Raw genomic sequence first — 576,716 nt, forward strand, 5'->3', positions numbered from 1 at the left:
ACCTGGTGAACACATGTTTCATTCTGTTAACCTCATGGAAAACATCAATGTAATTATGCAAGTCCACGTGTTTGCAAAAATTTGTTGAGTATGTATTTTACATAGATTGTTTAATTTAATACATTATAATCTGATGTTAAAGCTGGTCTCCTCTCTATTTCTTCTACACATTGGGTAGCACGGATAAGAAAGCATCTGAGCATGAAAGCCCATCACTAGGCCTCCTTGAATTAAGAGTCTAACGATAACCATGAATCCATTGTTGATTGTTGGAAAAACCTATTTGGTTCACTAATGTCCTTTAGGGAAGGAAACTGCCCTCTTTATCTGGTCTCGTCTCCATATGATTCCAGACCCACAGCAATGTGGTTGACTATTAATTGCACTCAGGGCAATTATGGATGGGCAATAAATGTGATTCAGCCAGCAATGCCCTGATCCTGTGAATGAGTTTTTAAAAATCCCAATCACTCACTACCATCTCCTCTCACTGTCATGTCTTTGTTCTTGTTGCTTCCCTTGCAATCACCAATTCATTGCCAATATGGTACTCATTCCTGATCAGTTCCAAATCAACTATTCCCTCACTTCTATTGCAACCATATGCTTTCCTCTCCATTCTGCTCTTGGGGACACTTTCCTGTTCCCACAACAGGGGAAAAGGGAAGACAAGTTTAAGGGATGATAACTGCAATGGTTGAGGTTCTAATCTTGCAGAGTAATCAAGGCTAGAGATAGCAGAATAGATGCTAGCTGAGCAGGAGCCAGAGCACAGAAAATATAGAGGTTTGGTGATTCTTTTCTCATCTCTATTTTCCCAATATATATATTTTGATAACACAAAGTCAGTTCACTCTTGATCAAGAAATATGTGAGGCAGTCTGTTGTGTCACCATAGACTTACCAGACTACAGGAGCTGCTCTCTCATTAGAGAGAGAATTGGTGCTGATTTAACCTGAGAGCCACCAGATCTCAAGTAAGGGAAGAGGTTGAGAAGGACAGTCCTTCATGTTAACCTCAACGGGAATTGAACCCACACTGTTGGTATCACACTGCTTCATAAACCAATAATCCAACCAACTAAGCTAAATCAATTCCCATAACAGGCAGGTTAAGGGAGTTAAAGCCACAATCTGGTCAGCTATGATCTGACTTCACGGCACATTGACTTATTAGACCAAATGGTCTACTCTAACTCTTATTTCATATGTTCTTATGAAATAAGCTGGAGTGCTGTATCAGTGACAGATTGTCACCTTTCTGAGAGAATAGAGATAGCAGGCTTGTTTTGGAGCACAGCTGAATGCTATTCTTCTATCTGGCAGAGAGTGTATCAGTCTTGATTGCTAACAATTTAAACCCTTATATCTAATGTCAATGTGTTTGTTCTATTGATATTATGTATATCTTTATGATATAGTGAAGACCTAGTCATCACAAGTTTGGTGAGCATTGAACTCCTTTTGGACAACAATTGAGTATGGCAACAATTTGTGCACCTGTATAAGTTTTTATTTGAATTTGATGGTTCACAAAATTGATTGCTCAAATATGATTTTGCTATCCCTTTAACTAAACAAGATCTTCTCACAACCTTATTTTTCCTTATCTGCTCTCTTAATTATTTAAATATGGATAACGGTTTGGCAATATTGGATTATTAGTTAAAGGTCTGTGTAGAAAAAGAAAAGGTTTTGGAAATATGAATTTTACAACATATACTACAAATTCCATATGAAATTTCAAAAGCTTCACGAACTCTACAAATTTCCAGGGAAGAAATTGTCAGTATTCCAACCTGATTTGGATTCCTACTGGAGAGCAGTACTTCAAAATGATCACATTTAAGTTTTGTTTTCTTAAAAGAAAAGTGAAAACTTAGCATAATTCTGAAGGAGTCTCAAGCTGGTCTCCAGCTAACTTAAGTTGGAATGGACATGGGGTTGGGGAGTGTCAAAAGCAATGAGTATTTTTCGCATTGCAGATCAAGTGATGCTGAATTCAAAGTTCAATAAAATCAACGGATACTACAATAAATTATGTTTGGAAAAGTGCATATACAGCTTTGGCTGATAAGAACATCTTACAAACAGTGGAAATTTCTGTCAACAGCATGTCCCTTCCAATTGTGTAGATGGAAGTGTGTGTCATAGCTGACCAGAATGTAGCCTTAACTTCCCTTTTCTGCCTGTCCCACATAGTTCTTGACACAAGAGTTAACTGCCTTTATTTTATCAACATTTATATATTAAGAGACTAGAAACAGCAAAATAATCAACAAATCTCCATGTATTGATTTCAGTGCTCGATTTCAGTGAGGAGTGAGCAAGAAATCAATCCCCCAGCCAAAACACTCCTGCCCATCTCCATGACTATCAACATAAGGATTATTGAGAGATAAAGGTGGCTTGGTTGTTTTTGAAACTAAATTGCACTTTGGGTATTTCAATTGCATTTGTTTTACTTTTCTGGTGCATACTGCTGCTTTACTGTTGAGACTTGTTTAGTCAGGGACATATATGGCACTGTATTCTGTACTGACACGCCTCGTGGTTGGTGCACATTGATAGTTACAGTGGAGTTCAAGACATTTCCATTATTATGAAATAAATAATTTGTTTGTGCATATCAGTATCTAATGTTTTACTCACAATGAGACATGGCTGAACTTGCAGACTTAGTTAGTCCTCTGTTTTATGGATTGTAACAAACGCTGCCCGAAATAGCAAGAATACCTGCAATGTTACAGGTACACTACCAGAACATTCTGATATTGTTTACAGTGTTTGATTGAACTCAAATGGGATAATGCAGACCAAGTCTTAATCACAGATGGTTATGATGTGGAAGCAGGAACATAGGCATAAATTACACCTTCCCACAGGCTGCAACAGCAACAAAAATAGTCAAAACCAACTAGTGTTTTCACAATGTTACCAAAATGACCTCACCTGTTCCATTTCAGCTGATATGCTATCTTTTCTGCTGATTGTATTTCTCCACCATTGCATCCACACTGCCAGTTGATTTCGGTGCTGACTCTACCAGAGTGACCTCTGCAACCCCCACCACCAGGGTGACCACGACAACCCCTTCAACCAGAGTGACCACTACACCCCTTCCACCAGGATGACCACTACACCCCTTTGACCAGAGTGACCACTACACCCACCAGGATGACCACTAACCCCCTCCAGCAGTATGACCACTGCACCCCTTCCACCAGAGTGACCACTACACCCATTCCACCAGAATGACCATGACACCCCTCCAGCAGAATGACCACTACACCCCTTCCACCAGAGTGACCACTGCACCCCTTCCACCAGAGTGACCATGACAACCCTTCCACCAGAATGAGCACTACACTCCTTCCATCAGAATGACCACTACACCCCTTCTACCAGGATGACCACTAAACTCCTTCCACCAGAGTGACCACTGCACCCCTTCCACCAGAGTGACCACTGCACCCCTTCCACCAGAACGACCAATACACCCATTCCACCAGAACGACCAGTACACCCCTTCCACCAGGGTGACCACTGCACCCCATCCACTAGAATTACCACTACACCCCTTCCACCAAAGTGACCACTGCACCTCCTCCACCAGAATGACCACTACATACCTTCCACCAGAGTGACCACTGCACTCCCTTCAACCAGAATGACCACTACACCCCTCCCTCCAGAGTGACCACTGCACCCCTTCCACCTGAGTGAACACTGCAACCCCTCCAACAGAATGACCACTAAAACACTTCCACCAGAATGACCACTACACTTCTTCCACGAGAGTGACCACTGCACCCCTTCCTCCAGAGTGACCACTGCAGCCCTTCCACCAGAGTGACCACTACACCCCTTCCCCAGAATCACCACTACACACATTCCACCAGGGTGACCGCTAAACTGATCCACCAGCGTGACCACTGCACCCTTTCCACCAAAATGACCAATACACCCCATCCACCAGGACGACCAATACACCCCATCCACCAGGGTGACCACTGCACTCCTTCCATCAGAATGACCACTACACCCATTCTGCCAGAATGACCACTAAACCCCATCCACCAGAGTGACCACTACAGCCCTTCCACCAGAACGACCAATACACCCCCACCACCAGAACGACCACTACACCCCTTCCACCAGGGTGACCACTGGCCCCCTCCACCAGGGTGACCACTGGCCCCCTCCACTAGGGTGACCACTAAACCCCATCCACCAGAGTGACCACTGCATCCCTTCCACCAGAATGACCAATACACACCCTCCACCGGAACGACCACTGCACCCCTCCATCAGAATGACCACTACACCCCTTCCTCCAGAGTGACCACTGCACCCATTCCACCTGAGTGACCACTGAAACCCCTCCACCAGAATGACCACTGCACTCCTTCCACCAGAGTGACCACTGCACACCCTCAACTAGAATGACCACTACACCTTTTCCACCAAAGTGAACACTACACACCTTCCACCAGAGTGACCACTGCACCCCTTCCACCAGAATGACCACTGCAACCCCTCCAACAGAATGACCACTGCAACCCTTCCACCAGAGTGACCACTACAGCCCTTCCACCAGAGTGACCACTACACCCCTTCCCCAGAATCACCACGACACCCATTCCACCAGGGTGACCAGTACAATCCTTCCACCAGAATGACCGCTAAACTGATCCACCAGCGTGACCACTGCACCCTTTCCACCAAAATGACCAATACACCCCATCCACCAGGACGACCAATACACCCATCCACCAGGGTGACCACTGCACTCCTTCCATCAGAATGACCACTACACCCGTTCTGCCAGAATGACCACTAAACCCCATCCACCAGAGTGACCACTAAACCCCATCCACCAGAATGACCACTACACCCCTTCCACCAGAACGACCAATACACCCCCACCACCAGAACAACCACTACACCCCTTCCACCAGGGTGACCACTGCACTCCTTCCACCAGAATGACCACTACACCCCCTCCACCAGGGTGACCACTAAACGCCATCCACCAGAGTGACCACTGCAACCCTTCCACCAGAACGACCAATACACCCCCTCCACCGGAACGTCCACTACTCCCATTCCACCAGGGTGACCACTGCACTCCTTCCACTAGAGTGACCACTGTACCCTCTCCACCAGAATGACCACTACACCCCTTCCTCCAGAGTGACCACTGCACCCATTCCACCTGAGTGACCACTGCAACCCCTCCACCAGAATGACCACTGCACACCTTCCACCAGAGTGACCACTGCACCACCTCAACCAGAATGACCACTGCACTCCTTCCACCAAAGTGAACACTACGTACCTTCCATCAGAGTGACCACTGCACCCCTTGCACCAGAATGACGACTACAGACCATCCACCAGTATGATCACTACACCACTTCCACCAGTATGACCACTACACCCCTTCCTCGAGCGTGACCACTGCACACCTTCCACCAGAGTGACCACTACACCCCCCAGAATGACCACTACATCCATTCCTCCAGGGTGACCAGTATAATTCTTCCACCAGAATGACCACTAAACCGATCCACCAGAGTGACCACTGCACCCTTTCCACCAAAACGACCACTACACCCCGTCCACCAGAACGACCAATACACCCAGTCCACCAGAATGACCAATACACCCCGTCCACCAGAAGGACCATTACTCCCCTTCTACCAGGGTGACCATTGCACTCCTTCCATCAAAATGACCACTGCACTCTTTCCACCAAAATGACCACTACACCCCTTCTACCAGGATGACCACTAAACCCCTTCCACCAGAGTGACCACTGCACCCCTTCCACCAGAACGACCAATACACCCATTCCACCAGAACGACCAGTACACCCCTTCCACCAGGGTGACCACTGCACCCCATCCACTAGAATGACCACTACACCCCTTCCACCAAAGTGACCACTGCACCTCCTCCACCAGAATGACCACTACATACCTTCCACCAGAGTGACCACTGCACTCCCTTCAACCAGAATGACCACTACACCCCTCCCTCCAGAGTGACCACTGCACCCCTTCCACCTGAGTGAACACTGCAACCCCTCCAACAGAATGACCACTAAAACACTTCCACCAGAATGACCACTACACTTCTTCCACGAGAGTGACCACTGCACCCCTTCCTCCAGAGTGACCACTGCAGCCCTTCCACCAGAGTGACCACTACACCCCTTCCCCAGAATCACCACTACACCCATTCCACCAGGGTGAACGCTAAACTGATCCACCAGCGTGACCACTGCACCCTTTCCACCAAAATGACCAATACACCCCATCCACCAGGACGACCAATACACCCCATCCACCAGGGTGACCACTGCACACCTTCCATCAGAATGACCACTACACCCGTTCTGCCAGAATGACCACTAAACCCCATCCACCAGAGTGACCACTACAGCCCTTCCACCAGAACGACCAATACACCCCCACCACCAGAACGACCACTACACCCCTTCCACCAGGGTGACCACTGGCCCCCTCCACTAGGGTGACCACTAAACCCCATCCACCAGAGTGACCACTGCATCCCTTCCACCAGAATGACCAATACACACCCTCCACCGGAACAACCACTGCACCCCTCCATCAGAATGACCACTACACCCCTTCCTCCAGAGTGACCACTGCACCCATTCCACCTGAGTGACCACTGAAACCCCTCCACCAGAATGACCACTGCACTCCTTCCACCTGAGTGACCACTGCACATCCTCAACTAGAATGGCCACTACACCTTTTCCACCAAAGTGAACACTACACACCTTCCACCAGAATGACCACTGCACCCCTTCCACCAGAATGACCACTGCAACCCCTCCAACAGAATGACCACTGCAACCCTTCCACTAGAGTGACCACTACAGCCCTTCCACCAGAGTGACCACTACACCCCTTCCCCAGAATCTCCACTACACCCATTCCACCAGGGTGACCAGTACAATCCTTCCACCAGAATGACCGCTAAACTGATCCACCAGCGTGACCACTGCACCGTTTCCACCAAAATGACCAATACACCCCATCCACCAGGACGACCAATACACCCATCCACCAGGGTGACCACTGCACTCCTTCCATCAGAATGACCACTACACCCGTTCTGCCAGAATGACCACTAAACCCCATCCACCAGAGTGACCACTAAACCCCATCCACCAGAATGACCACTACACCCCTTCCACCAGAACGACCAATACATCCCCACCACCAGAACAACCACTACACCCCTTCCACCAGGGTGACCACTGCACTCCTTCCACCAGAATGACCACTACACCCCCTCCACCAGGGTGACCACTAAACCCCATCCACCAGAGTGACCACTAAACGCCATCCACCAGAGTGACCACTGCAACCCTTCCACCAGAACGACCAATACACCCCCTCCACCGGAACATCCACTACTCCCATTCCACCAGGGTGACCACTGCACTCCTTCCACTAGAGTGACCACTGTACCCCCTCCACCAGAATGACCACTACACCCCTTCCTCCAGAGTGACCACTGCACCCATTCCACCTGAGTGACCACTGCAACCCCTCCACCAGAATGACCACTGCACACCTTCCACCAGAGTGACCACTGCACCACCTCAACCAGAATGACCACTGCACTCCTTCCACCAAAGTGAACACTACGTACCTTCCATCAGAGTGACCACTGCACCCCTTGCACCAGAATGACGACTACAGACCATCCACCAGTATGATCACTACACCACTTCCACCAGTATGACCACTACACCCCTTCCTCGAGCGTGACCACTGCACACCTTCCACCAGAGTGACCACTACACCCCCCAGAATGACCACTACATCCATTCCTCCAGGGTGACCAGTATAATTCTTCCACCAGAATGACCACTAAACCGATCCACCAGAGTGACCACTGCACCCTTTCCACCAAAATGACCACTACACCCCTTCCACCAGAATGACCAATACACCCCGTCCACCAGAATGACCAATACACCCCGTCCACCAGAAGGACCATTACACCCCTTCCACCAGGGTGACCATTGCACTCCTTCCATCAGAATGACCACTGCACTCTTTCCACCAAAATGACCACTATACCCCTTCCACCAGAATGACCACTACACTCCTTCCACCAGGGTGACCACTGCACCTCTTCCACCAGAGTGACCACTGCACCTCCTCCACCAGAATGACCACTACACCCATTCCATCAGAATGACCACTACACCCCTTCTACCAGAATGTCCACTAAACCCTATCCATCAGGGTGACCACTGCACCCATTCCACCAGAACGACAAATACACCCCCTCCACCAGGGTGACCACTACACCCCTTCCACCAGGGTGACCACTGCACTCCTTCCACCAGAATGACCACTGCAACCCCGCCACCAGAATGACCACTACACCCCTTCCACCAAAGTGACCAGTGCACCCTTCCACTAGAATGAACACGACACACCTTCCTCCAGAATGACCACTACACCCCTTCCACGAGAGTGACCACTACACCCTCTCCACCAGAGTGACCACTGCACCACCTCCACCAGAATGACCACTACACACCTTCCTCAAGAGTGACCACTGCACCCCTTCCACCACAGTGACCACTACACCCATTCCACCAGGGTGACCAGTATAATCCTTCCACCAGAATGACCACTACACACCTTCCTCCAGAGTGAACACTGCACCCCTTCCACCTGAGTGACCACTGCAACCCCACCACCAGAATGACCACAACATCCCTTCCACCAGAATGATCACTACATCTCTTCCACGAGAATGACCACTGCACTACTTGCACCAGAGTGACCACTGCACCCCATCCACCAGAATGACCACAGCACCCCTTCCACCAGAACGACCACTACTCCCCTTCCACCAGGGTGACCACTACACTCTTTCCACTAGAGTGACCACTACACCCCTTCCACCAAAGTGACCACAGCACCCACTCCACCAGAATGACCACTACACCCCTTCCTCCAGAGTGACCACTGCACCCATTCCACCTGAGTGACCACTGCACACCCTCAACCAGAATGACCACTACACCTTTTCCACCAAAGTGAACACTACACACCTTCCACCAGAGTGACCACTGCACCCATTCCACCAGAATGACCACTGCACCCCTTACACCAGAATGAATACTGCAACCCCTCCACCAGAATGAACACTACACACCTTCCACCAGAATGACCACTGCACACCTTCCACCAGAGTGACCACTGCACCCCCTCCACCAGAATGACCACTACAAACATTCCATCAGAGTGACCACTGCACCCCTTTCACTAGAATGACCACTACACTCCTTCCACCAGAGTGACCACTGCACCCGCTCCACCACAATGACCACTACACACCTTCCAGCAGAATGACCACTACACACCTTCCACCAGAGTGACCACTGCACACCCTCCACCAGAGTGACCACTGCACACCCTCCACCAGAGTGACCACTGCACCCCTTCCACCAGAATGACCACTGCACCCCTTACACCAGAATGAATACTGCAACCCCTCCACCAGAATGACCACTGCACACCTTCCACCAGAATGACCACTACACACCTTCCACCAGAGTGACCACTGCACCCCCTCCACCAGAGTGACCACTGCACCACCTCCACCAGAATGACCACTGCACACCTTCCACCAGAGTGACCACTGCACCCCCTCCACCAGAATGACCACTACAAACCTTCCATCAGAGTGACCACTGCACCCCTTTCAGCAGAATGACCACTACACACCTTCCACCAGAGTGACCACTGCACCCCTTCCACCAGGGTGACCACTGCACCCCTTCCACCAGGGTGACCACTACACCCCCTCCACCAGGGTGACCACTGCACCCCCTCCACCGGCGTAACCACTGCACCCCCTCCACCAGAGTGACCACTGCACCCTTCCACCAGAGTGACCACTGCACCCCTTCCACCAGAATGACCACTGCAACCTTACACCAGAATGAATACTGCAACCCCTGCACAAGAATGACCACTGCTACCATCCACCAGGGTGACCACTACACCCCCTCCACCGGCGTGGCCACTGCACCCCCTCCACCAGAGTGACCACTGCACTCCTTGCACCAGAGTGACCACTGCACCCCTTCCACCAGAATGACCACTGCAGCCCCTTCCACCAGAATGACCACTACACCCCTTCCTCCAGAGTGACCATGGCACCCCTTTCGCCTGAGTGACCACTGCAAGCCCTCCACCAGAATGACCACTGCACCCCTTCCACCAGAATGACCACTGCACCCCTTCCACAGAGTGACCACTTCCACCACCACTACACCCTCTCCACCAGGGTGACCACTACACGCCTTCCACCAGAATGACCACTGCACCCCTTCCACCAGAGTGACCACTACACCCCCTCCACCAGAATGACCACTGCACCCCTTCCACATTGTGACCACTGCACCCCCTCCACCAGTGTGACCCCTACAACTTCCACCAGAGTAACCGCTACACCCCCTCCACCAGAATGACGACTACAAACCATCCACCAGTATGACCCTTACACTACTTCCTCGAGAGTGACCACTGCACCCCTTCCCCCAGAATGACCACTATATCCATTCCACCAGGGTGACCAGTATAATACTTCCACCAGAATGACCACTAAACCGATCCACCAGTGTGACCACTGCACCCCTTCCACCAGAGTGACCACTGCGCCCCTTCCACCAGAATGACCACTACACCCCTTCTACCAGAATGACCACTCACCCCTTCCACCAGAACGACCACTACATCCTTCCACCAGGGTGACCACTGCACTCCCTCCACTAGAATGACCACTACACCCCTTCCACCAGAATGACTACTGCTCTGCCTCCAGCAGAATGACCACTACATGCCTTCCACCAAAGTGACCACTGCATCCTCTCCACCAGAATGGCCACTACACTCCTTCCACCAGAGTGACCACTGCACCCGCTCCACCAGGGTGACCACTGCACCTTCTGCACCAGAATGACCACTACACCCTTTCCACCAGAATGACTACTGCACCCCCTCAACCAGAATGACCACTGCACCCCCTCCACCAAAGTGACCACTACACCCCCTCCACCAGAATGACCACTGCACCCCCTTCCACCAGAATGACCACTGCACCCCCTTCCACCAGAGTGACCATTGCACCCCCTCCACCAGAGTGACCACTGCACCCCCTCCACCAGAGTGACCACTACACCCCTTCCACCAGAATGACCACTACACCCATTCAACCAGAATGAGCACTGCACCCCCTCCACCAGAGTGACCACTGCACCCCTTCCACCAAAGTGACCACTACACCCCTTCCACCAGAATGACCACTACACCCCCTCAACCAGAGTGACCACTGCAACCCTTCCACCAAAGTGACCACTGCACCCCTTCCACCAAAGTGACCACAACACCCCCTCCACCAGAGTGACCACTGCACCCCCTCAACCAGAATGACCACGGCACCCCCTCCACCAAAGTGACCACTACACCCCCTCCACCAGAGTGACCACTGCACCCCCTCCACCAGAGTGACCACTAAACCCCCTCCACCAGAGTGACCACTAAACCCCCTCCACCAGAGTGACCACTAAACCCCCTCCACCAGAGTGACCACTACACCCCTTCCACCAGAACGACCAATACACCCCCACCACCAGAACAACCACTACACCCCTTCCACCAGGGTGACCACTGCACTCCTTCCACCAGAATGACCACTACACCCCCTCCACCAGGCTGACCACTGGCCCCCTCCACCAGGGTGACCACTAAACCCCATCCACCAGAGTGACTACTAAACGCCATCCACCAGAGTGACCACTGCAACCCTTCCACCAGAACGACCAATATACCCCCTCCACCGGAACGACCACTACTCCCATTCCACCAGGGTGACCACTGCACTCCTTCCACTAGAGTGACCACTGTACCCCCTCCATCAGAATGACCACTACACCCCTTCCCCCAGAGTGACCATTCCACCTGAGTGACCACTGCAAACCCTCCACCAGAATGACCACTGCACACCTTCCACCAGAGTGACCACTGCACCACCTCAACCAGAATGACCACTGCACTCCTTCCACCAAAGTGAACACTACGTACCTTCCATCAGAGTGACCACTGCACCCCTTGCACCAGAATGACGACTACAGACCATCCACCAGTATGATCACTACACCACTTCCACCAGTATGACCACTACACCCCTTCCTCAAGCGTGACCACTGCACCCCTTCCACCAGAATGACCACTGCACCCCTTACACCAGAATGAATACTGCAACCCCTCCACCGGCGTGACCACTGCACACCTTCCACCAGGGTGACCACTGCACCCCCTCCACCGGCGTGACCACTGCACACCTTCCACCAGGGTGACCACTGCACCCCCTCCACCGGCGTGACCACTGCACCCCCTCCACCGGCGTGACCACTGCACCCCCTCCACCAGAGTGAGCACTGCACCCCCTACACCAGAATGACCACTGCACCTCTTCCACGAGAATGACCACTGCACTCCTTGCACCAGAGTGACCACTGCACCCCATCCACCAGAATGACCACAGCACCCCTTCCACCAGAACGACCAATACACCCCCTCCACCAGAACGACCACTACACCCCTTCCTCCAGAGTGACCACTGCACCCATTCCACCTGAGTGACCACTGCACACCCTCAACCAGAATGACCACTACACCTTTTCCACCAAAGTGAACACTACACACCTTCCACCAGAGTGACCACTGCACCCCTTCCACCAGAATGACCACTGCACCCCCTCCAACGGGATGACCATGGCAACTCTTCAACCAGAATGACCCCTACACCCCTTCCACCAGAGTGACCACTGCACCCCCTCCGATGACGACTGCACGCCTTCCACCAGAGTGACCACTATATCCCATTCACCAGAAAAAGCACTGCACCCCTTCCACCACCACTACATCCTCTCCACCAGGGTGACCACTACCTGCCTTCCACCAGAGTGACCACTGCACCCCTTCCACCAGAATGACCACTACATCCTCTCCACCAGGGTGACCACTGCATCTCCTGCACCAGAATGGCCACAAAACCCCTTCCTCCAGAATAACCACTGCAGCCCCTCCACCAGAGTAACCTCTGCACCCCCTCCACCAGAGTGACCACTGCTCCCCTTCCACAAGAATGGCCACTACACACCTTCCACCAGAGTGACCACTGCACCCCCTCCACCAGAATGACGACTACAGATCATCCACCAGTATGACCCTTACAACCCATCCTCGAGAGTGACCAATACACCCATTCCACCATGGTGACCAGTATAATACTTCCACCAGAATGACCACTAAATCGATCCACCTGAGTGATCACTGCTCCCTTTCCACCAAAATGACAACTACACCCCTTCCACCTCAATGACCAATACACCCTGTCCACCAGAATGACCATTACACCCCTTCCACCAGGGTGACCACTGCACTCCTTCCATCAGAATGACCACTAACACCCCTTCTACCAGAATGACCACTAAACCGCATCCACCAGAGTGACCACTGCACCCTTTCCACCAGGGTGATCACTGCACCCCCTCCACCAGAATGACCACTACACTCCTTCCACCAGAGTGACCACTGCACCGGCTACAACACAATGACCACTACATACCTTCCAGCAGAACGACCAATACACCCCTTCCACCAGAACGACCATTACACCCTTCCACCGGAATGACCACTGCACCCCTTCCACCAGAATGACCACTACACCATTCCACCAGAGTGACCAGTGCACTCCCTCCACCAGGGTGACCACTTCCCCCACTCGACCAGAATGACCATTGCACCCCTTCCACCAAAGTGACCACTGCACCTCCTCCAGCAGAATGACCACTACACCCCTTCCACCAGAATGACAACTACACCCCTTCCTGCAGAGTGACCACTGCACCCCTTCCATGAGAATGACCATTGCACTCCTTGCACCAGAGTGACCACTGCACCCCTTCCACCAGAATAACCACTGCAGCCCCTTCCACCAGAATGACCACTACACCCCTTCCTCCAGAGTGACCATGGCACGCCTTTCGCCTGAGTGACCACTGCAAGCCCTCCACCAGAATGACCACTGCACCCCTTCCACCAGAATGACCACTGCAACCCCCTCCACCAGAATGACCACTGCACCCCTTCCACCAGAATGACCACTGCACCCCTTCCACCACCACTACACCCTCTCCATCAGGGTGACCACTACACGCCTTCCACCAGAATGACCACTGCACCCCTTCCACCAGAGTGACCACTACACCCCCTCCTCCAGAGTGACCACTACACACCTTCCATCAGAGTAACCGCTGCATCCCCTCCACCAGAATGACGACTACAAACCATCCACCAGTATGACCCTTACACTACTTTCCCGAGAGTGACCACTGCACCCCTTCCCCCAGAATGACCACTATATCCATTCCACCAGGGTGACCAGTATAATACTTCCACCAGAATGACCACTAAACCGATCCACCAGTGTGACCACTGCACCCCTTCCACCAGAGTGACCACTGCGCCCCTTCCACCAGAATGACCACTACACCCCATCCACCAGAATGACCACTCACCCCTTCCACCAGAACGACCACTACATCCTTCCACCAGGGTGACCACTGCACTCCCTCCACCAGAATGACCACTACACCCCTTCCACCAGAGTGATCACTGCTCTGCCTCCAGCAGAATGACCACTACATGCCTTCCACCAAAGTGACCACTGCATCCTCTCCACCAGAATGGCCACTACACTCCTTCCACCAGAGTGACCACTGCACCCGCTCCACCAGGGTGACCACTGCACCTTCTGCACCAGAATGACCACTACACCCCCTCCACCAGAATGACTACTGCACCTCCTCAACCAGAATGACCACTGCACCCCCTCCACCAGAGTGACCACTGCACCCCCTCCACCAGAGTGACCACTGCACCCCTTCCACCAAAGTGACCACTACACCCCCTCCACCAGAATGACTACTGCACCCCCTCAACCAGAATGACCTCTGCACTCCCTCCACCAAAGTGACCACTACACCCTCTCCACCAGAATGACCACTGCACCCCCTCCACCAGAGTGACCACTGCACCCCCTCCACCAGAGTGACCACTAAACCCCCTCCACCAGAGTGAAGTCTGTACCCCTTCCACCGGGGTGATCACGATAACACCCTCCAACGAAGTGACCACTGCACCCCCTCTGCCAGAATGATCACTGCACCTCCCTTCCACCACCGTGACCACTGCACCCCCTCCACCCGGGTGTCCACTATGTCTATTCCACCAGTGCTATCTCTGCATCCCCTCCACCAGAAGGACCACTGCACCCTCTCCAGCAGAAGGACCACTGCACCCCTTCCACCAGAGTGACCACTGCACCCCTTCCACCAGGGTGACCACTACACCCCTTCCACCAGAGTGACCACTGCACCCCTTCCATCAGGGTGACCACTGCACCCCCTCAACCAGGGTGACCACTGTGTCCACTCCACCAGTGCTATCTCTGCATACCCTCCTCCAAGGTGAACTCTGCTCCCCCATCACCAGGGTTCATACTTTGCCGATTGTGCCAGGGTAATCCCTGTGTCCACTTCATCAATGTAACCACATTGTGCTCTCCACCAGGGTGAACTCTATGTCCAATCCATTAGGATAAACTGTGTTCCCAGACCACCACAGTGACATTTGCACTGACTCAACAAGGAAACTGAACTATTTTCCTGATCAGCCCCACTTGCAAACTAGTTTGTAGTTCATTGAAAGTGGATACGCAGGTAGGTAGGATAGTAAGAAGGTGTTTAGTTTGCATTCCTTTCTTGGTCAGAGTATTGAGTACAGGAGTTGGGAAGTCATGTTGTGGCTGTACAGGACATTGGTTAACACACTTTTGGAATATTGTGTGCAATTCTGGTCTCCCTCCTCTCTGAATGATGTTGTGAAACATGAAAGTGTTCAGAAAAGATTTACAAGGATGTTGTCAGGGTTGGAGGGTTTGAGGTATAGGGAGTGGCATCGAAGGCTGAGGAATGATCATATAAATGTTTCTAAATAGGAAGGGTTTAGAGGGATATGGGTCAAGTGCTGGCAAATGGGACTAGATTAGTTTAGGATATCTGGTCGGAATGGGCGAGTTGGACCGAAGGGTCTGTTTCCATAATGTACACCTCTATAACACTATGTGATAAAGACTTATAATTTTAAAATTCCTTCAGTTCTTTGCAGTGTATTGGACTGACATTCACTTCAAGTGATGTTGAAATGGGCCCAGATTACTTTCATACACATTTGGATCCTTCTAGAGAATGGAGGCACTTACCACCACCAACGCCATACGCGACCCTACACCCTCCATAAGACCATAAGTTATATGAGCAGAATTGGGCCACTCGGCCCAAGAATTCTGCTTCATCATTTGATCATGGCTGACATGTTTCTTAATCCCATTCTCCTACCTTCTCCCAGTAACCCTTGATCCCTTACTAAACCGATCTATCTCTGTCTTAAGTGCAGTCAATAACTTGGCCCCCACAGCCTTCTGTGGCAGTGGCAGATTAACCACTCTCTGGCTGAAAGGATTCCTCCACAGTTCAGTCTCCTACTAAAGGAAGCATCTTCTCTATATCTCTCTATCTAGGCCTCTCAATATTCGATAAGCTTCAATCAGATCTCCCTCATCCTTCTAAACTGCATCAAGTACAGATTCAGAGTCCTCAACTGCATCTCATATGACAAACCTTTCATGCCTGGGGTCATTCTTTTAAACCTCCTCTGGACCTTTCCAAGGCACATCCTTCCATCATTCTTGGGTCCATAACTGCTCACAATATTCCAAATGTGTCTGACCAAAGCCTTCCACAGCCTCAGCAGTACATTTATATTTTTGTGTTGTACCCCTCTCAAAATGAATGCTAACATTGCATTTGCCTTCCTAACCAACAACTGAATCTGCATGTTAACAATAAAAGAATCCTGAACAATGACTCCTAAGTCCATTTGTGCTTCAGATTTTCAAAATAGCCTAAGCCTCTATTCTTTTGACCAAAGCACGTAACCTCACATTTTCCCACATTCCATCTGCCCACTCTCCTAACCTATCCAAGTCCTTCTGCAGCCTCCCTGCTTCCTGAACGCAATCTGTCCTTTCACCTCACTTTGTGTCATCTGCAAACTTAGCAACAATGCCCTCAGTTCCTTTTTTCCAGATCATTAATGTATAATGTGAACAGTTGTGATCTCAACACTGGTCTCTGTGCAACTCCTCTAGTCAACGGCTGATCTCCTGAAAAATAACTTTTATCCCCACTCTCTGCTATTTTGCCAGTCAGCCAATCCCCTCTCCATACAGTACCTTACCCCTAACATCAAGGGTTTTTATCTTATTTAGTAGCCTTCTATACAGCATCTTTCAAAGGCCTTTTGGAGTTCCAAATTTCACTGGCTCTTCTTTATTCAACTTCCTCATTGCCTCTTCAAAGAATTCTAACAGATTTGTCAGGCGTGACCTCTGCTTGATGAAACCATGCTGACTCAGCCCTATTTTATATACACTTCCAAGTATTCCGCAATCTCATCCTTAATAATGGAGTCTAAATGTTTACGATTTGGAGGTGCTGATGTTGGACTGGAGTGCACAAAGTTAAAAATCACACAACATGAGGTTACAGTCCAACAGGTTTACTTGGAGGCACTGACTTTCGTAGTGCTGCTCCTTTATCAGGTGGTAGTGGAGCAGAATCATATGACACAGAATTTATAGCAACAGGATTGCAGTGTCATGGAATGTAATATTAAACAAATTTAGCTTAAGTCTTTCATCTTTTAGAATGATCATGTTAGTTTTGGTTCCTTCATTTGTAAATCCCAGAACTTTTTAAAGTTACATTCTCAAGATAGCTTTGACAAAACCTCCACACAGATAATGCATTAAAGGCATGAGGTTAAAGTCTATTTGTGTCCCAATGTTGGGTCAGACTGATTATTATCAAGGTCAGGTTAACCAGCCTATAGCTTACTGTCTTCTGCCTCCCACCCCTCTTAAACAGGGGTGTTCCAGTAGCCATTTTCCAGTCCTCTGGGACGCTCCCTGACTTCAGTGATTCATGAAAGATCACCATCAATGCCTCTACATTCTCAGTTATCTCCTTCAGAAGTCTGGGGTGTAGTCCATCTGGTCCAGGTGACATTCATGTTCAGACCTTTCAGCTTCCCCAGCATCTTCTCCTTGGTCAAGGTGATATTCAAATCCTGTGCTTGGATATCGCAAGGTAGAGAGGGAAAAAGAAACCAACAGGGAGGAAAGTTTTAGCCAACATCCACAAACTAGATCAGTAACCTGATCAGATTTCTTTGTTCACCATTGCTAAAAAAAACTTGTTTATTCTTATCCCACAACGGAAGAAGCACTCTGGAGAACCTTACATTCAACTAGCATGAACCTTAGCAAGCGATATACTATGGAAAATAAAGAACATGAAAGCATGGGAAGGGTTAAAGCATGAGACCACTGGCAACCTATGTTCTGTGGAAGGCAGGATGGGATAACCAGAGTGGAACATTCTTACACCAATTAGCAGAGTAAGGTTAAGGCTGAAAGATCACTATGGCGAGATAAGATAACACAACTAATAAAGCAAGTTTCTCTGTTAAGAGTTATTATGACAGGGTTGGGGCAATAAATATTTGGGACATGACATTAAAGTATCTAATTAATAGTAGAGTCAGCTTGAGACAGGAGACTATTGTAACAGATGGAATAGCTAAATATCTATCATGACAGGTTAGTCTGAAATGGAAAGATCACTGTGGCAGAGTTAGCAATAAATATCTAACGGTGACATTAGAATAACATTAAGTAGAATGTACAACTAAAGAGATAATGGGAACTAACATCACTGGGTTATTGTGTAGCTAGAGTGAGGTACTTTGATTAATGTAGTTGGGCATGCTGATAAGCTAACAGAAACATGATTAAAAAAAAATCCACGGACCCTGAGGTTAATGGGCATTCGCGAATCTGCTTTTTCAGTGTCACGGATTTTTGTTTGCAAATAAAAGACCTATTTTTTGAAGAACTCGGTGGTTCTCTACATTTTCTCCACAACAATACCTGACACAAGCAACAGAGGAGAAAGTGAGAACTGCAGATACTGACATTGCTGCTGAAGACCTTACGCTCGAAACATGGACTATCCTGCTCCTCGGATGCTACCTGACCGGCTGTGCTTTTCAGGCACCACACTTTTTGACAACAAGCAACAGAGCTTTGAAATGGGGGGGGGGGGGATACTTAAAGAAGAACGATCAAATCTGTATTTCTCCTTCTGGAAGGTTTCCTGCTATCTCGATCTTTTTCTTATTCTTTGTGATATGTGTATAAAACACTTCTAAAGTCGCATACCTGAGACTGGTATTCACAGTCCGGAGAAATCCTATTTTGAGTTTAAAAAAAAAACCACGCTTTTATGTAGCGCCCTTCACAACCTTCGCCAATGAAGTATTTTTGTAATGTAGCCACCTTTCTAACACAGCCAACATGCCTCCTTTATTCATGTTCTCTGAGTATGCATCTGCTCTGGATAGAACGTTATTGACACCCGATCGTGGTCATGTGTTAGAGTTTTTATTATCTGTGTTTTAGCCGGAAATGTTTCGGTTGTACTCCGTCCACGGAGTATGTTAATTTGGGCAAGAAATGAAAAGGTTTATGGTACCACAGAAACACCTCACGGCTTCAGTCTATCTTTTTAAAGGATGAAAGAAATTTCAAAACTCTTAACTCTCTCTATCTTTTGTGGTGATTGCAACACTAGTTCCACTTAATTAATCATGCCATTTCGTTCTGGAGAGGGATTTACGTCGCTGAAGTTTCACTTTCATTTTCCAGGTTTCCAACTCACATATTGAGAAAGATTTTGTCACAGTCATTCAGCAAGAAAACGACGGGCAGAAATGTCGCTGTCAACACTCCAACAGAAAATCGTCAAGATCCTGTGTTCCAATAATGGATCACTGCTTCATGAGCAGCTCCGCAGAATTCTCTCCAAAAGTGAAGCAGTATCTGACGTGCATCTAACTATGACATTGAAAGGCTGCCAGCGTTTTACCATTGTCCAAGGAACTGGGGGAGAGTCTGAGCTAGCGTCGGACAGTCGAATCATAGCCACTACCGTTGTCCGGCTCTGTAAGGACTACCCGAACAAGAAATGTCAAGACTGTGGCCAACTTCACCTGTGCAGATTTTTTATTCTGGGCCATTGCAAATACTCAGGAGAAAGGTAATGTATAGACAAATCGTCAAAGACTAAATAGCTATTAAGTCAATGTGAGATACTGTTAGTAACTGAGATAATGGAAAGCTAGTGGCAAAGGCAAACTTTAAACAATATTTATGGAAGAATATCTTACTTTGTCATACCGTATTACCATTGTTAAAAAAAAGTTTGTTCTTCGCTTTCTGTTGGTGTTTCTGAAATAAAGTCTAAGATTGTACTCAGTAATAAAAATGCATTGGGATGGTGGGGGAAAGCACCTTCAGCCATGGAAGGGTGTAGCCTCTTCCGTATTTGCAGATACCTCCACATAAAGTAGTTCTGGTGCTGCTTTGGTCTCCCCACTAGAAGCACGGGGGCCAATTCAGTAAGGATGTCTAGGGAATAGGGTTGTAACACGGATTGGAGGCAGCCTATTATGGTTTCGTTTGCGACATTCAGATCATACAATTTCCGTTAATGTTCTCAGCAGTTTATTATCTTTGTGCGTTTGGTCCAATAGCTGCTTTCAAGAAGTTCTAAAACAGGGGAAAGCACCGGTGAGCAGGCAAAAAGGGAAAGCAAAGGTATTTTGATTCCATTGCAAGTAATAGTAACTAACTGACGACGCACCAAAATCTAATGTCAGAATTGGTGGTATTCAGATTATACTATCTAACAGTAGCACAATAATTTACTGAGAGTCTAAATGTAACTGGTAGTTATATTTACATTATGAACATTTCTGCCACTAGTACTTAAACAGATTGAAGATAAGTCTGAGTGGCATTGTGGACAACAAAATAGACAAGCCATGGGATGTTTTTCACTGTCGATCGTTAACGAATTAGGCAAGGCATTTGCAGAAATACTAGTCTTAATTTTCAGAAGCTCTCCAGATGTAACAGTTGTGCCATTTGAATTGGAAAAGAGCATTTTTAAACATTTAATTCATGATAAATGGACAATGGTAGCAACACAAGAATTTCATGCCCATTTATAATGTTAATCCTTTTGTTGTCCCGGTTCATGTTGTCTCACTCAGTAGCTAGCTGACCTCTGGCACTCTGAGTGGGAGAATACCTTTACCTGCAGCGTTGAGTAGCTGAGGTACAGCTTTTGACAGTAATCACCACAGTATGCTAATGCTGAAACTCAGGCTAATACACTGAAGTATCTTAGTCTGCAAGACCCATGTGGACACACCATTATAGTTGAAACTGGCTTTTTTACCATTGCATTTGTGTATTCTTCAGAGGAATAACACAAAATCTGTCTGCAGTTTGGGATATAGTCCCCAGGCTGTTGTGCCTTTTTTACCCTTTGTAGCCACAAGAGATCCTGGTCTGGTCTGCTTTGATTTGTCTCCTCCTGCTTTGAAGAGTTGTCATTTGGTGTTCCATTTTCAACTTTATGAGTGAAATTCTCATAAAGAGTGGGTCTCTCTCTCTCTCTTTCTTTCTCTCTTGCTCTACAAATGCTATGTAATTTATTTCCATAGCCATTTTTGGCTGTAATAATCCCTTTTAACACATACACTTTGGAGATAGAATTTAAAATGTGCATAATACTTCAGGGTTCTGACCTATGGTCATGATACAGTTTTTTAATCATCGGCACATTTCTATTGAAATACATCTGGTTTAGAAGTTCCCCCAACTAAGCTTTTGCCTCAAAATAACTGAGCCTTCACTGGAGTTACACACCTTTGCGAGAGAATCGATATTTGTTTCTGACCCTAGTCTGTTCTCCTCCAAAATTCCTAAAAACTCTCAATCTCTAGGTTTTTCTAAACTATAACCAAACTTTTCTTATTCTAAATCCAAAACTAATTCCTTTCAATGTTTACATTCCCTGCTGCAATCCTCAAGAGTATCAACAATCTTCCCTTAATGCTGCAGGGATTTTGCCGTCACCTGCTCACTGACATATACTGAATTAGATCATTGTTCTGGAAATAACTCACTAATTTGTTTCTTTTTAAACCTTTCACAAAAATAATCAAGACTTATATGCACTAACTTGAAATCTGAACTCTAAAAATGATAAGAGATAGCCCACAACTTTTACTACAACTCCTTTTGAATAGAAGAGATCACTCCTCACACTATCATCACCAAAGCCTCCGGATGAATAATTTTTTGAGGCTGCACTCTGCAGTGTTTTTTCATGACTGTTTCCTAGGTCAAAATAACATTTAAAACAAGTGTAGTCAGTTTCTAGCTGCCTGCATTGAAAATGGAGTGTTGCAGGGAACACCTCTGGGACACATGCACCCAACAGCTTCACCACCCTGTGGCCAACCACTTTAACTCTCCTTCCCACTGAGCCAAGGACATGCAAGTCCTGGGTCTCCTTCATCGCCAAATTCAAGCTAGCTGACATCTGGACGAAGAATGCCTCATCTTCCACTTTGGGACTCTTCAACCACATGGCATCACCGTCAACTTCACTAGTTTCCAAATCTCCCCTTCCCTCACCTCATCCCAGATCCAACCCTCCAACTTGGCACCACCCTCTTGACCTGTCTCAACTGTACGATTTCCTTCCCACCTATACATTTCACTGTCCCCTCACCTATTACCATCACCCTCCACCTGCAAGCACCTATTGCCTTCCCAGCTACGTTCCCCCAGCCCGATCCCATCATCCTATTTATCTCTCAGACCCCTACCCCTCACATTCCTGATGAAGGGTGTATGCCCAAAATATTGACTGTCCTACTTCTTGGATGCTGCCTGACCAGCTGTGCTTTTCTACTGTCACACGTTTTGACACAGAATATGGTAACTGAGTGTTGTGATAAAGGGAATGTCGTTTGCCTTCCCCTCCACAGTTCTGCGATACAGGGAACATGTCAGAATGGAAGTACAGCTTCATATTTCTGAAGGAAGCTGATCAGCATGTGGGGCTCTTTTGCCATGTTAAAAAGAGGGTTTGGGGTTATCATCTGCCTATGATTACCATTCCTTGGAACATTTGGCCCAATGTTACACTATACATGAACTATTTGAAACTTTCTTATTAAGATATTGGAAATAAAAGTTCAATACTTTTTCCCTAAATCACGTTTTATTGACTCAAAGCTCAGCAAACGGTCAATTAATTTTATTTTATTAATCCTTTTCTCTCAGAACAGCTGTAATTACTTTATGGAGATTTCTTCTGACTTCTGAACATTTTCAGACTAAACACATAGCACATTCAACTTCCAGCAGATTTATGTTTCTAGTTTTTTTCTAACCTATTCAAGACTTTTTGCCAGCCCTGATGGTTTTGGAGACTGCTGTACTAACAGCATTTAACTTTTTGGTCTGACTGAACTTGTGAACACTGGGACCTACTAGGTAGTTCTGCCTTTCAGTGATACAGCATCCCTGTTACTATGCAACCAAATTTTTTTTCTATGCCTTGTTTCTAAAGCACTGAACTATTCATCTCAAGCTCTGTTCTAAGATTTTAAACCCTCTTTGAAAATGCACGTGTCAACAAATATCCAATCAAGTTGACATCACTCATAGAATTTAAAAAAGAGACTAGGGCTATGTGTTCCCTTCTTATTACACACAATATAGAAATACAATCCAACCATAAAACTATACATCATTTTCCCAATTTAGTACCGAGGTTTCAAAATGTAATATACCATGAAGTTTCATTAGACTTGATCGGTTATTGCTGAGTAAGTCCTACTTAATGCAATCATTCCTTTGCTTTGCCCATGACTGAAGGTAGACTAGTTGCGCAGTAGTTGTCCAGTTTGGATTTGTCCAGCTTTTGGTGACAGGGCATACCGGGGGCAATTTTCCATTTTACCAGATAGATGCCAGTGTTGTAGCATTTTTGGAATAGTTTGGCTAATGTTATGGCCAGTTCTGGGGCACACATTTTAAGAACTATAACTGGGTGGTTGTTGAAAGTCTTTGTTGCATTCAGCACAGTCAGTCATTCTTTGAAATCAATTTGAATGAATTGAAATGGCCAAAAACCTGTATTTCAGGTGCTGTGAACCTCAGGAGGAAGTTGAGATAAAACATCCATTTGGCACTTTTGGCTGAAGGTGACTCAGATAATTCATTTTAGTCTTGTTGTCATGTACTACATTTTGCCAAAATTGAGAGAATCAAAGTTCATGGATCATTTCATTGTTTAATTTATACCACCATTTGCTCAGGATAAGGGAGGACCATGCAATTTTGATCACATCAGTTCTGATGATCAATCTGAGATGTTAACTCTGTTTCCTCATCTCCAGATAATGTCCAGTTTTCTGAGCTTTTTCTGCATTTCTAACATGCGCAGTGTTTTACTTCTGATCTGATTCTTTGCGTGGTCTCTTATTTCTGGCTGTAGCATGCTGTCTCAGCTGTTTTGCGTGCATTTTTACTACAGGGTTTGAGACTGTGATTCACAGTCACCTCACATCACATTGTTCAGTTCACTTCAGCTGCAGAAAGCATCAGAATATCCAGTCCAGAGCAATCAGACATCGAACTGGAATTAGAGCAGAAAGTGTTGGGTGGAGCACACAATTGAGAATGGGTTGGAATGACAGAACAAGATCAGAATGGACTTGACTTCAACGTAATGCCAGACTGTCTTTAAGTACGATATAAAGCTGTGCTGAATAATATAGTTTCTAATAATCAAAGCAGTCAACTCTCTGAGCATGAATCATTCATTGAATCATTTGCAACTGTGCGAAAACGTTTTGCCAAGAATGACAGCTAGTGAGGCACAGACAATATAAATAGCTGCATCACAGAACTGAAGTTGACACTGGAGCACTCTTCCAGTGACATCTCCATTGATCTTCCTAGTTTCACGAGTGACTGTAAGACATTTTCAATCCCACAAAGGCTGTATCTCATGTGATTGAGACCCAGTCCTTCAGAATCCATGATATAGTTCTGTCTATTTTTTGCCATTTTGGAAAATTGGACAATACTCTAATGTGGGGCGTCACATCATTGTATTGCTGCTTTATTCAGTTTGGTAGAACATGCTGAGCAAGTGACCAGCAATAGAGGCCTGTGGCAGGAATCAACAGGTATAGGGGAGTTGCAATGTCACTAAGGTAAAAACAATGACTGCAGATGCTGGAAACCAGATTCTGGATCAGTGGTGCTGGAAGAGCACAGCAATTCAGGCAGCATCCGACAAGCAGCAAAATCGACGTTTCGGGCAAAAGCCCTTCTAAGTCCAGCCAGCTCATGTGACTGTAATTGGTGATGTTAGGAAATGGGAATAGGCAGTTTTAGTAATGGTGTAGATTTGTGAGATTGGTCATCATATTTTATATTCTCCACATTTTGAGACAGGCTGCTTGGTACAACTGTGAAAAAAAAAACTGCAGGAAATCCATAAGGGATAATCTACATGAACTAAATTCTAAGAAGAGGGCAAACACACATTGTTTTAGTTTCAGAAGAATTCATATTGGTAGGAAACGTTAAGTTTAGTCTCTTGCTAAGGGAATGCTGTGAAAATACATTATAAGCTTTTTCTCTGAAATAGTTATCATTTATTCCTTTCAGTGATGCTTGCAAATACTCCCATGATATCCATAGTTTACACAACTGGAAAATCATTCGCTTTAACCAGCTTCAGGATCTGGACATGAAAGAACTGCCTTTCCTCTTGCTTCAAAATGACCCATCTTTGCTGCCTGAGGTGTGTATCCTAAACTTGTTGCAACACTTCCTGTCCTTTGTCAATGGAGCAATTCAGTAGAAGGTAAAGCAAGATCCCAACATTTGCTGCATATGTTCATACAAAAAAAAGTTTGAATGCAAACTTTGATAGAAATTTTAATTAATTTCTTCCTGCCTATTATGAGAGAAAACGGTGCTGGAGGTGGGGAGAATATGTAAAACTGGCATTCAAATCAAATAATGCAGTCAGCTACATGAAAGTAATCAACATAGCTTTGTGATTTACAATTTTGGAAGGGCTATGAGATGAAGTATTGTTGAATTTTCCAGTTCCTGAATTGCTGTGAGTACTGTTCGTTGGTCTCACCACTGACAACAAAATAGTTAAAAGCTCAAGGTGTAGGGGATAAGATACTAGCATGAATACATATATTGCTGGCAAACAGAAAACAGAGTACATGTAGAGGGTCTTTGATCAGTGGGATTTGAAGAATGGCATCCCGTTGGTGCCTGTGATGGGACTCCACCTTTTACAATTTGTGTCAATAACTTAACGATAGGAACAAAACATGGCAATTAAATTCACAGATAGCACCAAGATAGGTGAGTGAAAGGCAGAAGTCAGACAGATGAAGTATTATGTGGCAAGAAGCAGAAAAAAACATAAATGGAGAATAATTGCAGAATTCCAATGTGCAAAGCAATTTAAGTATTTTGATGCATGATTCATGAAAAATTAATTTGCAGGTGCAACATGTAATAAAAAAAAGCTAGTGAGATATAATTAGTTATTTTTTATTGCAATTCTTTATTATGTGTCTCATTGAACATCAAAGTAAAGATGTTATAATTCATTTATACACAGATTTGATGAGACCATATGCTGAAGGCTGTGTGCAGTTTTGGTCTCTTTATTTAAGGAAGAATGTAAATGCATTGGATTCAGTTCAGAAAACATTTACTAGGTTTATACTTTGAATAATTAGGTAGTCCTATGAAGATTGGTTGTACAGGCTGGACTTGTTTGAATTTGAATTTCACAGACTAAAGTGTACCTTGATTGAAGTGGTCTTGAGAAGTTGGAAGTGAAAAGGATATTTCCTGTTGTGGATGAGTCCAAAACTAGAGTTCACTGCTTCAAAGTGCACCCTTTCAGCCAGAATTGAAATTTTGTTTCTTGCAGAGTGTTGAGCAACTTTGAAGCATTAGATAGTGGTGGAAGCAAAGTCGTTAAGTATTTTTAAAGTAGAAGTAGGTGGATTCAGTTCGGCAAGGGAATCGATGGTTATTGAGGAGAGATTAGAATGTAGGATTAGAAACACAAACAGATCAGCATGTTCTTATTGAATGACAGAGAAGGCTTTAAGTGGCCAAATGGTTTTCTTGTGATCTTATTACATATGTTTGTAGGTTCATGAGACTTGGGATCAAATATGATTTGAATTCTAAGAAATCACTCATTAGCCAGAATCATGACTCTCTGGAAGGGAATATGGATCAGAATCAGAGCAGTAACATTAAGACCTTGATTCCCACAAAAAAATCGAATATTGGATGATTTCCCCTAGAATGGCAAGATCAGACAGGACTTAATCATGATCTGATGCATAGAGCACCACCACCTTCAGGTTCCCTTCCAAACTTCACACCATTCCACATGGGAAGAATAAAGCCCTTCCTTTCCTCTCCCTGGAACAAATCCTGAAACTCCCTTCCTTACATGACTTGCATGTATCTACCCCAAATAGGCTGCAGTGGTTCAGGAAGCCAGATCACCATCAATTTTGCAAGGGCAATTAGGATGAGTGGTAAATATTGGCATCCACATCTTATGTATGAATAAAAAGGGTCCACTCCTTGTTGGAGATTGCACAGATCAGGAAAACAACTGGAATCCTTGCGGAAGGGTATCAGAGCTGCCATACAATCAGTTGAGGAGCTTGAATCATGACTTCATTTGCCCAGTGGCCTGCCCAGCCAATGTTCTATTGAACAGATGACATTGACTGTGTTGCCATTTCCATAGATGGATGAGTGATCTCCCTAATACAGCAGGGAATGACAGTGTCAGATATTGCATATATTGCCTGCTCCAACGTGGAGAGGGCCTGATATAAAAACATCACGACCAGGCAATGCTGACTTCACTTGGCTCTGAGGTTTGACAGCTGCCACTCAGATATAAGGTGGCAGACTTCAGTGAAACAGATATGATAGATCTTTACTAAGTTTGAATTTGGTGAATTAAGACCCTCAGTGGATATGTCCTACTGTAGGCTGTTCTTCCTCTCTTCTTTGAATTGTATGTCTTCCTCTATTCTGCTTAGTCTCCACTTATGTGCAAGAGACATGCCAAATGCTGCAGACATAACTGGGAGCAAGAGGTCAAAACAGAATCTTTGAAGTGAAAACTCTGGCCTTAACAAGTTTTACATACTCTCTGGAGAATGCAGAAATTTTAATTAGCAGTGAGTACAACCATACACTGCCACCTCAGCGGTCAGTAGAAATCTAAAAGTGGTATTTAAATGGTTGTGTTGGGGAAGTATGTTTCCTCCTGCTGGCGAACCACAGTGTGAAGTTAAGAGAGGTTACTAATTGAAATATTAAAGCTAAAGATGGCATCACAAAACTCAAAGCAGCATTAGACATTGGCTAATTTTGTGTTTTGCTTTGATCAACGTGTAATGGCATCCAGTGCAACTTGCCCAATGAGTGTGTGTATGCAGTATGGGCAACATTGTAGACCTAAAACAGAAATCAATTGCTGCATGTTAAAAATATCAGCACAGTACAACAATCATTTGCGCAAGGAATAAAACTAGGACCCTCTGTTGTTTGTATGGCTTAGTAACAAACAAAATACTTCACAGTGGGATAGAGTTTACAAGAGCTTTATCCTGTATCACATTTATGCTATTCAATTGATATTGCATGGTGTAAGTAGCCTATAATTTAAAGATTTTCACTTCACTTGCAATAATTTTCCTCAGTTGAGTGGTACAAAAGAAGTCCTCAGAAGACATATTATTTTCCTTTGTTTCAGTTTACTTTGAACATTGAATTTGAAATCACTCCTTTTCTAGGTCTGCCTGCATTACAACAGAGGAAATGGGGAATCTCCATTTGGAGGCTGTTCACATAAACACACCTGTAATAAGCTCCATATTTGCTCATACTTCATTTCCAGAAATTGTAAGTATGGGGCTGAGTGTCGCCGTTCCCACAGTGTCCGTGACAACAGTGCCTTTCTCAAGAAATTTAGTCTGGATGAAAATGTTATGAGAAACCTGCTACTGATATATCAGAACAGGAGCCACATTAAAGAAGCACTCACTCCAGCTGGTGAGACTACAATCCTAATTTTTTTCTAATCTTTTGAAATTTATATTGGCTCTATATACAATCATAACAGTGCTCCAAACACAGATGATGCCAAATTCAAACTGATTTAACTAATTTCAGACAGGGTGGAATTGGACATGCTCTAACTGGCTCTGAATTCTCTGCTGCTGATTGTGAAAATGTGGGAAGTGTTTGACAGCACGATTGAACTAGAATATAGTCTTCCCTACAGTTGAACTGCCTGGTAAATGTAGGATAGATAGACTTTAGGTAATCCTGCATTATAGTATTATGACCTGTAACAAAGGCTGAGTGTATTAGGTATTACACATGGGAAGTAATAACAATGCATCACAAGTATACACAGATTAGTAATAACAAGTGAGTTAAAAAAAAGGTAACAACTAAAAAATAAAATTATAGGTCGGACTCTGAGTCATTTGTAAAGAGTAGAGCATTAAATATTGTGGTTGATACAGAGAATGCTACCAGTAACATTGATGTTGTTAGTTAAATGATCCATTTCAAGATTCTTGGACTTGAATGAAATTCCGTTATCCTGGTTCCTTTTCACAGTGGCTGGCTGGTAGCAATCAGAGTGAGTGAATATATTTTATTTTACTTTAGCGGTGGTGCAGGGATACTTAAAAGCTTTGATTTTCAAAGCTTTGATTCTCATAGCGCACTAATCCATGCACTTGGATGTCCAGTTACTAAGACACAGATCAGGGTTGAAACTCACTTTAAACCCCACTTTTTGTTTATCCCTGAGAGGATAAGACACAAACATGGAGGAGATGGAGTTCAGCTGAGAATGGTTTGGCAAGTCCACCTCTCATCGCTTCCTGTTTAGTCTTTCTGTTTGAGAGTTTTCCTGACTCTGTACAGGTGTGACATTTCATGAGTCCATACAGGACTCTGGCAGACACTCAGTGAATTTATATGCACACTCACTTTTGAGTTCTGCAGTTCTTTTAAAATCTCATGTTTGAATTAAAAGTTTGTTATGTACATAGATGATCTAGAATTAAGATCTTTGGTCATGATAGGTGCAAAATATTATATTAGAAAATCCAAAGAGTAATCTGAATAAGTTTAAAGGTAGGATCTATGGATCCTAATTCTTCTATTGCTAAAGTTTTCTAGCCCTCAGGTCTGGATCTGTTTCAGACTAACCAATCAAAATTGATTGCTGCAAATGGTTAAAAACTCCTATCTCATTTTATAGTGCAATCACCAAGATAGTAGAAGGTGAACTGACTAGCACAGACAGAGCCCGGAAGTGGAGGAAGGTGCTGCTATCTAAATCATTCGAAGTACTGTCCATGAGTCAGTGGCTTGCAAATGGCAGGTTGCTAGTAACACAGGAGACTGTGCCTATTCAGGCATTTGGTCTTGAACATTTGCTTCTTGGTCCACAATTACTCAAGATCTCACAAACCCTACTGCAGACTCTGACCTGCAGCATTAAGGTTACTGTTGTCATCAAGTTTTATGCTTCTAGGTCCTTTCAAAAATCAGCTACCAACCTGAGTGGTATCATCAGTTGACAGCTCATCACCCTTCTCAGACAGATCAGAGATGTCCTATTCTAACACATTTAGCTGAGAACAATGGACAGTGCAGGCACAACAGATATTGGTCTTTGCCATCTTTGGTGGACTTTTTCAGGTCCATGGTGTCATTGATAACACCGACAGCATCAACAGACCAGCATTTTGAATCATGAAGAAAAAAAGCTTGCACTCACTGGTGGCCTGTGAGCATGAGAAGCATATCCTGTACACCTGATCCTGTGCTTGGTGTTATGATTGTTTCAGTCTGTAAGAGTTCCACATGCTGCGTGTTTTCAAGCAACATCAGACTCTGTTGGTCATTACTGGAAGATAAGGATTATATTAGGGCACGGTCTGGCCATTCAATCTGCTCAGTTCTTGCGCTACAGAGTTGCTGTGTACACAGCCAGACAGCTGACACTGGTGTTCCACTTGCCACTTTTCCAAATATCAGGTCATCAAATTTCTTGTAGTACCAAACTAATATCCTCCTGTTGGCACTGCGATTGCTGACAGTGGCCCCTCTCCCTTGACCATTACCCTAACCCCACTACTTCCAGTCTTTTGGTATATATTTACAGGAAGGCAGGTTAAAGGGAGGTTGTTGCACCTGCCCGAAGGCTGGAAACACAATTTTCTGCTTCTTGCCCAGACCTTTCTTAAGCACCTTTTGAGAGGCATCCAAAAATCATGGGCTACCTTTGGCCATCTGCCCCAGATGGCACTGGTCCAATCTTTTACCTTGGTAAAAACAAGGACTGCAGATGCTGGAAACCAAAGTCTAGATTAGAGTGGTGCTGGAAAAGCACAACAGGTCAGGCAGCATCCGAGTAGCAGGAAAATCGACGTTTCAGGCAAAAGCCCTTCATCTATTCGGATGCTGCCTGACTTGCTGTGCTTTTCCAGCACCACTCTAATCTAGACCCCAATCTTTTACCTTTACAGGCATGCCCTGTCATACATCACAAGTCATCATATGATAAAGATTATTCAACAATAGCGTTGGTTCTCAACTAGCAAGTAAGACTATGTATGTACAGGGGCTGGGAATCACATCCAAATCTGATACTGCATCATCAGAGCAGAATCAAGGGACTACTACATCACACCCTGTCTTATTGCTGAGAGTGACTCACAGCTGTTTAAGGTACATCTGCTGTAAGAAACATATACATCATAAGACAACATGGGCTAAGTGAATGGCAGGTCCAGTCATGGCTGTGACTTGCCTTTCTCGTCTTTAGGCCTCTCTCAGCAGCACTGCTCAGACATGGGATACAATCCCTTAATGTGCTTCAGAACAGAAATTGATGTGACAGCCATCTTCCCAATATCAGATGCAAATTCATCCCCTGATGCCAATCTGCTGCTGCTTTTTAAAAAAATTAACCTATCTTTCTAATCAACCTGTAAAGAGATGTTATTACACACTTCTGGAGCAGGTGGGTCTTGAAGTCATACCTCCCAGTCCAGGGGTAGGGACACTACTACTATGACACCAAGATCAGAACTCAGAGATATGAGAGAACTGATCATTCAGAAAGACAGCAGAAGAGAAAGGCTGAGGAAAAGAAAAGTGAAAGAGGAGTTCACATAACAGGTAAAGAATGACAAACTTTAACTTCCTTTGTATTAAAGAACAAGTTAATCTAGATCCCAGATTTGTGTGAACAGTTTAGTCACGCACAAGCCATTGTATATAGCAAATTCCTTTCCATTGTGCTAGTGTCCTACTGAATCATAACGAACAAATTATTTCATGCAATTCCTATTCCCAACCCATTGATTTACATTTTGTGCTGAGAGATCAGCTATAAACTACATGGTCACTAAATGCATTATTAAAATTAGTGCAGGAAATCTCCCACCAAATTTAATCTATTATACTGTACATGCAATCATGAGCTCTACAGACCAGGAAGATTCTAAATTCAAATCTCTGTCGCTTGGCTGCAGCTTTGTTGATGCCAGGACTCAATCAGATTTTGAACGTTATTATTAATAGATTATCTTGTCACTGCATTGTGTCTTGGTTATTATTGTCACTAAAGCTGTGAACTAGGTCTGTTTAAGAAAGATTACCTCAGTTAACACCAAATTTTGGAAGATCTATTCCTTGGTTCGGTTGCACATAGTAACACAGTTAGATCATTTAGCTGCTCCTGCCTGTTCCGGCAGGTTTAGACTGAAACAATATTATCAAAGATATCACACAGAGGAAACATTCTTCATATTGACTCAGACTGGACTCTAAACTTTAGAGGTGAAGGAGAATTTGTTATTTACTGTACATTAAACTTTCCATTAACCTTGGTTCTGTTTCCATGAGAAAATATTTGACAAGTCTTTTGTTGTTTTTTATTTAACAAATTGTTTCCTTGCCGTTGGTTTCCCTCCCTTCCCTATGTGCCATTCCTTGCTCTTTATCACCTTATTTATCTAATAATTACTGGCATGAGTTTTACTGTTGTTGTGATCTAAGTGATTAGTTAATTCAATAGAAAGTAGGCATTCTAGCTGGCACTCTCGAGAATGTGTGAGCTATCTTATTTCCAACACCTCAAACTATCATTGCATCATATTCTGATTTTGATTCACTTCATGTGATATCAAGAAATAGCTGAACACACTGGATATTTCAAATACAATGATAACATTCTGACAATAGTATTGGAAACCTGTGTTCCAAATTAGTCATGCTGGTATTCCAGTACACCTATGACTCAGACACCTACCCAGTAATGTGGAATACTGCTCAAGTATGTCCTGTCCACAAATAACAGGACAAACCCAGCCGAGTCAGTTATTGTTCTATAAAGTGATGGAGGGTACTGTCACAAGTTCTGTCAAGCAGCACTTGCTCAGCAATAATCAGCTCATTGACACCCAGTTTGTGTACCAGTGGGGTCAGTCAGGCGCTTATTCCACCTCAGCCTTGGATCAAGCATGAAGGAGCTCAGTTTCAGAAGAAGGGGGTAAGAGTGATTAAGCAGAATTTGACAGCGTGTGGTAGCAAGGAGTGCTGGCAAAACTGGAGTGAAGTGGAATTGGATTAAAACTCTTCACTGGTTGGAGTTATATTTGACACAAAGAAAGATGGTCGTAGTTGTTGGAGTTCAATCATCTTAGTAGCAAGGCATCACTGCAGGAATTCAAAGTAATATCCAAGGCCCAACAATCTTCAGCTGAATATTGTTTAAAAACAAGACATTTTCTCAATTAATACCACCAGGCAAAAACACTTTAGCTTCTTTATCAATGACCTTCCCTTGATGAGAATGTCAGATGTGGTAAAGTTCATTGATGATTGCACAATGTTCAGTGCCATTCACAACTTCTCTGATACTACAGCAGCTTGTGTCCAAGTGCAGCAAAACTTGGACAATATCCATCTCTAGGCTGGTAACTTTTGCACCACATCAGGACTAGAAAATGACCATCCCCAACAAGAGAAAATCGCCCATGATGTTCAATGGCAATGCCATTACTGAATCTCCACTATCAATATAAATACACATGTACATATATACATACAATAGCTTTGGAGCAGGTTAGAGCTAGGAATTCCACAGTGAGTAAATCACCCCCTGTTTCCCCAAAGCCTGTCCACCATCTATAAAGCACAAGTCAGGATTATGATGAAACATGCTGCACTTGCTTGGGTGAGTGCAGTTCCATCTACACTAAAAAAACTGGACACTGTTCAGGAAGGAAAACCCACTTGATTGGCACCACATCCACAATATTTACCTCCTTCACTACCAATGAATATGGCAGTAGTATGTGCCATCCAAAAGATGCAATGCTGCAGCTCACCAAGGCTCCTTCAGCGACACCTTGCAAATTTATAATTTCTACCATCTGGGAAACAGATGGATGGGAACACAACCACTGGTAAATTCCCCTCCAAATGATAGTCCATCTGTATTGCATTCCTTCATTATTGCTGGGTTAAAAACCCTGGAACTACTTTTCTAAAGCATCGTGTGTAAAACAGAGTGTAGCAGATGAAGAAGGCAATTCACTGTTACCTTTGGAAGGACAATAAATGCTGGACTAGCCAATGACAATTGCATTCCATTAACAAATAAAAAAGTCAGTCAAGTAACCCAATGTTTATCTACATGGTTTCAGATCAGTACAACAAATAATTCTTCAAATGGGTAGCTGGATTTATAATCTTTTGCTGTGTTTTTGCAGGAATGAAAGCTGTGCCTACAGCTTCTCCAACAAAGTCCCAGCAAAATGCTGACGCTGAGGAAATCTGTCTCTACTACATCAGAAAAAACTGCAACTTCAAAGGTATCTGTAAAGTTTCAAATATTTTGCCAAAGATGATGACTTTCTGTAACACACTTTTACTGATGCTTTGTTTCATTATATGAGGTATTAAATACACATTTATTTTTACCCAATTTGCTTTGCGCACATACTGCATTTACCTTACATTTCCTTCACTGATAGCATCTTCACCTAACAAGCCAGTTTTAAAAGGTATATGAGGCTTCCACGACATAAATTTCATTATAAGAGTAGTTTCCTTCATCAATTCTAGAGCCAGCAGGACACCTACATCAAGTAGCTGTTCCTTCTGAAGGTAGTGTAACTCTTCTGATTCAGTCTTAGATGATGTATAGCATTTAATTCATTCCATTTATCTGTACTACTCACTAGGAAAGATCAATAAAAAACAAATCAACGGAAATGTTCAAAAGCGTATGGAAGTGTAGTTATTTGTAAATGTACTGGCGATGTAAAACCCTGTAACTGAATGAGATAGTTTCTACTGATCTGACAGCCTCAATCTCTCATGTAAAACTAGTTCAAACAGCTCTCCAACCTGAACACAGCCTAAAACAATACAGTCAAAATAAAGCAAATTGAAGTAAGGGTTCGGAGGAAGGATTACTGGACTTGAAATATTAACTCTGATTTCTCTCTACAGATGATGCCAGACCTGCTGAGGTTTTCCAGCAATTTTTGTTTTTGTTTCTAATTTCAAATTGAAGACTGATGTCTCAATTAAGGAGGGAATGGCAGAACAACAGCAGCCCCCAATGAATGCCATGCATGTATTGACCTTGGTATGTGTGGTGATTTGTTATCATCTACCAAGGACCACAAACATCTCTCTTTATTTGAGAGACAAAGTGATTATATAGCTTAAGGAACACTACTCCGCATCAAGAATGGGTCAGTATAAGGAGACAGAACTCCATAAACTACCAGTTAGTACAGGAACTGAAACCATGCTTTGCAAAACTCTGCACTATGTGCTAACCAACTGAGTTAATCAATCTCAACTTGGCAAATGTGTTGTGTACAAAAGGTAATTATCAGTTGAGTTTGGCTGTTAAGATGCCTCATGGGGTGAGGTAACCAAATATGGTGCAGGTACAAACTCACTACTATAAAAGCCAAAGTTAGATTTGTGTTTTGCAAATGTAATATCTGACTTACCCATAATAGCAAATGTCATTACCTCCAAAAATATAGCTTGAATTTTGATAAGTAAATATAAGATTACTAAATGCTATTCATCCCTGCCTTTGTTATTGACAGGCTTGACTATTTAAATGTACTGATAGAGTCATAGAAGTCTACAGCACAGAGAAAGGTCTTTTGACACATAAAGGCTGTGCCCATCAGAAACAAACATCAATTTTAATTCTATTTGCCTGCACTTGGCCTATAGCTTTGAATGCATTGGTATTACATGTGCATATATACATATTTCTTAAATGTTGAGGGATTCTGTCTTTACCACCCTTATAGGCACTGAATTCCATATTCTCATCACCTTCTGAATGAAAAAAAATCCTCACATCCCTTCTAAACCTCCTGCTCCTTAATTTAATTCTATGCTCCTGGTTATTGATCCCTCTATGCAGGAGAAAGGTTTCTTCCTGTCTACCTTGTCGATGCTATTCATAATCTTATACATCTCTGTCATGTCTCCCCATCGGTCTACTCATGCTCCAAGGGAAACAGACCCAGTCTATCCAATCTGTCCCCATAACTAAAACTCTTCAGCCCAGGCATCATCAACCTTCTGCCTTGCAGAAACTTGAAGTCATCTGAAACACAGCTGCCTCTGTCCCAACCTGCACCAATCCCAACTGCCCCTCACTGCTCTTCTTGCTGATTTTCACTAAATTCTGGTTAGCCAATGGCTCAATTTTAAAGTTCTCTCCTTTATTTTCAAAGCCCTCCATATACTGACACTTCATACCTCAGTGATCTCTTCCAGTTGTACATTCCTCCTTGAAATTTTGATGCTCCTCACATGTGGGCCACTTACATGTCTCCAATATTGAAGGCCATACCTTCAGCTTTAGCAGTCTGGGTTCCTAAACTCCGAACTTCTCCTCCTCTTCAACTTGCTTTCATCCTTTTAAAAGTCTCCTTAAAACCTACCTCTTTGACAAAACTTTTTGGGTCTCTGGCTGAATATCTTCTTCTGTGCCACAATATCATAATTTGTTTAATAATGCTTATGTCAAAAGTATTGGGACATTTTATTGCATGAAAGGAACTTTAAAAATACAAAAGTATTTTGCTGTTATTCAGTTCATTGTGTTTGCTTTGAAAGCTTAAAAGGAGAAACTGCCTCAATGATATAGGAATTTTGCAGAATCGACTCAATCTAAAGGTTAATAACCACATTCATATTTTTACAGACAAGTGTATTCGGGTTCACTTCAACCTTCCCTATCGGTGGCAAATATGCAAGGGAATATGGCAGGATTTGCCAAACATGGAGGAGATTGAAATGGAATTCTGTGATCCAAAGAATATCACCAGGTATCTTTCTGATGTATTAAGTCCAAAATTAGACCAAATCATATCTGAATGCTGATGTATTTAAAAATACAATTATCAAAATCACTGAATTCTAGACTTGCATTTATTCCTGTATCCCATGAACAACTTTAATTTCAAATCCAACCTTCAAAAAAATCTAAGGTAATTCCAAATTCTTAACTAAATTTACTTGACAGTTTTATGAACAGGCTTGAGGGGCCAAATTGCTTACTCCTGATCACATGCACTCCTCAATCCATGGAAGCTAGTTGCATGGAACTCCAAGAGAAAAAAAACACAGAAAGCTTATCTATAAGGTTTTACTAATGGAGTTTATCCTTTCTGAAATAGATGGCCAACTGGCAATGCTTGGAATATCCCTGAGCAAGTTGAAAATTCATATGGATGTTTAACTGGATATTTTATTTATTCGGGGAGAAAGTGAGGTCTGCAGATGCTGGAGATCAGAGCTGGAAATGTGTTGCTGGAAAAGCGCAGCAGGTCAGGCAGCATCCAGGGAACAGGAGAATCGACGTTTCGGGCTGAAGAAGGGCTTATGCCCGAAACGTCGATTCTCCTGTTCCCTGGATGCTGCCTGACCTGCTGCGCTTTTCCAGCAACACATTTCCAGCTAATTTATTTATTCACACTGTTTCTCTGGATTATAAGAGAACAAATGGAATTAATTAAAATCATCCTTTCCCAATGAACAATTAAATGACAGTGAGATCTTATGACTTATCACATCACATTTTATAATAACTCTCTGTTGTCTATTAGCTAGTCAGTCCTCTATCCATGCTAATATACTACCTTTAATACTCTTACCTTATTAAATAGCCTTATGTGCAGTACCTCGATCTTTCCACTTCTACAGAAGGAAGTTTAATCTTCAGATGGTCTGATGTCTCAAGTTCTTGTATCATTCTAGTAAATATTTTTGTGTCTTCTCTTGCGTCTCTGTATCCTTTTGTAATGATATGGAAACCTCCTGATGCTCAATGTTCTTTAAATGGAACCTAACTAAGGCGTACAAAATTTACCCAACACTCTCAAAAGTAGTTAAAGGCAACCAGCCAAAAGGGAGGTACAGTGACGATAGCATGAAAGGAAGAGATCCTGCAGGGATTATACACAACTTTAGTTTGAGAGCTTTTTTTTGGTTTTTCAGGAATCATTATATGCCGGTTTAAGAGCTTAGTCAAAGCATACATAAGTGTAGGATGAAACAAAGTTGCTATGTTTTGGTATTAACTCATGATTCATTCTACAAAGACTTAGCCAATATCATAAAGAGAACAAGTACTGATGTGCAACTTTGATGTACAGAAAGTCATTTGCGTCATTACAATGTTGGTAAATGTGAACTCTCGGTACTCCTCTTCTATCATCTGATTTTAATATTAGAGACCTTCATGGGTTAAGATAATTTTTAAAAAAGACAACTACCAATCTAAAATAGATGGTGTAGTTACCTGACCACAGATTGAGCTGAAAATGTGTTGCTGGAAAAGCGCAGCAGGTCAGGCAGCATCCAAGGAGCAGGGGAATCGACGTTTCGGGCATAAGCCCTTCTTCAGGAATCAGATTCCTGAAGAAGGGCTTATGCCCGAAACGTCGATTCTCCTGCTCCTTGGATGCTGCCTGACCTGCTGCGCTTTTCCAGCAGCACATTTTCAGCTCAGATCTCCAGCACCTGCAATCCTCACTTTCTCCTTTTGACCACAGATTGAGGCAAATTCAGGGAACTCAAAATGAAGACACTCAACTGGATAAACTGAAATCACGACCCAAAAACATGGAACCCAGGGAACTAAATCAGCATCAAGAGATTAGCATCCTTGTTTAATTTGCATGATATTGGGAGAGTATTCAGTTTGGAAAGATATTGGAGCTTGACTTAGGAGTATACAAATGAACAATATTCATGGAATTATTTTGCAGAATATTTCAACATATTCTGAAATTTTGGTTTTGGTTTAATTCAATTCATATAATGATGTTTAGAATGCAAAGTACAGAGAATAAAAGATTGGCCAGCCCAATTCTTTTCAAGCTCAGTTATAATTGATCCTGTCATTGACTCCATCCATAAATTGGATGGAGTCAATGACAGTGCTATAGAAATTGCAGTGCTATAGAAATACTCCCAAAACTCTAAAAGTTAATCTAAGAAATCTTCTGAAAACATGATCATCTCAATGTTCAAACCTCCAGTCTACTGTCCTCTGCAAAGATCATTTTTCTTACATCAGGAACACGGCAATTATAAACATGGAACATGAGATATCTATATTTTTCCCTGTAGCCAGCAGTCTTGCGACAAAACTAAATATCTAGCTACAGCCTGTTCCATGGGTCCATTACATACATTCTAATCACTAGTCTCTTTGGAGAATTGGTCGAAAACCTGTGCACGTCATTCCTGTGTTAACTTGGTGCTTGTATATTTGTATATATATTCATGCCCTGAATTAGGTCTCCTTTCAAGTACTCTTTCCTAAATTATTTTAACAGCTCAGGACCTACTCACATCAACTTTGAATTAATGATGTGTGGATCTCACCAGGTGAGACGTCTCTGTACTGCATCTTCAGTTACTAAACCCCCACACTACATCCTTACAACTGAATGGCTGTGGTACATGAATGATATGTTTGGAAAATGGACTGAATATGATTGTCAAGTAAGTTCTATGTTTCTTTTTTGTTCTTAATCTTGGGCAGTAGGCAGCAATGCTGTGTGACAGATCAACAGCTTTAATTGGTGAAAATCATCATTTTGAGGCAGATTTTCAATACACTACCCAGTCAGATATTGCCTTTCCTTAAGAGTAAACACCTTCAGATGAGTAGGAGATAAACAAACTGGTTTGGGGGGGGGGGGGGGGGGGGGGGGGGAAGTGTGTGGAGAGAGACAGACAGAGAGAACAAGAGAGGGAAAACAAATATTTCTTAAAATATTTTCAAGAGCGCAGGAGTTCTTTCCACTGTCTGGGCTAATATTTACTCCTCAATCCATATCTCAAAAACAGATTATCTGATCATTATCACATTGTTCTTTGCTGGAGTCTGCTGTGTGTAAATTAGGTAGTGAACTTCCTATACTACAATGTATTGACTACATTTCAAAAATGCTTCATTGGTTGTAAAGCATGTTGAGACATCCAGCAGTCATGAAAATTACTACATTAGTACAAATTTTTCATCTTTGACATGTCCAATGTGATTACAAACCTTTTCAATTGTACTTTCAAAAATGAAATGTGAAATAATAGATAGCATTTTGTCCTTTGTTACAATCCTGATGGAGACTGATAATTTTTAAAAGGTTCTCAGACTTCCAATCAATAGCTGAATGAGTGATCCCACAAGATTACATGTTACAAAATCTCCATTGTAACAAGTGACTAAAATAATACTTATTGATTAAATGCTATTTTATTTTCGTAGGAAAATCATACTTTCGATACGGTAAGTGACATTTACCTTGTATACTTACCACACTTCACATTAGTTATGGAATTTTAGCAAAAGATCTATTTCCATGTTGTAAAACTCTATGACTCTATGATTGCACTCCCAGATTCCAATGGGTTCCTATCTTCCCATTTCACGATGTAGTAACTTTCGGTGACTGACTACAGACACTGACCTCAGTTTCTGAAGTGTTTTATTAATACAGCACCAGCAGAAGAAGGCAGTTTCAATGATTGTTTTTGCCCTACCCATGCCAAACCCATCCCAGAATCAGTGGAATACTGCAGGATTTGCCTTTTTGACAGAGACCGTCTCACTCTCACTTCTGGCTGAAGTAGCTCAGAAAGTTAAGCAGCCTTTTCTCCCAGAACTTCTGCTGTCAGTCTGTAATGAGTCACTAATTTGTAGGGAGGCCTGTACATCCTCTGGCATAATTTAATTGCACGTATGCCCCTATTCAATATTTAATCTGCCGAACCTCATATGTCTCTTCACTAAATTGAGCTGGCATCCTGTGACCATTCCACTGTCCTGTTTGTATGCTCTTGAAGCCTTTTGCAGTCTGTTTCATTTTCATTTACAAACTTCACCTTTTGTACAATCAATGAACATATTGTGTTGATAGCCAGCTCCCCCAAGATCTATTACTTGTCCTCAAGTGACTATAAAGATACCAACAAAAAGACCTGAAACACTTATCAACAGGTAATTTATCAGCAGTCCATCTGTGCCCAGTCAGTCTGTGGCCAAAAGAATAACTGACACTGGTTGAATGGAAGCCTCCTTATTGACAGTAACCAAACAACCATCCTTCCAACAGGACTCATAGATAGTCTTCTCTGGCACGTAAGAACTTGATGACTTGCCCCTCTAGGACAAGCTGAGCTCCTGTGGGACAACCAAGCTGGGCCACTAGTAACAGTGGCCATTTTCAAGGCTGTACTTTGTGGACTTCAGCACTCAGGCCCTGAACTGACTGGTCTAGGATACGAAGAGAGGCAAAAATGAGGATTGCAGATCTGGAAACCAGAGTTTAGATCAGAGTGGTGCTGGAAAAGCACAGCAGGTCAGGCAGCATCCGAGGAGTAGGAAAATCGACATTTTGGGCAAAAGCCCTTCATCAGGAATAGTGGCAGGAAGCCTTCAGGGTAGATCTCTCCACCCTGGAGTCTTCCTGCCTTTATTCCTGATGAAGGGCTTTTGCCCAAAACGTCGATTTTCCGCTGTGCTTTTCCAGCACCACTCTGATCCAAAAACTAGGATACAAAGAGAGCCACATACCCTGTGTATGACATCACGTTACTCTTGCCTGCTCTCCAGCTGCTGCCACATCGTGTTCTCCATAAACTAGCTACTCTCACATCAGCTCATGCACTTCAATCCCTAAAATGTGATTGAGCTCATCTGGTCTGTAGATAGCTCCCTTGTACTTCATGCTCTGCTTTATGGAAACACCTAGTATTAGAGTCATAGAGCCATGGAGGTGTACAGCACGGAAACAGACCATTTAGTCCAACCCATTCATGCCAACTAGATATCCTAACCAATGCTAGTCCCATTTGCCAGCATTTGGCCCATTTCCATCTAAAGCCTTCCTATTCATATACCGACCCAGATGCCTTTTAAATGTTGTAAGTGCACCCACCTCCACCACTTCCTCTCGTAGCTCATTTCATACATGCCCTCTGCATGAAAAAGTTGCCCCTCATGTCCATTATACATTTTTCCCCTCTCACCCTAAACCAACACCCTCCAGTTCTGGACTCCCACCTCAGGAAAAGTCCATGTCTACTTACCCTATCCATGCCCCTCATGATTTTATAAACCTCAATAAGGTCACCCCTCAGCCTCCGATGTTCCACAGAAAACAGCCCCAGCCTATTTAGCCTCTCCATAGAGCTCAAATCTTCCAATTCTGGCAACATGCTTTTAAATCTTTTCTGAACTGTTTCAATTTTCACAACATCCTTCCAATAAGAGGGAAACCAGAATTGCACACAAGATTTCCAAAAGTGGCCTAACCAATGTCCTGTACAGCCGCAATATGACCTCCCAACTCCTATACTCACTGCTCGGACCAATAAAAGGAAGCATACCAAACGCCTTCTTCACTATCCTATCTACCTGCGACTCCACTTTCAAGGAACTGTGAACCTGCACTCCAAGGTCTCTTTGTTCAGCAACACTCCCCAGGACTACCATTAAGTATATAAGTCCTGCCCTGATTTGTCTTTCCAAAATGCAGCACCTCGGGTTTATCTGAATTAAACTCCATCTGCCACTCCTCAGTCCATTGGCCCATCTAATCAAGATCCCATTTGTACTCTGAGGTAACCTTCCTTGTTGTCCACTACACCTCCAATTGTGATGTCATCTGCAAACTTACGAACTATACCTCCTATGTTCACATCCAAATCATTTATATAAATGACCAAAAACAATGGACCCAACACTGGTCCTTATGGCACTCCACTGGTCACAAGCCTCCAGTCTGAAAAGCAACCGTCCACGACCACAACCCTCCATCTTCTACCTTTGAGCCAGTTCTGTATCCAAATGGCTAGTTCTCCCTTTATTCCAAGTGATCTAACCTTGCTAACCAGTCTATGATGAGGAACCTTGTCGAACACCTTACTGAAGTCCATATAGATCACATCCACTGCTCTGCCCTAATCAATCCTCTTCATTGCTTCTTCAGAAAAACTCAATCAAGCTAGCGAGACATGATTTCCCAAGCACAAAGCCGTGTTGGCCAGCCATAATCAATCCTTGCCTTTTCAAATGCATGTAAATCCTTTCTCTCAGGATTCCCTCCAACAACTGAGGTCAGGCTCACCAGTCTATAGTTCCCTGGCTTTTCCTTACCACCTTTCTTAAATAGTGCCACCACATTAGCAACCTTCACTTTTCTGGCACCTCAGCTGCGACTATTGATGATATAAACATCTCAGCGAAGGGCCCAGCAATCACTTCCCTAGCTTCCCACAGAGTTCTAGGGTACACCTGATCAGGTCTTGTGGATTTAACCACTTTTATGCGTTTCAAGATATCCAGCACTTCCTCCTCTGTAATATGGACATTTTTCAAGATGTTATCATCTATTTCCCCATAGTCTATAACTTTCATGTCCTTCTCCACAGTAAACACTGATGCAAAATACTTGTTTAGTATCTCCCCCATCTCCTGTGGTTCCACACATAGGCTGCCTTGCTGATCTTTGAGGGTCCCTATTATCTCCCTAGTTACCCTTTTGTCCTTAATGTATTTATAGAATCCCTTTGGATTCTCCTTAACCCTATTTGCCAACGCTATCTCATGTCCCCTTCTTGCCCTCCTGATTTCCCTCTTAAGTATACTCCAACATGCTCCCCCCAACACTTCAGTCACTTTTCCTGCCTTATTTCCCAAGAGTAGGCCATGTTTTGAGACGTTCTCTAGTAGGTACACCCACATACTGAATCAGAAGATTTTTGTGGACACACTTAATAACTTCTTCTCCATCTAAACCCTTAACATAATGGCAGTCCCAGTCTATATTCAGAAAGTTAAAATCCCCTACCATAACCACCCTAAAATTCTTACAGATGTCTGAAATCTCCTTCCAAATTTCTTTCTCAATTTCCTGCTGGCTATTAGGAGGTTTTTAATGCAATCCCAATAAGGTGACTTTCCCTTTCTTATTTCTCAGTTCCACCCATATAACCTCCCTGGCTGTATTTCCAGGAATATCCTCCCTGAGTAGAGCAATCATGCTATCCCTTATCAAAAATACCACACCCCCTCCTCTCTTGCCCCCATTTCTATCCTTCCTGTCTCCTCCGCCCCCACCACCACCCCCCACCTCCTCCCCTTACTAGTTTGAATCCTCCTGAGCAGCTCTAATGAATCTCCTTGCCAGTATATTAGTCCCCTTCCAATTTGGGTGCAATCCATCATTCTTATACAAGTCATGTCAACCCCAGAAAAGATTCCAGTGATCCAAAAATGTAAACCCTCTTCCCCTGCACCAGCCACGCATTCTTCTGCTCTGTCCTCTTATTCCTACCCTCATTAGCTTGTAGCACTGGGTGTAATCCTTATATTACTATTTTTGAGGACCTACTTTTTAAATTTCTGCCTAACTTTTTATATTCTCCCTTCAGAATCTCATCCTTTTCTCTTCCTATGTTATTAGTTCCAATGTGTACAACGACCCCCTGCTGGTCCCTTTCCCCTTTGAGAACATTCTGCACCCTCTCTAACATATCCTTGATCCTGGCACCAGGGAGGCGACATTCTGATTTCTCACTGCCAGTCACAGAAACGTCTGTCTCTGCCTCTGACTAGGAAGTCCCTCATCACAATCAATCGCTTGGAAGCTGACGCACCGCTCGTTACATTTGAGCCAGTCTTAGTACCAGAAACTTGGCTGTTTGTGCTACATTCCCCTAAGAATCCATCAACCCCTACATCTTCCAAAACAGCATACTTGTTTGAGATGGGGATAGCCACAAGAAACTGCTGCACTACCTGTCTCCCTCTCCAACCTTTCCTGGAAGAAGCCCACCTACCTGACTGTATCTGCGGTTTTTCTATCTTCCTGCAACTGCCATCCATCACACCCCCTAGCTCCTGTAGTTTCCTTAATGCCTCTAATTGCCACTCCAACTCATCCACGTGATCTGATAGGTTTTTCAACCAAAGACACTTCCTGCAGACATAATCATCAATAACATGGAAATTCTCTTTAATCTCTCACTTCCACCAGGAAGAGCACGTCACTCGACTAAAGGCCATCTTTGCTCCTTAACCTTCTACAGACCTAAAAAAAAAGCACAGTCTTACAGTCTAAAAAACACTGCTCCAGGCTCGCTTAGTAACTATGTTTTATATTTTTAAAATTTAACAAAGTGTACATAGTTCTACATAGCATCTCTGGGCTGTGGATAGCTGCATGAATGATCTTTGAGGATGCTCCCTTTTACTATGCTGGCATTTTTCTTGGTCACTAGCATCTTTATTTTATCCATAACACAGAGTGAGTGTCTCTCATTCCTTTCAATATTATAACATCTTCATCCTCATTTTCATACTACAGTTTGCTCTCTAGTGTAGTATTAAGATCTCAGTCTTTAGAGGCTTTTTCTGATGTCTCTATTCTGATCTCATTTGCATATTCTATTCTACTACATTTGTGGACACGAACTCTCAATACTTCGGAGAACTCTGCCAGATTGTCACACATCTGCTGATGTCCAAGTACTCAGCTACAACCTATAACTCTTGAGGATTTACCTCTTTGTCCCATGGAGAATCAATATGACAGTCCTCCCCTCTCAAAGGGGGCTGTACACTGATATCTCTGCCTTTAACACCTTCTCCAGCACAGTAATGCTGCACTCCTCACCTAATGCCCTTGACATTAAAACAATACATCGATTCACTAGTGTGCCGGTATCTGTGCTGGTGTGACAATGCTTCCTCAGACAAATTTATCTTCTTTTGTTTCCCAATATGTTTTGGTGTCTGGGGTGGGACTACAACCTGTGAGATGAAGACATGAAAACCATTATCATTCTTCAGTGATGGGTCTGTATACTACATCTAGTGCTTAGCATGCTGTCAGACTAGATTTTCCTCATAAATTCAGTACTACCCTTTGACTTTGCATCCACATTCCCCGCAACCCAAAACCCTTCAAACTCAATAGCCTCCCAAAGTAAACAGCCTTGTGAACCACCAGCATATAATTCCGGGAATGCCTCTTCTGTGGTCGTGTTCAGGTGAAATGGGGGATTTGCTGACACTCATATGTTCTCTAGATAGGATCCTGGTTCACACTACATACCACATTCAATCTCAGCATTGATCTTCAACACCATTCATCTCCCTTTCTTGACCTCTACCTATTTGTCCTGCAAGGACAATAGGGAGAGGGAGATGAGTCAGTGCAATGCTCTTTGGAAAAGGGGATTTCCTCCCGCTGATTTGAAACAGCATCTCCCATCTGGTAGCCTTACTTATTATCACTGTGTGCTGTGTAGGTGACTTGGGTACACATTCCTCCAAGCTTGAGGAGGAATATGCACTCTGTGTCCCCCGAGATGCTTTGCATGATGTATGCTTGAATCCGAGGGGAGACACCAAATATGCAGAAATTTCAATGACTTTGCTAGATTACAGCAGGCTGCAAAAGTGCTAGTGGCACTGCACTTCAATTTTTCGGAGCTCTGCACAAACTGAATGCAAGCTGTCTTCACCATGATTGGGAAAATCTTGGAGCGGTTAACAAGAGATTTTCCTTCATGTCATTGAACTCCTGCACCAGAATGTTTAGCTCATGGTTCTTAAAGTTCTGAGCTGAAAGTCCCAGCTCTTGCAGTTGCTTCCTGGGTCTGACTTCCTGGTACTGGAGGAGATGGTTCAGTTTGTGTATTTCCTGTGTGGGACAAAACATTGGCTTGATAAGATAAGACCATGTTAACATGAGGTTGGTGTCTTGTGGTCTGAATGCCAGTTTCTCATCTACAGGCTTGGTGGCTATTGATAAGTGATTTGGCATGCATTGTGGCACTGTGGCCATGTTGTAGGGTAACAGAGCTCCTTGAGATACACATATATTTGCCTTATATCCCAATTCCTTTACCTAGAATTGTTTTCAAAGCATGTAACAAGTATGTATAACATTGTAGGCTCGTACAGTAACCTAATTTGATTTTGGACATGCAAACTCTATCTTTCTAGGGAATAAATAAAGTGATTTATTTAGCTGGCAGCAGCAGTCATTACAGTCAGGCATTAGTCACCAGTCAAGGGACGGAAGGAAATAGTATCAGCAAGATGATGATGATCTTAAGAAACCAATCAAGAATTAGGCACATACTGCCTAGAGAGATAAAGCAGTGAAAAAAACAGTAATATTGTAAATGGACATACTGGAGCCCGGTTTTGAAGTCTAGAAGATAAGTTAGATCAATGTACATTCTGTGCTTTTTTAGATTAGATTAGATTAGATTACATTACAGTGTGGAAACAGGCCCTTCGGCCCAACATGTCCACACCGACCCGCCGAAGCGCAACCCACCCATACCCCTACATTTACCCCTTACCTAACACTACGGGCAATTTAGCATGGCCAATTCACCTGACCTGCACATCTTTGGACTGTGGGAGGAAACCGGAGCACCCGGAGGAAACCCACGCAGACACGGGGAGAATGTGCAAACTCCACACAGTCAGTCGCATCCTGCCAATCCAAGACTGATTGTACACTGTTTATATATTGGCGACCTAATTTGAGTTCACAGTTGCCAGTGACAATATACAAGAGTAGTACCGAGCAAGAGCTAATACTATAATAACTCTTAGCAGTCCAGGAGCACAGTAGTATGAAGAGAAGAGAGAAGAAGAATTCAAACCAGAACAGCAGCAGACATGTACAGAATCAACCATGAGCAGTTGTTCTGAAGTGAGTTGGCTAAATCACTGCTCACATTAAGAATAATTATTTTATACTTTTCGTGATACACTTACTAAGTTATGTGAAATGTGTGATTTTGTAGCTAATCAGCATTGAAGGACTTTTCACATCAGCTATCTCATGCTCAGTCTATAATTATAATTGAGGATTCCTGTTGTGCTGTGGTAGCACCCCTGCATCTGGGTTCAATCCCACCTGACCCAGACATGTGTGATAGCATGCTTGAACAGGCTGTTCAAAAATATCTGTAATTGTAATTGTCTTATGTTTTATAATTAAAATTAAATTAAACCCTATAAATCTGACACAAAGGCAGCACTGATCAGCATTTATAGGGTAGCAGGATATAGAGAGAAGCCTGTGTTATCAAAACTTAGCTTTTCTAAATGCTGAGAACATTTGAATATTCTGAATCAAGGAAAGGTCATTAGGCCCAAGCATCGATTTCTTCATAGACCTCAATTCCAATCTTCTCACTATATCCTTCAATTTTTATTTATTGAAGATGTACCTGTTTGCTCATTTATGTATTTACACTGTCTGCTATAATGACAGCTCCTGCTAATTTACATCGTTGCCAACCGCCTACATGTAAAACATAGTTTTGTATGGTTTTGTCTGCCTTTCATTCTTATTAACAACCTATGCTTTGACCAAAGCAAATCAGAGCAGGACTTATACACTAAATGGTAAGGTCATGGGGAGTGTTGCTGAACAAAGAGACCTTAGAGTGCAGGTTCATAATTCCTTGAAAGTAGATTCACAAATAGATAGGATAGTGAAGAAGGTATTTGGTATGCTTTCGTTTATTGGTCATAGCATGGAGTATAGGAGTTGGAAGGACAATTTGTGACTGTACAGAACATCAGTTAGGTCACTTTTGGAATATTGCGTGCAATTCTGGTCTCCTTCTTATCAGAAGGAGGTTGTGAAACTAGAAGGGGTTCAGAAAAGACTTACAAGGGTGTTGCCAGGATTGGAGGATTCGAGCTATAGGGAGAGGCTCGAATGCTGAGGGATGACTTATAGAGGTTTATAAAATCATAGATAAACAAGGTTGGTGTAAGTGGGTCCAGAACTAAAGGGCATAGCTTCAGGGTGAGAGGGAAGAGATATTAAAGGGACCTAAGAGACAGCATTTTCACTCAGAAGATGGTGCGTGTGTGGAATGAGCTGCTAGAGGAAGTGATGGAGGCTGGTACAATTACAGCATTTAAAAGGCATCCGGATGGGTATACGAATAGGAAGGGTTTAGACGGATATGGGCCAAATGCTGACAAATGGAACTAGAGTCAGTTAGGATATCTGGTCAGCATGGATGAGTTGGACTGAAAAGTCTGTTTTTGTGCTGTACATCACTATGACTCCATGACTTTATGTATCCTTTATCACTCTGGTCTCTGGATTTGAACATATGAATTAGGAGCAGGAGGTGGCCACATGGAGCCTTTAGCCTGATGTGCCATTCACTAAGATCATAGTTGATCTGATCACTCCACATTCATGCCTAATTACAATAGTCTTTCATCACTTAGCTTATCAGAAATATAAGTCTGTGGATAGTACTTGAGAACCTCTTCTGTAATTTGGCTTTTAGTTTCCGTTCCTGTGTCAGCAAAACCTCTTGCCTACTCCTTCCTGTCATGCCTTAAAAATATTCAAAGACTCTGCTTCCACAGCCTTTAAGAAAGAGGGTTCCAAAAGCTCTTACCACTCAGAGAGAAAACAAATCTTCTCATCTCTTCATTATTTTTAAATCGTGATAATCCTTGGCAATCCTATCTCATACTTAAAAACATCATTATCATCCAGAGCTTTCTCCAGCCTCTCTCAGAATTGAAACTTTAGATTATACATTTGTCCATGTTTACCTACTTCTCCATCCACTAAAAAAAAACAACAGTACTAAATGATGTGTTAGTAAGCTTTGCTTTGAAGTATTAAGCCTTCACAAGCCAGAAATCTGATCATCAATGGGCATTTTTGACACAGGATGACGTGCATGTGACATCGGCAGACCTTGAGAATGTCTATTTGGCCAATAGCAACGCTGAAGTATCTATTGGAGAATTCAATGAAACATTAAGTTTTAAAGGTACGGTCAGTTCATGTAACACTGTAATCTGTGTAATTTACAAATGTAATGTGACATTGTTGATGCATTTTAGTTTCATGGTATCTATAGAGGAGTAGATTTGGAGAATTTGTTGGAGACCAGAATAGAGCTGAAAATGTGTTGCTGGAAAAGCACAGCAGGTCAGGCAGCATCCAGGGAACAGGAGAATCGATGTTTCGGGAATAAACCCTTCTTCAGGAATGAGGAAAGTTTGTCCAGCAGGCTAAGATAAAAGGTAGGGAGGAGGGACTTGGGGGAGGGGCGTCAGAAATGTGATAGGTGGAAAGAGGTCAAGGTGAGGGTGATAGGTCAGACTGGGGTGGGGGCGGAGAGGTCAGGAAGAAGATTGCAGGTTAGGAAGGCGGTGCTGAGTTCGATGGATTTGACTGAGACAAGGTGGGGGGAGGGGAAATGAGGAAACTGGTGAAATCCGAGTTCATCCCTTGTGGTTGGAGGGTTCCTAGGCGGAAGATGAGGCGCTCTTCCTCCAACCGTCATGTTGTTGTGGTCTGGCGATGGAGGAGTCCAAAGACCTGCATATCCTTGGTGGAGTGGGAGGGGGAGTTAAAGTGTTGAGCCACGGGGTGGTTGGGTTGGTTGGTCCGGGTGTCCCAGAGGTGTTCTCTGAAACGCTCCGCAAGTAGGCGGCCTGTCTCCCCAATATAGAGGAGGCCACAGACTATTCTGGAGACCAGAATAGTCTGGTATTCAGTGGAGGAAATTATGACCCATTTCCCTCCTCCCCCAACCCTCACTCCACAAAATTGGGGTGGCTACAAAGAAGCAGAAGTAGGCTGTTTAACCACTGAGTCTGTCCAATCTTCAATGAGATCATTACAGAACTGAAACCTTCTCCATAGATAGTACTTGAGAAGTGTTGTTTTAAAATTTAGCTTGTAATTTCTGCTCGTCTCCAAACAGAACCCCTTCTCTACTCCTTTCTATCTTGTTGATCTATTGTTTGGTTTCCATTACCTGAATTTTCACTCATATCCAAACATCTTATACAAAAACATCAATTTTTTTTAATGAAAAAGAAAAAAAATTGATCTTTTTGTCTAAATATGTATCTGTTTGTATACTGTTGGTTTATTAAAAGAAAAATAAAGAATTAGGAATGTTTTTCTGTTTGGTCATAACTATTGGAAGGTATAATCTTTAACTTACTCCAGTGTTTAATAAGGAAACCTCAGGCTATTTGATGTTTATCCTGTTCTAGTGGGAAACAGAACCCTTTGCTCCGATTGTCATTTGTCCTAAAGTTTTGGGAGGATGTGACGAGTGGCACTACTGAGTAAATTGTGTTAGGCTGTCAGTTATGGATAAGAAAAGTATCTTCATTATGCATATGCTTCATTAAATGTTGCACCAAATATTCACATTCAGAGATATCCCTTAACCTGAAAAAAGGCCACCTGCTGTAGTGTCACCTTCTCAAACATGATCTCCAGTTCTCAATAGAAAAACAGCAGTTCTTGCATCTCCTCCAGTCACCATCTTCAATAAGTTAGCTTTCATCAAAACTAATTGTTCCTTTAGTTTAATCTTATAGCTATTTAAGAACAACTACAATTCAGGATCCCTATCCAGAGCTGTTAAAAAAATATGTAATCTGTGAATGGTCCTGAGTATGTCACAAATTGATTGAATTACTTAGATCACTGCCCATGGAATTTTATTTTACAAAATCATTTGAGATTCCATTTCTGGATGCATATTGATTGCTCATTGCCTGTATTTGAAATTGTATATCTTCTTTCTCTTAGAAATGATTCAAAAAGATAAATTTTCTGAAAGTGCACATAAAGTTCGGAGAAGGCCAAGATTTATCTCTAAAGAAGATGTGGAGACAAAAGTAAACAGGTAATTAAAAATGCAATTAATGAGGTTGGCAAGCACTTCTCATTATTGTATGTTTGTTTATTCAGCCTCTATTATCTTGCGCAGTTTGAAGTTTTCAGTGAGGTAAGCAATGGTAATAATGGAGAATGGAATGTTTTCTAGCTCAGGCAATAGCATCAGCATCAAGCAACTCAGGGTGGGAATTGTAGGCAGCAGCAAAGGCAACCTGAGGATTCTTTACTTGTTCACAAAAGGTGTGTTTATTCCAAACATTCAGGTTTTTCCGTGAAGGCACCTTCACAGCCAAAATCTTACAAGTTGCTCCTTCACATTGTGCCTAAACATTTTTCCTGTAACTTCATGTTTGAGTTCTCCAGTCAGGCAACTGCCTTGCCATAGCACACAATGGCATTAATCAAAAGCCATAAGTTACAGACTGTGTAACGATGTTTGTAAAATGGTATTTCTCCTCGATCCCTGTTTTGTAAGGTAATGGTTCTGAAAGGGTTAATCTTGAAGTTGCATTAAGTCCACACAATTTGATGAGGCACTCAGTCTTTGTGTGAAGAAGCAGTGTATATGAGCCCCTGATGGAGACAGACATGTCATCTCTGGCTATTAATAGTCTTTGAAATTTTGTCCAATTAGTCAAAGTAACTTGTAGCAAACTAATCCTGTTATGTAAGACATGTGCCTCTTCTCAGTAAGATTCATTGGTGGTTTCTGCTCAACCAGTGCTAATTAAATGGGCTATTAGTCTCAGCTCAAAAGGAGGATGGGTAGCAGTACCCTACCACAACCAGTGCTGCCGTGATTGGTGCCACAACATGCAACTGCCACGTTATCACCTCTGGATTTCTTGACTGTACCATAATCCTTCAGTGTCTCTTCTCTCCATTGTTTCACAAAATATGACTTCCTTCACCTCTTTCCACGCTTGGATTTTTGCATCATGCCACAATATCTTTAGAAATGACATGTATTTTACTGTCCCTGGACTACTACTTGTGGAATGTCCTATGGATCTGTCCTTGTCTCTCCTCTTTCTCATGTGGGCATTGCCTCTAGATGGCATTATTTAAAGACATAGAGTCAGCTTCTACAGAATGGCCTTTGGCTGTAGTGAGGTGCTGATAGCCTGGGATTTAATTAGGGAGCAGTTTGCAAGATGCTTCTCTGGCCTCTCCAGCTTGATGGCAGGATGCTGCCACTTTTCCATGTGCAAGCTTCATTAGGGCTATGGGGCCTTCTAGAAAGTTCTGATGGCATGTGAAGAGTGCTGTCATTTGGATTTTAATTAGCTTAATTAATACCATCACTGGATAGTCATCAATCATCAGAAGCCATCTTTGTTGGCAAAATGGTCAGAGGTTGACAGACATACCAATTGGTCGGGAGAAATTGCCAGGCCACTAAACTCTAAACCTGGCTCTATCTCAGGATGAAAATTTTACCTAACTATTTCAGTGCTCCCCAACCAGCCTTCCATCTTTAATCCTCCATATATTTTAACTCTTCACAAACTTTGTTAGCTGCAGTCCCATTCAGCTATCATCCGATTTTTGCAAAAATGCTGCCCCCTCCACATTTCACGTCAGCTCTGATGAAGAGTCATCTAGACTCAAAACGTTGGCTTGCTCTCTGTCCATGGATGGTGCCTGGCCTGCTGTGATTCCCAGCACTTCTTGTTTTCAGTATAGATTCCAGCACCTGCAGTAATTTGCTCCTTCACTGTCAACTACATTGCTCCTGCTAACATTAATGGATATAAAATCACAGACCATGAAATCACAATGTTCTGACAAACCACTTGTGGTTTGGAAAGTTGTGCCAGTACCACAGGACCTTGGAAAGCTCTACCAATAGTGTGTCCAGATGGGAACATTTCCCTTTCAGGGCTTCATAGCATCAACAAAAGCTCAGAATAATCATTAGAATTTATGATATATAAGAACTAAATGGTTCTGTGAATGTATTATCAGCTGGTGGAATGTCCAGTGGTTTATTTTGGAGGTGTGCATTCCTAGCAACTTTCCACATGAACTTCTCATGCATATAATTTTCCAGTGGTGTTAGTATGAAACTACACTGCTTTTCTTTGCATATTTTGTTTCACAGCTTCAAAGAGTATTTAAATAAAGCCTTAGTGCATGAAAATTGAAACATACAGAACTTCCCCATAAGTTGTGATGGGACTGTGCTCAAACTCCAGCCTTACCTTTACCGTTGTATATAAAGAGAATACCAGATGTAAAAGAGTTTTCAAGATAAGATGCAGTTTTTAAATGTTAGTTCTGAATAGTTTTTTTTGTGTCATTCTTAACTTTTGAAGGCATTTTTCTATAATTCCCAATTTTTTGTTAGTTTTACTCTATTGGCATTTTTACACAAATAGGTGTTTTATTTGGAACATCTATAGGAGGTTCATTGTTGGTCACAGTCTCACTAAGGGTAATTTTACATGAATATCGCATTTGGAGAGGGATTTTATCCATGGGAATTTTAATTTGTAAATTCAGGCTACACTGTGATTCTCCCCTATAACTTCAGGTCTTTGCATGCCTATCATACCATTACCAAGAATCACAAGCTCTTTAGGCTGTTGTTCAGCTTTGCATAGTTATTCAACTTTGACATGATTTGCAAGGATATGTGAAGCCAATCTCTATTAGAGCTATTACTACCAGTCATAGTGGCAGCACTTTTAAAAACTGCAATTGTGTATGCTCCCTGATTTATATATTTTTTGCCTCTTACTATCCTCTCTCCTACTCCCTTACCTTTTGATATGCTCCCAGCTGGAAAATGGGAAGCCTTCAAAAATGAGATAACAAGAATCCAGAGCCAGTATATTCCTGTTGGGGTGAAAGGCAAGGCTAATAGGTGTAGGGAATGCTTGATGATGAGAGAAATTGAAGTTTTGTGTTAAGAAAAAGATGGAAGCATATGTCAGGTATAGATAGCAGATATCAAGTGAATCCTTAGAAGAGTACAAAGGCAGTAGGAGTATACTTAAGAGGGAAATCAGGAGGGTAAAAAGGGAACACGAGATGTCCTTAGCAAATAGGGTTAAGGAGAATCCAAAGGGATTCTACAAAAACATTAATGGCAATAGGGTAACTAGGGAGCGAATAGGGCTCCTCAAAGATCAGCATGGCAGCCTTTGTGTAGAACCACAGCAGATGGGGGAGATACTAAATAAGTATTTTGCATCAATGTTTACTGTGGAGAAGGACATGGAAGATATTGAAATGTGAGGAAATAAATGGTTACATCTTGAAAAATGTCTATATTAGAGAGGAGGACGTGCTGGATATTGTAAAATGCATAAAATCCACTCAACTGATAAAAGCACATTTATCTACTCAATCCCCAGGACCTGATCAGGTGTGTCATAGAATTCTATGAGAAGCAAGGGAAGTGATTGCCAGGCCTCTTGCTGAGATATTTGTATCATCAATAGTCACAGGTGAGGTGCTGGAAGGCTGGAGGTTGGCTAATGTGGTGCCACTATTTAAGAAAGGTGGTAAGGAACAATAGACCGGTGAGCCTGACATTGGTGGTGGCAAGTTGTTGGCGGGAATCCTGATGGACAGGGTATACATGCATTTGAAAAGGCAAGGACTGATTAGGGGTGGTCAACATGGCATTGTGCATGGGAAATCATGTCTCACAAAGTTGTTTGAGTTTTTTGAAGATGTAACAAAGATTAGGGCAGAGCAGTGGATGCAATCTATATTGACTTCAGTAAGGTGTTTGACAAGGTTTCTCATGGTAGACTGGTTAGCAAGGTTAGATCTCATGGAATACAGGGAGAACTAGCCATTTGGATACAGAACTGGCTCAAAGGTGGAAGACAGAGGGTTGTGGTGGTGGGTTGCTGTTCAAACTGGAGCCCTGTGACCAGTGGAGTGCCGATGATTTGGATGTGAACATAGGAAGTATAGTTAGTAATTTTGCAGATGACACCAAAATTGAAGGTGAAGTGCACATTGAAGAAGGTTACCTCAGAGTACAACAGGACTTTGGGCTAAAGGGCTGAGGAGTGGCAGATGGAGTTTAATTTAGATAATTGCAAGGTGCTGCATTTTGGAAAGGCAATTCAGAGCAGGACATACACTTAATGGTAAGGTCGTGAGGAGTGTTGCTGAACAAAGAGACCTTGGAGTGCAGGTTCATAGTTCTTTGAAAGTGGAGGCACAGGTAGATATAACAGTGAAGATGACATTTGGTATTCTTTCCTTTATTGGACAGAGAATTGAGTACAGGAGTTGGGGGGATGGGGGGCGTCATGCTGCAGCTGTACAGAGCATTGGTTAGGCCACTTTTGGAATATTGTGTGCAATTCTGGTCTCCCTCTTATTGGAAGGATGTTGTGAAACTTGAAAGGGTTCAGAAAAGATTTACAAGCATGTTGCCAGGGTTGGAGGATTTGAGCTATAGGGACAAGCTGAATAGGCTGGGACTGTTTTCCCTGGAGCATCGGAGGCTGAGGGGTGATCTTATGAGAATTTATAAAGTCATGAGGGGCATAGATAGGGTCAATAGACAAGGTTTTTTCCCTGGGGTGGGGGAGTCCAGAACTAGAGAGCATAGGTTTAGGGTGAGAGGGGTAAAGTTTAAAAAGGAGCTAAGGGGCAACCTTTTCACGCAGAGGGTGGTGTGTGTATGGAATGAGCTGCCAGAGGAAGTGGTGGAGGCTGGAACAATTACAATGTTCAAAAGACATCTGGATGGCTCTATGAATAGGAAGGGCTTAGAGGGGTATGGACCAAGTGCAAGCAAATGGGGCTAGATTTGGTTAGGATATCTGGTTGGCACGGACAAGTTGGACCGAAGGGTCTGTTTCTGTGCTGAACTTCTCTATGACTTTATGACAAAATGGCTTAGGACCTTTCTTCGAATATGGGCCACCTTCAAAACATACCAACAGAACATTCAAGTAGGAAGTTGTTGATATTTAAATTGTTGTGCTCTGAGATTAAAAAGAAATCTCTCATTGCACCAAACTTTAAGACTTGAGTTAAAATTGAAGTCAATCACAGGCAATGCTGTATTCTGCAGATCCTGAAGGTAAAATCTGCTTAATGCATGCTCAATCAATTTTACTAAAGAACTGAATAACTGTACATTCTTTGAACTTAATTTTAATCCAAAAGATGGTTTTCTGATTGTCTTATTGGCAAACTATCTCTCAAAATGCCCTAGTATTCAGCATTAAATAACTTTACAGCACAGAGGAACCTCTTGGCTAGACCAATCCAAATTAATCCCAATGTGTCATTTTCACTATGATGTGTTTTTATTTCTTCTTTAAATTGTTTATCCACTTTTTTTAACAAGATGCAATGGTCTGTCTTTCAGCCAAGTGTAAAAGTGTGTAATTTGAGATGGAACTCCCCAACTCTCTATATGAAGAATTTACTCTAATTCTCCATCCTCAGTCGTAGTTTTAAATTGAAACCTCATTATTAATGATTTGTTCTCCATAGGGAATAGGTTTCCTCTATTAATTCTATCATATCACTTAGAGTTACTGGAAAATATGACGAAGTTATCTTGGAATTCTACTGACTATCTTCCAATCCCCTGGAGTTTTGCATATTTAAGAGGAAATAGAAAGATCCTTTTCAGATTATCTGATGTCTTACTTCAGGATTTGTTTATAGTTTCAAGTCCATGCCACTCAGCTGCCTTGAGAACTATTACTTAAAATTAATGGTTATAAAATCATGAGTCGAGCAACTGCATTATTCCAACGTGGCTACCAAATGGATAATGTATATATGAGAGAAAGATCTAATATGATTAGATCACATTCTGAAAGGTCAGAAGAATGACTTGTGGAAAATTGGTATAATAAAGAGTGTTCGAGGTTGAGATTGTGCAAAAGAAATTTTATGCTGTATTTACCAGTTTAGTAATTGAAGTCAGGCAGTGCAAAGAAACCTCCCTCCTGTACCAAAGCAAAAAATGCTGGAAAGTTTCAACAGGTCAATTTTCTTCAGAGTTCTGTAAAATGGTCACTGGACTCTAAATATTAACTCTGAGATATTCCAGCAATTTATGTTTTTGTTTTAGATTTCCAGCACCTGCAGTTCTTCATGTTATTTTAACCTCTCTCCTCTGTTGTACTGAACTTGGGAATGTGTAATTTTAACATCTCTCCTGTGTTGTACTGAACTTGGGAATGGTTGGTGAAACTGATACCAAAATGTAAAAAATGTTCACTTCTTCACCTCTGATATCTATTTCACTGAAAGCAAAATACATAAATGTTGCAAGTGTCTTATATGACTCTTTATTGTATAATATTGTGTAATATTTAATATTCTTTAATTTTACAATAGTGTTCAATCAGGACAAGGGAAAGCCAGTTCCTGTGAATCTAAAAGCATTCCAGATTACTGGGACAAGTCAGCTTTAACAAGTGTAGGATACACGGTAAACTCCTTTCCTCTATTATATCGTAGTGTTACTGAGATTCTGCAACAGCCAGTTTACATTTAATGTATTTGATTACACATTTATAATTCCTGCTATAAGGTGCTGGTCCATCATCCACTCCCTGTGGTTTAGATCTCACTTAAGGAAATGTGATTAAGGGGGTTCGAGAGTTGGGTCTACAGCTCATCGTTGAGGTGCTGGATTATTCAGGGACTTTTTTTGGGGAAAACTGTGTTTAAAATTTTTTATTTAAGTTTTCAACACTTTTAGAGGGTCAATGAAAGAAAAACAACGAAGAACAAATATCAAAATGACATCAAAAACAATTGCGTGACAATTGGTAGACTAAAGCTGCCAAGATATTCTGCCTTGATGAATGACAAAATGGATGGGCTGTTACATCAGCTATTTACAAGAAGGATTGCTGTCCTTGAACTGCTGAACCATACTTAACAGGAAGTGGTGAGGCTCAATGCAGTGTTGGGCATAAATATAGTTTTTGAGTTATTTATTGTCACATATAGCTAAAAGGGTACTGTGAAAAGTGTTTTGTCACCACAATCCAGCACCATTTTGAGTTACTAAAAGAAAAGAAAGCAATTACATAGAGTTCATCTTCTAAACAAGGGGTCTTCAAACACAGCTCCAGGGCTTTGCAAGATCTCTGCTATGTGTCCCAGGCCTCTGCTCAGGGTACAGCAATGACAAGCATGCTTCTGGCATATTGCAACCAGGAGTCCCCACTCCAGGCAGTGCCTCTGCTGCAGCCGGAGACTCACTGAGTCCCCAAATCCACACTGTGAGCCTCCCGGGGCCAAGAGTCCTTGCTCCAGGCACTGCCACCATTGCAGCTGAGGCCTCGCCACACCACTCTGGCTTCTCCATGGCGTCAGAAGATGAAGGAAAGGAAAAAGATAAAGAGAAAGATGATAAAGAAGAAAGAGAGATAGAAGGATGCAGCCAGCCTGGAGCAGACATGCCCAGAAGGCTGAACACGGTGGCACAGTGGTTAGCACTGCTGCCTCACAGCGCCAGAGACCCGGGTTCAATTCCCGCCTCAGGCGACTGACTGTGTGGAGTTTGCACGTTCTCCCCGTGTCTGCGTGGGTTTCCTCCGGGTGCTCCGGTTTCCTCCCACAGTCCAAAGATGTGCAGGGTCAGGTGAATTGGCCATACTAAATTGCCCGTAGTGTTAGGTAAGGGGTAAATGTAGGGGTATGGGTGGGTTTCGCTTCGGCGGGTTGGTGTGGACATGTTGGGCCGAAGGGCCTGTTTCCACACTGTAATCTAATCTAATCTAATCTAATCTCACTACCCATCATGCCAACACCGCCATCTTCGAAATGGAAGGATAGGTGATAAAATACTTTAAGGAACTGGTAGAGTAAGGTGATGCAATTTGTCAGGTACCATATAGCGGCTATTCAGAAGATAGCTCTATTAGTCTGTTACCAAATTACTGTTTGTCCACACCAAGTTCTCATTCAAACTTATAAACTTGTAAAAGTGTCTCATGTGTCTTAAGTGTGATTCACACATTGTCCTCTACTGACAGCCAGGCTGTGTAAATATCAGTGAGCCACCCTGTTGCATTTTAGAAACACATTAGATGTTGTGTCCATGCTGTTCCTTGTTGAAGGAAATCAAAACGCTGGCCACGTTATCGATCCAGCTGTCTCCTGTTGGATCCATATATGGACAGTACATGAGATTACATCGTAGTATCATCCAGATAAGCAGTACAGCCTGCAAATTGGTGAGAAAACAACTTGCTATCACCCCTCACCACACCCCAAGAGTTATTTCCCTGATGAGAACATTGGATCATTAAATAAACCAGACAGAATGAATCTTTATTTGAACATTCTCACTTACATACTCATGGTCTGGATTCTTTTTGCAGCGTATTCAGCTCTCTCCACTCTCCAATGAATATAAGAAAATCCGGTCCCTCTTCGAGAATAGCATGGAGCCCAGCAAAATCCAGAAAATTGACAGAATCCAAAACCTTGGACTTTGGGAAATATTTCAGTGGTTTGTAAAACATTACCAATTAGTACAATTCTAGCTACCTACTTACAACATTCTGATACTAGACAAATATAACAAGGCAGTCAAGAGCAAGATACAGAGATTAAGAAGGTAAAACAGTATAAGGAGCAGCAGAGGCTACTTAAACAGCAGTGGAGCACTGGGGAACATGGAAAATGTATGTATAATATAAGCAGAAGTAAGTCATTTGATCCCTCAATCTTGCTTCACCACTTACTAGGGTAATAGCGGACCACTTTGTGTTTGAATTCTATATTCACATCTACTCCCAATAACTTTGATTGTGTTGTCTAAGAAGAATCTTTATACCTCTATATTAAAAATATCCTTACAGCTCTCCCTTATTCAGTAGCCCCACTTCTACTACCTTCTGAAAAAGTGTTCAAAAGTCTCACAACCTCTGGTAGAAAAGAATCTCCTCTTTTCAGTCCTCAGAGGGTGACCCCCAATCTTAAAATAGTGACCTCTACTTCTGGACTAACCCATGAGTAGAAACATCCTCTCCATATTTACCTTGTCAAGACTGTTCAGGATTTTTGACATTTCAATCATTTCATTTCTCACTCTTCTAAACTCCAGTGGAGATAAGCCCAGCATGACCAACCTTTCTGCATAAAACAACCTCGTCCACGTGTTAATCTAGTAAACTGCCTGTGAACCATCTCTAACACATTGATATCTTTCCTTAAATAAGGAAACTAAAATGGTACACAGTATTCAAGATGAAATCTCTAATGTCCTGAAACATAACATCTATCTCTGTTCAACTGCTCTCCTAATAGGCTTTTTGCATTACATGCCGTACCTGCATATGACCACCCTGCACCTTGGAATTCCACAGTTGTTCTCCATTTGACTGATACACTGTTTTTTTATTCTTCTGAACAAAGTGAACAACTTCAAATATTATACTGCATCTCACAGATGGCTGCTCATTAATTCAACCTATATATGTAGATATGAGATGTTTTCAGACAGATATATATAGCTGTCTGAAAACTTATTAAGTCTTTTTCACAACATGAAGCAGAGTCTTATAAAGAGCTGAGGGGTATAGCTTTGGTGACATATGTGGAAGAATGAGATGAGAAGTGCAGTAGGGCAGATCTCAACTGTGAGATTGTCTTGGTCCATCTTTTCCACTTTCCACAAGCAGGGTAGGAAGATTCTTACCAGTCAGCAATGAGTTGCCAGTTGGCAAGAATTAATGCATGTTAAGTTTCTTATTAACAACTGAATGAGCCTCGTTAATGTTCAGATTCTGAAATTATCAAACTCACTACCAAATTAGACTTTGGGAAAACATTGTGTAGAAATCCTAGAGGATTCACCTCCAAACAGCCACCATGTTGGAAACAGGTAATAATATTTCAACACACAATCTATGTGCACTAGCTGCACACATCCACATCCACAGACATTAATGTCCCATTTTTCCAGCATCCAAGAACCCTCAATGCATATCTCTGATCCACATATAGGACACTTATGAAGGTTAAGTGCTGTCCATCAGGCGCACTGGCAACTAACATTGTAAGGACATTGTGCACTCAGGGACACACACCCAGCTCAAGATTGGACCAAACTGAATCTCCAGGCTCTTTACTTATTCTCATAATGCTCACTCACTCTGAGCCTACCTGGATGATCACAGCACCCCTGCCCTGCATTGCCTTACTTTGCCTTTTGTTTCCTTGCCCCCTTAGCCAGAGATACCAGATTCATATTACTGTTGTCTTATCTTGCCATTTGGTGCAGAAACAGAGCCAGGAATCTTCTTGTAGTTGTCAGCAGGCTTCAGTCAAATCAAGGGGGAATAGCCTTCCCTCAAGGATTCCTGGCTCAGTATAAGGGCAGCCTTCAATACCACTTCCGTTTGGAATGCTTAGAGTAGGATACTCTCCTCATAAAAGGTGAGAAACCAAATGAAAGGCAGCGCACCACTGTCATAAGTCTTTCTGTCCTATTATGTGATGTTTCTTGGAAAGGTATGAAAGACAAAGGCAACAAGATACATAAGAACACCACCACTTGTAAGTTCCCCTCCAAGCTGTTCATCATCCTGACATTGAAATATACTGCTGTTCCTTCTCATGTTGCTGGGTCAATATTCTGGAACTCCCTTCCTACCAGCATTATGGAACTACCTACAGCCAATGATATTATAGCCTGATATTCAACAACAATTTTTTTTTGAGAAAACAGCATGTTGATATGGCAAGAACATTCCTCTGGTTTCCATGTTGCGTTTTCCCTGATGGCTAGTTTGTATAGTGAGTTTTGTGAGATTACAACCAGTGGCAGGTTGAGTTGTTAACAATACATTTAATAAGTAATGATGTATGTCAATTCGAAACTCAGCACTGACTAGTGAGAAATCTCACCACACTGCTTGGAAAAAGCATACATGGTTAGGGCTCACCAAATACCTTAGCCCAGGTTGCTCAGAACCTGATACGATTTCATTCAAAGATCTTATAATACAAAGCAAAATAAATACTCATCCTGTTGTTAAATGCTATCCATTACAGAGAGTCACATCTGCTGAAATTGCACGTCTATAGTAAATCATTAAGTTAAGTAATTCTTCTCAGTTGTTCTTCCAAAGTTTTTATTCATCTTTTGCGTACTGATACTCAGGCAGAAAGAACAAATAAAGAAAAAGAATCATGAGGATGTGGATGAACAATTTCTTTTTCATGAAGTTACAGATCACTCAATTGTTGATGCCATTTGCTACCAGAACTTTGATTGGGGAAGCTTCACACAGAATGGAACTTTATATGGGAAAGGTAGGTAACTTTGCTTTATTAATTTTCATGAAAATTAATTTTAAATTATTAACTTGCAACCTAAAGCAATGTACTAAATAGAGAAAAGTCAGAGTCCTGGTTCCAACCAAACTGTAATTTTATGTATATCATGTTGAGTGCTTTCTGAGACACCTTGGCTTCCATATGAGGTTGAAAATTAAGAAGAAGTTGTACAATGGTATCTTAAGCAAAGGAGATACCTCAGTTCAGGCAGTCTTTGAACCTGACTTGGAAACTAGCTGCAGAACACCAGAAATCCAAATTACTTAAAATTGGTCTAGTTTAAAGTTCATCTAAGCATCTGTTGTCAGCATCGTTATTGCATTGTAAGCCTCATTGTCTCATCCTGACAAATCTTAGTCCATAAAAGGATAAGTCTAGATAGCTGGTTACAATCCAGATGCAGTGGAGGGAAAGGATGTCTCTTATGCTTTGTTGAGCTTTACACATTCCACAACACAATGCTGACACATTTTGTAGAAAGTTGGACCATAGGTTGGTCTCATCCACCTGAATCAGTCTGTACATGACAGGGAAGACAAATCTCTTAAGTTATACAGAGAAGAGTCCTGATGGCTACCCTTTCCTGGTTTGACAAGCCCATCACAACAGTTTACCAGGATGTGGCTACTGTCAAAAACTAACTACTACATAGAGCCATAGGTGACAAAATGCCAACATTGCTCACAGAAAAAAAAGTTCTAGAAAGATGGCCAGATCATTTTAAATACATCCTGTAATGATCTTCATATATGAGTGAAGAAGCAAACAACAGGCAACCACAGCTTGTGATCTGTTACTCTCTTGATGGACCTCCCATGCTGTTGCCATCAACAAAGTATAACAAACTCCTGTTTAATGCAAACCTCTAGGAGTCAATACTGTCCCAGTGGATATATATATATATATATATATATATATATATGGTAATAAACAATACCTCATCAAGAAGCACACTGAAAGTCTATGTGGGAGCAAGGAAGCATCCTGCAAAATACAATGATCCTCCATTTTATATTTTGTGACATCACTGACCTGGTAGCTGTATTGTAAGGAAAAAATAGCAAGTCCTTTAAGATATCTATGGAATGCCTTTTTTTAAGAGTGCTTGAAAAAGACTACTAAGAGTTTGCATCAGCTGTAAAGTGATCAGTTGTAATGGCCATCTCCACCAAGCAATAATTTACCTATAATCCTTTGATGTTCAGTGTCATAACCAACGCGGAATCCTGCACCAGGCTGGGGTTTACCATTGTCCAGAAACCAAAATGTGCTTGCTACATAAGTACTGTGACTATAAAAGCAGGGCAGAGGTTACAAATGCTACAGTGAAAAAAATCACCTCCTGACTCCCCAAAGCCAATCAATCATCTATCAGGCACATGTCTGGAGTGCAACAGAGTACTCCACACTTACCTGAATGGGTGCAGCCCCACAAATGCTCAAAAGGCTCAGCACCATCCAGGGCAAAGCAACTCATTTTATAGGTGCAATGTCCATAAATGTGCATTCACTCCATTAACTGATGCACAGTGGCAGTAGTGTGTACAATCTACAAGATGCACTGCAGAAATTCACCAAGGCTTTTTAAACAGCACTTTCCAAATCCATGTCTGGAAGGACAAGGTATATATGTGGAACATCACAATCTGCAAGTTCATCTCCAAGCCACTCAGCACCATGACCTTGAAATATAATCGGCATTCCTTCACTGTCAAAATCCTGGAACTACCTCCCTAATGGCATTGTTGGTGTGCCTATACCAAATGGACTTCAGCAGTTCAAGAATGGAGCTTAACACCACTTTCCCAAGGACAATTATGGACAATAAACTTTGGCACAGCCGAAGAAGCTCACATCCCCTGAAAGAATAATCCAAAAACTCTTGCGTTCTAAGAAATATTGGCTCACATGCTCAAACAACAGTTGACCTGGAAATAGTATCAGCAGGAATAAAAAAAAGAAACTGTGTTGCCGATGGACACAAAGTAAAAAAGAGAGTGAAAAGTAGAGGGGCTTCGAGGATAAAGGTAATCAACAACCAGCTGCAGACACAAAGAGAATTTAGACAGAGATAGAAACAAGAGCAGAGCAAACCGTGAGAAGAAACAAATCAGTTCAGCAGCAGGTAAGGTTTCTCTTTTGGTAGAATAGTTCTTGGATTACTGCAAGAGGAAGGTGAGAAGGTCTAAATCCTGGAAAGCTTTGTGAATAGCTCAGAGATACTATTTACTGTTGGCCTGGAAGTGGCCAAAGCATATGTTAGTGGTTAATCAGTTGAATTGGAACTCTGAAAGCTACATCATCCAGACTGTTGTGACTTGACAGAAGCAAGGTTCATAAAAGTGCACTTTATGAAAGATAATTATAACCATGAAACTCAAAAGTAAAACATACTGTTGGATAGGACTTCTAGCCTACCTTGCATGAATAAAGAACAGCATGTTATGAAGATTGTGCAGATATGAATTGTCATATGGTGGTAAGAAGTATTGCTAATGCTTGTGGTTATATTAGATTCATCCCTATATCACTTGAAGTTAAATTTAACTTTTTCTTTGAAATATCATCTGCTTGTTAATTGAGTTTAGTTTGGGTTGGTTCTGACTTGTGTTAAAGTATAAGTACAGAATGCCAAATTCTATTGGCAAATTCTTAAGTTGGGGGTTATTCGGCAAATTTGATTAATTTGGGTTATGGTTCCCTGGGGATTGTGATAATCTATACAAGTAAAAAGAACTTGAACTTGCCACTCACATGACACTCAGTGAGGGTATTTACTTTCATCACTGGTAAAACTTGCATCCAGAATTTTTCTGAACCACTTAGGGCAATGTATTTACCAGAATCTCTCAGCAGAGAGCCATTGGGTTTTCAGAAAAGGTTGAGGAACTATGGAAGTATTGCCTACGGTTAGATGGCTCCAAATGAAATTCCAAAGAACAAAGACCTCATTTGTTTACCTGACCAAGGCCTTCAACATAATCAACCATGAGGATCTTTTAAAGATACTGGAGAAGCACCTGACCTGAGGAATTTATCACAATGATTTGACAGTTTTACAACAGCATTCACATGTGTCTTTGCTGATAGTGAGTTTTCTGACTCATTCCTAGCTACTAATAGAACACCAAACCTCTTCAGCAATGTCTCCCATGATGATGATAGTAGCATCACTATCAATGATCACAAGGATTGGAAGCTGCTCAGTCTGAGGGAGATACTTTGCATTTCTCTGCTTGCCGATGTCTACACTCTAGGTGCCAATTCAGAGTTGGGCAATGTAGGATTAATTTGTTCTCCCATGCAGGCAACAACGTCAGCTTAATTTTCATTACAAAGAAAAGTGAGGTAATGTTCAGGAAAGTTCCATCTTGACCTCAAGGTTTCAGTCTAGATTTTTAGATTAGATTCCCTACAGTATGGAAACTGGCCCTTCAGCCTAATAAGTTCATATCAACCCTCTGAAGAGTAACCCACCTAGACCCATTCCTCTACTCTATATGTACTGCTGACTAATGCACCATAACACTATGGCAATTTAGCATGGTCAATTCACCTGACCTGCATATCTTTGGATTGTGGGAGGAAACCCACATAGACACAGGGAGAACGTGCAAACTCCACACAGACAGTCACCCAAGGCAGGAATCGACCCCAGATCCCTGCGGCTGTGAGGCAGCAATGCTAACCAGTGAGCTACCATGCCACCCCGTGTAAATGGGAACAAATTCTATTACCAGAACCTGTCAGCAGAGAATAAGTTCATGAGTAACTCAGCACCTATCTCTTTCAAGCTGAATATACTGACAAAAAGATACATGTGACATTTGTCAAATTAAATTTAGCCTTCTGCAAACTTTGAACGTTAGCCTGGAACTGAAAAGAAGTAGATCCCCCCACCAAACTGAAGGTACATATAATATAATCTTGTCCACTCTGCTCCAAGCATATCAGAATTGGACTGTTTACCAGCGTCATACCAAGAAGCTCAACCACATTAATTGAGGTGTTTACAAAAGCTGTGGAAGATGAGATGGAAAATATCAAACTCTGAGTTACTCAACTGAGCTGGTATGCCAAGCATTTGCACCACATTCAGATGATCACAATTGAGTTTGCTGGTCATGTAGCCAGAATGTATGATTCACATTTATCAAAGCAAATCTTTGGTATATCTAAGGTATGCTGTCATGGCACTCATAGAAACCACTATAAGACTACTCTGAAGGCTTCACTAGGAGTTCTGATATCGAGGCTGAATCCTGGGAGACGCTCGGCTAGATTTGTTGCAACTAGTGCAGCTGAATATATGGTGCAGCTTCCTTTGAAAGTGCATATCAGAAGCAGCGAGAGAACACAGCAAATCCTAAGTCAGCAACTCATCCATGTTGGTTTCATACAACTTGGTCAACCTAATGGGACATGTGATTCTGGTTGCTATTTTAAGACAATGTTTTTGGACCCTTTTAAAAAGTCATTTCAATCTGTGGATGTCCCAGGCATTAAATTGGCTTATGGAGCTCAAAAGTTCAATATTCCATATATTATAAATTAAAACTTTCCATAAATTTATAATGTGCTTTAAAAATTCTGGTCTCCCTACTGTAGGAAAGATGTTGTTAAACTTGAAAGGGTTCAGAAAAGATTTACAAGGATGTTGGGATTGGAGGGTTTGAGATATAGGGAGAGGCTGAATAGACGGAAGCTATTTTCCCTGGAGCATTGGAGGCAGAGAGGTGAACTTATAGAGGTTTATAAAATCATGAGGGGGATGGATAGGGTAAATAGCTAAGGTCTTTTTCTCAGGGTAGGGCGAAGAGGGCATAGCTTTAAAGCGAGAGGGGAAGATTTAAAAGGGACCTGAGGGGTAACCTTTTAATGTAGAGGATGATGCAAATGGAATAAGCCACCGGAGGAGGTGGTGGAAGTGTGTACAATTACAACATTTAAAAGGCATCTGGATTGGTATATGAATAGGAACAGTTCAGAGAGATATAGGCCAAATGCTGGCAAATGGGACGAGATTAGATTAGATTACTTAGATTACTTACAGTGTGGAAACAGGCCCTTCGGCCCAACAAGTCCACACCGCCCCGCCGAAGCGTCACCCACTCATACCCCTACACATCTACCCCTTACCTAACACTACGGGCAATTTAGCATGGCCAATTCACCTAACCTGCACATCTTTGGACTGTGGGAGGAAACCGGAGCACCCAGAGGAAACCCACACAGACACGGGGAGAATGTGCAAACTCCACACAGTCAGTCGCCTGAGGTGGGAATTGAACCCGGGTCTCTGGTGCTGTGAGGCAGCAGTGCTAACCACTGTGCCACCGTGCCGCCCACGAGATCAGTTTAAGATATCTGATTGGCATTGACAAGTTGCATCAAAGGGTATGTTTCATTGCTGTATAACTCTGGGACTCTCTTTGACATAGAAAATAGCTTGATTATCCCATTTTCTTCTTATAATCTTGTTTTTACATGGAGAGTCTATGAGAAGAAGTTGCTCCTTCTCCCATTTGTAGAATTTGACAACAACATGTGCTTTTCTTTTCTTTAGGGACATACTTTGCCGTGAAAGCATCCAACGCCAACTTTGACTTGTACTCAGATTCTACAGCATATTTCAAAATCATGTTTTTGGCACGGGTTTTGATAGGAAAGTTTACTAAAGGACACCCAAGTTATGATCGACCACCATCACAAGATGCCACAAGCTTCAAACCCTATGACAGCTGTGTTGACTGTGTTGATAATCCATCTTTGTTTGTCATATTTGAGAAATATCATATTTATCCAGAATATGTGATCCAATTTAGTAATAAAATGTAGAAAATCATTTGTTTCTGACAATCTTTGGCTAATAATGATATCTCATGGGGAGATATGACAACATTATTTTTGCTTTAAAGAGTGTGTACTACTTGGGAATTTAATGCTTCTGATTTCTACTAATTATGAATTGATTTTGTAAGTCTGTGCATGACCAGACGGGTATTGCATGCAGCCAATTCACATCAGAAAATTGTATTTTGTTGCATGTTATTTTTTAATATGTGCTGGCGGCAGTTTGGCTTCAAGTTAGATCTTAGCATCACTATAAATTGCTTCAAGGATCAGTGTCTAGAAAGTGTTCTGTCCCTCCAGAAATCATCTCACTCCAACATTGAAACACTGAGCACAGGCTTCTGCACTCTGGTTCTTGTGACCTGTCTGAATGAGAGCGATAGTTTAGTGAGAGCTTGTGCTTGCTTACAAGTAATGAGTCTCAACTTGATAGCTTGTAAAAGCCCACAATTCACCTAGTTTTGGATCCATATTTAATTGAATCAGACCAATGTGTATTACAGGTTAATTTACAAAAGTATTTCTAAAATACTATTCACTCTTCTGGGCAAGATTTTAAAGTATTCTAAAAATCTTTTTAGTTCCCAATATCATCCTTATAACTTCTTTATCATCAGTTCTGCCTTTAATTCTTTCTCACACAGGATTTTATGAGAAAACAGCAGATTTTTAAATAGCCAAGAAATAGTCTTTGTTTAATAGATCTGTTTACATCTTGCCTCTGCTCAAATTAACATGACCAAAGCTTTGTAGCACTTTATCTTTCCTCCGCCAATGTCCCCAGAAAGCTAATAGGTTCAGTAAGCAAATGATTGTATTGAATCTTATAAACATATTGCCCATTTGAGGGAATTTATCCAGTTGCATTGTATGCACCATTTTATGGTGCATGTTTATCCCTGATAACAGGTTTATGGAGATTATTATTCTTTCTTTAAATCAAGTATGATTAGCTAATTTACAGAAATATTAACTTATTAATTGGATAGAATGCACTCCAAATGTAACAGATGAGGCTTTAATTTGGAACACATATCATTGGTGACTGCCTATCAGGTTTTTAATTTGGGAAATGAGAGTTACCATTTTTACTACTCATGTCCTTAAATATGCATGTTTCCTTCTCATCGGCTTTTATTGTAATTCTGATTTAAGTATGAAAAATGTTCTAGTTCCTGTTAGAAAGTTCTACTGTTATTAAGCAAGTTGAGGATATTTTGCTAATCCTATTTGAGAGACCTGCTCCTTCTACTCATTCATAAATGTTGGAATGATCTTTTGTCCCAAAAGTGGGAATTGTTGCCCATCTCATTTTTTTTAACTGGCAACTGAAAATATCCCTCATCCATTATATGAGATGGAATTATAAAAAAGGGATATACTGTATAGCTGCAATGTGCATTTCTATATTATTTTGCTCCTACAGTCATTAACCATATTGAAGTCTGTACAATGTAACTGTGTGAATCTTAATGTACATTCACCTCGGCTCTTGTTCTTTAAGGAGTCTGGTTTGGTACTGTATGTTTGTTAAAATAAATCTTTTGGATTACAAAATTAGAAAATGTTTATTTAGCAGACTTGACTGAACATCAGCAGCATCATTTTGCAAGTTCACCATTTCACAAGAGACAAACAGGAGTGGAATTGAATTTAGTAAATAAAAGCAAAATAAAAGGGAGATAAACTGAAAGCAAACTTTCGAGTATTTAGAGTCATAGTCATAGAGATGTGCAGCATGGAAACAGACTCTTCGGTTCAACTTGTCTATACCAACCAATATCCCAACCCAAACTAGTCCCACCTGCCAGCACCTGGTCCTTATCCCTCCAAACCCTTCCTATTCATATACCCATCCAAATGCCTTTTAAATGTTGTAATTATACTAGCCTCCACCACTTCCTCTGTCAGCTCATTCCATACATGTACCACCCTCTGCATGAAAAGGTTGCCCCTTAGGTTTCTTTTATATCTTTCCCCTCTCACCCTAAACCTATGCCCTCTAGTTTTGGACTCCCCCATCCTAGGTAAAATACTTTGTCTATTTGTCCTATCCATGCCCCTCATGATTTTATAAACCTCTATAAGGTCACCTCTCAGCCTCCGACGCTTCAGGGAAAACAGCCCCAGCCTGTTTAGCCTCTCCCTATAGCTCAAATCCTCCAACCCTGGCAACATCCTTGTAAATATTTTCTGAACCCTTTCAAGTTTCACAATATCTTTCTGATAGGAAGGAGACCAGAATTGCACCATTTGATACTATAGCATGATCTTTGCATCATTTTAAGCAATTAAAGCCTTGTCTCGGTTTCTTTTAAGTTACTGCTCAATGTGTGACCTTGTAATAACATAAGCTTAATATTTATATTATTGTCATCTGTACATGTGCTCCTTCAATCTCTCAAAAGACAGAACCAGCAAATTTGTTAAAACAAAGTCAGCAATTATTTTTAAGTTGTTTTATTGTTTTTTGAATGAACATACAGGGAAACGGTTGTGATCAGATCCATTTATTTCAATTGATATAAATATTCTTAGCATTGTAATACAAAAGATTGAACACACCTCTTTTCTGACTTAAAAAAATCTAAATACTCCACTGTATTTTAACCTTTTCACAGTCTTTACTGAGCATGACTGCTCAATCATAGAATGATAAAATACCGAAGGGTGCAATTCAGTCAATTTTGCCAACTGTTTGAAAGAGCTACCAGCAATTCTCACTTCTCTTTTCTAAAGCTGTGCAAGTTTTTTTTTCTCTTTTTTGATGTATACATCTAATTTCTAAGCTTCAAAGCATTTTGTTTGAAATATCCCGGTTGACTATCTATGTTTCTGATTTCATTTTTCATCTCATATTCCCAGCAAGGAAAAAGAGAGATTTTCCAACACAATAGGTACAAGATGAATATTGTTTTCTGGAATAGGCTACTAAACTGTTAGTTACAGTTTATGGGAAAGTAATGTTAAAGTATTAGTATTTCAATCATATATTGCACGTTTATTTAAATTCACATTATGAACTATGCACGAGAATAAACTTTATCCAAATGAATTTTATGAGTTTTTTTATTCCAACTGTCAAGCATGTTGTTACTAATTCAATATTTAAAGAATGAGTGATTGCAGGCATGGCTCAGCAAATAAACTAAAACAAAATAGTTTATTTTGCAGATGTGTTTATTATTTGCTGCTGATATAAGCCATTAGAATGACTTTAAACTACATATTAGACTATGAAGCAAAGCAAAAGGATTCTCAAAGCTTTGGTGAGTATTTTAAATTCAGAAGAGCTTATAGGAACAAATAAATGGAAGTTCATCTGAACAGACTCTCTCATGCCATTTGCCTTCAATACCTGAAAAAAAAAGTAATTGTTATGATGAACACTTTCTGTCACAGATATTGTCCTTAATAAATGATTGCTTTATGGAGATATATTTCTTCTATTCGGATTTAATGCATGAATGCTGGATTAGACCGTTCAAGATGAAAAAAAAAATTGGATGTATTCCTTTCTGATTTTTCTTTTGGAGGTGAAAAAGCATTTATGAACAGTATTACGAGCTACTTTCGCCTATGTTTCAATAACACAATTCTTCATCATTCAAAATTTCCCACACATCATAGGAGTCTCTCCATATTCCAATTGATTGTGGAAAATGAATGGACAAACTAGAGAATATTTGGTGCTGAGTTTGAAGAAACATTGCCATTTCTTTCTAAATTATTGGAATTTCAGAATATAGTATTTTTTTCTTGAGATTTTTGAGATGAGGACCAATTTCTCTAGTTCATTTTCATAACTAGATTCTTATCATTTTAGGAATTGTTTTACAAAAGAAGTAAGTATGGATGCAAATGAGATAAAGTTCTTCTGAATTAACCAGTCATGGTCTGCAAAGTTAATGAGTTGCACTTCATTATTATGATCTTTATCTGTTCTTGCCAGTTATTTCTCAACAGCTTGCATATATACATAAATATAATATAACATCCCAAATAATTTCAAATAAAATAATGTAATACCAAACCACCAAGGAATTGGAGGAATGTGAAAAAGCCTGGTCAAAACAAGTAGGCTTTAAGGAGCATCTTAAAGAAAATGAGAATGGAAATGAGGGAAGGTTTAGAGAGGGAGTTCTGAAGCCTATGCCTGGATAGTTAAAGGCAAGTCTAACAGTGGTGAAACAATTAAAATTTGGAATGTGCAAGAGGCTAAATGGAAGGAGCACAAACATTGTCAATGTTTATGGGGCTGAAGACAGTTACAGAATAGAGAAGGATGAGGCCATGATGTGACTAGAAATCAAGCATGAGAATTTTAAAACTGAGACACTGCTTAACCAGTCATAATGTATGTCATAATCACAAGCGTGAGAGATGAATAGTGCTTGTGCTTGATATTTAGACTCTGCATCAACTGGGAACAAAGGTGGATGAATACTAAAAACAGTGCCACCTACCAGTGTGTAAAATCCCTATCTCGATCTTGCCTTGGGCCATACTTTCCAGAGACAGGCAAGCACAGGTGGCCAGTCAGCTTATAAAGGCTAATTAATGGTTTCCAAAGGAGGCTGGGCACCATTTAGATACCCAGAGATGGGGTCCTAATGGCAGTCTGGGGTATGGGTGGTGGTGATAGTGTCAATGCTCCAGGAAGGCCACAGGCTGTCCTTGCCTATCTGGCTGCAGCAATATCTGTATACGACCCTATTATGCATTCCCCCTCATTTGCCTATTATACAGCAGTGGCATAGCTAAAGTGTCATTCTCTAACTCAAATTTCATGAAGCTAGAGAGAGAGAGCGCTTCCATTTTGAAGTGCCCTCTACTCACCATCACAGCCTTGGACCTTTCATGAAATGAGGATTCTGACACACCCTCCAGATTCAAGAGCCTTAATTGACAGCTAAGTCAACTTTTGGCTATTTCCTGCATCACATAAGCTGAAAAATGTGTTGCTGGAAAAGCGCAGCAGGTCAGGCAACATCCAAGGAGCAGGAGAATCGACGTTTCAGGCATAAGCCCTTCTTCATTCCTGAAGAAGGGCTTATGCCCGAAACGTCGATTCTCCTGCTCCTTGGATGCTGCCTGACCTGCTACGCTTTTCCAGCAACACATTTTTCAGCTCTGATCTCCAGAATCTGCAGTCCTACATCACATAAGGCTTGCACTTCAAAAATATTTCATTTGGCTGTAAAGCAACGAGACATCTATTTGCTGGTTATGACAGACACTAAATAATTGCCTGTCTTATTGAGATAGAGTAGAGAGAGAGTAGCTTTTTATTTGTCAGTTCTACCATTTACAACTGATACAGTAAAAACAAGACAGCGTTCCTCCAGGACCAAAGGTGCTACATTGACAGCCCAAAGCACACAATCGTACACGGCATTAAGTGCATAAGAAGTGAAAATAATAGGCACTTTTCTAGCATCAATTCAAAGTCATGCAAAGAATTTAAGATGGGAAAGAGTCCGATCATACTGTGTTAAGGAGCCTGGTGGCTTGGGGGATGAAACTGTTGCATAGTCTGGCCATGAGAGACCGAATGCTCAGGTATCTTCTGCCAGATGGCAGGAGGGAGAAGAGTTTGAGTGAGGGGTATGTGGGGTCTTCCACAATGCTCTGAGCTCTTATAATTGATCTATCTATGGAAAAAAAAACACAATAAGTGACCAAATAGTGAGCTGCACCCTGGTGTAAATGGTCTTGACCCTGTTTTCCAGTCTTATCCAGTAGCCATTTAAGAGACATCAAGCCATTAATTTGGCTTGAGTCAGACCTTCCATCACAGTTAGCAGATGGCCAATCAAATAGCGAGCAGGTCTCTGTTCCCAGAAGCGCCATCATGAGCGGTGGCCAGAGCTGGGACAGCATCAAGTCCTCAAAAGTGATCAGCGCTGGAGCTGGATGTAAAGGCAAATTAATTGTGATGGCTGGGTGGGAGTCATTGCCAGAACCAGGCAGTGTTTGAAAAACACTTCAATTGAAGAATGAAGCATTTCAATAAAAATAGATTGTTAATTTTAATTCTTTTGCATCTTTAATACTGAATAAAAGTCAATACCATCTCTTGAAAGCAAGGCATAACTATTTGGTTCATTAGCAATTGTTGACTTAACAAGAAATGTTTACATCATTTCAAGCAATAGAGATATTCAAAAAAAATGAAGAAGTTTTAGGTCATAGATCTTACCAATGGTATCAAATGAGACTGATTCATGACACTATGCCAAAGATGTAATTAATTAAACTTGTGGAGATTCCATCAAAAAAGCATTTTTAACTGTTGGCTATCAGGACAGTCTTAGAAAAACCTCTCAGATACAATACAGCAGAATCTAAAAGTCAACACTGTCGATGCAGAGTTCAGTTCAAGTCACATCTTATTGTAAGAGTGATTAAATGTTCAGAGTTAGTTGGAATGCAAATCTCTGTGATGGCTATTTTTGGGTAAGAATTTGCCCCATTGTTCATTACATCAATTTTTTCATGGTTCTGAAATTAATAAGCATAATAACATAGTTTACAATCTCAATGTACCTTCAGAATTAACGCTCACACAGTTTTCAGAGTCTGACTCATCATCAGGTTGGTCAGTATTCCACTTTGTGAAATCCAGCAAAGACCCATCAGTCCAGAGATAAATGCCCTCCTTCATGAGAAATAATGTCATTAATGACAAAATATCAGTCACATAATATAAAGTTGGAAATTACAGTCAGCATCAGCTGTCAAGCCTGCACTTTTGAAAGTTTATACAGCAATCTGTCCATTATAAATACTACTATAAATACAGCAAAAACATGCAGCTATGTTGTGTCTTTAGCATAGAGAAATGTTCCTCGAAGTGTTTGATCAAGAAAGGACAGTAAGCCAAAGAAATAGTGAGTCTGAAGGTTTATGACTAGACTTCTTACAGAAGACATGGAATTAATCCTAAAAGATTAAAAGAAGTGAAGAAGTTTGAAAAAGGAATCCCAGAATGCAGACTTTTGGCTTCTGAAGGTACTGTTGTTGATAGTGGAGCAAAGAAAGTGGAGGGCGACACTAGGTGCCAGATCAGAGGAATATAAAGCTTAAAAGTGAAGATGTTGATAGGGATGCAAATAGTAATGGAATTGGAATCTTTGTGATAAAGAAAAAAAATGATCCAGAAATTCAGTTTGACCTTGCTGAAATTAAGAAGAGGCTAGGGAGAGAGATAGAATCAATTGCAATGTTACAGAATTTGTGCTGGGAACCAAATGTTATAGCTTTAGACTTTTCAATATTTTGCTCATAGAATAAATGAATCACCCAGGACTGGGTCTCAAGCAAGAGTCTAGTACCAAGTTAGTGGAGCAATCAGAGAGATAATAGAGAAATAAAACTGAATTTTTCTCAACTTTTATTTAAATAACTAGAATGTAAATGAGGAAGGGTGAGGCAAGAATGATTTCTGGAGGACTCGTTCAGGTGCTGAGTATTCTATAACATTATTCAGATAGACAAGAATGGAATCAATAGGTGGAAGCTTCAACAAATTCATTAATATAGGGTGGATTAAGTGAGGAGGACTTGAAGTGAGGAATAGTCTAAATAATAATAAAAATTCAGACTAGTAATTCTGCTGTGTCATTGATAGTCAACGGATATTCATTGAAATTGAGATTTTATCACAGCTGTAGAAAACAGTTACATCCTCAGGAAAAAAAAATTGAGATGTGTGGTAAATACATGAATTGTTCTAGCAGTAAATGTCCAGGTTACAATCTCTCAAAACAGCTTTACTTTACCTTGTGACAATCACTCAGTCCAATCCACGTGTTGGATTTTACTGGATTTTTCTGCTTAATCAACCCTTGAATGAACTGATTTTGTTCTTCCCCATGTATGGAGGCAAGATGAGCACCTCGTGCGTACATTTGGCAAGACATCTTGAAATTAAAATAAACTAGTTTGTAAATTTTCTTCTCCATCCAGTTATGTACAGTTCCATCATGCTTTAATATGATTACAGCTCTCCAGTCAGTTATTCTCATTAAAATCTTATAATAAAGAGATTTCCCAGCAGAATTGCTATCAAGCACCAAGGATTGTAGAATTGCTCCGATGATTATCCATTAACCTCATATTTCCCTTCAAGAACCACTGCACAAGCAATCCCTATGAGAATCCAGTCAATTTGTACGTTTCACACATTCAAACAAGTTCCAACCAAATGAGTGAATTTATAAAAATGGAAAAATTTTATCCAACCTCTGATTTTGTCAATTGTGCCTTGTCAGTACTTGTTTCATCTTCCTTCCTCCTGTTCTGAAAGTTTTAACTTGTGCAGAAGTATGATTTTTATTGTATCAGCTGTACTTCCAATTTTTTTATTGAATTGATCATTCTTCAGTAATAGATTATTAAATCTCCTCTCCAACAAAAGGTAAAGTCCGACAATCATTAACCCAAAAAGGAACTTGAACCTGAAATTTTACGTTACTTTATTCCATACTTAATAGTACATTTGCCTACATATTGTTTATGCCATTTTGTCAGATCATCAAGCTCTAACAGTAAAATCTGCAATCCTATATCACTAGTGTCAACTATTTTTTGGTAAGGTTTCAAATACCAGTCTAATTCTGCATAAGTCCAATATAATGCATATATAAAACATCATCTCTATGACTGAATAAGCTTTGTTAACCTGAATTATCCAAATGTAAACCAGTTAGGAATTATTGGTGTTTTATCCTTTAATAGAACTGATGAGCTGTTCTAACAACTGAGAAAACAAGCACATCTAGAGTCTTACCTCAGCTTGTATCCAGGTCATTTTACCTTGAAAGATGCTGTAACAGGTAGATAATTCACTGTTAAAAATCCACCCAGGTAAACAAGATGCTTGATTGATATGTGAACTTATTGTAGCAGGTGATGGTTCCTTTTGCACCTCAATCTCTGAAGAAATTATAATGTCCTTTTCTATGTCATCCTCTGCAGAAGAATCAGCATCCAGTTCTAGCTCATCTTCTAAAGAAGGTTGAGTTTCCATTTCTGTCACATTGTCTGGAGAATGTGAAGGTTCTACCCCTGACTCATGCACTGAAGATGGATAAGTTTGTACTTCAGGATAGATAAAAGGTGCTAATTTGTTCTTGTTCACAAAAGGATAAGAATGAGGATAAGGATGGAGGTAAGGACGGTTGTCAGGCATAATTACATCGCCTTTCACAGGATATTTATGTGCAGAGGCTACAAGGTAAGTACGAGGAAAATCTTGAGCTAAAGTTGGTTTGTTCTGAGAACGAAAAGGATGAGTACGGTAGTAAGATGATTCTAAATTACTCTTGATGAACGGGATAGGGTACGGATAATTTGCTATGGTGTTTCCTTCAGGCAACGGACTAGAATAGGGATAAGGTACCTTTGCATTGTTGTAGTCAGGCAAAACAATGGGATGAGATAAAGGTATCTCTGGGTTGTTCTCAGGCAAAGGATGATCATAACGTAGCTCTGCATTTTTCTCAGGAAAAGAAATAGGACGTGGATAAAATTTCATTTGATAATTGTTGTCAGAGAAATGGTGACGAAGTGTTTGCCCTTTTTTCTCATTCACTCGAGTTGCTGAATTCCGAATACTGGCAGTTTCTGTAAAATTAATAAGATAAACAAGTCGGCAAAAATTACTAGGAGCATCAAAAGGCTTTCATGTACTTCTAATTAAAGTCAATGATCCTTTAAAGTTCACTTAAATTCCAGCTGATTACAATGCTACTGTAACTGCTCCATTTGTCTTTCAGATGAGATATAAAACTGAGGCCTATCCATCTTTTTGTTTGGATGTAAATATCCTAAGGCACTATTTTGGAAAAATGCAAGGGAGTTACCATCTGCCTGTTTTTGTCAGTATTTATTTTTCAAGAGCAGCTTATCTGATCATTGTCACATTTCCCTCATTACATCAGTGATTATTTTTAAAATGCTTAATTGCCTGTGAAGTTCCCTGTGTTCGTGAACGGTGCTGTATAAATATGCCTTTTCTAAGAAAATATTTTGAGGCATACTGCCTCAGAAATGATGTAACTTGTATAATTTAAGAGATAAACTCAATATTTAAGTTATTACAGAATTATTATAAACTGTGGCTGACCAGCTGGTACAGACCCTTTAACAAGGTAATTTACATCTTACCGTGTAGTATAATCTGTAGTAAAACAGATACACAACTTTAAAAAATATAGAACAGCAAAATCAGAAGCTGCAAAATATGTGGCGAAAGTACAATAGGAAGCTACAAATGGACAACACAAAGTGAACTGTTTAATAGAGACCTTGTCTAGCAAATAAGAAATGCTTCAGGAAATTGCAATGTGAAAATCACTGAGAAGTTTAACAGGCGAGAGATAAAGGGCCAATCAAAGGGAATGATGAAAGTACAAGCCATTTCAATAAGATAAAAATGTTGATGCCTGAATATATCATATTGTCACTGGTGAAGTGACACATAACATACTCCTAGAAATTCAACCATGCCCAAAAATAGACACACAAAAGGTGTATCAGTTAGTGCCAACCAGTCAATATTTAAAATTTCTGTACCTTAACCATTATCATTAAACAATGCTGGCATCATGGGGAAAGTATAACCTTTACTGTTCATTGGCTACATGCAACATGCTTATGAAGGCCAGGTATCAAGGTGTTCTAAGGGTCACTGGACCCGAAATGTTAACTCTGATTTTTCCTCACAAGACTGTCACACCTGCTGAGCTTTTCCAGCAACTTCTGCTTTTGTGCCAGATATGAAGGTTCTCTGACATTACTTAAAGGTAATCATCACTTTTTCAAGGGAAAGTGCATTTTGACTATAAAACCACATTGAAGCTGTTGCATCAGATATGTTTATAATGTTCTCTCTTTCTCCATTCTTTCTATTGATAAACATCTAAAATATAGAATCTCATTGCTATTATTTTTAATATTACCTGAACTTTTATTCATTCTCTGTTTTGGCCTCATTGCATTCTATTGCTTTCTATAAGCATTCCTATTAATGTTCTTGTGAATATTCTTTATCCTTATATAAGATCTCTCTTTTTATTTAATACTGATACTAAACATTCTTAGACAATGGTTATATCACTAATATACAGTTTTCTTTAAATTAATAAATATCTTCTTCAACAAATCTCATTGTTGGTTCACAGATTTATTAGTTAATAATTATTATAGACCTCTGTCAACATGTTCTCAATTTCTAGTATTCTTACTAGGTATAGTTGTAGAGCTCTGACAGCCCTGACAACCTGATTTTCATTTCTTTATAGAGCAAGTTTCTCCAGTCACTGTAATGTCAAAACAATCAAAATGGCCCTTCATACGGGTTAAGCAACTAAAGCCACTTGATGGCATCTCCAAAGCTATTTGCTTCCTGCTGATTGTGAAACAAATACATAATCTTAAAAAATATGCAACAGCAAAATTGGAAGCTGCAAAATATGTGGAGAAAGTGACAATAGGAAGCTACAAATGGACAACAGCACAAGGTGAATTGATTAATAGAGACCTTGTCTAGCAAATAAGAAATGCTTCAGGAAATTGTAATGTGAAAATCATTGAGAAGTTCGACAGTACGATCGGGCAAAGATCTGAAACCTAATGGAACCAGAGAACAGACAATGATTATATTACTTAATGGATACATAGGTTAGAACTCAGCACATTAGTATAGGTAAGGGGCTCAATACAGTGGTAGAGTCCCTGCCTCTGAGGCAATAGGCTAGGGTTCAAGTTGTACCTGCCCCAGACATGTGTCTGAACATATTGATTTAAATATATCTTTATAACTGGAGGGCTCTAGTGACACAGTGGTAGTGTCCCTATATCTCACCCAAAAGACCTCGGTTCAAGCCCCACTTATTATCTCACAGTAGGTTGATTAGAAAATATTGATAAGAATGGAAAATTAATGAAACTCTGACTAGCAAAATATATTACTGGGCTCTGTCTAAACAGCATTTTAGCCATGGTATATAATATATTTCACTCACTGTCCCTTCTCTGTGCTATAGGGAATAATCCCAGTCTCCAGATGACATTCATTCCTTCTAAACTCCTTCTATCCCTTCTCAGAGCCTAGTGTAACTACCTGAATTGTGGAAGCTAGTATTTCTCAAGATGCTCCAGCTTTGGCCAAACAATGTTTTAGAAAGATTTAGCATGAATTCTTCATTTTTCTATTTTCTTCCATCAAGCCAAGTTTCCCGTACATTTGATTTACCATTGTATCAACTTACCTTCCCTTCTTAAAAAATTTGTAAACATGTTTCGCTTACAAAATGAATATAATGATAATAATTGACTGGCAAATCCCCTCTGGTTCACCTAGCCTGACCCAAGGATTGTGATACTTTGTAAATCACGATATATACTCCCTTCACTCCACTCAAAACCATATGGTCTCTTGTGGAAAGTGACTGAAGAACTATGCCATTATTTAGAATAAACAACTCTAAAAATAGTATGCTTTTAGTGTACATCTCCTTTCTATTTTGCTCCTCCCAAATCTTGCAGTAATCCATGTTAAATTTTTATTTGTCATATGTCTGTGCATTTTATCAAGCTATGTTTTGTGAAGTCTACAAACAATTTCTTCACTACTTGCTACTTTGCCAAGTTTTGCATTATTCACAAATTTAAAAATTGCACTCCCTGTATCTGAGAATCCAAGGAAATAATCTTAATACAAATATCCTTTAGTCAATTGTATACCCATATTTTTAAACGATATACTTGTATTTCTGCACCTTAGTTTAATTTACACACTTCAGCTTCAGGTCTCTACTCCTTAGTAATCTTTCATAATAAAGTCTATCAATTGCATAGGTTTAGGGTGGGAGGGGAAAGATATAAAAGAGACCTAAGGGGCAACTTTTTCACGCAAAGGGTGGCATGTGTATGGAATGAGCTGCCAGAGGATGTAGTGGAGGCTGGTACAATTGCAACATTTAAGAGGCATTTGGATGGGTATATGAATAGGAAGGATTTGGAGGGATATGGGCCGGGTGCTGGCAGGTGGGACTAGATTGCGTTGAGATATCTGGTCGGCATGGACGGGTTGGACCGAAGGGTCTGTTTCCATGCTGTACATCTCTATGACTCTAATTTCAGGCAGCAAATAAAATGAACATCGAGTGGCTTGTTTGAGATCTTGTCTTCTTTACTGCCATTGTTATCCAAGTGGGGAAGGGAGCAGGCCTTGAAATCCACCTTCTCCTATTGATGAGGTAACTTCAATCCTGTGCTAACTCATTACCAGCCTGGTCCTGGTAAACTGCTGATCATCACTAAGGCAACAAGATCCGCCAGCTTCTGGGCATTAGGCCAACTCAATGTTGGCGAGGGCAGAATCAACTGTAAGCTAAGGTGAGAGGAAACATTTTGGGATGACACCAAAGAAGCTGAACATGGCAATGGGGTGTTAACCCATTTTGTCAATAGATCACTAGCTAACCTGTTCCAGTTCAACTGCTACTATCTGCACAGTGCACAACTTTTGTCAAAAAACATTGATTTGTAAGTGGCTGCCACAGCAATGACTCTAAATCAGCTGAAAACAAGTCCATTTCCCTGGAATCTGACCTCTATTCCTACTCCTGCTCTCCCCAGCCACAATCTGAGCAGGATTGTTGAAACATCTATCTCCAGAAATTCCTTTTTTCAACAGGCTGTTGACAAGCGCAGGATTGTGACCTGGAAATGAATCTACCTAATGCCTCCCACACCTCGGTAAAGAAATTTCAGTCTCTGGTCTCAATGCATTTGGGAGAGCGTTCTAAATGTTCATAACTTAGAAGTATTTCCTGATATCAGCCTTGAATAATTGTCCTCAAACTTTAGTGTTATTCTCTTGTTCTGGACATCCCAAAGAGAGCTGTTTGACTCTGTCAGCTATATCAATTCCTTTAATCATTTTAAGCAACTCAATTAGATCATTCACTAGTCACCTATACTTAAGGAAAGACAAGTTTATTTTATATTGGCTTTTTTCATAATTTAACACTTTTAATGCCTACAATATTCTGGTGAATTTGCTCTGCACTCTCTCCACCTGCAAAATGCTATTCTTGAGGCATAGTGCTCAACTGAATGCAATACTCTACTGTAGTCTAACAGCAGTTTTATATATCTCTTCACATTTAATTTGAGCAAATCCAGAGTAATTAATTAGCTTGGAAACAATACACAACGCTTGCCTTTCCTTATGATTTCTGGCATTTTCCAGTACTTCACTTATTCAGAATTGATAACTTTTAGGCTGTAATGGAAAAGTAGTCAATGTTTTCTTTCATGATTGTTTTAATTAAAAAGTGAGGTGGAAAATAGGTGTCAAAAAATGATATGATCTGAGATGACGAGAGAAAAAATATGTTTTCTGGTAAAGGTATAACAGATATCAAAGAAGAAAGTGATTTTTTGTAATAAAAGGTAGTACAGCAGGAAATAGAACATCTTGGTGGAACAGTTACTGACTTTGGTAATGACACATTCAGAATGAGGAGTTGAAAATGGAAATGCACACAAATAAGATGTTGATACTTTAACATCTGCTTTTAAACTTATTTTACCTCTTTCATTCAAATAGGCAGCTAGGCTACTAGCAACTTTGTACCTCATTCTATTTTTACCATATTGTCTACATTGTCAGCCTGAACTTGCAATAGACTGAAACACTATTATTTGCAAACAAGTTGTGTGAACTTGTAGTTCTGTAGTCAGTGAGTCCTATTTATATTGATGCATGATCTTCAGGACAGCTGATGCCCTGCAGCCAGCAAAGCTCCATTGAAAGCCATCTCCTCACAGGTTTCCACTGAACTTTGGTGCAACTGAAAATAACTAGCCCCACAGATCAGCCTCAGAGAGCAGCACTTTTTAGGTAGGATTCTATGCATTATTCTTTATTACATTATAATATCCTTCAAATATTCCTTGGAATAATCTCCCTAAACAATCTCAGATCTCAAACAGAACCAAGATCTCTGAACCTGAAGGTTGTGGACTTGAACACACTTCAGAGACTTGACCATAGATTTTAAGTGGACACTTCAATGTGGTACTGAGGGAAGTGCTGAAGTGCTGTCTTTCAAATGAGATTTAAGCTGAAATCCTGACTGTCACCTCAGATGAAGTTAAAATATCCGTTAACACTAAGAAGAAGAGTACTGGAATTGTCTCTGGTATCCTGGCCAATATTTCTCACTTAGCATTATTAAAACAGGTTTATTTGGTAATTATCATAATGTTGTTTATGAGACCTGTCACTACACAGATAGTTTCATTTTCTTATTTTACAGCAGTGACTAGAGTTTAAGACTAGAGTTCATTGCTTTTTGCATGCATTTAGAACATTCTGTGTTTGTGAATGGCATTATATAAAAGCAATATTTTTTAAAAAACATATGAGAATATTCTATAGTTCAAGTAAACTACTACATAGTGTCTGATAGTTTTAAAGGAAGCTGACTTGTTATGAAATAGAACTGCAAGCTAAAGTTTATAAAATCAGGATAATTTTGGTCAAATCAATAGAGAATACTTTGAGCTTGTATGGATTTAAATACAAAAAAAGTTAAACTTTTTATTTCATTGATATTTTTCAACTTATACCAGGTCTTCACTTCACAGTAATAAATGGCATGAAATATGATTATGATTGAAACTACCTGCAGCATCAATGTAGATCAGTGCAGTGAGCAGCAAAACTGTCCTCAGTCTCATGTCTGTAAATTTCCTTTCTTGTGCCTAGAAAGAGAGAAAGTTTTAAATTTTAATGCCAAAGTAATGTTACTTTCCTGAAGCAAAGCAAGAACTGTCCACTATGATTCTGGTTCTTCAGTAAGAGCATTTCATTTGTGGTAATTATATATGTGGCAAACACAGCAATTTTTTGGAACTGCGAGAACCAAATACAATTGGTTCGGTTCGTACTGAGGTCAAAATCACAGCTAGCCAATAAATCACTGACATGTTCTGATTGGTGCAGAAATGCCAGGTGAGGTTGGTGAAATTCTCCTAGAAAGTATTACAACTGAAAGGCTCAGTGCATAATCCAAGAAAAATTACATTATTTCTTCACCTAAAACTGTCAGTCAATTAATTTTGGATGCATGAGAAAAAGCCAAAAGTTTATGTTCTGATGAACATTAAGCTCTGATAAAGATCCCTAAGTAAAGGGAAATATAAATCAATATACTTGTTTAAATCGATACTGATTGTCAGTGCTCTCTACTGATAAGTAACTCATGAAATGATATTGCTTGTAAACTGAAAATCTCAATTTAAAAAAAATTCCAGAACAAACTGTTTTGTTCAGCATGAAAACCATTGAAAGTACATTGTGAAACAATTAACATTGATTGTTTTTAATGTCTGTCATTGTTACATTACTTATAAAGTAAACGTGTGCTCATACCAAAAGCAAAATCTGGCAGGTGCTGTAAATCTGCAATTAAAAATGGATTTTGTGGAATTGCTCAGCAGATCCAGCAGCAACTATAACGAGGCATTTATTATTTGTCAGGATTGATCTGAAATCTTAACTCTTTGACTTTAATGAGATGCTCCCAGATTTACTGAGTGTTTTGAACATTTATATTTATGGTTTATATTTTGTTTCTAAAATTCTTTGGATTAAGGCCAGAATTTCAAGCCAACTGCAATATGATTCTATGTACAGAAGTGTAGAGGTTCTGATGTGGGAAAAAAAATCTGAGGTCCACTCCAAACTGTACCAAAATTATACAAGCTTTGTAAAGTTCTTTTTTTTAGAAGAACCCCTACAATATGGAAACAGGCCCTTCGGCCCAACAAGTCCACACCAACCCTCTGAAGAGTACCCCACACAAAACCATTTCCCTACCCTATTACTCCAGATTTACCCTTGACTAATGCACCTAACCCACACACCCCTGAACACAATGGGCAATTTAGCATGGACCTCAGATTTTTTTCCCACATCAGAACCTCTACACTTCTGTACATAGAATCATATTGCAGTTGGCTTGAAATTCTGGCCTTAATCCAAAGAATTTTAGAAACAAAATATAACCTGTACATCTTTGGATTGTGGGAGGAAACCCACGCTGACAAAGGGAGAATGCACATGCTCCACACAGACAGTTGTCTGAGGCTGGAATCAAACCCAGGTCTGTGGCGCTGTGAGGCAGTAGTGCTAACCACTGAGTCATGGTGCCACCCCCATTTCCTGCCAGCTTCAGCTCAAACCCACTTGTATATCGATAAATGTAAAATTTGCCAAGAAGCATGTTGCTATAAAAGTGATTAAAGATTGGTGAGTTGGCACAGTTTGATTAAAGCAATGAGTTTATCAAAAAATAAACATTTAAATCATAGTATCAATCCATCACTTGAAATCAGCCCAATTTCAAATGACTTCAAAATACTATACCAAAGTATTTGCTCTTGATATTGGTTTACAGTTTTCAGTTTCCTAAGAAAATAAATATCAAAGATTTTTAAAACCTCCTTATTAGCATCATTGTATCTAAACGAATCCTTTTAATCTTACAACCCATAAGCGGGTGCAATCAGGTGAATCTTGCGATGTTGATTAATTCGAACTGGAAGTTTGGCCTTTTCTTTTGTCCAGAATGATAATTTAGTACATTTTGTTTTAAAAAGTATAGCTCAAATGATCGAAGAGACCCATTTTGAGCCTAAACCCAAGTGTGCTTAAAATTCCACAATCAGCTTCAGGTGCATTCTGCTGAAGAAAACAGCATAAGCCAACAGAAATGCTAGACTGGAAGATGTATAATGCTGGTGAATAGTTCTGGTGAAGTACAAAATAATGTTCATTCCCATCTGCATGCTGCATGGCTGCACAGCAGAACTGTAAGATCCCACACAGATCTTGTCCTGCAATAAATAACTAGTGTGTACAGGTACATTAAAAACTTTTAAATGATCATGTACTGAAAAGGACTGGGCTATACATAGCGACCACATTTTCAGTAAAACTTCACAGGTGATATTGGCAGTACTACCAAACAGCCTTCACTCATCAATAATTTACTTATCACTGCTCAGTTTTGATTTCACCAGAGTGGCACAGTCACAATGGGCAAAATGATCTCCTTCTATTCCATAAATTTTCTTTGATTTTATGCCCACATTTCTGCAGACCTAATTATAGCATTGTTCAAACTCAGACAAATGAGCTCCTTCACATCCACTGACCCCCTTGTCCTCATCCTCCCCATCCTTACTTTCCAACCCCCCCCGTCCTCACTCTACCCTCACTCCACCACCATTTTCACCCTCATCCTCATTCCAACCCTTTCTCACTCCCTAATGTCCACACTCCCATTTAAAACCACCCATTGGTTGCAGTTCTTCAGTCATTTCTGTGCCCACATTTCTTGAATGTGTTAAAATTGGTATGCTAACAATGGCTCAGTGGTTAGCAGTGCTATCTTATAGCACCAGGACCCAAGTTTGATTCCAGCCTTGCACAACTGTGTATATGGAGTTTACACATTCCCCCCTGTGTCTGCGTGGGTTTCCTCCCACAGTCCAAAGATATGCAGGTTAGGTGGATTGGCCATGGGAAATGCAGACTTACAGGGATAGAATAGTGGGGTGGGTCTGGGTGGGATGCTCGTCAGAGGACCAATGTGGACTTGATGGACTAAATGGTCTGCTTCCACACTGTTCAATGATTCTAATACATCTTATATTGAGAATATTATATATTATTATTTTCATAAAAACATGATCATGTTAAAAGGATCCAGCAATTACACTTTTCAGTGACTATTCCCATGTGAGTGGTACATAAGAATCCCAGCAGTGTAGTAAAGTGCTGGCTAATCCCCAGCAAACACTGAAAACTGCTTGAACTACAAAGCCTAGCCACTGAATGTCACTATTTTGTCACTGTTACATGTTTCATTGTGGGAAGTTACCATATTCAAAGTTCCCCTTTGCTTTTGGCTTTCTAACTAATCTGTTATTGATTTTACAATTTATCACTTGTAATTGCTCAAAATGACTTCTGAAAGCATTAACCAGGATTACACCGGAAATTTTCCATCTCATTTCTTGAATTGCCAATTTCCACCATTTGATCTGATGATGGAAAACCCAATCATGTGATTACATGATTTCTAAAACTATTTATATATTTATCCTATAAATGTAGCTTATCATTTCACTTCCCAGTTTCATGTCAGCAGCTGTTGTACTACCTGTGCTGAGAACTAGGAGACTACACAAAAACAGAGAATGATGAGAGAGGGATCAGAGGTTGGGAAGGAGGGGAATTGGAGAGTTGGGACAGAGCAAATGGAGAAGGGGGCTCAGGGGATGTAGGTTGGATATGAGGAGAATTTAGCATAGGGATGAGGGAGGATGGAGGATGGGAGAGATGGGAAATGGTGTGTGAGGGATGGGGAGCCAGATAGCAACAAACAGCAAATTTAGAGAGTTGGGAACAAGTGAATGAGAAAATAGGGACAGAGAGGAAATGGAATGTTGGGAGTTTGAATATAGACAGTGATTCACAGAGAGAAAACCAAAGATTGTAAGGAAAATTGATTCCACTAATAACTAAACCAACTCACTGGAAGTGCAGGAGAACGTGAGGTCTGCAGATGCTGGAGATCAGAGCCGTGAGTGTGGTGCTGGAAAAGCACAGAAGGTCAGGCAGCATCTGAGGAGCAGGAGAATCCAAAGAATTGACGATTCAGGCATAAGCCCTTCATCAGGAATGAGGCCTGTGGGCCAGGGGGATGAGAGATAAATGGGAAGGGGGTGGGGCTGTGGGGAAGGTAGGTGGGAATGCAATAGATAGATGAAGGTGGAGGGGGACAGTAATAGGTCAGAGAGGAGGGTGGAGTGGATAGATGGGAAGGTACAGAGAGATGTGCCGAGTTGGAGGCTTGGGACAGTAATAAGATTGAGGGAGGGGAAATGAGGAAACTGATGAAATCTACATTAATTCCGTATGGTTGCAGGGTCCCAAGGTGGACGATGAGGTGTTCTTCCTCCAGGCATTGGGTGGTTAGGGTTTGGCGAAGGAGGAGGCCCGGGACCTGCATGTGCTTGGCAGAATGGGAGGGGGAGTTGAAGTGTTCAGCCACGGGGCAGTGGGGTTGGTTGATGTGGGTGTCCTAGAGAGGTGCTCTGAAATGATCCGCAAGTTGGTATCCTGTGTCCCTGATGTAGAGGAGACCCACATCGGGTGCAATGGATGTAGTAGATGACATTGGTGGAGGTACAGGTAAATTTCTGTTGAATGTGGAAGGATCCTTTGGGGCCTTGGACAGTGGTGAGGGGAGATATGTGGACACAGGTTTTTCACTTTTTGCGGTGGCAGGGGAAGGTGCCGGGAATGGGGTGTGGGCTGGTGGGGGGCTGGTGGTCGATCTGACAAGAGAGAGTCGCAGGCAGAGTGGTCTCTCAGAAACACTGATGGGGTGGAGTCTGTTTGTAGGAGGCAGAAGTGGCAGAGGATGATGTGATGTATTCCAGAAGATGGTGAGATGGAAGGAAAGGACCGGGAGATTCTGTCTTTGTTGCATTGGGAGGAGTGGGTTCAAGGGCGGAAGTGTGGGATATGGAGGAGATGTGCTGGAGGGAATTGCTGACCACATGGGAGGGGAAATTTACATCTTTGCAGAAGGAGGCCATCTGGGATGTTCTATGGTGGAACTGGTCATCCTGGGAACAGATGTGTCGGAGGCAGAGGAATTGGGAATAAGGGATGGTATTTTTACAGGAGGTAGGATGGGAGGAGGTGTAGTTGTGGGATTCGGTGGATTTATAGTAGATGTTCAAGTTAGTCGGTTGCCGGAGATGGAGATGGGGAGATCCAGGAAGGGGAAGGAGATGTCCAAGAATTGAAAATGGTCCAGATAAATTTGAGGTCAGGGTGAAAGGTGTTAGTGAAGTTGATGAACTGCTGAACCTCCTTCTGGGAACATGAGGTAGAGCCGATACAGTCATCAATGTAGCAGAGGAAAAGGTGGGGATGGTGCCGGTGTAGCTGCGAAAGTTGGACTGTTTCACATACCCGAACAAGAGGCAGACATAGATGGGATCAATGGCTACCCTTTTGATTTGGAGGAAGTTGGACGATTGGAAGGAGACATTAAGGGTGAGGACCAGTTCAGCCAGGTGGATGAGGGCGACAGTAGAAGGGAAGTGGTTTGGAAGGCATGAGAGGAAGAAACAGAGGGCTTGGAGGCCTTCGTCGTAGTGGATCGATGTGTACAGGGGCTGGATGTCCATGGAAAAGATAAGGCATAGGGGACAGGGAAATGAAAGTCTTGGAGGAAGTGAGAGGTGTGGGTGGTGTCATGAACATAGGTGGATAGTTCCTGGACAAAGGGGGATAGGACGGTGTCAAGGTATGTGGAGATGAGTTTGGTGGGACAGGAACAGGCTGAAACAGTGGGTCAGCTGGTGAAGTCAGAACTCTGCACTGCCCGATTATCCCTTCTACCAAAGATTCACAAGCCTGACTACCCCAGTCAACCCATTGCCTCAGCCTACTCCTGTCCCACTAAACTCATCTCTACCTACCTTGACACCGTCCTGTCCCCCTTTGTCCAGGAACAATGTTGCGTGGAATTCTGGTCTCCTTCCTATTGGAAAGATGTTGTGAATCTTGAAAGGGTTCAGAAAAGGGTTACAAAGATGTTGCCAGGGTTGGAGGATTTGAGCTATAGGGAGAGGTTAAATAGGCTACGGCTGTTTTCCCTGGAGCATCGGAGGCTGAGGGGTGACCTTATAGAGGTTTACAAAATTATGAGGCGCTAGGATAGGATAAATAGACAAAATAGTCCAGAACTAGAGGGCATAGGTTTAGGGTGAGAGGGGAAAGATATAAAAGAGACCTAAGGGGCAACTTTTTCACAGAGGGTGGTACATGTATGGAATGGGCTGTCAGAGGAAATGGTGGAGGCTGGTACAATTTTAACATTTAAGAGGCATTTGGATGGGTATATGAATAGGAAGAGTTTGGAGGGATATGGGTCAGGTGCTGGCAAGTGGGACTAGATTGGGTTGGGATATCTGGTCGGCATGGACGGGTTGGACCGAAGGGTCTATTTCCATGCTGTACATCTCTATGACTCTATGACTCTAATTGAACTAGTTCCAGGTCATGCATTCTAATCCTAACCTCTTGTTGAATAAAAAGAGTTTCCTCATTTCACCCTTACTTCTTTTTCAGATTACTTTAAATCTCTGCCTCCAATCTAAACCTATTATCTGTATCTGTATGTGTAAACCTAAATCTATAATCAAACTATTAATAACAGGTGCACTACCAAAGGAAGTGCTAAATTTCCTGAGAGGGGGTCCTATCCTTTTATAATGTCATTATTGACATGGATTCAATCTGCAAAAGTTAGGATTTATCATGCAGTCCAAAAAAATCATGTAATTTGTCCACTCAAGCGCAAATGTCAGCTTTGAAGGCTAAGTCCTGAGGACAGGCAACAATTTAGAAGCAGGGCTAGTTGTGAAGCTGAAAATATCAGAAGTTTTCTCCTCAAAATTCCTGCTTGCAAAATGCCTTCAATATCATCAAAGAAATCCGAAAAGAACCTTTGATTAAAAGCTTTGCCGTTTTTATACATAGCACATGTTTCATTTGTAGATGCCTTTAATTTTTCATATTTTTCTATAGTGGATTTTCTGTAAAAGTAGGTTTTCTTTTTGACAATGCCCAAGTAGATGCAATGCTTTCAAAATCATATCAAGTTCCCAGAGATATCTGAATAAAAGAAAATTCAGGTGAAAATCTCAGATCTCTCAGATGTTTTCTTTACTAATTGACTTGGGTCTACAAAACAGAAGCCTAAGTCAAGAAAACCAGGCAACAATTAATGTAGATGTGCCCTAGTCTTTTCAAAATTAGGTCTTCTAATTATCATAGTTCATGAACCCAATTTCTCAATTCCTTGAAAGCTTTGCCTGCTATCTCCAAAGTTTTTTTTTTGGAAGGTGGCTGACAACATACATTAAGCTGATGACTTTATTTCTTGATAAATCGATTTTGTAAACATTTTCCAATACAAAATAAATGTTCATGCTGTTCCATATCTTCCAATTTTTTAATCCCAAGGCTACTTGCTGAATTGAAAGTGAGGATATTTGTTATTTCTGATCTCACTACTGCTGAAGTACCTTGCTTATCACTATTGCTGGACATTACCGGCTACTTTTGGTGAAATTTTGTAATCATTTTGTTGAATAGACTTCGACAACAATATAGAACACTGACATCATTAATTGACAGACAAGGTCTCCTGATTCTTAAAAAAAAATCATGGGTTGTTGGTTTTGCTGCCAAGATTAGCAGTTATTTCCCATCCTAATTGAAATCACAAATCATAGAAGTACAGATTTACTCCAGCACACAGGGAAGCCAGTTGGCTTGCTTTGTCTGTGGTGTTCTTCAAATGAGAAATTTACAGAATGCTACAGCCTGACTTTTACCCTGCACAATTTTCCTTTTCAGAGAATAATTCAACTTCATTTGGAATGCCTCAATCAAACCAGTCTCCACCATACTCTCAGATGGCATGTTCCAGATTTTAGCTAATACAGTAGTCTCCCATTTAAAACTGAGAGAAATTGGTGCTGGGCACCATTTTGCTAGGCACACTGTTAACACGAGTAAGGAAAGAGCAAATTTTGAAAATTACTGTAAGTACTGAGGTTTATTTCTTAAATTTCAGATAGAGTTAGGTTGCAAACAAATACTGTAACCAAAACCTTCCTAGAAAACTTAATGGAAAATGCAAACACCAGAATATCATTAAAAAAATGCAGGTTTCACACTTGATTCTCAAGTCAACATTGAAACTATTGATAAGCTGATAATGACACACATGTAGCAAACATATCTATGTTGAGAATACAGCTTACATCATACTAAATGAAAGTTGATCAGAAAGCAATGTTCCAATAATTCCAGTGTGCAACTGATTAAAAATGAACTTTGCTCATTTATTGTCATTATTGGCACTTCCTACCTTTGCTCCTCACATTCCACACCCTCAGATGACTTGAATCATGTAAGAGCTCTACCTCTTTTTCTATGACCTTTGCCCTGATTGCTAAATGTTCTTTACTTATGGTATCTGCCTCCGCTGCCAGTATGTGGCAGGGGGTATCAGTTGTTGATATTGTTCACTACCAGAAGTCTTCCTTTCTCTATATTGTGTATAGGATCACTTGAAACAGTGGTAAAGGATAGGCTTTTGCTTAGAAGTATGAGTCTTAGATAACAAGATCGTTTATTACTTGCTAGCAATAATCACAAGTTACACTACTAGCCATGAATAATTATTAAGGACTCATGAGGGCTGTACAGAATACACTAGAATGGAAGAATAGTTAGAAATAAAATCGGAAGCCACAGGCCAATTTGATCAGCATCTTTTATAGTGAAGATGTTAGAAGCATTATCAAAGATGGTACAGCAGGTAAACTGACATTCAAGTTAATCAGGCAGAGACAACATTTCTTGTGTGAAAGGAAAATCATACTGAAATAATTTATTGGAGTTCTTTGAAAAACAATCTGCTAAGGACCACGGGAACTAGTGGATACACTGCACTTGGATTTCCAGTGGTTGTTTATAGGTTGTTAGATTATTGCAAAAAACAAAAGCTCAAGGGAATGAATAACGTATTAGCATAGGCAGAAGTATGGCTAGCTAAGGAAGCAGAGTGTAGGCAAAAATGAATCATTTTCTTGTTAGTAAGATGTAACGAGTGGTGCAACATATGGATTGATTTGGACACCTTAAAACTTACAATTTATGTAAATAACTTGGATGAAGGGGGCCAACAATATGGCAGCTATATTTACTAATGACACTCGGCTAGATACTTGAGTAAGTTGTGCAGATGACATAAGGAGATTACAAGTAGGTTAACTGTCCATTTCAGCAGGAATATTAAAAAAATGAATCATATCCTGAAAATGATGAGAGATTTCAGTGTTCCAAGATGCAGAAGGTGGGTGTCCTAGTGCACGAATTACAAATGTCAGTATGCTGGTACAGCAAGTAATTACAAAAGCTATTAGAATATTTCATTTATCATGAGAGGAACTGAATACAGGTTTAGGGAGGTTATGTTTCAGTCTTATAGAATGTTGGTGAGAACACATCTGGAATATGATTTATAGTATTGGACTCCTTATTTATGGAAGCATATAAGTGCCTTGGAAACAGTTCAGAAACATTTGGAATAAATGGGTTGTCTTTTAAGAAAAGATTAAACAGACTAGGCTTGAATTTGCTGGAGTTTAAAAGAGTAAGAGGCAACTTGATTGAAACATGTAAGATCTTGAGGAGTCTTGACTAACTCGACATGGAAATGATTTTAATTTCTGTGGGAGAATGTAGAACTAACTGTTTAAAAAACAAGAGGTCAACCATCTAATACAGAGTTGAGAAGATTTTTTGTTCACATAGAGAGTCATGAGCTTTTTCTCCTCAAAAGATGGTAGAAACAGTCTCTTCAAATGTCTTTCATGTGGTTATAAATTGATTGTTGATAAGCAAGGTGCTAAAATGTTATTGTGGGTAGGTTGGTATATGGAGTATCAGATCAGCAGGATCTTATTGAATGGCTCAAGGGCCTCAAGACCCTGTTCCTAACTGATATGCACACCTGCTCCCTACAAAATCTATTATAAAATTTGTCTCCACCAAAAGGCATCAAATTATATGAAGTTATTTCAATCAACATTAGTTATTTCAGAAATATTACCTTCCACAAAGTTATCTTCCCTCAAGTCTCCTTCCCTCATAGTTAACTCATTACACACCATGATAGTTTCACTTCTTTCATGTGAATTCTAACAGATGAAAGGCTTAACAGACAATCAGTTTTTCAATGTATAATTTCAGTTACATTACACTATTAAATTTTGGCTATAAATTCTGTGTGTTAGGATTGAGCCCTCCACTACCACCTGATGAAGGAGCGATGCTTTGAACGCTAGTGTGCTTCCAATTAAACCTGTTGGACTATAACCTGGTGTTGTGTGATTTTTAACTTTGTACACCCCAGTCCAATACCGGCATCTCCAAATCAGTCTATTACTGTTTGCATTACATTCTTGGTGTAGACACACACATTTCTTCAGTCAACGCAAGCAATTTTAAAACCCACAACCTCTTACTTATCATGAGCTTTCTCCTTCTCATTTCATTCCAACTTCAATTCATTTAACTTCATTTCAGCTAAATCAACAAATTTTGGGTTAATATATACATATTTAAGTGACAAATACGTTGCTGTCAGCCTGGTGACCAGGTGAGGACACCAGAATTCATTTCCTAAAGAAGCCTAAAACAAAATGTTACCTTTGCCATGAAAGTACTGAAAGCACATTCTGAAGTAATGATGGCAATAATTAACTGCAAGCCAATGTATTTTCACTGTAGACTGCATTTATGTGAACAGGCGAAATACTTAGGCTTCAATAAGCTTGGACATTGAGTTGGATGGACCCAGAATGTCACACTGTTGGCTGGCTGTGGGTTCCCCAGCTCCATCCTATCCATGGAGCATTTTCCCAGATGTCAGATGAGGATGGGTCAGGGGACAGACGTAGAATGACTGTGGGTTAGAAGACAGATGTGGATGAGGGAGTCAGGAGGCAGATGTGGGATGAGAGTGGGTTGGGGAAAGATGTGGGATGAGGGGGTCAGGGGGCAGATGTGGGATGAGGTTGGGTCAGGGAAAGAAGTGGCATGAGGGTGGATCAGAGGACAGATGTGTTGGGATATTCTTCTGAAATGGCAGGAAGCCAGCTGAAAAGAACAAAGACATGTTGAGGTTGATTTCCCAGTAAGGTTCCAGGCTCCCATAAATGCTGGGAAACAACACAGCTACCTAGAGACCCTGAGGGGTCAGAACTTCAGGCTAGCTTAAAGATCCTCACTGTCTGTTAGTTTTCAGGTATACAATATGTAGAGGCTGACTGCTAAACTAGCTTAAGGAAAGGTGCTTTGTATCCAGTACATTTTCCCTCAATTGTCCATAGGACCCTCCTGCTCCTGCTGCTGCTTCCAAGCTGGCTGCCACTGTTGAGCATGCCAAACGGATATTAATTGCCCTGTTTGGAGAAAACCAGAACAGTGTGAATGATTGTTCCCCTCACAGTGCAATCACGTCTTGGACCCTGTGTGAATCTGCTGGTGGATTCTTCTCAGCAAGTTGGAGAAATCAGGTACTGGACTTTCATTCTGGAGTGAAAAACCTGACACCCATTTCATTTCAATGCCCCAATATTGTGCACATCAACTTCAGTGTTGGGACATGACTTTCCAATGTCCCTACGTTCAGCAATTGGTTAATGACACTGGGCAGCTTCTGAAACTAGAATCTACTCTCCAGTTTGGATTGCAAAGGCAGATAAAGACTGGAGCAGACAAGCAGAGAATAGAGAAAGCATTATAGTCTGAACAAGTCCCCAAATGATCACTTGTAAGATACCTAATCTGTGTACTCAAGTGATAACAAACTTCTGCTCGCACTGAACTCCTCAGATTGGCTATCCTTTCTCGAAACAGATTTTCATCAGCAACCAGGATGAAGAATGGATAACCGCTATCCGTTACACTCCTGACATCAGTGCATTCAAATGCCTCAGATGTTCACTCTTGTTAGAAATTTTGAAAATTTGATTGTTTCTCTTCCACCAATTAATGAGCTTTTCAACAAGTGTAACACATATCAATGCGATTAATGGAGTCTATAATAAGGTGATGTAGTGTTCCAGCTGAGAGATGATGCCTGACCCAGCAGTGAGCCTCTTCGTAAGTGTACCATTCACATTCAAACAAAGCTCAAATTGACACTGCATTACCCCGAAAGTCAAATATCGCTCTGATGAGTGTAACGCTGTCACATTTGTTTAGAAGAAAGATTGCACTATTGTTGTATTCTTACATCTAAGAAATGCCCACACAAGATTCCTACCTGAGAAGAACTAAATCCCAAATTCCCATATGCCAAGATTTTTCCAAGCTAGGTGTCAGCAATTAGTATTGATCCATGCATCATTTCCCAAAGTCACAGTATCAGGCGAGTTTAAGAATGCTTCTTAATACATGTTGTATCCTCAGATTAAGTTTTGGATTATCATTCAGCCAGGATATATTCCAACAATGCATGGATGTATCATCAAGAAGCTACTAGGTTGACGCTGTACCACAGAAGGAATTGCAGCTCTCAGCTACCTAGACTACACCTCCTCCCATCCTACCCCCTGTAAAAACGCCATCCCATATTCCCAATTTCTTCGTCTCCGCCACATCTGCTCCCAGGAGGACCAGTTCCAAATCCGTACAACCCAGGTGGCCTTCTTCTTCAAGGACCACAATTTCCCCCCAAACGTGATCGACGATGTCCTCCACCGCATCTCTTCCACTTCCCGTTCCTCCGCCCTTGAGCCCCACCCTTCCAACCGCCACCGGGACAGAACCCCACTGGTCCTCATCTACCACCCCACCAACCTCCATGTACAGCGGATCATCCGCCGTCATTTCTGCCACCTCCAAACGGACCCCACCACCAGGGATATATTTCCCTCCCCTCCCCTATCAGCGTTCCGAAAAGACCACTCCCTCCGTGACTCCCTCGTCAGGTCGACACCCCCCACCAACCCAATCTCCACTCCCGGCACCTTCCCCTGCAACCGCAGGAAATGCAAAACTTGCGCCCACACCTCCCCCCTTACTTCCCTCCAAGGCCCCAAGGGATACTTCCATATCCGCCACAAATTCACCTGCACCTCCACACACACCATCTATTGCATCCGCTGCACCCGATGTGGCCTCCTCTATATTGGGGAGACAGGCCGCCTACTTGCGGAACGTTTCAGAGAACACCTCTGGGACACAGGGACCAACGAACCCAACCACCCCGTGGCTCAACACTTCAACTCCCCCTCCCACTCCACCAAGGACATGCAGGTCCTTGGACTCCTCCATCGCCAGACCATAGCAACACGACGGTTGGAGGAAGAGCGCCTCATCTTCCGCCTAGGAACCCTCCAACCACAAGGGATGAACTCAGATTTCTCCAGTTTCCTCATTTCCCCTCCCCCCACTTGTCTCAGTCAAATCCCTTGAACTCAGCACTACCTTCCTAACCTGCAATCTTCTTCCTGACCTCTCCGCACCCACCCCACTCCGGCCTATCACCCTCACCTTGACCTCCTTCCACCTATCGCATTTCCAACGCCCCTCCCCCAAGTCCATCCCCCCTACCTTTTATCTTAGCCTGCTGGGCACACTTTCCTCATTCCTGAAGAAGGGCTTATGCCCGAAACGTCGATTCTTCTGTTCCTTGGATGCTGCCTGACCTGCTGCGCTTTTCCAGCAACACATTTTCAGCTCTCAGGATAATTCAACATGAGCATGGCACAAATCTACATTGACATTTGACAGTTGGAAAGAAACATGGTTTATTTTCAACAGAAATATGCATTAAATCAGCCTGAGCTAACCAATTTTTTTTGTTTTAATCTATTTGTCAATTATCTGATCCTCTCAAAATAGAAGACATACAGAGGGTCTTTTCAGTGCTAGGCAAATATAAGTTATAAAATCACTCAGGTTCTTTAACTTTTCATTCCCATAGATTGCAAATTTTGTGACCAAGGCATCTCCTCTTTGAGATCTTTACCACAAATACACAGGAGAAAGTGAGGACTGCAGATGCTGGAGGTCAGAGCTGAAAATGTGTTGCTGGAAAAGCGCAGCAGGTCAGGCAGCATCCAAGGAACAGGAGAATCGACGTTTCGGGCATGAGCCCTTCTACAGGAATGAGGAAAGTGTGTTCAGCAGGCTAAGATAAAAGGTAGGGAGGAGGGACTTGGGGGAGGGGCATTGGAAATACGATAGGTGGAAAGAGGTCAAGGTGAGGGTGATAGGCTGGAGTGGGGGTGGGGGCGGAGAGGTCAGGAAGAAGATTGCAGGTTAGGAAGACGGTGCTGAGTTCGAGGGATTTGACTGAGACAAGGTGTGGGGAGGGGAAATGAGGAAACTGGAGAAATCTGAGTTCATCCCTTGTGGTTGGAGGGTTCCTAGGCGGAAGATGAGGCGCTCTTCCTCCAACCGTCGTGTTGCTATGGTCTGGCGATGGAGGAGTCCAAGGACCTGCATGTCCTTGGTGGAGTGGGAGGGGGAGTTGAAGTGTTGAGCCACGGGGTGGTATACACAGCATACATTTGGTCAGAGAATCACCAGCATATTTTTCATTCTATCATAAATGCTTCATCATCCAGTGAGTGTGTACTTCAGCATTATGATTTCTCTAAGATTATCACAGTGGAAATTGCTGCATCTGGAAAGACCTCAGAATATGTCTACTACAGGAAAATAAACTTGTTGTGTTTGGCTCTAATATTCTTGTGACCGTTCAGGTTAACTACTCTAACATGAAAAGAGAGACACTTGCTCTAGTTTTTGGATACAACTGTTTAGTATATATCTATTCGGTAAGCACTTTATTGTTCTTCCCAACCATAAACAATTAGAAATGATCTATCTGAACTGGAAGATAGTCTTAACATTCATCACATGCATTTGGTCACTGCTGAACACAGCAAGATTCATCTGATGATGAAAAACTATAAAAGATATCTACAAGATCATCATTAGCAGGTGGCCTACACTCATTTAAAAGGTCCCTGAGCCAATATGCTCTTTCTAGTCATTCAGAGGTAAACTAAAGGAATAATTCTGCAAGTTCTACCTCAGGACATGCTAGACAATATTCACTTAATTCAAATAAGTGTGGAGAAAATCAAGTTTATGGCATGTCATTCCCTATACTGGCCCAGCATGTTAAAGATTGCACTACAACACTTGCTGACACTGACTTGTTGACACTTGTTGACACTTCAATATGTTCAGTGTACCTCAACAAATTGCATCTGATAATAGTCCACAGTATACAAGTGCTTTCTTCCAAGGCATGTGCAGGAAATGGAGTATTTGATATATTACATCTCCTCCTCAACAATTTAAGTTGAATGGTCTCACTGAATTCACTGTAATATGCATTATTAAAGTTAAAGCACCTTGCTAAATTTTCAGATTGTTATGTCAAATCTGCATGCTACTGATCTAGGCAATAGTGTACCCTTACCAGCAGCTGTCAATTTTAGGAGGCAGAACCTCCCAGTTCTTCTCTCCCAGCACTTTCATCACCCAAACCTATGTGCACAATATTGCTGGAAAGAATGGAGAATATACTACAAAAGGATAATTAATGAGCTTGCAACAGTTAGCCCTCATTGAATCAGAAAATTAAACAGTTGAGAGTTTCATTTGAACTCCTGTGTTCATGCTAAGAAAAGACATTGAAATTATCCAATCTAAGTCATATAATGTTGTAATGAGCAATGGTCAAGTTCTGCATAGAAATCAATGACACATCCAAACTATCTATCATCATTTACCCTTCACAGGCTGATGACTTTGATACTGAAGGTATCATGCCAGACAACCCAAACACATCTACCACAAATAATACACATTCATCCATGATGACAGAGGGCACACCACAGAGTGAAGCTATGTAGCCAAGACATGATAGTTATGTAATAACTAGAACCAGTTGTGACATTTGTTCATCAGAGCATTATCTGAGTGTCTAAAGACAATTTATCAATATAAATTTTGTCAAAAAATGGTTCCTATCCTTTGAAGGGAAAAGACGGAGATATTTATTATTGCACAAATTCCAGACAGGCCTGTATCTATAAGGCAGTTACAAGACAAAAACAACATATGATAATGATTCAGTATAAATGAACCTGCCTCACCTTTAGGCACTTTCTCTTTGGTATAAGTTAGTGTAGTGTCTTCAATCAGTCAGCTAAGAAATGTGCAATGTAATCAGTAAGCACAGAACCCAGACTGTGTATAAGTCTATGATATTGTAGCCATGTAAATATTTAGTGTTGTTAATAAACTTCAAGATATCTAACTCAACAAATATTTTCAAGTCTTTTTTTGAGAGATAGATCTAACGCTTTGACTTTGTGTCTTCTTTTAGCAATGTTTAAGTTCCATACAATAAAGAGTTTATTGTCTTTTGGTGGAATTATTGTTTTGGCTGTGAGTTTTTTTATGTAATGTAGTTGAAATCTAACAATAGCTTCCTACACCGTACAAAAGAATAGTGACAAAAGTTATAGGTTAATATTTCACTCAGCTGAAACTTACCTAAAGAGGACAAAATGTACGATGAAACAAAAGAAATTTAGTTAACATTTAATGCAATATTCTAGAAAATATGACTTAGATTTAATTGTCACAATTTTCAAAATTAGGACTGTGATCAATGGACGCATACATCAATGTGTCAATTCTCATATAGCTGAATGTCTCAGAAGCCTTTACAAACCAAAGGGAAGAGTAATTTATCCAAAGAAGAAATTATTGTAACTAGATGAAATTCATTGTATAAGTGTCAAGGTAGTATAGTTACAACAAATTAATTATATATTTATGATATTGAAGTACAAAACTAATACAAAAACTTTGTATTTCTGACCTCTCCTTATTGAAATAATGAATCCATTATGTAATACCAATTAAAATGTTGTTTTGCATAGTTCTAAAGAAGGGTAAGAAGCTGACTAATCTAATAAGTCACTGATAATGTGAAATGTTTTTGAACAGTGTCCTTGCCAAAGTTTACCCTTCAACCAACTCATAAAATGGATGACCTGGCTATTTATTTTATTATTATTTGTGGGACCTTGCTATGTGTATATTAGCTATCACATTTTCTACATTGCAATAGTGACCACATTTCAGAAGTAATTCATTGGCTGTAAGACTCTTTGGGAAATCCTGGGTCATGAACAGCACTGTATAAATGCAAGCCCAGGTTTTCTTAAAAATTCTTCTGTAGAGTTCTGTAGCTGTTTTTTTTTTCTGTAAATACCATGAGGATAAGTTGAGACTTATTCATTTCTTGATTGAAAAAGATGTGTGGCAACAGATGGAGCAGCACAGTTATTAGATATGACTCAGAAATATTTATTTCGCCTTTGGACTTGAGTGTCTCCTGGCTCCACATTAAGGTAAGAAAGTTCTAAGATTTGCTGATCAAATCTGAAAAACTGAATGGCAATTAGGTGATGGGCACTTAGCACTTAATGAAGGCACTACTGACGAAGGGGTATGCAGGCCATAAAGTTACTATCGGTTCCTAGATTAATGCACATGGTGACTAACTTCTCCACTGTTTCTCTTGCTTTGTGCTCCAATTCAGTTGCTTTGTCTTTTCTCCAATACACGCAATGTTGCTCTTTTCCACAAAGCTCTTTGTAGCTGATATTGTTGCATTGGTAAAATTGTGGAATTATGCTTATATTGTACACAAACAGTCCAATGTTAAAAACTGGTGCTGACAGAAATTTAACATATGATTTTTAATTTATTAATTATGCATATGTTTTCTCATTAGCTAGTTGAGATGGATCTCTACTCTCCTTTAAATGGTGCCATGAAATAACTTGCATCCACTTGAAGTGGTAGATATTGCCCTCTGTTTAACCTTTTATCTGAAATGTCATTTTTGACATATTCGTGTCCTCTCAGTAGTGTACTGAAATGTCAGTCTAGATTAGGCGTTCAGACTCTCCAGTAAGCTTGAGATTCAGCCTATAGCATTCTAACTCAGAGACCCAAATGATAACATTGAGTCAAAGAGATAATTCGGGAAGGAATATTCCTGAACTTGGAGAAGTGCATTTAAGTCAAATTATTTGTCTCATGATATTAAATTTCTAATGTAAAGGTATCTACAAAACTTTGAGTTTCCTGAGAGTAAAAAAGTAGAAGAATAATGAGGAGTGCTCATTGCAAAATACAAATAATCAACTTACACATTTTAGTGTGCTTTGTGATACTTTATCATGTGGTAGTTGAACTTTGTGATGTTGAGGCTAAGGTACAGTGATAGGATAAGGAAATTTTATAGAGCATTGCATCAATAACCATCCACTGCAAGAATGAGTGCTCTCAAGCAATCATTATGTTGCTGTTCTGATTGATTTATGTGAGCTTATTTAAATCAGTATGTTTTCTCATTTGAGCTCAAATTCCTCCACTTTCTCAATCTTTTAGAGATTAACATCTTTAAACTAAACTTATCTGCCTTTCCTTCCTCGGGCTTCAATAATAATTCATCTAAAATGCTGAAACCTGTTCATTTATACTGATTCTCTGAAACTTCACTAGCTCTCCTGTGCTCGAAAGCCTCTCCACCTTCTTCTTCAGTCGCCCAGCTTGGCCTTTCCCATTTAGTCTCCCTTTGTTGATTTCTCCAGTTTATCTCTTCAGTCATCCTTCTTCATTCAGCCACTACGCTCTCCTCCTCCAGAATTCTTTACCCATTCTTTCCACCACTTTCATCTCTCCTTGTAGGTTCCTTCTCACAATAATAACCCTCAACAATCAAATGGTTATATATCCTCTCCACTTTTGTCACTTTATGTTTCGTATCCACTGTATCATTTCCCTGCTTAGATTACTTAGATTACTTACAGTATGGAAACAGGCCCTTCGGCCCAACAAGTCCACACCGCCCCGCCGAAGCGCAACCTACCCATACTCCTACATCTACCCCTTACCTAACACTACAGGCAATTTAGCATGGCCAATTCACCTGACCTGCACATCTTTGGACTGTGGGAGGAAACCGGAGCACCCGGAGGAAACCCACGCAGACACGGGGAGAAGGTGCAAACTCCACACAGTCAGTCGCCTGAGGCGAGAATTGAACCCGGGTCTCTGGCACTGTGAGGCAGCACTGTGCCACTGTGCCGCCCACATCTTTTTGCATTTGAGAAATGTTATAAGTTGTTGCTGTACCTCTCTGCAAGCTCCTTATAAACAGTTGTTTAGCTTTACATACATCGCCGTGAATGATGTTATAGTAAAGGTTATATATTTTTGGCTAATTTAAAATAGTGACTGCTTTAAATCTTGTCATTGAATATCATTAATTTAAAATCTACTGTTGTTCAGATGCCTTTACCATGCTTTATTTGATATATTTATTGCAATATTGAATCAAAACAAATGCCCTGGATGGGAGAACTTCATTAACTTTTAATCAAAATACACTGTTCATGAATTAATTCTTTATATACATGATGGGCAATTACATTGAATAATTATTATAATAATTATCCTCAGTTACAGATAATTCAACCAAGCCAAAACAGCCAGTGAAAGGATATTTAAGTGGCTGAATTTGTTTACTGAGTTCTCAGGAAGGGTCACTGGACCTAACACGTTAATTGTGATTTCTTTTCACAGATGCTGCCAGACCTGCTGAGCTTTTCCAGCAATTTCTGCTTTTGTTTTTGTTTATTGAATTATCAGAGAGGAGCTGACCAGTTGTAAACTGTAAGGAAAAAATAAGTTAGTCAGAAAGTATTGTTGATTAAAAAAAACTTCAAACATATCGTTATTATGTTAAAGAAATTTCTGGAAATACTCAGCCAGTTTGATAGCTGTTGTGGATGAAAGATCATTGACTTGTAAAGTCAACTTTATTTCTTTCTCCATAGATTTTGACAAATTAGCTGACTATTTCCAATATTTCTATATTGCTTCAGCTTTTCAACTTCCACATTATGTTGCTTTCATATTAACTATCAGATCACAACCAAAAAGGTCCTGAATTGACTCGTTTATCATGTTTGCGGACCCAGACTATTATTTAGACTTTTCAGTTCCCTGTTCCTATTAGTCAATGTATAGCTGTGACTTTCTGAAACATTTATCAATCTATAACACACGATGAATAAATGAGCTTGTGGATTGTACAACTAATGTGGGCCTTATAGTAGATTATAGCTCTGAACAGATGCCACTTGTCAGGTTGAGAGGAAGTGTTGGGAAATGGATGAGATGCAACTTTTAAAATCAGACTGAAAATATCAATTATAGTGAAATCAGTACTATCTGAACATCCCCTCTCCACAGAAATGTTGGTGGAAGATCAACATTATCTAATTTTGGAGTTAATGACAGGCTAAGGTGAGAGATGGGGGTGATCAAAGCTCTCAAATCCATTTGAGTTATGTCACTGCCAAGTGAACAGAACAGAAAGAAGAATAATGACCTGAGCAGTGAAGGTAGGGTAAACATTCTCAGAGGCTCGATTCAGAACTCAGGTTTTCATTAAGTATTAATAAGCTAAACTGTCTAGACCATTCTGCAATTGTTCTTGTAAAAATTACTTTTGATACAAAGGAAATGCTTTTTTAAAATCTCCTGCTTGTAGCTACTCCAGCCAGGAGATCTGTTTTCATGGTATGCCAGGCTCCTGTGTCTTGCATCATCTTCATTTATCCACTGTAACGCATCTGGATCCAGCCTGTGACACCCATCATCTTTTAATCTACTTCTTTTCAAATTGAGATCTGACTCTAATTAAATTATCACTTTCACTCACACTAGATTCATTCATTGCTATAATATCCATTAATTCATTTTCTCATAATTTTCTCTTTTGCATCACTTTCTAATTTAACACCTCAGTTAGATTAAGCCCTTCCCCTTTTAAGGAATACAACCTGTTTGTTCTTACTTTAACCCTTTAAACTCCTGTAACATTCTAGTTAACTTGTACTGCACGCCTTGCATGGTCACCATATTGTGGTACTATGAGGCTGTGGTTATGTTGTGGGATTGGTATAAATGAGAACTGGACTAATAATCACAAAATGAGAGCTTAAATCTTATCATAATGTTTAAGACTTTGAACGTAGCTCTAAAAAATTCTGAAAATACAAGCTTATATCAACAAAAGTGATCGTCTGCTCAATGTTGTAAATTTGCCATTAGTTCACAAATTCCCTTGAGGGAATGAGACCCACACTTTTAACTTGCTCTTAAATGATAAGTGAGTCCTGTCCCACACCAACATGGTTGACCCTTTGAGGAAACTAAGCAAATCATTACATTGTATTACACTGGTGCCTACTATTGTCTGTTTTGTACTTCTGTTTATTTTTAACACCTCTACCACTTTGTTAGATTTCCTTGCATGACAGTTAGCTTTTACTTTTACCTTGACCCTCTGTTGTACTTCATAATTAAGATAGTAACTTCACTGCTAAAGTGAGCTATTTGTTTTTTAGGTGCATGTACTGGTTTTGTATTTCATTATATTCCTGGATATGTTCCACTATTTGTAGATTCACTCATTAACATTTCAGTCCAGTTGACTAGAGTAAATTTACTTCTTATCCCTTCTACATTTGCCTTACTTGTATTTAACACTTTGCATTGTGGCTCTCCTATCTCAATCTGAAATCTATTATCAAATTCAAGAGAAAAAGCTGGTCTTCATTCCTGAGGTCACAGAGAAGGTGTGCGACTTACTTACCCTTGTTCTGGGCCTTACATCACTAGAAGAACTCAATTGCCATTATCAGCGAAAGTCACCACAGTCCTCCATTTCTATGCTTACAATACTTGTCAGGTAAAGGAAGGTGACATAGCAGCATGAGCTAATTGATAGTCCACTGATATATCCAGCTGGTGAGAGATGTGTTATTCACATAAACTGCACAGTCCATAACCTCCTCAATGGGCATTGTACATTAACATGAGATAGCAATAAATCTTTACCTAGGATTTCACAGGTGCAAGGAGCAGTCAACTGCATCCATCCGTGCCCTTGTCGAGAACATAATCAACTTTCTGAACAGCAAAGTACATTTAATGATATCAACCACATATTCATGCTTCCAATACATGCTATCCAACCAGCTGCAACAAAATAGTTGCTGTGCAGCTGAATGTCTAGGCCATACCTTTGTCTACCAGTTCGTTCTTGTTTAGTCTTCCATTACCTTGCTTGTGTTTGGCAAAAGGCCATCAAGTTAAAATGCTAACTTTAACTTCACAGATACTGTCTGATATGGCAAGATTTTAGTATTTTCTGTTTTTATTTACCATTTTATTTTCTTCTTGATCTTTGGAAATACCAATATTGAGATTGTTTTCTTCTCCTCAGCATAACTTCAGTCATGTTGTGATAATGGCAATCACCATTAAAAAACAGCAATAATTAACAATATAAAATCAGCTATATATTCTGTCTGTATATTACTCTCCTTACATGTTACAATTTTATTTCAGAATATCTTGATGTTTTACCAACCAGAGTTATACAAATGTTTTATCTTCCTCAACCTCCTTTAATATTCAGGTTACCTTTTTTTAAAATAACCAATTTCACATGGAGTTACACATTGGCTTAAAATCTAAAATCTAAAAAATAGATGCTTTGTCCTAAATCCTGAAAACGCCTCAATCATGTGCAAAGTTATTCCCAGAAAATTCATATTCTCACTTGAAATCATGGAGACTTTCCCTCACTCTTGCATCCAACAGTCTATGCACCAAATACAAAATAAAACTTCAGCAGAGACCTCCCCAAGATGATTGACTTGAACAGAGTTAAAACTGAGCTCAATACTTTGACATTGGAGAATATATAGTTGTTCATACCTTGATTGTATAATGGAATTTTTAATGTTACTTTTCAAGCCAGTTTTCCAATGCTATTCTGATGAAAAGGATAAGAAAAACAATGGGCATAACTGGAAAGCTGTCAAGAGAAATAGGTGTAAGAAATTTGGACCAGATTGATTATGCAAGTCAAATAGAGAGAGTCAATGGCTGCCTATATGTATTGTTGTGCAGTTCATGCTGAAATATCTGAAAGTGAGTGTGTGGCCTTTAGTCTACCATTCAATAGTCCTTAGAATGGAGAATATGCCACAGATTTGATAAGTGACAACAGTAACAACATGTTACATTCCTTGATGGTTGTGAGGATGTGTCCAAATGAGTTTGCATATAAAAAGAGGATTATCTCTTTCTTCAGTTGAACCAAGAGCTCTACCAGAGCATTTCCAACCTGCCACCTGGAAACCTTCAAAGATTCTGCAATAAGACTTTGTGTACTACTTACCTAGTTAATCAGGAAAAAATGGTGGAGTTAAAAGCTTGTCTAATGCCTTGCCAGCTATAAAACTGCCAAACACCTAAATCACACTGATACCTACCAATCCCAAACATCTAACCAGACCCCCCACGACAGATACTTGACCATTCCAAAGCATACCTGATCCACAGCCCCTACTCCTAGACACCTGGCTCCATGCACAACCCCCTGTCGCCCCCAATTCCTGATCATTCAGCCAGCACAGAAGTAAACTTACCCTCTATACCATGCCTCACAATGGACATATGACTAACCTGAGTCTCTGTCCTAGCCCCAAGACACCAAATCCCCCACCACCTGAACAATCCTACCCTCTCACCTGACACCTAGACTCCCTCATCCTCCAGTTGTCCTTGTCCTACTGTTACCCTACCTGCTCACTCATCTGCCAACCCACTCCCCTCATTCACCAATCAACCTAGGTACCTTCCATCCTAAACTTCAGTCACCCACTTGGAACACCACCCTGTCATTCACATGGCATCCTAACACCTCATCCATATATCTACCATCTTATTCACTTACTTGGCACTGTAACATTTCAGCCACAGTGGAGGCCTAACACTCTGCCATTTCACCCACTTAGTACTTTACCTCGTTATCTATGTGCCATCCTTCACCCTTACTTACCCATGAGCCACTCTTACCACCTCCCCCCCCCCCCCCCCCCACCTCCTTTTATGGAACTTACCATCTCTCAGTAGCTCAAAATGGTTTTGGGACTTTTAAATATTTTGCTTTCTGTAATAAGCTAGCTATTGCCTTAAAAAGAGAGTGCGGTTTCTTTGACAATTCACTCTGATGCTACCCACATGGCCTGCAGATCTGAATTGGCCATCGATGTAGAAAAGCCATGGGAAATAAAATGGGCAATCGTTGTCTGTTCTAGATCAGGAATAGGATTTCCAAACCTAGATCAGATGATTCAAACTGTTAATAGTTTATTTGAGATATATTTTACTGCGGCTTCATCTTGTCACAAGGCTGTATTGATCACATCACATTTCATCACAACATGTGATCATTCTTTTTATGCATTCATGAAATATGGTCTTCACTAGCTGGACCAGTATTTAGTGTCCATCCTAATCACAGATTAACCCCTCAAACTGCATTCTCATTTGTTAACTACAGATGTTCCTCTGTGTGTTTTTTAATCATTGATTTTCTTCATTTTTCGATTAGTAAGGTTGTGCCAGCATAGTGTGCATAGTATCCTCATATGGTTTTTTTCACCTTTTTGAATCCAGGGACTCTAGTTGGCCATTTGCAACCTATTTTTCTCGTGTTGATTGAAATGTTTGAAATCAGTGAGAATTAGATTTAGTTAGATTTATGCAATACATTTTCTGACCTCATTCCACAGTGCTTCACCATAAATGTGATATTTCTTTGGTGTCATTACTGTTATAAGGCAGAGACATATAATACCAATTTTAATTCAGTGAGGGCCCTCAAACAACAACTGGTAAGTGACCAGATCATCTGTACTGCTGATATTATGTGGAAGATTGACTAGGCAACTAGAAGGATTACTCCTGCTCATTCTTAATTAGTGTCAGTGAAACTTGAGGAGTCAAAACTCTACATTTATAAAATGCTCCTTTTGTAGTGAAGCACTGTAAAGTATTGAAATCATGAGCTCAAGTTTCTAAAGTTTAGTTTCTAAACTAATGACCCCAAAGTCAGAGACAAATAAGAGTGGTAGTATTATGTCAAAGCTAAGAATTAACATAACAGCTTGAGAAATAGATTTTAAAACTGAGTCTGTATGGGGAGCTTTATTGTAAGTATTGAAACTAATGTTATTTTTCAAAAGATCAAGTGAATTACTCTGCGGATAGCTTCTTGACCTGTTGACCATGTGTAAAACAACTGCAGCAGATCAATTCCCCATCATGGGAATGAATGAAATGAAAATTGGACAATTCTATAGCTGGGCAGTCCACCCACAATGCTATCTTTAACAGTTGAAATGTAATTTTTCTTTCCCCAAAGAAATATAATTTATATTTATACTCTTCTGAAACTTGGGTGCAAATTTTGCTTGTTTTACTTTATTGCAAGTTGACAATGTTCTCATTGATTGCAGATTTTGTCTTAATGTGTTATAATCTTTGTCAAAGAAAGACAAAGAAATGTTAAAAAAAAGAGTATTTCAAAACTTTTATATTATCTACCATTTATTTTCTAATGGCACACCCAAATGTGGGTGTAAAAGAATATTGGAGAAACAAAGAGGGATTATGAGATAAGATTGGTAGCCAATGTAAAGATGAATCCTGAAGTCTTTTGTAAGTACAGCAGTAGTAAAATGGTGGTAAAAAGATGAGTAGGGACAATTAAAGACCAAGAATAAGATTTAAAACATGGAGGCAAGAGGCATTGCTGAAGTGTTAAAGCTAAGAAGGGATCTGCTAGATATAATAAAATTACGAAAGGTCTGGGCTGAGTAGATAGTGAGGAACTGTTACCATTCATAAAAGATCAAGAATGTGAAGACTTAGATTTGAAATGATTTTCAAATATAGAAAATATGATGTGAGAAAAACCTTTACAGTGGTGTGGTCTGGAACGGAATGCCTGTGGTGGAGATGGGTTTAATTGAGGCATTCAAGAGGATATAGGATGATTACCTGAATAGAAACAATGTGCAAAGGTATGGAGAAAAGGTAGGCAAATTGCACTATATTACAACACTCATTGGAGAGCTGATGCAGACACAATGGACTCAAGTGCCTCTTTCTGTTCCATAACACTTCTGTGAATCTCCGAAATAGTAAAATGTGAAAATGACACATTGCTCCAACTAAAGTTGTATATCCGAAATTGGAACTGAGTATATATGTTTAATCAATGATGGTGGAAATAAGACAAAAGGAGATGAAGAGAAACCTGTTCCTCGGTATCTGACAACGCTGCAGCAGTTTGTGAATGATGGTCTTCCATAGCTTAGCACTCAGTAACACAGCAACAAGCAGAGAATATGCTGGTGAAACTCAGCAGTTCTGGCAGTATCTGTGGTATCTTACCTATGACTGGGTTAAATACATTAATATCTGTAGTGATTGGAACCAGGTGGACCTCATTGACTATGAGATCCTTGATTGGGGTTGCTAACCTGGGCCAGTAAGAAAGCCCTGGCTGACCAATTAGTATCTCCTCAGTTCAGGGGACTGACTCTAAGCTGGCTGGGCTACAGCTAGTGTACTGTGCACAAACAAATAAAGGGTGAAGTGGTGATGGGATACCAGCCTCTGTGCAATTATTTCCATACCAAATCAATTTCATACAACTGATTCGTACTTAGTGATTCTTTGTAGTGTCATGTTATTGTCATGTGGCATATGTTAATTGTCATTGCAATATTTTATTGTGACTTATTACCTTTAAAAATAACTGCCCCAAATTTTGTTCCCAGGTTGAGTGCACAGAGTTGGGAAAATTCCAGCTTCATGAACCCAACCTTCTAAATTTGGATTTCCAGTTTCGCGGTGCAGACTTGGTAACCCGGCAAGACGCTAAGGGCTTCAGCATTGTATACAACATTTTAAAATACAAGTTAAAAAAGAAACCATCCCTCCACTCTCAATTCCCCACTCTGTCAACCTATGCCCTGCACTCATCCCATGCCTCCCCCTCCAGCAAATCTTCGGTGCCACCCAATTGCCCATCACTCATGGTCCCTCATGTCTCAAATATCCCCAGTGTTCCATATGACCCTTATAACCCCTTTGTCAGCTTAGTGCTTGCTCATATCTCTCACCCACTACACTTTACCCTTCCCTTTCCACGTCAGCTCACCTATTATACAACTTGGGCATTAATCCAGTCTACTGATTATGTCACTATTGCAAAAATGCACATTCTCACTGAAACGATAATTCAAAACAGTGAACTTTCAAGTTCAAATCACTTATGAAAACAAATATTTTACTTAAGAATTCAAAAACTTGTGTAAACAAATAGGTAATTCAAATGGTTAATTCCTTGTGTCAGTAAACATCTTATTTAAGCATTTAAAAACTTAATAAGTATTTCAATTCAGTAAGAATTGTCCTTTAACAAGTAACCCATTACGAAAAAGGATCCCAACCCTAATCCCTTAGGTGTTCTGTGATCAATGGGGTACCTTAGCTCTTCAAAGAGATACCCTGGCTTTTCATAACACAACACACTGAAAACTGACCTACCCTTGGTGGTATAATCTCCACACATCCTAGTTCCAGACACCAGAAACTCCACAATCCCAATTCTCTGGAGCCAGCTGGTTAGTTGAATTGCCAGCTATCTCTGGGAAACACACATGTGTAATTCATAGCCCATCCTCCGAAACTGCCCTTAGGAAATGAGAGGGGCCAGGTTTGGTTGCGGAACCTGCTATTCTGAACAAATTTCAGCACTTATGCCATGGAAGTACTGCTCCCTGTCCTGGCAAAAATTAAAACCAATATTTTCTTTTCTTTAGTGAGGTGAACACTCACAGAAAACGCTCTAAGAAAGCTGCTAAACCTCAGTTAGAATTTAACAAGTTGGGTATGTTCCATATGAATAATGTTTAATTAAGATAAAATGGCTCATACATTGCAGATGCCTAAACAGTAGTAGATATTTTAATTTACAAACTCTGGTGTGTTCCATCTTAGATTGCCATTGTGAAATGCTATGCAATCAAGTAATCATACATCACTGAAGGAGATCATTTGGCCTGTCGTGTTCACGTCACCTCTGAGAGTGTAATCCAATTGATTCCAAAAACTCTTGTACTTTCCTTTTCATTTTAGAAGTGTTTCCATTCCAAGTATATATTGAATTTCCTTTAGAAAGTCAATCTTGAATCTGCTTTCTCCAATCTTTTGATATTCCAGTTCACAATACCTCGCTACTTAAACAAATGGGCTTTATTTCACTTCAGTGCGAAGACTTTCAATGAGCACAAGATGTAATAAAGTACAAGCTGAATGTTTTGTTTAAATTCAGTCATGGGTTGTGGCATCACTTTATTGTCCAATTGAAGTTGCCCTTGAGAAAGTGGTGGTGAACTGTCTTCTTGAATTGCTACAGTGCATTATTCCATTTTGAGACTTTTTAGCAACTGACTGGCTTGCTAGACTCTGTAAAAGGGCAGTTAAGAGTTAATCACATTGCTATGCGTCTGAAGTCACATGTCAGCCAAACCCAGTAAAGACTACAGCTTTCCTTCTCGAAAGGGCGTTGATGAACCAGATGAGACTTTCCTAACAATCAACAATTATTTCATGGTCATCTTTAGACTTTTAATTACAGACACTTACTGAATTCAAATTTACCATGTGGTGGGATTAATATCCTGTTTTGCATTCTGGATCAATAGTGCTGGAAGAGCACAGCAGTTCAGGCAGCATCCAACGAGCAGCGAAATCGACGTTTTGGGCAAAAGCCCTTCATCAGGAATAAAGGCAGAGAGCCTGAAGCATGGAGAGATAAGCTAGGGGAGGATGGGGGTGGGGAGAGAGTAGCATAGAGTACAATGGGTGAGTGGGGGAGGAGATGAAGATGATAGGTCAGGGAGGAGAGGGTGGAGTGGATAGGTGGAAAAGGAGCTAGGCAGGTCGGACAAGTCCTGACAAGTCAAGGGGACAGTGCTGAGCTGGATGTTTGAAACTAGGATGAGGTGGGGGAAGGGGAAATGAGGATGCTGTTGAAGTCCACATTGATGCCCTGGGGTTGAAGTGTTCCGAGGCGGAAGATGAGGCGTTCTTCCTCCAGGCGATGGTGGTGAGGGAGCGGTGGTGAAGGAGGCCCAGGACCTCCATGTCCTCGGCAGAGTGGGAGGGGGAGTTGAAATGTTGGGCCACAGGGCGGTTTGGTTGATTGGTGTGGGTGTCTCGGAGATGTTCCCTAAAGCGCTCTGCTAGGAGGCGCCCAGACTCCCCAACGTAGAGGAGACCGCATCGGGAGCAACGGATACAATAAATGATATTAGTGGATGTGCAAGTAAAACTTTGATAGATGTGGAAGGCTCCTTTAGGGCCTTGGATAGAGGTGAGGGAGGAGGTGTGGGCACAGGTTTTACAGTTCCTGCGGTGGCAGGGGAAAGTGCCAGGATGTGAGGGTGGGTCGTAGGGGGGCGTGGACCTGACCAGGTAGTCACGGAGGGAACGGTCTTTGTGGAAGGCGGAGAGGGGTGGGGAGGGAAATATATCCCTGGTGGTGGGGTCTTTTTGGAGGTGGTGGAAATGTCAGCAGATGATTTGGTTTATGCAAAGGTTTGTAGGGTGGAAGGTGAGCACCAGGGGCGTACTGTCCTTGTTATGGTTGGAGGGGTGGGGTCTGAGGGTGGAGGTGCGGGATGTGGACGAGATGTGTTGGAGGGCATCTTTAACCACGTGGGAAGGGAAATTGCGGTCTCTAAAGTAGGAGGCCATCTGGTGTGTTCTATGGTGGAACTGGTCCTCCTGGGAGCAGATACAGCGGAGGCGGAGAAATTGGGAATACGGGATGGCATTTTTGCATTACCACTCCAGCAACAATACCATTAGACCACCTTCTTTCTTAATTGAAGCATTTAAATTTGATGAGCTTAGGGCAGTAATTACCAATGGAAGAGTTCATTCCAATACATTACATTGCACCATGTGTGATGCAAAGAATTGGCAATTTTATTAACTAACTGATGTACAGAATAAAATAAAGGTGAAGACAGAAGAAGACATAACGCTTAGATGCCACTAAACGTACTTTAATATGTTGTGCACTGCAGGAGGGTATAGAGATAAAAGGTCATGAAAAAGATTTTTAAAATTCCCAAGGGTAGATTAAAAATTGAATTGGAACACCTACAATTTTTAAAGTGCGATGTACAATCACAGAATATAAGGATTGTGCCATTTTTTAGATTTCCTAGAAGAAGAATATTCAAGATTTAGCCATGGGCCATCAATACTTAAACAATTGCAAAATACTGCATTTGCCAGGAAGTTGAAATAAAAGCAGAAAATGCTGGAATTACATAGCAGATTTGGCAGTATCCATGGAGGAAAGCAGAGTTAAAGTTTCAGATCCAGTGACCATTCTTTAGAATGCAAGATTATGGATTTACCCTGCAGTTCAACTCATTTTGAGCTCATTTCCCTCGGGAACTAATTGCAGTCCCAGCAGTGATCACTGTTCTCACACAGCTGATGGACAAAAGAAATACCAGCTGTTTGATTGGCCAATAGTTCTCTAATAGAGGTGGAAGGCTCACCTCAAGCCATTTAAATATCTGTGGGTCAAGTGGCCAACCAGGACCAGACTCACCTTTGACCTCTATGACAGAAGTGTATCACTCTCCCTGTCTGTGTAGAATCCAGTCTGTGATTTAGAAAGCACACTGGTACCACCAAGTGTTTGAGGTCTGAAACTGCAACCCAAACTCTTCATTTTACCGCTGGCAAGAGATTTTAGCTACAGGAGCTGCTTTGTATTCTACTGTATCACTGATCTGTTATTGTAATGGCTGTAAGCTAACAAAGCAAAACTCCTACATAACTTCTGGAAAAGACATGCATCTGTATTAACATAGTATCAGCTGCTTAATGTGACAGTCATTAGAGAGGTGCCCCTGTGAAAAGACTTATTAAGCAAACAGTTAAGTAAACTTTCTTCTCTTCTTATCCTGAATGGATATCATGATAAATCTTTAAAGGTAACCAATAATATCTCAGAGTGACATACCTTGGCACTCTCACATCTGTGTGTGATATAGTCTTCTACCTTCATATTCTGGAACTTGGCTTGTACCTCATGTGGGTAAAAGCCACAATGGTTTCATTCAAGTTCCATTTCATCTAACAGGTGACATATCATTTTTGCCTCTGTAGCCCCTTGAATATTGGGCTCTTCAAGATAAAATTCAAAATTTAGCTTTGATTTCTCACCACAGATGCTGACAGACCTGGAATCATTGAATCCCTACATTGTGGAAACAGGCCATTTGGCCCAACAAGTCCACATCGACCCTCCAAAGAGTAATCTCTCCAGACCTATTCCCCTGCCTTATTACTCTACATTTCCCCTGACCAATGCACCTCTAACTTCATACGTTCCTATCAATGTGCTCTCTACATTTCTCCCACAGAGTCTATGACCATAGTGTAAAGCAACTTGGACAGGTTTTCAGGTAGCTGTTAAATCTGCATGCTACTCCTTTAAGCAACAGTTCACCCTCACTAATAGCTGTCATGTCTGGAAGATAGATCCACACAGTTCTCCCCTCCTAGATTCTCACCACCCATCCATGTGCATGACATATTGTTGGAAGGAAAGGAGAACATGGTACAACAGCATGACCAACAAACATGCTTATAGTTGTCTCAACATGAATCAGGACAACGCATATGAATTTAAGGTTTTCATATGAACACCTGGGTTTGTGGAAAGATACTGTGTCAGAGTGTCTCCACTCCAGGCCACATGTTGGTGTAATGAGCAATGGTCAAATCCTGCAAAAAAGAACTGATCTCATATTCAATCTGCATTTCATCAGTCACCCATCAGACATGATAACAACTTAGATACAGAAGGAATTGTGCCAGACAACAACCACACATCTTTAACAAATGATACATGTCTTTCCACAACAACAGCACACCAAACAGAAGATACACCAAGTTGTGATAAATGTATAGGGATTAGATTTGGTTGTGTTGTACATCCATCAAGATGTTACCCGTATGTATAGAACAATATATTTATGTACGTCCTTGTACATGTTATTGTGAAAGCGTTTCAGTTCTTTGAAGGTAAAATAAGTGACATTGTATTATGGCATAGATGCTAGACCAGATAGCCCTGTACCTTTGAGACATTTACATGACATCACAACATTTGGCATTCTGGAATAAAAGTTCCTGCTCACCTTCAGTTACATTTTCTGTGCAATGGAGTCCATGTCAGTTTACCATCAGGAAGCACAGAACCCAGACAAGTGGGTAAGCTTGTGATATTATGGCCATGTAAATAGTTAGTGTTGTAAATAAATTTCAAGATATCTAACCAAGCACAACAAGAAGTATATGTCACATGCAGAAAACTATACAGTGCATCAATAATTACCATTCCTTCACTGTAATTGATTCAAAATCCTGGAACTCCCTTTCTCATAGCATTATCAATATACCTACACTACACAAACTGCAGTGGTTCAGGAGACAGTTCAACGCATATTGTCTCTATACACCACTACCTTCTCGTTGTTAATTAAGGATGGGCACTAAATGCTGGTGCAACTAGTGATGTCCAAATCCAAACAAATGAAAAAAAGGCTTTTAGTGCCCAACAAGTGGATAATATCTTGAGACTATTTCCAAAAGTAGCAATGTTACATCCTATCTACGAAACTATGACACAATCTCAGCAACAATACCTAAAACAGCTGAATGATCATTCTCACATTCTTGTTATGATTTTTCTCTCAGTATGTATCATTACAGAATATTCCAGATTGGTCCCTACTGGAATTGATGTGGCACCAGAGGCTGAAGAAGAAGAAGCAAAACTACCTCTGTTCCACTCACCCAGCCCACACACATCTCCCCTGGAAATGTTAGAATGGAGGATGGAGTTGGCAGTGCAGATGGCAAATCATTAAACAGAGGTGGAAAAGAGCAAGAGCAATGTTTTTGAAAGAATGTGTCATAGGATCTCATTCTATTGACTGAGCTGATCCACTTTCTCTCCTTTGTGCCTTACAACAAAGTGTCTTTGTTCGCAGCGGAGACTTAAATGAACCTTAATCTCCCCAAGAACTGTCTCAAAACAAATCAACCACATTAAGAAAGCTAAAACTCAAAGACATCTGTTTCAAAAGGCACTACTTATCTGATCATTGTTTGTGGGAAGCAAAGGCAACCCCTAGGAAGCTGTAAAGCTTCAATATAATTTGGATCGTCTAGTGACCTTGGAAACATCCTCATTTCTACTGTAGGAGCATAGACTATTTGCAAATTGCTGACATACACAACAGTAGTGCGCGATTGATGTATTGCACACTCTTAGGATTTTCAATTGCTGCCTTTGTACTGATAATGTACATATGCAAATATGCATATAAAATTACACATATCAAACAAAATCATAATTTGACACAGACACTATGGGCTAAATTGGTTAAGTGGGAAACTATTTTGGAAGACCCATTAAAACAGACAGTATAGAAGGTGTCAGCAGTCAATTGGGTGAATATTGGGAGTGGATAGAGATTTCATAATATTGTAAGAAGGTAGCGAGTGGAATTTGTCTTTTAAAAGCAATTTGCTTTTATCCCTTTCCAAAAATTCATGTGTTTTGCAATTTTTTTCATGTCCAAAGAGGCTGATGCTTTCAAACTGATTGTTAGCCTTGTTTTATTGTACCCTTTATTCTCTCCTTTTTGTATCACTATCCATTGGATGTTAAGCTCTTCACAGTTCCTTAGATATAACAACCAAAAATCTAAATGTGATCTCTTATCGTTTTGCAGCACTTCACAGCACATTGGAATTCTACCATTATCTTTGTGGCTATTTCCCTTTGTTGGCAACCACTTGTGAGCTTGATTGTAAACACACAGAAGTGAAAATGTGGTGACCACTTACAGTGGTCAGTGCTTACATTAAGGTTAATTATTACCTTCCTTTGTTTCATGTTGTGCTTCTCAATGGCTTCCATGGCAAATAGAAACAGTTTGTTCTGGAATTCTGGTCACATAGTGTTTCAAGCTATTAAATAGTTAACTAGCCACTGATGCCTAAAATGGGAAGAGACATCATAATCAGAGTGAATTTAAAAGCATTTGTTGGGCTATGCTGCCCTTTTGTTTCAGGTCTTGTTCCCAGCTTCATGTTACCAGAGACAAAGCATTCAAATTGATCCCATTTAAAAATGCAATGATTAATGTTCTGATTAAAAAGTTTGGGAACCATTGTGAATCTTTGCATTACTGATTGTGCATTACAGTGCTATTTTTTGGAATCTCTAAAAGCCCCACCTCCTCTTTCTGTCGGTTCCAATAAGAAGCAAATCCTAGCTTGCAATACTTTGACATCAGTGTGAATCTACCAATTGTATCAGATTTCTGCTGTTCCAAATATGCTGAAGAACTGGGGTATATATATAATTACCAATGTAAACTGTCACACTCTGCAACTGGAAGAAAGATCTAGAATGTGATTTGAAATTCTCTCCCTTTATATTAATTACATTTTAAATATATTCTTATAAAGTGTTTTTCTTTCAGGCTACAAGAAAAGAGCTTCATGATATAAACATGACAGTGTGGATTATTTTTCTAATCAGCACAAGGCTTGTCATCGATGTTACAGGTAATTTAGTGACACATCCAGGATATTTTCTTCATTGTTGATTATTGATGAAGAATAATGTATACTTAGAAGCAAGTAATAGGAAACGTTAATATACTATTTTGATCCTTTCAACTATTACATTATGTTGTTTATTCACATTATAAAATCATTTCATGCAAATTGTTCAAGCCAAATTGGGTAACTATGAGAAACTTGTGCAGACATGGGAGAAAGTTGGGACAAAATAGACGTAAGTTAAAAGCTACTTTTGAAATCTAAGGCTACACAGTTCCTTGCGATGCGATACCAGTATTTTCAGGGTCACTGGCAAATTACCTAACCTGCACAGAATAGACAGTCACAAGTGCCACAGTGTCTCACATGCATGTTCACAGTTTGAGGTGGCATTTTCAAGTTATTTTCATGCCCATTTCCTGTACAATTCTGTTAGAGCTGAAGAGGTGGATGGGTGTTAGAGGTGGACAGTGAGTGGAGGTGTTAGAATTTGCCATTTTGTAAACAAAAAAAGGATGTTTTCTTTTCTGGCTTCTTACAGTGAGTGTTACATTCACCCATACAGAAGCCAGTACATTTTAACTCATGTATCATAGCAGCCGCTAAAACTGTGTTGGTTGCAACTAAACTACCAACCTGGAGAATCTCTGTGTGGGAAGCATCCATTCCTGACAACAATTATCTTATAAGCAGTGGGCAGAAGTTCTGAACAATATTCCCTCCAAACTGAGTGAGTATGACAGTATAAACAGAACCTGCACAAGCAAATGTTCAGATGTGAAATTGCATGGTAGTACTTTGATCTTAAAAGTACCATTCAATGTGACTAAACGGAAGTGTTCTGCAGGCAGAAGTGAACATTGCAAAGCAAATTAGAGATTTCTTGAAGTGACAGGATCTTAAGATATCGGGTTTTCCATTATGGGTCACCCTGTCTCTTACTTATTGATCATAGCATTCTGCTACTGGTTTTTTTAATTGACTGTCCATCTTCAATAACTTGCTCACTGCACTTAATTGAACAGTAATCACTAATCAGCCAATTAGGGGAAAATATGTGCTGAGTAATTGGCTCTTACACAGTGGAGGCTTCTGATTGTCATCTAAGATGGGCAGCAGTGTTCAGAAGCCACAAAGGGAATCCTGCTGCCATGTCATGTGTTAGGCCAAAAACTCTACAATGTAACACAATTCCAAAAGAATTCAAGTTATGTAAACTACTCTTCTTTTGTCTTCATCCAGATATAGTGAAGACTGTATACTTCTGCAAATGAATATTACAGTACAGAATACCAATGATAATATTTGGACTGTGATTTGTTTGGCAGAGTAACTGCACGTCTGATGAGTCAGTTTTAAATGTGCCATAACACCTTGCAAATTTAACTTGCTTGTTTAATATAACTTATGGGTTGAACTTTTCTACAATGTACTTAGGAGATCTTGAATTTCAGACTATCCTTGTTATGGATCAGATATTGTAGTTTATCCCTTAAGTTGCATAAAACTCCAGTTATATCTGATAGCACTGTAATGCAGCTAGTTAATATTTTGGAGAAATTAAAAAGTCAGTCGGTCAGAGAAATTGTTAAATCCAGAGAGGCAGAAAGCTTGATGGTTCCGTGCAATGTTACAGAACCCTGGCTTGCTTGATTTCCACAGTATTCCAATTGCTGAAAGCACTTTAAATTCTCATTTGACTGGAGGTACGACAATGGACAAATCTTACATCCATTCCTACTATATCAAGGAACCATGATTGAGGACTTTAACAGAGTTCTTGAGGGATTCTGCTCTTTTACCGCATGATAGGCCACACAGAACTTCTATTTACTGAGAACAGATGGTGCAAATTATATTTTTAGTTGTTACAACATGGCGGTGAACCCCTCTGTTAATTAAACCAAACACCCAGAAAGGCTCTCTTCGCCTCATAATCTGTAGGAATATGAGTGACAGAGAACTCCCAAATTCCACCATTTAAAGAAAATAATATCAATTTATTCTTTAACTCTAAAAGTGAACATTAAACAACAACTATTGACAACTCTAAGCCCTGCTTTCTCTTTACTGCTTATTATCTGCCTCCAACTCTGTAACAATATACTGTTCCAGTGAAACACTCATTAAAATTGCATCACTTAATTTCATTGTTGGTGTCTCTCTCCTTCCAGCTGAAGATCCCCTGGCTTGTTTTCTTTCTTTTTCTGTGAATATGTTTCATATAAAAAGGTACCTTTGACAGAGAGTGTTTGGGTCTGTCTCAATGGCAATTACTTTGTCTGACGTTCAAAATGCCTGCCTTTTTTTATCCCCTCAACATCAGATCATCTCATTGGTTTGGTGTTGGCAAAATAATAAATTCAAATTCAATTGGGTTTTAGTATCCTGGGCATAATTTAAATCAATTGGTTAGATGCAACTTTTTGTCAAAATAGCAACCAACTCAGTTTTTTTTTAGGTTTGATTAGATTAGATATCTATTTCACAGCCAAATGTTACATTTCTTTAATTTTCCAGTACACTCTGAGACTGCTAGTTAGTCACATGACAGGTGCTTGTAAGCTCTCAGTGCAAAACTTTATCACTCTCTGATAAAGATACAGTACACACCTTCAACTTCGTAGCGTAATGAAGTTCCAAAATCTTTGTTAACTAAGATACTCAATTACAAAACAGATTCTGAAGGGCTAAAGACTCCAAATCAAACTGAGATGTTTTTGGTGGGAGGGGCATTTCTTCGAGTCAGAAGAGCATAGCAACACTTAAAGGTAGAGTGTCTGTGGGCTATTTTATTTTCTAATGTGGCAGGGCTACAGCTTTGGACCAAGACAAACAGGAGTTCTATTCCAAGCCCGTTGAAAAGCAAAACAAATACCCAGGTGTTGCTGAACCGTTATATTATGTTTTTCAGTATTTATTTATTTTCAGACCAAGTTTATGACTACATCCAGGACTATTTGCATTTTATTTTAAATGAACCTCTAAAATGCAATAATTATATCCTCCACAATTGGATTACTCATTCCTTCTGCCTTTGAAATCATTTAAATAGCTATTCAGCTTGAGAAATATTGTGGATCTTTAGTAAAGGTGAGTTATAATTGACTAATATTCAGGTAAATGTTTTGGAAATGTTGAAATTTCATTACTAGAAATTACTATTCAGTTCCTAGCTCATAATAAATATATTTTTGATATATTCTATCTATTGTGGAAAAAGTGAAATGTGGTTGCTAGTATTTCAGAGTTGTAAAATGAAGGACATAATCAACATGACTGTTGCTGGCAAACATCAATTACAATTACAAGATTTATTTAAAGTTGCACAAACACAGAATGTTCTTCACGTAACACCACGCAGATCTGATTGTTTGATGTAGGTGAGAGAGTGAACCACATTGTTAGAGGTACTATGCTTCAGTTGAGACCATAAAGAGAGTATCTGTTTACCTGTTCACATATATGTAACTATTTGGATAAGATCTGATGGCTGTTGCATAGTCTGGGCTAACGTTTATTGATAAGCTTCATCGTGAGATTGGACTTTCTCTCTCTCTCTAGAGCATGATGGTGGGCATCAATTGGCAGACTATGTTGCCAGTGCATCTGGCAGGCATCAGGCTCTCCTAACCTACCAAGATAGGGGGTGGGGGTGGTGAGGTTAAGTCAAAGGCAGCCCCATGGAGGCACTCTGCCTTAAGTGGTGGTTTCACTGTTTTTGTGCTTTTGATGAAAGCTTTGAAAAGTCCCTGAAAGGCCTCCCTCTTGATGGGCCATTTTCCAAGTTGTTACCTTGTTGCCCAGCAGGGTGAACCTCCAAGGCCTCTGATTGCCTCCTCCGTTTTCCAGCATTGACAGGCTGTCCATCACCTTTACTTGGACAGAGAACCTTTCTCTATGGCAATGAATTTTTTAATTTGTCAATTTCCAAAGGATGAAGTATTTGAGACCAGGAGATGTTCCTTTCTTCACTTCTCTGGGGAAAGATCAGCCACCTATCTCACTGTGCTCATCACCATAGTACTTAGCTAAACACTAAATATGCCTTATATAACTTGCTATAATGTGACGCCTATTTCCTGTAGCAGTAGATTCCTAATATTACATTTCTATCATCATATTAATTCTAAAGTAGCTGAACAGGAAATAGGAAATGGTTAAAGGAAGAAGAAGTGAGAGATGCACCACCAGGCCAATCAATGAAAAAATACCAATTATAAAATTCTGAATGGTGATTTATAAAAATCTATTGATAACTCAAAGAAACTGCTCAAAAGCCTTTTTTTAAAAAAAACAACGCTGGCTTTACTAATTTGTTTTATCAGCAACTGAAATTTCAGAGGAGGAATATTTTTCATAATAATCACATCTGGTTAATGGTGGGTTTTTAGCAGAAATGGTTGGAAATAGGGTACTCAGACTCACAGACATCTCTCCTCCCTTACCGAGATTAAACATTTCCTCTGAAACTTCTTTGCTGCTCACATCTCTGTTGTGAACAAAATAGATAAAGAGCACCCAATGGACATAGCAGACTTAGATTTTCAGAAAGCTTTTGACAAAGTCCTCCAAACAAAGCTGGTTAGAAAAAAGGAAGAGGAGGTGATGTAATGGCACAGACTAAAGACAGATTAATTGCAGACAGAAGATAGAGAGTAGGAATAAATGGGTCATTCCCACATTGGTAGGCTGTGACTAGGGGGTACTGCAAAGACTCTAGTATATCAATGATTTGACATGGAAGGAAAAAAAGGAAGGAGAAATTAGAGTACAAGACAAAGTTAGTTATATTAAAACAGACAGTAAGCATAGCGAGATTTGAGATTTGTGGATCAGGTTGAGGTTTTGGATGTAGGTTTGCTCGCTGAGCTGGAAGGTTCATTTCCAGACATTTAATTATCCTACTAAGTAACATCTTCAATGTTGAAAATTCCAGCTTTCTATTTATATGTTTGGGTTTCTTTGGGTTAGTGATGTCATTTCCTATGATGATATTATTTCCGGTGGTGAAGTCACTTCCTGTTCCTTTTCTCAGGGCGTGGTAGATGGGGTCTAACTCAATATGTTTGTTGATAGAGTTCCAGTTGGAATGCCATGCTTCTAGGAATCCTCATGCGTGTCTTTGTTTGGCATATCTAGGATGGATGTGTTGTCCCAAACGAAGTGGTGTCTTTCCTCATCCGTAAGTGAGGATACTAGTGAGAGAGAGTCATGTCTTTTTGAGGCTAGTTGGTGTTCATATATCCTGGTGGCTAGTTTTCTGCCTGTTATTTGTCCAATGTAGCATTTGTTACAGTCCTTGCACGGTATTTTGTAAGTGACACTGGTTTTGCTCGTTGTCTGTATAGGGTCGTTCAAGTTCATTAGCTGCTGTTTTAGTGTGTTGGTGGGTTTGGTGGGTTTGTGGGCTACCAAAGGGAGAGTGGCTAGGGAAGTGTTATGGCTGCTTGTTTGGGTTTGTTGCTGAGAAATCGACGGACTGTCTTCATTGGGTACCCATTCTTTTTGAATAGACGGTATAGGTGATTTTCCTTTGCTCTACGTAGTTCCTCTGTGCTGCAGTGTATGTTGGCTCATTGAAATAATGTTCTGATGCAGCTTTGTTTGTGGGTGTTGGGATGATTGCTCCTGTAGTTCAATATTTGGTCCGTATGTGTTGTTTTCCTGTAGACGCTAGTTTGAAGTTCCCCATTGGCTGTTCGCTCTACTGTGACATCTAGGAATGGCAGTTTGTTGTTGTTTTCCTCCTCTTTAATGAATTTTATGCCATTAAAGGGTATTATTGATGATCTTGAAGGTTTCCTGTAATTTGTTTCGTTTAGTGATGACAAAGGTGTCATCCACATAGCGGACCCAAAGTTTGGGTTGGATGGTTGGCAGAGTTGTTTGTTCAAGTCTCTGCATTACTGCCTCTGCTAAGAACCCTGATATTGGAGATCCCATGGGTATTCCGATGGTTTGTCTGTAGGTTTTGTTGTTGAAGGTGAAGTGTGTGGTAAAGCATAGGTCCACTAGCTTGATGATACTGTTGATGAAGTTAATGGTATTTGGTGTATGTGTTTTTGGGTCTTCTAATAGTGTAGTCAGTGTTGCTTTGACCAGGTTAATGTTGATTGATGTAAACAGGGCTGTTACATCAAAGTAGACCATTATTTCATCCTCTTCTATTTTAGTGTCTTTGGTCTTCAGGAATTCTTGGGTGGAGTGGGTGGGTGTTGCCGAATTCTCAGCAACAAACCCTAACAAGCAGACAAAACATGTCCAGAAACCCTAGCTGCTCTCCCCTACATCAAAGACATCTCGGAAATGACTGCCAGGCTACTCAGAACCCTTAGCATCATGGTAGCCCACAAACCCACCAACACACTAAAACAGCAGCTAATAAACTTGAAAGACTCTATTCAGACAACGAGCAAAACTAATGTCATTTACAAAATACTGTGCAAAGACTGTAACAAACGCTACATTGAACAAACAGGCAGAAAACTCGACACCAGGATACATGAACACCACTTAGCCACAAAAAGACATGACCCTCTCTTACTAGTATCCTCACATACGGATGAGGAAGGAACCACTTCAACTGGAACAACACATCCATCATAGGACAAGCCAATCAAGGATAGGCACGAGAATTCCCCGAAGCATGGCATTCCAACTGGAGCTCTATCAACAAACACATCGAGTTAGACCCCATCTACCACCCCCTGAGAAAAGGAACAGGAAGTGACTTCACCACAGGAAATAACATCACCAGTCCAAAGAAACTCAAACATGTAATAGAAAGTAGGAATTTTCAGCATTGCTTTGCCTGAGGCCCACTAAAGATGTTACCTAGTAGGGTAACGAAATGTCAGGAAATGAACCTTCCAGATCAGCGAACAAACCTACATACAGACAGTAAGCATTTCTGAAGGCATTTATAAAGAATAAAGAGTAAGCAAGCATTGGTTATATAAAGAGTGAAGCTAGAGAATTAGTAATAAAAACTATATTAATTGCAGTTGAATTGAACAGAAATTTTGCAGCTGTATCTGCTGTGGAGGACATTCAGAAATAATTGTGAATCAAAGATGTCGAGAGGAACTTAAGCATAGTAGTGTTCATCTAGAAAAGGGTACTGCAGAAATTCCTGAAAACAGGCCGTTTCGTTAAATTTTTCTTTCTTGTTCTCAATAGGCAAATTCATAGGAAATAACAATGTAAAACAGAAAAACAACATTTTGTGCTATGCAAAATCAGAACTCATGGAGTCAGATAACATATTAATATGCTTAGAAGGATGATCAGGCAGCAGAAAATAGCTATAGGAAAATATGGATCATTTCTCAGTTTACTCAAATATGATGAGTGGAGTACCACAGGAATCAATGTCCTCACAATACCTGTTCTGATTTGAATGAAGGAACCAAATGTATGATTGTAAAATTTGCTGATGACACAAAAAGAGTTAAGAAAGTAAGTTTTGAAGAAAATATAAGGAGTCTGCAAATGAATACATGCAGGTTAAGCAAGTGATCCAAAAATTGGCACATAGAGTGAAATATGAAGTGTACACTTTGACAGGAAGTTTAGAACAGCAGCATAATATTGAAATTGAAAGAGATTTCACAGGTCTGATGTACAAAGAGGTCTATATGTCCTTATACTTGAATCACATAAGGTTAGTATGTGCAGGTACAACAAGTGATTATGAGGAGAAATTAAATTTATTGTTTATTGCAAGGGGTACGGAATGTAATAGTAGAGATACTTGGCCACAGTTTTATAGCACCCTGATAAGACCATATCTGCGGTTTTGGTCTCCTTTTTTTAAGAAAGGATGTGGTTGCGTTGGAGGCAGTTTAGAAAAGCATTCAAATGGTTGAGAGGAAATTGTCTTATGAGGAAAGATGGTTCATCCTAGAAATCCTCAACATGACCTCCCAACTTCTATACTCAATACTCTGACCAATAAAGGAAAGCATACCAAACACCACCTTTGCTATCCTATCTAGCTGTAACTCCACTTTCAAGAAACTATGAACCTGCACTCCGAGGTCTCTTTGTTCAGCAACACTCTCCAGTTCCTTATCGTTAAGTGTAAGTCCTGCCCTGATTTGCCTTTCCAAAATGCAGCACTTTATATTTATCTAAATTAAACTCCATCTGATACTCCTCAGCCTATTGGCCCATCTGATCAAGATCCGCTGTACTCTCAGGTAATCTTCTTCGTTATCCACTACATCTCCAATTTTGGTGTCATCTACAAACTTACTAACTATACCTCTTATGTTCACATCATCCAAGTTATGTGCAGCAAAATATTGACAGAGGAATATCCAAATGTTACAACACCTTTTACAGGGCAACTATATATTTATGTATTTTTTCTCTAAAATTCCACAACAATCTTTGAAATCTGAAGATATAAGACTTCACAATTGTCGAAGTTAATTTTTCGATGAAGATCAATTGTTTGGCAATAATTAAGACTTACTATGTCATTAAAAAGATACCAAGACGAGAATGATCACTTTGTTAAAATTCCAGCTTTAGTCCATATCTATCAAATTGGTTTGGAAACTTTAGACCGTTCAATATATTTGAAGGGGAGCTGGGTGGCTAGATGCTATTTTCATGTAGCTCACAGAATAATGTTGTATCTCAGACAGTGGTCTGGATTTAATGATGGGCGATGGGGTTCTGACTCATCATTTGTAGAACTAATGAAAAACATGTTTCTTCAGTAAAAGGCATATTTAAGTTAGACGTTTAACTACCCAGTATCAGGCTTTCTTGGGGATTTATGAGCCTGGCAGCAGTAATACTGTTTCAGCAACTTTCAGTCAATCAAAGCTGCAGCTCTCCATTATTAGCAATGTCAGTTTTGTTGGGGTAGTGCTCCACAGACTCTGGATCTGTGGATTCAGATGTGTAAGTCTGGAATAGGGGTCATGAGGAGGGGATATAGGAGAGGGAAAGGTAGGTAAGAGGTAAGGGCTTCAGCCTTCTCTTCTCTGTGCTGGGTCATTCAATTGACAACTAATTAGCTATGAACATGGACACTCCCAGTGGACTACTGGCCTCTAGGAGGCACTGGAAAGTCAATCTTGGAAGTCACGAGGAAATTCCAGTGGGCTCAGTAATGAGTCAAATTGACATCCTGCTGTGAACTGTGAGTTTCTTGCATTGGTTACTTCCTACCTCTGACTTACTCGTAGAACTAGATTAGAAACTGATACATGACCTCTCCCACTATTAAGTGGGCTGACCAACATGTTTCCTGCCCCAATGAGGTGGCTTAAGTGCCACCTATTTGCTCCTGTAATTTCCTGTTTAATTGCATATATGCTCTTGTCATAAGTTTTAATCCACTTTAAACATCAGTAACAACAAATGCTGATAGCCTCACCATTATTTTCACAGCATGATACAACCTGTTAGTGTTCTTGGGATTGACACTGGTTAGAGGGGAAAATTAGCTACTGAGTAATTTTGATTTAAATTTTTTTAAAAAAAGTATTAGAATACCCACTATTTTATGTCCATTCCTCAGCAGGTCAGACAGCATTGTTATTCAGAACAACCGAGTTACTGGGTAAGACACAGTCCACACAAGTTCTAGGTATAGAGGTGAGCAGGTGCTAAAATTAGCACCAGCTGCCAGCGTACCAATTCCCTGTCAGCATACTATGGCAGGATATCTTGCAGGCATGAGTGGGGCAAGTGACAAGGCTACATGCCCACTAACAGTTGAAACAGTTCATGAAATAAAAACAGAAATTGCTGAAGAAACTCATCAGGTCTGACAACATCTGCAGAGAGAAAACACAGTTAATGTTTTGAGTCCAGTGACCTTTCAGATCTTCAGCATCTACAGTACTTTGATTCATTGAATTTGTTAATGACCAGTTAACACCAATTATTGGTGGCTGCCTGAGATTTTTCACTCAGTCTAAAGGTCTCAGCATGTGGCAGGGACTCTTGAACTGCCTGGAGGCAGGCCCCTGGTAGCAGACCAGAGTTGGGGTGAGGGGCAGTGTACCAACAGATTTACACCCAAATTCTCTGGTCTCCAGATCATCAAAGATGTGGTGTATGACAAAAGATGTGTATCAGGGACCTGCAGAAGTCATGATGTGCAGACATATGTGGAAATTATGTTGGAATTATTGGGAATATCCCCTGTCCAATCACCGGCCGCACAATTGGCCGGCAAGCCCTTTGACCAACCAAGTACTCCCTCCACCCAACTCAACATAAATACACCACAACCTGTCGACTATTTCCTGACCAGCTGACTACTCATTAGACCACCCATGCAGCATTATCCCAAGACACAACCCAACTACCATTGATCCCCTGAACCAGCTGACTATTCTTCTAACACCCAACTACCCCAACCCAATCTAACTACTCCCCTAATCGCACTATATCCCCAACCACTGCATTGACCTAACCTGAACAACTGGTTACCCCATCTCAAACATCCAACCACTCCCCATCCTCTCCCAAGTGTGACCAGAGATAAGCAGGGAAGGAAATTGTTAGAATTTAGATAGGTTTAAGTGAATGACCAAGAATTTAGCAAAATTTGAAGCTATCTACTTTTGTACATGAAACACAAAACATTATTATGCTGGTACAAGAAGTAAGGCAAATGGAATTTTGACCTTTATTGCAAGTGGAAGTGAGTGTATAAGTAAGGAATATTAGGGTTGCATAAGGCATTGGTAAGACTGAAGCAGGTCATAGTCCAACAGGTTTATTTGGAAGTACAAGCTTTCAAAGCGCTGCTCCTACCTGATGAAGGAGCAGCAGTCCAAAAGCTTGTACTTCCAAATAAACCTGACTATAATCTGGTGTTGTGTCATTTTTAACTTTGTCCACCCCAGTCCAACACCAGCACCTCCACATCATTGGTAAGACTATGTCTGATGCATTGTGTAGTATTTTGTTCCCTTACTTCAGAAGGGATTTCAATTAACGTGCTGTACAAGATCTTTTTTAACAAACACTCATCAGACAATCTGCAACTTTCCTGCCATCTTATCTCAACACTCTTCTACAGAATGTCCATGTCAGTCAGTCTCCACAACCACCTGATGAAGAACCAGCACTCCGAAAGCTAATGCTTCCAAATAAACCTGTTGAACTATAACCTGGCGTTGTGTGATTTTTAATTAGATCAGTCAAAGAATCTTAGTTACCTTGCTATCTGATTTTGATAGTCTCTAAAAACAGATAATGTGAAAGTGTGTGGCTTGTTTTCTTGTCTAGAGTAAACTATCCATGTCTCATTATTGTTGAGAAACAAATTCCTCTTCAATATCAGTTAGTTATTCATCAAGAGCAAACAGCAACACTCTCCTTTGCCATACTGGCTTTGACTTCATCATCAATATAAATATCCTGGCAATATTACTACCAAGGTTGATGTTTTGTCAACTGCTTCAAAGCTTTGACCATTCTCTGTAATGGTTGCTTACACCTATCCATCGGAAGCAGAGAAGGCTCACTATATTGATTCTTGGAACAAATGAATTTCCTTCAAAGGAAAGGTTGAGCAGGTTGGAAGAATGGTTTTTAGAATTTTTTTTGGAAGAATGAAGGATGATCTTACTGAAATATATCAAATTCTAGGATGTTTGATGATGTGATACTGAGAATAAGTTCCCTTTCAAGAGAAATTTAGAAGTGGTGGCATTATTGCCAACAACAGTTTATGAATTTAAGACAAGAAGTGAGGAGCAATTTGGATCTACTAGGGAGCCAAGAGAAATGTCGGGTCAGGCAGGAAAGGGGAGTTAAGACCACAATCATATCAGCAGTGAACCTACTGAAAGACATAGTGAGGCTCTGGGCGCCAAATGGTCTATTTCTGTTTCTGTTTCTTATATTTTTATGTCCTCTGATACCTAATAATGTATATGTAATACACAGTCATTTTGGGCATAAGCTCTTCATCAGAAATGAAGGCTTCTCATCCTGATGAAGGACTTATGCCTGAAACATCGATTCTCCTGCTCCTTGGACGCTGCTGTGCTTTTCCAGCACCAAAGTCTCATCTCTGATCTCCAGTATCAGCAGTCTTCACTTTCTTCTGTATGTAAAACAAAGTTGCATACATGTCTAATTTTATGATGTTATTCTAATGCCTATTTCATCAAAATGAAAACCGTGTCCTTTTCCAGGTATGACTGTACAGGGCATATTAAGAATTAAACATCCCATCAAGTAAAAAAACAATTAATTTGAAATTATTGAATTGAACTTCTTTTACTCAATTAGACTTGAGACACTGATAACAAATAAATACTTTGCCTATGTATGTATAAATATTACTTTATATAGTGATGTGAAACGTGCTCCCACCTTAAATTTAAATGTTCAATTATGGATGTTTAATCATGAATTTAGTCAGAAACTTATATGAATTACCAATGAGTTCTCTTGCACCTATCATTTTGATTCCCCTCCTGATTTGTCAGGTCAATGACAGGCATTCTGCAGATGTTTCACAATGGCATTAAGTCACATTAATCTAACTATAAACGTAAGTGATGGTATTGAAGAGAATTCATTGTGCGGTTGTTTCAGCTTGTTTATCTAATTTAACCTCAGCTTCCAATATTCAGAACTTATTGGGTGTGTTGAAGAAACGGCAAACGTTAGAACAACTTTATTCAGAAAACAAGAAAGGTATGAATCCTTACTATAATCTTGAACAGACACAACCTCCATTCCATGAGGTATCGCCAAATCCTTCTGAAGTAGTATTTTATCGTGAGTATGCTGATAACCAACGAAGTTACCTTCACCCTTACACAGATGGAGTATCTTATCCTGAGAATGATAAACTAAAGGAATACCATGCTTCTCCTGAAGTTACAAAACCTCTTAACCGCATGGTGGAACCTCTTCCTGATCCCAAGGTCATCAACACTGCTGGTCCTTCATTAAATCTCACCAGTAATGATGAAATAGAGCAACAGTATTATTCTGAGGTTCTAGCACAGCCTTCTACTGAGATGACACATTCACCTTATCCTGATGATGTATCTCTAACAAATGGTGAAGTGGCACCACCACTGAATTCCAAAATGACACTCTTACCAACTCCTGATGTATCTCCACCTTCACCTCCTGAAATGAAATCAGTGCCTGTTCCTGAATTACTACCACCATCTTCACCCAAAGCGGCAGCTCAACCTTATGGTTCACCTCAAATGGCACCTCATTCAGTGCCTGTTGCAATACTTCCAAATTCATCTGAAGTGGCACCACCTCAATCACCTGAAGTGGCACCACCTCAGTCACCTGAAGGGGCACCATCCCAATCACCTGGATTGGCACTGCCAGTTTCACATGAATTGGCATTGCCAGCTTTGCATGAAGATGCACCACCACAATCACCTGGATTTGCACTTTCACCCATTATGGCTTTACCACAAACACAAGACATGGCAGTGTCAGCTTCACCTGATGTGGCATCACCACAATCACCTGAATTGACACCATCCTCACCGGAATTGGCATCTTCATCATCTGAATTGGCATTGCCATCTTCATCTAAATTGGCAGCAACTTCACTCGAGGTTGCATCACCTCAATCACCTGAAATGGCACTACCATCTTTACCTGATGTAACATCACCACGTTCACCTGAAGTGGTACCTTCATCTTCATCTGAGAAGACAACACCAAAGGCACCCAACACTGCACTGCCATCTTCACCTGAATTGGCACCACCACGACCACCTGAACTAACACCAAGCTCACCAGAATTGGCATCACTGTCTTCAGCTGATGTGGCACCACAAAGATCATCAGAACTGGTAACACTATCTTCACCTGAACTGGCACCACTACAATCACCTGATGTGGCACCACCACAATCACCTGAACTGGTACAGCGACCTTCATTTGATGTGGCACCACCACTTTCACCTGTTGTGGCACAATCTTCACCAGATGTGGCACCACCTCGTTCACCTGATGTGGCACCACCACCTCGATCACCTGATGCAGCACTACCACAATCACCTGATGTGGCACCACAACCTTCACCTGATGTAGCACCACAACCTTCACCTAATGTAGCACCACCTCGTTCACCCGATATAGCACCACCACCATCACCTGATGTGGCACCACCACAATCACCTGATGTGGCACCACCACAATCACCTGATGTGGCATCACCACAATCACCTGATGTGGCATCACCTCGTTCACCTGATGTAGCACCACAACCTTCACCTAATGTAGCACCACCTCGTTCACCCGATATAGCACCACCACCATCACCTGATGTGGCACCACCACAATCACCTGATGTGGCATCACCACAATCACCTGATGTGGCATCACCTCGTTCACCTGATGTAGCACCACAACCTTCACCTAATGTAGCACCACCTCGTTCACCCGATATAGCACCACCACCTTCACCTGATGTGGCACCACCACAATCACCTGATGTGGCATCACCTCGTACACCTGATGTGGTACCACCACCTTCACCTGATGTGGCACCACCTCATTTACATGATGTGGCACCACCACCTTCACCTGATGTAGCAGCATCTCAATCACCTGATGTTGCACCACCTCGGTCACCTGATGTAGCACCACCACCTTCACCTAATATAGCACCACAACCTTCACCTGATGTAGCACCACCACCTTCACCTGATGTGGCATCACCTCGTACACCTGATGTGGCACCACCACCTTCACCTGATGTGGCATCACCTCATTCACCTGATGTAGCAGCATCTCGTTCACCTGATGTAGCAGCATCTCAATCACCTGATGTGGCATCACCTCATTCACCTGATGTGGCACCACCTCATTCACCTGATGTGGCACCACCACCTTCACCTGATGTGGCATCACCTCATTCACCTGATGTAGCAGCATCTCAATCACCTGATGTGGCATCACCTCTTTCACCTGATGTGGCATCACCTCATTCACCTGATGTAGCAGCATCTCGTTCACCTGATGTAGCAGCATCTCAATCACCTGATGTGGCACCACCACCTTCACCTGATGTGGCATCACCTCTTTCACCTGATGTGGCACCACCACCTTCACCTGATGTGGCATCACCTCATTCACCTGATGTAGCAGCATCTCAATCACCTGATGTGGCATCACCTCATTCACCTGATGTGGCATCACCTCATTCACCTGATGTAGCAGCATCTCGTTCACCTGATGTAGCAGCATCTCAATCACTTGATGTGGCACCACCTCGTTCACCTGATGTGGCACCACAACCTTCACCCGATGTAGCAGCATCTCAATCACCTGATGTGGCACCACCTCGTTCACCTGATGCAGCACCACCACCTTCACCTATTATAGCACCACAACCTTCACCTGATGTAGCACCACCACCTTCACCTGATGTAGCATCACCTCGTTCACCTGATGTGGCAGCACCTCGTTCACCTGATGTAGCACCACCACCTTCACCTGGTGTGGCACCACTACCTTCAACTGATGTGGCATCACCTCGCTCACCTGATGCAGCACCACCACAATCACCTGATGTGGCACCACCTCGATCACCTGATGTGGCACCACCTCAATCACTTGATGTGGCAGCACCATGGTCACCTGATGTGGCACCACCACTTTCACCTGATGTAGCATCACCTCGATCTCCTGAATTGGCAGTTCCATCTTCATTTGATGTAGGACCACCTCAATCACCTGATGTGGGACCACGTCAATCACCTGATGTAGCACCACCACCTTCACCTGGTGTGGCACCACTACCTTCAACTGATATTGCACCACCTCGATCACCTGGTGTGGCACCACTACCTTCAACTGATATTGCACCACCTCGATCACCTGGTGTGGCACCAGAATCTTCATCTGATGTGACACCACTGCAATCACATGAACTGGCACCATCTCTTTCATCTGATGTGGCATCACGATCACCCAATGTGGCAGCACCAGGATCACCAAATGTGGCACCACCACCTTCACCTGAGGTGGCACCACAACTTTCACCTGATGTGACACCACCACGATCACCTGAGGTGGCACCACTACCTTCACCTGATGTGGCACCACCACGATCACCTGAGGTGGCACCACCACCTTCACCTGATGTGGCACCACCACTTTCACCTGGTGTGGCATCACAATCTTCACCTGATGTGGCACCACTACAATCACCTGGATTGGCACTACCATCTTCACCTGATGTGGCACCACCACGATCACCTGAGGTGGCACCACCACCTTCACCTGATGTGGCACCACCACGATCACCTGAGGTGGCACCACAACCTTCACCTGATGTGGCACCACTACAATCACCTGGATTGGCACCACCATCTTCATCAGATGTGGCACCACCGCAATCAACCAATGTGGCACCACCTCAATCACCTGAACTGGCACCATCACCTTCACCTGATGTGGCACCACAACCTTCACCTGAACTGGCACCACCACCTTCATCTGAGGTGGCAGCACCACGATCACCTGAATTCAAACCACCATCTTCCCCTGATGTGGCACCACCACGAGCACCTGAATTAGCACCACCACAATCACCTGAACTAGCATTGGCATCTTCACCTGATGTGACACCACCACATTCACCTGATATGGCAGCACCACGATCACCTGAATTAGCATCACAGCAATCACCTGAATTCAATATACCATCTTCACCTGCAGTGGCAGCACCACGGCCACCTGAATTGGCATCACCACAATCACCTGATGAGGCAGTGCCACGAGCACCTGATGTGGCAGCACCACAATTACCTGAGTTAGCATTACCACAATCACCTCAATTTATGCTGCCAGCTTCACCTGACATGGCACCACCACAATTACCTGAACTGGCATCACCACAATCACCCGAAATGGCACCACCATCTTCACCTGATGTGCCATCACCACAACCACTTAATGTGGCACTACCAAGATCACCTGAACTGGCTCCTCCTTCACATGAAAGGGCACTAGCACAATCACCTGAAATAGTATTAGTACCTTCACCTGAACTGACACCTCCATCTTCACCTGACATGGCAGCCCCTCGATCACCAGAACTGGGACCATCACCTTCCCCTGATGTGGCACCTTCTTCACTTGAAGTTGCACCACCACAGTCATCTGAATTGGCACTACTGCAATCAGCTGAAGTAGCATCATCACAAATACCTGAATCAGCACCATCCTCTTTACCTGTTATAGTCGCCCCACATTCCCCTGAATTAGTATCATCATTGTCATCACCTGAAATGGTATCCCTATCTTCACCTAATGTGGCATTACCACAGTCATCTGAATTGGCAATATCTTCTTCACCTGAAGTGATGCCACCATTGTCACCTGAATTAGCAGCACCAACTTTTCCTATTATCGCAGCACTACAATCACCTGACATGGTACTAGGTCTTTCACCTGAATTGGCACCTCAGTTTTCTGCTGAGATAGCAAAACCATGGTCAACTGAATGGGGACCATCATCTTCACTTGATGTGGCTCCACAACAATCACCTGAATTGGCTTCACAGTCTTCACCTGAAGTTGCACCATTCCAATCACCTAAAGTAGCAACATTGTTTTCACCTGAATTGATGCCACCAAGAGCACCTGAATTCAAATCACTATCTTCACTTGAAGTGGCAGGACCAAGATCACCTGATGTGGCACCACTTGCACGAACAGTATCTTCACCATTTTCAACTGAGATGGCACAATCATCATCACCTGAAGTGGCATCACTATTTTCACCTGAAGCAGCATCAGTATCTTCATTTGACATGGCGTCACCATTTCCACTGGAAGTGATATCACCATTTTCACCTGAATTTGCACCGCCATTTTCATCTGAATTGGTACCTCGATCTTCACCTGAAGTGGAATTACTGCAATTACCTGGATTGGCATCTTCATTATCAGCTGATGGGGTAATTCTGCCAATCTCTGATATGGTGTCATCTCTTGACTTGGCACTTCCACTTCCACCTGACAAGACATCTTCATTATCACCTGAATTAACACGTATTCCATCCCATCTGCCTTCACATGATCGAGCTCCTCCATCCTCATTTGATATGGCCTCTCTGTCCTCACCTGGCATGATATCTTCATTTTCCCCTTACTCACATGATATGAGTTCCCCATCACTTGTCATGAGATCCCCATCATCACCTGAAGTAGCCCATCCAAGTTATCCTGAAACGGTATTGATGCATTCTCCTGAAATGAGGACTCCTGCTTATCTTGAAGTAGCACGTAAGCCTTTTCCTAAAGCAGCTTCTTCAGCATTTCCTCAAATGATGTCCCCACATCATCCTGAGCTGAAGTCTCTACCTTATGAAAAAATGGTATCCCAACCTAAGCCTGAAATAACATCTCCAACTTATCTTAAACTAAAAACTTCATCATATCCTAAAGTAATAGCTTCACCGTATGCTAAAGTGAAGTCCTCAGCTCATCCTAAACAGCTACCTCTAACCTATCCTGAAGTGGGACATTCTAATTATCAAGGAGTGATGTCACCACCTAATCCAGAAATGGCATTTCATCCTTATCCTGAAGTTATAACCTCATCACATCTTGAAACACCATCCCAACTTCATTCTGAAAGGGGATCTCTGTCTTCTTCTAAAAAGGTACAACCATCTCATCCCAAAATGAGACCTTTGCTTGAACCGTCCCGGTACCTTAGTTTAGACCCTCACCCTTATACTGGAATGGAATCTTTCCATAATCCTAGAATGAAATCATCACCTTACCCTGAAGTTGGAGCTCATTCTGCAGCAAATCCTGAAGAACCACTTTCTGTTTTACAAAGAGAAGTAACTTCGTCAGGACTTGCAACGCTACTGCATCGTAAAAAGTCTTATCCACAACATTCTGCTGAGAAGCAAAAATTGGATGAATCTCACCCTTATGTTGAGATAAAGCCTGAAGCATCCGTTCAGAACTCTAAACATTCCTGCCGCCCTGGGTGGACTTATCACAAATACAGATCATCCTGCTATCAATTTTTCCCTAAGTTGAAAAAAACCTGGATAGAAGCCGAGGTAAGACAAAAAAATCTTAACTTTATTTTTTCTTTAAATATTCGTTGTTGAGATGTGTGCTTCGGTGGTGAGAACAGTTGTTAAGGTGCTTATGACAAACCTCTATAACCATCCAGACTGTATACTGTAAAAATGAAGTCACCAATTCCCAGAGGACCATAGAGCTGCTTTCTCACCTGAGGGTCACTAATCCTCAGGTGAGGGGAGAGGTTGAGAATGTAGGACATTTATGCTGACCTCAGCCAGTACAGGAATTGAACCTGTGCTGTTGGCATCACTTTGCATCTCAATTACCACCCAAGACTGAGGTCAGATAGGGAGTTCCAAGATTTTGACAGAAACAATACGAAGTAACAGTGACGCAGGCCTAAGTCAGAATATTGAAATGAAAACTGAAAGTGCTGGAGAAATTCAGTAAGTCTGGTAGTATCTGTTTAGAGAGAAAAAGTTTACATTTTGAGTCGAATGTACTGAAGTTCTGAAGAAGAGTCACATTGGACTCTCTCCAAAGATGCTGCTGGATCTACTGGGTTTTTTCAGCACTCTCTATTTTAATTTTGGATTTCTAGCATCAGTAATACTTTGCTTTTATTGGCCATGGAATGTTGTTGGAAACTTGGAGGGTGTGGTGTTCACAAGTCCCTGATTCTTTTGTTCTTTCAGGAAGGGGAAGGGCAAGAATCTGGAAGGTAAGGCTGAAGAAGTCTTCAAGTTATTGCCAACCATTTCCAGTTAAGACACATTGCAGCTATATTTTGCCAATGATGGAGGGATTCAATATTCACAGTAGAGATGCTAATCAATTGTCTTAGATGGTGTTGGGCTTTTCAGTGCTATATCCAATCATACTCCTAACTTGTGACTTATTGGCTGTATTACCTTTTGGGAATCAATAGATATGCCACTTAAAATAGAATCAACAACCTTAATTTCTGCTTATTCAAATACATTAACATCACCGCATTATCCTCCACCCCCCTCTACATAACCAATGTTCTGGGATTTAAAAGTTTAACTAGACCAGCAGTATAAATACAACAAGAGTTAAGCAGAGGCTTGGAATTCTATGGAGAGTAACTTAACTCTTGAAGCACCAAATCTCCCCCTACACCTATGAGGCACAAATTAGGAGTCTGATGAAATACTCTCTACTTGCCCCTCAATAAGCACAGCTGTGACAACATTCAGCAAGTTGATACCATTCAAGCCAAGGTAGCTTGCTTGATCATCATACCATCCAGCAAGCGAAACATCTGCTCCCTCCACCGTTGACACATGTGACAGAAGTCTGTATAACAAGATGTATTGCAGCACCATGTCAAGACTCCTTTGGCAGCAGCTTGCAAATTCTCAAGCTGTACCATCTAGTAGGACAATGAATTGAAATCTCACCTGTAAATTCCCCTCCAAGCTAAATTTAGAACTGTCTCACTATTTATTCACTGTTTTTGAAATAGAATCCTGGAACCCTTTCCGAGCAGCATACGAATTACTAAGGTTCAATAAGCTGGCTCACCACCACCTTCTTCATAGTAGCGGAGTACTACATATGCATACAGCATAAGCAGCAAGTGATAAACAAAGCTAAAAGATTCCACAACCAACAGAGCCCATCTAAGCTTTGCAGTCCTGTTGCATCCAATTGTGAAGTGTGGTGGCTAACTAAATAGTTCACTTGAGGAGGCTCTGCAAATATTCCTAACCTCAATGATGGGGGAGCCCAGAACATCGGTACGAAAGATGAGGCTGAAGCAATTGCAATATTGTCAGCCAGAAGTGCTGCGAGAATGGAGAGATTCACAGCATCACGGATACCAGTCTTCAACCAATTTGATTCACTCCATGTGGTATCAAGAAATGATTGGAGGTACTGGATACCTCAAAAATTATGGTCCCTGACAACATACTGCTATAACATTGAAGACATACGCTCGAGAACTTGCTGTTCCCCTAACCAAACTCTTCCAGTACAGGTTTGACGTGTATCAACCTGACAAAAGTGTAAATTTACCCAGATAGCTCCAATACACAGAAAGCAGAACAAGTCGAACCTGGCCTATTATCGTTCCGTCAGTGTAGAGTCAGTCATCAGTACAGTAATGGAAGGGGTCAACAACACTACCATCAAGCAGCACTTGCTTGGCACTAACCTGATTACTGATGCTCAGTTTGGGTTCTACTAGTGCCACTAGGTTTCTGATCTCATTTCAGCCTTGGTTCAAACATGGTCAAAAGAATTAAGCTCTAGAAAAAAGATGAGAATGACTGCCCTTACCATCAAGGCCATATTTGACCAAGTGTGGCATCAAGGAGCTCTGGCAAAACTAATGTCAATGGGAATTAACGGGGAAAAAATAGCCTGTTGGTTGGAGTCAAATCTGGCATGAAGAAAAATGGCTGTGACTGTAGGAGGTCAGTCACTTCATCTCCAGGACATAGAAATAACAGAAGGAGGAGGCAATTTGGCTCTTCAAGACTGCTCATTCATTCAATATAAACATGATAACAATCCAACTAAGTTTCCCGTTCCAATTTTCTTCCCATACCCTTTAATCCTAACAATTGGATGTAATTCCTTCTTGAAAACTTCAATTTTTTTGTGATCAACCACTTTCTGTGGCAGAGAATTCCACAGAATCACTTGGGGGAAGACATTCCATCTCACTGCTAAATGACCTACCGCATATCCTTAAACCGTAATCCCTCATTCTAGACTGCCTAGTTATTAGGAACAAACTTTCTGTGTTTATCATGTCTAGTGATAGAATCTTATAGTTTTCTGTGTCATTCCCCCCCCATTCTTCTAATATGGTTCTAACTGAACCAGACTCTCTTCATATGTCAGTCCTGCCGCCCAGGAATTAGGCTGGTACACCTTCATTGCACTCACTCCATAGCCAGAACACCCTTCCTCAGGTAAGGAGACCAAAAATGTACACATCACCCACATATTTCTGTTGGAATTCTTAAGGGTAATGTCCTTGGCCCAAACCCTCTTCAACAACTTCATCATTGATGGGGCGCACGGTGGCTCAGTGGTTAGCACTGCTGCCTCACAGCACCAGGATCCCAGGTTTGATTCCAGCCTCGGGTGACTGTCTGTGTTGAGTTTGCACATTCTCCCTGTGTCTGTGAGGGTTTGCTCCGGTTTCCTTTCAAAATCCAAAGATTGCAGACCAGGTGAATTGGCCATGCTAAATTGCCCATAGTGTTAGGTGCATTAATCAGAGGGAAATGGGTCTGGGTGGGTTACTTTTTGGAGGGTTGGTGTGGACAAGTTGGGCTGAAGGGCCTGTTTCCACGCTGTAGGGAATCTAAAAAAAATTCTACCCTCCATCATGAGGTCAGAACGTAGAACATAGAAAAGTACAGCACAGAACAGACCCTTTGGCCCTTGATGTTGTGCCGAAGGATAATCCTAATGTAAAATAAAATAACTTAACCTACACACCCCTCAACTCACTGATATTCATATGCATGTTCAGCAGTCGCTTAAATGTCCCTAATGACTCTGCTTCCACCACCACCGCTGGCAATGCATTCCATGCATTCACAACTCTCTGCAGAAAGAACCTACCTCTCACGTCCCCTCTATAGCTTTACCTTAAAACTATAACTCCTCATGCCAGTAATCCTGCGTTGGGGAAAAGTCTCTGGCTATTAACTCTATCTGTTCCTCTCATTATCTTTTATATCTTAATCATGTCTCCTCTCTTCCTCCTTCTCTCCAGAGAGAAAAATCCGAGCCTATTCAACCTTTCTTCATAAGACAAGCCCTCCAGTCCAGGCAGCATCCTGGTAAACCTTCTTTCTGCCCTCTCCAAAGCCTCTGTATCTTACCTACTGTAGGGCGACCAGAACTGGACGTAATATTCCAAGTGTGGTCTCACCAGGAACTTGTACAGCTGTAGCAAAACCTCACGGCTCTTAAACTCGATCCCCCTGTTAATGAAAGCCAAAACACCATATGCTTTCTTAACAACCCTATCCACTTGGGAAGCAACTTTGAGGGATCTATGTACTTGCACACCCAGATCCTTCTGTTCCTCCACACTGCTAAGAATCCCGTCTTTAATCCTATATTCAGCATTCAAGTTCAACCTTACAAAATGCATCACTTTGCATTTATCCAGGTTGAACTCCATCTGCCATTTCTCAGCCCAGCTCTGCATCCTGTCTATGTTGCACTGCAGCCTGCAATAGCCCTCGATACTATCAACAGCACCTCCAACCTTAGCGTCATTTGCAAATTTACTCATCCATCCCCAGCCTCCTCATCCAAGTAATTTATAAAAACTACAAAGAGCAGAGGCCCAAGAACAGAGCTTTGCGGGACCCCACTCAACACTGACCTCCAGGCAGAATATTTTCCATCTGCAACCACTCTCTGCCTTCTGTCAGCCAACTAATTCTGAATTCAGATAGCCAACTCTCCCAGTATCCCATATGTCCTGACTTTATGAATGAGCCTATCATGGGGAACCTTATTAAATACTTTGCTGATGTCCATATACCCCACATCCACTGCTCGACCTTTGTCGACCTGTCTTGTCACCTCCTCAAAAAACTCAATAAGATTTGTGAGGCATGACCTGCCCCTCACAAGCCATGCTGACTGCCTTTAATCACACTATGCTTTGCCAAATAGTCATAAATCCTATCCCTCAGAATTCTTTCCAAAACTTTGCTGACCACAGACGTAAGACTGACTGGTCTGCAATTGCCAGCGATTTCCCTATTCCCCTTCTTGAAAAGAGGAACAACATTCACCTCCCTCCAATTCTCCAGTATGACTCCCGTGGAGAGTAAGGAGGCAAAGATCTTCACCAGCGGCTTAGCAACCTCCTTTCTCGCTTCCCTGAGCAGCCTAAGATAAATCTGGTCTGGCCTTGGGGAATTATCAATCTTAATGTTTTCCAAAATTTCCAGCACATCAACTTCATCAATCTTGATCTGGTCAAGCCTGTATCCTAGCTTCTCTAAGTTCTCATTCACAACAAGGTCCCTTTCCTTAGTGAAAACCAAAGCAAAAAACTCATTTAGGGATTCCCCTATCTCCTTAGACTCCATGCACAAGTTCCCTCCACTATCCCTGATTGGCCCTACCTTCTCCCTAATCATTCTCTTATTCCTCACATATGAGTAAAATGCCTTTGGGTTTTCCCTAATCCTTCTTGCCAAGTCTTTTTCCTTCCCCCTCCTGGCTCTCCTCAGTCCATTTCTGAGCTCCTTTCTAGCAAGCCTGTAATCCTCTAAAGCTGTGCTAGATTCTTGCTTCCTCCACCTTACATAAGCTGCCTTCTTCCTTTTGACAAGAAGCTCCTCTGTTCTTGTCATCCAAGACTCCTTAATCTTACCCCTTCTTACCTGTCTCAGAGGACTAAATTCATGCATCACTCGCAACAACTGCTCCTTAAACAGTCTCCACATGTCTGCTGTGCCCTTTCTGTGGAACAATTGCCCCCAATCTGTACTTCCCAACTCCTACCCGATAGCGTCATAATTTCCTTCTCCCCGATTAAATATTTTCCCTTGGTAACTGCTCCTTTTCCTCTCCAAGACTATGGTAAATGTGAGGCAGTTGTGATCACTGTCATCAAAGTGTTCTCCCAATGCGAGATCTGATACCTGTCTGGCTCATTGCTGAGCACCAAATCCAAAATGGCTTCTCCCCTCATCCGTCTGTCGACAGACTGAGTAAGGAAACCCTCCTGAACACACATAACAAAAATGTTTCCAATCCAAACCATCTGTACTTAAGAGGTTCCAGTCCATATTGGGAAAATTGAAAGCACCCATAACAACAACTCTGCTGCATCTGCATTTTTCTAGAATCTGTCCACCTATGAGTTCTTCAATCTCTCTACTGCTATTAGGGGATCTGTAGAAAACCCCCAATGAGATGGCTGCATCCTTGCTGTTCCTAACTTCTACCTGTACTGACTCAGTAGGCAAACCTTCCTCAACAATGTTCATTTCTGTAGCTGTGATGCACTCTCTGATTAGCAATGCTGCACCCCTCCTCTTTTTCCACCTTCCCTGTTCTTTATAAATGTTCTAAACCATGGAAGCAACCATTCCTGCCCCTGTAAAACCCACATCTCCATTATGGCCACAACATCTTAGCCCCAAGTACTGATCCATGCTCTAAGTTCGTCACTCTTATTTCTGACACTTCTTGCGTTAAAGCAGATACACTTTAACCGATTCCTTTGTTTCATCATGTGAGAATCTTTCCTGATAGATTCACTACATCCTGTCACTGCCCCATCTGCAACTGTCCCCCTCTCATATATGTGGCTCTGATTCCCACCCCTCTGGAAGTGGAATATTTGCTGAAGACTACTCAACATTCAGTGTCTTTTGTGACCCCTCAGATTTTGAAACATCCTGATTCCATATACAAGCAAAACCTGGACAATATCAGACTTGGCTGACAAGTGACAATGTCAGGAACTTACCATCCAACAAGAAAAAATCTAGCCAGGTCTCCTTGATGTCCAATTACATTACATTTTGAATTGAACTGTCATCGCTTCATGGGATGTTCTATCTCAACTCCCCCCTGAAGTCCCCATAACTACAGATGATTGTTTTTAACAAGTTTGATTCAATCCATGTGATACCATACAACAGCTGAAGATACAAGATACCGCAAAGGCTATGGGCCCTGACAACATCTTGGCTCTAGTATTGAAAACATGTTGAACTCTAGCCTAGCAGTCCCACTGCAACAACAATACTAAACACTTAATCGACTTTTTAGATAATTGTCCAGTATTGTCCTCTCTATAAAGACAAGGATAAATATTATTTGTCATTGTGTACCCCTTCACCTTCTCTTGATCATCAATAAAGTGTTGGAGAGTGTCATTGACTACTAACTGGCACTCAAATGACAATTAAGTGCTCAGCAATGCTCAGTTTGTGCTCTGTCAGGAATACTTAGCTCCTAACTTTATTATAGGCTTGGTCAAAATGTGGAAAGTAAGATGTGAAATGACACTGATTGTTCTTGACTTCAAGGAAGCATTTGACTGATTTTGACGTCATGCAAAACTCACAATTCGAATCAGGAGGAACTACTTTATTTACTTAGAGTCATACTTAGTACAAAGGTAAATGGTTGTTGTTATTGGAAGTCAGTCACCTCTGGAGAAGGTGGGACTGGAACCCAGACCTCCTGGCTCAGAGATAGAGACATTGCCATTTTACCACAAGAGCCCTATGAGTTCCATCATAATAGCCTATATCCAAAACTGTTTCATTAATTCTCTAACCTCCAATACAAGATTAGAAATGAAGATATTCACTGGTGATGGAACAGCGTTCAGAACCATACTGATATGATCCATGTCCATATGCAGCAGGACCTAAACAACATTCTACTTGGCCTACGTGGCAAGTAACGTTTCCACCAGACAGTGCGAGGCAGTGAATATCTCCAACAAGAGAGAATTTAGTTTTTTACAGTTCACAGTCAATAGCATTACGAGCACTGAATCACCCATTATTAATATGCTATGTGTTACTGAACTGAACCAGCCACCTAAACTGCATACTGACAACAGCAGGTCAGAGAAATGCAATGAATAACTCATTTCCTGGATCCCCACAGCTTCTCCAAACTCTGCAAGACACCAGTCAGGATTGCAGTGGAATACACCCCTTTCGACTTTAGAGGGGGATACAGCTCCAACAACACCCAAAATCTTACCCCTTCCAAGACAATTGGTACCTCTTCTACCACTTTCGATATTACTTCCTTCCAATATCAATGCATACTGGCAGCAGTGTGTACTCTTCACAAGATGCAATAAAGGAAATCATCAAAGTCCCTCTAATACTACTTCCCAAACTTTGCAATTAAGGAGAGTGTTTACATGGGAACAGCATCACCTAAAAGCTCTCCTGCATGTGACACACCATCCTGACTTGGAATCAAAGACCTTTTGGAATGAAAAGCAAATGTTTAGCCTAGTTAGGAAAGGCAGGAGAGAAACAACAGGAGAATATTCTAATCTGCAGGATGTGACAAGGAGTGTCTGGCAATTATCCTTCTTGAAGCTTCAGCAATTCAGCAGTAATGACAGATGATAAGAGAGGAAAACCATGTCAAAATTTGTTAATGACACAAAGATAGGCAGCATTATAAGCAGTGTAGATGGAAGCATAAAATTGATCACTCATAGAATGTGGTAACACTGGCTGGGCCAACATTTATTGCCTATCTCTACTTGTCCTTGGGAAGATAGTGGATAGTGGTAGATAGATCCACAATGCTGTTAGGGAGGGAATTCCAGGATTTTGACCAATATTAACCAGATGAAGTAAATGGAAAAAGCCATGGCAATATTGCTTCAATACAGGTAAATGTGAAGTCATCCACTTTGAGCCTAAAAGAAGACTAGAGCAGGATATATCCTACATGGTGAAAAGTTAATATGTGTAAGAACTAAGAGACTTGGTGGTGGGCAGGTGGAGGTGGGAGTTGAAGGGTGGGTGAGGGGTGTCCATGTATATATATTCAAAATGTTATGAAAAGGTGCAGAAAATAATCAAAAGATCAAACAGAATGTTGGTCTTCGTAACTAGTAGATAACAGTGTAAGTGGATAGAAGCTTTGCTACAAAGTCTAGTATTGTGACTAGTTCTGGACAAAATAACTAATTGAGGATACATTGGAATGACAGACCGAATGTCAGGGTGAAATTAAAAAAAACTGGGGCTGGATTAGTGGATATTTTGGAGGATAAATATTTAATTAAATTTTTGAGGATATTAAGGGGAATTTAGAGGGTAGAAACTATTTCTGTTCATAGGGAAGAGAGGACAAGAGGATTTAATCTGAAAATTACAGGGAACAATTTGAGGAATCATTTCAGAAAATAAATTAATAAACACTTCCATTTGCAAAGGGTAGTAGAAATTTGGAACTTTTGCACAAATGGGAACTGATGTCAATTGTTAAGTTTAGAAATGTGATTGATAGATATGTTCTTCTCTTGGTGTATTCAGGGATATGGGCAAAATGGCATCCTCCTGTTTCTCTGTTCCAGGGGTGTAACTTATCCTGAATGAGAAATGGGAAATACATGAAGCCAGGCAAAGCAGAGGGACAGAAGGACAAGGAGGGCGACCAACCATGCTACTCCCCACATTGTAGATAAATAAATTATTTGCATGAGTATCTCCGAGAAATCTTTCAGCCTTTCCTTTGTTCCCTGAGCCATCCTGGAATGTGCTACTCTGAGTCAGTCAGTGCACAGTACACCTTCACAATAAAAAAAAATCCGTCTCCCCAAGAAGCCTGCTGGAAAAACTTTACTAGTCTATACTATAACCTTAGTCTATAACCCCTTCCCGATTTCTCTGTCCTCCTGATTAGAAGATGCTCAAAAATCCCCACCTCCTCTCCCCAGCCCACTTAAAATCTGCCTGGCCACTGATAAAAATAGGCTGTAACATTTCTGCCTGCTTCTATTTGCACCCATTGGAAGTTAGTTTTAGACCAAATAATCCAGATGAGACTTGGATTTGTACAGAAACAATTTCGTATGTTAAAAGAATCATTTAGGGGCCAGGAACCGCATGGTTCATTTCTGCCCCATTTCTAATGACCTTCAGAAGGAAGCAATGAACTGCTGCATTGAACATCTGCTGTTCATCTAGAATAGATACATGCACAGTGCGGTTAGAAATTGCAAATTGTAACTGTTAATTGTTTTATCAAAACACCCTAACAACTATTTACCTTTTTATTTGCCTGTAAAAATGATACTGAGTCTAATAGCATTGAATTATGAGGACTGGTTGTATAGACTAGGCTTATATTCTAAACAAAGATTCATAGGATGATCACATTGAAATGTTATGTCATTTTTGAAATTGATAGAATTGATGGAGGGAAAATATAAATTGATTTAGATTCCACAACTAAAAGCAAAACGTTAAAATTAGAGTTCAGCCTTTCAGGGATGATGTCAGGAAGCGCCTCTTCAATGTTGTGGAATTCTGAAGCTACCATTCCCGATTGAAGACCAGAGCTCCCCAATGCCAGGAACAGTGGCATTGAATGGAAACCCAATCAATTTCCTGAGCATCAAGGAGTATGGTTCCAATAATGTATAGGTAATATGCAATGCTCGTTCCATAACTCTCCATGTAAACTGGTGTAAGCTGGAAACTGCCAGCAATCATGTGTACCTAAGTAGAAAGCAATGCTTGCATTGCTGATTATATTATGACTCCCACAGCACCAAGATGAACAGTGAAGAATAGATATAATGAGAACTTATCACCCTAGGCTCGCAAATAGAAGAGAAAAGTCTGAACGGCAAGATCCATTTCTGGAGAAATCGAGGGAAGAGCTTCACCAATTAACATATCTCACTACAAGACTTTAGAATGGGGCTTTCCTTTTATCAGTATACTTGAAGGAAGGAACAAACGTCCCATCATTTAATCATGCGCAGGTTGAGGAAGGAGATGAAGTCAGTCTGAGATCTAAGGTCACTCCAGGAAAGTAACTGCCAGTAACTCATTATCGATACTATATCCACTGGCTATGCCGTTGCTGTATCATTTGCATTTACAGATAATATTCCTGAGATCCAGATACCTGGCTATGAATGATAGGTGTTGGATGTAGATTTGCTCACTGAGTTGGAAGGTTCGGTTTCAGCTGTTTCATCACCATACTAGGTAACATTATCAGTGAGCCTCTGGATGAAGCACTGGTGGTATGCCCCACTTTATATTTATGTATTTAGGTTTCCTTGGGTTGGTGACATCATTTTCTGTGTCATTTCCTGTTCTTTTTCTCAGGGGGTGGTAAATGGGATCCAAGTCAATGTGTTTGTGATCGAGTTCCGGTTGGAATGCCATGCTTCTAGGAATTCTTGAGCGTGTCTCTGTTTGGCTTGTCCTAGAATGGATGTGTTTGGCCAGTCGAAGTGGTGTCCTTCCTCATCTGTACGTAAAGATACTAGTAAGAGTGGGTCGTGTCTTTTTGTGGCTAGTTGAGGTTCATGTATCCTGGTGGCTAGTTTTCTGCCTATTTGTCCAATGTAGTGTTTGTTACAGTTCTTGCAAGATATTTTGTAAATGGCAATTTAAATGTTTTGCTTGTTGTCTGTATAGGGTCCTTCAATTTCATTAGCTGCTGTTTTAGTGTGTTGGTGGGTTTGTGGGCTACCTATGATGCCAAGAGGTCTGAGTCAGTGATGTCACTGAGTCTTCCTGAGTGAGTGTATTACAGCAAGTTCACAAGATATGAACCAAGATGGTTCAAATGAAGCAGGTACCATGGCTGAAGAGATGAAGGTGCCAATTTGCTATTTGGACAATGTCCCAGTTACCCCTGAGAATTATTTAAAAGATATCAAAGAAAATAAATGGGAAAATGGGGAACACTCAATATCGAAATTAACAACAGTTATAATCTCTGAAACTATGGTCGGGAATTTTCTTACACATTCTGCTGCTGTGCAGTAGCCTCTTAAGTGTCACAGAATCCTTCAGCTCCAGTGCTGTTTAATAAAATGGAGGATGTCATTCTGAAAGTCAGACTGTACTGACCCATGAGACTGAAAGGAAATATTTAGACGCTGGTGCAGAGAAGAGCTGGTCTCCAGCATTGCAAATTGACTTTGTTGAAAAGAAGAAGGAAACCTGGCTGCCGCAGTAATAGGTGGGAATTGTGGAGAGAATTAAATACATTTAACTGGCATGAGAAAAGATAAATTCAGGCATTGCCTCAAAGTAAACTTTGGTAGGAGGATAAGGGTACATAGATTCAAATCTACCTGAAGTCAGGAACATCTTATAGAAAGCGTGGCCAACCTTTAGGATGGCACAGTGGTTATCACTGCTGCCTCACAGCGCCAGGGTGCCAGGTTTGATTCCAGCCTCAGGCAGGTGTCGGTGTGGAGTTTGCACATTCTCCTCGTATCTGTGTGGGTTTCCTCCCACAGTCTAAAGATGTGCAGGTCAGGTGAATTGACCATGTTAAATTGCCCATAGTGTTAGGTGCATTAGTCAGAGGGAAATGGGTCTGGCTGGTTTACTCTTTGGAGGTCAGGTTGGGTTGAAGGGTCTGTTTCCGCACTGTAGGAAATCTAATCTAATTTTAGAAAGAATATCAGACAGAACACTTCAGGTGGAAGCATTTAAATCAAGGACCATCGTTGTGATAGAAAGATATGAGTTTTCTGAAAATGTATTTATCTTAATATCATGTAGTCAACTGGCTAAAAATTCACCCCTTTAAGAAAGTTCTTTTTTAAATCAAAGGGTCAATATTTTTGACAAGTATTTAGTCAAGAAAGTAGAAAGCTAAGTGATAGCCCCAACCGTCAGCTCAGCCAAAGGTCTCTGAAAATATCTAGGCTAATATTATAATTGAAAAATTGTTACAAATTTAAAACAAAAGGGAGAAAATTAAGTTTAGAGAATGAAGCCAAGATGTGAAAGTTGCTTAGTTTTCATTTTAGCTATTAAGATTAATTATTTGAATTGCATTTTTATTGCTTTATTAATATAATATCATGTCATATTCTCTGAGCTATTTCCTTAATTGGTTAACACAGTTAGATTGGAGTTCCCTGAAACTTTCACCACTTCAAATGTAAACTGTATAACAAGATGACAGAAAATGAACATGTTAATTGAGATGAATAAAAGATAAGAATCTAAAACTGTTCTCTTTTCTATTGAAGCTGCTATGCCAACAATACGGGCCACGTGGTCACCTTGCCTCCATTCACGGGAATGAATACAACCAGTTTATTCAAAATCTAATTAAGACTAAGGACCAAACACAACCTGAAACCTGGATTGGTCTCAGTGACTGCTATCAGGTAAAGTTACCTTATGTCTTTCAGGGCAGAATTTTTAAGGGTCTGAGCAATGTGGAGATGTTGAGATTTGTGGCAGTATCCGATGAGAAATCTGTGAGGTCCATCTAATGTTGGGAGCATCTCACTCCATCTTTTATGAATTTGACAAGCAGCGTGATGAGTTTCTCACTTGGCAGCAGCAAGTTGTCAGTTCAGAGAGAATACTGCTCATTAAATGCCTTATTAACAGTCCAAATCACCTCATTAAGTTTTCTAACTCACCAAACATGTCTAACCAGCTAGACTTTGAGAAAACTCAGCATGGAAATCAGAGCAAGTATCTAGCAGCTTCAGCTCGCCACTTACCCCAAATGGCCTCCATACAACCAAACATCATTGCAGGCATGATCCATGGGCACCAGCAGTTTCATTGGCATTGGCACGCAGTTAGCTCTGCCAGACCATACTGGTACCTCTCCAATCCACTGGCAGGTTGCTTAGAAAGTATAGAGGGTGGAAGCAGGGTGCACCAGTAATTAGCATTGAAAAGCTGCAGCAGAGACACTATCTGTGTAATGAACTGGACAAAGCTGCATCTCAGACTGCTTGCTTGATCTCTTAGCACTTACAGAATTAGCACCTCTCTGCATGCTTGCAGCATCCCTGCCATGCCATGCCATGACTTTCCTTTCCTGTTAGCACATCGGGCTTCCGGCAGAGCCAAAGGCTATCAGTACTCCCATATTGAGATGCCCTTTAGCCTAGATGCACAGAAAGGCTGCTTGTCTGTAAGAGTGGGGTGAGGTTTGGGTGGGACAACACCTTGATGTATATGACACATGGAGTCATCAATGGAACACATGTGCTAGCTGCCTGCTTGACAAACACACTGCACATTTACCAACCAAATTAACATGTTGAGAAGTAATGTGTGCTCGTCTTCATTATAGCCAACTGGTGAGATGGGTGCATTGATGGAAGGGGTATCCTAGCACCATCGGTCAGGGAGATAATTGCACATCATCCAAGGACTTGGCAACCTCAGTGGCCCAGTTAGGATGGGCACATTCAGGGGTAGACCTTGTCTCCCACTAACTAGTAAGGTACCTGGACCCTCAAACGCACTAGGTAACATCGCTGGGATTGCTGGGATTGGGCAGTAACAGCTGTCAGTGGAATTGTATATCATCAGTTAGGGAACTGCAAAGACAGTGGTCTGGCTCTGATCAGCCATGCCTAGGGACTGCTCCTTGAAGTTGGTCAGAAGTCTGAGGTGAATACAAGCCTGGGAATCTATTTGTTGCTTGTTCAGGAATGTAAAATGTGGTCTGTAGGAGCAGCAAAGGGATCATTGCCTAAAGGAATCAAAGTTGAGGCATTCGTGGAGGTGGGGACATGGATGGTGTTGGGGATGGAGGTGATAGTGAGGATATGCTGAAGTGGGACCTGAGGGCCACAGTAGTGAGAGATCTTTGGCTGTGACAGCCATGTTGAACTTCTATATTATTGGCTCCTTCCAGGGACTGACAAGTGACTTGTGTGATCTCCCAGTTGGGCACCCACAAGTACATCAGGACAACGTCTGATGTGATCTGCGCACGGAAAGACTATACCACAACACTGCAGAATTCATCAACAGGGAGGGGCTTTACTCCAATAATGTATTGATAATCTGTGTTCACCATTCCCACTTCCTAGGGAATATGTGCCCACTACCCTGGCAGCTGCCATGACACATAAATCCTGAAGCTGGTGCATTTGAGGGTCCAGGTACCTTACAAGATTAGTTATGGGGAGACAAGAGCTACCTGCTGTGATCTTGGCTCATGATACTATTGTGTAGAACTGTGATGGAGAGGAGCATTTGGCTTCCATTGTCTGGTGTGGGGGCATATTCCAGACAGAGTTTGACGAACCATTGTAGTGTGCTATTTTCTGCTCAACTGGAGCAGTCAAAAAGGTGATATGCTGGGTGCTGAGGAACAGTCTTCTGAGAAGGAGGAATGAGAACACTGGGGAAGAGCAAGTTGTTATTGTCCATGACAGAGTTCAGCTGTAAGCATCACAAGCCAGACAGAGCCCCATTGACACCCACTTTCAGTAGAAGAGAACTGGAGGACAGCAGGTAATCACAGAATGTAAAATATTCATTGTTCATGATGCCAGAATTTGGTTTACATTGTCGGTATCATCGTCAGCATCTATAAGTTTTGTTTGTGTCCTTTTGCTGTCATAGAGTCATAGAGTCATACAGCACAGAAACAGACCCTTTGCTCCAACCAGTCCATGCTGAACATAATCCCAAACTAAACTAGTCCCACCTGCCTGCACCTGGCCCACATTCCTCCTAACCTTTCCTATTCATGTATCTATTCAAATGTCCTTTAAATGTTGCAATTGTACTCACACCCACCACTTTCTCGGGAAGTTATTTCTGACGTGAACCACCCTCTGTGTAAAACTTTTGCCTGTTATGTCCTTTTTAAATCTCTCTCCTTTCACCTTAAAAACTGACCCCCTGGTTCAAATCTCTCATCCTAGGGAAAGACAACTACCTGTAATTCTACCTGTACCTCTCATGATTTTATAAACTTCTGGCAGATCGTCTCTCAACCTTCTATGCTCCAGTGAAGAACGTCCCAGCCTATCCAATCTTTCTTTATAACTCAAACTTCCTATATGCGGCAATATCCTGGTAAAGGACATCTGACTAATGGGAGATGTTCAACAATGTGATGATGAGAGTTCAAAAGAATTTTGCTCCTGTTAAAGTGAAGGGTAAGGCTGATAAGATTAAGAAACAATGGATGAATAAAGGTATTGAGGTTCTAGTCAAGAATAAAATAGAATCTTACTTAAAATATGGATAATTTGGTTCAATTGAACCTCTTAATCTTTATAAACAGTGTAGGGGCATTCTTAAGAGATAAATCAGGAAGGCAAAGAGGGAGTATGAGATAGCATTGGCAGATTAGGTTCAGCATAATCCAGAGAAATTCTATAAATACCTTGACAGCAAGGGGGTAACTAGATAGTGGGTAAGGCCTCTTAAAGATCAAGGAGGTTGTCTTTGTGTTGAATCTCAGGAGATGGGAGAGATATTAAATAAATATTTTGCCTTAGGTTTTACTGAGGGGAAAGAACTGGAGTCTAGAGAATGCAGAGAAATGAACTTTGATGTTTGAAAAACAGTTCACATTACAGAAGAGGAAGTTCAGGAGGTCTTAAAGATTATAAAGGTGGATATATCTCCAGGACTTGGTCTAATGTATCCCAGAATGTTGTGGGAACTAAGGCATGAAGTTACAAGACCCCCTTGCTGTCTCTAAACAAAAGCTTATGTGTGGACAGTGACAAGCTGCAGGTTGAAACTGCACAGTGGGTCAGAGTAGTGCTGAATTAGAGGACCCTGTGCTGTACCTGTCCTGGTGTTTTCATTTTAAAAGTGCAAAGGAGGCTTTATTTTCAATTCAAAAGAGTAGAGCAAGCTTTACTTTCAGTTTAAAAGAGTAGCGGCTGTGCAGCAGGGGTATAGCTATGGATGAGAAAAGAGTGGTTGAACAGTGACAAGGGTGAAAGAAAAGGAATGTTTGTATGAGGGAATGACAGTCATATGCCATGGGCAGTGTGACTTTGTGGTTGCTGTGTCATGAGGTTGCTAGTTGTGGGGGGTGGGGAAGGAACGACAACACTTGCTGACATTTGTCCAGGTGCACAATGACATTAGGGGGTACATGGGACATGGGTCTTTTGGACGATAGCTGCTGATTGTTGTGTTGTTCTGGGAATGGTGACTAATAAGATGAAATCAGATGTGATGGATGCCACAGGGGTGGGCTAGGTAAGGCGCAGTTGGTAAGTTACAGCAAAAAACTCACTAGGCCTTATAGCAGAAATTTGTCAAAGAAACTCAACATAACTTGGATTTAGCTAAAAGCAAGTAAGATCAGCAAATAGTCCATAGACTTTTTAAATCAACACCATCATAAAGAACACTTAATAGCTTCACCTCAAATTCTGTTTTTTTTTAACCAAGGCTTTCACCCATTTAAAATAAACTTTTCAAGTTGCAAGCTTCTTTCCTGGTTACATAGAAATTAAAGTAATATGAAATTTCTCGTACAGGAGGGTCTTTTCATGTGGAGTGATGGGTCGCTATCAGATTTCACACAATGGAAGGAAGGCCAGCCTGACAATTTGGAAGAAAATGAGGACTGTGTGCACATCAATTCTAAAGGTATGCTGGCATTTTAGGTTGCATTTCAAATGTACCATCGTGCAAATAAATTTCAGATACAATGAGAAACTGACTGTAACACTGAAACAATGGGGCCATGTTTTATTGTGTGATGGCAGACTTATATTCAGAAATAACTCTGTTGGATAGGTTGACTTTATGTCTATTGGGATAGAGGTTACATGTTTCCAATAACTATTTATAAGTCTAAAATAGGGGACTGAAATTATTACCAAGGAGAATTTTCAATGTTACTCAGCAGTTCAAACGCCATGTTGCAGATTCCTCATCCATAATAAGTTAGGATGTAATTACATTTGATTGGAATCCCACCTGGCACAAAGGGAGATGGTTGTGGCTGTTGAGTGTTGGTCATCGCAGTTCCAAGATATCTCTGCAGGTGTTCCTCAGGGTAGAGTCCAACCATTTTACGCCTCTTCATCAATGACCTTACCTCCTTCATAAGGTCAGAAGTGGCATTGTTTGCTGATAATTGGACAATGATCTGCACATTCATGACTCCACAGACGCTGCAGCAGTCCATATCTGTGTAGTGGACAGCGAAGAGGGTTGCCTCAGATTACAACAGGATCTGGACCAGATGGGCCAATGGACTGAGAAATGGCAGATGGAGTTTAATTCAGATAAATGCGAGGTGCTGCTCCTTGAAAGTGGAGTCGCAGGTAGATAGGATAGTGAAGAAGGCACTTGGTATGCTTTCCTTTATTGGTCAGAGTATTGAGTACAGGAGTTGGGAGGTCATGTTGTGCCTGTACAGGATATTGGTTAGCCCTGGGGTTGGGGAGTCCAGGACTAGAGGGCATAGGTTTAGGGTGAAAGGGGAAAGATATGAAAGAGACCTAAGTGGCAACTTTTTCACGCAGAGGGTGGTACGTGTATGGAATGAGCTGCCAGAGGATGTGGTGGAGGCTGGTACAATTGCAACATTTAAGAGGCATTTGGATGCGTATATGAATAGGAAGGGTTTGGAGGAATATGGGCCGGGTCCTGGCAGGTGGGACTAGATTGGGTTGGGATATCTGGTTGGCATAGACGGGTTGGACTGAAGGGTCTGTTTCCATCCTGTACATCTCTATGACTCTATGATTCTATCTATATGCAGCACCCTGGACAATATCCAGGCTTGTGCTTACAAGTAACAAGTAACATTTGAGCCATACCAATGCCAGGCAATCACCATTTCCAACAAGAGAGAATCAAATTATCACCTTGGCATTCAATGGCATTACCAACACTGAATTCCCTTCAGTCATCATCCTGGGAGTTACAATTCCTGGAAACTGAACTGGATTATCTATGTAGATACTATAGCTACAAAAGTAGGTCATAAGCTAGGAATCTTGTTGGGAGTCATGTCCTGACTCCCCAGGACCTTTCTACAATCTACAAAGCACAAGTGAGGATCGTGATGGAAGACTCCCCACTTGTCTGGTTGAATGCCGCACTAACACCACTCAAAACGTTTGACACCATCCAAGACAAAACTATTCACTTGAGAGGCACCACATCCACAAAAATCCATTCCCTCCACCCCAGTCGCAGCAATTTGTACCATTTGCAACAATTCACTAAGGCTCCTTAGACAGCAATATCCAACCCCACAAATGGGTGGCACGGTGGCACAGTGGTTAGCACTGCTGCCTCACAGCGCCAGAGACCCGGGTTCAATTCCCGCCTCAGGCGACTGACTGTGTGGAGTTTGCACGTTCTCCCCGTGTCTGCGTGGGTTTCCTCCGGGTGCTCCGGTTTCCTCCCACAGTCCAAAGATGTGCGGGTCAGGTGAATTGGCCATGCTAAACTGCCCGTAGTGTTAGGTAAAGGGGTAAATGTACGGGAATGGGTGGGTTACGCTTCGGCAGGTCAGTGTGGACTTGTTGGGCCGAAGGGCCTGTTTCCACACTGTAAGTAATCTAATCTAATCTACTTCCCCTAGAAGGACAAGGTCAGAAGATACACCACCACCTACAAGTTTCATTTCAAGTCACTCAGCATCCAGACTTGAAATAAAGCACTGTTCCTTCAATTTACTGGGTCAAAATCATGGAACACCTCCCTAATGGCATTGCTTAATGGCATTGTGGATTGTATTGGTTCAGGAAGGCAGCTCACCCTAACCTTCTTGAAAGCAACTAGGGACCAGTAATAAATGTTGGCCAGCCAGTGATGCCCACATCCTATGAATGAATGATGAATTAATTAATTTAACAAATCCCTGTAGACTCAACTCGGACTGGTGCTAAGTAATCTTATCTTCATCAATCCCAGGAACACCATGGCAACACTGCAATTCAATCCAGTTGCAGTTTTTAGATGTTTAGAAAGAAAGAAAGCGAGATGGTAGACCGCTGAGGCATCTACTGTTTTAGATAATTCCAGATTTTCCATGCTAACTCACATATTTTGCAGCTAAAACCAGCGCAACCCAAATGAAATATTAGATCATGGAGTTCATATACAAATATTGGAGCGGGGTCAGGGCATTCACCCTTAAAGCTTGTTTTGGCATTCAGTAAGGACATGGCTAATTTGATTGTGGCCTCAATTTGACTTTCTTTCCTATCCCCAATATCCTTTGACTCCTTTGTTATTCAAGGATTAAAAATGGTGCTTTTCTCCAGTGTTACTTTCTTACAACTTGCAGCAGCAGCTAATGCCAGACTAAACATCACAGCTGCCTGCTCATTACCTGTATCCTGTTCATAGCTGTCTGGTTGGAACAGACATTCTAGTTTTCTTTTATTAATTTCATTTTTCTACTTTTCCAAAATGATGCTCTTTTTAGGGATCAGGAGGCTCACGAAGGGACAAACCTGTAGTAATTTGTATTATGTTATGTGACTGGTTCAAAACTATTTATGAAACTCAATGAATATTGAATAATCTGATATCTCCTCTGCATGGAGTTATTAGCAGCTTGAATGTTTATAAGTTTTTAAAAATTTCTTTTATCCATTCTTGGGATAGAGGCAATAAAGGCTATCATTTCTTGGTCATTCTCTCATTGCCCTTGAGAAAGTAATGGCTAGCTTTTGTTTGAATATGTGATGAAGATGCACCCACATGCATGTATGTTTGGGGAGTTCCAGGATTTTATCAAAACATGGAATAGTTGTAGCATAGGTCATTTGGTCCATCATATATGTGCCAGCTCTCTGCAATGAACAGCTCACCTAGTCCCATTCCACTGCCCTTTTCCATGACCTTGCAAATAATTTTAATTTGCACATGCTTCTCCAATTCTGCTTTGAAAGGCAGGATTTATTCTGTCCATCACAGTTTCAGGTAATAGATTCTAGATCTTAACCACTCACTGTGTAAAAAAAAGTTTTTTCCCCAGATTACCAATGGCTGTTTTGCCAATCAGCTTAAATCTGTGACTCTGGCTCTCAACTCTTCTGTAAATGGGAACAAATACTTTAACTCCTTTAGTTAAACTCCCACATGCTTTTTAAAACCTACATAAAATCTCTTCATTGTCCATTGTCTCAGTGCCAGTTTCTCCAATCTAACCTCATAGCTGAAGTCCCTCATACCCGAAAACCATTCTCATGAATGTTTCAATATCCTCTCTAATGACTTCACATCCTTAATAAAAGGCCATGCCCAGAATTTGACACAATACTTCAATTATGAATCAAATATGCTGAGTTATAAATGTGCAGCAAATCTTCCTTACTTTTAAACTCTATGCCTTCATTCATAAAGCCTAAGATCCCTTATGCCCTTTTAGCCACTTTCACAACATGGACTGCTAGCTTCAAGAATTTGAGCATCTACAAGGTAAATCTCTCTGTTTCTATTGTCTTTTAATTTTCTTACTAAAATTCATCACTTCATACTTCTTTGTCACATGCTGTCCATTCTCTAGTCTACTGAACTCAAACAACCACTGACATCACCGACCCATTGAGGGATGAAGCCAATAAATATTTCAGGTAGATGGTCAAAGTACAAACAACCAGAAACAGAGCTGAAGTTACAGTAGCATCCTAACAGAGCTTTACTTTGGTTCTCAAGTTCTATCCTTTAGCGCCCAATGCTTTCTGGGTAGATTTTCTATATTTGTATATGACCTCAACCAGACAAAATCACTTACAATTACCAGTCACACAAGTTATAATACATTATTGTTTTGGAATGAACAAGAATGAAATATTTTATAAGTACACCAGGATTTTAAGATCATAACACCATAAGACACAAGAGCAGAAATTAGGCCATTCAGCTCATCAAGTCTGCTCCACTATTCAATCATGGCTGATACGTTTCTCAACCTCATTCTCCTGCTTTCTCCCCATTGGTCCCATTGATTCTCAAGAGCCTATCCATCTCAGTCTTAAATACACTCAATGACCTGGCCTCCACTGCTATCTTTGGCAATGAATTCCACAGATTCACCATTCTCTGGCTGAAGAAGTTTCTCCTTATCTCCATTCTAAAAGGTCTTCCCTTTACTTTAAGACTATGCCCTCGGTCCTAGTCTCTCCTACCAATGGAAACATCTACCCAACACCCACTCCCTGTCCAGGCCATTTAGTATTCTGTAAGTTTCAATTAGATTCCCCTATCATCCTTCTAAACTCCATTGAAAATAGAACCAGAATCCTCAAATGTTCCTCATATGCTAAGCTTTTCATTCCCCATTCTCAAGAATAGTCTGAGGAATTTTGTTTTAAACAGTCATCTCATGTTCATATCTAAAGGTATTTTTCTATTCTGTACAAATGGGCATGCAGGACAATTTCAAATTGTTGAGAAGAAAGACTGTGCTTCATTTTCAAATGAATGATTCATCCTTCCCTTTGTGCAAACAGTCCAAATCTTTTTTTTTTGTGGGTCTAATCTGTCTTTTAAATGATGGACATGCCTCATAATAGGTTTGTTGTATGATGTAGGTAAGTGTTTATCTCCTCTTGGGAAGTGCAAAAAAATAGCAATTGTTCACTTAAATATAAAGTCTAAACTAAATTCGTGTACAATATCAAATAAATATTTATGTTAAAAGAGGAAAAATAAATCAAACCATTTCACATACAATGATATGATTCACTGATCAAATGTTTTTATAAAAGGTGATTCTATCTAAACTGTAGCATTTTTTCCAGGCCTTGGAGGTAAATGGAGTGATAAAAGCTGTACGGAAGAACTACCTTTTGTTTGTAGTTACAAGCTTATCTAAAGTCAGAAACATGTGATAATACTTTGTGCACCCTTCTGAACATGGATTCATCGCATTGCATTGAATTGTCTTGAAGTGGTAATGTTGTTGTATTTGTGCTGATTGTAACTATTTTAGTCCAGCATTAAATAACCAAATCAATTGCACAACAACTTGTTTGATATTTTCTAAAACACTCAAAATATTTAACAGTCTTCGAATCACAGATAACCCTACAGGACAGAAAAAGGCTACATAGCTCTTTGAAAGAAATCTCATTTAATACCATTTCGCTTCAACTAGCACATTATGTAAATTAGGAACTATCCATTTGAGAAGTCTATAATGTTGTAACTAATCTTTGTCTCTCATGTCAGGTATTGAACAGTCTTACTTTCTTCTTGATTTTTAATAAGAGTACCTCAAAGCACCTTCATCCTGTTAATCCTAATGTCATATCATTCAGAGAATGCCTGGAGACATTCCTTAACAGACCTTACTGTGACATGACCATATTCCTGCACCCAATAAAGAGCACACTGTTAAATAAATTGCATTGTTCTCCCGTTGCACAAGGTATATAAGATAGTTACAAAAGCAAATAATTTGAATGCTGGAAATCAGAAATAAAAACAGAAAATACATAGTCAAGGTTTGGCAGTATCTGTGGAGAGAGAAACTGAGCCCTGGATTTGCCACATTTTTCCAGCATTTTCTGTTTTAGATTGAGTGTTTACCATGTTACACCTTTTTTCTGAAGAGGGTTTGTAACTTGTTGGGTAAGTCTTTCACCACTTCAACAGATCCATAAAAATGGAAACAATCATAGTTCTGACAATTCACTTCATCCATTTAAAGTTCAAGAAAAAGGTAGAATGTAGTCGACAGTTACAATCACTGTTGACACTCTGTCAGACGCTGGGTGGAGAGAAATATTTAGTATGATTTCTGTAATGTTAAGAGCCTATTAAGCACCAGTATATTTTTCCCAATTTAAATTGGAATTTCACAAACCCCTAGTCCCCAGAACTGGGCAGACAGCAGGTCAATAATAAACCCAAATGGTTTGGTGCGGGCTGCTGTGCCTTTTCAAATGCATTCTGATGTTGCTATTTTACTAGTGACCCAGAGTGCCTGCATTATACTGGTGAGGCTACCTGGGGTATCCCACAGATTCAGGATGGTAAGAGCTTTGTGTCTGAGTACCTTGTGCGAAAAACAAAGTGATCTTCCTGAGCTTTTAGTCCAGCCATCATCACTGCTCCTCATCAGGAACTGACTGCTGTCTCGGTGGGGGTTACTAATCTCATTAACACTATTGTTGCACTCAATTATCCTCCAGCAGAATGGCTGCAGGCAATTGCCTTTTAAGGGGTGAAAGCGAACTTTTAAGAATCATAAGCTAGAATAATATTCTGACATTGGATCAATCAAATAAAACTTTCCTTGAAAACACACTGCCGGAGAACATGAAAATATAACAGAATCGATGTAGCAAAGAAGACCATGAGAGAGGCACAATACAATAATTTGGAGAAGCCGATGTTGGACTGGGATGTACAAAGTTAAAAATCACACAACACCAGGTTGTAGTCCAACAGGTTTATTTGGAAGCACTAGCTTTCTGTGCACTGCTCCTTCATCAGGTGGTTGCGGAGAATAAGATTGTAAGACACGGAATTTATAGCAAAAGTTTACAGTGGGATATAACTGAAATTTTATATTGAAAAAGACTTGGATTGTTTGTTAAGTCTGTCATCTTTTAGAATGACCATGTTGATTTCATTTCTTTCATATGTAAATTGCAAAACTTTTTTTAAAAGTTACATTCTCAAGTGAGAATAAACTTCCAAATGAACCTGTTGGACTATAACCTGGTGTTGTGTGATTTTTAACAATACAATAAGTGAGAGAATTTGGTACAATGAAATTGCATGATCACTCAGCAGTTTAATGTGATCCAGAAGATCCGGAGAAGTAGATTGTGAAATCATTTAAAATAATTTCATTAATTATTAATTCCAAATCATATTCAATCCATTACTAATGGTTAAATAAGTAAATATATGCAATATATATATTTATAAAGATTAAAAAGACTGGATGCAGAATGCTTTGATATTCAAAAATGCTAGAAAACAAGAAACCAAGAGGAGAATGTCTGCCCAACTGATCTCTCCAATTTCTGAAAAACGCTTGCTGAGTTCAGGCTGAAACTTACCTACTCTTCTGGGGGAGTGATAGAAAATTTCTCCTGACTATATTTCTTGACATCAGAGACAACTGTGTGATTAGTGACTTGACTGCATCATGCTAGAACTCCAGCCAACAGACTTCAGAACATTTTGTACCTCTTTTTTTCAGTCCAAGGTGATCAGAAAGTATTTTTTAAATAAACCTGGAAAGACATTTTTTTTTCCTTGTCTTTGTGTTTGAGTGTGCTGTTGTTTGATTTGGGGATAAATATTTATACATCTATAATATTGGCTATGCAACTTAATCAGTTATTGCAACTTAATTGAATCAGTTTTGTTTTGATTGCTGTGTTTGTTAAAGAAACCTGGTTGATAGAGCTTTTCATTTAAAACCTGATATAGATAAATTATTTAACTGGCCAACTCAGTTACTGTGAAATGTATTTTTACTTTATGTTGTGACCATGCAGTAATATGATGAGAGTGATGATACACTCCTCCAGCTTTATCCATTACATTACACAGAAATAATAACTGCTTGATTAAATCTAATGAGATAAGTTACACAACATAGTACAGTAATTACTAATGCTAAAGGGATAGGAAATATCACTAAATAAGAAACTGGCAAGTACATGAATAATAAATATATGTTAACAGGTTTATAAAACATACATTTATAAAATAAGAAGTATATACAGGTAGACTTTAATAGAATACAAGGACAGCTGAAACACATAGCCTGCAACTCCTACACCATCTGAAAAGTCAAGGATGCTTTGTACATTCTGGATAATGGCAAAGCTTTTGGAAGAATCCAGAGATACTAATTTTCAGTAAATCAGAGATTGCTGATTGCTCAGGCTCATGTTTTCTGAGTTTAAGATGCAAATTGAATCACCGCTGGGTAAATGGAAGGCTAGAAATTTCCTGGATTGTGCAATCCAAGAAGTGTCTACCCAAAAGCCAGAGAAAATTTAGGGCAGTAAAGCTCAGCACAGAGTAGAAAGAAACAAGCATTGCAGAAATGCCCCATGATTCAGGCATTGTCAAACTAGCTTGCAGTACAGTGAAGGTGATCCCTCTGCAGACTGGAACATGTTGCTGTGGGGCAAAGGACTGCACAGCAAGTTACAGAAAAGTGTGAGACTACAGCAATTGTAGGAGATTCACAGTCTGGGAATAGATAGGAACCCATGGAGTACTGCCTCCCTGTTGTCAGGGTTAAGGATATTATCAGCAGGGCGAAGAACACTTTGACAAGGAAAAAGGAACAAACAGAATTCATGGCCCATGTATGTGCCAATGACATAGGATGCAAAATGATTGAGGCCCTTCAGTCAGTGGTTTAGAAACTAATCAGAAAGTTAAAAACAGGACTGCAATGATGTAATCTTTGAATTATTTTGTGCAATGGTAAGAAAAGGGTGAGCTGGATAAAATAGTGAAATGCATGGTTGATGAAATAGGACATGAAACAGGGCTTTAAATGCCTTGGACACGAAGCATCAGTTCTAGGGCAGGAGGAATTCATTCACAATGAACAGGATGCTACTTAACTGACCAGGGCCAGCAGCTGTATGGAGAGGTTAGCCACTCCTCTGGGGAATAGTGTAACCGAATGTGTCAGGGTGACAGGCACCAGAATGAAACAGTAAAGAAGAAAAACAGACAAAGTGGAGAGACAAATAGCCCCAGTTTTAAAAGGTTCAAAGATATGTGTACTCAGATGTTGGACAATCATGAGGCTGTCTAATATGTATTTGAAGTATACGTGTTTTGTGGTAAATAAGACAAGTGGTCCAGATGGATTGGCATTGAAAATTGGCTGGCAAAACAATCATCTAGGACAAAACAAATTGCCACTTGAAAAATTATGGGCATTTAAATGAAAGTAACCATGGACTGGCTCAACACAGTGTTTCTAGTATTTCCAGTGAAAGAGGGATCCAAAAATTACAAGTTTACCTGATTGTATTAGGCAAAATCTTCACAGAAGCATAGAATCGTGGAATCACAGAATCCCTACAGTATGAGAAAAGTTTATTCGGCTAATTGAGGCTACACTAACCTTCCAAAGAAATGGCACCCAGACCGAGCCAGTGACCCTATCTCTGTAACCCTACAGTTACCATAGCTAATTCACCTAGCCTGCACATCCCTGGACACTACTGGACAATATACCATGGCCAATCCACCTAACCTGCACACCTTTGGACCATCATTTGATGGGTCCTCATTGGCAGATTTGCAAGTGGAAGGGTTGGGTCAATGCACACTGTTCCCCATGTATTCTGCATCCACTCTCCCACTTGCTCTCACCCCATTTCAAGCTCTCATGTGCTTGGTCACTAATTATTAGTCACTTAAGGGAAGTCTCTCACTTGGCCTCAATGGGAGGATTTCTCCTATTGGTGGAAGTTTGGCAGATTATCCTGTTTGGATCATGGGCAGAAGGCAGTGTGTTTCCATACTGGTCCCCTTGTCAGATGACCCTACCACGAAGGTGTTGGCCCTCTCAAGTATTACTTCCTCATGTGCCCTTCATCCCACATAATTCCTCTCCTCTGCACAAGACTCGAAATATTTAGATTCTGGGTTATGGGCCCAGTAGTGACCTTTTTGGCCAGTAGCTGTTTGAAGCAGGAATTCTGAAATGGAACATATTAGTATACAGAATAGGAGCAAATGTAGACCTATCAGCTCCTCAAACCTGTTCCACCATTCAATATGATCTTGGCTGATCTGTTTGTATTTAATTTCACATTCCCATCTAGCCTTATTAACTTTTGCCTAACAAGTATGTGAGAAATAAATTTGTTTTAAACCAGTGCCCAGTGGAGGCTGGGTGATTGAATTTATTCAAGGCTGAATTAGACAGATTTTTAATCAGTAAGGAACTGAAGGGTTATAGAGGAAGCCAAGAAAGAGCCCACAGCCAGATCAACCATGATCTTATTGAATAGGGACACAGGATCAAGAGTTGGAATGGCTTATTCTGTTCCTAGTTTTTTGTTCTAAGGGCTTCAGTTAAAATTAGATTGGGGCCCTTGACATACCTGAACATTTTGTAAAAGAAATAGACTAAGTAACCTTTCTTTTGAAAAATTAACAAAGTATGACTTGACCCTTTGGTGATTGATTATCTGAAGCAACTGGTGGCATTTAGATATACATTGACATCTTCAATGCTTTCGCTACATGAATCAGCAGTGTGCTGATAGATTATGAGCTGTCTTGGTCAGATAGTGTGTCACAATTATGTGTGAAAATTGCAGAGTGAATCCAGTTTTACAGAATGCCAAGGTAGCTAAATTCTATTTGGTTATGTACCAAAACAAACGTGATCGCTTTCTTGCCTGCCAGATGCTGTATATTATTTCTAACACAAGATGGCAACAGTAACTCATCTAACTAGATAAATGAGTAGACTAAGGTGCAGTCGTTTGGTAACAACATCACCATTGTGAAATTCACCTGACACTGTGGTTATTGTCACAACTATAAAGTTCATGATCTTTCACTAATAACTTCTGCAAGATTCAAACCAGATGGTTTATTTAACAAGATGTTCATATGCAACAAAGAGATCTAGGACCTAAATATGCTGGTCTCTAAAAATTAAGATGCAAGGAGAGGAAAACCAGTAAGTAATCAATAATGCTTGGAAATGCACATACTAGTAATACTGATCACCATTTTGGAGTATACAAAATGAGTAAAACCAGCAGGTTCTTTTGCCAGTTTTACTGGTTTACCAGTTTTTCCTTCATATGGCCATTACAAAAGCAAAACAAACACAAGGGTTTACTTCTAGGGGATTGATTTTTGACAAGTTATGCTAAAATTGGATAAATGTTTACATGGACCATACATGGAGGCCTGTGTGCAGCTTTGGTGGCCAGGTTATGAATAGTTCTGCAGGTACTTGAAAAATGCACAAAATATATTCAGGGATGACAACAGAACGGCAAGGTTATAATCTTTAGGATCAGATGCATAACGTGTTGTTTTTATTGCATGGATATCGTACAGGCACGAGACCTTTAAAATTACTGCATTACATCATAACATGTATGCATTAGTATGAAATGTACCCATAGTACTTTCCATTCATTCAGTCAGCCTTAAGTCAGCAGGCAGACACCCAGCTGTTACCTAGTCATTTTGTTGATGTAAATGTACAATATAACTGTAACCAAAGTAAGAATGACACTCAGACACGTATGGATGAAATGTTACATAAGTCTACATAACTCATTGCCAATAAATTTCCAGATATCTGACTTAATACAGATCCAACACGTTGTGGCATATAATACATGAGCTAACATGTAGCAAACCATAAGAAACACATTCTGTTAGCGGTTAATGATTACATCATATGGTGGGTCTCTTCTCTTGAATGGAGGAGGTTGAGGAACGACTTTATATTTAAATTAGATTAGATTAGATTAGATTACTTACAGTGTGGAAACAGGCCCTTCGGCCCAACAAGTCCACACCGACCCGCTGAAGCGCAACCCACCCATACCCCTACATTTACCCCTTTAACCTGACACTATGGGCAATTTAGCATGGCCAATTCACCTGACTCGCACATTTTTTGGATTGTGGGAGGAAACCGGAGCACCCGGAGGAAACCCACGCAGACACAGGGAGAATGTGCAAACTCCACACAGTCAGTCGCCTGAGTCGGGAATTGAACCCGGGTCTCTGGCGCTGTGAGGCAGCAGTGCTAACCACTGTGCCACCGTGCCACCCATAAATAATGAAAGGTTTTGATAGAATAGTGATAGAGAGCATATTTACACTTGTGAACAAGGGCAAAACTATTGGCCATCAACGCTAGATAGTCAACAAGAAATCAAGTATGGAATTCATAATAAACCTTTTACCCAAAGAGTGATTAGAGTGCAGTGCTCACTACCATGGTGAGTGATTGAGACAAATAGTCCAGGGATGCTAGATAAGCAGACAAGAGAGAAAAGGATATTATTTTCTGTTGATTGAGTTAGACAGCGGGGATGGAAGGTGGCTTGACTGGAATCTAAACATTGAGATTTTTTTATCCACTATATTTTATATAATTCTATGGAATTGACTCAACAGTGGTGCAGGACAGTTGCCTTTAAAAATACATTAAATAACAAACAATTCATATAATCTATTCCTTAGGTCTTTCATGGGGAATTCTGGAACATGAATGACAGAATTACAGACGTTAAGCCACCAAACATGGCTTTACATAAAATAAATTTGAAAAAAATAATTAAAGCACTTTTGCAAAGAAGCAAGCTCAGGAGAAAGCTAATTAGTTCAAAAGTAATGGTGTTTGGAGCAGTGAGAAAAAAGGGTATTTTTATTAAAAGATAGTGGAGCACTAGTTAACAAAGTAATGACATATTCTCTTTGGATGAATCACCTAATCCAAATCCTATGTTCCCCAATCGCAGAAGATTCATCAATCTGTAGAGAAACTTGCACCACTTTTATATTAATCTAAAGACTTAAAGTATTCTATGAACTACATTGCATTGGTAAAATTTGCTTCCTTTATGCTCTTGAAAGGCTGTAATGATGAAAACTTTACCAATCCTCCCATTCTCAACTACTTTGTTTTATTCATTGGGCCCAGTGATAACTTGATCCCCAGCGCCATGGGGAAGGACAGGGCTTAAGTATCTTAAACTCCTCCTGGCAGGAAGCTTTGGAAAATTACAAAAAACAATCTTATCTGGGCATCTAATATCCTGGATTCGGGTTGGGGGGTGGGTGAGATTGTGTCACCTTTAGTTTGATTAATGATTATATCATCAGAATGCGTGCTTGTCAATTGTAGAACTTACATTGCTCCACTGGATGAGTGGAGCACAAGTTAATGATTGAGTTTGAGCGATCAGTCTCTCTACTTGAACATACCTAACTCTCTCCACTTCATAATTTGAACTGGTTTGAAAAGATAAAATTGTTACATTTAAATCTGTCACATTCGTTTGGTGTACAATAAGGTTGTGGGTTGAACCTTCCATTTTTTGGCCAGCTGTTTCATTGAGTATCAGGGACAGTTTCTATTGGTGAGGCCGAGCAAAATCTTTTGCCATGTCTTACAACCTTGCCTCATTAACCAGAAGTCAACAACAATGCGTGCTTCTCTTTCCTGAGTCTAACCCAATTCTACCTCTGTATCTGGATCAACTCACCACTGCTGAGGTAGCCTCGAATTGACTGGCGTCAATGTTCCAGGTCTCTCAATATTGCCTGCAACATCTTCCCTCACTGGCTGTCACTCACTCCAAACCCCAACAGCACTTACCCTGCTTACCAGCACTTACCCTCTCACTGCCTGCACACTTGCTTGGGAAACCTCCCCATTATTGTTCTTAATCCCTGCCTCTCTCATTCCAGGAGGAAAGCATCTCACAAGAGAGCAGCAAGACTCAAGGTGGATAATGAGCTATCCAACATTTGACTGCTCACCCCTTACATAGAGCGATCCTGACTCTGACCACCCTAGTAGCTTACTGACCATGTCTAAGCCCCTGAACTAATATCAGAAGTTGCCCTTCATATACTGCCCTTCAGACCCACTGACTGAAGGCTATCACTCTTACTTGACAGATGACTGCTAACACCCATAGCAAGCTTCCTAGTTTTGTATCTACATGATACAGTAAGGAAAGACAGCAGTCCTTTGAGCTTTATATCTGTGGCCCAGAGGCAGGGTGCAAAGACACAAAGCAGGCAAGGGGTGTTGTGTGCATCCAGGTAGGCTTAAAGTGAGTGAGTGCTAAGAAAGCAAGCAAGCAGCTGTGTGTGTGTGTGTCCCTGAACACGCTGTGTCTTTGCTGCAGCATTGTAATAATAGTTGCTGGTGTAGCCCAAAGAGCAGTATTGAAGAGCAGAAATGTTCTATATGTGGATAGGAGATGTGCTATGAGGGTTCTTAGATGCTGGCACACATGAGTTGCCAATGTCCATGGATGTGCTGTGCTTGTGGCCAGTGACCATGGACTGTACTCTGAGATGGTGGTGTCTGATGTCCAACATTGAGGTCCTTTGGAGCAAGTGCTGAGTTGCAGTCTCCAAGTACCCTCTCTGGTTTCCATGTGGAGAATTCTGTGTCTCGCAGCAGATAGGAAAGCATATTATTGGGGTGAGATGTTCAATTAAAGAAATTGTTAACATGCAATAATCCCCTTTAATAGGCAACTTGCCACTGCTGAGGAAGACTCTAACTTTGTCGCCCAGAATTTTGTCAAAATGCAGTGAATTACACCCACCCTGCTCCATGTCTAGCTAAGCTTTGCTGGACTTCCTGCATGATTCTGTCACATTTTCCACCACAACACATCTTTCAGGACCCTATAAGATTCTATCATATGCATCAGCACATACACACTTACAGATAGAAAGAAAATAGCAGGAAGCAAATAGAATGGGCTGTATTGTAAATATCCCAATAACGAAATGGTCAGAACTCAAGCGAAAGTTAAGGTTTTGGAAATATTTAACCAAAGCATTCTATATTTATGAAGTTAAATATCACACACCAGGTTATAGTCCAACAGGTTTAATTGGAAGCACACTAGCTTTCAGAGCGCCGCTCCTTCATCAGGTGATTGTGATGAAAGAGCAACGCTCTGAAAGCTAGTGCGTTTCCAATTAAACCTGTTGGACTATAATCTGGTGTTGTGTGATTTTTAACTTTGTACACCCCAGACCAACATCGGCATCTCCAAATCATGACTACTATATTTATGAAGTATATAATGAATGATTCAGTAAATAAGGAGAAATGGTAGCCGGCATAAGCAAGATCATTAACTGGTGGAGACACATTTCTTTTAAGAAACAGGAAAAGAGAAAGAGTTTTTTACAGGGTGTCACTAAAATCTGAAATCTACTGTCTGAAAACAGAGTGGAAAAGATTTAATAATAATAGAAGAAAAATGGAAACATACTTAAAAAGATAAGCAGGGTTAGTGAGAAAATAACAAAGCTGTAGGAACAGTGAGAGGGGTCTGAAGCCTCACACATCCGCATTGCATTTTTCTGTACTGTATGACCCTACAGTAAGTCCACTCTCTGGGAAGAAATCCTTGGTATCCTAGTGGTTTCCTGTGTCAACAGGTTAGGTATCAGAACAAAGACCCCACTGAACTGCCTCTTCAGCATTCCCAAGTGGGCCCCATTTACATCTCAACTGCCAAAGTATGTCTGCTGCATCTGTGCAGGTAGCAAATATGGGCCAACATGCAGAAACTCTGCAGTCTGGACCTGCACCCCGTGGCTGTTAGGGCAAGTGGAAAATACAGTCCAGGAAACCGTTTTGGAAATGTTGGTGTAAAATCAGGACATGTTTTATTCAGGATGCAACCAGGTTTGTGGCCATTTTGCCAGACTCCGTCAGCTATGACAGTACTCTTCCTACATGGTTCCAAATGATCATGGCTGTGGAAATTGAGAAACTAAAATCACAACTTCAGGCCCTGTATTTCTCCATATTTGAAGTGTCAATTTCAACATTGTGTTTTAATTACATGCTGTTCTGTCCAAATTATGACTTATGTTGAGTGATAATTAATGTTCAACATGTATAATCAAACAACAGATCTTAAAACATCACTTTTCAGTTTATATTTTATTGAAACATAAATATTTCACTTGAATAAAGCAAATGTCTAACAAGTTGAATAAAAGCCATAAAGGGAAAAGCCTTCACAAACCATTAGTTCCTATATTTAGTGGGCACACGATGGGAGGAGCAGTGTTTTTGTCACTTAACAATATTTTAAACAATGCCAATTCTCATGACTCAGTTGCTGTGATGTAACTGTGTAGGAAAGAACCAGGTGCTAAGTGAATATTTTGCAAATATCAACACCAAGTCAATACTCCACGCCATTTTAAATCCCAAAGTGATTTAAAAAAGCATCCTCTCATTTTGCATTGACAGGCTTTTTTGTGCATGTGGTGGATAAACATGGAGCAATACTCCGACACTCTGATTCGGTGCTCCATTTAAGCATTGTGTGCTGGGTCAGGAATTTTCCACCAACAATCTTGATAGCAATTAGCAAGGGATACACAGCTCTCTGGGTCTCCCTTGACTCTTGGCTCAATTCACAGGACACAGAGATCCCATTGTTTCCACTCACAAGCAGCATAAAGTGAACCACAATCATCCATTTTGTGGCATTAGACACATATGGGCCTTTGGCCTTCTGTAAAACCCAATTATTATTTGAAATTTCCCAGCAATTTCAATTAGTTGGGATGGAGTAGTGGACACATAGTAGCAGAACAATCTGTGCTCTGCTCGTCTTCTTTATTGGTGTTCATTAAGGTAATGGCTGTACTGTGTTTTCCATGAATCCAAATGTGTTTTTTTTCTGCTTTTGTACATTTGCCCCTAGGATAATACTGTCTAAACAATGTTGTTAATGTAATACATAATGGTAACATTCTAATGAATTACAAATAACCATAAGGTTCAGGCAGCAGCAATTCATTTTAATTGGGTCCTTAAGGCTAGCAAAGAGACTTTCATCCCATCAGTGTAGGCGGATTCAAAATCCAGGAGCAGATGTGAAAGAATGCTGTTGGCGTCTACTGCTCAAAAAAACTATACAAGCTTTTGAATGAACCCAATTAAGCTAAGACAATTTTCAGAGATGATTGCATTGACACTTAATATACTTTGACAATGCTCTTTGCCCTTCCATGTTTCGAATTCTGTGGTTGGCAGAAACCCAACAAGGTTGGTGGGGGCAGGAGGTTTGAACCTGTGGATCTGTGGATTTAAACCATGTAATTTGAAGACTGGCTTTAAAGCTTGAAAGTCTATGTAATGAATAATGTTTTATTTGAATTAGATCAGCTATTTAAGCAGAAATAAATACAAGATGTATAGTAACTTAGAGTTAGCTGCTTTAAGCAAAAGTGATATAATTAATCTCCAATGCTGGCTTTCTCATTACCTTCTCAACAAAATGGTTAAACTAAAGTTGCAAGAAGACCACAGGACCAGTCTAAAGAAATATAAGCCAGTTTCCAATTTCAGAAAAAAATGTTGAATTATTGTCGATTATCAAAATGTAATTGATATATGGCTCTGGTCTAGATTTTCCAAGCTGGATTGAGTGAATATATTGACCTTCAATGATGGGAAGTAAAGTTTCCTACTGGCAGCAAGTTTAAATATTTAAACAAACAGATTACACTATCCAGGACAAAATAGCCAAAGTGCAGAGAGAGCAGCCATCATTTGTGATGGGGCAACAATGGGGCCAGCTTCTGAAATTTCATCAATTTCCTATCTCAACTCATTATATGAGGTGTATCTCTGTTCACATATAAACTCATATTTCTGCTTTCTGCTATTAAAACAATTTGTTGACACAGTTGCTCGTGACTATTGTTGAGAGGAATCTGTAATAATCACTAAAGGTTTGGCTGCATTTCTCAGTGTTCTTTGATCATGCTGTGTCCCTTGGAAACCTGTTGTAAGACAGAACATGCCTCAGAAGGATTTTTAATCTTTTTTTTTTAAACACACACTTTCTTTAAAAATATATGAACAACTGCATACTTTATAGAAGCTGAATGCGATTCTGTGCTTTTTTTTTCTCTTTCAGGAAGATATTCACTAATTACTATAGCAATAAATCATCTATTATGAATACAGCTATTCTATTTTACATCTTCACTTTACACAATTCCTGTAAACAATGCACTCAAAAACTTTTCCATAAAAGTGCTTTCAATTGCAAGACTCTGCTCCTCAAAAAAGAGACCATTTGAAAACTTACAGAAAAAACTATAACCATGCTGAAGTTGGGACTTCAATTACATGACTTCTTCAGTATTTAATATTAACAGGGTATGATGACCTTTGGGGTCTTAGTAGATTGTTGGAAATGTGCATAAATTCTCTGGAGTCTCACAGTAGTCCTGCATACACAGGCAGTCAGTTCATCAAAATTGTCATTAAATCCCAAATGTTGCCAAGGGAAACAGAGAATGAAACAGTGAAGATCTCTTAATCCTGCCTTGTTACCATTTCATAATGCCATGAGACTATTGATCAAAGTCATATTGAAGCAGGACAAATTAGATATAGTTTGTATCACAGTAACATTGTGGACTATTCCATAAATGAAAATATTGCATTCATACTTGTCATAATTTTCATATATAATGAAGAATATTACTGAAAGAAGACACACCTAGAATCACAGTTAACTTTGGACATTTTGTTGCAAGGTTTGCAAGTACAGGTTGGTTGAACACAGTCAGTACTTTCCTGCGAACTGTCAAAGGGATATGTTGTTTGATATGACATGTCATCTTTGGAACATAACAGCCTACATTACTGGCAGCACACCAGGACTGAAACTTATTGCAAAGAATTACATGATAACCAGTTTAGGATTGTCAGTAAGCTTGCAATGTGGTTCACTTGTTTTTTTACTGGAAGCTCCATATATTAATATGCAGGGCCAGGTTCCTTGCAAGGCAGAAGGAACGTGTACTCACTGTGCTTGTTTCAATCAATAAAACAGATGCCAGCATTCACTGGTTCATTTTGTAGTGAAGTGCCTTGAACAGTCTATTTGGTATAAAATTTAAATAACACCTGGCAGTTATCTGTCAGCATTTTTAACTGATGCATTCTCCATAGCAACATCTCTACCAATCAAAGTCTACTTGCCAACCAACCAGGATTCTCCTCTCACACAGTATATATTTTTTCCTAAATTGGTATTCCTACAAATTATTCTAAGGAGGTTAAGGCAAGAAGCTTTGACAGAACATGCCTTTTTTGAGCAGTTCTTGAGTTCTGTACTACCAAATTACATATATTATAATGATTCATGTTTTTTCTTTGTTTGGCAATTTTGAAAAAGTCATGAATACCAGATACTTAACATTTCTTTAGACTTTGTCATTGTTATTTGATATAATTTGCTGACTTTGTGCTGATGGTAGGAAGCCCATTTACAAGTAAGTGCATTAATAGGAAAAAACCAAGCAATGCACTTTCAAATTTCTGATGTGAATTGTCAATGAGCTCCCCGTTGACAAATATTCAGAAGATATCTGCTGTTAACTCAAGAACTAGATGGCTCACAAAGGTAATGGATGTTGTCTCAGCATGAAGAAAGGAATGAAATAATATCTGATTAATGGAAGAGTATGTCTGGTCATTAAATGAGGCATGAAATGCTCTGATCATTTGCAGAAATAGTGCCAGGATGATGTAGCAAACTGGATTGGCTTTTTTATACATTAATATATCCTTTTGCTTCAAAGTTTGAGAAAAATAAAAGAGAGTATAGAGTGCTACCTTCCCAAAAAGTACTAAATCGAATCCAAAGTCAGTGATGGAGAAGGAGTAAAAACATAAGGCAGAGAAAAACCATTTGTACCATTAAGTCTATAATCTGAGGCTCACAGAAAGATCCAAAGCAAAAAGAGACCTTTTAACCCAAAGACTATCCAAAGATTACCTCTACATTGACATTCCTGGCATTATATACTTACCCTTTTCTTTGGCAGACATTAATTACTTCTTACTTCTCCAAGAAAAATAAAACAATGCATTATCATCTCTAAAACTCTGAATCTTTGTTTTTGACAAGCATTGATCCCATTGAAATGTGGATAGATGTCAAATGAACGACTTTCATGAGAAACCAGTTCCACATGTTCACTGCGCATGAGAAGAAAACCTATTTCATTTTCTCCAGGACATCTGACAATAATCTAAAAAAAAGACCAAAGATCACTCTGTACAATTTAACCACAGGGTAATTTAACTGCGGTATCAGCACAACTGAAGCCATAATGTTCCACTGAATATTTGATCATTCTTAAGCCTTACACCACAAAGTTAACCAGGCATTCCATCCTGCTAATTCATTCCTTGAAATAGTCATCAATATTTGGAGGAGATTGGCTATAATTCCAAATAATGATGGATTAACAAAAATACCACAGAACCCGAGTACTATTTTAAAACCGTTTACAGGAAAACTATGGAAGTACAATAGCAGTAACAACATCACCAATAGCTTGTAGTTATACCACACCTTTATGCAACTAAAACATCCCAAGGTGCTTCACAGGAATGTCATCAAACAAAACGAGGACAGGTAACCCTAAAGCTTGGTCAAAGAGGTAGGTTTAATGAAGGGTTGTGAAGGAACAGAGATGGACAAAGCTGTTCTGAGAGGGCCTTTCAGAGTTCAGGTTATTAGTAAGCAAAGACATGGCCACCTATGCTGGTGTTATTCAAATGGATGATGCCCAAGAAGCCCAAATTTGAGGAAGACAGATATCCTGGTGGTTGTTGGGCTGGAGGAAATTACAGAGACAAGAAGAGGCTAGGCCACAAGAGATCAAAAAAAGGATTAAATTTTAAAATCAATATATTGCTTAAGTAGAAACCTATGTATGTCATTGAGTGCAGGTTAATTAAGTGAATGTAACTTGGTGTGTATTAGATACTAGAATTGTTTGTTTGATCATTTGCAGATGACCTCAAGTTTATAGAGGCAAGAATATTAAAGGCCAGGTAGGCATGCAATTGAGAAGATTAGAACTTTTGCAGGCATTAATCGGGGTTTGGTCAGATGATGATGAAGGGAAAGGGTGGAAAGTTTGTGGTGGGGTGGAAATTGGGACATCTTACTGATAGAATAGATATGTAGTCAGAAGTACATAGTGGAGTAAAATTTGACACAAAGGTTGTGAAAAATCTAGTTTAGCCTCTGAAAATTTGTCAGGGAGGTGGATGGAATTAATGGCTAAGGAGCAGAATTTGCAGCAGGGGTTGATGACAATGAATCATAACAAAACAATAAAAGGAAGTCATTTGGATCATTTGCCGATAGATAAAAACATAGAGGCCTAATGTCACTATCCAGCTCTTAATTCTACACTTTGTAAACAGAGGCACTTTGGATGCATGTTTGAGTGCTTTTTTAATGTGATAAGGTTTCTGCTTTTACCATCCTTTCAGCCAGAATGGTGCAGCCTTTTATCACCCTGAAAACTCTCCTCCATTCTGCTTTAATACTTTAACTAATTATCTGAAATAATTATTGGCATCTTTATTTAGTGAAATCAGTTGCTTGCATTCAATTCAACTTGGCCCCTCATGATCGTATGCATTTCAATTTTTTTTTTCTCAAATTGATCCTTGATCAATGAAAAACATAACCTGTTAAATCTTCCCTTACAGTTAAACCTTTGCCATCCCGGCAACGTCCCTATAAGTCTTCACTGTATACTCCAGAGCAATGACATTCATCTTGTAATATGGTGGCTAGAACACAGTAGTCGAGTTGTGGTTAAACTAGTGCTTTGTACAGTTGTAACATATTGTCATAGTTCTTGTATCAATGCCTCCGCTAAAACATATGCATTATATATCTTCTCAACATGTTATTGACCAATCCTGCTGACTTCAGGGAAGTGTGCCAAAGTCCATTTACATTTCTCAGTATGCTCGTATTTATTGTATGCTCCCTTGGTTTCTTTACTTTACCCAAAGGCATTATCTCATACTTCTCTGGATTGAATTCTATTTATCAATTTTCTGCCGACCTAACCCTTCTATTTGTAGCTTCCTAAATCTATAACTTTCATTTTTTGTTATGAATCACAAAGCCAATTTTTTTTGTACCATCTGCAAACTCCTTAATTATACTGACCGTGTTTAGACCCAGCCATAAACAGCCTTTTAGTCACAAAACCACAAATTGACCCATGACAATTTTTGGTGCAACTGCCTCTTTCCCTTGAATCTTATGGGCATATACTTTTCTAACCAGTCTGTCATGTCAGATGCATCAGAAACCTTTTAAAAAATCATTACAGACATGGATCAAATGTGCTACCCTTAACACCCTCCTTGCCATCAATTTCAAACATTCAATCAAGTTATTTAGGTGTAATTTTCCCTGAACAAATTTATGTTGACTGTTTCCTTAATTAATGCATAACATTTAAAATAATGAATTAGAATAACAATGGTTTTGGTTTTCCCAATATTTAACTTGAAGAAATTACTGCTCATCCAATGCTGGATGTAACCATCTAACAATTTAGAGATAGTAGAAGGTTTGAGAGAAATGATAGTGAGCCAGAGTAAAGTGTTCTCAGCGTAGCTGTGGAAAATTATGCAAGTTTTTGTTTGATATTTTCGATGATGGCCACATAGATGAGAAACAGGAAGAGGTCATGGATTGATTGATGGAAACATAAGAAGTAACTGTGCAGGAATAAAGAGAAAAGTTACGACAATACTATAGTCATAAGGGTACAAAGCTATGGACCAAGTGCTGGAAAATGGGATTAGAATAGTTAGGGGCTTGCTTTTGACTTGTGCAAGTTTGCCAGGCAAAACAGCCTTTTCCTGAGCTGTGGATCTCTTTCACTCTATGCAAATGAGACAGATAAATCAGTCCCACTCACTGGGTCTCACTGGAGTGGCACTGAAGGAGGATCCTGTGGTCAACTACTTCAAAAGCTGCACATTGTTCAAGAAGAACAATGAAGGATAGTTTACCAATTACAATAGGAGATATTTCATGGCTGTGATAGGGGCAAAAGCCACAGATTTGAACACAGAGTTTTGAAAAATGGGTACTGATTTAGGGAGTGAACACACATTTATGGACTCTGGTGAGGAAAGCAAGATTGGAAATTCAGAAGTGAGTTGCACAGATAGAGGAGTCTGTTTTTTTGGGGAGAGGGTTGATCACAGAGGATTTGAAGGTGAGGGGGACTGTACTGGACAGAAAATGTCAACAATGTCAGTTGACATGGAAACCATTGTAGTCAGCAGTTCAGTTGAAATAGGACTAAGGGAACAGAATGGGGGCTTGTGGTCAAGATGCATTCAGAGGGGCACAAAGGGAAACAGGAGAGAAGCTAGAGAAAGACTCATGTTTAAGGCTGGGGTGGATGTTGGGTAAAGGCACAATTGTTTAATTTGATGCTGTGGACAAGGGAAAGAGAGGGAAGCAGCAGAGGAAACTGCTCACGTAATCTTAACCTTAGGGACAAAGAAGTTTGGCAACTATTTATGCTTGTTGCGGGACACACAGGTGGAGCAGAGAGGGGTTTTAAAACCATCTTAGCATTAGTGAAATAAAGCCAGAAATTACATTTGACTTGCAGAATTACTGTGTCAGTTTTTTTCAAATGACAGCAAAAATCGATAGTGCTTTATGGTCAATTTGGTGGTGACTTGCTAAACCAATTGCTTGTAATATCTGCTCAAATTATATCCCTTGGATCTAAGTGAGAAGAAATGAGGCCCATAACCACAGTACTTGGTCAGGCAGAGAAAGAAAGATAGTGGTTGTTATGGAGATTAAACCATCAAATACTGAAGCGAGGCGGAGTTGAGCAGATCACTAGCTGCAAAGTGGTAAATTGTGAATCAAAGTCCGGATAATTAGGATTTTTAAATGCAGTTGTAAATGAATCGAGAGTTTTCCAGAGGGTCAGACACAGAAGGAATTAGGGCACTTGGGGAAGAAAGTAATACAGGAAAATGATTCCAGAGGGCCCATGTCTGTAATTGGTACAATGAGAGTAGTAAGGTCACTTGTGATGACACCGTGAATGAACTGGCTATGAATGTGGGTTGAGGAGTTTACAAGTTGGGAGAGATTTTGGGAAGATAAGAGGGCAGTGAACTCAGAACAATGACAGTGTTATGAGTGCAGATAAATGTTTAAAACATTGAGGATGAGAAGTCCTTGATTTAGGAAGAAATCAGTGAAACACAACAAGAAATTATTGCACTTGGAAGAATGGTGGAGAACAGTATTTTTGAAAGAGAGGTGAGAGGGTGAAATAAGGTGAAATGTGAAATGTTCCAGGGCAGTAGTAGGTCAGGCCAAGATGTGGCCCGACAATAGGCTTCATATTGCCATGACGATGGTCTTTGTTGAAAATCATCGATGAAGTCATCGGGTAGGGCGGTTTCATTAAGTAACAAGGTGTAATTAATTCTCATACAAGTTTCCATTAAGGCCATGGTATCAATATAGTCATTCAGAGCAAGCTCGCGGATGGCGGGACCTTGTTTACAAGTGAATGAACATTCTACTGTTGCAAACGTCTACCTCATGGTTCTTGAGTTTGAGAAAGTAACTTTTCATTTTATGAGAAAGTTTTGACTGTGGAGAATGGGGCTTCTGACTTTGCTAAAATACTGAAGATGTCAGATTTGCTGTTATTCTGGTAATGGAGATGTTATTCACATAGTTTCCACCAAATAAGGAAAATTTTGGAATTAATAGATAATTAACTTACATTCCTCCTGGGAATTTACTAGTATGGTGACATTGCCATGGAAATGAGTGGAGCACAGTGAAATTCTCTGTTTTGAGTTTATCTCAGTTAGTGCATAGTAAACAAGAAATGGTTACTGTGTTAGTGGATGAACAGCAAAGTGACTCAGTCAGTTTTGGATCATAGATAACTTGGAATTCCTTGGAAGGTAAGAGATAAAGTCAGGCCTACAGTGTAGTAGAGTAAATGCTAAATTTATCACCAATGATAGAGGCTGAGAGTGAGGGCTGATATTCAGTACAGTGTAAGGATAAATTGGAAAAGCGCAAAATTTTGGAAAAGTTGTTTCACTGAAAGATTAAGTAAGAAATTAGCAGAAAATACCTCAATAAAAGAGAGTTAGCCTCACTACAGTTGGAGTTCTGAAAGTAATCAGCTTTGTTGTAGTTTGAAACCAAAGTAGTGAACTGTCAGAAACAAAAAATATTTTCTGATGTTTTAAGCCCCTGTTGCAGGACTCTCAGGGAGGCATGTGTTGCTTCCACTGCTGTGGAATCCAGAAATGTGAGGATAGTAAATAAATTGTAAGGTCTTTTAGTCAAAAACTAATGGAAGGTTCCTCATGAAATTTTGTACTTTGGAAAATAGCTATAAGAGAAGAGAAATCACAATGAATTACAGAGACCAATGGGTTTTGATTTGAATCCCAGGAAAAGTGAATGAAACTTAAAAATTTTGTAAGACAAGAGAGGAACCAAAAATAAGAACTGAATTTATAGCACAAATCTGCATGGTTTAAAGTGTTAATAGTGATCACTCTGTTTAATTCCTTTTGATATATAATAAAGACAATTTTATTTTGCAGTGATAGCATCCTTGCCTCTGAGCCATAAGTTCCTGTTTCTCACTCCAGGATTGGATGGTGTACTCATGATGTTGCCAAAAATGTTCAGCATTAACTTGTAAATCCTTCTAACATACTGCAGTTGTAGTGGCAATCGTGCAAACGATTTCAGGTCAGCTACATGATGGAAACAAAGTTGCAGCTTCAATTGTCACTGTACAAAGCTCTGAAATACAGTCTTCATGTAAAAGTATACATTGTTCCTTACTGCATGCCCAAACCTCCTGCTTTAACTGCTGGCTCAGTTGTTCTCAATGTTAAACATCATTTGGAGGAAACACTGAGGAAGAACATAATATACTCTGCATGGCAGAAACAGCACTGACTGAGCTAGTCAAGACCTAAAGCTGCTCGACTGACCTGCAGCAGGTGGTGAGGGTATCCAACATGAAGGAAAAACACCACTGACTTCATCTTCACCAAGCTGCCTGCTGCAGGTGTATCTATCCACAACAGTATCGGTAAGAGACAACTGCACAGTCCTTCTGCAGAAGTGGCTGTCTTCACACTTAGGATACCCTCCATCGTGTTGTGTGGCATATCAACATACTAAATAAGATTGATATCCACTAGATTTAGCAATTCAAAACCTGGTATTCAAGAGGCAGTGTGGGCCATCGGTAATAACAGAAATGTAATCAAATATAATCTCCAATCTCTGTTAAGTGATTCCATAATCCCTGGATCAGATTCGAGCTCTGCAGTCCTGACACATCCAAATATGAATGGTGATGGACAATTAAACAACACACTGGAGATGAAGGCTCCACAAATATTCCCATCCTCGATGATGAGGTAGCCCAGCACATAGTGCTGAAGTTAAGGATGAAGCTTTTGCAATAATCTTCAGCCAGAAGTGCTGAATGGATGGTCCATCTTGGCCTCCTTCAGAGGATCCCAGCATCACAGCTGCTCATCTTCAGCCAACTAAATTCATTCCACTTGCGAATTGGTAGAAGGTACTGGTATAGACTAAGGCTATGGGCCTTGGTAACATTCCACCAATAGTATGAAAGATCTTTACACCAGAACCTGCCATACCCCACACCATGCTGTTCCAGCACAATGGAACTCAATGTATAAAATTGCCCAGATATGTCCCGTACAAAAAAAAGTAGGGCAAATCTAACTTGCCAATTATCATGGGTCTACCGTTGATCATCAGGATAGTGCTGGAAGGGGTAATCAACAGTGATATCAAGCGGCATTTATTTAGCAATAAATTGCTCACTGACACTCAGTTTTGACTCCTTCAGGGCCACTCAGCTCCAGAGCACCACACATCCAGGTCGTTTACAAAAATGATGAACAGCAGTGGCCCCAAAACAGATCCTTGTGGTACATCACTAATAACTGAGCTCCATGATGAACATTTCCCATCAACCATCACCTTCTGTCTTCTTACAGCTAACCAATTTCTGATCCAAACTGCTAAATCACCCTGAATTCCATGCCTTTGTATTTTCTGCAATAGCCTCCCTTGGGAATCTTATCAAACGCTTTACTAAAATCCATATACACCACATAAACTGCTTTCCCCTCATCTACTTGTTTTGTCACCTTCTCAAAGAACTCAATAAGGTTTGTGAGGCACGACCTACACTTCACAAAACTGTGTTGACTACCCCTAATCAAATTATTCCTATCTAGATGATTATAAATCCTATTTCTTATATCTTTGTCCACAACACAAGTAAGGCTCACTGGTCTATAATTACCAGGATTGTCTTTACTCCCCTTCTTGAACAAGGGAACCACATTTGCTACCCTCCAGTCTTCTGGCACTATTCCTGTAGACAATGACGACATAAGGACAAAACCAAAGGTTCTGCAATCTGCTCCCTAGCTTCCCAGAGAAACCTAGGATAAATCCCATCTGGCCCAGGGGACTTATCTATTTTCACACATTCCAGAATTGCTATCACCTTGTCCTAATGAACCTCAATCCCATCTAGTCCAATAATCTGTATCTTAGTATTCTCTTTGACAACATTGTCCATTTTGTTTGTAAATACTGATGAAAATATTTATTTGGCACCTCTCCTATCTCTTCGGACTCCACACACAACTTCCCACTCCTGTCCTTGCCTGGCGCTAATCTTACCCGAGTCATTCTTTCATTCCTGACATACCTATAGAAAGCTGTAGGGTTTTCCTTGATCATATCTGCCAATGACTTCTCATGTCCCCTCCTGGTTCTTCTTGACCGTCTTTTTACGTGAGTGATGGCTGTTGACATCAAGGCCCTGCACTGGACCAAGTGTGGCCAATTGAGTAAAACGAGTGAATGGGAATTGGGGGAAAACTCTCTGCTGATTGGCATTATACCTGCCACAAAGGAGATAGTTTTTGTTGATGGAGGTCAGTCATCTCAGCTACAGGACATCTTTCTGGAATTTCTCAGGGTGGTACCCTAGATCCAACAGAAGTGGGGCTGTTTACTGATGATTGCATAATATTTATTTTCATTTGCCATTCCTCTGATACCGAAGCAGTCAATGTCCAAATGCAGCAATGTTTAGGATTGGGCTGACAATTGTCAAATGATATTCATGTTACACAATTGTCAGACAATGAAAATCTCCAAGAAAAGAGAAACTAACAATTGCCTCCTGACATTCAATAGTTTCATAATTTCTGAATCCCCTAATATCTCTATCCTGGGGATTACCACTGAATGGAAACTGATCTGGACTAGCCATATAAATACCATGACTACTAACTAAAGTCAAAAGGTAGAAATGTTGCAGTGAGGAACTCACCTCCTCATTCCCCATCTACAAAGCAGTAGTCAGGAATCTTTGAGGAGAAAGTGAGGTCTGCAGATGCTGGAGATCAGAGCTGGAAATGTGTTGCTGGAAAAGCGCAGCAGGTCAGGCAGCATCCAGGGAACAGGAGAATCGACGTTTCGGGCATAAGCCCTTCTTCAGGAAGAAGGGCTTATGCCTGAAACGTCGATTCTCCTGTTCCCTGGATGCTGCCTGACCTGCTGCGCTTTTCCAGCAACACATTTCCAGTAGTCAGGAATGTCAGGGAATAGTCTCTATTTGCCTAGGTGAATACAGCTCCAACAACACTCAAGAAGCTTGAAATCATCCAGGACAAAGCAGCCCACTTGATTGGCACCAGATCCAGTAATACTCACTCCCTCTATCACCAGCAGTCAGTAATGGCAGCACGTACCATCTATGAGAAGCACTGCACTTATTATTAGAAACTAATCAAGGTACCTTAGCACACCTACCAAACCCATAATCACTAACATTTGGAGGGACCAGGACAGCAGATACATTGGGACCTTTGAAGGTTCGGCTTCAAGCCACTCACTATCCTGACTTGCAAATAAATTACTGTTCCTACCCTTTCACCGGGTCAAATTCCTTGAACTCTCTTTCAACAGAATGAGAGTGCTTCTGCGCCAAGTGCCTGCAACAGTTCAATAAGGCAGCTCACCTCCAACTTCTCAAGGTCAGTTAGGGATTTATAATAAGTTCTGGCCCACCCAATGATATTCACAGCCAATTAATGAATTTGTTAAAAAGGAGCATGACAGAGGTTAAGCAGGCTGAGAGGGAGTCAAGCCTGCAACAGCAGCAGAAGTGTAGAAAGATTCAGTTAGGAAGTTGGAAGGGCATCTTATCTGAAGAGGGAGAAAAAAAAGGATGCATGTAAAGAAACAAAATGAGCCTTGGAGAGGTTAGTAAAGTTGAAGTTAAAAAGGAATAAAAATAAAGTGGAAGTAGTAGTGATGGTCTCAGGTCTGGAGCAGTAGCCAAAGCACACACATTAATGGATACAGTGAAAAATCAGGCTACATTAGCTACTTTGATAACAATTACGAGAGTATACAAAGTTACCTGGCAGTTAATTGGGAATAGATAGGATACAATATGAAATGTTCAAAATTATGTAGTATTCCACAAAAATAGTTGTAATTATCTTTCTGTTCCTATACATATTACACACGCTACAACTGTCTAAATGCAGGTCAGTTGCACTGAAGGTGATTTTCAAGCACATAGTCTACCCTATCACACACTGAACCATGAACTGAAAAATACTCCAAATAAGCTGTATTAATTATATTAGAAACTGTTTACTTGTCATTTGTGGAGTGACTGAATTTTGATTCAATGAAAAGTGTGCATTATTGGACCAAATATTACACTTCTTTCAAAGCTATCTATACTTCAAACCACTTAACAGAGACCTTGGAGGAGTTTCATCCAAGTGCTTTTTTTCTTACAACATTATTGTTTGATTTGTAAAGTCAAATCTGACCAGTGATAGTTTAAGAAAAATATACACCACAAGATTATTGGACACAACAAGAAACAATAAATACTTTAAAAGGAGCATCATGATGTCTCATCATGTTAAGGGCATTCACTTCTCAATCTATTAGCATATCTTTATGAAAAATACATATAATACATAGTTCCTGACCTCTCTTGGAGAATCTATATTTCCATCACTTTGCTTCATCCTGCTGTTCTTCAAAACACAGTGCAACTGTTTAAATCTTTCAACCTTTCCATCATTTGTTGCTCTACTATTGTATTACCTATAGTGCTAATGTGATGAGATAAACTAAACAATGAAAATGGTGGTAAATGACAAAAGAAAATATAAAATTCCTGAAGATCTATTCTAAATTGAAGTGATCTATAAATTCAGATACATTTAAAAAGAGCTGTGCATGAAAACTCAATATAAAAACTTACTCTGCTTTCTTTAACCTACCAAAAGCTTATTAACAGCAATGTTCATGATTGTCAATGTAATCTGTGAATCTGGATTATGTACAGTAAAGTGGGAATGCTTCCATCAAGCAGCTTTTACATTTGATGGATTTTACAGTCTAAAAGTTATTAAAGCTGTGCCCTTGTCCAAAGATACACAAATTTCATCAAATATTCACCAAATCACTAGTTGCACTAGAAAATTAGTAATCAGTACTTGGGAAATTGTCTTGTGTATATATTTTTTTCAAGCCAGAGCAAGTCTATTTCTGATTTCTGAAGTACATAGCTACTCTGCTGAAGGGTGACTAGTAAGTCCTACGATCTTATTCTCTAATTTTCCTGTACAACGACAGCATGAATTCACACTCAGACTGATAATGAGACATTTATAATATGCAGAGTCATTCGATAATCAGTTTGTTGAATATCAAATGAAGTCTGAAACGTTGAAGGGGAGTAACAAGTCCAGAACATTGGACTTTGGAAAAGGCAGTCCAGATCAAACTGACTCAGGCTTCAGCAAGTTTCCCAGTGTCAGGAAAACTATCTTGTGAACAGAGGATGAAAAGTGAAGAAGCACTCTACACAATATTCAATGCATCTCTGATGGATCAAACAAGTAATGGCATTGAAGATAGCCACTGAATTAATCATGGGCATCAACTATACCTGCCTTTTTGATTAATACACCCAAAACAAACTTTGGGCATTAAGAATTGATGTTAGAGTAGAGATAACCTGGTGTGGAGAACATTAAAAAATAAAACATTATTTACATAATTTTTACAATGTGACAGCCCACCAGATATCCGAGTCATTAGCTGCCACTGAATGATGCAGTCATAGGGAAAGGGCAGTTGGAGATTTCATTGGAGAATTATGTAGATATGAGCCTTTGAAACAGAAACAGACTTAATCTGGCTTTATCATTGCTTTGTGTAAGGCTGACTACACTAAGCTTCGTGATCCACTGGAATATCTGCGCCTGCGTACAAAAGGGTTAGGAGGGCAATACTGGTGCGGGTGGTTGTAGGGTGGGGGTGGAGGTGGAAGAGGTGGCTGATGAGTGTTTTTTACAGGTGTTCCTTGAAGCCCATCTTCCTTTAATTTGCGAGGCGTGGAGCTAGTGGAGTTGTTGTCTGTTCCCACTTGGTGAATAGGTGTCTCATTCTGAGCGGTGTCGGATTTGTCTGGTTTCACAGGGACTACTATGACATTCACAATCTGTTGGCATTGGAGTAGCGTTTCAGGGAGATGATCCATGGCTCCTGATACAGCTGAGTTTTCTTGCTTGAAGTTAAGAAGGGTGCTTTGCTGGACTGCGCACTCTTGGTTCCCCTCTGAGCTGTGCTGATAGGCTTGAAGCCTATTGTGAATTGATACCTAGGTTAGAAACAATCAACACATGGTACATTAATATATAAATATTATATATTCAGTGAGCAAGCTGTTCCTGCTTTTTGTGACTAATGATCAGAAGACAAAGGACATTGATTAGCTCAAGAGATTTTATCATACTGTGCTTTGTTTCAGAAGAGATGATCTGACTTTCATGAATTCACATATACTAACACATGAACACATTTTGTGTTAGAATATAAACCTTTATAATTTGGGGGTTATTTTCAATGCACTTGGAGTGAAATCTCTTCATTGTGTGCAATCTGCAGTGCTGTGTCTTTTGTTCCCAAAACTGCACTCAGTTTTAAAGTCTCCCCTAAGTTTCCACCTCACTTGCATATCCCTGATTGTTAATGAAGTTGACTGAAATGAGGCAGTAGGGTTTTCCCAGCAAAGCTCATGACAAATGGTCTTATTTGCAACCAGCAGGCCCGCTGAAAATCTCACCCTGTATCTCTTACATTGTGAGAGTGAAGAGTCAGTATACAGTTGGTGTCTTAGAAATGATGTGCAAATGCCACATTTACAGCAACAAATTATAAAATTGCTATTTGCAAGCATGAAACTTCTGTACTCTCCAATTTATTCAAAATGGTCACTGTAATCATGGAGTTTAAAGGGGTAGAGATAAGTTCACCATTTGGAACCTACAAATGTTGAATATAAAGCACAGAAATGAATATTCATACAGGAGAAGCTGGTGCTGTTCTTTTATAGTGGTATAAATCAGGTCTCACTGAGTCTCCTTTAGCTTTAGTGTTCGTCTCTAGTCATAACCAGAAGCAGCACTGTAATTTATGACACTTAAATTGTTCTTCAGAACTGCTCAACATAGTCAATCACATCAGTTAGTGTATTGGAGACTTCTAAACCTCTATTGGAAGATCTGCTCAGATAGCAGAACTAGTCACAATTTTGTTACGCTACAACAAATGGCTTGCAGTTTTAGTTAAATAAGGGCAGTGTTAATAGTGCTCACAGCAACATTAAATTAAGGTAGATACATGATTTTAAGTCAAATTTGAGAAATTGATGTTGGAAAAATATTTTTCCACTGTTAGCACCCCAAGAATGGAAGTCACTGTCAGTCTCTCCATTGAAATGCGTTGATTAATATAATGTTGCTGTATTTACTTATTGTTATGAAGTAAATATGTTATAAAAACTTAGAAAGCTGCCCTTTGGTTACATCAGCCAAAAACATTTGCTTCCATGTATATGCTGACAACAGCCAGATCTACCTCATCGCCAACTTTACTGCTCCACTGTTGCTAAAGTATGTACTGCTTATCTTATATCCAGTATTGAGGAGCAGGATTTTCCTCCAATTATAAATGGCAAAATTGAGTGACTGTGTTTGGTCTCTGTTCCAAACAATGTTCCTAAAGTGAACCATTTGTCTCCATTGCATCAGTCTAGGATTAAACTCATCTGTTCAGAACCTTGGTGTTTTGACTTTGAGATGGGTTTCCAAACACATATGTATTTGCTTAACATTGACCAAGTTTGCCCTTACTTCAGCTCATATGCTTTTGAAATCAGCAAAAATGCCTTCATTACCTCTTGACTTGAGCCTTTTGCACACTATGCACTGCTCTTCCACATTCTACACGCCATAAACTTAAAGTCAAATTCCTGCTGTTTGTGATTAACTTATGACAAGACCTGTTTACCTCCCAAGTCTGTGATCGCTGACCCATATTGATTTTAAAATTCTCATCCTCACTTCCAAATTTCTCCCAGGCCTCACCCTTCCAAATCTCTATAATCTTCTCCATACCCACCATCACCTTCCAAAATAGCTGTGTTCATTGAATTCTGAGCTGTTGAACATTGTTAATGTTAACCATCCACTTCTAGTAGCAGTGCTGTCAGTTGCCTAGGACCTAAATTCTGGAATTCATTTAAAATTTATCTCTTGACCAAGTTTTTGGACTCTGGATTTTGTTTTATAATATTCCTGAGAAATGCTTTAGAATGTTTGATTATGTCAAAAGTAATTGTCATTGTTCTTGTGGCTAAAAGTTAAATCAAGTCAATTTAAGTCTACATTTGGAAATATAAAAGAAAAACTAGGAGCAGACCATTTGGCCTCTCGAGTCATCTCTGCCATATTTCCAGAACATGTTAATCTTCTATTTCAACACCATTCCCATTTCACTCCCACTCCCATATTTCCTGATACCTTTAAGAACAAGTTAATGTTAATTACAGTCAATCAACTGCACTCACACCAAACATGAACTATTAGAAATGTGAAGGCCCACTCTTTCAGGTCTTCAGTGATGGACTTTTAAAAAAGAACCCAATCTTTATTTTTGTTCTTTTGGTTAATTTTCATATTTTTCCTTCTGTAATAGATTTGACATCAAATTTACAATTCCTGATTCAGACTCTTTTATCTGATTGATTAAGAGAAATAGATCTTGGATGCCCTATTGAGTATCTCCAGCTCTGTATCTGCGTACAAACTTTCACGGAAATTAACTGACAAGGTCTAACTAATTTTGGGTTCCATTCATTAGCCCACCACAACAATGTGTGGCCAATTGTGATCTTTTATTTTCTTTTGTAAGATAAGCCTCGACTTGATTCAAAAGAGTAATGCTTTACCAGAGTGCAATATCTCAGTCAGAATCTCAGAACTGTTAATCTCACTTCACTTAAGAAAAGATTTAAACTTATGAAAAATTATGCAGAATGTCTGGGAGAACAGGTAAAGTGGACTCTCTCAATTTCTCATCTTATTTCAGCAAAATTTTAGAAAACTGGCGTAATCTATAATTTGTGCCATCACTCTGGGATTTCTAGCAAGAAATTGAGAAAATCTCTATTGAAACTGTACCTGATAGCATCTACTATTGAGCAATCTTTCCAATGCTCCAATACTAGAACTCAAGGGTCTTTTTCCCTCCAAATGTTTAGTATAATGACTCAGAAACACTGCAAGATATAAGAAGGATGGCTACAAACATAAGCATTCAGTGGGGAAGGAACTGTGCTCAAAAGCGGGACAGATCGGACAATCAGAATTCCACTTTACCATCCTGATTGGATTGGCAATTTCCCTAAGTCTGCAACTTGAGGATAAGATAATGCAAAATTAACCCAATGCAACATTACTTCAACATAATAACTTTGTGATGAAAACTGCTAAGATCTCTTAAAAATTTCCTCGTGCTCTAAACCAAAAATACAAGAAAATATTTGACACAATGTATGCCATTCTGATCATCATGTGATGGGAAAAATATTGTTACGTTTAGAAGAGTGAAAGTACAGATCAATGACAACACCCCAATATTAACACAAGCCAGGAGTTGGGTATAGGATGCAAACAGGCCTGAACACAGCTGTGTAATGCCCAAGACTTTTCCTGGTCAGGGGCCCATCTGAGCAGCTAGCTGAGAGTGGCAACTGATTGATGGACAGTAGGAGAAGGCTGCCTAGCACTCATTAATTGTTGAGGATTAGCATCACATCAGAGTTTAGTAAAACTGGGAAGGGCAAATTTTCTTTATAGATCCTGGAGAAGATCAAAACCTCTTGCTTCTCCTGACCACACAACGTAAGTAAAAAGACTTAGCTATTTTAGCCTCTTCCAGCTTGTCTGTTCTTCCCAATCAGACATAGGGAGGACAGCACATATGTGGTGAACAGTTGGACATTGGAGATGAGTATGAGGATTCATACATCAGTGACATGGAGTCAGGCATCATGAAGGAGTTGTACTTCAGAAGAGGAGGCATACATGGAGGGAAAGAAAGATTAGGAGAGTGTGTGGGAATCAGGTGAGAGTTGGAGAGGTGGGAGGCAGATTTTGGTGGAGGGAATAGATAGCGAGATAATGGAGTGGGGGTTGAATTGCAAGTTGAGAGGTCAAATATTGATAGGTGGCTGCACACGGAGCAAGAAGCAGACTGCATCCCACTATGTAAGTGTGTGATAATGCATGGGCGGCCTGATCACAGGGTTGTAAGTGGATTAGCTTGAAGGGCTGGTGGGAAGTACACATGCTCTTCCTGACCCACAGCAGGGCTGGAAACACACTTACCAGCTCTCACCTTGCTTTAGCTGCCAGGTTTCCTGAGGCATGGGAAATCCAAACAGCCAGTGTTAAATCTAGAACAAAACTAAAATCTTGGATGCATAACCTTATAAAAATGTTTTGATGATTGGCCAGCTTCAGAGAACAGGTTGGTCATCTGTCCATTAATTTGCCTCCATTAAAGAGAAATTGGCATAGTGGAGGTAGGCAGAGTCAGGTTCCCATTTTATTTTTAACCCAGTTAAAATGTATAAAACCATTTCAACAAAAATGGTGCATGTTTGTCACTGTCAAATTGCAATGTGAATATTTTGCTTCTGTCTGATAAGTGCATTTGTGGCCATGCATACAGGAAGTGCTTTCTCTGCTTCCAGCAGGAAATCAATAGCATCAGTACTAGACCTCAAATTGCCAATATAATCATGTGATCATTTTAATAAAGAACTTGCAGGCCTCACTTTTTTTGGCTAAATTTTATTAATATTTGTTTCATTTCACCTCCATCAATTGATGATAAGCTCGACAATGATAATATAGGTTATTTCCAATAAAATGGAATATCACAATGGCACAGTGGTTAGCACTGCTGCCTCACAGCACCAGCTTCCCAGGTTCAATTCCAGCCTTGGGCGACAGTCTGTGTAGAGTTAGCACATTCTCCTCGTGTCTGCGTGGGTTTCCTCCGGGTGCTCCGGTTTCCTCCCACAGTCCAAAGATGTGCAGGCCAGGTGAATTGGCCATGTTAAATTGCTCATATGTTAGGTGCATTAGTCAGAGGGAAATGGTCTGGGTGGGTTACTCTTCAGAGGATTGGTGTGGACTGGTTGGGCCGAAGGGCCTATTTCCATGCTGTATGTAATCTAATCAGCAACATAATTCACAGAGCTTTATTTTATCAGAAAACTGAAATGAAGCTTTTAGAATTTGAGATGTTTGTGAGGTTACCAATGGTATGAAAATGTTGTATTTCAAATACTTTATTTTATATTTATTATCAGTATTTGCTTTGATAATCAATTTGGATAGATCTCTTGTTACTTTGATCCACTTTAGGTACAGTCCTAAGGTTTCATTTATTGGCTGGAATCCAATCATCTCTCTATGGCCAGTCACTCTGCACCATGTTGTAGAGAATTGATTCAATCACATGTACAAAGTTTCATGTTTAAAGATTTAAAGTTAACAGCGATCACCATTTGACAAGAACTTGAAATGATCACCTGTCAATTCATTTTTTAAATGTCAATGAATAATGACTTACTTTATCTTTTGATCTGTATATCTTTTACATTGTTAATCTTGCTGAGATCATCGGGGGACTATTTTGGAAGAGATACAATATCAAACACTACAAGAGAGTTTGACTATCACAAACACGATGGGTCCAGATTTTTCAATAGTCAGATAATCATTTCTAAAGGTGAATGGGAGCTGTTCATGAAGGCTTTGAGGAATCCCCAGTGTAGCACACTGCAAAGAAATTGTCCACAAAATTGAAGCGAATTCTGAAACAGTTTGGACCCTTCAAACTTTCTCCTTTTAAATCAGAGAATCAAAGGTTACACTCCAATTAAGTAAATAGTTTCTCAGGGAAATACTCAGTCTAACTACTGGGAAGCTATTACACTGACACCCAACTTTCCTCACACACCCTCAACTACACCTTTCCCAAGATTCCCCCAGATCCTCACCCTAGCTTGACATCCCACGGCTCCAACCTCACACTCCCATACCCCATCACATGACCCCACCCTCCCCCACTCAACCCCTCCTTCCCCTACTAAGGGATAGTTCTTTCAGCATCCAAAAGCTGGCCCCTGCTGTCAAACCCACCCTTCTTCACCTGCATACAACTCAACGTCCCAACTCTCCTGGTACCCAATACTTGCCTGAGATCTTCACTCCACCACCCTCCGCCAACCTGGCACCATATGTCCTATACATCTGGTACCCTAACCTCCCCCATTTTGCAGGAACCGTTGAAGTGGCTGTCTGTAGTGCTGGCATTATTTCAGAATATGATGACTGACTGCTTTGAAACAGGAAGATGGTTTGCCTGCTCCTGATTTAATAACATACCGGATCTGACTGAATAAGAGTACAGCTCCACACTTCTAAAGGAATGTCAATTGGAATCTCCTTAGAAATGAGGAGCTTTTTCATTTAAAGAAAAAGGAACAGAGCGACAATTTTCACGTGATTGTCACTTCCCAGAAAACCTGGCGCAATGGAAATGGTGTCTGCTGAAGCATTTGAACAGTATTTATATTTCTGTTGATAATTGAACATGATCCCTTCACAACATTCTGGCTGGTTCAATTTTCTCCAAAAGACCTCCTGCTTCCAAACAATTTCAATAGTATGTATTGTTGCAGCTAAAATGGTCATATAAGAACATATTACAAACTTTTGCAATCATTTTTCAGAAATAATGAATAATAAGAGGGAACCCAATGGTACTACTCACTTTGTTCTGCAAGAGTAGAAATATATTGAAAAAGTTAAACTACAAAATTATTCCAAATTAAATATTGAATTCAAAGCAACAAATGGATGCCAGTGGAATGTAGCCTTAAAACAGTATTGAGGAAGTTCTTTATACAAGAACTGATCAATGCTTTGAACAGACTGGGACATATAGTTGGGGGCAGGGAGATTCACATGTTTTCCGAACAGATTCACCTGGGTAAGTTAATTGGTCATCCTCATCTGCATTCATTTTGTGCTCACAGAATGTTTATCTAATGCATATTTTATTAATCTCTAATGGATTTGAATTACCTATCTAGGAATTTGTGTGGCATTTTCAGACAGTTCCTGTAATTCAGGGCTCCTCTGTATCTGATTCAAACACTAGCCAAATCATCTCTGCAGATGATGTCACTGAATTCAACAAGTACTTTTATCTTTTGAGTGGCCAACATCAATACTGAAATAATTGCACACTTTTCTTTTTAAGACAGCACTGAAGTGCACAAAAAAGTGAGAAAAGATTCCATTCAAATAATTCTTGGCAAATTTCATTTTTGTTCCAGTGACCACAGAAATAATGTGCAAACCTTCATGTACTAACTCATCAAATTAGTGTTGAAATGGCAAAATTTCCTACCCCAGTGTTCTGTGGATCAATTATTGAGTTTATTTAGAATTTAGATCAATAGATATTTAGACGCCAAGGAATGAAGGGAAACTGGAATAAGTCGAAAATAATGTTGTAGTTGAAGATCAGCCATCTACTGACAGAATGGAGAAGTGGATCGAGGAGTCATTTGATCGGTTTAATGTTCTAAGAGGGACAATAGCCCTAGCCTTACTAATGGTATGTCTGAAATGAACTGGATCAAGGTATACAAAAGAAAAAAAGTATTGATACGATCCACAACAAGGCAAGTCCATATTGCAAATATTTTTACCATTCATCTGTACAGGTAATCACAGACTTACATATGCCCTGCTTTCCCCAAACAAACTCTTTCTCTGTAAAGATTGTGAACCATTAGGCTAACAAAATGCTAAATATTTGACTCAGCATAAAATTCAGCAGGATACAGCAGCTTTAAAAAATGTTTATTAATATTTTTCCTTGCTTTCTCAAACATAATTTCTTACTCATCAGATCCAGTTTGAAAATTTGAGGCACTCATTACACTTGGCACTATTTCCAAACTGGACAATGAAGGGGAGTGCTGCACTATTGTTTTGAATTCAGGATAAGAATGCTTCCATGAGGAGAAACATAGCAGTAATGAGGAGGAGAGAAAGAAGGCGATTGAGAGAGAGAATCTTAAAATGGGGTTTATGAATACTGGAGTAGTGGGAAAGAAATTAGGACCAGAAATAGATTACTGTGTTTCTAAAAACTGCACGTTAATCAAATAACTGTATGTTTCAGCAACGAAAATCACAATATAGTTGAGATCATTGACAAAGAAAGGTCAGTCAAGAGGGAAAGGAGACTATTAATCAATAATAAAAAAGCAAGATAGAGTCTGGAGAACATTGGGAAAGACACAAATAAACCAGCAGAGAGTTGGCACAAATTATCAAGGAGAAAGTAGACTGAGTAAGAAAGGAAAACATCCAAAGACAGAGAATTTAGCTAATAGGTCGATATTAGGTACAGTTGAGTGACCCAAATGATAGAAAGGAGATGATCAAATTGAGCTAAGATAAACAAAAATCAGAAAAATACTGACTTGAAGATTATGAATATAAAAGGGTTAAAGAATGTTGAGCAATAAAAATATGGAAACAAGGAAACTAATTGTGTTAAGACAGTAAGAGGCATGCACGATATAGGGGCAAAGTAAATGGTTGACAGATTTGTGAAAATTATAATTAAGGAGGATAAGAAATATAATGTGACAGATGGTAAGATTGAGGACGAGAATAATAATGTATTTAAGCAAATTATAAAAGAATGATGAGGTAGAAGGCATTTGAATATCATTGACAGGATGATAAAATAAAGTTAACCTGTGATTGGACAGCACTGCAAATGAATTAAAGAATGGTAATGAGAGGGCAAAAAAAGTGAAAATCTTAGTGCAGGTGTAGCAAAACTTGAGGTTAATTATAGACAAGGGGTTTCTTTTAATTCTTTCATAGGATGTGTGCATTACCATCTAGGTCAGCATTCCATCACTAATTACCGTGAAGGTGGTAGTGGTGTGCCACCTTCTTGAGTTGCTGCAGTCCATGGGCTGTGGGGACATCCACAATACTATTAGGAAGGCAATTATAGGATTTGACCCAGCGACAATAAAGGAATGGAGATATAGCTCCAAGTTGGGATGGTGTGCGATTGAGAGTGAAAATTGTAAATGGTGATGTTCCCGTATATCAGTTGCCCTTATTCTTATCCTAAATGGTAAAGGTCACAAGTTTGGAAGGTGCTGTTGAAGAAGCCTTAGTGTATTAGTGCAATGCATCCTGTAGATCGTACAAACTGCTGTGACTGTGTGTTCGTGGTGATGAAAAGTGAATATTTCAGATGGTGAATGTGGTGCTAATCAAGCAGGATGCTTGTGCCTGGTTGGCTTCAACCTTCTTAAATGTTGCTGGAGCTACACTCATTTAGGTAAGGGTCATGTACTTCATCACATGCCCGACTTGTGCCTTGTTGATAATGGATGGGCTTTGGCAGTTAGAAGGTGAGTTATTTAGCACAGACATTCAAGCTTCTGAGCTGCTCCTGTGTACTTGGATAATCATATTCAATTTCTGGTCAATGGAAGCCCCCAGAAGGTTGATGGTGGGGAACTTGGCAACTGGTAACGCCATTGAACATCAAGGGAGTGGGTATTTGACATATCCCCAGATGATAAGAAGGAGGATTTTGCAGAATTGCAGTGATTGTTTTCTGTGCCTAGGTGATCCATTTGGTTTCATTCCCCATTGACTTTTCTGCAGTGATTCAATACAATTCAGTAGCATGCCAGGCCATTTAAGAGCCTGGAGTTACATGTAGGCCCAACCTAGTAAGGTTGGCAGATTTCCTTCCCTAAAGGATAATAGTGAACCAGATGGGAGCTTTAAAAACAGATTAGATTTTAAATCCAGATTTGTTACTTAATCTTAGATTTCACCAGCTGTCATTTGAACCCATATCCCCGGAACATTAGCCTAGGCCTCTAGATTGGTAGACCAGTGAGATTAACACTACACCGATACTTTCCTATAGAAAAAAAAAGGCTGATGGAATGATTTAGAAATATAAAATGAAGAAGACACAGCAAGACAATTAAGCTAATTCCCAACCTACTCCCCAACCTCATGTATTAATATCCATTCTTATAACTCAAGTGCAATCTGACATTTTCTGTCTCTCAGCCTACTCCTTTGTTCTCAACACACTATCTTCAGCATATACCACTATTTCCTAGCTACTATTATTTCTGAAAAGTGTCACCAGACCCGAAACTTTAACTCTGCTTTCTTTCCACAGTGAGTTTCTCCTACAATTTATTTTTTACAGTCTGATTGGTTCTGTTGCTTTTCTCTTGACTAGTTTGCATCGGTGATTATTTCAAACACTGTTCACTCATAAATAAACATCACCAGTATTCATTTTACTTTTAATTTCATTTTAATCACTGGGAAAATTACATATTCTGTTCACTGGTAAAATTACATATTCTGTTTTCTAGCTTAGTTTAAAGTAGAAAAAGGAACAAAATGCTTGAGAAGAATAAAGTAACTTATGAAAGGGATTGGGTACTGCTGTCAAACATATAACAAGCTATCAAAGATTATAAACATAAAGAAAGAAAATGCTCAGAAATGGGATGGTTCACTAAGGCACACATTTTAGATGGTACACAAAATGATTTGTGATTGAGAGAGGAGACCTTTGATGAAACTTCTCAAAGAGTGAAGCAAGTTCAAGAAGAGATTAATAACTTTGAAAAGGGAACAAACAAGTTATGAGGAAGAAACAACACTAAGGTGAAAAAATGAAACTGAGGGAAAATATTGATCATAGGCAGCAAGACTAAGCTGAGAGAGAAAAACACATGTAGAGCTCACAGACTCTTGAGTATGGGAGAAATAATTTGGGGTGAAAATAAAGGACAAATCACAGAAAAGGTAGAAGATAGAGTGTGGTGGTGGAGGGTTGTTTTTCAGATTGGAGGCCTGTGACCAGTGGAGTGCCACAAGGAGTGGTGCTGAGTCCACTACTTTTCATCATTTATATAAATTATTTGGATGTGAGCATAAGAGGTATAGTTAGTAAGTTTGCTGATGACACCAAAATTGGAGATGCAGTGGACAGCAAAGAGGGTTACCTCAGATTAGAACAGGATCTTGACCAGATGGGCCAGTGGGCTGAGAAATGGCAGATGGCATTCAATTTAAATAAATGCGAGGTGCTACATTTTGGGAAAGCAAATCTTAGCACGAATTATACACTGAATGGTAAGGACTTAGGGAGTGTTGCTGAACAAAGAGATCTTGGAGTCCAGGTTCATAGTTTCTTGAAAGTGGAGTAGCAGGTAGATAGGATAGTGAAGAAGGTGTTTGGTATGCTTTCCTTTGTTGGTCAGAGTATTGAGTACAGGAGTTGGGAGGTCATGCTATGCAGAACATTGGTTAGGCAACTGTTGGAATATTGCATGCAATTCCGGTCTCCTTCCTATCGGAAAGATGTTGTGAAACTTAAAAGGGTTCAGAAAAGATTTACAAGGATGTTGCCAGGGTTGGAGGATTTGAGCTATAGGGAGAGGCTGAACAGGCTGGGGCTGTTTTCCCTGGAACATTGGAGGCTGAGGGGTGACCTTATAGAGGTTTACAAAATAATGAGGGGCATGGATAGTCTTTTCTCCAAGGTGGGAGAGTCCAGAAGTAGAGAGCATAGGTTTGGGGTGAGAGTGGAAAGATATAACAGAGACCTAAGGGGCAACTTTTTCACTCAGAGGGTGGTATGTGTATGGAACGAGTTGCCGGAGTAAGTGGTGGAGGCTGGTACAATTGCAACATTTAAAAGACATCTGGACGGGTATATGAATAGGAAGGGTTTGGAGGGATATGGGCCAGGTGCTGGCACATTGGGATGGGATATCTGGTCGGCATTGACAAGTTGAACCGAAGAGTCTGTTCCGTGCTGTACATCTCTATGACGCTATGACTCAATGAGATCAGCAAGGACCAAATCAAAATGAGTGATATTCAGAGTATAATGGCAACAGGCAACAAAATTGAGGGAGATAAACATGTCCAAGAGACAAGGAGAAGGCAGAAGTATAGGTAAGGCCACTAGACATTAGAAGGGAAATTAAACTAACATTCCAGACCTTTTGGGCTTTTTATTTGAGAAAAGCAGTGAAACTGAGAATACAGTATTATTATTGGGGAGAAGGAAAGATGGGTGAGATGCAAACCATTCAGGAGAAAGCAAGCCATGTACTTACAGGGATAGAGAGTATTAAGAAACAAAACTATGTTGTAGAAAAGATGTCCATTTCAAAGAATAGTAATGAAACACAAAGAAAGCATTGAGGAAGTAGATAATATACACTTGGATAGAGCAGGAAAGTGCTCTCTAAGAGATCAGCAAACTCGGAGGGAACAAAATTATTGAAAAGGACAAACTGGGAGAGAATGCAATTTCAAGAAAATTAAACTTGGTTAAATAAAATGCACAGGGAAAACTGAATCGATCTGGAACAGTTACAAGCTGAGGTAAAGAATCTGAGAAGGAGTATTACAAGGAAATAATAAAAAGAATGACTTTGTGTGGAGATAAACTAGGAAAGAATTGTTTTAAAGTTTATTCATAGGATGCGAGCATCATTGGCAAGGACACCATTTACTGGTCATCTCTATTTGGCCTTGCCTTCTTGAATTGCTGCAGTCTAGATAGTGCAGACCCAACCACAATGCTGTTTCTGACATTGTGAAAGAATACAAATTGAAGGAAGGCATAAAAGGATAAGGAAAAATATAAAAACCATTGAGAAAATGTGTTGGGAGGAGATAAACTTAGAGAGGAGGGAGATAAAGAGAAAGCTGTGAAGGAGATAGGCCACCTTGGGGGATGATGACAATGTGTTGGGAAGAAAAATAAATTGAAGCACAGCTTGGAGACTGAAAGGTTCATTTATCAATATTTTGAGATGACAGAAAGAGAATGAGAAATTGTCTCAGAAGAAAACCACGGTCAGAAAGAACTGCAACATAATGGAGGTACTGAACTAAAAAAAAATAGGGAAAAAGACAAGAAGTTGAGAAAAGGAAACACCAATCTCCAAAAGAATTTGAACTTCAGTGTTTTTTTTCAGTCAGACCATCTCTCCTGATTGTTTATCAGCTCTCATTGTTCAAAAATATTAGTAGAAAATAAATGAACAAAGGATGCCAACATCACTGCAAATTATTTGTTAGATGCTGATACTCCTTGCTTTTATGATCTCAGATTGTCAAACTGTACAAACCATATCCAGGTATGTGTCAATGGAGTTAAAGGGCAATGCCAGGTCAGGGTAGTTTATATTAAACTTTAGGTAACTATGAAGCAAAAAACACAGGCCTGTTCCAAAGTAGGAGCTTCTTACCTCCACAGTGTTGTTTGTGGTCTTGTTTTCTCCAGACTCTTTTTTGCCTTTAAAACAAAGAATACATTTTTTGACATGAGTTGGGCTGTAGCTGTCTGTAGTGCTGAATTCTGGCTGAGCTGTAGTATTTCAGTCTTTGTCAATCTGTACCCCTAAATACAAAAGATGTTGCCTTATGATTCTTCAATAGTTTTGAGGGGAAAAATCTGTAAACTCGCTTGAAGCTTTCATTCACGCTGTCCTTGCATTTCATTATTCAATTTCAGTGACATCATGAATAAGAATATTTGTTCACAGCCTGTATTCTACCTCATTATACTACTGGAACATTGCTTCATAATATCACAGCACAGCAGTCCTACACAAAATGTCTTGTCTCAGGTTACTTCTAAGTTTCAATTGGAAAGACTAAAGAATGATAACAAAGACTGAGTGATTGAGTAGTGTACATATAACACTGAAGCCCCCATCATTTGATTGAACGAACATGGCCATTTCAGAAACATAGCCGTGCCTGCAAACCATTAGCAGTTCTTCTACGGCAAGCTGTGCATTTTAAACATGGAAACCCAGTCAACAGTATTGGAACCTAAAAGATGTACAGTTTCAAAGTTACAGGCACTCATTTAACATTCTAGGTATGGCATCTATTTTTAAAATGTTCGATTGGAAAAAACAAAAGAGAATTCCAGTGCTGAGTTGAGTGGCAAAATCATAAGCTGATATGTCCAGTTTCAATTCAGGGGTCTGTGGACAGATTGGCAAAGTTGAGAGCAACCCCATTATTCTGCCACATGTCTGAATGATTAAATATATACTGGAAGTGACCTGAATACCTAATATATCAGCCAATGAATACGGAAAAAGAGCAGAACTAAGAATAGATGCCAATGGGTACAGTTTATAGCTAATGCTAGAACAAAAAATAACTATACATAATAATATTGACCTAACTGCCTATTATCCCTTTAGTGTCCTGTTTTTGGAATTTAAGTTGTACAACATCTAAATGATGAAGCAAGTCACGAAGTAAAGTGTCTAAGCAATTGTCATATTATAAATAAGAGAAACAAAGTGCAATAATTCAGTGCTAAGAAATACATTTGTACTGTAGCCATTTTTTGTAATATAAGGAAATTCAGCAGCTAAGTTGTGCACAGCAATGAGATAAATGGTGAGATAATCTGACAAAGTACTGGATAAATGATAAATATTGTTAAGAACTCTGAGAGAATTCTCTATTAATTTACAAATCTTGTAAGGTCAGATGAGGGCCATATTTTTATTGGCATGTGGGGTCCTGATGGTGGACCTGAAAATTGCAGACAACTCTACTTCAGCCATTGTTAGACAGTTGGCAAGATTTTCTAGTTACTGTTGGGGCTGCTGTTTCTTTAAAGGATGGCCATTTGTCCTCAGGAGTTGTATCTGGAGAGTTTTCAGCTCTGTAATCTCAGCAAAACCATTTGGAGGAGTGGAAACCACTAGGGTGTTACCTAAAAGAGAGTGCTCCATGGAAGTGGGCAGTGCTCTCAGTTAAGCAAGTGATATCTGAATTGCCATGCCAGGCCAGCCAGCCAGCCAGACACTGCTAAGAGACAGAGGAGGTTCTGCAGGGCTGCTATTGTAACTGGGAGGCTCCTTCACAAGCTGACTGAATAAGAGGGGTCACCCCAAAAGTCAAACCTACAATGAGGGGACCAGGATTACCATGTGGTTTCCTCACTTTGTGGAGGGCCCATTTGCTGCTGGTAAAATATCAGCAGTGGCAGGAAGAGGCCCTTAATTACTCACTTACATGGCTGATTTGGCCTCTGCTGGTTGATCTTCATGGTGTTGTGTTAAATGGCATGGCTTTTTTAAATCATTCACGGGATATGAGCATAACTGGCTAGGCCAGCAATTATTGTCCATCCCTAATTATCCAGAGGGAAGTTAAGAAGTAACCACATTGCTGTGGGTCTGGATTTGCATGTGGTCCAGACCAGGTGATGATGACAGTTTCTTTCCCTAAAGGACATTAGTGAACCAGGCATTTTTTTCTGACTTTCGACAATAAATTAATCTACTCTTAATTCTAAATATTTATTGAATTCAAATTCCATCATCGGCTGTGGCAGGATGTGAACCCAGAGCCTTACCTGCCTCTCTTGGATTAACAGTCCAGCATGAATACAACTAGGCTATTACTTTCCCCATTTACTTCATGAAGGTGAGAAGTACGGCAGGTCCAACTTACCACAACCACCCCCCACCCCCCACCCCCACCACACGTCTATTTTATATGCTCTCCCTCTGTGTCACCAAATCTGTCCCTAGGGTCAAACAGGTCATCATTACATCACATCCCTCGGTGTGGCACTGACATTTCTGCCTGGATTACATGCTCATATACCTGGAATGGAGTTTCTAATATGGCCTTCTGACTCAGACAGAAGTTAATAATGGGACAACAGTGCAAAGCTGGTAATTTTATCTTGACTATTTCATCTTCTTAAACCATGATTAACTCATATGAAATTATAATGACTAGCATTGCAATTACAGTCTCTACATTCATTCTTATGCCTTTGAGGGTCAAAGATGTAAATGGGATGACTGTTCATGACATTATTAGAATTTCTTTACTTTCAAAAATCATGGTCTCATTATTTAACTATGAATAGAATATATATGTATAGAAGTATTTATATTCATATCTTTTTATTGTTCAAAGGACAGGCAATATGAATAGACGCCATATGGAATCAATAGAAAGTGCTCTCAAGCAAACTGTGACAGGATCACAGCATAATGTCTGCAGAGACTTTATGGAATTAAAGTTTCTAACCTCAAATGCAATATAGAAGAAATTGCCATTTAACTTGAGATATTAAAAATACCTCACAATATATATTGCCCTGTAACAAGGATGTTTAGAGGGCACAAAGTTTTACCCTTTTCCCTACCAAACTAGTACAGCTCCTGGTGGCCTCCAACATTTCAATACTGGATAGCACCAGGGAAGAGTTAGGTATTCATTCTCTCTCTAGTAGAGATCTATCGCTTAGAAACTAAAGAATGGAAAATTAAACTACAACATGTCGAACAAAACCATAACAAATCAACATAGTTTTGAAATGTGCACATTCAGCTCAGGACTCTTCAAAGTACCATAATCGGAAATGTGTGGAAAGTTAAAGAAAAAGATAAAATGTAGGAAAACATAGATATGTGTTTTCATTGTGAGTAAAGAGAAGAACTGAAGATTGGAGGTAAGATGAGAACAATTAATTAACAAGATGGAAATTTTTTTTAGAAATATCTGAAAAGTGAATTCTTCCTAGTCATTAACGGAGTAGAACAAAGCAGTAGTAAGATGGAAGATGCTTTTGTTTTTAATTCATTCATGGGATATTGCCATTTTGGTGGCCAGCATTTATTGCCCATTTGTAATTGCCCAAAGGACAGTTAAAAGTTAACTACATTCCTGTGGGTCTGCAACCACACAGAGGTCAGACCAGGTAAGGATGGCAGATTCCCTTCCCTAAAAAACATCAGTGAACCCGAGGGGTTTTTATGACAATGAACAGTGGCCACATGGTTGCGAATAGACTAGCCTTTTGTTTCCTCCTCCCCCACTTCCAGATTTTTGTTGAATTCAAATTGCACCATTGCCATATTGGGATTTGAACCCATCGTCCCAAAACATTACCCTGTGCTTCGGGATTACGAGTCTAGGAATATTACGACTTCACCTCCACCTCTTCCCCAGCTCCTCCGTTGTCCTTGGTAATCACATGTATACTCAAGCAAAATACAGGGAGAAGGCAGAATAAAAAAAAAACAGTATTATGGAATCTTTGCTTTCTTTACTATGCTGAGGACAATGAACTTGGACCTTGTTTATTTTGGGATATCTACCTAGAAGATATAATCAGGCTATTTAACTATTCAGGATTCAAATTGTTGTTCTGAAGTGGCTCCCATATGCATGCTCCATAATGAGAAAAACATCTAGGAAACAGTATAATTTCATGAGTGTAAAAATTCAATTCACTAACGTGTCTTAATAGTTTGGCTTAATGAACTCTGATCATTCTGTTCCTCCTGACTGAATACTCAAAAGTGCCTCATGCCAAACAAGCTAATTATGCCAATTAACTGTTCATGCGTGCATTGCTTTAGGTCTCCCATCTTCTATTCCTGCTTGTAAGAAGCATTTTACTTGAGTGCCATGTGGGTTCCTGTTACTAATTGTCAATAAGACCAAAGATGAGGATAACTATATTGATATATCACCAAGTACATCCTCCCCTTCTCTGTATGTATCAACAGTAAGAATGTTGCTATTTGAGTGAAGGAAATGTACTTGACTTTAGCTACTGAACAATTATACAGTCATAGAGATGTACAGCATGGAAACAGATCCTTCAGTCCAACTCGTCCATGCCAACCAGATATCCCAACCCAATCTAGTCCCACCTGCCAGCACCCAGCCCATATCCCTCCAAACCCTTCTTATTCATATACCCATCCAAATACCTCTTAAATTTTGCAATTGTACCAGCCTCCACCACTTCCTCTGGCAGTTCATTCCATACCCGTACCACCCTCTGTGTGAAAAAGTTAGGTCTCTTTTATATCTTTCCCCTCTCACCCTATACCTATGTCCTCTAGGTCTGGACTCCGCGACCCCAGGGAAAAGTTCATACGTTTTCTGTTGCTAAGAAAGAATATCACCATAATTGTTTCTTTTCAAAATCATATACAGAGAACTAAAGTGAACTTCAGAATCTTGGAAACATCTTCCTGAAACATTTCTCTGGCAATACTATACAATCAGAATATTGAGAAAGAGCTGGTAGCTTCCAATAAGCACAAAACATAATGCAGAGCAAAAATTAATGCCAGAGTTATAGTGTGAGAGGTAGAGAATTATTGGTGAACTGAATAAGCAACTGTCAGATTCTGCAGGATTCAAATAGAACTACAAGGTTGTAATCCAGTTGGTAATGTTGGATATTGCTCAAGTGGTTTGTGTATATCATGAAAACTTCACAATTTAGTTCTTATTTGAATTTGTTTTTTTTATGTATGATTGATTATTTTGCATGTTACAGGCTATATCAAAGTACTGTCACAAGGTTGAATTAATGAAACATATGCAAAAAGCAGTCTATTAATTCTCTAGCAGGCATTTATCAATTTTCTTTTACAATGGAAAAAATAAAAGGAGGAGCTTGCATTTATGTAAGGAGAGACTAGTGACAGACTTCAAAGAGAGACAGGCTTTGAAATAATCAGAAACATGACAGAGGAAATTTAATTCAGAGAAAGATGATATAATGCATGTTTGCAGGAAGCATGAGGAGAGGCAATGCAAAATAAAGGAGACAATTTTAATCAAGCACAGAAATAGAGAGTGCAAGAGGCATGAGCACAAAATATTGAAGATGGTGAAAGTGGTTAAATTGGCAAAAGAAATCCTTGCTGAAAATGTGTTGCTGGAAAAACGCAGCAGGTCAGGCAGCATCCAAGGAACAGGAGAATCGACGTTTCGGGCATAAGCCCTTCTCAGGGCTTATGCCCGAAACGTCGATTCTCCTGTTCCTTGGATGCTGCCTGACCTGCTGCGCTTTTCCAGCAACACATTTTCAGCTCTGATCTCCAACATCTGCAGCCCTCACTTTTTCTCTAAAAGAAATCCTTGGCTTGGCATAATGTGGAAGCAAGGAAAGTATTACGAGCAGTTGTAAAACTCTGCTTCTGGTTCAGCCTCACCTGCAGTATTTTGTATAGCTCTGAGCATTACACTTCAGGAAAGATGTGTAGGATTTAGAAAGATTGCAGAAAATATTAATGATAATGGAACCAAGAATCGATTGGAGAAGTTTGAATTGCTCTTCTTAAGAGAGGGTTGAAAAGAGATTTGTTAGAGATGTTCAAAATCATAAAAAGTTGAGACAGAACAGATAGAGAGAAATTGTTCACATTGGAAGAAAAGTTGAGAACCAGAGGACACTTATTTAAGATGATTAGCCAAAAATCTAAATGTAGAAAATGTATTTTACATAGCGAGTGCTCAGGATCTGGAATCCACTGCCTAAGAGATGGTGGGAGCAGATTCAAACATGGTTTTCAATGTCGTCATGAAACCAAAACTGAATTCTTTTCCTCCCAAGAATAAAATAATAAAAGTGAAAATACATAAGTTGATGTTTCTGTTTTGCATTTGACCATTTAATTTCAGGCATATCATTAGCACAGATTTCAAACCATGTCACAAGTTACAACTTGTATCATTGCACCAGTTACCACTCTGTGCCCTCTGCCATGTTTGTCAAAATAAACTAAAGAATCTAAAGTTATAACCTGTGCTCTAAGAACAGAACTTCACCCACCAGGAATACCATTGCAATTTCAGCATGTATTTTCCCAAAATTTCTCTCCATTAAAAACAAAACATGAGAAAATGTCATGAGAGTTTGAGTTATTACCATGAATCACCGTACTTTCACATCTCTTCTTTCTAGCATCTAAAAGGAAAATAGGTCATTGTTAAGAATTTCCACTTTGACTTTGAGTAGGGTGAGGAAGCATGGAATATGGATAGAGATGGATGCAGCGCAGACAGCTCCATGATTGAGGTGGAATATTAATTCAGACACAGCAAAACAACTTATGATTTGACTTCTGGATGTGTATAGAAATGGAACATTAAAATTGAGGACTATGTCCCATGCCATGGTAATAGTAAAATGACCATGTTCATCTTAATTACTGTCCAGTGAATGTAGAAAATTACAATCTGTTTTTTCTGATGAAAAGTAAGGATAGCATCTGGCTTGGGTTCTGACATCCACCATAATCAAATAAGGTCTTCATGCTTAGTTACTGGGCTTGCACACAGGAATGACCTGAAGACAAATCTGGTTATTGCATTTCCAAAAACATGTGATCGCACTAGAGAGGGTATAGAACTTACGAGGCGGCTGTATGATTAGAGAATTTTAGCTGTGAAGATTGGCTAAGGTTGTTTTACTTGGTACAAAGGATACTAAAGACAAGTTTGACTGAGGTGTAATATAATGTGGGGCCTAGACAGAATGAATAAGAAGGATCGATATTCCTGTATCAGGGAGGTTAAGACAAAATAGGAAAGGAAATGTAAAAACTGGAAAGAAGATGGAAATAGATGTGTCCAGCAAGACATTTTACCTTTACTGAGGTGCCGGATTTACAAATGCATGACTTAGGAAAGCTCGTGCTTACGAATGTGATCCCATACAGGGGTATAATTTTAAAGATCCAACATTAGAATGCTTCCTGTACTTATGAACAGCTCTTTCATATTGTCCTGCATTGCATTCTGACTTGCATAAAAAGTGACTTGCGACTCCAGCACGGAACATGTTCACAACACAGGCACAGCCTGCATTTGGATATGGAAGTGGAAAATTCTAAAGAAAGCCTGCTTCCAAATACTTACATACGTAGAATTTTGATAGCAACAAAACAGGTCATTCAGTCTGGCTGCTGTTTATGTTGCATATAAGCTTCCACCTAACTTATTTCATCTATTCAATATATTATTTTATTCCTTTATTTCCCTCATGTACTTATTTAGCTTCCCATTTAATCCATCTGTGTTATTTACCCCAACCACGTCTTATGATTCATAATGGTTAGTTTTTTCATTACCCAAGGCAGTTAATACAGTAATGAATTAGAAAAGCACAAAACACTAGTTATAGCCACAGTTAAAAATACTGGATACAGATCTGGTTACTGCATTACCATAAATATGGGATTACACTAGAGAGGCTACAGAACTTATGAAGATGCTGTATGATTAGAAAATTGCAGTTATGAAAATAGGCCGAAATTGTTTTGTTTGGAACAAAGGAGGCTAAAGGTAGATTTAACTGAGGTGTAACATTGAGGGGCCTAGACAGAGTGAATAAGAAGGATCTATATTCCAGTATCAAAGGGGTCAATAATTGATGGGGTGGGGGGGAACTGATTTAATGCAATTGATTAAAGCATGCTTTTCACCAGGGCGTGGTGGTTTTGTGGAGCAGCAGTCTCACACTCTGGGGCCAGAAGCCCTGGATTCGTAAAAATTTTCAAAATAGGAGCTGAAATAGGCCATTCGGCCCAAAAGGCCTGCTCTGCCATTCATTATAATCACAACTGATCATCCACTTCAGTTATCTGTTCCTGCTTTTCCACTATATCCTGTGGCCCTTTAGCCTCAAGTGCTATATTCAAATCCTTCTTAAAATCATTGAACACTGCTTTTTAAGGTAGCGAATCCCACTGACTCATTACTCTCTAGATATATTTAAGATACCTGGTTGGCACGGATGAGTTGGACCAAAGGGTCTGTTTCCGTGCTGGATGTCGATATGACACTATGACTCTGGATGAAGAAATTTCTCCTCATCTTAGTCCTAAATGGTTTATCCCATTTCTGTAGACTGTGACCCTTGGTTCTAAACTCTACCACCATTGGGAATATTATTCTTGCATCTAGCCTGTCTAATCCTATCAGAACTTTATAGATTTCTATGAGCCCCCATTCCTCATTTTTCTGAACTCTAGCAAATATAATCCTAACCAATTCAACCTCTCCTCATACATCAGTCCAGCCATTCCAGAAATCAGTCTGGTAAATCTTCTCTGCACTCTCTCTATAGCCAGAACATCTTTCCATAGATAAGGAAACCAAAGCCGCACACAATATTCCAGGCGTGGTCTCACCAAAGCCTTGTACAATTGCAGCAAGACAGCCCTATCCCTGTCCTCGAATTCCATCACTATGAAGGCCAAAGTACCATTGCTTTCTTTAGTTCTTGCTTCATCAGCATGCTTACTTTATTGGTGTATGAGGATTGGTAGATCTTGTTGCAGTTAATAGTTATTCAGATAATAATCTGCCTTCCTATTTTTGCTACCAAAGTAGATAACCCACATTTATCTACATTATACTGTTTTTGTCATACATTTGCCCATTCACTCAGCTTCCAAATCACACTGATGCATCTCTGCATCCTCCACATAGTTCACTTCCCCATGCCCCTCCACCAGCCCACCCTGCTTTGTATCATCTGTAAATTTGGAGATACTACACTTATTCCCTTCATCAAAATCATCAATATACAATTGTAAATAGCTGGGTTCCAAGCACTAATCCTTCCAGTACCCCAAAAGTCACTGCCTGTCATTTGGAAAACATCCCATTTATTGCTACTCTTTGTTCTCTTACCAGTTAACCAGTTTTTTAATCCATGTCATTACTCAACACCAATCCCACGTGTTTTAATTTTACCCTAATCTCTTTTCTGGGACTTTGTCAAGAGCCCCTGAAATTCCAAATACAACAGTGTCTCCCCCTCATCATTTCTACTAGTTACATTCGTGAAGAATTACATTTGATTTGTCAAGCATGATTTCCTTTCCACAAATCCAAGTTGGCTCTGTTTGTGCCACTGTTTTCAACATATTTACACTCAAGCATTGTTGCCCACCACCGATATCAGGCCGACTAGTCTCTCGTTCCTATTTTCTCTTTGTGTCTCTTCTTGAATAGAAGGGTTACAGTAGCTACTCTTCAATCAATAGGAAGTGTTCCAGAGTCTATTTCTAAGGCCACTTCATTAAATACTCTGAATGTAGATTATCAGGCTCTGGGGATGTATCGGACTGCCTTTTCATCAATTTCCCCAACACCATTTTCCTACTAATATTAATTTCCTTTAGTTCCTCACTTTCACCACACCCTGTGTACCCCAACATTTCTCACATATTGTTTGTGTCCTCCTTTATGAAGACAGAACCAAAGTATGTATTTAGTTGATCATCTATTTCTTTGTCCCATTATAAATTCCACTGTTTCTGACTATAAGGAACCTGCATTTGTCTTCACCAATCTTTTTCTTTTCACATGCCAATAGAAACTTTTATAATCAGATTTTTTTGTTCCTTGCAAAGTTACTCTTGCATTCTATTTTCCCTTCCTTAATCAATTCCTTTGTTGAATTTTAAATTGCTCCCAATCCTCAGGTCCGTATTGCTGGCCAATTTCTGTGTTTATTCCTATGTCTAATTTCCTATGATTTTGCCACCTTTTACATTTGATTTTTGCACAAGGCAGGAGGGAGCAATTGCTGCAGTTCACCCATGCACTCTTTGAATGTTAGCCATTCCCTTTCCACCATCATTCCTTTCAGCAACTTTCTCCAAGCTATCATAGCCAACTACCATCATAGTTTAATTGGTTTAGATTCAGACCCTTGTCTCAGAATCAGCTACACCACTCTATATCTTGATGAGGATTTGCATAATATTACGGTGACTGACACCCAAATCTCACTCCAGAATTTAATGGCCAAGAATGATGCATTTCTAATAAAGTTAAGCAAACTGAGTATCAAATTATTAGTCGTTACAAGAGAAGTGGATGTACCTACTAGAGAAGGTGCAAAACTTGACCTACTCTTGGGAAATAAGGCAGGGCAGGTGACTGAGGTGTCAGTGGGGGAGCACTTTGGTGCTAGCGACCATAATTCTATTAGTTTTAAAATAGTGATGGAAAAGGATAGACCAGATCTAAAAGTTGAAGGTCTAAATTGGAGAAAGGCCAATTTTGATGGTATTAGGCGAAAACGTTCGAAAGCTGATTGGAGGCAGATGTTCGCAGGTAAAGGGACGGCTGGAAAATGGGAAGCCGTCAGAAATGAGATAACAAGAATCCAGAGAAAGTATATTCCTGTCAGGGTGAAAGGGAAGGCTGGTAGGTATAGGGAATGCTGGATGACTAAAGAAATTGAGGGTTTGGTTAAGAAAAAGAAGGAAACATATGTCAGGTATAGACAGGAAAGATCAAGTGAATCTTTAGAAGAGTATCAAGGAAGTAGGAGTATACTTAAGGGGAAAATCAGGAGGGCAAAAAGGGGACATGAGATAGCTTTGGCAAATAGAATTAAGGAGAATCCAAAAGGTATTTACAAATATATTAGGGACAAAAGGGTAACTAGGGAGAGAATAGGGCCCCTCAAAGATCAGCAAGGCGGCCTTTGTGTGGAGCCACAGAAAATGGGGGAGATACTAAATGAATATTTTGCATCAGTATTTACTGTGGAAAAGGATATGGAAGATATAGACTGTAGGGAAATAGATGGTGACATCTTGCAAAATGTCCGGATTACAGAGGAGGAAGTGCTGGATGCCTTGAAACGGTTAAAGGTGGATACATCCCCAGGACCTGATCAGGTGTACCCAAGAACTCTGTGGGAAGCTAGAGAAGTGATTGCTGGGCCTCTTGCTGAGATATTTGTATCATCGATAGTCACAGGTGAGGTGCCGGAGGACTGGAGGTTGGCAAACATGGTGCCACTGTTTAAGAAGGGCGGTAAAGTCCAGCCAGGGAATTATAGACCAATGAGCCTGACCTCAGTGGTGGGCAAGTTGTTGGAGGGAATCCTGAGGGACAGGATGTACATGTATTTGGAAAGGCAAGGACTGATTATGGATAGTCAATATGGCTTTGTGCGTGGGAAATCATGTCTCACAAACTTGATTGAGTTTTTTGAAGAAGTAACAAAGAGGATTAATGAGGGCCAGGCAGTAGATGTGATCTATATGGACTTCAATAAGGCGTTCGACAAGGTTCCCCATGGGAGACTGATTAGCAAGGTTAGATCTCATGGAACAAAGGGAGAACTAGCCATTTGGATACAGAGCTGGCTCAAAGGTAGCAGACAGAGGGTGATGGTGCAGGGTTGTTTTTCAGACTGGAGGCCTGTGACCAGTGGAGTGCCACAAGGATCAGTGTTGGGCCCTCTACGTTTTGTCATTTGCATAAATGATTTGGATGTGAGCATAAGAGGTACAGTTAGTAAGTTTGCAGATGACACCAAAATTTGAAATGTAGTGGACAGCGAAGAGGGTTACCTCAGATTACAACAGGATCTGGACCAGATGGGCCAATGGGCTGAGAAGTGGCAGATGGAATTTAATTCAGATAAATGCGAGGTGCTGCATTTTGGGAAAGCAAATCTTAGCAGGACTTATACACTTAATGGTAAGGTCCTAGGGAATGTTGCTGAACAAAGAGACCTTGGAGTGCAGGTTCATAGCTCCTTGAAAGTGGAGTCACAGGTAGATAGGATAGTTAAGAAAGTATTTGGTATACTTTCCTTTATTGGTCAAAGTATTGAGTACAGGAGTTGGGAGGTCATGTTGCAGCTGTACAGGACATTGGTTAGGCCACTGTTGGAATATTGCATGCAATTCTGGTCTCCTTCCTATCGGAAAGATGTTGAGAAACTTGAAAGAATTCAGAAAAGATTTACAAGGATGTTGCCAGGGTTGGAGGATTTGAGCTATAGGGAGAGGCTGAACAGGCTGGTGCTGTTTTCCCTGGCGCATCGGAGGCTGAGGGGTGACCTTATAGAGGTTTACAAAATTATGAGGGGCATGGATAGGATAAATAGACAAAGTCTTTTCCCTGGGATCAGGGAATCCATAACTAGAGGGCATAGGTTTAGGGTGAGAGGGGAAAGATATAAAAGAGACCTAAGGAGCAACTGTTTCACACAGAAGGTGGTACGTATATGGAATGAGCTGCTGGACGATGTGGTGGAGGCTGGTACAATTGCAACATTTAAGAGGCATTTGGATGTGTATATGAATAGGAAGGGTTTAGAGGGAAATGGGCCGGGTGCTGGCAGGTGTGGCTAGATTGGGTTGGGATATCTGGTCGGCATGGACAGGTTGGACCAAAAGGCCTGTTTCCATGCTGTACATCTCCATGACTCTACGACTTAAGTGCAGAATCCTGATCAGCCACGTAATGGAAAGGAACCTGGACTCTGCACCATCGCCAGTCATAAGTTGAGAGTATAACATGAATGTTGCCATAGCAACTTGGACTCCTTGAGGGGTCAGTTTAAGTATTAGGAAGACCAAAGCAATTGTCTTCCCAATAGTTCATGGGAGGAAATTGCTCTTCAGTCATTCTCTTCAGTATCTGCTGCAAACTATGTTCCTTAGCCAGCAACTCCAACATCAACTCTCTACCTGGAAATTAGGGTGAAACAGATTGTTCACAACATTGACATCATTTCTGACTCAGTAATGAGCTTAAATAAATTCAATCCTGTCATTCAGACCATTGGGTTATGGGCACCTCCTTGGTTGTCTCTCCTTTCAAGACTAGGAAACTTCTCTAGATGCTGTCTCCCCAACTGGTCTTACCATCATGGGTCCTCATTCACCAGCACCCCTCCCAACCCACAGACCTCCCAGTCCCTTTATTAGATATTAGGTTTATCAGGTGATATGGGTTACAGCATTCAGTCTTGTGGGACTGTTTGTAGCACCAGTGGTGCCCGTGTCTCCCAGTTGTGTTACTGGGACTAAAGACCTACCGAGGCAGAATTTCCACTCATGTGAGGGTCAGATGTTCCATCTCCAAGTCAATTAAAACTCCTGAGCTGAATAACTGAAGGGCAACTGATACCCAGAATGCATATGACAATACACATGGAGAGACACATTTCCCACCCGACTGTTTGGTTGGCAGAACATGAAACCCAATCACATGTTAAATTCTAAGTGATCAAACAAGAGTTTTCTATATTTGCAACATGACCTGTATTCCTTTATATTCTGGACCTTAAGATGCAAAAGCCAACATTCCATTAGTGTTTCTTGATTGTTCCCGGCAATTGTTATTGGCAGTTTAATGATGTAGGATGTGTAGACCTGCCTGGTTTCCTACATTCTACCCTCCATTAATCTGAGCTCATTCATATTCTTCTACACCACCCATCACCCCTGAGATAACAGGCCCCCCAAGTAATGTCGCAATTTTAACATATCCATCCTGTTTTCAAAACACTCCATGCCAATTTTGGTAGGAATAATAGTAAAAAGGACTATTATTTGAGGGTGTTTCCACTGGCAGGTGAAACTTGGACAAGAGGGCATAGCCTCAAGATTAGGGGGAGCAGATTTAGGACTGAATTGAGAAGAAACTCCTTCGCCTAGAGGGTTGTGAATCTGTAAAATTCTCTGCCCAATGAAGTAGTTGAGGCTTCCTGACTAATGTTTTTAAAGCTAAGACTGATAATTTTTTGAACAGTAAAGGAATTAAGAGTTATGGTGAGCAGGTGGGTAAGTGGAGCTGAGGCCATGAAAAGATCAGCCAAGATTTTATTGAATGGTGGAGCAAGCTCGAAGGGTCAGACAGCCTACTCCTTCTCCTAGTTCTTAAGTTCTTATGCCTCACTTCCTATTGCTGCGGCCTCACAATCCTCTGAGATATCTAACTCAGACTTCTAGAACATCTTTGATCTTATTTCCTTCATTGGTAGCTATATCTTCCACTGGAACTGGTGTGGCACTAAAGTTATGAGATTCACAAAGCCCTATGCTCGAGAATTCTCTCTTTAAATATTTCTGTCTTTCTGTCTTCCTTTCCTCCTTAGGGCAGTCCTTAAAACCTCTGACCTAATATCACCTTAATTTGCTTGGTCAAATGTTTTTTTACAACTTTTCTGTGGAGCAGTGTGTAATACCTTATTATGTTAAAGGCATTACATAATGCAACTTGTTGGTTTGTGAAGGGATTTATTTTGCATTCCTTACTGAGTTATTAGTGATGTCTAATATTACTGACTCCTCTCTACTGTCTACTGAAATTGATCAATACTATAATGATTAAATGTGGCAGATTTATAACAGATTGATTAATATTTCACTATTATTTCACAGCACGTAAACCAGTGGCTTACTGAGCCAAGAACGTGGAGGCTTATATCAATAATCTTGACTGAGCTATGACTTTCCAAAGGTGTGGAAAGAGGCCATCTGGTCCATTGACTATGCATCAACCCTCCAAAGAGCATCCTACCCTATCCCTGTAACCCTACATTTACTATGGCTAACCCACCTTGTCTAAACATACCTGGTCACTGCAGGGTAAGCACGGCCAATCCACCTATTTGGACTGTGAGAGGAAACCAGAGCACCTGACAGAAAACCATGCACACACAACTGAGAATGTGCAAACTCCACACAGAGAGTCACCCAAGGCTAGAATCGAATCTGGTTCCCTGATGCTGTAAGGCAGCACTACTGACCACTGAGCCACAATACTATCCTTTTCATTTCTTATTGATTTACTCATTCTAAGGATCTGTGCATAACTGGCTAAACCAGCATTTATTACCTATGTCTAACTTCCCTCAAGAAGGTGACAATGAGCTGTCTTCCTGAATGGCTGTAGTTTACGTGGCATACGTATATCCAAATGCCTATTAAGATGGGAGTTCCAGGAATATAACTCAAATATGAATTAACAGTAGCATTATATGTTCGAGTCAGGCTTGTGTGCATCTTGAAGGAAACTTCCATGCAGCTGCTGCCTTTACCTTTCTAGGTGGTACAGGTAATGATTTTGGGAGATTCTGTCTAAAGAGTGTTGGTGGTTTACTACAATGCATTTTGAGAATGGTACACATTGAAGGAATTTAAGGTGGTGAAGAGAATGATGATCAAGCAGGCTTCTTTGTCAACCTTCTTGAGCATTCTTGGAATTGTGCTCATGCAGACAAGCATTCCATTATACTCAGGATGTGTCATGTAGGTGGGTTTGGGGAATGTTTCAGAGAGACTTTCACCACAAAATTCCCAGCTTGTGACTTCTTCTTGTAGCTTTGGTAATTATTTGTTTATCCATTTAAGTTTCTGGTCATTAATAATATCTATGATATTGAGGATTGAGAATTCAGTGATGGCAATGCCATTGAATGACTCAGTAAGATTATTTTGAATGTCCCTTGATGGAGATGGTCATGCTTGGTTCTTGGACAGAACAAATTTTAATTGCCATTTAGCAGCTCAAGCCTGGATACTGCTCAAGTTTTGCTGTGACCAGGCAATGGCTGCTTCAATTTCTGAGGATTTACAAAATGACTTGGAGACTGTGTAATCATTACTGAACATTCCCCATTTCCAACCTCGGGAGAAAGATCATTTATGAAGCAGCTGGGAATGGTTGGGCCAAAGACACCATCTTGAATAACACCTTGAGTGAAGTTCTGCAGCTGAAATGATTGGCCTCCAATAATCACATCCATCTTCACTGGTTTATTAAAGCGAGCTTATACCAATAGTCTGAGACAACTGTGAATTGAGTTTTTTTTATAATCTAGGACCACATTATAATTTTAAAGTTCTTGACTAATGGAAATGAATGACCACAATCCTCACAACTGTAGCTTTCCCAGAATCAATGAGCTCAAAATATATGCAGAATTTGACAGTTTTATAAAATTATCTAAATCAAAAGGGGTGATCCATAAGTAGAGATTAAATTATCAAAACTAAATTTGGAATAGAAAGGGGCTGAATCAAATTAGAGTTAAGATACCAAATAAGTTAACTATGCAGCCTTGGGAAATACATTAAATGTGGACGACAGACAAGAGATTTTCAGATATGCTGAGATCATACGCCCAACTCTTAAATGGCAAAGGTTCAGCACAGATGATTCTGTGGTAAACACTCATCTCTCAAATGCTATTGCCTTTACTGAGGGAACTAAGTTAAATGCTAGTTTAATAATTGATGGCTATCCTAGATAAAATATATTACTATAACAATAATTGAAATTTAAAACTGGATTCTATAAATGAGCATGTATTTCCTCTCTTTTGCCTGGCACCTATTTGTGATTGACAATTCCCACCTGATATGCAATTGCATGTTTTGATTTTTAATATATTTAGATATATTTCAGAATTTATATTTTGTCACATAACTTTCTATAATGCTAACTTGAGAAACCAACTTTGTATTCTCTGGTCAGAGAGTTCATTACTGAGGAGCAGCCCAGACCCTAAAGATATTCAGGATATTATATTCTGGTTTAAACTTGTTAAAAATGTTCTCTGGAGGATGCCAAAATACTTGGCTGGTTCCTTTCATTTTGGGAAAGATTCATTTTAGATGCATTTAGAGTGCTAACAATCTATCTTTCTCAAGTTAAGGTTGGAAAGAATTGAGGTACTCCTGATCTGGTATGGTCTTAAAAGGGAGCTAGGAATTATAACTCACCACATAATGCTCTCAGTTAATCTCATCTCTTCAATGGAACTCAAACGTTATTCCAGGAGAGGATCTGGGTGAAACCTTATACCATATTTTGTACAAAAATAAACTGATGGAGTGGTCTTTGTTTGGAGAGTTGTCCTTTTTTTTGTGGACTGAACATGAATGGACAATATTCCACATTGTTGGGTGGATGTTAATGTTGTAACAGTACTGAGACAGCTTGGCTAGCCGCTCTGATATTTATGGAACACAGATGTTCAGCACCACAACCATTATATTGTACAAGTCTTTAGCCTTTGCAGTCTACAGTGCTTTCAGCCATTTCTTGATGTCATGTGGAGTGGATTGGATTGGCGGATGACTGGTATCTATGATATTGGGGGATTCAGAAAGAGGCCAAGATAGATCATCCACTCAGCATCTCTTTCTGAAGGTGGTTCCAATGCTTCAGTCTTGTCTTTTGCACTGTAATGTACTGGCCTCTGCCATAACTGGGAACAAGGATGTCATGGAGCCATCTCTTCTGATTAGTTATCCATTTGTAACTGGATGTGGCAGGACAGCAGAAATTTGATCTGAAATTGGAAAAAGAGTAAAGCACAATTTACACCTGACATGATCAGCATTTATTTCAATGCACTTGACAAGCTTTAATTGGGAGTTCACCCATTTGCAGCTAGGAAATAACATTGGCTGGAGGATTTCAAAGGAAGGGTATGGTTTACAGTGAAAGTTATTCTTTCAATGAATGTCTAAGAACACAGAATTTGCAGGATTGCAGAGGGCCACAGATTTATGGATGAGGCAAAAAAAAACTGTAAAAAACTAAGGTTTACCAAAATAGTAACTGTCCTTTCATTCTAATCTCTGCAAATTCTAAAGGAAAGTTATCCAACGTTAATGGAGGAGATTTCCAGGACAAGCAACATCAGGAGAAAATTAATGATCAGGGTGAGTCTAAATGAACCATAAAGACGACAAGATATCGGAGTAGAATTAGGCTATTTGGCCCATTGCGTCCCTTGTGCGCTGTGGTAGTGTCCCTACTTCAGAGGCTGGAGGCTCAGGTTCAAGTCTCACCTGCTCGAGCAGTGTGCCATAGCATCTCTGAGCAGACCGATTCGGAAAATATCTTTGAGCCAACAATGGAGAGGGGATCTTGTGGTATGATGATCATGTCCCTACCTCAGAGCCAGGAGGCCACGTCACCAAGTCACACCTGACCCAGAAGTCCAGAATATCTCTGAACAAAACGACTGGAAAATATGCGAGCCAACAATGACATCTGCCAGTGTTGGCAACTTGCAATGTCTATCCACTCACACTCTGTTCGAGTACATTAATAGCTCATTGTTCACATTAATGAGATTACACAATATGGCCATCCACTGCCAGCTATAACATAAGCTTCCTATGGTGGCTGAGGTATCCACCTAAAGAATGTTAAACAGCCTGATCCCATCCAAATAGCTTGTGTCAGCTAAGGTAGGAGCACTGGCATATCATCACACTTTCATTGTAATATTGAAAGGTGTCTTATTTTATTTCTGTGTTAATATTCCTTTAGCTGCACTGTAGTCCCTGTTGTTTATGTGTACTAGCTATATTTCAAAACTGTCTAAAAGTCATTTTTTGGTACACCATGCTCTCTAATATGTTTTGATTTTGTGACTGGCTTCCACTCAATTTCCTCAGTAATTAAATTGTTCAGAGTGCTTTAAGAGAAAAAAAAACAGTCAGTCATTTCAGTTAAAGTTGCTGTCAGTGTGAAAATGAACTCACAACTTGAATAGTTTATCAATTCTGTAATCTAAAAGGACCTGCCAGCCAGGTGATAAATCTTTCTGAACCCCCACAGATTGCAGTGACACAATGGGCATTAGTGGAGTATCCACTGCAATCCACTAGTGAGATAGATCAGCTATTTCTTTTGCATTATTTGATATATTCTAGTCAATCCTTCAATCACCACCGCTAAAACTAATTAACTGCTTATTTATCTCTTTATTATACACAGGAGCTCACCACATACAAATAAGCAACTACATTTGTGCATAAATGACGGTGGCCCGTTGATTCTTGCAAGCTAGTGAGTGTTCTGAATGAGTTTAACAATGTAAGTTCTTTCTTTTCCTCCTTCTACATTTCCTACTCTCTGGAAGAGCTGGTCAACATTGAGCTACAGTTTCATGAATTACTTCAAGGAGCTGTTTCTCATGTCTGTGACCAAGTCACTGAACCTGAATCAGCATTCATGCAGAGGAACTTTTGAGCATGTGCACAGATAACAATCATGTTTTCCCTCCAATCCAAGAATATTAATCTCCACCACAGCTCCAACTGAGATCTGCTACCTTAGCCAAAACCAGGACTTGCACCAGGGACCTTCCCAGTGTGACACTGCAGTTCTACACCAGTTGGTGCATTTAGTCACTAAATAGCTTGAAGTACAGAATTTATAAAAAATCTTGTACATGTTTCAACAATGCCTCTTAGTTAATTTAAACAAGCACTAGTTCAAATATCAGACAGTCCATTATCAATTAGCAGTTTTCTCACATATCTAGAGATGACTAACTGCCAACTTTTGAAAATAAAAAACGGATAATCATTAAATTGTGTCAGATTAGTCTTGCCTCTCACCTCAATAAGTTAGGAGCTCTTATGAGTATTGAGTCTGGAACCATTTATATATGACAGTGAAAAGCACTCAGTACTGCAGGTGTATAGCTGCAGAGGGACAGTCACAGTTATGAACTGATGCTCACATTTTATTCATACCCGAGCAAGGAAATCATTGGTATTACCTCATGGCAATTCACTTTCCAGGAGAAGAATGTCAATGCATGAATTAGCATTCTTTCCCTTGCTGTGATGTAGTTAGCAATAAACACCCCAAAGTAAAGTTACTTCTTGATTTCCATTAAAGTAAAAAGTGAGCATTCTTCCACTTCTTTAGTAAAAGAAGAATTCACCTTTCACATGCCTTATCTTCAACTTCAAAAATGTATTGATTCCCTGCTTTTGTTTTGGATTAATAGTGCTGGAAGAGCACAGCAGTTCAAGCAGCATCCAAGGAGCTTCGAAACTCCTTGGATGCTGCCTGAACTGCTGTGCTCTTCCAGCACCACTAATCCAGAATCTGGTTTCCAGCATCTGCAGTCATTGTTTTTACCTCCCTGCTTTTGTTACCTAGCACTGTTTAGTCACACAAAAGTATGCTGTTTGAGTCCATGGTGCTTTCTGTAAGAACAATTTATTTATAGCTTGCTGTACGTACACATGGGCCCGGATTTTCCATTGGCCAGTCAGTCAGTATTTCTGTGTAGATGGGAATTCTATGTGGGGATCCTGCAGAATTCCCACTGCAGCAGACACTGAAGGAACTTCTCAGGAAAGTGAAGATCCTGCTGTGTAATTTCTTCATGCCTGGAATCCTCCAAACGTTTCCATTTAAATTGAAGAAATTAACTGAATAATTAATTATTCAGGAAAAGTTAGACTACTAAATAACAACTCTAATTCTTGAGCAACTACTGAACTGACTCCACACTTAACTCACAGGTCCTCAACTACATCTCCACCATGCAGCTTAGAACTCAAGAATCTGACATGACATTCCCCTCTCTACCTCCCCACTGACATTCCTGTCTCACTGTGGACCAAACACCCACTTCCCCTGCTCTAGACACGTCCTCCCTTACTGCATCTCCCTTCCCCACTGTGAAGCCGCCAACCTCTGCTACACACACACATACATTGATGTGGATCCCCTCTCTCCATTACCATCACCACCCACACTATCGTTCCCCACCTGAGGTTATCAACACCTCTTTTGCTGCTCTGGACCTGACTTACTCCCTACCTACTTGGCAAACATCTGGCATCCTACTCACCTGGCACCCTACCTCCTGCCTACTCTATCCTTACTTATTGGGCACACGATTGTCACAGCACCCTAATGTCACACTTACCTTATGATCTTACCATTGGACAATAGCTTTCAAAGTAGCTGATTCTGCACCTTTAAATTTCAGAATACATCAGCTTCCCACGTCTGATACTGAGACTTCCATAAGGCACTTGATAAGATGCTACATCAAAGATAATTACAGAAAATAAAAGCTCATGGTATCGTGGATAACATATTGTCATGGAAAAAGATTAACTAGCTAACAGGAAATAGGGAGTAGGCATAAATAGGCCTTTCCCTGGTGTAAGTAGTGGGGGCTTTAATTCTTTTAAATAAATAGTTTCAATGAAGAGAGAGAAGGTATTCCAGCTAAATTTGCTGACGAGACAAAATAGGGAGGAAAGTGAATTGTGAAAGGGATATAATGAAATTACAAAGGGAAAATAATGAGTGAACTAAGCTTTGGCAAATCAAGTATAACATGGGAATATGTGAAATTGTTCATTTTGGCAGGAAAAAAAAATAAACATGTTACCTGTAGTGATTGTAATGAAGTCAGCCAGCTGGATCTCATAGAATATGCCTTCCCTGATTGGACCAGATGAACAGCCCCAATCAGGGAGCCCTGGCTGACAGATAAAAAGGATGAGTGATGTAACGGTATTGTCTAATGTACAAATGTCATTGTCACTGTCTTGTCATAAGTGGAACTGGGATTTGAGGTTTGTCCTCATCTCCCTGTAAAATGGTTGAATGGTAGGGTTTGGGGCCTAGCTTTGCTGCTCCTCTCCCTTGTAACATTGCTGTCTCTTATGTACAGCTGTAAATGTTTTTTGTAAACTGTGTTTGTAATTTGTTTAATAAAATATAAATGTAAACAGGAAAAAAAAAGGATGAGTGCATGGGGTGGACCGAGAGCCGGAAGGTGGATAGGGGAGGGCTGCCTTAGAGTGGTCGGAAGGTGGGAGGGACAGGGGCTTGCTGGGTCTGTATTATCTGCACTTTTGTATGTAACAGTATTGTCTAATGTACAAATGTCATTGTCACTGTCTTGTCATATGTGGAACTGGGATTTGAGATTTGTCCTCATCTCCCTGTAAAATGGTTGAACGGTAGGGTTTGGGGCCTAGCTTTGTTGCTGCTCTCCCTTGTAAAATTGCTGTCTCTTTTGTACAGCGTTAAATGTTTTTTGTAAACTGTTTTGTAATTTGTTTAATAAAATTATATTTCAGAGGGAAAAAAAAGGATGAGTGTCGGCGATATTGCCACTTTGGTGCCTGATTCTATTTGAGGCGGGACTATAGTCAAGGACTGTTCATGTGTAAATAAAGGAATGACTAGGTGATGGCGTATCAACCTCCATGGAGTTATTTATTACCTAAATTCTACAAGATTGTAGGTCTCTGAGATGCAAAAGGAGGTGTATAAATCACAAAACAATAGTGTAAAAATAAAGCAATTATGAGAAAAGTTAAGAGAATGTTATTGATTATTCCAAGGGAAATCAAATACGAAAGCAGGAAGATTATGTTTCTGGAATATACCTGAAATCGGCATATTGTCTTCTGAGGAAAGGTTGGACATATTAGGCTCAGAGCGGCAAGGTGGCACGGTGGTTAGCACTGCATCCTCACAGCATCAAAGACCCAGGTTCAATTCCCACCTCAGGCAACTGTCTGTGTGGAGTTTGCACATTCTCCCTGTGTCTGTGTGGAGTTTGCACATTCTCCCTGTGTCTGCGTAGGTTTCTTCTGGGTGCTCTGGTTTCTTCCCACAGTCCAAAAATGTGCAGGTTAGGTGAATTGGCCATGCTAAATTGCTTGTAGTGTTAGGTGAAGGGGTTAATGTAGGGAATGGGTCTGGGTGGGTTGTTCTTTGGAGGGTCGGTGTGGACTTGTTGGTCCGACGGGCCTATTTCCACACTGTAAGTAATCTAAATCAATCCTTTGTGAGCGGTACAGTGGCGCAGTGGTTAGCACTGCTGCCTCACAGTGCCAGAGACCTGGGTTCAATTCCCGCCTTGGGCAACTGTCTGTGTGGAGTTTGCACATTCTCCCCATGTCTGCGTGGGTTTCCTCTGGGTGCTCCGGTTTCCTCCCACAGTCCAAAAATGTGCAGGTTAGGTGAATTGGCCATGCTAAACTGCCCGTAGTGTTAGGTGAAGGGGTAAATGTAGGGGAATGGGTCTGGGTGGGTTGTGCTTCGGCTGGTCGGTGTGGACTTGTTGGGCCGAAGGGCCTGCTTCCACATTGTAAGTAATCTAATCTAACCATATCTGCTGAAAAGTAGAAGAGGAAGCGGGCAACTTAATTGAAGCATACAAAATACTGATAAGGATATGAAAAGATTCCTCTTCTGGGAGATTCTAGAACAATGTTTAAAAATCATCCATTTAAATCTGAGACAAAGCAAAATAATTTTCTCACAGAGGGTTTAGAGTCCTGGGAACTCTCCTGCAAAAGGTGTAGAAGTAGAGACTTCACATATTTTTAAGGCAGAAGTAGACAGATTATTGATAAGCAATAAAGAAAGGTTATGGGGGTAAAACAAAATATGAAGTAATCAGATCAGCCATGCTCTTGCTGAAAGGCAGGGCCATCTTCAGGGTCCAAATGGCCTACTCTTCCTCTTAATTTGTGCTTATTTGTTCGAGAACAGGTGAAATCAACTGGTAATCTGCAAATCTGACCGCACTCATTTGCTTGACTGCTACACCAATATTCAAATCCTATGGATCAAGTAGATTTGAGTGATTTTATTAGAAGATCAATAAACACTGGCCTCACTGCTAGAAGAACCAAGGACAGAAACACCTGACAACACCAACTCCACCAGCAAAGACAGTATCCTGAAACTACTAGACATGTGCCTCACAATCCATTTCATCTTCAATGATAACACCTACAAACAAATCAACGGGATGCCTATGGGATCAGCAATATCAGGACTTTTAGCAGAAGCAGTTACACAATGGTTAGAATGAACAGCCTTTCCTACTTAGAAGAAGCCTTTGAATTTCATTTTACCTACTGAGGGGTGACCTTATAGAGGTTTATAAAATCATGGATAGTGTAAATAGACAAAGTCTTTCCCCTTGGGTGGTGGAGTCCATAACCAGAAGGCATAGCTTTAAGGTGAGATGGAAAAGATTTAAAAGTAATTTTTACATGCAGAGTGTGGTGCGTGTATGAAACGAGCTGCCAAAGGTGGTGGTGGAGGCTGGTACAATTACAACATTTAAAAGGCTTCTAGATGGGTACGTGAATAAGAAGGGTTTAGAGGGATAATGGGCCAAATGCTGGCAAATGGGACTAGATCAGTTTAGGATGTCTGGTCTGCACAAATATGTTGGACTGAAAGGTCTATTTCCATGCCGTACAACTCTATCTCTACGACTCTAATTGTGCTCTTGTACAACACATTGTAATTTCCAAATGTCTTTGGTGAAGAATCTCAAGTTGAAGAGCTCTTGGTATTACTAATCTCTCATTGAAGACAAGCAAATCATCCATGACAAAGAAGTGCTTGTGTAATTTCGTTTGGACTGTTTCTTACTAGATCTTGGCGAGCCTTCCAAATAATAGTTCTGACTTTGAAGTCACTCTTCATCATGTGCCTGGGCCTCTCTGAGATCCTGCACTTCCTTTCAATAACTGCAAAGTGCTTAGTAAGTTCTGAAATGTAGGCTGAAAACTCCTCAATGAAGGGCAAAACCTCAGCATTTATTCTAATCATTGGTATCCTTGAGAGGGCGTTGGTTGTTGTTTGGTATTTCCCCTGGACATACTCAATAAATTATTCATATCTGTGTTACTATCTGGGGTAAATCCTCCTGCTTAATTTAAACCAGCAACACAGAGAAGATTCATCTCAAACAGTAATCTGTGAAAACTCGAGAGGCCAAGAACTATTTAAAGTAAAATTTAACTTTATTTCTTAAAGTATAGCAGAGAATAATTAACTAACAACTATTTACAACTCTTTCCTCTAACTTATCATTTATTTTTCCTTCTATAATACTGGTCCAATAAAACCCCCGATTAATTCAAATTTCAAAACCAGCCAGCAGTCAAATCTTCTCTGCACAATTACTTTCCAGGTCTGTGTTGATATTTTTCTCTGTTTGAACTCCTTCTTTAAACCTCTCAGAGTTCTGACTAGCAGCCTACATCTGTTGGTCTTTCGGCAGTTCTCTCGCAACTGTTCAATTTTCCCCGGTCTTATACCCCCAAAGCATCAGATTGTGTCATTTGCTTTTAATATTGTCAATATTCTAAATTCAAACTTGATTGGAGTTTTTTTTGGGCTATAATTTAAATCAATTGGCCTCATTCAAAATTGTTTCAGTCTTCAGGTAACAAACTATCCTAGCTGCTGGACCACATGTTACATTATATCTTGTTCCGAACACTTGGTGCTGTCAGGTAGTTCTGATAGCTTTTAACTCTCTTAAAGATACAGTACACCCACATCTTCATAACACCTGACTAGACTCAATCTGAACCACTGAACCCTGGATTGCATTTTAATAATATCGTTCATGCCCAGAAGACAACCCGTGATTTATGGTCAGGTTCAATTTTGAAAGGTAATCCTATCACATAATCTGAAATATTTTCACATTCCTGCTGTACTGCTGAAACATCTTTCTAAAACATGGCATATCGCTATCTATTTCTGTGACCTATCTATAGAGGCATGGTAGACTGATTTTGATCTATAGTTCCATCTTTTTATATCCAAAAGTCCCAAAAATATAAATGATGTAACTGTCATTACTGTAATCAGTAAATGTTGACCATAATCAGGTAAAATTTCTGAAGAGATCAGGAACTATTTGATTTCTTTCAAAAGCATTTTCATTTTTTGTTGATCCAGGACCTTTCTTGAATCTTCCTTACAAGTTGTCTCAAGGCTTGTTAAATTCCATAAAGTATGGAAGAAATGAGCTCACTTGATTGAGCATAACAAGGAATAGCTGAGATTCTGTGACATTTCTTCAAGGTGGAAATTCTCTTATCATTTTCATTTTTTGTGGATCAACTGTGATTCAATTAGCTGGAGTGATGTGCCTGCCCAAAAATTCTATCTTAGATTTTGCAAACTGGAGCTTCCCATTAAATATTAGATGTGCATTCTGTAGGACTGCATCACCATTCTTACTCATTGATCATGTTACTCCTTTGTGAATTCATGTTTCAGTATGTCAACCATGTGGCATACTATATCATTACTTTCATCTGAAATCTCAGACATTATCAGGACTCTGGGAAGCATGAAGAATCAGAGGGACCTTCATGTACATATTCACCAGTTCCTTAGCAGGACAGCTATATTAAGTGGTTAAGAAGCCATATAGGATATTTGCCTTAATTATCTGAGGCATAGCGATAAAAGAGCAAGTAGATTATACTGGAACTGTATAAAATGTTGGATAGGCCACAGCTAAAGTATTGTGTGCAGTTCTGGAGGGATATGATTGCACTGGAGAGGAGGCGGAGGAGATTGATCAGGATGTTACCTGGGCTGGAGAATTTTAGTTATGAAGAGCAATTTGATAGACTGGGATTGTTTTCCTTGGAGTACAGAAGACTGAAGGTGTACACGATTTAGATGTATAAAATTGAGAGGCATAGATAGGGTAGACAGGAACAAACTTGTCCTTTTGATGAAGGGATTAGTGAGCATAAGTATACTCTCCTTTTTAGTAGACGATATATTTGATTCTAAATGACACTGAGATTCTGAGATTTTCTTTCTTTTATATCTGACCTTCTCCATGACCCCACCTTTTACTTTTAATAAAATTCCTTCTGGATCCTACAATTCCATTAATGCTGGTTACAATTTAATTTGTTTTAGCCATTTAATTTAATCTAATAATACTGAAACTCCTGCTTCGCTATCTAGTTTAAATCCTGTGGAGTGCCTATTTACTCCTCGTTTGACACTTCAGTATTTGTTCTTTTTATCATTAATTTCTTCCAAGAAGTATTCTTTTGTTTGTGCGGTTTTACAACCTCTTAATGTGGCATTGGCTTAAGGACTTTCTCCTTTAACTGAATGTGATCTTATTTTGGAATGATGGGCTGCTTTAAAAGATTTTGCCACATTTGTGACCCTTTGTCCCCCTGCTGGACGACCTTCACATTTCTGTGTCGAGATCCTGCCACACTTTAAGATGATGGTTGGCAGATTGTTTTGTCCATTTAGCAGGCTGAGGTTTTTGCATGTTTTCTCCTTTTGCTGCCTATGAATTTAATGGGCTTGCTTGATTTATTTTTCCCTATAGCCTATCCATGGCCTCTCAAATGAACAACCAGTTCTGGTTCAAGAATTCAGTTTGCCTAATGACACGTATTACATATTGAAGCGCTAATCCTTCCCTGGCTTACACTAAGAATGATCAGGTCTTGTCTGCCACTCTGTCTTGAGTCTGGTCACAAATCAATTCTGCTTTCAGCCATTCCATAAGCACACTTCTCTGCTAGTCAATAAAGATTTTTAACAAACAAATCTATGCTTTCCCCTGGCTCTTGCTTCCTTCGTCAAAACTTTGCCCATTCAATCATTAAATTTCAGTGAACACTGAATTGTGTGTCAAATGTCTGTAGTGGCTTTTTGTACAATGCTGTATTATATTAATGCTGCACCCTGCTAGTATGTTATCAATGTTGACATGGTTCTTTTTGGCCTTTCTCATGTAATCCTGGTGTAGTTCCGTACCTGGTGAATCATTTCTTCCAATTCTCTTATTACTGGGCTTGATGTGGTCCCTCAGTGGCCTGGAATGTTTCTATGAAGGGTAGGTTAGCTTCCATGCCTCTCCTGAACTCTGGAGCTTGTACAACAACCACTACTCTGTCTGACCTTTGCTCCTGGCTGCAGATCAATACTCACTGTTGAATCAGTCGATGGGTCAGTTTTCCAGCTTTCTGCTGCTCCCACAGTGTTCCCAATATCTTAGTGGGTCTTAACAAAATATTTTTGGCTCTTCTTCATTCAATCATTAACTTTGCTGCTTTAATTTTAAAATGTGCCATCATGTTTTGTTGTGCTTGGAATCTAGCACTGTTTAATCTCCCACAAGTATATTACTTTTCTGTAAGAACTCTTTATTTACAGCTCGATCTCTATACACATTTAATCTTCCCAGGAGTTTAAAGCTTCTATTCCCTTCCAAGTCTCCCTACTCAGTCATGTGACTGTGACATTTCTATATCATTATGGTGTACGTTTCCATTAGTCTACATTAGTCTACATATCCCACTGTGTCAGTATAAAATTACATTTGTGAAAAAGAAATCCATTCACTTTTGTATTAAATTGTGAATTTTAAAGAGAATCAGACCTAACCAAGCTGTGTGGCTGAAATCTGTAATATTTCTCAGGTTGAGCCATTCTAGTGATGGATATTTTTCAAATGATAGTTGTTCATATCTAAATGGACTTAAGAGGCAAAAATTGTTGCTAAATGCATGAGTATTGAGAAAATCCGAATATACTTAGTCGCCTCTAACATACCACAATTAAATGAAAAATAGTAAATGGTTTGAGTGTTGTACAGAGAAGCACTACAATACAGAAAATGTAATCCTTTTCTCAGGGAGAATGATTTCATTTCCATCAAGCCTTATCGATCTTTTCTTGTCCCCTATATCAAATGTGTCAGTGCTTGTAAGGTTTTCGTGTGAAAAAAAATTCCTTAATGTTGATTAATCTTGACAGAGTTCATCTTGCCCAGCTCTATTCAAAACCAAATTAATACCATTTTCCCTGATTGGAATTAATCTTTTTAGTATTCTAAAACCGTAACAAAGAATGGGAATGAATTTCCTGGCACTCTTGCACAATAACAGGTTTCTTTATCTTCAAATTTCAGCAAAGAATAAGTTGTATAAGCACAAGGGACAGGTTCATTTCCATGCTTGGAGTGCCTTATCTTAGCCTTATTATTAAACTAATAGAATCTTGCCTCTAAACACAGTTAAAAGACCACAGTTAAATATTTCCCCGTAGCACAAAAAAGTATGTTTCAGCACTTCTTTAACAGTTTGAATCCTTTACAAATAAAATTGAGAAATTTCTGCACTGAGACTTCACAATAATCTCCTAATATTAATTAAACTCACTGACTTGAACCAATAGTCTGAAAATATTGAACCTCCCAGGAGTAATTCTTGTTTGCAATGTCCTTACTTGCAGCATACACCAAAAGAACTGAAGCAGCAAGTAATTACCCTAAGTAAAATTAAAAAGTTTCATAGGTCAACATACTCGATACTGCAAAGTGTTATGGCCTGACAACATCCTGACTGCGGTACTGAAGTCTTGTACTCTAGATCTGACCATGCCCATGTAGCATACAGCTGACATCTACCACATAATTTGAAAAATCGTCTCGGTGTTTCCAGCCCAAACAAAACAGGACGAACCCAATCCAGCTAATTACTACTCCGTATTCATCACCAGAAAAATGATGATAGATTATGTCATCAAGTATGCACACAATAATACCCTGCATAGTGATGCTCTGTTGCTGCAAGGACCACACAGCTCCAGATGGCATTATAGCCTAGGTCCAAACATGTACAAAAGAACTAACGTCACACCGATGTGCAAGTGATTGCTTTTGACATCGAGGTATAATTTGGCCAAGTATCAAGAAGCCCTGTGTCAATGAGAATCAGGGAAAAAGCTCTATGTAGACTGGGAGTTCATAATGACATGACCATCACTGAATTCCCCACCATCAACCTCTTTGGAGAGAAACTTGACTGGACAAATCACAAATTTTGTCTACAAAAAGAGGTAAGAGGCTTAGAATTTTGTGGAAAGTAACTCACCTCTGGACTCTCCAAAGCCTGTCCACCAAATACAAGGCACAATCAGGATTGTGATGGAACATTCTATATCTACATGTTTGGATGCAGTTCCAACAACATGCAAGTACCTCAAGTACCACTCAAACAATGCCATGTGCTTGACTGGCAGCCATATCCACCATCTAAAACTTCACTCTCTCACTGGCATACAGTAGCATCAGCGTGTGCTATCTACAAATGCAATGCAGCAATTCATCTAGACTCCTTCAAGAGCACTAATCAAACCTTCAACTTCTACCACTTAGATGGAAAGGGGCAGAACTTTCACAGGAACAGCACTATTTGAAAGTCGCTCTCAGAACCACACATTATTTTGAGTTGGGACTAAAGAGCTGTTCCTTCTCTGTCTCAGGATTAAAACCCGGAAATACTCTTCCCAATTGTACAGTGGATGTGCTGCCACCATGTGAACTGCAGTGATTAAAGCAAGTTGCTCCCCAATGACTTTTCAAGGGGATTAGTGATGAGCAACAATGCTGACCTTTTCAGCAATGCTCACATCCCATGAATGAAGTAAAAAATTAACTTAATCCTTAGTTTTTTAGTATTACTTTAGAAACTGGGCAATGAATTCTAGAGGCCATAAGCAGCATAAGTTAATGAATTTCATCAACTACATAGATTAAGATCAGCATATAAATATTTAGATAAATCTAACAGTAAAGAATGAAGAACAATATAGCACAGGAACAGGCCCTTTGGCTCACCAAGCCTCCAACACATTTTACCCTTCCATGTTAGAAGTGTCTTCACTTACAGGATCCGTATTTCCTTCTTATTCATGTTTTCATCCAGGTGCTTCTTGAATGCTGCTATTGTGTCAGCTTCCACCACCTCCTCTGGCAACACGTTTCAGACACTCATCATCCTTTGTGTGAAAAACTTGCCCCGCACATCTCTTCTCTGCACCTTAAACCGTGCCCCCTAGTAATTGACCCCTCCATCCTGGGAAAAAGCCTCAAACTTTCCACTCTATGCATGCCATTCACAATCTTATAAATCTCTATTAGATCTCCCCTCAACCTCCTTTGTTCCAGTGAAAACAAACCTAGTCTAGCCAGCTAAAATCCCTCATACCTGGTAAACCTTTTCTATACCCTCTCCAAAGCTTCCTGTCATTCTGGTAGTGTGGAGACCTGAACTGTACACCATGTTCCAAGTGTGGCCTAACTAAAGTTCTATGACCTTCAGCATAACTTGCCTATCATTATACTCCAAACCCCTTCCAATGAAGGCAAGAAATAAATCTTTTTTTACTACTGCTCCTGCCCTCAATGATTTGTGGACATCCAGATCCCTCTGGACATCAATACTCTTAAGGATTCTGCCATTCATAATATAATTTCCACCTAAACTTGACCTTCCAAAATATATCACCTCACATTTATGTAAATTGACCAATTTCACTCTCTATACAGATTCCATAACCAGTAAAGCTTACTAGCAACACAATGTAACTCTGCTCCTCATGTAGCAATCATTCCACAGACCTGACAAACTCTACAGAATTCACAGGCTCTTGTTTCTAACAGTACAAAGGGTTGATTATTTAAGATCAATTAACTGCATTGATGAAGTATTTTACAATCTAGGATCATCTATTTATGGATCTGATAGGACAGAAACAATAATCAAAACCTTCCTGGTGTTGATTGCAGACACACATGATATTCATGTGGATTTGTGAGGAACAGGTTGGCATTGACTGATCTAATTGATTTTTTTGAGAAGGTCATGGTTAGGGGAGGGCCTTTAGATGCCATTTTGGACTTTCAGAAAGTGTTTAATAAGATTTCATGCAAATTAACTACAGGGACAAGTACTTGGAATTGAAGATCATCCTATTATATGGGCTGAAAATTAGAAACCAGAATGCACTTTGATTGATGAGATGTGACAAATGGTGCTCTGCACGTATCTCTACTGAACAGCAGCTTGCCTTCATATATATTACCAACTTGCATGAAGGAATAGAGAAGTTGCAGTTAGAAGGTGTGATAGGTTGTTAAATGCATGCAGACATTTACATGGAAATAGAATATAGATGAACAAGTGGGCAAAACTAAGGCACCGTGGACTTAAATATAATAAATTGTGAGGTTGTCTACTCCAGACCTGAGAAAGACAAACTGATATATTGTAATGGCACAAGTCAAGGAACTGTGCAGGTACCAAAGGATTTAGATGTTCATGTTTACTTGACAATGAATCATAGCTATGAGTCACCCACAGAGATAGTGTGCTTTTCGTTACATGGTTTTTTTTTAATGAGAAGACATACAGCCAAAGAAAAAACTCACTGAAGAAGTAAATTCTGAGCAATGAAATTCAAAGTCTGCCTAGAAGGCTTCTCTGGATAATCTCCAGCCTTGAGAGAGATCATGGAATGTCATACTTGACCATCTGTGACAATGAAGATTCAAAGGGAAGGACTTCAAAGTGAGAAAGAAACTGCAATGTCTTGTGAGATACCTCAAGCTATGAATATGATGGGAATAAAAACAGCTGCCTGGGCAAAAGATACGCTTGTGTTTCCCCCTCAAGAATACTCAAGAATGGGGATTAAAGGCCAATTTCCACACTGATCTATGTGCACTAATGGATGAAGGTGAGAAAACCCCTTGTCATCCCTGTGCTGTGGGTAAGAAGAAAGGAATGCTCTCTCTGTGCTGGAAATCAGGAAGCAAATGTAACTGCAGTTGAAAGGAAATAAGATTAAGACCTTTCAGCCGACTTGAAAAGCCAAGAATCTCAAAATCAACTGCTTGCATGCCAACATCACTGTTATCAGTATCATCCATAACCACCATAGTATCTACATTGTCTACTCTTCATGGAACTCGGAAACTGATTAGATGTCTTTTTTTAACTTGTATCCTTTTTTGACTTACCTCTCATTTCTAATTTATATTTATGCATGTTGTGTTGTTATCTCTTCTTGACTTAGTAACTGATCACTCAATCTTTTTTTAAGTCAAGAAGACTTGGTTAAATTGGTTCCTTTTAAAACAAAGTCATTTGATTTAAAAGTAAGGCATCCACAAGTAATGGGACCCTTTTTAAATTAGCCTTGTGACGAACCAAGGACATGGGGTGAGTAAAGAAGGGGAGTGAGTTCATTCCTTCTCAGCTGGGGGCTTGGCAATTGGCAGTATCCCATCTAGTGCAGTAATTAAGTTGGGAACCTTGCCCAGAGACTGGTTGTAATATAATATATTTAAAAAGGAAACAAAAAAACAGGTGAGTAAAGGCCAGTTAGCTTACTATCTGTTATTGGGATAATGTTAGAGCCTATTTAAAGTACGTATTAGCAGAGGATTTAGAAATTCAAGCAGATTCAACATGACTTCATGAAGGGAAATCACGGCTTACAATTTTACTCATATTCTTTGAGGAGGTAACAAGCAAGATAGATAAAATGGAAGCAGTGTAATATATTGGGATTTTCAGAGGGTTATTATTAAGATAACACAGGTTAAACTACTTAGTAAGAGCCAAATGGTATTGGAGGTAGTAAATTAACATGGCTACAGGATTGACTATCGAACAGAGACAGAAATTAGGAATAGAGCGGACAGCCTGGAACTAGTGCTGTGCTACAGGGACCAGTGTTGGGCTCCAACTACAAACAATATATTGACTTGGATAAGGAAAGTGAATATATTGTGGATGAAACAAGAAAAGATGGGAAGGTAAATGGTGAGGATGATACAAAGAGTCCGCAGATGGATATAAATAGGTTGAAGCAGGTACAGCAGAGAGTTGCCAGAATGATACTGGGGTCAAATTATGAGGATCCATCTTCTGGGACAGACGTAGAAAATTGTTCCTGTTGAGGAAACCTCAAAGGGGCATAATCTTAAACTGAGAGCTCAGCCATTTAGATTTAGAAAGCAGTTTTTCACAAAAAGCGAAGTGGAAACACAGAACTCCCAAAACAATACAGATACTGAGGCAACTGAAAGTTTCATCATTGAAATCAATGAAGTTATAAAATAGGCTGGATAGGCCGGAACTTTTTTCACTGGAGCTTAGGAGGTTGAGGGGTGACTACCACTTCCTCTGACAGTTCACTCCACACATGGACCACTCTCTATGGACATTTATAAAATCATGAGAAGCATAGATAAAGTGAATAGCAAGGGTCTTTTCCCTAGGGTGGGAGAGTTCAAAACTAGGGGGCATGTTGTTAAGGTGAGAGCAGTAAGTTCTAAAAAGGACATGAGGAACAACTTCTTCACACAGAGAGTAATTCGCATGTGGAATGAACTGCCAGAAGAAATGGCAGATGCAGGTGCAGTTACAACATTTAAAGACATTTGGATAGGTACATGATAAGAAAAGTTTTACAGGGATATGGACCAAATAAAGGCAAATGGGACTAGTTTAGTTTAGTAACATGGTCGGCATGTTCTAGTTGGACCGAAGGTCTGTTTCCATTCTCTATGACTTTATGACCCCATAAGAGGCTTTTTTATGGTGGGTATATAGAAAAATGTAACATTTTACTGTCACAGTGTATGCCTTTTAGCCCTAACAATGTCCCAGCCTGAGGTCATCCTGATTCATTGGCTTGGCCTTCAGTCAAGCAAAGCAGACTAGGTCAGAGGGTACTATCTTCACTAACATATTCAAATGCATCCTGCCTCCTCAAAGTTTGCAGGGCAGTTTCCATGATTGGGGAAGTCCAGTAATAGGAGTCACATTGGAATAAAGGATTGGCTGTTTATAATTGAGATAAAGAAAGATGTGTTCAGTAATGAAAGTTGTGAATGTTTGATAATGTCTATCCAGAGAGGTTAGGATGCTCAATCATTGATGATTTACACAGATAAATTTACTTGTGCACATTGGAGAAATCTAGTGCTCATGGGTTGGTTTAGAAACTTGGAATTGAGGTATGAGTGGAACAGTGGAATAGGCTTGAGAGGTCAAATGGCCTCCTTCTGTTCCTGTAGCATTAATATGGATGAGTGCATGGCATTGGGAGCAGGTGAGGAATTAAATCAGAAAATATCCTGAATGTGTCAGAATGCTGATTCTAATGTGCCAACTTCTAATTTTCATGGAGATGAGGGAGTGGTGAGCAGGCAACCCGCTTTGAGGAGGCAGGATGCATTTTAACATGTTGGTGAAGATAGTACCCTCTGACCTAGTCTGCTTTACTTGGCCGAAGGCCAAGCCAATGAATCAGGATGACCTCAAGCTGGGACATTGTTAGGGCTAAAAGGCATACACTGTGACAGTAAAGCTCTGAGAGAAAGTTTCTGTTTATTACATCTAAACTCTGTTATCCTGCCTAGGAATTTCCCTTATTGGTTTTCAGACCTACCTTTTAATATATCTATCAATGTAATCAATGTTATTTCATGTTATTTAATTTTACATTCATATGGAACTATCTGAGCTAAGTGAATTTAAACCCACTTTGTCCCTTGATTTCCACAGTAGCATCCATTCCTTTTTAGATGTTTGTAATCCTGGTTGCATGCTGCACATTTGTTCATGCAGTCAAACTGCATACTAATAGGTATTTACTTAATGTGAAATACCATTAAGTTTATGTTGGAAGAATGATAAAGAAATTTGTTCTCTCAATAGAAATGTTTAAAATCAATTTCAAGGTAATGTCTGAGAGCTGAAAGTGTAATTTACAAATTCTAGTAACTAATAAATCCCCCTATTGTAATGAACAGTTCAAAGCTTTAAATGAGAGCTTAGCTCACTTCACAAGTAGCCAACCTGTTTGGACCAAGAGAGCATTCCCAATTTCTGCTCTCTTCTTGCTGGGTGGTTCTGGTGAAAACAGCATCTGACATTTTTAACACCTCACTGAATCATCTACTTGCTACACAGGTACAAGGAGAAGGTTGTTTCTAAGCCATTGGAATAGGGTCAGGGTAAGAAGAGTTAAAAAGTCTTGGAGATAGCTTTCAGTTTTCTTGGAGATGGTTTTCAGGTAAGGGTTTGTGTGGAAAAGATGGAAGGTCAAAATGTTTGGAGGGTATTTGTGAAGTATGAGTGCACAAGGGCAATAGGGAGATGGTGAATGTGAGTTTTGAATGTTTGAACGAGGAAGCTGCAGAAGGAGGAATAAGTGGTTCTGCAATGTATATTGATGTGAACCCTACTGTGCTGGGGAACGCTGGACAAGTCAATGAATGGGGCTTTGGCATCTCAAAGTCTTCTGCCATTCACAACAATCATTCTTATCCTCAGTGCACTCTTTCCAGGTTGGAGGCCCCATAATCTTGCTGCTGATATCCTCAATAATTCCATCTACACCTGTTCTGTCAGAAAGCTTCTCCTCTTCCTCTAGTCCTTCGCAAATATCATACTCCAATCCATCAGCTCCTATAATAAGACCTCCAGATTTCTGTGGTTTCAGCTGCCTGAAATATCCAAGTGCAGATGAACTTTTCTTAGCCATGCCATAACCCCTTAAATTAGAAATTTTACTTCGATAAAAGGGATGTTTCATTTCTGATAGTTTGAGAGTTGGGCAGTGATGATTGGAATGTTCTGGTAAACAGCAGCCAGTGGGCATTCTGCTCAGAGTTAGGTGACAAGCCTGATGAAGCTACCAACATACAGCAAAGAATCTCACCAGCAATTGACCAAGATTTTCAAATTGATTTCTCAGACAATCTGTTCTCATTAAGAGAAAGAACCTGTTAAAGCTCTGAGTGGTTCTGTGATGGGATTTGTCACTGAATTGGACCACTGTGGCCTCTACAAAGGTAAAGGAGCTGAGTAGTCATTATTCAGGTGCAGTGACAAGGGTCAGGGGGGCAGTGACCCTTGCACAGAAAATGCAGCATTTTAGCATGAGTGCTGCAATGTCTGTATTCATGACAACATTGACAGTCAGAGTAGCCGCACTCATGGAGACTCACTCAAGGTAGACAAGGTAGTGCATGCTGCCCTATACTAATGAACATCACTGCCAGTTGCATCAGCATTGATTGAAGCCTCAGCTTGTGGCTGAATGGTACACTACAATGCAGCCATTTGTTTTCCTGCTTTTGGTGAGAAAGAACAGTTGGAGATTAAGCTCATGATGGGTCTCCTCATGCAGGGGAGTTGGGAATGAGCTATCAGATACTTTGTGGTAAAGGCTCTTGGAGGGCATGAGGCTTGCAGGAGGGGCTGGGCACTGACTAGGGAGAAAAGGGCACCTCAAAGATCAGCAAAGCAGCCTATGTGGGGAGTCGCAGGAGATTGGGAAGATATTAAACGAGTATTTCGCATCAGTGTTGACTGTACAGGAGGACATGGAAGATATGGAATATGGCGAAAGAGATGGTGACATCTTGAAAAATGTCCATATTGCAGAGGAGGAGGTGCTGTTTGTCTTGAAACACATAAAAGTTGATAAATCCCCAGAACCTGATCAGGTGTACCCTAGAACTCTAAGAAGGTAAGGAAGTGATTACTGGGCACCTTGCTGAGATACTTATATCATCGATAGTCACAGGAGAGGTGCTGGAAGACTGGAGGTTGGCTAACGTGGTGCCACTGTTTAAAAGATGGTAAGGAAAAGCCAGGTAACTATCGACCGGTGACCCTGACATCAGTGGTGGGCAAGTTGTTGGAGGGAATCCTGAGGGACAGGGTGTACATGTATTTGGGATTAGGGATAGTTCACATGGCTTTGTGCGTAGGAAATTATGTCTCACAAACTTGATTGAGTTTTTTGAAGAAGCAACAGAGGATTGACGAAGGCAGATCAGTAAACATGATCTATATGGACTTCATATAAGGCGTTCAATATGGTTCCTTGTGGTAGACTGGTTAGCAAGTTTACATCCCATGGAATACAAGAAGGACTAGCCATTTGGATACAGAACTGGCTCAAAGCTGGATGACAGGGTGGTGGTGGAGGGTTGCCTTTCAAGCTGGAGACCTGGGACCAGTGGTGTGCCACCAGGAACAGTGCTGGATCCACTACTTTTCATCATTTATATAAATGATTTGGATGCGAACGTAGGGATTATAGTCAGTAAGTTTGCAGATGACACTAAAATTGGAGGGAGTAGTGGACAGCAAAGAAGGTTACCTCAGAGTCAAAGGGATCTTAATCAGATGGGACAATGTGCTGAGGACTGGCAGATGGAGTTTAATTTAGATAAATACAAGGTGCTACATTTTGGAAAAGCTAATCAGATCAGGACTTATACTCTGAACTATAAGGTCCTGGGGAGTTTTGCTGAACAAAAAGATCTTGGAGAGCTAGTTCATAATTCCCTGAAAGTAGAGTCACAGGTAGATAGGATAGTGAAGAAGGCATTTGGTATGCTTTCCTGTAATGGTCAGAGTATTGAGTACAGGAGTTGGGAGGTCATATTGCAGCTGTACAGGACTTTGGTTAGGCCACTTTTGGAATACTGCATGCAATTCTGGTCTCCTTCCTATCGGAAGGATGTTGTGAAACTTGAAAGGGTTCAGAAAAGATTTATAAGGATGTTGCCAGGGTTGGAGGATTTGAGCTATAGGAAGAGGCTGAATAGGCTGGGGCCTTTTTTCTTGATGGATTGGAGGCTGAAAGGTCACTTTATAGAGGTTTATAAAATCTTGGATGGGCATGGATAGGGTAAATAGACAAGGTCTTTTCCCTGGGTTGGGAGAGTCCAGAACTAGAGGGCATAGGTTTAGGGTGAGAAAGAAAGATATAAAAGGAACCCAAGGGGCAACTTTTTCACAAAGATAGTGGTACATGTATGGAATGAGCTGTCAGAGGAACTGGTGGAGGCTGGTACAATTTCAGCATTTAAAAGGCTTTTGAGAAAGCAGTTCGAGGGATATGGGCCAAGTACTGGTAAATGGGACTAGATTGGATTGGAATATCTGGTTGGCATGGACAAGTTGGACGGAAGGGTCTGTTTCCATGCTGTACATCTCTATGACTCTATGACTCTACCTGCTGCCAAATGATACATTGCTAGTTACATACATTCTGTATGTACATACACATGTTCCTGACTCTTTTTCTATTAATGCAACACTCTCCGCCTTCCTCTTCCACTAACAACGGTCGGTTTTATAATGCAATGCCTGAGATATTGGACAAATTCACCCTGAATCGAAAAATCTCCCATGAGGTATCGTTCACAGTGAAGAGCAATCAGAGAAAGGGGTTGCCCCTGGAAATAGAATGGTGAGGAGCTGTTCCTTCAAGCACAGGCTGGTCTTCTAGTGTGTTTGCTGCTGATTGGCTCCCTAAGAGGGAGGGGTGGGGATTGTACAAAGTGGGAAGTGAAGCTGCCAGGTCAGGATGCATAGTGCTGGGAACTGGGGAGCGTGGCTTGATGGCTGAACTAAAATTGAAGCTGCAAAGTTGCAGCGAAGATTTGCAAAGGGTGCAGTGGAGAGAGAGGAACTGCAAAGGGAGGAGCTGTAAAGGTTGGATGAGGGAGACTGAAAATATAGAAGAGGTGCTATAAAGGGAAATGAGGGTCTACAGAAAACAGGGTCTACAAAGGGAGAAAAAAAAATCTTAAACTTTCAGTAGAGCAATATTCAGCTAACTGGAAGTGCAAAAACTGCACTAAGGAAATCCTTGCAAATTAATGTGAAGTCTTGGTTTAAAGCTGCTGGAGTGCGGGGAGTACTATACGAATGGAAAATGTAGTGGATGCTTTTGAAATGAACACTTATATAATATTTCAATTTCCTCAAGGTTGATCAGTTTTATTTAGTAAAGATTTGCATTTATGTGTTATTTCACCTCAAATCTTCTTACATAGTATGAATTATTTGAAGTACTGTGGCTGTGTTTGAGGCAAACATAAATCCATTTAACAATGACCTTACCCATCTATGGAACATGTTTAGTGCAATAGCTATTTGTGCATAGAACTGTTAGTCATAGATTTGAACATAAAGCATTTGTTGCTATCTTATGTCTGTCATCTTGTGCCTATTTATGCTGTTGTGTCAAGGAAATTAATACATTTCTGTATTTTGTGGCTTAAACTTAACGGAGTCGTGATGGTTATTGGGGATATTAATGGGTTTTTCTAATTTGGCTTCTCTGTGAGCTTGAACTCCCCATGTATAAGCACAAATATGGAGGACTATAGAATCCCAGAGTTTTACAACATGGAAGAAGTTCTTCAGCTCATCGTATTCATTGAGCATCTACGTATCCATTTTCCAATACTTGGCTCATAGCTTCAAATGCAATGATGTTTCAAGTGTTCATCTTGATACATCTAAAATGTTACGATAAGTTCCACTTCCAGTGAGTTCCAGATACCTGTTATCTACTGGATAAAAGATTCTTCCTCAAATCCCCTCTAAAACTCTTGCTCCTTACCATAAACCTGGTTAAGATTCCTCTACTAAAGGGAAAATTTCTTTCTATTGATACTACTTAATACCCATCATAACTTTTATACCTCAGTCAAGCGGCACGGTACCTCAGTGTTTAGCACTGCTGGCTCACAAACAGATAATGGACCCAGCACTGAATGCTGGCTTCATGTCACAAAAGAAATGTTTCACTATCACTCCCTGTTTCCTGCTATTAAGTCAATTTTGGATTCAATTTGCCAAATTCCCCCGGATCTCATAGCTGTCACCTTCTTGACCAGTCCCACACTCAAAATCTTGTCAAAAGCCCAATGACGTTCATGTAGATCGAATCCAATGCATCTCCTTGTCTACAGATCAAGTCACCGCCACAAAGAATTCAATCAAACCTGTTAGATATGATCGCCCTCTGACAAAGTCATGTTGATTGTTCTTGATCAATCCATGTCTCTCCCAAGTGGAGATTCATTCTGTACCTCAGAACATTTTGTGAAATTTCCCTACCACTGATGTTCGACTCGATCACATGTCATTCCTTGATTTATTAATACTACCCTTCTTGCATAATGGTACCGCATTTGTTGTTCTCCAGTCCTCTTGCACTTCTCCTGTAGCCAGACAGGAATGAAAAATTAATGTCAGGGCCCTTGCAATCTCACCCCTTACTTCTCCACAGCAATTTGGGATAAATCTCATTTGGACCTGAGGAGTTATTAAGTTTTAAGCCTGCCAAAACTAACAATCCCTCCTCCAACTCAACTATAACTCAGTATATATCTCACTCTTCTTTTGATTTCTATACCTACATCTTGCTTCATACAGTGAACAGAGATGCAAAGTATTCATTCAAAATCTCATCTACATCTTCTGGCTGCACACAATTTGCCATATTGGTCTATAATGGGACCAACCCTATCCCTGGTTACCCTCTTGTCCCTAACATACTTACAAAAAGTCTTTGAATTTTCTTTTACCTGCTGAGGGGTGACCTTATCAAGGTTTATAAAATCATAAGGGGCATGGATAGGGTGAATAGACAAGGTCAATTCCCTGGGGGGAAGGGGATGGGAGTCCAGAACTAAAGGGCATAAGTTTAGGGTGAGAGGAGAAAGATATAAAAGGGACCTAAGGGGCAACTTTTTCACGCAGAAGGTAGTACATGTATGGAATAAGCTGCCAGAGGAAGTGGTGGAGGCTGGTACAATTACAGCATTTAAAAGGCAGCTGAATGAGTATATGAATAGGAAGGGTTGACAGCGATATGGGTCAAGTGCTGGAAAATGGGACTAGATTAATTTAGGATATTTGATTGGCATGGACGAGTTGGACCGAAGGGTCTGTTTCGTGCTGTAGATCTCTATGACGCTATGTTTTTTCATAGCCCTTCTTCACTTTCCTACTTTCTTTTTTTTAAGTAACCCTTGGCAATTTCAATGGGCTGCTAGGGCTTCAGATATTCTGAGCCCTCAGTATATATCATAAACTACTTTATTTTTCCTTATTTCCTTATATATTCCTCACTGTTCAGGATTCTTTGGAATTGTTATTTCCATTTCATCTTTACCAGAACATGTTGGCCCTACAGTTTCATTTTGAAAGACTTCACTGCCTCATGTAGATTTTCCTATAGATAGATGCTCCCAGTCCATTCAGCCCAGATCATATCGCACCATATTAAAATCAACCTGCTCCCAATTCAGAATCTTTACTTCCAGTCCACACTACTTAAATCTTACCCATTTATTGTAACTGTATGGTTATTGTTACTCAAGTGGCTACATCATCGTATGAAGTGAGTGAAACTGAAAAAGGAGCCCCTGAAAATCAAAAAGTAGCCTTTGAGAAATTGTAAGAGGACTACATGGAAATAAAAAAAAGAGTTTAAGCCCTGCTACATCCATGTTGTGAAGGACACAGCGAATCGTAATTATCTGGGAGTCCCTTGCTGGGCCAGAGAGAAGTGAATTTTCAGGTATTTGCAGGCAGTGGACCCTTATGATCAGGAAGCCAACAGCTTGCTTTATTGTTGCCCCAATGGTGACATGGCCCTTTTGTAGCTCTCTTGTGTCCCTGTGGCAGGATTCCTCACTGGAATCATCAATCACGTGTTCACTGAGTGTTCATTTTCTACCCAGAGCCAATCACTGAGGCTATTTAGTGGGAGAGAGGAGTTGCACAACCTGAGACTGCCAAGGTATGATTGATGATTTATTGTCACTTGTATTTTACAGTGAATAATTCAGTAAAACACAGTGAAAAGCTTCAACAGTTGCCACAATCCAGCACCATTTCAAATAGTTCAACAATAACACTGAGAAAAGATATAATTGAAAGAGGGTCCTGAGCCACCTCGCACTCCTCCTCCACTGTCTCCCCACCGCCTGTGTGGACCCACCAAAGTAGATGTTGCCACTCTTTAGGTGCCATCTCTTCACCGCTGGGCCCACCACCGATGCCAGGTCCTGTGCTGAACTTACACTCACCCTGCAATAAGGAGTCACCAGTTCTGCTGCCATCAAAATGATGCCTGGAGTCCCGGCTTTGGGACTATAAAACCTGTGTCAAGAACCTCCTTCGAACTGCAGCCCTGGCCAGTTGCATTTGGCTGTAGAGAAAGCAGCTGTGTGCTGTAGTTACTGAGCTGGAGCAAGTTGCTGCTTCTCCTCTGAGGTCCAACCAACTTCAAGGGAAGTAGACCTCACGCCACAGGGAGGTTTGCAGGAAGTAATGTGAGACAACTCTTGGATATATCCAGGGTACTTGCAATAAATTGAACAGATTTGCTATTCACAACAAAAATCAATGATTTCAGGCTGAAGAAAACACTCCTGTCAGTGCAAGCCTTTTTTCAAGGTTGACTACAGATCTGAAAAGTTAGATTGGAAGCGGAAGAGCAGGACGACTACAGATCTGTCAATTTCACCTTATATAATGCTCATATCATGTGAATTTCATGCGACAGTTGCTTGTTACGATGCCCTTACTTTTTATGACCTTGCAAGTTGTATACACAGCATGTAAAGCAGGCACTCTCATAAAGAGGAATTCCAGGCTTAAAAATGGTGCATAAGGGTGGCATTTCCAACCCAACATCTTGTCCCAAAGATTTCCCATCCATTCATCCCAAATCCACTTCCAAAAACATGGGAAATTCTGGCAATCATAACCATACTGCTAAAGACGAAAAATGAGCCCTATGCCACATATACTTTATATGTGTAAATATAAGATGTTTAAAACTGTATACCCACTACAAACACCATCAAAGGCCAAGATTATAACTGCCAGGAGCTTGTGTGGGGATGTTATTTTCCCAATGGTGTAATGATAGGCAGCGAGTTAAATCCTGCCAACAGGCACAATACCAGTTTCAGGCAGGAACACAATGCCCAGATAACTTCCACTACATCTTTGGCACATCTTGAGATGTGGATGATATTTGATCACTTAGTTTAAGGAATTAAGATTGTGCTACAGCTTTATAGTAAAGAACAATTGAATCTGCGCATTCTGGATAAATTTAAAGAGAAGGACAGAACAGATTAAAGCATGAGACAGTGAATAATATAGAGAGAAAAATACTAATATAAAGAACCAAGTTTAAGAATCCGAGATGTGGAATCAGAAAAATGCAAAGAAATGAGAATAAAATTAAAATAATGGAAGACTGAATGAATGATTATGCAAAAGACTGATGCATCCTTTACTACATCATGCAAATAGACCTAAGCAAAAATGCGTAGGGAAAAATACGACAATGTTCTGCTTTAACCAAGCACAAGACTGGCCAATAGAATTTAGTGGTGGTTTATATTCAGTACAAAATCCGGAAAATCTGTGACCTAGCAGATTTCAGTCTATTGGAGAGACAGGTTTTTAAGATGATGAAGTTTCTATCCATTTATTTCATTTTATCTTCTCATATTGCTACCCTGTAGCTTTACCACAAACTAGATAGACTAATTCAATTCACTAACTAATGAGTTGACCATTGTACCTGAATTTGTGTCCCTCAAGTAGAAAATAAAGCAGCCTGACCTGCTGGAGATCCTGGTTTGGTTCGGATGTCAAGCTGAGCTCCATTATTCTTTGAGGAAGGGGTTTTTGCTCCTTGTTGTTTTTCCAGCTCCCCTGTAGTAGGAATTTAAAATGAACCGTGAATTTGTTATGAATTTAAATACAACTATTTTACTTGTAGATTTTCAAATAAATTGTAACCTACAACTTCGTAAATTACTTGCTAGATATGCAAAGCCACTGAAAAAAAATCCACAACAACATTTTCCTCTCTGATTTTTTTTTTGAAATTGAAAACTGAATTGTCCTCTAGGTTAAAAGTAATGGGTTAAATCTGGCCTGCCAACCTGCTGGCAATTTATTCCCTTCTTCTAGATTCTATGCAGCAGATGAATATAACTTTGAACTAAGATTTTGATTATAACCTTATACCAAGTAAAATGAAAACACAAGTGGTAAATAATGGCCATATTCCAATAAGTGCAATCTGTTCAAATCCTCCATCAGGCTGTCCCTTGAACTATTGCCCATTACCAGTTAAACAAGACGGACATCCTGACCTAATGGAGACAGAACAGCAGCTATGTGGGAGATTACATAGAAGCAGAGTGAACAAAATAATCAGATGTTTTTTTTCCAAGAATGGAAAATTGAATGAGTGTCAACTGTGATTGTGCTTTGCTGCTTGCACCTAACAATTTATTTTCAACTCTACAAAAACAGTATTAAAATTGGAACAGTTTGAATAAGAAATGTTGATTGAACCAGTTTTTTTGTGTCAGGATGAAAAAAACTTAGTGTCTTTTCAATTATAATCATTGCACATGTAAGCACTAGTAACTCAATGCATTTTAAAATGACTTACAGTTTCTCACAGTTGTAAAAACAAACTAATAAAGCTTGCATGGGAAATAAATTATTCAAACAGAGCCCTTCATTTCTTTGATTTTTGTAAGAAAGACCTGGTAATATTTGGCAATGCAATCCATGCAAAAAATAGAGGGTATTCCATCTACTAGGTGTGCATTATGGTCTAGGAGAAAGGACTGGATCAGATACTGGAGATCAGAGTCGAGAGTGTGGTGCTGGAAAAGCACAGCCAATCAGGCAGCATCCAAGGAGCTGATGAAGGGCTTATGCCCAAAACGTCGATTCTCCTGTTCCTCAGATGCTGCCTGACCTTTCCCAGCACCACACTCACGACTGCGTGTTATGATCTCTCAGGACAATGGCCTTTTCTGAACTGTGCCTTCATTGAAACTGGCTGCAAGATGACAGACCCAATCAGCACCGCATAGTAGAGGTCACATGACTACAGTAAGCCAGCAGACACATTGGTACAGGTAACATTTCCAGCTCAAGCATATTACTTTTCATACAAAGAAAAACAAGACATGCATTACCATGTAGACTGCGAGTTATGCAATATACACATGACTTGTCTGATTCATTAGCAGTCATTCTTATCTGTTTCTGCATATACATTGCATGGAGAGCTTTTAAATCATGTTTGTCTGTTAATGGTACAATGCGGATTGTCATTAGCTGCTCATCTGGATGATCTTTCCTCTCCAGGGAATGCCATTCACGTGTGATGGTACCTGTTGTTGGGGTGCTATAGACCTTCGGGTCTGATGGTTGATCTATGGACTATGCTGGTGGTGAGTTCACACCATCCTGATCAGTTGTCTGCAGTTAGAGAACAGCTTCTCCAGTTATGCATATTGTTGTGATGCTATATATGCTATATATGGTTGTGATGCTATATATGATCAAGGTGAGAACTGATATACACAGGCCCCAAGTTGCGACTTGGGTTCATTCTTGTTGACAGCATTGAGGGTTTGAATCTTGACTGGCTCTTCAATGCTCATCTCTAGAAATGGTTTAGCAGGTCTTATGTGGCTTAATATCAAAAATGTTCAATATTGCTCTTCTGAAGTGTCTTGGGCCATTTTACTACATGAACAGTTCAATGGAAACAGCCCTTCAAGATCAATGCCAATAGCATCATTTTTTTTTTCATTTCTGTGTGTAATCTTCTCACAAATTTATTAAAAACAGGAAAATTTGGTCCCACTCGGACAATACTCATGAGTCAGACACAAATTATTCACTGGCTTGTTTCTGAAGTAAAATCCTTTTTAACATGAAATTGCCTGATTTCCCTGGTAGGACAACTATTTAGTATTCTCTCTTGACATTTTGTTCACTTCTCTGATAATGATGTACAGCAACAGTGACATGTTGATAATGATTCTTGTTCCCGCCTGGAAGTATCCACATGCATTAAAATGGAGGGCCACATTGATCATCACAGGAACTGGCAGCACAATCCTTGCCCCACTGAGCAATTGATATAGGAGATGGAACACTGCTCCTAGCTTTGTTTGGACAAGTTGTCAAAGGAGCCTTAGCAGGTTGCTGCTGTGCCTCTTGCAGATGCTAAGTATTGCAGCCATTTTGTGACATGGATGAATGTTGAAGGAGATGGATGGAGTGTCAATAAAGTGAGTTAGCTTCCCCTGGATGATGTTCAGCTTCCTGAGTGTTGCGGTTGCACACATTTGGGTGAGTAGACAGTATTCTATCAAACTCCTCACTTGTGGCTTGTAGCTGCTAAGGGTGTTCAATGAGTTATTCAATGCAGAATTCCCATCGTCTGCACTGCTCTTGTAGCCACAGCATTTATATGTGTGGTCTAGTTAAGTTTCCAAAGCTTCAAATTCTGCCATCTAAAAGGACAAGGGCAGAGGGAAGCAGGTGCACAGAAATGTCTCTCCCTGCAAATTCCTCTCCAAATGGTGAGGTGTTTGGGGAGAAAACAGTAGGGAAATGACCCTCATGCGGCAAAATGTACGTGTAGCTAGAATGTTTAAGAGACAGCATTGACAGAACCTGAGGTCCAGAATAACGGGTTTGTACACAACATTGGCATTAGATGCTTCTAGCATGCTTGACAGATTCCAGTGCCAGCATCTTATAACGATAACATGATTTACAGGCCGGGTGCAGTTCCACCATCATTTGACAAACTCTGAACCTCTGCTGTATTTAGACCAACAGTGTGTCAAACCAAATGCTACAGTTGATGACTTTTAATAAATTCTCAATACCATTTGTTGACCCTTAAGTGTCTTTTGTATGACCCATACATCTGGTAGTTTGAAGATAAAGACTAACAGAAGTCTTTATATGCTTCCATTTTCATTCTGTCAAATTTCTGTGCCTTAAAATGTATCATAAGAGATTGTTCGGCTGAAATGTAGGCATACATTGGTACATGGGCTTGCACAGTTTATGGTGAGAAATTGTTTGAAATGTTAAAACTACACCTCTCCACACGCTTGTGCAAACAATTCTGGTGTCAAACATTTAGACAAGTTTCACCATAACTATGTGACAGTCACAGCTTGCTGTCTTTAATCACATTTCTGTTTTTGACATGAGATGACACCTCAGGTACATTGCTGACTCACAGCTGAAAATTTGCCCAATTTCTCAGTCTGTGATTCACTGGTACTGTAAATAGTATAAAGTTCCAAATATACTTTACAGACATCAAAACATTACCACAATACAGTGATAACAAACAGGTCTCACATCAAAACAATCTTGTGAATGTTGAACATGGCAGTGACTAACATCGAGAAGGAATTAAAAATAATCTCAGTGATAAATTAGGAGAATTAAAATTCAATCTGTATCTTCTTTCAGAAGTAAGTGGGAACATTACATAATTTTATTTTTATTTATGAGGAAGTTTTGATACAATATCTATAAAAGCAGATCTTTTAAATATCAAACAGCTAAATAAGGTTCATGCACTTTGGTACAAACATTTATTAACTCCATCTCATAATAAAAAACTTCAGATCATGAATCCCTCAAGCCTGTTCTGCCAGTCTATCAGATCAGGCTGAGCTATATCTTGATTCTGTTAATCTCTCTTTGCTCCATATTCCTTGATGCCCTTAAGTAAACGAAGATTTATCCATCTCACTGTAGAAAATGTCTATTGACACAGCTGAAACTTTTCTCAATTTCTCAGTCTATAATTTATTGGTACTGTAGTATAAAACTGCAAACGTAATTTACAGACAAAACAATACCACAAATTCTGAATTTGTTCCGGACTTACACTACCCTTTTTGTGAAAAGGTTCTTAATCACTTGACTTGTAAATGGATAAGATGTAATTTTTATGATAATGCCCACTTCTTTCAAATTCCCCACCAGAGGAAATACCTACTTTATAATTTTAGACATCTCAATTTGATCATTCCTCAACAATTTAATTATAAAGAAAACAAGTTTATGCAATCTGTCGTCATAATTTAGTTCCATTCTGATAAATCTGCACTGTATCCTCTCCAATGCCAATATATCTTTTCTAAGGATTGGTGTCCAAAGCTGATGCACCAGGTACAACTAATGTCATCATTCAACTTTTTTTATTCCATCTGCCTCAAACATAAAGATTAAATTTCCCTTAGCTATTTTTGATTACGTTTTGTATGCATGCACCAACTTCAAGTGATCTCAACAGATTGGGGCTTCAGCTTTTCACGGTATTAATAAATGACTGAGACATAGGAATAACGAACTATAAATCCAAATTTGATGGAGGCACTAAGTTAAATGGCAGAGTAGATGAGAAAACGTTGCAAAGAGGACGGTCAAAGATTAGATGGGGAAACTGTGGGAGATGAAGTTCAACACGGAGCAATGCAAGGCCATTCAACATGAACGTGAGAAAGAGAGATCAGGGCATTTTCTGAAGGGTAAGAAGCTAGGAACTATGGAGGAGCAATGAAACTAAGGGGCACAAATACAGAACCACAAATCTAGTGAATAGGTATATTAAACAAAAGACTAGTGAAATATTAGCTTTTATTCCAAGAGGACAGGAATAGAAAGGGGAGTCATCTGCAACCATAATGTACACTTTGCCTGCAGCAGGGTATCTGTATCTAATGCATCGATGCAATGCCTATGTTAGTTGTTAGCTCATCGAACATTAAAAACTAGACATGGTTAATGTGCTCTTGAAAGATTTAAAGTCATTTATTACAGCTCATGACATGTACACATATGACAGGCACAGGCACTTCAGGTTTGGGCTAACTTTAAGCTATGCAGTTAGTAACAGTAGCAAAATTTTATCAGCATGTCTTCAAGTTGCATCAAGTGGCCCTGGTTAAGATGAAGTGTGAAACCTTGTAAATTTCAAGTCGTGTATAATGATGATATCATGAGCATATCTTTTAAAAGTGTACTGCATATGAACTGTGAGGCATCACATAACAGGGAGGAAGAATAGCAATAGTTGTATGCAGTCTGGTTGGTCCCCATTTAGAATTCTGCAATAATTTCTGGTCATTGCACCTCAGAAAGAATATATTGCCTTCTTAGAAGTGCAATGCAGATTCATCAGAGTGATACTAGGGATAGAAGCCTCAAGGGCTACATATCAGAACAGGTTACATTTTGTGTAGGTCTATATTCCCTCAGCAGATCAAGACTAGGGAGTGATGTGATGCAGGTGGTTAAAGGAGATGATGGTTTCTCTCTACCCACTCTATCATTTTTTTTTGGGGGGGGGGGGTGGAGTGATGGACTGGAGAACAAGGTAGCTTCACCTAAAAAGCTAGGTAGTGAGGTGTACTGTCAGAAGGCAATCCCTTATATATAAAGAACAGCAGAAATTTTGAACTCTTTCATTAACAGACTGCCAAGGCTGGCGATCAGTTAAAGGTTTAATTCCTGAGGTTCTTCTGTTTTTATGAGGCATTAAGTATTAAGGTTCCAGAACTAGGATGGGTGAATGGAGTTAAGATACAACTCAGCACTATTTGGCCTGTTGGAACATGCTTGAGGGACTGATTGACCTACTACTATTCCTGTCATCCTTTGGGAAGTATAGAGGATATATACAATATATCACACTACATACAGTTTAATTTGGATTTAGTTTTACCATGGGAGAAAATTGTAAACTCTATGATATGTACTTTTAAAGGAAATAAGAAGGAGTAACTTTTAAAATACTGGTAGAATATTCTGATATAAAGTTTCCTTGAGCAGTAGCAAAATTTTATAGCATGTCTTCAAGTTACATCAAGTGACCCTTGTTAAGATGAAGTGTGAGACCTTACAACTTTCAGATCACGTGTAATGATGATATCATGAGCATATGCATTGTTTTACCTGATGCGGCAATGCATATGCGATATCCTGCAGCATAAGAAACTGGGCATGGATATCATGCCATTGATGATCCCAACAGACATTTGTTACAGCCAGCTATTATATACAAACATTACATTCACAGGTACATTGATGTCTGGGCTAGTATTAAGCTATGCAGAGGAGCATGCTTTCAGTGATCCCAGGGAATGATGGAGTATAAGAGTCAAGAACGTTATACCCTCAGGTCACATGCTATAATAGCATAATGGTATCATGACCATATCATGACCAGGTTTACTGAGATGGATATGGAACACAGCATATTCCATTTATCACACATCAGTTAAAAATATTTGTATTCTATAAAATAATGTGACAGTACAATGTTGTCAAAAGATACTGCATTTGTTAAAAATGTTTTGTGAGCAGATGGCTTTTATAATGCTGCGATGTGAGTATTTACAGTAGCATTGTAGTTTGAATGTTACGTGCTGTATACAATGTGTTTATTGCTTTTTTGTATTTCTTAGCTTTGAATAATTCTACCAGACAACCTACTTCACCTGCACCATGTGTGTTCTACACCCTCCTCCACCATTCTATCCATCTGTACTAATGAACAAAAACAGAAATTGCTGGAAAAGCTCAGCAGGTCAGGCAGCATCTGTGGAGAGAAATTAGAGCTAGCATTTCAGATCTAGAGACCCTTCCTCTGAACTTAATTCTGAGCTATTTTCAGTACAGTCAAAAGTCCTTACAAATATTGCAATTTTGAAACCAAACTAAATGAATGGTAAATACACACTCACAACGAAATTTTAATAACTAAGGAATATAACCTCACACAATTTTCTGCTGCATTATGGAACTTCAGGAACAAAGAAGTTGTGAGTCCAAAATCAATCATTACACAGCTGAAGAACAAAAGCTTTCTGTTTACCAACTGCACCCAGTTGACAGATCAATGTATTTGCAGCAGAAACAATCAGAGGAAATGTGGCTACTCACAATCAATTCGTATTTGTTCCATCTCTGTCACCTCTGCTATTGATTCCTTCAGCTCCTCCACAAACTTCTGTAGTTCCTCTGAACTCTGTGCACAGAAACTCAGTGCCTGCTTCTTCTCCGAGCCAGAAGCAGATGATAAAAGAGTGATCCCATGAGGATAAACTAACAGAGAAAAATTACATCCATTAGCACAAGTAAATAACCCTATCAGATTCTTATGATTAGCTTGCTCTGTGCATCTTCTGAGTAGAAGGACAGATGAGTGCATCAGAAACAATTAATCTTGACTTGCACAACATGAAATGTGACGTAAAATTAAACCTACCTAAAAGGGTATGCCTACAGAAGTACATTTTCTATAACTTGAGAAATTGTCACTTTAAGAGTCCAATCTGATGACATCATCATTAGGTCATCAGCCATTTTGAGTGGGAGACAGTTTAGTGAAACCTTGTTGTTTAACACGTCAGGCCCCACCAGCCCTTCTTGAATGTAACAAAGATGAAATCTTAATCTTCAGGTGATGTGTGATTTCAGCATAGCGGGTAAATATGCCCTGGATTGTGGAGATTGTTCAGACCCCATTAACATCTGTATTTGTTAATTTTGGGGGAAATCATGATCACAGTTACCTAATACAGGCAATCAACAATTTGTAGCAATTTTCTGCCAATTTTTGTTGTACTTAAAAAGCAGCAGTTCAGATATGACACATTAATCTGCTAGAAACAGAAAGTATACAACAGTGACAAATGGGAACATCTCACTAATTCTGAAGCTGCTCTGTAGAATGGAGGAGTCGGCTCAACTGTTTTGGAGTGATGGAGTGTTTGATCTTCTATCTCAAGTCCACCTTTCCACCCCTTGATTTCCGTAATATCTAAAACTCTATCAAGCTTAGTCTTCAATGTATGTGATTACTAAACACCCACAGTATTATAATTTATAAAATGCCAAAAATGTACAACCATCCATAGATCAATTAATCCTTTAACTAATCCTCAATCCAAAGGGGTCTTGTGGTGCAATGATATTGTACCAACCTCAGACCTAGAAGTTCCATGTTTAAGTCCCACCTAAGGATGTGATGGCCCTTAGACATCCAAACATGTTAATTAAAAAAGGAATCCTCAGCCCAGGCTAATATGTTATCTCAAATGCCTTGAGCTGTAGAGGTGATAATGACTGTGACTGATGCCCCTAAACTTTGTAAGAGTGTTCCAAGATGAAAAATGTCCAATGAGTCAAAGTTAAAAGGAATAGTAGCACTCTGAATTAATGAAGTGTTACCCAGAAGAAAAGTTTCTAAAACTTGGAAATGTTTGTACTGGTCCTCCAGGTTGAGATATGGAAGGCAAAATAGACCCGTCTATATCATTCACAACTTTTACTGATTTTTCTTTCCGATAGAAGAGATGGTATTGATTTAAGGACACCAGGGCTAGCTCCTGTACTCTTCTTTAAAATAATTTCATGGGATCTTTTACCTCCATCCAAAGAATGGCATTTCTGGCTGTGTAATTCCCACTCAATGCTGTATTGGAGATTTAGACTTGATTTTTGGACGCATGTACTGGAGTGGGACTAGATACCACAAGTTTCAGACTTATGAGTGACACCACTACTAACTGCTGTTTCCCACAATTGAACTGATGGGCATAATCTCAGGATAATGAGTTGTGGTGAGTCAAAATGTCTTCATTCAAAGGGCTGGAAATGTTAGAACATTTCTAACCCAGTACACTGTGGAATCTCAGTTGTTGAATATATTGGAGGCTGAGATCAATAGATTTTTGGACTTCAAGGGATGCAAGGATTGGGCAGAAAATAGAGTTGAGGCTGACAGTCAGTTTATGGATTTATAGAAAAGACTCAAGGGGTCTATGTTTCATCCACTTGAAAGAGAATGAATTGCGACAAGCTGCATTGTGGAAGTACAACACATTTTTGGGAACATTTTTAATGTGAATTTTCATTTGATTTTACAGTCAAAGTTCAGAATTAGCTAATGATTGTAATAATCAAAAAGTGTTAAGTTTTATTGTAACAGTCTCCAATAATGAATTCATAAATGCAAGTGAATTGTTTTGGGAACATATGCACTTATTAAAGCCTTGATTTAACAGATTGCAGTGTAGAAGTCAATGAAACTGGCAATAGTGCTGCCACTCAGTCCCTGACTTCATGACAGCCTTGGTTCAAATATAGACCAAAAAGCTGGCAAAATTGAAGTTAATAGAAATCAGGGAAATATTCTTTTTATCATACCTGGCACAAAGGAAGATGGATTTGGCTGTTAGAGGCCAAACTAAGTCTAAGGACATTGCCCCAAGGAATTCCTGTAGCAATGTCTTCAGAGCTGAAAATGTGTTGCTGGAAAAGCGCAGCAGGTCAGGCAGCATCCAAGGAACAGGAGAATCGACGTTTCGGGCATAAGCCCTTCTTCTGAAGAAGGGCTTATGCCCGAAATGTCGATTCTCCTGTTCCTTGGATGCTGCCTGACCTGCTGAGCTTTTCCAGCAACACATTTTCAGCTCTGATCTCCAGCATCTGCAGTCCTCACTTTCTCGCAATGTCTTCAGTTCAATCGTCTTCAGTGCTTCATTAATTACTTTCCTTCCCTCATCAGGTCAGAACTGAGGATATCACTGATGGTTGCAAAATGTTCAATACTATTTGCGGCTCCTCAGATACTGAAGTAAGACCTAGGCAACCTTCGGGCTCAGCTGGTAAGTGGCAAGTAAAACTTGTGCCAAGTACCAGCTAATGATTGACACATATACAGGAGAATCTAACCACCTCTGCTTGATACTCAGTGCCATTATTGTAGAATCTCCCTTATCAACATCCTTAGTGTCACTATTCACCAGCTCTATAAATACTGTGCTAGTGCCAAGTGAGAAGAAGGAATTAGCTGGCCTCATCTTAACCCTTTCTGTTCAGTCACAACAAATATTTTTACTTGACTTTTAGCATTCAACTACCATGTTTAAATTAAAATGTAATTCACTCGAAGGTGACACAGCTCGTTACCACAGCTAATTAAAGAGTGAGAGGAGGGGGGATGGGGTAGAGAGAGAGACAGACAGACAGACAGACAGTGAGAGACAGAGAGAGAAAGAGAGACAGATAGTATTTTGGTTCTCTTGTTATGAATCCATGTATTTCTCTCTGCTGTGCTGTTTGGATGTAGTTGTTGAAATATAGTTAAGTGTGTATTCCAGAGTCTATCTCCCTTGTCTTCCTGAGCTGGCTAAGTGGCAGGTGAGTCTTTTTATCTCCCAATAAGTGCAGTTATCATGCAGATGTGAATGAAACAGGAGACACAAATTTAAAGTGGAATCAGTTTACCTGCTTCTGTTTTAGAGGAGACAAATGAGCTTATTCCTCATCAGTATCACGCTACTTGCCCCAATCTCTAGTCAAGTGAGCATTGCTGCCATTTTAGGTACATGCTTCTTCCTTTTCAAGGCTATTTTAATCCAAGAAAGGTCGCAGTTATAACAATCAGATGATTTGATTAGTTCGCATTCATATCCATCATCATTGTAACAATTGTGGGTTCAACAGCAGGTCGGAGGTTGGATATTCCGTGTTACATAACTCATCTCAATGCTCCCTAAAGCCTGTCCATCATTTACAAGGCAGAAGTCAGGAGTGTTAAGGAATATTCTCCACTTACCTGAATGAATGCAGCTCCAACAACTCTCAAAAATCTCAGACCATCCAGACCAAAGCAGCCCTTTGACTGGCACCCTACCCACCAAGTTAAACATTCACGTCCTCCACCATTAATACACAGTAACAGCAGTGTGTACTATATACAAGAGTAACTGCAGTTTATCAATATTGTTACACCAGTTCCTTCCAAACCCATGTCCTCTATCACCTACAAAGAGCAAAAATCAAAGATCTGGGAATGGGCCACAACCTACAAGTTCCCCACCAAGCCACACACAATCCTAATTTGGGATTGTACCCCAATCCTTCATATCACTACTGCAAAATCCTGGAATTCCCCTTTGAGTTTACCTGCATCTCTTGGACTGCAGCAGTTCAAGAAGGTGGCTTACCAACACCTCCTCAAAGGTAATTTGGGACCAACAACAATTATGGTGGACTTTCCGGGAATACCCTCATCCCATTAAAGAATAAAAGATTTGCCAACTATGCTCTTCTCCTGAATTTGTTTTCTAAAGTTCCTGTAAAGGCTTTATTACATTACAGACTCTATATAAATACAAGTTGTGATTGTTTTCATTTCCAATGAGCAGGGGTTTATAAAGGCAGTTGAACTGATTCTATCTGTTTCAGACTGTAAACAGTCACAAATAACCTTAATTCATTAATTACATCCATACGGACTGGGAACCACAACTGTGCTTTAACCGAACAAGAAGTAATATAAGCCAAAAATATTTACATTCAGTCTCAAACAGATGAATCTGCATTCCTAGAAGGCCAACAGATTTGTAGAAAGTGTATGTAGCAGAACTTCTCTTCTTTGCACACAGTTTAAGTATCTGCAAGCAATAGATTACAAGATTAAATAAATTCTTTGAATGGAGTCATGCGTAATGACATATCACAAAGGCCTTAACATTCAAAAGCAGTTGCCATCCCACATACTGTAATAAAGAATTAGAAGGACTTACATTGAATGAGTTGCCAAACATAGGTGAACAAGAGCAACAGCCAGTGTAGAAAACAGGGCTCAGCTCTCCAGGAGGTGTGTATCACACACTGACTGTGATGGAATCCACAGCCTAGCCTGAAGCAGACTGACAAGCATGCATTAGCAATTGCTCCGTAGTTGCACTGTCAGTGAGCTTCCATGTTATATTGGGCAAGGTAGAGGAGTTCACTTGCCAATTTACACTCAGTCACTCAATGTTCGCAGCTATATACAGCTGCGGTGTGGCCTTCAATCATGAGCCTGTGCTGAAATCTCACACACTGTCATTGCTACTATTTGAGGTCAGGATTCCAAGATCTCTAAAAACTTGTTTCAGGATATCACTAGTGTGCTCTATCAGGAGGCAAGATTTCGATTCCACTTACTGTGAGGAAGATGCAAAACAGCAACTGGAGGAGCTTCTGGCTTGGAGTAGACAGAAACTTGGAATATAATGTGGAAAAATGTGAGGTTATCCACTTTAGTACAAAGAACAGATATGCAGTGTATTTCTTAAATGGTAAGAGAGTGGCAAGTGTAAATGTACAAAGAGACCGAGGTGTCCTTGTTGAAAAGTCACTGAAACTAATATGTAGGTGCAGTAAGCTGTAAGGAACACTAACGGAATGTTAGCCTTTATTGCATGAGGATTTGATACCAGGAGTAGAGAAATCTTGCTTCAATTTTCTAACGGCTTGGTTAGACTGCATCTAGAGTTTTGGTCTCCTTTCCTCAGGAAGGATATTACTGCCATAGAGAGAGTGCAGCAAAAGTTCATCACATTTCTTCCTGGGATAGAAGGACTGTCCTATGAAGAGAGATTGTGCAAACTGGATCCGTATTCTCAGAGTTTTGAATAACGAAGGGTGATCTCATTGAGACTTATTAAATACTTAAATGGATAGACAAGGTAGATGCAGATGAGACATTTCCTCTAGTGGGGGATTCTAGAACCAGGAGACAACTAACAATAAAGGGGATATCATTAAATCCAAGATAAAAGGGACTTTTATTTATTGAGAGGGTTGTGAATCTTTGGAATTCTCTACCCCAGAGAGCCATGGAATCTCAGTCTTTGGAGTTGTTTAAAATAGAGATGGAGAGATTTCTGAACCACTGGTACACAGGGTTTTGAAATTGGGTGGATAAAAAGCATTGCAGAGTTGGATCAGCCTTGAATGTATTAAATCAAGAGTAGGTGTGACAAGTTGAATGGCCTACACCTGTTCCTATGTTTCTATCTTAGTTCAGCATCTATACAAGGTTTCTTAATATACAAGATGAGCAATGATTATTGGAAACCGCTCTTGTTCCCGGACAGTCAGCCTCTGACCCATTTTGAGATCTATGTTGGAGATTAGAAATGTGCTGTAAATGATTCCCAGTGCTACTACTTGATTCAGTAATGCTTAGCAGGTTATCTAATGGTGCTAGTGACATTGATATCAGTTTGGAAAAAGCCTGAGATATTAAAGTATGATTTTTTTTTCATTTTTGATGCCATTCCAAGATGGAAGCTCAAATGTAAAGTACACCTATTTGGACAAAGAACATTGGTTTACACAGAAATGTGTCAAACTCCAAAAGAAGGACTGAGTCTAATGATGCCATTTCATAACAATCCCTTTAGGTTTTAACCAATGTTTAACACACACTGTCAAACTGTATTGAATAGCTGGAGTATTTTCATGCATGCAACATTTGTTTATTCAGGCCTGTAGTTATTAACATTCATTGCCATACACTAAAGGAGAAATTCTTACCACAACAAGGTCATTAAACAGAAAAACTTCTCGCTGATGTGCTGCCTGCTTCTGTGCTTTGTTGATATCCATGATCTCAAAGAGTCGACTGCAGCAAACCAACCGCCGGTGGGGAACAGAAAGAGCCTAAGAAAACCACCAATGAGTTAGTGCCTGGAAGCTGGGAAGAGGATTCTCACACATCACTTTAGGAATCAGTAACTGAGTAGCTCTTTCTCAGGTAATCAGTCAATAGGCTGGAGTTTTACTGGCACATTATACGTTGTGAACCCATGCAGGTGGTAAGTGAACCATGGTAATGTTTTACCCAACCACAGACAATTAATATGCTGTCAGAATCTCTATATCATCTAAAGTGGCTGCCCACCTCTCTAAGCTGCTGTAGCCTAGCAGCCTCAGCAGGACTGTGAATACAGACGGTTGTCTGTTCTGAATAGCAACTACTGGCGGTTTATGGTTGGTCTCGTTCTGACACCAATTAAGTCTTAACAAGAAGAGGGTCTTGTTTTCATCACAATGTAGGTTACAAGTTAGATTAGTGAGATAAACATTTTATGAGGGTGCCCATTTAAAACAGATATGAGCAACTTTTTCTCTCTCAGAGGCTTGAATCTTTGAAATTCCCTTCCTCAAAAAACAGTGGATGCAGGACTTGAAATAATTTTAAGTCAGAGGTAGAGAGATACTTGATTACCAAGGGGATGAAAGGTTATTGGCAGGAATGTGGAATTGAGGGAAAATCTGATTAGCCATGATCGTGTTGAATGGCACAGCAGGCTTGAAGGGCCAAGTGACCTGATTTTGTCCCTTAGTTGGCTGTATGTAACACTGGGGACTTAGGATCTAAGTCTTCATTCCACAAGATCCTCCGCTTCACTCCAAGAGATTTTAAAGGTTATCCCTATTTAAACCAGGATGATATCATTAGATTAGGTGGAGCTGCATTCAGTTTCAAACATTAATCCTTGCAGAACCATTACCTTCTAAAACAAGCTTCATTACTTATAATCTCCTCATAGCTTCAGACTGACTGTTAACTTGCAATATACTACATTGTGTTTTAGACAAGAACCTCTTCTCATTAAGATTCTCATGATGGCAGTAAGTCACACCAACCATAAGTTGGTAGTGGATGGTATCCCACATCAAATACACCTACTTTCTCTGTATAGAGGTGGCTGCTTGGGAAGGAGAGGGTGCCTCATAGCAAGGTACCTTCAAAGGGCCATCAGAGAATGACTTGTGCCAGGGTCAAACAGACAGGTTCTAGAGATAAGAGATGAAGCTTCCAGTGTCATTTTCAGGCTCACAGGAGTGGTCACTGCCCCTGATGGGTTCTGCCATGTGCCATGGAATCTCATTAAACTCTCTGTAACCATGGGGAGCCACTGGGAGGCAGACTTTGATGAATCCAGGGGACTTTTCACTGGATAAGGGGTGTGGTGGACGACCATCAATAGTTTAATTACGTACCTAATTATGTGCCTTTGCCATCTCACATTTGGTAATATTACATGGTGATGGAAGGGCTTCCTTTCTGAAATCTTTGACCATCATTTTCCCATCCATCTCATTCCACAGTCCATCTCAAAAGGGCTGGTAAAATTTTATTAAGCATGCCTGGTCATAATGTTCCTTTTTCAACATTTTTTATGCGAAATATTGAAGCTTTAGCTAATTATTGAAGCCATAAATTTCTGTTAAAAAAATGAAACTGTCTGAAGATATCCTTGTAAATAGCTCGTTCCAGCATTGAAAGAATCTCAAATTAAAAAGTATTAAATGTTGCCTCAATTTCTCCCTAATTCCCAGTCCATATCAGAAAATTGTGGTTTGCAGATCCTTTCAAGATTATCACTATGTGAAGTTGATTTCCATTAACTTGACATTTCAAGCAGAATTTTGATTCAAAATGGAATTCTCAAAGACCAAATTACTTCCAGTACACACCTGTAAATTTAGCACAAATCCCCAATTACTTACCTTGTATTGAGTTCCAGTGGATACAACTCAATAACCTTTTAACAGACCAAACTAATCTCATTCCCAATGCACAAGTTTGAGGAAATGGGATTGAATAAAAGCAATTTCGGCTTTCAAAGTTGAAGGGAATTCAGCTGGTAGAAAATAACTTCCATTTACTTTTCACTGTATTGAGTTCCATTGAATCAAATCACTTCTCATGTTCTACATTATATAGGATTTCAGTAGGATAAATTAGCTGACATAAACTTTTATGTCTCAAGCTGTGCAAAATAAACAATATTCATTAAACAACTGGTCATACTTCAGCATCAGTGATGAGCTATTGAACAACTGGTGCTCGCCTCAGCTCAGTTGTTGCGCTCCTGTCACTTAGAGGGAAGGCTGTGGTTTTATGATCTATATCATAGATAAGCCCAAAATCAGATACTTTAGTGCAAACGAGAGACCTGCATTGTTGAAGGTTCTAACTTTTAATGAGAATTTTACAAAGACAAGATTTTTATATTTTAAACTGACTGATTCATTTATGGTAAAAGGGAGGGATGAAGGTTGTGTGATTTGTTTTGAATTCTGCTGACCAGCCTGGTGGCTCGGTGTTAAAGATTAAGATTAGATTCCTTGCAGTGTGGAAACAGGTCCTTCGGCCCAACCAGTCCACACCAACCCTCTGAAGAGTAACCCACCAGACCCATTTCCTTCTGACTAATACACCTAACACTATGGGCAATTTAGCACGGCCAGTGCACCTGACCGGCACATGTTTGGACTGTGGGAGGAAACCAGAGCACCCGGAGGAAACCCACACAGACACGGGGAGAATGTGCAAACTCCATACAGTCAGTCGCCTGAGGCTGGAGTCGAACCTGGGAACCTGGTGCTGTGAGGCAGCAGTGCTAACCACTGAGCCACCGTGCCGCCCCACGGTGTACGAGGATGTTTACATGGAAGAATGTGCAAAATATTCACATCCATAAACAATGGCCAGAAAAGCTGTGCCAATGGCGGGTAAACTTCATTTCCAAGATCCACTGTGATATTAAGAATGCTAGTCTTTGTAAATAGTTATACTTTAATTTGTTGATTTAATTCCAAGCTACAATGAAGTAGGGGGTTGCAAGAATGGCTAATTAGCATTTCCACATGGCTAAAAGAACCATACGATTCATATTCCCAAGAAGACAGGCTTTCAGGTGTGGGAGTCCATAGGAAGGCATTATAAAATGTAGATTTTCCTAAATCTCACTGAATATTTCAGACAGAGTGAATTGGCAAGAATCAGAGGGCAGAGTTGGAGACAGCAGAAGGATTGAGGTAGCAAGTTCACCATACAAACTTGAAGTGGAAACTCATGCTTGGATTGAAAAGACCAAGCTCTTAAATGTAGCTGGAAGGATCACATAGCTTTAGCTAAATGGAGGAATTTCAAATTCACCTATTATAGTAGATGTCAATTCTTGGAGTGGTAGTTATTTGGAAGAGAAATGAATAAAGGACCTAAGAATAGCTTTGGATTAGTTCCTGGATAACAAATTGTCCATTTAAGAGTAAAGCTTAACCGAGAGGTAACAATTTGGACATTGACAAAAATTAAGTAGGCTATCTTTTCTGTAGTTTAGAGAATAGGTTGTTGACTTAAATAGTGTATACTCTATGTTAATTTAGCTGGGGTGATACAGTAAAAGTCTTAAACCTTGAAATATTGTTTATGATCCATTTATTTATTCATTGGAAGTTCAAATTAAAACTTTTCAATCTCTACAGGGATTATACAGACATGTTTGCTTTCTCAAGGTTAGGTAAAATATCATATGGCATTATTCCAGTGTTCCAACCAATATTTATCCTACTAGTAGAAACATCAAAACAAGCTCATCATGGGAAAGTGGAAGGTTCTGAAAAGCAAGTTCTTCCAAATCTTAATCCAAATATAATTCAGATTTAATTACAAATTAATTTATTTGACTTCAAATGTAAATATTACTTATACAACCTACTTTCTGCAATATTCTATATGTTATTTAGTACAAAATTCAATGCTCGTGCATTTTTCCATATTAGATTGGTGACAACACTAAACACATAGCAACTTTACCATAAATATTTCTGTTTGCCAACACAACAAACACTCTATAATTCTACCAGAAAATAATTCTACAACACACTTACAATGTTTTGTCAATTTGGTAACATGTACAAGGGCAAGTGTTTTTATTTTCCATTATTTTATTTCTGCCTGTAAATAAGATACACTGAAGTTCATAAAAGTTGAAAGACTGCTTTATTGGCCACAAAGCAAGTAGAATGTGTTGGATATCTTAAATGGGTCATAAAATGTTTTGAATAGTTGATACTTTAGATTTTTAACCTGGATTGCATTGGTCTGAAGCAAATCCCACAGGCTGGATTTGATTCATGAGCATTAAAAGAGTAATGATCTCAACTGTTTTGTATTGCGTTAGAATAAGAAGCTTGTAAATCCAGTGGCAGGTTGGGGTAGTCGAAACTACTAAATGAAATTGTTTTCAGGTTTATGGAATCTCAATACTTATTTCTTTCAGATCACAAATATCTTGACTACTAAAAGAAAACTCCATTCTGTATTTTAAATCTTCCACAAAAACATGTGCTGCCAATTTTGATAAATCTCTTTTGGTTTCCAATTAATGAACATTTTAGGGAAAAATGTGGTGAGGTTTTGAGATAGGCAAAGAGCCCTACCACATGTAAATACAGTAAGAATTACAATTACAATCTTGTACCACAACACACAGTTTGTGGATCATGACAATTTCGTATCCTCTCGTGTCAGGATCACACACTTTGGACCAGGTGAGTACAAATCACAATGTCATCTACTCTAACTTACATAAAACATTTAACTGATACAAATATAATGATTGAATACCAAAACATCCTTACAGCCCTCTTGGGTGATAATAACAATGTTCAATTAATCAATCAGTTTAAAACTGGGAACCCATGCCTAGAATTTAGGTGGAAATTATTTTGAATTAAGCTGTTAGGATATTTTATGACATATCTCCAGGACAGGTGAGACTTGAACCTATACCTTCTGGCCCAGGGAATATAGATTGATATTTAGAATCTTTATGATCATTCAGGTAATCATAAAAATGATGTGAGATGTAGCTGAGCAAGATAAAGACTCTGGAGAAAATGCAGGAGCAAGTAGGCAATTTTGTTCTAGGATCAGGAGTTTTAATTATGTGGCGAAACTAGAAAACTGATATTGTTTGCATTAAAGCAGAGAATGTTAATGGATGATTGAATATAAGGAGAAATTTTATATGTGTGTGTGAGTGAGAGAGAGAGAGAGAGACAATGTCATTCTGAATCATGGGAAAGCTTTCAATCCTCACAAAATCGAAGCCCACTCTGCCTACTTCTCTTTTCTAAGAGAAAGGAAATATATTCAGCTTCCTTGAAATACACATTCTCAACAAACATTATTTCCCCCACCTAGCCCATACCTAAAGCAACAGTGACTGGCAAACTGGAACATTTTGTAAATACTTCCAGATCTGAGCTGGAAAGTGTCAGAAACATAGAGCAGAATTTTTCCCTTCCTGCTAAGGTATGAGTGATGGCGAAAAAGACAGTAAAACATGGTGAGAATGAAAAATCCAAATTCTCAATGTTGAGAAATAATTTCCTCATGCTCCCCTCAGGCTTTAAATGGTGATTTCAAAATCTCATTGCTGAGACGTGACCCCATTGTTTCCAACTATTTGCATCTTTTAAAATTCCAAATCACCTTTAGTATGTGCCACTTCCCATTCTCCTCTTCTCCATCAAGAACCTAGATGGCATGTTCCTGGGCCCCTATCTCCTCAACCCTTCATTTCAGGTAGATCATCCGAGTGCAGTGGAGACATCAGTCAGTTGTGGTCAGTTGCAACTGTCCCAGCAAGTCAATATGGAGGATCTGCCATAGTGAGTCCTGAGGCTTATGGCTAAGGAACTTATTAGAGGGCCATCCATGGAGTTCTGCAGAAAGTAGGCAGCTCATGTCTTGGGATAGATTTCATTCTATTGAGTAACTGTAATGGGGGAAATTAGAAAGAGTAGGGAACAACCTCATAGAATCATCGTCCCCCCGCCCCCTACAGTATGGAAAGAGATCATTTAGCCCATTGAATCTGCTCTGACTCTTTAACAGCACCCCATCCAGACACAGCCCCAGCCCCCTAACCTATCCGTGTGACTGCACATTTCATCTAGCCTCCACACTAATAGACACTGGGGCAATTTAACATGGCTAATCCACCTAACCTGCACATATTTGCACTTCATAGTGAATGGGAGGGGACCGGGAGCTCTGGAAAGGGGTTGATACAAGTTACGGTAGCTCTGGCCTCTACAAGACAAGGTGCTAGGCCAACAAGAGCATGGGAATTTCCAATGTCATATTCTCTGGGTACATTAATGATTATACAAAGGGGTTCAACTGAAATGGGGGTGGTAAAAGGTTTATTGGAACTACAAGGGAAGCAACAGAAAGGAGAACATGAAGAGTCTGAGGGAATCTGTGTTTCATATGCAGAGCCTGCAAATCACTCATGGAAACACAAAGTTGGAACCTTGCCATTTTGGATCAAAGCTCAACTGCACAATAAATGGCTGCCATTATGTACAAAGTGGATGAGTAACATTGTGTTCTTTCTTTGAAGATTGAATAAATATCTTGGAATTGAGATCCTGCTCAGGTCATTTGCATTAAATGTGTCACCACTAATTCAGTAATGCTCCCTATTTAGCTTCAAGTTGCACTTCATCAGGAGGGCATTCATCGTCCAAAAACATGAAATAAATATTATGGCCTCAAGCAATCATGAGCATTATATTGCCTCCTTGTTAAATGAGTTAAGCAGGCATGATAAAACAACTGAAGGTCCCATTTACCAGTCACATCCACAGCTGGCAGTGGAAGAAAATGTCTCACAAGTACCAGGTTCTTGAATTGAAATGGAACAAGAGGTCATGGATATTGAGTGAGAGGAGATATGTTCAAAACTGAGATGAAGAGAAACTACTTCTGTCAGAGGGTTATGAATCTGTGGAACTCACAGCCCCAGAGTGCAATTGGGGCAGAATCAATCAACAGATTCAAGAAAGAAACAGATATGTTTCTGATGAAAAGCCGGATACAGGGCTATGGGGAGCAGGCAGGAAAGTGGAGTTGAGACTAGGATAAGATCAGCCATATCATGTTAAATGGTGGAGTGGGACTCAAAGGACTGATTGCCTACTCCTGCTCCTAATTCCTATGTTCCTATGTATAGGAGCAAAGATATGGCCTGTGAAGTTGAAGGAAGCCTTCTCTTTTGGGGATGGTGGGGAGACATTATCATGTTTCCATACTGGGAGTGCAGGCAGTATGATAGTGGCACCCTGACAGAACATTGCTCCCAATGTAGCTTTGACGATGTGAAGTATAATGTAATAAAATTACATTCCTTAGAGCTCCTTCTGGAAGTATGGCAATGACTTCCTGCGGAAGAGTACATTCCTCATTGTGTGAGGGTACACATTTTTTTCCCAAAGGCAAAATCTATTGGATGTGTTCCTTCAGCTCTCACCCAGACCACTAGAAGAATTGACACAGAGAGGTCAGACATTTCACCTTGAGGGTTAAAGGGAAAACTCTCATCCAGCTGCAAAGCAGGGGATTTGAGAAAAGCCAGTAACCAAATCATTGTTATTATAGATGATGCATGACAACAAGTTGATTGTTAAGGGCATGAAAAGGAAAAATAAAATCTGGAAGAACTAAACTTGCAGCTTACTACTATTATTCCTCTCAAGTTATAACAGAGTCACAAGTAGTCAATAAAATTCAGTGAACTTACTGCTTTCATCCCCACGATTGATTTTTCTACCTTGGTAACATATGTCACATGATCTTCATTGGACTTCAATTCTTTCTGTTGAATTCGCTCATAAATACCAACAACCATCTCACGAGGAATGTCCACTCCATCATCCACACCTCATTAGTGAATGGAAAAGAATGAGAAGACAAGAATATTATGTAAATTCAAGGAAGTTGGATTCAATTTTAAGATAAATTATCCACTTTGCAGTCTGTATATTTAAACATGTTGATAGTTGAAAATAAATGTTGGACATGCATAGACATGAAAAATAGTTTTTTTTTACTGATCTTGCTGGAAGGATCCTCATTCTCAGGTATTCAGGCAGTGATTCAAAGTACAGGTTTTTTTTACAGTTAAATATAGTATTGTACTTTCTAGTCACTTCTTCTGCTTGAGGTAAGAGTGGAGGGAGAGGGCTGAGGTCAGGTAATTATGATTCTAAACAACAAATGGTAATGATCCAATTCCTGTTGATTGGTTAGGGCATTTTCCAATGGCATTTTCACTTTAATTTTGAGCACTCACTCAAGTGGAACGAATCCCAAGTTAAAATTAATTCCATTTCATAAAAATCCAATTAAAATTGCACTGTTGCAATTGTGTTATATCCAAAGCTGTCAGCCAGAATTCTCACGTGGGTGGTTTTATTGCTGTGTTGTCCTTCTGCTCATTAATGTCAAATGATCTTTAACTTGCTGTAACTTGCTTCCAGACTCATCATTAGCCTGGAGAGCAGTTTGGAAACAAGAAAACCACCTTTCATTGGCTGGTCATCATCAAAAAAGATGGAGCCACATTCTGGTGTAACATTTAAATTCCAGCGGCTAGTTAGAGGGGATTAGCATTTTCAACAGGATGGCTGTAAGAGCAAGGGCCTCAAAATACCAACAGGTAATAGGATCCTCAGATTTCCCAATAAATCAGGTCCTCCTGTGCAAATATTTTAACTTTTTAAAATAACTTGTGAACTCATTTTCAGTCCTCCACAATTGGTGACACTGTTATCAGCTGACATCTCTTCTGGAATTTCAGGAGGTTCTTCCCTACAACACCACAATTTTACCCAGAACCCTCTCTGCTTGTCTCTTTAAAACTTATCACTTTGGCAAAACTTTTGGTCATCTAACCTTTTTAGCTCACCAAGTGATTCAGGGACAAAATTTGTTTCATATCCGAGAAAAATTTCAGGGTGAGTTACCATCTCAAAGACATTAATAAATGAGGTTGTTGTTGACAGCATGAAAGCATAGGTACAGATAACAAGTAAAAGCCCTGTGAGAGAGAGAGATTGATACGGGCCACTTGGAATACTCACAACAGTTAAGTTCACCTTGCTACACACCAAAGATTCTCAGGCAATGCAGAAAGAACTGAAATGACCAAGGTTAAGTCAAGGCTCTAGTGTTAACCCAGACTATTGACAATTTGTACAGCTTCACTCGTTTCATTACTTATTACATATCTTCTGATTAAGATGCCAATGTTTCAACCCGTAAAGCAACTTCTTCATGTAAAAGCACAAGGACATAAGAAGAAAGAGCAAGAGTGAGCCATTCAGCTCTATAATCTGTCATTCAATACCATTATGGCTAATCTTCCATATCAATTCCACCTTCCTGCCTAATCCCATATCCTTTAATTTTCCGAGTATCTAAAACCATGTCAAGAACATGTTCAATGATTGAACATACACAGTCCCCTGGAATAGAGAACTCCAAATCTTCACTACACTTTAAGCAACAAAATGTCTCCTCATCACAGTCCTCAGGCTAGCTCCTTATTCCAAGAACATAACCCGATGTACTAGATTCCTGATGAAGGGCTCACGCTCGAAAAGTAATTCTCTTCCTCCATGGAAGCTGCCTGACCTGCTGTGCTTTTCCAGCACCACAGTCTCGACTCTGTTCTCCAGCATCTGCAGTCCTCACTTTCTCCTAGGTGATTTTAAACTTAGTGCGAAGCCTCTTCCAAGGATGCCAACTTGAAGAAGTTCTCCTCCTCCCTCTACTAGGATCTTGGTGAGTGTCTCTCTCTCTGACTGCACACCGCCCCACCCAGGTCATCTTCTCTGCCCTGAACCTCTCCAGCTACATCCTGAAGCAGACTCGCTATCATAGCCATATCTCCTTCCTCAGTGCCTGCCTATGGAACCAATTGATCTCACATGGACTCCAGACTACATTCAGACTAGCACAAGTTGGACCTGAATAGGACAACCAGTACCTACAACAAATCCAAAACCTCCAGAAATGGTTCTCCTTCCAGATCCTCCGCTCCACATTCACAGCCATGTGCTGCCACTACTCTCTCTACAGTCAGCCTTGCCACAGTTCAGGAACACACTCTCCTAGACTTGCAAAGAACTCTGCTGTTTTATGTCCTCAGAAGAATTCACACGCTCAACACATGCTTTTTCTCCACCACATCGTACGTAAATGAATGCAAGTACAACAAACTTTCAATTACTTAACTCAGCACTCAGGTTTCCTCGACCATTTCAGAACTTTCTACAGAACTATTCAGACACATTAGCCATGCAGCCACTCCAGCCACCAGCGAGCAATGACATCACTTCTGTCCCCATTGCTCCATACACCACAATCACTGCCAACCATGCTGCCTCTGTGATTGCCATCCAGACAACCACCTCCGCGATAACCAGGAAGCTGAATGCCTCCGTGACCGCTGCAGGATCCTCCATTACTACGAAGGCCACAAAATCCACCACCGCCGGAACCAACACGATATCTAACCTGCACATCACTTCTGCTCCCACAGTTGCAAATGCCATCACTTCTTGTCCCAGTAACATCACTCACCGGAACATTGATGATGACATTGCCAATGTCACTTCTGCACCCAATAATGTCGTGCACCAGAACTCAACCAACAGCATCGCTGATGTCAACATCACTTCCACCCCTTTAGTACCACTGTGGGCCCCACATTCGCCTCCAACAATGAGCATCACTTCCGTGTGTGACATCACTCTGATCTCTTAACCACGCCCACTCAGTGGCCATCTCCGCCCCCACTCCCAGCTCCAGCCCCATACCAGGTCCAAGCTCCCAGCCCTGCAATGTATTTACCATACCCCCACACCTCCCACTCGCTGAGGATGAGCAATCAGTCCGATTCCTGATCAAGGACTTATGCCAGAAACGCCGATTCTCCTGCTCCTCGCATGCTGCCTGACCTGCTGTGCTTTTCCAGCGCCACACTCTCAACTTTGATCTCCAGCATCTGCAGTCCTCACTTTCTCCTAGTTGATTTCCTCGCCAGGGAAACCATCCTTTCAGCATCTCTTCTGTCAAACCAATTAAGAATTTTATAATTTCCAATTCAATCGTCTCTCATACATCTAAACTACACAGAATAAGGGCCAATCCACTCTGCCACTAGTAACTTCTAAGAATTTGGGCTTGTACCTGATATGTACAGCCTCACCCTCACAAATTGTGAATGCTAGAAGCTTTTCTTTCACATCCCACAGCTTCCACCTAATTGCAGATATTCAGCTCTAGCTTACAACCTAAATACACTGCAGCACACCCACTGACATTCTTGCCTTTCTTTTGGGACAAGGACAGGAGGTGACAGCACAGAAACAGTTGATATAGGTATATCTGCAATTCCACAGTCCCCACTAATAATTATGTTATGAATTATTCAGAGTGCAGAGTCTGCAGCTTTTGCCACCAGAGTTGTCATGAACACATAGGATGATGGTATGTTCCTAATGTATGCCCATTCTCAATTCTTATTTCATCCTTTTCCCAAATTCTGGCAGGAATTACACACTACAGATGTTAAAAATCACAAACCACCAGGTTATAGTCCAATAGGCGTACTTGTTGTATGATTTTTAACCTTGTCCATCAAATCTGCAGATGGAGTGACCATAGACATTTTGTATCCATCACTATACTGTTGCCCCTTTTCCCTCAGTCCAGCCTTCCCCTTCTGCATTTATGTTTGCTGATACCCAAGATCTGTCCTCTGGTCATCCTCATGATGAAGGATGAGACAGGAGTAGAAAACTGTGGAAGAAGAACCCATACATGATACTCACAGGGCCCAGTTCAGATGTTGGAATTGCACAGACCTCAGAAGGTAATACAGTGATGAGAATGCTATTCGGTCCAAATAGACTGTCCTTGTGTTTATCCGGACCCTCTTCGTTCTATTTACATCAGCGTGGGCGGCACGGTGGCACAGTGGTTAGCACTGCTGCCTCACAGCGCCAGAGACCCGGGTTCAATTCCTGCCTCAGGCGACTGACTGTGTGGAGTTTGCACATTCTCCCCGTGTCTGCGTGCTCCGGTTTCCTCCCAGAGTCCAAAAAAATGTGCAGGTTAGGTGAATTGGCCACGCTAAATTGCCCGTAGTGTTAGATGCAGGGGTAAATGTAGGGGAATGGGTATGGTGGGTGCGCTTCGGTGGGTCGGTGTGAACCTGTTGGGCCGAAGGGCCTGTTTCCACACTGTAAGTAATCTAATCTAAAGTAATCTAATCTCTGCCAAATAACATGTCTTCTTAATCCTTATTTCTCTCATGTACTTGTCTACTTTCCCTTTGAGAACAACTACTGTGTTTGCCTCAACCATCCATGCAACAGCAAATTCTACATGCTGTCCTCTCACTGATGGAAGAAATGTCTACGTCTTTCTCTCCTGAATTTGTTAGCAATTATGCATTCATAACCTTTACTTTTGATTTGCTTACAAGCAGAAACAAACAATCCATCTCTCTCTGTTCAATCCGTTTATAGAGGTTTTATTTTTAAATTAACATATCTCCCCGAGGTCTTTACTCAAGAAAAAAAGTTTGCCCAATATTTTCTGCTAGTTGTAATTTCTCAGTTCTTCCAAATCTTTTCAGTCCTTACTCTAGTGCTTCTCATGTCTTTTATCATATTGAAATTAAAATCATGCACAATATTCAATGCAGTAAATTCAATGCATAAGATTAATTTCACCATTTTTGAGGTTTATATGCCGAAATAAAGGTAAAGTCACCATAGGCAAATAGATGGCCGGTGGTGGTTTCACCTGAGGATCACCACACCTCGGATGAGGGGCAAAGTTGAGAAGGCTAGTCCTTCATGGCAACCTCAGCTGGCACTGGAGTTGAACCGACACTTCAGCACTCTAGAAATAAATCTCAATGTTCTTTGACATTTTTAATTGCTATGCTGACCAGTAATGTTACTTTTAATGATTTCTTCAGGTCTCTCTCGATCCCTTTGCACTTTTACCTCATTCAGTTTCTTATTTTCTGAGGTGTACATTATGTTTTTATATTTCCTACCAAAGAACATCACCTCACATTTATTAGTGTTAAAGTTAATTTGTCACTTTACTGCCTACACTGAAGATTTCAAACAAGATTTAACGTGACCTACTCTTGGGAAATAAGGCAGGGCAGGTGACTGAGTTGTTAGTGGGGGAGAACTTTGGGGCCAGCGACCATAATTCTATTCGTTTAAAAATAGTGATGGAAAAGGATAGATCAGATCTAAAAGTTGAAGTTCTAAATTGGAGAAAGGCCAATTTTGATGGTATTAGGCAAGAACGTTCGAAAGCTGATTGGAGGCAAATGTTCGTAGGTAAAGGGACAGCTGGAAAATGGGAAGCCTTCAGAAATGAGATAACAAGAATCCAGAGAAAGTATATTCCTGTCAGGGTGAAAGGGAAGGCTGGTAGATATAGGCAATGCTGGATGACTAAAGAAATTGAGGGTTTGGTTAAGAAAAAGAAGGAAGCATATGTCAGGTATACACAGGATAGATTGAGTGAATCCTTAGAAGAGTATAAAAAAAGTAGGAGTACACTTAAGAGGGAAATGATGAGGGCAAAAAGGGGACATGAGATAGCTTTGGCAAATAGAATTTAGGAGAATCCAAAGGGTTTTTACAAATATATTAAGGACAAAAGGGTAACTAGGGAGAGAATAGGGCCCCTCAAAGATCAGCAAGGCGGCCTTTATGTGGAGCCACAGAAAATGGGGGAGATACTAAATGAATATTTTGCATCAGTATTTACTGTGCAAAAGGATATGGAAGATATAGACTGTAGGGAAATAGATGGTAACATCTTGCAAAATATCCAGATTACAGAGGAGGAAGTGCTGGATGTCTTGAAATGGTTAAAAGTAGATAAATCCCCAGGACCTGATCAGGTGTACCCGAGAACTCTGTGGGAAGCTAGAGAAGTGATTGCTGGGACTCTTGCTGAGATATTTGTATCATCGATAGTCACAGGTGAGGTGCTGGAAGACTGGAGGTTGGCAAACGTGGTGCCACTGTTTAAGAAGGGCGGTAAAGACAAGCCAGAGAACTATAGACCGGTGAGCCTGATCTCAGTGGTGGAAGGAATCCTGAGGGACAGGATGTACTTGTATTTGGAAAGTCAAAGAATGATTCGGGATAGTCAACATGGCTTTGTGCATGGGAAATCATGTCTCACAAACTTGATTGAGTTTTTTGAAGAAGTAACAATGATGATTGATGAGGGCAGAGCAGTAGATGTGATCTATATGGACTAGTAGGTACATCCACATACTGAATCAGAAAATTGTCTTGTATACACTTAAGAAATTCCTCTCCATCTAAACCTTTAACACTATGACAGTCCCAGTCGATGTTTGGAAAGTTAAAGTCCCCTACCATAACTACCGTAAGTTTCTTACAGATAGCTGAGATCTCCTTACAAGTTTGTTTCTCAATTTCCCTCTGACTATTAGGGGGTCTATAATACAATTCCAATAAGGTGATCATCCCTTTCTTATTTCTCAGTTCCACCCCAATAACTTCCCTGGATGTATTTCCGGGAATATCCTCCCTCAGCACAGCTGTAATGCTATCCCTTATCAAAAATGCCACCCCCCGCCTCCTCTCTTGCCTCCCTTTCTATCCTTCCTATAGCACTTGTGTCCTGGAACATTAAGCTGCCAGTCCTGCCCATCCCTGAGCCATGTATCCGTAATTGCTATGATATCCCAGTCCCATGTTCCTAACCATGCCCTGAGTTCATCTGCCTTCCCTGTTAGGCCCCTTGCATTGAAATAAATGCAGTTTAATTTATTAGTCTTACCTTGTACTTATACACTTAATGATAAGGTCCTAGGGAGTGTTGCTGAACAAAGAGACCTTGGAGTGCAGGTTCATAGCTCCTTGAAAGTGGAGCCGCAGGTAGATAGTATAGTGAAGAAGGTGTTTGGTATGCTTTCCTTTATTCGTCAGAGTATTGAGTACAGGAGTTGGGAGGTCATGTTGCGGCTGTACAGGACATTGGTTAGGCTACAGTTGGAATATTGCATGTAATTCTGGTCTCCTTTCTATCGAAAAGATGTTGTGAATCTTGAAAGGGTTCAGAAAAGATTTACAAGGATGTTGCCAGGGTAGGAGGATGTGAGCTACAGGGAGAGGCTGAATAGTTTGGGGCTGTTTTCTCTGGAGCGTCGGAGACTGAGGGGTGACCTTATAGAGGTTTACAAAATTATGAGGGGCATGGATAGGATAAATAGGCAAAGTTTTTTCCCTAGGGTCGGGGAGTCCAGAGCTAGAGGGCATAGGTTTAGGGTGAGAGGGGAAAGATATAAAAGAGACCTAAGGGGCAACGTTTTCATGTACAGGGTGGTACGTATATGGAATGAACTGCCAGAGGAAGTGGTGGAGGCTGGTACAACTGCAACATTTAAGAGGCTTTTGGATGGGTATATGACTAGGAAGGATTTGGAGGGATATGGGCCAGGTGCTGGCAGGTGGGACTAGATTGGGTTGGATTATTTGGTCGGCATGGACGAGTTGGACCGAAGGGTCTGTTTCCATGCTGTACATCTCTATGACTCTATGTCTCGCAGTCTTCCCCAGTTTAGTTGCATTATTTTCACATTTTGAAACAAAGTTTCTTGTTTCTGCATTCAAATTATTAATACAAATTCTAAATAACAATGGTCCCAGCAGAAATCCTTCAGCCTTACTCTTTATTTTCTATCGTTTTAGCCAATCTGCTAACCTTTCAGCTAATTGTCCCAGATTTCATGTGGTCTGGCCTTTTGAAAATACAATTATATAACATCTATTATATTACTCCTGTCTCCCTTTAGTTTTGCTAGTGTATTCTTCATTTTCTCCCTTTTATGCCAATGTGCTCATGTTGTTTTTAGGATTATCATCCAATTAAAAGCTTTGTTCACTTCAGTAAAAACTGAGGTGAAGTAGTTAATCAATACTTCGACCATTTCACTGAATCACAGACGTATTATGGTGCAGAAGGAGGCCGGTCAGCCCATTGTGCCTGTACTGGCTCATTAAGTCAGCATCATTACTTGTTGTCAATCCCATTGTTTTGTCCCCATTCCCCAGCAAATTGTTTTTATCCAATATTTTGGTCATTGTCTGCTCAACCTTCAGTGCCCCTTTTCTAATGTTAATTTTCTTTCAGTTATTCATGTCAATACCCCTTTGATTTCCTTGAATTATAATTATTGAATGGCCCTCATCAGAAATGGAATTACCTAAACTGAACTCAAAGAGGCAGGGCACAATACTTAAAGCGGGTAACACTGGAAAGCTGGCAAGAGTCCCTACCAGGTTGCAGCACTCATCAGATATTCAAGTGGCCAGCAGTGACTCAGAGGCAGGTGTGTTACCAGTTGAACCACAAGACCTCTATTCATTTATCTCAGTAAAAAAATTGCTGAATGCCAGTGTTTCTAAATATTAGGTAACTACACTCACCTCGTAAATTACGGATGAAGTCTTCCAGCATCATTTTTCGATCAGGTTTGATGTTGGGGCTATACATGTCTGTGTTAAGTAAAATGATAGCAAAGGCTAAGATGAAGATGGTGTCTGGGTTGTGAAACTGCTGAACCACGTCTGGGTTGCACATGCAATAACGTTGACTGAAAGAAACAGACAGAATAGTTAGTAATAATTGGAATCATACATTGATGAGTGATTTATTGACTCAAGTCTTTACCACTATTCACATTGGAGCAGAAGCCTGTAAAATCTAAAACATATTTTGTAGGAAAATTGACAGTACCGAATAAGTCAACCCTCCCCTAAAGGGTACACCAAAGTAATGAGCTGACTTTTCTTGTGATTGATTTAGTCAACATCTTAATCATTTGCCCAGTGGGTCAATGAAGCTCCAGTTGTATAAAACATAAGGAGACAGGAGATCAGTCATTGGCTTTGTTGACATTAATCCAAGAAATCCTCCTTCCAATGACTATTATCATTTTAATATAAGTACCCATGGACTGTTAATACCACAGAGCTAGTTGTACAGCTTAGTGCTGCTACATACAGATGTTTTATGGACAGATTCACTTGTCAGCAAAATGCATTATCAAGCTTCTTACATTAGCCAAAAACAAGTTGGCTTGTTGTAAGCTTTCTGATCGTGTGGGAAGTTAATCTTAAAACTTGTGAAATGCTGTTGCAGTTCAGAGCCAAGGGGACCATCAGCCAATTTTACCTAGAGCTCTGTGGAATTTAGACTAAAAGAAATCTATCTCCTGTGGTCTTGTGCATATTGGCAGGACTTTTATTTAATTGAGAGGGTAGGAACAGGGGAATGGGTCTGGGGGGGTTGCGCTTCGGCAGGTCAGTGTGGACTTGTTGGGCCGAAGGGCCTGTTTCCACACTATAAGTAATCTAATCTAAAAAACAGGGATGGGATCATTTTGGATCAGTATGCTGATTTCCAGGCACAAAACCGTCTGCTGACAGCCAGAGGAAGCAACCCACCAGAAGTGAATGAATGATCAGCTAAATCTCTGAATGCGTACAAAGGTTAGTGGCTCCTTTTGAGTTCACTTTGGGAAACACAGGATGCATTTGGGATGTCAACTATGAAATGGAGTAGGCAGCGCAAAGATATTGGGAAGCCGATCAGAGTGGCAGCACAATAGAAAGAGACAGCATTGAGGAAATGCTGAGAAAAATCTCTCATTCAGAATGAGTTGTACAGCATCAAAAAATTATTGGTATCTCCTCAATCTTGCGAAGAGAAGGGGTGGGTGTGTAGATTAGATTCCCTACAGTGTAGAAACAGGCCCTTTAGCCAACCAATCCACACCGACCCTCTGAAGAGAAGAGTAGTGTAGCTGGGTTCCTCTGTTAACCCAGTGTAGCTGGGTCACTCTGTTAACAAACGTTATGGGTTCATAATGTGAAAGAGGAGGGGTCATGAAGTCTACATCTTTCAATGGAAAAAGGGAAGGACATAGCAGGAAATTGGATTCAGTTATACTAAGATCGGGCCAACTAGTGATGAAAAGCAGCATCTGCAGGTGCTGTGGTAAACTCTTAGAAAAGAGGAGTGTGGGGGTGAAGAACAAGAGGGAGGAGGACAATGAAGGTGATAGCAAGGTGTCCTGCCAAATGAGAAACTACCTGTATCAATGCCACAGAATGCTGCGCCTATCAAACCTTACTCCTTGCATGTCCTCGCTGAGAATGGTCCAAACATTTGAGGAGGTCACCATGGTTAGGTCAGGAGACAGAGCATTCAACACAATGGCAGGAATACTCAAGTGACTGTGGTCTACCCAAGGGATATGCATTCTGCAGGACGTTTGGAGAGCTTCCTGAGTGAGAGCAACCTTCCAACAGCACAAACATGGCAAGGCTGCAGAGTCTGTATCTGACATATTCCTTTGTCAGGTAGAACATGGACACCCAAATATTGCACAAGATGACATTAATGCATGAAAGCCAGTGTGGAGAGCTTCCTGGATTTGGTGTGGATGAATTAAGATAGCGGACTGGTATCTCGGCAAGGGGGTCTGGAACAATGGGGAAAGTTTGAAAGGCTACAGCAGTGACATTACAGCATGGTAGCTTCTGTTAGAGGATGTGACGCTACAAGTCCCTCACTGGGGAGAGAGAAGATGATGGAGTCCAATGAGACATGGATTTTCATCACTATCCTCAGTCCTTTCATAGAATTCTTGATCACTAAGGAACCAGCTGGTATTACTCTATGCTTCCTTACATCACGTATTACTGACTGTTTAATGTTACAATCTGCAACATGCATTCTACACATAGCAGTGCTTTGGCCCTGCATTGACTCAGATTAATGCTGAACATGGGTCTCCATGGGATTAGTAGAATCATAGAGTCATAGCGATGTAAAACACAGAAACAGGACCCTTCGGTCCAACTCGTCCATGCCAACTAGATATCAGAACCTAATCTAGACCCATTTGTCAGGTATAAATATTTTGCATCAGTGTTGACTGTGGAGAAGGACATTGAAGATATAGAAAGTGGAGAAACAGATCGTGACATCTTGAAAAATGTCCATATTATAGAGGAGGTGGGACTGGATGTCTTGAAATGCATAAAAGTGGATAAATCCCCAGGACCTGATCAGGTGTACCCTAGAACTCTGTGGGAATCTATGGAAGTGATTGATGGGCCTCTTGCTGAGATATTTGTAACATCGATAGTCCCTGGTGAGGTGCCAGAAGACTGGAGGTTAGCTAACGTAGTGCCACTATTTAAGAAAAGTGGTAAGGAAAAGCGAGGGAACTATGGACCGGTGAGCCTGAAATTGAAGGTGGGCAAGTTGTTGGAGGGAATCCTGAAGGACAGGATTTACATGTATTTGGAAAGGCAAGGACTTACTAGGGATAGTCAGCATGGCTTTGTGCATAGGAAATCATGTCTCATGAACTCGATTAAGTTTTTTGAAGAAGTAACCAAAAGGATCGATGAGGGCAGAGTGGTAGATGTGATCTTCGTAGGCTTCAGTAAGACATTCGACAAGGTTCCTCATGGGAGACGGACCACTCAGTGGAGGTGCTCATGCAGTCAAGGCATTGAGATATTTTGGATCACAACAGATAAATGGACTGTCATCTCATGACAGCACAGTGCCTCAGATAATTCCAACAATGCAGACACACATCTCTCTTTGGTTCTGCAGGCATAGCCATCTGTTTCATGATTCTTGAGGCTCTGCATCTCTGTTGTATCAAGCTATGCCATATATCGAGATGGCCATGGAAGCAGGTGAATGCTGAGGCAGGCTTGTTTGAATAATATCCACCTTGATTCTCTGAGATTTTGGCAAGTTGTGTACCTCCATGCACTCTCCTTTCTCCTTCCTAACTCTAATGTCTCTCCCTTCCCTAATCACTCCATTGCCCTCTCCAAGTCCCCTCATTCTCCCAATCCTTCCATGCCCAATCTACATCCTTGCCCATTCAATCAGCATGTAATATGTAAGAAACCAACAAGCCATATAATAACTTTGCCAAGTATTTGAAACACCTATGAAAAATAAGTAAGAAATTTCCCTTGAAAATCTGTTGCTCCTACAAGCTGAGAAAAGTATTGATTCAAGCTATTCATAGTATCAATAGCAAAAGCTTTATCCATTTCACAATTCAAAACTGTCTAAATAAATAAAGAACATTGACAACCATGCTTACTATAAACTCAAAAGATTTTAAACAATGAAAGCTAATCCTCCCTTGAATAGTCTAAATGGCCCCCAACTGATGCGATTTCATTAGTGAGTCTCGGAGCTCAGCCAATCATTCAGAAAGTGGTCATCTAGTGAAACCAATGACAGACCAATTATCTCTATTGATAACTCCTGGATGGAGGTATTAGGGAACATGAAATGAATGGGCAGCATGAGCATGCATCAAGGTATGGGGGCATAAAGGATATGAGGAGGAATGGGGAAGATCTTTTAAGTTCATGTGTCAAAAAGTTCCTAATCAAAAGTATGGTTCATGATGCTTTGAAGAAGCCATGAACATGAGTTCTTGCAAAGCTGGCCTGACTCCAAGAAAATTGTGGGCATTAGAAGAAGCCTATCTTGTAATGGAGAAGGATAGGTTTATAGTCCCGGATGCGAGGTCACAACCCACACCGATATCCAGCACCAGTGAAAATACTGGAAGTGAAATTGGGGCAGGAGATTTGGAACTGAGACATATTCACCATTTTAATGGTCTCTAAACTTGGCTCAGATCCCCAAAATCTGAGCCAATATCTATAAAGTTGCCAAATCTAATTGGATGTATTCTTGGAGACTTTATCACAGAATCACCTGCCCAGACTCCCATCCTCCCCACTGATCATCCAACATATCCATCCTTACCATTCGTCCATCTTTATCATCTTATGTAAGCCCTCAGGGTACAGAATGAGTTTCTTCCACTCCAGTTCAATGGGTTCTATGCTGGGTTGCTAGGTCCAATGCATTACATACAGACTCCTATGCAATGGGTGGTGTTTGGAGATTCAGATAGACAAGTTGTTAGGAGGTTTGTGTTCTATCTCTGACTCCATGCTTCTAATGAGGTCTCTCAAAGTGTTTTGTGCCTTCTGGAATGAATCTTCTCCATTTTGTTCAGTTACAAGCCAAAGACTCCCACAAATTCTTCCTCAATTGAGACTGGTGTGAAACAAGACTGGATCAATGCAACAATCCACTTCTTCCTCACTGTAATACTGGATCTCACTTCCAGTAAATTACCCACATGCATGCAGATAATTCATAGAATAAATGAAAAACTGTTCAATCAATTCCACTTGCAATCCAAAACTAAAATTTCTAACTTCAAGCATTTAGCTCCAGTATGCAGATGACTCTTGCATGTGCCCTCACTCAGAAACTAACCTCCAAATCATTGTCTGTTCCTTATTCAAAATTAAATGAGAAATGAATCTTTCACTGAACAATTGGAAAGCTAAGGTTCTCTTATCAACCAGTTCCCACAACACAACACCTCCCTTCACCCCCCCCTCCTCGGCCCCCCATCCCCAACCCCATCAAATACGATCAATGGTGAGATCCAGGAAGATGTTGGCTATTTTCCATATTCCCCTTGATGAAGGCAGACAGAGACACTGGAAGTTCTTATCACCTTCAGTGTGGCAGTTCAGCCTTCAGCCAGTTGAGGAAAAGAGTATTTGAGGAGTAGGATCTCAAAACCCAACACGATAGTGTACTGGGCAGTACTGATCGAAGTGCTCTTACATGTTTTGAAGACTTGGACAATCCATTGCTAGAAAATCCCAGAGAACCAAGAGGTATCATCACCTGCCCAAGCCAATTGGTAAGTGAGCAAATCTGCTTCAACCTATTGAATGATTTGTGAATATTAGAAACAGAGCCTTTGTTCTCCATGCACTATATTGTTATGACCATTGGAAATGTTCAAACAAAAATAAATTATTTAAAATGCACTCTGAAAGATTGTTCATAGCACTGTCCTGGAGATTAAACTTTAAATCCAAATGACTTAAAAGCAATGTTGGAGAATTGACAACTCAGTGTGGACTTGTTGGGGCGAAAGGCCTGTTTCCACACTGTAAGTAATCTAATCTAATAAGTGAAGGATTAAGGGTTACAGCTTTCTGCAATAATTTCCAAAGCTAAAAGAATATTTGTTGTTCAAAATTCTACAATTTGTTTGATGAGAATTAAGAGCAGACTATCCCTTTAAAATAGTTGGCATCTAAATAGTATCTCAGGAGTTAGTCGCAGCTGTTTTCCGTGAGAACTGTTTGCTGTGAACTGGATCCAATGTGAGAGCACTGGAGTACGTTGGCCTCCGATGCTCAGCGGCATTTACTTTGTATTGCTGCATCTTCTCCAGGTGCGGAGACATGCAACCAGTTGGAAAGCCAAACAGCAAAGCAGCACTGCTCTCAGCTGCAAAACTCAGACAACAATGAAAATCCATTTTTATTCTCATATTGCTCATTTTCCAAGTGCTGTTCAAATGCTAACCCCAGTGAAATTAACTCCATTGTGTTAAGCACAGTAAAACCATGCAAGCAATGGCATGTCACTTCCATGCTCAGATTGCTTCCAGTGCTTTGGGATTCATTACCTCAGAGAGATGTGGATTTCAATCCTGCCTATATTGTTGACTTAGATTGATAGATTCTTGGGCAATGCAAGAGTCAAAGGGAATGTCAAATGTAGAATCGATGTCGAAGTTTAGCCTTGATCTTACTAAGTAGATAAGCTTCAAAGGGTAAATGTCAGATTTGGGGTATACAGTGAATAGGATAACACAGTATAGGAGCAATTTACTGCAGATGTAAGTCATTTCGATTCGAATTGTTGGCTTGCTCTCTCTCCATGGATGCTGCCTGACTCACTGTGATCTCGAGCATTTGTTGTTTTCAGGATAAAACAACAATTTTCTATCAATATCAATTCAACTGACCAAGAATCGCGCCAGTAAAACAGGCAATGAATTGTGCCTTCAGATTTGATTCTCTGTGAAATGTTACATTCATAGAACATGCATGTTGCATAAGCACATTCAATTCTGCTCTGTGATAGGGGCAGGCCATTTTGCAAGGTTTCGAATAAGTCTCACAAGGCAATTCTGTTGGCATGGAAGACCAATTCAAAAGATTACAGATTAGCACCAAAAAGCAATAAATTGGAGAAAGAGACAGAGACTGTGCTGACCTCTAGCTGTACTGTATAGAAAGTAGTTGAAGTACACTGAGTGTGTAGTAGGCGTACTCAACAAAACACAGAAGTAGTTTTGCAAATCTGGGGCTCAAAGAAGAGCTAGGTATAAGGAGACACTCTCAGTATATAGGAATTAGCTGTTGAGCTGTATTGCTTAAAGAGCAATGGAACTGAAGACCCAGTGAAAACTCAAGGGTAATTGGATATCTCTGTGCTGTGAGAACTCAGACCAAGTTATAGGAATTAGTAGTCAGTTGGGGGTTGGAGTCAGAGCTTAGAAAAAGTCCTGGAAATTTTGGTGGCTCATAAGAAATAAAGTTCCCCTAATCAGTACAGCTAAGATTGGCAGTTGAGCAAGGTGGGAACTGAGTGAAAAGCACCAGGAATGATCTAGCTTGGTAAAGCTATTTGTCAGCAAAAACCTGGAGTTATGCCTGTAAGTAAGTACTAGAATGTACTTTGCATAGTCCGGGGAATTGTGGACCAAGAAAAAGTGTTATCAAGCAAAATAGTACAGTAACTGAGGTAGTCCATTACAGAGCGACATGAGAGAGAAAATTTCAAGGCCAGTTCAGCAAGCGTAAAGAATTGTAATCATTTGGAATAGTGACTTAATGATGATGATTCATCATGTTGTTAAAATCTAGGGGGAATTCCTAAGAAATCTATGTCTTGATTTCATTTGCAATTTGGTGTGCACTATGTCATTAATTATGGGCATTAGAAATAAAGTTGTACAGATATTGTTGTTTGTTGCTTTTTATTCAAACCCATCAATTATTATGGCTTTATTATCTCAGCAAGTCCCCTGAATCTTTCATTTTGTCCACTTTGAAGGACATTGGATCTTAACCAAACCATTAGAATAAATTTGATGATTTTGCTGGGAGTTGCAAATGCTAAGGCTGGTTAAGATTTTCATTGTGCATTTTACTCCACATATTGGAAATCAAAATGGCTTGAGTTTTCTGGAAAGAGAAGATGCTTCCCTGAGTGAATTGGAATCATTGACCAAGCCTAGGTTGCTGGCCTTAGCAAAAAAAGGGAGTTAGAATTGTGAGCTCGGTTTAGGAAAGCAAATATAGTGAAGTAATATCAAAGCATCTAGAATCGGAAGAAGAAGCATCTCTTACAGCTGAACAAAGCTTGAGTTAGCTAGAATTCAACTGTAGATGAAACAGCCTTGGACAAAAAAACATCCAGACTTGGAAATACATCACCGTTCCCTCAATGTGCTCGGGTTAAAATCTTAGAACTCCCTCCCTAGTGGTGTGGCGAGTATATCTACACCCAACGGACCGCAGCAAGTTCAAGAAAACAGCTCAGCACTACCTGCTCAAGGTCAACTAGGGATAGGCAAATAAATGCTGTAAACAGAATGTTTATGTTTGAACTTGAAGTTAAAAGAGAAAAAGAAATTTGACAACATGAACTGAATAAAGAAAAGCTTGGGTTATGGTCAACAAGAGATGTTATTTGTTCAAATGAGGAGAAAAGTTGCATTCAGAAGTTACATTTTATCAAAAACCTTCCTTTCGTGGCTAAATTGACGAAGGGACAGAGATATATTTTCCTTCAATTGAGAAAGTTTGCGAAAAATTTGAAGTTACCAAAGGAGTTGAGTCGCAGGTAGGTAGGATAGTGAAGAAAGTGTTTGGTATGCTTTCCGTTGTTAGACAGAGCATTGAGTATAGGAGTTGGGAAGTCATGTTACGGTTGTACAAGATATTGGTTAGGCCTCTTTTGGAATATTACGTGCATTTCTAGTCTTCTTCCTATCAGAAGGATGTTGGGAAACTTGAAAGTATTCAGAAAAGATTTACAAGGATGAGCTACAGGGAGAGGCTGAATAGACTAGGGTTCTTTTCCCTGGAGCATTGGAGGCTGATGAATGATCTTATAGAGGTTTATAAAATCATGAGGTGCATGGATAGGGTAAACAGAAAAGGTATTTTCCCTGGGGTGGGGGTGTCCAGAACTAGAAAGCACAGGTTTAGGGTGAGAGGAAAAAAATTTAAGAGAGACCTAAGGGGCAACCTTTTCACACAACGGGTAGGGCATGTATGGAATGATCTGCCAAAGGAAGTTGTGGAGGTTGGTACAATTACAGCATTTAAAAGGCATCTTAAAAGGATGGGTATATGAATAAGAAGGGTTCAGAGAGATATTTGCCAAGTGCTGACAAATGGGATTAGATTAGAGTAGGATATCTGGGCGGCATGGATGAGTTGGACCGAAGGGTCTGTTTCCGTGCTGTACATCTCTATGACTCATAGATTCCTAACTGATAAAGCAATGGATGTTTACTCTAGTTTTTCAGATAAATTATCATCAGATTATAAAATAGTTAAAATTGTGATACTTAATACCAATAAACTTGTTCCTGGAGCTTACTATTGGGTCAGAACAGTTCAGCACACCTGAAATATTTACCTGAACAAGAAACTTATTATTGTTGCTGCAGCACTGATATTCACTGAGCTGGCCATTGCTGCTGTATGGAAGAAAATCGGTTCTACAAAATGCCTGTAACAAAGAAGGTAACTAACTTTTCTGAATGCGGATAGGCAGAAACAACAGTGTTCCTCTTAAACTTGCAATAGAGAACTGCCTCAAGCCTGCATATCCAACTTCCATCCATCACCCCGATCCCCCTCCTACCATTCCCCCACCCACCATTCCCCCACCCACCTCCACACTGGATTGATCTCCAGTTACAAACTTCTGACATTGATTCAGCATTGCAAACTCAAGGTTCGTCAACAACCAATCATGAACACTAGATCCACAAGGTATATACCCATGTAACTGAAGGTCTGTGCAATATCAGCAGTGGCCAGAATTTACTTTGCACTTGAGGTCCAAGGCCAAACATCTCAGGAGTTTGGATCTGAACATTCTGTCTCAGAAGTGCTGAGCCTCCACCTCTCAATAGTCATTTGGACACACTAATTTCTACTGCACTGCCCTTGTATACCATCTGTGTATCAGCACAGTCCATCTCCTCAGTATTGAAAAATGTCTCAGCAAAATGCCAGAAGTCAGTATTTTATGTTGGAGAAATTTTGTTTAAGATTTAAATGAAATATCTTCATTTTAATTGGCAGGATCTATAAATATATTTTCTTTTCCAATATGTAATTTTAAAATATGGGTGTAGGCTTGCTCACTGAGCTGGAAAGTTCATTTTTAAATATAGATATGCATTTCCAATTTAGTTTTAAGTATATAAATGATTATTAAGATTTAAAAAGATGTATGAGTTACACATTTTATGTATATATCAATGATGAAGAAATCGCAAATTCAAGTAAGTAAAGTGAATCAGCTGACAGGAAGTCTACAAATCCAAGATGGTCATTATCTGGTTGGAAGAGTTGAAACATTAATGACGTTCCAGACTAAGCAATTCCAAATGACAGCATTGAAAATGGAATCTACTTTTCCTATTATACTAAAAGGTTCCAAGTCATTTCAACTGTAATCACTCTTCGAAGAAGATTCACTTTCCTTACCTGAATGCTTCGATAAGTCGCTCAACCTTCTGTGCCTCCCCCTGCACTCGAATATGAGCCTGGAACTTCCGCAGAGCTTCATCCAACTCCATGTTAGAAAAATCCATCTCATCAACAACACAACTAGAACAAAGTGTAAGAAATACAGTCAATTGATTCCTCCTTTTGGGGAGTAAATTCCATATTATATACTTAAATAGACCATGGGTCTTGGGTAGCAAGATCAAGCAACTTTACCTCATCAATCATATCTTAAATATTTTTGCAGTAAATTTTTATCTTCATCATGAAAATCATCCACTGTTTCAGACCCATCCACTTTTCAATCCATTGTAATCAATAAAGCCACGTTTTACTGCAGCCTTTAAATCAGATGTGATTTTGAGGGATGCCAGGAAGGTGGCATATCCAGCATACCATGTTGCCAAGGTGAAAACGATGAGAAATATGCCACATAACATTTCTCATATTTTATGTCTCACTACGGTGTTTGAATGGAATTATTGTATACTTCAGGATATGTCAAGTGGCAAAATTGCTAAAGATGACATTGAGTGGCAGTTACCAACGTATTGCCACACCATCGGATATTCTAACGTCAAAGAGGAAGCACAGACCTTCTGATGATTAGTTGCATGGGTATCCTTGGGTTCCTCTCCTAAGTAGCCATTCTTCTACTACCATTCTAAGCAAAGTTTGGAAAGGTTGTTTAACAATTCACAGCCAAGATCTGTTCCCACTCAACATGCAGACACCATCAGGAAAGCTGCTAGATGGTAATCATGAGGTGGAATCATGAAAAGGAATCACATCAAATTTTCGCATCAACTCATCAGTATTGAGATTAGTTGTTCAACAGGTTTCACCAACTTCACCTGATGAAGGGGCGGCGCAGTGAAAGTTTGTGATTTCAAATAAACCTGTTGGACTGTAACTTGGTGTCCTGTGGTTTTGACCTTGCCCACCTCAATCTAACACTGACATCTCCACACCAAGGTTACTGTAGTATCCTATTGCTATCCAGGTTGAGACTAATCAATTGGCAGAGATCTGAAATCACGGCACCTTGTTGGTTGTGTGGCTCAGCTACTCAGTACCAAACTAGTTGAGCTTACAGGCAACTTGCTACTTCATCTTCAAAACAATAAATGTATCAAACAAAGCCACTGTTAACTAAAAGAAAAGACAAACCAACATGATGCAAAATGTTCATTGTCCACATTGTATTACAAATAATGTTAAGCATAAGATGAAGAGATGAATTGAATTATTTTATTTTGGTCTTCTTTGGTCCATAAGCAGTTGGTGTTTTCAATTTCTCTTCCTTCATTTTATAGGCTGCAGTCTAACTCCTGAAGCTCTCCGTTTACTCCCAATTTTTAAATGAACCATAACAAACTCTCTTCAGGATTTAAAATGGAAACATGATTTATTATGCATTCAAACCCGAGTACATGTTGTTGCAATACATATAGAAGCATTCAGGAAGAAAGGAATAAAACAAAAAAGGAATAAAATTTGTTGCGACTTGCCAGGGTAACTCACTAGAAATCAAGACCTGCTATTGCCAGAGTCATCACAAAACTGTAAGCTGTGTTTTAAAAAGAATGAAAAATTCTCAAACTGCCTGATTTTCAGACTGAAGTTTGATAGAAAGTATGGACCAGGTTTTTGTAACAGCAATCACTATTCATTACAGGTCATTAGATTTTTGTCACAGGTCAACAGTTAAACTAAATTAAACATAAATAACTCTACAAATTGATTAGTAAGCTTGTGGAAGATACAAGAATTGAAAAATAGTGAAGCTGTCATCGTTAGACTACAGGAAGATAAAGATGGGCTGGTTATTGTGGAATTCAATCCTGGTAAGTGTGAGATGATGCACTTGGGCAGGACAAACAACATAAGGGAATACATGAGCAACAGTTAGATGCTACGGAGCACCAAGGATCCAAGAGATTCTCATGTACATGTTACACCAGTCACTTAAGGTCCAGGTCAAGTAGATGAAATAGTCAAGAAGGCATGTGAAATGCTTGTATTTATAGGCCTAGGCATAGAGCTTAAGAGCTGGGAGATTGTGCTGGAATTTTCTAAAATGCTGGTGAGGCCACAGCCAGACTATTACATGCAGTCCTGGAATCCACATTAAAGGAGGGAGGTGATTGCACTGGAGAGAGTGCTGAGGAGATTTGTCAATATGTTGCTTGACCTGGAGGGTTTTTGTTATAAAGACACACTAGATAGACTGGGATTATTTTCCTTGGAGCAGCGGAGACTAAGGGACTGATGATGGAGATGGAAAAAATTATAAAGGACATAGATAGGGTAGACAGGAAGGAACATTCCCCCTTGATGGAGGGATTAATGACTAGGAGGGAAGAGATTTAACATAAGGCACCAGACACTTAGAGGGCATGTGAGAAAAACCTAGAAAGTGGTGGAAATATGATTGCCACCCTTACAGGAGGTGGGTTAGGCAGAAACCCTATTACATGTAAGAAGTATTTCAATGTGCACTTGTGATGCTAAGGCATACAAGGCTATGGGCCAAGTGCTGGAAAATGGGATTAGAATAGTTAGGTGTTTCTTGTTAGACTCAATAAGCCAAAGGGCTTTTGTGCTGTAGATCTCTAGGACTCAGAATTAAAACTTAAGTGTGAAAAATTAAATATTAAAATTGAATTTTTTTAAATTTAAAAATTAAACCCCATATAAATACCGCCTTACACAAACACAAACAGAAAAATAAATAGGAAAAAACAATGAGGGCAGAGGGAAAAACATGGAAAACATATTCATAGTTTTTGTACACATGATCTGTTTTTTTGCTAATCAAAAGGTTTCTCCTTGACTTTCCCTTTCCTTACTGGTTTGTAAGAGGCATTCACAACTTGCAGCATTCTACTGAAGAAAAACAAGTTGGTTTTCTTCAGGTTTAAAATGCAGGGAACTGAGGCAGAATTTTCTTTTGACTGCTGCAGACATGTTGGTTTCTCATCTGGTATGCCTAGCATCGCTCTGCCTTGTTCACAGCCCAAGCTGTTCAGCTACCTGACAAACAATTACCTGTTGTTGGCAGGAAGAGGACCGTTCTCATTAAGTCCACAAACTTATCAGCTTCACTTGTAAACAACTCCTCAGATGCAGTTCATCTCCACATTGCTAGAACCCACAGCTTCATCAACAAAGTTCACAATAGATGTTAAATTCCTCTTTGTAAATTCTGGTTTAAAACAGTTCCTTCACATTTCAATCCAGTTTTTAGAAAGTTTTAAAAAAATCATTTTTTATAATACTAGAATAAAGAATAATTTCTAAATCAAATGTATAGATATTATGTGATTTTTGTCCAAGCCCAGAGGGACAGTATCCAGTGGAGGCTCTTGCAGTTGATTGAACTTGCAGGATTCATTTATCATTATGGCTGAAGGCATAGCAATATGAGATTGGTCCAGTTTTCAGGTGAATATAAGAATTCCTCTGGAAACTAAGTGTCAAAAGGGATTTAGGCTAGAGAAAGGCTTACCACAGCTTCCAGCCTTGTTGAGGTATCATCTGTTAGATGTGTAGCAGACTGATTTGATGTTAAGAGCAAATTGCCTCTTACCAAGCTGAAGTGCACCTCTGGAATCCAGTGGTGGGGTGTTCTGTTCATGTGGCATATTGATTTCAGAATAATTCTCAATTCAATAATTAAATTCTATCTCACTGGCCAAGAGATTGTTCAATTATATTCATTCCACTATAGAAAGAATACAACTGGAAAAACTGCAGAAAAGATCTACTAGGATGTTACCTGGACTTGAAAGTTTGAGGTATAAGGAGATTTTGGATAGGCTCTGATTTCTTTTTTTTCCCTGGAGCATTGAAGACTGACAGATGACCTCATAGAAGTCTGTAAAATCATGACAGGCATACATAAGGTAGGTAGCAAACAGCATATCCAAATGGTATTGGAGTCTAAAACTAGTGGGCTCTATCCCTACCTATTGCTTAATCCTTACCCCCTCCCCCATCCTAACTTCTGCATGTAAACCAACATTTTCCTAGCTACCATTAGTTCTGAGGAAGGGTCACCAGATCTGAAATGTTAACTTAGATTTCTCTTCACTAATGCTGCCAGCCATGCTGAGCTTTTCCAGCAATTTTTGTTTTTGTTTCTAAACCAAATGGGCATAGGTTTAAGGTGAGAGGGGAGAGATAGAAAAGGGTCTTGAGGGGCAACTTTCTTTCACACAGAGTGTGATAAGTGTCTGGAATAAGCTGCCAGAGGTAGTGGTGGAGACAAGTACAATTTTGTCATTTAAGAAACATTTGGATGGGTATATGGAGAGGTATGGAGGGACATGGACCAAATGCAGACAAATGGGACTAGATTAATTGTGAAACTAAGTTGGGATGAAGGGCCAGTTTCCATGCTGTAGAGTCATAGAGCCATACAGCATAGAAACTGACCCTTCAGTCCAACCAGTCCATGCCAAAAATAATCCCAAACTAAACTGGTTTTTCTGTGTTTGTAGACTAAAAGGTCCACCTGGTAACTATTGATCTGAATCCTTCCAAAAATTGTGGCAACTTCACAAGATCGTTTGGTGTCACATTTTATTCCAGAGAAGTTAATTTTAAAAACATTGAACAAAAATTGCAAACTTTTCAATGATTTATGGTCTCTCTTCATGACTCATGAATGTGACAGTAATATATAATACCTGTCAGTAATGTATACAAATCGTCAGTTAGTAATAAAGAACTTGACTATTGCTGACTAAGACATATTGAAGATTTCATCTTGCACTAATAACATAGAGAATGCATCAATTAGATCGTGACTGTCAGTTAACTACCAAGCTTTGTTTCAATTTAAACCTCATAAGTTGAAAGCATATCTTTTTCGGTAATATTCAAGTTTCAGTCAGATACACAATAATTCAACCTCAAGGTTAAGATGATACACAAAGTGATCATATTGAATTTTCTGTTGTTTACAATGCCTCTAAAGCTCCATGGAACACTTATAATACCTGCATTCCAAGTTGACTGCTGTTTAATGCTAAAAGTTGGACTACATTTCAGGAGCAGGAATTCATTTCCTATGTGTTGCTTGAGAAAGAATCTTTGGCAGCGTGATTCCTGAGCGCAAAAGTACAGCAGCTTTCTAACTCAGAATGTATAGTGGTATCACCAACGGTTGGCCAGGGCACATCATGAGCATGGATGATGGTCACCAGCCAAAAGATGCACTAAATGGAGAGTTTGATGGTGTCATTAGACTAGTTAGCTAACCAAAACAAGGACTCATGCAAGCTAGATATTATTTCATGTAGGATTAACTTTAATAAGTGAAAACACTCTGTACATCAAAGGTCAAAGTAATTTTCTTATTTCAAGAACTTTTTTTGAGAATTTCTTGAGGCTCCATTTTGATTTTTCATGCTTCTTTTTAGCTTTCAGGGGTTTTTTTTTTCATTCTCACTCACTCCTTTATTAATTGATTTAGTAGTGTAGTAACTTTAACTTTTGTATTTTGTTGGTTTATGAATATTTGGACTCAGAAGCAGATTAAGAAGAATTCATAAATATCCTTAATTATCATAATATCTTCATTATGCTTATAGCGACAACACATAAGAAATGAATTCATTTCTATAGTATTTAAATTGCCTCAAGATGACAGGATAAGTTGGCAGAATGTTTTTTTTTTAAATAACTGACACAAATAATAATAAATAGCTATACACAAAAAGCTATCACCCTAAATGAGGAGTTGTGAGGCCATGGTTAAACAGCAAGTTTCCAAGCCCATGTTTGGTCTGATACCATGACACTACATGAAGACTCTCAGGGTATTCCCTTCTAACTGTACACCACTGTGCCACCATCTCTGGTAGTCTTGTTCTGTAGGAGGAACAGAACACATCCAGGGCAGGTGATGATGTCTGGGATTTTGCCTGTAAGATATTAGAATGGCTCCTAGTTTTGACAGCACTGTCAAGATGTTAATAAGGAGGACTTTGCATTTGTTTCTTATGTCTAAGTCAATGCCCGGTGGTCCATCTAGTTTCACTCCTTTTCTAAGGCTGAGTGGCTTGCTGATGGATTTCAGACAGCAGTCAAGAGTTAACCACATGGCTGTTGGTCTGGAGTCAAATGTAGGCCAGACCAGGTAAGGATGACAGAATCTTTCCCTAAGCAGCATTGGTGAACCAAATGTCTTTTTACAATTGATAATTCACTATTGCATTTCAGATTTATTAACTGACTTAAACTTTTACCATCTATTGTGTTGGGAATCAAACCTATAGTCACACAACATTAGCTTGGGGGGGTCTATATTCCTAGTCCAGTGGCATAACCATTTCACCACTGCCTTCCCAATATACAGCAAAGTCACTTTAAAAATACTGAATCCAGATCTTAGATATGACACAACACAATTTCAATATCATGTACGATTCAATGCCAACTGGATGGCTTGGAAAGGCTTCTCTTCCAATCACTATTCTATTGCATTTCTGCTGACCTATTCTCCATGACACTGTTCACAACATTTGTTCAAAGATATAGTTGATCAATTGACCAATCCCATTAGCACCCATTTTGTGGCCCTGCTGATGAAGACTTTTCTTCACTTCACAAAGCTGCCCATTGTCATCAATATTCTTTTTTTGTTAAATTTTAGGAAAATATATCGACTTAACAGCTTGAAAGGATAATGTTCATGGCTGCCACCATATATAAAAAAAAAATCCATATTGAAAATGATTAATTATTAAGAAATGTCAAGATAGTTGTATCCACCTCTGTAGTGATTGAAGACATGAAAAAAATCTAAGTTGCTGCATACTCATTTAGATATCATGCAAAACCTGGATATAATCTTTGCTGAACTTACAAAAAAAAGCAATTCTGATGAGGATCACAGAACCCTTTCTAAAGCAACTTCAACTTCAGATTAAATAATTATTGTTATAATTGGTTGCACACATATTGCTTTGCCATTCTTTTGCGTAGGAAAGAAGACGTGCTGAATGTAGTGACATTTTAAGGAATAGGTTTGGACCCTTTTTGGCTCAAGATTCTTCCATTAAAGTGGCAGTGCAGTGGGGCTTCTGAGCCCCAGGGTTGTCCACTCCATCCACTTTTCTTATTGTTTCTTTTCTTCTTCTTCTTTCTTCACTCGGTTTTCTTTCCTCATTTAATTTATTTTACTTACCTCTTGGTGAAGAGCTCTGTCATAGTGGTGGTGGGTGAGCCACAGATGGGAGAATTGGAGTGGGGCCCAGCAGGGGGGATTTGGAGTGGGATCCAGCAGGGGGGTATTGGAGTGGGGCCCAGCAGGGTGGAATTGGAGTGGCACCCAACAGGGGGTATTGGTGTAGTACCCAGCAGAGGGAGCTGGAGTGGGCCACAGCAGGGGGGGGGAATTGGAATGGGTCCCAGCAGAGGGTATCAGAGTGGGCCCCAGCAGAGGGAATTGGAATCAGCCCCAGCAGGAAGCAATTGGAATGGGGCCCAGCAGGGAAATGAGTGGGGCCCAGCAGGGGGGATTGGAGTGGGCCCCAGCAGGGGGGATTGGAGTTGGACCCAGATGGGGGGATTGGAGTGGGCAGTATGTGGTGTTGGAGTGGGGTCCATCAGGGGGGATTGGAGTAGGCCCCAGCAGGGGGGAATTGGAATGGGACCCAGCAGGGCAATTGGAATGGGCCCCAGCAGGGCGGAATTGGAGTGGCACCCAACAGAGGGTATTGGTGTAGGACCCAGCAGAGGGGGCTGGAGTGGGCCACAGCAGGGGGGGAATTGGAGTGGGCCCCACCAGAGGGTATCAGAGTGGGCCCCAGCAGAGGGAATTGGAATCAGCCCCAGCAGGAAGCAATTGGAATGGAGCCCAGCAGGGGGGATTGGAGTAGGCCCCAGAGGCAATTGGAGTGGGGCCCAGCAGGGGGCAATTGGAGTTGGGTCCCAATAGCAAGCACTCATGGCAGCGGTGTTGTCGGGTTTGATTTCCAGTGGCTTCTGCGTTATAGAGGCGGTCCTAGCGCCGACTGATGACTGTTGCTGTCGAGGGGATTTGGATTCCCAGCCGTGCATCCAGCGCAGCTTCGTGGAGACCATGGCAGAGGCAAGTTTGGGCCCAGGACGAGACCTGGTGGCATCAGCTGCAGCTGCCTCGGCAAGATGGACCCAAAGCAGACTCCTGATGGCAGTAGAGTCGTGGTTAGGCCAGCGTAGTACCCGGCAGCATGAGTGGAGTCGGCATTGGCAAGGTCTAGTAAGAACTCAGCAGCAAGGGCATTTGTAAAGGCAAGATTTTTTTTTCAAAAATATACTTTATTGATAAATAATTTGATGGTCTGTACAATTGGTCATGCCATACGTATGTAAACATTTACATACAGAGATCAAAACTTATCATTTTTATACAGGTCTGTACATTTTTTGATCATATGCCCATATAATTAGCTGAGGCGTCAGCAGAGCCCAAATGACTGCATGGGCCCCCTGTTCTTCTTTAGGCAGGCAGACTTTACACAGTGGTCTTTCCCCACCGCGCCTTGGCGGCAGCTGCCCCAAGCTTCAGCGCGTCCCTCAACACGTAGTCCTGGACCATGGAATGTGCCAGTCTGCAACACTCAGTCGGGGTCAACTCCTTCAGCTGGAAGATCAGCGGGTTTCGGACCACCCAGAGAGCGTCCTTCAACGAGTTGATGATCCTCCAGGCACAGTTGATGTTCGTCTCGGTGTGCGTCCCGGGGAACAGACCGTAGAGCACGGAGTCCCGCGTCACGGCGCTGCTCGGGACGAACCTCGACAAACACCACTGCATTCCTCTCTAGACCTCCTCTGCATAGGCACATTCCAGAAGGAGGTGTGTGACAGTCTCGTCCCCCCCGCAGCCGCTTCGAGGGCAGCGTGCGGTGCGGCTGAGAGTTCGGGCGTGCATAAAGGATCTCGCAGGCAGAGCCCTTCTCACCACCAGCCAAGCCATGTCTTGGTGCTTGTTGGAAAGTTCTGGCGATGAGGCATTCTGCCAAATGGCTTTGACAGTCTGCTCAGGGAACCGCTCGATAGGATCCGCCCTCTCCTTTTCCCGAAGGGTCTCAAGGACACTACGTGCTGATCACTTCCTAATGGACTTGTGGTCAAAGGTGTTTTTCTTCATAAATTTCTCCACGAAGGACAAGTGATACGGAACGGTCCAACGACTCGGAGCGTTCCGCGGCAGCGAGGCCAGGCCCATCCTTCGCAACACCGGGGACAGGTAGAACCTTAGTACGTAGTGACACTTGGTGTTTGCGTACCGAGGATCCACGCACAGCTTGATGCAGCCACACACAAAGGTGGCCATCAGGGTGAGGGTGGCATTGGGTGTATTTTTTCCCCCGTTGTCCAGATCTTTATACAGTGAGTCCCTTCGGACCCGGTCCATCTTTGACCTCCATATAAACTGGAAGATGGCCCAGGTGACTACAGCAGCACAGGTTCTGGGAATAGGCCAGACCTGTGCCACGTATAATAGCAATGACAGTGCCTCACAGCTGATGACCAGGTTTTTTCCCGCGATGGAGAGCGACCGTAGCTTCCATCTGCCCAGTTTCTGCCTCACTTTGCTGATACGCTCCTCCCAAGACTTGGCGCACGCCCCAGCCCCTCCGAACCAAATACCCAGCACCTTCAGGTGGTCGGTCCTGATGGTGAAGGGGATCGAGGATTGGTCGGCCCAGTTCCCAAAGAGCATGGCCTCGCTCTTGCCTCAGTTTACCTTGGCCCCTGAGGCCCGTTCGAACTGGTCACAAATGCACATGAGTCTGCGCACGGACAGCGGATCCGAGCAGAAAACGGCGACGTCATCCATGTACAGGGAGGCCTTAACCTGCAGCACCCGCTGCCAGGAATAGTCACCCCTCTCAGGCTCACATCCTTCCTGATGGACTCGGCAAATGGCTCTATGCAGCACACAAACAAGGCAGGAGAGAGGGGACAGCCCTGCCTGACTCCAGATCTGACTGGGAAGCTATCTGATTCCCACCCGTTGATTGAGACTGCACTGACAATGTTGGTGTAGAGCAGTCTAATCCAAATGCAGATTCCCTCCCCAAAGCCCATTTTGGAGAGAACATCTCTCATATACGTGTGTGATATCCTGTCAAAGGCTTTCTCCTGGTCCAGGCTGATCAGGCAGGTGTCCAACCCTCTGTCCTGCACGTAGGCGATCGTATCCCTGAGGAGTGCGAGACTCTCAGCGATCTTCCTGCCCGGCACAGCACAGGTTTGGTCAGGGTGAATCACCGACCCTAGAGCAGACCTGACCCGGTTGATGATTACCTTTGACAGAATTTTGTAATCTGCATTCAACAGTGAGATTGGTCTCCAATTTTTGAGTTCCTCCCTCTCCCCCTTCCGCTTGTAGACGAGGGTGATGATGCCTTTCCTCATGGATTCACTCATGGTACCTGCCCGAAGCATACTGACATACACCTCCAGCAGGTCCTGGCCAATCAAGTCCCACAGAACAGAATAGAGCTCGACCGGTAAGCCGTCGCTTCCGGGAGTTTTATTCTTTTCGAAGGACTCGAGGGCCTTGGTCAGCTCGTCCAGAGATAGCGGCTGGTCCAGCCTCTCCCGTGTTCTGGCGTCTAAGACCTCCGTGATAGAGGACAGGAACGACTGGGAGGCCGCGCTGTCGGTCGGCTTCGCGTCATACAGACTGGCGTAGAAGGATTTACTGATCCTCATGACGTCAGCCTGAGATGACGTTAGCGAGCCATCTTCTTCCTTCAGGCTGCTGAGCACAGAGCTCTCTTTGTGCACCTTCTGGAAGAAGAAACGTGAGCACGTCTCGTCCTGCTCCACCGAGCGGACCCTGGACCGGAAGATTATCTTGGAGGCCTCCAAAGCAAATAGCGAGGCTTGCTGGCCCTTCACCTCCTTGAGGTCCTCCGTGACATCCACCCCCATCGTCTGCAGCAGGAGCAGGTTCTGCATACTTTCCTGGAGCTGGGACAGTTTTCCCCACCTCTCTCTCACCTCCTGAATACCTTTGAGGATGAAGAACTTCTTGATGTTCCCTTTTACTGTTTCCCACCAGTTCGCTGGGGACTCAAAGAGGGGCTTCACGGTTCTCCAACCTGCGTAGTCCCTCTTGAGCTCCTCAATGTTTCCCGGGGTCAACAGCTTTGTGTTCAGCTTCCACGTTCCCTTACCAGCCCGCTGCTCGTCCTGTAGGTGACAATCGGCTAGCAGGAGGCAGTGGTCAGAGAAGAACACCGGCTTGACGTCGGTGGATCTGACCGAGAGCGTTCGGGGCAAGATGCCGCCAAAGTGTAGCGACGTTTGTTTCAGAGGCAGCAGTGTGATGAATGGGACTCGTGCCTGGTCACCAGGCCCTTGGCCCATTATGGCGCACTTTACAAGAAGGACTGTAAAGCTGGACACTTACTTTATTTCTCTATTTTTCTGCCTTTATATTCTTTGTTTTGATTTATTTTTCTGTGTTTTGAGATGGTGCCGGAGAGTGGCGACACGATACAACACTTTTTCACCGTATTTTGTAACAAGATACATGTGACAATAAATAAATCAAATCAATGAATTCATGGAAAAAATTGGCAAGAATAAGTTCAGAACCGTGCTGCTATCCATTATTCTACGCTTATTATTATCCTGCTCAAATTAAATCACAGTGTTTGATCCTGCAATTTAGGAGGAAATTTGAAACTAGACCACCATTGGTGAAGCTGACAGAATTCAGAGAACTGTTGCCTTCATAACCTGCCAATTTTATTCTCAATTGAGTGTTGAGTTACAAATTATATATTTTCCTGCAATTGTAATTCCTGAGTCGACTGTTTGGAGGGTAAAGGAGAGGTGAGGGAATGGAGGTTGAAACTGAGTAAATGGCAGATCAATTGTTCTGCTTTCACTCTATGTTAAACCATTCCAGTACTTACTTGCACTGCCTGGGGTGAAATATTTACATCTGCATCATAGAAGAGCATTGCTCAGTCAGAAAGATAAACCCACAACCTTATCAGCTCCAAACAAAATAAAATCAAATGTTATCCTTCAGATCACTTTGACTTAACCCAGTGTGTGTGACCTATTTCTCTCCATCTGCAGGATTTCTGTGGTTCACTGGGACCTCAGCTTAGAGCAAAAAGCTTGCTGTAATGAGTTGCTGATTCCAACTCATGAAAAACATAGTAAATGAGAAAAGGCAGTGATCTGAAAAACACTAAAAGCTTGAAAAGACAAGAACAGCAGACAACTAAAGGACAGAAGTCTTGGTTTTTAAGTTCATAAAAAATATTAATTTTAGCTTCCCTTCATTATTTAGACAGAATTTTAGATGTAAGGCAATTTTTATTTCAGCATTTCTAAGCTCTAGTCGTGTGTAATTCTGTAAATGATTCATGTTGATGCCTCACTACTAAAACCTGCCTGAAATGCTGATGCAAAAACTTATTGTTTTGAAGTCCTGTGTCATTAAATCTATGGGGATTTGATTTCCTCTGGCAGCAGATTAAACTGTATTTGAATGAAATTCCTTTTGTTCACTTTTAATGCAGTTGGCAACCTATTTAAATCCATCACATCTAAACATCACATCAATGGCTGGGTTAGCATCAAGCTTCAAGACCTTTCCTACAATTTCCTACAACTTTTAGACTCTTGGATCAGAAATATATCTAAGTCCTGATGAGAGTGAACTGTGGGAGGAAACATATCAGTTGCACAAAGGTTGAGAATATTATGAAATGTGTGTGCGTGGTCATCTATCCACTGCACTTTTTGCCTCTAAGTGACCTTACCAGAGGCCGATTGAGAGATGCATCAGCTATTAAGTATCCACTCAACAGCAATTTTAGATACTACCAGGATCTTACCAACATGCACCCCACACCCCTCACTAAAACTTGAAGCTTGAAAGAGGCTTGAAAGTGGCAGGCTGAGGAGCAGACAGGAGTGGGGTAAAGATGGAGTAAGAGTGCTCTTTTCAATTTTCCAGAGCCATAGCTCTGCTTAAAGGTCTTTAGCCAGTGTCCTTCTGGAGTGGCACTGTCCATTTCTCCCAATGAGTCTGCCTGCTGCCCAGAGCTTCAGATATTTATACTAGCCCTCCTGCCTATGCAGTGCACTTAATGTCCTTAATTGGATGGCATTCCCAATGGCAGTTAACATGCTGCCTCCAGGCTGGTTACACAAGCCACCAGACCACATAAACTGCAGAACTACAAACTGGTGTTGTTGTTGCCATAACTATCTGAAAATGAATAGAGAAACAAAACAATGACCATCTTTTTCCATTATGATAGATGAAAAAAGGCAAATCAAGCACTGTAATTACAGTTAACATTAATCTGTGTATTCTGTAAATATCCTTACAGATGTTAAAAAATTATTTTCATTTTAGCTCCTTATAACTAATGACACATGCATTCTACGAACTTGAGATATATTCTAACCAAAGTTGAAAAGGTGTTGAACAGCCTGCTAATCAATTCTTCCATTAATATCTCTACTATGTGAATTTAAATGTAGTTCTCTAAGTTCTGTGCAAAAGACTGGAAGAAAGCAGTTACAGCAAGCTTAAACCACAGTTTCAACTTTCAATAATTGATGCCAAAAATGTCACTGTTTCAGCAGTAAACCAGGATAAGAATGCTCATGAGTTTGCATACTTTGAGTTCTGATCTTACACATGTTTATCTGAGAAGACAGGAAAAAAGGTAAATTGGTCATTCTTATTTATTGGTAATTGTGGCACAAACAAGGAGTTATGGCACAAGATGGAGGTAAACAGATTAAATCGAAGTGGACAAATAAGTCTCTATCCCTGAAACTCTCCAAAGATGTTGCTGTGTTAAAAATAGAAGCAGGCTTGCTTTTCTTTTCCTGTCTTTGATAATGCAGACTGGCAGCTCTATTTGAAACGAAGTCACAATCTCCTGGAGGCAACAGCACCTTTGAACAGCCACTGCTAATCCAGAACATATTATTGTGCTTTGGTGAGTTTTAGTAACCTTTAAACTGAGAGGATTGACTAAATCAAAGTTGACATTTCTTCAACTTGTTCATTAATCAGTATTAACTGTGGCAAACAGATTATTAAGGACTTAGTTAGGCCCCAAACTACTCAGATGACAATGATAAACAGTCCTCTTGGCCTATTTTATGATTTAAAATTTGATTAGAATGAATCATTAATTAATTTTAAACTTTTGGCTTTGAAATTCTGTGGTGGCTGTGCCAGTCTTCAACTGTAACTCTGGTGACAGACTCAAAGGAATCCTCCTTTGATTAGTTAAATGAGTCCTTCCATTCAGACTTGAATGTGTTGTCGTAATGCCAGGAACAAAAGTCATTATCCCGGCCACGCACAAAGATCATATTCGTGGTTTCTTCACATTTAATGTGCTCACGCTTGGCTTCTCTCAGTGTATTTATGCTGTTTGTTCATGAACTCTTTCCAAAAAGATCCTGACTGTCTTTCTACTAGAGTCAGAACCTTCTCCTTTGAAATCGAGTCATGTCTGTGGATATGCCCTTCATACAAATCTCCAGATTATGATATAATGCCTGCTTCTCTCATCCTAAAGAACAGTCCACATCCTCACTATTTAACCATAAATTTCCCGCTCCTCATTGTTCTAACCACATTATGATTCTTTACCCCTCTTCCAGCTTAATGAGGACCATGATGAGAGAAAGCTAAAATGGCTGGCACGGAGAATGATTTGAGAATAGTACAAAAAGGCAGGTTCTATCAGAGAATCAGACTGAGATACCTATCAGGCAGAAGTGGGAACAGCAGATGCTGGAAATTAGTCAAGATTAGAGTGGTGCTGGAAAAGCACAGCAGGTCAGGCAGCTTCCAAGGAGCAGGAAAATCTACCTACTACTTAGCCACTGAGTATGTCCAGCAACTATGAAAGGAGGGTGGGTCAGGATGAGTGACCTCGGATCAGGTATACTGGGGGAGAGTCAGGTACAGTGTAGGATACAATCTGTATCAGTTTCAGGTTGAGGCAGGAGGGGGTGCCGTTCAGTCAGGTGGAGGGAGGCATTGGATCAGGATTAGGGGGTGTCAAGGTCAGGTTTGGGGAAATGACAGGTTGGATCAGGCTGTTTTTCATTTCGGGAACTCCATTAGGTCCTCCATGTGCAGGGGCTGTTAGGTAGAATGTCAGGTTTTATTGGAGGGGTGGAGTGGTTGTCGGGTCAGGCGTGTGTCAGGTTTTATTGGGGGCATGTTGGGTCGGGGTGTCTGTCAGGTTTTATTGGGGGGGTGATGTCAGGTTGGGGGGGGAGCTGTATCAGGTTTTATCTGATGGGGAATGTTGTGTCGGGAGGGTGTCAGGTTTCATCAGGGGGGTGGATGTCAGGTCAGGGATATCAGGTTTTATCGGTCAGGGGTGTGTCAGGTTAGGGGGAGGTGAGAGATATGTTTGAGTTCGGGGCTTGGTCAATTTTGGTAGGTTGAGCCAGGGAGTAGGGTGAAAGGATTTGTCTGTTTCTCTTGGACACAGTTAGTGTTGGGAAGCTCTCCTGTGTGAAGCTGTCCAAGCTCCAGTTTGTATTTTCTGCTTAAAAGACAGACTTTGCTGAAATTTTGAATAACATCAACAAGATGGCCCAATATTCAAAGGTACTTCAAGCACTGCAACTGGCTGTCATCATTCAAGAGAAATGATTCTTTGTATTGCTCTGATCTTTGATAATTCACCTTTACAATACAGCTTATATTACAATCTAATGCGATTCCCGTCTCAGGCGACGGGAATCTAGTTCGATTCCCGTCTCAGGCGACTGTGTGGAGTTTGCACATTCTCTTGGACTTGTTGGGCTGAAGGGCCTGTTTCCACACTGTAGGGAATCTATCTAATCAAACTCTGGTCCTAAACACAAGAAGATTGTCCCTAAGATAGATAAGGTTAGAAGTCACACAATACCATCGCAAACTTTCAGAGTGTTGTTCCTTCATCAGTGCTCTAAAAGCTTCTGATTTCAAATAAATCTGTCGGACTACAGCTTGGTGTCATGTGATCTTCTGCCTAGGAACCCTCCAACCACAAGGGATGAACTCGGATTTCACCAGTTTCCTCATTTCCCCCCCTCCCCCCACTTTGTCTCAGTCAAATCCATCGAACTCAGCACCGCCTTCCTAACCTGCAATCTTCTTCCTGACCTCTCCGCCCCCACCCCAGTCTGACCTATCACCCTCACCTTGACCTCTTTCCACCTATCGCATTTCCGACGCCCCTCCCCCAAGTCCCTCCTCCCTACCTTTTATCTTAGCCTGCTGGACACACTTTCCTCATTCCTGAAGAAGGGCTTATGCCCAAAACGTCGATTCTCCTGTTCCCTGGATGCTGCCTGACCTGCTGCGCTTTTCCAGCAAAACATTTTCAGCAGTCATGTGATTCTGACCTTGTCCACCCCAGTCCAACACCAGAACCTCCACATCATGTCTATGATGATTCGGAGATGCCGGTGTTGGATTGGGGTGTACAAAGTTAAAAATCACACCACACCAGGTTATAGTCCAACAGGTTTAATTGGAAGCTAGTGTGCTTCCAATTAAACCTGTTGGACTATAACCTGGTGTTGTGTGATTTTTAACTATATCTATGATGGATACTCATTTTAAAGAATACATGCTCCCTTTAAGTACATGATGTTTAAGTGGAACTGTTTTCTGTATTGTTCCAATACAGTTTTTTCAGAATGCCCCATCCCCACATTCCAGAACCCTATGTAAGTGCTATGACTGGTATGTTGCTTTTTTTCCAGCAGCAATTTTTCTGCTTTTAAATTTTTATTTAAAAGCCTTTTGTGCCTCTCCCCAGAACAGCTCATCTGTCACATTGCACTTTGAATGGCTTTTGCTTTGCTGCGGCTGCACCTATCGAAATACTCATATCGGCATGAGGCATTGTAAAAGCAATTTTAACTATTTATGAAGATTGCAATATTTCCTGGATTATGAAACAGATGATCTTTTTCACCAAGGCTTTACTTTTTTAATTTTCTACTGGATCTGTGGGGGTCATATTGAATTATTGGTCTCTTGGTCTGTGAGCTGTTAAAAAGAACGTGGGGTGATGGGTGCATGAGGAACAGGTTATCACTACTCACTCCAAAACATCCCTATTGAATTGCTTTTTGCTGTTGCCCAGAAACTCTCCAATCATCTGCCGGCTCAATCCTTTTCGCTGCAGTAGGAAATGGGCAACTCCAATTGCTGTGTCAGGGATGAATCCACGGGCGATCAGGAACTGAATTCCTTTGTCAGGATTTCTGAAAAATAAAAGAAAATGGAAAATGAAATAATTTTGAAGGAAACTAACAGAAGGCAACATACAAGGATTCAAAGATACACTAATGTGATGGCTGATTTTCTGAATGCACACCAGAAACAGGAAATCACACCTCTGCTGGTCAAACATATCAAGAAATCAAAAATGAGCATTTACAACGTGCCTTTAACATAACAAAAGGCATCCCAAGGATCTTCACAGGATTGCTATCAGACAAAGCTTGACATTGAATCACAGAGATATTAAACAGGTGACCAAAAGCTTAGATAAAGAGGTACATATTAAAAAGTGTTTTCATGTCAGAAATAAAGAGAAAGAGATGTGGAAGAGGTTTAGAGAGGGAACTTCAGAACCTGAGCCTCAGCAGCTCACCATGCAGCCACCAGTATCAAAATGGAAATCAGCATGCACAAGAGGTCAGATTTGCAGGTGATCTTGAACAGTTGTAGATTTTGAAAAGGAGAAGAGGTTGCATGGAAGCTATATTTTAAAAATGAGAATTTTAAGATCAAAGCACTGTCAGGCTGGAAACCAAAGTTGCCCACTGTCAGGGGACATGAGTGAATGGAACTTGGTCTGACTTAAGATTTTTCATCCATTGAAATCAACACATGAAAGGTTGTGCACGTCTGATGTGCAATTTCAGCTGCAGTGTGAGCCTAAAATCCTCAGTAGCTCGAGATGGTAGTGGACCAGTTATACTCCTGGACTAGTCGTCCAGAATCCAGGAGTAATGACCCAGAGATCTAAGTTTAAATCCTACCGTAGCAACTTGAGAATTTTATTTCAGTTAATTAAATAATTCTGGAATAAAAAGCTAGATCAAGTAACTAGCAGATTGTCATAAAACTCCAGCTGGATTACTAATACTCCTCTACCATCACTACCCGGTCTGGTTTACATGTGACTCCCATCCGCTTACTCCTAACTGCCCTTTGAAATTCCCCAAAGGCAAAAGGATGAATAATAAATGCAGATGTTGCAAGCAATGCCTACATCCTGTGAAGGGATGAAGACCTGAACAGATAGAAATGTGTTAAGTTTCAGAAAATAAATAATTATTTTGCTGCATCACCACAACAGCTGATAATAAGGTTGTTGCAATGTACACCAGTAAAAGTATTTAACAGTATACAGCCACTCATGCCTAAAGACCCCCTGCACAATTTTCAACACTGCTTTCAGCAGAGGCCATTTTTAGCTCTTCTCTCTTCGGTCCTGGTCCACAGCTGGAAAGCACTAATGCAAAATGTTACTTTTCCTGCAAAAGTATTGGCGATGCTATAACATTCACTATATTATTTAATTGTTGATTTAATTTACAAAACATAACACCAAACCAAGTCTATACAAATGAGCTAACACAAGAATAAATTCAAAGTTTGTGCGAAGATTTGTAGCTCGGGTACCCATTGTTGTGGTTCTGTTCGCCGAGCTGGAAGTTTTTGTTGCAAACGTTTCGTCCCCTGGCTAGGCGACATCATCAGTGCTTGGGAGCCTCCTGCAAAGCGCTTCTTTGATGTTTCCTCCGGTGTTTATAGTGGTCTGTCCCTGCCGCTTCCGGTTGTCAGTTTCAGCTGTCCGCTGTAGTGGTTGATATATTGGGTCCAGGTCGATGTGTTTGTTGATGGAGTTTGTGGACGAAGGACCTGATACCCAACATGAGCAAAACTAATGTAGTGTACAAAATACCATGCAAGGACTGCACAAAACACTATATAGGACAAACAGGAAGACAGCTAACAATCCGCATACATGAACATCAACTAGCCACGAAACGACACGACTAGCTATCCTTAGTAGCCACACACGCAGACAACAAGCAACATGAATTCGACTGGGACAACACTACTATCATAGGGCAAGCCAGGGAATTCCTAGAGGCATGGCATTCATCCACAAACTCCATCAACAAACACATCGACCTGGACCCAATATACCAACCACTACAGCGGACAGCTGAAACTGACAACTGGAAGCGGCAGGGACAGACCACTATAAACACCGGAGGAAACATCAAAGAAGCGCTTCGCAGGAGGCTCCCAAGCACTGATAATGTCGCCTAGCCAGGGGACGAAACGTTTGCAACAAAAACTTCCAGCTCGGCGAACAGAACCACAACAACAAGAATAAATTAAAATGAAGAAACCATTTGTAATGTTTGTTATTCTGTTATGTGCTGCTAAAGCTTTAACAAGATACAATTCCAAATCCTGGGCCAATAAGGACCCAGGGAGATAGTGAGAAAAGAGATCAATCTGTGGCTGGTACAGTTGAGAACAGAAGCGAGTCAAACAGTCAGGGCAGGCAGGGACAAGGTAACACTAATAAATTAAACTGCATTTATTTCAATGCAAAGGGCCTAACAGGGAAGGCAGATGAACTCAGGGCATGGTTAGTAACATAGAACATAGAACATAGAAGAATACAGCGCAGTACAGGCCCTTTGGCCCTCGATGTTGCACCGATCCAAGCCCACCTAACCTATACTAACCCACTATCCTCCATATACCTATCCAATGCCCGCTTAAATGCCCATAAAGAGGGAGAGTCCACCACTGCTACTGGCAGGGCATTCCATGAACTTACGACTCGCTGAGTGAAGAACCTACCCCTAACTTCAGTCCTATATCTACCCCCCCTTAATTTAAAGCTATGCCCCCTTGTAATACCCGACTCCATACGCGGGAAAAGGTTCACACTGTCAACCCTATCTAACCCCCTAATCATCTTGTACACCTCAATCAAGTCACCCCTAAACCTTCTTTTCTCTAATGAAAACAGCCCCAAGTGTCTCAGTCTTTCCTCATACGATCTTCCTTCCATACCAGGCAACATCCTGGTAAACCTCCTCTGCACCCGTTCCAGTGCCTCCACATCCTTCCTATAGTATGGCGACCAAAACTGCACACAATATTCCAGATGCGGCCACACCAGAGTCTTATACAACTGCATCATGACCTCAGGACTCCGGAACTCAATTCCTCTACCAATAAAAGCCAGTACGCCATATGCCTTCCTCACCGCACTATTTACCTGGGTGGCAACTTTCAGAGATCTGTGTACATGGACACCAAGATCCCTCTGCTCATCCACACTACCAAGTATCCGACCATTAGCCCAGTACCCCATCTTTTTGTTATTCTTCCCAAAGTGAATCACCTCACACTTAGCTACATTGAATTCCATTTGCCACCTTTCTGCCCAGCTCTGCAGCTTCTCTATATCCTGCTGTAACCTGCCACATCCTTCCTCACTGTCAACAACTCCTCCGACTTTCGTATCATGGGACTGGGATATCATAGCAATTATAGAAAATGGCTCAAGAATGGGCAGGACTGGCAGCTTAATGTTCCAGGATACAAATGCTACAGGAAGGACAGAAAGGGAGGCAAGAGAGGAGGGGGAGTGGCATTTTTTGATAAGGGATAGTATTACAGCTGTGCTGAGGGAGGATATTCCTGGAAATACATCCAGGGAAGTTATTTGGGTGGAACCGAGAAATAAAAAAGAGATGATCACCTTATTGGGATTGTGTTATAGACCCCCTAATAGCCAGAGGGAAATTAAGAAACAAACTTGTAAGGAGATCTCAGCTATCTGTAAGAATAATTGGGTGGTTATGGTAGGGGATTTTAACCAATGGGCTGAGAAATGGCAGATGGAGTTTAATTCAGATAAGTGTGAGGTGTTGCATTTTGGGAAAGCAAGTCTTAGCAGAACTTATACACTTAATGCTTGTTATTCTGTTATGTGCTGCTGAACAAAGACCTTGGAGTGCAGGTTCATAGCCCCTTGAAAGTGGAGTTGCAGGTGGATAGGATAGTGAAGAAGGCGTTTGGTATGCTTTCTTGTATTGGTCAGAGTATTGAGTACAGGAGTTGGGAGGTCATGTTGCGGCTCTAAAGGACATTGGTTAGGCCATTGTTGGAATATTGCGTGCAATTCTAGTCTCCTTTCTATTGCAAATATGTTGTGAAACTTCAAAGGGTTCAGAAAAGATTTACAAGGATGTTGCCAGGGTTGGAGGATTTAAGCTGTAGGGCGAGGCTGAACAGGCTGGGGCTGGTTTCCCTGGAGTGTCGGAGGCTGAGGGGTGACCTTATAGAGGTTTACAAAATTATGAGGGACATGGATAGGGTAAATAGACAAAGTCTTTTCCCTGGGGTCGGGGAGTCCAGAACTAGAGGGCATAGTTTTAGGGTGAGAGGGGAAAAGATATATGGGGCAACCTTTTCATACAGAGAGTAGTGGAGGCTGGTACTATTGCAACATTTAAGAGGCATTTGGATGGGTATATGAATAGGAAGAGTTTGGAGGGATATGGGTGGTGCTGGAAAAGCACAGCAGTTCAGGCAGCATCCAAGTAGCAGGAAAATTGATGCTTCGGGCAAAAGCCCTTCACCAGGAATGATGAAGGACTTTTGCCCAAAACGTCGATTTTCCTGCTCCTTGAATGCTGCCTGAACTGTTGTGCTTTTCCAGCACCACTCTAATCTAGAATCTGGTTTCCAGCATCTGCAGTCCTTGTTTTTACCTTGGAGGGATATGGGCCGGTTGCTGGCAGGTGGGACTAGATTGGGTTGGAATATCTGGTCGGCATGGATGGGTTGGACCGAAGAGTCTGTTTCCATGCTGTACATCTCTATAGCTCTAATAAAACTCTTCTGGAGCACACATTCAATTTATTTTGTTCCAGGTTCTATGCAAGGTCTGCAAAGGGTCGATTGTCTCTGAATTCAGTCAGGGAGGAGTGGAAGCTATCCAGCACAAAGCTGGTCAGAGGAGAATCATACTGCTTCAACCAAAGAGATGCAAAGAGTAAGTAGCCAGAGTAATAAGTACTAACAGCACCACATGAGGCAGAGCAAGTTAATAGCACAAAAGATTAAATAGTCTTACCAGGGCAGTTGAGGATAACAGCAGTAAGTGTACTATACAGTACACTAAATTCTCAGCCATTTGCAGTCAGATGCCCTTAATCCATGTTTAAATAATTAAATAGGTCAGGATTACAGGAATAGGAAATTTAACCAGGGCTGATCTGTATCTTAACTGCATTTATTCATCTTGGTTTTGTATTTCTAGAATAATAGAGATGTACAGCACAGAAACAGACCTTTTGGTCCAACTCGTCCATACCGACCAGATATCCTAAATTAATCTAGTCCCATTTGTCAGCATTTGGATAACCCTTCCTATTCATGTACCCACCCAAATGCCTTTTAAATGCTGTAATTACACCAGCCTCCACCACCTCCTCTGGCAACTCGTTCCACACACACAATACACTCTGTGTACAAACGTTCACTTTTGGGCCCTTTAAAATCATTCCCTTCTCACCTTAAACTTATGTCCTCTAGTTTTGGACTCCCCTATCCTGGGAAAAATATCTTGTTTACTCATCCTATCCATATCCCTAATGATTTTATAAAACTCTTTAAGGTCACCTCTCAGTCTCCGATGCTCCAGGGAAAAACAGCCTCAGCCTATTCAGCCTCTCCCTATAAACTCAAACCTGCCAACCCTTGCACCATCCTTGTAAATCTTTTCTGAATCTTTTCAAATTTAGCAACATATCCTATAGCAGGGAGACAAAAATTGAATGCAGTATTCCAAAATGGCCTAACTAATGTCTGATAGAGTCGCAACATGACCTCCCAACTCCTATACTCAATGCACTGACCAATAAAGACAAGCATACCAAACACCTTCATCACTATCATGTCACCTGTGACTCCACTTTCAAGGAAATATGAACTTGCACTCCAAGGTCACTTTGTTCAGCAACACTCCCCAGGACCTTACCATAAAGTGCATAAGGCTTGCCCTGATTTGCCATTCCAAAATGCAGCACCTCACATTTATCTAAATTAAACTCCATCTGCCACTCCTTGCCTATTTGGTCAAGATCCTGATGTACTCTAAGGTACATCAGGATCTTTGCTGTCCACTACATCACTAATTTAGGTGTCATCTGATAACTTCCTAACCATACCTCCTATATTCATGTCCAAATCATTTACATAAATGACAAAAAGCAATGGACCCAGCACTGATCCTTGCGGGCACACCACTGGTCACAGGCCTCCAGCCCAAAAAGCAACCCTCTCCCACCACCCTGTCTCCTACCTTTGAGCGGGTTTTGTATCCAAATGGCTAGTTCCCTCTCTATTCCATGTGATCTAACCTTGCTAATCAGTCTACAATGCAGAACCCTGTCAAATGTCTTGTATTGAAGTATAAAGAGACAATGTCCACAGCTCTTCCTTCATCACTTCTTCAAAAAACTCAATCAAGTTAGTGAGACATAATTTCCCACATTCAAAGCCATGCTGACTATCCCTAATCAGTCCTTGCCTTTCCAAATACATGTACATCCTATGCCTCAGAATCCATTCCAACAACTTAACCACCATTGATAAAAGGGTCACCATTCTATAGTTCCCTGGCTTTTCCTTACTGCCTTCCTTAAATAAAGACACAACATGTCTTCTGGCACCTCACCTGTGGCTATCTATGATACAATGAACTGACATAACCTATTAGGTTTGAACGGACAGAATTCTGGATTCTTACCATTCAACATGAAGAAGGGCTTCCTGAGACCATCCTCCTGACAGCCTTGTTATAACTTTACCGAAATAAATACTTTTTCTCCATCCATTCTATCAAATCCTTTAATCGTCTTCAATCATCCTCTCATCCTTTATTCTCAAGATAAGACTGAACTATAGACAATGTCCTCATTATTTGTCCATTTTAGTCATGGAATGTTCCCAGACAATTTCTGCTACATCCCTCCGATGTTAATATGTCCAGCCTGAGGTGCATTGTCCAGAATGGATCCAGGAACTCTATATTAGATATAAGTGCAGCAAACACAGGAAGTGTAACATCTGCCCATTTTCTTCCTGAGCAAAGCTCAGTGCAAGCTGTAAGAACAGCATTTCACTTTCCCCTGGGGATACTGCAGCCTTTGGGATTCAATATTGTGTTCAATAATTTTAGGGACCTCTCTGTCACCATAAGAATGGCATATTAAGGTATCTATTTGCTGGTTGGTTAAATCCCTGAGTCTGTTACTGGCAAAGCTGTGGTACCTATTCAGGAAACAGTTGGAAACATGGGGCTTCAGTCAAATTCTGCTGTCCATTGTTGGGTAGGTTCTGCGAAGCAGCTAGAAGGCATCATAGATCCGCCTTTTAACTGGAAGACTACACTTTAGTCTATCTTTCAACAGTAGCTAGGAAATCAGCTTGTCTATATTTGACAGGTCCAGCACATCAGTTGCTGTACTATACATCTGCTTCCTAGACTGTTTCATGATATATTTGTATGCAAAATATATTTGTGTTCTCATGGGGAGTACAAAAATGTAAAACAAAATTAAATTACCCTGTTACTTTGAATTAAACAATTAAATATGAATTCTCATGAGAGTATTATGAGAATTTTGCAGCATTAAATTTAACCTCTATTTTTGAAATTAAAAACAAGTATTAAAAGGTACAAGTTGAATTTTATACAGAATTCAATGAGTAACCATTACTAAACAGGTACTCCACACAATAAGTTAATTTTTCTTGCTAGCTAAATTGGATAGTTGCTGAAAATGAGGGTGGGAATCTTTTACATCCATTTAATGCAATGTGAGTAGCATGCCAACTTTGTATGCTGTTCATTTGAAAGATTTTTGCAGCCACTGCTAACCATGCTGTTAACTCACTGCACACATCAGCAGGGAACCTAATGTCATTAGGAACTTGCATTACTACTTAAAGCTAGGCTGCACCTCTTAAAGGGGAGATAATTTGTAGATGGTGCAGGACCTGGGAGTCATTCTGCAGCTGAATCTGATCTAGAAAAGATTGAATAATAGCCAGCCAAAAAGATGAACTCACATGAATGGTCAAGGTCAGTAAATGAAGTTTCAAATGCCATTATCCTATCAAATACATTATTAGACTCAGACACAGCTCAACGCAAACCATCACTTACCTTTTACAGCACTTTCCAAATCCGCAAGCTCCACCACCTAAAAGAAAAACGACACAAGGGAACACCACCACCTGCAAGTCTCCCACATTATCTTGAATTGGAACTATATTGCCCTTTCTACAGTGTCAGAAAGGCAGAAACCTGGAACTTCCTTCTAATGTGGGTGACAGCTGTGCCAAATGGAATGCGGTGACCCATGACAGCAACTCAGCACCACTTCCTCAGGGGAAATTAAGGATGAATGTGATTTGTCTTATCATCGATGCCCAGGTCCCATGGACAGAAGAATACTTAGTATTCAGAAGATTCATTCACCCTAACACTCAGCATTACTGCACCTGCACATTCACACTTCGCAGCTTTCACATACTGCCATCCATTCAACTGTAAGTCTCATTGGCCAAACAGATTGCATGAACCTCACACTAGGTGGCAGTTCACATCTTTATTCTAACTTTTGTGGAGGAGATGAATGATGGTCCTAATGAGAAAGGCCTTTGTTTAGACTGTGATCATTGCTGGGGCTGAATCTATTGAAGATGATGGTATCCTTATATATACACACAAATACATTCATATGTATAATATATTCACACCTATCCCTCATCCCATGATCTCTTTTGGCAGAGAAACTGTGGATAGTACAAGCATGCATCATTTATTTACCTTTCTTTCTTTATCATAGTCCTACCCTTTTCCATGTTCTTCTTAGATAGGATTACGAGATAACCTGCATTCAACTTCTGAAACAGCAGGAACCTGCCACAATTCATCAGTCTTCCAAATCCAATAATCCATGCAGAGCTACCACCCAATAAACACTAGTGCAGTGAGCACATAATAGCGTGTTATCGCCCTTCACTGACAGGCATCTTGATGCCAACTCTCTGACCTTCTGGAAATAGGTCATAAGGTTATCCTGTTTGCTTGCAATATTGGTAAACTTAAGGAAAGTATATAATAGATAAGTGCTCAAAGCATGATTAATGCAAAGAATTAACAAAATTGGCCAAATCTGTACACTGTTCAATGTTATGGACTTACAACATCCAGGATGTGGATTAAAACTGTGTCAGGTTAACCTCATTAATGCAAACCTTTCAGCCTGCAGACCTTTTGAGATTGGACAAAAGTTGAAATTATGCTTCAATCATTTATTCAGTAACGCACTTGAACCTTTAAAGATCCTCCTAGATATTACAGCTACAGTTGTGAAAAGAGGCTCTTTCATGGTTTTTCATGTGCTGCTGTCCTCCAGGTGAGGTTGCACTGACCGTTTGGATGCTAGAAATCTGAAACAAAACAGAAATTGCTGGCGAAGCTCAGCAGGTCCGGCAGTATCTGTGGATAGAAAGCAGAGTCAACGTTTTGGTCCAGTGACTCTTCATCAGAACATTGATTCTGCTTTCTCTCCAGAGATGCTGCCAGACCTGCTAGGTTTTTCCAGCAATTTCTTTACTTGAAATGGGATTTGAATATATGGTTGAAAGTGTCAGAATAGGAAAGGTCGGAGTTGGTGGCTCAAAGAAACCCTCATGATTCCTACAGTCCACTAGTTTCTTTCACATATGTGCCCAGCCAGCTAAGTGAAGATGCCAAAATGGCTACCAGTAACTATTTTGGATTTGTCCATGCGGTGCTGCGTAGTACAGGCATTGGAGGTGATTCCCTCAAAATCCAGGAGAAGCAACATGTGGCATTGTTTTCAAACTTTGGAGAAAGAAAAGTTAAAACAACATCACTTTTAAAAGGGAGAGGGACAGACAAAGGCAGCACATGGTCAGGTCAATGCAGGAGAGAGAGCGAGAGCAAGAGCGAGAGAAACCCACACTGTAAACTGACACAGCAGTGAACCTGCACATTTACTGCCTTTGCTGTGAATTCATGTATCGCTGGACATCGGAGTGCATCTAGGAAAATTAACAAACACTAAAATTCACAACTAATCTTGGAGGAACCTGTTTAGGAGAGGTCACAGCAGAAAAACAGATAAGTAAATCGTTTTAAGTGTAGCCTTGCTGTAAGTCTGCAGTAGTGACTAGAGTTTTTTTTTCTTTATTATATGTTTATTTGAGATATGTCTCGATTAAACTTAAAAATTTAAGCCATAAGTATTAAGTTAGCCTGGAGTAGTGTTTTGTAGAGGAACAAGATGGTGCTATTTTCTGGGTCTGGAGTTTGGAAGAAGCAATAATGCCCTTAGTAGAGTGATATGTTTTTTCTTGTCAGATGTAAGAATTTACGAACCAGTTTACATGTTATTGAGGATTATATCTGCAATAAATGCCATTGGTTGTGAATCCTATCAGATCGAATGGATTGGTTAGAGAGACAGTTAGAGGCAATTAGGAATTTGCAAGAGCAAGGGGGTGTGATGGATGACAGTTATAGGAAGGGAGAAAGGTTGCAGATCGGGTCACAGAGATGGGTTAACTCCAGGAAAGATAGGAGAGTTGGCAGTTATTGCAGGAGTCTTCTGTGGCTATTCCCATCTCAAACTAGTATGCTGTTTTGGAAAATGTAGGGAGTGATGGATTCTCAGGGGAATGTGGCATGACAGCCAAGTTTCTGGTATTGAGACTGGCTCTAATGCAATGAGGGGTATGTTGGATTCCAAGAAATTGATTGTGATAGGGGATTCTCCAGTCCAAGACACAGACAGACGTTTTTGTGGCCAGCAGTGAAAAATCAGAACAGTGTGTTGGCTCCCTGGTGCCAGGATCAAGGATGTCTCAGAGAGGGTGCAGAATGTTCTCAAGGGCGAGAGGGCCCAGCAGGAGATCATTGTACACAGTGGAACCAATGACATAGGAAGGGAAAAGGATGAGATTCTGAAGGGCGATTGTAGAGATTTAGGCAGGAATTTAAAAAGGAGAATCCTTGAGAATAGTAATATCTGGATTACTCCTGGTGTTACAAGCTAGTGAGAGCAGGAATAGGAGGTAGAGCAGATGAATGCATGGTTGAGGAGCTGATGTATGGGAGAAGGACTGACATTTTTGGATCATTGGAATCTCTTCTGGGTTAGAAGAGACTTGTACAAGAAGGATGATTTGCACCGGAATTGGAAGGGGACTAATATACTGGCAGGGAGATTTGCTAGACCTGCTCAGGGGGATTTAAACAAGTAAGTGGGGGGAGGAGAGAAATGCAGGGAGATAATGAGGAAAGAGATCAATCTCAGACTGGTACAGTTGGGGAAGGGAGCGAGTCAAACAATCAGGGCAGGCAGGGACAAAGCAGAGAACAAGGTACGACTGATACATTGAAGCAAATGCAGTTTAATTTAAGAGTCCTAACAGGGAATGCAGATGAACTCAAGGCATGGTTAGGAACATGGGACTGAGATATCATAGCAATTACAGAAATGTGGCTCAGGGATGGGTAGGATTGGCAGCTTAAATGTTCCAGGATACAAATGCTACAGGAAAAATAGAAAACGAGGCAAGAGAGGAGCGGGAGTGGTGTGTTTGAAAAGAGATAGCTTTACAGCTGTACTGAGGATGGATATTCCCGGAAATACATCCAGGGAAGTTATTTGGGTGGATATGAGAGATAAGAAAGGGATCGTCACATTATTAGGATTGTATTATAGACCTCCTAATAGTCAGCGGGAAATTGAGAAACAAATTTGTAAGGAGATTTCAGTTATCTATAAGAATAATAGGGTGGTTATGGTAGGAGATTTTAATTTTTCAAGCACAGACTGGGACTGCCATAGTGTTAAGGATTTAGATGGAGAGGAATTTGTTAAGTGTGTACAAGAAACTTATCTGATTCAGTATGTGGATGCACCAACTAGAGAAGGTGCAAAACCTGACCTAATCTTGGGAAATGAGACAGGGCAGATGACTGATGTGTCAGTGGGGGAGCACTTTGGGACCAGCGACCATAATTCTATTAATTTTAAAACAGTGATGGAAACGGATAGACCAAATCTAAAAGTTGAAGTTCTAAATTGGAGGAAGACTAATTTTAATGGTATTAGGCAAGGATTTTCAAAAGCAGATTGAGGGCAGATGTTCACAGGTAAAGTGGCGGCTGGAAAATGGGAAGCCTTCGGGAATGAGATAACCTGAGTCCAGAGACAGTATATTCCTGTCAGGGTGAAGGGAAAGGATGGTAGGTGTAGGAAATGCTGAATGACTAGAGAAATTGAGGTTCTGGTTAAGAAAAAAAATGAAGCATATGTCATGTATAGACAGGATATATAGAGTGAATCCTTAGAAGGGGATAAAGGCAGTAGGAGTATACTTAAGAGGGAAATCAGGAGGGCAAAAAGGGGACATGAGATAGCTTTGGCAAATAGGGTTAAGAAGAATCCAAAGGGGTTTTTACAAATGCATTAAGAACAAAAGGGTAACTAGAGAGAGAATAGAGCCCCTCAAAGATCAGCAATGCAGCTTTGTGTAGAGCCACAGGAGATGGAGGAGATACTGAACAAGTTGAAACTTTATTGCTGGAACAGCACAGCAGGTCAGGCAGCATCCAGGGAACAGGAGATTCGACGTTTCGGGCACAGGCCCTTCTTCAGGAATCAGGGCCTGTGCCCGAAACGTCGAATCTCCTGTTCCCTGGATGCTGCCTGACCTGCTGTGCTGTTCCAGCAATAAAGTTTCAACTTTGATCTCCAGCATCTGCAGACCTCACTTTCTCCTCGGAGATACTGAACAGGTATTTTGCTTCAGCGTTTACTGTGAAAAAAGACATGGAAGATATAGAATGTAGGGAAATAGATGGTGACATCTTGAAAAATGTCCATATCACAGAGGAGGAAGTGCTAGGTGTCTTGAAACGCATAAAAGTGGATAAGTCCCCAGGACTTGATCAGGTGTACCCTAGAACTCCGTGGGAAGATAGGGAAGTGATTGCTGGGCCCCTTGCTGAGTTATTTGTATTATCAATAGTCACAGCTGAGGTGCCAGAAGACTAACGTGGTGCCATTGTTTAAGAAATGTGGTAAGGAAGGAGCCAGGGAACTATAGACCAGTGAGCCTGACCTCGGTGGAGGGCAAGTTGTTGGAGGGAATCCTGAGGGACAGGATATACATGCGTTTGGAAAGGCAAGGTCTGATTAGGGATAGTCAACATGGATTTGTACATAGGAAATTATATCTCACAAACTTGATTGAGTTTTTTGAAGAAGTAATAAAGAGGATTGATGAGGGCAGAGCAGTAGATGTGATCTATATGGACTTCAGTAAGGTTTGACAAGGTTCCCCATGGGAGACTGATTAGCAAGGTTAGATCTCATGGAATACAGGGAGAACTAGCCATTTGGATACAGAACTGGCTCAAAAGTTGGAGACAGAGGGTGGTGGTGGAGGGTTGTTTTTCAGACTGGAGGCCTGTGACCAGTGGAGTGCCACTAGGATCGGTGCTGGGCCCACTACTTTTCGTCATTTATATAAATGATTTGGATATGAGCATAAGAGGTATAGTTAGTACATTTGTAGATGACACCAAAATTGGAGTTGTAGTGGACAGTGAAGAAGGTTACCTCAGATTGCAACAGGATCTTGATCAGATGGGCCAATGGGCTGAGGAGTGGCAGATGGAGTTTAATGGAGATAAATGCGAGGTGCCACATTTTGGGAAAGTAAATCTTAGCAGGACTTATACACTTAATGGTAAGATCTGAGGGAGTGTTGCTGAACAAAGAGACCTTGGAGTACAGGTTCATAGCTCCTTGAAAGTGAAATCGCAGATAGATAGGATAGTGAAAAGGCATTTGGTATGCTTTCTTTTATTGGTCAGAGTATTGAGTACAGGAGTTGGGAGGTCATGTTGCAGCTGTACAGCTGATTAGGCCACTGTTGGAATATTGCGTGCAATTCTGGTCTCTTTCCAATCCGAAGGATGTTGTGAAACTTGAAAGGGTTCAGAAAAGACTTACAAGGATGTTGCCAGGGTTGGAGGATTTGAGGTATAGGGAGAGGTTGAATAGGCTGGGGCTGTTTTCCTTAGAGCAGGGGAGGCTTGTGGTGGTGTTGGGGGAGGGTGGGGCTGACTGAGGTCTACAAACGTATGAGGGACAGAGATAAGAAGAAACTTTTTCCTCTTAGTAGAGGGATTAATAACCAGAGAGCATAGATTTAAGCTAACGGAATGAAGGTTTCAAGGAGATTTTAGGAAGAACGTTTACCCAGTGTTTGTGGCTGATCAGAATTCATTGCCTGAAAGATAGAGATGAGAGCCATCACAACATTTAAGAAGGTTTTGGATGAACACTTGAGATGACATAGCATTCAAGGCTATGGGCAAGGGCTTTTGAGATACATTGTTATTGTCTCTACCTCTTGACAAAAGGTCTGCATTCAAGTCCCACCTGCTCCAAAGGTATGTCACAATATATTTTAAGAGGTTAACTAAAATATCTCAAAGGTTATTTTCTGGAAAATGGAACTAGAGTAGAATGGTGCTTCATGACTAGCACAGGCATGTGGGGCCCCTGTGCTGTAAACTGTATGTAAACATGGCCAAGTTCCGAAACAACTGAGCAGTTACTTACACCACTGATATACCCAGCTCTGTTGCAGATTATTTTTCAAAGATGCACAGCTGTATGTCAGAGAAAGCTGTTAAATATATTCATTGAAATCAGCAGAATTCAATTGACCTTTAAGACACTATTTTACAGCCTGGACTGTGGTGTTCTCCTATCACATCAGCAAATTCAACTATATATATGTTCATTTCTAATCAATTGTACATGTGAGGGTCAATTCATTTAGATAGAAACTCCTAGGCTGTTTTGTTAGTATCGATTGTTAAAAACTGGTATTGGTGTCCCTTGTACAGCACTGCTGACAAAAAATAGAGAGCTAGTCTTCACCTCAGAGAGCTGCTGCTGTATCCTAGGCTGTCTGAATGAGAAGTAGTTGTTTTCTACCTCCAGCATCAAGTTGCCACACAACTTGATGGCTTGCCCTCAATTACATAGAGTTGACTTGAGTCACATTGAGTCACTCTGACCCTTTATCCCAATTCAAATACCTGTGAATTTCAGTGACTAGCTCTCCCTTTGTTCTGTTATTTCTCTTCACAATGATATGTTTCCCTTCCTGTTGGAAGATCCTCTACACCACAGACCTACCGTCCCAACTCATGGAATTTTCCAATCTGCAAGTTTCCCATTAACTTCCTCTAATCTCATGAAACTAAGTGCAGCCATTATAGCATGTCACTGAAACATTTGAGCTCTCTGCAACACATACTTTTTATAAAAGCTTTACATTCTTTCCTCTTGTAAAAAGAAAAAAAATTGGATCGTAATACGGTTTTGTTTCTGCACAGTAAGCAATAATTAAATGCAGCATTTAATTGAAAAATGTGGCATAAAGCATTATCCTTCAGTTAAATGGCATGCCCTTAATTATAACCCCCACGCAATTATTACTGCTTAAATGTTTTGCTCAATTAAAGTGGCCTTAAAGCAGAATGTCTCTCTTCAAATTGACTTCAGAAGCTGAAGCTGTCATCATAGTTTTCATGTTCAAATTTCTAAACAGTCCAATACCCTGCTGCAGAACAAGTAGCAATTCCAACAAGTCACTCTCACACCTGAGTCTGGTCAATGTTATTATGCTCTGTGGCTGGGTCAGGGTTTCTACAGTTGTAATCAGGTGATGTTTTGAGGTGCCACTTGTACAGCACTGGTCTGATCAGCAATGTCCAGTTTATTGAGGATTGTTCACATGTTCCAGAGGATTGAAGCCTGGTTGTCAGCACGTTGAGTCAGAGACATTGGCTGGGAATTTCCCACCTTCACATTAATTTAGAAAGCTGCAGCATTTCCAGGAGGGAAACACATGTCCTTCTGAGGAAGTTAAGCTCACTGGATCTTCTGGCAATCAAGGAGTAGATTGGATGAAGGTAGGCCCCTGGAGTAGAAAACCACACCCACTGGAGGCCGGGAGCTCTGGCACTCAGCAATGCCGTGGCACAGAGTGTGGCTATTGCCAGGAAAGCAACATCTAGATGAATGATCACTGACAGGAAAAGTATGTGTTATTTGGAGCATTTTGGGGTCATGGGAACAGAGGACAGGGGGCTCAGAAGCCTGGAGAAGGGGGTAACTCTCAGGGACTCTCATAACTCTCATATCATTGCTCAATTTGGAGCATTACATGTTAGTAAGCCTTCAAATATTTGAAAGGGTTAACTTTTATGGTCAACAGAAAAAGCAAAGAAAAACAAAATGAAATAATCTGTAGTTGCTTCTGGGGACAAAGAGGCTGATTTGCCTTTTGAGCAACAACAAATGTACAGTGAATGAATAATGACCTCACTCAGCTCACATCTATTAGAACTGTGTGTCAATTAAGTCCTGTTTGGTTTGTTGCACCGGCACTGCAGCTGTCTATCATATAGAAAGTGATGTTCCTCTTGCTCAATGGCCTCACCTTCTTCCTCAGAAGATTGCTGCTGCTGCTGCTCTCTCAGTTCTTCAGCATCCATCACATTCTCTCTTTGCCTGCTCCGTTTGTGGGAAGAGTAGCACATACAGATTATGCAAAACATTTTGTCTGGACTGGACTGCAAACCTCCTCCAAACTGATGCAAATATCAGATCCACTTCTCCAGCAGACATCTCTTCTGCTCCATTCCAGCCTTGATGGAAAATGGGCTGCATTATATCTACTATTGGCCTTGGTCAGTGATTGTGGGATGGAGTTGTCAGTCACGGATGCAGAGGTTAACTCTTGTGCCCCAGATACTATCCTTGCAGATTATCTGGCTCTAACCCAATGCAATACTGTATCCCACCCCTGTTGAGTTGCCTCCTTCACAATTATTGTTCTCTCTATATTCCTGCATGCTGTTTCACCACAAATAACTTCCCCAGCATCCCTGTCACTGTGATGGTCCCTGACAACTCACTTTCACTTTCAGTGATCAGATACTCCAGGACTGATGGTTATAACTTCTGACAGAAATGGAAAGACAGCCCCAACTGTTGGTGGCCATACCCCTGACTAATCTCTGTGTAGCTCTCAAACTGACATATGACTAATCTCCAGACTGGGTGAACTGGACCGGCAGAATGACCATGGCCTACACCTTGAACTGCAGAGATACAGAAACCCTGACCACTCCAAGCAACTGACTGGCTGTAATCAAGCTGTTAGACTGAGATCAGACACTGCCCTTGATTGACTGTGCCATTAGTCTCTGATTATAGACAGTTCTTCTTGACTTAACTGAACCTAACTCCTCTTAAGTTTAGACATGACCATGTAAGCTGGTAAAACATGCTGCTAGTATGACATTAACATAGCACACTGCCATATAGCAACATGACCACCACCACCATCCCACCCCCACCACCGCCCCGACTGCTTAGTGCTGGCAACAATGACCATCTGACTGAGTTTGCGTCCTCATGAAACTATAAGCCAAGATAGGGTGTCATAGGCCTAGCCATTTTCAGCTGATTCAATAATGACCTTTCCTCCATTATAAGGTTAGAATTGGGAATGAGCATTGACAGTTCACTGTGCTCAGTAACATTTGCAACTCCTCAGATACCGAAGCAATCCAAGTCCAAAGTATTGGACAGTATTCCCAGTATTCCAGTTTGGGGTGACAAAAGCAAGTGACATTCACACCACACAAGTGACACACAACATAGAATTTAACAATTGTTCCAGTCAGTCCATGGCATTACTGTCACTGAGTCCCTGACTGTCAACATCCTGTGGGTTACCATTACCAGAAACTGAACTGGAGTAGCCATATAAATACTATGATATCAAGAGCAGGTCAGAGGCTAAGTACCCTGCAGTGATTAACTCATCTCCTGACTCCCCAAAGTCTACCTACCATCTACAAGTTACAAATTGGGAGTGTGTTGGAATACCCACCACTTACCTGAAAGAGTGAAGCTGCAATAACACCAAAGAAGCTTGATACCATCCAGGACAAAGCAGCTCCTTTATTGGCACCCCACACTGAAACATTCAGTTCCTCTACCACCGATGCTCAGTAGCAGCAGTGTATACCTGTGTACTGTAGAAATTTACTAACGTTCTTTAGAAATACCTTCCAAATCCACAACTGCTATCATCTAGAAGGACAAGGGCAGCAGATACATGGGAATACTACCACCTACATTTTCCCCTCCAAGCAACTCACCATTCTGACTTGGAAATATATTGCAATGCCTTCAGTTTTGCTGGGTCAAAATTCTGAAATTCCCTTCCTAATAACATTATAGGTCTAGCTATACCAATGGTTAGGAATGGTTCAAGAAGGCAACTCACCATCACCTTCAAGGGCAACTAGGGATGGGCATTAAATGCTGACCCAGCCAACATCCCATGGATGAATAAAACAAAACTGTGAGTCTTTAAGTTCTGACTTAGCTAGCAAAACACAAAAAAAAAGCAAGGCAAAGTAAATATAGGGGAATTCAAGTAGGGACAAAGTGAGTGTGCTAAGACAGCAGGCAAGCACCCCGAGGTTTACCCAGCTCTGATGTATGAGATGGGTGCCTGACCTTGGGTGCAAAGTGGCCTGGCAGCAGCATTGTAATGTAAGATGTTGGTGCCTTCCAACGTGCAGCATTGATGGGGAGAATTGTATTCCAAGTTAGTCTCCAAGTGCTGTGATAGTGTGTTGAGGTCATGAGTGTCTGACACTGACTTTTGTGGATGGTTGGTGCAGGCATTTGCTACGTATGGAATGTACCTGGAGATGGTGGGGACTGCTGGTCAAGTGGAAATCTGGAGGAGCAAGGGGCAAGCTCTTGGTGAGCTGTTCTGGCTTTCATTCTGGGAGTTGGTGGCATCTACATTTTCTCCGCTGCATGTGAAAGTAGCAAACTGCATATAAATCAGGGGTGACATTAGGTACGAGTGAGATAGAAATGCAAATAGGCCTCTTGCCATTCACTAGTGAGATTCTCATCTTGTCATTCAAATCTTGGATTGAAAATAATTTTCTCTTTCTCGATATTAAGAATCTAATTTTTTTTCCAATTTCATCATATGTTCCCAACTGACCCACTATTGCCCATATTTCCTGAAGGCTGGGAAAGTTTAGGCGAAGGTGTTTATTTGTAAGTGTTACTTTCTCCCCAAGCATTCCTCCAGGTTTCACCATAGTTCAATATGTTCAAGGGCGTTGATGTTGCCATATGGTGAGTTGGAGGTCTCAAGACCATATAAATCTCTAATCTGTCAAAAATAGCCAAACATTTCTGTAATTGGAGATTGTAACCAAACCCAGATAAACCCATCAACTCCTCATTTCACCTTAAAATTTTAAGGCACACAAGTCACCCATATGGACCTCAAATCATCACAGCAAACTCACTGACAAACATTTCTTAGCTAGGAGAAAGTGAGGACTGCAGATGCTGGAGATCAGAGTCAAAAAGTCTGGTGCTGGAAAAGTACAACAGGTCAGGCAGCATCTGAGGAGCAGGAAGTTGACGTTTTGAGCATTAACTCTTCATTTTGATGAAGAGCTTATGCTCGAAATGTCAACTGTTCTGCTCTTCAGATGCTGCCTGACCTGCTTTTCTTTTCCAGTGTCATACGTTTTGATATATTTCTTTGCAATCAAAATAATTTCTGAAATTTAGGAGTTAATCAAAAGGAAATTCAAGAAATATAATGAAAATATGAGAACCCAGGGCATCTTCTCAAGGGCAGCTAGGGATGGGCAATAAATACTGGCCCAGTCAGCGATGTCCACACTTCACAAGTGAATTTAAAAAAGGAAAAATGGGCACATTTTTCACTTTAAAGGTTTGGCACTGATTTTAGTTATAGACAAACTACTACGTTTATAACCTACTGATCACATCTGAGTTGCTTCTTTTTCAAAATATTAGCATTTGTTCCAGTGTCACAGCCCTTCAACTGAGAACAAAATATTGTTGAAACTCATTTTGATATGTCAATGATCAACAAAAAAAATTCAATTGTCAGAAATCCTTCAAACTCATTCCACGGAATAACATGCTAATTAGTCCATTTACTGCTGGATAGATGACAAAAAATACATTATTAAACAGGCCATTAAGAAGGGTGCACTGACAAATCACAGTAGGAGCTAAAAAAAATTATAGAGATCTATTACTGGAAACTCAATAATGGCCAAGTACTGTAAATTAGTTAATCACTTTACCCTCTTTCTAAGGCAATTTGGGATTGTTGGACAAGAAGTCTTAAGAGAAAAGTAACCAAGAAGAAGTCATGATGTTATTTAAGAGACAGATGCTTAGGAGATATCCAAAAGTGACAAAATACATATTCAAACTCACTCTAGAAAGTAGCTAGAGTAGATAATCAACCACAATTAATCTTAGCGAGGGAGAGACAAAGAGTTGTAATCTGACATAAAAACAATCTAGAGGGGCTGTATGCAATGTACCCTAGGCCCTTTTTCATGTGAAGCACAAGCAGGTTCATTTACCTACATTATTAATGTGTAGGTCATGCAGATCACTTCACAGGTTAGACTGCTAACATTGGGCATTTAAATTCCACCAAAGCTTAGATTAATTGTTATTGTGGAATATTAAAGATCATATGAAACATATAACAAGTAAAAGGCCAAGTAAACTGCAGCATTACACAAGTAATCTATAGTAGATGGAAAGCAATCAGCCTGGAGCTCAGCGACCAATGGTGTTCTGTAGGGATCGGTTGTGGGACCTTTGCTCTTTGTGATTTTTATGATTGACTTGGATGAGGTAGTGGAAGGGTGAGTTAGTAAGTTTGCCAATGCCACAAAGGTTGGTGGAGTAGTGGATAGTGTGGAAGGCTGTTGTTGGTTGCAACAGGACATTGACAGGATGCAGGGCTTGGCTGAGAAGTGGCAGATGGAGTTCAACCTGGAAAAGTCTGAAATCATTCACTTTGGAAGGTCAAATTTGAATGCAGAATACAGGGTAAAAGACAGGAATCTTGGCAGTGTGGAGGAACAGAGGGATCTTGGGGTCCATGTCTATAGATCCCACAAAGTTGCTACCCAGGTTGACAGGGTTAAGAAGGCTCATGGTGTGTTGGCTTTCATTAGCAGGAGGACTTAGTTTAAGAGCTGTGAGGTTATGCTGGAGCTCTATAGAGTCCTGGTTAGACCACACGTGGAATATTGCATCCAGTTCTGGTTGCCTCATTACAGGAAAAAAGTGGAAGCTTTGGAGAGATTGCAGAGGTTTACCAGGATGCTGCCAGGATTGGAAGGCATGTCTTATGAAGAAAGGTTAAGGAAAAGTACGTAAGTTAGCTCATTGAGCTTGAAGATTTGGTTTTCAGATGTTTCGTCAACATACTAGGTAACATCATCAGTGAGAATCTCCGGTGAAGCGCTGGTGGTATGTTCCACTGTTCATATATATATAGATCTTGGTTTCTTAAGATGAGTGGTCATTTCCAGTTTTTTTTTTTCTCAAGGGAAGGTAGATAGCATCTAAATTAATGTGTTTATTGATAGAGTTCTGGTTAGAATGCCATGCCTCTAAGAATTCTCATGCATGCCTTTGTTTCACCTGTCCTAGGATGTGTATGTTATCCCAGTCGAAGTGGTGTCCTTCTTTGTCTGTATATATAGAAACTAGTGATAGTGGGTCATGTCTATCGGTGGCCAGTTGGTGTTCATGCAACCTGGTGGCAAGTTTCCTGCTAGTCTGTCCAATGTAGTGTTTTTTACAGTTCTTACATGGTATCTTATAAACGATGTTAGTATTTAGTAGATTCTTTAGGTTCATTAGTTGCAGTTTAATGTATTGGTAGATTTGTGGGCTACCATGATGCCAAGGGGTTTGAGTAGTCTGGAAGTCATTTCTGGTATGTCTTTGATGTAAGATAATGTGGCTATAGTTTTTGGTTGCATTGTGTCTGCTTGTTTGGCTTTGTTTCCAAGGAAAAGTTCCAAATCCAGTTCAACTTACTTTTGACAAAATAAAATCATTCGTGCCATTCAGTCAACATGCATTCAAATCCAGTTCCCAGAGTTTGAACTTATAACCCGCATCAAAGATTGGTTCTAGGTGGAAAGCCTAATGACAATATTGACCACAAGGTATAAGTAATGTGAAGGTATCTATTGCAGCAGAACATATAGAAAATACTCCCTGTGTAAGGTAAAGTACAATGTATTACTAAGCGTAACTGTAAGCACAACATAATTTCAAAGAAGAGTCATATTTGACTCAAAATATTAACTTTGTTTCTTTCTCCACAGATGTTGCCAGAGCTGCTGTGTTTCTCCGGCACTTTCTGTTTGCATATCTAATTGAGGGGATCAGGTGGCTTCTGTAAAGGATAATGGATCCATAAATTAATTCAAGATTTGGCTTTAACTGAGAGATACAGGTGGTTTATTATAGACAACATTCATACTGGTCATCTTTCTTTCCTTATTATACCTGACTGTTGTTGCACTGACTATTATATCTGCTGAAAGAGGAGTATAAAGAAGAAATTCTATTTTGGTTGATATGTATGATGAGGCAATAAATGAGTTACGTGGCCAATTTGTTTGAATGAAATTGTAAATACATTCAATGAGAATGTGATTATGAATTTCATGAGAATAGCCCATTAGTGTTATTTTTCTTCAATGGAAGTTCAAATTGCATTACGAGATTGAGTAAAACATTTTGATCAGCTACAAAGCAAAAAAACAACATGAAAGACGATACCCAAATTTTCTTGAGCAGACCAAATAAAATTGATATGTAGAGAAGTTTGCTTCATTTCTCTGATATTTTCATTTTTAGAAAAGGAAGAAAAGGAAAATAATCAGACATTGTGGCTTTACAGACAAAACTATATTTACAAGCACGTTTATCAAAATAAGCCATCAACATCATAGCTGCTTAATAATGATGGTTTTGTATATTCACCAAGTAATGCTTTGTCAAACTGATTGCATTAGACAGGTCTATTTGTTGCTTATTTCTCGTATTAACTTGCTTTCTATTTGAGCGGTACTGCTGTGCCAAGACTCTGCATATGTTATTAACACAATGCACTTGCTTGCCAAATGAATCTTTTCATTTGCACTGTACTCTGGCAACCATTTGCATGTTGAGCAGGTGGAAAGGGAGTTTTAATAGGTGAACTGAAACAAGGTCCAAATAGATGGTGACGTCTATTTGCAAAGAATAACGAAGGCTTAGTATGATGCAAGATAAAACCAAGTTGGGGCTAGTTTCCAAGTATGTGCCAACAGATGGGACTCTCAGTTACCCCAGAATCATCAGCGCAATTCTCAATTATTTCCCCTGCTGACTTCAATGAATGGAACATGGTGCAAAATACAATTATAATTTTCTAACTTGCAATTCTGTTTTAAATTATTATGATTTTCCTTACAATCAAGTTACCACAGACCTTCTGTGTGGCCCACATTCAAGAAGGATAGAATCTGATAAAGTCCAGTAGATGCTATCTTCAATCGGGACATAATGCTGATATTCCACATTTAATGTCCACTTCAGAATCTACAATCAATATTTGATGCTGAAGTCAATTTTATTTTCCTTTTACAACCACTTAATTAAGCTGAGCACTAGTTTACGTTAACTCTTTCAAAGTCATATATATATCCTGCTGGGAGTACTTAGCATTTTGAAATGGTGACATGTCTTGTGGTACAACATGGGAACCTCTGTGATTATAACTGACACCATAAGATTGGCCAAAACTGGTCATTTAAAAAGAACCTTTTCTGGCTTATTGTGTTCAACGTTCTAGTGGAAAAGTGTGAGGATATTTGACTATTAGGCATACAGGTCGTTTTGCTATAACGCGCGTTTTGTTAATGCGAATTCACCATAACATGTTCAATGAATTGGGGACCCTGTTTCTAAAGCGTGTATTGGTTATGATGTGATTTCGGCCTCATTAGCTTAAATGGTGCTGCTATTACACAATTTTCTTATAACATGGGATTGCACAAGAAAGGAATTACTGCGTTATTGCAGAATGGTCTGTAGTTTACTTGCAATAAGAATGCCACAAATGCATCAGAGAGATATATCTAGAGGTTCATATTAGGAGTTCTTTTGTGGAATACTTACTTGAAGCAGAGATGTGGTCTACCAGATTTTGTATAATGCTTTGATATTAGAAGGGGAATTCATGATATACTTATTGGTGTCTTTCAAACCTTATTAGCATGGTATCACAATACAGAATACTAAAACAAAGTATCCTTACATTTGTTAAGAGCTGTAAATCATAAACAGTAAAAAGAAGCAACTGAGAAGATCAAATAGAACTATGTCTTAAACATTTTCAATTAAAGGGGGGGGGGGGTTCAAAGGTCTATCATTCCATGTAAAATATTCATCTTGGGAACTATCAGAAAATTATGCTAAATTAAAAGAGGGAAAGGAAAATAAAGCAGTTTTCTGGCAGTAAACTGAAAACAGTAAATCTAACCGAAAATGTTTGAATTTATATAAGTGTCCAATGGGTCAGAACACAAAGCCTATTAAAAGGAGTACAAAGATAACAATTCATTTAATGTTTTGCAACTGCACCAAAAAATAGAAAATGAATAAGTTTGAAAGAAGGAAGGAAAAAATAGAAATAGATCAGGGGACTAAATCATTAGGCTGAAAATGCAGTGTGAATATTCACTATAAAACATGTCATTTGACCCCCACTAGTATATAAGATCAATGGGAGCTAAGCCAATCTCAGGCACCTGCCATAGGAGGAAATAGGAGGAAAATTACAGATCAATCAGAGATGATCTGGGTTTTGATTAGGAGTTACTGTTGGACTATAGCAGGTCTCAGATTAATTCCTGTGCTTTCTACCACACTCCTGTCTGACAGCTGAGGTGTGCCAGAAAGCTCATGAAAATTTCAGGACCATAAATTGCAATAACATGAGAGTTTCTAGCAAAGTGCAATCATAACCTAAAGCTTGCTTCTTCAGGCAGCATTCCAGTTTCAGGAGATTGTTAATAAACTTTCCCCAACAGGACTTTCTCAAAGTGGATTAACATTACTATTCATTTGCTTCTCTACATAAAAGCTTGTATTCTGCTGCTGCTGTTTACTTACACATTGAAAAGATTGAGGCCGATACGATACAAGCGTTTGCGGATGATGTCAGTAGACAGCGTTGGTGACTTGCAGCTGCTTGGATTCTCACAGTGGTATCTGGGCATGCTCAATATCATGGCATGCAATGCCTCCTTCGAAGAGACTTCAGATGGTGACTTAGCAGAGATGGAGGTTGTACTGCTGCTGCTGAGTTGTTCTGCATTGTCCAAACGATTAGATTCCAACTGAGGATCTGGCATTATTCCATTGTTATGGTCAATTTGAATATTCTGCATTGCCAATTGATTCTGCCCCACCAAATCCCCTCCTAGTCCATTGGAGTTGATATTAACATTCAGTTCTGTGAAAGGATGATTATTTTGAATGATCATCTGTTCTTGTTCTGAAGAAGAACTTTGGGAACCTTTCTCTCTCTCTTCCCTTGGACACTGCTCATCTTTAGCAACTACAACATTCTGCTCAGACTCTGGTGGAGCATTCTCACAGTTTGCCATAGCAACTGATGCAGATTCCATGAGGGAAGAAACGGACATGTTTTTGTTTTCGATATGGAAGGTGACATCCCTGAAGGCCATCATAAGCGTACTCCCACTTTGTGCAAGGCCATCTTCCAGTTTGTCATCACTGCTTTCTTGTCCTGTTTTCCCCATCTCACCTCCTGACCTGTCCTGCATCGATGCACTGCTGAAAGTCTCTGTGAATTGATAACTACTGCCATCTTGCAGCGAACACATTGTCTTCAAGCTCCAGGAGCTGAGAGCATCATCAATTGACTTTGCTAGTGATTTAACTTGTTCTGTGAAGGAGTCCTCAAGCTCAGTCAGAGCCCCACTGATACTTGCAGGTAAAGATGGCGACCGCACCAGAGGGATTCCTGCAAAATTATACCCTTCCATTAAACTCTCTGCATTCTGTAACCTGACCTTTCGTAGAGAAATGCGTCTGGGCATGCGGCTTTCCAGCAAGGAATTCCGAATCTTTTCAAAGTTCTTGCTGAGTTGGTACTGACGGAAGGCTGTCTGGATGGTACAGGCAGCCCGGCGAGATACCAAATGGCCTCCATATTTGTGTTCCAGCATTTCAATCTGAAACAGGAGAGATACGAGATATCAAACACCATTCTGAACATAGCTCTCAACATAGAAAACCTCAAATAATGATACTGCACATTTGTATATAAGTACATATACTGTATGAATGGGAAATGTCCCATCTTAAAGTTTCATCTTTTTCACACTTTCATTCACCTTACCTGGTTAGAGGGAGATTACTTCTTCACAGAAAATAAAATCTTCCCACAAAACTCTATAAATGATTTGTTGTAATGTCATCACACTAGAACACTACTTAACTGCACTGCAATTTCTCATATTGAAAATTCAACACAACAGCATATGTAACATGTTAAGACTCCTCACAGTTGTTGAGCGTATCAACTCATCCACATGAGGAATTGCAAACTCCAGCCTAGTTTAAGTACTGTGATTTCCTGTCTGCAGGGATCACTGTCAGAGGGCACTTGTACTGCGCAGGAATATCAACTTAGAAAGCAGGAGGCTGAAGAACACAGCAAGCCAGCCAGCATCAGGAGGTGGAGAAATCAACATTTTGGGTGTAACCCTCCTACTTTGCCACCTCCTGATGCTGCCTGGCTTGCTGTTCTCTTCCAGCCTCCTGAATGTCTCCCTTGGATTCCAGCATCTGCAGTTTTTTTTGTCTCTGGTTACTTTCAACAGCTTAATGAAAGGCAAGCAGTGAAGTGAAAAACAGAAACAGAAGGATGGAGACATTGAAAAATAAACGGGAGGTTTGCGTGAGGGGAGGGTGGATTTAAAAAATCAGGGAAGAGAGGAGAGAAGAATACAATGTTTTGTAAAATACATTCAGTGTTAGTTTTGCTCCATGGCAACATTCGGTCTTAGGCTCAGAGCCCATTCTGAGAATTCAGTCTAAATCTCAGATTAAATCTCAGTACCTGTATAGTGAAGTAGTGCTATTGCTTCCAGGCTACAGTCTTTTAAGGGAGATGCTAAGCTGATGCTTCAGTTCAGTTGGTTGTAAAGTTATCTCATGACACTTTCTGACAAGCACAAGGGCATTCTCCAATATTATGACCAACTCGTGTTTAATTCCTCAAATTCCTCAAACAAGCGCATCTCAACACATTTACTGATTGTCCATCTCATTGCCATTGTGAGCCCTTGTGTACAAATTAGTTGCCATAATTTGAACTCCAATGTCTGAACTCCAAATTATATTCATTAAACCAGTTTACATCGGCCCAATCTTGAAAGGAGCAACATAAATGCAAGTCCTTTTGCTTGAATACTAAGGTCATGTGATCACATCTTGTTTCTTACAAAACATTTTTGGGATTTTTGTTCGCTGTTGTAATTGCTCAATTAAGATGAACTGGCTTCCCAAATTATAGTTAAATAAAAGCTGGGATTGTGGAGTGATGAAAATTTATTTTACTCAACAAGTCTGGGTATGTATTGCCTAACATATTGGTGAAAACAGATTCACTAGTTACTTTGAAGGGAGAAGGAAATTTTGCAAAGTTGACGCATTGATAGCCTGTCTAGTCAGAGACCTAGCTCTGGCACAATGTGCTGAATGGTCACTTTCTGTACTATATAATTCCATACCATGCCAATGTGAATAAATCAAATAAAAATTCCTGAAAATAGTTTCAATGCAGAGATAGTGAGGTAACTCTCAGTGAGATTATCCTTCTGGAAAACATGGGGATCAAAAGCCCTCTCGCGTATTTTTCATCCTCTAATGTTGGTGAAGACCTGCAGTAAAAGCTGGAATCACATACAAAACCAGCGTTCATAAAAGTGTATTTACTGTTCTGGCAAACACATTAACATGAGTCGTTTGCAGTGGCTTACTTAGTGGAAGACCGCCTGAAATTCTGCAGTAAATAAAAAAACTGAAAGAACTGTAGATGCTGGAAATCAGGAGCAAAAACAGGAATTGCTGGAAAAGCTCAACAGGTCTAGCAACATCTGTGGAGAGAAATCAGAGTTAATGTTTCGGATCGAGTGATCCTTCTTCAGAACAGAAAAGTTAACTCAGATTTCTCACCACAGATGCTGCCTGACCTGCTGAGTTTTTCCAGCAATTTCTGTTTTTGTTTCTTAAGTTCTGCAGACCTTTCATTCTGGCATAATAAAAGCAAAATACTGTGCATGCTGTAAATATGAAATAAAAATAGAAAAATTGGAGAAACTCATCAGGTCTGGCAGTGGAGAAAGAAACAGAATTAGTGATTCTGGTTGAGCCTTCTTCAGAAATGGAATGTGTTGAAAAGCTGTGAGTTTTATGCTGCTGACAAAGGGGGAGAAGCAGTGAGAGGAACAGATGGTGAGGGTGCTCAGAGCAACAAACAAAGATTTGCTCATGGTAGTAAAGGAGCGATTGAGATGTAATATAAGTCTTAACAATAAGATTGAATAGGAGAAAATAGGTCGCCTATTTAAACAAAGCCGCAAGGCAAAAGTGGAGGACAATGTTACAGTTTCCAACACTTGCCCCTTTAATTCTTCCTCTTCATTCTCCTAACTGCTGAAATGACTCAGCATTGAATTCAACTTCAGAGAATAAACACTTTTCTCCATTTTGATTACCCGCATCCCCCCATCACCTCTTGTTTGTGTATTGTTGGCTTTGTCTCAGAGAGCTGACCTATTTTCTCCTATTCAAACCTACCATTAACACAAATTTTCAATCATTTCCTTTACAACCATTAGCATTCCCTTTGTCTATTCCTCTGGGCACCCTCACCATCTATTCCCCTCACTGCGTGCCCCCTACTTTTGTCAACAGCATAAAACCCTTCATTTTTCAGACCCTTTCAGTCTTTACACTCAAAATGTTAACTTTGTTTTTCTTCCCACAGCTACTGCCAGACCTTCTGAGTTTGTCCAGCATTTCCTTTTTTGATTGTAGAATGTGCACTGTTGCTGGAGTATTCAGATTCAGGACCTGTTTCTTCAGTTCAAGATGCTATTGGGCACCTGTGCCAATATTGGGTCATGTTGGGCACCCACCAAAGCAAGAAAAGACAACAGAGTTGTGCTGACCAACTACTGGCAAATGTGCTGCAAGGCTGCAATCTTCCCATGCTGCTAGCTGAGCTCTTTCCAATCTAAGCCAAGCTAACGTCTGCTGGTCAGGAGGTCGGTTTACCTCTTCTCACCTATTATTGTACTGGTTAGCAATCAGATTCTTGGCCAAAGCCAAAACACCTCCCAGCTAAGGAGCCTGCTCACCAGCCATTGTCTGATCCAGGGTATCATGTTTAAAGTTGAAGGAGGTCCTACTTCAAACAAGAGTCAGCAAAAATTAGGAGTAAAGCAAGAAATTGGCACATCAGGATTCTAGCCTAATTTGTGAGCTTAAAGCACACTTGTCCTATTTGCCAGCCTGCAGCAAGGTGTCAAAATCAGAAATCAGTGTGATTTTTTAAACAATCAAAGAGAAAGTGTTCATTGCAGCTGGTTTAGTTTAGCAAATTTGTTGTCAGCAGGGGTTGTTGCCAAACAATGTTTTTGATAAAGAAGAGGATGAAACTGCAAAAGTATCCTAGAAGATAATACAATAACCTTAGTTGAGGCGTATCTCATTATACCATGATTTCCTAGTGCTTCTGTACAATAACACAGGCAGTTTTTACATAGATGAGCCATTACAATGATGTAACTCTCCAAATTCTGAGCCAATGTTTTTGTCGCATGGATATTACTACCACAGTGCTAGAAACAAAAGGTCACAGATCAGTGGTGTCCTTCAAATGAATTACCATGTTTCTTCAAAGTACAGTCAATGAGAGAAGGTTTCCTGAAGTTTTGATGAGATTAGATTAGATTAGATTAGATTCCCTACAGTGTGGAAACAGGCCTTTCGGCTCAGCAAGTCCACACTAACCCTCCGAAGAGTGACCCACCCAGACCCATTTCCCTCTGACTAATGCATCTAACACTATGGGCAATTTAGCATGGCCAATTCATCTGACCTGCACATCTTTGGACTGTGGGAGGAAACTGGAGCACCCGGAGGAAACCCACGCAGACACGGGGAAAATGTGCAAACTCCACATTGTTAAGCAGGAATAGAAAGGATGCACAATATTCATCACTGAACATTCATCATCATTCCAGAACATGAAAATCATTCAAATCTTGATGGTTAAAAATGACAGCAATTCCCACGATATTCCTCAATCAGAATAATTGCTAAACTGTATAAAATCCCCAGGAGAAAGAAGATGCAAATTGCCGTGTCATTATGATTAATTACCATGAAAGAAACAGCTTAGCATCTCTCTAAACGTCCTCACCTTTTATTACCTTCAATGTTCTTCGAAAAATAATTATCTCTTCAGTTAGACCTTTGGCCACCTCCCACCATTTCCCTGCTACTTGGGTCTGATTATAAACCGTCATGTATGTTTGGAAGTTCTGTCACATTAGAAAAGCTATAACATTGCAAGTTGTTGTTATTGAGTGGCACTGAAACAACAGTCTGATCAACAGATTCAGATGAACTCCAACCAGGAGATTGAAGCTTATCTGGTTTATCAGATTCATATGAACCAGTAATTGCACTATGGATTTTACTTGAGGCTTCGTAACCTTATAATGCTATGGTCACGTTTCAAGTTAGAAGTCCTGCCTGCATGTGCAATATTCCAAATCTCTCAACATTCTGAAAATGTACCTTATCTTTCATCTCCCTCCTCCCTACACTGCCTCTCAGATCAGTCTGCAAGCAAAATGTAATGAATGTTTACAAAGCCAACAGGATGATATATAGTGTTAGAATCGGAGCAGTTCAATAGGCTCACAACTCTTGCATGAAGAAAGAGCATGTTATTGTGAATGCACAAAGAATGTTTCACCTGTACATTTTGCCCATGGAGAAATAAACACAAGAGCTGCAATTGAAATATCAATGATCAAATTATTTGATAAGGCCCACTTTTGGACAGGGGGGGGTTGCAATTCATGATCTGACTGCATCTGTTCCTTTTGAGGCAGACAACATTCAAATTTCCTGATGCTCTAAACATTTAAATAAGAGAGCAAGTATGACCTACACTGTTGCTACCTGAGCATTCAGCAGAGCTCCCAGCATCATGCACAACTAGCAATTGCAGCAGCAATGCCTTTTCTCAATTAAGTCCACAGGTCTTATATTCATTGGGAGGAAACTGCTGCTGCTGATTGGCTGCAAGCAGGAGCTGCATAAATGGAGTACCAGAATAGTATGACATCTCCCAGGTTCTTCAATTTAATACTGAGTTATAACTGGAGGAGAATAAGATGAGGAAAGTCTGAAGTTCACAAGGTTTTGGAGGGGAGATGACAAGAAGCTCTCAAAGATAACCTCTGCATCACCATTCTCTCACTCTGCTCAATTTACCACATTTAGTCATCCACATTTCATAGCAAACAGATTCAGACTTTCATATCACATCATGAAGTTAACACTGTCCAGTAAAATTAACCTCCTCCTCACCTTCTATTGTTTAAAGATTCTGTCACATTGTGTTGAATCATGCACCTGCCATAGTTGAATAGCTGCAGATTTGTGGAAACAATGGAACTATTTTCTAATCAATCAGCTTAGAGCTATTATTGCACACCTTCGGGCCAATTGGGACTTAAAGCCAGGAGGGCTGCTATGTGGGTATGTACCAGAATATGATATTGTGCTGGTAGGGACCAGTGTGATTCCAAGAGCCTTTGACTTACATAGAATGAACTCTAGTACACCACAGAGCTGGTTTCCTCACTCACCGAGCCCGAAAATATCTCAGCTTGAAAGAGGAGCAACTTCATAGTTTACTTTCTCAATAAAACTGCTACCAAGGGGTTTAATTGATTTGTATTATATGTCACAAGACTAAGACACCTGATCATTTAAAGGATGCCATGCAACAGTCCAATGGCCTTTTGCTGTATGACTTGAGTTCAAACCAGCCTTATATATAACAGGAATGTTTTTCTTTGCATTAATAACAGCAAATCAGTTTTGTAGTGTTTCACACTAGATCTCAGGAAATGGCTGTTTCATTTCACAATGCTTTGATAAGGTTTGAATCAAGATACTTTGGGGTAATAATTTTAAGTTTTGCGAAGTCAACACTTTTTGTTTTGCCTTCATCAAGTCTAGGACACAAGAAATGAGATATAAAAAAAGGGAACACCAATCTACACAGCATGAGAAGAACTGTTGATTGGTTGAGCCACCGTCACTTCGGAGATGACAATAGTAGCCCAATCATTCAGCACCTTCTTCTCATGACGTATAAATTGGTGTCCTATTGTTTAAGTCCATTTCTTGCATCTCAGTTCTTGTGAATGCAAGACAAAAAAGGTTCAACTTTGTATCTCCTTTTATAATGTTTAAGTTTGGTAAAGATTTTCCAGTTTTCAAGTGAAATCCATGTAAAAACTCAAAAATATGTTCTAAAAGGAACACTGTAGAGAGGAAATCTTGCCAAATATACTTCCAATATTATTGCAAGAGTTAACAAGATAACAATAGTATAGCAAGAAATGTATTCCCCATTGCTGGAGCACAGATTTACTCTTCCAGAGACCTATCCTGTCTGGGAACCCTTTATAATTAACTAATGTGATACTGTGACTTGTCTGATAGAACAACCCTTCTGAAGCAAGATGAGATTGAGTGTCAAACATTTGTTCACCATCCTGACCAATCATTCAAGTTCAGGCTCATTACCTCCTCAGCCACCAAAAGGGAAAATGCAGGTGATGCTGCAGTGGGAGAAGAGAAGGGAACTGGTTAAAACAAGGCAGGAAAGCCCCAAAGATTCTAGAATGATGAATGTCTAATGGCCTTGGTTCAAAATAAGATTCAAAATATTTAGTTTTTGGGGACTAAAGAGAGGAAAATGTGGTCACCCATACTTCCCACCCTCGAGAAGGTCATTTGGCAGTGCATTTCTTTCGGATCGCCCACTGGTCTACCTTCATCTAGTGGGATCATCAATATAACAAAGAATTGGTTAGGTTTGCAGTCCGTTGTCATCGATTGTGTGACATCTTGCCCTCCTCATGTTTGTGAGCATTGTTGAGTGGTGCAGCTATTGCGTTTGAATAGTTGACAGTGTGTGCAATCTATGAGATGTGGGTAAGAAGCCAAGTATCTAAGGGTGAAGTGAAGCTATGGATGTCAAATACAAATCATGAATGACAGAGATTGCTGATAGGTTGAGTGATTGAGGTATAGTGGGATGAACAGAATGTGAGACTGGAGTGCAGTGTGTAATATTTGATGATGCATTCACCAACCTTGACATGCTTGTAAGATCATTGTTCTTGTGATACTACAGCCATGTTATCAGGGCTATACTGTTGGTGTGTATGACCAGAGACCCTCCTTGACCAATGTTGTGGAGACCATCTCTCAACCATGACACCTCCAGCACCAAGGCCTCTAGTGAAAGCTCTGAGAAACCTGGAGCCTGTTTTCTTCTTTATCGCTTCATATTCATTCTTCGTGCAACTTGAAAACTGTTCTCCATCTTCTTCCAGCATTTGCTGGAAGGTTCAAAGATTGAACCTTCTCTTTAAGTGATGCTAGGCTTAGGCATTTCTGGGTTCAGACTGCGTGCAGCAACTCAATAGTAAGTGTTACTGTTGGGTTACACACTGCAATCAATAAAATTAAAAGGTAGCTTTGCAAACAAAGGGTGCAGGCTAATATCATGTCATAATTTTAAGGGTTACTCAGTTTTGTCCACTAAATTCACTTCAGTCATATTTATTACCTCTTAAAATGACTCATGTATCAATCAGGTATATTGCAGCAATACTGGGGAAGCAAAGAAGTAAAGTAAATTGAACTACAATAGCTACGTCAGCCAAAAGTTATGTTGTAAGGACATCAACAACTCCGAGTGTTATTGATGTTTTACAAGAACAGCAGAGTCGTAAAATAATGAGAAATTCACTTTGTATGTGCCAGCATTCTAGGTTTTCACCATATCATTGCATTGTAGTTTGTTCATTTTGCCTCCAGGCCATTTTATTTCTGTTTCCCAGATTTATCTGATTTCTGCATATATATTAATTACCCAATATGAGTGACAATAGTGCTGGGAAAGTAATACTTTAAAATGACAGGCTCCCAGTGTTAAACAACATTAGTGTTGACTGTGCTATATCGAGCTTAAGAATGCACTGGGAGTTTGTCATTTCAAAGTATCCCTTCCCCAACGCCATAGCCCCTTGCATTCGGCCAATCTCTGGGTTTTAGGAATGTACATGATGGGGAGCATTGCCCAGTTGTGTATGTCCATTTTTTTTTGAGAGGGTGAAATAACTGCGTGAAGGTGTGTGTTCATTAAGCAAGTTGATTGTGGTTAATTGATTGATTAAATGCCTAAGTAGTTTAAATGCCTAAGTAGACACGAAAGGGGGACAGAATGAACCAATGTGTGGAAATAGCTAGAAGACTGAGTAGTTAATAAACTCTATCCAAAAGAAATTGCTCTTGGTTTCTTTCTCACCAACTGGCTTGGATCTGAATTGATCGTAGAACACTGCTTGGGATGGCAATTGTAAAACAGGATAACAACCTGTTCTGCTAAATCCCTGCATTCATCAAACTAAAGTTTGAAGATCAACAGAAGAGTGGATTTTGTTGATCTGCTGTATGAGTGGTGAGATAGATACGGGGGAGGGTTTATTGTGGAGGTATGAATGAAAGTATGCTTGAAAATACTCACTGTTCACCTGTCAGTTAGAAATAAATCTGGCCCTGTTGATGACCTAGGGACACTAACATCAACCCTCTGCCGTCTTCCCCCTCCCACTAAGCATAACTTAGAAATTCTAGATCTATAGATGAAAAGAGATCTCCTGCTCTGGCAGAGAAGGGAATTGGGAAGAAAAAGGGAAATAATTTCAATTCACATTTCTAACCTTTACAGAGAAAAATATTGTGCAACAACCCACACCCCACAGTGTCTCTGAGCAAGTTTCCTTACCTCTACATCCACCCCAAGCTTCACCTTCACCACCAATCTTTATTTTGCACCTCCCTTTTTTATGAAACTCTATTTAGCCTCAATTAAAAGGTTGGGGGTCCTCATGAAATAGGAAGGCAACTTAATTTTGGGGGTTGTAGCCATCCAGAACCATGGCATTTAATTTAAATTCCAGGAAACAAGACACAAACTTGATTCTGCTCAGCCAACAACTGAGTCAATTAATGACCAACTAAGGGCCTAATTCTGCCTTGACTGCAATTATCACAGGTCGAGCTGGGACAAGTAAGAATCAACCAATCAGCGACCTCATGTACCATGATTGTTTGGGGGTGGGGGTGGAGGCAGGTCCCTCAATTTTCAATAGTTTACTCTTGATCTCATGCCCCCTTTCCCCATGAAATCCAAGCCCAGACACCACACAAACAAAAGCACTTGCCTGACACTTTGCTCTTCACAATATTTCTCCTCCTTCCAAACAGCAGCCACAATCTTCTCAGTGGCATGGCCGAGTGCAAGACTGATTGCCTCTGATTGGCCAGCAGCTCTCGCTGGCCTGGACATCAGGCCCAAAGGTCTTGACTTCAAAGGAAAGTCCGCCACTGTTCTCTAAACCACCTGATTGGAAGAATATATGACAGCCCTTGCTCTCTGAAGAGTCAGCTTCAGGTACTTTGCAATCTTTTGAGCAAATGGGTAGACCCTGACAGAAACAGAAAGTTTCACCTGTTGTGAATAATTCTGGGCACCGCATTTTAAGAAGGCTTCAGAGGGGACGCAGAAAACATCTGGCAAAATGGTTCCTGAGATGAGGGATTTTAGTCACAAGGATAGATTCAAGAAGCTGGCGTTATTCTCTTTAGAGAGAAGATTGAGGGGTGTACTGGTAACACATTCAAAATCATGAGTAATCTGGGCAGAGTAGACTGATGAAACATTGGCTGAATAATAATATCTTTTCATCAATGGTGGTGCTGTGCTACACCAGTTTTACATCACTCAGGCATTAAATATTATTAAACGTATTAAATTATTATTCTTATTTAATGCTTATGCTCCAACCAATTCAACTTCTCAGTTTTGTACTTCCAATGAATTTTACCTCAATTAAAAACAAAAGTGGAAAGAATCACAAAGAAAAAAAAAAATCGGATGAGAAATGACAATAAACATTGGCCTGGCTAACAATGCACACATCCCATGAATAAATGAAAATGTCTTTAAAATAATACCTGAATTACTTTAGTACACCTTCATCCAATTATCCTGATATTATATTTGAGCTTGATTTCAAGCCAACAACATGAAAATGTCTACTAATTGTGAAGTATAAAGATTTTATAATTAACTAAAATGCACAGTTTACAATGGAGAGATTCAAAATCAAATTCTGCCTCAAGCTACCATGTCCCTGTTTAAGTAATTTGTATCTTCAGCACTTATTGCTGTTGCTACAAGCTATTGTATATTCATGTTTTGTTTTAATGTCAGTGAAGAAACATTAGGTACATCTTCAACATGTGCTCAAAAGCCAGGGTAAACTATTTGGTTTCGCATGGCTTGAAATTCACAGCTGTTCTTGAATATCAGCTTTTTGAAACTATTGACATTTTACTCGATTGATATATATGTGCAGAGCAAACCCAGATTTTCAAATGAATTGAAACATTTAATTGAAGGAACTTGCAGATAAGCCTTACTGGGGACATGGGAAGACCATTTCTGACTTCATAATGTATTTTTCATTAAAATTAATTGGCACAGCCCTTATCATTTGTTCTTTACCAGACCAAATCCAGCTTCTCACTGAATGCAACATATCTTCTGGGAATATAGTTGAAAAATTCAAAGAAGTTTTATCAAAGTTTTTGTGCCATCAGTTTATTTGCTTCACTTTAGAATGAACTGAGAAGCTGTGGCTTTTATGGACAATTGATAGATAAAGAACAATGTCAGAAATTTTAACAAGAATATGAGTAATTCTATTATTGGCAGATAGTTTGAAAGGGGAATCCCAAGGGAAAAAAACGTAGCCAGTCACAGGAAAGGGATGTTCAGACATAAGGGTCAATTCACTGACCCCCCCCCAGTTTCTAGTGTGGAGCTGTGCTCAAAGAGGTAAGGGTTAGAGCAATAGAGCTTCCTCTGAGAAGTACTCCTTATTCAGAGTGCAGTGTTAGTTCATTTCCCCTTCAAAGGACAGGCAGCAATTTGGACAAAGAAATGAGAAAATATGATGAGTGAAACAGATATTTTTAATCAGTAAGACTGACAGCCATTTGGACAGCCACTGTGAACAATGGATATTTAGACAATAAGATGATATAGAGAAGTATAGACATTTTGACAGGTTTTACCACTAAATCCACTTTCCCTCAAGGTTTGTTGATCTAATGGATTTTCTTCAAGTGGAGCACAGTCAATAGTTAATCTCATTCTGACCAGTTATTGAAAATTGTGGGAAAGTGTTTTTCTACAACAAACCTTCCTCAAAATAGTGTCCTAAATCATTGAGAAGTAACCAGCAGGGGAACACCATTATAATGCACAAATTTCAGAGTAAACATGTGAAGAACAACAATTTGATGGTCAGATCTTTAAGAGTTGGCTTCTTAAAATAATAGAGGAGAAAGTGAGGTCTGCAGATGCTGGAGATCAGAGCTGAAAATGTGTTGCTGGAAAAGCGCAGCAGGTCAGGCAGCATCCAGGGAACAGGAGAATCGACGTTTTGGGCATAAGCCCTTCCTGAAGAAGGGCTTATGCCCGAAACGTCGATTCTCCTGTTCCCTGGATGCTGCCTGACCTGCTGCGCTTTTCCAGCACCACATTTTCAGTTCTTAAAATAATATACTAATTTTCAGTGTTACTTCCCTGGATTTCAATTAGTATAATTATTTTTGTTGCAGCTAAGTCCAAGGCTTTTGCATAGCAAGATGTACAATGTACTTAGGAGTTCCCCAACCACCTGCTTTAACTTCCACCGTAAATCAAAAGAAACGCCAAAGAAAACGCAGAAATGCTCATTAATGCTGCTTCTGTGCAGTCTCCCCTGAAGCTAGAGTTCAAGAGAGCCTGTGTGGGAATTACTTGTAGGAGAAGTTTAAATGCCGCTTCGTTACCTGGAATAACGTTTCTTCCAGCTGGTGTTTCATTTCCAGCAAGCAATCTGGATAGGTTGAGAATTCCTTTGGGGCTTTCAATGAAAGGTAGCTTTTGGGAGATCAAGGACAATTACACCACACACATTATACACATATCCATGCTTATATGAGAAGTTTAATTTATTGCTTTGCTTTATTTCCCAGAAGAAGATTCATCTTTGCCACCTCTATTTTACAATGGAGGCAACCATGTAGCTTTCCACCCCTGGAGACTGGACTGCAGGTAACATATTTATGACTCTATAGCTACATATGAGTGCTGGAGGACTGAAGAACTGCTAATGGAGAAATAATAACAGTCACTTAAAAATGAAGGAAGCAATAGAAGGAAGTCAACCCATGGGTCATTGAGAAACATTCTGAGGAGCAATCTGCTATTTCGGGCAAGAAAGAGAGAAAAAAATCACTCCAGTTCGAGGCACCCTTTTAGCAACTTTTGAAACTTTTAATTTTAAAATATGGGTCCAGTTTTGAGTGATCTTCATGGAGGGTTAGAATTCTGCACAAAGTCAATCATTTAAAACTGAGATAAGTGGTTTAATTCCTTTACGTAGGGCTGTTTACTGCTTCAAAGTCTCTCAAGTTCATTTCAGTTCAGAGCTATTTTTGAAATTTAAGAAAAGAACTCTTTGATGTGTTTATGTTCCTTCTTCTGTTGGTAAGTGGCTGCCAAGCTGCTGCCTCCTTTATCACTTGTGTACTTCCCCTGATCTCCCAATCCAAGAAAATGCATGGACGTTACTGCTAAGTTGGTACATAGGAAAACAAACTTGGAAATATGCTTAACTAGATTCTTTACATTCTATCGTGTCTTATGACACCATGAACAGTTCCTGGCATAGCACCTTAGTTCCTGGCATAGCACCTTAGACATATTTGGAAGGAGCACAATACACATATATTGACTGATGCCTAGACTCCAAGTATTAAATTACAAGGCAAGGTCAGAGATCAGATAAACTAAAGATGTATTCACTGAAGTTTAGAAGACTAAAGGGTGATTTGATCCATGTTTACAAACAATTAATGGCACAGATAAGATAGTTCAATAGTCCAGGACAAGGTAGCATAAATAGTCTAAAAATTAGGGTCCAGCAATTCAGGAGTGAAGTTGGAAAACATTTCAACATGGTGGAAGTTTGGAATCTCTTCCTGGAATGGAATTTGGTGTTTAATTAATTGATCATTTTAACTCTGAGATTGAGAGTTTTTTTTTAAAACCCAAATGTGTTAAGGAAAATAAGACAAAAGAATTTGGAATTAGGTCACAGATCAACCAGGATCTTATTACATGGTGAAACAGACTCGAAGGGCTAAATGACCTCCTTCTATTTGTTTTTTAATATGGTCTCACCAAGCAAATAAAGAAAACGTTACAAACGTCAGATTGTGGTAAGATAGTTCAGGTAAGAAAGACAAATGAGGAAATATTGTTAAGCTGTAATGGGAGTTCAATAGGTAATTAAATTTTATTATTAGCATTCAGTGGCTCTGAACATCAGATGGAATAAAAGGCATAATTAAATAGACATGAATTTATGTGGGATGAAAACTGCAGATGAACAAACATTATGAACAGTTATCTACAGTTGTCTTGTGGCACCACTCAAAGCCTTGCCTTGGGCTTTTCAACATTGTTAAATCAACAAACTTTACAAAAAGCCATATACCAAAAAATACAAAAACAAAGACCTCAGGCTGGATTTTCATCTCACAATACAGAAGTGGATTGGTTTAGGAAATGCTGAACTCAGTTTTCTTTGCTGGAGAAACAATTTTTTTCTGCCTCTTGACCCACACCACTTTCATGTGGCCTTTTGGAGAAACAGGTAGGCATTGGGTGCTAAACACTTAACATACCTGAAATTGTTAAGGACCACAGGGAAAAAAAAATGTCTTCCTGCAAATTATTTTCATGTGTTGGTGTGGATTTTGGAAGCCCTAATGAAAATGCAATTCCTTGGAGAGCTTCTAATCAGTGTAGGAAGCCCACTAAGGAGTTGGCAACATTCTGAAAGGTAAGTGTAAATTATTCCACCCCTTCAATTATCAGTATTAGATACTATACTGTCAGAGAGATGTGTTTTGAAGTATTGATTCGTCACAGGCATCTGTCTTGCAAAAGTAAATTGACCCTTACTGTCAATATGCAAATAATCACTGGCATTAAAAGAGATCTTTTCTGGAAAAATTGCCAAAATGCATCTATAAAGTAGAGAACAATATGTTGGCAAATTCTCATCATCATGCTTGCTGTTGTACATTAAATAAACAGATAGCTTTGCCTGTATAAATTAATCCTCCTTTTCATTCAAAAGATAAAAATAAATCTGAGGCCCAGCAGCACTCCAATGATTGTTAGTCAAATCTCCTTTGAAATGAAGAGGACACTTTTTCTTCTAATTTTAGATTAATTTAGATTAATTTCAATAATGTTTTGATAACTGTGACCATTATGAATACTTGATTAAGTTCCAAAAACCATTAGAATACTCAGTTTTGTTTCTTTTACTCAGTTTAGTATACTAACACAGGTTTGTTTTTAATGACATTTCCAAATCATTTCAACTGCTATTGCAAGGCTCCTAAGGACAGTCTGTGGTAAGAATGTAAATGGTCCATGAAGTATAGATAGGGACAAAGGAAGTACATTTTCTTGATCCAGCCAAGAGTGTGGGCTTCGCTAGCTGGGCCAGAATTTACTGCTTATCCCCAGTTGCTCTTGACCAAGTGGTAATGAGCTGCCTTCCTAAATTCTTGCAGTCCATTTGGTGTAGATACATCCATAATAGAACATAGAACAGTACAGCACAGAACAGGCCCTTCAGCCCATGATGTTGTGCCAACCACTGATCCTCATGTATGCACCCTCAAATCTCTGTGACCATATGCATGTCCAGGAGTCTCTTAAATGTCCCCAATGACCCTGCCTCCACAACTGCTGCTGGCAACGCATTCCATGCTCTCACAACTCTCTGTGTAAAGAACCCGCCTCTGACATCCCCTCAATACTTTCCTCCAACCAGCTTAAAACTATGACCCCTTGTGTTAGTCATTTCTGCCCTGGGAAATAGTCTCTGGCTATCGACTCCATCTATGCCTCTCACTATCTTGTATACCTCAATTAGGTCCCCTATTCTCCTCCTTTTCTCCAATGAAAAAAGTCCAAGCTCAGTCAACCTCTCCTCATACGATAAGCCCTCCAGTCCAGGCAGCATCCTGGTAAACCTCCTCTGAACCCGCTCCAAAGCATCCACATCTTTCTTATAACAGGGCGACCAGAACTGGACGCAGTATTCCAAGTGCGGTCTAACCAAAGTTTTATAGAGCTGCAACAAGATCTCACGACTCTTAAACTCAATCCCCCTGTTAATGAAAGCCAAAACACGATATGCTTTCTTAACAACCCTGTCCACTTGGGTGGCCATTTTAAGGGATCCCAAGATCTGCACCCCAAGATCCCTCTGTTCCTCCACACTGCCAAGAATCCTATCCTTAAACCTGTACTCAGCTTTCAAATTCAACCTTCCAAAATGCATCACCTCGCATTTATCCAGGATGAACTCCATCTGCCACCTCTCAGCCCATCTCTGCATCCTGTCAATGTCCCTCTGCAGCCTACAACAGCCCTCTATACTGTCAACGACAACACCAACCTTTGTATCATCTGCAAACTTGCTGACCCATCCTTCAATCCCCTCATCCAAGTCATTAATAGAAATTACAAACAATAGAGACCCAAGGACAGAGCCCTGTGGAACACCACTCACCAAAGACTTCCAGGCAGAATATTTTCCTTCTACTACCACTCGCTGTCTTCTGTTGGCCAGCCAATTCTGTGTCCAGACAGCTATGTTCCCCTGAATCCCATTCCTCCTGACCTTCTGAATGAGCCTACCATGGGAAACCTTATCAAATGCCTTGCTGAAGTCCATATACACCACATCCACAGCTCGACCCTCATCAACTTTTCTAGTCACATCCTCAAAGAACTAATGTTGTTAGGGAGGAAATTCAAGAATTTTCACTCAGCATGAGGATCTGAGGGAAAATAGAACAGAATTTCACAGAATCCCTACAGTGTGGAAACAGGCCATTTGAGTCTACACTGACCCTCTGAAGAGCATACCCTACCTATTCCAGTAACCTAGATTTCCTTTGGCTAGCCCATCTGTCCCTGGACATTATGGGTAATTTAGCATGGCCAATCCACCTGACCTGCACATCTTTGGATTGTGAGAGGAAACCGAAGCACCTGAAGGAAATCCATGCAGACACGAGGAGAATTGCCAACTCCATACGGTCACCTGAGGTGGAATTAAACCAAAGCCCTGGCATTGTTTAGGGCTTGCATTTAATTCCAAACCCAAGGAGGAAGCAGAGCTAACCAGAGTGCCTCTGTGCCACCCTACTGCATCACCCTGCCACCTGAAGTGTCTTGTCTGGCGAGGCCTAGAGGTTGCCGAGGGGATTGGGGAAAACATGGAGGTACCATAGTGAAATTGGGGGAGAGGTGGGTTATATTAGAGAAACTGCCATCAGAAGTTCAATGCAAAGAATTGTAAAATGGTCTATTTTAGTGGTATTCATGAAATGGAGAAAACACTGGAATTTCTGCATGAATACTGTCCACCCTAACCTTGGTGGAAAATCTGCAGGAATCCTGCAGAGAGTGTAAGTGGCCAGTTAGACATTATTTCTGAGTTTTCAGACACTCCCTAGCCTAAGCTGGGACACAAAGAAGCATTCCAGGAACCACAATGAGGAAATGATATCCACCTGATTCTCTGAAATTCTGAAGTAAAACGTACACAGTCACAGAAACTGTTATGTCCGTAGTCACCGTATAGCCATACAATATTCAGGGCCTCTTACATGTCTCAGATTTCTAACATTAATTTCAACTTCATTAAAACAAATACAACTGAATGATTGCACATAGGGGAAATTTTCAACAACCGGTTTAGCTTAAAAAAGTTACAAAGCCACTTGAAGTCTGACCCTGATCTCAAACACCTGTTTTAACCATTATACTTCGCTGAAATGATTGGGCTCCCTTATTATGCATGACAAGACCAGTAAGTCCAGAACTGTACTGCACTGTTCCTGACACTTGACCTGGGCATGGCATACAGGGAACTCAGTGGCCTGCTTTATAGGCAGGGACTTGAAGGTCCTACTGGATAGGGAGATATCAGTATAAGACTTCCTCCTCCCCCAGAACCAGCAGTGGAGGCCAGGACACCAGATCATGCCAGCCTGGTCTGAGGTTGCCAGCTGAGTTACAGCACTCTCAGCTGCTCAGTAGAAAGCCCAGCGCTGTAGCAAGAAGGTCAACGTCCTTCACCAGGGTAAGTTATGCCATCTTTTCCTTGATACTTCACACTCATTCTGTTACTGCATCCAACTCTCACCAAGGCCTGGTTTCTATCACTTTCATTAATACCTGCAACATCTCCCCTCCTCCCCTCACTCTGTCCTACTCCCAACACCACTTATCTTACATGCCCGTGATGCCTACTCAGGGTACCTACCCACCTGCATCAACTGAAATAGCTGTTTCATACCTGTCTCTCTCTCTCATTCCAGAAAGAAAACAGCCCAAAATAGGGCAGAACAGGTCAGGAATATGATGTGGTGTCCACCATTTGGCTCCCCACCCATTATGTGGTGAGAATCCTGGATCTGACCATGCCAAAACAGGATTGGAATCATGAACTGGTATCAGAGACTACCCTTGGCTTACTGTGCCATCAATACCTAAAGAAAGGCTACTCCCCTTGGCTTGATTGAGACCTTTACAATATTCTTTACAAGCTTCACATTCTTTTAAAAATCCAAACACATTATACTAGCTCTTTTAATGACTTCTACCAACTTAGTTACTTCCTCAAGAACTCTGATTGATTAGTGAACACCATCTGGTGCTTTTCACTCCTTAAGATAAATATTTATATAATCCAAATAAATTCTGTTCTTCTATTTCTTTTTAAAATATATTTGTCTGTCTGCTATATGGTTGACTGATCTCATTTCATTGTTAACCATAAAGCTAAGAATTGTTACTCTCAAATTCCAGAACCCATGGAACTCTGACAAATATTAAATTGAATCTCATCTTTTTCATTTTTCATTTTCCTAAAGGTTTCCTAAAGATTAACAACTAGCTATTCTATACCCACATAATTCCTTGAGTTATCTCTCAACGCACGCTTTGTTGAAGGTAATGTATTTTATAGATTTCTGTTCAAAGTGAGATGGATCTGGAGTTTGGTTTTAAGCTCCAAACTTGACTTTGGGTGGAGAAAATGAGGCCTTGGGCCAACTTGGATGGAAAACTATCCAGATCTGCGAGGGTGAAACCCATCAGCTTTCAAATCCTTTACCTCAGTCACCATTAGGCATCATCAGTCTCCCATACAAACCGATTGAAAGTAGAAGTTGGTTGATGGGTGCGACCAAAATATGAGGCAATGAGCGACAGTACCTAGCCCACTGCCCATGACTTCAAGGGACAGATGATGCAGGCATATCCCAAGTGCCCTTCTGCCTAGTTTCTGTCTGAGAGGAAATTTTACAGTCAGCTCCATAATCTTTATTTGCAAAAAAGAAAGAGAAGAATTAATTTAATGCCAAGACCACTTGCCCTAACTTATAACTACATCTCTTACATTTGCATTCTGATCAAGGAAGCTGTCTGATCATTTAGCCTGCAGATGCTTCAAAAATAAATGTTGCATTGGAAGAAAAATATATTCATTTAGAGGCATTTATGAAACAAATTTGATTAGAATGTGGCCTACTGGACAGAAGTAGATGGTGACCAGAAAGCACGAGGCAGATAGTGAGGGACTGGGGAGGAGAAAATCACTGTGTAGCCTGGCGAAATGTCTCCTCCGCCCATCCCATAAGCAGTTTGACTCTTGGACTTGGCCCTTCTCACTTCATTTCACCCACATGGTTTCCTGAGGCCTGGCAAAACCAGCACACAAATTAAGAAATAATGATTCAAAAATAATGATGGCTAAACCAAGGGCAGACAGCCTAATTATAATATTCAAATTCCAACATTTATCAACCCCACTTCTTCCCACCTCCTTTAAAATTACAACTGCATATGCTCAAGGTAGATCGGGTTATTATTGCAGATGGGCAATCATGCATCATCAGTTTTTTAGAAGTTATAATTGAGCCTTTTGAATCAAAATTGGGTAGTCAGCAAAATCGAACAATGAAAGGACAGAATGGTGTAAATCAAGCAAATTGCTCAGACATTTCTTGAATATATCTTCAGTTGGAGCCTTGAACACTTGAGCAAATGGGAAACTCACAGCTAATAATGAATTTAAAAAGTCCAAGATCCGAACCTGAAATCGTGAAACCCTGCAAAAGTTGCTAGTGAAGCTGAGATACCAAGGATACATCGTTGAGATAAAAATAAGTGTGCAAATGAGAAGGAAGAACAGAGTCCATGTTCAACCTACACCTGAGACGAACAGCAACAATATCACTAATAAATGAGGGAAGATCAACAGCAGCACCAACAAGCCATGCAGCATCAAGGATACCAACAAGTGACTGAATGCCAGCAACATCAGAACTCTTACAACACCAGGAGCAGCCTGCATAGCATTGCCAGTACAATATGTCAACTCACGCTTAACAGTGATGAATATTAGACCCAGGAGATGGGAGGCTCAACATCCTAACATCCAAATGATAATGTGAATAATGTTTTTGAGAAAAGAAAACAAGCCATAAGAGACTTTACAGGTGTTCACGTAAATCATAAAGGGTGACTATTAACTGAGCTTAGATTTGGAAAAAACAAAAATGATTTGAATATCAATCATGGGATGTAGGAATCACTGATTGGATCAGCATTTATTGCCCATCCCTAATTGCCCAGAGGGCAGTCAAGAGCCAAGTAAATTGCTGTGGGTCTAGAGTCACATATAGGCCAGACCAGGTAAGGATAACAGATTTCCTTCTCTCAAGGACAATAGTAAACCAGATAGTTTTTTTTTGACAATCAACAACAGTTTCAAGGGCGTCCTTACATTCTTAATTCCAGTATTGAATTCAAATGCTCTAATGTTATGGAGATCTAATGATCTCCAGAACATTAGAGTCGAGAATGTGGTGCTGGAAAAGCACAGCAGGCCAGGCAGTATCTGAGGAGCAGAAGATTCAACGTTTCGGGCAAAAGCCTTTCATCAGGAATGAGGTCTCTAATCTCCAGCATCTGCAGTCCTCACTTTCTCCTCTCCAGAACATTACTAGTGTCTCTGGATTAATTGTCTAACAATAATACCACTAGACCATTGTCTTCTTCAGAAATATTATATCTATAATATATTTATGTTTATATTGGTTATATTGATATACAAATGAATTATCCTTTTTTTAACAAAAACAGTGATATTGTATTATCTCATTTTGCTCTAGGAACTATATTGCCATTCCTTTGCTTGCATGTGTGTCTACAGTGTCCCATCATGAGCTCAGGATAACATGTGCACACTCACCCCCACTATTTGTGTTTCAATATGTGACTATTTCAAACCTCTGAGAACATAAAGACATGACAGCTAAATATCTATTCTCCAGAGGTTATTACGGTCTTAATTTAAAACAGCATAAATAGAAAACCTGGAGGAGAACTCAATCCCCTAACTTCAATTACAGGTTAGTGAATATTTGGAAAGATTTCCAACTGCATCACAACACGTCAGTGCCATTGTTCTGTGACTCAATAGAAGTTCAGGGCAACAATTGGACAGCTTTGTACCTCTCAGCATCACAACACTGCAACCATTAAATACTAACATCAGACAAATAGAGTGCAGAGAAACTCAGCATGCATTGTAGCATCTGCAGAGAAACAGGGTTAACATTTCGAGTCCAGTAAGACTCTTCTCCAGAGGTAAAACATAGAAACTGAGGAAGCATTGTCAATGTTTGTTTCAGATTCCCAGCATCTGCAGTATTTTCTTTTCATCACACTGATGTAGCACAGCTTTGTGAGCATGCAGCATTAGCAAACTCCTCTTGACATTAACTGAGCAGCTCTAACATTATATAAATGATTTGGATGTGAGCATAAGAGGTAACAGTTAGTAAGTTTACAGATGACACCAAAATTGGAGGTGTAGCGGACAGCGAAGAAGGTTACCTCAGATTACAATGGGACCTTGATTAGATGGGTCAATGGGTTGAGAGGTGGCAGATGGAGTTAAATTTAGATAAATGTGAGGTGCTGCATTTTGGACTTTATACTTAATGGTAAGGTCCTAGGGAATGTTGCTAAACAAAGAGACCTTGGAGTGCAGGTTCATAGCTCCTTGAAAGTAGAGTCACAGATAAATAGGATAGTGAAGTGGTCGGTGTATTGAGTATAGAAGTTGGGAGGTCATGTTGCAACTGTACAGGACATTGGTTGGGCCACTTTTGGAATATTGCATGCAATTCTGGTCTCCTTCCCATTGGAAGGATCTGAAACTTGAAAGGGTTCAGAAAAGATTTACAAGAATGTTGCCAGGGTTGGAGGATTTGAGCTATAGAGAGAGGTTAAATAGGTTAGGTCTGTTTCCCTTGGAGGCTGAGGGGTGACCTCAGAGGTTTATAAAATCATGAGGGGCATGGATCAGGTAAATAGACAAGGTCTGGGGTGGGGGGAGTCTAAAATAAGAGGGCACAGGTTTAGCGTGAGAGGGGAAAGATATAAAAGAGACCTATGAGGCAACGTTTTCACACAGAGGGTGGTGCGTTTGTGGAATGGGCTGCCAGAGGAAGTGGTAGAGACTAGTACAATTGCAACATTTCAAAGGCACCTGGATGGGTATATGAATAGGAAGGGTTTGGAGGGATTTGGGCCGTGTGCTAGCGGGTGAGATTAGATTGGGTTGGGATATCTGGTCGGCATAGACAAATTGGATCAATGGGTCTGTTTCTGTGCTGTACATCTCTATGACTCTATGATTCTATATAGCACTGTCATCACTACAGTAGTCTAACAGAGGCAGCATTTTTCACAGTAACTGAGATGATCTTGCTTTAACACAGTAGCCAGGTAGTTGACCTCATTGTAGTTCAGGACAAATGGTTTCCTGAATGTTTCAAATGTGCTTTATACATTTTGTCACTGTCAGGGCCCACTTTTGTACAGATGGGAAATTTGAGCTTCTTTTAGATGTATATGACTAAAATTTACAAAGTGAGTCATTTAATTTTTATCCGTTCTTGTACTGCAGAGGCAGTATGGGATCAGTCACAGTGTATTTCTTTGCATTGACTGCTAACGAATTTGAACCCTTCATGTAGCACTAGGTATTTACAGTTTACAGACCTGAATTTTTAATTTTTTTATATATCTATGTATCTACGCAAGATCCGAGTTATTATAAACAAAAAACAAAACATTGGATCTGGAATAATGTTCAGTAGCTTGCACTAGCTGAATAGATTTCACTGTCATGAAACCAGTCTGAACTTATCACAAACTGTGATAATTTTCAGTGGTTGCAAATAGGTATTTTCACACCTCACCAATGTTATCTTATTTCCTTAGATTGCTAATGAAGAATTTTCTAAAGATATTTACCATGAATTCTCCGTATTGAATATTATCAGATCAAGAGTTTAACCATCAATCAATGTCAATTGCATTTTAAAGATATTTTTATGATTATCCAACAGACACTGAGGAACCGATTGTTTTTTCTTCAATGCAGTGTTTTGTGCCCAATAAAGTGAGAGGTATCAATGAACCATGATCAAAGTGTTTTCTCATTTTTCCATTCTGCCAAAGCAAACATCAGTTCATTGCAGAATAAAGTTCCCTGTCTTCTGGCCTGGCACATTCTTTCAACCCCTCAGGGACCCAACCTGCCCTTTTTTTATTGTTTGTTTACAGGATGTGGGCATCATTGGCTAGGCCAGGATTTTATTTTTGTTCATAGCACATCGGTATTAGTTGCTAGCATTTCTTTCCCATCACTAATTGCTGGTGACCTAAAAGGCTTGCTAGGCCACTTCAGACACCAATTAAGAGTTAATCTCATTGTTGTGAGTCTGCAGTCACATAGGCCAGACCAGGTAAGAATGGCAGATTTCCTTCCTAAATGGCATTTAGAGTGGATGATTTTTTTTCAACAACTAACAACAGTTTACACACTTGTCATTAGGACTGTCTTTTCACCAACTGCTATGGTGGGATTTAAACACCCATTCTCAGAATATTAGATTAGATTAGATTATATTATATTACAGTGTGGAAACAGGCCCTTCGGCCCAACAAGTCCACACCGACCCGCCGAAGCGAAACCCACCCACCCATACCCCTACATTACTATTATACCACTGTCTTCCTGTTTCTTAGTTGTTGACCATCCTTATTAAACCTGGGGTATGCATTTCAATTCCTGCAGTCCATGCCAGGCAGATACACACACAGTACCCAGAAAGGAGTTTCAGAATTTCAACCCAGCAACAGAGGATTTCTGTAAATATAGCTCCAAGTCAGGATGCTGTGTGGCTTTGAGGGGGACATGTAAATGTATTTATCCTTTTTAGGTGATGCAAGTTATGGATCTGGAAGGTTCTGTTAAAAAAAATGCTTCAATAAGTTTCTGCAGTGCATCTTGAGGTACACTATTGCCACTGTGCACTGAAAGCTGTGAATGTTTAAATTGATAGCTTGGGACTGGATCAACTGGGTGTCCTTGATCTGGATGGTGTTGAATGACTTAGTATTTCTGCAATTGGGCTTATCTAGATAAATGGAAAACTTTCCATTGTTTTCTGTGACCAGCAGTGTTCTACAAGCATCAATTCTGGGACTTCTGTTGCTCACAATATATATAAACAATTTGGCTGAAAATGAAGGTGGTCTGACTAAGTTAGCAGATGACATGAAAATTGGTGGAGCTGTGGATAGAGCAGGATATAGATCAGTTGGTAAATTGAGCAGAGAAATAGCAGATGCAGTTTAATTAGTGTGAGATGATGCATTTTAGGAGGTCAAATGCAAAAGGAAAGTATACAATAAATGGCAGGATCCTTCGCATTGATATACAGAGGGATCATGATATACAAATCCATAGCTCCCTGAAAGCAGCAATACAAGTGGGTAAAGTAGGCACATGGCATTATTACCTTCATTAATCAGGGCACTGCACATAAAAGTTGGCAAGCTATGTTGCAGCTGTATAAACCTTTACTTAAGCCATATTTGAGTATTGTCTGTAGCTCTGTTCATCATTCTAGAGAAATGATGCAGAGGCTTTGAAAAGGGTGCAAAAAAGGTGTACCAACATGCTGCCCAGATTGGAATGTATTAGATGTTGGACAAGTTTGGTTTGTTTTCGATACAGCGTTAAAGGCGGGAAATTCATCCCAAGAAGGAAGAAATATACTAAGGGGAGGATGAGGCAACGGTGGCTGACAAGGGAAGTTAAGGACAGCATAAAAACAAAATAAAAAGCATACAATGTGGTGAAGATTAGTGGGATGACAGAGGATTGGGAAGCCTTTAAAAACCAGCAGAGGATAATTTAAAAAAAGCAATAATGAGGGAAAAGATTAAATATGAGGATAAGCTAGTTAGTAACATAAAGGAAGGCTGCATGATTATTTTTAGATATATAAAAGTTAGAGAGGCACAAGTAGACATTTGACTGCTGGAAAATGAGGCTGGAGAAGTCAGGAGACAGAAGTGAGTGGCCATCACTGAGGAGAAATTGCTGAGGAACCTAAAAGATCTGAAGGTGGACTACACCCCATAATCCTGAAGGAGATAGTTGACGATAGTGTGGAGGCAGTGGTGATTATCTTTCAGGAATCACTGGAGTCAGGGAGGGTGCCAGAAGACTGGAAAATGGCTAATGTAGCATCCCTGTTCAATAAGGGAGGGAGGCAGAAGTCAGGAAATTATAGGCCAGTTAACCTGACCTCAGTTATTGGTAAGATTTTGGAGTCCATTATTAAGGATGATATTGCAGAGCATTTGGAAGTACATGGTAAAATAGGCTGAGTCAGTACAGCTTCATTTTGCCTGACAAGTCTGTTAGAATTCTTTGAAGAGGTAACCATCAGACCATAAGACAGAGGATCAGAAATTTAGCCTTTCAATCATGGCTGATGAGTTCCCATACCCATTGTCCCACTTTCTCTCATTAACCCTTGATCCCCTTGATACTCCAGGACCTATCTATCCCTGTCTGAAATATACTCAATGACCCAGCCTCCATAGCCTTCTGTAGCAATGAATTCCATAGATTCGCCACTCTCTGGCTGAAGAAGTTTGTCCTTATTTCCATTCTAAAAGGTCTTCCCTTTACTCTAAGGCTGTGCCTTGGGTTCCTAGTCTCTCCTATCAATGGAAACATCTTCCCAACATCTACTCTGTCCAGGCCATTCAGTCTTCTGTAAATTTCAATTAGATCTGCCCTCATCCTTCTAAACTCCATCGAGTTTAAACCCAGAATCCTCAAACATTCCTCATATGTTAAGTTTTTCATTCCTGGGACCATTCTTGTGAATCTCCTCTAAACCTGCTCCAGGGTCAGTACATCCTTCCTGAGATATGGGACCCAAAACTGTGCACAATACTCTAAATGTGGTCTCACCAGAGCCTTATAGATCCTCAGAAGTACATCCCTGCTTTTATATTCAAATCAGCTCAAAATAAATGCCATTGTTCATATGCCTTTCTAACTACTGACTCAACCTGCAAGTTTACCTTGAGAGAAAATCCTAGACTAGTACTCCCAAGACCCTTTGCACTTCAGACTTCTAAATTTTCTCCCCATTTAGAAATTAGTTCATGCTTCTATTCTTCTTACCAAAAATGTATGACCTCACACTTTCCCACATTGTACTCCATCAGCCACGTATTTGCCCACTCTCCTAGCCTATCCAAATCCTTCAGCAGCCTCCCCGCCTCCTCAATACTACCTATCCCTTTATCTATATTTGTAACATCTGAAAACTTAGCTAGAATGCCTTCAGTTCCTTCATCTAGATTGTTAATGCATAAAGTGAAAAGTTGTGGTCCAAACAGTGAGCTTTGGGGAACACCACTTGCCACCGGCTACCATCCTGAGAAGGTCTGTTTTATCCCCAATCTCTGCCAGAGAGCCAAACTTCTATCCATGCTAGCATCTTGCCTCTAACACCATGGGCCCTTATATTACTCAGTAAGGAGCAAGTTAGACAAAGGAGAGCCAGTAGATGTGATCTATTTGATTTCCAGAAGGGTTTTGACAAAGTGTTCACCGGATGCTGCTAAATAAGAAAATAGCCCATGGTGTTAGAGGCAAGGTACTGGCATGAATAGAGAATTGGCTGACTGGCAGAAGACAGAGATTACAGATTAAGGGGTCTTTTTCAAGATGGCAGCCAAATGGCTAGTGGAGTTCCGCAAGGGTTAGTGTTGGGACCAAATGTTTTCACATTATACATTAACGATCTGGACGAAGGAAGTGAGTGCATTATTGCTTCATTTGCAGATGACACAAGGATAGGTGGAGGGACAGGTAGTGTTGAGGAAGTGGGGAGGCTGCAGAAGGACTTGGACAGGCTGGGAGAATGGGCAAAGAAGTTGCAGATTGAATACAATTTGGAAAAGTATGAGGCTATGCATTTTGGTAGGAAGAATAGAGATGTAGTTTATTTTCGAAATGGGGAAAGATTTTAGAAATCTGAAGCACAAAGGGATTTAGAAGTTCTAGTTCAACATTCATTTAAGTTTAACATTCTTTTCAGTTGGCAGTTAGGAAGACAAACACAATATTAGCTTTCATTTTGAAAGGGCTAGAACACAAGAGCAGAGATGTACTGCTGAGGCAGCATAAGGCTCTGGTCAGACCCCATTTGGAATATCATGAGCAGTTTTGGGCCCCATATCTAAGGAAGGATGTGCTAAGTTAAAAATCACACAACACCAGATTATAGTCCAACAGGTTTATTTGGAAGCACAAGCTTCCGGAATGCTGCTCCTTTGTCAGGGAGCTAGTGGATCAGGATCATAGGACACAGAATTAATAGCAAAAGATCATAGTGTCATAAAACTGATGCAATATATTGAACAAACCTAGATTGCTGTTAAGTCTTTCATCTTTTAGAATGGGTTGCAGGTTTCAATTCATTAATATGTAAATTCCAGAAGGATGTGCTGGCATTGGAGAGGGTCCAGAAGAGCACTGTGGCTCAGTGGTTAGCACTGCTGCCTCACAGCACCAGAGACCAGGGTTCAATTCCCGCCTCAGTCAACTGTCTGTGTGGAGTTTGCACATTCTCCCTGTGTCAGCGTGGGTTTCCTTCAGGTGCTCCGGTTTCCTCCCACAGTCCAAAAATGTGCAGGTTAGGTGAATTGGCCATGCAAAATTGCCCGTAGTGTTAGGTGACGGGGTAAATGTAGGGGAATGGGTCTGGGTGAGTTGCTCTTCGGCAGGTCGGTCTGGACTTGTTGGGCCGAAGGGCCTGTTTCCACACTGTAAGTCATCTAGTAATCTAATCTAAAAAAAAGGTTCAAAAAAATGATCCCAGGGATGAAGGGCTTATCACATGAGGAGTGATTGAGGACTCTGGAGTTTAGAAGGATGATGGGGGAATCTCATTGAAACTCACAAAATACTAAGAGGTCTGGATAGATTGAATGAGAGAGTATTTCCGCTAGTAGGAAAGAGTAGAACCCAAGGGCACAGCCTCAGAGTGAGGGGACAACAGTTTAGAACTGAAATGAGGAAGAACTTCTTCAGCCAGAGTGTGGTTAATCTGTGGAGTTCATTGCCACAGAAAGCTGTGGAGGCCAGGGTCATTGATTGCATTTAAGACAGAAATAGACAGGTTCTTGATTGATAAGGGGATCAAGGGTTACTGGAAAAAGGCAAGAAAATGGGGTTGAGAAGCATATCAGCCATGATCGAATGACGGTGCAGAGTCGATTGTCCAAATGCCCTAATTCTGTTCCTGTACCATAAGGTCAATGGTCATGGACTGGTGCATCTGCAATAGGTGGACTGCTGTGGAAAATGTCAAGCAGGATTTTCCCTGCTGATCTCTCTGCACCAGCGAAAGGGCCAATCTAACATCTATGCCCTTCAGAATTTGATCACCTTGGTGAGAAATAGTGGCACTTGTGTCGGTGAAACTTGAAGTCACCCAATCAAACTATATTTTGTGCCTTTTTCACCCTCAGTACTTCTGCCAAGTGACATTCAATATGGAGGACTAGGAGTCATCTGTTGAGGTAAGGCAGTAGCTGGCAATCAGCAGGAGTTTCTTTGCCTACTTTTGACCTGATGCAATGAGTCTTCATGAGGCCTAGAGTCATGGTTGTGGACTTCCAGACCATTCTCTCCCAAATGTATACCACTGTGCCACCATCCCTGCTGGGTCGGTCCTGCCAGTGGGACAGGACCTACTCTGGGATACTGGTGTAGGAGTCTGGGACATTGGTTGTGAACTATGAATCAGTAAGTATGAATATGTCAAGTTTTTTCTTGATAAGTCTGAGGATTCTAATTACTCACATAAGACTTCTGGTGTTAGTGAAAACTTGTCAGAATCAACTGAAAAAGATGTGTTTTTGTCATTTCCAGTGCTTGGTTTAATATTACACGGCTCTAAGTTTAGTATTTGGACTTATGTTTGGTTTTTAGAACAGGATTTCTCGTTTATCGAATTCTGCAAACCACAGAGAACTGCACAGCGCAGTAGAAAATAGACTGTGATTTGGAGCTTTACTCTGTAATTGGCAAACAAAGAACAGCCAATTGATAATACTTCCACTTGAATGTCTTTCGTTATGTTAGAGATTAAATAATGCTCTCTGATTTGGCAAAAACTCAGAAAAAAGGACACCAATTAAATTACAACTCTCGTCATTTCTTCACACTAATGGTGTGAGTGTTGCAGTAATTTCTTTCCTGAACATGATGGTACTTTGAGTGTTTAGCAATAACGGGAAGATATCTTTGCCAGACACAGTGATAAAATGATGCCTTTTCTAAATGCTTTGTCTTTTTTGGTTTTCTAAAAATGTTTTTTTTTTCTGGGAAAAATCCCAAGTTAGTCACATGATTTTTTGTAATCAGTTATTTTTAAACTTTGTTATAATAAGCTTAATAGCTTAAACCTTCTAATCCTGGCACCATGCATGTTCATGTTTTATATTACAGAAATAATGTGCCAGATGTTCGCAATACCTGCTTATTTTTGAGATCCATTGACAACTCATAATCAGAGGTGGGTAAATGCGAGCATGTTGCTGTGCCTTTGCTCCGCTGCATTCGCATTGGTGAGGCAGTATGGTGCAGACTTGCTTTCTGTACCATTGTGTTGGACACAGGAATCATTCGGCATGACTTTCCCTCCTTGACATCAGCTGATGAGCATTTCACTTGATCCATGCCAGATCGATCTGAACTGTTGATTTCACATTCTCCTGGGATTTTCATAGGACCATCTGCCTCAGAGTTAATGGATTTGCCTCCAGGAGAGATTGTTTCATTACTGCAAAACAAGGTGAGATGCATGCTGTTAGTAACAGGCAACATTTAGTTGCAGGCTGCATCTCCTTTGCCATCTCCCTCAGTAATTCACATGAAAGTGCACATCAATTTATAACCACAACATATAGTTGGAAAGCAGCAGCAGCAATAAATGAAATTACAAATAACAAGGGGTTAGATCCAAACTCAAACAGTAAGTTTGTATGTGATACTCGGAGTAATTTTAACTTGCTAGGCAGGAAACTGACTTGATTAAATTGATAATCTAGTCTTATACTGTCCAAACATTTTTTCCTACCGTGTTAATAAAATGTAAAACTGGGCCAGACTAAAATAATAAGCCAATCCCCTCTCACAATTCCTATTAGGTAAGCTAAGTTAAAATTACCCGTAATATCTCAATTATGTCAATTACTGTTTCAAATTCTGCACAGCTAAAGAGGTTAGGGAAGTCACAGTATTTCTATTTACATTTTCTCACTTTCTGTCTCTTTCACTGAAATCTGGCTTCTTTGTCTTTCATTATAAATAAATAATTAAACTTCAGAACTTTATTTCTCTCAGTTTTTACAAAAGATCAGGTCTGAGAATGTTCAGCACCTGTGAATTTGTGTATCAGGCACCAGCTATCTGTGTATATGATACCAGCTCAGGATGTGACCAGGATGTACACATGCTACTCACAGTTAATGCAGGCTCATTCTCTGCAAAGGGCCAAATTTGATCCAGGCCCCAAAACAATAGAAAATACTTTGGGATTGAAATGTAAAAACAGGCTAGTGAGACTAACTAGATTATGTCAACATTTATATTTCATGTGACCAAGTAGTTCTAAGTGTTTTTCTCTTCCTGTTTCCATATCCTTTCAATTATTTTTCTAATTTAAATGGGAGTATGATTTATGATACAAGCACTTCCTGTCATTGCAGACAGCATCCTATCCAAAGTCTAAAAATCCTTCATATAGGAGATATAAGAGCCCAATACTCCACACAATCTTTAACTGAGGTCAGATTAATGTTTGATGTTTGCACACAGAAAGTCTGAGTTGCACCTTGAAGAACCCTTCCATTATATTGGGATTTAGTTTCCTGAAGCAGCTGCATTATCTCAAATGTTTTTGAGGGAGCTGGGACATTTGGTTTAAACCTTTCATTGCTTTTTTTGCTATTGAGTGGCTATATAAAAAACATACATCTATGAGTTACTTGCTGAATCAATCTGATATACAAAACCTTTACCCTAGAAAATAAATATAAGATCTGTGTGTACTCCTTCTGGACAGCCCTCTCTAATTGAATGCTTTAAAAGATAACTGGAAAAAACATTCCAAATAAATTTCTGTAGGCCTTTGACAATACCGCTGAAGCATGTTGATGTTGTTACCCAGATTTACAGGGTCAGGTAATCATTATCTGAGAGACCCAAAGGGACTTAAGGGAAGGGTTTCCCCATGGAAGCAGTAACAGGATTTGACAGTCTGCAACTAGAGTTTGAAGTCAAGTCCAGGACCCAAACATCTTTGTCAGTGGCTTTGGTGTCTTTACTGCTGATCCACTGTAAAAGGGTAAAGTTGTCATATCTCAGAGGAAAACAGGGTCATAACAGCCACAGAGCTGCTCTCTCATTAGAGAGAGACCTGAAGATCACCACACCTCAGGTAAGGGACAAGGACAAGAAGGTGAGACCTTCATGGTGACCTCAGCCGATGTGGGTATTGAACCTATGCTATTGGCATCACACTGTATCACAAACTAGCTGTCCACCAAACTGAACTAACCTCTCAGCAGAGAGCCACCTCTTGCAGATATTTATAGTGTTTTGCCCTTCAGGATTATGCAAACAAGAGGTGTTAAATACCAACTGCAACCGCAGTCTGGTTAGTGGGAGAAAGTGTGCAAGTGGAAGAAGGTATGGTAGGGAACTGTGGTACACGTGTATTTGCCTCAATTTGTGTGTTGTGAAAGTCTCAGTCAAAGAATCATCCACAAGTCATCCTTGCTTTGTAGGTAAGAGACATCTTTCATTCTGAGTGCTAATAGCCAACTAACTAGCAAGTCAGTCAGTAGGAATCAAAGGATTTCAACTAACTGCAAAAGCCAAGAATCCTGAAATTGATTATTCAACTATCGATGTTCTGCTATCTATTCTTCACAAGATACCCAGAGTGACTATCCATATATCTTTTAACCTTTATCATTTCTTGGGCTCACGTCTTATTTCTAATTGGTGTATGTGTGTTGTGATATGAATTCTTTCATGTCCAGTAGTTAATACTCATTGTTTTGCTAGCGCAGTTAAATTGACTTCTTTTAAAACATAAATTCATTTATTCTGGAGGAATACCTTATAAATTAACCTGTTGTGACCAACCAAGGGGGCAGATGAATAAAAAAGGGGAACTAGCTCATCCCTCCTCACCCTTGAAATTAATGATTTGGGCTATCCAACTGGAACCATAACAAGTTGGGTAACCTCGCTCAAGGTATTGTTGCAAGATGAGATACTCAAAAATATTAATGTAAGAATGATTTAATAAGGTATATTCTGTCATAAGCAGGGTAAGATCTTAGTGAAGAGCTGAAAATGTGTTGCTGGAAAAGCGCAGCAGGTCAGGCAGCATCCAGGGAACAGGAGAATCGACGTTTCGGGCATAAGCCCTTCTTCAGGACTCCTGAAGAAGGGCTTATGCCTGAAACGTCGATTCTCCTGTTCCCTGGATGCTGCCTGACCTGCTGCGCTTTTCCAGCAACACATTTTGAGCTCTGATCTCCAGCACCTGCAGACCTCACTTTCTCCTCTAAGATCTTAGTGAAGCAAAGTGATGTGATAAAATTCAGTGATGTAGTCAACCCACCACTGTTTAAACAGATGCTTTCTATAAAGCAGCAGAAGATAAGCAGCAAATAACAAACAGTAGAAGATCATGTTAGCTATTACATTTAACCATTAAATCACTAGAAATATATTCACATGCTGTCTAGAAGTGTCAGTTCTTACTGGGTTAGCAATAGATCAAAGAATGCACCCTCTTTAGGTCAATGTATGAAACATCCAAAGGATAATAATCTTCCTAACTGGTTAATGCAGGTTCTTGTGCAACCTTGTGTTATAGAAAAATCATGCTTTAGAAACAGCACTTAAAGTGTTGGCACTATTAATCACGTTACAGCAAACACACATTTTAAATGTTCGCACTTTAGAAACAATGTCCCCAGTTCATCAATTGCAAATTTGTGTGAATGAAACACATTATAGCAGAAAGCCCTGTATCAATAATTGCTTGAACCATATATCTAAAACTGGGAGTGTTTTTCCAGCAAGCTTAATCACACCAAAAAAATACTGTTGTAAGACAATTATCACCATCTGTAGTGCTGGTGTCTCAATGTATTTTATCCTTTGTAGAGAACTGTATACAGTAATGTCTCCTTTCAAATATTCCCCCAGTATGTTGCAGAAAGTAAGGGCAGACTTTAGATATTGTGCACAGCCACGGACATTTTGTATAGTCTTTTCTAAGATGCATGACATAAATTTATTGAAAACAGAGATGGTAGTCAAACAGTGGATCCCACAATTACAGGTTAGAAATGGTGCAGAAGTTGCCAGTATATTAAGTTATTTAACTTATGTATTATGAATTGAATGGGGAAACAGAATGAAACAATTGTGGCTTCCACAATTTTGCACTAATTGTAGTAAGATCAGGTCTACACTTAGGTGAGTGAACACTAAAAGACTTTATTAAATATAACTATATATAAGGCATGATAAGAGAGGTCACCTTTTGGAACCTTACACACTTGGGCTCCAGTTCCATGTGGTCTGACGTCATGATGGCATAATTCCTTACGCATATACACAGTAAGCTGCTCATAAAGTAAAGGTTAAAGTTAATTAGTTTACTACTGAAAAAAGACACATTTTGTGTAAACTTTTGATCTTGCAGTCCTCCTGTGAATTCCCAAGAATATTAATTTAAAGGGAAAACTAGAATTTAAACTGTATGGCAGAAGAATGGTGATATTGGCGAGTGGATTCTGATTGGCAGAGTTATTAGATAGATGATGAATGACGGTTAACTACTACGATTTGTCTAAACTTTAAACCAGGCAGCTTTGCTATGACTGATCAAGGCAAGAAACCAATATTTATAAACCAATTGATCTAATTGCAGATTGTGTACATGTTCTTACTCACTATTATGTGTTAATACAGTATATGTAGCTTCAGGGGCTCTTGTGGTGCAGTGGCAGTATCTCTACCTCTGGGCCAGGAGCCCCTGATTCAGGTCCCTTTTGCTGCAGATTTGTCCCATAAAATGTCTAAACTGATTGATATCTAGATTAGTTTCAAATACATAAAAGGTCACCATACTGTGAGTCCAAAAAGATAATCCTAAATTGGCTGCAGCGCAATTCAAGTTGAATCGTATACTCCACATCATCCATACAGCTCTTATCATTATCTTGCTACTGATAATCATTTCAGGAAATGCCTGTGTCATCTGTGAAACTGTGGAAAGCTGACAATGCCTGGTTCCCCAACATAATAAGTGCCAGGGAAACAAATAACTGCAGTTTGGAGACTGACATGTTTTTTCTGTAAGCCTTGGACTCTACTAATTAAGAAAGCTATGTCTGATCAGAGAACTTGGTTAGAAAGCTGTGAGGAAAACACCATTGTGCAAGATTCCATGCTCTCTGTGGTTATGTACAGTTCAATGTAGTACTGTATAGATCTGTATTGTTAATTTTTCATAGATGTTTGAAACTCTGCAGGTTGCCTGGCTTATTCTTTAAAGACAATCCTTAAATAACAAATTCTACCTTTGGTCTATAAACAAATTGTACTTTTAGTCTATAAACCCTCTGGAGTCTGAAACTATGGACCAGCATTTCATAGAGCCCTTCCTTTGATTGCAATTTGCAATTCTCTAGTTCCATCTGCTACTCCTTTTCAGGTTAAGTACTTGACAAAGTAATTTTCCCTGCAACTTATTAAGTGATTCTCTCTCTGAAATGGATTTACTTATGTGGAAACTTGGCACCATGAAACTGGTGATGTAGGGTACTATAAGAAATGCATTGAGGCTGTATGAGATGTATTGCCATATCTGCATCTTACTGAAGGAACAGGTATTAAAGACAGGTATTAAGACAAACCTCTTCTCTATTCCTGATGAAGGGCTTTTGCCCGAAACATCGATTTTCCTGCTCCTCGGATGCTGCCTGACCTGCTGTGCTTTTCCAGCACCACTCCAATCTAGAATCTGGTTTCCTGCATCTGCAGTCCTTGTTTTTACCTTAAGACAAACCTTGAAAATGGATTTCCAGGGAAAGACATTTGAATGTCTCATGCTGCTGTGTTTGCCTATTTGAGGGAGTGAAGTGTATGAGATTGAAAGAAAGGATGATATTAGCCACCATCATGTGGATACTATCCAATTCCCTTTGCCCATTCCCCTGTTGCTGCCAGGGCTTTTCAGTTACTTGAACATTTTGGTTGGCATACTGGCTTTCTGGTACAAGATGGTAGAAAATCACTTATGCTGAAAGAGGGAAGATGTTTGCCATGGAAATTTCCATACTATGGCCACCTTAACTGTGTCTCTGATCAAACATCAGGTTGATCCCTGTACTGACAGCATCCTTGATATTCCTAACATGTCAAATGTGCTGGGCTTGAAGCAAGCATGTTGTCAAGGCAGCATTCAATAGTGTCTTGATAAAAGATGAACTTACCATACATATGTTAAGCACATGAATAATTACAAAGTGTTGTGCATTCTGCTTCTGTGCTGCCATGCAAACTTACACTGAAGTGCTGTCACATGCATTGTAGAAGCATTGATTTAAATTAAGTGAAATGTGAACAGAATGTAGCTTTGATAATCCAGCTAATACCAGCAAGTTTTCTCTATCAGCTACTAGGTTCAGTGTGTAGGTGAGACAACAAGTCACTCAGCCAGCTGCCTCAGGTTAACTCTGCTCTGCACTACAAATCAGCTGGTAAAAAAACCACTATACTTTTCCCCCAAGGCCTTCTCCAATACCATATCCTACTATTTAATTAAATAAAGCTATTCTGTCATGTTAATTTGTTATATCAAATATATCACTTTTTGAGGAGCAAAACAGCTGTATGGGCAACAAAGAAGGTTTTTGTAGTTGTTGGCCATAGAAATAGTAGCCATTAATCCCTGGCTTTTCACAGCACATCATGCTGTCTACGTAAAGACTGTTAACTTAGGGAGTGAAGTGTATGAGGTTGAAAGAAAGGATGATATTGGTCTTCCATTTCTGCACACATTATCATTACAAGGAGGGCAAAGAGTTATGACAGTAGGATGATCGTTATTGATGGCAGAGTGCTCGGTTCTATTTGTAGTACCCTGAGATACTGAAGCAGTCCTAGCCTGCATACAACAAGACCAAGACAATATTCAGACTTGAGCTAATAAATAGCACTTAATGTTGATATCACACAAGTTCTTGGCAACGATAATGTCCAACAAGCCAGAGTCTAATCTTCATCCCTTGACATTCAATGGAATTGGCTGCTGAAAATATGTTGCTGGAAAAGCGCAGCAGGTCAGGCAGCATCCAAGGAACAGGAGAATCGACGTTTCGGGCATAAACCCTTCTTCAGGAATGGGGAAAGTGTGTCCAGCTGACTAAGATAAAAGGTAGGGAGGAGGGACTTGGGGGAGGGGCATTGGAAATGCAATAGGTTCCGCAAGAGAACACCTCTGGGACACCCGGACCAACCAACCCAACCACCCCATGGCTCAACACTTCAACTCCCCCTCCCACTCCACCAAGGACATGCAGGTCCTTGGACTCCTCCATCGCCAGACCATAGCAACACGACGGTTGAAGGAAGAGCGCCTCACCTTCCGCCTAGGAACCCTCCAACCACAAGGGATGAACTCAGATTTCTCCAGTTTCCTCATTTCCCCTCCCCCCACCTTGTCTCAGTCAAATCCCTCGAACTCAGCACCGCCTTCCTAACCTGCAATCTTCTTCCTGATCTCCCCACCCCCACCCCACTCCGGCCGATCACCCTCACCTTGACCTCCTTCCACCTATCGCATTTCCAATGCCCCTCCCCCAAGTCCCTCCTCCCTACCTTTTATCTTAGCCTGCTGGACACACTTTCCCCATTCCTGAAGAAGGGCTTATGCCCGAAACATCGATTCTCCTGTTCCTTGGATGCTGCCTGACCAGCTGCGCTTTTCCAGCAACACATTTTCAGCTCTGATCTCCAGCATCTGCAGTCCTCACTTTTTCCCATTTAATGGAATTTCCATAGCTAAATCTACCATTCAATCCTGGTGGTCGCTATTGACCAGAAACTTAACTAAATCACCTCAGAAATACCAGGGCTCTAAAAAACAAGTGAGACATCAATTATTCAGCAGCACTTAACCCAGATCACAATTCTCCAAAGTCAGCCAAATTTCAGTAAAATATTCTCCATGTGCCTGTATCAGTATAGTTCCAAGAATACTCATGAAGCTTGACATTATGCAAGGCATAGCAGTCTGATGTTACCTCATCTATTTGCTGATTCATTCCTTTCATATCAGTGCACAGTGGTAACAATAGGTACCATCTATAAGATTCATTGCAACAACTCATCAAGATCTCTTGAACAGCATCTTCCAAAGCAGTGACCCCTAGAAAAGGAGGAATCTACCAACCATCTCTCCTCTACCAGTAATGATATATCCTGGTTGTCAACAAGGAATGGAGAGGAGATCATAGGTAGGACTCCAGAGTTAAAGTTAGAGATTCTTACTGGGATAACAATCACATATGTTGGATGGAGTCAGCATGAGACATGGACAGTTGGTATGTAAAGCTGTTAAGGGAAGGTCCAGCTTTGTTAAAGATTTATCCCCGTGACTCCCTCATCAGATCCACACCCCCCACCAACCCAACCTCCACTCCCGGCACCTTCCCCTGCAACCGCAGGAGGTGCAAGACTTGCGCCCACACCTCCCCCCTCACCTCCCTCCAAGGCCCCAAAGGAAACTTCCATATCCACCACAGATTCACCTGCACTTCCACACATATCATCTATTGCATCCTCTGCACCCGATGTGGCCTCCTCTATATTGGGGAGACAGGCCGGCTACTTGCGGAGCGTTTCAGAGAACACCTCTGGGATACCCGGACCAACCAACCCAACCACCCTGTAGCTCAACATTTCAATTCCCCCTCCCACTCCACCAAGGATATGCAGGTCTTTGGACTCCTCCATCGTCAGACCACAACAAAACGACGGTTGGAGGAAGAACGCCTCATCTTCCGGCTAGGAACCCTCCAACCACAAGGGATGAACTCGGATTTCACCAGTTTCCTCATTTCCCCTCCCCCCAGCCTGTCTCAGTCAAATCCATCAAATTCAGCACCGCCTTCCTAACCTGAGATCTTCTTCCCGACCTCTCCGCCCCCACCCCAGTCTGACCTATCACCCTCACCTTGACCTCTTTCCACCTATCACATTTCCGACGCCCCTCCCCCAAGTCCCTCCTCCCTACCTTTTATCTTAGCCTGCTGGACAAACTTTCCCCATTCCTGAAGAAGGGCTTATGCCCGAAACGTCGATTCTCCTGTTCCCTGGATGCTGCCTGACCTGCTGCGCTTTTCCAGCAACACATTTCCAGCTAAAGATTTATCCCACTTACTCTGTTATGAGCAACATAGTGCTGAAGGAACCAACATCTGCCTGGTTAAGAAGACATCTGGTTTTTGTAAGTGGGCTTAGATGTTGGCTGGAATCTAATACTGGTACAGCCAAAGGGATTGATGATAACTACGAGGACATTATTATGTTATTCTGTACAGTGACTGAGTAGGTGTAACTAGGGAGAGCTGTAAACCACTGCTGTGATGTACTACCTTGTATTGATCTCTGTCATGTATCTCATAAAGACCTTCTATCACCATCTGGTGTCTGGTTGCACCCTCACATAAAATATTACAGTTGTCCAAGTTCAGAGAGGTGTGTGACGAGTGAGTGATATCCAGAAGCTGTTTGAATGAAAGATTCATTTCATGTGAATTAACAAATGGATTGCATCCTCAGTCTAATGTGGAAATTATATTCAATTTGTGCTTTGCTTATTCAAGTCAATTTCTATTAACTGTGTGGTACTAGAGTGCCAATGCTTTTGAGTGGTGTTGCGACATACAGTTGAGTATTTAAGCCTTTACATAAATATACTTTATACATATTTATATATTAGTGATACTTGTAGTCACTAGGAGAAAGTGAGGACTGCAGATGCTGGAGGTCAGAGTCAAGAGTGTGTTGGTGGAAAAGCACAGCACGTCAGGCAGCATCCGAGGAGCAGGAGAATCGACATTACGGGCATAAGTCCTTCATCAGGAATCGTAGTAAAGAAAAGCAGTAGTCACTAGTTGGCTTTTACAGCATTTTCTATCAAAAGATAAGAATTGCTTGTAAGGAATAGTCATACACTATGCACTTTAATAACTTAATTATTAAAATTAATTACTATTATAAAAGTGTCACCAGTGTTTGGATTCAGCCATTGCAAAAATAATGGTGTGCTACTCTCCCCCTTTTACTACCAGAGACCAGACAGATTCCACAACAGAATTAGCCCTCTTCCTCACTGTGCCATTAGAGATCTAATTTTCACATTTTTAGATTTTTGATCATTTATTGGCAAAATGAATTAGGTTTTGAGTTATGTTTTAAGCGTTTAAAAACGTGAACACATTAATTTGTACAAATTTAAAAAGTGACCCACTGTCAATTTCATATGGAAAGGAGCTGGAGAGACTGGCAAATTCTCCACAATGACTGAGGACAATAAGCAATTAATTTTTTCACTCCAGATGGCCAAATATTCACATCCACTCTGATTACAACAATTCTATTCATATGACATAAGGTTTTAGCAGAGACAGAGAGGTAGCTGGTTTGCTTGAAAGACCTGCTGGCAAATCCCAAATGCCAGAGTTTATAAAAGGGGTAAGTCTTTAAATAAGCATAAGCCAGGATTAAAACCAAAACTGATGCTCCAAGTTTAGCTAAAATACAAAACATCAATTGGGAAGCATCTGAAGAAAATGGTAATGCCAACAATAAGCAAGTCAAGTTTTAAAGGTGACAATATGTGGGATTAGATCATTCCTATGCTTTTGAGGAAACATTGACATGAGTAAAGAGCCCTGTGCATTTTGGACTTGTATTTTCCTCCTGAAAATGTGTTGCTGGAAAAGCGCAGCAGGTCAGGCAGCATCCAAGGAACAGGAGAATTGACGTTTCGGGCATAAGCCCTTCTTCAGGAATGAGGAAAGTGTGCCCAGCAGGCTAAGATAAAAGGTAGGGAGGAGGGACTTGGGGGAGGGGCGCTGGAAATGCGATAGGTGGAAGGAGGTCAAGGTGAGGGTGATAGGCCGGAGTGGGGTGGGGGCGGAGAGGTCAGGAAGAAGATTGCAGGTTAGGAAGGCGGTGCTGAGTTCGAGGGATTTGACTGAGACAAGGTGGGGGGAGGGGAAATGAGGAAACTGGAGAAATCTGAGTTCATCCCTTGTGGTTGGAGGGTTCCTAGGCGGAAGATGAGGCGCTCTTCCTCCAACCGTCGTGTTGCTATGGTCTGGCAATGGAGGAGTCCAAGGACCTGCATGTCCTTGGTGGAGTGGGAAGGGGAGTTGAAGTGTTGAGCCACAGGGTGGTTGGGTTGGTTGGTCCGGGTATCCCAGAGGTGTTCTCTGTACCATTCCGCAAGTAGGCGGCCTGCCTCCCCAATATAGAGGAGGCCACATCGGGTGCAGCGGATGCAATAGATGATGTGTGTGGATGTGCAGGTGAATTTGTGACGGATATAGAAGTATCCCTTGGGGCCTTGGAGGGAAGTAAGGGGTGAGGTGTGGGCGCACGTTTTGCATTTCTTGCGGTTGCAGGGGAAGGTGCCGGGAGTGGAGGTTGGGTTGGTGGGGGGTGTGGACCTGACGAGGGAGTCACGGAGGGAGTTGTCTTTTCAGAATGCTGATAGGGGAGGGGAGGGGAATATATCCTTGGTGGTGGGGTCCGTTTGGAGGTGGCAGAAATGACGGCGGATGATCCGCTGTACAAGGAGGTTGGTGGGGTGGTAGGTGAGGACCAGTGGGGTTCTGTCCTGGTGGCGGTTGGAGGGGCGGGGCTCAAGGGCGGAGGAGCGGGAAGTGGAAGAGATGCGGTGGAGTGCATTGTCGACCACGTCTGGGGGCAGATTGCAGTCCTTGAAGAAGGAGGCCATCTGGGTTGTACGGATTTGGAACTGGTCCTCCTGGGAGCAGATGTGGCGGAGACAAAGGAATTGGGAATATGGGATGGCGTTTTTACAGGGGGCAGGGTGGGAGGAGTTGTAGTCTAGGTAGCTGTGGGAGTCGGTGGTTTATAGTAGATGTCCGTGTTGATTCGGTCGCCCGAGATAGAAATGGAAAGGTCTAGGAAGGGGAGGGAGGAGTCTGAGATTTGAGGTTGGGATGGAAGGTGTTGGTAAAATGGATGAACTGTTCAACTTCCTCGTGGGAGCACGAGGCAGCGCCGATACAGTCATCGATGTAGCGGATGAAAAGGTGGGGGTTGGTGCCAGTGTAGCTGCGGAAAATGCACTGTTCCACATATCCTAGGAAGAGGCAGGCTTAGGAGTAGCCTCTGCCAAACCAAAGGAGTAGCCATGGGCACCCACATGGGCCCCAGCTATGCCTGCCTCTTCATAGAATATGTGGAACACTTCAACTCCCCCTCCCACTCCACCAAGGACATGCAGGTCCTTGGACTCCTCCATCGCCAGACCATAGCAACACGACGGTTGGAGGAAGAGCGCCTCATCTTCCGCCTAGGAACCCTCCAACCACAAGGGGTGAACTCAGATTTCTCCAGTTTCCTCATTTCCCCTCTCCCCACCTTGTCTCAGTCAAATCCCTCGAACTCAGCACCGCCTTCCTAACCTGCAATCTTCTTCCTGACCTCTCCGCCCCCACCCCACTCCGGCCTATCACCTTGACCTCCTTCCACCTATTGCATTTCCAACGCCCCTCCCCCAAGTCCCTCCTCCCTACCTTTTATCTTAGCCTGCTGGGCACACTTTCCTCATTCCTGAAGAAGGGCTTATGCCCGAAACATCGATTCTCCTGTTCCTTGGATGCTGCCTGACCTGCTGCACTTTTCCAGCAACACATTTTCAGCTCTGATCTCCAGCATCTGCAGACCTCACTTTCTCCTTGTATTTTCCTCCTGCCAGGTTCTCTCCCCAAAATATCGTCTAGTGGATCTATCACGCACCACTATCCAGGCTTATCAGTGGAAGACACAGATTAGATTGTTGGTATTACTATTATTTCCCACTGAGCTGAAAATGTATTGCTGGAAAAGTGCAGCAGGTCAGGCAGCATCCAGGGAACAGGAGAATCGACGTTTCGGGCATAAGCACTTCTTCAGGAATGAGGAAAGTTTGTCCAGCAGGCTAAGATAAAAGGTAGGGAGGAGGGACTTGGGGGAGGGGCGTCGGAAATGTGATAGGTGGAAAGAGGTCAAGGTGAGGGTGATAGGTCAGACTGGAGTGGGGGCGGAGAGGTCAGGAAGAAGATTGCAGGTTAGGAAGGCGGTGCTGAATTCGATGGATTTGACTGAGACAAGGTGGCGGGAGGGGAAATGAGGAAACTGGTGAAATCCGAGTTCATCCCTTGTGGTTGGAGGGTTCCTAGGCGGAAGATGAGGCGCTCTCCCTCCAACCGTCGTGTTGTTGTGGTCTGGCGATGGAGGAGTCCAAAGACCTGCATGTCCTTGGTGGAGTGGGAGGGGGAGTTGAAGTGTTGAGCCACAGGGTGGTTGGGTTGGTTGGTCCGGGTGTCGCAGAGGTGTTCTCTGAAACGCTCTGCAAGTAGCCGGCCTGTCTCCCCAATATAGAGGAGGCCACCTTGGGTGCAGAGGATGCAATAGATGATGTGTGTGGAGGTGCAGGTGAATCTGTGGCGGATATGGAAGTTTCCTTTGGGGCCTTGGAGGGAGGTAAGGGGGGAGGTGTGGGCGCAAGTCTTGCACCTCCTGCGGTTGCAGGGGAAGGTGCCGGGAGTGGAGGTTGGGTTGGTGGGGGGTGTGGATCTGACGAGGGAGTCACGGAGGGAGTGGTCTTTACAGAATGCTGATAGGGGAGGGGAGGGAAATATATCCTTGGTGGTGGGGTCCGTTTGGAGGTGGCGGAAATGACGGCGGATGATGCGCTGTACATGGAGATTGGTGGGGTGGTAGGTGAGGACCAGTGGGGTTCTGTACTGGTGGCGGTCGGAGGGGCGGGGCTCAAGGGCGGAGGAGCGGGAAGAGATGCAGTGGAGGGCATCGTCGACCACGTCGGGGGGGAAATTGCGGTCCTTCAAGAAGGAGGCCATCCGGGTTGTACGTTTTTGGTACTGGTCCTCCTGGGAGCAGATGCGGCGGAGTCGAAGGAATTGGGAGAATGGGATGGCGTTTTTACAGGGGGCAGGGTGGGAGGAGGTGTAGTCCAGGTAGCTGTGGGAGTCGGTCGGTTTGTAGTAGATGTCCGTGTTGATTCGGTCGTCTGAGGTAGAAATAGAAAGGTCGAGGAAGGGGAGGGAGGAATCTGAGACTGTCCAGGTGAATTTGAGGTCAGGGTGGAAGGTGTTGGTGAAGTGGATGAACTGTTCAACCTCCTCGTGGGAGCACAAGGCGGCACCGATACAGTCATCGATGTAGCGGAGGAAAAGGTGGGGGGGTGGGGCCAGTGTAGTTGCGGAAGATGGACTGTTCCACATATCCTACGAAGAGGGAGGCATAGCTGGGGCCCATGTGGGTGCCCATGGCTACTCCTTTCGTTTGGAGGAAGTGGGAGGATTGGAAAGAGAAGTTGTTCAGGGTGAGGACCAGTTCAGTCAGTTGAAGGAGGGTGTCAGTGGAAGGGTACTGGTCGGTACGGCGGGAAAGGAAGAAGCGGAGGGCTTTGAGTCCTTCGTGATGGGGGATGGAGGTGTACAGGGACTGGATGTCCATGGTGAAAATAAGGCGTTGGGGACCGGGGAAGCGAAAATCCTGGAGCAGGTGGAGGGCATGGGTGGTGTCCCGAACGTAGGTGGGGAGTTCTTGGACTAAGGGGGACAGGACGGTGTCAAGGTGTGCGGAGATGAGTTCGGTGGGGCAGGCGGAGACAATGGGTCGGCCGGGGCAGTCAGGTTTGTGGATTTTGGGCAGGAGGTAGAAGCGGGCGGTGCGGGGTTGTGGGACTATGAGGTTGGAGGCGGTGGATGGGAGATCCCCCGAGGTGATGAGGTTATGGATGGTCTGGGAGATGATGGTTTGGTGGTGGGGGGTGGGGTCATGGTCAAGGGGGCAGTAGGAGGAGGTATCTGCGAGCTGGCGTTTGGCCTCAGCGGTGTAAAGATCGGTGCGCCAAACTACTACTGCGCCTCCTTTGTCTGCTGGTTTGATAGTGAGGTTGGGGTTGCAAAGGAGGGAGTGGAGGGCTGCGCGTTCCGAGGGTGAGAGGGTTGGAGTGGGTGAGAGGGGTGGGGGAGTTCAGGTGGCGGTTAATATCGCGGCGGCAGTTGGCAATGAAGAGGTCGAGGGCAGGTAGGAGACCTGCCCACCCTCATTTACATGCAGTCTACCTTTGGTGTGGGCAAGGGCGTGAAGGCAAAGGGGGTTGGAACTCAGAACAAATTCATCAAGAGAGCCTGTGCAGTGGCAAAGTTTGGAACAAGCTTCTGATAAAATCCATTCATGTCAACTTATTACAATTGTTTTTATATTCTATCCTAGGCATGAGAAAATCAAAACAGCCAGTACTTCTATTACTCTGTGTGCTACTTGACCTTATCGAACCGTGATCCCCAAATCACTTTTGGTTTAACAAATTTTAGTCAGATTTATAACAAATTGGCTCTTTGTAACTGATTAAACAAGAAGTGGAAGCATTCTTTTCAGGTTTAGCTAAATACAACAAGATTGTCAATGTAAACCATGTTACATTTTTCATTTAAAACAGCATGACTTACAATGATAAAGTTCATCTTGTGTTACACAAGTGGCCTTTATTGGTCAATGGATCTCCTTTAGTATGTCAATCTTGATGATGAACCATGCGTGTTCAATTTTTTCCAAAGTAGCCCTCTACTCTTCAAATGTTTCTGGCTGCTTTGATTAATGTCTCTCAAACTCAAAATATTGGCAGGAAGTGTAAAATCTGAACCTTGATTTACAACATTTCTTTAATTATTTTAAGTGGTCCTTTCAACCCATTACCATATATCAATTCAAAAGAACTGAATCTTGTGAACTTATCAGGTGAATCCCCAAAAGCAAACAGTAATAAGGGAATTCCTTTAGCCCAATCATTAAGACATTCTTGAGAGTAAGATCTAATCATGGATTTGCAAGTCTGATGCTATCTTTCCAATGCACCTTGAGATTGTGGGTGATAAACAAAAGATGTTTATTGGTTTATACACAAACCAGAGATCATTTTTGGTATATATGATATCAAATTTGAAGCTCAATATGATTCTATTTCTTTAGGTAATCCATTCCCTGTAAAAAAAACTAACATTTTTGCAATCAATTTTGCATTTATTTTTCCTAAATGCACAGCTTTGGGAAATCATATTAATATATCCATTATCAGTAACAGATACTGCTTCCCATTCCTGATTTTAGCTAATACCTCTCAATGTTTATTCTCTGTTTTAAACCCCATGTTATCAACAGTATTCCATTAACACGCCATTGGGCTTTTAGTCACTTACTCTCTGGCACATAATGGATAAGTCATTGTTTAGGAAAAACCTTCCTTGCTTTTAAATCATTCATAAAAAGTAGCCAAAATTCATATGCCACTACTTGAAATCCAAATGTTAAAAATAGTTATATACGTAAATCAGATATTTGTTCACACTAATCCAAAGAAAGTACTTTCTCAACAGCACATTTATGTGTCAGTTCAAATTATGGGCTCATATCTGGAAATGAAGTTTGAACTCTCAATTTTCTGACTGAGAAAGAAATTCTCCAAAACGATCTCAAGGTTTATCATTAGAGTCTGAGGTTGACCCATTTAGCAGGTAGATTTACCTGCAGTAACATATGGGAGAGGAGGCTTTCAAACGATCAGTTAGGGTTGGATTAAAGCTCAGATTCTCGAGTGTTCTCATTCACTGTGATATCCAATCTGCTCCCCCAAACTCCAAAATGATTAGTCTGTAGATTGCATGCAATGCTAAAACGAAGTGGCAGAGAAGAGAAATGAAGTTTTATTTGTTTCTAAATTAGGCACAGGTTTGTGCCCTGCAGCAAAGTACATCTTTCCAAAGTGGCAATGTGTATATACCATGAGGAAAATATGAAATAATTCAAACTGAAAAAGGACTTTGATTTATTCAGAGAAAGGATCTTTATAATGAATGTTAGGAGAATTAAAAGAAATTCAATATTGAAAAGCAAATTAATTTTAAAACCCTCCAATACTCTGCTGAATTCCATCCATGTGGGCGAATCACTGCAGCTGTTATCAGTATCTATCTGAGACCCAGTTACTCTCTGACAGATGGCTAGGAACATTCCAGCAGTAAGTCCTTTCAGTCTTTAATCAAAGTGCTCAGAGCACTGAACACTGTCAGAGATGATAACTTGAATGAAAGAAGAGGAATCTGTTCAACTACTTCAATACAAAGCTTTTACGAAACAGCCAGCATTAACTGAGGAGGTGTATATCCTTAAATTGAAAGACTGACTTCATTGAAATCTACTTCTTTTATTTCTGTTCAAGTAAATATATTCACCTCTATGTTAAAATTAGACACATTGGGAAGTTCAGATAAATTGGCAATATAATTGTTTCTAATAAACCACTAGACATATAACCACACTAAGAAAGAAAACAGACCTATTAGATTGACATCAGTGACAGAGAAAATGTTGGGAACTATTTTAAAGAATGTAATAACTGGAGATTTAGAAAATAATAGTACAATTAGATGGAATCAACATGAATTTATGAAAGAAATGTTCAGAATAGCAAACCTGTTAGAGATTTTTTGAGGATGTTACTTACAGCATAAATTAAGGAGAAGCAGTAGATGAAATATCTTTAGACTTTCAGAAGGCTTTCAATAAGGTCCTACACAGGGGTGCGTAAATAAAATTTGAGCACAGGGGATTGGTGACAATATATTAGTATAGACTGAGAATTGGTCAACATAGAACATATACAATTAATACATTCTCTCAGTGGAAGGTAGTTTTTAGTGAGATACTAGAAGGATTAGTAGTAGACTACAGCTGTTCACAATCTGTATAATTGATTTCAATTTGAAGATTAAACATAATATTTCCAGATTTGTTGATTCCACAACTCTGCGAATGTGGACTGTGAAGAGGAAGCAAGGACACTTCAACGGGATTTGGATAGGCTAAGTGAATGAGAAAGAATGTGGCATATTATGCTAATGTATGTGAAATTAGCCACTTCAAATAGAAGAAATAACAAAGCAAAGTATTTCTTCGATCTTGAGGGGTTGGGAAATCTTTATATTTAAGGGGATCTTTATAGATGCCATGCATGTGCAACAAGCATTTAAGAAGGTAGATAGTACACTGGCTTTCAAGGAAATTTAAGTACAGGAGCAGGGATGTCTTGCTGTAATAGTGAGACCACTCCTGGAATATTGTGTATTGACTTGGTCTTCTTATCGAAGGAGGGATTTACTTGCTAGAGAGGGAATATAATGGAGGTTCACATGATTAATCTTTGGGAAGACAGGAAAAAAAACTGAATACACAGGGTCTGTACTCTCTAGAGTTTTGAAAGTAAGAGATGATTTCATTGAAATTTACAAAATTATTTTGGGACATGACAGGATAGATGTTGTTCAGATGTTTCTCCTGGTGGTGAGATTAAAACCAGGAAAGGCAGTCTTAGAATAAGGAGCAGGATATTTAAGCCTGAGATGAGGAGGAATTTCTTCACTCAGAGGGTTGAAGATCTTTGGAAATCTCTCTTCAGGGGCTGTCGAAGTTCAATAGTTGAGCCTATTCAAGACAGCTATCAACAGATTTATAGTTACAAATGACATCAAGGGATAGCAGATACTGGAGAAAAATGGTGTAGAGGTAGATGATCAGCCATGATCTATTTGAGTGGTGGAACAGGCTCAGTGGGTGGAATGGTCTACTCCTCCACCTATGTTCCCACGTACTGTTAGATGATTTCCTTCCATCAGTCCCTGGACCTTTTCTTCGCTCTAGTTCATTCATTCTATCACATTTTCCCTCTCCTAATTTTCATCGAATCATAGAATCCCTACAATGCAGAAACAGGCCATTTGGTCCAAAATGTCCACACCGACCCTCTGAAGAGTATCCCACCCAGACCCATTCTCCTATCCTATTACTCTACACTTACCCCTGTCTAATGTAGCTAAGCTACACATCTCTGAACATTACAGGCAATATAACATGGCCAATTCACTCTAACCTGCACATCTTTGGACTGTGGGAGAAATGAAGAGCACCCAGAGGAAATCCACGCAGACATGGGGAAAATGTGCAAACTCCACACAGACAGTCGCCCAAGGCTGGAATCAAACCTGGGTCACTGATGTTGTGAGGCAGCAGTGCTAACCACTGTGCCGCCCATAACTTTTATTGCCTTATCTATCAATTGAAATTATGAAGTCAATTTTAGCTCCTAATCTTGACCTGAGATCAACATTGTTTTGATTTATTGTAGTCACATGTACCTAAGTACAATGAAAAGTTTTGTTTTGCAAGCAGTACAGATCATAGTAAACAAGTACATACAGATCATTGGATGCTTAACAGAGTGAGGAATACAAAGTTACAGGAGATGTTCAAAGCAAGATCAACATTTTTTGACGTTAGAGAGTCCATTCAGCAGTCTAATAATGGCAGGGAAGAAGCTGTTCTTGAACCTATTGGTGCATGTGTTCAAGCTTCTGTATCTTCTGCCTGATGGCATGGGAAGGGTTTTTGATGACATTGTCAGTCTTTCCACAGCAACAGGAAGTGTAACTTCTTGACTGGTATGCTTTAATGCTACACTCCCAGAACATTTACCAACCAAATAGGTTTGTAGGCTAAACTTCTTGATGCATTCAGCTCTAAACACAGCCTGTGAAAATATGAGACCTTTTAGTATGAATTAAGGAATGATTTATATATAGTAATAAAAAGTTATAAATCACCAAGTTGGTCAGAATAATGTCCCATCTGTTTCTTTAAGCTATTGTGTTGTGTGCCAGATGTGTTTGAGTATCATCTCAATCCAGTTTTAAAATGGTACAAATTTGCAGCCCAAAACATTCAATATTACAGTACAAACAGAGAACATCGATTTCAAAGGGTGCTTCAAGGGGAGATTAGTTCATGCTTTTCTGAGTTCAAAATCAACCCATATCAGGGATAGTTGAAGAAGCTTGATCAACACTTGCACTGAAACGTATTGGATTTGACCTGACTGGTTCAGAACACAAACAGAAATGAAAGTTCCACTAACATCCCTAGGATTTGGAGATTCTTTAATTTATTCCTTTCTGAAGAACAAAATCAAACTGCACATGTTCCCAAAGCTCTTAATCAGCACAAAATTCACAGAAGATTTTGATGCAACTGACATCAAGATTAACTATATTTATGATGAAGACAGCACTACTAACTCTTGATATTTCTGACCAAATCTCTTTGATTAATTGCATTCTCCTGTGCAAACAAATATTTCGCTTCCATAAATGAAGTGTAATTCTGCTAAGGCACACAGGTCCACACACTATATTCAAATGCACATAGATCGTATTGCATAAGGTAATAATTCTGAAGGAATTAGCATTTATTTTACATTAGCTGCACCCATTCTACTGATGTTATACACAGTCTGTGGGTACAGATACGTTCTAGAGTCATAGAGATGTACATCACGGAAACGGACCTTTCGGTCCAATTCATTCATGCCGACCAGATATCCTAAATTAACAGAGTCCCATTTACCAGCAATTGGCCCATATTCCTTTAAACTCTTCCTATTCATATACCCATCCAGATGCCTTTTAAATGCTGTAATTGTACCAGCCTCCAGCACTTCCTCTTGCAGTTCATGCTATGCACGCACCATCCTCTGCATGAAAGAGTTGCCCCTTGGATCCCTTTTAAATCTTTCCCCTCTCACGCTGAACCTATGCCCTCCAGTTCTGCACTCCCCCCCAGAGAAAAGACCTTGATTATTTACCCTATTCATGCACCTCATGATTTTATAAACCTTTATAAGATCACCCCTCAGCCTCCGATGCTCCAGGGAAAACAGCCCCAGCCTATTCAGCCTCTCCCTATAGCTAAACTCATTCAACTGTGGCAAAGTCCTTGTAAATCTTTTTTGAATCTTTTCAAGTTTCACAACATCCTTTCTATATGAGGGAGACCAGAACTGCACACAATATTCCAAAAGTGGTCAAACCAATGCTCTGTACAACCACAACATGATCTCCCTACTTCTATATTCAATGGTATGACCAATAAAGGAAAGCATACCAAACACCTTCTTCACTCGGCAAAAGTGAGGACTGCAGATGCTGGAGATCAGAGTCAAGATTAGAGTGGTGCTAGAAATGCACAGCAGGTCAGGCAGCATCCGAGGAGCAGGAAAATCAACATTTTGGGCAAAAGCCCTCCATCAGGAATGAGGCAGTGACCTCCGAGGTGGGGGGGCGTGGGGCTGAGAAAACATAGCTAAGAGTAAAATAGGTGTATGGAGGTGGGATGAAGGTGAAAGGTCAGAGAGGAGGGTGGAGTGGATAGGTGGAAAGGAAGATTGCCAGGTACGACAGGTCATGAGGATGATGCTGAGCTGGCAGGTTGGAACTGGGGTAAGGTGAGGTGAGTGGAGATGAGGAAACTGGTGAAGTCCAAGTTGATACCATGAGGCTGAAGTGTTTCAAGGTGGTAGATGAGGCGTTCTTCCTCCAGGTGTCGGGCGGTGAGGGAGTGGTGATGGAGGAGGCCCAGGATCTGCATGTTCTCGGAGGGGGAGTTGAAATGTTGGGCCGCAGGGCGGTGTGGTTGATTGGTGCGGGAGTCCCGGAGATGTTCCCTAAAGCGCTCTGTGAGAAGGCGTCCAGTCTCCCCAATGTAGAGGAGACCGCATCGGGAGCAACAGATACAATAAATAACATTGGTGAATGTGCAAGTGAAATTTTGATGGATGTGGAAGGCTCCTTTGGGTCCTTGGATGAAGGTGAGGGGGGAGTGTGGGCGCAGGTTTTGCAATTCCTGCAGTGGCAGGCGAAGGTGCCAGGAGGGGAGGGTGGGTTGTTGGGGGGGGCGTGGACCTGACCAGGTAGTCATGGAGGGAATGGTCTTTGCAGAAAGTGGATCGGGGTGGGGAGGGAAATAGATCCCTGATCCCAGAGCGCTTTAGGGAACATCTCCGGGACACCCGCACCAATCAACTCTACCGCCCCGTGGTCCAACATTCCAACTCCCCCTTGCACTCTGCTGAGGACATGCAGTTCCTGGGCCTCCTCCATCGCTACTTGACGGCTGAAGGAAGAACGCCTCATCTACCACCTCATAACACTTCAACCCCAGGGCATCAATGTAGATTTCACCAGTTTCCTCATTTCCCCTCCCCCCACCTTACCCCAGTTCCAACCTGCCAGCTCAGCACCAATGTCATGATCTGTCCTACCTACCAATCTTCCTTCTCACCTATCTGCTCCACCCTCCTCTCCAACCTATTACCTTCATCCCCACCTCCATCCACCTATTGAACTCTTAGCTACCTTTTCCCCAGCCCCACCCCCCTCCTATTTATCTCTCCACCTCTGCCTCATTCCTGATGATCGGCTTTTGCCCAAAATGTCGATTGTCCTGCTCCTCAGATGCTGCCTGATATGCTGTGCTTTTCCAGCACCAATCTAATCTTGACCTTCTTCACTATCCTATCTACCCGCGACTGCACTTTCAAGGAACTATGAACCAGCACTTCAAGGTTACTTTGTTCAGCAACACTCCACAGGATCTTACCATTAATTGTATGAGTCCTGCCCTGATTTGCCGTTCCAAAACGCAGCACGTCACACTTATCTAAATTCAAATCCTCGGCCCATTGGCCCATCTGATCAAGATCCTGTTGTACTCTGAGCTAACCTTCTTCGCTGTCCACTACATGTCCAATTTTAGTGTCAAATGCAAACGTACTAACTATACCTCTAGAACTGGAGGAAAGCTCTACCTAGTTTTTAGAGGGAGCAAATTATCTATCCTAGCTATCTGAGCTCCTGGTATTTCTGCCTGACCTAATGTGGTTATTCTAAGTGAGAACATGCAATAAACCTTCTAATTATTGAACAGTGGCTCGTCTATAGAGCCTTTTATAGTGGTGTAACCTCTGCTACTTTTCATGAGATAAATCAATGGCAAAGGAGAATTGGCTACAAACCAACTTTACTCAGTATTACAAACTGGTAGAGGTAGCAAAGTATCAGGCTGGCCATCTGGGAAAATGCTACAAATTGTACAAAATAACCCAAAGATTCTTTAAAAGTTTTGTTCATCTTCAGCTGTAACTCCAGCAGGACATTACTTCTCTGAGCTCACCTGACCAAGAGTCATTTTTGGTGGTAAAAACAATGACTGCAGATGCTGGAAACCCGATTCTGGATTAGTAGTGCTGGAAGATCACAGCAGTTCAGGCAGCATCCGAGGACAGGCAAAATCCGAGGACAGGCAAAATTGACATTTCGGGCAAAAGCCCTTCATCAGGAATAAAGGCAGAGAGCCTGAAGCGTGGAGAGATAAGCTAGGGGAGGGTGGAGGTGGGGAGAGAGTAGCATAGAGTACAATAGGTCAGTGGGGGAGGAGATGAAGGTGATAGGTCAGGGAGGAGAGGGTGGAGTGGATAGGTGGAAAAGGAGCTGGGCAGATCGGACAAGTCCGGACAAGACAAGGGGACAGTGTTGAGCTGGAGGTTAGAAACTAGGATGAGGTGGGGGAAGGGGAAATGAGGAAGCTGTTGAAGTCCACATTGATGCCCTGGGGTTGAAGTGTTCCGAGGCGGAAGATGAGGCGTTCTTCCTCCAGGCGTCTGGTGGTGAGGGAGCGGCGGTGGAGGAGGCCCAGCACCTCCATATCCTCGGCAGAGTGGGAAGGGGAGTTGAAATGTTGGTCCACGGGGCGGTTTGGTTGATTGGTGCGGGTGTCTCGGAGATGTTCCCTAAAGCGCTCTGCTAGGAGGCGCCCAGTATCCCCGATGTAGAGGAGACCGCATCGGGAGCAACGGATGCAATAAATGATATTGGTGGATGTGCAGGTAAAACTTTGATGGATGTGGAAGGCTCCTTTAGGACCTTGGATAGAGGTGAGGGAGGTGGTGTGGGCACATGTTTTACAGTTCCTGCGGTGGCAAGGGAAAGTGCCAGGATGGGAGGGTGGATCGTAGGGGGGCGTGGACCTGACCAGGTAGTCACGGAGGGAACGGTCTTTGCGGAAGGCGGAGAGGGGTGGGGAGGGAAATACATCCCTGGTGGTGGGGCCTGTTTGGAGGTGGCGGAAATGTCGGCGGATGATTCAGTTTATGCGAAGGTTGGTAGGGTGGAAGGTGAGCACCAGGGCGTTCTGTCCTTGTTGCAGTTGGAGGGGTTGGGTCTGAGGGCGGAGGTGCGGGATGTGGACGAGATGCGTTGGAGGGCATCTTTAACCACGTGGGAAGGGAAATTGCGGTCTCTAAAGTAGGAGGCCATCTGGTGTGTTCTGTGGTGGAACTGGTCGTCCTGGGAGCAGATACGGCGGAGGCGGAGGAATTGGGAATACGGGATGGCATTTTTGCAAGAGATAGGGTGGGAAGAGGTGTAATCCAGGTAGCTGTGGGAGTCGGTGGGTATGTAGAAAATGTCAGTGTCAAGTCGGTCGTCACTGATGGAGATGGAGAGGTCCAGGAAGGGGAGGGAGGTGTCAGAGATGGTCCAGGTAAATTTAAGGTCAGGGTGGAATGTGTTGGTGAAGTTGATAAACCAAATAAATCAAATCATCCGCCGACATTTCCGCCACCTCCAAACAGACCCCACCACCAGGGAGATATTTCCCTCCCCACCCCTCTCTGCCTTCCGCAAAAACCGTTCCCTCTGTGACTACCTGGTCAGGTCCACGCCCCCCTACGATCCACCCTCCCATCCTGGCACTTTCCCCTGCCACCGCAGGAACTGTAAAACCTGCACCCACACCTCCTCCCTCACCTCTATCCAAGGCCCTAAAGGAGACTTATCCATCAAAGTCTTACCTGCACATCCACTAATATCATTTATTGTATCTGTTGCTCCCGATGCGGTCTCCTCTACATCGGGGAGACTGGGCGCCTCCTAGCAGAGTGCTTTAGGGAACATCTCCGAAACACCCACACCAATCAACCAAACCGCCCCGTGGCCCAACATTTCAACTCCCCCTCCCACTCTGCCGAGGATATGGAGGTGCTGGGCCTCCTCCACTGCCGCTCCCTCACCACCAGACGCATGGAAGAAGAACGCCTCATCTTCTGCCTTGGAACACTTCAACCCCAGGGCATCAATGTGGACTTCAACAGCTTCCTCATTTCCCCTTCCCCCACCTCATCCTAGTTTCTAACCTCCAGCTCAACACTGTCCCCTTGTCTTGTCCGGACTTGTCCGACCTGCCCAGCTCCTTTTCCACCTATCCACTCCACCCTCTCCTCCCTGACCTATCACCTTCATCTCCTCCCCCACTGACCTATTGTACTCTATGCTACTCTCTCCCCACCCCCACCCTCCTCTAGCTTATCTCTCCACGCTTCAGGCTCTCTGCCTTTATTCCTGATGAAGGGCTTTGGCCCAAAATGTCGATTTTGCCTGTCCTCGGATTTTGCCTGTCCTCGGATGCTGCCTGAATTGCTGTGCTCTTCCAGCACCACTAATCCAGAATCAAGAGTCATTTTTGTCAGAGTTCCTACAGAAATATAGGACTGGGAAGAGAGGTTCAGGATAATCATGTCACAGATATCGAGCATACTCATAGATATAGAATTTAAAGGAAGATAAAGATTTGTAGATTTGACCTCTAAACTCAATACATATCATAGCCATGAATGAGATTTCCCTTGAGTAAACATTTAGCTTAATCATAAAAGCCAGATTCCCTGGACAAAACAGATTAGTTCCAGAGTGTTCCATGGAGAACACAATGGCACAACACGAGAAGCAATTAATATGTAATTTCCATTCCTAAGTCTCAGTGGAGCACTATCTGACTGTAAGCAGAGGATGATAATAACATACTTGAACTGTGGTTTCGAACTTTCCAATCATGTTAATAACCTGAAACTGCTTGTGTGACATTTGATTATGAGAGAACTCAGATTGTTGGATTCTGACAGCAATATTGTCTCATTGTAGAGTCAGTCTCATCACCAGAATATCTCAAAATCTAATGAGATGAAATTAAAATGAATCAACATGTTATATTACCTTTGAATGACCATGCACTGAACAGTGGTGACCCCGGAATCTGAATGCCCTATTGTTCGAACAACTTGGAATCCGAACAATTATTTCGAGAAAATTTTGCCGTTCAATCCGAACACATTTTCAGAATCTGAACACCACGTACCGTTCACGTCGCACATTGTTTGTTCAGTTCGTCCTGGAAGTAGTCGTGAAAGCATCTCTCGTGTACCCGTCACTAGTTTACCTTGTGTTTTCACCTTGATGTGTGCTGTTTTATTTAATTATCACTCTTGTGCATTCACCATGGCACCCAAGAAGAGCAGGGAAGCAAATAAGTGCATTTACTATTAGCACTCCTCATGAAGATAAATGAAGTTATTTTCATGTTGGTACATTTATTTCTTGCTTTTGTTATTATTACTTGATATTTAGGTCATTTACTCATCTTATTGTATCTTAACCATGTGTATTTGCAGTTAAAAGTGTCTTGAAAATGTTTTGTTTTGGGTCCAGAAATGGACTAATTCCCTTTCCATTATTTCTTATGGGGGAAATAGAGTCATAGAGTCATAGAGATATAAAGCATGGAAACAGATCCTTCGGTCCAACCCATCTATGCCGACCAGATATTCCAATCCAATCTAGTCTCACCTGCCAGCACCCGGCCCATATCCCTCCAAACCCTTCCTATTCATATACCCATCCGAATGCCTTTTAAATGTTGAAATTGTACCAGCCTCCACCACTTCCTCTGGCAGCTCATTGCATATACGTACCACCTTCTGTGTGAAACAGTTGCTCCTTAGGTCTCTTTTATATCTTTCCCCTCTCACCCTAAACCTATGCCCTCTAGTTATGGATTCCCCGATCCCAGGGAAAAGACTTTGTCTATTTATCCTATCCATGCCCCTCATAATTTTGTAAACCTCTATAAGGTCACCCCTCAGCCTCCGATGCTCCAGGGAAAACAGCACCAGCCTGTTCAGCCTCTCCCTATAGCTCAAATCCTCCAACCCTGGCAACATCCTTGTAAATCTTTTCTGAACCCTTTCAAGTTTCACAACATCTTTCCGATAGGAAGGAGACCAGAATTGCACGCAATATTCCAACAGTGGCCTAATCAATATCCTGTACAGCTGCAACATGGCCTCCCAACTCCTGTACTCAATACTCTGACCAATAAAAGAAAGCATACCAAATGCCTTCTTCACTCTCCTACCTACCTGCGACTCCACTTTCAAGGAGCTATGAACCCGTACTGCAAGGTCTCTTTGAACAGCAACACTCCCTAGGACCTTACCATTAAGTGTATAAGTCCTGCTAAGGTTTGCTTTCCCAAAATGCAGCATCTCACATTTATCTGAATTAAACTCCATCTGCCACTTCTCAGCCCATTGGCCCATCTGGTCCAAATCCTGTTGTAATCTGAGGTAACCCTCTTCGCTGTCCACTACACCTCCAATTTTGGTGTCATCTGCAAACTTACTAACTGTACCTCTTATGCTCGCATCCAAATCATTTATGTAAATGACAAAAAGTAGAGGACCCAGCACAGATCCTTGTGGCACTCCACTGGTCACAGGCCTCCAGTCTGAAAAACAACCCTCCATCACCACCCTCTGTCTTCCAACTTTGAGCCAGTTCTGTATCCAAATGGCTAGTTCTCCCTGTATTCCATGAGATCTAGCCTTGCTAATCAGTCTCCCATGGGGAACCTTGTCGAACGCCTTACTGAAGTCCATATAGATCACATCTACTGTTCTGCCATCATCAATCTTCTTTGTTACTTCTTCAAAAAACTCAATCAAGTTTGTGAGACATGATTTCCCATGCACAAAACCATGTTGACTATCCCTAATCAGTCCTTGACTTTCCAAATACATGTACATCCTGTCCCTCAGGATTCCCTCCAACAACTTGCCTGCCACTGAGGTCAGGCTCACCGGTCTATAATTCCCTGGCTTGCCTTTACCGCCCTTCTTAAACAGTGACACCACGTTTGCCAACCTCCAGTCTTCCAGCACCTCACCTTTGACTATCGATGATACAAATATCTCAGCAAGAGGCTCAGCAATCACTTCCCTATCTTCCCACTGAGTTCTCAGGTACACCTGATCAGGTCCTGGGGATTTATCCACCTTTAACCGTTTCAAGACATCCAGCACTTCCTCCTCTGTAATCTGGACATTTTGCAAGATGTCACCATCTATTTCCCTACAGTCTATATCTTCCATAGCCTTTTTCACAGTAAATACTGATGCAAAATATTCATTTAGTATCTCCCCTTATTCTCTCCCTAGTTACCCTTTTGTCCTTAATATATTTGTAAAAACCCTTTGGATTCTCCTTAATTCTTTTTGCCAATGCTATCTCATGTCCCATTTTTGCCCTCCTAATTTCCCTCTTAAGTATACTCCTACTTCCTTTACACTCCTCTATCGATCTATCCTATCTATACCTGACATATGCTTCCTTCTTTTTCTTAACCAAACCCTCAATTTCTTTAGTCATCCAGCATTCCCAAAACCTACCAGCCTTCCCTTCCACACTAACAGGAATATACTTTCTCTGGATTCTTGTTATCTCATTTCTGAAGTCTTCCCATTTTCCAGCCGTCCCATTACCTGCGAACATCTGCCTCCAATCAGCTTTCGAAAGTTCTTGCCTAATACTGTCAAAATTGACCTTTCTCCAATTTAAACTTCAACTTTTAGATCTGGTCTATCCTTTTACATCACGATTTTAAAACAAATAGAATTATGGTCGCTGGCCCCAAAGTGCGCCCCTACTGACACCTCAGTCACCTGCCCTGCCTTATTTCCCAAGAGTAGGTCAAGTTTTGCACCTTTTCTAGTAGGCACATCCACATACTGAATCAGAAAATGTCTTGTACGGACTTAAGAAATTCCTCTCCATCTAAACCTTTAACACTATGGCAGTCCCAGTCGATGTTTGGAAAGTTAAAATCCCCAACCATAACTACCCTATTATTCTTACAGATAACTGAGATCTCCTTACAAATTTGTTTCTCAACTTCCCTCGGACTATTAGGGGGTCTATAATATGATCCCAATAAGGTGATCATCCCTTTCTTATTTCTCAGTTCCACCCAAATAGCTTCCCTGGATGTATTTCCGGGAATATCCTCCCTCAGCACAGCTGTAATGCTATCCCTTATCAAAAATGCCACTCCCTCTCCTCTCTTGCCTCCCTTTCTATCCTTCCTGTAGCATCTATATCTTGGAACATTAAGCTGCCAGTCCTGTCCATCTCTGAGCCATGTTTCTGTAATTGCTATGATATCCCAGTCCCATGTTCTTAACCATGCCCTGAGTTCATCTGCCTTCCCTGTTAGGCCCCTTGCATTGAAATAAATGCAGTTTAATTTATTAGTCCTGCCTTGTCCCTGCCTGCCCTGACTGTTTGATTCACTTCTGTTCTCAACTGTACCAGTCTCAGATTGATCTCTTTCCTCACTATCTCCCTGGGTCCCACCCCCCCACCTTACTAGTTTAAATCCTCCCAAGCAGTTCTAGCAAATTTCCCTGCCAGTATATTATTCCCCTTCCAATTTAGGTGCAATCCATCCTTCTTGTACAGGTCACGTCTACCCCAAAAGAGATTCCAATGATCCAAAAATGTGAATCCTTCTCCCATACACCAGCTCCTCAGCCATGCATTCATCTGCTCTATCCTCCTATTCCTGCCCTCACTAGCTCGTAGCACTGGGAGTAATCCAGATACTACTACCCTTGAGGACCTCCTTTTTGAATTTCTGCCTAACTCTCTGTAATTTCCCTTCAGAATCTCAGCCTTTTCCCTACCTACATCGTTGGTTCCAATGTGGACAATGACCTCCTGCTGGCCCCTCTCCCCCGTGAGAACATTCTACACCCTCTCTGAGACATCCTTGATCCTGGCACCAGGGAGACAACACACCATTCTGCTTTTTCTCTGCTAGCCACAGAAACATCTGTCTATACCTCAGACTGCAGAATCCTCTAACACAATTGATCTCTTGTAAGCCAAAGTACCCCTTGTTGCATTAGAGCCAGTCTCAATACCAGAAACTTGGCTGTTTGTGCTACGTTCCCCTGAGAATCCATCATCCCCTGCATTTTCCAAAACAGCATACCTGTTTGAAATGGGTATATCCACAAAAGACTCCTGCCCTAGGTGCCGACCTCTGTTATCCTTCCTGGAGTTAACTCATCTATGTGACTGTATCTGAGACTTTCCCCCCTCCTATAACTGCCATCCATCACATACTATTGCTGTTGCAAATTCCTCATCACTTCTATCTGTCTCTCCAACCGAACCACTCGATCTGATAAGATTTGCATCTATCAGCATTTATGGCAAATATAATCTGCAGTAACCCTTAAACTCTCTTTAACTCCCACATCTGACAAGAAGTACATATCACTGCAAAGGCCATTTTTGCTCCTTCACAATCTACAGACCCAGAAAATAACACCGTCTTATTCCTCTACAAAACACTGCACCAGGTTAAATTAAGGGCTACGGCTTATATTTTAAGTTTAATCAAGAGACTTATCTCCGAAAACATATAATCAAGAAAGAACCCACTGTACTCACTAATACAGCCTTTCTCTTGGACAGACTTAAAACAACAAATAACTTATCTGATTCTGTGTTGTGAACTTCGTCCAAAGCGGACCCTCCAAGATTAGTTGTGAAATTCACTGTTTGTTAATTTTCCCAGATGCACTCCGATGTCCAGTGATACATGTATTCAAACAGCAAAGACAGTAACTGTGCAGGTTCTCTCTCTCTCTCTCTCTCTTTCTCTCCTGCACTAAAAGTTGCGGAATCCGAACTTTTCACAATCCGAACAGCCTCCTGGAATGAATTAAAGTTGGATTCTGAGGCACCACTGTATTTGTTTTGTCGTCACCCTTGTACTAATTTATATTGTACTGCATGTTTGAACTTCTTACCATGGTGGAAGTAGTAGAAATTCCATGGAGAGAATTTTTTATTCAATCCATAACAGCATGGAAATATTTTTCATAATGCTGCAAAAAGGCATTAAATGACATTTATTTACATGGCATTATTGCAGCATCAATCCAGACCCTAGACATGACTGTGGAAAGCTTTGAGTGATTCCAAGCAATTTAGGATAGTTGTAAAGAAGAACATTCTGAGAGGCAGGATAAACAGCCAGAAGTCACACTGTAAGTACCAGTCACTTATGTAGAATGTGGGATGACATCCTGCAAGCAGATTTCAGGGAGCTAGGAAAGGTAGGAACTCAAAGGTAGCACACTCGGGATTACTCTTGGTGCTACACATTACTGAGAACAGAAACCAGATTATTGTGACTAGAAACATGAGGCAGGAGGAAAGGCTTTGAATTATTTGAGTATTGGGACTTAGGATTGAGTTAACTTACCTTAGTCTCAGTAAGCAAAACTTCAGAGTGCTACAACATGGCTTGTTAATGCATGCAGCTTGTGTCGAGTAGGGAGCATAGAATTTGATGAGTGAGGGAGGTTGGTAAAGAGGAGGTGCTTCTTTCATTTGCGACCCTCCGTATTCAAGAGATTAGGAGTTGAAAAATAGCAGAAGAGCAAAGAAAAAACTAGCAGGAGTTTGACAGTGTAAATCCTAACCGCTTCTGAAGAAAAATAAAATGTGATGTCAAAGTGAAAGAGCAAAATGATTTTTGGTAAGCATTTTCTCAGTTATTTTGTAAAGGACAGATAATTTATTAGAATTTCAGGTTTTGCTTGTATCAGTAAAGTTTACTAGCTGTAATAACGTTTATTGGGAGTAATGAGGCGTATTAATCATAAATTAATTAAAATAAATTATCATGTAATAAAGATGGCAGGGCATGTGATTTTTTTTGTAAATGCAGGATACAGGAGTTCTTGAATACTAATACAAGACCGTGTAAAAAGGCCTGTGGTAAGTGTTGGTCGTTCAAGGACCTTCAATTCAGAGCCATTGAGCTAGAGGCATCAGGGAAAGGGAAAGCTATCTGGCCATTATATTCCAGCAGTCAGTCACACAATTCAAACCCCTTAGAATAGACTCTCCAGATTTGGTCAGTAGTTAGGGTAGGAAGGATGCAACTGAGAATGAGGCAGTTATAATGGCCCAGAAGGTACAGATGGTGAAACTTCAGCCAATGCTATTGTTTAAAAAACTGAAGTTTTAGAATATCTATTGATTTAAGTGGTGGTTGCAGGATGGATGAGCAGACTGACCATAACATTCTAGTACAAAAAGCCATTCAAGTGAGGCGAGTTAGTAGGAATGGAGTGGCAGTGGAGGATAGCATAGAAGTGGATAGACATGGCTCGCTGCAGCCAGGAGTGAGAATACAGATGGCTGTGTTGCTTGCCCATGCCAGGATTCAGGAAATCTGGACAAGAAATGGGAGGTGAAGGATCCAGTAGCTGTGCTTTACACAGACACCAACAACAGTGTTCGAACTAAAAAAAAAAGGCTCTGAAGGAATATGGGCAGCAGAAGTAAAATTTTAGGAAGCAGAACCTCATATTTGTTACCAGCCATTTAGCATAGGCTAAATAGATCAGACAGATCAATGGCATGGTTCAAATATTGCTGGGGAAGAAACGGGTATTAATTCCTGGTGCACTAGCACCATTCTCAGGTAAAGTGGGAGCCGTATCATTGGGTTGTCTTCATTTGAAGCATTATGGGACCAGTATTCTGTGAATCATACAAGGCCAGCAGAAAGAGCTTTAAATTCTATAACAGTTGAGAGCAGAAGCAAGCAATGACTAGCTTTTGTTGTATCTCAGTAAACTACTGCTAATTGGAATAAAATGGCTCTAGTGAGCTGGAAGTTAAGTTTGGAATCCATTATTTCCTCTAAACTTTAGAACGGCAAGTTATTAAACTTAAATTGTAACTGGAAAGTTAAGAACACAAAATCGATTAGATTTTTCACGTCTGGGTTTCAATTCAAGGGAACAGTATAGAAATGACTAATTTGAAACTACCTCTGATGAGTAGTTTTAAATTGAGACCAAAGTGGTTTTAGGAGGGAGAAGACTGTGATAATGAATGTGTGGGAGAATGATGAGTTTTCCAAACATTCAGGGACACATTCTAATGTGCTTTGGACCTGAGAAAAAATGATATGCCAAACACATTTAAAAGCTATACACTATTTTGAAGCATCAAACATTAATTTGAACAAAGGGGGGAATTGAGAGAATTTTGAATTACAGAAACATTGAATTTTATAGTGCAGAAGGAGGCCATTTGACCCATTGTGTTTGTACCAGCTCCCGAGACAGATACAAGTCATTCTCCTCCAACGCGTATTTTTTGATCAACATGATTTGGCTGTAACATGATTGGGTGATTAGGGAATGCTTTTTCTAAAATGCAAGTTTTTAAAGTGTGTGTTGGTTATAACGTGATTACATCACCAACTCCTTAAGTGTATTTGTATTGTGCAATTTTTGTATAGCGCGGGGTTGCTCAGGAATGCATATTAGCAGAAGTACCTGTACCAAGTTGGCCCATTTATTGGCCCTATCTTTGTAGCTCTCTAAATAGATATCCAGCTCTATTCCTGTGGAATCTACCTCCATCACTCTCCCAGACAGCAGACCGCAAATCCTAACAACACTCTGAGTAAAGAGGTTTCTCCTCATCTCACTGTTGGCTCTATTTTTTATTATTCATTAATGGGACATGGGCATCGTTGGCTAGCCAGCATTTATTGCCCATCCCTAATTGCCTTAGAGAAGGTAAGCTGCCTGGTAGAACCACAATGTGGAGGTGCCGTTGTTGGACTGGGATGGACAAAGTTAAAAATCATACAACACCAGGTTATAGTCCAACATGTTTATTTGGAAGTAGAAGCTTTTGGAGCACAGCTCCTTCATCAGGTAGTTCGTGGGGCAGGATTATAGGACACAGAATTTATTGTAAAAGATCAAAGTGTCATACAACTGATGCGAGGTATTGAACAAACCTAGATTGCTGTTAAGTCTTTAATCACTTAGAATGGGGTTTCAGGTTTCAAGTGATTAATAAGTAAATCTAAGAACTTCTTTCAAGTCGCAGTCCCAAGATAACTTAAGGTTTTATTAAAAAAGGTGATATCTCAGCTCGGCCAATGTATTAAAGGTGTGAGGTTAGAATCTGTCTGTATTCCAATATTGAGTCAGACTGGTTCTATTTCCAAAGTATGAATTTATAAAATGTCACATGGACTGACTGCCTACAGATTTTGTGCTTTTTGAACAAAATAAAATGTATCTGCAAATGAAAATTCACCCCATAGACTTGCACGTGTGTGTATGTGGAGAGAGAAAGAGAGAGCAAGTGTGTGAGAGAGTGTGTGTGTGTATGAGAGAGAGACAGCGAGAGAGAGAAAAAGAGTGTGAGTGCATGTGAGTGTGTGTGTGTGTGTTTGTGTACACTTGATATAATGTGTGCATGAGTGTGATTGAGTACATGCCTATGAGGGTGTGTGTGTGTGGCTGTGAGAGAGCATGTGCCTGAGAAAGTCTGTGTGAGTGTGATTGTATGTATGCATGCGTGTGTTTGTGAGAGTGTACAGTTTCGTGGGGTCACCTGTAGTGTGGCATGAACCCAAGATCCCAGTTGAGGCCATCCTCATGGGTACCGAACATGGCTGTGTTGTTGCATATCCCAAAGTCTGTCTTGGAGGATGGTCACCTGAAGATCCGGGGCCGAATGTCCCTGACCGCTGAAATGTTCCCCGACTGTGAGGGAACATCCCTGTCTGGCAATTGGTGTGCGGTGTTCATTCTTCCGTTGTTGCAGCGTCTGCTTGGTCTTGCCAATGTACCATGCCTCAAGGCATACTTTCCTGCAGCATATGAGACAGACAACATTGGCCAAGTCACGAGTATCTGCTGTGCACGTGGTGGGTGGTGTTCCCACGTGTAATGGTACACTCCGACATGTCTTGCAGTGGTTTCCATGACAGGGCTATGTGGTGTTGAGGTCGGTGTTGTCCTGAAGGCTGGGCAGTTTGCAGTGAACAATGGTCTGTTTAAGGTTTGGCAGTTGTTTAAAGGTGAGAAGAGGAGGCATAAGGAAGATCTTGGTGAGGTGCTCATCCCCATCGATAATGTGTTGCAGGCTGCAAAGAACTATAAACTCTGTGTCCTATTCTCCTGCTTCACTTGCTACCTGATAAGGAACAGCACTCTGAAAGCTAGTACTTCCAAGTAAACATATTGGACTATAACCTGGTGTTGTGTGATTTCTAATTGCATACATGTGCTGTAGGTTGACCCACAATGCTTTTAGTGTGGGAAATCAAGGATTTTGATGCAGGAATACTGAAGGAATTTCGATATATTTCCAAGTTAGGATAATGATTATGTTAGACAGCAACTTGCAAATGAAAGTGTTCCCATGTATCTGCTGCCCTTATCCTACTAGATGGAAGTGGTCATGGATTTGGATGGTTTTGTCTAAGAATCGTTGAATTTCTGCAACACCTTGTACACAGGTATACACCATGGCTACTGAGCGACCATGGTGGAGGGAACTGAATGTTTGCGGGCTGGGTGCCAATTAACGGGTCTGCTTTGTCCTGGATCAAGCTTGTTGAGTGTTGTTAGAGCTGCACCCATCCAGGAAAATGCCAGATATTCCATTATGCTCTTGACTCCTGTAGATGGTGGACAGGCTTTGATGAGTCAGGAGGTTATTACTCATTTCAGGATTTCTAGCATTTGACCTGCTCTTGTAGCCACAGTGTTTATACAAGAGTTCCTGGTCAATGGTAACTCCAAGGTGGTTGGTAGTGGGGAATTCAATGATGGTGACACTATTCAACATCAAGGGGTAGTGGTTAGATTGTCTCTTATTAGAGATGATCTTGCCTAGCATTTGTGGCATGTAAATGTTACTTGCCACTTGTCCAGATCTTGCTGCATTTGGACACAGACTGTTTCAAGTTTGCAAGTGGAGCTGAGCATTGTGCAATCATCAGCAAACATCCCCATTTCTGATCTTATGATGGAGGGAAGCTCATTGATGAGGCAGCTGACGATGGTTAGGCCTCCGACACTATCATGAGGAACTCCTGTAGAGATGTCTCTTACTGAAAATCTTGAGATCGTGATCCCTAGTTATTGATATACCAAGTAGTGAAAACAGAATATCCTCCTTTACCCTGTCAAAATTGTTCATAATTTTGAACATCTCAATAAAATCACTTCTTAATCTCTGCTGTAAGGAGAATAAGCCTAATTCACTAATTTTTCTTCGTATCTAAAATTTATCATTCCTGGTATCATTCAAGTAAATCTCCTTTGATTTCTCTCTAGCGCTTTAACATCCTTTCTTAAATAAGGTACTCAGAACTTAAAAAATACTCCAAATGTGGTCTGAGCAATGTTTTATGAGGTGTAGCATAAATTCCTTGTTTTTATACTCAATGCCTGTATTTATAAACCCAAAGATTCTATAAGATTCTAACCTTAACCATAAACCATGCCATGTTCACAGCATCATGAATTTCTTTACAAAGTCGACACTTAGGTGAATGGGCAACTCATAAAATTGAAACCATTACTGCACAAATTGAGGAGGAACAACCTTTGCAGAAACAGCGGGAGTGGTGAGAGTGAGGACCAGAGGCAGCAGGGAAGGTAAATTAATTCTTTAATAACTTATCTCCTTATCAGAGCGCACAATGAACAAGAGCAGACATGGGACTGCTGAGTAAGTGAGGTAATATATTTGGGCGTTGCTTTACCCAAAACACTACTTAGGTAGTGTCTCCCATCCTCCTCCTCCTCTAACCCAAACAAAAGGTTCTGTGCACCGATTCGGTAAGGTTACTAGTTTTTCAATAGTCTCTTTGGAAACTCAGAACAGTGGCAATGGATGTTAGGGCAGTTGCATGCTCCTCTTGTAGGATGTGGGAGGTAAGGATCACCATTAGTGTCCACACTGACTTCCTCTGCAAGAAGTGCACCCAACTCCAGCTCCTGAGAAACTGCATTAGGGAACTGGAGCTGGAGCTGGAAGAACCTTGGATCATTCGGAAGGCAGAGGGGGTAATTGAAAGGAGTTACAGGGAGGTAGTCTTACCTCAGGTACAGGATAAAGGTAGATGGGTTACAGTCAGGGGATGGAAAGGAACAGGTAGACAGTGCAGGGATTCCCAGTGGTCATTCCCATCAAATAATAAGTATACCATTCTAGATTCTGTTGAGGGAAAGACCTACCTGGGGAAAGCCTTAGCGGTCTCTGGCACTGAGCCTGGCTCTATGTCTCAGAAGGGAAGAGGGGAGAATAGAAAAGCGCTAGTGGTAGGAGACTCAATAGTTAGAGTTACAGATAGGAGACTCTGTGGTCATGAACGGGACTCCCGGAAGGTATGTTGCCCCCCCCGGATGCCAGGATCCAGAATATCTCTGATTGAGTCTACAAGATTCTGAACGGGGAGGGTGAGCAGCCAATGACATAGCTGGGAAAAGGGAAGAGGATCTAAAAAATGATTTCAGGGAGTTAGGTTGGAAGCTAAAAAGTAGGATGAGCAGATTACTACTGGTACCACATGCTAGTGAGGTGAGGAACAGGGAGCAAGTGCAGCTAACGACATGGCTACTGGGCTGGTGCAGGAGGGAGGGCTTCACATACATAGACCATTGGAATACCTTCTGGGGAAGGTGGGACCTGGTACATAAAGGACGTGTTGCACTTAAACTGGAGGGGCACCAATGTTCTGGGTGGAAGATTTGCTAGAGCACTTCGGGAGGGTTTAAACTACAGAGAACAGCCAGGGAATTCCTAGAGGCATGGCATTCATCCACAAACTCCATCAACAAACACATTGACCTGGACCCAATATACCAACCACTACAGCGGACAGCTGAAACTGACAACCGGAAGCGGCAGGGACAGACCACTATAAACACCGGAGGAAACATCAAAGAAGCGCTTCGCAGGAGGCTCCCAAGCACTGATGATGTCTAGCCAGGGGATGAAACGTTTGCAACAAAAACTTCTAGCTCGGCGAACAGAACCACAACAACGAGCACCCGAGCTCCAAATCTTCGCACAAACTTTGAGGGTTTAAACTAGTTTGGCAGGGGGATGAAAATTAGAGCTACAGATCAGAGGAGAGGGTGGTTGTTGAACAGGTGGATATAGAATGCAGAGCGTTTATCAGGAAGGGAGACACAGTTGATAAAGTGTGTCTGTTTCAGTGCATGGACTGTCTGGAATAAGAGTGGTCAGTACTTGGAACTACAATGTTGTGACCATAAGAGAGATATGCATTTCACAAGAGCAGGAATGGTTGGTGGATGTTCCAGGGTTTAGATCTTGAAAAAAAAGCAGGGAGGAGGGTAAAAAAGAGGACAGGGAAGTAGCATTGTTAATTAGAGACTGCATCACAGCTACAGAAAAGGAGTTTATTGAGGAGGGTTTGTCTACTGAGTCAGCATAGTTAGAAGTCAGTAACAGGAAAAGAGCAGTCACTTTATTGGCAGTTTTCTATAGAGCACCTCCCCCCCCCCCCAATAGCAGCAGATTTGACAGCAGCTCTTGCAAAGGTGCAGATGTAACGATGTAACAGAGTTGTTGTTATGGGTGACTTCAACTTCCTCAATATTGATTGGAACCTCCTGAGTGCAGATGGTCTGGATGGAGCCGATTTTGTCAGGTGTGTCCAGGAGAGATTCCTGACTCAATATGTAGATAGGCTGACTAGGAGGGAGGCCATATTGGATTTGGTGCTAGGCAACAAGCCAGGCCAGGTGTCAGATCTCTTGGTGAGAGAGCATTTTGGTCACAGTGACCACAACTGCCTCACCTTTACCATAGACATGGAGAGGGATAGGAACAGGTAGTATGGAAAGGTATTTAAGTGGAGGAGGGGAAATTATACTGCTATTGCAGAGGAGCTGTGGAAAATAAATTGGGAACAATTGTTCTATGGGAGATGCACAACAGAAATGTGGAGGCTGTTTAAGAAGCACTTTTTGCGAGTGTTAGATAACTTTGTCCCACTGAGATAGGCAAGAATTGGTAAGGTGAAGGAGGCTTGGATGACAAGCGAAGAGGAGCTTCGCATCAAGAGGAAGAAGGAAGCAAGGCTGAGGAAGCAAGGATCTGGCACAGCTTTAGAGAATTAGAGGGTAGCTAGGAAAGAATTCAAAAATGGAATGAGGAGAACTGGGAAGGGACATGAAAAAGCCTTGACAGGAAGGATTAGGGAAAACCCAAAGACGTTCTACACTTACATGAGAAACAAGAGAATGATCAGAGAGAGGGTTGGACTGATCAAGGATAGTAGAGGGAAATTGTGCTTGGAATCTGAAAAGTAAGAGGAGGACCTAAATGAGTTTTTTGTTTCAGTATTCACTTGAGAGAGGGACCTTGTTGATAGTGAGAACACCATGTATGAGGTTAATCAGCTTGGACAGATTGATATAAGGAAAGTGGATGTGCTGGAAATTCTGGGAAGTATCAAGATAGATAAGTCCCTAGGGCTGGACTAGATACATCCAAGGTTACTATGGGAATGAGGAATGAGCTTGCTGCGCCTCCAGCGATGATCTTTGCATCCTCACTCTCCACAGGACTAGTACCAGCTGATTGGAGGGAGGCAAATGTTGTTCCTCTGTTCAAGAAAGGGAATAAGGAAATCCCTGGGAAATATAGAAAAGTCAGACTTACACCTGTGATAAGCAAGGTACTAGAAAGGATTCTGAGAGATAAGATTTATGACTATTTGAAAAAACAGTTTGATTCCCGATAGTCAGCATGGCTTTGTGAGGGGCAGGTCATGCCTCGCAAGCCTTATTGAGTTGTTTGAGGATGTGACGAAACAAGTTGATGAAGGTTGAGCAGTGGATGCGGTGAATATGGATTTCAGTAAGGCATTTGATAAGGTTCCCCATGGTAGGCTCATTCAGAAAGTTAGGAGGTATGGGATACAGGGAAATTTGGCTGTCTGGATACAGAATTGGCTGGCTGAAGGAAGACAGCAAGTGGTAGTGGATGGAAAATATTTCACCTGGAAGTCGGTGACCAGTGGTGTACTGCAGGGCTCTGTTCTTGGGCCTCTGTTCTTTGTAGATTTTATTAATGACTTGGATGAAGAAGAGGAAGGGTGGTTTAGTAAATTTGCTGATGACACAAAAGGTTGGTGGAGTTGTGGATAGTGTGGAGGGGTGCTATAGGTTGCAATAGGATATTGACAGGATGCAGAGTTGGGCTGAGAAGTGACAGATGGAGTTCAACCTGGAAAAGTGTGAAGTAATTCACTTTGGAAGGTCAAATTTGAATGCAGAATACAGAGTTAATGACAGGAATCTTGGCAGTGTGGAGGAACAGCGGAATCTTGGGTTCCATATACATAGATCTCTCAAAGTTGCCACCCAAGTTCATAGGGTTGTTAAGAAGGCATATGGTATTTTGGCTTTCATTAATAGGGGGATTGAGTTTAAGAGCTACTAGGTTTTGCTGCAGCTCTATAAAACCTTGGTTAACCACACTTGGAATATTGTGTCCAGTTCTGGTTGCCTCATTATAGGAAGGACATAGATGCTTTAGAGAGAGTGCAGAGGAGATTTATGAAAATGCTGCCTGGATTGGAGGGCTTGTCTTATGAAGAGAAGTTGAGTGAGCTAGGGCTTTTCACACTACAGAGAAAAGGAAGACAGGTGACTTGATAAAGGTGAACAAGGTAAAGAGAGGAACAGATAGAGTAGATTGTCAGAGACTTTTCCCCAAGGCGGAAATGGCTGTCACAAGGGGTCATAATTTTAAGGTGATTGGAGGAAGGTATGGGGGAGATGTTAGAGATAGGTTCTTTGCACAGAGAGTGGTGGATGCATGGAATGCACTGCCAGCAGTGGTAGGAGAGTCAAAGGCATTAGAGACATTTAAGCGACTGCTGGACAAGCACATGGACTGCAGTAAATTAAGGGGTGTGAAGGTTAAGTTGATCTTAAGATAAATGCTCAGCACAACATCGTGGGCTGAAGGGCCTGTACTGTTTTATGTTCTATGCTCTAACAAACACAATCACTGTTAAGGCACAGCATCTTCTCACTTGTAGATGTTTTCACCTGTCCAGAGATGGATTAGGTGGGACATGAAACTGGGCCTCCTGGCTCAGAGGTAGGGACACTACCACTGCACCACAAGCAGCCTTGCTCTTCTCATTTGTATTCTCACAGTGATAACCTCCAGCAGCTGTGATGCTATAGTAGCCTTAGTTAAATATAAATCAATTAGATTTATTTAATTTTCAGCATGGACAATACCACAGATGGAAGTTTCAAAATCCTTTTAGAAATTTGCAAAAATTAGAAACAAAAGACTGAACATAATGAGCATAACCTTTGCTTAGACTTAAAATAAATATTGTTCATCAGCTGCTGCGTTTGTATCCTCAGTTCCAATAACTTATGCCTAGTGACACTTCACATAAAGTCACAGCTAACTGCCTCAGGAAGCTGTACTCCTTAATGGCCCAATAGGTAAATGCACCAGGTGACGTGTAACTCAAGAAGACCCTGAGTTCAACATTTGCTTCATGCCCTAAGTTAGCTGATTCCAAATTGGATTCTGTGATTGCTCTAAATGTGCTTTGGCTTGGAAGCATAAAAGTCAGTCAGGGGTTCCATGTTTTATTGCTGTCCTGTAATCTTAGTTACAAAAGCACAATTGACCAGCAGGTAAAGAGGACACTCAGTTGTAATGGCCAGGGCAGCAGCCCAGTAACATTCACAATCCAGACTAATAATTAAAGAATAGATACCTCAACCTGTCGTTGGATTGGTGTCATCTCCATCAGGACAGAAGTGAGAAGAGAATAAATCAGGAAAAGGGTGCAAAGTGAAATGTCAACAAAAAACAAAAATGTTTAAAATACATATTGCTCAGGCAGAAGGGTGGGGTGGGGATGGGGGAAGGGAAATCCCTCACTTCCAGGCATTCTGTACCAGATCACGACTGCTGGATACTGAAGGTGACCACAGAACCCCACTCACTCTTCCCATTCTGAGGAAGGGTCGCTCAACCCGAACCACTAACAATTGGTCAAACTACCAGGCTTGAAACTAAACACACTTTATTCATACACTATAATTAAAGTACAGACAAAATAAAAATGAAAAACTTAAAAGAGAGTGGTGTGTGTGTGTGTAATGAGCTGCCAGAGGAAGTGGTGGAGGCATCTGAATGAGTATATGAATAGGAAGGGTTTGGAGGATATGGGCCAAATGCTGGCAAATGGAACTGGATTGATTTAGAATATCTGGTAGGCATGGATGAGTTAGACCAAAGGGTCTCCATGCTCTACACCTCCTTGAATCTATGATTTCTCTCCACAGATGCTACTAAACCTGCTGAGCTATTTTTGTTCCACTCCTCCAATGTTTGTTTCTGACTCTGCTTCTCAAAGGTGATACTATCCCTATGACTCACATCCCACTCACACTCATATTACTCTCCAGGGATCCAGTGGAGATTCTTGGTGAATGTCCCATAGTAGTGCCAGCCATGGTCACCCCTCTTGGTGCTGCTGGCGCTGAAGAGCTGCCAGTCAAGCCATCCTCAGGGATTCCTATACAACAATGGGCTGAATCTGATGGGAGGCCTGACCAGCAAAATACTTGATTGAAATGTCATAGTTTCAAATTGCTCGGAAGGGAACAACGTGGGGCTCCCACACCCCAAATGATAGATGAGACCCCTCCAGCCTACATTAACTCTGACTCTGTTTCTCTCTCCACATGTACTACTTGACACATTATCTCAGCATTTTCTGATTTTTTAAAAAAATAAATAGGATTCTTACTTTAAAAAAAATAAAGGGGCCAATTATCATTGTCCTGTAAAGCAGAAAGCCAGCCATTCGGATGACATTTATATGAGACCCAAACCATATTCACAGCGAGACCTTATTTCAATGTTCAGAGCCAACTGCACTAACAGCTTATCCATTGGGAGGTTTGCTGGCAGTAATGTTGCTAGTTAAAACAGTCTTTCCTTTGTAACTACATCTCACTCTCCTCAATTCTATCAGAAGTCACAAATCAAACCTTTTCAAGTGAAAGCTAGGAAACAGGCATCCCGGATATTGTTTGTTGTATATTTTCATTCTCTCTCCACTCCTCCCCACCTCCCCTGGGAGAATGGTGTGGAGCTTAGGAAGAATTTTGCAGGCTAATTAACAACCAGTGAATACTTCTTCCATAGCCAGCAAGTGTTAAACTGGGATTTGAACACACAGCTGCCCAGTTCAGAGGCAGGAGGGTTATCATCTGAGCTATTCCACTGCCCTGTCTCATGTCCTTTAAACTGATGATTTAGTGTCTTCACTGGATAAAGCAACAAGCATAAGTGAAAACTAACAAGCGAGACAGAATGAGTGGCCTAGGAGATAACTACAGGAGGGCAAATTCACACGTTAAAATAGACAGAAAGGAAGTAGCATATACAAGGAGGCGACTCCCTGCGCATCAACACTTGCATAATGTAATGATAGCCTTTCAGTCAGCTTTTGAATTTTGTTGGAGAATGTGGTGGATCCACTACCAACATTTGTAGGATTCTGTTATGAAGCAATTGGCAGCGTAGCAGGCACGGACCTTCAGGATGAAGAACAGGAATTACAAAAATCACAGTACTGTGTCCGGGTACTAAAAAAGGTGCAAAATTAAACACCATGCATAAAGCTGTCTATAAAGTTGCTGAATAAGTGTCAATGAAATAATACTAAACACATCTGTTAATTCTCACTCACTATTGCTTGATATAATACTTCCACCTTCAAACACTCAAGACAATTTATAGGTTGTACAATCACAATTCAAATGTACTAAATGTACAATTTCACAGGAACATAGTTTTGCAGATCACATCAGCCAATCTGAAAATTAAAAATGTCTCTGTTTCAAAATAAAATTCCATGTTCACTTTTAACTTAAAAAAATATTTATATAAACCCTCACTGGTCCAACATATTCTCCTTGTTCAGTGCTGGGACCTCTGATATTTGGAATATATATATATATAAACAATTTGGAGGAGAGTGTAAGTGGCCCAATTAGTAAGTCTGCGGATGATACAAAGATTGGGGGAGCTGTGGATAGTGAGGAGGATTGACAGAGGACACAGTAGGATATAGATAGGCTGCAGATTTGGGCAGAGAAATGGCAGACAGAGTTTCATCTGGACAAATGGAAGTTCCATTGTAGGAGGGAAGTAAACAGTAAATGGTAGAACCCTTGGAAACTAACATACAGAAGGATCTAGGCATACAAGCCCACAATTCCCTGAAAATTCCAATAGAAGTGGATAAGGCAGTCAAGAAGGCACACAGCATGCCTGCCTTCATCGATCAGGGCATCAAGTATAAAAATTAGCAAGTCATGTTGCAGCTGTATGGAACTTCAGTTAGGTCACATTTGGAATATTATGGACAGTTCTGGTTGCCATACTACCAGAAGGTTGTGGAGGCTCTGGAGAGGGTACAGAAAAGGTTTACCAGGATGTTGCCTGGTTTGGAGGGCATTAGCTTTGAGGAGTGATTGGACAAACTTGGTTTGTCTTCACTTGAATGTTGGAGGCTGCAGAGCAACTGATAGAAGTTTACAAAATTATGAGAGGTATGGATAGAATGGATAGTTGGGTCTTTTTCCCAGGGTAGAAATGTCAATTACTAGGAGTTGTAGGTTTAAGGTAAAAGGGGAAACATTTAAAGTAAACATGAGAGGAAGTTTTGTACACAGAGGGTGGTAAGTGCCTGGTACGCACTGCCAGTGGTAGTGGTAGCAACAGAATCAATAGGAACATTTAAGTTGAATCTTAATGGACAGGCAAGGAATAGAGGGAGTGTGGCGATGGAAAAGCACAGCAGATCAGGCAGCAGCCAAGGAGCAGGAACATCAACATCTCAGGCATAAGTCCTTCATCAGGAATATACAGACCACATAGAGGCAGAAGGCTTTAAGTTTAAAAAGATGTCATGGGTGAGCACAATCTTAGTGGGCCGAAGGGCCTATTCCTGCACTGGACTGTGCTTTATTCTTTGTACATGGTATCGTAAGAAATCAAAACACAAATTTTAAAAATTAATTAATTTCTGATGGCGAGTCTCACAGGAAGGTGATGAAGATTATTTTCTGTTATGTATAGAATGGCGGTCAAAAGATTCTTCCAAAATTATACCACTCTGATCACCTCTGTGGTTAGAATCTAAAATTACATAATAGTTGGTAAGCAAAATGGGGTAGGAAATGTTAAAACCGCTATATACAGCAGTAAATACAGACACAAAGACACAACTAGAAATCATGGCCACCAAGAGACTAAGGTTTGGTGCCAAGAAAGAACACGGATTTTTAACAATAAATTAGTTGATCTCCCAAGGCATTGAACATGGGATATAAAAATCAAGTACAGTCTGCTTGGAAAAGGGGATAAGAGAGAGGGATGTGCACTAGGAAATAAAGATGTATTTCAATCTCTATTTTAAAGTTACACATTTTATCTTCTACCTTTGTTTTTGAATTTTTTTTTTACAAACGTGATGAGTCAAAAACTAGGGTATAAAAATAAGCCAGTTAATAATAAACCCAATAAGGAATTTAGGAGAAACCTTTTCTTCCCTCTGCGGTCAATTAGAATGTGCAATTTGCTATCATATGGAGCACTGAAGGTAAATGGCATATCTCCCTTAAAGAGGCAGTTTAAGTATTCTGTGAGGGAAAAAATAAATGCTGAAGAGATTAGATGAAGTAGGATGCTCCTAAATCTATGTACTAGCACCAACCAGGTGGGCCAAATGGCCTATTTTTGAGCTACAAATTCTGTTTAATTCCCTGCAAAATCAACAGTCTTCTAATATTTACAATAATTACAAGGAAGTAAATATACTCAAGATGTTTAATCTTTTTTGAGAGTTCTATATCCAAGGGCAGGCCTTTGGCGATTAGTTACCAAAGCAAGATTTTATACAACAGGTAGGGTAAGGAAACAGGCACTGTGACTATTTCAGGCCCAATGTAAATGATAATCCATGCACTAACCATCTTCTAACTAATCAGCCTTCATCCTCAAAATCAACGCAGAGTAAATCATCCTCAGTGTTTTTGTAAAAGAACTGGGATGTTGAGGGTTAACAAAGTTGGGGATGAACAGAGGGTTGAATAGGCTCCTTAGTTTCTGTCTGCCCTGTGCTCGGTCCACCCTGATATCACCTGCATAGGAGTTTTGGCAAGATTGCACCAAATTAGCCAGCAAGTCCTATCTAACAGGACCCCACATCTGCAAGAAGTGACAACAAACAATCAGGTCAAAAGTGATAGCTTGTCACATTTTGCAAATTCATTCGTAGCAGATTCACCTCTCAGGGAGGTGGAGAGATTTAAAATGAGGTCTGCTTTCTCAATGAACAAAAACAATCTCACAGCAATATTCAAAGCAACAGCAGAGTTTTCCCAATGTCCTGAGCAATACTTATTCTTCAATCAACATTATTATTAAAAACAGATTATCCGATTTTTATCACATTGTTGTTTGGGACTTTAACATATGCTACACTTGCAAGATTGCAGCAGTACTTTATCAGCTATAAAGTGCTTTGGGACATTGCAAGGTTATGGAAAGTGTTACATAACATCAAGTTTTTATTTATTTCTAACCATCTGTGGAGGTAGAGTGTTGATCAATTATAATTCCTTATTGCAGATTGAAATGGACCATAGTGACCCCCTAAAAAAAGTAGCCCATTTGAGTCCATGAAATTAAGCTGTTTTGACAAACTCTACTCTGGTTTCTGCTGCTTTGAGCATTATGACAATATACTGGTGACATCGTCATTCCACGCCCCACTGATTTCAACAGTATATGATGGACCTGTCCCTGAAATAACACTTATGCAATTCTCCAAGGCTAGCTTTTAGCTAAGAAAGAGGAATTATCTGCAGTCGACCGTGGGTAGTTCAGAATAAAGAAAAACCTTAAATTATATTCAATTAACTTAACTCTTCAGCTGTCAGCACTTCCACAGAATTCCAAACTCCCTGATCCTTTCAGGCTTTATAGTGTCCACAGAGGTGCAGACTAGGTGGATTAACCATGAGAAACGCAGAATTACAGGATAGGGTAAGGAGGTTGGTCTCGGTAAAATGCTCTTCAGAGGGTAGATGAGTGCTTGATGGGCCGAATGGCCTGCTTCCACACTATAAGGATTCTATGATTCAGCTCCTGTCCTGTAACAGTTACAGACCCTCTAAAATTACAATATGAACCAACTGACAGATCAGAGGCGTCTTCATTACTTTGATATTAACCTTCCAAGTATTAAGTATCAGCTGATTAATGATCATTATGAGAAAGATTGGCTCAGTCATGTCACATTTATGATTTAGTTATCTATATATTCTATTACATATCATATTACAGATATAATATAATTTAATGATATTAGATACTGAGGTTGAGGGCACTGAGTGACTTTCTCCTCGTCCTAGTTAACATGCTCACGTTATTCTTACATAACAAAAAAATTATAGATCTTTGACTTGCTGAATAAAGAGGAATTATAGACAGTAAGCACAACAAATACTATCACTAAAACTAAACCCTCACAGGACTTCATTTTAATTCCCAGGTTAAGCAACTCCTTAATTTTAAAATTCCCGTCCTTGTTTTCAAAGTCCTTCATACCCTTGCCCTTCTCTGTGTAATTCCAGCCAGTCCTTGGAGATTTTGAAATTTCTGAATCTGAACTTCCGAACATCCTCAATTTTAAATGCTCCCCTATTGATAGTCATGCAGTTAGTTGCTAAGGGTCTTAGCCCTGGAATTCCCTCCCTACATCTCCCTATCCCTAACCCTAAGTTTCTGACTCTCTTGTCTCTCTGTCCTCCTTTAAGATGCTCCTTAAAGCCGACTTCTTTGACCAAAGTTTTGATCATCAGACCAAATATCTCTTTATGTTGTTTAGTGTCAGTTTTCTTTTGATAGCACATTATATAAGGATAGTCTACAAATATAAGTTGCTGTTGTTAGACTCAGATAAATACTCAATATTATTTTCACAGACTGGATTGGTCAGTAACTAAAATTAAGACTAAAATTGGGCCCTTGAAGACAGAAACAGGGGAATATATTACAGGGAACAAAGAAATGGCAGAAGAATTGAATTGGTACTTCAGATCTGTGCTCACTAGGGAAGACACAAGCAATCTCCCTGAGGTAACAGTGTCTGAAGGACCTGAACTGAAGGGAATTTATATTAGCCAGGAATTGGTGTTGGAGAGACTGTTAGGTCTGAAGGTTGATAAGTCCCCGGGGCCAGGGTACTGAAGGAGGTGGCTCGAGAAATCGTGGATGCGTTGGTGATTATTTTCCAGAGTTTAATAGATTCGGGATCAGTTCCTGCAGATTGGAGGGTGGCTAATGTTGTACCACTTTTTAAGAAAGGTGGGAGAGAGAAAGCAGGAAATTACAGACCAGTTAGTCTGACCTCAGTGGTGGGAAAGATGCTGGAGTCTATTATAAAAGATGAAATTACGATACATCTGGAGAGTAGTAACAGGATAGGTCAGAGTCAGCATGGATTTATGAAGGGGAAATCATGCTTGACTAATTTTCTGGAATTTTTTGAGGATGTAACTCTGAAGATGGACGAGGGAGATCCAGTAGATGTAGTGTACCTGGACTTTCAGAAAGCTTTTGATAAAGTCCCACATTGGAGGTTAGTGAGCAAAGTTAGGGCGCATAGTATTGGGGGCAAAGTACTAACTTGGACTGAAAGTTGGTTGGCTGACAGGAAACAAAGAGTAGATTTTTATAATATATATTAATGATATAGAAGATGGTATTAGTAATAACATTAGCAAATTTGTTGATGATACTAAGCTGGGTGGCAGGGTGAAATGTGAGGAGGATGTTAGGAGATTACAGGGTGACCTGGACAGGTTAGGTGAGTGGTCAGATGCAGTTTAATGTGGATAAATATATGGTTATCCACTTTGGTGGCAAGAACAGGAAGGTAGATTACTACCTAAATGGAATCAATTTAGGTAAAGGGACAGTACAAAGAGATCTGGGTGTTCTTGTACACCAGTCAATGAAGGTAAGCATGCAGGTACAACAGGTAGTGAAGAAGACTAATAGTATGCTGGCCTTCATAACAAGAGGGATTGAGTAAAGAAGCAAACAGTTTCTTCTGCAGCTGTACAGGCCCCTGGTGAGACCGCACCTGGAGTATTGTGTGCAGTTCTGGTCTCCAAATTTGAGGAAAGACATTCTGGCTATTGAGGGAGTGCAGCGTAGGTTTACGAGATCAATTCCTGGAATGGCGGGACTACCTTATGCTGAAAGACTGGATCAACTGGGCTTGTATACCCTTGAGTTTAGAAGACTGAGAGGGGATCTGATTGAGACATATAAGATTATTAAAGGATTGGACACTCTGGAGGCAGGAAACATGTTTCCGCTGATGGGTGAGTGCCAAACCAGAGGACACAGCTTAGAAATACGGGGTAGACCATTTAGGACAGAGATGAGGAGAAACTTCTTCACCCAGAGAGTGGTGGCTGTGTAGAATGCTCTGCCTCAGAGGGCAGTGGAGGCCCAGTCTCTGGATTCATTTAAGAAAGAGCTGGATAGAGCGCTCAAGGATAGTGGAATCAAGGGTTATGGAGATAAGGCAGGAACAGGATACTGATTAAGGATGATCAGCCAGGATCATATTGAATGGTGGTGAAGGCTCGAAGGGCAGAATGGCCTACTCCTGCACCTATTGTCTATTGTCTATTGTAACAATGCTGGACTCTGGCAATATTTAATTCAATCATCTTCAGTTATTAAGTTCACAGTTCATACAAAATCACTTTGGATAATAGACCATGGTCATAGGTTATAGCAATCATTACGTGTAAATGAGTGCAGATCAATCATTGTGTGCAACTGTGTTCATATTAATTACTATAATAATTGATTGCACTCTCAATTTCAATCACTATCAGTAATTTACTCCAGATTTCAAATCAAACAGTATCTGCAATTCACTCCATTCAGATTACGTGGAACAAAAACTGAGCAATTCCACTAGATTGAATCAGGTTAAAACACAATTGTGTTTATTGCTTTGAAACATAAAAAAAAGACAAAACTGAAATATTTTGGCAATAAAACAGTAAAGCCAAAGCAACAGGAATCACAACAGTGAATTGGTTCAAACAGTCTATTTCGTGTGCACTTATTGCTGCTTGCAACACTGGATTATTGAAACTTGGAAATATTTCCTCTCTGATAAACAACCTTTCTGGGGACAAGAAATAACCAATCAGGAACATAGGTTTAAAACTCCCTTCTGTGCCCCTACTTCTACATCAGGAGGGCTCTACTTGCTCCAGAGATGCATCACAACATGTCTAAGATGTTTGATTTTTTTCAAAATTCTGTTAAATGTTACAGCTCTGGGCATTTATTAGAATATCTACTTGTGCATGTACTGGCTTCCTGGTATTCCCAAGCAGGCCAGCAGGCCTCTTCTGAAAAATATCATATCTTCATGCTAATTTGTTTTGAGAGGTGTTTCTTTAGTCAACTACCTTATTTAATTTACGTAATAAAAACGCCACAAGAGGGGTGCTATCAAAACAAAATGACACGAAACAATATAAGGAGACACTTGAGCTGATGATAAACAGATACTATTGAGGGGTGGATGGGAGTTGGTGTTTATTAGTTTTATTGCATATCAACTACACACTCCTGATCTTTGGCCACGTGGAACAGAGGGTGGAGGATCAAGCATATCAGATGACCTCCTCATTACTGCCCCTGGACCTGACCAAGTTGGTCATCACAAATCCAGGCAATGGGCTGCTGAGGGAGTCATTTCACCAGACTACCTGTCTCTCTTTCATCTCACCTGAGTATTCCAGCAGAGGCAGCCTGTTGTATCCTTTGGCCCACCATTGGTCTCCTATGGAGTACATCATCCTTCACCAGAATTTTATGTTAATTTAAACTTTATGTTTGTTTTGTAGAATCTGTTTAGCTCGGTTTGCTGGATGGCTGGTTTACAATGCAGAGTGATGCTAACAGTGTAGCTTCAATGCTTGCGCCAGCTGAGGTTACCATGAAGGACTCTCCTCTGAACCTTTCCCCTCCCCGGAGGGTAAGGTTATGACCACATTTTATTTTAATTACAATATTCCTTTAAAGGATTGTTAATGAGCTTATTTATTTACCTGTTTAGTTGTTTTGCTCAAAAAAGCAAAAGGGATATTCACACTGACCTCACTCTACCTTTAAAGAACTGGGAGAGGAACAAGCAAGTGCTTTACCCCTGCTAGCTGTCCCATCAGCCTCTTGGATCTCTGGAGGGCTTGTATTCTGCAGTGGAAAACAAGTACATGTGACCAGAGGGGTGAGCTTTGACAAAACTATGGCCCAGCAGCAGTTCAGTGGGAAAAAGTAAGAAAATAGTATGATGGAAGCACAAGAAATGGTGGTGGAGAACCTGTACATGAATGAGTCATCCCTGTGTAAGGACCCTGAAGAAAATTCGGTACCACATCCAAGGGATGTTTGGGAACCACGAACAGAGTCCACTGCCAATACTCAATGAAGCTGGTAGAAGACAGCCCCCGGTGGAGAAGAGGACCAAAGTTTTTGACAAGCCAATAAGCATATACAGGGAATAAACATTGCCCAACAGCACTATTGTTCACTCCTGGTGGGGAACAGGGAGGGGGAGTGTGGAATAGAATGCATTACCATTACCAGAGATGGCATTTTAATTTAATTATTTCCTCTAAAAGTTTTTTTTTCTTCTCACAGAAAGTTAATCGTGCCCGTTCACATGGGGCACTTGGTTGGTTTACTGGTGCCAAAAAAGGTATAATGAGATGTGTATTTACACTGATTGTAGGTATTAACGTTAGCACAAATGCATAGCTCCTATCGTGTTTTGTGAATAAATCAAAAAGTCAGTAATGGTTGACTCTCTGGGGAAATGATGACCTAATGGTATTATCACTGGACTATTAATCCAGAGAGCCAGATAATGTTCCAGGGAGCTGAGTCTGAATCCTGCCAATTCAATGATCAAATAAATATCTGGAATCAAGTGTCTAATGAGGACCATGAATTAATTGTTGGAAAAACCCCACCCAGTTCATTAATATCCTTTAGGGAAGGAAATTACCATCCTTACCTAGTCTGTCAATGTAGTTGACGCTCAACTGCCCTCTGGGCAATTAGGGATGGGCAATAAATGCTACCAAACCAGCGATGCCCTTGACCCATGAACAAATAAAGGAAAAAAAAACACAAACTGGCTGACATGAGTTCAAATCTGAGATTCGATAAATCTATAGAAAGTAACTGACCAACCAATGATACTTGTTCAATGAGAGCTAGGTCCTCAATAGCATAAAACATACCTTTAATACATCTAAAAGTCAAAGATTTTTTTTTCTAAATAAAGCTTCAAAAGGATAAGCATGATGTCAATGGGACTCATGAATAGAATCCTAAAGGAGATCCAGCTGTGTCAGGTTTAAAATCACACAACACCTGGTTATAGTCCAACAGGTTTAATTGGAAGCACTAGCTTTCGGAGCACCGCTCCTTCATCAGCTGTGTCAGAACACAGTTGCTCGGAGCCAGAAATCATGCTGCTCCCTGAGTTTAAAATGCTGCTGTTTCTTCTGGCCCAATGCATCATCAGAGAACTTCCTTGAAAGTTAATAGCTGCAGATGAATGCACAAACATATCAAACAGGAGCAGACATAGGTCATTTGGTCCTCAAGCCTGCTCCACCATTCAATTATATCATAGCTGATTTGTTTGCATTTGGAATTCTACATTCCATCTCTCCTCAATACCATTTCATTCCCTTTCTGAACAATAATCTCACCATATCTACCTTAAAAGTATTCAATAAACCCACCTCCACCACCTTCGGAGGAAACAGGTTCCAGAAATTGTGTCAGAGAAAAAGAAAAATCCTCATCTATATCCTGAATGGGTAAATTTAATTTTAAAACCCTAATTCTAGACTGATCCACATCCTTTCCACATCCACCTTGTCAAGTCTATTCAGGATCTTGTACCCTTCAATTAAGTCACCTCTTGTTCTTTGAAATACCAGTAGATACAAACCCACTTGTTCCAGCATTTGATCCTTTAAACATCTTCCAAATCACCTTGAAGGCATTTACTTCTCTTAAATAACGGCACCAAAAATGCACACAGCATTTGAGGTGTGGTCTCATCAATGTCCTGTATAACTAAAGTATAACATTCTTACTTATATGTTCAATTCCTCTGGTAATAAAGGGCAGCATCCCAGTATGGGAGGTGGTGGTCTAGTAGTAAATTCTGGAATATAAAGTTAAAAATCACACAACACCAGGTTATAGTCCAACTGTTTATTTGTTGTCAACCACCTGATGAAGGAGCGGCGCTCCAAAATCGAGTGCTTCCAATTAAACCTGTTGGACTATAACCTGGGTGTTGTGTGATTTTTAACTTTGTACACCCCTGTCCAACATCGGCTCCTCCAAATCTGGAATATAAAAGAATCTTGGTTAATGGCAATCTTGAATCCAATGCTGATTGTCATTTTAAAACACACTCAACTGCTTCACAGATATCCTGTAGGGAAAGAAATCTGAAATCCTTACCTGTTCTAGCCACGTGACTCCAGATCCACAAAAAAACGGATTGGCTCTTAATTGTTAACAATTAGCGGTGGGTAATAAATGCTGGGCTCCACAGTGAATGACATGATACCATGAATATTATTTTTTTTAATTAGCCATGTTTTTATGCTGACAGGCTTCGTAACATTTTGTGGCTCATGCACTAGAACAACTAAATATTTCTGCACCTCAGAATTCTACAGTGGTTCCCCACTTAAGTAACTGAGTCCCCTGACTGACCAAAAATGTTCATGTTGCACAAATGGAATGCTCTGCACATTTTGTGAAATGACAGTAAAAATAAAAGACTTGGTACCACCCAAATAATCACAGTAAATATGAGTGAATGGAATGGATGTCACTTGTAGTGCTGGGAGGGATACTGTGCACATGCATTTTCTCTGTGTACAAAGAGCAATTTGGGGGGTGTCAGCAGACATTCCCTTTAATTGGTATTTTTTGCATCCTTCCTGCCAAAGTGAACAACTTCACATTTTCCCACACTGTACACATCTGCCGTATTTTGCCACTTAACCTATCAGTACATGCATAAATTCTATTTTTAATTAACAATGCGACCCCCCCATTTTTAATAGCATCCTATTTTTCCTGAATGTCACATAGCCCTCAAAATTCAGGGCACAATCCTTGTCATCCTGCAGCCACATCTATGTATAGGCTGCATCAGATTTATTTACTTTAATGTGTGCTATCACTTTACTGATAGCCAGATGGCCTCCTTCTTCAAAATCCCAGATGGCCTCCTTCTTCAAAGACCGCAATTTCCTCCCAGACGAGATCGACGATGCTCTCCACCGCATCTCCTCCACTTCCCGCTCCTCCGCCCTTGAGCCCTGCCCCTCCAATCGCCACCAGGACAGAACCCCACTGGTCCTCACCTACCACCCCACCAACCTCCATATACATTGTATCATCCATCGTCATTTCCCCAACCTCCAAACGGACCCCACCACCAGGAATATATTTCCCTCCCTTCCCCTATTAGCATTCCAAAAAGACCACTCCCTCCGTGACTCCCTCGTCAGGTCCACATCCCCCACCAACCCAACCTCCACTCCCGGCACCTTCCCCTGCAACCGCAAGAAATGCAAAACTTGCGCCCACACCTCTCCCCTTACTTCCCTCCAAGGCCCCAAGGGATCCTTCCATATCCGCCACAAATTCACCTACACCTCCACACACATCATTTACTGCATCCGCTGCACCCGATGTGGCCTCCTCTATATTGGGGAGACAGGCCGCCTACTTGCGGAACGTTTCAGAGAACACCTCTGGGACACCCAGACCAACCAACCCAACCTCCCCATGGCTCAACACTTCAACTCCCCTTCCCACTCCACCAAGGACATGCAGGTCCTTGGACTCCTCCATCGCCAGACCATAGCAACACGATGGCTGGAGGAAGAGCGCCTCATCTTCCGCCCATGAACCCACCAACCACAAGGGATGAACTCAGATTTCTCCAGTTTCCTCACTTCCCCTCCCCCCACCTTGTCTCAGTCCCAACCCTCAAACTCAGTACCAGCTTCCTAACCTGCAATCTTCTTCCTGACCTCTCCTCCCCCACCCCATTCCGACCTATCACCCTCATCTTATCACCCTCACCTTAACCTCCTTCCACCTATCGCATTTCCAACGCCCCTCCCCCAAGTCCCTCCTCCCTACCTTTTATCTTAGCCTGCTTGGCACACTTTCCTCATTCCTGAAGAAGGACTCATGCCCGAAACGTCGATTCTCCTGTTCCTTGGATGCTGCCTGACCTGCTGCGCTTTTCCAGCAACACATTTTCAGCTATCACTTTACTTACTTCATTAGAAATGCTATCTGTCCCTCATTTCCCATATTACCCATTTTCCCCTCATACCCTGACTCTTCTCTTTAATGTAATACATTCGATTCCATTAATTTAATTTAAAACCATCTCTATTTCCCTGGTTATGCAGTTCTCAAGAACACTGTTCCCAGCATAGTTCAGGTACAGACTGTCCTAACTGTACAGCCCCCACATTCCCCTACAATCGTGGCAGTGGCCCACAAACGGGAACCCATTTCTGCCACACCAGTTTTTGAATGATGTACATATATAATGCACATATTCATCTCTCTAATTTTATGTAGCCTATGCCAAGTTGCATGCAGTTTAGGTAAGAATCCAGAGAATATAACCCTTGAGGTTCTGCTTTTGAATTATGAGTCTAGCTTCTCATACTATGTGTGCAGAAACTTCAATCCTACTTCCAACTGTGTCATTAGTACCTCCATGGACCACACCCACTGGATCCTCCCCTTCCAGCTGCAAGTTCATTCCCAGCCTGAGTAGATATCCTGGGTCCTAACAACACAACCATCTGTTCTCTCCCTCTCTTTGCTGCAAAGAACAACATTGAACCCCGTCACTATAATATCACCTGAATTAGAAAAAAAAGATTAAAAAATGGAGGCAGAAACATAATTAGACTGTAATAGGCAGGAATTAAAGGCACAATCTGAGGAAAAGGAACAAATTAGAAAAATATTGGAAGCTTTTAAGGAATGGTGTCGAAGACTTAAATAGAGTTTTACTTAGCTAATTTCATTGGTGAGAATCTGAAAGTGCACCTTTAGAAAATCAAGGAGTAGATCGGGAGTCCCTCTATGAAGGAATATGAAAGTGCCTCCTTATTTCTCATCTACATACTGCTACTAAGTGACTTAGTGGGCAGTGCCATGGTTCAGTGGTTAGCACTACTGCCTCACAGCGCCAGGGACCCAGGTTCAATTCCAGCCTCAGGTGACTGTGTGGAGCTTGCACATTCTCCCTGTGTCTGTGCAGGTTTCCTCTGTGTGCTCCAGTTTCCTCCCACATTCCAAAGACGTGCAGGTTAGGTGAACTGGCCATGCTAAATTGTCCATAGTGTTCAGGGATGTGTAGGTTAGGTGCATAAGTCAGGGGTAAATATAGGATAGTAGAGGAATAGGTTTGGGTGGATTACTCTTCAGACGGTCAGTGTAGACTTGTTTGGCTGAATGGCCTGTTTCCACACTGTAGGGATTCTATGATTCTGAGAAAAACTGTTTTATTTTTCACACACAGGCTGATAATACTGAGGGCCAGCTCATTGCCAGTTCTCTCAATTTCCCCAAAATTGTGTCAGACTGCTTTCCTGATATCCAGTGCTGGATTCACAGAAATTTCATCCAAATAAAGAGGAGACCAGACCCCACAGAAACTCCATTAGTTACAGACTTCATCACTCTGGCAACCAAGACTAAACCAGATTGCTTAGTTATATTTCATACCAAGATATGCTTCAGAACATGTATCCACATGATCACGAAGACAGCCTATTTTTACCTCTGATTATCACCTGCCTTTGCCCCATCTCAGCCTATCTGCTACTGAAATGCTCACCTGTGTTACCTCTAGATTTGAGTTACCCAACTCAATCCTGACTAGTGTCCCATGTTTGTAAAGTCAAGCTCATCCAGTACTCTGTTGACCATGTAGTTACTCACACTAAATCCCATTCATCAGTCACCCCTCATTGCGCTCAGTATATTACATGATTTAAGCAACACCTTAATTTTAAAATTGGCATCTTTGTTTTAAAATATCTCCAAGGCCTCACTCCACCCTATATCTGTAATTGCCTCCAATCCCACATCACTCCAAGTTATCTGCACTTCTACAATTCTTGGTCTCCTGAGCAATCCCAACTTTAATTGCTTCATCATTGGTTTCACTATTTCGGCCCTCATCTCCAGAATTCCCTCCAAGGAGCTCTCCATCTCTCCTTTTCCTTTTAAGATGTACATAAAAATCTACCTCTTTGATTAAGCTTTTGTTTCTTTGTCCAGATTTTGTTTCATGTGGCTCTCTATCAAATTTGCTTTCTAACAATTTTGTTAGTGCAGTTATTACATTAAAGCTGCTCTATAAATATAGCTTGGCATTGTTAATGGTTCACTTAAATAATTAACATGTCCAACATTAAAGTACTTAGTCAGATAGAACACTATTATGTCTCTCATACTTCCGATAATGCCTAAACAAAAAAATGCATACAGAAAGTTCAAAGAGGCTATGGCAGGGGTTGGGGTTTGGGTTAGGTGAGTGAATCTACAGGTCTGAACACCTTTATCTGCTTCCCAACCTCATCAGGAAGAAATTATAGGAACACTCCAAAAACAAAAGTAGTTGAAGATAAAGGAGTCAGCAAAGTGGAAGCATAAGTGCAAACTGAAGGATTGCCAAGTTATTCCCAGCCTTTCCATTATTCGCTTTATACCGAGAAACAAAAAGCAAACATCACTGCAGCATCAGGCTGTAACGGACAGCACAATCTAGTAGGTTACCTTCACATCATCTTCTACTTTGCTAATGTTACACAGAGTCATAAGAATTGTCAAAGAGGAAGAGGGGATGATATAACAAGCTGGGAACATGAATAATTTTTCCTGCAAAAATCACAATTATCAGCACCATCATGAACCTAGAGCCTTGATTTCAAGTCCTGGTAGTCACTGAGTGGTGTGGTAGGTATTGACTGTGAGGAGGAAGGTGACATGAAGGAAAACACATCACAGTTGCTCAAGTAGTTCCCATATTAGGAATCCAAGATAGTATAGCTCTATTTAAACAGGTGTACATGCAAACCTACACTTATTATTCACAGTCAGTCCTTTACCATGAGATTCAGCAAGTCCTGGGTTAGCCTGAGGAGCCCATTGTAGGTACAGGTCTGAGATCATTAGCAATGTCAGACATTGCTCAAACACGTGGCTGCATCTAATATTCTTACAAGGATCGCTTCTTCATTATAGGTACAGGACGGAAAGCAGAATATTGGGCTGCAAAATTTACTGCTGCAATTGGATACCTAACTGAATAAGAATGCCTTGCTGCAGTTGGCCAGGACTTTGGTAAGACTATTAGTAGTGTATTGTGTGCAGTTTTGGTCTCTGTATGAGAGAAAGTGTGCTGGCTTTGAAGGAAATGCAACAAAGGTTTATCAGACTAATTCCTGGAATGGCAGAACTGGCATATGAAGGGAGCTTGGATTGGTTAGGGCTACATTCACTGGAGTTTACAAAAACGAACGGGGATTTCATAGAAAACTATAACATTCTAACAGGATTAGGCAGATTAAATGCAGGGAAGATGATTCTGGTGATCAGGGAGTACAGAACCAGGACTCATAGTCAAAGGATATTGGTAAGTCATTTAGAACTAGGAGGAAGAGAGATTTCTTCACACAGAGAATGGTGAGTTGCAGAATTCACTGTCACAGAAAACAGATAAAGCCAAAATACTGCATGTTTTCAAGAAAGAATTAGGCATTGTTCTTCAGGCTAAAGGGATCAAAGCATATGAGGAGAAAGTGGAAATAGAGCAATGTGGTGGATGATCAGCCACGATCATATTGAATGGCCGAGCAGGCTTGCAGGGCTGAACTGATTACCCCATCCCTATTTTCTACATTTCAATGTTTCTAAAACTATAGATTGCCTCAGGAGGATTTTAGATGGTTAGTAAACTGGGGAGTCAGCTAGTAATAATGATTTAATGCTGAACAATATGGATTCTTGTGGAAGCAAAATAAAGATTGCAAAACATTCTATGAAATGAAAAAAAGACCGGGAAGGTTAAATAGAAAACAGTTGTTTTCGAGTATATGTGATGTCGTAAAATAGTGCATTTGAAGGTCTTATCATATTATTCAAATGTTTATTTTCATTGACTTTCAGTGCTGATTTGCTATCGCCCTATTTTAAAGTACTAGAACAGAATAAACATTCTCCTATAATAACCTGACAATTGTAATTAGGTAAATAAAGATATAAAAATTACCATTTGAATTTTGAATTATCAAAATAATTACAGAAGAGTAAAGAAGCAATGTACAAGGAATAATCAGTTTAGAGTATTACATTTTGAATATTGTTTGCAAGTTTGGACAACCTACTGTAACACAAAGTTATTAATGTCACAGATAGCTTATAACATAGATTTACTAGATTGATGGCAAGAAGAAATAGGAAGCATTGGTTAGGCAGAGAAACTTGAGACATTAGGACTATTTTCATGAGAATCGAGAAGCCCAAGAGGAAAGGTAACAGTTCATTATTTTTAAATGATAAAGGGTATAGTGAATTCTAGGAGCAGGCCCAATGATGCTATGTCATCAATTTAAATTAGTTTCTGTAAAGAGACAGGGATTAGAAGAACTGTCTTTGTACAGAGGTATGCTGGAGAATGGAACACTGTGTGGTTATAGCACAACTGATTGCATCTTTTAAGGGAGACCTGGATATTAATTGTAGAATCATAGAATTTCTACAGTGCAGATATAGGCGATTCAGTCTGCACTGACCATCCAAACAGCATTAATGTTGTCTTATTCCAGCAGAGTCAGCACATACTCAACTGACCATATTGTCTTTCTAACCAGCAAAGTAGCTTTCCATCCATTGACTCCACCTGTACTTCCCACTGCCTCAGGAACATAATCAAAGACCCCTCCCATGCCGGTTCTACTCTTTTCCACCGTCTTCTGTTAAGCAGAAGATATAAAAGGTTGAATACACATACGAACAGTTTCAAGAATAGCTTTGTCCCTAATGTTATTAGACTTTTGAATGGACCTTTCAAATGTTAATCCTGAACTCTCTCTCTCTCTCTCCCTCTCTGCACCTTCTCTGCAGCTGTATTCTGCACTCTGTCTGCTATACTGATGCATTTTGTATGATATGATCTGCCTGTCAGCATGCAAAATAACTTTTCACTACATCTTGATATGTGACACCAATAAATCAACTCAAACTATATGACAATCGTTGGTTGCTCATCTATAAAATCAAAAGCTGAAAGCACTGCTTTGTGCATGGCATTGAAACAGTCTGCTACAGGCTGCCTTCAGTGGTAGAAATTCAACATATATCTCTCTAGTATAGGCGTACTGCCAATAACCAATACAAATAGCTGTTAATCCACCCTTCAAAAGATAATGACGCACAAACTCAAACTGGTTCATATCTATTATTCACGTCATTGAGCCAGCAGTACAAAGCTTCTTTCATTTTGTCTGAGTTTTGGGTGAAAGTAAAAGATTGCCTCCACTTTCTTTTCTTTCAACCTTCCCAATTCATATTGTTGGATTTTCACTTCTCAATTTAATTGATCCAACCAAGCCTAAATTAATATTTTCTTTCCAGTCCAGCGGATTGGGCATTTTACCTGATGAGGCAATGCTAATGTTGTATCTCATAACAAAAGAAGTTGGGCATTTTTGCTGTTTATCACACACAAACATTACATTTCACAGACATTAAAAAAGTTTGGGTTAACATTAAGCTAATAGGTTAAAGCAGTGCAGCATGCTTATGAGGCGATTATTATACTTCAAGTGATCCAAGGTAAGATGGAGTACGTGGCCTTTACACCTTCAGGTCATAAGCTGTGGTGCAATGATGATATCATATGTCATTCAGAGTCAGAGAGTCATAGAGATGTACAGCACGGAAACAGACCCTTTGGTCCAACTCTTCCATGCTGACCAGATATCCTCGCCCAATCTCGTCCCACCTGCTAGCACCTGGCCCATATCCCTCCAAACCCTTCCTATTCACATACGCATCTAGATGTCTTTTAGATGCTGCAATTGTACTAGCCTCCACCACTTCCTGGCAGCTCATTCCATACACGTACCACCCTCTGCATGAAAACATTGCCCCTTAGGTCTCTTTTATATCTTTACCCTCACACACCAAACCTATGCCCTCTAGTTCTGGACTCACCCACCCCAGGAAAGAGATTTTGTCTATTTATCCTATCCATGTCCCTCATGATTTTATAAAACTTTAGAAGGTCACCCCTCAGCCTCCAGAGCTCCAGGGAAAACAGCACCAGCCTAGTCAACCTCTCCCTATAACAAAAACCCTCCAATCCTGGCAAAATCCTTGTAAATTTTTTCTGAACCCTTTCAAGTTTCCCAATATCCTTCTGATAGGAAGGACACCAGAACTGCACACAATATTCCAAAAGTGGCCTAACCAATGTCCTGTACAGCCACAACATGACCTCCCAACTCCTGTACTCAATACTCTGACCAATAAAGGAAAGCATAACAAACGCCTTCTTCACTATCCTATCTACCTGTGACTCTACTTTCAAGGAACTATGAACCTGCATTCCAAGGTATCTTTGTTCAGCAACACTCCCTAGGATCTTACCATTAAGTGTATAAGTCCTGCTAAGATTTGCTTTCCCAAAATGCAACACCTCACATTTGCCTAAATTAAACTCCATCTGCCACTACTCAGCCCATTGGCCCATCTGATCAAGATCCCATTGTAATCTGAGGTAACATTCTTCGCTGTCCACTGCACCTCCAATTTATGTGTCATCTGCAAACTTGCTAACTATACTCTATGCTCACATCTAAATCATTTACATAAATGATGAAAAGCAGTGGACCCAACACCGATCTTTGTGGCATTCCACTGGTCACAGGCCTCCAGTCTGAAAAACAACCCTCCACCATCACCCTCTGTTGTCTACCTGTGAACTGGTTCTGTATCCAAATGGCTAGTTCTCCCTGTATTCCATGAGATCTAACCTTGCAAAAACAGTCTCCCATGGGGAACCTTGCTGAATACCTTACTGAAATCCATATAGATCACGTCAACCCATCTGCCTTCATCAATCCTCTTTGTTACTTCTTCAAAAAACTCAATCAAGTTTGTGAGACATGATTTCCCATGCACAGAGCCATGTTGACTATTCCTAATCAAGGCTGAAAATGTGTTGCTGGAAAAGCGCAGCAGGTCAGGCAGCATCCAAGGAACAAGAGAATCGACGTTTCGGGCATAAGCCCTTCTTCAGGAATGAGGAAAGTGTGTCCAGCAGGCTAAGATAAAAGGTAGGGAGGAGGGACTTGGGGGAGGGGCGTTGGAAATGCGATAGGTGGAAGGAGGTCAAGGTGAGGGTGATAGGCCGGAGTGGGGGGTGGGGGCGGAGAGGTCAGGAAGAAGATTGCAGGTTAGGAAGGGAGTGCTGAGTTCGAGGGATTTGACTGAGACAAGGTGGGGGGAGGGGAAATGTGGAAACTGGAGAAATCAGAGATCCTAATTAGTCCTTGTCTTTCCTAATACATGTACATCCTGTCCCTCAGCATTCCCTGCAACAACTTGCCCACCACCAAAGTCAGGCTCACTGGTCTATGGTTCCCTGGTTTGTCTTTACCACCCTTCTTAAACAGAGGCACCATGTTAGCCAACCTCCAGGTTTCCGGCACCTCACCTGTGACCATCGATGATACAAATGTCTCAGTGAGGGGCCCAACAATCACTTCCCTAGCTTCTCACAGAGTTCTAGGGTACACCTGATCAGGTCCTGGTAATTTATCCACCTTTATGCGTTTCAAGACATCCAGCACTTCCTCCTCTGTAATATGGAGATTTTGCAAGGTGTCACCATATATTTCGCTACTTTCTATATCTTCCATATCCTTTTCCACTGTAAATACTGATGCAAAATACTCGTTTAGTATCTTCCCCATCTCCTGTGGCTCCACACAAAGGCTGCCCTGCTGATCTTTGAGGGGCCTTATTCTCTCCCTAGTTACCCTTTTGTCCTTAATGTATTTGTAAAAACTCTTTGGATTCTCCTTACTTCTATTTGCCAAAGCTATCTCATGTCCCCTTTTTGCCCTCCTGATTTCCTTCTGAAGTATACACCTAATTCCTTTATACTCTTCTAAGGTTTCATTCGATCTACCTAGTCTATATCTGACATATGTTTCCTTTTTCTTAAACAATCCCTCAGTTTCTTTAGTCATCCAGCATTCCCTACATCTACCAGCCTTTCCTTCCACTTTATAGGAATATACTGTGTCTGGATTCTCGTTATCTCATTCCTAAAGGCTTCCCATTTTCCAGCCGTCCCTTTACCTGCGAACACCTGCCCCCAATCAGCTTTTGAAAGTTCTTGCCTAATACCATCAAAATTGGCCTTTCTCCAACTTAAAACTTCAACTTTTAGATCTGGTCTATCCTTTTCCATCACTATTTTAAAACTAATAGAAATATGGTCACTGGCCCCAACGTGCCCTCCCACTGACACCTCAGTCATCTGCCCTGCCTTATTTCCCAAGAGTAGGTCAAGTTTTGCATCTTCTCTAGCAGGTACATCCACTTATTGAATCAGAAAGTTTTCTTGAACACACTTAACAAATTCATTTCCATCCAAACGCTTAACACTATGGCAGTCCCAGTCTATATTTGGCAAGTTAAAATCCCCTACCGTAACCATCCTATTATTCAGATAATTGAGATCTCCTCGCAAATTTGTTTCTCAATTTCCCTCGGACTATTAGGGGGTCTATAATACAATCCCAATAAGGTGATCATCCCTTTCTTCTCAGTCCAACCCAAATAACTTCTCTGGATGTATTCCCAGGAACATCCATCCTCAGAACAGTTGTAATGTTATCCCTTATCAAAGATACCATTCCCCTCCTCTCTTTCCTCCCTTTCTGTCCTTTCTGTAGTATTTGTATCTTGGAACATTAAGCTGCCAGTCCTGCCCATCCCTGAACAATGTTTCAGTAATTGCTATGATATCTCACTCCCATGTTCCTAACCATGCCCTGAGTTCATCTGCTTTCCCTGTTAGGCCTCTTGCATTGAAATAAATGCAGTTTAATTTATCAGTCCTACCTTGTTCTCTGCTTTGTCACTGCCTGCCCTGACTGTTTGACTCACTTCTTTTCTCAACTGTACCAGTCTCAGATTGATCTCTTTCTTCACTATCTCCCTGGTACCCACTCGCCCCACCTTAATAGTTTAAATCCTCCCAAGCAGCTCCAGCAAATCTCCCTGCTAGTATATTAGTCCTCTTCCAATTCAGGTGCAATCCGTCTTTCTTGTACAGGTCACTTCTACCCCAGAAGAGATTCCAATAATCCAAAAATGTGAATCCTTCTCCCATACACCAGGTCCTCAGCCATACATTCACCTGCTCTATCCTTCTATTCCTGCCCTCACTAGTTCGCAGCTCCGGGAGTAATCCAGATATTTCTACTCTCGAAGATCTCCTGCCTAACTCTCTCTATTCTCCCTTCAGAATCTCATCCTTTTCTCTTTTTATGTTGTTGGTTACAATGTGTACAGTGACCTCCTGCTCATCCCTCTCCCCCCTGAGAACATTCTGCACCCTCCGAGACATCCTTGATCCTGGCCCCAGGGAAACAACACGCCATTCTGTTTCTTCACTGCTGGCCACAGAAATGTCTGTCTGTACCTCTAGAGAGTCCCCTAACACAATCGATCTCTTGGAATCTGACATACCCCTCATTGCATTAGAACCAGTCTCGATACCAGAAACTTGGATGCGACATTCCCCTGAGAATCCATCACCCCTACATTTTCCAAAACAGTGTACTTGTTTGAAGTGGGGATAGTCACAGAAGATGCCTGCACTAGGTGCCTACTTCTCTTTCCTTTCCTGGTGTTAACTCATCTACGTGACTGTATCTGCAACTTTTCTCCTTTCTTGTAACTGCCATCCATCACATCCCCTTGCTCTTGTAAATTCCTCATTGCATCTAACTGTCTCTCCAACTGGTCTGTTTGATATGATATGATTCGCAACCAATGGCATTTATTGCAGATATAATCCTCAGTAACCTGTAACTCTCCCTAAACTCCCACATCCGACAAGAAGAGCATATCTCTCTACTAAAGGCTATTTTTGTTCTTTCAATCTACAGACCCAGAACATTTTATTCCTCTATGAAACATTGCTCCAGGCTAACTTATAGCATGAAAAGAAATGCTTACCAGCCATGAGACATGCTCAGTCAGCTATACTGCGAGGTGCAGAAGAATTACATTTCTGGCAGGGATCTTCAACCATCACTCCCAACTCTTTTTCAATGGATTCACAATTTGAGGAGAGGCGTTGTAAAATCCAGATTTTAGATCATGGATTGAAATAGACAATACCTCAATGAAGCCAAGCTTCAATTCGAAGCCCACATGATACAATTGGTGCACTTGAAAATACTAAGATTGCTTTCCTAATTCACAGGGTGTGGGCATTGCTATTAACCAACTTTTAATGCCCATCGTTAATTGTCCCTAAGGAGGTAGAAGTAAGCTGACCTTGTTAAAGTCCTTGAGGCTGCAGCTACAAATCTGTTGGGAAAGGAATTCCAGGACTTTCACTTCACGACAGGGAAGGAATGGTGATATAGTTCCCAGTCAGAATGGTATATGGCTTGGAGTGGAACTTGCAGGTGATTACACCCCCACGGATCTGCTGCCTTTGTCCTTCTCGGTGGAAATAGTTACGGGTTTGGAGGTTGCTGTTGGAGGAGCCTAGGTTATTTTCAACATACACATTTACATAGGAACATATGAAATAAGAGCAGGAGTAGGTCACTTGCGCATGCTCTGCCTTTCAACATGATTATGGCTCAAATGTTCATGTTTGACTTCTATATACCCATCTACCATAGATAACGTTTGTTTCCTTTACCTAACAAGAATTCAAAATATTTTATGTTCCCTATTTCCACTGCATTCTGAGCTAATGAGTTCCAAAGTTGCACAGTTGTTCTAAAAGACGTAACCTAATTTTAAAACAGTACCCCTTTGTTCTGGACTCACCTACAAGATGAAACATCCTTTGCACATCCACCTTGTCAATATCATTCAGCATCTTATATATTTCAGCCCTCATTCTTCTAGATTCTGCAGGAAACAAGCCATTGCTCAACCTTTCATCATAAGACAACCCACTCTTTCCAAGTACCAATCTCGTTAACTTTCTCGGAATCTCCTGCAACTTATTTACATTTTTTCTTAAGGAAGCAGACTATAATGGACCCATGTGTTGCAGTGGTAATGTCCTACCTCTGAGCCAGAGGTCTGGCTTCAACATCCACCTCCTCCAGATATGTGTATTGATATCTCTGAACAGTTTGATCTTAAAAAAACTCTATGCACGCTTGTGGCACAGTCTTGGTGCCCCTTACCTCTGATGCAGGAGTCCATGGTTCAAGTCCTATCTGTTCCAGAGATGTGTAACAGCACGTCTGATAAGCTGTTTAAAATATCTAAATAAGGAGACTAAAATTGCAGGCAGTTTTCAAATAGTAATCTCACCAATGCCCTATATAACTGATGCTTAGTGTTCTTACTTTTATGTTCAATTTCTCTTAAAATGAAGGATAGCTTCACATTAGTCTTGATGATTTTCTACCAATGGTTTGGTGACTCACGAACTACAACGATATCCCTCTACACGTAAGGAATACACAATCATTCTCCATTTAAGAAATATTATTTTTCATTTTCCTGCCAGTGAACAACATCCCACTTTCACACATTACACCCCATCCACCAGACTTTTGCTTACTCACTTAACCAATCTATAAATTCTTTGTTTTTGTTACAATCTATTTCCCTACCTATCTTCTTGTCATCGGAAAATTTAGTTGCCTTGCCTTCACTCCCACCATCTATGTCAGGGATAAAACTATGAAAAGATGAGGCCCCACCACAGATTGGTGAGGGATTCCCTTCATCACATCCTGTCAATCAGACAAAGGCCTATTTAAGCACACTCTGTTTCCTGCCAGACGGCAAATCTTAAATCTGCGCTAATATGTTACTGCCTACATAATGAGTTTTTTATTTTTCGCAATAACCACTGATATGGCACCTTATCAAATGCATTCTGGAGATCCGAGTACAGTGTGCCAACTTATCACTGAGTTAATCTTTAAATTTTAACCCACTGTCTGGAAAATGGATTTGCAGCTCCTGCTTAATTGGCTCACCCCAGCTACCACATTTCTTGCTCTTGTATAAAATCCCTCCTTTAGGATGAGCTTCTCTCATGCAGAATCCAGGCAAAGGTGACAATGAACACTAATGCTTCTTGCTTGCTCTTTTCCAAGCATCATTTTGAATCAAGACATGTACTAATTTCAAAGTTTGCAGGTTTCATTTAATTTTTACTGATACCAGAGTGAGTGTATAATGGGAAGAATTTTATGAAACTAGGCTGTCACCAGTGAATCGAAAGCTTGAGAACACACAGCCAGCCTGTGATTTTATGACCATTCATTTTTTAAAGTTAAAAACTGGCAAGCATTGTGAAATCCCACAGAGTGTTTGTCGTAAGTGCCTTGTAGAACCAGATGGTCGTGTCTTTTTTTGAATTGTGGAGCTTTCATGTTTTGCCATATTCTTCATGTCATTTGCCCAAAGGCAGCTGTTGCTAAGGGACTAACCGTGTTAGTTACCTGTCCCTGAGCTCCTACTCCTGTAGAATGTGTTTTACACAGTTTTTCATCATACTACTGGGAGCTCTCTGAATCCCTCTCTGGAGCCTGTCCCTACAGTGCTTTCCAAGCAGATTAAAGTCAGTCTTTATCTGACCTTGAACTGCGGACTTTAAATGACTCGGATGATTAGTCAGAATATTCTCTAGAGATGTTTCAAATGTGTTTGTTGTTCTTATGTTTGAGGTTTCCTGCAGGTGCCATTGCTGTAAGCTACTGAATTGCAGACAGAGGACTGCCCTTACTGCTTGAATCTGCAGTTTTCACAAAATGACCCATTTGCAGCAGAGGCCAAAGGTCAGGAGCCTAATTATATGCCTTGTCTTTGCTCTTGAACTCAGTCAGAGCATCAACATCCTGCTTCCAGGTTTCCTGACCGAACACAAAGTGAGGATTTAAGGACACTCCACCTAATGGAAGGGTGTCTCTGTAAAGGTAGCAACCAGAATGAGTGCATTTTAGATTGATTCCCGACGCCTCAGAAAGCCAGGAAAACAAGTGAAACCATATGATAACTGTCAGCTAGGTTCTCTGCAGTCACAATGGGTTCATGGTGCCAACCACTGGCAGCTTGTGGTTGGGGTGATTCACTGCCATCAATCCTTCTTTGACTGTTTTAAATTAATAACTAATTGACTATATTGACTAAAAATAAAGTTGGGAACCCTTCAAAGGAATCTTCCTTTCAATGCTGAGTTTAAGGGTTTATATAATTACCTGTAATGAAGGTCAGACGATTAAGAAGTTTTAACAAAAAGTGGCACCTGCCTTACATAAAAGGATGCAGTTTATTGCATGCTAGCAATAGGTTCAAATAACACTGACCAGTTTCTAATTATGAAACAATTAGGAGTCTGTGATGACATGTCTATCTCCATTAGCAGTTCATGCAAGACTGCCTGATTCTCCACACAACGGTAATGCAATATCATCACATTGGGTGGAGTTTAATTCAACTGCAACATTAACCCTTTTATACAACGACGGTTCGGGACATAAGAGATGGGCCCACTAATGGAGGAAGAAGGCAGTTTCTTAAATTAGGCACTTGGATGTGGGATATAAATGAATTAATGTTATTTCTGCAAGTATAAATTCTGATACAGAACAGGAATGAGAAAATACATATTCAGCAAAAAGAAAGGATATGTTAGCATGAGACGTGAATACAGAACAATGGTGGATATATGGGCAAACAGGAAAGCATCTGTTTCTCCCTTACACGGAGACACAGGAACAAACCCTAATCAAAGAGGTCAAAGTGGCCTCTGGATGGAAATAGATGCTGATAGAAGAAAAGATATGCCTAATCAATAACCTACGGTAGACTGACGTCAAACACCCTTATGGGAGTCAGAGATAAGAGTTTGTCACGGACAAGACAGGATAAACAGAAGTTGTGGGATCAGTCTTAAGGAAATGAGTGACGTAAGCGAAGCAGGGAACAAACAATGGAATAAGGAAAACATATGGGAAAAGAAACTGTATAAATTGCAAGGGTTTTTTTGGGATATACTGTGCATTTTGTCATTGCCTTACCTGGCAATTAGACAAAGCACCCACCTGCAGGTGTACAAATAAAACGACGCTGCTGTTCAGAAATTTGGTCTCAGACTGAAATTATTGATGTGAGTGGGCTTTTGTTTCTCACAATTGGGGGCTCGTGTCTGGGATTTTCTTCCATCACCGGGGGGAGTGGCTGGCCTTGGACACTGGGAAGACGCGTCCCGTTCCCCATTGAGGAGCGGTCTCGTGTCCCGGTTTGGTCTGCTCCCTTGGGTGACTGATGTGAATCCTATAAGAGAGACATCTGAATCAGACAGTGATAGGAGCTCGATAGAAGATACGGTGACAAAAGGAGCCAGGTAACTCTGTGCACAGACCAAGGTAAGAAAATTGACTTTTAAGTATTGCCTTGGTGGCCGGGATTGAGTTTTAGTAGTTAATAAGGGACTAACGAAGGAACTCAATATGGATTACGCTGTGGGTAAGGAAAAAGCCTCCGGGGAAACAAAGTAAGGAAACGGCAATGGAAATGGAGGCGGGGTCCCTTACAACATTCCTCCGGAAAGTCCTTTGGGCAGGATGTTGTGGAAATTGGCAAAACAATACTTGTACAAGGGAGAAAGATTATTAAATATTGTTGCTTTGTATGGACTAAGGACTCCATTCTTCGTCCCGCTGTCTTCTGGCCAAAGTACAGATCGGACGAAGACTGGGTTTGTGAATATCTGAGTTTATATGTCAATGTGAGAGAGACAGAGAGAGAGAGAGAGAGAGAATGTAAAGAGCTGTACAGCTGGTAGGAAGTTTAACCCTTTGTGATTTGGTTTGAGTGAACATTTGTTTGTTGGTGATTGAATGTTTGTGTTTTGTTCCCTGGAGCTTGAGTTTTGAATCTGATTTTTGTTATGGAAACTTAACATGATCATGACTGCCTTACTATCAGTTTCTAACTAATCTCTTTTATCTTTACATAACAGCGATTTATGGAGGACAGTTGAAGTTTCAGTTCAACATTAGATTGTAGTAAAAGCAAAATTCTATGGTTAATATCTGTGACCTTGGATTCAGCCATTGTTCATGCATTAGAAGTTTTTTTTTTAAAAATACTTGAGTAGACAAATTCTTTTAAGGCAAGCTCTGATTATTTTACGACCTATAGTATTGTAATTGAGCAATGATTGGTCAGGACTATTTAAGAAAATTAATTTTGGATCTAAATTAAAGGACTAAAACTGGGTAATTACAGTGAATTGCAAAATTGGGAACTGTATGCATTTTGCATTTTAACTATTAAATACTGAAGAAATGAACATAAATATATATAAATATATTTATAAGTTAGGAACAGGCTTTAAAGGTTAGTCAAGCATGAATTGATGAATTGGTGTTTGAAGTTATGGGGAGCTAGAAATATTGCAATATTTCTTTAAAAAAAAAAGAAAAAGGGGAAAAACGTAACGACTTATCCCCTTCGGGAGGTACCCATAGGGGACAAAGAGATTGGGTTTGTAAGTGCCCCCCTCACCAGTGGGGAGGTCAGAACATTTAAAAAGAAAATGAAGGTCCTGGTTGAGGATCCGGTGGGATTGTCTGAACAAATTGATTAATTTTTGGGGCCCAGTCTGTATACCTGGGCTGAATTAATGTCTATTTTGAATATACTATTTACTGGGGAGGAAAGGGGACTTATATGAGGAGCTTCCATTAAAATATGGGACAGGGAACACCCGATTGGAGATGGGGATGCTGGACAGGGAGAGGTGAAGTTTCCCCTCAGAGACCCCCAGTGGGAAAACCAAAACCCGGAGCATAGAGAAGAAATGAGGGAATTGAAAGACCTGATTCTAAAAGGAATAAAAAAGGCAGTTCCAAAGTCACAGAATTTGATTAAAGCCTTTGAAATTAGACAGGAGAAAGATGAGACTCCCTCAGCTTTCTTGCAAAGATTAAGGGACTCAATGTGGAAATACTCTGGAATGAACCCTGAGGACCCAGTGGCACAGGGTCTTTTGAAAGTACATTTTGTGACAAAACATGGCCAGACATACAAAGAAAGATACAGAAGATAGAAGGATGGAGCGAAAAACCATTAGATGAATTGTTGAGAGAGGCACAGAAAGTGTTTGTAAGAAGGGAGGATGAGAGACAAAAACAGAAGGTGAAAATGATGGTAGCTACGGTTGATGAGGTAATTAAGGGGAGAATGGAACCAATAGTGAGCAACCGGAGTGGCAGGAGGCAGCATGTAGGACAGAGAGGAAGGGGAGAGGGAGAGGACAAGGGGGAACATTTAATAGAGGGTTTGAGCGACAGGGGCAGAGATGGAAGTCTCTACAGGCAGGATGCTATTATTGTGGAAAGATAGGGCATTTTAAGCGGGAGTGTCCTGATCTACAAAGGGAAGAAAGGGCAATTCCGCTTATGAATTATGATGAAGAATAGGGGTGTCAGGGGTTCCTGCCCTCGGGGGCCCACCAGGAACCCTTGATAAACTTGAAGGTGGGACCGTGTAGGGAGGAGGTAGTCTTCCTAGTAGATACGGGGGCAGCACGGTCATCGCTGAATTTTAAAACAAAGAAGGTAGAAATGTTAACACGGTCAATTACTGTTTCGGGGGTGAAAGGGGAAGGATTTACTGTTCCATTATTTGAACCTATGATGATAGAAGATCCTAAGGATAGGGTCACAGGGGAACTATGTATATCCCTGATATAGGAAGTAACTTACTGGGGAGAGACCTAATTATCCTTTTAGGACTGGAGATTGGAATTCAGGAAAAAGAATTAATTGTACAACTGGCGATGTTGACAGAGGATGCAGAGAGAAAGATAGACCCTATTGTATGGGCTAGAGAAGGGAATCGTGGAAAACTACAGATCCTTCCCCTTACAATAAATTTAAAACGAAAAGGAGACGTTATCTGTGAACGACAATATCCTATTTCCATAGAAGGTAAACGAGGACTGCAGCCAGTAATTGAGGGACTCATTAGAGATGGACTATTGGAACCATGTATGTCTCCTTATAATACCACAATTCTACCAGTACGGAAATCTGATGGAATTTATCGATTGGTGCAGGATTTGAGAACATTAAATCGAATAGTACAGATCAGGCACCCAGTGGTGCCAAACCCCTACACGTTATTAAGTAAGATCCCTCATGATTACAGATGGTTTAGTGTGATAGATTTAAAGGATGCCTTTTGGGCTTGTCCCTTGGCGGAGGAAAGATTTGGGACTATCCCCCTATGAAATCTTATTTGGATTACCTTATCTGGGAACGCAGGGAGAATTGCCAATTCCCGAAACTAAAGATTTGTTTTTAAAGAAGTATATACTGGGCTTGTCCTCCTCTTTATCTTTCCTCAGAAAACAGGGTCTATTGGCACAGACTCCGCCCCTTGAATTTGCTGTTCATCCCATCCGGCCAGGAGATTGGGTCTTAATAAAATCATGGACAGAGACTAAGCTGCAGCCAGACTGGGAAGGGCCGTACCAGGCTCTTTTGACTACCGAAACAGCAATAAGGACGGCGGAAAAAGGCTGGACTCATTATACTCGGATCAAAGGGCCAGTGGACCCTCCAGTTGAGGAAGAAGTCTGGACAGCCGAATCAACGCAAGACCCGCTGAAACTCAGACTAATGAGTCTTTGAGTAATTGACTATACAGTGGCGACGCGAGCGCAGGATTATTTCTGTAAGATTGTATATTAAGCCTTTTTGTGTTTTAGCATAATGATTAGAATACTGGGAATGCTTAGAGTTATGATGCTAGCCCTCTTGGTATTAGGATTTTGTCACATATCATTTTCATATGTATTATTAATGGTTCCTGAGTCTGATAATCCACAAGTAATAGACACTGATGCATGCAGCTGAGTAAATTGTGGGAATGTAGCTAATCAGAGACAATACCGCAACTCAGAGATACATCTTAAGTCCTATGGGGATGGCCTCGGGGATGGTACCTGGTATAATGGTCTTGTCACAATACACCGGGCCCCGTTCCGACCAGCACGCGATTGTCCCGATAAAAAGTGTAACCCCATATATTTAACAATAATGAAAACCACATGGCACGAAGCAGTTTTGGGAGGTGGCACTTATGAGGTACAATTAAATGAAACATTTGGGATTGAAATGAAGGCAAATGGGAAGGAGTTTGTGGGCTGTTGTTTTCGAATTAGCGTAGGACAGGGAAAACGGGTAGAATTACTGGGTAATGAGATACAACCTTTCACCCCTCCCGATGATCCTAAAGTAGTAAAAATTATAGAGGTAAAGGATTTGAAACAAACCATCGAGATAGAAACTGGGTACAGGGATGCAAATGCCTGGGTTGAATGGGTAAAGTATACTGTAAAAAGTCCGAACAAGAGCAATTGCTATGCATGTGCCTCCAGTAGGCCAGTGGCCCAGGTGGTTCCCTTTCTGCTCGGGTGGAAGCGAGACAGGAAGGGCATGAAATGTATGATAGCCCTGTACCAGGATGAGACTGCATGGAATGATAGGAATTGTACCTCCCTATCTCTGATGTTCCCTCCCTTGGAGGAGAAAGATGCAAAAGATCCCCCCACATTTTCCACCGCAGTTGGAAATCACACATCATGTGTGCACAGGCGAGGTACAAGTCGGTCGAGAGATTTGGGGGAGCTGAAATTATGTACAGAGATTAAGAATGTTACCGAAACGGAGAAGGGAGGGAACTACTCAGCATTAAAGGTTCCCCGAGCGGATCTGTGGTGGTACTGTGGAGGAAAAATATTGAGACCCACCCTACCTCCGGATTGGAAAGGGAAATGCGCAATTGTACAATTGGCAATTCCATTTAACTTGGCATTTGAGAAGGAAAAGATAGTAGGGAAAAAGGGAAGGGGTAAGAGATTACTGTTAGATACTTCTTTTGATGACAGGATTTATCTTGATTCGGTAGGAGTCCCTAGGGGTGTACCTGATGAATTCAAAGCTCGTAACCAGATTGCAGCAGGCTTTGAGTCAGCTCTCTTTTGGTGGGTAACAATTAATAAAAATGTAGACTGGATAAATTACATTTTCTATAATCAACAGCGATTTATAAATTATACAAGAGAGGCGGTTAAAGGAATATCAGAACAGCTTGATGCGACAAGTAGGATGGCATGGGAAAACAGAATAGCCCTTGATATGATTTTAGCAGACAAAGGGGGTGGTGGTTTCTATCCTTACTTCCCTGATAGTAGTAGTCAGGGTATTGGTGGCCATTGGCTGTTGTATCATACCCTGTATACGAGGGCTCACCCAGAGGCTGATTGAAACAGCCTTGATGAAACGAATGCCCCTGAGGAGAAATTTGACAGAGGAACTTTATCAACTAAATAATAAGGAGATGAGTGAGACTAAGATGGATGAAATCTCTGAAATTATGCTTGCGAATTTTAGGAACAATGTTTAAAAAAAAAGGAGACAAAAATGCAGAAGATAACAGATAGTAATGAACAGAAAAAGGGGAAATTGTGGGATATAAATGAATTAATGTTATTTCTGCAAGTATAAATTCTGATACAGAACAGGAATGAGAAAATACATATTCAGCAAAAAGAAAGGATATGTTAGCATGAGATGTGAATACAGAACAATGGTGGATATATGGGCAAACAGGAAAGCATCTGTTTCTCCCTTACACGGAGACACAGGAACAAACCCTAATCAAAGAGGTCAAAGTGGCCTCTGGATGGAAATAGATGCTGATAGAAGAAAAGATATGCCTAATCAATAACCTACGGTAGACTGACGTCAAACACCCTTATGGGAGTCAGAGATAAGAGTTTGTCACGGACAAGACAGGATAAACAGAAGTTGTGGGATCAGTCTTAAGGAAATGAGTGACGTAAGCGAAGCAGGGAACAAACAATTGAATAAGGAAAACATATGGGAAAAGAAACTGTATAAATTGCAAGGGTTTTTTGGGATATACTGTGCATTTTGTCATTGCCTTACCTGGCAATTAGACAAAGCACCCTCACTGCTACAAATAAAATGACGCTGCTGTTCAGAAATTTGGTCTCGGACTGAAATTATTGATGTGAGTGGGCTTTTGTTTCTCACATGGAGTAAAGTTGGCCCATGACTTTTGACTAAAGTACCATTAAGTTGTCATATATCCTTTATTGTAAGTTGACTGCCCACTTTTAATCATACAAATGCAAATACTTTGTACTTACACTTGTTAGATTTACACCTGTTACACTGCAAATACTTTGTGCCTACCAGACAATAAGATCTTTGTTAAATATATGAAAAAGAAAAGAAAGGCCAAAGTGAACATACACCTCTTAGAAAATAATAAAGGGGAACCAGGAAATGGCAGAGGAATTAAATAATTACTTTACATCAGTCATCATGGTGGAGGATACCAAAAATTCAGAATGATTAAGTACATTCAAGGCTGAGATAGATTTTTAATCAGTAAGAGAGTTAAGATTAGATTAGATTAGATTACTTACAGTGTGGAAACAGGCCCTTCGGCCCAACAAGTCCACACCGACCCGCCGAAGCGCAGCCCACCCATACCCCTACATTTACCCCTTTACCTAACACTACGGGCAACTTAGCATGGCCAATTCACCTTACCTGCACATCTTTGGACTGTGGGAGGAAACCGGAGCACCCGGAGGAAACCCACGCAAACATGGGGAGAACGTGCAAACTCCACACAGTCAGTCGCCTGAGTCGGGAATTGAACCCGGGTCTCTGGTGCTGTGAGGCAGCAGTGCTAACCACTGTACCACCGTGCCGCCCACAAGGGTTATAGGATAACGGCAGGAAAGTGAGGAGGATTTTAAGATCAGTTATGATCTCATTAAATGGCAAAATACTCTCAATGAGTAAAACGCCTAATTCTGGTCCTACATCTTATAGTCTTACGCTACACTCGCTGTTGAGGTTGAACTTGCCCTGGTGCAAGCCCGCTCATTGATAGAATCATAAAGTCACATACCATGGAAGACTTCTAGTGACTGCATGTGATTTCAAGACTATCACCTCACTGCTGCATATTATATTGCTTTTGTGCTGTTTTTTGAGATAGGATTTTGCAGCAATAGTGTAGTGATGGTACAGGATGCACTTCAACCCTTCAACACTATTACTCACATAAAAGACAAACCCTTGTCTTTTGGTTAAAAATTACTTTTTAAAATTTAACTATTATACAAGTATTTATGGTAGGAAGCAGGAGTGTAATCCTGCCTGCCTGCATTCAGTCCCTCAAATGAATCTATCAGGGGTAGCTCAGTTGGCTGAATAGTGAGTTTGTAATACAGAGTGATGCCAACAGTGGAGGTGCAATTCCTGCACCAGCTGAAGTTACCATGAAAGGCTTTTCTTAGCCTCTCCCCTCATCTGAGGTGGGTAACCATCATGTTAAAGCAGCACCAGTCATCTCTCTCCAATCAGAGTAATACTGTGGTGACTTTACCTTAACCTTACTTCGATTGAACCTACCTCCACAATACTCTCAGGCAGTGCATTCCAGATCCTAACCATTTGCTGTGTGAAAAGAGGTTTTCTTGTGCCACATTTGTTTCCATTGTCAATTATTTTAAATCTGTGCCCTTTCCTTCTCAATCTTTTCACAATTGGGAGCAGTTTCTCTCAATCTGACTCATCCAGAGTCCTGATGATTTCAGAATTTCTCTACACTTGTGGTCTGGCCTGCCTTATCTTGCAACCATTTTGTGTCTTCAGCACCTCCACAGATTCTTGATGTAATGATCAATTACATAGTCTGTGTTGCTATCATAACATTCACAATTACAGTGTAAATATAACTTTATTGCTGGGCAAAAACTGTGTTTTTGGCCCAACAGGCTGCTTCCTACACTGCATAATTTTCATTACTCTGGAAATCACAAATTGTTTGCTCAACAAAAGTTAAACACCCATTATTTGCAAAGAAGTAGGGAAGGTTACAAGGATGCTGAAAATGTGTTTCTGGAAAAGCGCAGCAGGTCAGGCTGCATCCAAGGAGCAGGAGAATCGACGTTTCGGGCACGAGCAGATGATACGATGTATACGGAGGCTGGTGGGGTGGTAGGTGAGGACCAGTGGGGTTCTGTCCTGGTGGTGATTGGAGGGGCGGGGCTCAAGGGCGGAGGAGTGGGAAGTGGAGGAGATGCAGTGGAGAGCATCGTCGACCACGTCTGGGGGAAAATTGCGGTCTTTGAAGAAGGAGGCCCTTCTCTGTACTAAATTACACCTCCTCCCACCCTGCCCCCTGTACTAGACTACAACTCCTCCAACCCTGCCCCCTGAAAAAACGCCATCCTATATTCCCAATTCCTTTTTCTCCGCTGCATCTGCTCCGAAGAATACCAGTTCCAATACCGAACAACCCAGATGGCCTCTTTCTTCAAAGACCGCAATTTTCCCCCAGACGTGATCGACGATGCCCTCCACCGCATCTCCTCCACTTCCTGCTCCTCCGCCCTTGAGCCCCGCCCCTCCAATCGCCACCAGGAAAGAACCCCACTGGTCCTCACCTACCACCCCACCAACCTCCATATACATTGTATCATCCATCGTCATTTCCCCAACCTCCAAACGGACCCCACCACCAGGGATATATTTCCCTCACCTCCCCTATTAGCATTCCAAAAAGACCACTCCCTCCGTGACTCCCTCGTCAGGTCCACACCCCCCACCAAACCAACCTCCACTCCCGGCATCTTCCCCTGCAACCGCAAGAAATGCAAAACTTGCCCCACACCTCCCCCCTTACTTCCCTCCAAGGCCCCAAGGGATCCTTCCATATCCGCCACAAATTCACCTGCACCTACACACACATCATTTACTGCATCTGCTGCAACCGATGTGGCCTCCTCTATATTGGGGAGACAGGCCGCCTACTTGCGGAACGATTCAGAGAACACCTCTGGGACACCTGGACCAACCAACCCAACCACCCCGTGGCTCAACACTTCAACTCCCCCTCCACCAAAGACATGCAGGTCCTTGGACTCCTCCATAGCCAGACCATAGCAACATGACAGCTGGAGGAAGAGCGCCTCATCTTCCGCCTAGGAACCCTCCAACCACAAGGGATGAACTCAGATTTCTCCAGTTTCCTCATTTCCCCTCCCCCCACCTAGTCTCAGTCCCTCGAACTCAGCACCACCTTCCTAACCTACAATCTTCTTCCTGACCTCTCCACCCCCACCCCCACCCGGCCCATCACCCTCACCTTATCACTCTCACTTTAACCTCCTTCCACCTATTGCATTTCCAATGCCCTTTCCCCAAGTCCCTCCTCCCTACCTTTTATCTTAGCTGCTTGGCACACTTTCCTCATTCCTGAAGAAGGGCTCATGCCCGAAACGTCAATTCTTCTGCTACTTGGATGCTGCCTGACCTGCTGCGCTTTTCCAGCAACACATTTTCAGCTCTGATCTCCAGCATCTGCAGTCCTCACTTTCTCCTAGAAGGTTACAAGGATGTCATGGTTATCACATAGCGTTTTTTTTCTTCTAGGCGTGCAGTCTTTCTGTAAATCTGTTGCTGCATTAGCTTGAGAAACATCAGCATCTGTACACCAACCTACACCCATTTGTGGGCATTGATAGAATGTAATGGATTGGAAAATCAGGTGTCAAGTAGTTCATTTAGATCCAGTTGGCTTGAGCAATTGAAGCAATTGATCTGAAGCAAATAGCAAACCATTTAGAATATTCAAGACAAAGTCATATACTATTCTGCATTTTATGGTTTGCAGTCACATGGGACAGCAGTTCCTCAGCATGCTCAGAAAACTGCAAGGCTAATCCCTGAGATGAAAAACTTTGAAGAAGCCACAATAGTTGGGTGTGTATTTAGACAATATATGAGACATTTCCTTTATTACTTCATTTCCATTTGGATTTCATGGTCCTTTCTGAAATGAGGAAGGTTAAGATCTTTGAAGCAATGCTGAGTAGGTTCAGCTCTTCCTCACATTCAAAAAGAGAGAGAAATTACGTCACTTTGGCAAATATTTTTCATATTTTGTCATGGAATTGCTGATTTAAATAGGCTTTGTTAAAAAAAATCCATATATCAACTTTACTTAGTAACATGATTCTTATAAAAAGATATTAGGACAAGTGACCAAAAACTTGATCAAAGAAGTAGGTTTGAGGGAGTATGATAAAGGATGAGAGTGAGATACAGGTATCCCCCGCTTTTCAAACATTTGCTTTACATAATTTTGCTTTTACAAAAGACCTACATTAGTATGTGTTTTTGTGAATACAAAGAGGGTTTTTGCTTTTACGATACTTTTTCCCATTTAAATCATGCACCTTCACTTTACGCCATTTGCAAAAGGTTTTCTGGGAACACTCTACTTTCAGACAGCAGGGGCTACCTGTAGGGAGTTGGAGAAGTTAGGGGTGAATTTCCAGGTTGCTGAAGATACAACCAAAAATGTTGAGACACGGAAACTGGATATGCATATGAAGCCAAAATTGGAAGAACGATTTGGAGGTGCCAGTGTTGGAATAGAGTGGCACAGTCAGAAGTCACATAACACCATGTTATAGTCCAACAGGTTTATTTGTAATCACACAAACTTTCAGAGCGCTGCTGCTTCACCAGTTGCAGTGAGAATTGGAGAATGCAGAGATCTTAAAGCAGAGCTTCCCAAAGTACTGGTCAGGCTCCTAGTGGATCATGAACTGAAAAGTTGAAGTTGCAAGCTCCGAAATAGCAAGAGATAGCCTCTCTCATATAGCTTTTCCCTCCGTAGTTCTCACCAAGGGGTCATGACAATTTTCCACAGTGTCATCAAAATTCAATGAATTAAGAAAATGTCAAGATAAAATAAAAAGAGTTCTTTGTAATAGTTTGATTTTTAAGTAATGATATTACACAGGCACATTTTATTTCAGCTGAATCAGCAATAGGACTGTGATTGTTACTCCTCCAGTATTTAGAATATTATAAACAGTAGTTGAAATTCTGAAGTAGAAATGTACACGATAGCAACAGATAAACCCTATCAGAAGGCATACTAGAATTAGGTCTTCTTGATGGAAATTCTGTAGATAAGCCCCATGGTGTGAGAAGGTTGAGTCATACTAATACATGGAGTACTGCAGTGGATACCCATTGGTCCAAACGATGGTCCTCCTCTAGTAGGTGTATGATATAATTGAGTCCCAGCAGTGAGGACCTAGAATTGAATCCAAACGATGGAATTGCTATTGTCTATTGTTACGGTAAGCATTCCTGAGTTATTGAAAGGGAATGTCAGATGAGTAACTCTCATCAAATTGTTACCCAGCGATCCTTTCTAAAAACTATCACAATCAACATGTGGAGGATAATCAGATTTAGATAGAATGAGCTGAATTGACATGAGCTGGGTTATATGAGGCTATAGATTCCATCAGAAAAGGAATGAAAACTTGACTTCCTCGTACGTAGAGTTTTGATCCCACAGAGTGTCGCATTTTGCATCGAAAGGTTTCCCCACTGGAAGTTTAATTGATTTTCATTCTTGGCCTAGAGACGAGGCTGTCAATACTGTGAGTGAAGCTTCAGCTTCTGGTCAGCCACTTGCTTCTCTTAGTAGAAGCATGGGATGGGAGGAGGTTGTCTGATTGCCAATCCCTGGGGCTTATTGAGAGATGGTAACTGGCCAAACTTCCCATCACACACTCGCAGTGGAGTGGTGTGTAACTCCAGAGGCAATCAAAAGGAGATGGTGGATTATTTTCCACCCAAAGGTGTTCTCAGCCTTTAGCTGATTGGTTTCTTGAGGCCTTGAAAATCTGTTCTTTTTTAGGCTGTGGGAGGGGGAAAACAGAGATACCTGAAAGACAAGTTAAATCGCAGCACACACGCTTAATTAAATATTTAAATTGTCAAACTATCTGATGGAAAGACACACTGGGTTTTCATTCCTTATCCCATTCCATTAAACCTGGGAGTAGGCGGTTGCAATGAGATTTCTAAAGTTTTAACTTCTTACTGAAGGCCAGCGCCTATTTTGAGAGGTAAAACTTCAGAATCAAATAGACTATCAAGACTGACACATCAATGGTGATTACTCATGTGACATGACGGGTAGTCATCATCAATGAACTGTATATCAGCAAGGAAGCAGAGTTTTTAAGAGATGAGGAATAAACCAAATTGACAGGGTGAAAAGAAATTGGAGATTCATGCAGGAACTTCCAAGTATTTATTTGAGCAGGACTTTTATTAAGAAAGAGCGAGCCAGGATTTTTCACAATAATGATGGCACATATTTACACATTTAGGTCTGTTTATCTCTCAAAATTCTTCATCCTATCATTACATAATTTATATTGAATTTGTATGAGGTAGGATAACGAGTGTCTGTTAATGAGTTAATTGTGATTTAAGTATGCTTTAATATTTTGGTGCATATGATGTCACATCTGAAGATAAAAAAAATCTTAAATATAAATTCCAAAGTATACAAAAAAATAAAAATGCACCAGATATATGGATGATGCTTGATTGTTAATAGCATAAATAACAGGTTATTTGAATAATAATTAGTATCCTACTGACAAGCACAATGAGCAATTTTCAAAATGTTTGAGTGGAGTGATTTTAAAGATACGCACATTCATCCTGAGAATTACTAGACTGAGTACATGAATTTTTATAGATGCAATTTTGTGACAAATTATAATAAGACATCAGATAACTGTTATTGGCAAGATGCGTGCTTAAACAAATAGTTTCTGAAGGGATTGAGGTGTTTTATGCCAGGTTAAAAAGACTACCACATTGGTCTGTCGATTTTTTTCAGACAGGAATTCCTAATGGTGGAACGCTTGTCACGAATTGATAAGAATTCTAAAGAAAGACAGAAAATATTCTGATCTAAAAGATTTACAGAGCCGGTTGTCTCCTGAGTAAATTCTTTGCTGACAAAGAGGCAGGAAATAATCATCTGTGTACTACATCGGATGCTGAGAAGTGATCTTCTAGAGGTTTATAAAATCATGAGGGGCATGGATAGGTTAAATTAGACAATGTCTTTTCCCTGGGGTGGGGTAGTCTAGAACTAGAGGGCATAGATTTAGGGTGAGAGGGGAAAAGTTTAAATGCGACCTAAGGGGCAACTTTTTCACACAGATGGTAGTGCGTGTATGGAATGAGCTACCAGTGGAAGTGATGGAGGCCGGTATAATTGCAATATTTAAAATACATTTGGATGGGTATTTGAACAGGAAGGGTTGAGAGGGATTTGGGCCAAGTGCTTGCAAATGGGACTAGATTAGCTTAGGATATCTGGGCAGCATGGACAAATTGGACCAAAGGGTCTGTTTCTGTTCTCAGTGGCTTTATAAGGAATGGCAGATCATGCTGAGGGGTTGAATGGCCTGTTTCTTCTGCTTCTAATTTATAGGTTCATTTACAATCATAGAGATGTACAGCATGGAAACAGACTCTTCAGTCCAACTTGCCAATGCCGACCAGGTTTCCCAAACTAAACTAGTCCTGTTCGCCTGTGCTTGGCCTATACCCCTTGAAACCTTTCCTATTCATGTCCTTGTCCAAATGCCTTTTAAATGTTGTAACTGTATCTGCATCTACCACTTCCTCTGGCAGTTCATTCCACAAACAAATTATTCTCTGTGCGAAAAAGTTGCCTTTTTAAATCTTTTTCATCTCATCTTAAAGTTATACCCTCTACAGCAGTTGATCTATGTTTGTGTTTCAAATTCCTATCTGCTCCTGATAAACTTACAAAAATCTATCTCCACCTTAAGAATATTGAATGATCCCACCTCCATTGGAACACTCTGCCTCAGAAGGCAAAGATTCTGAGAGAAGAATTCTCCTCATCTTCATCCTAAAAGGAGACTCCTAGTTTTAAACCAGTGTTCTCCAATATTGTGGACACACCAACAAGGAAATACATTATTTTCATGATGTAAAGGTGCTGGTGTTGGACTGGGGTGGACAAAGACAGAAGTCACACTACACCAGGTTAAAGTCCAACAGGTTTATTTGAAATCACACACACCTTTGGAGTGCAGCCCTTTCATTAGGTGCAGCCCTGATGAAGGGGCTGCAGTCCGAAAGCTTGTGACTTCAAATAAACCTATTCGACTATAAAATAACTTGGTATAGTGTGACTTCTAATACTCTTTTCATATGCACCTTTGTCAAGACCATTCAGAATCTTGTATACTTCAATCAACTCACCATACACTCATCTAAACTCCAGCTCATTCCAGGATTCAGTAAACCTAAACCACTAGCAATACATTTACATCCTTCCTAAAATAAGGAGACCAAAACTGCACACCCACAAATCGAGATGTGGTCTAACTAACCAAAGCATAATATCCCTACTTTTATATTCAATTACTATTAATTTTTAAAATACCATTCCAGTAGCCAGCTTAATTACATGCTGTACTTGCATTCTAATATTTACTGAATCACACATGAGAACATCTAAATCCATCTGCACTTCAAATAGTTCTCAAATAGTTAATAGACTTTTTTTTAATTCTTCCTACCAAAGTGAAAAAATTCACAATTTCCCACTTTATGCTTCATCTCCCAGATTTTTGCCCATTCGCCCAATTTGGAACCACACAGTGCAGTGCAGGCCCTTCGGCCTGGACTATCCATCAGCAATCTCCCTATGTCCTTTTCACAAGATACTTTCCTACCTATCCTTGTGACATTTACACAAATATCTACCATTCTTTTGAACTCTCATCAAAATTGTTGATATAAATTAGAAAAATTGGCCCAGCACAGACTTGTGTGGGACTGCACTCATCACATTCTGCCAACCAGTAAAAGTCCCATTTATGCACACTCATACTACACTGCCAGACAGCCAATCTTCAATCCCTAATGGTATGTTACTCTCTAAACCAGGTGCTTCATGTGACACCTTCTTAAATGCCTTCTGGAAATCCAAGAACAGTACATCAACAGGCTGCCCTTGTCCAGAGCATATGTTACTGCATCAAAGAACTCCAATAAATTGGTTAAATATAACTTGCCTTTCAGAACACCATGCTAACTCTTCCCAGCTACTTTGAGTTTTTCTAAGTGTCCACCTATAATCTCTTTCATAAGTAATTCTAACATCTCAACATAGTTTTGGCAGTACAGACACGATTAGCTGTCTGATTCTATGTTGCCATGATCGTCCCCATAACTAAAGTCAGTTAACAGGCCTTTTTTTTTCTGTTTTTCTGACTTCTTCCCTTCTTAAATAGAGGTGTTACATTTACTACTTTCCATGCTGATGGAACCTTTCAAGAAACTAGTGAGTTTAGGAAAATTAACTCACGCACATTTACTACATCATTTTTACAACCTCATTAGGACCAAGATATCATGAGCCCACAGTTCTGCATTTGTCAAACTAATTAGTAAGTTACTAATTGTGATAATGAATCCAAAACATCTATCCTAATGGAGAGCCAAGTATAGAGTCATAAAATCCCTACAGTGTGGAAAGTGGCCATTCGGCCCATCAAGACCCCCTCCCCGAACAGCATCCCACCCAGATCCAACCCCCACCTTATCCCTACATGTACCATGGCTAATCCACATAACCTGCACATCCCTGAACACTACAGAGCAATTTAGCATGGCCAATCCACAAAACCTGCACAACCTTGAACTGTGGGAGGAAACCAGAACACCCGAAGGTGACCGGAGTAAGCATGCAAACTCCACACAGACAGTCACCCAAGGCAGGAATCAAACCAGCAGCTAACCACTGATCTACTATGCCACCCAAATGCACAATTCTAGCTTTTAACCAAATTAGGTTAAGATTAGGTGGATTGGCCATGCTTCAAAAAGAATCGCCCTGTAGTGTCCAGGGATGTGCAGGTTAGGTGGGTTCGCCATGGTTACAGGGTATGGGGTGGAGGTGTGAGCTGTGTTGCTTTCTTTTTTTTTTGAGTCTTAGAGTTGTACACCACGGAAGCAGACCTTTCGGTCCAACTCGCCCATGCTGACCAGATATCCTAAATTAATCTAGTCCCACTTGCCAGCATTCAGCCCATATCCTTCCAAACCTTTCCTAAATGTTGTAATTGTACCAGACTCTAATACTTCTTCTGCAGCTCATTCCATTTACGCACCACCCTCTGCATGAAAACGTTACCCGTTAGATACCTTCTTAAATCTTTCTTCCCTCACCTTAAACTTACACCGTCTAGTTTTGGACTCCTCCACCCGAGGAAAATTACCTTGTCTATTCACCCTATCCATGCCTTCATGATTTTATAAACCACCTTAAGGTCACCTCCCCCCCCCCCCCATTCAGCCTCTTCCTATAGCTCAAACCTTCCAGTCGTGGCAATATACTTATGAATCTTTTCGGTACCCTATTTATTTATTACAACATCCTTCCTGTAGAAGGGCAACCAGAATTGTATGCAGTTCTATATTCATCTAAAACCACTTCTAAATCAGAAGCAGCAAGTTGGAATTTGGTCACAAAGCTTTTGTAGTCCTCAAAAAGATACTGGGGAGACATGAGAATATTCTTTATCGCGAAAGCTAATGCATGATTCTGTTAACGATCATTAGCAAGACCTACATGTTGTAAGGAAAACAAGAAGAGAATCATTATAAAAGGTGCGCTTGTCACCTAAGAAGTTGACTAATTAGTTTAGGATTAGAACCACCAAACTCTACACTACCTATGTAATGCCAAGCTGCCTGCGTAACATTCAGATCATTCTGGATAAGCTACATTTTCTCTGATTAGGCACTAGATGAAACATCGGCAACTGTGATATCACCTTTGGAGTAATTTCCCTTTAAGAGCTGAAGGAGAAAACTAGCTAAGTATCTGAATTTATCACATGAATCATACAGCATAACACTCAAGGTACAGGTTGTGTCTGGAGATTAGTCTTTCTTATATATGTTAGTGTGGCTGTAAATAAACACAGCAGCGATATTCAAGTTAACAGAATCCACTTACCTCATTTGAGTTTATTACTAACTCCCACCTCAACTTCCAATCCCAAGCTGTCAATTCTATCCCCTTTTATTGGATGTTTTCAAGGCTAAACCAGACTGCTCACAATTTCAAATTCATATTTATTCCTGAGTTGAGCTACCAAACCAACGTACTAAATAGCAAAGACCAGCTACTTCTACCTCCAAAGCAGTGCTTGTTTCAGATCAGCTTATTTATGGCTGAAAGGCTCATCCATGCCTTTGTTACGTCAGTAAATAGCTATTTCAATGTTCTGTGGGTAGACAGAAACCGAGTTAGCATCTCAAGTTGATAACCTTCCATCAGAACCTCGAGTGTACATAAGATTACTTATCTGAAGCATTAACTCTGCTTCCCTCACCACATATACTGCCTGAATTGTTGAGTATCTCCAGGATTTTCTGTTTTTATTTCAGATTCTCATCTTGCAGTATTTTATTGTTGAAACCTAGTGCTGCCCTGGACAACTATTCATAAACTTGAGCTCATCCAAAACTCTGTTGTATGCATTTTAACTCATACACAAACCCACTCCTATACTTGTCAAACTACACTGACTCCCAGTCTGCCAACATGGTTAAATGCTACCAGAACCTTGGCTCTCCCTGTCCAGCATCCCCCAGTCCTCCAACATCACTGCATTGTTTCAACTCTGAACTCTTCTTCCACCACCATAACCTTCGTTCCAGTATATGGCACATTGCCCAAGTTTTGGAATGGTCTTCTTAAACCTTTCTGATACTTCATTTCCCTTTTCTGCTTTAAGGGAGTCTTTGGCCAAGCTTTTACTTAAACATTCTAATATCCCTTTTGTTGGCTTGCTGTCAGCAATTACCTTCTTACCTATCTGTGAAGCACTTTTGCCTCTTAAATGTACTGTATAAGTAAAATTATGGTTAGTAGCTAATCCAGTTCCTTAAACAAATATCTAAAGGACTCCGGATATTGAGTAAGATTCTAACTAGGTATGAATCTGTGGTTTGAACCCATGGGAATCTTCTACAAGGAAAAGTCACTGCAATTGAATGATGGGAAAAAGTAGGAACTGCAGATGTTGGAGATCAAAGTCGAGGGTATGGTGCTGGAAAAGCACAGCAGGTCAGGCAGCACCTGAGGAGGAGGAGAATCGACATTTCGGGCATAAACCCTTCATCATTGCTGAGTGTCTGGAGTCACATGATGGCCAGACCCAGATATGGATGGCAGTCGTGAACCAGATGGGTTTTTTTCCTAACCATCAACAATGGATTTGTGGTCATCGTTACACTCTTAATTCCAAATTTTTATTGGATTCAAAATCCACCATCTGTCATGGCAAGATTCAAACTTGGGTCTCTGGAAGTGTAGCTGAGTCTTGGAAGTAACAGTCCAGCGATAAAACCACTCGGCCATCACCTCTCCATGTTTCAATGGGCATACGCTGTACATATCTCAGAATATGCAAAACCTAGTTTATTCACTCACATGAGTGACAGTATGCTTTGAAATAGTACGAAAGCCAAGTATCATGCAAATCTTCTAATTAATGTACCTACATAAGATGGATTTGAATACCTGAATGGCCCACCTTGATTTTTATTCCCGACAGATCTGAATGTGATCCGAATGTGATCTGAATGTAATTGAAGGATCAATTACTCGCAGGTGTTTAAATAAGGCTAATCAGAATGCATTTCCATTTAATTAACTTGCACAGTGCAAATCATCTTTCAGTTCAAACTTTTCAGACAATGAATTAGAGATTGTTATTAATGCTTTTGTTAAAGAAGAAATAGACCTGACTATGAAACAAACAAAAATAATTTGCAGTTTGTTTTTTACATAATTAAACAATACAGGAATTGGAGTACACATTGGTAGATGATCACCTGATTTGGGGGCTAAAGTCAGCACAAAATGTGCCAAGTCCTGCACTCAATCCAAAGTGATGACACTGTTCACACCACATGTGGTTGGCCAGCAGTAGTAAATGGGCCCTGTGCCTATTTCAGGCCAATCGCTATGAATTGGGCAAATAATTAGATGAAGCATACAATCCAACTGTGGCCAAACTAATGATTTTCTCAACAAAACACAAAGTTAGACACAATTTGCCCAGAGGGAGATATATTCTTTCCTGTACAAAAGTGGGATTTCTAGCAAAGACAGCTCAATGAGTGGGACCCTGCCAAATAATACCGCCATCAGTTTTGTACCTAGCCTGGAAATTCACAGGGATCAGGGATATTGACTGGATGGGAGAAAGTAAAAGTCCCAACTTCACTGAAGTTGCATCAATGGAGGCACCAGAAAGAAATGAACATCTTTACTCTTTGACAATGATCCAGAATACGGTTCCTAAAGAAGAAATTGGGTAGCTTTTGGAATTGAATCATGGAATCTCTACAGTGTGGGGCCCAACAAATCCACAGGGACCCTCCGAAGAGTAACCCACCCAAAACCATTCCCCCTACCCTATATTTACCCCTGACTAATGCACCTAACTCGCACATCCCTGAACATTATGGGCAATTTAGCATGTCCAATTCACCTAATCTATCAACTGTGGGAGGAAACCGGAGCACCCGAAAAAAACCCGCACAGACACAGGGAGAATGTGCAAACGCCACACAGACAGCCGCCAGAGGCTGGAATCAAACCCAGATCTCTGGCGCTGTGAGGCAGCAGTGCTAACCACTGAGCCACCTTGCCACCCATTGTGTTTGAACAATATCATAAAAACTAGAATGCTCATGTGAGTAATCAAACAGTACAAAAATATACCATACTAGTAATGTTCACAAGGTTAAGCAGGTATGGTCTCCTTCTCCTCACTAGAACTTTGCTAGGAGATTACACGAACTATAGACACACAATGTAAGTAACTATATCCAATGATACTGAGGATATTTTACACCCTCGCCAGGTTACTGGGGTTACACTCGGAATTTCATTGTCTCGCAAATATAACCTTTGAGTTGTTTAAAGATCTTGTGATGGAAGTAACTCACAACTCAGTTTATAAATATCAGACAAACACTCAAATAGTACCCTGAAACAATCTGAATTGTTCACTATGAAAGCCTGTAAGGATTCAGGTGAATCAGAAATACTCTCCCATGCCACACAAAGCAAGTTCAATTCTCTGCCATGTGTGATTCCACTCCTCACGAAAGCCTTCTGAATTCACAACCAGATTCCATCATTCACTGATAAAATCTACCCAATCTCTCATAGTAATTCCCAGACAAGAGGACTGAAACCTCCCTAATTTTCCACACTGAAATTAAAATTCTCCTTTTTTTTAAAGATTGGATTAGATTCCCTATAATGTGGAAACAGGCCACTTGGCCCAACAAGTCCACACCAATCCTCCAAAGTGTAACCCACCCAGACATATGTCCCTACCTTATACTTACCTCTGACTAAGCACATAACACTATGGGTAATTTAGCATGGCCAATTCACCTGACCTGCACATCTTTGGATTGTGGGAGGAAAGCAGAGTACCCAGAGGAAACCCACACAGAAATGGGGAAAATGTGCAAACTCCACACAGTCGAGAGGGAATTGAACCCAGGTCACTGGCACTGTGAGGCAATAAGTGCTAGGCACTGAGCCACTGTGCCACACCAATTAACTGATTGTATGTTAAAAAGCTAACATTGTTCTATGCAGAAGAGCTCAAATTTTAAAAATGCAAGCAATAAACTAGTAAATCAGATACTGAAGCATGCATTTTACATTCAATGGTTAACACATTGGTACTATAAGTTACCAGGAGAAACGATTGATGAGGACTGTATGAATATGATTAGAAACAACTTGATACATGTTATGAAAGAGAATTGATTGAAGGATATAATGAGGAGATGGGTAAATAGAGTTGGGTTTGATTTTCAATGTGTGTTCAGACTTAGATAATTTCCAGGCCTCAGCCTAATGATGTTGTGTTATATCTCAAAGGAAATGTGCAATATACCTTTAAGTGATTTCCTAATAATGTTACCACTGACTTGGTCTGAGACCAAATAGGATAAAGTTCATGGTCTCCATCTTCCCGAGATCTACTCTCTTGCAGAACAACACATTGAGGGAAATAATCTGTAATACATCCATATTGCTTAGCTTGAGCACAGATACACAAGTGCTTGTGATTGTAATGTACTTACGTAGATACCAGGTGCAGTAATCAAAGTTAATTTGACTCATCAGTTCTACGTAACCCACTTCGCATTTTAATGTTATGGGAGCTAACATAGCTTATCACAGCGTGTAAGTGGCAGTTCATCAGTACATTGTACGACATCATGGGGTGGCACAGTGGCTTAGTGATGAGCACTGCTGACTCAGCATCAGGGACCCAGGTTCAATTCCACCCTCAATTGTGTGTGAAATTTCCACATTCTCCCCATATCTGCATAGGTTTCGTCCAGGTGTTCTGGTTTCCTCTCATAGTCTAAAGATGTTCAGGTTAGGTGGATTGGTCAGGGTAAATTGCCCTAAAGAAGGGCTTATGCCTGAAACGTCGATTCTCCTGTTCCTTGGATGCTGCCTGACCTGCTGCGCTTTTCCAGCAACACATTTTCAGCTCTAAATTGCCCTGTAGTGTCCAAGAACGTGAAGGCTAGATGGATTAGCCATGCGAAATGCAGAGTTATAGAGTAGGCGGTAGGTCTAGATGGGATGCACTTCAGAGGGTGGGTGTGGACTTGATGGGCTGAATGGCCTGCTTTCACACTGTAGAGATTCTATGATTCTATCACATTATGATGTCATAACACAGATAATGATTCTACCTTTAAATGTAAATGTCCTCATTAGGCAGTGCCTAAACAGTAGCATTGAGTGTTACCATGAGATAGGAGCTGCATGCAGAGCACAAGCAATAAAGGCAATTGGCAGCCATGATGGAACCTCCTGTTGCTAGCAGAAGACAGTAGGTCACATGAAAGTGGTTAAACAGTGGAATTGATTGGTGTTGCGAATGATCTGGTGCAAGATTGTAAGAGGCCAACAACTTTCACCACGTAAAAAAACTTCAATTTCTCTCCACATTGAACCATAATAACCATGTAAGGTTGTATGTGCACCAGGCTGTCTAGGTTCACTGACTTCAATTGAAAATTGCATGCTTCACCACTCTGCTCTCTTAACAAGCTCCTCAAGAGGAGGTAGCTAACTGAAAGCAAGCAGGTCCTTGATTCCCTCTCATTACTCCCGCACTCCACCCCCCCCCCCATACCCTTACTTTGAAAATTCTAGCATGTTTCCAGAAAGCTCCAAATTCCAAGTCACTTTCTGAGCACAAAAGCTTCAATCGGTGCCCAAATCCATGTTCACCTCCAAAGAACTTTGAAAATTCAGCCCGGTGGTTCAGTGATTAGCACTGTTGCCTCATAGTACCAGGGACCCAAGTTTGATCCCAGCCTTGGGCAACTGTCTGAGTGGAGTTTGCACATTCTCCCTGTGTGTGCATGGGTTTCCTCCATGTGCTCCAGTTTCCTCACACATCCAAAGACGTGCAGGTTAGGTGAACTGGCCATGCTAAATTGCCTACAGTGTTCAGGGATGTGAAGGTTAGGAGCATCAGTCAAGGGAAACGTGGAGTAATAGAGTAGGGGAATGGGTCTGGGTAGGTTACTCTTCGGAGGGTTGGTGTAGACTTGTTGGGCCTCATGAACTATTTCCACACTGAAGGGATCCTATGATTCTATGATGATCTCTGACAAACGAATAGGCTTGTTGCATTTGTTAGGTTTAATATCGTTTTCAAATTCTTATTACAGACAGACTAATAAATAGATGAGTGGTTTAGATGGCGAGCAATATGAAAGTAATTTTGACAGAGCCAATATATCCTACACCACCTCAGGTTGAAGGTATAATAATCACAACGGAGACTTAATCATTGGATGATGCATTGATGACCTCAGTAGAGTCAAGAAAGTATATTTCCCTCCCCTCCCCTATCAGCTTTCCGTAGAGACCACTCCCTCCGCGACTCCCTTGTCAGATCCACACCCCCCACCGACCCAACCTCCACTCCCAGCACCTTCCCTTGCAATCGCAGGAGGTGCAACACTTGCGCCCACACCTCCCCCCTCACTTCTCTCCAAGGCCCCAAAGGAAACTTCCATATCCGCCACAGATTCACCTGCACCTCCACCCACATCATCTACTGCATCCGCTGCAGCCGGTGTGGCCTCCTCTATATTGGGGAGACAGGCCGCCTACTTGCGGAGCGATTCAGAGAGCACCTCTGGGCCACCCGGACGAACCAACCCAACCAACCTGTAGCACAGCATTTCAACTCCCCCTCCCACTCCACCGAGGATATGCAGGTCATTGGACTCATCCACCGCCAAACCACAACAACCCGACGGTCGGAGGAGGAGCGTCTTATCTTCCGACTGGGAACCCTCCAACCGCAGGGGATGAACTTGGACTTCACCAGTTTCTTCATCCCCCCTCCCCCCACCTTGTCTCAGCCGGATCCCTCCAGCCCGGCACCGCCTTCCTGACCTGCAGTCTTCTTCTTGACCTCTCCGCCTCCATCCTACTCCGACCTATCACCCTCACCTTGACCTCTTTCCACCTATCACATTTCCAACGCCCCTCCTCCAAGTCCCTCCTCCCTACCTTTTATCTTCTCCTGCTGAACACTCTCTGCTCATTCCTGAAGAAGGGCCTGTGCCCGAAACGTCGAATCTCCTGTTCCCTGGATGCTGCCTGACCTGCTGTGCTGTTCCAGCAATAAAGTTTCAACTCAAGAAATGCACTATCAAGCAAAAATAAAGATAATTGGACGTCAAGAGAAGGAAAAATGCCATATAAGTCCACCTCAGGATACATTTTTACACATGGCCACAAAATGGCAATGATAAGTGTTGTAGAGATAGCCACTGGCACCATCATATACTCTCCATCCTAAAATAATGTCAAAGTTATGGGAAGGATAAAGCCAATATTAAAAACGATTTTGTGACATTTTATCACAAGCACTGAAAATTTCCCTTGTATTTCTGCAATCATTTGCTCAGAAACCTCTTCAGTCATGTAGAGTCAGAGAAATGTACAGCATGGAAACAGACCCTTCGGTCCAACTTGTCCACGCCGACCAGATGTCCCAACCCACCCAACCTAACCACCCCGTGGCTCAACACTTCAACTCCCCCTCCCACTCCACCAAGGTCATGCAGGACCTTGGACTCCTCCATCGCCAGACCATAGCAACACGACGGTTGGAGGAAGAGTGCCTCACCTTCTGCCTAGGAACCCTCAAACCACAAGGGATGAACTCAGATTTCTCCAGTTTCCTCATTTCCCCTCCCCCCACCTTGTCTCAGTCAAATCCCTCAAACTCAGCACCGTCTTCCTAACCTGCAATCTTCTTCCTGACCTCTCCGCCCCCACCCCCACTCCGGCCTATCACCCTCACCTTGACCTCCTTCCACCTATCGCATTTCCAATGTCCCTCCCCCAAGTCCCTCCTCCCTACCTTTTATCTTAGCCTGCTGGACACACTTTCCTCATTCCTGAAGAAGGGCTTATGCCCGAAACGTCGATTCTCCTGCTCCTTGGATGCTGCCTGACCTGCTGCGCTTTTCCAGCAACACATTTTCAGCAGATGTCCCAACCCAATTTAGTCCCACCTGCCAGCACCCGGCCCATATCCATCCAAATCCTTCCTATTCATATACCCATCCAAATGCTTCTTAAATGATGCAATTGTACCAGCCTCTACCACACCCTCTGGCAACTCATTCCATACACGTACCACCCTCTGCGTGAAAAAGTTGCACCTTAGGTCTCTTTTATATCTTTCCCCTCTCATCCTAAACCTATGCCCTCTAGTTCTGGACTCCCTGATCCCAGGGAAAATACTTTGTCTATTTATCCTATCCATGCCCCTCATAATTTTGTAAACCTCAGCCTCCGATGCTCCAGGGAAAACAGCACCAGCCTGTTCAGCCTCTCCCTGTAGCTCAAATCCTCCAATCCTGGCAACATCCTTGTAAATCTTTTTTGAACCCTTTCAAGTTTCACAACAACTTTCCGATAGGAAGAAGACCAGAATTGCATGCAATATTCCAACACTGCCCTAGCCAATGTCCAGTACAGCCGCAATATGACCTCCCAACTCCTGTACTCAATACTCTGACCAATAAAGAAAAGCATACCAAACGCCGTCTTCACTACCCTGCGACTCCACTTTCAAGAAGCTATGAACCTGCACTCCAAGGTCTCTTTGTTCAGCAACACTCCCTAGGACCTTCCATTAAGTGTATAAGTCTTGCTAAGATTTGCTTTCCCAAAATGCAGCACCTCGCATTTATCTGAATTAAACTCCATCTGCCACTTCTCAGCCCATTGGCCAAAATGGTCCAGATCCTGCTGTAATCTGAGGTAACCTTAATTCTCCCACCTACATCAATTGCCTCTAGCTTCACCATGCAATTTCCTACAGATTGCTCTCCACTTCTACTGGCATTATCAAGCCACATTGGAAAATTTCCTTATTTTACTCACCAACTACATTTTGCTACCTTTTTCCAATTACTCTGTTTCTATATCAGTCCTTGGAAAACATCTTCCCGCGAGCTCAATAAATTCAGGCTCAGCGATCTGACAACACTATGGTGGGACCAGTTCAGGGAACATCTATGATCCACAAGCTGCAATCAACCCCACATCCTGGTCACCAGCCATTTCAACTCCCCCTCCCACTCCCCAGTGACATGTCCATCCTGGGCCTCCTCCACAGTCAAAATAAAGTCATAGGCAAACTGGAGGAAGAACACTTCATCTTCCACCTCAGCACCTTACAACCTTACAGCCTCAACATAGAATTCACCAGCTTCCAATCTCCCCAACCTCCACCACGCCCCAGGCTAGGCCTAGCCCTCAATCTCCATCTCGCGCCATCCCCCCCCCCCGCCCCCCGACCTGACCTAACCTGTCCATCTTCCTTCCCATCCATCGGCTCCACCCTTCTCACTTCCCGAACTCAATCACCTCCTACCTGCATCCACCTATCGTCATCCCACCTACCTTTCCCCCAGCCCCACCCCCCTCCCTCTATTTATTTTTCGGCTCCCTTCCCTCTCCCCAGTCCTGATTAAGGGTCCTGCCCAAAATGTAGACTCTTCTGCTTTTCTGATGTTAATTGACCTGCTGTGCATTTTCCAACTCCACATTTTATCAACACTATGATATTGCTTTGAATTCATGATCATTAGCTACAGTTAAAGTAGAAATATAAATTTATTTTCTCTGTAAAATGTGCATGTATAGTACAGATATCATTTTGTGGTGAAAGTGGCACCTGTAATGCCAAAACTTAGTGCACTATAACAGAAGATCGCAGCCAAGGTGTTGAAACTTACAAATGGTTCCAAATTTCAAGGCATAGCTAATAATGCAGAAGACTGCAGCAAGCTACAAGACAAGATAAAACGACTTTTAGAGGAGTTGGACGAATGGTAAATGAAAATCAATGTAGCAAAGTATGACGCAGTTCATTTGACAGAAGGAATAAAGAGGCCACTTCTTGGAAGGAGTGGAACTAAATGGAGAATAGAAACACAAGGATCTGCGAATACACACAGATCAGCCACTATAAGTAGCAACACAAGTTGATACGGAGAGAAAAATTCAATGTATTGCTGCTTGGTCTCAAGAAATAGAATATAAAACCAGAGAGAATATGTTGGATGATGTGGCTACACCACACTTACATAACACATTAAGATTACGTAATAACTGTGTATTTTTATCTTTGTGACCTTAAAAACTGTGGACTGCAAAAGAGAAAGAACCACTTTTTTAATTAAGTAAACAAAGGGATTTTCTAGATGAATTAGAATCCCTACAGTACGGGAGCAAGCTCTTCAGTCCAACAAGTCCACACCTACCCTCTACAAAGTAACCCATCCAGACCCATCCCCCAACCCTATATTTTACCCCTGACTAATGTACCTAACACTATGGACAATTTAGCATGGCCAATTCACTTAACCTACACATCTTTGGACTGTGGGAGGAAACCCACACAGACACAGGGAGAACATGCAAACTCCACACAGTCATCCAAGGCAGGAATTAAACCCAGGTCCCTAGCACTGTGAGGCACCAATGCTAACCACTGAGCCACTATACTATAATATTTTACAGAAAGAAATTTGATACCAATTGTGCAGTCTGATTTTCTGGCTATGTGTTTCTGCAGTGTGCAGATAAACATGAGTCAAGGAGTTGTTTACAAGTAAAGCTGATTGGCTCACAACTTTTGAATTGATAAATCAGATTTTCCAAATGAACCAGTCACTAGGTATGGCTTACAAGCTGGTGGAAGCTCCCAGAGAAAGACAACTGAACACCAAAGGCTTAGCTATCTGAAATAGGATCATCAGAATCAGGAAGCAAAGGCCACTGAACTGATCTTCCAGTTTCCTTTCTACTTCCAATAATAATCTATTTTTCTGATTTCTTTGCATGTGTGTGTGTGTGGAGTTTATAAAAGAGGTTATAATTTTAGGTAGCAGTGTTATATGCTTATGGTTTATATTTGTTTACTGTAGCTATAATCATTTATAGAAATAATAATTCTTGTTTAGTACAGAAACCCCGCTTTCAATCAACCTTGGTCTGAAAATCATGTAAATTAGCGGACTATGAGTAGTTTTAGAACAAACCTTTAACACTTGGTATAACTCCAGGAACAGTGGGGCTTAATTTATTATGTGATACCCAGTAACACATCCCAAGTAACAGAAATACATGCAAAAAATGTATACGAGGATGTTGCAACATTTGAGGGGATACAATTGTTAGATAAGATAATACAGACTGAAGTCTTGATTTTCTATGTTTTTAAGATAGAATGTGACTATTATGGATACACTGTAGATGAAACATGACAAATACTGCACATGAAATTTGACTGTTGCAATGATGGGGAGAAATCAAATGATTAAACTTACAGAAGAATGGAAGATTTGAAAACAAACTACACTTCAATGTGTTGTTGTTGTCACTTAACCAAAAATATAAGTTGACAGCATGTGATACAAAAATGCATACAACTTTTAAAAAATGAGAGCCACATTTTTGCACAAAGTATTAGTCTGACAAAAATAATTACAATCTTAGTTTTGCAGCAGGCTGAAATCAGAAGGGGGACGAGGAAGATTTCAAAATAATCATGCATGCACATATATGATTTCCCTTGATCAGCAGGTTTTCAAATTCATTCCTGCTATTGCATACGGGAATCACTAAATGACAGCCAGAAAATTCAGATGGCAAGCACTCACAGTCTGCTCCTGTTTCTCTTTCAGGAGCCAGCTGTAAAGTGGCAGCCATTTGAGACCTGGGGCAGATGACTTGTCAACCTCTCAAATTGGGTACAGAACAAGGAGACAGCGAGGCCCAAGAGGGATGGGGCACAGAAAACTCCAATCCAAAAGTCAATCTGAGATGTTCTCTTCCATCACGATTAGAAATTACAACTTAAACAAGCCCAGAGTGAATTGTTTCATTATTAGGACACTTGCAGGCCTGCAGTGAAACACACACAATTGTCAGGAGAGAACACATATGAAATAGTTGAAATGGTTTGCGATTGATATGGTAGAAACTGGCTGTTTGAAAATCTGTTACACAAAACAAACATCAAGAGCATTAAAGAGTTTGGAAGTGGTTTTGGAAGATGCTTGAATATATTTTCAGATACCAAAAGAAATAAACAGAACTATAGTACTTGCACATTAAACCATGCAAGGCTTCAGTATGTCTGGCTGTGAATATAAAAATGGGAGTATGAAAGGTTTTGTGATTGCTACTAATCTTTTATGGGAAATAGTACATGATGTTAATGAAAAGAAAGGTTAGATGTACAGAAGTCTGCAATACATTTGTAATACATTGCTACAGGTTCAAGTTATGACTGGGCCAGCATTGTGTGGCTCTTCCAGAGTCAATGGAAGTTGCAGTCAATCTCAAGGTCTGGATCACACTCTTCAGACGTCTCCTGCTATCAGTATCCAGAAACTGATTCCCTTTGCTAGCTTTCATCCAAAACTATCTCATCTGAAGAGTCTAACAGCTTGGAGCTCAAAATGTTGACAGTCCTCAAGTGCTTTTGGAGCACAAAAGCACCCAATCTCCCTTGATTGCAGGGGCAGGTTTTTAATACAGAAGATTCATTAGAGGAACAGAATAAGAAGAATGAAGCCTGGCTCCATGGAGGACATTTACACATGGTACTAACTCAGGGTCTCTGGTTCCTCAGGGAATTTGGCACCATGAGGGAAAAGGTGTTCTTCTGGCATTTCACAGAACAAGGAGTGCTTTAAGAGAATGAAGGAAATACATTGTGACTTGTGAGCTGAAGCACTAAGAAGTTAGGTGGTTGGTCGGTGAGTTTTAAGGTAACTATTTTCACTTAAGCTCAGGAAGTAGGGACTTTCAGAACCTGCTATCCAGTATACAAACACACCCAAAAGAAAACCTAGGTTCAGGAGAGGAAGAGTGGGACTGATAGGGAGCCAGAAAACTGATCTAAGAGGTTAGAAAATGGAGATTTCACGGACACTGGTCCTGTCCAACAAGGTCTTATGTACTTGCTACCTGTGACAGGGATTTGGCAGCAGGACTGCAGGCACAATGCGGACCAACAATCATGACTCAGAAGGTTACTCATTGGGTGAATGGGGATCCCTTCCTTTTCATGGGAGACCAGCACCAGTTCTTGGACAAGAAGAAGCTATGCCAATGGGATTACCTCCACTTTAACTTGGATGGGGCTACTGCCTACTGTAAAAGTTAAGTAGGGGGTTGGTAAAGTATTTAAACTAATAGTAGTTGAATAGGGGACGCAGGGCAGGGACTTACAAGGATTGTAAGTGCCTAAATGTAAGAAGCAAAAGGGAAGGCTAGTGTAAAACAGAATGAAGAAATATACAGACATAGACACCACAGATTAAATAGAGTTATAGAATAGGAATCTAATAAATGGCTAAACATGAAGTATGCGGAAATCCCATTATTAAGGAGTTCAAATGTCTGCACTGCAGTGTGAATAATAAAACAAGGGATCTGGATCTAATCATGTGTTAGGAGAAAGCAGACAAAGGATTACAGAGACATAGTTGCAGAAAAATCCAAACTGGAAGTTAAACATTGAAGGGTATAACATATTTAGAAAAGAGACAAGGAAAAACAGGGGATGGAGTAGCCATGCTTAGTGGGGATAACATAATGACAGTTCATAAAAAGGGACAAAACTATCATCAAGATAAAAAGAGAATCCACATGCTAACAGCTGTGGTTGATACACCACCTAATATTAGAAGGAAGGTGAGCAGCTCTTCTGACATAGTGATAATGCCCAACTTTTGAGCCAGGGAACTTGGGTTCAAGTCCAATATGCTCCAGAGGTGTCTAATAATATCTCTGAACAGGTTGATTGGAAAATATTTCTAAGAGAAGTTAAAAAAAAATCTGCAGACAAGTTTGAAAATTGAGTAAAAACACAGAATGATAATCATGGGGGATTTCAACTGCCCTGATATTAATTGGACAAAACAGGCAGGTAAAGAGGATAAGAGAACGCACTTTCAATCACAGCCAAAATCTCCTGATCAGGATTGTTTCTGAATTTGTTCTGGGAAAAATAAACTTACTTTTCTACAAACTTCATGTCAAACCTTCCATACCTTCAGCACAGAAACCCTGGAAGGGAGTAGCAGACAGAAATTACATCTCCTCTTTACAATATTACCTATTAAATTAAATGTTCCAAAGCTTGTGTTAGTAATTATTTCTATGGTGACCATGTAACTATTATCCATTGTCATGTAAAAATACATCTGGTACACTCATGTCCTTTAGGGAGGGAAAAGTGTTATCTTTACCTCGTCTTGCTTACAAGTGACTGCAAATCCACAATAATGCTGTTGACTCTTTGCCCACTAAGCAATTAGAGCTATGCAATAAATGATGGTCTAGCCATTGATACCCAGATCCCATGAATACATACATATTTTTAAAATTCCCATGGTGTCAGTGCTTCAGACCTTCTGAGGGGTCCTAGCATGCAGCTTTGGGGAATAGCTTTATACCATAATCCAGAGACGAGAATATCTGGACCACTGTGCACAGAATTCCTTTCTGATTCAATTTGCGAAAAACCCAACAAGAGAAGATTCATAATTGGTTCTAATAGTGTGGAATGAACCAGAACAGATAAGTAAAAGTGCAGGTCCGTCTTAATATAATGAACTTTAAAATGATAATCAAGAAAGATGTAACTTTTATGAAAACCAGATTTATAATTGGTGAATAATTTTGAGAAGCTGAGAATAGAATTTGGGGAAATAAAATGGTTAACTACATTGTCAACCAAATGTGTAGAACAGCTATCATAAACAAAGGAGTTATGACCTTTATTCTTTGTGGAAAAACATTGTATCAGTCTCGAACTGGACACAAGAAGCTTAAGTAAATGGCTGCTACAATATTAAACTATACAGCTGCAGGCTGTGATGGGAATAGGCTTGGGAGGATATTTTCTGGAGGTTTCACAGATTGGAATGAAAGTCATCTGTGAATTTTCCAGCCTGGAAAAAGAAGCAGCCGGACATGGGAATACACAAAAGGAAGCATATTTCAAGTCACAGCTTTTAGTCAGAGAGAGGAGAATGATGAGTTGGTATTTGGAGAACTGTAAAACTTGCTGCCTGTCTCCCCCTCCAGCTACTCTGTGTCTTTCAGCCTCACAAAACAGCATCCAATGAAAAAATAAAGGCTGTGTTTGCTAGCACTCAGGAATATGCATAGTAACAGGGAAATATCTGGAATAAATTAAATAAAGAGTGATAAAAACCTAACAACTGCTTAAAACTAAAAAAGAAATGGAAAAAGTATATTGTTGAAAGGAAAAAGAAACAGTTAGTATAATGAGTCCCTTAATTTTTTTTTAAAAATTGGCTTCATATACACATATGCCTATGAGTGTATGCATGTATAGTCTGAAATAAATCAATGTTAGGCATTAGCTGGCAATCCATAAAGTGAATTGGAGAAACACAAATTCACTGATGTCTATAAATTTCACCACTGCTGAGGATCCAAGACATCAATTACAGACGTTCTGATGAAGAATCACTGGACTCGAAACGTTAACTTTGCTTTCTTCTTACAAATGCTACTAGAGCTACTGAATTTTACCAGCAATTTTTGATTTTGTTCAGATATCCAGTATCTTTGTTTTATATGGATTTTATTATTATATCAATTTTTAAAATGATCTCAGGTTGAAACATAATACCTCAAAGACTCTAAAGACATTTTAAAGTACTCTTCTAAATCTTCCTTTTTGAAGAAGATGCTCTTCATTTTTTAAACTTTGTACTTGGGTGTTTAATATTATGTCTTATTAATTTTCCTTGGGATTAGTGAGTGATACAATTCCTTTTTTATTCAAGAAAGCCTTATAATTATTTCCTTAATTTGAACTAATATGATTTTTAAATTGAAATATAATAAGTCTGCATAGCAAAAATAATTAAAAGTCTTTGTTCTGGCTAACCAAGGGGGTTAAAAAGAAGGCAAATGTAGTAAGGCCACTTCTGGAGTATTGTGAACATTCTGGTTGCTCTACTTTAGGAAGGATATTATTAAACTGGAAACTAATACCCTTCAGAATCTTAAAACACATGTCATATGTCCAATAATGTGCTCTGTAACTTCTCCATGGATAGTGTCCTCTGACTAGGCCACCTGGAGTCATTTGTCTCCTAATCGATGTCCTGTAAAAATTCAATACAGTATTGTTTCCCTAATTTTAACATGAATCATGGGTTTGAGGTATAATGAGAGGCTGATTGGGCTGGGACCTTTTTTCCCCTGGAATGTAGGGCGCTGACAGGTGACCTTAAAGCTTTATAAAATCAAGAGGGACATTGATAAAGTGAATAGCCAAGGTCTTTTTCCCACTGTAGGGGAGTCCAAAACTAGAGGGCATAGGTTTAAGGTGAGAGGGGAAAGATTTAAAAGGGACCCGAGGGGTAACTTTTTCACACATAGGGTGGTGTGTATATGGAATGATCTGCGAAAGGAACTGTTAGAGGCAGGTACAATTACAACATTTAAAAGACATTTAGACAGGCATGTGCATAGGAAAGGTTTAGAGGGATATGAACAAATGCAAGCAAGGAGGCCTAATTCAGTTTAGGAAAATTGGTCAGCATGGAGGAGTGGAGCCAAATGGCCTGTTTCCATGCTGTACAACTTGAAGGTTCTAAAAGCCGACTCACCACTCCTCATCTGATCCTACTACATATGTATTTAATCCTATGAGATAATTAGTACTGAAACCTAACCCATAATATTAAAATAAGGTTTTATGCTAAGATAACATGACACGATTGCAGCAGAGTCCACCTAGTGAATGGATGTGTAATCCTGGCACTTCTTGTAAACAACCTGCCACAAGTCCCACATCACTGGGTTTTAAAGTTTTTATCATGCAGGTGTTACGTCATAGATTGGATAATAAAATTACCCTTCAGAATCTTAAAACACATGTCATATGTCCAATAATGTGCTCTGTAACTTCTCCATGGATAGTGTCCTCTGACTAGGCCACCTGGAGTCATTTGTCTCCTAATCGATGTCCTGTAAAAATTCAATACAGTATTGTTTCCCTAATTTTAACATTCAATGTGCGTTCTACTGGACTATAAATCTTAAATATTTCTCTTACTCTAATCTATTAAGAGTTTTATGTAAAGGTATATTTTCTTTTACTCTTAATCCCAAATGTACTATTTCATGTTTCTGCCTACACCACTAATAGGTCGATGACCTTCATTATTCTTCCTCAAAGTTGGCTACTTGATATTGTCAGCAATTGTGCCTCTAAAAATTATTTATAAAAATGGAAGAAAAAAACTCTTTGCAGAGATTCATGGGCTACAATATTATTCAATTAATTTAAAAAAAAACTAATTTACCTTTTTAAAAAGTCTTTTGTGATCCAGCTTTCTTTGAACAGCAGATGACTTAATTTTGCAACAAGCACATGTGAAACCTTATCAAATATCTTTCAAACTGAATATCAATAATCCTTTCACACATATACTGAGTGAATCCACAATAATTCAATTATTAAAACAAAATTATCTTAGCACATCCATGATGATTATTTTTAGTCATATTTTTGAAATTTGGATGTTGATTGGTTACCTGAGAGAAATTTTCACATTTTCTATAGAGATCAGTGACACTCAAATTCAAAAGATTAATAATAGTACTGCGTGATGTTGGCTAGCACACTTTCCTTTGATCATTAGGACAAGAATTGGAAACCAGCCCAGACTGAAGGATGAAAGGACCTTTACAGATGGCAGAGACAGACTATGCAAAATGAGGTTGACAATGTCTCAACCCAGTTAGCATAGAACCACAGCACAAAACAGTACATAATTTGGCATCGACTGTTGTGGGGAATGGAAGTGGCATGAAAATATTGTATTGGCTGCTCTTCTGAATTTGAAGTAAAAAGATTGGGACAGGTACAAGACAGATTTAGAAATAGTAACATTATATAAACTGTAAAAATAGAGAAACAGGTGGAGTTAGAAGGACATATGCAGACACATATACACAGTCAGGTACAGAGGAGCAAACATTGTATATAGATAAAGACGGAGTCAAAGGAATAAACATGGATTCTAACTGCCAATGGATTTCTGATTGAAAGCCTAATTGGTGAGTTAATTCCCTACTTGCTCCTAACAGTGTGGAATATAGTTAAATATAATAGCTAGCCTCATTTCTATCCTACCAGTTGATGTCAGAACTATTCCTGTTTTGACAGACTTTTGTTCAGAGCATGGTGTCCACAGCAGAGGATGCTTAAGTTTTCTTTATTAGTAATTTTGCAGATGATACAAAGATTGGTGGAGATGCAGATAGTGAGGAGGATTGTCAAGAGAATACAACAGGATATAGATCATTTGGAGGCATGGGCAGAAAGGTGACAGATGGAGTTTAATCCAGACAAATGTGTGGTGATGAAATTTGGAAGGTCAAGTTCAGGTGGCAGTTGTACAATGAATGGCAGAACCCTTAGGAGTATTGATTTGCAGAGGGATCTAGGTGTGCAGGCCCACAGATCACTAAAGGTGGCAGCTCACGTAAATAAGGTAGTAAAAAAGGCTTAAGGATGCCTTCATTGGAAGGGGCTTTGATTATAAGGATAGGCAAGTTACATTGCAGCTTTACAGAACTTTAGTTAGGCCACATTTGGAATACAGTGTACAGTTTTGGTCAGCACATTTCCAGAAGGATGTGGATGTTCTGGAGAGGGTACAGAAAAGGTTTAACAGGATGTTGCCTAGTATGGGGGATATTAGCTAGAAGAAAGGTCGGTTAGACTGGGTTTATTTTCACTGGAACGCAAGAGGTTGACGGGTGACCTGATAAAGTCTATAAGATTGTGAATGGCGTGGATAGAGTGTAAAGTATGATGCTTTTTCCCAGGGTGAAGGAGTCAATTAGTTGGGGACACAGGTTCAAGATGCAAGGTTGGGGGAGGGGATGGGGGGTTTAAAGGGATGTAGCTGGAACATGCTGCTGGAGGAGGTAGCAGAAGCAGACACAATAACAGCATTTAAGAAGCACCTGGATGAATATTCATATGAATACAGGGCTATGGATCCTATAAGTGAAGGCAGTTTTAGCATGGAAAGGCAAAATGTGGTGTCACAGGCTTGCAGGACCGAAGGACCTGTTCCTTTGCTGTATGGTTCTTTGTTCTTTGCTCCTTCTGTGGAATATACCCACTCCTCCTGGACCCAGAAGTAAAAAATGCACATCTTTTGGCCCTGGCTCCTTGTACCCTGGAGGGAAATGTACAGTAGCTCCCAAACTCAGGCCACCTGCGATCAGAACCCAAGACCTTTTTGAAACCAGACCTATCCAAGTAGAGAAGATGCCTGCGTCTCCCTCCTATCCAATCAGTAAGCAGATTGAGATCAATAAGCTCTTGGAATTTCTGGTATGAAATCAGAGATATTTGAATTGCCCATTCACCTCTTCAGTGATTAGAAATAAAATTATCACCAAAAGTGCAGCTCTGAAGTCTACCAAACCCAAATTGGAAACATGTCTCTCAATGGAACTGTATAATATTTCCTTGGCACTAGGAGCACAAAAATATCAGATTAGAAATTTTAAAAATCAACCAATGAATGCAAAGGCAACTAAATTAGGTTGCATAGCAGATGTAATATCAGTGTTATTGAAGTCTAAAATACTGTTGCTCACACATGAACACATGCCAGGTAGACCTTCAAGTAAGCTGATATCGCATTTCAATTGGGTCTTATCGCGCTTGTAGGTGTGTTTGATAGTTATTTACATTTGATGAAGTCTACAGGGATAGTGTGGTACATGCTATAGAACTTGAAATAAAATCAGAAAATGCTGACAATACTCAGCAGTTCAGGCAGCTTCTTTGGAGAATTGCAAAGATACTGTTTCAGGTTCATGATGGAAGATGCTCAAGGAGCTAAATGGTGTACTCTTATGCTGCCTCTAAAGGGAATACTTCTGAAAGTATTCCACATCTCTAGTGCATTATTGACACTGGGGCAGTGTTTGTTTTTAGGAAACTTGTTAATTAGAATGGATCCTTGTATGTCAGAATTTTTGTCCTGTAATGATCCTGTTGCTGTTTCCAAATGGGTTTAGTCTTGTGTCACCGTCTGTTCAAACATTGCTTGGAATTCATTCCAATATGCATAACTGATGATGAATGGCATAGGAACATTAAAAAAGTTGTAATAAGCAGCAAATCCACCATAAAGTAGGTATACTTCAAGTATACCTGACATTGGCAACTGAATCAAGAGTGTGGTGCTGGAAAAGCACAACAGGTCAGGCAGCATCCAAGGAGCAGAAGAATTGACGTTTCGGACATTCCTGATGAAGGGCTTACATCCGAAACACTGATTCTCCTGTTCCTTCGATGATGCCTGACTGGCTGTGCTTTTCCAGCACCACACTCTCGACTCTGATCTCCAACATCTGCAGTCCTCATTTTCTCCCACTGGCAACTGAAGTTGGAGAACTGTTTGGAGTTTGGTATACAGTATGCAGAAGCTTTAGACAGGGATTACTTTGGTTAAAATTCTTTTTCATTGAGCTTGGGCAACATTTATCTTATTCCTCAGAGCCCAAATATTTTTGGGATCGAAAAATACAGATACTGGAAAATACAGAAAAAGATATCATATAACATTTACAAATTAGAGTCTTACATGCCTCATTCCCAGAGGAACAAATTCACAGATGTTGTTCAGCCCAGAACCAGAGAGCCCAGGTTGAAACCTTACATGTTAAAGGATTTAATCCAATTTTCATTCTCTAAAAACAACTGAAAACAAATGATCAGATAGCTGGATCTCTGCTTTATTCATGGCTGGCACATGTTCTTCCACATGACAACTGTTAAAATTATTTTCTTACTTAGTGCTCACAACACTGAGTATTGAGAAAAGCTGCAGTACCCCACAGTCAATTAAAATGGCCTTTAACCTTCTGTCTTATTGTCAGCATTCTTAATTACCCATTAACAACCTGAAGCCATGTTACAAATTTTGCAGAATTTTGTTAATGGATTGTTCTCAAAAAATAAGACTTGCCATCGCACTTCAAGTAGAGTGATTAAAATTATCCAGAAGTGAGCAATTAAATCAATTTACATTTTTTTTATTTTACAAATGTACTTTACAAATAATTTAGCACCAGATTTACTGAAGCATTAACTATCTCCAAACCATTACCTATATTACAAATGTTACAACACTTCAAAAGTACGTTATTGGGCATAAACACTTTCAAGATGTCTTGAGATCATGAAAGATGCAATATAAATACAAGTTTTATTTCTAAGGATTATTTTCATCATCATCAAACTAACCAAAAAATTCAGCCATAATCTCACACCTTTCTTCAAAGCATTCTGACCTCTAAATAGCTTTAGATAGAGCAAAATCTGGTAATGCCATTTCTGTTTAGTGAAGTGGGAATGGCAACTAACATTGTGTGAAAAAGAATAAAACAGTGTTCAATTCTTGCCTTTTACTGAGCTCGTGTCGAATTTAAAACAATGCAGTTATTTTGATCTATGGAGAAATACTCTTTCTCTTCCAGAGTCCCCTTGAACATTACAATGAATTCCACTAAGGGGTGGCAAGGTGGCTTAGTGGTTAACACTGCCGCCTCACAGTACCAGGGGCCTAGGTTCAGTTCCATCCTCAGGCGATTGTCTGTGCGGAACTTGCATGTTCTCCCCGTGGGTGTCCTCTGCGTGCTTCAGTTTCATTTTTACAGTCCAAAGATGTGCAGTTTAGATGGATTGGCTAGGTTAAATTGCCCCATAGTGTCCAAGGATGTACAGGCTAGGTGGATTAGCTGTGGGAAATGCAGGGATAGGAGTGAGTCTGTTTGGGATGCTTTTTGGAGAGTTAGTGTGGGTTCAATGGGCCGAATGGCCTTTTTCCACGCTGTAGGGATTCTATTTTGTAGAAAATTCCAAATTCGAAATACAGTCAAATTCTAACTTCAGTTTGGTAGATTGCCTTCTATCTCCCATTATGTCCCACTTGCCTATCATTATCACCCCTACTGGCTTTTATAGCTTTCCATTCCTTTTACATATGTCTCAACAAATATTTGCCTGCTTGAGTGGGTCTCTTATGATGGTACTTTTATATTTTAGAAACTTCTGACAGTCCTTGTATGTGTCTATGTATTTAATAACAAGTCTATGTTATTTTTCTCCAACTTCAATCAACCATGTATTTCCCACTTGGATAGTAACAGACAAAGATAGGATTTATGAAAGGTAAGCATGAGGACGTAATTCACAGTGATAAAGACAACTTGGGACAAACATTGTATTCTGGGATGACCTTGGAGCAATAGGAGGATTTGATCATCAGAGGGAATTATTGTACAGACAGAAACATATCACAGGACACAGAATGGAATTTCTTATGGTGTCTGTCAGAACATCAGTATTGTGTAAAACATAATACAGGAATACTACAAAAAAAACTAAACAATGGGGGAAACTTGCAGAATCTGTAATAATCAATATTGTCTGTAATAATAGATCATATATTGCTGATTTTTTCTGTTTGGCTATAGGAACTAATACAGTCAGTTTTTTAAAACAAAATATTTAACTAGGTTGTCAGAAAAGTGTGCAGTTCTCAAATTCTTATCTACCACTTTTCAATTGCACACTGCAATATATAATATTGTGCACATTAAACAGAAGCACTATCATGCTCAATATGAACACTGTTCAAAGAAACAATGTGTCAGTGCTGAAACCCTGTCTCACTTCATATCACCTTTCACCATTGGGACAGCAGGTCTGATCAATTTATCCAATAGTCTTCGATTTCTCCCCCCACACTTTGGACATGGGAATTTTTGGGCAAGCCAAGCTTTTATTTCTCAACCCTAACTTCCTTTGAGAAGGCCTGCTTCTTAAACAGTTGCAGCATAAAGGATAAAGCTGTTAACACAGTAGCATGAAGAAAGCACGATACATTCCCAAATCAAATAGCAATTTGGAAGAAAATTTGAAGAGGCTGCTATTCTAAGTAGTGGAAGCCATGAATGTAGGAGGCACTGCCAAAGAAGCCTTAGCAAATTTCTGCAGAGTTCCCATAGGTGGAATACATTGTAGCCTTGGTAAACCCCGAATAAAAGGGTAAATATTTAAGCTAAACGGTAAGCATCTATTATTATAGCTTATCAGAGTTCTTACATCTCAACTCTTGATTCTTTGAGCTGCACTACAAAAGTGCAGAATCAAAACTTGATAATTATGACAATAAATCTTCATGTATGAATAGCAGTGTCATGATTGGAGCCCAATGGAGCTCAATATAATATCTTTCTTTATCTAATGGCAATTATGTTTTGACTTTTTTTCAAATTGTTTGGAAACACAAAGCTATGAACACTTATTTACAATAAATTACTGTCACATTGCATTCCACCAATTATTTCCAAATATTACAGTCTCTCAGGCACAGACACAAAGCTATTATACATGAACAGAGATAAATATAAACTCAATGTTATATACAGCAATCTTCCAGTACTTCAAGCACATCTTTAGTTAGTCATTCTTCCACCTCTCAATGTATGCCACAAGTGTTTGGACTATTCTTCAGGCACACTTCTTTTCAAGATGCCTTACATAATCTGCTCTCATCAGTAGGATGTGCACAGTGTCATTTGAGAAAGATCAACATCCCAACTTAACAAATTCTTCTTTTCTTTGAAGTTCCATGGTCTATCAGAAAGTGTAATGGATGGATACACAGTATTGAAGTCTTTGTAGTATTTCCAGAAGTAGATCCTAAATTAATAGACTTGAAATAGGTGCTGCATCCAAAGTTTATTTTCTTTTGGATGAGCTGATTTCTGTCAATCATTATTTTAAAAAAATTAATAGATCCACATTAGTGTATCTTTAAGCAGCCATTTTATCTCAGCATCACCAAACAATACAGGGAAAAAACAGCCAGGGTTTCCCTGATCAATATTCTCTAATTATTGTTGAGAAAGTTTAGATGAACATAAGTTAAAGCTTTTTTTTTAACCCAAATTCTTACTATTTCCTAGCAATCACTGTCAAATGCACATAAATATTGCCATATCCATGATGACTTGATTGATGTACCCCAGGAACTAATGTTCATGGAACCAAGTTGCAACATAAATCACTATCAACAAGAAGAAACTGATCCAAATGGGAATGTTTTTGTAGCCTGTGATGAAACCACATAATACACTTGAGTAGCATTTCAAGTTTGATGTAATTGTAGCATTAAAAATTGGTAGTTTATCATTTCAATCAATCAAGCATAAGGTAACAATATTTTAATAGCTAATCACCATGTATTCAAACACAAAATGACACTCCTAACGAGATCGCTGTCATTACAATATAAGTTATGCAGACTGCAACAAGAACTTGCAGTTCACTTGGAGGCTGCTGAGAGAGCAGTAGAGAGGAGAGATCAAGAGTTTGGGGCTGTTTAGAAGTTGGTGTAACCTTTAGAGCGGTTTCAACGACTGTTGTCATCTCTGAAATGTTTCAATACTGAACTGATTGAATTTCTCCTTAATCATAGCAACTTGGTTTATTTGAGATATTGTCAGTGAGGGATTTCCTATTCTCTGAGATTTTCATTTGATCTTTCACTCACAGCTGTGACAGTTTAATAGAAAGTTCACACAGATTTATAATCACCTTCATCCTATACCATCTCCAACATTGAGGCTAATTATTCTAAGGCTACTTTGTCTATTGCAAGAAAATATTCATAATCTTTCTGCCATTCTCTGCAACTCAAAGACATTTTTCTCAATTTTGTTTCCCTGCTGAAGAAAGTAATTCAAAAATTGCTCATTCTTTCCAAATAGAGCCAGGTACAGAGTGTCAGCAAGTGCTTAGCTATCAGGGAGTAACAAGGCAGACCATTCTAAAATTAATCCTACCTCCTACATCCTTCCCACCCAAACCTCTCCACACCTCATTCCACACCGTGCTCCCCACAGCACCACCCCCCCCAACTCCCTAGGATTTACATATTAATGAATCGAAACTTGCAACCCATTCTAAAAGATGAAAGGCTTAACAGCAATCTAGGTTTGTTCAATACTTCGCAAAAGGGTATGACACTATGATCTTTTGCTATAAATTCTGTGTCTTCTGATTCTGCCTCACTAGCTACCTGACAAAGTAACAGTGCTCCAAAAGCTTGTCCCTCCAAATAAACCTGTTGGACTATAACCTGGTGTTGTGTGATTTTTAACTTCATTCAAAAAGAACTCAAACTTGTAGGTGGGGACAGGGCTGGGGGAAACAGCAATAGTCATGCAGAACAGTTAAAGAAAGTTGAAGCAACTTTCTACAATAGGAGCTGTTTAATTCACATGCTTTCTGTGTATTACAGCAAAATTTGTTGTGTCTAATCACAGCAAGAGAAATCCTAGAAAGTCTGAAAACTATCTGGAATCCCACTAATATCAACATCTTTAAAGCTTATTATCAGATTATATTCACTGAAGTTTATATCATATCCTTATCTCCTGAATACAGGTACAACTACTCATGAGGCAATATCTTGGCTTTGCCATAATGTTCATTTGAGAAGCAAACTTTCAAAAAATGTAAGACTATTTATTTGTTTAATATATATAACAAGGAATTGGGGGTAAGGCAAATTAATTCTGCAAATCTGATATTGACTTTCTTAAAACGTCTCAGTCTGAAATTTGTAATGCAAAGCACCAAATAACGGACCTATTCTGAATGAGTCCAACCTCATTTTCACCCAATACGATGACTTCAATCCCACCCTCCTGCCAGGCTCACTGATTTGGAATTCACTGCTAAACCATTCAGTTAAACTAATCGTTGATGCGGACAAATTCCAATCTGGAGAGAAAGCTGATTTGCCACATGAAACAGAAGCCTGACATTTAGCATACTGGAACTGATCAGTGTATTTAAAAAACTGTAAAAATTGATTAATGCATTCTATCTGTAGACATTATATGGACTGAACAATGTATTACACAAAAAGGAGTTGCATGAATGCACTAAAAAAGCTGGAGGAATATATTCACTATGTGCCTTTAGAGGCTAACTGCATTGCTATCACACCTCCTTTCACCTGCTGTTTCATCCTCCTGTTTAGTAAGTAGTTCTGTCAGATGAATGCCCTGCCAACCTCAACTGATTCATTCCCCAGTAAAGGCTGTCAAAAGCTCCAGAGATGAAAGTCACTCCTCCTGGGCCCATTTAACATTGATTTTGCTTAGCTGGTAGTTGATTGCTTAGTTAAACAGTGCTAAGGTAGTTTTATTCTCCCTCAGAGTCTACCAGACAGGAAGAAGGATTGACATCAATTTCAAAAGCAACAACGGGGTTTAAAAGCTCAATAACTGAATTACTTCACAATAGAATTGCATGAAATAAATGCAGATACTTTGAGTCTCAGTTCCTGCTCTGGCTTGGCTGAGAGTTTGATCATGCTGGTCACTTTATGTGTATCAGACTGCTTTAACTTGGGTTTGGAATGGGAAAGTTAGGACAGGTTAGGTTCGGTGGGCAATCAAGCTGCCCTTCCACTGTCCTTGCCATGAAGGCCCACTGGATTCAATGACCAGGTTTACATTTCAACGTACGCAGGAAGCTGAAAGCTCACCAGCTGGAAAAGACAGCGGAAAATCCATTGGTTCCCATGGGGAACTGATCCAATGATTACGAGCTAAAAAGGAAGAAGACAACTATAGGAGTGGGTGCATAGAGACCACCATTGGTTAGGAAAATGCATACAACTTGTGTCTCAAACTTGTCCAACCTGTTTTTGTAAATAGCCTTTAAAGATCATTTGACAGGCTTTTCCACCCCCCAGGCCAGAATATGCTATGAGCATGCTCCAACCAAAAACACAATACAGTAGATTGTTTTAGGATCCACCATCCATTTTGGTTTGCTAATCCCTGCACATTACAAAGGCTTCTACCTGAAACAGTTGGACTCACTGGAGTAGGAGACAATGACTTCCAATGATGCAAACAGATCAAGAAAGGAGGACAATCCTACAATTTTGACCTGAAATTTCACTCAGTGTGAAAATTGACTAATATTGGTATAGTTAGATTAAATTTGTAGTTTTATATAATTCCTCTTATTGTAATACTCTGTCCCAAAGCTTTTCATTCTGGAGGTTTTAATTATTCCTCCCATTTCATATAAAAGTCCTTTCTCTGAGATGGCAGTAAGTGACTGGAAACGAGTCACTGGAGAAGCAGAGCAAAGTTAAAGGTGGCTGAAGCCTGGTGAAAAGGCAGACTTGTCCTGTGAAATGCAAACAAGCTAAAAACCTGACTGAAACACTGCCAATGCCATGTTGGAACTGATCAGTGTATAAATTATAGAAGTAATATATTTATTCAACAACTCCTCACCTTGCCAGGATTCAGAGTGAGCACTCAACAAGATGGGGATCATGGCTGACTGTCAATAACTCCAGAATTATGCATACTTTAACTTTAAAACTTTGATTCCCCAAATTACAAGTCTTCTTATTTACTGCTTCTTTCTTTTTTGATCTTCCACATACTGTTAAAAGAAATTTAACAGTATTGAAAAAAGGGCAGATGATGACAGTTTGCATTTCCTGGTTAAATAGTCCAACAAACTCGACTCTGTGCTACTTTCTCCCCACCCCCACCCTCCTCTAGCTTATCTCTCCACGCTCCAGGCTCACTGCCTTTATTCCTGATGAAGAGCTTTTGCCCGAAACGTCGATTTCAAAGCTCCTTGGATGCTGCCTGAATTGCTGTGCTCTTCCAGCACCACTAATCCAGAATCTGGTTTCCAGCATCTGCAGTCATTGTTTTTACCACCGAAATAGTCCACAACCTAGTCACAAGATAAGGGTTTGATTATTTAAGACTGAGGTGAGGAGGTGTTTTCTCACTTGAAGGGTTGTGTAAACTTGGAATTCTCTACCTCAGTGTTTCAGTGCAATCAATGTTGAGTGCAATAGATCTTTTGACCAATAGGAAAATCAAGAGATCTGGGGATGAAGCAGAAAAGTGGAATTGAAGTCAAAATGCAACCATGACCTATTGAATTGTGGAAGAGGCTCAAGAAGCTGTTTGGTTTATTTCTGCCTTATTTCTTATGTTTTTGTATCCTGCTGTAAGATGTTTGGATGTAACTGTAAGAACCACAGACAACTTACTGTTGGATTCCACTGATGATTGATCTCCATAAAGAACCCAATCCATCCACAGTTACTTTTTCTCCACCTTCCTAAGTGTTTATCAAAGTTGGATGTTGAAACTTTTAAACATGCATTGCTTAACAAAAATTTATCCACCTTGGTCTTAAAAATCATCGAAAATCCTATATCCATTGCCTTCACAGGCAGGGAATTCAAAAGTCATACAACTGCTGAGAGAATAGAAATTTTCCTCATCTCTTCCTTAAAAAGTGGGAAACCTTAATTTTAAAACACAATGTCTGCTAGATCTGGACTGGGTTGCACAGCAAACACCATTTCACATCCATCCTGTTAAGACCATTCAAGATCTTATACATTTCGATCAAGTCACCCCTCACTCTACTAAACTCTACTGGACACAAGCCAAGCTAGTCCAATCTATCCTTAACGAAAAACCCACACATTCCAAGTATCAATCTAGTAAACTTCATCAGAGTACTTTCATCTTTGCTTGAATATAGAGACCAAAACTGCAGACAATTTTCAAGATGTGGGCTTCCCTAGTGCACTAAATAACTGAAGTATAACATCCTTGTTGTTATGTTAGTCCCTTTCATATTAAAGATAGCAATCCAAGATGTCTTCTTCCCTTGCATTTCTGGTGAAAATTCAGCCCATGATGATATTGATGTTCCAGAAAGGTTTAGAGATAAGCTACTGTTTAGCTAATTCCCACTATAAAGCAGCTTGGTTGTCGAATACATTGGGCCTCTACACTTTAAAGTAAAATAGACTCAGTAGGTCATCCGACTGAGCATTATAAAATGAAGTTAAAAATCATACAACACCAGGTTATAGTCCAACAGGCTTAATTAGAAGCACACTAGCTTTCGGAGCGCCGCTCCTTCATCAGGTTGTAGTGAAGGACACCATTCTAAGGCACAGAATTTATAGCAAAAATTTACAGTGTGATGTAACTGAGATTATACATTGAAAAATACCTTGATTGTCAAGGTATTTTTCAATGTATAATTTCAGTTACATCACACTGTAAATTTTTGCTATAAATTCTGTGCCTTAGAATGGTGTCCTTCACTACAACCTGATGAAGGAGCGGCGCTCCAAAAGCTAGTGTGCTTCTACTTAAGCCTGTTGGACTCTAACCTAGAGTTGTGTGATTTTTAACTTTGTACACCCCAGTCCAACACCGGCATCTCCAAATTATAAGATGAAGGAATAGATTGTGTTCCTGTTGATAGTTGGTTCTAGTTAAATAGATCAGGAAGGTCAAGAGATCAGAATTTTAAGTTGCATAAGGTCAGATCAAGCTTAGAAACTTAGTAACTTATATTTAGAGATGCATGAGGCAGACAAAGCATTCCATTCTCTTCTGGCCACAGCCAGTTCTTTCACATTACTCCAGATCTCGGCTGACAGATCATCTTGGGTTGTCATCTTCTTCTACTTCGAGATTAAATAACAGAATTTGTATTTATTTTCAGAGAACAGTGGATAGCGAGAATAGGTTGACACCTTCAAATTTGCTATACTCCATTAAAAAATTAGTTCATAGAGTCATAGAGATCTACAGCATAGAAACAGACCTTTCAGTCCAACTCATCCATGCCGATCAGATATTTTAAACTAATCTAGTCCCATTTCCCTGCACTTAGCCCATTTCCCTGTAAACCTTCCTATTCATAGACCCACCCAAATGCCTTTTAAATGCTGCAATTATGCCACCCTCCACTACATCCTCTGGCAGCTCATTCCATACACGCACCATTCTCTGCATGAATAAGTTGCCCCTTAGGTCCCTTTTATATATTTCCCCTCTCACCCTGAACCTATGCCATCTCATTCTGGACTCCCTCACCCCAGGGAAAAGACCTTGTTTATTTATCCTATCCATCCCCTCATGATTTTATAAACCTCTATAAGGTCATCCCTCAGCCTCCAACGCTCCAGGGAAAATAGCCCCAGCCTTTACACCCTCCCCCTATAGCTCAAACACTCCAAGCCTGGCAACATCCTTGTAAATCTTTTCTGAACCCTTTTAATTTTCACAACATCTTTCCGATAGGAAGGAGAGCAGAATTGCATGCAATGTTCCAAAAATGGCTAAACCAATGTCCTGTACAGCCACAACACGACCTACCAACTCCTGTACTCAATACTCTGACCAATAAAGGAAAGCATACCAAACTCCTTCTTCAATGCCTTCTTCATGATGGTTACCACCTGCGACTGTACTTTCAAGGAACAGTGAACCTGCACTCCAAAGTCTCTTTGTTCAGCAACTCTCCCCAGGACCTCACCATTCAATGTATAAGTCCTACTCTGACTTACTTTTCCAAAATGCAGCACCTCGCATTATCTAAATTAAACTCCATCTGCCACTCCTCAGCCCAATGGCCCATCCATTCAAGATCCCATTTTAATCTGAGGTAAACCTCTTTGCTGTCCACTACAACTTCAATTTTGGTGTCATCTGCAAACTTACTAACCATACCTCCCATGTTCACATCCAAATCAATTATATAAATGGCGAAAAGCAGTGGACCCAGCATTGATCCTTCTGGCATACCACTGGTCACAGGCCTCCAGTCTGAAAAAGCAACCCTCCACTACCAACCTCTGCCTTCTACCTTTGAGCCAGTTCTGTATCCAAATGGCTAATTCTCCGTTTATTCCATGAGATCTAACCTTGCTAACTAGTCTCCCACGAGGAACCTTGTCGAACGCCTTACTGAAGGCCATATAGATCACATCTGCCAATCTGCCCTCATCAAGGCTCTTTGTTCCTTCTTCAAAAAACTCAATCTAATTTGTGAAATGTGATTTCCTATGCACAAAGCCATGCTGACTATCCCGAGCCAGACCTTGCTTTTCCAAATACATGTAAATCCTGTCCCTCAGAATTCCCTCCAACAACCTGCCCACCACTAATGTCAGGCTCACTGGTATATAGTTCCCTGGCTTGTCCTTACCACCTTTCTTAAATAGTGGCACCCCCACATTAGCCAACCTCCAGTCTTCCGGCACCTCACCTATGACTATCGATGATATAAATATCTCAGCAAGAGGCCCAGCAATCACTTCTCTATCTTCCCACAGATTTCTAGGGAACACCTGATCAGGTCCTGGGGATTTATCCACTTTTATGCATTCAAGATATTCAGCACCTCCTCCGCTGTAATATGAACATTTTTCAGGATGCCACCAACTATTTCCCTACATTGTATATCTTCCATGTCCTTCTCCACAGTAAACACTGATGCAAAAAAGTCATTTAGTATCTCCCCCATCTCCTATGGCTCCACACATAGGTTGCCTTGCTGATCTTTAAGGGGCCCTATCCTCTCGCTAGTAACCCTTTTGTCCTTAATGTATTTATAAAACCCTTTGGATTATCCACCATCTATTTACCAAAGCTATCTCATGTCCCCTTCTTGCCCTCCTGATTTCCCTCTTAAGTATACTCCTACTGCCTTTATACTCTAAAGAGTCAATCAATTTATCCTATCTATACACTTCCTTCTTTTTCTTAACTAAACCCTCAATTTCTTTAGTCATCCTGCATTCCCTACACTTACCTGCCTTTCCTTTCAGCCTAACAGAAATATACTTTCTCTGAACTCACGTTATCACAGTTTTGAAGGCTTACCATTTTCCAGTCGTCCCTTTACCTGTGAACATGTCCACCCCATCAGCATTTGAAAGTTCTTGCCTAATACAATCAAAATTGGCCTTCCTCCAATTTAAAACTTCAACTTTTAGATCTGGTCTATCCTTTTCCATCACTATTTTAAAACTAATAGAATCATGGTCGCTGGCCCCAAAGTGCTCCCCCACTGACACCTCAGTCACCTGCCCTGCCTTATTTCCCAACAGTAGGTCAAGATTTGCACCTTTTCTAGTCGGTACATCCACATACTGAATCAGAAAATGTTCTTGTACACACTTAATAAATTCCTCTCCATCTAAACCCTCAACACTATGGCATCCCAGTCTATGTTTGGAAAGTTAAAATCCCCTAACATAACCACCATATTATTCTTACAGGTAACTGAAATATCCTTACAAATTTGTTTCTCAATTTCATTCTGACTATTGGGGGGTCTATAATACCCCAATAAGGTGATCATCCCTTTATTTCTCAGTTCCACCCAAATAACTTCCATGGGTGTATTCCTAGGAATATCCTCCCTCAGTACAACAGTAATGTTATCCCTTATCAAAAACGCCACTCCCCCTCCTCTCTTGCTTCCCTTTCTATCCTTCCTGTAGCATTTATATCCTGGAACATTAAGCTGCCAGTCCTGTCCATCCCTGAACCATGTTTCTGTAATTGCTATGATATCCCAGTCCCATGTTCCTAACCATGCCCTGAGTTCATCTGCCTTCCCTGTTAGGCCCCTTGCATTGAAGTAAATGTGATTTATCAGTCCTACCTTGTTCTCTGCTATGTTCCTGTCTGCTCAGACTATTTGACTCGCTCATTTTCTCAACTGAACCAGTCTCAGATTGATCTCTTTCCTCACTATCTCCCTATGTCCCACCCCCCAGCTTACTAATTTAAATCCTCCTAAACATCTTTAGCAAATCTCCCTGCCAGTATATTAGTCCCCTTCCAATTCAGGTGCATTCCGTCCTTTTTGCACAGGTCACTTCTACCCCACAAGAGATTCCAATGATCCAAAAATGTGAATCCTTCTCCCATACACCAGCTCCTCAGCCATGCATTCATCTGCTCTGTCCTCCTAATGTTACTCTCACTTGTTCGTAGCACAGGGAGTAATCCAGATATTACTACTCTCGAGGACCTCCTTTTTAAATTCCTGCCTAACTTTCTATATTCTCCCTTCAGAATCTCATTCTTTTCCCTTCCTTTGTTGTTGGTTCCAATGTGTACAATGACCTCCTGTTGAGCCCTCTCCATTTTGAGAACATTCTGCACCCTCTCCAAGACATCCTTGATCCTGGCACCAGGGAGGCAATACACTATTTTGATTATTTGCTGCTGACCACAGAAATGTCTGTCTGTGTCTTTGACTAGACAGTCCCCTAACACAATCAATTACTTGGAACCTGACTTACCCCTCATTACATTAGAGCCTGTCTCATTACCAGAAACTTGGCTGTTCATGCTACATTCTCCTGATAGTCCATCATGCCCTACATTTTCCAAAACAGCATACTTGTTTGATATGGGAATAGCCACAGAAGACTCTTGCACTACCTGCCTACCTCTCTTACCTTTCCTGGAGTTAATCCATCTCTGTGACTGTATCTTCAACTTTTTTCCTTTCCTATAACTGCCATCCATTACACCCCCTAACTCCTATTAATTCCTCATTGCCTCTAACTGCCTCTCCAACCAATCTATGCAATCTGATGGGATTCACAACAAAGACATTTCCTGCAGACATTTTCCTCAGTAAAATGTTAACTATCCCTAAACTCCCACATCTAACAGGAAGAGCATGTCACTCTCCTAAAGGCCATCTTTGCTCCTTCACAATCTACAGACCCAGAAAATAGCACTGTCTTTTTGCTCTGAAAACAAGTGCTCTCGGCTAACTTAGTATTTATGGTTTATGCTTTTAAAATTTAATCAAGAGACAAATTTGTTAAAAATCATAATCAAGAAAGAGCCCACTCTACTCATGACTATAGGCTTACAGCAAGGTTACACGTTAAAAACCATGCACTTACCTGTTCCTCTGCTGTGAGCTCTCCCACACAGGTTCCTTCAAGGTCAGCTGTGAATTTTGCTGTTTGTTAAGTTTTCCTAAACATACTGCGATGTCTGGAGATACATGAACTCAAAGTGCAAAGGCAGTAACTACGTAGATTCACTGTGTCAGTTAGCAGTGTAGGTTTCTTTCTCTCTCTCTCTCCCTCACTGACCATGTGCTTGCTGCCTTTTGTCTGTCTTTCTCCCTTTTAAAATTGCCGTTGTTTTGACTTTTTTCCCCAAAGTTCCAAAACAATGCAACAGTGTATAAAACAGTAATTGCTGCTCCTGGAATTCGAAGAAGTTACCTCCAACTCCTAAAATACCTCAAAAAAGAGCAGCTCTTATAACTACAATTTTTTCCCATCCTCCATCTTGGATCATCCAGAATTCTTTTGACTTGTTTTCTGGCTAAAGCAGACATTACCTTTTAATAAAGATAGCTACTGCAGGAAAACCAATAGCAGCATGGTCTCCTGTACTAGTTTCACTTGCCTGGACAAAAAAGGGTAAAACAATTGTATGGGACATTTTGGCTGGGCAAGAGGCTCTTTATCTGACAGCCATACTCTTACATTTACACATTTCTGTCGAAAGAATCACTGAAATGATTCTGTTTACTATCTTCAATCTTCAAACAATTTTAAAAGTCCTTTTAATTCCCCTCTTTTTCTACCAATTTCTTCAGTCCTTTTTTTCAGCTATTCAGAGCAGTGTTAAGACTGCATCTCAAAGACTGTGTGTAGTTTTGGTCTCTTCATTTAAGGAAGGATATAAATACATTGAAAGCAGTTCAGAGCAGGTGCTCTAAATTGATACCTGGAATGAGCAGATTGTCCTATGAGGAAAGATTAGACAGACTAGGCTTGCTTTTGGAATTAAGAAGCATTAGGATGACTTGATTGAAGCGTTACCAGGATGTTGCCTGCATTGGTGAGCTTTAGGTATGAAGAGAGATTAGACAGAGGCCATTGAGTGGGGACATGATTGAGAAATGATGGGAATCGACAGAATGGAACTTTCACCCTTACTGGAGGGATCAATAACCAGGGAGCATAGACTTGAGGTATAGGGCAGGAAGTTTAGAGGAGATGTGAGGAATTTTATTTTCACCCAAGGTGTGATAGGAATCTGGAACTTACTACTGATAATGGCGGTAGAAGCAGAAACCCTCAAATTATTTCAAAAGTATTTAGATATGCGGTTTTGATGCCAATGCATACAAGGTGATGGGCTGGAAAATGGGATTAGAACAGTTAGGCACTTGTTTTTGACTGGCATAGACTCGACAGGCCCATTTTCACACAAGTTTATGCATCTCAATCATGTTTCCCCCGCCCCTCCACCCCCCCCACCCCCCACCTCTACTAAAGAGCCTTTTCTGTGCTATAGACTTCCATAACTCTATGACATATATAAGCTCTTGAATAGTCTTGAGAAGGTAACGTGGAAATTACAATTCCTCTCCTGTTCTTAGCCAGTTCTAGGGGGCTTAAAACTTTAAAGTTACCCTTTCAGGTCAGACATGAGGAGAATGTTTTTTGAAACTCTGTCTCAGAAGGCAGTGGATCTGAAGGCATCAAATATTTTTAAGACTGTAGTAGATAGATTCCTCTGCCTAAGAAGAATATAAGGTTTTTGAGGTAGATAGGAATGTGGAATTTGAAACAGAGAGATCAACCATGATCTATGGAATAACAGAGCAGGCCCATGGGACCAAATGATCTACATCTGCTTCTAATTCATACCTTTGTATCTACTAAGTCATTTAATTATGGTTTGGTTTCAGAGTACTATTCTTTCAAGAGTACCTCTTTTTACTGTCCTTTTTCTTTGTCTTAGCCTCAGTGTTTGACACAGCCGCCTACTTGTTTATAGTGCAAGTCACAGTGAGCCTAGACCCAATTTGACACAAGAGTCAATATACACTCCAATTCAACAAGAATCATTGAATAAGAATCAAAACCAGAATCTTGGCCATTTGCTCATTCCTCTAACGAAAAGATACTGAAGCCAAATTGACTCAGTAATTCAGAACACCAATAGTTTCAAAACTAGACATTTAGTAATTTCTTTATTTCAATGACAAACCCATTTAGGCTAACTGTGGAACTGCAGGACAATTAATGCTGACTAAAAGATAGCTGCATTCATTTAATTCTACGATTAACAGTGTGTCATCATGATATCAAAAGCTCCTAAAGGAGCTGAGGCAAGATACTGACCCTTCCCACAAGTATTTTCACCATTTGCAGCACAAGCCGCTATTACAGGAGCACACGATGAGTTGAGCTTTAGGGATGAGCCTGACGTGATCCTGCTTGAATGGCACTGAGAACAAAGATTGATTTATTAATGTCTCAAAGTGACGAGATTCTCCACAGTGACAGACTGATCAGATCCCCAATTTCACTTGCTTTTACTTCACCTTCTGGTGAGTTACACTTAATCGACCAATAGAAAATCTCTCCACGTACCTGGAAGAAGGAGTACTGGAGGGAAGCTTCTGATCAGCATCAGCTGCTGGGCAGCAGAACTGATGTAACACATTCTCATTTCTGTAGAAAAAGATGCAAGAAAATCAAAATTAATCTAATTCCTGATTTATTAAAACAAAATGGGTATCTATAAATCATTAAAGAATCTACACATCATTGTTATTGATTATTAAAGTGATCCAATCTGAGGGAGTAGATGACACATGGTAGACTGGTACACTGACTTCAATCTAAATTAAATAATGGAGTGAAAATCTAATCTCTCGACTGTAGAAATAAGTTTGGGCTTAGAATCAGCACTTAGCTGGTTAAGCCCTAATTGATTAGTTTCACTTAGAGAAGCCATAAGGGTGATCAAAGAGAGCAATAGAAATGTCACATTAATGCACTAGTAAGTGCTGCTTCCCCGTTGGTCATTGTTAAACGAAGGGATTTTTTTCTATTCTGTCTAAACAATGGGTCTACTAGCACATCCGCCAGTTTTTAATAAACATATATACACTTAATGCAGAATTCATAGCATTGAGGCAACAAAGCACATATGCAGAATATGAAAAGAACATACATTGAGAATTAAAGGTGTGAAATACTCATTCAGTAAGGCAAACTATTTAGTATTTTGCATCTGTGTGTTGCACGTTCAGGTCTACTTCACAGTTAAAGATGAGCAATTGCATCTCTTTGATGAGTGTCAGTGTGAGTGGGGGGGGGGAGGGGAAGAGGTGGGTGAGGGGGTGAAGCCAGTGAACCTAACACAGAGTTGAGATAAGGGGAGCATTTTAAGGAAAACAGCCTGTAGTGGAGTACCACAGAAGCAATCGGTGCAGGGACTCTTTACGCATGCAGAGATAAACAGATTTTTAATCAATAAAGGAATCAGGGGTTATGGGGAAAATGCAGGAAAGTGGAGGTCAGGGTTATCAAATCAAGTAGGATCTGATTAAATAGCAGAGCACACTCAATAGAGAGAACACCCTCCTTCTGCTTACGTGTCTTACAGTCTTATGACAAGCATAAAAAATGTCACCGTGCAGTGTTTCTAAAGAAGTAGGAGATATAACTCCAAATCTTAAATCTGAATTTTCTAAGTAACTGTTTTTATTAAGATTGAACTTTAAGCTCTTCTGTTTTAATTTATAGCTTCCCTAAAGTACAAAATGTGAAGATGAACAAGCATAAAGGTAGGTAACCTATGAGTGAGGATCACCAACTTGACTGGAGGACAAAGCCACTAATCAATGCTGGCAAACCTATTGTGATTCTTAATTATTACTTCTGGCTAGGAACATAATATAGCATTGCACATATCCTTGCCACCATTCCATTGCATTCCTCATATTTATCAATGCAATTTTCAATATTGTTTTCGAACTGAATGCTCCGTTAAAACAAGTTTCCAGTTTGAGCTGATTACACAATGTCTTCATTAGTCCACCAAATGAAATCTTCAGCAGAAACCTGCAACTGACTCCAGACTCTGATCACTTTAGTACACTTGGCAAGAAAGGCAATAACTATCCATTTAAAATTATCCACCCCAGAGTTTTCTCTTTGTGAAATTTCTTTGCAATCCATAGCTAAATCCCATGTCAAACTGATAACTTTCATTATTGTTTATACAAGCTATATCTGAAATCATTCATTAGATTCTAGGAGCTCTTTCTAGAGCACAGTGAATTTGAGCTTCTTTGCAGAGTGCATTTTGATATCTGCCTCTCAGACTGCTGAGGTCATGAATACTGACTGCAAGCTAACATGGCCTTATTCTTGTTCAGTGTCCTACCATGTCCACTCGTTAGCAGGGATTCACTGGCCAGTAATCAGGAGTAAGGCATTTGGTTGATTTTACCTACTAGCTCAAGGACACAGAAGGCAATCAGATCTGCTAATTCAACACAAACTTGGATCAATTACTTACTCAATACGCCATTTTTTTAAAATCGGAAACAGAAATTGCTGAGAAAGGTCAGCATGTTAGCATCTGGATGTGTATATGAACAGGAAGGGTTTAGAGAAATATGGGTCAAGTGCTGGCAAATGGGATTAGGTTAGTTTAGGATATCTGGTCAACATAGACAAGTTGGACCGAAGGGTCTTTTTACTTGCTGACTCAATGTCTGGCAGCACCTATGGAGAGAAATCAGAATTAACATTTCAGATCCAGTGACTCTTCCTCAGAACTCTTCCACAGATCACTGGAATGTTAACTCTGATTTCTCTCCATAGATACTGCCAGACCTGCTGCGCTTTCCCAGCAATTTCTGTTTTTGATTCCGATTTCCACCATCCACACTGCTTTCAGGTTTTATTTAATGTTTAAATTGAAGTCATAAACAGCTTCCGTGGTCAACAGTGAGCACTTCACAGGGTTTCTCAAATTTCCTGTCAGTAATGGTGTACCAATGCTGTTACCCAGCAACCTGTTTAAAGGCAGCTGCTTCACTATGTCTTACATGTCACACAATCAATAGGTGAACCTGTGAAGAAGCTCCGATCAATTACCACTTCGCTGACCTCTCATGTAAAATGCATTCTAACGTAAGCTTCATTCTGGAATGGTCTGATAAATATATGACATTGGCAAGAAATGTTAGATTTGAAGCAGATTTTATAAATAGCAGTTAGAAAGAGCCAACATGCAAATATATGGATCACAGCCATTTCATTCAACAGATCAATTTAAACACGCATAACACAGTGTAATGAGGAAGTCTCACCATCAAAGCCTGTTTGAAAGAGGAATATTAACCACAGGGTGCTCTTTTTAAAGAGGAGTCTTATCATCTTTTTTAAGAAGATCAAACAGCTACAAATAGTTTCCAAAATCATCGAAGCGCCTTCTCAGGTTTGATTTTCTTGATGTTTACACATATTTCTGTTTAAAGTGTAGATCTTGATGGGATCAAGATAAAACTGATCTGGTTGAGTCACTGAGCCTGACTGTGAAGGAACAGCAGCACAAGTATATTCATTATTGTGAAGAATTATTAGGCCTGACAATGTAAGAACTAAATTAATGTATGAACATAAAGTTCAGACTATGAAAAGGCTGTTTGGCTCATTAAGCTCAGTCCATAACTCTATCGTGCATTTGTTCCAATTTCAGTGACATTTAATCACCTATCTTAAGAAACATTCAGACTCTATTCTTTCCTCCTAAGATTTGCCAAGAATTTCTCCTAATGTCAAATAATGTTCCCATATTTCTTGGGTTGGAAAAGCTGCCTCCACAAAACAACAAGTTTTTGAAACCTAAGTTCATCCAGGACATGAACACAATTCTCACGTCTGAGATTCCACATTCAGACCATGAGCCAATGGAAGCCATTTTTTTAGCTCTTCATGAAAGATCCTCTGCCTCTTCTCCCCTACATCAGCCGAGGGCCCCTGTGAATGACAAAGTTGTATTATCCTGCTGCCCTTCCAGAATCACCAGAATGCTTATGGAGCAGGGAATAGAACTCACAATTTGCTGTTTGCATCTGAACGGGACTAGCCAACCAATTTTCCACGCTTTCTGTGCCAGTCACACTGGACACATTCATTTTGTACGACAACAAGATCAACACCTCATTTGAGCACAATACAATATCTAGGCAAGTAACACATTTTGTAATTTACACGACAATCCATGGCGAGCTTCCAAATAAAAACTCTGAAAATCCAGACTTTACTTTATAAAGGAAGTAAGAATCGGGTCATTTTTCATTGTTGGACTAAAACTACACCAATCTTCTCCTTCTAATATCTCTGGCACCTATCTACGTATTATTACTCTTCCAGTCATAATTCCTTGCACAAAGTCCCATCATCACTGGAGAAAATAAAGTCAGAAACTACTGGAAACAAAGGCTGACAAATACCTACACCCGATGTCCTACAATTTGACACTCTTAAAAGAGGTAGGCAACAGAGATAGTGGATGTATTGGTTGTTCCAATATTCCCTATATTCTTGAGAATTCCGAGCAGACTGGAAGAACACAATTGTGGTGCCCTATTCAAGAAAGAAGTGAGATAAAAAACAGGAAATTATGGATCAGGTCGCCTAATATTCATTGTCAGGAAAATGCTAGAATTCATTTTTAAAGACATTGTACCTGGACATTTAGAAAATCATTATATAATCAGGCGAAGTCAAGTGATTTTAAGAAACATAAGAGTAACTGCTGGTGATTTGAAGGCATCATTTCATCATTCAGGAACCCTAGCAAACTGCAAGGGAAGTGAATGGAAATCGAGATGGAGGGGATGCTGGTTGCTGGTGGGAATCTCTCTACAATTGGAAATCATACCCAAGTCAAATGAAGATGGATGTGTTTCTGGAAGGCCAATTAACTCAAACACATGACAATCAACATGGCCTACCCACCTTCATAAAACCATAAGGTATAGGAACAGAAGTAAGTCATTTGACCCATCAAGTCAGCACCACCATTCAATTAAGGCTGATATGTTTCTCAACCCCATTTTCCTGCTTTCTCAGCATAATCCTTGATCCTCTCACTAATCAAGAACCGAATTCTATCTTAAATACACTCAGTGTCTTGGCTCTTCAGCCTTCTGTGACAATAAATTCTACAGATTAACCACCCTGTGACTGGAGAAATTCCTCCACATCTTAGTTCTAACAGGTCACTTCTTCACTCTGAGCATTGGCCCTTGGGTCCTAGTTTCTTCTACCAGTGCAAAACATCTCCTCCACATCCACTCTATCCAGGTCTCACAGTATTCTTTAAGTTACAATCAGATCTCCCCCCTTATTCTTCATTGAGTATAGAACCAGAGTCTTCAATTGCCTCTCATATGACAAACCCTTCATCCCTGGGATCATTCTTGTAACCCTCCTCTGGACCCCCTCCAAGGCCAGCTCATCCTTCTTTTGATACAGGGCCCAAAACTACCAAATATTCCAAATGCGGTCTCACCAAAGGCATGGCAAGTGTCAGCAAAACACCCCTGCTTTTGTATTCTAACCCTCTCAAAATTAATTCTAATATTGTATCTGCCTGTTGTGGTTTTGTTCGCCAAGCTGGGAATTTGTGTTGCAGACGTTTCGTCCCCTGTCTAGGTGACATCCTCAGTGCTTGGGAGTCTCCTGAGAAGTGCTTCTGTGAAGTTTCCTCTGGCATTTATAGTGGTTTGAATCTGCCGCTTCCGGTTGTCAGTTCCAGCTGTCCGCTGCAGTGGCCAGTATATTGGATCCAGATCAATGTGCTTATTGATTGAATCTGTGGATGAATGCCATGCCTCTAGGATGAATCTGTGCATTCATCCACAGATTCAATCAATAAGCACATCGACCCAATATACCGGCCACTGCAACAGACAGCTGGAACTGACAACCGGAAGCGGCAGGTACAAATCACTATAAATGCCGGAGGAAACATCACAGAAGCACTTCACAGGAGGCTCCCAAGCACTGAGGATGTCACCGAGACAGGGGACGAAACGTCTGCAACACAAATTCCCAGCTCGGCGAACAGAACCAGAACAACGAGCACCCGAGCTACAAATCTTCTCACAAACATTGTATCTGCCTTCCTAACTGCCAACTGAACCTGCATGTTAACATCCTGAACTAGGATTTCTAAAGCCCTTTGTGCTTCAGCTTTCTGAAACCTTTCCCCATTTAGAAAACAGTCTTTGCCCCTATTCCCTCTGACCAAAGTGCATAACCTCACACTTTCCCATATTGTATTCCATCTGCCATTTTTAAAATTACTCTCCTAGCTTGTCCATGTTCTTCTGCAGACTCCCTGCTTCTTTAACACTACCTGTCACTCCACCTTTGTGTCATCTGCAAACTTCGCAACAATACCCTTTGTTCCTTTGTCCAGATCATTAATGATTAGTATGAATAGTTGTGGTCCCAATACGGAACCCTGTGGAACACAACTGATCACTGGCTACCATTTGAAAAAGACCTCTTTCTACCCACTCTCTGCCTTCTGCCAGTCAGCCAATCCTCTACACATGCCAGTGCCTAAAACAATGGACTCTTATTTAACATCTCCTATGCAGCACCTTATCAACGGCCTTTTGGAAATCCAATTAGATCAAAACCATTGATTCTCCTTTTTCTAACTTGCTCATTACCTACTCAAAGAATCCTAACAGATTTGTGAGGTATGACCAGCCCTTGATGAAGCCATGCTGGCTCAGTTCTATTTTACCATGCATTTCCAAATACTGCACAATCTTATCTTTAACAATAGACTTTAAAATCTTACTAATAATAAATGTTAGGCTAACCAGTCTATAATTTCCTATCTTCTGCCTTCCTCCCTTCTTAAATAAGGATGTTACATTAATCATTTCAGAGTTCTCTGGGACCCTTCCTGAGCCCAGTGATATGTGGAGGATCACCACCAATGCCTCCACAACATGCTCAGTTGTCTCCTTCAGAATTCTGTGGTGTAATCCATCTGGTCTGTGTGATTTATTCACCCATGACCTTCACTCCATCATAAAATCAGAAGTGGGGATGTTCACCAATGATCAGCACCATTTGCAGCTCCTCAGATACGAAAACAGCTCATGTCAACATGCAGCTTAACCTAAACAATAAACAGACATGGGCTGATAACTGGCAAGGGCAATCCATCATAAAAGTGCCAGGCAATGACTATCTTCAACAAGAGAAATGACTTTTTGACATTCAAAGGCATGGCCGTTATTTAATCCCAAACTATCAATATCAAAAGGATTACTATTGGCAAGAAACTGAACTGGACCAGCCACATAAATACTGTATACCACAGTAGATCCGAAATTGGGAATTCTGCAGCAAGTAGCTCTCTCTCAAAGTCTGTCTGCCATAAATGAGATATAAGCCAGGAATTTGATGCAATATTCCCACTTGCTGACATGAGTGGGTCTCCAACAACACTAAGAAATTCAACACCATCTAGGACAAAGCATCCCACTTGACTGTTAACCCAAGTATCACATTTAATGTTCACTCTCTTCATCAAAGTGTGCAATGCTTACAATCTATAAGATACAATGCAGCAACTCACCAAGGCATTTTGCCAGCAAGTTTTAACAATATATAAACTCCTATTCACCTCTTCCGCTAAAGCTACCTAATGTCCTTGAACAGATGAAAAGCCAGAGGAATGACCAGAATCACTAACTCAAAATATATATAAGACAGGACTGGTGTTAGATTACTTTAATTTAGATAAATGTGAGGTGCTGCATTTTGGAAAAGCAAACCAGGGCAGACTTATTCCTGAAGAAGGGCTTATGCCCGAAACGTCGATTCTCCTGCTGCTTGGATGCTGCCTGACCTGCTGCGCTTTTCCAGCAACACATTTTTCAGCTTATACACTTAATGGTAAGGTCCTGGAAGTGTTGCTGAACAAAGAGACCTTGGAGTGCAGGTTCATAGTTCCTTGAAAGTGGAGTCGTAGGTAGATAAAATAGTGAATAAGGTGTTTGGTATGCTTTCCTTTATTGGTCAGAGCATTGAGTATAGGAATACTGTCTGCAATTCTGGTCTCTTGCCTTTCAGAAGGACGTTGTGAAACTTGAAAGGGCTCAGAAAAGACATACAAGGATCAGAGGGTTGCCAGGGTTGGAGGATTTGAGCTAAAAGGGAGAGGCTGAACAGGCTAGGGCTGTTTTCCCTGGAGCGTTCGAGGCTGATAGGTGAGCTTATTGAGGTTTATAAAATCATGAGGGGCATGGATCAGATAAATAGACAAAGTCTTTTCCCTGGGGCGGGGGTGTCCAAAACTAGAGGACATAGGCTTAAGGTGAGAGGGCAAAAATTTAAAAGGCACATAAGGGACAACTTTTTTCACACAGAGTAATGCACGTATCGAATGAGCTGAAGAAGAGGTGGAAACTGGTATAATTACAGCATTTAAAAGGCATCTGGATGGGTATATGAATAGAAAGAGTTTAGAGGGATATGGGCCAAGTGTTGGCAAATGAAACTAGATTAGTTTAGGATAGCTGGTCGGCATGGACGTGTGGGACTGAAGGGACTGTTTCTGAGCTGTTATTCTCTATGACTATAACTGTTAGCCAGGAGACGGTGCTCTTCTGAGAGAATAGTGGATTTATTGAATGGGCTGCCAGTTAATTTTGTACGAACATCTGATTAAAAACTTACATCAACCAGGGAAAAGAACGCTGGAAAAATCCTCTTCTACCCATTGTTCTAATGCTAGAATTATTGCCACATCTACCTGGTGAGTCTCTGTTTCAGCTAGAAACAGGATCAGCTCTCACTTTCAGAAAATCAGAAAGCCCCGCTCACAGTCAAACTGGCAATCTGTTCAACAGATCATCTGTGCTCTGGGACAATAGCTAACTCTTGATATCTAACTTGCTCTGTCTTTACATAATTTGTGCTTACTTAGGTTGCAACAAAATGCCTATATAAACATAACCTAATCCCTTCAGCATCTTAGATAACTTAATCAAACCTTCCTTGAATATACATTTGACTAAAGTGAGACATAGCTCTGATACTACCATGTTAATGAAGGTGTTTTAAAATGGGGATTAACCTTCCATTCCTTCTCATCACCCTTTGTAATATCTCATTATTATCTGAAGGCTTAATATGCATACTCATTTGGCAGTGACAGCTCTTTTGTGACAGAATAGGATTGCATTTGATTCAATTTCACTGGCGGCGCCTGTCATAATTACAAAGCAAAAGCTCTTCGGATTTTCCTTGGACAGCAAGAGAATGATGCAAGGCTGCAGAAAGTAACATGGAGACGCAGTGGCGGCAGTTGATAGAGGAGGAGGAGGAGGAGGAGGCGGAGGAGTAGAGATCCTGACTTGCATGAAGCAGCATGGAATTGTACTTCACTGAAACGGACAGGGTAACCTGGATAAGTATGCATGACCAATGTTTGCAGCAGTATATTTTACCAGTCTGTTCAGGCGTGTACTCTACTAATAGAAGAGATGCAGTGTTGTGATATTCAAATTAAACAGTAAGAGGGCAAAGAGAAAGGTTGGGACTGATTCACATGTTAAATAACTGAATGGGTATGAGGATTAGTGAAGAAAGCTGCAGTGATGTGATAGGCTATGTGGATGAATGATTATTTGCTTATCCTCTTTCAAGGTCCTTCTCTAATTTTCTTCAGTGAAGAGCACAGACTAATAATTAACCTACACTCAGGATTTTCACCAATCTCACTGCTTAATCAATTCCCAAACAATGCAGCAGAACAGCTTGCATTGGCTTCTTTTCTGGTATTTTTCTCCTGTGTCTCTTCATAGCACTTTTCTCAAATGCTCTCTATGTAATAGCAGGTACAAATCCAAATCTAATATCTACCTTTGGCAATGATATTGCTGCTAATTCCTCTGGAGGTTGTAACCCTTATAAGCCTTTTGCCAAAGATTCCTCGATCCAGTTGTGTAATGTGTTAAGTAATGCACCTTTTTCCCCAAAAAAGCATTTGAGTCAATCATATCAAAATGTACATATTGGTCTCCACAGACTTCAAAAAATCTAATTTCCATTACACCCACAAATAAGTGAAAAATACTTGTAAAACTTGAAAGAGTGCAATTTATCTTTACAAAAGTGACTAGATTACACAGTGACAGTACTCTCAGCTATGTGTTAGATGGTCATGGATACCAATCCCCATCCCAGAGACAGACAGAAATAAACTAGTGTAAAGTGTCTATGAAATAGCGAGGGAATTGGAGCTGGTATTTTTCAGATGAGATGTTAAACTGAGGTTGTTCGGCTGGGTGCTGACGATATCATTACACGTGAGAAGTTAAAAATCACACAACGTCAGGTTATAGCCCAGCATGTTACTGCTGCTTTGTCAGGTAGTTGGCCGCGTGCTTTTTAACTTTGTCTACCCCAGTCCAACTCCGGCACCTCTACATCATGGAAAAGAGAAATATTACAGCCCTCTTGTTGTCAGTGGTAATGTCCCTAACCCTGGACTGGAAGACCTGGGTTCAAGTCCCACCTGCTCCAGAGATGTGTAGTAACATCTCTGAACAGGTCGGTTAGGAAAAATAGGTTCATAAAAAAGAGAGGTGTTCTTCCAGTAACCTGACCAACATTTATGCTTCAACCATCATCATCAAGGAAAATAGTTCATTCACTGTTTGCCTTGCTCTCTGAAAATTGAATAGGTGGCAATCATGACTGTATTTCAAAGGAATTGGCTGTGAGCTGCTTTAGGATCTTCTGGGGAAATGTACAGTATTTTATAATGGCAAGTTCTTTCTTTCCAGCTGAGTGAGTTTGATGAACCTCATCCACTTGTAAGACCAATTTCTGCCATCGATTCCATCCACTAAAATGATCGCATTTCCTACAGAATGGATGTATTCTGCTTGAATTCTTTCATGCATTCTGTCATGTTGTAATTTAAAGTAAGTTGTTTCAAATGTGAAGCTTGTGAAATTGTTACATTATGTTCTGACTCTTTAATTCAGGGTGCAGTTGAGGAATGAGTGAGATCATGTGACCTGTCCTGCCAGCCAACAAACCACTCAACAACTACATTACGTAGCTTGATTGTTAAAGAATACAGAGGGGACATAGGTTAGGTCTCAGTGGGGAATGGATGTGAAATACGTAGACAATGACCAGAGCAACTGTGTTGATAGTAGAGAGACTGTTAGTCTCCACTTCACAAGGAGATGCTAGAAATGTCAGGTTTGGTAAATAGTTATGCTTTAAATCCTGCATTTAATTTCAATTTAGAATTGATTTGGAGGTCTAAAAGACAACTAATTAGCATTTCTTCCCAGATACATGGCCCTTTGTGGCACACATAATTTTTTTTTTAACCTCTGAGCCAGAAGTTCCAGATTTGAGTATCATCCCAGGATTTGATGGTCAGGTAAGGTGTGTTCAAAATATGGCCAAACAGGTTTAGGTATTAGACAATAGACAATAGACAATAGGTGCAGGAGTAGGCCATTCTGCCCTTCGAGCCTGCACCACCATTCAATATGATCATGGCTGATCATCCTTAATCCTCTTTCCACGTATGGAGTCAGCTATTACGAGGGGGCATAGCTTTAAATTAAGGGGTGGTAGGTATAGGACAGATGTTAGGGGTAGATTCTTTACTCAGCGAGTCGTGAGTTCATGGAATGCCCTGCCAGTAGCAGTGGTGGACTCTCCCTCTTTATGGGCATTTAAACGGGCATTGGATAGGCATATGGAGGATAGTGGGCTATTGTAGGTTAGGTGGGCTTGGATCGGCGCAACATCGAGGGCCAAAGGGCCTGTACTGCGCTGTATTTTTCTATGTTCTCTTTTCTATGTTCTAATCAGTATCCTGTTCCTGCCTTATCTCCATAGCCTTTCATTCCACAATCCTTGAGAGCTCTATCCAACTCTTTCTTAAATGAATCCAGAGACTGGGCCTCCACTGCCCTCTGGGGCAGAGCATTCCACACAGCCACCACTCTCTGGGTGAAGAGGTTTCTCCTCATCTCTGTCCTAAATGGTCTACCTCGTATGTTTAAGCTGTGTCCTCTGGTTCGGCACTCACCCATCAATGGAAACATGTTTCCTGCTGCCAGAGTGTCCAATCCTTTCATAATCTTATATGTCTCAATCAGATCCCCTCTCAGTCATCTAAACTCAAGGGTATACAAGCCCAGTCGCTCCAGTCTTTCAGCGTAAGGTAATCCCGCCATTCCAGGAATTGACCTTGCGAACCTACGCTGCACTCCCTCAATAGCCAGAATGTCTTTCCTCAAATTTGGAGACCAGAACTGCACACAGTACTCCTGATGTAGTCTCACCAGGGCTCTGTACAGCTGCAGAAGAACCTCTTTGCTTTTATACTCAATCCCTCTTGTTATGAAGGCCAGCATACTATTAGCCTTCTTCACTACCTGCTGTACCTGCATGCTTACCTTCATTGACTGGTGTACAAGAACACCCAGATCTCTCTGTACTGCCCCTTCACCTAAATTGATTCCAAATAGATAGTAATCTGCCTTCCTGTTCTTGCCACCAAAGTGGATAACCACACATTTATCCATATTAAACTGCATCTGCCATGCATCTGACCACTCACCTAACTTGTCCAGGTCACCCTGTAATCTCCTAACATCTTCATCACATTTCACCCTGCCACCCAGCTTAGTATCATCAGCAAATATGCTAATGTTATTGCTAATACCATCTTCTATATCATTAACATATATTATAAAAAGCTGCGGTCCCAGTACTGATCCTTGCGGTACCCCCTGGTCACTGCCTGCCATTCCGAAATGGAGCTGTTTATCACTACTCTTTGTTTCCTATCAGCCAACCAACTTTCAATCCAAGTTAGTACTTTGCCCCCAATACCATGCGCCCTAATTTTGCTCACTAACCTCCTATGTGGGACTTCATCAAAAGCTTTCTGAAAGTCCAGGTACACTACATCTACTTGGATCTCCCTCGTCCATCTTCAGAGTTACATCCTCAAAAAATTCCAGAAGATTAGTCAAGCATGATTTCCCCTTCATAAATCCATGCTGACTCTGACCTATCCTAATCTGCAAATCCTTACAGCATACATGAATGGCAAGCAATAACAGCCGAAGAGATTCCCAGTCAATAATTGATGGAAATTGGAGCAGTTACCAACACTATTCATTGCTCTACCATACAATATGCATTTTTCTGCCACTTTTGCAATTCTGAACTAATTTCATGACTAACACATCACCACCACAAGGTCCGTGTGATTCATATTGTCACAGAAATACGTTTTGAGAGGGGAGATAGGCCATGGTAGTATCAGCTTTCAGGATTTTCTTAAATATCCCTCAACAGACAGGTCAGTCTACAAGAATCTGGGAAGGAGGAAGCAAATCATAAAATTTGTAGTCTTGCCATGCCTTTTAGCCAACCACTAAGTTTGAAAATCTTTTCAAAACTTACAGTCTCGAATGGAATTGTAACAAAGTAGTTCTTGTCAAATTAAACCCCCACTCTGAGCTACATTTTCCTAATACAGGTAAAATCTAGATGCAGTAGCCAAAGGTATGAAGCAATCCACTTCAGCAGGAAGTTGAAAATATGGTCAAAAATAAGACCAAACTTATATAAAAGTTGCAACATAGGAACAAGTTATTCAGACCATAAGGTTCACTTTCTGATTATTACTTATCACCAACCCCCTTCCAAACCTCTTCGTGCAATCTATTAACATAATTGTCTAAATTTATTTAGTCATGTATTTGCAGTTTTACCTGAAATTGCAAAAAGCTGAAAGCTTGCCAATGATATTTGAGTTGGCCTGGTAGGAAAGCATGGTATAAATATTACTAGCTACCACTAGAAGTTTTTTATAGGCATCTCTTTCAGAAAATAAATAAATTCAACATGAAAAAGATCATCTTCGTTTGACTCACACCTGTTTCATTAAAAATGCTGCCTCACAGTTATAAATAATTACCTTTCTAATGACCTCTTACAGGTGGGTAAATTATTGAAAAGTGAGATAATTAATTAGCTTTAAAATACAAATGCACTGATATTTAACTATTTTTGTGAAGTAAGAGCCCTTGCCCTTCTTCCCTCTATTTTACGTCCTGCTATTTTGTCTCTAGCATTCTTTCTTTTAACCTCAGCTTATTACATGTTCACAAATTTAAACAACACAAAAGCATCACCAAAGCCTGGATTTTTGATCTCAAGTTTGTTTCTGACTTTGCAAATCCAGCACAGCACAAAATGCTCCGATGTCTGATATTTGTTCTGGCTGACAGGTCTTCATAGAAGTTGAGCCAATCAAGCCCAGAAAGAGTAAGCAGGCAGCCACAGGGATGCAAAGGCAGGCTGTGTACATATCCAGTCTCTGTGCTCTGGGACTAGTCTCATCTGAAACGAAAGCATGACCAGCCCTCGGTCCCTAACACCCACTCACTTCCTTACCCCACTCTTCATGCCACTCCATATTTCTCATTGCCTTGACATCTGCCATGTACCATATGCCCCTGACAAATCCCACATGGCGCCCTCATAATATCAATGTTAATTCTGTTTTTCTCCACCCACTCCTGGGGTGATTTATGACCCTGTACCAACTGAATTCCAACTCATGCCTCACCACCCATCATCTTTTACCCTAACAACTTCCATGCCAACTTATTCAGTATTTGCCGGGGCAAAATTTAAGAGTCATGCTGTAATAAGAAAATAAATTGTAAAAACCAGACCAGACTATAAAAAGCATGGTCCCACAACAAACACAACTTTGAGCTATCAATCAAAATGAAAACTAACATGCAATGTGAATGACAATAAATTGTGTAATCAGCCATCTAATCCCAAAGTGACATTTTAGAGAATATGTAAATAGCAAGCATACTTTTTTTTAAATAAAAATTGCATACATTTCTAATTTAAAGGGAAGGATATTTAATTGCCTTGTTTAAATATTGTCACACACATTTATGTAGGCTTTTAACAATTTCAAAGAGTACTGATGTCTTCCATATGTGCTTCTGAGCCTTTTTAAAAAGATCTCTTACCTCACCAAAAGAGTACCTACCTCATGCAACACACAGTCATACAGCACAGAAACTGATCTTCTGTCAAACTTGTCCATGTCAACTAGATATCCTAAACTGATTTAGTCCCCTTGGCAAGCATTTGGCCCATATCCCTCAAATTCTTCCTATTCATGTACCTATCCAGATATCTTTTTAATGTCATAATTGTATCAGCCTCTACCACTTCCTCTGGCAGCTTGTTCCATACATGCACCACCCTCTGAATTAAAAAGGTGCCCCTCACATCCCTTTTAAAATCTTTCCCCTCTCATCTTAAACCTGTGCTCTCTAGTTTTGCACTCCCCCCAGCAAAAGACTTTGGCTATTCACCTTATCCAGGTCCCTCATGATTTTATAAATTTCTGTAAGGTCACCCCTCAGCCCCCATCACTCCAGGGAAAAAAGCCCCAGCCTATTCAGCCCCTCCCTATAGCTCCCTAAATCCTCCAATTCATGCAACATCCTTGTAGATCTTTTCTGCACCCTTTCAAAGTTAACAGCAGCTTTCCTATAGCAGGGAGACCAGATTTGAATGCAATATTCCAAAAGTGGGCTCATCAATGTCCTGTGCAGGTGCAACATGACCTCCCAATTCCTATACTCAATGCTCTGACCAATAAAGGAAAGCATACCAAACACCTTCTTCACTATCCTATCTACATGAGACTTCACTTTCAAGGAACTGTGTACCTGCACCCTTAGGTCTTTTTGTTTGGTAACACTCCTCACGGCTCTACCAGTAACTGTATAATTCCTGCCCTGATTTGCCTTATCAAAATGCAACACTTCACATTTATCAAAATTAAACTCCACCTGCCACTCCTCCAACCACTGGCCCATCTGATAAAGAATTTCAGAAAGTTTAGGCATTCTTCGTAAAAATATGAAAAGTTGTGTTTCAGACATCCCAGTAATGAAAACTGGATTTATCTGAAGGCAGCTGCACTTTCACTTGTTGGCCAAGGTTGAGCAAACTCCAAGCTGCACATTCACCTCCCAGTTCCTCCACACCACAGCCCTGTCAAAATGGTGGGCATCATGTTCAAGGCCAGGAGTTCTGTAATTAAGACTGTGGCACCATTTTGGCTATGCTTGAGACCCTGTCCCCCGCGTGAAACTTCAGGTCAAAGTATTTGATTAGTCTACTGCCATAAAAAATAAAAGTGAATGTGCAGCTTGGAGTTTGCTCAACCTTGGCCAACAAGTGAAAGTGCAGCTGCCTTCAGATAAATCCAGTTTTCATTACTGGGATGTCTGAAACACAACTTTTCATATTTTTACGAAGAATGCCTAAACTTTCTGAAATTCTTTATCAGATGGGCCAGTGGTTGGAGGAGTGGCAGGTGGAGTTTAATTTTGATAAATGTGAAGTGTTGCATTTTGATAAGGCAAATCAGGGCAGGAATCTAAACAAAAAGTATTACTTTTATTTTAACGTAAGTATACTGAATATGCTCCGACTGCACAATGTTACTACATTACAGCTCGGCACTGTATTGAGCCAGTCCACGTGTAGACTTTTCAAAGAGGCAGATTTTAAGCAAAACTTTAATATAGGTACAAAAAGACAAAATAAACATTATTTTAGAGTTCTTAATTTCTATTGTTTAAACCTATTGTTGAAAAGCAGTGATTGTAGCTCTAGAAAAGTGGTAAATTGAACAATTCCAGGTAAGAAACTCTCTCATTATGAAACAGCAGCTCCTGTGTGACTGCAGGCTTGAGTGATGTTGTAGCACACAGCCCTGACACTTCAAACATAAAAAGTACCTCTTACAGTGAGTCCTACAAGCACAAGAGGGTGTTATGAGTACATACAATGAGTCCTTCTCTGGTCAAGGATTTTGAAGTTTTCCATTAAAAGCACAATACCAAATTTAAAAGATAAGCATTTATCAGATTTTGGTTTTAGTCATAAACACCATTTTGGTTTGTATTGGAGATAGTTCTCTGTGGTTGGATTATTGTATACTGTTAGGTTAGAATCAAGAAGGATTTGCTTCTGATCTAGCATGTCCTTTTACCTCAAGTGCATTGGGGGCTCATAGTGAAAAACATCCAGATAAATACCTCCCCTTTTGCATAAACCAAGATTGAAGAGAAAATAATTCTGTCTAACATTACAATACAGGATAAAACAAAGAATCAATGAGGCCTTATGTCTGAAATAAGAGAGTCTTTGTGGCTTCCATCATTGTTTTCTTAAATGTATGTTAGACACTATTTATGTTGTACTGTTGCTGCTATGAAATCCATACTTGGGACTGAGACTTCAAGCCAAAGATATTTAAAAACCCAAAAATGTATTTATTGAAAATAAACTCTACTTTTACAGTAACCGACTGGTTTAAATAGCTGTCAATCAAATAAGGCTTTCCATTAGAAAGTCATTAAATGAAATGTTTGAGAATTAAATTTCCAACCATCATTGACAGAAGTGAGAGTTGGGTTAGTCATCTGATGTTTAAGTGGCCACTATGCTGCAGGGCTATCCACTTAAACGGCACAATCCACTGTACATTAAATAGACATCTCAATAAATACACACTTCACAGTTATAAAAAAAGGACTCATCCGCAAACTGTTCTAAATAAGCAAAACATTTATCTATTAACAGAAAACATGTTTTTGAGTCATGATGTCTAGGTGAGGAACTTATGGCTATCAACATGCAGTACTATAGGTTGAAATATGGTTTGTTCAGGTTGTGAAGAGAAGCTGAAAATAAATGGGCTGCTTTAAGCAGGAAAGCGAGCAACTGGCCTGCCTCTTTTTCAATCTGTCCTAATAAGTATACTACTGAAAAGACCATTCAGTAGGATAGCTGGGATACTTCTGGGTCTCCTTCATCAAGGAACAGCGTGGTTTTGGCATTATGAATGCTGAAAGTTAAAAAAAAGGTCCATTCCTGATAACTTTCCAATGCAGCCCACATCCATCACCATGTTAATAAAGGCAATGATACTGTGCCTATGCTGATACAAGAATCATGCAGAATGGGCAGGCCATGACCTCAGCCAGCACTAAAGTGATTTGGCACTTGATCTACCATTTTGGACTTTTATCAGTCCTGTTAATACCATATCCTACAAACAAACAGCTGCACCTGGGACAATTTTCCCACTCCATGCCAAACTCTACTATTTAAAGGTATCATCATTCAACTTGCAAGTGGGGCACTTTTGATTTTCTTAACACTGCTATAAACTGAGTGGATGTGCCGTGCTGTTAGAGAGGTTCACTTGGTTCTGAGGAGAGCGGGGCTAAACTTTTGGAAAGAGTGGTGTGGATCCTGAGTGTACCAATCACCTCCAGATTTTCTTGGGTTGCAACAAGACAAAGAGATAGAGTGGAGACCAGAAAGTGGAGATATTATTCCCAGAATAAGGATGAAGGCTCTCAGCAGGAATTCACACAACTGAAGTCCTCAGAAAGCACTTGTTATACTAGGGCAGTGTCTGCAGCTATGTTTCACCAAGGAGGTGGTCAGAGAGCTATGCCAATCCACTGAGTTAAACCTGCAGCTGTATGGCAAGGCAAGGTTGGTACAGCCAGTTTCCTGGGAAGTCATTGTTATCCTCAATTTCCACACAAGCATATCGTTCTAAACTGGAATCATACTACTACCAGCACATCTAATGTTGCTGTGCAATTTTTGAGAAGAGAAAGGATTGGTCTTCCTAGAGAGGAAGTAAGGAAAAACAGGATAAGTGGACCTGTCAGTTTACCAAGATTCCCAATCATGAGGTACTCAAGAGATGTTCACTGCACAGAAATGGATCTTCAGGTCCCCAATGTGGAAATGTATTAGAACTGTAGGGTGTACCACTCCCTGAACATACAGCTCAGAAACAAACGCACTCAAATCATCACACTGATTAATTCCTACCATCTTATTGATAGCAATACACCTTTCATCCAAATCATCTTTTGTTATGTCTATCCACCATGCCTATGGCTGATGACTTGCCATCATCATGAATCACACCCAGACAGTGCCATTACAATGACAGTGATGCTACAACTAGGAATGTCGCAAAGCAACCCATCATCTTCCTGAAGAAACAGTTCCTGTACTTGCTGGAATGAGTGTCCTAATTTGTGGTGACATGCTGTGTCCTCCAAAAGATTGCCATCATGAGGGCACAATCCCTACCACCAGGAAATCACTTTACCAGCTCAGGTGCAGGGGATTGATGGAGGGCAGGAATCATTTAGGGCATTAATGCTATGGATGGGTTGTCTATGAATGCCTTAACAAACTATACTTTCTTGACAAAAAAACCCAGAATGACCACTGCTGCATTTTCCCCCATCAGTTTGAAGCCATTGTTTCAAAATACAATTTGTACACAAAAGGGATAGAATTAACGTCATGAAAGAGGTCTGTCCATCAGGAACTAAACATAAGAACATAAGAACTAGGAGCAGGAGTAGGCCGTCCGGCCCTTCGAGCTTGCTCCGCCATTCAATAAAATCATGGCCAATCTTTTCATGGTCTCAGATCCACCTGCCCACCTACCCAATCACTTGTTGTACCTGCAGACCAACCTTATGTCCTGGCTGCACAAGGACACCCAGGTCCCTCTGTATCCCTTAATTCCTTTATTCTTCAAAACAAAATCTACCTTAGCTTTAAAAGCATTATCTGAAATAGTGTCAACTACTTCCCTGGGCAAGGAATTCCATAGATTAACAACTCTCTGGGTGAAGAAGTTTCTTCTCAATTCACTCCCAAATCTGCTCCCTCTAATCTTGAGGCTATGCCCTCTTGTCCTAGTTTCACCTGCGTGGAAACACCCTCTCTACTTCTGTTTTATCTATTCCCTTCATAATTTTATGTGTTTCTATAAGATCTCCCCTCATTCTTCAGAATTCCAATGAATATAATCCCAGTCTACTCAGTCTCTCCTCATAAGCCAACCCTCTCAACTCCAGGATCAACCTAGTGAACCTCCTCTGCACCCCTTCTAGTGCCAGTACATCTTTTCTCAGGTAAGGAGACCAAAACTGCACACAGTACTCCAGGTGTAGCCTCGCCAGCACCCTGTACAGCTACAGCATAAGCTCTCTGCTTTTAAACTCAATTCCTTTAGCAATGAGGGACAAAAATTCCATCTGTCTTCTTAATCACTTGCTGTACCTGCAGACCAACCTTCTGTGATTCATGCACAAGGACACCCAGGTGCCTCTGCATAGCAGCAAGCTGCAATGTTTTATCATTTTTACCATTTTTACTGTTTTTCCTACCAAAATGGATGACTTCACATTTATTAACATCTGCTAGACTTTTGTGTACTCACACAATATATCTGTGATCCTCTGCAAAGTCTCACAGTCCTCTGCACATTTTGTTCTGCCACTCAGAGTCATCTGCAAACTGTGACACCCTACACGTAGTTCCCAACTCCAAATCATCGATATAAATTATGAATAATTGCTGTCCCAGCTTTGATCCCTGAGGTACACCACTTGTTATTGATTGCCAGCCAGAATAGCACTCATTTATCCCCACTTTTTGCTTCCTGTTAGTCAACCTGTTAGTCTTCTAGAACCGATCCTAGAAGAAGCTAACAAATTGCAGGATGTGTTGTATCAATATTCAGTGCACTCTTACTCTGTGTACCAGAGTATTTTGCAAAAAGAGTGATCGCTTTGTGCAGTGAATTTTCAAATAAAGTAGAGGGTGCAAAAACCCAAAAGCATTCAGTAAACAAATTAAGGGATGTTACGATCCTTTTGGATGAATGAAGCAAGGTGGATCAAATGGCCTTTTTCAACAGTAATTATATGATCTTATAACAGCTTTTATATTTAAAAAAATACAAAGCACATGTTTATTTCAACTATACCACTTCTTATTGTGACTATTTTCTACCACACTCTCAATTGACAAACCAATTCCAGCAATGTGAGATGATAAATTGCAACAGTCCCAGGGATTATGCAAATAAGGCAGCAAACAAAATTTAAAGTGATCATAAAAATCATCAAAAAGCAAGTATTCAGCAAATAAAGTTTTGAAACACTAAACAATCAAACAGTAGTGCTGGAAGAGCATTCCTCTATAAACCTTATGGCAGGACAGCAACTGAAATGAAGAAAAATCTGTAATTTTCTGATGCCTGGAAATGTTCAATAACAATGGTTGTTTTTTTCTCAAATTTGTACGCAGAGCATTTTATTGGAATTAAAATCATAGTTTCCAAATTCAGGAAATTAATTTTCATTGACAAATATGAATTTGGGTCTAATTATTTTGTAAAAAAGAAAGCTTTTTTTGCACAGTGAATTGCCCTCTACATCACTGGGTAAAACTACATAGCTACAAAAGACAAGGTGCTAGTCAATTCGGAAAAACAGATGCTTAAAATATTCTGGGTCATACTTAAGAACAGCAGCACAGCTGAATAACCCAGAACAAATAAAGAAAACTTTCATATATTTATTGTCCTTATAAAATACAGTGAAAAGTATTGTATTGTGTTGCCATTCTCTGCTGTCATCTTCAAGCACAGACAAATAAACCAAAACACAGAGTATCAAGGCAGAAAAATGAAGAAATAAAGAAACCTTACTTGCTTTCTGTGAGTAAAAGTGCAGTGGAATGATTGTAAAGACCCTAGAAAATCAATGCCACATAAGATGATACATTACAAAAACATCAAACTGAGAGCAGCACTCAGAAAAAAAGTCATCAATTTCTTGGACCATTATGTGTACCCCGTGATGAGAAACTGCTCACTAGTGAATTTCAGATGTGCTTTTCTATATCAATGAGAGCAGTCATAGCAATTGCCAGAAGCAACTGCTTGCCTGAAGAAAATGAAATCATTTGTTTAAGCATGAACTATGCATGATTTATGCAAACACATTTGCAAATTGGATTTGTTTTCATTCACGGGAATAGATGACATTTGTAAATCTGTTATGTATATGGTGCTGTGATACTGCTGTTATGAAGAATCCTGTAATATTTCCTAATGAATTTGCTATGTACTTGGTGCGGTAATATTTCCTTTTTCTAAATTGATAAAACTAATGTATAACGTGTATTCCCAATATAAATCTGTTGCAAGGTGTTTTCATGAAGGTGCACAACATCAAATTGAAACTGTAATTTCATCACCTGGTCATACGTAGAACTTTTATAAAAATGACACTCCTGCTAAAAGGATTCTGACTTGAAGCAGCTGCTAATTTGTACCTGTGAAGTTACATTTCATTTCACAAAGAGATAAAATCTGTGCTGACACCAGCAGAGACAATGGTACACTTCAAGGGATGAGCAGCTCCTTCCTATCTCATCAAGATCCTACCTACCACATTTGAAGATAGGTTACTTGCTGGAACATGAAAAATTAATCATCTCAGCTAAAAAGGACAATAAATAAAGTGAAGCTGGCTAGACAAGTGCTGGTCAGCCATCTTATTGAATAAACAATCGACACACAAAGATGTGGAGGTGCCGGTGTTGTCCCGGGGTGGACAACGTCAAAAATCACACCACACCAGGTTCTACTCTGACACATTTATTTGAAATCACTCTGTGTTGATATACGCAATCTTCTTGGAGATCCTCTCCCCTTTGAGCTGGCAAATTGTGGTGTCGATGGTAGCCAAGATGTGGAGGTTTCAAATAAACCTGTTGGACTATAACCCGGAGTCGTGTGAACACATAAAGAAGTTGTATGACACAACCTTCTGTGGAAACGTTTGACTTTGGATTTGGATTTGGGCAAAGAACACAAATGCAAACACAAATCTCAGAGCGATCATCTCTCAACAAGCTTCCATTTACAATTTGCACCTTGTTTTGCAGTTAAAGAAAAGTACATTCAGACAGCAGAGTCTCTGATGGAGATACCAGGAGAAAAAGGAAATACCAGCCACAACTTCATCTAACTGCTTCAGCTCAAAGACTCATATATGTGTGTAATGTTTTATTTTTATTGCCACGGCGGGAATTTTATTCGAATCAAACAGATGCCATTTGAAGAAGCTGCAGTATTGCAATTGTTTTCTCTTTTTTTTAAAATAGTTTATTTAACCAGTCAGCTAAGTCATGGAAGGGAAGATTTAGAGATCAGCTGTGTGAAGATGAGAGCAGTATGTAACTTGGAAGGCAAGTGGATGACACTTTTCAATATGTGTCATTATTAGAGGTGAGAGGTAGGACTGAGTAACAAAGAATGTTCCATATATTCCACAAAAGGGCAGACACAGCAGGGATCCATCTGCATACCCATAGCAACAACTTTTATTTGGAAACAAATGGGTGGAATTGAAGGATACATTGTTCAGGATAACAAAAGGCAGGCGGATGAGGATAGCAGTCATTGCTGCCCAAAAAAGGAATCAGACAGTTCTCAGGGAGCCCTCCTGGGGGGTTGACATCAGAGGGATTTAGGTCCATGGTGAAATGAAGATAAGTAAGACCAGGAAACTGTAAAATGTTAAAGTCACAGAGGACTTTGGAAGAATCATGGATGTTGATGGGAAGAGACTGGAGAAGGGGAGAAAAACAAAGTTCAGACAGGACAAAATTCAGAGGGAATTCAGAACAGACTAAAATGATAGATTATCAGAGAAGTCCTACTTCTGAAACTTGGGACAGAAGAGAATTGTGCTGTTTAGGGCTTGGGAATCTATGAGATTGGAGATCGTGGAGGGAAAAGATCCAGAAGAGACTTAGTCAGGCATTGAATACAGTGGCTTGATGTTCAGCAAAGGGGCCATCTTTTTTGGGGGGGGGGAATGAAGAGGAAAGATTTGGCTTTTGACCTCTGCTGGGTAGCAGTCAGTACAGCAAACTGGAGCACCTCGATTGGCTGTAAATTTGATGATAATGTTAGCTGTTGGACCTGACATAGCGAGTGCTGCTGCTAGCTCAGAGAGAGACAGGTCAGTGCAAGTTAAGATAAGCAATGTTACACCAATTGTTCTCATTGAAAAGATCTGGAGAGATTAACAGGCCACAGGGAGGATTGATCTTGTCCAACATTAATTAATGACCATAATAGATCATGCTTAGGAATCTCAACTTGGGCAGTTGAGAAGCCAAAATTAAATTCAGTGTCCTGATTGGAGCAGGGCAAAAATGAAATCAGCAAAGCTCCCCATTTTTCATTATCCCACAACTTTTTCAATTGGGTTACAGAGTCACAACTAGATTGCTTCCATCGCACAGTTAAGTAGATTAGATCAGTTACAGTGTGGAAACAGGCCCTTCGGCCCAACAAATCCACACCGACCCGCCACCCAGTCCCTATTCTGCTACATTTCCCCTTCACCTAACACTATGGGCAATTTAGCATGGCCAATTCACCCAACCTGCACATTTTTGGACTGTGGGAGGAAACTGGAGCACCCAGAGGAGACACGGGGAGAATGTGCAAACTCCACACAGTCAATCGTCTGAGGCGGGAATTGAACCCAGGTCTCTGGCGCTGTGAGGCAGCAGTGCTAGCCACTGTGCCACCGTGCCACTCAAGTCAATTGGGCTTTTGGTGAAAAAAGATCATGTAGATAGGTACACAGGAACAGAAGTAGGCCATTCAGCCTCTTGAGCCTGTTCTGTCATTCAATAAGTTCATGGTTGATCTGGGCCTAACTCCATAAATCTGCTTTAGCCCATATTCCTTTATACATTTGCTGAACAAAATATTATCCGTCTCAGATTTAAAATTAATGACTGATCCAACACCCACTGCAGTTTGTAGAAGGGGTTGTACACTGAATTATGAGCACCTACACATCAGGATGTTTTCCAGACAAGTTAAGAGCAGTGAAGAAAAATGAAACACAATGATAGTTGAATATTGTAAAGTCCTATTTGGAACAAGAAAACAAAGAGTTGCAGATATAAGCACAAAGCTTCTTTCATTCACTGTGAAATCCATTCTGTCACCACAGGCTCTATGCCGCCAGCTAATAAATACTTCCAGGTTCCATCTGACAGAGAGCGCTGATGTGTAATACATATTCTTTTCGTGTACTGCTCCAGTGTAAGAAATTCAAGAATCAGGCTTCCATTACCAAACTCCATGAGGTATTTCAGATTCCTAGCAAAAATACTGACTGTGGGTAACATTTTATTGCGATAATATTCTTATGAAACAAAAGGAAAAAAAAGCTAAAGAAATCAAAACTTTGATATTAAAATCAAACTTATGCTTTTAAAGAGAATTGCAAAACCACAAATATTATCAGGAAAGTCTGAACAATAGTCGAGAGAACCTGGCAAGATTTAGGCTACTTAGGAAAAATTGCTCTTTTGCCATGCTACATGTATCTACTGTTTAAAGTTACCTCTGCGTGCATCTTAGTTTTACAGATTCCTTGTTCAGCATGTTTCTGAGTATTTCTGTTTCCCCACAGTAGGCAATTGTACAAAATGCAGAGGAATGGGATTGTGGGAGATATAGCAGTTTGAATCAGTATTTGGCTTGCTGAAAGAAGACAGAGGGTGGTGGTTGACAGGAAATGTTCATCCTGGAATCCAGTTACTAGTGGTGTTCCGCAAGGGTTGGTGTTGGGTCCACTGCTGTTCATCATTTTTATAAACGACCTGATGAGGGCGTAGAAGGGTGGGTTGGTAAATTTGCAGACGACACTAAGGTCGGTGGAGTTGTGGATAGTGACGAAGGATGTTGTAGGTTACAGAGAGACATAGATAAGCTGCAGAGCTGGGCTGAGAGGTGGCAAATGGAGTTTAATGCAGACAAGTGTGAGGTGATTCACTTTGGTTGGAGTAACCGGAATGCATGGGCTAATGGTAAGATTCTTGGTAGTGTAGATGAGCAGAGAGATCTCGGTGTCCAGGTACACAGATCCTTGAAAGTTCCCACCCAGGTTGACAGGGTTGTTAAGAAGGCATACAGTGTTTTAGCTTTTATTAATAGAGGAATCGAGTTTCGGAACCATTAGATTATGCTACAGCTATACAAAACTCAGGTGCGGCTGCACTTGGTGTATTGTGTACAGTTCTGGTCACTGCATTATAAGAAGGAAGTGGAAGCTTTGGAAAGGGTGCAGAGGAGATTTACTAGGATGTTGCCTGGTATGGAGGGAAGGTCTTACAAGGAAAGGCTGAGGGACTTGAGGCTGTTTTCGTTGGAGAGAAGAAGGTTGAGGGGTGAGTTAATAGAGACGTATAAGATAATCAGAGGGTTAGATAGGGTGGACAGGGAGAGCCTTTTTCCAAGTATGGTGACGGCGAGCACAAGGGGGCATAGCTTTAAATTGAGGGGTGATAGATATAAGACAGATGTCAGAGGTAGTTTCTTTGCTCAGAGAGTAGTAAGGGTATGGAATGCTTTGCCTACAACGGTAGTAGATTCGCCAACTTTAAGTACATTTAAGTCGTCATTGGACAAGCATATGGACTTACATGGAATAGTGTAGGTTAGATGGGCTTCAGATTGGTATGACAGGTCGGTGCAACATCGAGGGCCGAAGGGCCTGTACTGCGCTGTAATGTTCTATGTTCTATGTTCTATATTGGTTATACTCTATTACATAACATTTAATTCTCTGGCTCTCCCACTCATTAGCATAGAATTATGGAAAATAGAAACAGGGGTACGCTATTCAACCCTTCAAGCCTACTCCGCCATTTAATATAAACAAACAAAGAAAATTACAGCACAGGAACAGGCCCTTCGGTTCTCCAAGCCTGTGCTGATCCAGATCCTCTAACTAAATCTGTTGCCTATTTTCTAAGGATCTGTATCTCTCTGCTCCCTGCCCATTCATGTATCTGTCTAGATAGATCTTAAATGACACTATTGTGCCTGCCTCTACCACCACCACTGGAAATGCATTTCAGGCACCCAACACCCACTGCATAAAGACCTTTCCATGCATATCTCTCCTAAACTTTTCCCCTCTCACCTTGAACTTGTGACCCCTAGAAATAGAATGCCCCACTCTGGGTAAAATCTTCTTTCTATCTACCCTGTCTATACCTCTCATGATTTTGTAGACCCCAATCAGGTCCCCCCTCAACCTCAGTCTTCCTAATGAAAATAATCCTAACCTACTCAACCTCTCCTCATAGCTAGTGCCCTCCATACCAGGCAACCTTCTGGTGAACCTCCTCTGCACCCTCTCCAAAGTATCCACGTCCTTTTGATAATGTGGCAACCAGAACTATACACAGTATTCCAAATGTGGGCAAACTAAAACCTCTACAACTGTAACATGATCTGCCAACTCTTCACCCTGCTTGATGAAGGAAAGCATGCCGTGAGCGATCTTGACCACTCTATCAACCTGCATTACCACCTTCAGGGTACAATAGACCTGAACAGCCAGATCTCTCCGTACATCCATTTTCCCCAGGGCTTTTCCATTTACCGTATAGTTCGCTCTTGAATTGGATCATTCAAAATGCATCACCTCGCATTTGCCCAGATTGAACTCCATCTGCCATTTCACCACTCAACTCTCCAATCTATCTATGTTCTGCTGCATTCTTTGACAGTCCCCTTCACTATCTGCTACTCCACCAATCTTAGTGTCATCTGCAAACTTGCTAATCAGACTACTTACACCTTCCTCCAAATCATTTATTTATATCACAAACAACAGTGGCCCCCACACGGGTCCCTGTGGAACACGACTGGTCACAGTTCTCCATTTTGAGGAACTCCCTTCCACTACTAGTCTCTGATTCTTGTTGCCCAGCCAGTTCTCTATCCATCTAACAAGTACACCCTGTACCCCAGGCAACTTCACTTTCACCATCAGCCTACTATTTGGAACTTTAACAAATGCCTTAATGAAGTCCATGCATAAAACATCAACAGCCCTTCCCTCATCAACCAACTTTGTCACTTTCTTAAAGAATTCTATTAAGTTGATAAGACATGACCTTCCTTGCACAAAACCATGCTGCCTATCACTGAGAAGCCCATTTTCTTCCAAATGTAAATAGATCCTATCTCTCACTAACTTCTCCAGCAGCTTCCTTACCACTGACATCAGGCTGACCAGTCAATAATTACCTGGATTATCCCTGCTACCCTTCTTAAACAAGAGGACAGCATTAGCAATTCTCCAGTCCACTAGGACCTCATCCATGTTCATGGATGCTGCAAATGTCTCTGTTAAGGACCCAGCTATTTCCTCTCTCACTTCCCTCAGTATGGGATGGATCCCATCCACACCTGGGGACTTGTCCATCTGAATGCCTTTTAGAATACCCAACACTTCTTCCCTCCTTATGCCGACTTGAAGTAGAGTAATCAAACATCTATCCCTAACCTCAACATCCGCCATGTCTCGCTCCTCAGTGAATACCGACACAAAGTACTCATCAAGAATCTCACCCATTTTCTCTGACTCCATGCATAACTTCCCTTCTTTGTCCTTGAGTGGGCCAACCCTTTCTCTAGTTACCCTAGTGCTCCTTATATATGAATAAAAGGCTTTGGGATTTTCCTTAACCCTGCTTGTTAAAGATATTTCATGACCCCTTTTAGCCCTCTTAATTCCTCATTTCAGATTGGTCCTACTCTTCCAAAGCTTCGTCTATTTTCAGTCGCCTAGACTTTATGTATGCTTCCTTTTTCTCCTTAGCTAGTCTCACAATTTCAACTGTCATCCATGGTTCCCTAATCTTGCCATTTCTATCCCTCATTTTCACAGGGTCATGCCTGTCCTGCACTCTACATGCCTGTCCAACCTCTCTTTAAAAGCCTCCCATGTATCAAATGTGGATTTATCCTCAAAAAGCTGCTCCCAGTCCACATTCTCCAGCTCCGAATTTTGCTACGGTTGGCCTTCCCTCAATTAAGCACTATTCCTTTAGGACCACCCTCGTCTTTGTCCATGAGTATTCTAAAACCTATGGAATTGTGATCACTATTCCCAAAGTAATCTCCTACTGAAACTTTAACAACCTAGTTGAGCTCATTGCCCAACCCCAGGTCCAGTATGGCCCCTTCCCAAGTTGGAAGGTTTACATACTGCTCTATAAAACCCTCCTGGATGCTCCATACAAATTCTGCACCACCTAGACCTCTAACACTAAGTGAATCCCAGTCAATGTTGGGAAAATTAAAATCTCCCATCACCACCACACTGTTGCTCCTACATCTTTCCATAATCTATTTACATATGTGTAGCTCTATTTCACGTTCATTGTTGGGAGGTCTGTAGTACAGCCGCAACATTGTTACCGCACCCTTCCTACTTCTGAGCTCTGCCCATTTTGCCTCACTGCTCGAGTCCTCTATAGTGCCCTCCTTCAGCATAGCTGCGATATCCTCTCTGACCAGTAATGCAACTCCTCCACCCTTTTTACCTCCCTCTCTATCCTGCCTGAAGCATCTATATCCTGGGAGAATTAGTTGCAAACCTTGTCCTTCCCTCAACCAAGTATCAGTAATAGCAAAGACATCATACTCCCATGTACTAATCAAAGCCCTAAATTCATCTGCTTCATCTATTATACCTCTCACATTAAAACGAATGCGCCTCAGACCACCTGTCTCTTTGTGTTCATCATCTGCTCCCTGCCTATTCTTCCCCTTAGTCACGCAGACTTCATTATCTAGTTCCTTACAGGCTTTAGTTCCTACCTCCTTACTGTCCACTAATCTCCTCATTTCATTCCCATCCCCCTGCCAGATTAGTTTAAACCCTCCCCAACAGCATTAGCAAAAGCACCCCCGAGGGCATTAGTTCGAGTCATGCCCAGGTGTAAACTGTCCAATTTGTAATAGTCCCTCCTCCCCCAGAACCGGCCCAATGTGCTAAAAATCTGAATCCCTCCCTCCTGCACCATCTCTAAGCCACTCATTCATCCTGCCTATTCTTTCATTCCTACTCTGAATAGCACGTGGCACTGATAGCTATCCTGAGATTACTACCTCAGATGTCCTACTTTTTAACTTGGCTCCTAACTCCCTAAATTCTGCTTGTAGAACCTCATCCCTTTATCATTGGTGTCTATATGCACCATGACAGCTGGCTGTTCACCCTCCCCCTTGAGAATGCCCTGCACCTGATCTGAGACATCCCTGACCCTTGCACCTTGAAGGGAACATACCATTTTGGAGTTTTGTTTTCAACCACAGAACCGTCTATCTACTCCCCTTACAATCGAATCCCTTATGACTATAGCCCTTCCATTCTTTCCCTGCCCTTCTGTACAGCAGAGCCAGTCACAGTGCCACGAACCTGGCTACTGCTGCCTTCCCCTGGAGAGCCAACTCCCCCAACAGTATCCAAAACGGTATACCTGTTTTGGAGGGAGATGATAGCAGGGGATACCTGCACTGTCTTCCTGCTTTTTATCTGCCTTTCGGTCACCTATTCCCTTTCTTCCTCAGCAATCTTAATCTGCAGTGTGACCAATTGGCGAAACATGCTATCCACAGCCTCCTTAGCAATATGATCATGTCTGATCATTCCACTCAGTACCCTGTTCCTGCTTTCACGCCATATCCTTTGATTCTTTTAGCCCTAAGAACTATATTTATTTCCTTCTTGAAAGCATTCAATGTTTTGGCCTTATTGGCCTCACCCTTTCTGGGTGAAATCTCTCCTCAACACAATCCTAAATGGCCTACCCATTATCCTTAGACTATGACCCCTGCTTCTGGATTTCCCAGTTATTGGGAACATCCATCCTATGTTTAACTTGTTAGAATGTTACAGGTTTCTATGAGTTTCTCCATTCATTCCTCCAAACTTCTGTGAATACAGTCTTTACTGATCCACTCGCTTCAAATGTCAGGAATCAGTCTCGCAAACGTTTATTGCACTCCCCTACACAACCAGAACATCCTTCCTCAAATAAGGAGGCCAAAACTGAACACAATACTCTAGGTGCGGTCTCACCAATACCCTGTATAATTGCAGCAAGACACCCCTGTCCCTGTATTGCAATCCTTTCATAATGAAAGCAATATACCACTTGCCTTCTTCACCGCCTGCTGCACCGGCACTCTTAATTTCAGTGCCTGGTGTACAAGGACACACAGTCTCATTCCACATTCCTCTATTCCATTCTATTGCCATTCAGATAATAATCTGCCTGCCTGTTTTTTGTGACCAAAGTGGATAACCTCACATTTATCCACCTTATACTTCATCAGCTATGCATTTGCCCTCTTTATATGTTGCATGAGATTTATTGTGGGAGTACCATAAATAATTTTAAAACTTTAATAGCATTAGGTGGTGATTAAACAATCCAATGGATTCTAGCACAATTAAATAAACATTAGAGTGTTAGCTGTACATTATGAAAACAGAATACAGGAAAAACAAGCTATTAGAAAATAGTTTGTGAGCTCCAGCCAATCAATCTGAGAGAAATACACACTTTAAAGATGTGACTTGCTGTGACAGCACTAGCTGAAAGTATTTTGCCTGGAAGAAGAGCTTTTCTACAAATTGGAATGGAGCCTTACAACTCTACCAACAGCACTGAACAAAACACCAGCCAATCATTTAATTGTGCTCCCTCAATGTTCTGTCAGTTATTCAGAGAACCAAAACTTAGGAATGAACTACATTTCTTGGGAAGTAATGTTTTTGAGACACAGAGGAAAAGACAAGAAGTTCAAAAGTTATACTTGGCCTCTCTATGTAACAACTCTCTTTGTGCAGCTCTTCTACTGTTCTTTCAACAGCATCTGAGCATTTTTAAGATGTTCTAACTAACCTCCAGATTTCTCCAAACTACATGTGTTTGAGACAAATGAAGGGAGAGTTAGTAATTTTCTCCAGGTCCTACCAATGTTGTCCTTCGGAAGCACATTTCAGGCCACTCTGCCTTTTGTAATCACTTACCCTCTCCTATTCCTCATTGACATGCTGCCACTTAGCCACCATCAGAGTCAGTTCTCACACACACACACTGATGAAACACATATCTCCATTATATCCCCCTCTAATGTCCATTCATTTTCAGACAACTTACCTGACATCTAATCACAGATGAATAGAAATTCTCTCCAACTAGGTATCAGCAAAACTGAAAGTATTGCTTTTATTTCCAATCACAAACTCCGCGATCTAGTCACCCACTCCATCCCTCTCCCTGTGAACTCTCTGAGGCTGAACCAGAGTGTTTACAACCTCGGTGTAACATTTGACCTCCAGAAATCCTTTTTAACCAGATACCTGTGCTATTTTTAAGACCATCTATTTCCTCTCTGTAACATCACCTGACTCTTGGCCTGATCTTAGCTTAGCCATTGCTGAAATCCTCAATGATTCCTGCTATCTCTAGGTTGGTCTGTCCAAGCACATTCCTTGTAGATTCCTATTTTCTACATTATGCCAATTCTAAGTCATCGAAAGCTCTGCTGTTCATGACTTAATTCATGTCAAGTCCCAACGTTTATTACTCATGTGCTTGCTGACATACATTGGTTTCCAGTCAAGCAGTGATCAGATATTAAAATTCTCATTCATATTTCAAAATCCTTTCTGATCTCACCCCTCTCTGTCTCCATAATTCCCTCAGTGCTACAATGCAAGAAGATACCTGTGCTCCTCTAACTCTTGCCTGCTATGCATCCTTGCTTTTAATTGCCTCATCCATAGTGGCAGCCTCTTCAACTGCCTTGGTCCTTACCTCGAGCACTCTCTCCACAAGGTTTGACAATGCTGTCCTCCTTTAAGAAGCTCCTTAAAACTGACCTCTCAACTGCCCCAATATACGTTTATGTGACTTGGTGTCAAATCTTATTTCATTTTACCTGGAAGTTTAATCTTACTTTATCCTGTGAAGTATATTGGGGTATTTTACTGTCACATATAAATACAGGTTGCTGTTGCTAATCTATCTGGAATTATTTAGAGGCATCAAATAATCTACTTGTTAAATTCATTTTTGCAGGAAAAACTATGAAGCATAGAGTAGTATGAATTAAGCAATTTTAATAAAATAGCACAGAAGGCAATCCTTGTTCAATTTCAATTTGAATTAATGGATACAGAATTCAATACAGTCGAATCAAATGTCTTTCTCTGGCTAAATGATCATATAGAGAATATCTTATGATTCCTTTGAGTTTCTCACATGTAACTGAAATCAAACTAATGGGCCAACAAATAAAAACAGATGATGGTAGAAAAATTCAGCATCTGTGGAAAGAAAAATGATAGGTCAATAATTCTCTGGTTTGCCTTGTCCCTTTGAATACTTTCTTCAATGCCACTGTATACCATCATGTTGCCTTTTCTGGGTGTCTCTTCCTAATCCTCCCCTTGAAGATTCGCTTTCAGAGTTCCGCAAAATGGCAGGTGAACACTCAACATCATTTCCAAGACCACCATTTCAGTGTGACCAGAAGCTTATAATTCATCCACTGCTGCAAGCTTCAGCTATTTTCAGTGTTTTAAAAGGGTGCAAAAGCTTCCAAACCACTCTGTTCTTTTGAAACACATTAATGTCTGAATGGCTGAATTGCTATAAGTCATACTAAGACCGAGCTGAGGGACAGAATACAGACTGTTAGAATTTTTCAGCTGTGAACTGTGAACTGCAGGGAACTGTGTCGGAATATGGTACATTTAATTTTCACATTATCATGAGGACAGAGCAAAACCCACAAGACATCTATTAGTGACAACTGTGTGTGGAAGAAGAGCCAGCTGCACAAGTAAAAAGATATCACAAATTGAGAAACTGATCTGAAAGATCATAAATGAAATGGCACCGGCTGAAGGTTACAACATAGAAAAATGATTTGAGACTAGATACTTCAAATCAGTATGTTCAGAGATGTTGTGCAACACCTCTGAACTGAGTGGGACATGAAACCCCACCGGTCTCAGAGATGGGGACACTACCATGGTGCTAAGATCCCTCTTTAATGGCAACAAAGGCAAAGGTAAGTTTATCGATATTTTATGGAGTCACAGAGTCATACAGCATGGAAACAGACCGTTTGCTCCAACTAGTCCACTCTGACCATGTTCACAATCTTAACTAGTTGCAGCTGCCTGTGTTTGGCCCATATCCTTCCAAACCTTTCCTATTCCTGCACTTATCCAAATACCTTTTAAATGCTATAACTGTACCTGCATCCATCACATCCTCAGGCAGTTCATTCCATACACGAACCATTTTCTATGTAGAAAATGTTGCACTGCATGTCCTTTTTAAAACGTTGTTCTCTAACATTAAAAATATGCCCCTTAGCTTTGAACTCCCCCACCCTAGGGAAAAGACCCTTGTTATTCACCTTATCTATGCCCCTCATGATTTTATAAACCTCTAAAAGGTCACTCCTCAATCTCTTACACTCCAGTGAAAAAGTCCCAGCCTATCCAGAAACAAACACAGAAGTTGCTGGAAAAGCTCAGCAGGTCTGGCAGCATTTGTGAAGAGAAATCAAAGTTAATGTTTTGGATCTGGTGACCTTTTCTCAGAAAACAGTCCCAGCCTATCTAGACTATTTTATAACTCAAGCCCACCATTCCCAGCAACATCCTGGTAAATCTTTTCTGAACCCGCTCCAATATAATATCTTTCTTACATCAGGGCAACTAGAACTGCACACAGTACTGGAGCAGAGGCCTCAATAATGTCCTGTACAGCCTCAACATGACGTCCCAACTCCTATACTCAAAGGTCTGAGCAATGAAGGCAAGCATGCCAAACGCCTTCTTAACCGCTCTGTCCACCTGTGAAACAAATTTCAAAGAAGTATATACCTGGACCCCTAGTTCTCTCTGTTCAACAACATTACCCAGGGGAGAAAGTGAGGTCTGCAGATGCTGGAGATCAGAGCTGGAAATGTGTTGCTGGAAAAGCGCAGCAGGTCAGGCAGCAACCAGGGAACAGGAGAATCGACGTTTCGGGCATAAGCCCTTCTTCAGGAATGAGGAAAGTTTGTCCAGCAGGCTAAGATAAAAGGTAGGGAGGAGGGACTTGGGGGAGGGGCATCGGAAATGTGATAGGTGGAAAGAGGTCAAGGTGAGGGTGATAGGTCAGACTGGGGTGGGGGCGGAGAGGTCGGGAAGAAGATTGCAGGTTAGGAAGGCGGTGCTGAATTTGATGGATTTGACTGAGACAGGGTGGGGGGAGGGGAAATGAGGAAACTGGTGAAATCCGAGTTCATCCCTTGTGGTTGGAGTAGCTACTTGCGTTTCAGAGAACACCTCTGGGACACCCGGACCAACCAACCCAACCACCCTGTAGCTCAACATTTCAATTCCCCCTCCCACTCCACCAAGGATATGCAGGTCTTTGGACTCCTCCATCGTCAGACCACAACAAAACGACGGTTGGAGGAAGAACGCCTCATCTTCCGGCTAGGAACCCTCCAACCACAAGGGATGAACTCGGATTTCACCAGTTTCCTCATTTCCCCTCCCCCCACCCTGTCTCAGTCAAATCCATCAAATTCAGCACCGCCTTCCTAACCTGCAATCTTCTTCCTGACCTCTCCGCCCCCACCCCAGTCTGACCTATCACCCTCACCTTGACCTCTTTCCACCTATCACATTTCCGACGCCCCTCTCCCAAGTCCCTCCTCCCTACCTTTTATCTTAGCCTGCTGGACAAACTTTCCTCATTCCTGAAGAAGGGCTTATGCCCGAAACTTCGATTCTCCTGTTCCCTGGATGCTGCCTGACCTGCTGCGCTTTTCCAGCAACACATTTCCAACATTACCCAGGGCCCAAACATTAATTGTGTAAGTCCTGCTCTTGTTTGCTTCACCAAAATGCAATACCTCACATTTATCCAAATTAAATGTCATTTGTCACTCCTTAGCCCAATGACCCAATTGATCAAGATCTCTTTGTAATCTTAGATAACTTTCCTCAGTGTCCACTACTCCACCAATTTTGGTGTCATTTGCCAACTTATTAACCAGGCCTCCTATATTATCATCCAAACCGTTTATATAAATGACAAATAAAAGAGGACCCCAAACTTATCCCTGTGGAACACCGCTGGTCACAGGACTCCAGTCTGAAAAACAATCCTCCACCACCACTTTCTGTCTTGTACCATCAAGCCAATTTTGTATCCAACTGACAAGCTCACTTTGAATCCATGCGATTTAACTTTATTAATTAGTCTACCATGTGGAACCTTGTCAAAGGCTTTACTAAAGTTTATCTAAGCAATGTCTATCACTCTGCCCTCATCAATCGTTTTGGTTATTTCCTCAAAAAACTCAATCAAATTTATGAATTATGATTTCCTTCACACAAAACCATGCTGACTATCCTGAATCAATCCTTGCCTCTCCAAATATATGTAAATTCTATCTTTCAGAATCACCTCCAACAACTTACCCAGCACCAATGTCAGACTCACAGGTCTATAATTTCCTAGGCTTCTCCATACAGCCTATCTTAACTAAAGGCACAACAATAACCATCCTCCAGTCCTCCAGCACCTCACCAGTGGTTATAGAAGATGCAAATATTTCTGCTAGGGGCCCCACAATTTCTTCCTTAACTTCCCACAACGTCCTAGATACTCTTGATTTTCTAATTAATCTTTGCAGAAATTTCACTACATCCTTCAAGATCAGGTGGGAGTTAAACCCAGGCTTCCGGGCTCAGAGATAGGGACACCTATCACTGTACTACAAGGATATTTTCAAGGTAAATGATTACTCGAGGCAAGGCTAATGAAATTAGGTGCATATCAAGTGTTAAGAAATGAGATGAAGAGGATCAGATTCTTATGGTGCAACGTAGTGCCCCTAACTCTGGGCCAGGAAGGCTGGATTCAATGCTCCAAAGGCATACAATAGATATTTTCCAAGCAAACCTATTCCGACATACTAAAACAAATAGGATTCTTAGTTATATCATTGCAGGATGGAACATCAAAGGGTTTGAAATTCTGATCCTTGGACTCAGTCACTTGAGCAACAAGGGCAGAGTGCATTAGCCTAAGATTTTTTTATATAATAGAAATGACAGTTGGAAATATCTGTGATGTTTATAAAATCATGAGGGGCATAGATAAGGTGAATAACAAGGGTCTTTTCCCTAGGGTGGGGGAGTTCAAAGCTAAGGGGCATATTTTTAATGTAAGAGAACAACGTTTTAAAAAGGACATGCAGTGCAACATTTTCTACATAGAAAATGGTTCGTGTATGGAATGAACTGCCTGAGGATGTGATGGATGCAGGTACAGTTATAGCATTTAAAAGGTATTTGGATAAGTGCAGGAATAGGAAAGGTTTGGAAGGATATGGGCCAAACACAGGCAGCTGCAACTAGTTAAGATTGTGAACATGGTCAGAGTGGACTAGTTGGAGCAAACGGTCTGTTTCCATGCTGTATGACTCTGTGACTCCATAAAATATCGATAAACTTACCTTTGCCTTTGTTGCCATTAAAGAGGGATCTTAGCACCATGGTAGTGTCCCCATCTCTGAGACCGGTGGGGTTTCATGTCCCACTCAGTTCAGAGGTGTTGCACAACATCTCTGAACATACTGATTTGAAATATCTAGTCTCAAATCATTTTTCTATGTTGTAACCTTCAGCCGGTGCCATTTCATTTACGATCTTTCAGATCAGTTTCTCAATTTGTGATATCTTTTTACTTGTGCAGCTGGCTCTTCTTCCGCACACATATAGCTCTTGTGACTAAAGGGACCAAAGAATATGGGGTAGGCTGGGATGAGGCGATTGCGTTCAATGATCAACCATGATCATATTGAACGATGGAACAAGCTCGAGGGCGTGAATGCCCTACTCCTGCTCCTATCATCAATGATTCTATGTTTAATTTGAAGGACGAACAGGAAGTCAAACAGGAAAATCAGTCATTTTGGCAGCCTAATTGCAATTTTACACTTTTACATATTTTGCACTCTATGCAGTTAACTCATGGCAAAAGTTTAGGGTATTGTTAGTCCAGGATCCTTTGAACAAGAAAAGCACAAGTTTGGATGCCAATTCAGTGGAAGCTGAAAAGGATAAAAGGGCTAATTTTCTATACTAAATAATACGGCATTAGAAACTGCTAAACCATCCTGCAGTTAGGATTATCTGTAATGATTTTACCAGACCTAACAAAAGCAATATTGCTAGAATTGGCAAATAAGTTGGAAGTGCAATTGCCTACCAGCGCTAAGAAGGCAGAGGTAATTGAAATCTTGGCAAAGTATCGAGGATGGGTAGGGGAGTTCAACACGAGAGGGCATAGGTTTAAGGTGAGAGCGGAAAGATTTAAAAATAATCTGAGGGGCAACGTTTTTACACAGGGGTGTGCATATGTGAAATGAGTTGCCAGAGGAAGTTGTCAAAGCGGATACAATTACAATAATTAAAAGATATTTGCACAGAAACATGGATAGGAAAGATTTAGAGGGATATGGCTCAGAAGCAGGCAAACAGGACGAGTTAAGCTTAGGAAACCTGGTCGACATGGATAATGTGAGCCGAAAGGCCTGTTTTTGTGTTGTATGACTCTATGACTAGTGAAAATGCAAGGAAGATTAGGCACACCAAGTGTTAAATTACTTGAACCAGCAAGATTCAATTATGGTTAAAGCAGCATGAATATGAGAAGGTACTTAAAAGACTTGAATTTGAGACAAAAGGGATATTTCAAAGAGACAATAGAGATAAAGAGGAACATTTGCAAGGATGGAACTAAGGATTCAGGAGAGAAAAAAGTATAAAGAAAAAGTGGAGAGAGATAAAAAATATTGGCTTAAAATAATGCAGTTTAAAAAAAAGAGAGAAATGAGATGCTGAAGGTGACTCTCAAAAAATCCTAATTATAATCTAAATACCAGTAAGGAAATGTTTACATTTTTAATGTCCCTTCTAAAGTTTGAGGAGAGAGATGTAAAGGCATTCTTCATATCATTTGAGACAATAGCAAGACAAATATATTTGCCAATGGATAACTGGACATTTTGTATGCAAATAACAGGTAGAGAACATGAAATTTATGCATCACTGTTAGATGAGATTTCTAGAAATCATGATGCAATACTAAAAGCTATTCTGGGTGCGTAAGAGTTCGTTCCTGCAGATTACAAGCAAAGGTTTCAAAATTCACGGAAACAGCACAGATTGACCTTTTTTGAATTGGTAAGGATAAAGCAAAATAATTTTGACAGGTATCTTTCAGTATGTGAAGTACATATCACATATGAAGACCTCAGAGAGATCATTTTCTGAGAAAAACTTTGAAACTCAATATTTTTTCTAAATAGAACCCATGTGAAGACCAAAGAGTTTTAACTGCTAGACAGGCAGCAGGATGAACTGATCCTGTAAATTAAACTTTCTTTATATCACCACTATAAATTCAAGAAAGATAGAAGTTGGGAGAGTGAAGGGGAAATATGTCGTTAAGTTAAAGAAAGAACAATTGGGAATGTCTTAAGGTCCTTCCTCAATTCAGAAAGGAAAGTTTCCTGATAAAGGACTTATGCCTGAAATGTTGACTCTCCTGCTCCTCGGATGCTGCATGACCTGCTATGCTTTTCCAGCACCATACTTTTTGACTCAGAAAGAAAGGTGCTGATGATAGAGGTGAAAATCAAAGGCCTAGATGTTGTCATTGTGATAAAGTAGGACACCTTCGTTTAGAATGCTGTTCATTGCATAGCCAATCTGTTGAACTTATTAGGATTTGAAAGAGGGAACTCAAAAGCAAAATACCACAGATCAAATTTCAATTTAAACTACAACCTGGAAACTGAAGGTCAGCATGGCAAACAGTGCAGAAGAAGCAAATAAGGTACACAAGAGATCTAGCGCATTTTTGTCAAAAGGAAAGATAACCTCCATTTCTTCAAATGATGCAGCTAAACCCTTAATTATATTATGAGACATGGGAACTGCTCAAACACTGGGACTGGAGGATTTAGTCTTACCTTCAAAGAAAGTAATGGAAGCCAGAGTGATGGTAAACAGGATTAGAGGAGAATATAACACAGTTCCATTGTATAAAGTAAGCTTGTGGTCTGGGACTGTCGTGCTAGGACATGTTAAGAAATTACCAATGGATGGAGTTGACTTACACCTGGGAATGATTTGGCAGGAATGAAGGTTATAGATTCATCGATAATCACAGAAAGTTTAAATGAGGTTAAGGAGATGGAACAGTTACAAGAACAAGTTCCAGGCATGTTTCCATCATACGTAGTTTCCGATGGAGCCTATTGATTTAACAATTCAATGTAAACATTGTACACTTTATTGGAAAAGCTAACATTATAGCTTGTATTATCAGGAATGTGATGGTACTGAAATAATATAGTAATTTGCAAAATAAATAGTAAGAATTTGTTGAAATAATGTATAAGGAATTTTTAAAAAGTGTAGATGATTGTATTTCTTTGTATTGTATGTGTTTAGCTTTCCAGGTAATTTAAAATGGTGTTGCTTTTTCTTTAAGGGTGAAAGTATGTCAGAGTCCACATATTTTCATTTCTAAATTGAAATAGAAGTTGGCTTGCTGTAACTGGAGCTGCAATGTGTATCAACAGCAGCAGAGAGTTGAAAATATCCACAGCCTGCAGACAGAAAGCATCTATATGTCTATTTTCCCTGTGTGGAGAAAAAGACAGAAATAACCAAGAAAGCCTAAAAGACAAAATTTATACAAGGAAATACATAAGTTCACCTCATCAACTATTAAATCTAAGGACAACTATCACTCTAAAGACAACAATGTATTATTACTGCAAAATTCAAAAGGACAGTGAGGAAATTAACTTCCAACCTCGTGATCTTCACAGTTCTGTAGTCACCCTGGTTATATTCTTTTTCCATCCATAGTATCTGCATTGAATGGTTTTCTCTTGTCTGTTATATCATAATTTTGTATGTGCGTGTATGTGTCTCCATGTATTTGGGGCTTTAAAGAGGCATGATTTAAGTGGCAATAAATGAAAAATCATTTATTTTTACTGCTCTTGTCAAAATTGGGTTACAATAGATATAGTTATTTTCAATGTAACCAATGAAACCTGCTGTGAATTGTTTTGGTCCTGAGTAACAATCAGACAACTTGGTCATTTTGGTGGCCTCATCAGGATTCTATACATTTGGTACACTTTATAGAACATGGAGCTCAATGTTTGGCACATTCTTCTGTGCCAGTAGTGTGCTTTTAAGTGATGTTTTCTGTGCTATTTCTCTTGCACAGGGGTTATTGCCACAATGGTGGAGGAATGTCTCCTTCAAGCAGGCAGTTGGTAAATACCTTTAAAGTTCTTCCCAGATGTTTTTTTTATTTAAATGAGACTAAAGAATCATGAGTAGGTGGGGTTCTGGCTCACACAGACTCAGGAAGGATTTTAGTTTTGTTTTTAGTTAGTGAAAAGGTTGTTTTGCTTGCTGCTGAGTAAAAATCTTGAGTTCCCAGCTGCTGTAATGAATTCTTTGGCAGAGAGGCTGCTTCTTCAAAATAAAAAGGGGCAGATTGTTTCTTTCTTTTGGATGGGAGAGAGACAGCATGTGAGAATCCTAATTGCTTTGCCAAAAGGCGTGTTTATGGGAAAGTGCCTATATTGGAACAGTTGATGATTAGTGGTTAAGTATTATCTTCTTAAGTATTTCAATAGTGTTAAAGTTATGCCTTTTTTTGTATTTTAACTATGTTTTGAATAAAGCGTAGTAATGGACCAATTGAATCATATCTGGAACACAGCCCCTTACACTTGCCTTTAAATAAATATACAGGGTTGGGTTATGTGGGGGTGGAGTGCAGTCTCAGGTCCATAATACTTCCCAGTTAAGTTGCAACACCTGTAACAAGTTGCTAAATTGCTGTAATCGATATCTTGTTGCAAGTCCCACCTGCTTCAGAGGTGTTTAATCACATCTCTGAACAGGTTGATTAGAAAAATAGCTTACATTGAAAAAATATATATCATGTTAACTACAAGAGACTGTTCTACTTAGACCAGGGAGTAATTTCCACCCCCACCCCACCCCCCACTTTAAACTTTACAACTTGTAGTTTCCTATAGAAGTAGAAGATGATGACAGCAACCTTCACCATGGATAGCAGTTCACACTACATAATGAAAGTGCAATGCATAGATCTTAGGAGTACAAATCCAATTTGTTCAGTGAAGGACAGCACCCTCATTCCAGGGACTAATTTAGTGAACTTTTATAGTACTATCTCCAATACATTTATTTTTTTTCTTATATAGGAAAACCAAACTGCATATTGTAATCCAGATGTGGTCTCACCAAAACCCTGATATTATAACAAGACTTATTTATCACTGTATTCCAATCCCTTTGCAATAAAGCTGTATGTGAATTTTCTTCATACCTTTCATAAGCACACTGTGTCTCTTCAAATATCAGCACTTACAAGTTTCACATCCTTTTAAAAATATTCTGCTTTTCCATCTTTATTATCAGAATAAATAACTTATATATTAGATTCTAAGTTGTGTATAGTGTATAATTTAATGCTGTAACCTTATCTGTTCAGTATACTACTTGTCATCAATGTTTGTTTATTTCATGCTTGTATAATAAGGCTTTATTGGCATTCCACTTCAAACTAGGAATTTTGTTGTTTTTTTTTACCCTTGGTTTTTTAAGATTATGGCCTACCAAACCAGGAGTCATAACAAAAATCTGGCCTATCCAGCACTTTTATAACTGGCATCATAGCAATAATTCTCGGTGCAAAGGTACACATGTGTGTCTGAAATCATAGCTTAATCAAGAATGCATCATAGCTTGAGATAGCAGCTGCTCTGTAAGATTACAAGAAATTACAGAGAGTTCTGAATGCAACACAGTCCCTCATAAAAAACATTCTTCCTTCCACTGACTCAGTCTACACTCCCCACTGCCTTGGGAAAGCAGCCAACATAATCAAAGACCCTGCCCACCCCAGTTATACTTTTTTTCATTCCCTTCTATTGGGCAGAAGATACAAAAGTTTGAAAACACGTACCAACAGATTTAAGAACAGCTTCTTCCCCACTGTTGTCAGACTTATGAATAGACCTTACATATATGTTAAAATGAATTGATTTTTCTCTGCACCTTCTCTGTAGTTGTAACACTACATTCTGCATTCTGTCTATTACCCTGATGGACCCTAAGGTCTGACTTGTCTGGTTAGCACATAATACATTACTTTTCACTGTATCTCGGTACAAATGACAATAATAAATCAGATCAAATGAAACGCATTTGTAAAAATGGCAAACATAGACATTGGGAAATGACCAGATTGATCTCTGTTTTATGTGCAGCAAAATGAAATTATCCATCCCATTGCTCACCATGTCATCTGTGTCATCAGAATGTGCACCTCACCATGGGGGTACGTTTGCTGCCACTTAAGTGTGGGGAGTTACACAGGCTGCTTGGTTTATTGTGACAGAAGAAAGCCACTTACTTGTCCAACCAGAAGAGACTTTTATATTGAACAAGAAATAGTTTGTTGCATGTAAGCAACTACAGGTTGTTACAGGTTCCACTTATATAGTAGACATCACAATAGCACCCATAAAGAGAACCAGGATATTAGGTCTTACTCCTCAGAAATTTTAAGCTGTTCTCTCACCAAATCCGGACACATCAGTGGATGGTGCTGAGAGCACTCCTCAGTATTAACTCTTTCAGGCACTCACATCCTGATACAATAATATCCACACTGATAAACTGATTCACTCAATAATACCATTTGCTTAGAATTGTTTCAGCTCCTGTGGCAGTTCAGCATGGATTGCATTGGCAACCATCATAAATTTTATAAAACTGGTAGAATTCATGTATCAATATAAGGAGCATAACAGCACCGTTTGGCAGCGTTCTAACCATGTGGCTGAGATCATTTGTTTGGTGTGTGGATTTTGGAATGTTCTGCAGCATTAACTTGTAGGAACACCTGCAATGTTTTAGTCAAATTGAAAACAATCAAGACAGAGAATAAAAGAATGCAAGTTTTTGACCATACTTTTCTAAACATAAAGTCACAATCTCAGCTGGATCTTTTAGTCTGATCACAGAACAGAGAACAATGACTTTCACAAATTTGGACGCAAATAAAAGTGTTGTTGTTAACCATGGCAATAGCACGGGCACAAGTCTACAAGGAAGATCATAAGCAGATAACAGAAGCAAGGGAGATTATGCAGGATGTGGACAGCTCAGTTTGCAGAAGGTTCCTCCAAGCAACATTTTGCTTGTGATGTATATTTGTTGGTGATAGACACCAGTATCCTTGCTGCAGAGGGATAAAATTCCATTTAAACTCTGCCTTGGGGGTACTTGCAGCACCAATAATCTGATGAATGAGTTGAGGTGGCCACTGATGTCATTATCCAGAAACTTGAATCATGAACAGTTTAGAAATATTTCTTCACAACAAAGATTGGGTTTTATTAGTTTTAGCTCCATCCTAGGGAACAATGACTTGAAAAAACAAACATACGTCAGAGCTAAAAACCTATGGCACATACTGCAACCACATTGCCTGAGCTGTTCTATCAATATTGCTCATGAATACTCCATTTCTGAATTTCTAAATACATGATCAGTTTGGTTATGGTATTGGCTAATTTGCATCCACAGATAGGTCGCAAAATTTGTTACGATCCCAATGAGACCTCCAAATTGGATTAGATAGGGTAGACAGTGAAAGTCTTTTTCCTAGGATGATGACGTCAGCTTGTACGAGGGGGCATAACTACAAATTGAGGGGAGATAGATTTAAGACAGATGTCAGAGGCAGGTTCTTTATTCAGAGAGTGATAAGGGCGTGGAATGCCCTACCTGCCAATGTAGTTAACTCAGCCACATTAGGGAGATTTAAACAATCCTTGGATAAGCACATGGATGATGATGGACTCGTGCAGGGAGACGAGCTGAGAATAGTTCACAGGTCAGCGCAACATCACGGGCCGAAGGGCCGGTTCTGCGCTGTATTGTTCTATGTTCTATGTTCTAACTCGGTTAGGGACCAACAGTGTTTTTTTTGTTAAAATAGACAAAACTTGAAATCTCAGTTTAAAAGAAGAAAACTACAGGATTGTATGGTTTTAAGAAATGAGAAATTTTACGATGCCATAAGTCAGCAAAGCAATCAGTCACCACTATCTTATTGTATTTTTAACAGACAGAACGGGGTAAAGACAAATTACAGACAAGCTATGATTGCAGCCTACAAACTGTACATTATGTAGCAGACACAAGGATAGAAGCCCTGAATTTTCTGCAGTAATTCATTCAGAAAATTACTTAAAGCTCTGCCTTCCCCCACAAGGAATTTTACGTCTGTTCCTTCGAAGAACTAGTCTGATTCCCAGCTGAACGCCACTCTGCTCCACCACAGGTACAAACTGAACTCCAAAAGGCATGCTATTCCATGTTGCTTATAAATCTGTTGCTAGCTCCAGCCTTCTTGGTCTTTCTGTCCAGCTGAACTTACCTGCCCCTAAGATCATGTCTACCACTGTATTGACCAGGGTACACTCCAGCATCTAAACACAGACAAGAGTTCAACTTTTCAGCCATGGGACTGCCAACGACAGCTTCTGGGCTTCTCTGAGTTTCCCCAGCAGCACAGTGCTAACAAAAGAACTTCAATTGGATGGAGACGATTCTCCTTTCTGACAAAAAAATACAAAGAATAGCAGATGCTGGAAAACAGAAACAAAAACATAAATTGCTGGATAAAGTCAGCAGTCTGTGGAGAGAAGTTAGCTCAGTTTTGAGTCCAGTTCTGAAGAAGAGTCACTCAACTCAAAATGTTAACTCTGCTTTCTCTCTACTCATGCTGCCAGCCCTGCTGAGTTTCTCCAATAATTTCTGTTTTGTTTCCTTCCTGTCTGCTCCCTATGAACTACGAACAGCCCCTATGGCAACATAGTATCTGATGGTATGATAGTACTACAAACCTCCTCAATGAGAGTTACTACAAAGTCTGAGCATCTAAATTAGAGACTAACTCCATCAATAAGACATAATGCTTTTACCTCCCACAAATGTCTTCAATTCCATCTAACACTTTCCCATCTTCAACGTGGGTCAATGTAACACTTTCTGTTGGAACTGACCTCCTGATGCTAAAATGTAGTAGCAAAATACAGTACACATTTCCAAGGGGAATAATGTTGTAGGAAAAGGGTTTGTGTGCATGTATATAATGGATGATAGTCACAGGAATAGCATGCCAATGATGGCATATGGTCAGACATAATGTTTTTGAATACATATCATCACCTATTACACTAACCAAATTAAACAATCAGCCAGCCCCCTCCACCAGCTCTAATGCTTTTAAAAGGATTGACAACTACTTACAGACTCATAGCTGAATGATTTCTTTGGTACAATTGCATTTACTTTTGGAGCCTTTCTGTCTAATGTTTGAATACTTTAGAGGATGTAGGCTGGCTGCTGCTGAAGACTCCGTTGATTTACAACGTTAGGCTGACACAGAGCTGCAATCTCAGGCAACAAGGACATTATTACCAAAGGGAAACACGTCACTTCATTTTTATGTGTCTAGCTCTTTCTATGCTCCTTCTGGAGATACAAGTGGCATAATTAGTACAATAAGGAAGCTTGCTGAGGCTCTGTACACAGACACAGGTAGTTTCATTTCACTCCCTCTTTCCAGAGGCAAGCAGGTGGAACAAACACAAACATTTTATAGACTGCAGGCTTCCCTATGGGTACAGGGTTCCATTGACTGCACACATTCTCTGCTTTGCCCACAGCTCATCAGAACTCAGCCTTTCTCACAAGGGGATTGCATTCCTTCAATGTGCAGGTGGTGCACAACCAATGGATGGCAACTGAATGCCAATTACTCTGGCAGCAGTAAGATACCTTCACTTGCCATCTGCTCTCTGTGGCACCTGTCTTTGACCCAGCATGGCAAATCAAAGGATGGCTACGGTTTATCCCATAAATTCTGTACGGAAGCCATGCAAGCTGTACAGGAGACTCACAGTGAGACCTATTCTGACACAGCATCAGCATCCTCAAACAATGCTTTTAACTGCCCAAACCATTCCAGAGAGTCTGGCAGTAACTCAGATGAGCAGATATCAAGACTTTTGACATTATAATCATGCCACATTAAGGATACAGCCTTTGTCACCATTTATTAGGTGAGAAACGGAGGAGAAGGAGCACAAGGAAGGACGAACTGACGGAATCGAGGAAGCTGTGATGTAGGCCAAACATGATCAAATAATTCACATGTGAATCAAATAACTTCAGTCATATTTCTCCATTCACCATCAATCCTGCATTCCCTCCCTTTCCTCTATCATTGATTTTTATATTGTCCTCTTTATAACAACATAAAATAAAAACAGCAGAAATGCACACTCTCATTCAATTTTCTCAAATCAATTTTGACCCAATATGTACTAAAAGAAACCAATTATTCTTATAGATTGCCTACTCTTGAGTTTTCCCATGTATCCCTTCAAATGTATCTAATGTAATTGTTATGCTGGAAAAAAGCTTCACAGTTTATACCACACCATAATGCTACAATTGAAGTGCGTCAGTTTCGATTTAAATTCAAATGGGCAGCTTTAGGTATCCAGCTCACAGCAAAATTTTATGAATTTCCTATACATTCCTCAGCTTTCTCTTCCTGACCTTCAGGATCGTAATCTCTGGAAGGGTCTTCCCACTCACTTTCCATAGCCATGAGCTATGTTCTGTTACATATTGATCAATCAGTAGAGAGTTTCAGAGAAATCTTACAACGTCAAAGCTACATAGTCCTTGACTGGCATGAGGCCACAGGTCTAGAGAGGACCCAGCAACAGTCTTTGGCCTCAATGAGAGCAAAAGGCTGAGAATGTTCCATCACTGTCAAACCAGTGCCATTAATACAATGGAGAGAGCTCCCTAGCAGCAGATAAAAGTAAACCAATCCCATGAGAGCCAGCTTAAGTATGTAAAGTGTTATTGATTGTGACAGCAGCGTTGTGCAGCAGTTGAAGATGTCACAATGCAGCTGCCACATTGTATCAAGTTTTGCGTATGGCTGCTTTTTCATGATCTAATCTTTGAATTTTGGAAATTGAGCACAGAGATAAGATTAATGAAAATCTGTCTCTCTCTTTGATGCGATATGATGAAGTTATTGGTTAGTTTTCAATTCAAATGGCATAGCAGTTAAACTGCACATTTTAAAAGTCATTTTAAAATGATGATTTATGCTAATTAAAGATATGCTTTTTTTTTATTCAAAACTATGCCATGTTAGTCAGTAGAAAGTACTCATCTCAAAGTACTGTGACACCTCATGGAGACAGCAAATTGAAGCATTTATTGGGATTTCAAAAATTTTGAAATTATCTTACTTGGCAATGCTAAATGCATCTACTGGAGTACTGACATCTCTCACATTGATGAGCAAGACAATTCACTTCAAGAAATATTAAAAAAACATGAATTGCTAGACTCAAGTTCTTAGCTTAGTCTAATCTACAACCAGCTCAAGCATAAAGGATTTTTTTTCTCGATGTGACACACAAACTTTGAAAGGGAGTGGGATCCAGTAGACTTGGCTGTTAAATATATTCAACGTTGAAATACAAAGATTTTTAATCATTAAGGGAATCAAAGGGTATGGAGAAAGGTAAGAAAGGGGAGTTGACGATTATCAGATCAGCCACGATCACAGTGAATAGCACAGCAGACTCAATGTATCAAATGGTCTACTTCTACTCAAATATCTTATGGTCTGATGATTGTAACAGAGCAAAGGGCAGAGAGGGCAAAGTGTTTATCCAAGATGTTCATAGAATTTTGCAAATGCAGAATGTTCTGGAACAATGAGAAAGGAGGTATTATTAAAAACAGTTCTGAGGATTGAGGTCTTCGAATGTCTACAGGCTAACATTCAGTAGACAGTGTTCGTTGTATCATTTGGTTTAGATCATCCATGGAAAGTGAAAAGAAACAATCTAAGGTGCTTCTTGTCTCAAAATCTAAGGGGAGTAGTCGTCAGTCAAGTCTAGGGAAACTGTCCCTTGACAGTCAGTCAAGGGCCACAGTCAGTCCTGCAGGTACAAGCCCACTATTCTCCTGACTGGTTGTACGTCAGTTGGAGAACTGTATCAGTCGGAGGTGTCATAGAGTCATAGAGAGGTACAGCACGGAAACAGACCCTTTGGTCCAACTCGTCCTTGCCGACCAAATATCCTAAATTAATAGAGTCCCATTTGCCAGCATTTGGCCCATATCCCTCTAAACCCATCCTATTCATAAACCCATCCAGATGCCTCTTAAATGTTGTAATTGTACCAGATTCCACCACTTCCTCTGGCAGCGCATCCCATACATGCACCACCCTCTGCATGAGAAAGTAACCCCTTATGTCCCTTTTAAATCTTTCCCATCTGACCCTCAACCTATGCTCTCTGGTTCTGGACTCCCCACCCCAGGGAAAGACCTTGTTCATTTACCCTAACATGATCCTTATGATTTTATAAACCTCTATAAGGTCACCCTTCAGTCTCCAAAACTCCAGCGAAAACAGCCTCAGGCTATTCAGCCTCTCCCTATAGCTCAAATCCTCCAACCCTGGCAACATGCTTGTAAATTGTTTCTGAACTGTTTCAACTTGCACAACATCCTTCCGATAGGAAGGAGACCAGAATTGCACACAATATTCCAAAAGTGGCCTAACCGCATTCTATACAGCTGCAACATGTCCATCCATGTCGGTCAGGGAGATAGACCAAAATCAGTCAGTCAGTTTTGGAAGTCTGTTCACTGAAAGTGAAGAAAATTGGAGGAAAGCTAATTTTAACGGTATTAGGCAAGAACTTTCAAAAGCTGATTGGGGGCAGATGTTCACAGGTAAAGGGACGGCTGGGAAATGGGAAGCCTTCAGAAACAAGAGCCCAGAGACAGTATATTCCTGTTAGGGTGAAAGGAAAGGCTGGTAGGTATAGGCAATGCTGGATAACTAGAGACATTGAAGGTTTAGTTACAAAAAAAAGGAAGCATTTTTCAGGTATAGACAGGATAGATCGGATGAATCCTTAGAAGAGTATAAAGGCAGCAGGAGTATACTTAAGAGGGAAATCAGGAGAGCAAAAAGCTGACATGAGATAGTTTTGGCAAATAGAGTTAAGGAGAATCCAAAGAGTTTTTAGAAATACACTAAGGACAAAAGGGAGTAAATAGGGCCCCTCAAAGATCAGCAAGGCAGCCTTTGAGTGGAGCCACAGGAGATAGGGGAGATACTAAATGAGTATTTTGCATCAGTGTTTACTGTGGAGAAGGACATGGAAGATATAGAATGTAGGGAAATAGATGGTGACATCTTGGAAAATGTCCATATTACAGAGGTGGAAGAGCTGGATTTCTTGAAGCGCATAAAAGTGGATAAATCCCCAGGACCTGTGAGAAGCTAGGGAAGTGATTGCTGGGCTCCTCACTGAGATATTTGTATCATCAATAGTCAGAACTGAGGTTCCAGAAGACTGGAGGTTGGCTAACGTGGTGCCACTATTTAAGAAGGGTAGTAAGGACAAGCCAGGGAACTATAGACCAGTGAGCCTGACATCGGTGGTGGGCAAGTTGTTGGAGGGAATCCTGAAGGACAGGATGTACACATATTTGGAAAGGCAAGAACTGATTAGGGATAGTTAGCATGGCTTTGTGCATAGGAAATCATGTCTCACAAGTTTGAGTTTTTTTGAAGAAGTAACAAAGAGGATTGATAAGGGCAAAGCAGTAGATGTACTCTATATGGACTTCAGTAAGGCATTCGACAAGGTTCCCTATGGGAGACTGATTAGCAAGGTTAGATCTCATGGAACAAAGGGAGAACTAGTCATTTGGATATTGAACTGGCTCAAAAGGTAGAAGACAGAGGGTGGTGGTGGAGGGTTGTTTTTCAGACTAGAAGCCTGTGACCAGTGGAGTAAAACAAGGATTGTTGCTGGGTCCACTACTTTTCATCATTTACATAAATGATTTGGGTGCAAGCATAAGAAGTATAATTAGTAAGCTTGCAGATAACATCAAAATTGGTGGTGTAGTGGACAGCGAAGAAGGTTTCCTCAGATTACAACGGGATCTTGATCAGATGAGCCAATGGGCTGAGGAGTGGAAGATGGAGTTTAGTTTAGATAAATGCAAGGTACTGCATTTTGGGAAAGCAATCTTAGCAGGATTTATACACTTAACAGTAAGGTCCTAGGGATTGTTGCTGAACAAAGAGACCTTATATTGCAGGTTCATAGCTCCTTGAAAGTAGAGTTGCAGTTAGTTAGGATAGTGAAGAAGGTGTTTGGTGTGTTTTCCTTTATTGGTCAGAGTATTGAGTGTAGGAGTTGGGAGGTCATGTTGCGGCTGTACAGGTTAGGCCACTTTTGGAATATTGTGTGCAATTCTGGTCTCCTTCCTATCAGAAGGATGTTGTGAAACTTGAAAGAGTTCAGAAAAGATTTACAAGGATGTTCCCAGGGTTGGAGGATTTGAGCTATTGGGAGAGGTTGAATAGGATAGGGCTGTTTTCCCTGAAGCATCAGTGGTTAAGGAGTGACCTTATACAGGGTTGAAAAATCATGAGGGGCATGGATAGGATAAATAGACAAAATATTTTCCCTGGGGTGGGGGAGTCCAGAACTAGACAACATAGGTTTAGGGTAAGAGGGGATAGATATAAAAGAGAACTCAGGGGCAACGTTTTCACACAGAGGGTGATACGTGTATGGAATGAACTGCCAGAGGAAGTGGTGGAGGCTGGTACAATTGCAACATTTAAAAGGCATCTGGATGGGTATATGAATAGGAAGGGTTTGGAGGGATAAGGGCTGGGTAATGGCAAGTGGAACTAGCTTAGGTTAGGATATCTGGTGGGCATGGAAGAGTAGGACCAAAGGGACTGTTTCCATGCTGTACATCACTATTATACCATCAGGGCAACTGTGGCAAATTGAGGAAGTTAATTTTGGGAATTCGAAGCAGCATGCTGTAATGTAGGGAGAGTTATATTTGATGAGGTCAATCCAAAATAAGAGTGGAAGACAACAGTGCATTGCACACACAGGTCACTGCAAGAGATGTGGGGGTGGGGGAGTTTCAATCAATGGGTCACCATCACCCTGGCCTTATGTGGGCAGGACAATGCATCCTGATGGCTGCCATGACTAAGGTGTCGACCCAGAGCTCAATGATAATGGTAAGAGATGAAGACTTCAATGAAAGAGTTGGGGGTGTGGGGTAACTCAAACTGTGGGGGTCAACAGGGAGTTCAAGAAAGAAAAGGAACATGAAGATTTGGAGACTACCAGGGTAATCCTGTGACTCACTGCGAATTTCCAGCTGTGCTACTTTCCATCCTTAACTGATTGCAAATGTGCAATGTGAATCAAGCACCTGCTTTGGTGCAGTAAGTTTTCTTCTCCTGTCTGAGGACAAATTTTACCTGTGAGTGATAGGAAGCCCTTCAGCAGACAATTACATTAACCATGCACTCACACAGTACAGGTTGAGGAGATCAATAATCATAGTGTTGTGCATGTGAAACAGAAACATGACAAACTATGTGGAATACAAATCCGAGCAATGCACAACTGTGACTATGTCATTGGTCAGTACAGATGAATCATAGTTATGTCTGTGAAGCATAGGTAAATACAGTTGACCTTAGAAGTGTGATCTATGGGTCACAATTAACAAACACAATCCATAGTCTCAAAGGCTATCCAAAGTCATGGAGATGATTTCTTCTCACGAACGTAGGACACAAACATGCGAACAAGGAACAAGAGTCAATCACTTGGTCCTTCGAGACTGCTCTGCCATTCAATAAGATCATGGCTGGTCTGATTTTAACTTCAACTTTACAGTCTTGCATACTTTTGATAATCTTTTTTCCCCGTGAGAATGAAAAATTCTACCTACCTCTGCCTTAAGACTACTCAAAGATTCTGCATCCACCGCCTTTTCAGGAAGGGAATTCCAAATACTCTCAACCACATGAGAGAAAAAAAATTCCCATTTTCTGACTTTGATGGTCAACTCTTTATTTTTAAACTATGACCCTTAGTTTTAGATTCTCCCACAAGAGAAAACATGCCATTGACATCCAAGTTCCTTCAGGATCTTACATATCCTAACAAAGTCATTCCCTGACTTTTCTAAACTCCATAGGTTATATGGCAAGCCTGTCCAGTCTTTCCTTATAAGGCAATAAGGCCACTCATTCCAGGTATTATTCTAACAAACTTTTCCTGAATTGCTTCTAATGCATTAGAATCCTTCTGTAAGCATAGAGACTAGTACTGTAGAAGGGCTTATGCCCGAAACGTCGATTCTCCTGTTCCTTGGATGCTGCCTGACCTGCTGCGCTTTTCCAGCAACACATTTTCAGCTCTGTACACAGTTTAGTTCATCTTGATCTAAGAATATGTGACAACATGTTCTTATATGCAATGTTGACTTTCTTGGGTGGTGTGGAGTAATGGCAGTAGAGGGACAAGGTGTAAGTAATCCTACTACACATATAATCTCCTACTGAATTGGTTGCAGCCTTGTTTATGCAAGATCCACTAAATCAAAATGCATGTAGAGGCCTTCTTTGGCCAGCTTTGCCAAAGTCCTCCATGTCCCACTATATCAAGGAGTATGTTGAACCATCAATTGAGTGTGATGTGAATTCTGGGTGACTAGATTATGAAGAATTGTTTTGAATATTTCCCTCACTGATTCATTGGAACTGTGATCAATGGATCCAGTCACTTCAAAGGTCAGCACTCCCTGGTCATTAGAACAATCAAGTAGACACACAGTGACGTAAAGTAGCATTACATTTATGAAGTCTTTAACCAATGAAGCATCACCTGCGGTAGTTGTGTGCTCTTAGAATTTTCTTTTTATATTTCCCTCCCACTACATGTCCTATGAAGGCTATTCACTGCTGACAGCCCTTGACATGGTACACAGTTGAGTTTTACATCACTTCAGCAGTGATAGAAATCCCAGACATTCTCAGCAGTGGTAATACTTCCAGCACCGGTGATTACAATATAACATGAGAGCTGCTCTGTCGATGTGTGCTGCATATATAATGAGGTGAGCAGCAGAGAATTACATGAGGTAACTCACTAGACCTCATGGATAGAAACCCTCTATCAAACTCATTAAAATTTGTACTAAGCCAATTCAGCCCATGGAGACAATCCCTCCCATTGTGCTCTTTCTTGGACCTGACTGCTGGGCTAGAAGCAAGGCACCAGACTGCTCCTCTATCAAAACAGGGATTCCACTGGGAAAATTCCTCTTCGATGCCATTTTAGTTACTTTAATTGCTTTCCTAGCTCAGTCAATGGGGTTCCTGACCTCTCCACTATGTCACCCACAAAACTAAACAATAAGACATGGGAACACTTCAAGGTTTCTGACAACTGCATCTTACTTTCCAATTTTCCCGATGTCCACCACCCCGACTCTTAGGGTTAAGCTATGAAGAGAGATTAAGCAAATTAGGGTTGCAATCGCTAAAAGAAGGACTGAATTAAAAGATACTTTAAGAAAAGCAGATAAGGTAGATAGGGAGAAACTGTTGCTAACTGATTAGGGAATGTCATGACTTGGGGACATAGATCTGGTTCTAATTTATCAATATTCAGAAATTAGGAAATACTTCTTTACGCAAAAGAAGTATCAATTTGGAGCTATCTTCTATGAATGAAAATTGCTACTGGATAAATCAAAAACTTTAAAAATAGAGTTTGATAGATCATTATTCATCAAAGTTATGAGAAATATGGGGAAATGTCAAGCATAAGGACTTAGGCCACAAATCAGCTACAATTTTATTGAATGTTTAAACAGAGTAGAAGGACTAACTAGCTTTCTCCTGTTCTTATGAACAAAAGAGCATTGGCACTGACATTACTGCATAATAATGATGTGAAAACTGAAAGAATATAAAAAACATACCTCAGAGTAGATTTGCAATATACTTCAAGGTATATTGAATTTCCTCAGCTGGTTTACCATTTGGATAAGATTGGCTCCTCTAACAATAGTACTAGGACAATTCAATCCTATATTTTAACTTATATAGTATTGAACTGTCCTAATACCATTGTCACAGGAGCTAAATCTTATCCAGATGGTAAACCAGCTGAGGAAATTCAATTTCACTGGCTGAATTTAGATTACACTGCACACATTAACCAATTGCCCTCCTGCTTCATGAAATAGTTGCTACAAAATAATTTTCAAGTGCACATTGCCAGGTCTTCACCAACTGCCTGAGACGTTCACTACCAACTCTAACAACTGAGCTGCCTGGTGATTCCTTTTGTTCTTCAGCTGGAAACTGTTTTGCCGAGTGGGATGCTCAGCAAAGTCAAGAGTTCACATCGATGTCCTTTGAGAGTGGAACACCACATCCCATTTTGTAGAAGCATTAAGTTGTGATCCTGCTGCAAACATACAAGCATTTGTCCCAACCGATCAAGACCATCTGTACGATTTACAATATGACAGACTGTATCTGTTCTATGTTCCATGAGATGCTTTATGGTATGTGAATAGCCACTGTAAGCTCTTCTTGGAGGCACCTCAATTTCCTTTGTATTCTCAATGTCATACCCATTTTTTCTGGAGGTCAGGCATGCCTCACTCCAGCTGCATGCCCACTGCCACAGAGGTCATGTTCCTCATTTTAAATGGAGGTTGAAAACTATACTTCTTTCCAAACACTGCTTTCATCTGGTGGTGGGATTTTAGTTATCAAGCATACTTGTAAATCCATTTGAGATTGTGTGAAGAAATCAGTGAGCCTGGAGCAGCATGGATCAATCAGAATAGTAAGTGTAAAATGTTTCCATGCCTTTAAGCATTGTTATTAAGTGCTGTATTGTAATGCAGAATTTTTTTAATGCAGTAATTCATCATAGCAATCTATCCTGCAAAGGTAAGGTTCCTATTAATCAGCACTCTATAATTGTTCACATTCATAACAGTTCATTTCCAACAGAGAAAGAACATATGCAATGAAAAATGTTATAAATTGTCTTGTCAATTTGTATTGTCATCTTCTCTACTGTGAATTTAAATAGCACTGATTGACGTGAGAAAACCTGGTCTTGTCACAAATAAAAATCTAACCACCTTACACTGATTGATAGAAACTCTGTATTTTCACTGACATGAGCACCTTTTTTTCCCCTTCCCAGTGAGAAACCTGTTGGTTGGAGAGCTGTGGCCATGAAGAATACTTGGCTGAACTTCAAGTGTTAATAGACACCTATACATGTTCTATTCATCTGCAAATGACTGGCACATTCATACTGTTGTAATAGCAATTTGCCCCTTTGACATAGTTGACACAAGCTAAAAGATTATACGGGGGAGGAAGTTTGAATCTGAGTGGGATGCTGTCAGTGTGGACGTGTTGGGTTGAATGGCCTGTTTCCATACTGTAGGGATTCTCTGATTCAGTAACAGAGGGAGATGATCGGATGGATGAAGGCTTTCTTTGCAGAAGGTAACATAGACGTAAATTTAAAAGCAATACTAAAGATACTGGAGATCTGAAATAAAAGCAGAAAGGTCTAGAGAAACTCAGTAAATCTGACAGCATCTGCTGTGAGAGAAACAAGATTAACACGGAGTCCAGTATGATTCTCCTTCAGAATTGAAGGGAGCTGGCAAAGTGATGCTGTAGAAAAAGGAAGAGTAGGAGCAAATGGAACAGATAGTAAAAGATGTCAAGATGGTAAAGTGAGTGCTAACAGTATTACAGGAGGGATATTTATAGTGTTAAATTCTGAGTTGTTAGCAGCTCCACATCACAACCAAACTACAGAGAAGTAGCACTAGCTCTTCTTCCTCTTACCAATGGCCCTCTTGTCCAGAAAATGCCTGATCCTTGCAGAAATGTAGACCAGGATACAACCAGGAATTTCCTGGTCCAAAGGTTTATATTATTATTGTTGTTGATGATGATGCAGTCCCATTTTCTGATGAAGTCACTGAGATGTCAGTATCTGAACTGTAGCAGTCTCAGAATGTAACTAATATGGAACTGTTCTCACGACCTACATGAAGAGAAATTTCTATGCTAGAAGTAGAGAAGTTGTCATTCTGAAGCATTTCTGAGGGCGAGGACATGTTCTTCATCTTTTTGTCTATTAGATTCATCCTTGGATCAGAGTACAAAGCAGAATGACAGGAGAATGAGATTCTCACTCATTGGTTTCATTTTTCAAAGGGATTCATTCTCGTCCAAGAATGCTTCAACTCGAATCAGATTTCCCATGATTGGACTTAATTGCTAATACATTCAGCTCTTGGCAAGTGTCACAGTCCAGCAACCTGTTGCCATAAGATGTTGTCACCCATGGAAGCCAGACAGACAGACAGACAGAGAGAAAGAGAAAGACAGACAGTCAAAGAAAAATATGAAAGAGGCAGATAAACAATAGGATTATGGACAACAGGCCAGGACAGAAGAGAACCTGAATGAATAATAATGTGAGCTGGGGGTAGCAAAGAATGAATAGTTTGCCCTGAAAGTAAACCATGTAATGTGATAATAGGCCTGACAGTGGGTTAGAATGGGTTGGCTAGGCCATGTATCCATCTATCCACTCACCTCTCCCTTTCCCAACCTCTCCTCCAACCTCATCATCAGTATAAATACCACTTTTTCTCACTGCTGTCAATTCTGATGCAAGTCACTAGGCTTGAAACATTAACTCTGCTTTCTTCCCACATATGCTGCCAGACCTGGTGAGTTTTGCCAGCAATTTCTGTTTTTTTGCTTTAGGTCTCCAGAGTCCGGAGTTCTTTGTTTTAATTTAGTGCTTTGGTGTGATTTGGATAGGTTAAGTGGTAAATACATGGCAATTGGAGTATAATATGGATGACTGTGAGGTTATCCACTTTGTTGGCAAAAAACAGGCAAATAGCTATCAGACTCAGAAGTATCTGAACGGTGATAAATTAGAAAAAGGGGATAATTGCAACAAGGTGTCCTTGTATACCAGTCAGTGAAGATTAGTATCTAAGTGCAGCAGACGGTGAAGTAGGCAAATGGTACATTGGCCATCCAAGCGAGAGAATTCAAATACAGAGCAGGAATGTCTTGTACAATTGTACATGGCCTTTGTGAGACCACACCAAGAATACTGCGTGCAGTTTTGGACTCCATATCTGAGGGGGAATGTTCTGGCTATTGATGAAACGCAGTGAAGATTTACCAGGCTCATTCCTGGAATAGCAGGACAGTCATTCAGGGAGAAACTACTTTTGTTACAACTGTATTCACTGAGGTTTTACAAGAATTAGTGGAGATCTAATACAAACCTAGAAAATTCTAACAGAACTAGACAAGAGAGATTCAGAAATAATGTTCTCAATGACTGGAGAGCCCAGAATCAAGGGTCACTGTTGAAAGATGTTAGGCAGACGTTTAGGATAGACATGAAGAGATATTTCTTCACCCAGTAAATGGTGAACCAGTCGAATTCTCTGCCATAGAAAGCAGTCGAGGCCAAAACATTGAATGCTTTCAAGAAGGAGATAAATATAGTTCTTAGGGCTAAAGGAAATCAGGACATGGGGAGAAAGCAGGAACAAGATACCGAATGGGATGATCAATCATGACCATGTGGAATGGTGAGGCAGATTGAAGGGCTGAATGACCTACTCCTGTTCCTGTGCTGTATGTTTCAATGCTTATGTTTCAAAGAGTAGAAAGACAGTAGTAGTAGACAATTCAATAATTAGGGAAACAAACAAGATGTTTTTGTGGCTGTAGTCGTGACACCAGGATGATGTGTTGCTGCCTTGCAGCCTGGTAAAGGATGTCACAGAGCAGATGAGATTAGATTCCCTACAGTGTGGAAACAGGCTCTTCGGCCCAACAAATCCACACTGACCCACCGAAGAGTAACCCACCCAAACCCATTTCCCTCTGATTAATGCACCTAACACAATGGGGAATTTAGCATGACTAATTCACTTGCCCTGTACATCTTTGGACTGTGGGAGGAAACCAGAGCACCCGGACAAAACCCACGCAGACACGGAGAGAATGTGCAAACTCCACACAGACGGTCACCCGAGGTGGGAATCAAACCTGGGTCCCTGGCACTGCTAACCACTGGGCCATCATGCCACCCTAAATGCAGGACATTCTTTTGGGGAAGGGTGAAAAGTCAGTGACTGCAGTCCACATTAACATCAATAACAAAGATTGAAAGAGGGGTGAGATCCTGAAAATAGAATTTCAGAAGCTGGACAAGAGAATGAAGTAGAAGAGAATTTCCAATCATAAGAACAAGATGTATCTTTATTGGTCAGAGTATTGAGTACAGGAGTTGGGAGGTCATATTGTGGCTGTACAGGACATTGGTTAGGCCACTTTTGGAATATTACGTGCAATTCTGGTCTCCTTCCTATCAGAAGGATGTTGTGAAACATTAAAGGGTTCAGAAAAGATTTACAAGAATGTTGCTATGGTTGGAGGATTTGAGCCAGAGGGAGAAATTGAATAAGCTAAGGCTTTTTTCCCTGGAGTGCTGGAGGCTGAGGGGTGACTTTATAGAGGTTTATAAAATCATGAGGGGCATGGATAGGGTAAATGGACAAGGTCTTTTCCCTGGGGTCGACGAGTCCAGAACTAGAAGGCATAGGTTTAGGGTGAGAGAGGAAAGATATAAAAGAGATCTAAGGGACAGCTTTTTCACACAGAGGGTGTATAGAATGAGCTGCCAGAAGAAGTGATGGAGGCTGGTACAATTGTAACATTTAAAAGGCATCTGGATGGGTATATGAATAGGAAGGGTTTGGAGGGATATGGGCCGGGTGCTGGCAGGTGGGACTAGATTGGGTTGGGATAGCTGGTCAGCATGGACTAGTTGAACCGAAGGGTTTGTTTCCACGCTGTACATCTGTATGACTCTATGTGCTATCTGTTTGGATGGATCTGAGAAGCAGTAAGGACAGCAAACAATTCAGGAAATTAGGAGACACATGTAAAAAGAGGATTTTAATGTGTACCATATGCTGTGGAGCAAGAACTCCTGTAATGTGTTCAAGAGAGTTTTCTGGAGCTGTATGCTAGGAACCAATCAGGGCACAGGCTATTTTAGATAAAGTATTATGAAATGAGAAAAGGCAATTCATAATAGGGCGGCACGGTGGTTAGCACTGCTGCCTCACAGCGCCAGAGACCCAGGTTCAATTCCTGCCTCAGGTGACTGTCTGTGCGGAGTTTGCACATTCTCCCTGTGTCTGCGTGGGTTTCCTCTGGGTGCTCCGGTTTCCTCCCACGGTCCAAAAATGTGCAGGTTAGGTGAATTGGCCATGCTAAATTGCCCGTAGCATTAGGTATAGGGGAATGGGTTTGGGTGGGTTGCGCTTCAGCGGGTCGGTGTGGACTTGTTGGGCCGAAGGGCCTGTTTCCACACTGTAAGTAATCTAATAATCTTGCTGTAAAAGAACCTTGAGGAAATAATGGCCATAGAATGATTGAATTATATCTTTTTCAAACGTAATGGAAAATTCTATCCAAAACTAATAATTTTGTTTTATTTATGACTAAAGTATAGGGAGGAAGCTGGATGTGCTGGACTGAAAAAATACATTGAAAAGTGATATTAATAATTTAGGAGAGAGATATGTGAATTGGTAATAGTAACTTTTTAAAAAATACACATGGGGTGATAGATATAGAGCTATGGGTTGATGTACGTGTTTGTCGAACCAAGGAAAGGATGATGTAAGCATATTAAAGTGGACAGAAGGACAAACAGGGACAATGAAGAGACATGGTGCTTAACATAAGGCCTTAGCTGTACTAAGCTTTAAATAAATTGTTAAAGAAACCTTACTACAGACATGTCCAAATCACTAAAAGTGAAAGGAATCTGAAACTCACACAAGAACGAGGACACCAAACCCAAAATAAAACCTAATACAATCCTTTGCCAAAAGATTACTGCAAAATAGCCACATCTTTGGGGTTTTACACTTGGTACATTGCAGAGATGCTGACTAAGAACTAGCCCCTTCATCTGGGATGGTGCTGCATTAATCTTGCAATTTTTATGCACAATGTGGAATTGAAAGCGGTTCTTCATGTTGTAAGAGCTTTTTTGTGTCATTTGATTTTTTTCCCCACAGATAATCTCAAAGGAACTGGAGATTACAAGCAATGTGCAGCACTTAACTCTCAGGACAGAGTTGCCATAGAAACAGAGCTGAACTCGTTAGCTGAGACTGTACAATCCAGTCATCTCTCTTCTGTTGATGATAGTCTTTTCTGACTATTTATAATTTACTATACTTACAACATCAGTGATGTCGCATACCATGGTTATACTCTGGCAAACCTCAGCCTGACTTAAAAAACACAACTTCGGGATATTTGTTTCTATTAGTCAATCTCTCATCACAAGAAACTCATCCTACATATTTCCTATTTTCTCCGTCCATGTCACTGTTTAACCATTCTCCTGCTGATTGTGGGCGAGTTTTCGTAGTCAGGCAAATAGTTTCACATTGTTTCCTTCTTTGCTGCAGAAAGGCAGGAATTCTCTGGTTTGAAGTTTCACTTGAATACATGTTAAGACACAGGGACTCAGTGAATGTAACAGATGTTAGGTGTAAAGTTTTATATCTCGATCCTATTCCAATGCTCTGTCAAGCCCCAGTTCACAATGTTTGAAATTCTATCTGCAGCAAGCCATTGGCGTTAGTGGTAATGTGTTTCACTTAACATTGGATAGATGTTCTTTTCAGTGTGAACTCTGTACAAACTGATATTGATTATAAAGTCAATGGATGCTGTGCACTGCGTAATGGTCATTAACAACTGAAACTAAATGACTAGCAATGTTGAATTGCTTAAGTTCTCTGCTCCCATCAATGACTAATATCAGATATTAATTCAGTGCATGAATCAATAAGAATGTCCCTGTGGTGTTGTTATCATGACATTCTGGTGAGTTCCAAGTTAATGACCTGTTAGATGCCCTTTTCCATAGATGATGCAGGGTGGATGGGATAACCACAGTAAGAACTTCTAATTAAAGAAAGATATTTCAGAGAAGCTCACCAGAACATGGACCTTTTGGGCTGAAGCACCCACAAGCATAGTGAGACCAGGGAAGGTTGTCCCCCCATCCTGACCTGGAGGTCCATTTGAGAAAAGTGTGTAACTAGAGTCAAGTGGGCTCTCCTAAGATCAAGCAGAAGTAGAGGGCATCTTCTTCAGCCAAGCAGCTTGGAAGTAGTTCAGGACATAAGCAGCAGCAATGTAATCCTCCAATCTAGAGACAGTGAGCCACGAGAATGCAGCAAATCAGGAGGGTGGGAAAGGTAAATCATGTAATGCTTTTGGGAGCCAAGCAGCACAGGCTGACCTTTTCTGTATTCTGCTGTACAGCACTACACTGAACAATTCCACTCAACTCCAAACTAACATTCACACACATTTCCTCAGCCTATTTCCACCTCACAATCACATCATCACAAGCTGCAACAGATGTTCTCATCTCTCTGCCTACCATCCTTTCCAAAAAGATCGTTGTATTGTACCATGATGCCCCAGGTACCATAATTTTCGAAGAGTTAGTGCAGGTTACAGGATTGAGTGAATACCCACCCACCTCCATTCCACCCTATGATAGGCACCATATCAATCATTGCCAGTGCCAACAAGTACATTGGGAAGGCAGAACAGTTTCATGGGGATGAAGGTATCAGTGATGATCTGCTGTGAGGGTCTGAATCTCATAGCAATGATGCTCATGCATCTGAATACCTGGTCCATTGCTGAGAGAACATTTGTTGACTCCTTCCATCACATCTCTTTGCATCACATCTCTCTGCCTTATCAGGGGATCATGTGGTTGTGTAGAAAGCATTTAGTGGATCTGGAACATGTTGTAACAGGAAATCACTTGCCCTAGACGCTTCAGCAGGGAGAGACAGTGGATCTAAACAAACTGAGACATTCCTATTCTATTCAATTCTATTCTGACAGAAGGGTAGTACAGTCGAAGATGGGTCAGGTGAAGTGTCCTCCAGACATTTGGTGCCAAACAGTAATAACACTTTCTGACAGAAGGAGTCACAGAATCATAGAGCTGTACAACTTTTGGTACAACTTATCCATGCCAATATCCTAAATTAATCTAGCCCCATTTGCCTGCATTAAACCCTTCCTATTCATATACCCACCCAAATGCCTTTTAAATGTTGTAATTGTACCAGCCTCCACCACTTCCCTGGCAGCTCGTTATACATTTCACCATCATGTATGTGAAAAGTTTGCTGCTTAGGTCCCTTTTAAATCTTTCCCCTCTCATCTCGAACCTGTGCTCTCTACATCCCAGGAAAAAGACTTTGGCTATTCACCCTTTCCATGCCCCCACATGATTTATAAGTTCCCATAAGATCACCCCTCAGCCTCCAATGCTCCGGGAAAAATAGACCCAGCCTATTCAGCCTCTCCCTATACCTCAAAGCCTTCAGCCCTAGCAATATCACTGCAAATCCTTTCTGAACCCTTTCAAGTTTCGCAAAATCCTTCCTAAAGCAGGGAGACCAGAATTGAGCACAGTATTCCAGTAGTAGCCTGACCAATGTCCTGCACAATGCAACATGACCTCCCAACTCCTGTACTCAATGTACTGGCCAATAAAGGCAAGCGTACCAAATGCCTTCTTCACTATCCTGTCTACCTGGGACTCCATTTTCAAGGAACTGTGAACCTGTACTCCAATGTCTCTTTGTTCAGCAATATTCCCCAGGATCTTACCATTAAGTGTATAAGTTCTGCTCTGATTTGCTTTTCCAAAATGCAGCACCTCGCATTTATCTAAATTAAACTCTGACTACCATCCTTGGCCCATTGGCCCATCTGATCAAGATCCCACTGTACTCTGAGGTAATAGCTCCAATTTTGGTATCATCTGCAAATTTACTAACCATTCCACCTATGCTGACAATCAAATCTTTTACATAAATGACGAAAAGCAGGGAACCCAGCACAGTTCCTGGAGTGCTTTGCTACTGCAACTCTTCGATGTAACTGTTCTAAACCTTCCCAGCTTGTCAGTTTCACGAACATATTCCCTCTCTCTGTATTTTCACTTGTTCCTGACTGCTCGGTTAGGCAAGTATAGGACTGACCCATTATTGGGAATAATGAATTCCAATGGGAAACTCCCTCTTAATTGCTTGATTTTCTTCCCAATTCAGCAATCAACCACTGGAAAATGCAGCCAGAGCCAGGAACATGCCAGTAAAGCAGTCCGAAAATAGTTTTCTAATTCCTCTTCAATCCTCCACCTTCAAAACTGTTTGCAATGGACTGTAAGAACTACCCCATTGAGTTGGGAGTGGGGAGAGAGATACATTCTGGCTGTTAAAACAGGAGACACAAGGACATGGTTTGTATAGATCCAGGTAAATGTACAGGAAACAAGTTAAATAAAATGTACTATCTAGTCATAAGGCTCATATTTATAACCATCTAACCTTGAATGGATTTCACCCAATGTTTGCTGAGAATCATATCTATTATGTCTTACTACAATTGTTTTTATAAACTAGGAGAATAATTCAATTTCTGAACTTTCCTGGAATGAATATTGTGTTAACCACATTCCTATTACAGTCATTGTGCATATTTGAAGGTGTGTTATGCTTAAAATAGATGTTAACAGCTGAGAAAGCTCTGGCTCTAACACATGATTTGTTAGATGAATATTCAGTTTCAATTTTAACTTCACCCTGTATTTTAAAGGGACCATTCCTTCTACAAAGTCCTCATGTATTCTTCCACCATCTAGCCACCTTTCATCTTCTCCTTTCCCAGTGCTCCAAACACCCCTAGATGAACTAACAATTTACCTGTATTACTTTGAATTTAGCATATTGCATTACATGCTCAAAACGTTTTGTCCTCTGAGATACCAAATCAAACATATCTTGTGATCATTTTGTTAAACACCCCCAGTCAGGCCACAGGTGAGACCCCATAATTCTGAGTACCGAGTTCCAAATGTCATTCTAATTCTCTGCTCCACTCCCAATCTCGCCCCACTACCTTCGGCCTTCTACACTGTTCCAAAGCACAAACCAAATTTGAGGAACAGCAGCTTATGATGTACTTAGTATTTTATAGCCTTCCAGACCCGGCATGGAGTTCATTAATATCAATATGATAAATTTTGGCCCCACTTTTTTTGGGGGTAGCTCTTGCTGTTAATTACAGAACCTGCCGATTCATCTGTTTCTTTATTGTTTCATGACCATTTTTGCTTTATTCTAATAACCCTTTCTGTCCTTCAAAACCATTGCTATCTTCCACCTAGCATAAATTTTCCCTTTTGTCTTTCATCCTTTTTTCACCTCTATCCCTGCTAAAAAAAGCATTTACTACTATAGTATAATATTTACTACAGTGATACATGAGGGCAAACCTGAAATATTGTGTGCAGATTTGATCCCCTTATTTAGCAAGGATATAAATGTGCTGTAAGCAATTCAGAGAAAGTTCACTCTACTAATTCCATGGTAAAGGAGTTTTTCTTATGAGGAAAGGTTAGACACATTGGTATGTAGAAAAATAAGAAGTGATCTTATTGAAATATTTAAGGCGTCAGACAGGATGCATGTTGAAAGGAGGTTTTGCATCAGTATTTACTGTGGAAAAGGATATGGAAGATATAGACTGTAGAGAAATAGATGGTGACATCTTGCAAAATGTCCGGATTACAGAGGAGGAAGTGCTGGATGTCTTGAATCAGTTAAAAGTGGGTAAATTCCCAGGACCTGATCAGGTGTACCTGAGAACTCTGTGGGAAGCTAGAGAAGTGATTACTGGACCTCTTGCTGAGATATTTGTATCATCGATGGTCACAGGTGAGGTGCTGGAAGACTGGAGGTTGGCAAATGTGGTGCCACTGTTTAAGAAGGGCGGTAAAGACAAGCCAGGGAACTAAAGACCATTGAACCTGACCTCGGTGGTGGGCAGGTTGTTGGAGGGAATCCTGAGGGACAGGATGTACATGTATTTGGAAAGGCAAGGATTGATTTGAGATAGTCAACATGGCTTTGTGCGTGGGAAATCATGTCTCACAAACTTGATTGAGTTTTTTGAAGAAGTAACAAAGAGGATTGATGAGGGCTGAGCAGTAGATGTGATCTATATGGACTTCAGTAAGGCGTTCGCCAAGGTTCCCCATGGGAGACTGATTAGCAAGGTTAGATCTCACGGAATACAGGGAGAACTAGCCATTTGGATACAGAACTGGCTTGAAAGTTGGAGACAGAGGGTGGTGGTGGAGGGTTGTTTTTCAGACTGGAGGCCTGTGACCAGTGGAGTGCCACAAGGATCTGTGCTGGGCTCTACTTTTTATCATTTACATAAATGATTTGGATGCGAGCAGAAGAGGTGCAGTTAGTAAGTTTGCAGATGACACCAAAATTGGAGGTGTAGTGGACAGCGAAGAGGGTTACCTCAGATTACAACATAATCTGGACCAGATGGGCCAATGGGCTGAGAAGTGGCAGATGGAGTTTAATTCAGATAAATGCGAGGTGCTGCATTTTGGGAAAGCAAATCTTAGCAGGACTTATATACTTAATGGTAACGTCCTAGGGAGCGTTGCTGAACAAAGAGACCTTGGAGTGCAGGTTCATAGCTCCTTGAAAGTGGAGTCGCAGGTAGATAGGATAGTGAAGAAGGCGTTTGGTATGCTTTCCTTTATTGGTCAGAGTATTGAGTACAGGAGTTGGGAGGTCATGTTGCGGCTGTACAGGACATTGGTTAGGCCACAGTTGGAATATTGCGTGCAATTTGGGTCTCCTTCCTATCGGAAAGATGTTGTGAAACTTGAAAGGGTTCAGAAAAGATTTACAAGGATGTTGCCAGGTTGGAGGATTCGAGCTACAGGGAAAGGCTGAACAGGCTGAGGCTGTTTTCCCTGGAGCGTCGGAGGTTGAGGGGTGACCTTATAGAGACTTACAAAATTATGATGGGCATGGATAGGATAAATAGACAAAGTCTTTTCCCTGGGGTTGGAGAGTCCAGAACTAGAGGGCATAGGTTTAGGGTGAGAGGGGAAAGATATAAAAGAGACCTAAGGGGCAAATGTTTCACGCAGAGGGTGGTACGTGTATGGAATGAGCGGCCAGAGGAAGTGATGGAGGCTGGTACAATTGCAACATTTAAGAGGCATTTGGATGGGTATATGAATAGGAAGGGTTTGGAGGGATATGGGCTAGGTGCTGGCAGGTGGGACTAGATTGGGTTGGGATATCTGGTCGGCATGGACGGGTTGGACCGAAGGGTCTGTTTCCATGCAGGTATGACTCTATGACTCCTTTTGTGGGAGTGATTAGAAACAATCTAAGGCAGATGCGGACAGAATTTTCATTACCAAGGGTCACAGTGTATAATGAAAGTTGAGCTAAGGTCATGATTAAAATCAGTCACGTTTCTTTAAAATGACAGGTTCAATAGACGTAATGACCTACTCCTGCTTCTAACTTTTAAATCTGTTCACATAAAGATCACAGATATGAAACATTAATTTTTTTTTAATCTCACAGATTGATTTGAGATGCTGTCAATTTCTAACTTTTTCTGTTCATGTTCCCGTATATAATGTAGTTGGATGCGCAATCACATCCTTCCCTCACTAACGTCTCCCTCCCCACAAAGTGCATCTATTTACACCTTATTCTATCATCATATTCACACTAAGACATGTACAATTACTCACATCAGCAAACATAAACATTCTCCACTCACTTAATCTTGTTAAAACATTATTGTACTTATTCGATTTACACTTTTTCATTAAAAGCATGAATTATCTCATTTTAGACTTGGAAAACTACATTAGCAGCATGCATACTGGTTTGGTTTGATTTATTCTTTGAGGTCAGCTCTAGTCATTAATTGAGATTTTTATTAGATCATTGATCAGGTAACATAGCAATAGTTAGAAGAACGACCATTGGCTCGAAGATGTAGCTAATTCACCGAAAACATCTGGGGTTTGGAGTTTCACAGTTATGATGCAATGCAGGAGAAGTAAGTAAAACTGTTAAAACAAGCTATCTAGACCAAAGATCGAAATTTAGAGACTAGTGTTCAGTCTGGAGGAAGTACAAATGCACATCTAAATGAGCAGTTTGCAGCTAGCATTAAATTAGATGGTATTATTCTGTATGCTGAATTAGTTACTTCTTGGTACTCAGGTCTATTGATTGTGTCACTCTTAATTCTTCACCAATGCTGCATCAACCATTATCAATTTGAAATTCATTTAGTCAACGTTCATGTTAACATATGACAAAGAGGAAGCATAATGGAATAAATCTAGCCCTTTAACTTTCATACCTTATTTTAAAAAATGAGGGGTATGATTAAGAGGTTATTGAATTTATTAAAAGAGTGTTCAATTAGAACATAGCTTTGTAATTATTGCTAGATGTCTATCATTCTATTCAGCAACAGTTGGTAGGGCTGTTATGGCTCAATGCTAGGTCCCAGAGGTGCGCCATGATTTATCCAAACAGGGCGATTAAAAAATAATTGCAAAGAGGCATGTTCTTTCATAGTTTCTTGATTAGATAGCTATCCATTACTCAATGTATAATATCACAATGGTTTATATTTATTCTAAAGTATCGAACTCTTTCGAGACAACGACATCCATTGAGCAGCATATATGGCTTTGTTACATACATCTTAAGAAAACACAGCAAAAGGAGAGCTCCAGGAAGACACCTGGGAACTACTCATCTTTCTGATGTAATGTATAAGCAATTGAGTGGTACAAGAAAGGACAGCTGAGGGAAGAAAGTAAATACAAACAAGCTGATCTTTAACTTTTCAGTCCCACTTAGCAACACATTGGAAATCCAGAAGTTTCTGCAAGAGTTTGTTAATGTCTGTTTAAGTCAATTGCAGTATTAGCCTTTTTATAATTTCTCGAACTATTATCAAGTGGGGGGTATTGACAAACTGGATCAATCTGTTTCATCTGCACTGTTTAAAGAGACATTGCCAATGCTTTCATTCTGACCCTGACAAAGGTAGGAATTTGACAAATGGAGGTTAATCAGAAGAAAACAGCATTCTGGTTCTCAGGTGTATGCCTGAAGCTCACGCTGTGGTCAGTCACAGATCGCAGGAGGATTCTGCTTCCTGCAGACAGGAGGAAAAGAGTGAGCTCTAAATGCCTAGGCATGGCTAGAAGTGGCAGAGGAAACCAACAGCAGAAGTATGTGCCTCACTCCTGAAACAGGCTGTAAATGGTTTAATGACTTGGTTAGTTCAGGAACAGTGAATGGCATTGCACATTCAAGCACAAACTCCCACATTAGGGAGCTTGTGGCACAGTGGTAGTGTCTCTACCACTAAGCCAGGATGCCTGGGTTCAACACACAACTGCTCCAGACATGTGTTATAACACCTCTGAACAGGTTGACTGGGAAATATCCAAAGTACCACATTCTGCCCTCTCCAGCCTTCTTCTACACATTACTCATCAGGTCAACTCTAAGTCAGAGTCTTCTTCCTGCTCCAGAGTAGCAAAACAGTCTTCACCTTCCTCCTTGTGAAGCCCCATTCCCAACAGCTTTAAACTTTCCTGATTGCAAATCAGCTGAACATTGATGGACAGAACTCCCTTTCAGTTGATGAAGATGTTGGCTGACCTGGGGGTGCTTTGACTATCATTTATGTGTGTGAGAATTTATTCAATCCAGCAAAACCTAGAGTCTCATCAATCTAATTTGCCTCATCACTAGTTAAGTGCACATATCTGCTCATCCTTGGAAAATAGGTCATCTGTTGCCTTGGATATGCTGTAAAGGTATCTCTATCAGATCCCTGGAAGGCAAAGAAATACAAGGATATGGCAATCTTGTCTGCCACTGGAAATGTGTGTCCACTTAATCAGTTGGATGGAAACCATTTTCCATCAGAATAAGAATATCAGCTGTCATCTAACTGAAAAGTCTGAGCCTGCAGAGGCACCCGTGCCAATTCTTACCCAGAAAATGTATCTTTTATCTGTATACAGTTTTAAGCTGGAACTCCCAGTTCATTCCCTTATCCATGAGACACGTCAGGTAACTGAGGAGAAGGAAGTTGGTGCTCTTGCTGCTGTTAATTACCATTTAACATATGTAAATCTCAGACCTAACTTCCTACATGGAATTCTCGCACGTTAGCAAGTGCTTCCCTACACATTGGAAGGTTCCCCTCACTGAACCAAGAACACGGTTGTTGAGAATCCAAGCCTTACATCCATCAATTTCTACAAACATTCCATGGGCAGAATTTATTGCCCTCCTTCATGGGAGGTTTGTTGACAGAAGAGCATTTAATGGCAGGAAAGTGGAATATAAGGATGCTACTTCCTTCCCATTCTATCCCAATTAAACCCATGGCTGGTAAACTCATATCTCCCTATCCCTGCATTGCTGATAACTTATGCCCAGATAAGGTACCATCTTCACTTCGTTAGTATTCATGCAGCAATAGGCTGGGCAATTGCCAATTGGGAAGCCTGAAAAACAAACTTCTCAGCACTGGGAAAAGAGGTCCACTGAAAATCACGTCATGGCCTTGCTGCCAAACCTGTTCTCCACCTTCCTCATGGCCCACATTCCATGGCCGCCCTCTCACTATCACCTACCCCATGGTCTGGCCCCTGTGCAATCCTGGCTCCTATTGCCAGCAGCAGCCACTTTCTCCCCAATGGCAACACTGAGCAATAAAGTGCTACTGGCCTCTGTTCAGATGTCATCTCTTGGTAGACAGAAATCTGCGCCCAGTCATGTTCCTCATTGACAATGAATATGTCAAGCCTTAGGCAATAGAGAATTTTCATCAACTGTCCATCTGTTAAATAATAACCTCAAATATCCATCATTGTGTATTCAAGTGACTGAAAGTGAAAGAATACCAAAAAACAGCATTTCGAAGCACTGCACTAATTTATTCTTCAATGATTGTTGAAAGGAAGTCTTCACCAATAATGGAATGTTTAAATCTAATCTGTTATAAGAAATACATTTCTTACTCAGTGCAGTTCAAACTGATTGAAATCTTAATTGATCGTAAAGTCCATATTCAACAATCACATCAAGATGTTGAAAGAACTAGATTAGATTACTTACACTGTGGAAACAGGCCCTTCGGCCCAACAAGTCCACACCGACCCTCCAAAGAGCAACTCACCCAAACCCATTCCCCTACATTTACCCCTTCACCTAACACTATGGGCAATTTTGCATGGCCAATTCACCTACCCTGCACATTTCTGGACTGTGGGAGGATACAGGAGCACCCAGAGGAAACCCACGCAGACACGGGAAGAATGTGGAAACTCCACACAGACAGTTGCCTGAGACAGGAATTGAACCCGGGTCTCTGGCGCTATGAGGCAGCAGTGCTAACCACTGTGCCACCATGCCTCCTATAATCTAGCCTCACATCCAAAATGGAACACCACTTGTATACGAAATTGAATGAGAAATTCAGGCTTCAACCATAATGTAGTGTCAGAAAGGACAGACATTCTCTCTCCAGTGTTGAGTCTAAAATTTGTGTTCTTATATCTGTGTCTGATATCTGTATACCAGGAATCTGCTTGTAGGCCTACTACCTTCTCTAAGAAAAGCCTATCTTGTTTGCAGCTGCATGATGTTATAAACTAGTAAACACTTAATCAATATTTACACCGTTTACAAGATGGACTATTGCAGGATGTCATCAGAAAAGTTCTCTCTCAAGTTCCAACTACATGTGATCTGACTTGATTAGTCAGTACTGATGTATTCTAACAATTAGCATAATATCTATTAAAATTGATGAGTCACCATGGCAAGAGATCCTAAATCTCATTTCTTTCTGTACAGTGTGGATGAGGTCAGCCCTAATGCCTTTGCTGAGAGGAATCAGCATGATTCTCACAAAAGGGACAAAGATGCACATCAGTCAATTCATCCTGCTGAAGTCCCCGACAGTATGCAACAACAAAAGTTTGATGGGTCAACTCCTTTCATATGAAGAAGTGCTAAAATTAGATATTCTTTCTGTTGCCAAGATAACTGTTTTACAACAAATGCCTGATATTATTGAGTTTGAAATCAAGCCTACAAAGAAGTTTACTACAGATCTTTATAGTGCTGTAAGCATGCAAGAATGAATCTACCAGTTTACTTCACTGCTGATGTTTTGATGCCACACATTCTGCTGAGATTTCAGAGATGGTGAGAACTGCCAACTCACACTGGAGAGAGTGTGCAAAAGAAACTATAACCTACAAAAGAGATATTCTTATACTATCAACAGTAAAACTGTCATTTCTTTTTCAGAATGTTCTTTCCTCTTCTCTTCATTCATCCGATCCATTCATGTATGAGGCAATAATTCATTCTACATTTGTTGCAGCAAGAGAAGACACAATTGTACAATTCTTTACAGGAGCAGACCGAGATTCATACTTTTATGTAGGAACAACAATCAGATTAAACTTTCCTCAGTGGATTGGAAAGCGGAAGGAAACAGGATGAAAATCTCAATCTATCATCTTTCTACAGAAATTAAAAAGCTGAAATCTCAGTCTGCTGATGCCAGAGAAGACTGCAGAGAGCACATGGCCTAACACACATGGAGACTGACATCTCCAGCGTAAGAGACTAAAGGGGAATGGGTGGAGTAGGAGTAAGTTAGAAATGTAAACAGTTTATGGGTAGAATAAAGACTTGGTGAGAGATGTAGTTAGAAGGGGCTAATGGCTCGCACACTAAATTTTAGAATGTGGTCTCAAATGATGGCAAATCAAATGTGGCTGGAAACTGATGTGAAACTTTTTGATGATGTTCTGCAACAGTCTACCTTGTAATTAGTTTAAATAACTAATAAATGTTTATTAGTATGGAATGGCATGATTTCCCACTCTCTACTGCTTCTACATGCAGACCTCAGTCATGATATTGATGCATCAACTTTTTTAGATTACTGGTGTTCAGCAATTTTCCTCTTTGGATGTTTGTATCAAGCTCGGAGGATTCCTCTAGAGCTACACGGCTTCAGCTCTCATTATAGCCAAAGGCCAAACATGGACAAAGAAGCTGAAGTGACCATGACTACCCTTGATATTAAGGTAGCATTTCACCAACTGTGATACCAGACAGCTCCAGCCAGCTAAACTGAAGTCCATGGTTTTGCAATTACAGTGAACATTGATCAGCAATATCCAATTTTTAAAATTTGATTTAATAGTTGTGATTTTCATAGATTAGAATTTTTTTAAAAAAGGAACAGTTTTAAGTGTGGCCTTGCTGTAAGTCTGTGGTAGTGAATAGAGTAGGTTCTTTCTTGATTATATGTCTTAGTAAGATATGTCTCATGATTCAGCTTAAAATATAAACCATAAGTATTAAGTTAGCCTGAAGCAGTGTTTTGTAGAGAAATAAGACGGTGCTATTTTCTGGTCTGCAGATTGGAATAAGCAAAAATGGCCATTAGTAGAGTCATATGCTTTTCTTGTTGGGTGTGGGAGTTTAGGAAGAGTTTACGTGTTACTGAGGATTATATCTGTAATAAATGCCATTGGTTGTGAATCCTATCATATCAGTTGGAGAGACAGTTAGAGGCAAAGAGGAATTTACCAGAGCAAGGGGATGTGATGAATGGCAGTTATAGGAAGGGAGAAAAGTTGCATATACAGTCACGTAGATGGGTTAACTCCAGAAAAGTTAAGAGTGGCAGGCAGGTAGTGCAGGAGTCTTCTGTGGCTATCCTCATTTCAAACAAGTATGCTGTTTTGGAAAACTTAGGAGATGGTGGATTCTCAAGGGAACATAGCATGAACAGCCAAGTATTGAGACTGGCTCTAATGCAATGAGGGGTACATCGGGTTCCAAGAGATTGATTGTGTTAAGGGACTCTCTAGTCTGAGGTACAGACAGCCATTTCTGTGGCCAGCAGCAAAAAAATCAAAATGGTGTGTGGCTTTCCTGGTGCCAGGATCAAGGATGTCTCAGAGAGAGTGCAAAGTGTTCTCATGGGGAGAGGGCCCAGCAGGAGGTCATTGTGCACATTGGAACCAATGACATAGAAAGGGAAAAGGATGAGATTCTGAAGGGAGATTACAGAGATTTAGGGAGGAATTTAAAAAGGAGGTCCTCAAGAGTAATAATATCTGGATTACTTCCGGTGCTACAATCTAGTGAGGGCAGGAATAGGAGGATAGAGCAGATGAATGTATGGCTGAGGGGCTGGTGTGTGGGAGAAGGATTCACATTTTTGGATCATTGGAATCTCTTCTGGGATAGAAGTGACCTGTACAAGAAGGACGGATTGCACCTGAATTGGAAAGGGACTAACACACTGGCAGGGAGATTTGCTAGAGCTGCTTGGGAGGATTTAAACTAGTAAGGTGGGAGGGTGGGACCCAGGGAGATAGTGAGGAAAGAGATCAATCTGAGACTGGTACAGTTGAGAAAAGAAGCAAGTCAAACAGTCAGGTCAGGCAGTGACAAAGAGAACAAGGTAGGACTGATAAATTAAACTGCACTTATTTCAATGCAAGGGGCCTAACAGGGAAGGCAGATGACCTCAGAGCATGGTTAGAAACATGGCACTGGGATATCATAGCAATTACAGAAACATTGTTCAGGGATGAACAGGACTGGCAGCTTAATGTTCCAGGATACAAATGCAATAGGAAGGACAGAAAGGGAGGCAAGAGAGGAGGAGGAATGGCATTTTTGATAAGGGATAATATTACAGCTGTATGGAGGGAGGTTATTCCCAGAAATACATCCAGGAAAGTTATTTGGGTGGAACTGAGAAATAAGAAAGGGATCATCACATTATTGGGATTGTATTATAGACCCCCCCAATAGTCAGAGGGAAATTGAGAAACCAATTTATAAGGAGATCTCAGTTATCTGTAAGAATAATAGGGTGGTTGTGGTAGGGGATTTTAACTTTCCAAACATAGACTGGCATAGTGTTAAGGGTTAGATGGATAGGAATTTGTTAAGTGTGTACAAGAAAATTCTCTCATTCAGTATGTGGATGTACCTACTAGAGAAAGTGCAAAACTTGACCTACTCTTGGGAAATAAGGCAGGGCAGGTGACTGAGGTGTCAGTGGGGGAGCACTTTGGGGCCACCAACCATAATTCTATGAGTTTTAAAATTGCGATGGAAAAAGATAGTCCAAATCTAAAAGTTGAAGTTCTAAATTAGAGAAAGGCCAATTCTGATGGTATTAAGCAAGAAGTTTCAAAAGCTGATTGGGTGCAGATGTTCACAGGTAATGGGACGGCTGGAAAATGGAAGCCTTCAGAAATGAGATAACAAGAGTCCAGAGAAAGTACATTCCTGTCAGGGTGAAAGGGAAGGCTGGTAGGTATAGAAAATGCTAGATGACTAAAGAAATTGAGGGTTTGGTTAAGAAAAAGAAGGAAGCATATGTAAGATATAGACAGGATAGATGGAGTGACTCCTTAGAAGGGTATAAAGGCAGTAGGAGTATACTTAAGAGGGAAATCAGGAGGGCAAAAAGGGGACATGCGATAGCTTTGGCAAATAGAAGTAAGGAGAATACAAAAGGTTTTTACAAATACATTAAGGACAAAAGGGTAACAAGGGAGAGAATAGGGCCCCTCAAAGAACAGCAAGGCGGCCTTTGAGTGAGACGCAGGAGGTGGCAGAGATACTAATCGATTATTTTGCATCAGTGTTTACTGTGGAAACGGACAATAAATGGTGACATCTTGAAAAATGTCCATATTACAGAGGAGGAAATACTGGATGTGGATAACTCCCCAGGACCTGATCAGGTGTACTCTAGAACTCTACAACACCACAAGGATCAGTGCTGGGTCTGCTACATTTCGTCATTTATATAAATGATTTAGATATGAATGTAGGAGGTATAGTTAGTAAGTTTGCAGATGATGCCAAACTTGGAGGTGTAGTGGACAGTGAAGAAGGTTACCTCAGATTACAATGGGATCTTGATCAGATGGCCAATGGGCTGAGGAGAGGCAGATGCAGTTTAATTTAGATAAATGTGAGGTGCTGCATCTTGAGAAAGCAAATCAGAGCAGGACTTACACACTTATCCGAGTGTTGCTGAACAAAGAGACCTTGGAGTGCAGGTTCATAGCTCCTTGAAAACAGAGTCGCAGGTTGATAGGAGAGTGAAGAAGGTGTTTGGTATGCTTTTGTTTATTTGTCAGAGTATTGAGTACAGGAGTTGGGAGGTTACGTTACGGCTGTACAGGGCATTGGTTAGGCCACTGCTAGAATATTGCATGCAATTCTGGTCTCCTTCCTATCAGAAAGTTGTTGTGAAACTTGAAAGGGTTCAGAAAAGATTTACAAGGATGTTGCCAGGGTTGGAGGGTTTGAGCCAAAGGGAGAGGCTGAACAGGCTGGAGCTGTTTTCCCTGGAGCATTGGACGCTGAGGGGTAATCTTATAGAAGTTTATAAAATCATGAGAGGCATGGATAGGATAAATTGACAAGGTCTTTTCCCTGGGCTGGGGGAGTCCAGAACTAGATGGCATAGGTTTAGGGTGAGAGGGGAAAGATATAAAAGAGACCTAAGGGGCAATGTTTTCACACAGAGGGTGGTGCATGTGTGGAATGGGCTACCAGAGGAAGTGGTGGAGGCCAGTACAATTGCAACATTTAAAAGGCACCTGGATGGGTATATGAATAGGAAAGATTTGGAGGGATATGGGATGGGTGCTGGCAGGTGGGACTGGATTGGGAAGGGATATCTGGTCAGCATGGACAAGTTGGACCGAAGGGTCTGTTCCTGTGCTCTACAGTTCTATGACATGAAAGACATAAAATGACAATGTCTGGTCATCTGACAAGCCCTGCAACCCTTAAGGAATATAAAAAGCAGCTGCATCAAAATGGCCATTTTAATCAAGTGTCCATAAAATTCAGTCAAGTGCCAAGAAATTCACAACTCTCATTTACTCCTGCTTTCATGATAAATTCACATAGTGTGAGGTGAAAAGTTATCATCAGTGCAGTATTCAGTTTCAAACAGTTAATTGTGCCAGACTTGAAAAATACAAATGAACTAGATTTCAGTAGTTTGCCTTTGAACAGGAAAGACAGAGACAAAGTGACATGGAATGGTAACTGAAAGTTCTTCTCATCCTGTCTCTCTCAATCTCAGATACCAGGATAAGTGACAGGATAACTTGGAAAATCTGAGAAATGAAGGTTAACATACAGTTGAATCATTTCCCTTGGTGTGTTTCTTTAAGTACATAATAGCACTTAGTTCAGTGGTCTTAACTAAAAAAAAGTTAGATCTCAATACTATATCCTCAAAATACATCACAATAGTTATATCTTCACAAAGGACTATCTGCACAGCTAAGAGTATGAAAGGGCTCAAAGAAATCTGCATCCCCTTTAACATCACAGAAAAGCAGCCTAAACACAGTAATAGTTTACAGCCAAGTCACCAATTCACTACAAGTTGGGTTCCTGTTTTTGGCAAGGACCAGTTTCATCCTCTGAGTCTTAAAATCCTAGTAAACACAAAATTGTTAGACATTAGCTGTCAGGAGTGGGAATAAAAGCTATGTTTTCAGGACTTTTTAATTAGTACAATTTTTATTCCATATTAGTAAAGTATATAGCAACACTCACTATTATGGTGAGATTCTAGACTCTCTGCTGCATGCAAAGAGCTCACCAAGCTGCCTACTGGGATGGTATGAACAGTATAGGCAGATGGAAGTTCATACAGTTGTCTACGCCATCACGCTACACCAATAATCATCATGAATGGACAGGCTGGTGACTGGCAACCCAGAACCTTCGTATAAATTACAGAATTATGGTATTGTTTTAAAATCTCTGTGTCCTTTAATAGCCACTGGGAGATGGATGGCGAATCTAATTGACCCATGTCCACCCTGGGAGTTTTAACCCAATGGGAAGGTGGTTTTGATTATTGGAGGTCAGCACTAGGACATCTCTGCAGGAGTTCCATTTTCAGCTACTTCATTGATGACCTGAATTCCATTTTAAGGTCAGAATTGGGTGACTTTGTTGATGATTGCACAATGTTTAGTGCCATTCACAACAGCTCAGATACTATTCATGTTCATAGTGACAAGACCCAGATAATATCCAGGCTTAGACAAATAAATGACAAGTAACATTTGTGCCACACATAAAGCAGGAAATTACCATCTCACATGAAACATTGTCTAACCATCTTTACTTGAAGTTTAATAACATTGCCATCATTGAATCTCCGACTGTCATTATCCTGTGTGTGTGTGTGTGTGTGGGAGGGAGGTTAACCATTGACCACAAACTGAACTGAGCCATCCATACAGATACTGTGGCTAGCAATTCTACACTAAATAGCTTGCCTCCTGACCAATATTCCCTCTAGCTCTTCCTGCTGCTGCAGAGATACTAGAGGTCCAATGCACAGCAGCAGCTTCTGCAAATGGAAACTGCATATCCTCATGTCAATCTATGTAAACGGAGCTTCCAAGTGGCAACATTAGAGGGAATATTGCTCCTGACTCTCAAAAACCCACCTGTGAACTACAAATCTGATGGAATACTCTCACTTGCAACTCCAAGAACACTGAAAAAAAACTGGCATCACTCAGGACAAGGCAGTCTTCTTCACTGGCATTCCATCTGCCACTAATTCCCAGGAGCAGCACTGTTTACCATCTGCTGGATGTGCTGTGGGAACTCACCAAGACTACTTCGGCAGCTCCATCCAATTCCACTACCTCAAACACCTAGGGCAGCAGATACATGGGATTACTATCGTTTGCAAGTTTCTACCCAAGACACACAGCATCCTGACTTGGAACTATATCAATGTTCTATCACTGTCACTGGGCCAGAAGTCTGGTACTTCATTCCTAACAACAACAGAAATTCAGTGGTTCAAAATGTAGATCACCACCACTTTCTCAAGAAGAAGGGCTTATGCCCGAAACGTCGATTCTCCTGTTCCTTGGATGCTGCCTGACCTGCTGCGCTTTTCCAGCAACACATTTTCAGCTCTGATCTCCAGCATCTGCAGACCTCACTTTCTCCTCGACCACTTTCTCAAGGGCAATTAGAAATTTGTGACAAAAGCTGGCCCAGCCAGTGATACACACATCCCTTGAATACATAAAAGACATTCAATGTCATGTCTCATTATAAGTACTGATGCCTTTCATCTCAATCAGTGGAAGTGTCTTATTTTAAACTTTTACCTTAGATTTAAGACTCCTAAAGAATTAATATTACACTAGTTTCTGATAAGATATTTCAAAATCCTGAAGATATCTGAACTCCTAGAATCATGTGTGCATAAGCAAGCAGAAATGTGCTGTTTTCAGAGCAGATTTCTCCCTGTCGTATTTCAGCAGATGTGGAAGCACATTACAGATGAAGGATACAGGATGCTTGGGTGCATCTTGTGCCTTAAAAGCTCCTGGCGTCTTGAAGGGTCATGGAACTCCAGGAAAAGCTGCTGCAATAATATGGTTCACTTACCCAGAGGTTTTAGGATGATTGACGGAGAATTCTGTTTTGGTTCCTCCAGATTGATTTGAGTGTGTCAGATAGGTTTATTTAAAATGCTTTTAAATACAACTTTGACTGACATCTTCCCTGGCAGTAACTTTGTTTTAAAATTCCATCTCTTGATAATGGTTTCATGCCCCTCTGCCAGGCAGAGGTTGACAGCAACTGGAGGAGGAAGACAAGAAGATTCACAGTTTGTTAAAAAAAACAGAGGTGTTGTTTCAGGTTGTAGAAAGTAGAAGGTGAAGGTTAGAACTTGTGGCAAAATGGCTCCACCAGCAGATAGCAAAGAAACGGAATACTGTCTACATTATGCAATTATACACATGTCATACCTGAAATTGTTCATTCAGTAAAGATACTTTGGGCACAGGTGATTACTTCTCACCAAAGATCAGGTACTTTCAGTTTGTATCTCAATGTATTCTGGTGCTTACAATTTTTCATCTCTTCCCTTTTTCCTGGAGGAATCCTGTTATCGCTTATAACACTCACAATTCTAACACAAGCTTTACAAATTCTAAAATGTTCAATCTACAAAGTTTCCTTACCCAAAGGAAACATTTTATTCTATCTTATCTTTCTGAAGTCATTTTCACTTCCCAGCAACAGCACATGAACCGCCTGTCAATACTTCTCTCAAAATCGGAAGATTTATGACGACACCAGAAGCAGAATTGGTGAATAAATGAGTTGGAACCAAGTAGGAGAAAGTGAAGGAGAAGCGACTTGAAGACTCTTGGCAAAGGCACTGAATACAGGGATCCAGATGTCAATGACTCAACTCTTAAGAAAAACAATAATGTTATGTATATGATAGATTTTGTGTTCTTGGTGAAAGAGTGCTGAAGCTTCTAGCAAATGACACATTGCATAAAGGAATTGAACAATCACCTTAATACATTGCTATAAGGATCACATGAAAAAATGTATATATTTTCTTAGTTCGAATGACAATTCCAGCATTATCTACAATGTAGCCCACATAACGAGGGCACAAACAATTACCCCCTGGGTTTGCAATGATATCACATCACCATCCTGGGTTCAGACTCAAAGAGATCAAGGGTGATTCCATCCCCACAGCCATGTTCTCTCCCAATCTGCTGTAGATAGGACCTCACATCAAAGGAAAACAAGGATAAGTAGCTAATCTGCATTGCCATCGCAAAAGACGGTAAGGGGTAAACACCTTGTTAATGAAAAGAAGCTGTACTCAGAAAAGAAAGCACTTTCTTCTTAATCCTATTTTGCCTGAGCAAAATTAAAATTCAATTTAGAATGACTATAAGATTAATAAGGAATGAAAAATTAGAGTACAAGTGAACATTGGCAACAAATATAAAACGGAAGTGGGAGTTTGTACATACATTTGAAAAGGGAAAAGTTAACAAAGTGAATCCTGTAGAAAGTGAGTCTGGGCTATTAAGTGGTGATGTCAGATGAACTGAATACGTTTTTTGAATCAGGGAGGAACTAAATAAAATGACAATCACCAAGGAAGTGGTACTGAGCGAATTATTGGAGCTACACGCTGACAAGTGACCCAGTCCAGGTGGACTTCATCGTAGAATATTAAAAGAACTGACTGGTGAGTCATTAGTGACTCGTGGCCAGTTGATGCCTTTGTTATAGTTTTCCAAAATTCCCCAGATTCCAAGAAGGTTTCATCCAATTGGAAGACAGCAAACGTAACTCCTATATTCAAAAAGGGAAGGAGGCAGAAAGCCGAAAACTCCAGGCGAGTTAACATCTATCAAAGAGAAAATACTGTTTAAAACGCTGTAGCAGGACCCTTAGAAAAGTTGAAGGATATCAGACAGAAGCAACAAGGTTTTGTGAAAGGGAAAACAGATTTAATCAATTTAGTGCAGTTCTTTGAAGAAGTAACACATGCTGTGTGTAACGAAAAACTCGTAGATGTACTGTACTTGGTATTCCAGAAGTTATTTTGTAAGATGCCATTTCAAAGGCTACTGCAGAACGCTATGGCTCAGAGTATAGTTGCCAACAGATTGATTTGGATCAAAGATTGTTTCCTGTTAGATAGCCTGTCAGTAGATAGAAATGTGTGTTTTTTCAGGTTGGCAAGTTCTAACAAATAGAGCACCACAGGCAACAGTGCTGAAGCATTAACTTTTTAACAATACACTATTTCTAAATGACTTGCAAAAAGGACCAAAGGTATGATAGCTAAATCTGCCAACCCAAATATAGAAATGAAAATAATTTGTGAAGGTAACATTAGGATATAAAGGAATGTAGATAGATTATGTGAATTAACAAAGATGTGCCAAATGGAGTATAATGTGTGAAAGAGTGAAATTATCTATTTTTGCTGGAAGAATAAAAAAAGTATGTTATTTACATATTGAGAGATTGCATAACTTTGAGATGTAGAGAGATCTGGGTGTCCTCAGCATAAATCACACACAAAAAATAGAATGCTACCATTTATCATGGGGGGAATTAAATACTAAAATAGCAAGGTTATGTTTCAGAACAGAGCACTGGTGAGTGTACACCTGGAATGCTGTATTTAAGGAAGGATGTAAGTCCACTGGAATGAGTTCAAAGTAGGTTTATTAGCCTAAAACTTGGAGTGAGCTGGTTGTCTTATGAGGAAACATTAGATAGATTAAGCTTGTATCCACTGGAGTTTAGAAGATTAAGAGGCAATTTGATTGAAACATGTAAGACCCTGAGGGGTTTTGACAGGCTTAATGTGGTATGTTTTCTCTTACTAAAAATAAGTAGTCATCCATTTAAGCCAGATCGGAGGAGAAATTTTCTCTCCAGCGGGTCATAATTCCATAGAATTCTCAGTCTCAAAAGATAGAGGAATCAGAATTGTTTAACATTTTTAAGGTCAAGGTGGATAGATTCTTGGTAAGCAAGGTGGTAAAAGGTTATCTGTGGCAGAGAGTGATATGGAGTTATGATTACAATCAGATCAGCTTTGATCTTATTAAATGGTGGAGTAGGTTCAAGGAGCTAAATGTTCTACTCTGGCTCCTTAATCATATGTTTACATGTAAACATCATACAACTGTCTTTTTTTACAGCAGTTTGCTCTGAACAACACTTAATGTTAAAGCAGGAAATCTGAATATATAAATATCGGATCCTAATTTGTAAATATTTAATGTTGGTGCACCCTCTTCAGACACAGTCAGCTGCAACACCTGAAAAGCCATACATCAAATTCAAACACCGTGTCAAATGAGGGGCAGAAAGTTACTACCATTTTTCCTGCACACCACATGCGTAGTATCAAGTTCAGAGAAATTAGGCATGAGTAAGAAATGGGGGACTTCACAGTTGTGTTTACATTCTAAGTTAAAATCTTTTAAAATTTGGCCAGCAAACCCAGCAAATTTAGCTTCAATTATTTTAAAATATATGATCTGACAAGTTTTTGAACAATATGTCTTTTCCCTGGGGTAGGGAGTCCAGAACTTGAGGGCGTAGGTTTAGGGTGAGAGGGGAAAGATATAAAAGAGACCTAAGGGGCAACCTTTTCATGCAGAAGGTGGTACGTGTATGGAATGAGTTGCTGGAGGAAGTGGTGGAGGTTGGTACAATCGCAACATTTAAAAGGCATCTGGACGGGTATATGAATAGGAAAGGTTTGGAAGGATATGGGCCAGGTGGTGGCAAGTGGGACTAGATTAGATTGGGATATCTGGTCAGCATGGACGAATTGGACCGAAGGGTCTGTTTCCATACTATACATTTCTATGACTATAAGTGAATGAAATCCCATTTCAGATGTCTTGACATGTAATAAATTATTTTGGTTGATGTGAATGAGTATGCAGCAAATCACTTTGCACAGAGATGACAAGTCTCGAGAATTCAGGGTAGGAAAAGCTGCTAGAGACTAAAAACTGTCAGATTTTCTCAACTGACATCTTTGTTACAGTGTACAGAGTTCAACTATAACTTAAAGAATCGTGACCAAGTTGAGTAATCAAGTGTTTCAACTACACTGTAAAACTAGTTTCAAAGCAATTTCTACCCACCTGCAGGGAACATCTATTGACAACTCTGAAGAAATTGTCATCAGCTTTTTGCCACTAGACTGTAGCATTCCATGACTTGATGAAATTACCAAGAAAGAAATGAGTCCTGTGGAACAGTCCATTTATTTTACGTTTTTAGCGTGTGGTATTCATTGGTAATAAAGCAGAATCTCTTTTGTCACTAAATATCGAGTAAAAATATTTGTCTTATAAAACTTTGTGATTAAACAATCTGATCTACTGACACCTATACATCCTCGTGGATTTTATCTAAAAAAGTAGAAAACTGCTAAGATGAATTCACAGCGATTGAAGAGCTTGCTCTTTTGCTGTATCTCTGACAATGTAAGTCAGTGTTAGCAAATAAGAAGTTAGACAAGTAAGAAATTAAGACGATAGTAGGTTTTGAGGTGTATTTAATTTTGAAACATAACATGAATCCAATCACAAGCTACTGATGAACTGAAATGTGCAGTATATTTGTAACACTACATTGCCAATTCTGTGCATGTGCACCATCCTAATTTCCATGCATGTCATAGCTAGCGGGCCGATACAATTAGTGCAGCATATTTTCCATTGAATTTTCTGAGACAGCGGATGCAATAGTTTAAATCTAAATTGAAATTACAACTGATTTTTTTCATGCACAATCAGCTTTAACACTACCTGATCTCTAAAGATGAAATTCTTCTTTTCACCCATTTCCTCTTATTCATCTTGAAATCAATTGGCATCGTCCTCTCAATGCAGAGAACTAGATTCCTTGGTGGAAATAATTTTGGTTGAGTGGCTCTGTTAAATGACATCCAGTTGAAGACTGAATCCCACCTGATAATAACCCGTTATTACATTAAACCATTTTGTCTGCATTACATTCATGATTGCAAATCAGTCTACTTTCATTTCTCATCAATTGACACTATCAAAGCTCCAGCATAGTTCAATCACTTTTAGCTTTTGTGCTCAATATAACCTTTCTTAGGTCACAATGAAATCACAGGTCAGAGTTGTAAAAAGTTACCCAAAGCAAAATACTGTATTATCTAACAGGTAATTAACTTTCCTTGAATAATACACCACCTAGGGGTGCAATAGTATAGAGATTATTTTACTGGATTTATAATCCTGAAAATGTGCATGCAAATTCCACATGCTTGTTGGAGATATTGAATCAAGTTTCAAAAAATATTGAAAATACAGCTATCAACAAAACTGATCAAAAATTGTTGGATAGCAATAAAACCTAAATTGGTTCATTAATGCTCCTTAGGGGTGAGAAATTTATGACCCTTCTACTTTATTCAATTTATGACTTCACAGCAGAATGAAGACTGGATCATTCTTATTACTAGTTTATTCTTAACTTCTGACAGGCTGCTACAAACCATTCAAGAAAGTCACCTTCTCAGGGCAAGTAGGTATGAAAAATGAAGTCTGCCTTGCCAGTGATGTCCATATCCAAGAAAACAAAAGCCCAGGCATTTACTATACTATGGTAATTTAGCATGTGAACAGAATTCAAGTGTGGCACAAGAAATATTAACGAAGAACATGACAGACAAGGGTATTTCTTTGTTATGCATGCTAGGATAACAAATTTGCAGTTTAATGATTAATCTTTAAACTGTGTAAGACCCATTTTCTTACTAGGACATACCTGTCAATGATTATTTGAATAACACCAAAATACTGCAAATATTGAAAATCTGAAACAAAAACTGGAAAATACTGGAGAAATGTGAGATGTCTGGCAGGATCAGAAAGACTGAGTGGTATGACTCTTCATCAGAACAGAAAGGGCAGAGAAAATTATGTTTTTTATGCTATTGACAGAATAGAGAGTGTCCAAGTGGTCCAAGTGGAACAGATGACAAGGATGCCCAAAGCAAAAGACAAAGAGGGTGCTAATGATGATAAAGGAGCGATGGAGATGTAAAATAGGTGTGAAAAGAAAAAAGTGGGTCAGCACTGCTGACAGCAAAGCCAACAAGATACAAACAAGTTAAGGCCAGGGAGGACATGAGTTTTAACCAAAGTGGAGGACAGAGGTTATACTCCAAAGTTGCTGAACTCAATATTGAGTCCGAGAGACTATCACGTGCCCAAATAGAAAATTAGTTTTGTGCAGTGCTTCACTGGAGCATTGCAGCATGCCAGGATAGAAATGTTAACATGGTTTGTTGAAATGGTAAAGTGGAAGTTTGGGGTCATTCTTACGAGCATAGTGAAGGTGATCTTCAAAGCATTCACCGTCTGCAGTTGGTCTCACCAATGTAAAGACCACACTATAAGCAACAAATACAGTGGACTAGATTGAAAGAAGTACAAATAAAACACTGCTTCACCTGGAAGGTGTGGGGGATCAGGTGAAAGGGCAGGTGTTAAAACTTTTGCAATTACATGGTAAGGTGTGGCGGATGTGTGAGGTCATGTTAGGAGTGACGAAGGAGCGTACCAAGATATTGTAGGGAACAGTCCCTGCAGAATGCTGACAGTGAAGCAGAGGAAAAGGTGTTTTGTTGGCAGTATCCAGCTAGAGGTGGTGGAAATGGCAGAAAATGATCCATCAAATGCAGAGATTGATAGAGTGAAAAATGAGAACAAGGGGAAATCTTACTGTTGTTCTCAGAAGGGAAAGAATGAAATTGGTAGCAAAACTGATTAACTTTTCCAGTTCCAGGTGACAGCCAGAGGCAGCATTGGTGGCATCATTAATGTATCACTGAAAGAGTTGCGGGTGGGAATCCCAAATAGGACTGAAAGAAAGAATATTCCAGACACACGCCAGAAAGACAGGCACCCCAATCCATAAGTGTGGCATATGTAGCCCAAATTGTACTAATATACAAAATACTTTTTTTAAAATTAACTATTTCTTCCTCCTTTATACTATGATGTGGACTAATCTAGTTTTCCCACACATCAACTGGAATTTGCAACTTGGCAGCCCAGTTGGTAACAGACAAATCCTCTTGTCATTGTAGAATAACATAATTTCAAAGCAACAAAGCAAAATCGCCATTATGTCTGAGTTGCTCTCTATCTTCTAAAGCTACCTGACCTCCACTAATTGCCTCCAAATAACAGCATGGCTGAAACTGGAATGCATTATGAGGGAATTTGAGATTGTAAACCTTTACACAAAAGTGGAATTCCAATGTTCTGTGCCTATACTTCATGGTATTTCAGTCTAAATTAAATGGTAATAAAATTATAATGCACAATACTGCAGCACTTCCTTTTTAAAATGATGTGCACTCTCAAAAAATTTCAATAAAGTCATTAACACACAACTTTGAATGCTATTGCACCAAAGAGAATATGTGTATCACCATGAGGCAGACCTACTGCCCTCCAGTAAATCCCAAACATGACCTGGCCCTGAGTACTGGGACAGACCTTTCAGAAATGGAACCACTTGATAGTAATGCTGTCGCATTGATACCCACTCCATGAACTGGCTAAATATGCTAGAGTAGCTCCTTGTGACTGGGATGACTTAACTCATTACAAAATTAGAATTAAGTCAGAAAATTCTCACTCACATAGCAAGTTGTTTGCAAGTTTCACTTTGGAACTCAAAAAACATTCCAGCAATAGTCCAAAGACATATGTGCAAGAACGTGCTGGACCCTTAGCCAATCCGTGGCATTTACCTGACAATATGGAAAACTGCCTGGGTATGTGCTGTCCACAAAAATCAAGACAAGTCCAACCTGTTATGTGATGTTAAGGGTCATCAATGGTGCTATTAAGCAGAACTTGCATAGCTAGAACCTGCTGCTACTTAGTTCGAGTTCTAGGGCCACTCAGCTCCCGACCTCATTATAGCCTTGGTTCAAACAAGGACAAAAGAGCTGAATTGCAGAGGTGAGGTGAGTGTAACTATCTTTGACATTAAGGCTGGATTTGACCAAATATGGCTTCAAGAAGCCTGGCAAAACTCTAGCAATTTGGAATCAGGGAGAACACTCTCTACTGTTTCAAGTTACACCAGAAACATAGGGAGCTGATGGTGGTTGTTGAAGGTCAGGCATCTCAGTTTCAGGACATCTTGGAGGAGTTCCTTAGGACTGTGTCCTAAGCCAACCACTTTAAGCCATTTCATCAATGACCATCCCTCCATCATAACGTCAGAGGTGGGGATGTTCATCAATGATTGCGCAATGTCCAGCACCATTTGCGACTCCTCAGATATTGAAGCAGTCCATGTCCAAATGCAGCAAGATCTGAACAATATCCAGGCTTAGACTAGAAAGTGGCAAGTAACATTTGCGCTGTGTAGATGCCAGGCAATGACCATCTCCAACAAGACAGAATCTAACTATCGCCTCTTGTGGTGTTACCATCACTGAATTGACCAGAAACTGAACTGGATTAGCCATATAAATGAAAGGAGCATGTCAGAGGTGAGAAATCCTGCAGTATTTAGCTCACCTCCTGATGCCCAAAAGCCTGCCCACAAGTCAGGAAAATGATGGAGTGCTTCCGCTTGCCTGGATGAGTGCAGCTTCAACAACACTCAAGAAGCTTGAAACCATCCAAGAAAAAGCAGCTCAAGCCCAATTGATTGGCACCACATCCACAAACATCCATTTGCTCCATCACTGATACTCAGCAGCAATAGTGGGTAGCCTCTAAAAGATGCACTGCAGAAATACACCAAAATTCTTTAGAGAGCACCTTCTAAACACATGACCACTACCATCAAGATATAAAAGGGCAGCAGATACACAGGAACATCAGCAACTGTATTTACTATCCAAACTATTCACCATCCAGATTTAGACGTACATCACTGATTCTTCATTATGGCTGGGACAAATCCTGGAAATCCCTCCACACATCCCTGTGAATGTAACAAATGGACTGCAGCTGTTTAAGAAGGCAGCTCATCGCCATTTTCTCAACAGCAACTAGGAATGGGAGATAAATGTTGGCCTAGCCAGCAAAGCCCACATTTCCTGAGTGAATAAAAAAACACTTGTTCCGGTGCATTCAGTCAACCTTAAAGCCTCTGCCAAAAGTCACCACCTGAAAATCTGAAACACACTTCCCAGAGTTTTGTAGATCAACTAAACTTTTCAAGATTAATCCCAATGCTAGTTGGTCTAGGGTATCAGAGGGATATTTAACTAAAGTGTGTCAATAGATTGAGGTAGACATCAGCCATGAACTAACCTAAAAGCAGAAGGTTATAAATACCTTACTTCTCTTCAGTAGTGGTACTCATTAAGACCATCCCTAAAGCTTACCTCTTTGGCCAAGCTTTTATTCACCCCTCCTAAAATTCCATTTTTGCATCAGCATTTGTTTGTTTTTGATCTTTTATCGTCTTGGAATGTCTTCCTACATTATAGGGACTAAAGCAGTGTAAGTTGTTAGCTCTGGAAAGGATCACGCCAGCTATGTCTGTAAGATTAGCAATTGAAGCCGGAGAAGAAAGTGTGCATTCTGCTTCTGTTGAAGGCAGTTCAAGAAGCAAAGATGGGCAGAAAGCTAGATGAGATTGGACCCAGCCCTAATCAACAATCACTCCATGAAAGCATCCCTGATCTCCATCCCAAAAAATAGCACATTTGTGGATTACAGATTGTGTTTATTTTGTGTCCATGTTCTATTTATTCCAATAATAACTTCCAACCCTCAAGATTACTCTAATTATATTGAATTAAATGTCTTCATCTTTGTGCCTTCTCCAAAGGAACTTTCCAATTTGGTACCCATTTGAATTTTGGTACCCAGGTTGATAGTGCTCTTAAGAAGATAAAAACAAGGACTGCAGATGCTGGAAACCAGAGTCTAGATTAGAGTAATGCTGGAAAAGCATAGCAGGTCAGGCAGCATCCGAGGAGCAGGAGTGCTGTTAAGAAGGCATACGGCATGTTAGGTTTCATTTGTAGAGGGATTGAGTTCCAGAGCTGCAATATCATGCTACAACAATACAAAACGCTAGTGCGGCCACACTTGGAATATTGTGTAGCAGTTCTGGTCCCCATATTTCGGGAAGGATGTGGAAGTATTGGAAAAGGTGCAGAGGAGATTTACCAGGATGTTGCCAGGTCTGGAGGAAAGGTCTTATGAGGAAAGGCTAAGAGACTTGGGTCTGTTCTCATTGGAAAGAAGAAGGCTAAGAGGGGATTTGATAGAGACATACAAGATGATCAGACGATTAGATAGGGTAGACAGTGAAAGTCTTTTTCCTAGGATGATGACGTCAGTTTGTACGAGGGGGCATAACTACAAAATTGATGGGTGATAGATTTAAGACACATGTCAGAGGCAGGTTCTTTACTCAGAAAGTGGCAAAGGTGTGAAATGCCCTACCTGCCAATGTAGTCAACTCAGCCACATTAGGGAGATTTAAACAATCATTGGATAAGCACATGGATGATGATGGGATAGTGTAGGTGGACAAGCTGAGAATAGTTCACAGGTCGGCACAACATCGAGGGCCGAAGGGCCTGTTCTGCGCTTTATTGTTCTATGTTCTATGTTCTAAACAAATTTCCCTAAATATTCATGATTTGTTTCAATTATAACTCAATGTAAATTGGTTATCTTATCCAAAATGGCACACTGGAATAGAATGAGATGTTCTTCTAACTTCTAGGATGAAGTAAAGGTAACATTGCTGAAAAATTTCACTCTGTTGAATTTATCCTGAGAGATGCTGATTAGTACAGAAGGAGCTTCTATTGCACCTGAAATTTAATAGACCTTATAAGTGTTAGTTACTGATGCTGATAAGCTAAGACTCAAAAAAAAAGTGAAGTGTTTTATTAGACAGTAATGACATATCTCATACTTAGCACAAAAACATCCCAAAAACACTTATTCTAATGCAATTAGTTGCACAATCTAAGATGGGAATTATCAAGGCATGGAGAAAGAAGGTAATTAATGTAATCAGTCATAGCAGACTGCAATCAGCACGCCACTGCATATCAAATAATCAGGATGTATGCTGAGAGTTGATGTATTACCTTACATGGAAACATAATGCAACTTCCTAAACTGCAACAAAATGAGCTGTCTCCTGTATGCTTGTCCATGCAGCAAGATTGAACTTCCCAAGGCAACTTGCTTTTATGAAATCTGACAAGCATTGCAGTGGATGTAAGTAGTCCCCAATTTAGCTTCAACTTAGTCATCATGTGAAGTAAAAACAACTTCTAGCAGGAGGTTACATTCAAAAGTGCTTGGATAAGAGAGAGAGTAACAACATTGCTGCTCCAATTCGCACCAAAGTCAAATATGGCTCTTACTAAGGGAGACTGATCACAAACGATCTCTCTGGTGTTAGTATGCCCCAAATGATTTCTGTAAAGGCAACTTATATAGAGATGGGGGAAGTATTTGTCAACTTAAGGCAAAGACCTTTATGTGAAATAGGGATTACTACGCAAATTAGACACTCACTATATCCTATCAGGTGCTCAAAGGCAGGAGGCTGTGTTACTATGTACCTAGCACAACCAGTACCTGATCAAGAAATTAGTGAGAGAAAACAGAGGAAACTTTATTCTAATGAAAAGTGTTGCTATCCCCAAATATGTGATAGGACAATTGTAAAGGAAACTTTGCTCCATAGAATTGTGCCTTGCTGACCAAGGAATGACTATGTAAAATGCTTTATACAGTGTCTAACATGGCTATATCTAAACAGCGAAAATGGAGCAAAGCAGGAAGAGTTTTAGTTACTGAGAACTCTGCCTTACCGACAGAATGGATCATCTGGCCTTTATAGAACTCTGCTTAAATGCAATGGGATAAAAATCAGATGGGATCTACAGGCATGCAATTTGCCTGTCAGATTACTATCCAGGCAGTGAATTTGATATTATGAATCATCAAATAATACTGTAATTGTAATATTTGCAATGTGAATATTACACACTTCATTGCAGACAGTTATTACTTAATTATTGTAGTTACAGAAGATCCTTATCTATATGAGTTATAGGACAGCTGTCTGCAGTGAGGTGTACAGCTGCAAATTTATTTTGGAACTGGAAACCCGAAAATTACAACTGTAAAATGACTAGGTGAATCATGATACGTTAAAATGCTATCTCCTGTTGAGTCTATGACAGCTTTTTATTTCAGATCACTCTATTCATTGCTTTTCCTTAGATCATGTTAGTTACTAAAAAGCAATCTGCAGGCAAGTGCTTGAACGTTGAAAAGCAGTGGTCACCTGTTGTGCTTTATGTGCTGGCATTTTTTTTATTTATACAACACTCAGAAGAGTGTTTTGCCTAAAATGTAGTATTATTTACTCCAAACTGTGCAAATATTGATTTGTAGCTCATTCTGTGGCAAGTTGGATTGAAATTGTACCTTTAATTATACAGCAATCTGGCCAATTGTGGCTGATTTTGAACTGGTGTCCTTGAAGGACGGTATATTAAGACACTGTCTTAGTGTACCATAGTATCACTACATTACTGCATGAAACCTTGCAGTGGCCTCCCAGGTAGTCATGAAAGATCGAGTGGGACAATTTGAATAATACAGGATCCAACTTTAACAAAAGAAAGACAAAGAATTGCTGATGCTGGAAATCAGAAACAAATGTTTCTGTTGTTGTTTAAAGGAATTATCCTTGGTGTCCTGTCTAATATTTATACCACAATCAACATAATTAAAACATGGTCTGGTTATTATCACATTGCTACCTTCAGGAGCTTGCAATATGCACATTAGATGCTGCATTTCACTTTTCTTCAGGGAGATGAGGGGAGGTGGGACTTTGTGGGAGCACCTTAAATCAAGAGCTTTCAGGGGCTGACTCAAGTTTGAAACAATGAATCACAGAAAATCCCCAGGACCAAATTGCCTACATCTGAGGGTCTTAAAAGAAGTGATTGCTGTAAGGGTCCCAGGGGATTAGAAAATATTCAATGTAACATTTTTATTCAAGACGATGGCAACAGAAAGCAGGAAGCTGCAACTCAGTTAGCCTAACATAGGCTAACATAGTAAAAGATGCTGGAATTTATTGTTAAGGATCAAGATACTTAGAAAGTCATAAAAGGATCAGGCAGAGTTTCATCTGTTTTGTGAAAGGGAAATCACATTTAATTAATTTATTAGAGTTCTATGAAAGGAAACAAGGAAAGTAGACAAAGGAGAATTCGCAGATGTAGTATACCTGGATCTTATAAAGTGGAGTATCGAAAGATACTAGATGCAATAAGTGCTCATGGGGAGGGGCAGGGATGGGTAATAGACTGGTGTGCATAGATAGCCAGTTAACAGGAAGTCTAGGTTAGGGATGAATTGGCTACTTTATCATTTGATAAGTTTTAAGCAGCAGAGTGTCATGAGGATCATTGCTGAGTCTTCAACTATTTAAATTCCAAATCAATGACTTGGATGAAGGGAATGAATGTATGATAGCTAAATTTGCTAATGACACCAATATAGGTAGGAAAGTAAGTTGGGAAAAAGAGGTAGTAAGTCTGCAAAATACATATAGCTCAGGTAAATGGGAAAAATTTGACCAATGAAATATGTTATGGGGAAATGTGAACTTATTTATTTTAACAGGAACAACAGAAATGCAGTTATCTATTTAAATGGAGAAGGAATGCAGACTGAAGTGGTACAGAATCTGGATGTATGGGCACATGGATCTCAGAAAGTTAGTATGCAGGTATAGCAAGTGATTAGGAAGTCAACTTAAATGCAGTAATTCATTGCAAGGAGAATGGAAAACAAAAATCTGGACATTTTACTGCAGCTATACATGGCCTTGATTAGAACAGAATAGAACAGCAATTTATTGTCACATGTATTTTTACAAAAAAAGTGAAAAGTATGTAAGTCACTTAAGTTAATGGCAGAAGTCAAAATTAGAAGAAAAACGTAAAAGTTCATCACAATCCAATTAACGGCTCCTGGGTTTGGGGTACACTGGAAAACTGTGTCAAAATTACCACACACGTCCAGGTCGAGACCACAATGCCAGGCTGAAACCTCCCCACCACGCTGAGATGAGACCTCCTCAATGGGACGAGACCTCCACGCTGGGCCATTGGAAGACCTCGAAGCTGCCTCCAAACCAAGGACGAAACCTCCATGCCAAGATGAGACCTCCATGCTTCATGCTGAAATACCAGGAAATTGGCAAAGAAGACCTCTATGATGGGGCGAGACTTCTATGCTGGACTAAGAACACCACTCCCAGCTGAGACCACCCCCACGACAAGAGCATCCTTCTGTACAAGACTGCTACTCCAGGAGACTGCCAGGTCTATCCCATCAATCCAGGCCATTGGAAGCCACCTCATCGCTGGGCCTAGACCAGGAGATGACACCTTCCACCAAAGTCATTCAAAGATTGTAAGATACCATAAAAAGTAGAAACATTTTAAAAACTAAAAAGATGACAAAGTAAAATGGAGTATATGAACTGCAATGGAGCCCACACACTGCTACTTTGCTGCCATCGTATGTTGATGTTGACCAAGTCTCAGCATCGTGGACTGTTTTGGATTCCATATAATAATAAGGATATAAATACATTAGAAACAGTTCAGAGAAGGTTCACTAGACTCAATCCCAGGATTAAGGGCTTAATTTACAAAGGTTGAACAAGTTGGACTGTTCTTGTTGACTCTAGAAGAATGAGAGGTGATCTTACTGAAATATATAAAGATCCTGGGAGGACCTGATATGGTGGATACTGTGAAGGTGTTTCATCTTAAGGATTAGCTAAAATTAGGAGACATAGTTTAAAAATAAGAGGTCTGCTTTTTAAGACAGGTGAGAACAAACTTGTTTTTCTCAGAGTGTGATTAGTCTTTGGAATTCACTTCTCCAGAAAGAAGTGGAGATTACAACAATGTATTCATTCCAGATTGAGTTAGATGGAAAAGTAGAGTTGAAACCACAAGCAGACCTTCCATGATCTTACTGAATGGCAGAGCAAATTTGAAGGGCTTACTTCTTCTCTTCAGTCCTACTTCCAGCACAGTTGTCAGTCAGTTTTGAGACGCTTTGTGACATCTCAAAGACACCTTGAAAGGTGGAAACAAGATCTGCAAGACCAATATGTTGAGAATCTGACATGGCCTTGCTCATCTGTTGTGTTTCAAATGGAAGATTCCATGCCTGTATCAAACTGGAAATGTTCAGCTTCTTTCCATACACCGTACTCAATTGATTGATTTCATCCAAGCCAACTGAACGGACTTCAATTAGAGAAGAGCAAGTTAATGAGAGTTTTTGTTCCTGAACAAATGGAGGCCCTTATTGTAAATGTGCATGTGTTAAGAACAAGAACAGAATTAGTTGTGTTCTAGATTTGAATGGAGCACCGGCACTCACTGTCAATACTCACATATACCATTTGAGCAAGAAACATTCGATAAATTGCCATTGTGGAGCCAAACCTTAGTGAAATAGTCAAAGTGCTACATCATAAGGTGTTAGATATGTTACAATCAAAGTGTTACAACATTTGATAAGGGTGAAAATTTAGAGGAAAATTGGAAAGAAAATGAACTAGAGTCTTTACGTTTAATGGAAAATTGTCATTGTTGAAAAGTTTTTACCATAGCTATCTATCCGTAGTTTTCAAAACACAATCACAACAACGCAATTTGTGTTGTGACAAATATCACTCATGTCCTAAAACAGCATCTGCATCGTATTTTTCTAATTTCCTGGGGATGTTTTTCAAGATAACTCCACAAGAGGATGATTCAACATTGCTTTACATCCCACCCCGAACCCCCCCATGCTATTCTGATGGAGATTAGTCAGAGTTAAAGGGACACATACTGAGCCAAATGGGCACCTGACATTTTCAAGTTGTCAATGATTGTGAATGGAGATGGGAGTCAGCCACATAGGTAAAATATGCACAAGACAATCAGGCCACTAACTGAACTTACAATCTATTGAAAGCACAATTTATTCATTCTCTAATTCCCATTAATCATGATAATGCCTTTACATCATTCCATGCATCCCTGCATTTTAATTCAGGATGAATTAACAATGTGCAATATTTTGGGGGAGACAGTTTATACTTGCATTTGAACAAGCCACACTCCAGGACAGATCTAATGAACATTTCTGTTTGAAAATCCATATTTATTAAGATGCAAATAATAATATCCTCTTTGGCATTCATTATTATAACATATATAAAATCCATCTAAATCTTTCATTAGCCTCTAACCTACAGTTCACTCCTGGAGTCTATTATTCAATACATATTTTTTCCTGGCCAATGAGTTTCTATACTGGGGCTTACCTTTCTGTATCCACTACTCCATACATAATCCACCTGATCAGATTCCAACCTGTCAATCATAGTTGCCATACACTCACCCTACAGTTTTGTATGTGTGACTATTCTTTTGTCTTTTAGCCTTGTTTCAGTTGATGATAGCTGACAGTAACTGCTATGTCCTTGATGTGTGATAATGTTTCCCAGCCCTTACTGAATTAAAACATCTCAGTTACTCAGTAGGGGAACAGCAGTTGACGTCAGTGTA

At 40.7% G+C, this 576,716-nt stretch overlaps 5 protein-coding genes across 14 annotated transcripts in view; 3 read left to right on the forward strand and 2 right to left on the reverse strand.

Annotated features, from left to right (window-relative positions):
- Positions 1-19,608: 19,608 nt before the first annotated feature.
- LOC122559625 (protein mono-ADP-ribosyltransferase PARP12-like) lies at positions 19,609-71,312 on the forward strand. Of its 5 annotated transcripts, none has more exons than XR_006314484.2 (13): positions 19,609-20,359; positions 25,870-26,005; positions 29,073-29,331; positions 35,088-35,189; positions 37,568-37,691; positions 40,209-40,377; positions 41,144-41,164; positions 50,622-50,724; positions 52,512-52,608; positions 58,938-59,031; positions 60,938-61,068; positions 63,792-63,878; positions 69,469-69,605. XR_006314484.2 is itself a non-coding variant. In XM_043709421.2 (13 exons), the coding sequence occupies exons 1-13, from the start codon at positions 20,034-20,036 to the stop codon at positions 69,738-69,740; spliced, it is 1,986 nt and encodes a 661-aa protein (XP_043565356.2). In that variant the 5' UTR covers positions 19,615-20,033; the 3' UTR covers positions 69,741-71,312. The 5 variants fall into 5 exon arrangements, 4 of the variants coding, with proteins under 4 accessions (XP_043565356.2, XP_087853390.1, XP_043565357.2 ...); XM_043709421.2 differs by having other exon boundaries at positions 19,615-20,359; positions 63,727-63,878; positions 69,469-71,312; XM_087997264.1 differs by having other exon boundaries at positions 19,615-20,359; positions 40,209-40,260; positions 63,727-63,878; positions 69,469-71,312.
- Positions 71,313-79,250: 7,938 nt separating this feature from the next.
- LOC122559430 (IQ motif and SEC7 domain-containing protein 3-like) lies at positions 79,251-358,985 on the reverse strand. 6 transcript variants are annotated; one of them, XM_087997258.1, is made up of 13 exons: positions 358,679-358,985; positions 328,275-329,362; positions 303,054-303,215; positions 285,912-286,034; positions 275,661-275,827; positions 266,891-267,030; positions 259,035-259,160; positions 257,020-257,119; positions 252,597-252,758; positions 245,418-245,510; positions 201,162-201,208; positions 187,737-188,042; positions 172,317-174,194 (listed from the first exon to the last, which is right to left on the reverse strand). In XM_087997258.1, the coding sequence occupies exons 1-13, from the start codon at positions 358,928-358,930 to the stop codon at positions 174,159-174,161; spliced, it is 2,802 nt and encodes a 933-aa protein (XP_087853384.1). In that variant the 5' UTR covers positions 358,931-358,985; the 3' UTR covers positions 172,317-174,158. The 6 variants fall into 6 exon arrangements, with proteins under 6 accessions (XP_087853386.1, XP_087853384.1, XP_087853383.1 ...); XM_087997257.1 differs by having other exon boundaries at positions 186,361-188,042; XM_087997260.1 differs by lacking the exons at positions 172,317-174,194; positions 187,737-188,042; positions 201,162-201,208 and adding exons at positions 79,251-79,385; positions 85,463-85,541.
- On the forward strand, positions 127,680-137,758 carry LOC148146763 (uncharacterized). Its single transcript, XM_087997546.1, has 3 exons — positions 127,680-127,857; positions 132,787-137,653; positions 137,737-137,758. The coding sequence occupies exons 1-3, from the start codon at positions 127,680-127,682 to the stop codon at positions 137,756-137,758; spliced, it is 5,067 nt and encodes a 1,688-aa protein (XP_087853672.1).
- Positions 137,693-161,577, forward strand: LOC122559431 (uncharacterized). Its single transcript, XM_043708879.2, has 4 exons — positions 137,693-139,241; positions 151,961-152,101; positions 156,206-156,317; positions 161,444-161,577. The coding sequence occupies exons 1-4, from the start codon at positions 137,787-137,789 to the stop codon at positions 161,515-161,517; spliced, it is 1,782 nt and encodes a 593-aa protein (XP_043564814.2). The 5' UTR covers positions 137,693-137,786; the 3' UTR covers positions 161,518-161,577.
- An 18,744-nt stretch (positions 358,986-377,729) lies between the features above and the next one.
- Positions 377,730-576,716, reverse strand: part of LOC148146764 (IQ motif and SEC7 domain-containing protein 3-like) — a 209,459-nt gene continuing 10,472 nt past the window's right edge. The window contains exons 2-3 of the mRNA XM_087997266.1: positions 481,083-481,163; positions 377,730-378,152 (exon numbers count right to left, since the gene is read on the reverse strand). Coding sequence (XP_087853392.1) covers positions 378,077-378,152; positions 481,083-481,163 — 157 coding nt within the window. The 3' untranslated portion in view covers positions 377,730-378,076. The remainder of the gene's footprint in view (positions 378,153-481,082; positions 481,164-576,716) is intronic.

This window comes from Chiloscyllium plagiosum, unplaced genomic scaffold (genome assembly GCF_037043375.1).
Source record: "Chiloscyllium plagiosum isolate Xiang-an unplaced genomic scaffold, Cpla_swu_hap1 HiC_scaffold_19, whole genome shotgun sequence".
NCBI lineage: Eukaryota > Metazoa > Chordata > Chondrichthyes > Orectolobiformes > Hemiscylliidae > Chiloscyllium > Chiloscyllium plagiosum.

Coding starts and splice junctions, on each gene's coding strand:
- LOC148146763 (XM_087997546.1), top strand. CDS start 127,680: ATGCAGGTTAAGCAAGTGATCCAAAAATTGGCACATAGAGTGAAATAT. Junction 127,858..132,786: donor CATAAGGTTAGTATGTGCAG/GTACAACAAGTG, acceptor ATTTAACCTCAG/CTTCCAATATTCAGAACTTA. Junction 137,654..137,736: donor GCTGAGATAGCAAAACCATG/GTCAACTGAATG, acceptor CTTCACCTGAAG/TTGCACCATTCCAATCACCT.
- LOC122559625 (XM_043709421.2), top strand. CDS start 20,034: ATGTCGCTGTCAACACTCCAACAGAAAATCGTCAAGATCCTGTGTTCC. Junction 40,378..41,143: donor GGACTGAATATGATTGTCAA/GTAAGTTCTATG, acceptor TTATTTTCGTAG/GAAAATCATACTTTCGATAC. Junction 52,609..58,937: donor GTGGAGACAAAAGTAAACAG/GTAATTAAAAAT, acceptor ATTTTACAATAG/TGTTCAATCAGGACAAGGGA.
- LOC122559431 (XM_043708879.2), top strand. CDS start 137,787: ATGCCACCAAGAGCACCTGAATTCAAATCACTATCTTCACTTGAAGTG. Junction 139,242..151,960: donor AAACCTGGATAGAAGCCGAG/GTAAGACAAAAA, acceptor TTTCTATTGAAG/CTGCTATGCCAACAATACGG. Junction 152,102..156,205: donor GTCTCAGTGACTGCTATCAG/GTAAAGTTACCT, acceptor TTTCTCGTACAG/GAGGGTCTTTTCATGTGGAG.
- LOC122559430 (XM_087997257.1), bottom strand. CDS start 358,930: ATGAAAATCCCAGGAGAATGTGAAATCAACAGTTCAGATCGATCTGGC. Junction 329,363..358,678: donor TGGATCTCAAAAATAAGCAG/GTATTGCGAACA, acceptor CTCCTGTTTCAG/ATTGAAATGCTGGAACACAA. Junction 259,161..266,890: donor CAATCGTGGGGATGAAAGCA/GTAAGTTCACTG, acceptor TGGTTTTCTTAG/GCTCTTTCTGTTCCCCACCG.